The 576,716-nt window shown below is 41.7% G+C and overlaps 6 protein-coding genes across 6 annotated transcripts in view; 5 read left to right on the top strand and 1 right to left on the bottom strand.

Moving 5' to 3' along the window:
• Positions 1-27,381: 27,381 nt before the first annotated feature.
• ANTXR2 (ANTXR cell adhesion molecule 2) lies at positions 27,382-149,955 on the bottom strand. The gene is made up of 17 exons (XM_082050326.1): positions 149,495-149,955; positions 148,541-148,612; positions 145,436-145,507; positions 136,993-137,074; positions 135,874-135,981; positions 135,703-135,771; positions 134,728-134,808; positions 121,370-121,430; positions 120,182-120,277; positions 114,712-114,781; positions 96,888-96,966; positions 92,056-92,151; positions 86,168-86,209; positions 85,025-85,120; positions 79,425-79,592; positions 78,128-78,208; positions 27,382-29,249 (listed from the first exon to the last, which is right to left on the bottom strand). Exons 1-17 carry the CDS (start codon positions 149,635-149,637, stop codon positions 29,211-29,213), a joined length of 1,455 nt encoding a protein of 484 aa, XP_081906452.1. The 5' UTR covers positions 149,638-149,955; the 3' UTR covers positions 27,382-29,210.
• Positions 149,956-182,024: 32,069 nt separating this feature from the next.
• On the top strand, positions 182,025-186,570 carry PRDM8 (PR/SET domain 8). The gene is made up of 4 exons (XM_082050971.1): positions 182,025-182,067; positions 183,616-183,836; positions 184,103-184,334; positions 184,560-186,570. Exons 2-4 carry the CDS (start codon positions 183,618-183,620, stop codon positions 185,963-185,965), a joined length of 1,857 nt encoding a protein of 618 aa, XP_081907097.1. The 5' UTR covers positions 182,025-182,067; positions 183,616-183,617; the 3' UTR covers positions 185,966-186,570.
• An 8,619-nt stretch (positions 186,571-195,189) lies between these two features.
• FGF5 (fibroblast growth factor 5) lies at positions 195,190-203,454 on the top strand (the record flags this gene model as incomplete). The annotated part of the gene is made up of 3 exons (XM_082050785.1): positions 195,190-195,460; positions 198,300-198,403; positions 203,113-203,454. The coding sequence occupies 3 exons, from the start codon at positions 195,190-195,192 to the stop codon at positions 203,452-203,454; spliced, it is 717 nt and encodes a 238-aa protein (XP_081906911.1).
• A 4,854-nt stretch (positions 203,455-208,308) lies between these two features.
• CFAP299 (cilia and flagella associated protein 299) lies at positions 208,309-435,763 on the top strand (the record flags this gene model as incomplete). The annotated part of the gene is made up of 6 exons (XM_082051216.1): positions 208,309-208,401; positions 210,355-210,473; positions 290,414-290,504; positions 406,318-406,460; positions 432,797-432,926; positions 435,260-435,763. 6 exons carry the CDS (start codon positions 208,309-208,311, stop codon positions 435,353-435,355), a joined length of 672 nt encoding a protein of 223 aa, XP_081907342.1. The 3' UTR covers positions 435,356-435,763.
• Positions 435,764-453,603: 17,840 nt separating this feature from the next.
• BMP3 (bone morphogenetic protein 3) lies at positions 453,604-478,931 on the top strand (the record flags this gene model as incomplete). The annotated part of the gene is made up of 3 exons (XM_082050855.1): positions 453,604-453,958; positions 465,978-466,888; positions 474,205-478,931. The coding sequence occupies 3 exons, from the start codon at positions 453,604-453,606 to the stop codon at positions 474,394-474,396; spliced, it is 1,458 nt and encodes a 485-aa protein (XP_081906981.1). The 3' UTR covers positions 474,397-478,931.
• Positions 478,932-486,606: 7,675 nt separating this feature from the next.
• The window catches only part of RASGEF1B (RasGEF domain family member 1B), a 137,907-nt gene continuing 47,797 nt past the window's right edge, over positions 486,607-576,716 (top strand). Inside the window, exons 1-3 of the mRNA XM_082050856.1 lie at positions 486,607-486,634; positions 490,344-490,444; positions 541,297-541,384. Coding sequence (XP_081906982.1) covers positions 541,382-541,384 — 3 coding nt within the window. The 5' untranslated portion in view covers positions 486,607-486,634; positions 490,344-490,444; positions 541,297-541,381. The remainder of the gene's footprint in view (positions 486,635-490,343; positions 490,445-541,296; positions 541,385-576,716) is intronic.

Here is a 576,716-nt window from a genome sequence, read left to right as displayed (position 1 = left end):
TTCTTCCATATGTATGTCAGCAGGGTGGCAAAATAGAAATGATATTAGTCTGTTTGGGGAAGGAAAGCATCACTGTACAGCACCTTGCAACACAGGAAATCCCAATCCAAAGCTGTCTAGCATAAGTGTCAGCTGATGTTAAGTATGTGTAGCATAGCCTGTGCTTAACAGCAGGAGGTCTCTCTGTCCTCCATAGCTGTTTTAACTTTACTGGTACAAACCAGAGCACAGCACAGGGCTTTCTCTGGTGTCTCACACTCAGCACCAGCAGCAGGGGTGATGGTACTACAGCTGTGTTGTGCTGGGGCAGGCTGAGGCTGCCATCCCTGCCACTGTGTGGGCTAGGTGCTCCCAGCAGCAGGGACTGACGGAATAAGTTGTAAAGCAAGGTGCAAATGTAACACAGCATCCCAGCTAGAAGCTCTGTTTCCAGGGTTGTGGCCAGTATTATTTTCATTTCTTCTTTGTCCTGAGTTCATCTTGAGCTCTTCTGTAAATAAAGGCAGGACTTTATTGTAAGGTGATGAGTACCACAAACTGGAACAGCTTTTATCCAATGGGTGGGGCACTGCCATTGCTACTTCAGTTTTTCAGGCTGGTGTGGAGTGACAAGGTGACTTTGCTGAGCCCATATGGGAAGCCCTCAGGATGTTGGTTTACCCAATGGGCACTAAAATGTGGTCTTTTGTTTTTATATGACTTTTTTTCTTGTTGAGCTAGAGCTCAGGTTTGAGTTCAGCGCTCTCCTTTCATTTGTAGTCATGCTGTCAGATTTCAAAAGGCAATTCTTATTACACAAACTCTTGGAAAGGAGAGAGCCTGAACATCAGTGTGTTGTCAGGGTGACAGAAAAATACAGGTCGAGCTGCCAAAATGAGACATGTAATGCTCTCCTCTCCCAGCACGTGTCACATCCATCCCACTTCTACTGCAGGGGGATGGAGGGGAGAGTGCTCTCTGGAAAAGAAGAAGATGGGATTTGGGAGTAACTGGACATGAACCCCTTTCCCAGGAGACCTGACTGTGCTGTTAAGACAGAAGCTTTTTAGGTGCGGCCAGCTATGTTGCACCAATTCCATATCATCACTCAACACTGAACAGCAGATGCAGCACAAAGCTCTTGTTTCCCATTTTCCACTGCTGTTGTTCCCTCTTAAGGAAGGATTGCTTTGTTTGGTTTTGCAAGCTGGGAGAAATATCTCCAGCCTGGGAAGCATGCAGAACAAGCCTCAGCTGTTACAGAGAGCCTGTGCTTTGTAGGTGATACAGCCAGCCAAATATTGCTCCTTCAGTGGAGCCACTATAGGGAATGTGAGCAGCAGAGAAGTGAAGAGCATCCCTGCCATCAAGTCACCAAGCTGGCTGAGTGCAAGATGGCTCAGGACTGAATGGAAGATGAGCTGTAACAGCTAGAAGGAACAGTGATAGGGCAGCCCCTGACACGTCAACAGTTTAAGGAGAAGGTGTTCAGAACAAAAGTCTCTGTTGTGCCATACTGACAAAAAATGTTTTGTTTTTACATGATGAGCTAAGAGGCTTAAGGCAAGATAAGGGGCAAACTGGAGCTGAAGCCAGAGAAGAAGCTTTCGGTCAGAGCAACCATCTCTGTGGCTGCCATACAGTGCTGTCAATGTCCCCCAGCCCTGGAGTGTCTTTCTGGAGCACAACAGAGTTGCTGGAGCTGATGCTTACCTGTATCCTGGAGCTGAACATTCTGCATGTGGCCAGGAGCTCATGAGTGGATGATATGTTACTCTGCAATGATTACTACGGATTCAGGTATTCAGAAGGCCAAGAACCACATCTGCCTTCTGTTGTGTTTATAGGAGTTCCCTTTCTGTAACGGAAATACTGTTGGCTTCCAGTTCAGACCATCTTTGCAGCAGTGCTCAGCGTGCATCTCCATCCCCATTTCTCAGCAGTTTGGCACTAAATTCATTGAAAGAGAAGCAACTTTCATATAGTATAAGTTACATTTGTTTTATGCTGAAGGCTGTTGGGAGGAATTCCACTCCCTCCCATCTATGCATGTACAATTGTAAGAGCTGTGCTAGCTTTTCCCTTTGAAGATTCAAAAATCCTGAACTTTTGAACTGCCAGTTTTCTGCAGCCGTGACAAAAGCATATATTGCCAGATCAGATTCTCCTGAGCTTTTCTGACCACAGATTGCAGAAGCAGGTGTTTCTATCTCATATCAAGCATGCTACAAGCTGTAAAATGTGATTCTAGAGGCAACTTTCTGAGTATAAATGGGAGCTGACCTTAGATAAAGAACTACTGCATAAAACCACATTCTGTATGTGTTGAGGGTTGCCCGGCTTTCTGGTAGATCAGAAATCTGGCCTCAAACACATTGCTGTAGCCACAGGTCAATACAAACTTGGAGCAAAGCTCTCAAGTCCAGCCAATACTGGAGTAGTTTCAGGAAAGTTTGATGGTTGGCCTGGAGTAAACATAAAGAAGTCATTTAAGGTTGCTAACTAGCCAAGCCTGAACTGAAAGCACTAGGAAGGTAACATCACATGAAACTATAATGCATTAGGCTCTGTTAGGGCCAAGCTGTTGCAGTCTGGACCTTGCATTTAAGTGAAGTATTTGTTAATAAAGTACTTATTTAATAAAGTAATGAAGTATTTGTACTTAATAAAGTACAAGTAGAGCACTTTTACTGACCAGTCTAAACTCCACAAGACTGAGCATTTGGGTTTGCTCTCAGGTGAAAGCTGAGATTGCCAAAGCTTATGTTTTACTTCTGCTGATGCAGTGCTTTTCAGACAGTCTGACCAGGATGATCTCTTGGATTGCCTTGGGCAACCCAATTCTGCCAGGTGCCGCTGTGGTTAGGAGCCTACCCCATGAAAATGGAAGTAGTAAGTGCATTTGGGTCATACCACCCCACCACCAGACATGTAGCCTGAAGCCAAGTTCAACACCATTCAGGACCAAGGAGATTAGAAAGCCCTTCTGATGAAATGAGTTGAAAGTGAAGACGGAAAGAGGGGGTCAGGGAGAGCTGAATGGCAGCTCAGGCCTTGCTTAGGTTTTGAGGATAGACCTATTAAAGGAACCAAACCAGAGATAATGAAGTCACAAGTCGCAGCGGCAGTAAAGGACAGAAGAGCAATAGAAAGACTGAGAAAGTTTGAGAAGCAATAAAGTACATTGTTATTTTGCTGTTTAGAGCTGAGAAGTTTTATCAAGGCACCTATCCCAGCAGGCTTGGCAAACATCTTCCATTGCCACCCCCTCCTGGCTTGAGACACAGCCCTGTGTCCACCCTGTTGCTATGAGACACAGAGAGTGCCGGCCCCACGCATTGGGGAAGAATCCCAGTTCTTGAACCTGGCACAGAGCAGAAAGTAACAAAACACGCCTGCATGCTGGGAGGCTCTCTCTTGCTAGAATGACCTAAATCATGGCTCCCCCTTCACACAGAGAGGCTGATCCCCCAAATGCCAAAACTGTGAGCTGCACACAAGCCTTTTCTTATTCCAGGGGAGTACCTGCTCCCCATGACCCTGTGATGACCTGTGGCCTGTGAGCCATCCCAGTCTGTCCTAGCAACTGGTACGTCTTCAGAGGCAGAGAAAAATAAGGATTTCTAAGCTTTCTGCATCCAGCTGGAAGCCTGCTTACTCTATTACCACCAAGCTATCAGTTTCTCCATTATTTTTGACTTGCATAAGCACATGTACTTGAGCTTCAGCAGCAGATTGCTAAAGCTTTGTGCAAAGCAAGCAGTTCTATAAAAATCATACTTTAACAGGTCAAGTTGCTGTGGTCCACCGTATCGAAGCCCTGAAAAACCATGGCGTGGAAGAACAGCCTAATGGGGCTCTTGCCAGTGGACACAGAGAAGGATTCATTGCTGTCCACACTTAACCAGATGAATAACGCAAAGCTCCATCCCCACCAGCTGCCAAAAAGTCTCCTCTACAAAAATCAACAGGCAGTTGAGGAAATGCTTAGAGGTCTGTGGATGCAGCAGTGAAGTCATCCCCTTGCTCACTGTTGGCTTAAGGTGAGAGAAAGAACAGGCAAAATAGTTGCTTTACTTGCTTAATCATGCAGCCATATTCCTACAGCTAGTAGTTACAGACTTCAGAGTCCAAAGCCAGTGAGCAAGGTGCAGCTGCCCGATTTAAAGCATTGAGAGGGTTTTCTTTCAAATCGAAAGAAAAAATTGCTGGGGAAGGCAGAAGTGATCTTGTCACCAGGCGAATCTTTGCATGAACTTCTCAGGGATAAAAGGGATGAATTTTATATACCTGGAGATGAGTGAGGAGGACACAGGACAAGCCCCACTGCTGATCTCTTTCTCTTTTGGGCACAAATCTGGAAAACTGGTTATTGGGGCCAAAAGTCCCAGCTGCCACTAGCATTGCATTAATTTTCATCAAATTTGAGCTCAGTCTTAGGAATCCCTAAAAAAGAATTATTTACATATTATTTTTTTTACTTTGTGATTGCATCTGATTGCTCAGTTGTGCATAAGCTTTTCAGAAGGTCGCTGTATGTAGCAGTGACTCACTATCAGTGCAGCCCTTGGAACATTACCAGTTTGAGCAACTTCCAGTGTGTAGTTTTCCAAAATGTGAATATTCGTGAAACGAAAAAAAAAAGACACTGAGTATTTTTAAGGATTCAGTTTTGTAAAAGACATCTGAGTTGAAGGATTATGATACCTTATAAGTATCTAGATCTTTTGTGTGCTGGTATTTCACTAAACATGCTGACTAAGCTGTGGCTGTGTTTTTCTGTGTTTGGCTTTGCTTCCTTTGTGCCTTCACTGTTGTCCCTTTTTTAATGACCCTTCAGCTTCTCAGAAGTTTGTACCATTTGCAGGTACTCCTTAAATGTCCTCCACCTCTTTCCAGCTGCTCCTTTCTTTTTTGGCTCTGCTTTAGGGTTGTTATGAAAAAGCTGGAAAATAAAGCCTTGTAGAAGCTACAGGCAGATAAGCTGTGTTCAAATAAGTCCTTTTGCACAGAGGTAGAAAACAGATGCTTGCCCTGCCTGGAGATGAAGGTGAAACAAAATCCCAGCTTTCAGTAAGGTGCTGGTTTTCCTCATCTTCTACAAGAAATCCCACCCCTCCTCCCCCCCACCAAAGAAACTGTCATCAAGCCAGTAACATGTGGCTTTACTAGCACCACCAATGGTGCCTATTCCTTAGAATGCTCAAGTGTCACAATAAACCACTTATTTGGAAGACTGGATATGATAACATGTTGGGATTTTTTTCTGCTTGCCACATTTTACGATGTGACATCACCTTTGTGGTTGGACTGTGGCAGCTTTGCTTTTGTGGGAGCCAGGATGTTCAGCAGACCAGGATGTCCTAAAATAGATCTAATCCCACTTCCTAACTTCTGATGCCCATCTTTGCTCAGTTTGTGACCTGCTAGCTCTGTCTTCCCTTGTCTCTAAAAGGACGTACCCTCATCAAGCAGCATGTTACATCTCCAGGCATGTTGTGAGCTGTGGGATGGTGAGACCCTGCCCAGGCCAAGTGGAGCAGCAGCAGCCTGTTCTTTAATCAGACTGATCGACTCTAATACATGTTTCTTGCTTTAATAGAAACGATGTGCCAGGTTGTGGAAAGGCAGTGAAAAGATGGTAGAATGTAGAGTCTACGTGGTACCCTTGACCCCAGCAGTGGTTCTTGATGAAGTGGTGGGTCTCCGATGTTGCAGAAGGCAGAAGGGACAGTTTTACCCACGTGTGGGGACTAGAAGGGGAAGGAGTAGAGAGCAGCAGGCCCTGCACACCGGTCTACTGGAGATCCAGCACAGGCCTCTTGTACCTGCAGTGTCCAAAGGTGGGTGGGAGAGGCCTGAGCTCTAGGGGGATGCTCTTGACAAATGGCTGCAGGCCAAGCAGGGAGTGATTTCCTTGCCCTTTTCCCCATGTGCTGCATCTAGTCCCTATGAACTGCAGCCATAATCTAATAAAACATACCATCTTAAATGCTGGCCCATCTACAGGCACCTTGATTTTAATTATGCCCCCATAACAGGAAGGAAGGAAACAAACCTTGCTGCATTTTTGTTACATGGTTGGTAATTAACATACCACAATGCAGTTACAGGTCCCAATAAAAATAAAAAGTCTTTGCAGTTATAATGAGATACGCATGGCAGCACCAGAGTACAAACTCAACTTCTATTGTATGCGTTAGCTATGGTAAATGAAGCGAAACAGGGCTAAATTCATGATGTCCAATCTCTGCTGCATCTCACAAATAACAGGCCTGAAACATTTTCATCAGAAAGTCCATTTCCTCGTGTTGCCAGCAGCAATTAACCAGCACTGAATACGTTCTTTGCAAAGATTGTTGAACCTGAGGGTGATACAGGGCAGTGGTAAGCATTTGTTAAGTAATTAATATAATCTGTTTACAAGGAGCACCTGTTAGTCACAGTGCAATAAATAGTGTTGCATACCTTTTATCTTTGCCAGAGGGATGCAGAGCTCTGGAATGGAAATGTCTGTCCTGCTACAGCACCCACTGGGGAGGTTGCGATGGTTGCTAGATGGGGAAACTGAGGTGCACGGGGCAAAGGCTGGACCCACAGAAGCATTTTGGTACCTGCTTTTTCCTGACTTCAACAGCAGTTAGGTGCATTGCTGATTTTGTGACTGCAGACCAAAGTTATCTGCCCTGTGACCAAAGCCATTGTATCACCTGTAGCAGAATTCAGAGCCGCAGAAAGCTACAGCGAGTGAAGAGGAAGGATCCATAGTCCTTGGTTATATTACCCCTTCAGCTTCACGGGATGGTGAGCAGGGGGCTGAAGGCCACTTATTTGTTGTAGAGGTAACAGGAAAGGGTTGCAGACTCCTGGCTGCACCCAAGAGGTTTGCCTGATAACATCCCTCAGGCCACTTTTTCTCAGAGATTTTCAGCTCATGGTGGTCTCCATCTGGGCTGCTTTGTTGGTTTCTCGGGGTTTGGGTGGGAGTTAGTGTTTAAGCTAATTTTCCAGCTGACTTTACAGCACAAAGTCTGGCATCTTCTGCACATTTTTTCAGCTGAAGTATCTTGCAAATTGAAGAGCACTAACTAAAAGGTTTTCTAGTTTGGCACTGGTCTCGTTAGATAAAGCTAGACGTTTACTACTTTCACAAATTCAGAATTAATCATAGCATAATAGAATCTGGTAGCCTTGGTTGTTAATTCTCTATTGAGTCTGCATCCGCATGTTTATTCTCATTTATTCTGATAAGGTCCATTGTCTCTAATATTGCTTCATAAAGGGTAAGAAATAAATCAACGCTATTTAGCTTTTCTAACCATCTGGTCTGGCTTACATCCCAAAATCAATTTTTAAGTTGGGCACAGTTAATGTATTTTTGCCTTGTAACAGAGAATGTCTCTGGGGAGAGAAGGGAAGAAAAAGTCACTACTAATCTCACCCCAGGGATTAATCACTTTGTAGATACTACGTTTTAAATTCTACAGGTTCTCACTGTTGTTAAAGCTTCAGTTATTGGGCTGAGCTTTTGGACGTGCCAATATGAACTTCTTTCTCTCTGCATTAATGGGATGAATACTTTGAACAGCAGTGCATTACTTTGAAGTATAAAAGCACTTGGTTTGGATGTGAAGTTCATTTGCTTTGGGTAGCATTCAATCTTCAACGATGTTAATCTTCAACATGTGTATACATTATAACACACTTCTCAGGTCATTATAAAACCATCCTGTGGAGTTAAGCCAATTGTTTTTAAGAGGTGCTGTTAATGTAGTGAAATTTAATGCATTTGGGAGCTACTGTATTGCCACAGATGGGAAATATGTCTTGTGAACTATAAATTTTTAAAAATTATTTAGCATCTCCATTGCTATGTGGGGCCATGTGGCACCAGGCACAGGATAATTCCATAGCTTTCATTAAAACACACAATCATCAATCATTTAAAGTCCATGGACGATGTTTTGGGGAACTATTATAATAATTAGAAAAGGAAAATGGGTTTAATAAAAGTTGTAAACTCCATCTGCATTGCACATCTGGGCATGAGAAACAGGGAGCAAATAGTACTCCATCTCAGCTACCCTGGCCCAGAGGAGAAGGCATACGTCTTGCTGGGTCGTTCTGAAATGCAGCAATAACAAAGCAACTTGAGAAGGACAAATGTCTAAGATAAGCAAAAAACCTAATACTGTCTCTTCAAATAAGACATTAGTTTCACCTCCTGGCAACCCATTGCTGGATGCCTGGGGCTCATTTTCAAAGCTGTATAGGCTCTACTTTGCCAGATTGATACAAAAGGATTTCAACAGAAGTGAAGACTTAGGGCCAGTATTTATCACAGCAGATGGGACACGTGTAGCGGGGCCTGAGCATCCTGATGAGAGGAGAAGTAATAAGTCTGAAACAAATGAAGTTTCACTGATGTAAGCAAGAGGTGAAGTTGAAGACCGCATCTGACAAGTGTTTTAGGGGGGTCAGCATGCCAGTTTATTCCTCTGCATCAGGGTATGAGAGCAAAAGTGCTGAGATGCAGGATGGGTTCATCTGCTGGAGAGAGAGCAGCCCGGTGATCCAGCTGGAACCCGGCAGCTGCCTCACCTTTCACTAGTACCTGGAGCGTGAGATAGCTTTTGCTATCAGACTGCGTCCTACCTACCTCTGAAGCCTGGCAGATACAACTCTGTAGCTTTTTGATGTGTTTCAGCTGTCAAGAAAGCAATCTCTTACTTGAAAGTAATAATGCCTGGATTCTGATCTAATGACTTGTGCCAAACAGTGAAATCTTTGGGTGTGACTTACAAGGGTACAAAGGTGCTGTGTTGAATGAAGCAGTCCGCTCACTCTGACAGCTGGAAAATGCAGCCTGGCTGTGTTGATCATGAGCATCTTTTAACTGATGAGAAGTTACAAACCCAAATTATACCCAGTGGAGAAATATTCCTAAAACAAGATTTGGATTGTTTAAGGTTTGACAATTCATGCACAGCAGCCATGAACAGGAGTGCTTCTCATCTGTATGGAGAAATGTAGGGTGTTCACACCTGGCCTCTCTGATTCCCATTTCCTATCACACACCTTACAATATTTTGTAATTCCTTAATGATATGCATTATCTTTCTTCAAAGTAATGGGGGAGCTTGTCTTTTTACTTAGGAAAGAAGAAATTTAAGATCACATGGAGAAGAAAGAGATTCCAGTGATCGAGTGAAGTTAATACGTATCTGCTTGCTCCAACTGAACTATGTATTCTACTATGTGTTCTACTAGGTCCCTTCCAATCCCTAACATTCAGTGATTCTGTGAAATAGCCTTTTCTTCAATCAGCAGATCATTTATGTCATTTGATATTTCATGTGAGTATCAGCCTCTTTAGGAAGAAGCTAAGGCACCAGATGGAGAGCCAAGGTCTGTCTGGCCGTGAGCACCTCTATTTTGAGCAATTACCCAGGGACAGGCCCCACTTTCAGGTAGTTCTGTCAGTTGAGCTGCTCCCCTTCTTTTCTTGAAAAGCAGCCCCCTTCCTAGGCCAGGAAACACAAAAATAGAGCTGTGGTTACCTGCCTGGCACTGGTCAGCTTCCACACAGGCCACTGGCAAGACTTACGAGAACGAGCTTTGCCGGAGCTATTGCTGGAAGTGACCTCACTATGCTCCCTGCAACACTGGGGTTTTAACTACCACCACCACCCAAAAGTGTATGTAGACACCAGGTCATAACCATGCAGCTGTGATTGTGTATTCCCATGGGAAGGCAAACAAGGTAGGGAAGGGAAAGAGTCACCATTTTTGCTTTGAATAGAGGGCTCTTCATCTAGATCTGGCACCCTATCTCTAGCGTTAAATACAAGAAGCCAGGGTTGTTTTATCTGCTCCTGCAGGGTCTTCTTGCTGCACAGCCTGAGGTGGACACAGAGTCACAAAGAAGGGTGAGTGCCCCAAAGGGAGCAGATGCCCATGGCTGGGGCCACCCTCTGCCTGTGCCCAGGCCCAGCCCAGCTCTTTAGCATCACATTTGGCCGGTCTGTTGGCCACTGACCTAAATTGAGAACTGAGCAAACAGAGCATGCAGCTGCCCCACCGCTGTTGCTCTGTTTTCAGCATGGATCGAGCCTCCTTAATCCCCTCGGATTTTATATCTACCAAAACAGCTTGGGCCCATCAGTAAATTGCAGTGGCATATGGTCCAGGTTTATGAGTAATCTGGCACACGCTTAAGGCAAGGAGGACGTCATCCTTCAGCAAATACAGAAAATATTGTGGGGCTTTTTTTTTTTACTATATTTAATATAGTTGATGAGAAAGCTGTGAGAAATGTTTACCTTTTAAGCCATTCATATTTAAACTTCAGCTGCTGGTTGAAGCAGCTAGATAATGAGAAACAAATATAAATAAAAGGGGAGTTCCACTATCCTACAACATTTTTGTTGCTAAGTACTGAACCCATAGGTGCGTTTGAGGCTAGAGGAGAATGCGGTCAGCTGGTGTCAACAGTCACCCCAGACACAACATCTGGGTGAGGGAGGTACCCAGCATCACATTGGCTGCTTTTGACACAGTCTCCCACAGCTTACACTCCTTACAGCTAAACTGCAGGAGCGTGGTCTGGATGATCGGGTAGTGAGGTGGACTGCGAACTGGCTGAAGAAAAGAAGCCAGGGAGTCATGGCCAATGGGGCAGAGTCTAGTAGGAGGCCTGTATCTAGTGGAGTGCCTCAAGGGTCAGTACTGGGGCCTATATTATTCAATATATTCATAAACAATTTGGATGAGGGACTAGAGTGCACTATCAGCAGTTTGCTGATGACACCAAGCTGGGAGGAGTGGCTGACACGCCAGAAGGCTGTGCTGCCATCCAGTGAGACCTGGACAGGCTGGAGAGTTGGGCGGGGGAAAATTTAATGAAATACAACAAGGGCAAGTGTAGAGTCTTAGATCTGGGCGAGAACAACCCTAGGTTCCAGTATAAGTTGCGGAATGATCCATTAGAGAGCAGCGTAGGGAAAGAGACCTGGGGGTCCTGGTGGACAGCAGGATGACCATGAGCCAGCACTGTGCCCTTGTGGCCAGGAAGGCCAATGGCATCCTGGGGTGTATTAGAAGGGGGGTTGTTAATAGGTCGAGAGAGGTCCTCCTTCCCCTCTACTCTGCCCTGGTGAGACCCCATCTGGAATATTGTGTCCAGTTCTGGGCCTCTCAGTTCAAGAAGGACAGGGAACTGCTGGAGAGGGTCCAGCGCAGGGCAAGAAAGATGATGAAGGGAGTGGAGCATCTCCCTTATGAGGAAAGGCTGAGGGAGCTGGGTCTCTTTAGCTTGGAGAAGAGGAGACTGAGGGGTGGCCTCATTAATGCATACAAATATATAAAGGGTGAGTGTCACGAGGATGGAGCCAGGCTCTTCTTGGTGACAACCAATGATAGGACAAGGGGTAATGGGTTCACACTGGAACACAAGAGGTTCCACTTAAATTTGAGAAAAAACTTCTTCTCAGTGAGGGTGACAGAACACTGGAACAGGCTGCCCAGGGAGGCTGTGGAGTCTCCTTCTCTGGAGACATTCAAAACCCGCCTGGATGCCTTCCTGTGTAACCTCATCTAGGTGTTCCTGCTCCGGCAGGGGGATTCAACTACATGATATTCGAGGTCCCTTCCAATCCCTAACATTCTGTGATTCTGTGAAGAAGTTCTTCTAGCAGTGATGTACACCAGAGGGCACAGCCTTGTCTCTGGAAGAAAAAGGAGTAAAATTCAGTTTGAGGGGCTTTGGGAGAGAATGGCCTGATCTTGGACAGCTTGGTGGGCCTGATCATGTTAGGTAATGGCCATGGATGTCCCAGTTGAGTTTCCAGTTGTTAGGTGAGGGTATTGAAAGACACCACCCAGTGAGAATTCACTTATTGTTGGCTTTGTCTTGGCAACTCATCTTAAAGATTTCCAGGTTCTGGTAAAATAAACTTCTTTGCTACAGTCCCATGTCTTCAGAGGAAGATGAGCACTGCAAGTGGCTTCAGCTGCCGTTAGCCAGTGTGGCAGCACTTCTGGAAGGTGCTGGCAGGGCTGGAGGCATCCACAGGCTTGGCCAATGCTCCCCAGGAGACACTTACCCCCCTTCTTGGCATTGCTTCAAAACTGGGGCATTTCTGGAGGAGTGGAGGAGGACACAAGAGATTGAAGTAACTTTGTTAGGTAAAAGGCTGAAACAATATTGTGAGAGCTTTTCCTTGGCACTTAATTTATCTCTCCAGGTCTTAACAGTGACACTGCCTTTCCCTGTGGCTTGGATGCAGAGCTAAAATCTTTTCTGCTCTCCTCCCAACTGCTGTGGGCTCTGGACCCCTGTTATGCAGAGGGCTTGAACTTCCTTTCACTCTTCCCAAGATTCATGTTTCCTCAGTAAGAGCTTAGCTACAGAAAACATTGCTCTCGCCAGCTGTTTCCTAATTCTGTATTACCAGCCACCCTGTGCTACATAATGTTTTGGCAACATAAAATGTTTTCTTTGGTTACACAGATGTGGCCTGTAGCAGCAACTTCAAAGGAGCAGCAAATCATCTCCAAAGCGAGAGTTCACGTGTCCTTACGTGTGACGTGGTCAGCAGTGTGGAGGATGGAGAACACGGCTGGCTCTGAGCTACGCATTTAGGGCCTTTTCAGCACAGGTTAAACCTTACCTTGGCAGAGCAAACAGGCTGCCAAGTGCTTCCAGCCTGTTGCACCCCTCAAATGCTGAGCCAGGAGCAGGAAAAATGCTGTGTTCGCAGTCTGCTCTGCCAGAGACAGAATCACCCATCACTAGCCTTTCAGCATGTTTGTGGCTGCTTCTCATCACAAAGGATCATTAAAGAGATTGCCAGTGGAAAGTGTTTAATTGTGAAGACCAAAGGCTGAGCTGCAGCTGGATGTGCAGACTGCTGTATTCTGCTGCTCACTTTCACCTGGAAGGACAAAAAACTTCGAGGAAAACTTTCACCTCTCAAATCAAACAAAAGAAAGGGTTGATACTTTTCATGGGGATTTGAAGTAAGGAGTTTGCACCAAAGAGATTACAGCTCTTATTAAACAAAGAAATTGGATCTTGAAGACTAAAATGGTTGTTAAGTGGTCTGGCCAAAGTGTGTTTATTTTCTCAGATGCTCAGTTTTACTCTCCAATTGCACATAATAGCAGAAGTTCATAGGTGAAGTTCTCCAGCTGCTATTAAGAAAAAGGGAATTTCTCATGTGAAGAAAAAATTACTTGAGAAAACAGATTTTGTACTATTTTCGTGCATGAGAAGCAGCCAAAAAGGCATGTTTCCCTTTCTGGAGAGAGCCTTTAAACTCAGCACTTAAAGAGCTTTGAAAGCAAAGTCCAGCAACTGAAGAAATTAGTAAAAGTCTTTCAGCTGACTTACACAGGCTGGACTGGATGCAAATGTGTCAAATAATACTGCCCTTTAAAATTAAAAAAGGGTACTTTTGGTGGTTACCACATGGCCTGTTCAGAGGAAATTGTTTGAATAAGCAAAGCCACTCCATCAGCTGGTTTGACTTAGTTACAGATACAGAAATGTTAGTGTCTAGTTTCAGAGAAGTCCTGCAGTCCGTATGTTTGTAGCTTTAGAGCAAATTACCATAAAGCTCGGTTTAGAAGAACCTGGGAAGCTTACCGCAATCTTTTGTAGAATCAATGCAGAATATACCAGCATATACATGCCTCACCTTTGAGGGCTGAGGCCAGTGGCCTTGACACAGTATGTGCATCTCCTTTTGTTTTCCTCTAGAAAACAGAGGAACCAGACCTGTGCATCAGGGCAGGCTGAGACGGGAGAAGCCTTGAATTTAAGGTTTCTCTGAGCATACCCAGTAAGGATGCGCTGGACAGACAAATTCTATTCCTTAGCACAGCAGGCAGTCAGCCTGCAGCCACGAGGTTGAATGCTGTAGCACCATTTTAGTGACTGGGTTATTCTGTGCATGGTAGTGTTTTACATGTAATGTGGAGGTAATAAAATCTTGCGTGTCAGGGAAGAAACCAAACTTTATGTGGACCAGGAAGCATTTTGCAGCTTGTTTCCATGCTCAGTCCCCTGCGTGATGGTGCTGCAGGGGGATGGCTGCGTGACTGGGAAATAACAAGGAGAAACACAAAGCACTGGATTTCTGACCTATTTTTTTGCAGGCAGGAAAAATAGTTACAGAGCTTGGCTGGGATTTATGACGTGCTGTGGCTACTGCATCCTCATTAAAAACTGATTATGGCAATCTAAAATATTTTCCAATAAGCACAATGACCCCCAACTGCCATCAGTCCCCACACTCACTTTTGCCATCCACTACCAGCAGCATGTAGGTGATGCAGAGTCTGTTCTACAGAGTTTCTAACCACAAAGTGAAAACACTTTGATAAATCTATTTAAATAGGAGCCAAGTGTATTGTTAGTGAGGCTGGCAGGGCTCTGTGTGCAGAGCTGCTGAGCCCTGGGGAAAGGATATGGAAGAGTTTGGTCCTGCAGAAGGGAAGGAGAATTTGAGTGTCAGTTGGGGGACTTGGGCGCTAAACACCGACCCTGAGCGATCCCACCCCCTGCATACTTGGTGGTTTGTGAAGAAATGGGCTGTCAGCTCATTCCTTTCAAACCCTGGTAAATCGGTCTCAAGCAGCTTTTAAATAGCTTAAACCTTGGGTTTTTAAAACTTTAAATATTGCCTTTGGGATTGTATTTGTTCACATCCTACCTGTATCCTGGTGGCTCAGATTTTTAGCTTTTTGCTGCAATTTTTGAAGTAATGCACTGTGCAATTTAAAAGTGGCTTTACTTTTGAAGTGGAAAGTTATTTTCTTTAACACTAGGGATTGTGGTTTTATATTTTTATTTTGCATAGTATAATTCTGCATGCTGTAAATTAAAGATCTATTCTGAAAGGGTGGGACTGAGGCCATGTGACCTCCACAGCAAGATACAAAAAATCTCCAGATTGGGGCATCCCTGAGCTGCTAACTGAGGCGTGGAAGGGTATGCAAGGAAAATACTGTGTGTTTGCACCAGTGTCATAGTCTTGTGTTTTTGTACTCCTCTCGCTGTGCCTGCCGTGTGTCACTGAGACAGGAAGCTGGACTAGATGGATGTTTGGTCTGAACCACAGCTGCTGATGTGGTATGTTTTTTGGGTCTCAGTAATAACCAGTCTGTATAACTTAGAATGTCAGAGGTGATGGAGCAGTCCCTGAGCTCAGTATCCCACCAGAGCACTTGTCATCATCTCTCTCCTCCTTCTTTCACTCAGTAGACAGCAATATATCTTCTTATATGGCATTTAGAAGAAGTAGGTTAACTATGTTTTGCTATAGAAGGGCTTTCTGGTTAAAATGTAACAGGGATCTCTATAGCAAGCATAAGCAATGGTCAATAGTAAATACCTGTAGTAGCGCTGACACAGAAATCTTCTTTATAAAAAGGTCAGATAGCATGAGAAAGATGCTGTGATATGTCATTGCTGCTATTTGGTTTATAAAGAAGAGTGACTAGTTCCCTGGGTTTATTAGCTTTGCTGACAGCAGGGAACAGATGGGTGTATGCCTTTTTGTGCCATGTTACTTGTTCATTAATGGCATTTTCCAGCTGAACAAGAGACCTCATTCCAGTTCAGCTGTTTTGTGGCAAGTGGACTGAAGAGTTAACCTTGGAGAAGGGGGTGCAGTGCCCCAGTGAATATGTGCTTGGCTGTGGGGCTGGGTGTCCCTTCAGATTCTTCCATTTCTGAAACAAATTGCTAGAGCCCCAAGTAGTTTTAAGCAGTTTTTAAGTTTTCTGTAGTCCCTAGAAAGCCAAGGGCATCTGCTAACAGTTCTTATTTTAAGTGTGTGTTGACAGGATCTTCACATGCTCAGTTGTTTGTTTGCTGCTGATTTCTTGTTTGCTTGAAGTGAGCAGTCACACAGCCCTACCTCACCCTGCCTGGTCATTTTGGGCATGCTAGAGGCCCTTCTTGCCCCGCCCTGATGGAGACAGATGTCTGGTGAGGTTCCTGCATTACAGCTGGTTTCCCGCTCTGTCAGGGCAAGCACCACCACACAGCTCCTCCATGTGCAGCAAAGGGGGAGCACTGAGCCAAACATAGCACCTTGGGCACAGAGAGGGGGACAGCTTCTTGCCTGAAAAATAGTCAAAACATTATTTCTCCTCTTGCTGCCACCAATGTGAAGAAGACGACAGCATCACGCAGGTGGTTTTGTGAGTATTTTCTGAAGGAGTTTGTGTGTGAGCCCTGGGAAGGCAGGTGTATGCAGCAAAGCTGTATCTTGTGGCTGTTCTTCCAGCTCTCCTTTACTTATGTGAGTTGGACTTCACCAGGTGAACTTCCCAGCTATGATGACAAAACTGTATTCCTTCCCCAAGACATTTCAGTGGCAGCACAGAGCAGTGAATGTCTGGTGGGGTGAAGCAGCACAACCCAAAGGTTCCTAGAAGCCTCTCTTGATATCTGTTTTCCTGGTATTTAACTTCATCTGTTGCTTGGGCATTTACTTTTTGCTACCCTTCAAAAGTTTAATACATCACTGATCTTCACATCTTCCAGTCGTTTTTAGCTGTTAATACTCAAGACTTACTATCACCGATAGCAAAATTACCAAGACAGTTTTTCACCAAGTAAAACTCTAGGTATGATGAAACCTCTCTTGTGCATTCACCTGCTGTCACTCTTGAGGTAAGGAAACCAATCGTCATAAGAGGATAACGTGTACTTGAGTTGCCACACAGTGGTGCCTGAAATGCTGTGATTAGTCCTTCCTGTTTATTCCTGAGGAAATTGTGGTAACTCACTTATTCCCTTGGACATGTTTTGGAGGAGATGAAGTTTAAAAGAGCCCAGAGGTGTTGGCAATATCACATGCAGTTTTAAGGAAAATTATACCATGCTCTAGGCAAAGTTTTCGTCGGTGAAGGCAGCTCATGATAATGAGAAATTAGATGACAGAGAACAAAAATCGATATGGAGAAGAAGGCCGAGGGGGGGAAGTATTTTATACTGTTCTCTCTATTGTGCACATAAAAATAGTCCTTTGTGGTTTCATTCATCCTGCTTATAGTATTGCTGGGCAGCACCTGCTCTGCAGCCTCCCAGATGTATCTTGTTGGAGAGCTGTGTTTCCTGTTGTGCTGGGGGAACAGAGCTCCCCTGCCCAAGCCAGCACACAGGGCTTGGTGTCTGCAGGGAATAAATGCCACAGTCACAGAGTCATTGCATGTGGAAATTTTAGAATAAGGGGTGAAAGCAGCAGCACAGCTTCAAAGTTGCAGAGCTTCAGGTGCAGACAAGGCCCATAAGGCAGCAAGTCCCAAGGGGCACAGTTAAAAAAGGGGTTTCTCTGCTTACCCCTGCAACTGGGAGGTCTGCATGGCCCTACCTTCACTTTAACCGCTCAGGGTCCTGGGTGCAAGGTGACTGTTCCTGCCTTAGAGAAGAAATGTGTTTTTCTTGGATTTTTGGGTTAACATATGGCAGGTCACACCCTGTGGAAGAAATAACGTTCTCCTGCTGTAAGAGGATTATGGACGTAGGAGGGTTATGCTGACTTGCTTCGCAGAATGGGAAGCAAATGGGAAGCCTGTGACTTAAGGGACATCTCTGCTGTGTTACTGAGCAGGCGGCAGTGGGATGCTCTGAAAAGCACTCTGACAGGCACAGGCTAAAGAGGCACCTGAGCACAGTGACAAAGTGCCTCTTCCCCCAGCTTCATAAAGAAACAGGCTGGAGGCAGAGACATTTGGGAACACAGCCCTGACCAAGAGAGAAGGAAAGCAAATGTTAACAGCAAAAGAATTGAAGATGGGCTATTGTAATTCAAAATATATGAGCATGTGCCCTTGTTCCTCCAGGTCACAGGAGCTCTTAAGCCCCTGGTTTGAATCTCCAGCAAGTTGATTTAGGAATTTAAAAAATCAAGGGCCTCTTCAACAGGGAGGCTGTGGGTGTATGAAGCTTACTTGAGAAGAAGTGTGTCTCTAGGTCCGATTTGCATACCTGGGGATGACTAGAAGACACCAGAATTCAGTGTTTCATCATGCTATTATTTTCCTTATATGTTGTCCTTTGGAGAATGTAAACAGGAAAAGTCAGTATTTAGTGATACTGAGGTACCGGTCTTGGCAAGCTCTAGCGTCAGCCATATATTGCACAGTCACAACAACCCACAGCTAAGCTTTGTCTCAGTTTCTTCTGTTCCATGCTGCTTTCTCCTGCTTTTCATCAGACGACCACAGCTTATGCTGGTGCTCAAAATATGCCCAAATTGCAGGGAAGCGTGGCATTCCTCACCAGGTAATGCATTGCAGCGATGACCAGTGCTAACTTGTCTCCTTGGCAAGATCAGCCCTAAGAGACTGGAGATTTGTGAGTCACTCACAGAACCACTCCCAGCCTGCTGGCCGTTGGGGCTGCATCATTTAACCAAAAGTCAGCTCTGTTCCGTTAGCATCAGCGGGCTGTGTCCCTTCATCCCTCGCAGCCCCTCCTTTGGCAAGCCCCTTAGCGAGGGTCTGCAGTGACCCTTATAAAAAACAGGTGCCCTGCACCAAATTCCAGCCTGTGCAACAGGATCCTTTCCACTCCTGAAAACTGTTGAGCTTGTAGAGAGTAATTTTCAAGAGCTCTTAGCACCAGTTTGGCTGTGGGCTGATGTCAGTGATAAAATCCCATTTATTTGCAAGCTGTGGCGTTAAGCTTTGGTGAAAGTTTCTGAAAATCCTGCATGAGGCAGTTCTTCATAAACACCCACTGACAGATTGTTAGGATGGAGAAGGGAAAGGGAAATCTCTGTGCTGCGTGACTCCCTGGAGTCGCTGCCTTTCAGCCCCATCCTTCAGCTTGCTTTTGGGAGGGCAGGTAGCATGTAGCATGGGGTGGGGGTGCAGATTTGGTGAGCTGGGCTGACAGGGGAACTTGTGCTGTCCTTCTAGCCTAGGAATGGTGGGAGCTTCCAGAAGAGACTGAAGGCAGCTCTGGAGGTTCAGGGGCCAGAGCGTTATCTCCCTGCACCTTACACGGGTAACCTGCAGCTCTGCTCCACTGAACCTCATACAATGCCATGGCGAACCCTGGCAACAGGCACAAGTTTAAAAGTTTTCTGTGAGGAAGCAAAATACCAGTGTTTCCTTATGTACAGGGAGAGAGGCAGGTTTTCTAGCCTGAAGTCAACTCTCTTTAGCAGCTGGTTTGGATTGGGACCGTCTCCTATGCCATCTGTTTAAAATGGGATTAATTGTGTGGGATTTTTTTGCTTCCCTTGGGAAAACCATGTGGAATAGGAAGGTAAGAGGGGGAGTCGACATACCCCTCCTGTGTTCAGCAAGTGACTTACCATGTGACGTGGAGTTGGGTGGCACGCACAGGCTCATGAACTGCGTAGCTGCACCACAGCATGCAGCTTTGTAATCCTGCTGGTACAGCAATGGGAGCCAGAAACAGGGTCCTGAACTCCTCTCATTCCACCACCATCCATAAGGAAACTGCACATCTAACTGTGAGCTGACAGCAGCTGAAGTATGAAAATAGCTCCCTGAAATGCAGCTGTGGTGGCTACACATGGGAAAGCTGCCTCATTTCTGCTGTGCCCAGAGTTAACACAGGATGGGGGAAAAATGGTGTTTCCTAAAGAGTGTGTGAGCTTCTGAGTAGTTCTGGCTTTAGAGATACTTTTTTTCATAAGTATCATTGCATGAAAGAAAAATCGTTTGTTTGTCAGACTGGCGTGTCTCTGCCTGTTCCTGTTGCCCTTGATGCTCTGTTTTTATCTCACAACTTGATGACTCAGAACTTGTATTTGTAGCTGTGCACATGCGCAAAGTGTCCTGCTGCTGTGGGGCCCGTTGTATCTCTGAAAGCTGAAGGAGTTAAACTGCTTTCAAATGGGTTTGGTGTAGCTTGGAGGCTGTCCAGCAGGCAGACACCTGGGTATTATTCGAACATCTGACATGCCTAGAAAACCAGAGCCTTGATGAGCTTTATAGACTAACAGAAATCTTGGAAAAGAAAGGGGGCTTTCCATAGAAAATGGATTTTCAAGGGCCAGCTGAAGGACATGATGTTCAAGATCATTGCTTTAAAATAATTTCAGACATAGTTAATGTGAAGCAAAGAAGAAAGGAAAACCCACGACAGTGAAAGGATAATTAATTCTGAGTTTGAACTGCAATTTGAAAGGGCTATATTGTGAAGTGACCCTTTGCCAACTTATATCTGAAATGGCTCTTCTCATAAAAACCTTTTACAAGTGAAAGGTAGTGTTGTTTTATTTTTATACCATATGTTTGTTCTACTATAGTATTAGGGAGTCATCTTGAATTCAGACCTTTCCTAGAAGAGACAGATGTCACAAGGGGGTCCTACAGCAACCTCAGAGAGCACAGGTACAGCCTTTAATGCAGCAAAGCTCTCCCCAGAACCAGCCGAAGTTTCCCTTGATCCTAGCAGCTGGCTGTCCCCTGAGCTCGCCTTGTAGATGGTCCTTAATCCTTGCTTCTTTCTCTTCAAATAACCATAATGTGCACCTTCGCCAAGATAAATTTTGCAAAATACATTCTTTGGCCATTCAGCCATCCCCTTGGGGAGCTACAGGGTGCCCAGTACCCCAGGTATCTCACCCCTTAACGCTGCTGTTCTCTAGGGCAGCTTTCAGGTCTAAGTGAGCATATGTCAATAGAGAAGGCTATCTGATCTGACCTCATGCACCTACTCCATCTCCTCGATTTCTAGTACATTTTGCACAACATTTTTCCAGAAGCTTAGAAATGCTTTTTATGAGGAGATGTTTCAGTGACTGAAGCCTGTACAGAATGTGACATTTATTACTGGACAATTCCACTGTAATTTGAAATATATATATTTCTGGCCTACTTATTATTCTGCAGCTTACAGAGGAACCCAATAAAAGCCATCAGGACCAGAGCTCTAATGAGATTCACATTTTGGACATCGCATCAGTACAATAATGCATTTCACACTGTTGTTTCCTAATTTGCCTAATCAAATAAAAGGAGATCAAGCATTACATAGCCCAGCCTTCCCATTCCAACAAGGTAACACTGAACCCATCAGTTTTGCAGTTCAATTAATTTTCCCTACACAGGTTGGCTAAAGCACATAATTTAATCAGCATTTTGCATTTCTGTCAATAGACACATTATATTCCGGGTGTTGACAATACCCTGAGCAGATGTCCTGAGTACCAAGGAATTTGCTGAGTGCATGGATAATGTGGAGAGGTTTTTGGAAGGACTGAAGGCATCTTGGGATGCTGCATTAAATGCTTCCTGTTGTGTCGGTGTTTTGTAGTGGTACAGATTCTCTGCTTTAGTATTCAGCTGATTGGTAAATAAAATGCTTTGCTCTAGCACTGTGGTTCCTCTGTGCTGTAAGTAGTTTACTTGGGGAGTAAGGGAGGTGGCTGGTGCTCAGCCAGATGTCCAGAGCCGGTGTGGTACTTGGCTTCTGAAGCCTCGAGTAAATGCTAAAGCAAGTGATTTGGTCAAGGAGGAATCTCTCCATGGCTGATTCCAGTCCTGTAAGTGAAATACTGAACTAGACAAGATGTGTACTTTGGGTACATCTGTTTCTCTAAAGATATCTTAGAAAGAGCATGATGTTATGAATACGTTTTCATCTTCCAGTTACCACAGGAGACTGCTGAGGAGTGCCCAGAGGCTGTCAGGGCCAGTGCTCTCACTAAGTGGTCACCTCAGTAAGTCCTCAGCCAGCAGGCAGCTGGGGATAAATAAAAAAAAAAAACAAACGTTTGCCACATTTAAGCAAGTATGTAAGAGAAAAAAATGAGTGTCATCAAAGACAGCTAAGGTACTAGAGTCCATCTGAAGAGTTTGTAATGAGCCAGTTCTCTTTCTGATTTCTGATGCCCACTAAGAGGACTATCCTACTGAGCATCCTAAACAGCACTGCAGGTAGCCGAACACCTTTGTGTACTGTTTGATCCACTACACAGAAAAAGGCAATTCTGCATGTATAAATTATATGCTTAAATTTGGCATCCTTCTTTTGACTGTAGAGCAAAACTGAGAACTTCAAAATAAGCCACAGTCTTGTTGCCATTGTAAATCCTTATCTCCTAAAACATACTGGAGAGTTATAAGAAGAATCTGACACTACTTTTTTTTTTAAAGGAAAACCAACTAATGGGTTGGTCTATGGGGTTTTGTTGTAATTCATTGTGATTTAGGAACAGCATTTCAGTGCTTGTGATGTAACAGCAAGAGCTAAAAATAGTAATGTTTATAAAACCCCGCAAAGTATAAAAAAATGTTTTAGTTCTGTTTCCCAAGAGATTTGTCCCCAGGTTTCACTCTGCTGTAGAGCACATAGAAGTGTTCCTGCGCAGGTGGGATTTTTGCCTCAAAACGATGCATTTGTTCCTAGTTGTGTTCGTAAGACATTTGTGTAGTTTCTTTTAATCATCTTTGACAACAGCACTGGTCACAGTGCATGCCAGGTAGGATATGTTTGTGCTGAAATGGGCATCGGAGACCCAATCCTTAAGGAAGAAGGGTCCAGTCCTACAAACACTTGTATTTCAGTATTGCTTGGGTAAAGACTTGACTTCAGCATGTGGTCCAGGTAGCTCCACAGAAGGCAGCAGATATAGCCTCAGAAAGCCAGCTGAGAGCAATCCTATGGATTCCAGTTGGGGAAAGTAAGCTCATTTACGAAATAAGGCAGAACAAGCAAATGAAAAAAAAAAAAAAAGTGTGAATTAAATAATATGACTTTGGTGCAAACATGTAGATCAACTGTTTGCTTTTCCATAGGATGCAGACCCACCCTTGTAGCACAGTAAGAATCATTGTAAGTTTACTGCCAAAAATTTTTTTTTAAAACAATCATTTAATATAGGCAGTTTCTTGTATCCAAAGTTCCTCATTATATTAAAAAAAAAAAAAAAATATTGCATCAGAAAATTTACAAGTGCAACACAGGACACACTTGTACTGTTAAACAGATGGCACCTAGGCAAGACCCAAAAATACTTAACAATTTTAATTGAGCCAATGCAAAGCAGATTTGTGAAATAAAATAGTACATGCCAGGTCTGATAAGGCTCTTACTAGAAATTTTGACACGAAGCAATTTTTTAATGGCACAAGAGGTATCTAGAAGATGCTTGTTAGCAAATGTATCATTTACTTCACTTGCTTACTGTAATCTCTTAAGTTCTTGATCAGTACATTCCTACCTGATTTGATTTTTCTTTGGTAGAGTTTGTCTGCTTCTTTTTGACACCTGAGGTTTTCTATTTTAACAATATCATTTTCCAATTCAGCTCCCTGGGCTGGATCCTTTTCTCCTTGCCGAAGACAATAGCAAAACCTCCTCATCCCCTTTGGCAGTCTTGAAAGAAAATGTTTCTATCTTAGAATCATAGAATCATTTTGGTTGGAAGAAAACCTCCGGATCATCGAGTCCAACCATAACCTAACTCTGGCATTAAACCATGTCCCTAAGAACCTCATCTACGCATCTTTTCAACACCTCCAGGGATGGTGACTCAACCACTAGGCAGCCTGTTCCAGTGCTTCTCAACCCCCGTTTCTATCTTGCAACACGTGAACTTGGCTTTGACAGCAGATGACCCTGTTATTTATTCCTAATCTGCTGATAGTGTCAGGCTGAAATTTTCGACATGGAAGGAACATTTAATCTTTCTGTGGCACCTGCCACCAAGCAAACCTATGTCTTTTAAGAAGAAAACCTCTGTGCCAGCTGCAGACTGCTGTAGCAGCAGAGTCTGCGGAGCCTGTTGCTGGCGTTCCTCAGAGGACCCTCTTGCAATCAAGAAGCTCCAGTGAGCTAAAATCTAAAGACAGATGGTGACGGCACCTTCACTGCTTCCCAATGAGCTAGAAAAATGAAAACTGTTGTGCAGAGACCAATGTTAGTTTAGTCACGAGATAGCCATGTAAAATGTGTATTTTTCCCACCTGGAAAAAACAAATTCATAGCACTCCATTTCTTCACCCTTCCCTGCAGCCTAAATTGTGATGAATAAAAGAGACAGTTCTCCCACAGCTGGAAAGGGATGTTTTGTCTAAAACGGCAGAACACAAAATTCCTTAGTCCCTTTCTGTGTGCAGGGAGGAGAAGCAAAAGGTAAAACCTACCCTACTCGTGGCTTTCACCTTTTTTTTTTCCCTGTAGCACATCAACATGATTTGAATTGTAAGGACATGCTTAAAAGTGAAAACAATGACCAGTGCAGTCTTATGTCACCATGAATTTTGAAGAGGCTGGATAACTGTGTATTCATAGTCTATCAAAATTATGGGAAAGAATGTAAACATGACTTGCATGACATACCTTTTACTGAGACTGGTAAAAAATAACCTTATCTTTTCCTTAAAAAAAAACCCAACACACACAAAAAACCAAAACACCATGCTTTTAATATGATGACACTAAGTAAACATCAGTATGTAAAATGCAGAGTTGTGATGTCACATTAAGGACGATTAGAAGAGGAGAGTTGTGGCACAGTAATTTCCTGCAGGAAAAATACCAGCATGAATTTATACCAGCCAGTCCATGCATTCATGCAATGCTTGTGACTCGGAATGAACCTGCATCATGGCACTCAAGAAAATTCCCCTACCTTTCACACATCAGCCTGACCTGTCTACTGTGGTTTAAGCCCAGCAGATTAATGTTTGATGAAGGCTGTAGTTCGTGTTAAATTAAAAAACAACTGAAAGGGAACACTTAAAACATCACTTTTATTTCATATTAACTCCAGCCAATTAACTTGTGCTATTATCAAAATGTATAAAATAAAACAAGCCTTGTTAAGTTTAGGATATCCTAATGTCCACAATAATGTTTGCTGTTCCTATAAACCCTGCTTTCTGTGTCATAACAGAAGCTCCTCAAAGACTGGTGGTTGTTTATGCACTTCGTATATCACTCTTTAGGAAAAAGAAGAACAAAAAAACCTCACCAGTGTGATTCTCTTGCTGGTGATACTCTCTCATGTAGTGAGGTATGCATTCTGTGTCTCAGCATGATCAAGTAAAAGAAGCATCGATAAATCCCTTAAAAATGGAGAGATTATTATAGAGCGCTGTTTGTGTCTCATGCAGACCCAGTTTTGTTTAAACAGCTTGCCTGCAAACAGCATTTGCAGACATGAAGAATTACCAGGGAACCAAGCATAAAACCAGTGAAACCAACTTTCCATTTTCCTAACACTTCAGACTTTTTCTGCTTAGCTATACTACACCTGAAACAGATTTCAAAGTAGCTGGTGGCATCTGGGTGAGAATCCATTTAGATTTTATTTCTTGTCCCCTGGAATTGATACTTGCTTCCCTGTAATTACTTCGCATCGTGTTGTATATCCCCAGTATCTTGTCAGCGCACTGTCGTTGTGAGCAAGGTGTGTATCATTTATAAAGCTGGTACTGAGGCAGAACTTGTAGTTCAACTATAATGAAAGCAAATCAGTGCTGAGCATCTGTGCAATATGAGGCATTTGCAGGTAAGTGAAATAACACATCATTTAGGAGAAAAATTATTACAACCTCTCAAGGCATTTTTAAATTGCCATGCCACAGGATATTTTAAGGTTTATTCTTTTCTTTGCTCTATGTAATCTTCATGTTTACAACATTGAAAACCCAAGCATGTTCTGTTTTTGAAGTGCAGGTTCCATACCCCCTGTTCCCTTTAGAGACCAAACCAGAGCATCCCAAGTGCTGATTACAGGCTCATGGTGCCATACAGGTGGTTTTATTTGTGGAGTTTGCCTCGGAATGGCAGTCTTGCCGGCTGCTTACTGGGGCCATCGCAGCTAACGGCTCATTTGGTGCAGAATGGAAACCCAGGGCATGTGTCCCTGGAAAACTCTGTGCCTTCTTGAGATGAGAAACTTTTCTGAATATATGCTCTTTCTCCTGTAATTTGGGAGAGATCAGAATTTTCCTAAACCAGTTTAACTTGTCGAGGTTCATGCCACCCAACACCTGTAGTTGCTTTGTAATTTATGTTTTAAAGGCATTTTTGACATGGAAATAAGATACTGAAATAAGAGCAGGGATCTTGTTAAATAATCATTTTAGACTGTGGTGTTTATATATATACTGCTAAGTAGAAAGTTTTCTGGATCATTTTGGTGCTTATTTAATTTTTTAAGAGACTGTTACTGATCTTATGCAGACTAAAATAGATATAAACAATTTTACCAGGATGTGGCCTTTTTTAAAGGAAATACCCAAAGTCTTAATGCTAGGGATGTACTATCTTAAACCCACTGATTGTGGTTTTCTCAAGCATTTTGAGCTCTTGTGCCAAGGATATCTCATTTTGTGCCATTTTGAATCAGTAGATTTTGAAGTATTATTACCCTTTTTCTCTTGCCCCCTAAATTATTTGTGACAGATATTCCACACTGTATAATAATGAAACTCTTAGGATATTATCTTCAACTAAATTAAAAGTGTAACATACTGTAGAATCATGACAATTAGAAGGGAAAATCAATGTAGATACCTGAAATATGTTTTTGCTTGGTATCAGCCACTTGGTGAAAAATTGTGTGTTCCGCAGTTTTTAATGAATAAAAATAGACAGGAGAAAATATTATTGGTAGATTTATGTTTCTGTGGCTCTGTTTGTTAGAAATGTTCTTTGAGAGACAGCACATACATGTGAGGGAAAAAATCCTCTTGATCTGCATTTTTTCCTGTTATGCAACATGCTGCTCAATATGCAAGCCAACAATTCCAGAGAGATTGCAAAAGAAGTGTTGCATTTACATTAAAAATGGTGGAATAATAAGTAAAACGGAGCAGAGTTTATTTTAACTTTGTGACTGATGAGATCAGTGTTTCTACTATACTCTCTCAGTATCTTGGAGTGGTGCAGAACGTCATCTATGTCCCAGAAATGTACGTAATTTTGGTTCTTCATGTCTAGTTAAGCTGGAGAGTACACAGAGGTTAAATCAATGGCCTGAAATAAACCAAAGACTTGTTGGCACTTGGGTTTGTGGATAAAACCAGCCTTTTGTACGCAACTGTGTTGAAACGTCCCCAGCCAACGGCCAGTGGTACAGAACTGCGATCATGCTCCACGCAGTAGCGACAAGCAATCTCTGTGGGCACTTTATTGTTCTTGTTACATGACTGATGCTGCATACTGTACAAGCCAGCGTCTGACACATTTTCAGTCACTGTAGAAGAGTCAGAAACCCCCGAGTTAGGCTGTGACAGGAATTCTAGGCACGCCACGTGGTGCCGCAGGAAGGTGGTTCATCTTCTGAAGCTGATATCAAGGGTGACCGCATAGCTGGCAAAATGAAGGTGTAAGTTGTGAAAAGGATGAGAGGCTGGAGGGGAGAAAAAGAAGGAGGAGAAAATGATCGCTGAAACTTCAGATAATAATTTTATTTATAGTCTAATGTGCACACATGGCTGTTGATGAGGCTACCAGTAACATAAATAAACTCAAGCAAAAGATGTAAGCGAGTGGATATATGTAAAGGCTTCTTTGGGCAGTGCCATGAATTTGGACATTGACCAAAAGAATTATTTACGTCCCTTGCAATTTCAATGAAGAGCACAAAGGAGATAATTAGACTAGGATGCTTTGCATTGCTCTTTCCATCTTGTACACATTCATGCCCACCAAATGTGAAATGTTCGCCTTTTCCCCTCCAATGTGATGGTTGTTGAACTTATTTTTAGTGTCATTTGATAAGCCTCCCTGCTCACAGAGAGACATCCCACTGACCCAGCCACTGGTCATTGTCTATACCAGTTCCCATCAAAGCGGGCGCGCTTTGTCAGGTTTCGACTCGAATATCCATTTTGCATCTGAAGTACAGTATCGAAAGTGACTGGATCATTTGAGCCTTTTTCTTCAGCTGCTCCCTCCTTCCTCCCCCACAGTGTTTCCGCTCACGCTAACATAATTTGGCATCGTCAACGTGACACAACACTGGTTTTTCTAAAAAATTATAATTCATATATTGTCAATGTTTTGTGATGGCTGGTGCTCCTGTAAATTTAATTTCTAAATTGATGGAAGGAGGTCTTTTTCCACTGCAGAATTTTAACCAATGCTCGGTGCCCCCTTGAAAACCGAGTAATGCACATACAGTAATAGGTCATTCAATGTCAAAAGGCATAAAAAAGATGAGCAAAATCTTCACAGGCTGCTGCTTGCTGTTGCCTTTAATTATATTAATTAAACTTTGAAATTCTCATGCAAAGAGAGTTGCTGGCTTGTGACTCTGAAGAGCCCTTGGAGATTCGGGGGCGGGGGGAACCCTGAGATACCAGCTTAGTGGCTACTGCTTATTTAATCTTAAAAAAAAAAAAAAAGCCACCAACATAAGCCTACTACTGCTAGGTATGTTTGTAGATGATAATGTTTTATGCGCTACTGAACTCTGAATGCAGGAAAGGGGGAAAAAAACACCAGCCACAGTGTCAAGGTCTTGAAGCATCAGTCCCTCAAACTCTGCTCAAAATCTCTGGTTACAGGCTGTCTTCCCGTGGAATAACGCTCGGTTAATTTTCTTCCTGTCCCGGGTGCATAATGAAAGAAAGGTGTCTTCAAAAACTAAAGGGCAAAGTCTTGCTTGCTACCAATACCTTGAGGCATCCTGTCTACATTTTGTCATGCGTGTGCACTTTTCAGTGTTAGAATGACAAGATTTTCAGTCAGAAGGTTCCCGTAAGGCACGATGCGATGAGAGACTCAGAAGGCTTTTGTGATCTGACATGGCTGTAAGGCAGTCATCTCTAGCAGTTGCTTAGCCTGCTAGGAATTTTTATCCTCTGCCTTTGGCTAGTGGTCCCTAATTAAATAATAAGTGCCATCTTTGCATCTCTGCGAAAAGCACATTAGGTCCTGAGAATCTGTAGTCCTTAAAAAACTAGAAAATTACAAAAATAGGAAAACGTCATAATCTTTGGTCATCTGTACTCTCCCTTAGGTTTCTATAAAAGCATAGGCATGCAAGTCAATGCTTCTCATTGCTGTTGCAAATCACTGAGTATTAACATACTGGGGTGAAACACATGAGCTTGGTGCAGCAGTGCTGGCTCCTGGAAGTGGGGAATGCAGAAACCATCTAAGTTCAGGCTTGAAGATGGTTCAAGAAAGGCGAGGAAGTGCACGGTTCTCTCTGCTTGGTTGAAAAGTGTCAATGCGGCTGTCTTTCCTCCTTGTATCGTCTTCTTCTCCTTCACTGAGATTGAACTCGGGTGAAGTTGATACATCGACCCTAAGGGGAGGTGGGAAGACAGAAACTCTTATTGGCGGAGTAATAAATGCAACCAAAATTTTCAAATGCTGAATATTATATGCTAGAAGAAGACTGTAATTTAAATTCAGATGTTTATGAAAATAACATACTCATGAAAAACCTTGTATGAATTAATGGAAATTACCCAGAGTAAGGCACTACATTTGACTTACAAATTTATGATGTTAGGAAAGCAGCGATGACACAGAAGGCACATTTTGAACACTCAGGTCTTCTGTGAGGATAATTTACAAATCTGAGTAGTGAGCAAACTCAAACCTGTCTCAACATGGAAAAGGAAGATCATGGCAAAGAGAGATACTCCCCAAGGATCTCCCTCAAGCCAAATCCTCATGCAGTGCAGCACAGATAGATGTAACTCTTAGTTAGCAGAACTACTGCTGATTTGAAATTTTATTTTATTAGCAATAACCCAAGCTCTACATCTATAAAATCTGTTCTTATGCACTTAAAATCACTGTGCACTAAAAGGAAAAGCAGTTTCTCTTGGTGCCATACTCAAATAAATACCACTCTCCCATAAATGGTCCCAGATTAATCTTGACAGCTTTTGGTGTCGCTGAACATGAAACAAATCCACTAGCAAAAATCATGACCTTTTTTTATTAATTTGGGATAAGCAGTGAAAGATTGCCAGTCACTTCACGAAGCTTATTTGAATGCCCAAACTCCAAACTGATAGTCAGTTTTGGAAGTAGGCTGTGCTCCCAGCACAACAGCTTCTCTCTTCAAACAGCTCTTCTGGCCATAGCAGTGATACCTTTTCTTTCTGTGATGGAACAAGACAGCTTATATGAAGCCTTTGTTCAGGACTTCGCTACCCAGAGAAAGTAATTCTCCAAGATACTACATGGAAATATTAGGTACTTGTATGAAAATGCATTGGATATGACTAGTGAACACCAACCACTATTTAATGTTTTGGTGTGAGGTTCTTAATTACCGAGTCTCTCCATTTGAGTGGGCTGTGTAACATAAAATCTATTACAAATGGTTCTCTCTGTCCTGTGTGGGAGATGTTCAGAGATGTGCAGGGGTGCAGGTTTCAGAGTTTACAGGGACTTTACTTGAAAATCTCCACAAAAGGAAAAAAGCTGAGCCTGTTTTCTGTTCTCTATTTCTTTCAATTTCTGCTTGAGGACTTTGAAATTATCCTGTCTATGAAACAATTTATAAGAGAACTTCTAACGATGATAGCAAGTTAACTGGATAGCAACGATGATAGCAAGTTTTGGAATATGCAGCTGCTCTTAACCTTTGAATCTGTATTTTCTTTTTAAAGATGCATGGTTGCGGGTAAAATTACTGCTTTCTTCTTAAAAGTGGCATTATCATAGGAAATTAGAGCTGAATTTCATGTTCCTTTAATTTATTTATTTTATTTTTTTTATTTATTATTTTAATATATTATTTATATTTATTTTATTATCATTTTATTTATTATCTAAATGTTTTACTGGTTAAGAGGGCAGATGATTTCACACAGTGTTATTTGGCATTATTGGCAGGTCTCAGCTGGCACCTGCCCTTGACTGGCATGGAAGGGGCAGCGTTCTGACGCAGGAAGATTTTTTCCTAATACTCTTCTAATGATTCTACTTCTGGTAATTGTATGATCAATAGAAAAGTGGTGAATAAGTGGGTACAGTAGTTGTAGTAACTTCTAGCTGCTACCATCTGTTATTATAAATGCAGAAGAGATGCAGAGAGATGAACCAGAAGTGCATATAAATGCAGAAGAGATGTAAAGAGATTCCTTTAAAGGCAAACTATAATATGTCTGTACATCCTTATGCACCTTTCCATTTGCCTTGTTTTGTTACAGTTTGGGGGTTTCTTTTGTGTTGGGTTTTTGTTGTTTGGAGGTTTTGTTCTGGTTTGGTTTTGTTTTTGTGGAGTCTTTATTTTAAGTAAGCATATCAAACCGAATTGTGGTAGAAGCAAAGTATTTCTAGAGCATAAAATCTGGAAATGCTGTGCAACTCAAACACTTCTGGCAACAGAGCTTATGTTAAACAAACACTGACAGCAAGGATGTTTACATCCAAGTTAATGCCACAATGGAAAACCAACACTCTTCAGAACAACAGTGGAAAACAGGTAATGGGGGAATCACAATAGTTCTCAGATGATGTAATTAATACTACAATTTACCCAGTGTTACAGACTTTTTAACTTTGTTTGTAGCTTTCCCACCATTATTTAAAGAAGTTACCAGTGCATATATTTATATGCATTTTGGGCAAAAGATCTGACTATTATTCATCTTGGTGTTTGCATTCAGTTTTCATTTAGAAGACATTTGAGTGGCTCAGTGCTTTACCTGAGTCTAAAATAATCACTGGAAGAAAAACAAGTTCTTCAAGGTCTGACTGCAGGAAGTCAGTAAGTGCAGTGTGTTAACAGGGTCTGAGTGTATTTTTAGGTCTTTCAAATGAAAACAAGGCCTTTGATGAAAGAAGTAATGTTTTGTGTGCAATTTAATACTCACAGAAGACAGAGCTGAAATCAGAATACTGGAAAATACACTGAAAGTGCTATTTAATGAGAAGGTCAGGAACATTGTAGTGTCATTAATGGAACGGTAAATACTGCGTGTTGGCATAGTAGAGAACAGCTTTTGCCTTTAGATAATGGGATGTGACAAGGTGCATGGTTTCACAATACCTACACATGTAATGCATAAGTAGTGGCTTTCAAGCCAACATAAAGGCCTTTGAGCTTTTATCATGCTTGCAGTTTAAGTCTAACTTGCACAATTACCATATATACTTTTCATATTATGATTTCTTAGCAAAAGGTAAGCAAGAGGAAAATAGTTACTTCAGCGGTAACATTAAAGTGAGACACTATAGAGCTTGGGGGGTTGTGAAGGCTTTTCCGTAGTTATTTTCTTACGGTGTCATCTGTTAGGGTTTTGGTTCCCTTTCACCCTTGAGGTGTTCCAGCGCCAAGCAGGTTACAGGAGCTCCCCCACAGGAAGGAACATTTCTCTCTTTTTCACTAGAGCTCAGCTAAATATTCTGATGGTGCCCCCAAATTCTGTTACCTACAAAACACCATTAATGGGAGAATCTCAGAGCACTTAAGAAATACCAGCTATCAAAATACCATTTGCTGTCAGTATCAGACAACAATAAATAATAAAAAGTACGCTGTAAGTAGTGTGAGGAGATTTAAAACCATTCACATTCTAGATGGGCAAAAGGAAATAGACCAAAAGTAAAAAGACTAATTTTCAGTTCTGTTAAGGATTTATCACTCCAGATCAAACTCACATGAACTGTAGGTTTTCATCAACTGAAAACTGGGTCATATATGATGTAATGAGTATCACAGTATTCATGCAAGTTGGTTTTGGGAAAAAGATGCATACTTGTGTAAGTCATCTCTTTCATTATTAGGATCAGCTTTTAGAAACAGAATATTAAATTTTTCTTCTGGTTAATCTGAACTTTACAAAAAGGGCTATTTACTTCGCTAGAAGCACTATTTACTAAACAGTAGATTCATCCGTCTATTATTTGCCTTCACAATTAAAACATGCTTGTTCTATGTAACTAATTACACCGATTAATTACCATCCTAGCGGCATTGTCATGATCTGTCAGTTTGGTGAGTTAATGTTACACTCATGTACCATACTCAATTAAACAATCAATACAACCAATTTGAAATCAGTTGTATCATGCCTTATAAATCACCGCATCATAAACCTTAACAATACCAACATGGAGTCAGTATAAAATGGAACTAAATTAGTGGTTTAGGACTGGAGTAATTAAAAAATGAGTTATGCAAGTATTCTGGGATCTCCATGTGGAATGTGGGAGTTGTCTCCATGTACCACATGCAAAAGAAAAAAAAAACAACCCTTAACTTACGAAGATGAACCACAGGTACTGCAGGAGAAGAATATGGCATCTATATTACATCAAAGCCATTTCTTAAATTCTTGCATATCTGACTGAGTTTAAGCTACAGGGATAACAGGATAAATTAAATTCCTTGCAGGGCACATAATCTCAAGGGAGATGTATGCTTGCACTGGAATGCACATTAGGGTCTGTTAATGTCCCCCTCAAAAAGCACCAAGAGGTGCCTGCAGAAACAGTCATGTTTCCTCCTCCAGCATGACCTTGTGTGAGGCTGTACATCTCTGCTGGAACAGAGCGCTCGGCATTTGGAGGAGGATACCTTTTGGACCACACTCTGATGTAAGCCTGGAACTCATCTGTTGATGTTGGCGAGATAGGTATGAAAAGCACTTTAATTTGTACGTGTGCGTGTATGGGCAAACACATGCCACCTTCCAGCGATCCTGTAATGTGCCACTGGACTCTCTGGAGGCAGCGGGGAGAAGTTCCCAGGCTCCTCTGGAGCTGAGCCCGCTTCCTGCTCTGCCAGAGCTGGCCTGCCACATTCCGAGCTTTGTACCGATATTCACCGGGTAGCTCCTGTGTGATCTAGAGGGTAAATTAGGTTTTGCTTCTCCGCTGCGTTCTTTTAAACTGAACTGCAGACTTTCTGTTCTTTAGGTTTAAAGCTGCAAACATGTACCACCATAAAACTTTATGTCCTGGTCAGCCATTTAAAACTGTTGAGCTCGGTTTTCTTCCCCTTCTGAAGTACTACAGATGGAAGACACACTGTTCAGCAAAAAAAAAGTTTCAAAATGTGGAGGGATGAGAATGAGAGGCAGTACTCTCCTGGAGATGATTAACCTAGATGAGGTTACACAGGAATGTATCCAGGTGGGTTTTGAATGTCTCCAGAGTAGGAGACTCCACAACCCCCCTGGGAAGCCTGTTCCAGTGTTCTGTTACCCTCACTGAGAAGAAGTTTCTTCTCAAATTTAAGTGGAACCTCCTGTGTTCCAGTTTGAACTCGTTACCTCTTGTCTTACCATTGGTTGTCACTGAGAAGAGCCTGGCTCCATCCTCATGACACTCACTCTTTATATGTTTATAAACATTAATGATGTCACCCCTCAGTCTCCTCTTCTCCAAACTAAAGAGACCCAGCTCCCTCAGCCTTTCCTCATAAAGGAGATGCTCCACTCCCTTAATCATCTTTGTTGCCCTGCGCTGGACTCTCTCCAGCAGTTCCCTGTCCTTCTTGAACTGAGAGGCCCAGAACTGGACACAATATTCCAGATGTGGTCTCACCAGGGCAGAGCAAAGCGGCAGGAGAACCTCTCTTGACCTACTAACCACCCCCCTTCTAATACACCCCAGGATGCCATTGGCCTTCCTGGCCACAAGGGCACAGTGCTGGCTCATGGTAATCCTGCTGTCCACCAGGACCCCCAGGTCCCTTTCCCCTACACTGTTCTCCAACAGGTCATTCCCCAACTTATACTGGTACCTGGAGTTGTTCTCACCCAGATGCAAGACTCTACACTTGCCCTTGTTGTATTTCATTAAATTTTTCCCCGCCCAATTCTCCAGCCTGTCCAGGTCTCACTGGATGGCAGCACAGCCTTCTGGCATGTCAGCCACTCCTCCCAGCTTGGTGTCATCAGCAAACTTGCTGATAGTGCACTCTAGTCCTTCATCCAAGTCATTGATGAATATATTGAATAATACTGGCCCCAGTACTGACCCTTGAGGTGCTCCACTAGATACAGGACTCCAACTAGACTCTGCCCCATTGACCACAACTCTCTGGCTTCTTTCCTTCAGACAGTTCACAGTCCACCACACTACTGATCACCCAGACTGCACTCCCTCAGTTTAGCTGTAGGGATGCTGTGGGAGACTGTCAAATGTTTTACTGAAGTCAAGGTAGATCACATCCACCACTCTGCCGTCATCTATCCACCTGTTTATGTCCTCATAAAAGGCGATGAGGTTGGTCAAGCATGACTTCCCCTTGATGAAGCCATGTTGACTGCCCCTAATGGCCCTCTTATCCTTGATATGCCTTGAGATGGCACCAAGGATAAGTTATTTCATCACTTTCCCAGGGATGGAGGTGAGGCTGACTGATCTATAGTTACCCGGGTCCTCCTTCTTGCCCTTTTTGAAGACTGGAGTGACTGGAGTCCAGAACAGTTGTGTTTCCCCCTATAAAATTTCATAAAAGATTGGCTCATTTTGGTCTCAGAGAATCAAGATCCTCCACTGTCTGTCACTGACATACCAGCAGAAGCTGAGAATCATGTGCTGCTACCCCCAGCTGCAGAGTCCCCATAAAGAGACCATACCCTTTTGGGATTTGTCATTTATATGGCACACATGAGGTCTGTGCTTTCCAGCACGATTGATAAGTGCCCACGTAGCTGTGAGGAAGGATAGACTTTTAAGATAATGTCACTCCAGAGACAAGTATTTAGCAATGTCATTTATGTTGGCCCTGTCTTTGAAGCATTATTAGAGTGTCTTTCATCTCTGTGATCAGTGCACCCCTATTAGCCTAGATTTGTTGTTCCCTAGAAAGCTGTCTTCTCACAACAGCTCTCCACTACATTCTGCTGAGAATGCTGGTGCAGTTAGGATCATCAGACGAGAATCTAGTTTACTTCGTTCTACTTCCTACACTTTATTTTCATGTGGCCCAGCCAGCAGTTTGCCTTCCTATAAAGAGTCAAAATTTGGGGTGTTCATCCTTTTCAGTGAAGGACAGAGAGAGCAGGCAATTTCCTGCTTTCCAAACCTCTTTAGAATCATTAACTCCCAATACAGAGCTTACTGGGGATAATAAACTCCTGTGTGCGCTCCTGACTTGCACACTTATGGCCGGTGGTGACAATAAAAGGGCCTTTTAAAGGCGTAAGACTGGTAGGGATGCAAATAAGGCACTGAGATGCCAGCACTGGCACCACCTTCCCCAAAGTCCCATAACAAGGGCTGAATGGCAGTGGATATCTCCTTTCTGGAAACATCCCACTGCTTCCCTTCAGCAGAACCTTTTACCACAGAGTGGAACAAGACAGCAGCTTGTGCCGACACACCAGTGTCGGGTTCAGGAGCCAAGCCCTGCTGTGTTACAACCTTCTGAAAGGGATATCAGTGATCCTTCCTCGCTACAGCCCACAAAAGCAACATTAACTAGAGCTAGTGTCACCTTGCCCCCATCTCCTGGGCATTAAAATTCTACCAGCATTAACATTCGTGCACTTCTTTACTAGCTCCCCGCTTGGGATGTATTTCACTGCTATAACCGTTATAATATTACGCTTGCCTCATAAATATCCATTGACAAGCTGGTGCATACAACTGAAGTTAAGTTTAAATACATACAGGGGTTTTTTCCAAGATAACTGATTTATATGTTTACTTTGGAGAAGAGCTGCTAACCCACCCATGTCTGTGCAGCTCTACATAGCATTCAGAGATTTAAACTCAGATCTCTCTTTCTCATGCTCGCTCTTTGTCCTTGATGATCAGGTAATCCCTTGTCCCAGAGACCTCGGAATCTCAGAACATTTTAAGAATGTGGAATAGGCTTTACACTTCTGTCAACAGAAACCTGTGTGGTCTGTTGCCAAGCCCTTATTGCTGAAACCTCGTCTCTGCAGAAGGGTGCTGCTACCAGCACGGTTATTTTATATAGAGCAAAATAATTTTAAATTGTCTGAATTGCCTGTCCTTGTATATGTCTCCTTTATTACCTGCATAAGACCACCCACCACACATTTCGGTGGCTACAGGCTCACTAGATGCCATCCTGAGGCAGCACCATTAGGCAGCTGCAAAAGTTGCAAGTGAAGAAGTCTCAGTCAGCATCACTGAAGCACACTATGGTGGGGGATACTTAGCACCTGGGAAAAGATGACTTGCAGTGGTATACACTGCTGGAAGTAGCATTTTTCATGGAACAGATCAGCAATTAATCTCTTAGAGGAATTATCCTGAACCGACGTTACTACTACACATCACTACTGATGCAGACATCAGGCTCATTTCTAGGGCTGCCTGAGGAGGTTTTCCCCCAAGAATTACTTAATTGATGGCTGAAATATCACTGACAGAGATGAAGTAAGCTCTGAACCCCAAGAACAACAGTGGGTGGGCTCAAAAATCTTCCTAAAATAACAACCACATAATAAAAAGAAACAACCTACAGATGAATGGTGCTATGTATTTTTACCCTAAGAAAGATCTTTTTTTTCACTCTAGCAATTTTTGCCAGTAACTTGAGATAAGTGGAAAGGCATATATATAAATTGTTTATTATCCCCATATTTATGTAGTGTGGCCTCCTTAGCATGTGTGCGTGAACCTCATGCTCTTTCCAAGCATTCTAAAAGTCCTGTAGGTCAACTTTCAAAAGTCACATAATCTGAATTTCAAGAACAGTAGTTTCACAATGAAAACTGGCAGTATCTGCCTTAAAACATGTCTGCTTTGAGGAGAATGTGCCAGCACAATTCCAGGTAAATCGGTAGCTGAGTCTGACTTCATAGCCACCTTTAATCCCTCGGTCCTGCTTTAACTGTAGGCAAGTGAAGGTGCAGAAAAGGACAGGACTAACTTCTTCTAAAAGACAGTTCCTGTCTTTCTGCACCAAATAAACACTGTATTTTAGAGTTTAGGTCAAAAAACAAAACTGCCAGTAATAGGTTCAAAATAGGTATTTTAAAAATGCTATATAAATATATAAAATGCATCATGAATGGCCAAGAGTCTGTAGTAGCTGTGTTAGATAAGTATTTCTTGCAGGAAAATATGCAGCTCAGTTGTAGCCACCTGCATCAAAGTTTTCACTTCATACAAGTATTATGCAGTGAGAATTTGTGGGGAGAAGCCCTGCCAGTATCTTAAACCTATTTATATGTTATATCTGATATAGTCTCAATTCAGCAGTCCACTACTGTTGAACAAAGTTGCTAAGTTATTTTTTGCGTTTTTTTTTCAATTGCTTGTGATTTAGGCATTTGTGTTGGTAAATCTTGTCTTGATGTAATTTGCTAAATCTTTGGAGAAAACATTCAGTGAGGCAGAGCAAGTGTGCGCATGTAAAATTCTGCTGTTCTGTTGTGATCTGGCACGACTTGGTATCAGCTTCATTCACACTTTGCTTAGATATAAATGAAAATACTTGTGCAGAGAGGAATCAAGGGGTATTATCTGTAGTATTTTTAGTACACAGGCAGCTGTGAGAAAATGCTATTAAGAACAGCTTTTCACCCCATTAATAATGCTTATTTTGTAACTGGACATATGGACATTTTAGCACAGTTGCTACAGCAAACAAAATCTTCGAAGTACACGTTTACCAGTGGTGTAATCTTGTGAAACCCAGGAGTGAAGGGATTTTGTAGCTCATTATGCTATGTGCCACTGAAAGGGGTGCTTCTGCCAAGACTCTCATACTTGAGAGCAAAAATGGAGGGGTAGACTTTCAAGACTGTTTTCCCACCTTTGAAATTCCAAGTTAAAACTTCCACAGAGTGATCCGAAAAGCTTCATTCACACAGAATTCCTGTTAATGAAGTCAAACATGAGCAGCGCAGGCACTGTACAGCGACACACCTGCATCTGCACAGACTTACTGTCTGTGGGGCTGCTCAAGAAGGGTACACAATCAGTTAGAGCAAGTGCCAGTCACTCCGTAATTTATATAACAGAGAGGTAGCTCTTGCCCTGACCAGTTTTCAGAGAAGGACAAGAAGGGGAGTGGATTGCAGAGCTATGCAGACAGCCAGGGAAAAGAAGAGAAACAAGTGCTCAAACTAGCACGAACATTTGCCATCCTGCCTAGAAAGGTTTTAGTAATGGGAGGGATTTATCATTCTTTGCCAAGTTTTCTCTGACTGCTTTATTAAGCAGTTCTCCAAATAAACTACTGCCTTGAAAAAGAGTGGTTGTGACAAGCTGCTTCTCCTGCGAGTTGGCCTTCCAGGTCTGGGAGAAGAGAGTGTGATGAGCTGCTGAGCCGGTTGTGTGGGCCTTAGGGAAGAATAAAACTGGATGCATTTGTAGCATCTGCTTCAAAAGGAGGTTGTGGCAAATATTTTATTCAGCAGAGCTGGAGGTCTCCTGTCTCTAGAGGGCAGGAGTTTGTTGTTTTCCTTGTACAAGGCAAGCATTGCTTATGCAAAAGAAAGGGATGTGGAAATGGCCTGGAGAGCCCCTGTTTCTCTGCCACAGATTCTTTGGAGCGAGGGCCCAGTGCTCTCCATCTGACCCCTGGGCAGTAAACCTCCCTCACTTGCAGTGCTTCTGCCTCCCTGGAAATACATCATGGCCTAGCGAGATTTGACCCTTCTTTCCTGAAGGGAAGGACACATTATTGTTTTCCCATTGCAAGTGCCTGCTAATGGAGGGCTCTTCTCCTTCAGATCTAATTATGCCTTGGAAGGCAGATCAAGCTTGTTCTCACTGCCAGAGGGAAAGTGATCTCTGTCCTGGCAGCCATCCGAGCACACACCTAACACAGCACTAACACTCCCTCACATGGGCATGATAACCAGGACATTTCTTTTCCCATCATCCCTAGAGTGATATGCAGAGGTGACACTGGGACAGTTTGCTCTCCTGTAGTGAGAAACCTGTGGGGTGGGATTGTAACACTCATTTCTAGGTGGAGGTTCCAGAGTTCTTCCTTAATTTCTGAGGTACACATGCATTGCTGCGGTGGGGTGGGGGTGCTGAATTAAGAGGAGGGGGCATTTCTCTGCAGAGCATCTTGGCTCTTTGAGCTCCTCTAGAACTTTGTACAATGAGTCCTTGTCAGGAATAAGTAATACCGGGGATCCCATTTACGTTGGGGGAACTCTGGCCAAACTGACAGCAGGCCTGATCTTTGGTGCCAAATGGTTTTCTCTTGTTAACATCCTAAATAATTCCTTGAGTCCTCTGCATCTTTTTGTAGGAAGTAAAGAAAGAGAAATATATGCTACTAGATGCATCATGTTTTAAACCTCAGAAAATCAGAAACAGAGCCCAAATTTAAGCCCACTAAAACCAGCACATATCAAAACATGGCACTTTGGGGTGTTTTTCATCTAAAAAGGCAAAGAATATAAAAAATTTACAGTTGCTAGAGATGGCATCTCTAAAGCAAAAGTCGAACATCTCCATTATTCTTCCTTGTTCCCTTCTGTGCAACTACTCAAAATGGGAAGAATGCAATTTATCAAAGGTAACAACAAATAAACTATAACTGTCAGAAGAACCACTCTCTTCAAACTCCTTTTCTCCTATGTCATGACCTCAACTCAAGAAAGTTCCTTCACGCCTCTCCTAAAATCTCCTTCCTTTAGGAATACTCCCCAATCTCCTTTTCCTAATAGACTTCTCTGACCCAGACTTTTCTGAAGAGATGTCATCTTCTTCTGATAGCTCATATATTTAAGAAGCAGATACTCTACAGCTGTAAAATCCATAAGTCATCCAGGGGTCATGTTCTCAGCTTGCTGCAGAGCAATAATGTGGAATTCATACCCCAGCTAAAAACCTGACCCGTTTGATTTTTACAGTATCTGACCAACATATGACAATTACTTGTAATGAGAGAAGTCATCCCAATTATATAGTGTTTAGGATGCTATGTAAAGTATTTTAAAATAATTATAACAAAATTATGATGAGGAAAAAAATCCACTTAAGAAATTCTGTGGAAAAATGTGTATCTATTTGAAGAAGCAGGTAAGGTTTAAGTTGATTCTCTTTGGAGGAAGACTAGAAAGCCCCCAGCACGGTGGGATGGTGCATCTCTACTACAGTTGTGACTGCTTAGATTGAGATTGCTGTGTAGATGGAAAGACAGAGCCTCAGCATAAATCTTGCTCTCGCTCTGCCACGCAAATGCCTGCACACACACTGCATGTAGCAGCCCTCTAGATGCCACTGTGATCCAGCTGTCACTTCACCAAGTGAAGTCTGTGCAGTGTTATCAGATAGCTGGATCCTTAACAGTGATAATGAATTCAGCATTAATGACATTGGCCACTGGACCCAGTAAAGAATGCAAATGCCAAGCTGTTCCCCACCCTCAACTTATGTTGGCTTCCCTGGTACGGTGAGCACGCGTCAGTGAGTCAGCTCTCCCTCTTGCCGAAAAATCCCCACAGACCATCATTAGGCTTTTGTTTTAATTCAAATGGATTAGAAATCATAAATGTCACAGATATTTGGACATCCCTCCTCCACCCGTCTCCCAAGAAAACAATTTTCCATTCAGAGCAGTGTTAGAAGGGGCAGCCTAAACCCTTGCTGAAAAGCAAACCCTCATGCAACACCACAATTAAAATGACCACATAAGATATTTTCTCCTGTGGCATCTTCCGCATCTGATTTAGAACTTCTGGATTATGAGAGGAGAATGAATCTGTCTGATTCGTGTTCATACACATCTCTGTCAGTCTGCCTTGCTCTCAGTTTGCAAAGATGTCTATTATTTGTGTCAAGCATATTTCAAATAGTGCTAATTTATTGCTGTTGTTGCTAGCATTATTACTGGTTGAAGCCCTAGCCATTGTCCCACAATCCACTGTGTTCAGAGAACAGAGGAAAAGATATTGTTGTAATTTGTCCATTACAATGAAAAGTGCTTATTTCTGATGCTAATAAATGGGGACAAAGACAAAATGTCGTTATGCTTTTCCGTATCTGTCTCACATTTGAATTAGGAGTTGGTGGTTCTGTGTAGTAATGCAAACTGTTACAAGTGAGAGCTGCATGTCTGCACCCCTTGCATACATTTTAAAATCATGACTTCTGATTTGGACATTATAGACCATAGATGAGATGCACTGCATGGAGTCACAGTGCTCTGGTGAACTGTAGCTACTTGTGGCAAGCACAGGTCAGAGCAGCCTTTGAATAACAGAGCTCTTGCACAATGGAAGGATCAACTGGTAGCCAGCAGAGGAAGAAAGGAATGCAAGAGCTTTCCTTGTACAAGAAGTTACTCCAGCAAGCAAGACAGGGTGGGAAGCACACATGTAGCAGGTTTCTGTAGTAATTCTTTACCAAGAGGTCTGTAATTTGGAAAGACTGTTGTCCTGGATTAGCTTGACAACTAGCAGTACACTCCTTATTTCCTTCTAGAAAGGCATTTGTTAACAATTATCTTGGATGTCATAGTGTCACAGTTACCAGCTTAATTTTTAGGCTTTGGTTCTGATCTCGTTGTCTTGCTGTAAATTAGGAATAGTTCCTTTAAAGTCAGCAGTGTAAAGCTCATGGAAATAAGATCAGAAGCTGGTCCTCAGATGGTATTATGACAGTGTGGTGTCTATCACAGGCTCCTATTCAGGACTACCAAGCAGCTGGCCATCACAAGCAGTGCTGGCAGTGTCTAGGATGTATGCACTGTAAGGAGACATTGCTCAAGTCCTTCAGCAACTGCACTCCTTTCCTTCCTTGTGGAGTGGGGTATGTGGGGTGAACTTTGCATTCTCTGAAATATTTTTTCCCCATTGGAAAAAGATTTGTTCTCATTTTTTCCTCACTGCTACAGATGTGCTTAGTGGAGATGTTAATCTTCTCCAGAAGCTAAGAGAAATGTCCCATGGGGACACACTCAAATTGCATGTATTCTCTTCCCTGTATGTTTTTCCTAAGTGTACATTACTAGCTACTACTGGAAAAAGGATTTGGTATGGGTAGAGTTGTGCTCTGAATCCTGAGGATGGTTAGGATGTATATGGTCTACAGAGCTACCCAAATGGGATCTGCTTTTGTCGCTGTCAGGCACTGTCTAGATCACTTGAGTTCTAAGCATCTCTGCACAGCCCATCTCTCAATTCTCCTGGGGCAGTGGGTACATGGTACTGGATTCTATTCTGTTTTTCACTTTCCACCTTACCCTTTCTCCCTTCTTTTATTTTGATGGGTGTAATATGTATAATGAGTTTGGGTTTTGGTGAGTCTTTATTGTACATATGCCCAGAGATCTTGGTATTAACTGCAGTTCATAAATTAATAAATAAATATGCTCATTTGTTGTAGAATTTCTATTGTTGATTTGGGAACAGTAAGCTCTTGCAAATCTCAGCTTTCACCTTGCCAATCACTGTATTCCTGTAAGTGCACTGCAGTTATTTGGAACCTTTTCTGGGTTGGTGTTGGCATCCTTTTGCTAGATTACATTTATGCATTAGTACCATCTGTGCCTGCTGTACCTTCTGTGAGTTAGCTCTGGCCAAATGACTGGCATTTATCTGCAAGTGCACTAAAAAAAAAAAAGGGGGAGAAAGAAAAGGAGGGGGGAGGAAGAGAGACAGAGAGACAGAAAGGATGGTACCTAGAGCTTTATGCTTGCTGCTTGCACTAATGGATCTCAGGGAAGAAGACACACTGGTGAGCACAAACACCTGCACTGATGTTCCTCATTTTAACTGCTGATGAAATCTGCTGTGTCCTTTCTGAGTGTTTCTCTCTAAATAAGAGCTGCTTCACTCTGTTGTGGTATTCAGATAAATTTTGCTACCCTCGTGTTCAAAGGGAAGACAAACTGGCCAGACTTAGGAGAAAAAAACTACTGCGGTCTGAGGGATAGTTTTGGATTGGTCTCTTTACACTGCGTCATGTTTCAGTTTGGGCAGAGTGATGCCGTTAATCTGTCAGGTAGTATTGAAGGTTATTTACAATATTGAATGAATATAGGAATGCAGATGTCACCATGCTGGGTGTATCATTTTGCTTTCCATTCCGAGTCATCTGTTGTTCAAAAAAATTTAAGTGTGAAATAGCCTGCTATGGTTTCTTTCTTATAAATAAAGGGAGAGGTGAGCATTTTCTTTTGTTACTAGCTTTTAAATGTCTGTTGTCTTGTTTGTTATAATAAACAAACATTATTCCCTGTTCCAAGTCAGAGAATACTGATAAGCAGCAGCATAATAACCTTCTTCCAGGATTCCTGAGAAATCGAAGCATTTTGCAAAGACCAAAGCTTTATTACTACCTGTGTCAGAGGAGCAAGCAGTACCCAACTGCCATGCTTTCATAGGCAGTCTCCACCTTCAACCCCCTGCTGCCTTGACTTCCTTCTCCCCAATGTCTCTATAGATATTTTCAAGAGAAGGGCCTCTGAAACTTCTGTTTCTGTCTATCTGCGAGACAAGGAAAGTCTTAATGCCAATGCAGGGAAGGGAATTTCTGGCAAAGTCAATGAAAGCATCATGGTCCAGGTTTGTCCACGCCTGTCTCTGGACACAGACTGACAGGCATCATCCTGAGCACCTCCAATATTTAGGGGTTTTTTTTGTTGTTTTTTGTTTATGTTTGGTTGGGTTTTTTTGGTTGGTTGGGTTTTTTGTGTTTGTTTTGGTTTGGTGGTTTTTTTGTTTGTTTTTTTGTTCCCCTCAGTACAGTTACATCTGCATCAGGAGTTAAATTGCTCCTAGCTCTGCAGCTCTCTCATCTAGTTGAATAAGGTCTGGTCATTTAAGAGGTGGTGAACTAAAGGCAAATATTTTCTCATTTTACTATATTTTTGTTTAAGATCAGTTTTGCTGAACCAAACAAAAATAACTTTTTGGTCATACTCTCAATTGATAGCAGTTTGGATCAATTTGTCCTAACTAGGTAGGTTAAAAAATACAAAGAACAGATATAAATACAAATGAAAGAATTCTTAAAATGAGCATAACTGTCTGCTATGAATTTAAAAGATAATTATCTGGCTTAAAAATTACTTTCATTAAATCAGTGCAATGTCAGTCTGTCAACAAAAATAATGTGCCTTACCCAGCCTGACCCTTATTAAAGAAAGAGTACACAAGCTTCTGGCAAAGGGGCTAAGAAGCCACCTCTGAGCTGAACCCAGTTCCTACTGAGGCTGATGAATCAAGTGTTCTGCTGCAAAGAAGGTCTCATCTTTGTGTTTGCCTGGACAGTGCCAAAACTGATGGAACCCTCTCTTACTTGTAATTTAAACTTTCTCTGAAATTGGGATGACCTAGCAGTAGACCCTCTCAGCAAGAAAAGATGTTGGAATGTTGGCAGTTTTACTTGTGCGCCGTTTGCATGGTCCGTTCACAGTGTATTTTTACTGAGATCTGATATTGTAGAGCTTGTGACTCACACATATACAGCACGTCTCCTTCATGGGCTCACCTCCCATGCCAGTGCTTGCTGCTTAGGTGTTTGCATTCCTGGGGCAGGAATGTGTGTGGGAATATAAGGGTAAAATAATCTGTATGTGCCACCTTTTTGCTATGGGATTTGTATAGCAGGACATGGTTTTCAATAGTAAGCTCTTAGCAGCAGCTCCATCAGGACAAGAGAAGCCATTAAGCTTCAGCAGTGCTGAGAGCTGGTTTTGGAGGCAGTGGTGCATGAGAAAGGCACGTGGCCCTCAGGCCACTCACCCACCCTGGGGGTCACTGACCCGTTCCCACCTGGACCAGCCTGAAACAGGGGACGAAGATTCACTTTGTGCTTCTGGAGCCATTCCCTGGAGGGAAGAGCTTGGTGAGCACAGTCTGCTGAGGACACAGAAGGTATAAAAGCAACAGTGGCTGTTCTTGGATGGTTGCATGAAGGTCAGTTTTTCAGACATGCTCTTACAGGCATACTGAACTGATCTATTCCTCAAAATACTCGCTGGCATTCTCTTCTTTACACTGTGTGCTATCTTGAACTCTCTTGCGTCAGATTTACATCAGGATATATGAGAGAAGAACTAGAGCTACTTTTAGAAATATTTATCTATAATAAATATTTTTTGTTGTTTTGTTCTGAATGACCACTTTCACACTGTGGAATCTCTTCTACTAAGAATATGGTATTTGGAATTCAAGATTTGCTTTATCTTTCTTTCCATATGTTGCGTGTTAAGCATATGCTATACTTTATATTTAAAAACTAGCAGCAGACTGAAAAAATAGCCCACACCACAAAAACATGTTTGCTTCATTATAAAAAGCTTCTGGTTTTTGATATTTTTTTTTTTCTAACACATGGCAGGGAAGGAAACACCCTACACCCTTGAGGACAGTTTCAGACTGTGAAACTAACTTTTCAGAGCTTTGGAGAGCAAACATCTGGTTCTTCATTTGCAGCATATATAAGGCTTATCAGAGCATTGCCATGTAGAGGTTGGGATCAACTTGTCAGCTTTGAAGTCAAGGAAGGAAGACCCTCCACTTGATTTAGGGATTGCCTTTTGAATACTTGGTAGTACTTCAACTGGCCTCTACTGAAAAACTGCACTGATACAAATTTAAAATGACCACCTTCTGACATAAATGTAGGTTCCTACCTTCTGACCTAGAGGACATTCTCTCTTACTTCCCTATCTGTGATTATGCAGGGTTTTCTTATTGATCTTCTGCTTCGGTATATGGAAGTACTCATTGCTTACCTGGTACAGGGAGCGAAATAGATTCAGCACAGAGCTGCATCCTAGGTTTTGAATGTGCAATAACCAGGTCTAGCCATAGCAAGATGGCTGATCCATCTTGCAGTACTGAGATGTGAAGAAATGCACTACCAATTATTTTATATATGCCACCATTATTTTACATAGGCTTAGCCTCCAAAGCCTACTTGGTTCTCCCTGAGTGGATGCTTGGAAATGTCAACATGAAAAGGAGAAAAAAGTTTTAAGGAATTTGAAAGAAATTATCATCATCCTCATAATCTCAATATCGTTGGCTAAGTTATTTAATTTTTTTAATTGGTAAAAAGAAAATTAACAACCAATAAAAAGAGCTCCTTAGTTAAGAGTAGAGAAATGGTACAGTATGTTTAAATCAAGGTAAGATTTACAATCCGGTGATAAATCGAATTGGTGAATTTAAGAAAGGAAATGAGGTATGTCATTTGTTATATAAAAATGAAGTTATGTGGCTGTTGCTATGGTAACACCTTGTTTGTTATACAGCAGGGTAAACTGTGAAAATGTGCTGCCTGAGAGCACTTCAGAGTACGTAATTCCTCCCCCCACCTCCCATTCTTTCAGGTCTTTTTCATGAATGTTTAATTTGCTGTTTGGAAGGGCAGGAGGAAATGCCCAGTCATCCTCGAGCTACGTATTAATATTTTAAACTTTATGAAATCACCGGTAATTTAGAACTTGTCTCTGAAATTACCTGGTAAATGACCACAGCAACATTTAGAAGTAAAAAGCAATGAGGTGTGCACAATTATCTTCTAAAGCTGGAAACACACACATACTTAAGCATGAATTTAATTATAATATGGGTAGATTGGTGCCTTTTTAAAATCCTGTCACTGATGAGGATGACAGGTATTTCTAGTTGAAATCATAATAAACAAAAGCCTACACTGTAAAATTATAAACTTATAAATAAAAATTCTCTTGCAAAAATAAAAGGTAGGATTAATTATTGTAATTAGTTGCATATTTCAATTTATTTTTTCAAACAAATGTAGTTAAATTAGTAAAGATAGCTGTGTCAACTGTCTTAAAATGGCTTACGTATGTTTAGCTGCAGTTAGTAAAGGGCTGACTTCTGCTACATGATTTTCATAATTTTTAAATGACCCAGGCATGTTGGTAAGTGGTCCTGTACCAGTTGTAATATAATTCAATCAAGCCAGTCTGTCATTTGTGTATGTAAGTCTGTCATTTGTGTGTAACATGGCTATTACTGAAATAGCCATGTTAAGCCCCACTTCGCCTGTCTAAAAATCCTTTTTTCTAATTACACCTTTGCAAACTGACTGAAGTTTCAGAGCTGAATACTAGTATATAATCTTACTTGCTGTAAGGGACAAATTAATGGCCCATTTTTTTGCTCCCACAGTCCTTAAAGTTGTAAACTTTGTGAATGGTATGAACAAAACACCTCAGCTAACAGAACAGAAGCTGCCATCAATGAAGTGGGTTTTTTCCTTGAGTAATCCTGTTAAAATCCACAGGGCTACATTAAGACACCATTAACATAGGAAGGTGTACAAAATATTGTCAGTGTCATGTAATAAATATGTAAAATGTAAAGATAATGGAAAATTTTGTTAGGAAATACATCTGTAAAATCTATTAAAAAAAAAACCACTGATAGGAGAAATTGGAATGTAGTCAATCTCTATATTGAATCAAATCTTATTTCAAAGCTAAGTCTTGTTAAAATAAACAGTCTTCCTGCAGTGCTTGCAACCCAGCCATCATAGCATTATAAATTAATGTAAAAGATGCCAAAAGTTCCCTTAAGTAGAAAACCTCAACATGCAAATGTTAAACAAGAGATTTACGGAAGAACCTGGTCTCCAAGTCCCACTGAAACACTTCACATCCTGTAAACCTTTTTGAAAATCTCAGTCCTATTGCACTGAAATAGTCAGATTTGCTCGTGGAAGTACATCCTCCATCAGATGAGATGGAATTTATGGGGACAGATGGTTCTCTTCCACACGCGCCTGTGTGACAGAGGATGTCCACGGAGCTTGGTGCACACACCCTGATATAAAATCAGGTTAGAGTTGGACCAGACTCATTCCTACCCCTCTTCCCTCCCTTCCCTTTCATGCGAAGGTACAGCAGGGGTCTCGGATTAGCACATGATGTTACGTACCATATGTGCTGCAATACCTACGCACAAGAGGATGAGTTAAGGACAGAGTGTCAGCCTTAATTGGAGTAAGCTGTCAGCCCAGAGATGGGCTTGCATATTTGAAAGTCTGCCACTTGGACATTAAAACAATCACATGCCAGAGCTCCTCCTCTCCCGAAGGACAGTGCAGATTAAACTCGGATGATGAGGCTAATGTGGAAGGAAATGGGTTTAGTTATGACTAAAGAGACAGGCTTCTTTTAAAAAAGCTGCTCAGTAAACAGCTGATTCAAGCAAAAGGAATAACTCATGTATCCATAGGGAAAGGCATAGAACATGCACTTATGAGGGTTTGAGAGTTTCTTCCTAGGACTTATTAATAAAGGCCCAATTAATAACATGTTTTATAAACACTAATGAAACTGCAGAAGCTGACTTTTGTAACAAATAGGAATTATAAAGTGGCATTACAAAGTCAGAAGTAAACTTAGATGAAAATCCTACACCCACAAAACACAGACCAGATAAAAAGCTTTGGCTGAATCCAAATCTCCAAAAGCTGAAAGCACTTGCTAGGAAAGATTCCTCCCTGCAGATGAGTACATTAACTCAGCTGTAGTCTCCCAGAAAACAGCCAGCTTACCTTTCTTCCACAAAACTGTGGCCTTTGAAGAGGCTAGTTGAGGCAAGAGTAAAATGAATGGGTAACGTTGAAGGAAGACCAAGCAAAAATCTCTTCAGTGCTAAAAGTTATGGATTTACACTTCCCTGCTGGCAGTATTTGATATTGTAGGAGAGCTTATTACAAACTTCTAATTTGCTTGGGGAAAACCCTGTAATCTGTAACATTTGCTGTGTGTGAAACATAAGCAAGAAGGAGAAGCAATACGTTCAGAGGATGAGCAGCTGAGCTCACCCTTTCCACCTAACCTGTTTTAAATTTTAGTTGCATCTGCAAAGCCAGGACAGATGTTTGTAGTGTACCACAGGCCAAATCTGCCACTAATTCTGCATTTTACTACAATTTATTGTTTTATGTTGAAGCAGTGTTTATTATGTGCATCAAAGACATCACTGCGATGTGTCATCTCCTGGTGTCTTATAAAAGTAAATAAGAACTACAGAAGTCAGGTGTGGGACTAGCACCAGGAAACACTCAAAGAAAATACTTATGTGAGTTATTGCGGTTTCCTGTACAACAGCACTCTGTTTAAATGTGTTATCATTACTATGGTAAGAGCCCGGATAAGAAGCTGACTAGAAAGCTGCTGGTCCTGATGAACAACTCTGGGCACACAGCTAAGCATGGACTATGCATTGAGCTAGAAAGATGGCTGGTGGCTTTTCAGCTGGCTGCCAAGCCCCTTCCTCAAGTACTACACCACAGTGGTTATGGGCTTTTCAAATCAGAATAGCCAGAATTGTTATTTTGTGTGTGACTTCTCATTCTTATCAGGATCTAAATGCAAAATCCAGTTGTAGCTGGGCTCATCCATGCTCCCTTATTTTTTCTTAATGAGCAAGTAAAACACAGAGAGGAAATGAAGTAGCAGCACCTGGTATTACAGAGGGGTACTGGCAATCGTTTTCTCCTCACCAGAAATATGTCATGGGGTCTTGGCAGTTTCTGAGGGCAAGCAAGTAAAGAGGTATATATCTGTGTGTGAAGAATGGACACTGGCATTGTGTTACTGATCTGGCCTAATATAGTCACTCCCCACCTCTCTGGCTCTAGCTCCTTTTCAGTCAGATAGCACTCTGCCACCTGACATACATTGTATTTGTTAAAGGGAAAGCCTTCACTGTGAATGCTTCTACTTGCATTTGTTCTCTACCTAAGGTACAGGTCACCCAGTTGCACTGTCCATCTCAGTGAAAGAAGACTGAATCTTTATCAGGAATTCCTTGGGTAGAAGACATAGGATATGACTGCATAGCAGCCTTAAGTTTTTTTGGAGGAATAAATTCTTAACATTAATGAAAAAAAACCTTTCCTATCTTTTTTAGAGGGTATTTTCACCAAGACTTTTCACTACTACAAATACAGATCAGGAAAAAATGTTTCTGCTCTTTATCTTTTTCTTATGTCTTCGCACAGACAAGTGATTTTGTTATACTTAATTAAAAAGAAGAAAAAAGTGGCCTAAGCTTAATTAAGATTTTAATTCAGTGACAGACTATGGGAATAAATCATTGCACACCTGAAAGTGACAATAAGAAAATACAGTAGCTATTCTTCCACTATAATAGAGATAATAACAAATGATGAGGAAACCTGAAGAGGAGGAAGGGATGCAAGAGCTTCTGCCCCATTTTGAGCCCACTCAGGCAAGATACAGCCACAGTGAGGTGATGCCACCTGTGGTAACCATGTTTTCAAGATGGGATGCTGTGTCCCCTCCTGGGACACAGAAGTAGTGTCTTCAAGTGACTCCTCCTTTCTCATACGTTTCTGTCTCCTGGCTGCTCTGCGACTGGGAACATGCAAAAGGACAGGAGGAGGAAGAGGCCAGATGGTGTTTCAGAGAAGTATGAAAAAAGAGCAGGTAGTATGTCCTGTACTGTATGCATTAATTCTATAAGGCATTAAGAAGCCAGCTGTATTGACACGTTATCTCAAAAATGGACATGAACTTGTCCTGGTTTAATATGGTGCTCTAGACACAGCAGGAGCTCAACAGAACATAGCAGCATGTGGAACCATCACCAAGCACCTAACCAAAATAGCCACATAGAGGCTGTAAGAGATTCAGTGTGTTAGCAGCTGCGTGCAGGCAGAATTTCAGAGTTGCTTCTAAGAAATTACGTTTGTTAGCTCAAATATTCAAGTGGGATGATTTTAATCATCTGGTTTGCTCAGCCCACCACCAGGGAAGGACAGTCCCCCTGTAGCTGAGAACTAACACACCATTTGCACCTAGGCTGGCAACTCAGTGCTCCTGAGCTACAGCCATAGTTGAAAGGAATCCCAGACGTTTTGGACCGCATGAGGGCATGCCACAGGGCTTGACAGACCACAGAGGAATTTCAGCTCTTCTGAGCATCAGCAGGTCTCCTAGATGTCTGCTCCCCTGCAGCCAGCAGCCACTGTATCAAGGTGTGCAGGTAGTGTGGCACATCATGCTTAATAGCAATATTTAACTAGTTCTGGTACCAAAAGCGGGACAAGTATTTTACTGCAAGTCCTACCATTTCTCTTTGAAGCCATTAAAAGTTTACGTATTTATTTCTGACCAGCATATAAAGGTCCAGATGCTTCTCTAATTCAGTTAACCCCATGTTTCCAAAATCTACAAAATCTGGATCAAAGTGCAGAAAAACTAACTTCCTCAAATACAAGTATGATTCCTAACTCTAGTGCTAACAAGAACCAGAATGACTGTTAGAACTTTTTGTGGGTTTTTGGAACATGGACACATTCTTTGGAAATGTAGGAAAGAAATAGGGAAAATGTGAAACATTGAATTTTTTCCCAAGCATAATAATAGTTTTCCTTAGCATTTAGTCCTGGTTGTGAACACAAGAATGATAATGCAAACTCTGCAGAACTGCATGGTTTAATCATTGCAAGTGGGGTGGAAATGAATGAAGGTCAGGCAAAGACAGTATCTTCCAGTATCTGCGTAAAAACCTTTTTTTTGCATATTCAAATTAAGCTAATTAAGATCCCCTAAAGTACACGAAGTATCTTTGAGTAGCACCTCAGCTTGTACAAATTATATTAATTTTTAAAGTAAAAAACACAGATATTTTAAGGGTTAATTCTATGGTTTTATAGTGTTTTTTAAGAAAGAGGGGTGGCAGGTAACCTATCGTCACTCCATGGCTGTTAAGTTCTTTGAAAAGAGTCTCATTCTCAGATTTTGACATGAAGTTTTCAATTCCAGATACTCTTTCAGAGGAATTAACATAGTGTTAAAAAGGAAAAATGATTGCTTTATTTTAAGGGCCACTTCTTTCTTATTCAGGATGCTTAATATACTGAGCACTATGCAAGATTACTCATATTACAATCATTTAAAAAATTATATCACCTGAACATTAAAAAAATGCTGCAGTAGGAGAAAAAAATCTGAATTTTACAATATTACATTTCAAGGATTAGAAAGAGGGGGAAATATGGATATGTATCTCTAACCTCAGGCAAAATCATCCTCACATGTACCCATCTCCCTCAACAATTTGTCCCTGGTAAACGGCAAGGTTAAAATACTTTGCTCAAGGAAATATAGGACAGGTTTGTACTTTGGTGAATACCAGGCAAGGAGAGCAAACTGGTAGCTTGGAAAGGCAGTTCACAGGACTGTTGGCAGACAGAAGACTTTGGCACAATACATTTGCAGTTTAATTTCAATAGGCCGTTAAGCTCTTAAATATATTAAGCATATCGACCACTGCTGGCAAAATCTTTCATGTCTTGGACTCTGCCACTTCAGTGTTTGGTGCTTCTGGCCAGGCTCTGGGGCCCCACAGGGGACTCTGACCTCCCAGCACTCTAAACGTTCAGTCATTGCCCTTAAAGGCAAGCACGATTTTGTGTGTGCGCACATGTGAGTATAGATACACATTCAGCATTATAAATATCTAGCTTTTTTCTTTCTGAACTTTTAAGATCATTCAGTGAAATGCATAACTTTGCAATTCTGGTCTCCTTGCTATTCTACCAGGCAAAATCAAGTGTTGTCGCTTATCTAGGGCTTGGCATTCTTGGCTCAAGTGCTGTTTTAAAGCTTCTTCTCTTCCATGGTGATCTCTGTCTCCAGCAGGGTTATAAACTAGGGCTTGGCTGTTTATTGCTCTCAGCTGCCAGGCAGACATACTATGTTTTCTGCCTTCCCAGGTTTTGAAACTATGTTTTAGGTATCCCCTTCATACCACACCGAAGGGGCTCTTACCATTCTGTACACATCTCTGGAGATCATGCAATTAAAACGCTGTTGTAATTCTGTACTTATTAGTGACTTTCTGAGGCACTACTGTGAAGCCAGGATGTTTTTAGGAAGTCATGAAAAGACTAAGAATAAAGAAAATGGGTTGTAGCGTGTTGAACAGGCACATGAAAAATGCAATTAACTTTTCTTGATCTGAGAATCGGGCACCTCAACTGGTTGCCCTTATGTCATGTTTTATAATCCAGGTTGAAAACTTTCAGCAAAAGTAAACAGAAATGAAGCCAAACGATCACTCATAATCTATGTAGTATTAATATAAAAGTTAAAGCTGTTCTTCCCCACTTTTGAGCTTCACCTTCTACTTTTGCACACTGTTACTTTTAAAATGCTAATTCTCACATACGATCCTTAGCGATGAGAAGTCATTTCAGACAAAGTAGTGGCTGAAAACTTAGGCCCTGAGTGCATTGCAATATTAACAACATTCTCAGGTAAGACATTTCCCTAAAGAAAATGCTGTCCCTGAGTAGTGACAATGTTATTTTAAACTGCTTTTTTTCTTGGAATCAACTTAGTTGCAATTTCAATCACACACTGTCTGTCAGCTGAATCACAAATCACAGTTGGCTGGGCTTTTCCCTCTCTTTTCCTTGTTAAAAGAAAGATAAAGCAGTCACAGCAGAAAGAGAAAAAAAAAGGCTAAATAAAAGCCAAGGATGGCCTGATGCCAGAGATACTGGGAACTACAAGTTCCTCCACTCTTACCATACCCTCTGACGGCTCCACATTCATTTCCTCAAAAACAGGCGGTTCCACAAGATTTCAGTTCGGCACAGCCCAGTTCTCTATGGACTGATACTCTGACAGCGCATAAGCACAGATACTTCAGTGCGACCTCAGGGGTCTCGTCCTTCCAAGGAAACACTGTAACATCATCTTTTTCTACCTGTCCACTTTTTCCATTAAAGTGACATTGTGAAACCTCTACTTTGCTGTAAAATGTGCCAGATTCGTTCCATGCCACACCTGTCCCCTCCAACACTGCACAGCACCATCACCTCCATCTCGGCAGCAAAACCAGGCCGAAACGTGGGATGTGCATGGACAGACAGCGGTGGAAACGCCTCCTGGAAACCTTGCCCCAGCAGCCGCTCTTTCTTCAAAATGGCTGATATGGAATGGAGTATGGAACGGCGAATGCTCGGTCTGCCTAAAACACCTCCACCTCTATTTGCAGGGGCATGTTCAACAAGTGACAGTCCAGAGTCTCGTCAAAGGAAGAGACAGAAACAACCGGACAGTTTCAGAGGAAGCCGTGGCCATTTTAGCTAAGTGTGCAATTGCATTTTCAACATAATTAGGTGCCTAATTGTGCGCCTAAGCCTAGCTGATGTATTTGCACGTGTATCTAATTATGATTTATCTAAAAGCTTTCTGACCATAATGCCTTGCTCTCCAATCTAACAGAAGCATTCATAAAAGTGAGAGGTGAGTTTGAGTGGTTGCTTTTCCCTAGCTTTTATTTCAAACTGAATTCCTATTTATCTTGAAGTTTTTTAAACCATTCAAGCTGGCTGAGCAAGAGTAGAACTCCAAACAGCAGTATTACTGGAAGACAAGCATGGTGCTGCACAAAGAGCTCTGAAAAAAAAAAAAATCCAGGGGAAAGGCCAAGGTGAGGTTAATAAATGAAATTTCTATTGCAAGGCTTGGAAACGATGCTGATGTTGGATTGTCCTAGTGGTGTGGATGTCATGCAGTAGGAACTTGTACCAGCAATCACCAAGGTCAGAAGGGATCTTCTTCCAGTAAATGTTGAACAATAGCTGCAAAGATGGCAGCTTTTGTTGTAGAACAGAGAATCTCACAAATGTAATACATAAGATCATCACAGCAATACAGTTTGTGCTGCCTTTGTGAGCAATGTAATCATTTAAACTTTCCCAGTGTCTTTTCTAAGGCCAATTGTGAAAGGCTACAGTAATCTTTTTAGTTCACTAACTGCAGGCCTCATTGAAAAAAGGCAAAGCAAAAGCAACATGGATTTTTTATTTAAATTACATTTATTTTACTTTGATAAATTCTCAGTATCCTCTCTTCAATTACTCAGTTGTCTTTTAACATGACATTGACTTAACTAAGATCCCGTAACATTCTCAGGACTAACTAGGCTACCCAGCCAGGCAGTGAGACCTCTTAATATAAACTGCACTATGAAAACGTCTATTATTTTCCTTCAGTGAAACACTTTTTAACCTAGAGTATCCAATCATTCTTTACGGTGTATGATGTCAAAAACACTTACTGCACAAGCAGAGAACTGTGTTTCTTTTGCCACAGACAATAAATCTTTAGTGTCTTCTCCTGATATGCATCACTCCACTTGATCTCAGGAGGCACTATATGTCTCTCTTTCCCTCTGCCTCTTCTAACAAGGTCACTTTCCAGTGATGAAGCAACTTTTCCAGAAGGTATAGCATTAAATAATTAATATCTATTGATAATAGCTTCCCAAAGCAGTGCTTTAAAACTCTAATGCAGGCTCTTCACAAACTTACAGCATGAAGAACCCTTAACATAAATTTGAGTAGCACGCCTGAAAATATCATCTTCAAAAACTTGAAATGCATAGGACTAAACTCAACACTGATATAAGGAGATCTGTCTCCGGTTATGCCAAAAGGAAATTCAGCTCTTCCTCTCTCCCCAGTCAGTATTATTTTACTACAGGCCTGAGAAGGTACAGTCACTCTAGTACATATAATCTGCTGTGAATAGGAAAACACCAATATCACCTGTTAATTTCACTACTGCATGTATAGGTTCTGTAGTAAGTGTCACAAGTGTTAGGTTACTTAGGAAAATGCCTCTTATTGCAAGACAGACCATGAATCACAATGTGGGAGAGAGAGATCCTAAATCAAAAGTCCTAGTGAACACAGAGCCTGATTTCCTGTTGGCATTACTCTATTTACTTCTAACAGTCATTTCATAACTGCCAAACTAGCTGTTTCAGGTGATTTCCAGTGCAAGCAATGTTTGACAAAAGCACAGAAAATACTGTATCTGAGTATGTACTGGGGAAAAAACAACAACCAGCAAAAAAAACACCAAACAGGTTATCGGTTATCAGTAATTTCTCTCAGTGCTTTTCGTGTTTTTCTGCTGACTTTACAATCATTTGGATGGGATCTGCATTTAGCTCAGCCAGTAGGTGACTGAAGTTTGTTCATTGGAAGCAAGGTTCAGACCACAGAACTGAGGTAGTTAGCCTCTGTCTCAGGTTGCCCTTTTGGAGGGGTGAAGAGGAGGCATACCATCTCCCTAGGGGTTTATCAGCAAAGAGGAGACAGTCAAAGTTCCTGGGATCAGCTGACTGAGCCAGCTCGGCCAGAGCCGTGAGCAAAATCTTGAAGCTACAGCGGTAAGAAAGAGGGTTTTCTGGTCGCGTTTTCAATATCGCAACCTGGAAGTCCCCGGCAGTCCTTGCCGGGGTGGCTGACCTGGCATGGCCGTTACCACGGTGACGGTGATCACACCCCCACCCTCATCTCTAAAAAGCCTTTGGGAGGGCAGCCACGCGTCACTGCCCACCAGGTGCTGAGAGGGGAAGCACCTGTGAGGTGGTGAGGCCCACCCACACTGTGTTGCAGCAACAGGTGTGGTTGCTCGTGCAGTAGGGCACAGAGGTTCTGCCCTCCTTGCTTGTTAGATCTCTCATCTATTGACAGTGTCCTAGACTGCTGCTGGCCATGGTCTCCTCCAGGAAGAAAGCTTGCCTGAAAAAGACTGTGGTGACTCAAACAGAGACCTTACCCCGAACCGTGGCTGTTCAGGTCTCTGGCTGTGGCGAGTGCCAGAGCCTGCTGCTGCCGGGGGAGAGAGGCCAGAATTTGACCTGTGTGAGGTGTGAGCAGGTGCAACATCTGCTCAGCATGGTTGCCAAACTTAAGGAGGAGGTCGAGACACTAAGGACCGTCAGGGAGTATGAAAAGGAGATAGACTGGTGGAGTAACTCCCTGGCGTGCCAGTCAGAAAGGCCTCAGGGGGATACCCCCCAAAAGGTGGCGGACTCCCTACCTTGTCAGGCAAAGGTGGAAGACCCAAGACAGCCCCTGCCCTGTCGCTGTCGCGCGGAGGTAAGTGATCTAAAAGATGAGGAGGATTGGAAGTGAGTTCCCATTTGGCGTCACGGGAAACCCCCCTCCCTACCTGCTTTACTTCCCCAGGTGCCTCTCCATAACAAGTTTGAAGCCCTGGAGCTTGAAGAGCAGGTAGGTGAGGACACGGTGCAAGATCCACCTAGAGGGACACGTAGGAAGAGGCAGTCAACTCCACACCTCAAGACAGCCTCTGACAAGAAAGAAAGAAGGGTGATTGTAATAGGCGATTCCCTTCCGAGAGGGACGGAGAGCCCAATATGCAGAGTTGACCCTCATCATAGGGAAGTTTGTAGCCTACCTGGGGCCCAGATCAGGGATATCACCAGGGCACCCTCTGACTTGGGGCACCCAACAGACTACTACCCAATGCTGATCTTCCAGACAGGTGGGGAGGAGGCTGCATCCCACAGTATGAGGGGAATAAAGAAAGACTTCAAGGCTCTGGGACGGATGGTGAAAGAGTCTGGAGCTCAAGTGATTTTCTCATCACTCCTTCCATTTTTGGGTGACAACGTGGGATGGAATAGAAGAATTCAATCCGTAAACTATTGGCTTTGAGACTGGTGCTACAGGCAGGGCTTCGGATTCTTTGATAATGGCTGGATTTATAGGACACCAGTCCACACAGTGATGCATGGGAATGGTTTATCCCGCAGGGGCAAAAGGATGCTGGGTCAGGAATTAGCAGGGCTCATTTGGAGAGCTTTAAACTAGACTTGAAGGGGAATGGGGTTCTAGGTGGGCTTGCATCAGTGGGGCAGCACTCCAGAATTGATGGGGACTGGGAGGCCTCCCATCCCCCTAGGGTGGAATCAGTATGCTCAGCTCGCTTCCTGAAATGCTTGTACACCAATGCACGCAGCATGGGGAAAAAGCAGGAGGAGCTAGAAACCTTGTTCAGCAGGAGATTATGATCTGGTGGCAATTATGGAGACATGGTGGGACAGCTCATGTGACTGGAACATGGTCATGGATGGCTATGTCCTCTTCAGGAAAGACAGGACAGCCAGGTGAGGTGGTGGAGTTGCTCTTTACGTGAGAGTACTGTCCGGGCACAGATGAGGAGCAAGTTGAGAGTGTATGGGTGAGAATTAAGGGGCAGGCTGGCAGGGGAGACACTGTTGTGGGTGTCTATTACAGGCCATCAGATCAAGGTCAGGAAGCTGATGAGGCCTTCTACAGGCAGCTGAGAGCAGCCTCACAGTCACAGACCCTGGTTGTGGTGGGGGATTTTAACTTCCCTGATGTTTGCTGGAAGGAGTACTCAGCCAGACAGCCACAGTCCAGGAGGTTCCTCCAGTGCATTGAAGATAACTTTCTTATGCAAATGGTGGAGGAGCTGACCAGGAGAGGTGCACTGCTGGACCTCATACTCACTAACAAGGAGGGTCTGGTTGAAGCGGTAAAGGTTGAGGGCTCCCTTGGTTGCAGCAACCATGAAATGGTGGAGTTCAGGATCTTGTGCGGCAGGAACAGAATAGCAAGCAGAATTGCAACCCTGGACTTCAGCAGGGCAAACTTTGGCCTTTTCAGGCAATTGCTGGGGGAATCCCATGGGCAAGGCTGCTTGAAGGTAAAGGGGCCCAAGACAGTTGGTTAGTGTTCAGGGACTGTTTCTACTGGGCACAAGATTGGAGCATCCCAACACATAGGAAGTCAAGGAAGGGAGCCAGGAGACCTGTGTGGCTAAACAGGGAACTGCTGGGTAAGCTCAGGTGGAAGAGGAGAGTTTACAGATCACTGAAGGAGGGGCTGGCCACTTGGGAAGAATATAAGGCTGTTGTCAGGGGATGTAGGGAGGCAACTAGAAAAGCTAAGGCCTCATTAGAATTAAAGCTGGCACAAGGGGTCAAGGACAACAGAAAGAGCTTTTTCAAATACATGGCAGATAAAACTAACACCAGAGGCAGTGTAGGCCCACTGATGAATGAGGTGGGTGCCCTGGTGACAGAAGATACAGAGAAAGCAGAGTTACTGAATGCCTTCTTTGTCTCTGTCTACTCTGCCGGAGGCTGTCCTGAGGAGCCCCGTACCCTTGAGGCCCCAGAGGAAGTCAGGACGGTGCAAGAATTTGCCTTGGTTGATGAGGACTGGGTTAAGGAACAAATAGGCAATCTGAACATCCACAAATCCATGGGCCCAGATGGGATGCACCCACAGGTACTGAGGGAGCTGGCTGACGTCATTGCTGGACCACTGTCCATCATCTTTGCCAAGTCTTGGGAGACGGGAGAGGTGCCTGAGGACTGGAGGAAAGCAAATGTCACCCCCGTCTTCAAAAAGGGCAAGAAGGAAGACCCGGGTAATTGTAGACCAGTCAGCCTCACCTCCATCCCTGGGAAAGTAATGGAATGACTTATCCTTGGTGCCATCTCAAGGCATATCAAGGATAAGAGGGTCATTAGGGGCACTCAACATGGCTTCAGCAAGGGGAAGTCGTGCTTGACGAACCTCATAGACTTTTATGAAGATATAATGAGGTGGACAGATGATAGCAGAGTGGTGGATGTGGTCTACCTTGACTTCAGTAAAGCATTTGACACAGTCTCCCACAGCATTCTCATAGCTAAACTGAGGAAGTGTGGTCTGGACAATCAGGTAGTGAGGTGGACTGCGAACTGGCTGAAGGAAAGAAGCCAGAGAGTCTTGGTCAATGGGGCAGAGTCTGGTTGGATGCCTGTATCTAGTGGAGTGCTGGGGAAAGTACTATTCAATATATTCATCAATGACTTGGATGAGGGACTAGAGTGCACTATCAGCAAGTTTGCTGATGACACCGAGCTGGGAGGAGTAGCTGACACGCCAGAAGGCTGTGCTGCCATCCAGCGTGACCTGGACAGGCTGGAGAGCTGGGTGGGGAAAAATTTAATGAAATATAACAAGGGCAAGTGTAGAGTATTGCATCTGGGTAGGAACAACCCCAGGTTCCAGTATAAGTTGGGGAATGATCCATTAGAGAGCAGTGTAAGAGAGAGGGACCTGGGGATCCTGGTGGACAGCAGGATGACCATGAGCCAGCACTGTGCCCTTGTGGCCAAGAGGGCAAATGGCATCCTGGGGTGTATTAGAAGGGGGGTGGTTAGTAGATCGAGAGAGGTTCTCCTTCCTCTCTACTCTGCCCTGGTGAGACCCCATCTGGAATATTGTGTCCAGATCTGGGCCCCTCAGTTCAAGAAGGACAGGGAACTGCTGGAGAGAGTCCAGCGTAGGGCAACCAAGATGATTAAGGGAGTGGAGCACCTCCCTTATGAGGAAAGACTGACGGAGCTGGGTCTCTTTAGTTTGGAGAAGAGGAGACTGAGGGGTGACCTTATTAATGTTTATAAATATACAAAGGGTGAGTGTCACGAGGATGGAGCCAGGCTCTTCTTGGTGACAAACAATGGTAGGACAAGGGGTAATGGGTTTAAACTGGAACATAAGAGGTTCCACTTAAACTTGAGAAGAAACTTCTTCTCAGTGAGGGTAACAGAGCACTGCAACAGGCTTCCCAGGGGGGTTGTGGAGTCTCCTACTCTGGAGACATTCAAAACCCGCCTGGACACATTCCTGTGTAACCTCATCTAGGTGTTCCTGCTCCGGCAGGGGGATTGGACTAGATGATCTTTCGAGGTCCCTTCCAGTCCCTAGCATTCTATGATTCTATGATTCTATGAAAGTTTGAGTCTCTGCCAGGGCCAGGACAGCACTTTTTATCAGGCTTGATTTTTTTTCTATCTGTGAACGTTCATCTCTTCAATACTGATCTTGCAGCTGGTCTAGCAGCCAAAAAAAAAACTTAAATTATAGCTGTCAGTTGCTTCATATAAACCTTGCAAAGGTGGAGCAAGAACACTGGCCACACCTGTTCTACCTCGAGTGTCTTTCTGCCCACTCAGGTGATCTTCACAGGATGCAGTCTGTGCAAAGATGCACGTGGTCCAGGAGTTGTTAAGACTCTACCATTAAACTAGAGGAATAAAAGGATGGATGGAGAAAATGAGCTGTGAAAATACATGCCATCTATTCCAAACTGCAAAACAATCCTCTGTTAAAATGATGTTGAGAGTTATCTCACAATTTGGTGAAGAGTATGCACATGCTAAGGACATCCACTGGTTATGAAAGAGTGAGTTATGGCAGCAAGGCACAAAGTGACAAATTGTATAGCACCTAGGTAGCTCTCAGAATCAAGATGTCCCAGGCACAGGACCCACAAATCCAAAGAGATGAGATGGAAAGAACTGGGTAAAGACCTATTAAGAGGTTTCTCTGTATAGAGCTGTGGAGCATGGTACAGCTCATGAAAGCACCCAAACCTGCCACTCAGGCTCTGCGGGGAAGCTGGACACCTTACCTGTTGATGATGATTTACATCTGACAGGGTTCAGGAAGGACAATGGGGCAGTGTGATTCTCACTGATGTAACTTAACCTGAGCGCTGATGTGTGCGTACAGAGGTGAGCTGTGTCTATTGCACACAAATTTACATGCATAGAAGCCCAAACACAAAGAGAGTCAACATTAGTTTAGCATCCAGTCACATGTCACTTGTGTGTTTGGGCTGGCTAAGAGGAGAATGTGTGTGAAATAGGGGGTGACATGCAGTCATTATTCCAATGGGATACTTATACAAGGAACAAGGATGGCTGGGATGAGGTGTCAACTGCAGGTCATTAATGCTGACAGGCCTGCAGTCAGCTCCAGCAGCTGGCCCCCTCCTAAGTGGGCTGACTGATGTTGCCACCATCTTGTCTCCAAGGAGGCTTGAAGGCATATGGCTTAGGTCTAATACAGTAGCTAAAGCAGATATTAATAAAATTATTGTTCAGAGTCATCTTAAGAATAAAACCTTTCATGCCATAATATTCTAACACTAAGCAGTGCACATCTTTGATAAATACATGTGATTCGATAGATCAGTCTAGTCTGGCACAACATTTGACTTAGTTTTGTGCTGCGTACAAGGTAAAAATGTCTGTGCCTTAAGCTCCATGGCAAATAAGAATGTATTTATTAAGCATTTACACAAGACTTACCAGCATGGCGTTGCACATGTGTGTTATTATCACATAGAAGTAATCCAGTAATCCCAGCATTTAAAAATTATACCTGCTTCTATTATCTAGTGACCAATGACCCTGGTATAGCAGTAAGATCCCCGGGACTGGAGTATACTAGCAGTTGGGTATTACTTAGAGTGACATTTAGTTGCACTTAACAGAACTATGGGAACAAGGCTATTTATGTTGCATTTCTTTTACACCAGATGTCCTTGCCTCTGCTTTTAGAGTCTAACTCTCCCATTTTCATCCATTAAAACTGGAATGTGAACTCTACTACCCGTATCAGCAGTCTTCAGTTCCTAGCCATTGTTCAGAGTTCACTAGAGGCATCTTTACTTCCCCCATTCCCTAGTTGGCTTTGCATTCATTATTTGGTGTTCACATCATCTCTACGGAAATGTCAAATGCTATCACTGGCTTCATTCTTTATTGCATCCTCGTCCTCAGAGTCTGTAACCCTTAAAAACCTGCTGCCCCATCTCTTTTGTCTTAATTGCCACCACTGTCACTTGGGAAAAGCACTGCTGCTTTGCCCAGAGAAGACATGTTGCATTTAGTGAACTTGCAACTTGTATGTGTGGCAGTGGCCCAGTTGCTGGCAAGTGCTGAGTGGAAATAAAAAAATTAGCCAGTTGAAAGGCATGCTTGCTGTTTCTCTTATAATTTCCTCCTGATTTTGTTGAAGTGTCTCTTATACTCCCACTCTAATTAGCAGCATTTATATCTCTGTTGTGATTTTGCTGGAGACACTAGCATGGGAAGCAGATTAAAAGAGATGTCAGAAAACATCTGAGTGTCAGTCAGTGCAATCCCCCACCATCCAGAGCAGGAAAAGAGAGTGGGCAGACCCTTTGCTGCTGTGAGTTGTCCTTGTGCTTTCAATAACAATAAGGATTCGGCGCAGCTCTCACAGAGAGAACCACCAGAGTTGCTTCTGAGCAGGCACCAGGGCCCATACATGCTGGTCTTTGTCTGGAACAGCAAAGGTGGTGTGAGGTGGCTGCAGCATGAAGTGACAGCGAGTTCAATAAATAGAAGAGGTCTTTCTTGCTTAGAGATTGATCAGTGTTGCTGTCATACACTATGATGTGTGCTAAGACAGTTCACAGCCTCATGTTTCTATTTTGTAACTATCTTCTTGAAAATCAGAGGTGATGTACAATGTAAATAGGAGATTTTAAAAAACAAAGTACTGTAGTACTCCAGAGAAAAGAGCTAACAGACATTCCACACATCAACACCACCACCTCAGTGGTATGGCAGTTACCATCTCGACCATGGCAGCAGGGTTCACAGAGGCCATTGAGAGGCCTGGTCCTGCAGCCCTCACTCAAGGGGCGCAGTTTTCATTCATCCAAATGTTTCTTAAAACTCCAGTAGGGAGCAACTGACTGTGACTAGATCAGAGATGCACAACTGGGGCAGATTTCTGTACTTCTGCCTTCATGAAAACATGTGATGGTAAAGCATGCTCTCATCAACAAAACTTCCCTGATATAGTGATACAGTATTCTGGTTTTCTCCTGACTTTTTCTGAGCTAATGCCTATTTTTTCCCCTAGGCAGAACATTTACAGCTTTATAAATCAGGAAAGACTGACATAAAACATGCACCGAAACATGCCTAAGAGAGTATTCACAGAGTGCCAACTGAGCGTGTGGCTGACTTATAAGAAAAGAGCTTTAATTACAATTAACATAGGAAATATAAATCTAAATAAATAGGAGGAGTTATTTCATTTTACTTTATTTGGGCTATTGAGATATATTAAAACCGAATTTTTCAGTGCTTACAAGTTGTTACCAAACCCTTGCCACCATTCAGTCTTAAGTGCAGCATTGGTAACCACAGATCTAAGTCAGCAGCAGGCACAGTTACCCAGAAAGTTGAGTTTTATCATGGAACCACCTTATAAACCAGGTATAGCAAATAATTATTTCAGCTGAAGGCTAGTTATGTTTACTACTCCTCAGACAAGCCCTTGGAGGAAATTTTGCAGTCCACACTGAAAACCATTAGGCATATATTTTAGTAATCCAAAGTGGAAGGCAAATGGAAGGCTGGCGATTGGCTGTGAAAGTCAATTTCCAGCTCACATCACTTCACACAGGCTGAGTGGGAACAGGTTGCATGAGCTGAACTAGAGTAATATGGCAGGAAAAAAAGAGGTTTCTTAAATACAGACCAACTTTTTAAAGTCAAAACGTAGAATTTCACTTGCAGTTTGATCCACAGTTGAAACTTTAATCTAGCACAGAGAAACTGGCTTTTATTCAGTAAAAACATATTACATTTGGTAAGAATTTAAAACACAAAATGGTATAAGGTGCTATTCCAAGACGGATGGTTTTGTGTTGGTCATTGATTTGGCCCTGACTAGGAGCAGTTCTAATCAGAGGTAAGTGGCCCTTGATACTCCTAGGGTCAGGTCCACAGAGACTAGCCTAAAACTTTATGGGGAGAGCTGGACTTGAAGGCATACAATCACTTTGGAGGGGAAAAAAGGGAGGATAAATTGGATTTTAGTTTGATAGGCCAGAAACCTTTAAAATGCTTCTACACCAAAAATGTAAATGCTAGGAGCAGGAAGCACTTCCAAGGCAAAAAGTATGAATGTTGTGCTATGCTTGCTAAGATTAAAGGAATAATGCAAATCCGCAACAGGCAGGTAGGTATTAACAGCGCCCTATATATGCAAGTCCTTGATATGCCTTTGCAAGGCCAAACCTACTGAAATTTGCTCTTTCATTTTCTTTCTCTCTCTGTTTCTCTTCACCAGAGTGGGGAGAATGGTAACTAACTTTGAAATATCTGATGTGGCTAATTCATTTAAAAGGGTAGAGTCAGTGACAAAAATACCATGGTGGAGCTAATATCATGCCAGTTTCTTTCCAGTTAGTACCTACATCCATTAGGAGTTTCTTTCACTCTGCTGACCACAAGACAGCATATACCACTGAACTTTTAAAGCCATAGGATTTGAGAAACTAGATGGAGATATCACAGAATTCTAATTCACAGACTCCTAGATCCAACAGAAACATAGTCCATTTTTCCTTTACATGCCTTTCTTTGTTACAAATGTCATTACCAGAGGGAGAAACCATACTTGGTTGCTATCATAATCTTAATAAAATGCTCTGTCAAGTTCATTAGCCACCTATGATCTCTGACCATCTGCTTGGGGTACATCTATGTCGTACTACCAAAGGGCACCGATGTCTCCTACTCATGCTTGGCAGGTTGTTAGGCTTGACCCTGAATATCATTATGAAAATAACTGCACAAACAAAAGGTCATTCCCCTCCACTGCCTGAGATACAAACTGACTATTAGCAGGCAGAAGTCTTAGCCTATGGATGTTATTATTTTATTAATGAAATTAAATAAATGACCTGTGACTACATGTGGTTCAACTGTGATAGACACTCTGGGTTTAAGACAGGCAAGCAAAGCTCTCCAGCGGTGAGGGCAAATGGAGCAGTCCATGCTAGCTGGAGAATGGAGCCAGGAACAGGGCAAAAAGGCAGCACTGACATAAGAATGTGCCCTAAAAAATAATCTCTCTCTCCTGGGATAAGCAGTTGTTTTCTAGAGGCAATTCTATATGATTTAGAGACCTGCTACAGTTTGTTACGCTGGGGTGTATTTGGGTTTGCTAGGAAAGTCCTTCCACAGAATGAAGTAATATCCTAAGAGCCGTTAGGCTGTTCTGAAAATGTTCGGCCCTAAATAATCAACTTTCTTCTGGGATAGTATTCTACAACTTCCTAAAGATACCTGTCCATCATTTTACAACCATTCCAAATTTTAGCAGGTTTTATGTTGTACTATGATGTAAAATAAAATATCATACATCTACTTCGGCACAGAAAGATATAAAATGTGTTTCTAGCTACTGTGCACTTCCACTTGAATCTACCCTCTCTGATCAGACAGTAATGTTTTGCATCCAGCAAGGAAATTTATATTTCAGACCATTAAAGGATTTCTGTTGTTTCCAGTGAAAAAAAAAAAGTGATAATGAATTCCAAGAAAATGTAATAATTTTTAATTTGATCAAACTGATTTAACTTGCAGGGTTTGGATTACTAGACTAAGTATTAAAGATTTTGTGTTAAAAAACTACAGATAGAAATGTGTATAAAAAATAAAGTAGTCCCTATATATGAATGAGAAATCCTGAGTCCTAGGGTACAAGCAACACAATGGTAATCGTAGTACTGTCCTTAGAGGGTTAAATCAAACATTCAAAGGCTGCACGTCAGTGAAACTGTTCCCTTTCATCTGGTTAGCAGTCAGACAGAGGCTGTTTAAGACAGACAGTGAGATTAGCCCATTTAAACTTAAGTGATTGATGTTCATTTAGCATTTTTGTCTGCCATAGTTATCAGAGTTCATTTCAGAGTGACTTGAAAGGAGCATATTTGTATGCATCCATATATACTTAGTGACATGAAGCAGCATTAATAACTCTATTACTTGTAATTAAATTAACTTTTCTTAAGATTGTGTTTAAATTACATGAAGGCTGTAACACAAGCCATCAAAAAGCAGCACATTCAATATTAAAATTAAATGTTAAGACTGAGGGCGTGCCATTATGTCACACTGTTGAGGGACGAAAATCAGCTGTACTGAGACATTCTAATTTATGGATGGATGTCAGCGTCAGCCTTAAAGTATAATGGGTTTGGCAACATATGGCACAGTCACTTCTTTTACTAGGTAGAAATTTCCCCTTTAGACAAAGCCTACAAACAGATGAAGAGGTGTATGTTACTCGAAGGCACTTCATAAAGATATTACAGTTGAGCTGTTCAGAAAATATTATGGCCTATGAAGACTCAGTCATTTAAAAATGCTAATAGCTTGAGCATTTACGGCTTTTTGCTAATTCTTAATGGATCTGTAGTTTATAATGTACTTGCAAAAATTCATTTGAGAACAAAAATAATTTTGAATTATGGGAATATAGTAAAAAGATCAGAAGCAATAAATATAGGGTTTTATCATTTTTTTTCTTTTTCTCCCCACTGTCTGCCTCTAACATATAATTGCACTATTCAGCAGAATGTGTGCTGTAGTCCTTCCCAACTTTTTATCTTCTTGTTCATTCCTTCATTGTGCAAGAACTGTGCAATCAATGTCAAGATAATTGACCAGTTCCCTCACCCCGCCTTCTTTTTGATAATGTTGTATTAAAGCTAATGAAAAAATCTGCATGCATGAAATGATTAGCATGTGCACCTGCTTTCAGGGTTCAGATACTCTTGTGTAGATACAGTGAGTATCTGGCTGGGCCTATTTGAGCATACTCTGAACTCAATTAGCTACAACTTAGCACAAGCTTATAATAAATTCATCTTAAGTGAGTAAATCTCCTTGAGGCTGCCACAGGTACCTGCAGGTGATAGTAACACCTTCAAGATGATACATAAACTCTCACTTTGTAAAAATAGCCTTGATGTTTTCTTGAGTCTTCCCTGTTGGTTAGAGAATTAGAGCACAATGAAGTCAAAGGAAATGAGTCACCTCATTCTGTCACCAAGTTTCCTCTCTGGTTCCTGGTCAGTTGATTTCCATCGTCACTCATCCCTGCTGACATAAAGTATTTGTACTAGTTTTCCTCCAAATGGCAGTGAAATAAGTCTGAATCTTTTAAAACATGCCAAATCACTGTTGAAGAACACTGGGACATTTCACTCCTATGGCTATGGAGAATACCTAATACCATTCCTAATAATCTTGGGCAATTTGAATGATTAATGCGTTATTTTTGCTCAAAATAAAATATTTTCATTTAAATGTTGTCAAAAAGCAAATTCACAGAGGTACGGATACAGAGCTAAAGAAAATTCTTTGCTGATTCTGTGTGAGCAATCGAAAGGCTTCTCACCTGCTCTTGGTGTTTGTGGCCTACAACACAGTTTCAAATTATTTTAGTTCTCTCTCTTTATCTGTGACTCATAGAGAAAAGGCAGATGTAGAGCTATGTCAAGGAAACGTGGTCATTAAATTAATTTCATTCTTGGACTTCAAATTTGTGACAGGGTGGAAAAAAATGATGCCATTGCCTGAAATTAAGTTCTGACCTCTTCTTGAATCTGCCAACATGGAGGTGTTCCTGACTTAGACCAAAAATCCGAAGACACCACAACAGTGGATTATCTGCCATATCAGTAAGATACCTTCTTGGGATGTTGTTGTTACCATACTGTTCCTTCTCAGCAGAAGCATCTCACATGCAAAGAGAAAAATTACAGCCTGATTCAAATAGCTGCTGAATGACAGGTACAAAGCAGGACTTGACTAATAGCCACATAGTCCAGTAGTCCGAATGAAACTATACAGGCTGCTCAAGATGAATGTGTTGCAAGAGTAAGAAGATGTAGGACATATACCATAAGTTTTCCACAGGTGGGACTCTGATAAAGAAATGCCTTAACAATGAGTCAAAATGAATTCCTTTTTAAGAGCCAAAATACTCTGGAACTAGCCAGCAGTTAATTCCTGTGAAATCCAAGTTGAAGCAGAAAACCACAGCAAGTCTTTGGCAGCTGGGCCCTTTTATGGGATGCCACTGGGTGATGGTGCAATGGTTGGCACATCTCTAATTAGGGAAGACTGGATGCAATTTACTGCAGAAGATGAGCAAGAGTTGCACATAACGGTTTCAAGAGGCAACACAATACCCAAGAAGGACATGACGGAATAGCTTGCAGATTGTTTTGTGTGTTCCTCCATTGACAGAGATGCCTACAGCACTACAGCTGCCTTGTACAGAATAGTTTTAGGTGTACCAAGTGATAGATCTCCATTTCCCAGGAAAAAATGGGAAATTCTTTGACTCGGTTGTCTGGAAGTCCTCCTTGATTATAGGCCTTTTTTTCCTCTTCCTAAAAACCAGTAGTTACGCCCTTTTCTCTAGTCCGAGTTATCTCAAACCAATCTTACTTGTTGTGAATGCTTTAAGAGCACACTTTTCAGCTCCTGAATAACTAAGCAGTTGCTTTCTTATGATGTCCGCATTTTGCTTTGGAAAGCCAGACACAGTATGGCCTAGCATGCTTAGTAAGAAACAGGGATCTTCCACTGCCACTGAGGACTTGAAACAAAAGGCTTCCTCAGCCCCAGCTCTATTTCCATACATGAGATTAATCATGTAAACAATCTTCTGTAAAGAAATGAAAGACTGCAGAAATTTGTAGCACAGTTTGAATCTGCACAAAATTCAAATGTCAGGACTCTGTCACAGCATTTTCTTGCCAAGTTTATATGCTTGAATAATAATTCAGTATTTCCTCCTGCATACAGTACTTTGGTAAATGTCAAAGCCGTGTAACTGGGATTTATCACATAGGCAGCTATGGATAGCTGGACCTCTATCCATTCTGGCTGCCCTACAGTAACTTTTTAAAAAATAAGAAAAGGGAAAAGTGAAGGCCTGAACCTTAACTCATCAATACTGTGAAAGATAAAAATGATAATGATTCTGTTTGAGACATGTATGTGCCTGAATGGCCAGAGGCACACAGTGACATGTGCTGCACTGAAGTTAAAACATTACTTAAATCTGCAAAGCAAAGATTTCCGTTTGAAATTTCCTGATGAAATTTAACAAGGGAAAGTGTAGAGTCCTGCATCTGGGCAGGAACAACCTCGGGTTCCAGTATAGGTTGGGAAATTACATATTAGAGAGCAGTGTAGGGGAAAGGGACCTGGGGGTCCTGGTGGACAACAGGATGACCATGAGCCAGCCACTGTGCCCTTGTGGACAGGAAGGCCAATGGCATCCTGGGGTGTATTAGAAGGGGGGTGGTTAGTAGATCGAGAGAGGTTCTCCTTCCCCTCTACTCTGCCCTGGTGAGACCCCATCTGGAATATTGTGTCCAGATCTGGGCCCCTCAGTTCAAGAAGGACAGGGAACTGCTGGAGAGAGTCCAGCGTAGGGCAACAAAGATGATTAAGGGAGTGGAGCACCTCCCTTATGAAGAAAGGCTGAGGGAGCTGGGTCTCTTTAGTTTGGAGAAGAGGAGACTGAGGGGTGACCTTATTAATGTTTATAAATATATAAAAGGTGAGTGCCATGAGGATGGAGCCAGGCTCTTCTCAGTGGCAAACAATGATAGGACAAGGGGTAATGGGATCAAGCTGGAACACAAGAGATTCCACTTAAATTTGAGAAGAAACTTCTTCTCAGTGAGGGTAACAGAGCACTGGAACAGGCTGCCCAGGGGGGTTGTGGAGTCTCCTACTCTGGAGACATTCAAAACCCGCCTGGACACATTCCTGTGCGACCTCACCTAGGTGTTCCTGCTCCAGCAGGGGATTGGACTAGATGATCTTTTGAGGTCCCTTCCAATCCCAAACATACTGTGATACTGTGAAAGATAACACAGATAAATGGCATATATAATTGAAACAAATTGATATGCATATCAATATAAATAGAGGTATATATGTTTATTATGTGGAAATTTAACCCATGTGCCGTGTTTCATTTTTATCACATTTTGTTAAAGAGTGTGTGATGCCTCTGTGCATGCAGCTATTTGTATGCATATATACATATAAGAGTTTTTCATACAGAAATGTATGTATGTGTAAATTGTGTGAATGTAAATATAAGATAGGCCATATGTCCCAGAAGTCCCAAAAGAGCATCTGATGTTGATATGTAGACAGTGTGTTAAGGACCTTCCTAATTAATAACCCAGATTAAAACCTCTTGGCAATCAATTTAAGATTAATGACAGAAGTCATTCTTTATGCCCTTCCACCCGCATCTCGGGCTGTGAAAACCCTGGGTTGTGAAACTTTAATCCTGTTATCTGCTGCTTTCTTCATCTGAAAAGCCTACAGATTAACACAGCAGACATTATTGAATTTACAACCAGCCGCTCGGACAGCTGCCCTACTTTCAGCAGTTAATGGAAAAGGAACTAATCTGGTTAGGAGCAGAGGACTAGTTCATAAATCTGGGTGCCCAAGACAGTTAAAGCTGTCACGTTTCTTCTGGAGAGTGGTGACCGAATTAACCTGTCAGCTTGCTTCTTGCTGCTTCTTGAAGGTAGTCGGTCTCTCTGTAAGCCGGACTAATGAGATACTCGACATTAACATAAACTACATCGGCCTTCCCTATACATAAGGGCTGTGCCCAAGCTAGAAGCTGTGTTTTATAGCTGGGTTTGGTTAGCTATATACTGCCCTCTTTTCACTGGAAGCCAAGTAGTGATATAACTGGTGTTACTGCAAACCATGCCATAAAAATATGCTTTGCAGAATTAAGAAAACAAATTTGTTTTTTCCCTTTTGAATCATGCCCAGTGAGACAAACAGTTATTGAAAAAAAACTGAACTGCCAAATGAAATGTTTTCTTTTTAGTACAGCTTGGGACTGGGGGAAGAATTGTAATGCTCTTTAGGGTAGCAGGGATGATACTTGACAGCTATAGCAACTTCATACTCCACACAGAAAAGACTGACTTTTCCATTCTTAATAGGCATTATCCCCATTGCCAGCAAAGGTGAGGCTGCCATGATGGCAGGTATGGTTTATTTGTTGCATTTTAGGAGGTCTAAGGCACTCATCTTTCAGATAGCTATTTGTAAACTAATAAAGCAAGAATTCTTCTGGCTGCACACTCTCCTGTCAACTCAGCTTTTTAAAATGCTCTTTTAAAGTGTATCATTGCTTCACAAAAAGTACATTCTATGCTGGCATGACAGTACTTCCATCAGGACCATGACCCAACTATATAGCCTGCTGTTTTCTACCCCATTTCCCCAAAAATGAGCCCTCGCATGATTTTTCAGAATTTTTGATGATGCTTGAAACATGAGCCCTACTTCAAAAATAAGTCCTAGTTACAGTTCATAAACAAATCAATTTAAATAGTGTCCAGGTAGCTATACATGTAAAAAAGTAGCAAGTTTTGGAGCAAAAATTAATGTAAGACCCTGTCTTATTTTCAGGAAAACAGGGTATCAGCAATGGCAACACTACAGCTGAAGAACCACGCTTAGCAGCATGGAACTGCCTCCAAGGACATGCACAAGGTCTTTTAGACTCTGGGAGTAACGGTCAAATTGGTAAAAATGTCATAACCTTAACACTGACAAGTAGATTTATTTCATTCATACAGGTGTTCACATTTACAAATTCTGAAGGCTTATTTTAAAGAGAGGAACAGTGCTCATCTGCACAAAGGGAAGGAGTGCCAGAAGTGACTGCCTACCTAGATGGGAAAATATCTTTATTTGTCATTACATCAGAGCAACGTCATCTTTTAATAAAGATGATTACTGCGTTCATTGACTGACCGCTAGCAAATCTAACTATTAAGATATTACCTCACATAACCACTCTAGGTAGGGTGGAGCACCTGAGAGGTAGACAGGCTGGACCCTCCTGGATGTCAGCCTGCAATCCAGTTTTAACAAAGTGAAACTGTGATCCCCATTTACGATGAGCATCCTTTTGGAGGAATCACTACGACTGACATGTTTTAAGTAACATGTTTTAATTGCAGAATATTCATCTGGGTCATCAGCACAAGAAAATTCCAGTAAGCTCATAATCATGCTTGGTTCTTTGATATCAGTTGCCATTTTAACAAAAGGGGCAAGTATGCTCTCCAAAAAAATACTTTTTCAGGGAGGCCAAGGGACGATTGTTTTTCTGAAGTCTTGTTCAGTGCTTCACTCACCAGGATGCATTGCTTTCTCTTGGAGACTGACCTCTGAATTCAGTCTGAATAGGCCAGGCTAGACAGGGCTCTGACCAGCCTGATCTGGTTGAAGATGTCCCTGCTCATGGCAGGGGGTTGGACTAGATGAGCTTTGAAGGTCCTTTCCAACCCAAACTAGTCGATGATTCTATTCTATGAAATGAATACTCTCAAATGTTTTCTTCCACTTTCTGTAACAGTGAACTTAATAATTGTAATGGTAATATGGGTCTATTCTGGAAGTTTTAAGAAAAACTTCAGCTCCAGTTTAGCTTTTAACTCTCAGGTCTATACAGACAAATTCCCACTGGAAGAAATGGCAGAAGGAATATTTTGGCAGAAAACACTTAAGGAAAGGAGATGTTCTTTAACTCCTTTTTAATCTTTCATACTTCCTAACTAGTTTTGCATCTTCTTTACCATTGCAGGAATTTAGAAGATCCAATATAAACAAACTTTGCTATATGAATGATACTGAAGTTTCTTTTTCAAATTCTGAGTCAACAATTTTCTTTAGCATAATAATTTCCATGTTCTACTAAAATATTGCTATACCATACTATCATTTAACAAGGAGCTTCAGTGAACTGAGTTTTACATTGTAATACGACTTCTTGCTAGGTGCAGTTTGATTTTTAAAACTTTTAAACCATAAAGTGCACTGCTTCAAAGTAGCCACGGTAATCTTTCTCTAACTGCAACTTGTTATTTCTGTACACATTTCAACAATTTTCAGCAACTAAAAAAAGCCAAATCATCTTCATTCTCTTGAAGGAGGTCCTCTAAAGTTAGAAAACGGACAAACCATTCAGATTTTAGAGAACACAGAAGTAAACAAAAAATCATGCTATCACTAGTCTTGTTCTTGTTGCCATTATGCTGTAGGCAAGCAAACATGGCTAAGTGATTTAGAAAGCACTAAGTTGGTAATAGTGCTGGCGTCTCTGCTGCAAGGGTGGATGACGAGCTGCCAGCTGAACCCTGTTAAAGCATTGTGGAGAGCTGACAGTTGGGGTACTCCTAGGCACTGCAGCTAGTCTTTTGTTTCAAAACAGTCTGTTTTCTCTCAGTTTAAAGCACTTGAAGCCTCAGCCTTCCACCAATTACTATTGCACTCTACAGTTGACAGTCTGTGCTGCTGATGTAGTATTTTCTGCCTATGCCCAGTGTTGGAATTACTGAAGAAACACGAAGGGAACAGTAACATGAGCCTCATTTCAAAGAATATAATAGTGTCAGTGTTTCTAACTGTAAATTTTGTGATGCTAACAGAGTCAAAATGCAGAATATAATTATTTTATGTGTGCTTTGAGATGCTCACAAAATAACATTAGCTTAAATAGATGTTTCTATTAATCCTGAAACTATTATTATAAATGAATCTTTAAAGCAAGTAAATGGTAATAGGCTTAAAATTAAAAACAAGTAAAAATGTCATCCTTTTTACTAGGCTGTTTTGTAACGTTAAAAAAGCTTGAAAGTACTCAACAGTTCTACTATAGAAATTCTTCTAAAATTAGTTGCAGGGCTTTTTCCTTTACCAGTCACGATATTTGCTTCCTGATAGCACAAAATCTTAAATGCAGGTGCCATAGGCTGTCTGTGGACTTAAAGCTATTTATGTGCATAAATGTGCACAGGATCAGAATCTCAGCCAGTATCAAACTGCACAAAGCAACAAGGTCATGTAAAGAATTTGAAATGCCTTTAGGTGCTAAACTACAACTCAGAAAATAAACACAAGAATTTAGATAAAAGAACAAGACTCTAACGTGCATGTTGTGAACCTGTGACAAGTTTTCTTCTCATGTAGTAACAAACTTGGTGGTAAAGGTATTACAGTAGAGAAACAACAGCAGATACTCCTCTACCGTGCCACCCTAACAGCACCCACTATCAGCTCTGCTTCCTAGCTGAATGGAACGCTGAGGACTGAAGGTTGCCATACCCTCAGTTAAAACCCTCAGGCAGTTAACTGGTTTGTCAAAGTACCCCAAAACTAATGTGCTTCAATCTTCTTTACCCCTTTAATTAAAAAAAGGAAAGAAAATATAAAGAGGAGTATGAAAGTAAGGTAATGCATCATTTATAGATTCTGTTGTTAGTGCAGAAAATGAAACACAGCTTTGAAAACAAAATCTCCTGCTGCAGATTCTACTATGTTTGATGGGAGCCCTTCAAAAGAGTTCATGGCTTAATGGAGGCTGTTTATGTGGAGACTTCGATCTGTACCTGCTGTCCCCTGTCACTCCCTGGAAACTTGGCGGCAGATGTTGCAGCATTAAGTTGTCTCTGAAGTGGCTCTGTGTCCTCATCTCCCCACCACAATAGAGTCAAACTATGTTAGATCTCTTTATTTGTGCCTGAGGCATGTTTGGGAGCGCAGCTGTGTCCACCCCCACTCTACCTTTAGTGTTTCAGCCCCCAGGCGGCAAATGTGAGACCAAAACTGTTCTGCCACTCTTAACTACATCTGCTGACAATCCTGCAGCCTCGCTGCAGGCTGCCAAGGACCTGTGCCTCCACTCAAAACAGATGTCGGCAGCAACCTGCTAGCTCACACCTGTATAAGCTTCTCTAACCTCACGGATTGCTAGCTGAAAAATTTATGACTCCAAGGACTTCCATCCACAATCAAAGCTTCTTGACTAAACTGTGTGCAGCCCTCAAACTGGGCCACCCTCGGTACTACCTGGCAACATGGAAGAGGTGGGAGAGGAGAGAGAGAAGGAAGAAAAAGCTCACTGTGCTTTGATACTTCACGCTTAAATTTCAATTACTTGATCAAGGACTTGAATTCAGCAATGAATTCTACAAATGGAAACTAACAAGTTCTTAAACAATAAAAGAAAGAAAAGAAAACAAGACAACTATGTGGCTGCTATTTACCATAACAATGCTTCCAAAGTATGTCTATGTATATCTCACTGCACATACACTTGACTGCTCATCCATTCATTGACTTTAACCCATTGGGGCACAGTGCAGGAGCTGTACCTAGCAAGTTACAAACTAGTAAAAAGATTTAATTATTTTTTCCCCCGAGATGTGAAATACTGTGCAGACAGAAACTGCATTCCTAGAGTGTTACAGGTTTGATGACCGTTGGTTTAGATTTTATTCATCAGTACAATTCTACTCCTTTTTTCAGTGGGGATACCAGAGATTAGTGAGCTACTTCTCTGTTTTTCATAAACCAAGATGCTGGTGTCTTCCTGTCACATCCAGAAAAGACAGATGCCTCACTTCACAATGGCTCAACAAAGCCTTCCCTGCCCAGGCAGTTTTTACAGTAACTACCTGCCTTTATAGCCAGAAATCCTCAAAACAGGGCTAGACTGACAATTTTTTAGCCTGTTCAGGCACCATTTCTTCTACGTTCCTATTTACATTCAATTCACCTGTTAAACTACATTGCAGTGTATATTTTGTATGTAGATTTATTATTGTTAATTCAGTTGCTTGTAGCATGTATTATCCACACACAGAGTAAATAACTTGCCAAGGTAACAACTAGAATGATAACACTAGGATTTGACTGTGTTCACTCTTTCTAGTATTGCACTTTTGTCATTCTGCTTCTTCCAACACTTGTCTTAATGAAATCTTACCTTTTCTTCTTCCATTAGAACAGTACCAAACTTCATCCCCATCGTCAGGAAAATAATAATCTAAATACTGACTATCTCTCATTTTCTCAAAGGTAACTCCCTCCCTTTAACCTCTTTAACCTCTCTAATTCTTATATGTCATCATAAAGATGCATATGTGGCAAAAAAGCATTCTTGCACACTGCTGCTTTGTGCTATGAATCTGAGGAAGCAGTTTGGTCCTATCTCTCTTTAGATGTGCCACAAACAGGAATCTGAATGGTTCCAGTAGATTTGAAATACCTTAATGATACATCAGTTCTTGAGATAAATGCTAAGATTTAAAGTAATACTTTCTTAAGGAATAACAATCAGAAATACACTATCTAGCTTTACTATAAAAGGTTCAAATAGTCACTCTTACTTCCTCTACTTCCCAGTCATAGCTGTCTTTGTAGTGGAGGCCACTTTTTCATGGGTCATGAGTGTTCTAGAAGAATGGATTGTCTAAGAAACAAGTTTCCTCACTTTTTTTTCTATGAAAGTCACCTTTGGTATGTAAGTGCAAAGGGAGGTGAAGCAACTTGCATGAAAGCTATTTGTGGTCATGAAATTTTATTTTGTTTTAGTATTATGATAGTCAAATTCTACTCTTATAAATAGCTGGAAATAAGAAAGATTTGGGTATTTGTTACAGAGAGTGGACACTGCATGAAGTCTGTGCTATGTTACTGTTTTCCAGCTGAACACACGAAAAACATCCTGTGTTCAGGAGATGCGTGTTCCTGCAGCATTACTTTGGCTGGTGAGTGTGATGCATCTTTCAATATACTTTGTTTCCCCAATGCATTATTTTCTCTGTTGCGCCATTCTTTCAGCTGCACTGTTTGCTTTAGTTAAGGTCAAAGAATTGCCAGTGTTCAGCATCTGCTAAAGCCTGGCTGTAACATGCCCCTCTTTTGCTGACTCTAGCAGACACGCTCACCACATACAAACCTCATCTCCTTGCTGTGGTCGCATCAAAGAGACTCTGTCATACTGTCTTCGTAACAGCGCCCACAGTGCATCAAGTCGACCCTGTGGCAACAGAGCACCAGGACTTTGAGTGTGATAAAATCAGTCAACGGAGAGCACATCACACATGCTGAGTTAATGTCCAAGGAGATCCACGGATAAATTTACTGGCAGAACTGAACACCAGTTCCTCAGAGCTGGATAAGCAAAGTATAAACCTAGGCTTGTATCACCCACACCACATAGCTGTGGTGCTGCTTTTTCCCATTGGCGAATGCAAGGTAATCCACTATCACCTCCACTGAAAGCAGACTAGCTGTGATCTAACCCACATTTATTTCTGAGTGATTTAGAAGTAATATGTTTATTTGCCAATACCTGGGGCTGATTTTGCCACATGTCCAGCTGAGATTTCTCCCACATTAATGTGTTTGTTTTTACAGCATGTATACAGCAAGGTTGTTGCTCTCAGGAAGGCTCAAACCTGCTCAGCACATGGTATACAGCTGACTTGTGCTCTGTGCTGATTCTACCAGGTGCTGAATGCAGCAGGTTCACTGGGAGTGCTCAGACTGCCTGTGCAGGAATATGCATGGCAGCTCTGATGCTTGTCAGAAGCATCCTGCTCTGCACAGATGGGTTGCAGAGTGTGCATGTGTGTGTGTGTGGACAACATATTCAGGACTTCTGATAAGAAGTTGTGAGGACAGAATAGCTTTGTCTGTACTCCCAGCTAAACCTGTGTATTCTGTGCTCTTACCCAACTTCAGTTTTTAAGAAGAGCTTGTTATGGGTTTGCAAGTGACTCATGGCATCTACAGAGGAAAATGTCTTGATGCTGTTTATTGTGTTTCGCTTGTTTGTCAGGCTTTGTAATTTTTATTTTTCTTGATTGGTAGTGAGTTTAATTCAATGTTTAAAACTCAGTATAACAGCTACAAACATTGTAGTTTTAGGCTTCATTAGAAATACATTGAGATAAACAAAATGCCAAAAAAGCCTCCATATATTTTAATACTCTTACTGTAAGATGCATCCCTTTTTTGTGAAAGGATAACAGAATGTTGCATGTAACAATGAAGGAGTGCATTTAGGGCTAAAAACTCTGCTCCTGCTATCCATCCTGAGTAGGTGTTAACTTTGAGAATAGCATATTACATTTGAATGGGAATACTTGAAAAATAATGTACAGTTCAGCATGCATAAGACTGGTAAGGCAGACAAATGCCAGTCAGCCTTTAGTACAAAATTATATTGTACTGAAGACTAAAAACATTACCTTAATTGGTGTATACCACTTCTCCTGAATGGCTGGTGAGGTAGGCTTTGGTTTAGGTGGTTTAGGATGAAAAGGTTCTTCTGGTTCTTCTGGAAGTTTCACCACAGCATTTTTTGCTTTTTCTAATCTAGCTCCTTCTTCGGTGGATCCTTTATCACCCCAGCGAACCTAAGTAAAGCCAGAGTTCATATGTAAATGTGCTGTAGGAAAAGGACAAGGAAACTGATGCAAATAACAGACAAAGCTGAAAAACTTTAAATTTGGAAGAAGTTCTAAATTAACAAGAGGGGGAGATACTGAGGAAAATGTTCACTCTTCATTTGTGATGACAAGTATTTTTAGTTAATATGATGTTTTTGGCTGGGATAGAGTTAATTTTCATCATAATAGTTTGCATGGGGCCTTGGTTCAGATTTGTGCTGAAAACACTGCTAACACAGGGATGTTTAGTTGCTGTCAAGCAGTGCTTACACAGTCAAGGCCTTTTCTGCTCCTCACACCACCCCACCTGTGAGTAGACTGGGGGTGCACATGAAGCTGGTAGGGCACATGCTCAGAACAGCTGAGCACAACTGCCCAAAGGGATATTCCACACCATATGATGTCATGCTCAGCATATAAAACTAGGGGGGAAGTTGACAGGGGGCCATTCCTCAGGGACTGGGTGGGCATCGGGTGGGTGGTGGTAAGTAATTGTTTTCATTTGCATCACTTGGGTTTTATTTTTCTTTTCTCTCTCGTGGTTATTTTTTCCTCTTTCCTTACAAATCATTATTCTTCTTATTATTATTATTTCTTTTTAATTATTAAACTGCCTTTATCTCAACCCACAAGTTTTCTCACTTTTACCCTTCCAGTTCTCTCCCCCATCCCATGGTGGGCGTGGGATAAGCAAGTGGCTGTGTGAGGCTTAGTTTCGAGGCAGGGTTAAACCACAACAGTTAAATACAATTGTAAATATGAGTGTCTCAGTAGCAAGAAGTCAAGAGAAATACTGAAAGAAACTTCTACCATGCATCACATGGGCTGTAAAAAAGACAGGAAATCTGAAAAATCTTCTTTTCTTAATGATGCAAAAATATAATTTCCAGTTCTGTTTTATCCTAGAAGCAGACCTTGATCTGGCCCTGATGAAAGGCTAGATTTTTGACACCCTAGATTTCCTAACACAGCATGTTGTTGAGAACCCCAGCTTAGATAGAAAGCAATACTTGAGCAAGTTTTAGCAGAAGCTCCTTGAAACTGCTCAGGTTTTCAAGTAGTTCTGCCAGAAGATATATATACTGGAGAAAACACAGATGAAGCAGTCTAACCTGCATAATAACTAAATGCAAAACATGTAACAATGTATACTTTATCACTGCCACAGTATATAAAATACATACAATGGGGTCAAGGAGAAAGGAAACCTGGATTATTGCTGTTGGTGAGACAAACACATATTTCCACTTCCATGAAAGGTCGTATTTACTATGCTGTAAAGAGGAAATACAGAAGAACACCTTCCCTCCAAGAGAGATCATTTGTCTTGCTACAATAATCTTATTTCATCTTGTAATTGGAAACACTGTGCAGCAATTAGAGCAAGGATGTTTGCTGTATTGTACAAAGAAACAAACCTAGACAAGACTGTTACTGTATCATCCAAAAGAACATCTAGAAGCTATGGATGAAGTTTGAAAATTCTTAGTAAAACTGGCCTGGATTATTTGCAGTGCAAGCCTTCTAAATCATGCAATCTGCTACAATCTAGTCTGTAAGAAGGACATGATACACCTAAAGCCAGCAGGTTAAGTTCTGACATTACATCTTGGATAAATGTGGTGCGCTGATAAGTCATGAAACTGTTACTGGAAAACAGCTAATCATTACTGAAGGACTCCACTTGCTTTTTTCAGGGACCTCCTGACTGGAGATGTCAGGCATGAAAACAGAAGAATCAAACTAAGAAAAATCAGAGAAGACTGACCTTCCACCTGGGGGAAAGAATTAAGAGCATTGCTGCACGCTGCTTGGTAGGTAAATGTCAGTTTTATCTTGCTACCTGCCAATTCAAGCACTTGAAAAGTATGCAGAAAAACACTGGGATGCAACAACTCTCCCACTGCAAAGGGGCACAACGTTGTTTTGCTCACCAGGAAAAAGACATTCCCCAGTCTTCCTTCTCCTACCCGGAGGGAGGGAGAAGACTGCTCCAGGTATTGCTGGGGACACAGTAGTGTGCCGGGATAACTATGCCGGGGGATGAGAGAAGGAAGCAGCCTGACTTCTTGATCCTCATCAGTGCCATATGCAGAATGTGCTGATACGGCATATGAGGAAAAGAGAGGCAAGACAGTGTCTAGCCCCATTCTGAAAAATTAAATACCTTGGAGGAAAATCTTGTCATTTTATCACCACCACCAAGTGTTTTTACCACTCAATGTAGAGAACAACAGCAGTGAAATAGGACAGAGCTTAATTTGGTCTGTAATACTATAACTCACCTTGGTAAAATACAGACCATCATTTCTTAGGAGGGGGATTGTTTTGAACTTTTCTGTTTTTTTGAACTTTACCGTTTGGCTTGCTTAGTAATTTCTTTTTCTCACTGGGGAATCTTCTCTCCGTAATATTAGAATGGGCTTTCATGTCCAACGAGACCCTGCTGAGTCATTAAAATGCATCTGTATCTTTCACTGTGATCAATGGTACTTTTATGGTGTTTTTTATGAGGTTGTTAAAATGTATTTTAAACACTGTTAAAACCATTTAGAGATAGATGGTGGATTCCTTACTGACAAAATGACCTTCTCCTTCAGACTAAAGTAGCTTCACCCAGAAGAAACCAGAATTTGTGGAGTCTGACAACACAGCTTTGACATAAAAACTTACTGCCTGCAATGGGTGGGGTATAGAAATGACATCATAAAACTTCAAAGCAATGCCAAAAGTTAGATGTAGGAAGAGTAAGTGACACTGCCTAAATTATTATGGACTGTCATAGAAGGGTAAAACTAGTGGAGAAGGCAGGAGTGAATGTAACTGTTCTGAAAGGGAATATAGTAAGCAAAGAGAAATAGAGCAGGAGTGGTAACTGGAAGTTTACTGGTTCATTTTCTCCTTTTTTCTACGCAAGGAAGTTGTCAGAAGAATCAAGTTGCCAGAAAACCAGCAGAAAAGTAGAGCAGAGAGAAGCAAAGGAAAATAAACAACTGCATGACCACATGAACTAAAAACAGTGAAGAAATGTCATGACAAATCCAGCAAGATTTTGGCTGGCCATAGCACAGAAACCACATTTAACTGTCAGGTAGGGAATAACCTCCCTTTGACCTGCTCACCTGCATCATCTTAGACAATTTGTGTTTCTTCTCTCATTTCCACACTTGCTCTGCCCTGATTCACCAGATAAGCAACGTGCTTTCTTGAGCCAGTGAAAGCTATGAGGTCCAATACTGCTCTGTCCAAACAGTTGGGAATGGGCTGTTAAACCAGCATTTCCATCAGCCTCACTATTACAGGACAGAGGTAAAGCTTCATATTCAAATGCTGAAGCATTTATGATGGGGCACCCAAACCTGAAATTTGTGAGTACTCTCAAGTCACAGAGAAGGACAGAGACAGAGCTTGTGGCAGAATGCAACCCCCCTCTCTCCCCCAGTTTGGAAGGAGTAGGCACATCTCCCTCTTTCTCTGCTACTTGAGGCTAACAGCTTCTTTTGTGTGGCCCAGAGCACACTAGCCAGGCCCATTAGGAGAAGGGAGTGCGAGCCGCTGGGCACCCACAGGCAGTGTGGGGGATGTTTGGAAGGCTTCAGGGGCACCCACAGTCAGTGTGGGGGGTGCAGAGAAGCTTCTAGATTGCCTCCAGTCAGGTCTGATCAGATAAAAAAAGGGATTCTCGCCGGTGACTCCGCCCATTGTCGCGGGTCCCTCGGAGCATGAGCTTAGCCACTGCCGCCGGGAGCCACGGGCCCCCTCCGCTCCCCGGGATGGAGACTCCGCTTGCCTTGCCGCCACGTGTGTAAGTAAAACTTCTCACAGGATTGCGAGTATATTTATACTTTTCGTGCACATTTGCACATGTATTTTCCGTGCACATTTGCACGGGTACTTTAAATTATTTCCTCGCACAATTGCGAGTGTACACTTCCCGTACTCACTACGAGTGCGTGTATCTCTTTTAAAAAAATAATCCTGCACCGTGTTTGGCAAGTGTGTGCTTCTCCGGGACCCAGGGCCGGCTCCGGCATTGTTTTGGTGCAGCCACGTGCATGCACACTGTGGACCGCCTGTTGTATTAGTTGCTGCCCCTTCAAATTATTTCCTCAACTGATATCCGAACCTGTATTTAAGTCACTTGTGAAGTGCTAAAACCCTGTTTCTCACTGGTTTAATAAAAGTTGTTTTGGACTCTGTTGTCCCTTATATTAACCTCGGGGTGCCTCCGTGTAATATTTCGTGACAGAGCTCCACAAAATGAGGTGCTTTTCAAAGCCCATGTTTGTGTTGTCAGCAATTTCATTTCGTTTGTATCTTTAGCCCTAAGTCCTGCACAAAATTCCTAGCACAGGTGAAAAAAGTTTTCTAACCTAATCATTGCCGCCTTCTCTCTTCTTTGAAGAGGAAATACTGTATTTTTGCTATGTGATAAATCTGCATTTCTTTATGGTACTGATATTACTTGTGTTCATGAGGTATCTATCAGGTTTGTGTTTCATTGGGCAAGATCCCATTTACAAACTGTAATGATTTAAACCCTGGAACCCCTCCTGGAACTCCTCCTGGAAGCTCATCATGGGTCCTGTTAGAAATCCAGCGTTGTAATTCTTTATGTTGGAAAGTATTGTCTCTGAAAAGCAGAGACAATGGTTTCTTTTTCTAAAATCTGAAACTCTTCCCAATTAGCAACTCTGAACTGCTGAATGAAACACGTACAACCAACACAGCTTTAAATGTGCATATTCTTCTGCTACATTGAAAAAGAACTCAAGCAAAGCTGATTCTTAGGCCAGTACATTTCAAGTTTCAAGACAGATCAGTATGGCCTAGGTGGGTATTTCAGACAGACACTGTTTCCTAGATGGAAGTTAAAAATTGCAGAAAACTACTTTGCAAATTCCATAAAGGCTGACTTGACTATAAAATCTGATGTAAGGACATTTTTCATTCTGTTTTCATTAACGTGATGCTATAATGTCTCTTCAAAGACAGGCACTGTTGTTGCTATGAGTTCCTTTGGGATCAAGCCTCTCCTTAGAGTCACCATTGTCAGTGCATTTGGCTGGCCCACAGTTGGAGGACTTATGTTTCACTGTAATTTCTTCCAAAACATTCAGAAAAGGCTCTCTCTCTTTCTCGTTAGCTTGATGGAAAGAGCATGTCTTCAGGCAGCTATTTAAAGTTCCAGTCAAATGGCACTACTGAAAGCTGTTCTTTCATACGCAAGGTCAAAATTATTCGATATGGTAAAAAATTATATAAGGCTTATGTCACTGGGAAGGAAGCACACATTACGCCCTTGTATTTTCATTAAGCTTTAAAAGTATTTGTTTTCACCATTTGCAGCCTGAGAGAGCTTGCAGTTTAGTGAACTTGCATCTCCATATTGTACAAACCTCCATCCGTTTAATTCCTCCAACTCCTCGTCCACCATAGTAGGAAGCATCCACTGTAGGCCATTTCTTGGTTGGCAAGGGGTCTTGTTCTTCTTCCTGTTATTAAATTAAAAAAAACATTTAGTTTAAAAATATACTTTTTTCTTCACTCAACTATGTGTCTTTTTAGTATATTTCACTAGAGTTCACAGAGGCTAAGTTTTCCCATGTTAAGTGTGAGAGATCAGATATTCCAGTTCCCCAAGTTTTTACCAATTTCCAAACAAAATCTGGTCATGTTCGGAAATATTTTTATTGTTTTGCACAGGAAAAGCATTTTTGGTGACCATTAGGGAAGTCCAAATGGGGAATCCAACTGTGTGTTCCACTGACCATCATTCCTTTTTTTCATCCTTTTCCTTTCCACTAATAAAAATATGCAAAATGTACACAAAGAAAAGAATTTGCAGTGGCTTCTCCTACAGAATGTAGAATGCCTTCAAAGAGCCAGATCATCAGCCCTACTCATTTGCATTCAGCTGGCGCTGTTCAGCAGATCTGCAGATAAAAGTTACACAGCTGATCACTACTTCCTGAGCCAACCTTTGTCAAAATCACTCTTGGCTGTCTCAGCTCAATGAAGTGCACATTACCATGGACTTAACTGTCAGAGCACACTTGAATACTTGGCTAAATCAAGACCAAGGGGCAAAAATACTGAAGACACCAGAAGACCCTCTAGTGCATTATTGCCCATGAGGGAGAAAAATTTCCTTATAAGGGTTTTTTAGTGTCTGGAATGCGAAAGATGAGGCAAAATGCTGTTTAAGTTGTACATGAATCTTTAGACTGTTACACAAAAACTATTCAGTCTTTCTGGTTTTACTGCAGAATGCAAAAAATAATGTTCGGCTATCTTGAGATAAAGCCCCTAAATATTTCTGTGAATTTGGGCTTAAGTGGCTTAATTCATGCCACACTGAGATCACTGAGACAGAACAGAGATTTGGACTTTGTCCATCCCACTCTCAGCTTAAGGCTTCCCACAGGGCAGTTCTTTCTTCTTCAGCAGCTTGGACAGAGACAGATTCACAGAACACAGGAAAGCACAGAGGAGCGGTATTGTGTAACGAATGCAATGAGCAGAGCACCATCATACCCTACCTCTTTTGGAGGTGGCGGAGGTGGAGGTGGATCTTTGATGACCTGAAAAAGCCAAACAAATAAAAGCATAAGGAATTGCACTGGCAGCATCCAAAAGCCAACAGAAAATTTTAAAAGTGAACTGTTTCTATCTGGCCTGCCCACATCTGGTTGCAAATTGGCAACCACTGCTGCTGAGTCCCTTGGGTATCGATTATCGAGGCCTTCTGGAAATTAACACCATCCGTCTGATAGAAAATAACATCAATTGACTGGCAGACACTCTTTGGGGAGACATGTCTGCCACTTTGCTTCCTGACCGGATAAGACTTAGTCATTCTGAGTAATAGCCAGTGATGAAATCCTATAGCGTTAATTAGCAAGCCTGGAAGGAAAAGCATCCCAAGGTTTATGTGAGGTCTTGTATAATCATGGGCTAAGATGCCTGCTTCCTTGTCCCATGCTGCTAGATAATTTCTAACCCAATGAAAAGTGTGAAGTGCCTTCTGGTAGCTCAGGCTTCACCTATAGATGTGCAGATCATTTCCGCAGATCTCGCATATCAGATCTCATAATTTAAGTACAGAGCTTTTTGATTGTTGAGTGTGGAGTGCCTGCAAGTGAGAGTTAAATTCACAAGGCTTCTTAAACTGTTTCCAAATAAGGCCCACTCTTGGGATAATTCACTGACACCTATATTTAAACCTCTACCTACAGTTTCTTCCTCTTTTTTTTCTCACATACATTTTGTAAATCTCAGGGAGTTCCCTGCTACTGACAAGAGTCCACTGAACAGTACAGGGAGAGGAAGAGGAAGGCAGTAAGCCTCTTCAGTGATTGAAAAGAAAACTGAATGCACAGGTGTTCTTCCACAAGAAAAACAGGTTTGTAAGCTAAAACGAAGTACTTCTGTGATATCAAGTCATTTTTTATGCTTGAATATTGTATAGAAATGCCTAAAAAATACCCCATTAATATAAAGGAGTCTGTTTCTGCTATGCCTTAGTAGTATACAAACATAACCAAAATTGTCCATAATGGCAAACACCTATATCTCCAAATACAGATTAAGTACTTTAATTGAAGTATGTATTATTTTATTCGCCATGTGCTATTAATTATAGTACTTCCATTTACTCTACCACTGCCTATATATAATGTGTTACTGCACAGATGTATAGCATCATATATAAAAGAAACATTATTTTTTTATTAATAATCAAGAATTTTCCTTCTTGATTCATACTTCAAGTCACATTGCCACCAAGATAGTTATGAGTTACTGTGTAAACAAGCTATGGACTTTTATCACTGGATACAGCAATTATATCAAATCAGAGAAATAAGTTACTGCACCCTTGGAAACATTTTTCCCCAGCAGTTCAGTTTTAAGATACTTAGGGTACTTTGAGTGGATTGGAAAATCAACTATGTTTTTTATCCAGACACTACTTTGCCGCTATGATGTTGCAGAAACATGCCCAAAATTACTTTTCTTTACATGTTTCTGAATATTTTTTCTTCCCACCTCTAAGGAATTTTCAGAAGACAACAGAAATCAATTATTTAATTAGTGAAACATTCCTGAGAGCCAGACTGGACTTACTGCCCTAACTTTACAGAAACAACACCATAGAAGGATCATGGGACAGATTCTGAGAGATACTTGGGCGCAGAGCAAGATTTTCCAGAGCATTAAGGTACTTCATTCTCTCTGAAAGCAACTAAAAGACTAGAAACAGTAAAACAGTACTTTCAATATACTGAGGGTCACCTTATCTTACTTAATTCTCATTCTTATTTCCCTTTTGCCTATCTCTAATGATTATCTCAAAAAAATGTATTTTGTTGCCAAGACTAGAAGCTGCACAGAGGAGAAAGGCCTAGCTATGTTTCGGATTTATATGAATATATATTAAACAGTATTATCACTCCGCTTTCTATAGTTCTACAATTCTTAAGTCTTGCAGTCTCTCCCAGGCAAAGACAATTGTGTGTAGTACACTTACTTGTGATGCATGCTAGAGTTCACTTGGGCCCTTACACTTATTGATATTTACAGAATCAAAATTTCTACCTCAGGGAATGGAGAAAAACCCTACTTGTTGACCCTATTGTGCTTCAAAAGTCACGCATCAATGACAGTTTTTGTTTGACTCCCTGAGCAAAGGATCTAATCCTATGCCAGCTGCTAAACTCCCTGAAGTTACAGGGTAAACTTGATTTGAAGCTAACCAATACATTAATTAGCTGCTATTTCTAATAGCTTCAGAAAATGAAACTTCTTTTAAATGTGACAGTGGTGTGAGAAAATAATCTGCTTTGAGTAGCAGATACTCACCCCTGCTGACAGAAGTGGAATGTAAATGCCTGCATCCTTATGTTTCCACAGGGTCCTCACACACACACTCTCATGTGCAGGCACACAAAGATTATTTTCAGTCTGGTGTGGTATTTCAAGTGAAATCACTAGAAAGCCATTTTTAAAACAGAGAAAATCAAGGACCCCATGCAGTTTTGGCAAAAAACAATGCAAATGTAGCATGAAACTGCACATACTGAAGATCACAATATTGCAAATTTACTTTTTCTGAATTTGATTCAGATTGTTTAAATACAGAAGACTTTTAATAATGCTGCTGTCTTATTAGCCTTATGTAGAGATGGATTACTTCCTAAATTTATTTTGTTTTGGTTTATTATCATTAGCACCAGGCAAGGCTGCATCTCATCTATTTAGTTGCAAAGAATAGAGACTTGAGTTTGAAGGAGAGCCGATTTCTTAAAAAAAAAAAAAGTTAGTTGCTTCAGGCAACAGTCCCTTTGATCTGCTCATTAACACTTTTCAAATGTTCACATGATGTGGGCATTAGGAAATGTCAGCACCAGAGCCTGAAGCCAGCTTGATGCGATCATATGTTCTGATATTGAGGAAAGAGTGAAAGAACTGTCAACAGTAAACTGCTTTTCTTTTTTTTTAAAAAAAAAAAAAAAGCGGGGAGTAGGGGGGAGGGAAAGAAGAAAAAGGAGTCCCCAATCCCAGCCTGTAAGGGTACATGGACCTCATAGCAAAGTACATTGTCAAGACTGAGTCCTAGCAAGGATGAAGCAGAGTTCCCAAACCACATGAAGCTCATCACTCTGCCCATAGGTGACAGGGATTACAGGCTCATGTGGCTGTGAGCACTCATTCTGTTCTGCCCACACCACCTTTTGCCTCTCTGTCTTTCATCAAATTCTGAAGCATGGACTGCTTACAAGGTGTGAGGGCTGCTGCTTTCTTCCTTGCTCCTGGTTCTTTGCCCCATGAAACCAGATGCTCCATTCTACCAGGGAAGTGGACTCAGAGGAAGAGGTGGTCCTGCCCGGCCCTGATACGCTGCCTGTCTTGTCAAGGACTCTGACACCAAAGCACACAAGTACTTAACCAGAAGCAGCAATAAGACATACTGTGAGAACCTCAGATGCAAGACAGAAGGAATAGAATGGAGGCACAATATAATGATCTGAGGAAAAAGACGTCAAAACAAAAAGAAAGGAAATCAGTATTTGGTAACTGGTTCAGTACAAAAGTACGTGGGTTTGGAACTCAGTATTGTTGTGGCGATGAGTCCTAAAATTAGCCTTTCTTTTTAAAGAAACAAACAATATCTGTGAGAGGTGGGAGGAAACAACAGAGGGCACTAACATTTGAAGTGCTGTAGTTTTATTGTTCCCATAAGAAATCAGGCTGCTTCTTAGTAATAACAGCTCAAAACAGTAATCTACAGCTCAAAACTGTAATCTACAGCTCAAAACTTCCCTAGAAATAGCCAATTACTCATGTACTATGCACTATATCCAGAAAAGATGCTCAGGGTAAGTTACTGTCCCTTAAAGTAAACATCAGGGAGGAAGAGACTTAAGCACAAGGTGAATCGGAATGGAGGGATATTTTCTCAGGGCTCAGCACAGCTCTCTGTGGAGATGTAGCTCGACATAGGAGGTTAGCCCAGACAGAACCCTGCCTTAATGCCACAGAGCGTCTTCAGCACCCAAGCTAGTATCTTTGCTCTGCAATTCATTAAAAAGGGTATCTATTTTAGTTTAATTGGGTGCTAGCTTAGGTATCCCTCCACAGCTCTGCATGATGCACTGATGTGCTCCTGTAAGGTAAACTGAACTCCTTTCACCTAGGCATAGGGTGGTGCAGCTAAGGTTTTACTATGTTATACTGGCATAGCTACCAAAAGGTCTGGAAATTAATATTATAGATCTGTATATTTGACTTGTTTTTAATGTAGGACATTGACATTAAAGAAATCCAGAAAGCATCTTACTTGTCATTATAGAGTCAACACTAGAAAGATAATTCCTGCTTTCAAGGGACTGAGATACTGCAATAACTCTTTACTGTAATGAAAGGAAAAGGCATAGTAGATGAACTTTACTATTCCATGGAAAATGACCACCGACAAGCACTGACTTCTGAACACTGACCAATGTGAAGAGTATTTTAATTTTTTTCATTGGGTTGTACATGTGTAAACCTGATGCTGAAAAACAAATCCACTTGGCAAACAATTAAAACTTCATTTGCAAGTGAATATGATGCAGTTGATTGCACTTCCAACTGTAAAAGACTGTTTCTGGGCTAACATAAATTAGTGGTGCATGGATTATGTTCTGACAGTCATATTCAGCTAGTGACAAAAAACAGTTTTGGTGAAGTAATTCATTCTAAGAGCTCTGACGAACTAAAGAAACATTAGGTTTACTGATACCAGTCAATTCAAAGATAAGTCTGCTTGTCTTTGAAAACAAACAAACAAACAAACAAAAACAAAAACACAATTTGAAAAGTCAGGGAAAGGACAAAAGAAAAGCAGCTGTTTTCAGCATAGCAACTTTTGATTATGATGGTGATCCCCTTCAATAGCTGTGAAAGAGTAGTGAAACAACTAATTAGAAAGTCAGGAGTTCCTTATTAAGAATCCTGGAATCCTGTGGATACCTGTAAGTAGCTGACGGGAGCCACTGAAAAAAATATTACCTCACTTCACATAAGGATTTAAGTTGTATTTTACATGCTTATTTTTAAAATAACCAGGTATTGAAACAAAAATTGTTTGCTTTTCTTCCAGTCTGTTGCAATATATTTCCTTCATGTCCTCCATCTCCCCCTCACTCTGCCTCAGATGACAGATCTATGTGAAATGCCTAGCTGTAGCCTGTTTCTATAGATAGAAAGTGTAGAAACTAAGAAGTCTTAAGGCAGTCTATGAATCAATGTTATCCAATTATTTTAAAATAAGAAAACAGGAGGCAATTTAAAAACCTCAACAGACGAGGAGATGGAAGGAGAGCTAGTAAAACAGCATTGCTGACTGCTGCTAGAAGGATAAAGAGTGTACCCAGATGAAAAGAGATCCAATGTGTGTAAGGGATTATTTAGACAATAAGGGATTTCCAACTTGATAGCCTATAATGGACTACAGATTCCAGTTTTCGCGACAGTACTTTTGAAATGGTCCTTGATTTCAGGATAACATCTGCATACCATTATGGCCAACAACTTTCAAATAATAGAAAAAAGGCTTTTATCAAAGATTTCACAGAAATATAACACATCTGCTCACTCAGTAGAAAGCCAGTGAGCAGCACACTAGCATGCTGATGCTGGTTCATGTGTATGCAGGTCTCTGAAAGCCAGTACTTCTAAGAGTGCAGTCCATGGTGTTGAAGCTGGTCTCTTCTTCCATTTATTAAGCATTACTAACAAAGAAAAAATCCCTCAACAGATGGCTTATGTCACATGTAGCTCTCATGTTACTTAACCTATTTCCTATAGTATCTGTGTTTCTCAACTTGGTATGAGTTATAAACCTGAGCCACACATCCAGTTACTTTTTCTAATAGTCCTTACTCACCACTTTGCAGCAGAGGGGCCAGAACCACCAGAGTAGACCGAGTGCTGCCAACAATAACAGCACAAGAACAGCAATAAGTGCTGCTATTCCACTAGACTGCGAAGAAAGCAGAAAGATAATGTCAGTGGATATTGCAAATAATTGCTGCCTCATTTTCCCACTCACCCCAAAACGGCCTCCTACTGACTGATACAAATCCCAATCAAATTGTTCCTACTCGTCAGATTCTGTTCTTGCTAACAGATAAACTCCTCACAGAGGATCCCAAAGGGTATCTTAGCCAAACCCATATTTGGCACAAGTTCAGTGATTCCCTCCATTTTAAGTCTCCTCAGTTTGATGAGTTATGCAGAAGGTTAGCTAGGACACTTCAGCAGGAGCTGCGTATCACAATGAATGATGTATCAACACTAAGAAGAGGAGGAGGTGATAGAATGCTATTCATGTTTCTCCTTCCCCTGTGTATTCTTGGGCCTGCAAGTCTCAGATATTCTAAGGGACTGAACAGCAGTACTGATGGACGTATTCAACTGGAAATGAGAGAACTCTGAAAACTACTTTATTCTGCCTTCCTGTAAACCTATGTTCAAATTAAGTCATTCAGTCAGGGGAAACAGGCCCAACTTGCCCCAGTGCAAGCCAGGATTATTTCTGCTCAAGCTACTGGGTTGATTGTTAAATTTATATCCTTAAGATAAGAATGAGGCCTAGCTTGAAGAAAAGACAGGCTACGTTAACTGCTAAGAAATGAGCTGTTAGACAGGGAAAGTCTTCTCCCAAGTCTGTGGATGAGAGGTGTCCTTCTCCTCACATGAGGACACAGGTCAGTATGGATTGGTGGGTGGGTGGAATCTTAAGGAATCTTTAATAACAATACATATTTTCTAGTCAGGTGTTCATGCTTATGGCCCATACATCTGGGGCATTCTCACTGCACAGATTATAGCACACTAAATCCCTGTAGTATTGCTATTTGAACCTGAAGCCACTGTTCTAAGAAATTCTAAATGACTGTTACTGTTTCCAGCAATACTGCTTTTAATGAAGAAATGAGCAGCCCATCTCGCACTACCTCAAACCCATATCCTGTAGATGCTTTTATTCTTACAGTTGGTATTCTGTGCTGCTTTGCTGGTTTAGAGCAACACTGAGAAAAATGCAATGGGGACCTTATGAAAATAAAAGTTATTCAGACTTAAACCGTGGAGAAAGGGGGGACATCCAGGTAATCACTGAGGCTGGAGTATAGTGCAATTCTGTCAAAGTGACAAAATTTGTACTGGAGATATACCAATACAACTGAAAGGTGCAACAACTTTATTCAACATATATGTAGATGCAACGAGGCATACACATTTACAAGAGACAGGTAATATGCATGCCTTGGTGCCTGGATGAAACATTTTTGTTTGTTTGTTTTCACTGCAGCAATGTGTGTTTGCTAGGGGAGGCTGGAACTTTTAACTCTTACATACCGACTAGCCATCAGCCGCTCAGCTGATATGAATTAGTGGAACAATTCTAGGAGTGACCCATTTTTTGCAGTTGCCCATCTGCTACTATGGAAACAGCAGTTTCCTTGTATAGAGCTGTCTTTGCTGCAACATGTATGAAAGGCAAAAATAAAAAAAAAATACCAGAAGTACTACTGTTTTTCCTGTCAATGCACATCTGTACTCCTTCTGTTTCCTGTTAGTGAAAACTTTTGACCACAGAAAAGCACTTTAAGAATACAGCAGAGGGAAGACAGGCTTACTCACAATTTAGTATGATCTGCTTTGCATCAGTGCTTTGTTTTCTACTTATGAGTGCAATCTTAGACATTTTTAAGAGGGCGTGGGGACAGACTTTACATGCACTGCTTTCTCACTGGAATGACTTAAGATAACAAGAAAAGCAGTCTCCAGCATCCTCCTGTGACTGTACTGTCCTTAAGTTATCACACTGAGGGGCTGGTTCATCATGCTGTGGTATAAGATTGAAATGGTTCTGAATGACAGAGGCCCTTAAACAGAGAAATATGATTTGGGTAGCATGTTTCTTTAGCTGTCAATTCATACAGGCTCTCTTCCTGAAACTGAAAAGCTGAACTGAGATGATGTTGATTTCTACAGTTACCCAAGTGTTTAGTTTTACAAAGAATAGAAGAAAATTTTTTTCCTCTTTTAGGTTAATTGCCTACAAACAAAAAAAATACTGTTGGAAAAATACATGCTGATGAGCAGAAGGTACTGTTCTGTATGCTTTTATGCCTGACAGGAAAGCTGCACTACAGTCACACTAACACCATATCCCACGTCATTCTCCTGGAGAAACTTGCAGCTCATGGCCTGGATGGGTGTACTCTGCAATGGATAAAGAACTGGCTAGAGGGCTGGGCCCAAAGAGTTGTGATGAACGGAGCCAAATCCAGTTGCCAGACGGTCACTAGTGGTGTTTCCCAGGGCTCAGTTTTTGGGCCAGTTCTGTATAATCTGTTTATCAATGATGTGGATGAGGGGACTGAGTGCATCCTTAGTAAATTTGCAGATTACACAAAATTGGGTGGGAATGTTGATCTGCTGGAGGGTAGGATGGCCATAGAGAGGGATCTGAACCGCCTGGATCATTGAGCTGAGGCCAGTTGTATGAGTTTTAACAAGGCCAAGTGCCAGGTCTTGCACTTTGGTCATAACCACCTCAGGCAGCACTACAGGCTCAGGGAAGAGTGGCTGGAAAGCTGCCTGGCAGAGAGGGATCTGAGGGTGTTGATGACAGCTGGCTGAATATGAGCCAGCAGTGTGCCCAGGTGGCCAAAAAGGCCAACAGCATCCTGGCTTGCATCAGGAATAGTGTGGCCAGCAGGACTAGGGAAGTGATTGTGCTGCTGTACTCGGCACTGGTGAGGCCCCACCTTGAATCCTGTGTTCAGTTTTGAGTCCCTCATCATAAGAAGGACATTGAAATACTAGAGAGAGTACAGAAGAGGGTGACGAAGCTGGTGAGGGGCCTGGACCACACGTCTGATGAGAAGCGGCTGAGGGAGCTGGGGCTGTTTAGCCTGGAGAAAAGGAGGCTGAGGGGAGACTTATCACTGTCTACAGCTACCTGAAAGGAGGTTGTAGCATGGAGGGTGTTGGTCTCTTTTCCCAAGTAGCAAGTGATAGGACAAGAGGAAATGGCCTCAAGTTGCACCAGGGGAGGTTTAGAATGGATATTAGGAAAAAATTATTCATGGAAAGGGTTGTCAGGTATTGGAACAGGTTGCCCAGGGAAGTGGTGGAGTCACCATCCCTGGAGTGGTTTAAAATGTGTTTAGACGAGGTTCTTGGGGACATGGTTTAGTGCTAGAGTTAGGTTAGGTTAGGCTATGGTTGGACTTGATGATCCTCAGGATCTCTTCCAACTGAAACGATTCTAGGATTCTAAATGAGACAAGTTTAAAGAAACATTGTATTGGTATCCAAGCACAGCACATTTTCAAAACTACATAGTGGTCTTGTGTCTAACTGCAAGAATTTTGACTGTCCTGCCTATGTAATATAGAAGAAATTAACAGACAGCAGAAATGTGAGATTAGAAGTTTTATATATTAAGTTAGAAAAGTCACTGACTGCCTATGTGGCTTATCCTACGAGCTGCTTTTAACTCTTTCCTATAAGCCTATGATAAAAACATAGGAGGATGACAATATTACTACCTTAACTCTAGGCTTAACTTGGGCACTCTAGCCTGTGCTTTGGCGAAGACTGTTTCCCCTAATAAACGGAGCTGAGAGCTTACACTCCTTATTCAGGCACTAAAGTTACATGGTGGCAGTATCCTCCTGTAGGATTGTAACAACCTTCCATACCCAGTCTGAAGATCTAAGGTTCTGCCTGCTCAGCTTCAGTGGAACTGGGCTGGAACAGGACCCTAGATGAGTGTATAACACCTGTCTCTTATGACATGATTATATTTATAGTGAGCATGTCTCTAATGGCATGGAAGCTTCCTAATATTTTGAAAGTCACAGCTGCACACAGTGCTAAAGTAATTTGTTGTAATATATTTAGCAGAATACAATTCACAAGCTATAGAAAAATGTAAGCCCAGCACAGACAAGGAACACACAAATACACTGTTTGGATCTCAGGGCAGAGCCAGCACAGGTAGCCTGAGAGGAGGAGAATTCCAGGGCTTTCCCTCTACATGCAGTTCTTTGTACTGTCTAAGTGAGCTGCTCCTGAAGCAGCCAGCAAAATAGATGCAGCAGCAATGAAAGGAGAAACCCTTATAACAGAGCCTATGTCAGAAAGCAAAAGTAAATCTCCAAGCCTGCCACGTAAGAACTGGCTTTCGTATATTTGAGAGTCTCAGATGATACATAAAGTAATACTTATGTGGAATCCTGCAAAAAATATGTTCCTAAAATAAAGCTGTTTGCTACCTTAATTTGAAGAATTAAGGAAACTGTTTTATGTAACAGCAGAAAAAAAAAATCCTGTCTATAACTCCCCCACACACACACCCCATCAGGGAATTCAAAACAGCTGAAAACTCTTTGTTGTGTATAAACATAAACATGTGTTGTAAAACAGATTCCAAGTGTGTCTCAAAATACAGAGAAAGCAACTTAGGACTTCTATGTATGTAAGCACCTACATATTAAGAAATATATCATTAAATTATATATATTCTGGATGTGTTTGCATGGGTGTATTTTTCAGGTAGGTGGATTCCTGCATTCTAAACATCTAATGCAGCTTGCCATGCGTTGAGGTTCTCTGCAGTGAGAGGTCGTGAAATGGTAAAACCAAAAGAGGAACTGGATTTCAGGATTTTACATTGAATGATGTTAGCCATTTACTTACACATTCTGAAGCGGTGATTGTTAATGAGCTGGACATGAATGATTGCCCTTCATTCAAACTCACCAAAACTTCTAGAGTTCTGGAAAGAAAGAGGGAAAAAAAAGTCAGCAGCCATAAAACAGTCAATAAAAGCACCTACATAGTGTAGAGGCACTTGTATGCACAGACTCCAACAGAGAAAGTGTTCTTAGGAAAACAGGAGCTGGTGCCTCTGAGTGGCACTAGACGTGAGAAGCATCTTCACAGAAATCATAAAATTAACATGATTACTTTGTGTTACCATTTCTAGAAACTTCTGATGACTTTTAAGTGATCAAGGTACTTGGCTGTTATGCGGATCTTGTGGCTTCCAGGAACCAATTTTTGGTTATTTCAGACCAAGCTTATTTTTATGCTGCTTAAAATGAATGATACTAAATATATGCAGTCTCCTGTGGTACTGTTGATTACTATTTAGAAATAATTTTAGTCTTCTAGATAGAGAGCTATCTGAATAGAGAATCTCTCTTCTCTATTTCACATAGCATAAAATACTGTTAAAAGTTTTACATAAAATAAATTGAAGTTCAACTATAAAAATAACATTGTTTTGTCTGTTCCATAAACATCTCTTTAGTTATATGCAGACATTATGGATAAAAATGTCGGATAATTATAAATGGTCAAGACTTTCTATAAATAGAACACAAACACTGCATACAAATAGTATGTGGTTTACATTTTACAAATTAACCTTAGCAGAAAACAACACATGGTGAATGTTAAACATAAGAAGACTCTTCAGCTTCTCTGGCTTGGATTCCCAAGATTCAGACAGTTTATATTATCCATAGATGTAATTAAATAAAAATATAGATATCCGTGAACTAAAATGATTAATCATTTATACCGTTCTTCTATGTCATGTATTTTTATTCTGGCACAAATGCTTTAGTCAATATGGAGTTCAAAGCTATTTTAACTAATTTGGCTAATTTCTTTTTCAGTTTTAGTAAAAATTATGTATGTTGCTTCTGCTAAACTCATTATTAAATGGTCTGTATTATCAATAATTGAGCTAACAGAAAGAATAACTTCTAATTATTACTGGAATAAGTGAATCAGAACAGATAAAAATAAAAAATTAATTCAATTTTCTCCCAAGTCACTAAATAAAGTAAACTATACCAAAATTTTTGTTAGTGATGAATTTTTAAAATGGGAATTTTTAATTTTTTTTTTTTTTAATTTTCAGTGTTTAGCTTTGCCACTTTATGAGAAATGCTGTAAGAAATTTCAGCATGACAATTCTGCTGGAGTTTGACTGGCAAGACAATGCCATTGACTTCAATGGGAGAGGGTTTCATTCTGTGCCATTTCTTGATCAGAGAAGGACTTAGGTACATACTGTGCTGTTGAAACACAACCCAAATCCCGACAGGTGTCCCTGAAGAAATTTATATGTTCAAACTCTCAAATCTTTTTGAGATTTGCGCATCATAAACACATCATGTTACACATTTTTCTCTCCAAGTCACAAACCTACAGCCCAGTAAGTTAACATGACCCTTTCTGGTCTCCTGGGGTCACATCCTTTTGCACCCTGGTCATACTACTGCATTAACTATGACTGCACAGGTGTAACTGAAAACTGAATTCAGCCCATAAGTAGCAAAGAATTCACAGCACACAGAAGTATTATATTTTTGGATGGCAACTTTTCAGGTAAGCACAATTTCAAAGAGGAAAGATTAAGCTCTTAAATGTTTCATTTATTCCCCATTAGCCTTGCCTTTTAAACATATGACTTAGAGAAACATGCCACAGGCTCCACACCAAGTTTGAACATGGTTACCCAAGAAAGAGCATTCATTGTGGTTGTTTCCTGAACATAAAAGCTATTCAGCCTTTCTACTTTTCCTGAACTTTCTTCAGTAATGATGGGTGCCTTCCCAGTGACTGATGCCATAATTGGGATTACATTGCCTGGTTTGAAGCCTAGTAGCACAGTAAGAATCCTTCCAACTGCACTAAATTCAAATATAGTACACCAAGTAATTTTGATTTTTTAATCAACATATTATGTTCTTTAAGAATCCAAGTCCTTATATACTTCCTGTATTGACTTTATTTCTGATCATATTTTAACTGTATCTAAATACATTTTAGATTTTTCTCAGCTCTTTTATCTTTGTTTGGAACCATTTCTGTAGTCTCTTGTTGGGCAGAACTCCCACTGAGATCAGAAATAGCTCTGCCTATGCACCAGTGAAGAACTGCTAGATTTGGCCAGTAACATCTGACTAAAGTTGTTGCCAGCTCCTGGGGTCAAATTTCCAAAGTGCTTTCAGATGCTCACTTTTTCCTATTTCTTTTTTTTTTTTTTTTTTAAGAAAGTGAATGTGAATCCTCAATTTCCTATTTTGGGGGGTTTTGGTTTTGGGGTTTTTTTTTTCTGCTATGCAACCAATTCCCTCTCCTGCCTGGCAATATCATCCTTCCTCCTGACTCTTAGCTTCAGAACACAGCCACACCAGGTAAATGACAAGTAAACAATTCCGATTACAGTGTGTGAGTTAGTGGAAACAGATCTTCAAAAGTGGCAAAAAATTCTCAGTCCAGCAACATGGCCCAGGAAGAGACTTGCCATTAACTGAACAGCAAAGTCTACTTAAGCCAGTTACTAAAGGCCATTTGTTACGGACAGTTCTTACAAGGGTGAGTTTACCCCTGTTTTTAGGAGGTACCACTGAGCAAGCTCTTATTGCCCTCTCTGGGACCAATCTCTGTTGCCAGTGAAATCCTCATTCATAGTACCGCCTCTGTACACCATTCCGGCCCCAGAAAAGGGCACCGATAAAGCATGTGTCTAAATGAGAACTGGGCCCACAGCTGCAACTCCCACTGACTGCAGTAGGAGCTGCTTTCAGGTCTCTGGTGCCATGTGCCACGTCGCTACTGTCAAGCTTTGCATTCCTCTAACCTTTAGCTGTCAGATGGGCTGACAAATATCTCAAGCAATGGGCTCACTGAACATATCAGCTATCAACACAGATACAATGCAGTAAGAACAACCAGTTTCTGTATCAAATTCCATTTTGATACACAGCTGCAGGGATGAGCCATTTGAGATTTTCATAGGAGTTGATCATACTTGTACAGTTCTAGAAACCACAAAGTGAACTCATACAGATAATTACCTCATCTTCAAAAGGATGAACCTGTCAACATACAAAATCACTTCTTTCCTGAAATTGTCATGTCTGTAGAGTATAAGAAATGCATTTTTTTCATTTCTTTAGCATACACCTGTTTGTTGGGCTATACATACTTCTGATTCATATAAACACTGCCTCTTCAAATTTGGAGTTCCAAAAACCAGGCACACTATTTATTCTATTCATTCACAAACATCCAAGAGAAAGACTTATAGATAAATACATCCAGTGCTTGCTAATAACTGTCCACATGTGTGAGGGTTTTAGCTCAGTACTCTGCATAAACTGCAAATATTTAGAAAATAAAATGGCATTCTGAATTGATTATATTTTGAGAGTACCTTCATTTCCCACAGGTGATTGTCAGTATGTTGTTATCATGTTCCTTCAGTAAAGCTCAAATCAGCTGAGAGCTCAACCAGCCTATGTCACCAGATAACATTTCTAAATCTTTGGGCCCCTGCTGATATTTTTTTCTGCAGACTGAAGGAATACCATTTAAAGGGTTATGAGAATGAAGAAATTTTTTATAAATAAATTTTTTATAAGAATTTTTATAACAGCCTTAGATCACAAAGGAAGAGGCAGCACAGATTTTGGTCAGCTGGTCATAAGATTGTACCTTCAGTCTCTGTAGTGGCGGTGATCAGAAATGTTTCAAAAATACCTCCACAGACACTAAATACCTGGTTTTAGAAGTCCGTATGGTCAGATCTCCCACCATTTATTTATGTGATTCACATGACTACATCCATAATACCTCAGTTGCTTTCCAAACACTCAAGGAAAATTGTCTCTCCTTCTGCTGAGGTGTGTACAGAGAGTGAGACAAGAGAAGAGGCACCAATGCCCTACCCATCCAAAGAAAGACTCTTCTGGCATGTATTAGGCCCATATTGAATCCTTACTGTGCTTGATTGACTGTGATCTGATCACACCCAAACAACACAGCTATGCATGCAAGGGCAGACTATCCCTGAAGTAAACCAGACCTTTTGACATAACTGTATTTTTGCAAGCACAGGTTAGATCGACACTAGTTTTATAACCACACAGAAAAAAAACAAGCATTGAACTCTTGAAAGTTGCTGCAAATCTTTTCAGGTCAACCCTAAATATAACCCACAAAGAATCAGGAAGTGTAAATGTTGATGTTGCTGTAGCAACCCCAGAAGCTGTCCTCCAATGCCCAGCTAAAGCCTCTTCTCTGCTCTGTGACACAGTCTGTGTGGTTTACAGTGTGGACTTTACATCTGTGCACTGGGGATGGGGAAGCAGAACCCAAAGATAATAATCAGAGGTTCTGGTCATCAAGGCCCACTCACTCCATGCACAAATACCCAGGCCTTCTTGCAGTTATACCCAAGAACACAAGGAGTTGGCCAGCTTCTCTGTCTAGATGGAAAAAAAAACATGGCTGCAGGAACGAGCCTCCAGGGAAAAACAAGTGCAGCCCTTCACACTGTTCCTCAAAACCACAGCAGTGCCCAAATCCAGTGTCCGTTTAAGGCTTTTATCCAGGACACTCATTTGTATCTTTTGATCACTTCTGACATGGCACTTGAGTAAAGTGTAATCAAAAAGATTGCAAACTTGAGCTAATAAGCATGTGTAATTAACATGCTGTCCAGATAGTCACAAACTCAATTGCTTCTTAGGTACCACAGGTCTAATGTGCCATTTTCCAGTGGTCCATACCTTTTAAGCTATTTCCTTGTAATAGGAAAAACTGTGGGATTTATTTACAGTTCACAGTCCTTGCTTAATGTGGAAAGGATTGTCCTATATTTTATCTGTGAAGTATCACTTTTTGGATGGGAATCAATTCTGGAAAACTTAGTCTGAAAAGAGCTTTTAAAAAATGCTCTTATTTATGACCAAAGTTACCCACAAGACTTGCAATTCAAAATTGCATCAGTCTTGGCCCACTAGCCAATCCAACAAATAATTTACCAAAAAATGTAACTTGAGAAGACCCAGCAATCGCAATTCTTTCTTTCCTTTATGTCCACTGCTATTACAGAAGAGGAATGTGGCCCACTGCCATATGTTGCTATAGCTCTGGTCTAAAGAATTTCATATCCTGTGAAATACAGCTGACATTTCAATCCACAGTAACCTACTTGCAAAGTATTCATTTGCACCTTACTTTATGAGTATCCAATAAAAGAGTGCCATTTTATGACCCATTAAAAAACATGAAAAAAATTAAATAAAATTGTGAAAGACATTTGCTGAAAGTAATAAATAATTTACCTCCAATTTTCACACACTGAAAATTAAACTGGCAACTGCTCAAAAAGTTATTAAAATTATGGTGACTAAAGGTATTTTAGAATCAAGTGCCAGCACTAAAATAGCTGAAATGCTGTACATAGTAGGAAGGAAAAAATTTGATCTATGTACTTAAAAGGGTGCTTTCCCCTAAAAAAATACTCCTATGAATTAATGTATAGCTTTATTACACAGTTAATATTGGTAAGCCAATAGTGTGTGTGTTTATGTGTTCTAAATATATCTATACATATTTTGCATACATATAGCTCTGTATACAGAAATCACACACTGGAAAATCAGTAACAGTGGTGGGAGAAGGCTTCAGTAGAACTATCAATTTAAGTATCATTTTTATGTATTCCAATCACTTTACCCCATGTAACTTACCATCCGCTACACAACAGTCTGGCTGCACAAAGGGGTACCAATGTGACCATACATTATTTTGATGGTCACCTGAGAGATGGGGAAACTGGAACACACTATGACTGACAACAGCATGTTCAGGTTTTTAACCTGAAATGTTCACCACTGTTCATAGCTGGAACAAATACAAGGTCTCACTCAGTGCAAGTATTCCATGGTTTACCGTTCGAAGGATAAGCTCCATTGCCAAAAAATACTGACCTCCCCTCAGGAGATGGACTGAAATTTTTAGTGCCAAGTGAGGTAGCCTCTGTCATGCCATCCCTCCTTTTCTGCCTGAGGATTGAAAAGCAGATGTACTGGCATACAGAAGAAGACAATTAATGCTCAGCTATACTGTAGGGGAGACAGCCATAGGACTCTGAGCGGTAGGTGATGGTGTCTCTGATGGATCTGCTTGTGGACCATTAATTATGCCTAAGCTCCAACCTCAGTGTATGGACACAGGGGTTTCATTTCACCAGCTTGTTTGAAATTACCTGCCATTATTTGCTGGGGAAACAACTAATATTTACCCACACATTCTAACCAACCAAAGTACAGAATATCCTTTCCCCTGGCCTCGGTTAACAAGCACTCCAGGACTACAAATATGAGCCTAGGGACACATCCTTGCAACAGAAGGAGGCAACACAGAGCCACAGAGGAAGGCATTTCACGTCCATACTTCTGGTTTAGTTGCTTTTCCTAGATCAAAAGCCCCAGCTGCATAAGGACCCAGCAAGTTCCCTTGGAGCAAGATTACAATCCCTGCCTGCCAGATGTTCAGTGCAGTTCCACTCTGCCAAGGGTCAGCTCTGACTGGGAAGCACAGGAAACAGTTTGCTCTAGTCAATGGGAATTTTACTGGAGACAGTTAATAATCCGCAATTACGATAAATGGTCAGAGTTGTTTTCCTCCCACCAACCACACAGGCATAAAATGGAATACCTAATTATTTTCCTGAGGATAGCAAGATCTGCACTTTATGCAAATCATTATGGTGTTCTGGGGTTTTGGTAAGAATTAGTACAAATTATTTTCTAATATTTTTTTCCTCTCTCTCTCTCTCCTTTCTTGGTGTAGCTTAGCACTGACATAAATTCAAATTACAGTTCCCCTAGGATCCACTCTTGTTACCCCAGAACTATCTAGCTTTCTCAGCAGCATATTCAATATACTGTCTATTGGGTTTTGGCTTTCCATGGGAAATGGACAGAAGCATTTCACTGCTGGAAAGTGCTTTTGAGTTTGAAAGAACTGTAAGCCGGCAATGAACTAGATCTGATCTCATGGAATCATGGGAACCTGCAGTAACAGGGTATGAAATGTTATTATTATGTTAAATTAGTCTATTAATTCAGCTCAGGATACTATGTCCACTGCATAATATTAAGCACTTAGTTCTGCTCATGCACTCCTTCTCAGTGCTCTGGGAACACTGTGTGCCCTATAGAGGAACGTGAAGGACTGCATTAGAAATTACTACTGATCTTAACATCAGATCCATATGTCTTAGGAGCCAGTCAGCCTATACAATTCATTGAGTATGTTCCCATCTGTGAATAGTTCCCATTATACTCTAATTGTGTCAAACTAAATGTATTTCTAAAATATTTTCAGAAGTTAATATTTATAACACATATTAAGACTAATTCAGCTATATTTCTGTTTTCCCTCTACCCAAATTTATTTTGCTAGCTTTTTTTTTTCTTTTTTTGGGGGGAGGAGAGATGGGAACAGAGGGGTGGGAAGAGATGGTACCATGTGAGCAACCAATGATTAGTAGCCATATGCTTTTTCATTTTTATTGGAACAAAATGTTTGCACAGGAAAAAAAAAAAAAAAGGCTAAAGCACTGATGCTGAAAATAAGTGCTCTTAGTGATTTTGCAAAGAAAGGAATGAGTTCAGGTAGGAGAGGATTTGATTCATGTCAGCCCTCTTTATCCACTGCTTCTGGGGAAGAATAGCTGTTTCTGTTGAAACACAATGTTAATATTGAATCAATGGGCCTAATGAGCTATGAGTACATTTATGATGGAGAAGTATTTCAGTCGCCTGAGCACAGAGGTCCTGGAATGAAAACAGGTAAAAACAACCTAATTCAAAGATCCAGCCTACCAATTTGTGAGCACAATTAAGTCACATGGTTAACGAGGGCAGCAGAAAGTTAAAAGGAGGCAAACAGAGTTCACTTCCTTTCTTTTTCCTTGGTTTTGGCTACTACTACATCTTCAACATTTAAGAACCACTCAGCTACTAAGCATAGGGAAGAGCAACTGGATGTACGAAAGCTGGCAAGTCAAATGAAGTCCCCTATTTGTTCTGATGGCTGGTGCTTCCTTCTGTAACAGCAGACTGCCTGTTCTCCACCACATACTTCCTAAGGTACAGCTACACAACAGGTTCCTGAGAGGTAACTTGTCATAGGGATTTATTGTGCTTTTGGGTTTTTTTTTAATAGGAATTACTGGTATTACCTGGAATGTGAAGTATCTCGGTCAATAAGATACCTCTTAACTGAGAAACTCTCTTTAATCCTGATTTTAAGTGTTCCCCTTTTCTTTGGACAAGGTGTTTGTTGTTCAAGCAATTTACAGTCACAATATAGTTTACAGACTGAGGATGAGACTTTGGAAATGGGTCCTAAAAACTCACGTTTGAGTATTTAAACAACTTGCCTAAATTTCAAGTGGCTAAGTACTCATCATGTGCACACACCCCCTCATTACATTAATGAGTAATTAAGTTCTGTGGCCAAATTAATCTCTTGCTTTACTTGACAAGTAAAGCATTTGACAATGCCACAAAAAGAAGGTGTAGGTATTTTGTTAGTAGGAAAGAGAATAGAAAATGCTCAACACTCCCCATGAAATAGTCATCCTTTCTTAAATGACTCCTGAAAAGTACACAAGTCAAATCTGCAGCTTGGATAGAGCTTCCCTTCTTTGGTCCTCCTTCTCTGATTGCAACAGGTTTCCCACAATTTTACCTTTCTCAGCCAAGGAGGAAAAAGAGACAAAATAAAAATAATAACAGCAATTCCAGTCATAGCCATAGAAAAGGACAGTAATCATCATGTTCACCTGGTTTTCAGTTAATTCCACATCACAATACAACTCAATTAAGTTGCACACAACTCTTCTCAATACTCCTTAAGGCAGAAAAATTAATGGTTTTTTTCGCATTAACAAACTTGATGAAGTTATGGGGGCTTGTCTGAATATGTAGATCATCTCATAAGTTTAGCTACACACTCTGGAAATCACATGGTTTTGGGTACTTGCATGCAGCTTATATGGGAAATATACCTGGTCTGACTTGTGAAGAGCATCATCTAAATACATGCTTAGACTTATTTTATAATAACACATTTAGAATTTCTTGGCTTATTATATTTGCTTCTTGTAAAAGGCATGTGGAAAGACAAAGGCTAATTTTAACTTACAGTTGTTATTGAGTTCCTAAATAACAGAGCATTGAAAGGTCATAGTGTAGATGAGCAGAGCAATGATTTTCAGTTCTTGAATATGTGCATTGTAGGTAGTATGGTTGAATGGAAACTGTGTGTGAGAGGTATTACAGTGGCTGTCATGGTCTGTTATGCCAACATTGAATTAATAAGACGTGAAAATTGATGCTGAGTTAGGTCAAAATATTACCTCATTGCCTGCCTGGTTTCTTAATGCTTGCGGTGTTAGAAGAAAGTACAACTGTGTAATCTTAACAATAAGCTAATGACAATTTTTGTGTGGGAATGTAAATCTGCTTATCATTCACGCCCAGCCCCCACTTGCACACATTTCCAAAGGCATTCATATGCCTCCTTTGAGGCAAATAATGATACTATGTCAGCTCTCTTTCTATTTAGATATTTATTTAATATTTGCTTGAAGAATCAGGCCAATGTTTTTGAAAGCACATTTAATTATACCATATGCCTACTCAAATCATTCCTATCAAACAAGTTCTAGGATGATGCTCTGGTTCATTCTGTTCTGTTTTCCCTTTCTTCACAATGTGTTTATGTATATTTATCCAATTTGTTCTGTTACTCTTGCCAAATTGCAGGTTTGAGATCTCAACTATGCAGGGGCAGCTGTGCTATTGTTGATGCCTTACAAAACAAAGGTCACAGACTGTGAGCCTGTATCACTAGAACTAATGACAGTTGCATGTTAACCATTATGGTACAGCCACAGAATGATCAGGGTTCACAGACCCTTGGAGGTAGGAACAAATCTTACCTTGCGCTTTGGTAAGCAAGAACTCAGGTTACATTTTTAAGGAGTAAAATTTGTGCGAATTAGTCTCTTGCAAAATATCCTGTTGTTTATTTAATTTATTGGCATAATTCCTCCTCCCTCTGCCTGAAAAAAACAGAACTTTAAACAGCCCCATCACAAAAAGCAAACTTTGAAAAACAAAATGACAGCTGAGTTGGAAGGAATGATCTCTTCTGCATGTAACTAATCTTAGCTTTTCTCACTTTTGAGATCGATAAGAGTTACCAGCTGTTGCAGCCTAAGAAGCTATTGACTACATAAAGAAGTAGGGTACCATGAGATGACATTTCTTTCAAAAGAAGGTTGTTTCCAAACCTAGCTTAGCAACTCCCAGTAATGAAGCAGTAGGGCGGGACTGTTTCAAATGCCCTTTGTTTGGTAAGTGAGATCAATCTGCAAGGCTTGTGAATTCAAAACTATTTGCCCCTTGGGTGGCCTGACACATTATTCCTTCTGCTGCCTTTCAGACCAGAAGCCAAGAGTCCAAAGTTACTTAAAAGGATGTTTCTTAGAGCTACACATAGCTTTTGAAATACCGAAGAAAAGGGAATGTAATAGATGAAGCAGACTAACAAGATGAGGCACATGTCCACAGACACAGCTCTGAAACTATACAGCTGGTTTTGTGGCTGTCTGTCTAAGGCTTCTTCACCAGTGTGCTGTTAATTATTTAAAAGAGAGCACTGGGGAAACTACCATCACATCTGTCACCCACACGTAGACAAAATCTTCACTCATTGCACGACCAGATGTGTTTATTCAAAACATATACTAACTAGCTACTTAATGGGTTAGAATTATTAGTCAGAAGTTAATTAGGCAAATGTATTAAACATCAGTCACCTTACAAAGGATCACTTCTTTGCCATTGTCAACCACAGGAAAAAGAAGGGCAAAAATAAAGATTCCATAAAGGACCTGCAGTAGAAAATAGATTTATGAAATCTGATCATTGTGTATTAATGAAAACCGAAATGCCCTAGGTAAATGCCTTAACTATATGTCTCTTAATACTGCATATGTACTAGCACATGGGAGGAAGCCAGAAGAGTTGTTTAAGCTCCTACAGGTATTGGAGAAGAAAAGGGAATTAACAGTAGAAAAAGGCTTTCTTAGTATAGTCAAATCAAACTTGAAAATGATGGCTTCACTGCTTCTGCATGTATTATACATATCCCTGAAGATGCAAGCACTTGCATGGCATTCTGCCTGCATAATGAACTTGGAAACATTGCTGGCCAATGTAACATGTTCTTGTTCCCCAAGAGATGAAATTCAGAAGTAATTTTTAAGTTTCTGGCTCCCAGGTTCGTGTCACAAGAAGCAGTGGATGGAGTAAAGGCATAATATGCTCTGTCTTTGGGCTAGTCAGGGAAGAGGGGTAATAGTTAGGATCCTTTGTTAGAAGCCTGCCATGACAACCATTTTGTAGAACACCTTTCAGCTGCTATTGAAAAAGAGCAGCTGTCTAGAAACCAAATGAGGTAATTTGCAGGACGGAGCCTACAATCCATTCATCTTCACTGTGTCTGTTTGCTTTCATGTTTCTGTATTCTTCCTCTTAAATCTTGTGCTGGTATTAATACAAGTGACACTTTGAAACTGGAAGGTGAGACTCAATATACCACTGTTCTGCGTTCATGGAAATATTTTTGAATCAAAAAACAACTATAATTAAATATGAAGCATGTGATTCTGCTTTGTATTGCGAGATTGTTGCCCAGGGAGGCAGAAACTGAGGGTAAGAGTGCCAGTCACAACTTGGGCATGAATTCTTGGGTTTTCAGCTGGTTTTAGTTTTCTCCTGCATAGCTGCTGTAAATAACGTTCAAGACCTCTAAAGTAGTGAGCAGGAGCTTCTTGGTGCGTCCTGCAAACTGCAATGAATATGCTTTAAAGAGACTCCTGCAGTTTTATGCTTTTTACATGAATTTGTCAGAAACCCATAGGAAGAAATGCACTGGATACACAAGTCAACTTGCCCAATTGCACAGAGCTACAAGCTCTTCCAGAAGACAGAACCTTGACTTCCCTGAAGCACATATTGAAAAATGCACCCAAAGCAGTGTTTAATTTGAAGCTTGTGGTTATTTCCCATTGTCTGCAGCCCTCTATGTGATCCACAGCAAAAAGCAGAGCAACTAATTCTGCCTTCAACCTGTACTTCAGATCATACTACCCAAACTTTGACCAGAGAGAAAAATCTCTTGCCAGCATTTAGGTGATCATAGGCTATCCAAAAAAAAAAAAAAAAAGGGTATAAAAAAGACAAGACATGAAGCTTGTTTTAGCACTAGCTCAAACAAAAATAGACTGAGGTCAGGTAATGTGGACTGCCAAACAAAAACACCCAAATAGCATTACTAAACATTACAGGGCTGGCTTCCTACTGTGGGGAAATAACTTTTTTTTTTCCTGTTTAATTTTTAGATTTTTATGTTTTCACATGTAGGGAAGTTGAGAAACTTCTTAAGAGGAAGACACGGATGCAATAGGTGGTTAAGCTAGTTTCTGAAATCAGCTACTTAAAGGTGCTCTATAAAGAGATAGTTACTTTTTTCCTTTCTTCATCTTTTCATTCCAAAGGCCTAAGGGACGACTCCTGAATTGTAAAGACAGGATCAAAAGGAAATCAGTGATAAACCAAAACAAAATATTAAAATGTAAAGACTTGAAAGTGACAGTGCAGAAACCACACAATGCTGTTGAATCCCCTCTGTGCTTCCATCCCATGCACAAGTTGAAAACAAGCAAAGCAGCTGTTATCAACAGGAAGAACAAAGACTTGAATGACACAGGCTTCTGCTGTCAGAAGTCTGGTTAACAGCCAAATAAAAGCACATTTCAAGGTAGTATTTGCAGCTCAGAAACATAAAGCAATGTGCTTAGTCCTAGAGATCATTTCTCATTATATTTTCTTTCTAGGACAAAAGTTCTTACTTTATCTTATAGTTGTATGAGTTTGTGCTATAAATTCTCCAATTATATTCAGATTCTCATACAACTTGGTCAATAAGATTAATTTTTTCTCAGTAACTCTGTATTGGACAGTCTGGATAGGAAGTACATTTAAAATTACTAGTAAACTACTGAACTTGTTCTTTTGCCAAGAGCTCTTACTACTAGCAATACATAAAACAAATCTGATGACCAGAGATTGTCCTGAATTGTTGTGCACTTTGTTTCAAGTGAACTGCATACTTGGGACTAAACTTAAGTTGAATACTTTGAAACTGGAGGCAACGAAGAATTTGGGAATACAAGTGTAATTTTCCTTCCTACCACACAAAAATAAATCCTATTTAATCTTCGCTTTTTAAGTGCCACCAGCTGTTCATGTTGGACAGGATGTAGGAAGAGATATATGCAAGCTGAAGTCAACATGATTTGAATAGAAGGTCATTAAAAAGCAGTAATGCAGACTGTACCACCTCTGTATGCAATATGATCATAAGCTCAAGTTAACTGTAAGTGAAGTTTCACTTGCACTCAGGTTTATGTTTGGATTTGTCCTTTTTGGCTTTATTATTCCTTAAGCCTACAAGCCCAAGGAGAAAGATATTGCCCACTTCTATCCTAAGGCACCCTTCAGATAGGTAAATTCAAGTGCCATTCACCACAAAGGTGTCAAATTGTCACTCAACTGAGAGGTGGAAACCATGTGATACTTAAATGAAAGCAATGATCCCATTTAACCTGATGTTTAGCCTTTTGGTGGTGTTTTGAAACACAACCAACTTTTTGTATATGGGTTCAGGTAGACCTAGTTGTTGTGTTTCAAGTTAAAATACACTTACTATTCTTGTTGGACTGAGAGGTAAAATGCTCACTTCAGTTTATAAGCTAATCTTAGAGCAAACACTTGGTGTGAATTCAAGAGCAGGATGCATAAACATAGAAGCTGATGAGCAAAACTGCAGCTGCATTTAAAAAAAACAACCTCTGTAGTTTTCTGAACTATTTTAAGAACAATGATAATTTCTCAGCTTCTTGGTTCGTTTTGAAGAATTTACTGCATAGCCTAGACCAAACCTTTCTTTATTTTTTTAGATAAGTATATGCACAAGATCAAATTGGATTTTTTTCAGTAGGTACCAGCAAATCCAAAATCTCCTCCTGTAGTACTTCAAAGAGAAACTACAGTTTAAACAACAAATTTAGGTATCTAAGTAGTAGACAGGTAAATATTTACTACAAATATTTCAGTAAAATATTATACCATTGTGCTAGGTTAAACTTGCATTATTGTCACCCACTCATCGAATAAAAGAATTTGTAAATGTTCAGGATATAAGAGAAATGTCTATATTGTGCCTTAGGATAGGCCGAGGGGATTTTACCATTGGCTTAGAGGAACAGAAGCCATCTGTTTGTGAAGTCAAGTCTACAGATGCATTTTCAGAACATGTACTCAAAGAACTTGGAACAAAATGAAGAAAAGCAAAGGTAGAGCAAGAAGGCAGACTTATAAAAATATACCATTTTTTCTTATACTGGTCTTCCAAAGAGACAAAGGCTCTATTTTCTTTCCAAAGTATAATTATTACAGAAACAGCTAAAGTAATGGAGAGGTCAAAGCAATATGATTCAGTTTGATTCCCTTGTGCTGCGGCAGGACAGCCACAGCCTGAGCTAAATTCAAGCCTGAGCTAAAAAAGAGAACCAATTTTCTCAAATATACTCCAAGACCCTAAAGGCATATGGCTTTTAAATGGTCAATGCAGTAGGACCTGAGTCCTTTTTAGTAACTCAGTTTAGTTGTAATATTACACTTGTCCTCACAGTATATAAATGATCTCTCAAAGTACATGAAGCAAAGCAATTCAACTTTCTTGGGTTTGTCTCCTCACCATCCTGCAGAGTGTACTTGATATTTTCTGGATTATTTTCATTTGTTCAAACATTTTTTTATAATGCATAGCTTGCTCCTGTGAAAATCCCAAGTAGTTCTCATTTGTTAGCTAATCAAGGGTCTTTTAAAATGAGCTAGTTTTGTAAGAAGACTATTTAATTTTGCACCTTGGAATTGGCTTGACAAGAAGGTATTTTAAGTGGCACAGGCCGCACAGTCATGTTGTCACATAACCTAAGGATACCACCACATCCATCTGCTACATGGTACTATGAAAAAGCAGGCTTTGATAAAGAATGTTTGGTTGGCTAAATCTACAGCTGGCATTTTGGAGGCTCCTAACTAAATGCAGTCAGAGCTGGAAAGAAATTAGAAATACACAATGGCCTAAGCCCAGGAGACCAAGGGTTTACCAACCAAAGATCTTGGGTACTTTGGCATCTTACTTACTCCACGTGGGTTTCTATTGTTCTGCATGTGAAAAGTGCAAATTCATCAGTCTACAAGGAGTGTCTCAAATTATAAAACTATAATGAAACCAGTTACATGGGACTTTACTGTTTACCCAGAAACAAAGTTGCAGGTTTAAAAGTCACAAAGCTAATGTTGCTTGCGTTGCTCTTAATTCCACTAAAAAGAGCACTAGAAAAAGAGCAGACTGGTTGCTGCTGCATTAGTGACTAATATTAGCTCCACTAGAGGAATTACTGGGAGCTATCCAGCAATAGCCTGAGCTGTGCCAATGGAAAGTCAAGAGTTCAAGTGTGTACATATCTTTCATAGCTGTCAGTTTTCTGCACAGCCAACTGTTTATCTCTGGGCCAAAGCTGCAAGTATTTCAATATCAGGTTATGGAAGTAAGTTTTACATACTAACTTTTGCAAAATGTTTTGTTTTGGTTTGTTTTTCTGTGGAGCAGTACAATTTCATGTGTAGTGTTTGTACATTCTTACAAACACTGCTGGTAAGAAATGTGCTGTAATTAGGTGCTTGATCCACACTGCAATTACAATATGGTGAGTTTTTTTCTATTTCAGTGATGTTTCTCAGGCCAAACAAGCCCTTCACAGAACAAGAAAAAATGCAGTATGTTTAAATAACTTCCACTGTGCTTTATATAAATAAATATTCTATGCATTTTATGTTCATTTGGCAGAATAGGCTGTTTACATACTCTCAAACTAAAGGTATGTGGAAAAGCATTTACAGCTTCAGGTTTTGAGGTGCTTAATATTGTGGGCCCAATCTGTTGTGGTGGTTTTTCTATTGCAAGATAAGTTCATTTAAATACTTGGTAGGGAGAGGAGTTCTTAACCTGATTGATGTACATATTCCTGATGATAAAATTAGTTCTCTTACAGCTATATGTGGTGCTGATTTATTTTAGCTAAGACAGCAGTTTGTTACAGCTGTTTTGTTGTACAACTGGCACACAACCATGTTCAGTCTAGCTCAACGGAAAACAGTGCAACTGCACTGTTTAATGTAACAGCACATAGGTGTAACAAACTCCTGCTGCGCATAGGACAAGATCCTACATTTTCACATAGCTTTGTAGAAGGCAACTTGAGTATCAGGAAAACAAATGGAATTAAGAACTCATCTTAAGAACTCACCCTTCCTCTGCTCTCCAATGTAACTCTCTTCCATGGTTATTTTTCCTGTATTGGTATAAATCAGTGCTTACTCCCCAGGGAAGAGCTTTGGCTGGTGCACAGAGGCTACAATGTAGCTCCTCTGCAGTGATTAACCCCATTCTCTTCCAATCACTTAAGCTTTTCCTTCTGCTTTTCAACTTTTCTCCCAGTTACCATTTAATGAGACAAAACAGATGTGCATTTGGGGTTTTGCTATCAGTCTTACAGCTTTGGTTCTTGCTTTCCTCAGAAAAGTAACTACTCGAAAAAATCATCTATGCAATATGCTTAGTTCTTAAACTGCTAAGAATTACCACACAATGATAATGCAGAGCTGTTAATGAACTTCTGAGCTTCCTACTAGAATAATATTAACTTCATCCCAAATAACTCCCTGAGAAGAACTCCTTGCAAAACAGCGAGAAAGTCAGTAGCCTCAAAGCCTCCTCCCTCCTACAGGGCTGATATCTGACATGCAGTTTTCTGACTTCTAATTAGCTTAGAATTTCCTTTTCAAGCTACTATCTCATGAATCTGAACAATGAAATTGAAGTGATCTTAAAAGCCTAGGGCATGTCTGAATTTGAGAGAAGGATGGAAGAATTATTTGCTCAAAGGGCTGGAAGTCACGTGCAGCCGTGGACAGTGACACTTAGAATAAGGCTAGAACTGCAATTTAGCCACAGCGCTATTAGGAGATTGCTGTTGCTGTTAAATTTGTGCCTCGTTTTATCGTTACATGTTGAGCAGTGGTACACATCTTGACATGTAATTTTAATAATAGCTTGTAAGTGTCAATGATAATGTAATCTATTTAACAATGAGCCTAAAGATCATCTAGAAGAGAGCATATTATGCCCTGTTAAAACAGCTAATCTGCATAAAACTTATGACAAGCCAGACCTTTGCAGTGTTTAATAAACTGGCTGAATATTCATTTTTAAGGCACTGTCCAAATTGGTTTGGTCAGAGATGACTATTTAAAGCCCATTCCAAAGCTGGCAAGTACACCAGGGAAATAACACAAAAATGGGGAAAAAAAGCAACAACAAACCACCCTCCATAAAAACAACAGAAGACTGCCTCTAGGCAAAACCCCTCATGATTAACATCAGCAATAACGAGTCCAATTCTATCAAAATGACTTTTTTTTTTTTAAGTACTTACTGGCTGCTTTTGTATAGGATTGGTGCAGGGCAGAGCAAAAATTCAGATTCCACCGTTTTTGGTTTTTCATCTGGAAAAACAAATCACATGAGCTTAATATAGTGTGCTGTTTAAATGAGAAGCTGATGCATGAACATGCTATGAAGTCCCTTCCCTTATCACAGCTTGCTGGGTACTGGTTTGGCAATGTCTGGAACTTGCAAAGAAGGTAGGCCCAAGTTAGGGGAAAAAAGTGGTTTGTTGGGTTTTTTTTAAGGCCATATCTTGAACATATAAACGCATAGTTGACTTTACACGTGAGTATGAGCCCACATTACATTGCTTCTTTTTATGCATGTCAGCTCATGCTGAGAATTTCCTAGAATCAAGGCTTTTTTTCTCAAAGAATGAGAACAATTTTGAAGTTGAAGTTTTGTTTCTAATTAGCCTAGCCATGTACATTACATTCAAGGGCTATTTTATCAGCTGTGATTGGAGTGCCTGTTTCTACAGTGTTTCTCATGCTTTTGACTCTCTAGCTGTTTGCAAATCTCTCATGCTTACAAAGCATCTATTTGTAGAACACAGAGTCCAGCACAGCACTCATTTTCTGCACTTGTAAAAGGAGAGGAGGGAGCTCTTTTACCTCATGCATTTGGTAAACTGGGAAAAGTTCTGCTCTTTGGGGCAGAACCACTGTCCCAAACATCCCCACGGTTGGATTGTTCATTTCTGTACTGGAGCTGCTCCTGCAAGAATTCCCTATTTTCTGATTTTGGGGAGAGAGCAGATAAATGATCTGCCAGATAAACTTGGAGAGGACTCTGTCCTGCATTTAGGGAACAGGCAGACATACAAGTAGTTCAGGGGCAGCTGAAGGAGGAGCTGTTGGCATAAATGAGCTTTTCTTATGTGCTATAATCTGCACTGACTGCTTGGCCTAGATTTGGGGCTAGTTGTGAGGTGGGGAAGAGGGATTAGCACATTGCCATATGTTTTTGTCTTAATGGTATGTTTCATAGATTATTTTTCTATCCCACAGCTACATTTGGCAGGTTTCCTTTCTAGCATTTGGTATTGGTTCTTTATAAATGCAAAAAGAAAAACATGCCAAATGCATCTTTTAAAACCAGAAGAACTGACAAAATACTGTTTCATTGTGAGGATGATCCCAAAGCAGAGCCCAGGCTATCAATAAGGGGAACTCTAACTTCAAATATGTTCTCATGCAAGTATCCTCCATTACTCCCTCAAATGATAAGGGTTCTGCTGAAAGCACAGTGATTTTTTTGTAAAAGATAATGCAATGACAAAGGGACAATTTTTGTTTTCCGGGGACAATTTCCTTCTTCCTGCTACTGCCCAAAAGTCCTTTCTACCTTGTTGTCCATCCTAGCTTCACTGTTTTCTTTGAGGTTTCCTTTGAGACAAAAATGCTTGGAGCCCAGCACAGAGCTGTAGAGAAGCAGCTTTCATATCAGAGGAAGAAAGAATCACTTTAAATGTTCCTATTTTCTTCCTATACTGCTTCCTAAACATTTGCAGTTGTCCATTGCTGAAGACAAGAACCTGGGTGGGTTGTAGGAGGCCTTTGGCAAGACACCCCATACAGGAGATTCAACAGATTGTGGTTTTATATAATAATAAATATATCACATCATTATCACATAATACATCACTATGCCATTCCCCTCCCTTTGTGTGCTTTAGCACACCCTTTCCTGAAGCCAAGAAAGGAAACAAAAGGAAAAAATAAAAAAGGCAGCCCAGAGATCTAGTTGGAAGTTCTCACATTAGATGCTAGCAAGTATTTGGGGGCTTCATCCTGTCCCAGTATAGTTATTTCTACCATGGCAAAGCAGATATACACACTGTACAGCTGTAAAAGACTGCACCACCAGGGAACCAGAGAAACTAGAGTTGGAAAACATTTTAAAAAGTCATTTTAAAAAGGCAGCATGCTTCAGACATTGTTCAGTGACACTCATCTAAGCTGTTAAAAGGCTTTCTAAGTAACCTATTCCAGGCCTGAGACATGTTTACAGTGAGGACCCTTCTCCTAATACCTAACCTAGAGCTGCTGCAGAACTTGAAGCTGTCTGCCTCTTGTTCTCAGTGGATTTGGAGAGCCCAGCTGTATTTGGTTTCATGGCAAGGTTTTGGTAGTGGGGGGGGCTACAGGGGTGATCTCTGTGAGAAGCTGCTAGAAGTTTCCCCCATGTTCAATAAAGCCAGTGATGGTCACCTCCAAGACGGACCCACTGCTGGCCAAATTCGAGCCCATCAGTGACAGTGGTAGTAGCTCTGTAATAACATACTTGAGAAGAAAAAAAAAAAAAAAACTGCGCAACACCAGTTTACATGTGTGATGCTAATGGAAAATGGTTAAATCCCTCCTTAACTCTCATGTTCTGTAGGTCTCTATCTCCACCAGTACCTTAATGCACAACATCAGGATATCTTGAATGCTATGAACACCACTACAAACATAACCATACTGATGGAAGCCTCAAAACACTCACTCGAAGAAGGTATGAGCTATTGTTTTCATTTCCCCAATGGACAGACTGGGGTGTAGAGGAGTGACTGCTCGTGGTAAACAAAAGTCAGGAACAAAGCAGGAATAGAACTGAGGAGTCCTGATGACTTGTAAACCAGACACTTAAACTGAAATTAGAGTTCTGATTAACTTCAGGTCATGTAACTATGTACCCTAGATAGTGGGAAACTAATTTTATTTACCTGGAACTTAACTAGTCTGTTTCCCCACTTCTCCAAGTAAGAAACGTACATGATAATATGTACATGATAATAAATATGCAACTGCAGCAGTAAGTTTACAACATTTCAAATTCTAGCTTTATAAAGCTATTTTACAAAACAAGTGTAAATAAGCAAGCTGTAGTTTATTATAGGAAACAAAAGTGACAATTTTAATTGAAACTGGAGGGAAATTTATACAAGCAGAACTTCTTTACATAGGTTGCCTTTGTCTAGAGCTACTGTGCTATTCTGTTATTCTTTCAAATTATTTTAGATATATAACAGGCAGGAGAAATTGGCAGCCCATTCAAGCATATATGATATTCAGAGTAAGAAAGAAACTGGAAGCACATGTTCAATTGGGTAGGAATTTAAGGCATGCTAATATAAAAATCAGACATTAGGTAGGGAAAAAATAGGCTTTTGGGGTTCGTGGTGTTTGGTTGGGTTTGTTTTGGTTTGTTTTGGCGGGGGGGAGGCGTGGTGCTTTGTTTTTCTTGCCTCCTGTTGGTATAATCCCAGCCCCTGGATACATTTGGGATGTGCAGGAACTGGGAATACAAGAAGGATGTATACATCCTGCCAGCTGCTGTCCCCAGAGGGACCTTCTTTCCTAGTGATACCAGACCACCTACAGGCATGGACTGTGCAGAACTCTTCCTGCTTATCAGGCCAGTGGGTACCGGCAGCAGTGGGGGCTGAGGGTGCTGTGGAGCTGCTGCTCCTCGAATCCTGCTGGGAAGGGCAGAGCAAGGACTACCTGAGCCAGCTATGTGAATGCATTTAGCAGGAGGGGCTGGGATTTGACCTTGACCTGAGGCTAAAGTGTCCAAAGGCATATTTCCCATGCAACCAGTTCATGGCGCAGGCAGGACTGAGCTAGCTGGGTGCTAGGCTGGCTGGTCCATACAGCACGGGATTGCTGACAGCATAGCCATGCCACTTTACCTGGGCTTGTTAATTCAGTAGGAACACTAGATGATCTGGACCCAGGTGGGTGGACCTGAGTTTTGCATTGCCCTCCCTGCTCTCTGCACACCAGGAGCAACCTGGGCAGAGCCAGCTCAGGTTTGTAGTGTCCTGGGTGCATCAAGCACAGCATTGCCAGCTCTTCTCTTTGGCAACCAATGACAGAACCTGAAGGAGTGGCAGGAAGATGTACCAGAGGTGGTTTAGGTTAGACATTAGAAAAAGGTTCTTTACCCAGAGGGTAATGGAGCACTGGAACAGGCTCCCCAGGGAGGTAGTCATGGCCCCAAGCCTGTCAATATTCAAGAAGAGACTGGACAACGCCCTCAGACATATGGTGTGAACTGTGGGGTTTTCCTATGCAGGGACAGGAGTTGGACTTGATGATCCTTGTGGGTCCCTTCCAACTCAGGACATTCTAGTATCTGGGGGGGAGGGGAGAGGCTTTTTTTTTTTCCCTACAGGTCCACTTTTTATTTTCCAGTCTGGCTTGCTTCTAAGGGATACTGGTTAGAACAAGAACTTGGATGTACTTATACAAGCCATCCAGTTTAGTTTCTGGATATAAAAAATGCCAGATGTTTTCATTAATGGCACTTTTTCCACCATCATCTACCTTGTGCCAGTTCAGTGAACAGGGCAGCAAAAGGAGACTAATCCAAATTCTGGCATGATGTTTCATCTGCCATGCTGTGAGTTAGTACACTAAGCAAGAGAAGACTAAGTTCTGAATATTTGGCTGGAAGTTAAATTCTCCATGAGCATACTTACTTAATCAGAAGAAAATAGTCTGCACTACATCTCAATTATTTTCAGAGCTTTTCTAACTTCTGCAGCCTTCCACTCAGAAAAATTTCTTCAATGACACTTACAGTTTGACAAAGGGAGAACTAAGGATTGTAACATCTGGCCAATGGTGAGTACTAATAATTAAAAATCAAAACCACCCAACTGGATCACCCCCCGCAAAAAAAAAAAAAAAAAAAAAAAAAAAAAAAGCTACAGGGAAAGTGCCTGTAAAAGATGCCATGGTCACTTGGAAACAGATTTCCTTTCCACCGGTCAGGAAAATAGAGTCCAGTTAGGCATCTGGTTACAGTGAGACTCGTTTCTGGAGCAAAGTGCTGCTTGGGACACTGAGCTGATGAACCACATCAAAATACAGGGATAAAATAGTAACAACTGTTCTGACTTGGCTTTATTCTCTCTATGCTGTAGCAGGAGCTCCAGGGAAAGGACTCCATGTCATGGAGGGGCCCCCATGTCCTGCCATGCCCCTGAGACCAACAGCACAATGGCTACATACCTGGTACACCAGACAGAATGGGCATGGATGCTCTGAGATAAAAAGTGCACTTTGGAAAATAGTGCCTTTTGGGATCATGAAGAGGGCCTGTGTCTTGGTCTGGGTCTTCTTACAAGAAGGGGCACCTGGTTGATACGTTCTGCAGTTATGGGGGTTTTTCATCTGCTTATTTAACATTGGGAGCTAGACAATTATCACCATGCTAATTCACACAGCCAGCTAGGCTGCCAAACACCAGTCACAGTTTATAGCTAATGGCAATTGGTAGCCAATTCAAACCACTGAGCAAGATGTGAAATAATTTGCATCCTCTTAGTAATCCTCAGAGCTTTCCTCTTTTCCTGCTCTTTCATAGTTTTCTTTGTAGATTTTAATTAAATGAGGTAACTAGAAGCAAAATAATTGACTTATTAGGAAATATAAAGGTAGATCATCTCCAGCTTCAATACTTACGAATTGTAGTTCCATTCAATTTATAGGTACAAGTTACACCATCAGTTTTTCCACCAAGGGTTAAACCGCTTCCTCTAAGAACAACTTGAAACTCCTCTGGAGAGAAAAACAAAACAAAAAAAATCACCAGTCTTTAGTGCAATGCAATAAGTTTTACAAGGAGAATACAGCCTGCAATAAATTAAACACAATGTAGTAATGCTTCAAACTTAGGTCACCTTTTTAATTGACCTCTGGTACTAAATTCTTCAGTTAGGTCACTATAGGAAAAACAAAGATTTGTTCCCAAATTTTTATCACTGAGGCAGCACTATTAGAATGGAAGTTGATTCTGATGATCAACAGGATCAGGGTAAGTGGATTCCTTGGGTCTCAGTTGCACAGTAAAAAAAAGTTTCTCAGTGAATACTGTGACAAACGAGAAATCTGGGTCTCATAACAAGACAAGTCCCCAAATTTGGATCAGGACCACTTAAAGTGCCAGATGAAGAAAACATTCCTTCTCAGTACTGTTTCTCTGGAAGTTGCATAAGGGCCACAGTATTTGTGAATTGTGCAGAGGAGGAGTGAAAACATTTTGTTTACCAAGGCCACTGATTTCATTGAGATGATCCCTGTTTTTATAAAAACACCAAAATAAGGAGATTTTGCAACTACCTTATTTCAGTTGGTCTCAAATTATGTGTGGGTTGTGAAACACAGGAAGAAGACAAGCCCTTGAAATTTTGTGCACCTCTTCTACTTAATAAATGTATTACCACTTGCTGCTCAAAAATGCCGTCAAATGTTTACTGCTTACACTCCACAGATTCAGGGCAGGGTTTATATGTTAACAAGATTCCCAGAACTTAACTCAGTGACCACAGGTAAAACAGTATGTAAGTGTCAGAGAATATATATCATAGCTTTGAATACAAGGGCAAATGCAGAGCATGACTAATGGGAGAATGTCAGATAAATGTCCCTCATACTTTTACATGAGTTACCTAAATTATGAAAGTAGGCCCTGGAAGACAGCTCTTCTGAGGAGAAAAGTGATTCAACAGAGAAGGATCTGATCGATCTTAACTCCTTCAGGATTTTTTTAGATAGAGGTGTTTTATTCTAGAGACCTGTAGGGTTTTCCCTTGGGTAAAATATGGAAATTGTAGACCCATAACTGAATATTTTTGAATTATAAAAACTTACCTCCCACACAGACACTGGATGGCTCCAAATACAAAATCTCAGTGCATGATTGCTTCAAAACCTATTGCAAAGGAGGAAACTAGTCATAAATAGGCTTCAGAGTGTTTTTTTCAGTGAGGAATATTATTTTAAAACAAGCTCTTGTCTCTAGAAGATGCACATGCACAACTACAGGCTTGATTTGCCTAAGTGTGAATGTAAGACATTGCCTTGACCACGTAAAGCTTCGGTACACCTGCACAGTCTCCTAATAATTCTTAAGACTTGGATTAGTTGGTTACATCTAGGACAGTCTTCAAAACATACTAATGTCTGATTTTGGCCTTTAAATTTCTGCCAGGATTCCTAACCTGAATTTTCCATGAACCCCAATCCTAAAATTTAAGCCAAAAATTAGTCACAAGGAGTGTGATACAAAATCTAATCCAGTCAAAAGCGGTCTTCCAACAATCTGTGGGTCAAACCAAGTGCGAATTATTCCAAGTGCTGGCATCCTGCTCTGCATAAAGCACAACAGGAACACCCCATGCTGGATGGGTTTTTTCACTGCTATACCAGTCAGCCTGTTTTGATTCTCCAGCCATTCAGGGAATATTCTTCTAAAAGGCTGGGACAAACCAATACTCTTACAGGTGAATGAGCAACTAGACACGTTTGAACTATTTGTACTTACAAGGTCCCAGACACTAGCTTTTAGTTTCAGCCAAGTCACATTTTATCATTTACAAATACATCAAGTGATCACGTTATTCATGGACACTTAAGCAGAGTCATAAATAGCACCCAGGTGTTGATAACTGCAGACCATTTTTCAGGCTAAAATGGTGCTTCTCAGGAGGAATGGGTCAAGCTTGTCTGACTACAACTATTGCTGGAATCTGATTGTGAGGTCATACTCCTCCCACTGCTAGAATGTCTATCCCACAGTGGGGCCCCATGTTTCCCTTGTTATTGTTGTCCAGGAAGGAGCTGTGATACCTATTAATATTACTGAAATGTTAATCCCCCTGTCTCGTTAATCATTTCAGAATACTTCCGAGAGCATAAGTTATGAGAATAAAGGCATCTGAGATATCCCATGGGCACTCAAAAGCAGAGTCATCTTTGATGTAAACTCACTGATGTAGGCTGGGATGCTATTTGGCCATACAAGCTTTCTTTTTCTAAAAAGGTCACTTGTAAATCAGCTGCTGGGCTGCCCATTTCTGTCGGTGAGCCAGCTATTGCATTCTTTAACTGCATGTGTAACTTTAATCACATGAGATGAAATCCTGGCTTACAGTTAAAGATGTTCCTTGCTGGATCAAAGCTTTGATGTCCCATACAGAAAACGAGATTCATCTTCCTTGCACAACAGTCCTGTAAAGTCTGGCATACACACAGTTTTCAGAGGCTCGGTTCTTTAGAGGACTCTCAACGTACTGAACTGTTACTGTCAAATGCTTTCTACTAGCTCACTAACAGCAGTGAAGTGTGCAGCAATCAAAACTGGAACTGTTTAGCTCTTGAACCAGCTAGCTGGTTCAGATTTTTTATTTAAGTCCTACACTGTCCTACTGTCATGTATCTCCATCTCTTGAGCAATTTCAGAGGTTTACAAGGCACAGACAGTTTGTGTTCAAGGGAAGTTTAATCTTCCTTGGGCACAAACAAGTACAACACATGTAAATTTTTCCTAAAATGCTTGTAAGAAGTCCATCCACTTCATCAACTTTTCAGTTTGAGACTACTTTTAACCTAAAAAATTTCTTTCTGAGCAACCTGGTTGTTAAGTAGTACTTAAAATCCATATCAGTCTTTGTCAGTAGCGTGTATTTCCACACACTTCCCACTAGAAGGTTCCCAAAGGCTTGCATAATCTTCACAGCCCACTTCCTATATAAGTGGTTTAGTATTTTCATCTTTTATAAACATTTAATTCAATTAGTGATATTTTACAGAAATGTTGTCAGTTTATAACCTTTAGGTGTCTGAATTGAAAAACAGGTTCTAGTTTTGTTAGATTTAAGCTGCAGAAACAAAGCACCTACACAAATAATTGCACTAGCATACAAAAGGCGGATCTACCTGCAATAAGTTACAAAAAGGCAGCCAAGTAATGAGATGGCGTAAGACTTACTAGTGGTTTATAGTCTTTGCAAACTCCACTTCTGTTTATGAATTTTGCTGTGTCATTAATCTTGCCACTGCTTTATGCAAACATTTTTTTTTCCCCATAGAAAATGTGCCTTCTGCATTTTCCAGTGCCTCTTTAACTTGACACAAACTGGGCCCAGCTCTGCTTTGCCTCACTTTTCACTCTTGCTACTGCTTCTTAAAAGTTGTTAGAATGTGAACAGTAAAGCAGTACGGCTCCTGCAGCTTTTAAAGTTTTTTTACTACCATACACATAGAACATAACTGTGGAACAGAGCTGTACCATGCGGTATAGTGTTATATGCAGGATAAAACAACAACTTTCCCTTCCAGCACTTTAATGAATTTCATGTTCCAAGAAATTGTGAGAATAATGTACTAGTAAGAAGCCATAAGCAACCCAACTGTACATCAGCAATTAACAAAATACGCTAAGTGTCAGTTTGTTTCACAGCACCATTTGATTTTGCTTAGCCCCAGTATGCAGTTCAAAAGTTTTTGGCAGCAGTCAGCACCATAAATCATAACTCCCATGACATCTGTTCCTCCCTGAAACTGTACGCTGAGTTCAGAATTTGGGGCAGGTCATCAGCACAGCTGGATTATTTATTGAATCACTATAACAACTTTTAAGTCTACTGTTCTGAAACTAGAAAATTGTATAGGGATGTGTGTTTGCTTTCTGGATTAGGATAATCATAAACTGCTAGATGAAGAGAGCTCTGACACATTTTGATCAGACTTGGCACGCTATTAATAACTGAGAACAACTAAGTATTTGCAGAGTCACTGGTGACCTTTACACCCTACAGTTCACTTTCAAACATACTCCTCTTTGTTTACATCATTGTTCATTGGAAGCCAATCCCAAATCAAGCTGGCTTGACTCTTTACAGGGGAAGACAATACAGTTCCATAAACAAAATGGTATGTACTGCAATAAAACAAATGCATCATAAAGAGGAAGAAAATGTTCACCTCTAAAAAATAATCTTCTTTGCTATACTCACTTATGGCAAGACGTGACAAACATGCTGACAGAGCAATATAATCACTTCCACAGTTTGTGTGCAAAAATATATTTACAGCAGTATTAGCTCCTGCTCATTGCACTCTTGAGTTTGTGCCTGGAGCACTGCCTATTGATACACTGCCAGCCAGTCATGCATACACTCACTGCAAAATGTGTGCTGTACAATTCAGAAACATGGCAAAACAGCACTAAAAAAGCCTTAAATGCTAGTTTAAAAACAAACTCAAAACAGTGGCTTTTCTGGAGACTTCCACTCCCTTTTCTTTTGTCACTCCCTTCCAAATGTGGGATTTATCATTTTCTCTAGGGATGCTATAAACAAAACACCTAGTAAGAAAAATACATTCAACTAGCTGTGAGGAGAGCACATCTAGGAACCATGGCAAACTACAAACATAATTAAAACTGGAGAAGCTATGTTTTAGTTTGACACACAGAGAGGATGTGCTTTTTCTAAGTGCCAAGCGCCTCAGTTAACCATGAAACCTGCATCAAGAAGAGCCGCATCTCCTTTAATTCTGCCCTTTATCAAGATAAGTGGTAAATATACACAAGTTAGCCACCTACAAGCCTATAATAGTGACTGCAGAACACAGATACTTCATTTGATAAAATGTACTGAAAGAAGGGGGCAGGAAGGGAAGATGGCTCTATTACACACTACAGCTAACTTGCAAACAGTGTCTGAGAGGGGCCTGGTAACATAAGAGCATTTAAAACTACTTTGAGCATTACTAGTCTCAGTTGAATCTGTGCATGTAGACCAAGTCTCTTTTAATTGCCTGCTGTAATAATCAAGTTCTGTCAGCTGTTTCCTGATTAGGGATTGCCTACACTTTTTATCTCCCATTAAGTGCAAATCAGGGAACGGCACACACAGGTACAACTGGGGCTTGGGAGCATCTGTTTAAGTGGTAGGCAGGAACTGAGCTGCTTGAGCTCATAGTTGTAACAGTGTGTCTATGCGGGGTGTGGAAACTCTGGGTTAGAGCCACATGAAACTGTCTGATCACAGAATGGTTGGGGTTGGAAGGGACCTCTGGAGATCAGCTAGTCCAACTCACCCGCTAAAGTAGGTTCACCAGAGCAGATTGCACAAGAATGTGTCCAGGTGGGTTTTGAATGTCTCCAGAGGAGAGTCCACAACCTCTCTGGGCAGCCTGTTCCAGGGCTCTGTCACCCTCAAAGGAAAGAAGTTTTTCCTCATATTCAGATGGAACCTTCTAGGCTTCAGTCTATGGCTGTTGTCCCTCATCCTAATGATGCTGTGGAACAATGTTCTTGAGTTAGTCCCTTCTCTGGTAAGTTGATATCTTGTCGAGCTTCCCAGTGTGAAGTTGTAAAACTCTTCAGAAGAATGTTTAGTGAAAACAGTGTTGTACTATTGTTTGTTTTAGTCATTTTGAGCTAGGTTGGGCTAGTAGCCTATCTGGCTGGAGTGAGTCAAGCAAAACCTATCAAAACTGAGTTTACACAGGTGCTTAGTTTAGTTTCTAAAACGATTTTGCTTTCATTTGTGCTGATTGGCTGAATTAGGACTGGGCTTAACTCATGTTTCCATGTGTTTTGTTTTTCTATGAGTCATTTAGCAGTACTGTTGGCAGCTTTATTCCTCTTTTTTTTTTCCTGTATCTTACAACTTTTTTCCCACTATTGCTGAGGCAGTAAAAAGGAAATTAAAGTAAAGCAAGAGGTGTTTAATGGGTGCAATGGACTCATTTGTTGTTTTTGTTCTGGAGAATGAAATGCTAAGTGTCCACAGATCAGTATTTTTCATACTGCATTCGTTGAACCTTATAGCATGTAAAAATGAACATGTGCAAAATCAAGGTGGTGAAAAACTTAGGCTGTTTGTATGCCAATATCATTATAAGTTGTGTCCCCTTATACTGTGGTAGAGTTAGGCTTTAAATATAGAGACCTGGAGCAGGTTACAAGAGAAAATGAATATAAGTAGAGCCCTTGATTTCATCAATTACACTTGAGTATCCTTAACTCAGAAGCACCTTCACAGCACACCTTAGGTTCTAGACAGGCCACCTTCTCCATTTATTAATTAATGTTTAAACTCTTTGAAGGTAATCACTTGTTTCCAAAGGAAAATCTTGTGTTATTTCAAATAGTGTCATAAGGTCTGTCACATTATAATCTGAACTTAATGCAGTTTGTTTGTTTTTTTTAAAAAAAAGGATCCATATGCAAAATGAGATTCCATACTACATGTATGAGTCAGTCCCACATCACGTGTCTCTACGGTGTTAAAGCAAGACCTATAATTTACCTTTTTTTTTTTTTCCCCAGTGCTCATCTGTGAGGAAAACAATAATGCAACAGGACCACCTCACACTAAACAGAAAACAATTCAAGATAACTTGGAATGAAACACATGCTTTCATAGGAAACTCTGTTTTGATGTTTCTCTCCATCAAATTCCAGGCAAACGAACTACAGCAGTTCCTAATGGGATTCACCTCTATTTGCTGCCAAACATCTGTGCTCTTAACTACAACTTGCTGCCAGTTTCAGCCTATGTCCTGACACTGCTCAGCAATGCCTTAGATAAAGAGCAAGGGTAAAGGAGGTGGGGGGAAGGTTGCTATCCTGTCCCCTATCCAAATGAAAAAAAAAAAAAATCCCTGAGACATATGGTCTTGCATAAAATAACCATCAGAGAGAAGCCTGGTGCAGTGTCAGGTTAGTGAGAATATTCCAATTATACAATGTCTAAGCAGTACCTCATTTGCAGTCACTGTGTAAACTACATGTAGATGACAAGACTGTGGGTCATAAGAGATGTGTATTTTAACAGCATCAGAACCTTTACCCCCAAATTATTAACAACAACCCTAAAACCATTATTTATCAAGTAATATAAATAAGAATCAAGAGAAACTATTATTTTCTGTAACAGGAAAAAAGTTGTTTGGGCTATTTAGCTTGCTTTTTTTTTATTATTAGTAAGGAAAATCTGGCTCGAAGAAACTTATCACCAAGGAAATACTAGATTTCAACTGGACTTGGGAGTGCTTCATTTTAAGCAAGTTTTACAGCATCTCTTATGTAATAGAACTGATAGCCATGCAGGGATAACTGACAAGTCAAATCCAGATCAGAAGGCACATGCATGCTCACACAAACTGGAACCATGTCAGTCATGTTGCTGGCTTATCAAGCTCCGTTCTCCAGGAGAACATTATATGGTTTGTAATATGTCAGAGAATGTCAAATTAAGGGCTGCACAGCAGTGAAGGGTAGAGCAGAAAGCATTCTATTCCAGGCCATTGATTCCTTTTAACAACTACATGCAGTAATTCCCAAAACTATCTACTCAGTCTCAATCACATGGAAAACATAGCACAATGTTAGTTCTAAACCTTGCACCCAGTGCAGCTTGATTATTAGACCATCCAAGGGGATTAAAGATGATTGATTTAATCGGAATAATTCTTTTAATGATAACTTGTTGCATTTCTCTTCCCCCCACCTCCTTAAATGTTTAATAGTTCACTTCCTGGATTCCCAGTGCATAAACTGAGCATATTTTCTTCCTACAGGAAATGATCCAATTAAGTTGATGTATAATTGATAATGAACTGTTTAAGCTGATTTTTCTCTTGAAAAAATCTTAAGAGCATGCAGTAGTTGCCTGACCCTTCTTCCCTCATCTGCAGCTGAGGGACATAATTTAAGGAAAAAAGGGGGAGCAGTCTCAACATACTCTAAGCAAGGTAGACTAGGGAGGAATTTCAGCTCTAGTGAGCTGAGCTGGCTTAGGGCAAAAATATTGACTACTTGAAAATCATTTAGTCCCTGATTACTACTCAATAATCAAGTTGCTTGCAACTTGGCCAGTGAGACACAAGGAGTTTAGATACAAGTGGCTCGGTAAACATTCACATTAGAGATACTGTGCATTTACCAGAACGTCTTAACATTGGTGCACTAAGTATTGCAGTTGTTAAGCTTCCCATTCTCCATAAATATGAACTCTGCCAACCTGTCTTGTTGCCTTAAAGCAGGTAACAGTGGGAAATGTTGATAGACTCCTACAAGTTTAGTAATTTACTATAACCCTAGTGCAATGTCAAAAATTGATGTAGGGAGACTGGAACATATTTTTGTAAAGTCATTGCAGTAAGTTTTACAAACCCAAAAGCTTAAAATTGTTCTTAATTTGAAACAGCTCTTGCCTACCTCAGCACAACTATTTACCACTTGCTAGGTTTTGTTCTTTTCCCTGCTCTGGCACCAACTCACTGTCCAACATGGGTCACTTACTTCTCTCTCTGTGCCTCTCTCCCTGCTGACTTTTTGTTAGACTGTAAGGCCTATAGGTACAGGCCTGCTTTACATCAAGTCTTGTCAACAGGCTATTGGCTCCACTTTCTGCTGAAGTATCAGGGTACAAGTGTTGTGACAGTGACTATCACCACATTGAAGATAAGTGACTAGCTAGGCATTGAGAGCTGTTGAGCATGACACTATCACATACATTTTATGCAGTGCTTCATTTCGGCCCCCACTGATCTGGCTTGTCATCAATCCATCTAACTCAAAGGTAGGAATGTATTGTCACGTACAATGATTGATACAGGTACCATCTACCTGACATGGAAACTCTCTCCATATTCAATAGATATCCTTCACCATTGTTCAAATGAATCTCAATTCTCAAGGGATTTTGCTGACTGTTCTTTACAATCAGAGCAGACTTCCCTCTATCACCAACAAGAATTTTACTGGAATTAATTTTTACAATTACACAGTAAGATTTTTACAGCACTACCTGCTTAGACCACTTTAGCAAGACTCTGCCACTGGGTATGTTATGAATATATTTTCTTAAAGGACCGTGGATACTTTTAATCCTTTGTTCAATTTTACTGTTCCTAGGTATGCTCATTTTATGCTTCTAAGTAACTCTACTTCAGCCTTGGAGTTTGCACCCTACAAACACTGAGGTCTCTTCTCCCCCAGGTTACCCTTTCACCAAGAGATGGATACATGAGTAGATACTGAGATATCTGATCATGTGGGGTAAGGTACCATTGCATGTATTACTCTGTTCTTTCAGGAATCATTCCTTTCTGTCATACTATGCCTTTCACTATTGTAGCTGGCCAGTTAGCTAACCTTCCTCCAATTTTTGTGCATACCATTCCTGGACTGAGATCTGTAGAGCTGAACACAGTAGTCAAGGTACAGCTGCAGGGGGACTGTTCACAGGCAATTAGTAACTTGTTCTACTGTGTTCTGTCTCTTCATGCGTACACTGAGATCCCAGACTCAATGAGTCTCTTATTTTGTTGCAATATTATCTATGAATTTGCAATTTTTTCTGGACAAACTTAAAACTTTATGGTAAGGGTTGACGTTTTTCCCTGATACGCTCAACCAGCTTGGAGACAATTTAGATTCCAAAGAACTATGTAAAAATACTCTAGGTGATGCAACTGCTCAGCTTACATGCCTCAATCATTTTTTTTCCAGTATGTTTAAGGGTGGTTTTCCCACATAAAATGACCAATTCAAAACTGAGGACTTGCAAAATAAGCAAAAAGAGCGCTTTATAATTCTATTTCTATTCCTTTTGAGGTAGAATTCTTAAGAAATTTTGTAACAATTAAAGATAAAACAATTCTGGACTAAACTTTTTTTGTTTTTAAACTGACTACTTCCTCTTAAGTTCTGCATGTATCAGTTCCTGAAGTCTTATCTGATAAGTTTTTGTGGGGTTCCTTAAGTGCAACATATATTTTAACTTCCTGTATTAAGTGCTGCCAACTCACTTTAGTATAAAAATGTGTTTAAGTCTACTTAGAACTGTCACATGCTCTAATAATGTTACTGAAGTGAGTGCCATTAATGTAACTTTAAAAGGCAGGAGCCTTGCCTGCAGAGACAAGCGGACAACTTTCACTCACAAATCAGTAGGATTTGTGTTCACTTAAGCAAAAGGGGAAGCAAGCATCTTTCACTGGTTTTGTTTTTCAGAACGCGGCACACAAAAGCGATTCATATTTGCTGAGCTGTGCAAACCCCATGCACAGAAACATGCCATCAAAGCAGGCAAAACATGAGAAAATTGCAGGAAAAATTGGAAATAAAACAACATACTGATTTACAGTAGAGTGTTTTGGGAAAATTACAGAAACTTTTGCCTTATGAAAGATACAGTCTCAATCAAACTGGGTTAGGGCAGACAAGCAGGCAGGGCACTAGAAAACAACTCCAACAATGGAGTAGAGGCATATTGTCTTGTCTAAAGGCTCCATGTTTGAGTTCGAGCTAAATGGTAGCAGCACCTTGGCTCCCAGCTCCTTAATTTAATGGCTTCTTCTCATTATTCTTCCAGTCATAGTTTCATAAGTGATCAAACAGTTAAAATAAGCAGTGTTCAGAACAGCAACATTATCTGCTTCTACAAACTTCCCCTGCTCCCCTCCTTGACAGAGTCCAATACTGGTTCTAGAGTTTACCTGATGCCTGAGAAATTGTGTCTCAGACTGAGCTATTTAATGAGTATAAAGTCTCCACAGTTTCTCCTGATGAAAGCACTGGATCAGGACCACCTATAGTTAGACACAAGTGAGGCACTCTTGAGTTAGCTTGCTTACAGACTGCTTACAGCTCAGTATTCTTGTATCAAGAGATGTGCAGCCTCATGACCCACAAAGCCAGGTTACAGGCTATATAGGTTACAACAGATGGACTTGGATCTAACAATGTAAATGATAAATTCCCAAATAGTTCTTTATCAAATGGGGAGGGGAAAAAAATCCTATGTAGGAAAGGAAGGGAAAAAAAGAATGCATTTCATTTTCTTATATCACTATGTGACAGTTTCATACTACATAAATTGTGCACTCCAAAACCTTTACAGTTCACACTGCTATGGCTTGCTCATGAGGCCACACTCCATGTAATTATCAGCCAAACTACATCAGTAAACCGTTCCTGATAGCATAATAACTTGCCTTCAGCATTTTTCTAAGCTCTAGACTTCTGCTTATATTTATTTACTCTGACAATGCTGTTCAGTTGCTACTTTGTAAAGTTAAATATTAGCAATGCCAGAAGAGCTGGAAAGTTCATAAAACAGTGGCCTCTACAGAAGACTGCACAGAGTTTTATATCGTTAGTTGATATTATTCAACAGAAACACAATGCAGCATGGTGGTGCTTAAATCCTTACTAAATTCACTGGGATTTTATCTGAAGTAAGGAGGTGAAAACACAATGCAAGCTTTTCAACATCTGAAATTTAGCATTTACAGGTTTTCTGTAAATACTAATCTCCAAGTCTCTTGAATGTTAATCCATGGCCACAGTTAAACACAGTTAAAATGTCCAAAGAAAATAAACTGGAGTAATTGCTTAGACCTCAAACAACTGCAGAAGCAGGTATTAACAGATACTCTACCATGAAGCTCATCACTTTTTCTGCCATCAATCAATTAACTGCTCAGCTCTGGCAGAATTTGCTGCAAGTGTAACAATGTAGCAGCCAAAACATTTCACAGCTGAGTCCAGTAGAGACAAATGTAGCAAAGGCTTTGAGCAGCTGCACCTTTCACACCACCTTTTAAGCAATACCTCTGCATGTTTGTGACGTAGGTATTTCATTTTTATCTGTTTTGAAATTAGGTTTCCCTTTAATGACAGAGTGTCTCTCTGAGTCTGTATTCTCTAGCTAACTTGCAAACTGAAATGGATTTATAATGATGAATGAAAAGGAAACCTGTGACTATTTCATGTTCAATTAGATCTGCTTATCAATTTTATAATGCAATGAGAATGAATTGTCATAATCAGTCAAAACCCTTTCAAAGAAAATTGAGTTATAACTATAGCATACAAAAAAATCACATTAATACAGCCACCACATATGCATTTAAAGAAGAAAGACAGAAAGAGAGAAAGACAGAAAGAAAGAGACTATTTATGGATACTTCTGTCCATGCTCAGTGGTAAAACAAGAAGGCTGGCAGGGTATCATTCTCCCATTGCTTCCACCAAATACCTTTATGGATGCTTACTAGAGAAGAGAAAATGAGAGTTTCAAATGCAGCTAAATGAAGCTCTAGTTAGACAGTGCTTTGCAGGAAGCTGTAAACAATATTCAAGCCCCTAAAAGCTCCCAAGAGCTATGAAATCACTAGCACTAACTGATTTTGTTTGATCCTTTATCCCAACAAGTGAGAGTGACACAGGTAAGACCGAAGACAGTTTCCTATCAGAAAGGCTTTCTCATGCTCTTTTATTTCTCAGCAAAAACTTTTTCCACAGCCCTAACAGCCACATAATAAGAGTACTTTTATGGACTGAAATATGCAGTAAGCCAAGTGTTAAAATGTCTATTCCATCTGCAGTCATTAAATAAAACCCTAAACAATTCAGGAGTTCAGTCATAGTTTAAAGAAGACAACACATTTAAGCTGTAGAATAGTATACTTAAAGTTTGCTTTCTCTGTACAGTTCCTGTCAGTGCTAAGATGTTATCTTAAAACAAAGGGCTGCCATTATGTGTGTCTTTTCTTGTGCTACAGCTCTGATATGCACAAATCTGGGACTTTTACACTCATGTTTTTCACAAGTGCCAGAAGAAGCTGGATTGAGGCTTGTGCAAACACCATCTGCCAAATCTTATCAGAAATGTTTCCCCTACTCTGTCCACAAAAAAAAGTGAAGGTGCTTGAAAGCTCCTGGAGGTATGAAAGAGGCAGACTGGCACTGCTACTAGCCAAAGACTGCCCAAAAATACCTTGGCCAAGAATGGGGGATAGTGGGACAGCCTACAAGATGTGCCAATCTTCTGTATGTTTGACTTACAGACTCCTTAAGCTGAGCTCTTCAGAAATCTCAAGTGATTGTGCTCCTGCTGATTCATCAAAGAGCAAGAAGAGTGGAGAAACCTGATGCCTTGGAAGGGGCCAAACTGCAGGTCAGTGACCTTTGTAGGAAAGGAAAACTCCAAAGGCAAATGTCTTCATGCCTTTATCTAGTTCTATCTTGACATAGAGATTTTGAAATGTAGTATCCTTGGAAAGTTAACATAATCAGTCGGGGGTTAAACATTCAGCTCTTTTTAAATAAGTCTATCACTAGTGACTTCAGCGTTGCATCACTTCACACTGGCAGAATAACCAGTTCTTTTAAGTCTTTGAAATGGCACAGAATGAGATTTTTTAAAAGGAGTACCACGTGGGCTCTACTATCTTTTCAGGAAAATAAATGTTACTGCACGAAAAGGTTGATTATATTTCTTTAGAATGTTCAAGGAAGCTTCTGAAAATACATTTATTTTAAGGAATGAGAAGGAAAATAAGTTGCTTAATTATGACATTACACAAAACACACTATTGAAGTGAAATGATAAATTCATGACTGCATAATATCCTGTATGAGAGTAGTATCCTTTCTTTGGAAAAAAAAAAAAAAGGGGCGGAGTGGAATTAATTGTAATGGGATCTCTCTCAGAAAAAAAGGATTTCGTTATTGGTTTTGCCTCGACATTTAACAGTAAGCTTTTTTCCTCTGTGGTGCTTACATGCAGCAGCAGCACTCTTAACCTCCCATAAAACACATAGTGTTTAGTTTAAGATGAGGCAAATAAATCAGGTCTCCACAAGCAAATGTGTCATCTTGACACACAGCTAAAATACTGTCCTGCACTGATCAGAACCAAAATGTTCCTCTTGCTCTGACCCCTTATTGAAAATAACAGTAATCAGTTGAATAGCCCCATCTCACTGATGGGACTTTCTCATGGTATGCTGAAAACAAGGAACTGCAACTTACCACTTACTGGGAAAACAAGTGTTTAAAGTCAAATATGTATTCAAAATGCTTCTCTGTATGGGAAGATTTGAGCAATTCATAAATTTCACCCATTCCTAATGATTTTAACCAGTTGTTCTCAACTCTCTTTGGGTGTCTCAATTTGTTTTAAATCAAAACTATAGCAGCCATTCCTCAATGCAACTCCCACAAGCTCACTGCACTTGTATGGAGTCCTCAAACTCCATACAAGGTTTGAGCATCAATAATTGCAGGAGTGGCAGGAAATGTTAATTTACAGAGCTGCATCTCTGAGATAAGGAGAACCAATTCTGCCTGAAAAAGCAAGTGGGATTGGAGAGTATGCCATAGTCTTGAGGAAATGTTAAGTTTATTGCCTGATACTCACAGAATTGATTATCCCCTTAAGTGCTTGGAATCCTCCAGTGACAGGGAAGACTTGCTCTTTTGTGTCAGCAATTTTTTCAAGCTTTGGAGAGAGAACACATGCAAACACGTGAGTCATTTGGCAAATTAAATACATCACACTGCTTTTCAGCCTTAAAATGTAAATGGCTGTCTAAAAACAACTCCCATCAGCTTGGCAAAGAGAAGGAATTTTTTTAGTTCCCTCACAGCTAACTACATGTCTTTTAAAACAAACTTGCAGATGTCCCTGCTCATTGCAGGGTGGGGTTAGACTAGATGACATTTAAAGGTCCCTTCTAAACTATTCTATAATTCTAAATGGGAGGACTTAACTACAACCTAATGCAGCTAACAAAATGGTATAGTGGATAGCCATCATGTCAAACCACCACATGAAATAAAACTTTCAGAGCCTGTATCTTGGCAGTGATTTTGCAGCAGTTTCCAGAATTACCTTCCCTATTTGCTGTGCCTTCCATTAAAAAGCCTTTCTATGGCCCTTGTATACTTCTGTATACTTCTCCATTTAAGTCACTTTCCCAGTACAAGAGTAGCTACATCCCCGATTAGGACACAGCAGCTCTGGAAGAACTGTCAGGCAATGAAAGACATGGACCCTTCTTATCCCAAGGTTGTTATATACTCTGCTTGAAGTTTGTTTATAACTACTCTGTTAATGCGACCTGTAGCCTAATTTAGTCACCACCTTAATGAAAGTGGTTTTGCCTGCATCCTTTACTGCTGGCAGCTACCAGTCAGCAAGGGTATTTCCTGTGGGTCTTCTCAGCAATGAAGGTGACACACATTCTATTTATGTCCATGTACACATCTGAGTGCCTGCTTCCTAAGCCTCAGTGCCTAATGTAAGTAAAATTAATTTATATATTATTTAACATTAACTGTATAAAACCCTGACAAGATACTGCCTAGTAGTCTAAAATGCTAATGTTCTTACCTGTTCTTGTACAAAATCAAGGACGCCAACACAGTACACTCTAGCTCCCAGCTCTCTGGATTTCTTTGCCTGCCCCAGAATAGAACAGAGGAATAAGAATTTTTTTCATTCAATAGACAGCACACAAACTTTTCAGAATATAACATGCATTTATTTACATCTAGCACTTACCTCTTTCTCTGCATACAAGGGAATCTGACCATCTAGCTTGCCATCTGTCAATGCAATGATGATACTAGAAAACCTTGAGGCTCCTTGCTTCGCAATTTGCACATTGGCCTGAAAACAGAAAATATTTATCCAGCTTAAAATTACACTTGAACTTTTAACCAAAATACTACTTCTAAGCGAACATAGTATCTGAAACAATGCTGAAGTCTCATCTTCAAACCCATCTCTTGTGCCTCTCTTTTACTCTTTACTAACAAGGAAGTCATTCATCAGTATTTTCCAGTCAATGGTCAGCCCACCTCCAGAGTGCTGGGGTCACTAACTGATCAACCCTTGGAAACACTTGATTATTTCAGGATGGATACCCTGTGAGTTGTCAAGATCACTTCTCCTTACATCCACCATAAGGTTTCCTTTGCTACTCCTCAGATTTCAAATCCCAGTCAATAGGTTCCAAGATACAAGAATGGCTTAAAATATATATATTTTTAAACAGCAACAAACTTCTCTTTGCCTAGCTTTTCAGTCTGCAGATCACAATTACAAACTGGGCTCCACAGGCACAGAGGAAAAAAATTAGTTTCTATTCCTAACAGTGAAAGTTTAGATCCTTACCTTCAGGGCCCAAGTCTGAGCAAAATGGTAAAACATACTTTAACTGTATGTCTGAAGAAAATATAAGCAGTTGGAACTCCATAATTAGGATAGTCCAAAATTAAGACCATTTGTCTTGAAAATGGTGATCTGTGCAGTAAACTCTCCATAAGCACGTGCTCTAGAAAATATGGTTACACTCACAGCCCTACAAAGCTGTGTGTGACCATTTACCAGTAATAAGTGGTATGCTGCATTAGCTGTTTGATTGATAACAAAGAATCACTCGCTATTGCGAAGGATCAAGTCAAACAAATTCCATATGGAAATTTTCTGTGATGGTTAATCTTCTGCATGGGATTTGCATAGTATCTGAGCAATCTTGGGACCATTTTGAAAACCAAAAAGATTTGATTGTAACAGATTGAGACATAAAACCAATCTGTTTATGTTACAGCTTGCTGTTGTTATCCAGATAGTGAGAAGAGAGGATATTTTGATTGCAAGAAGATAAGTAAAGCCTACCTGTTTTAATCCTTCATGTATGTATGTATCACCTGCTGGTTTTACCTCCTCCAAATCCTTGAGACCTTTCTTGATTTTCTCTCTGAAAAGAAAAAGGTAAAAGACTGTTAGTATGATTTGAAACGGGGAAAGGGGTTAGTTTATTGATGGAAAAATCAGTATTTGACATAAGGGAGGTCTGAAATTAAAATCTGTAAAATATAGCATTCAGCTGAGATACCATGCGGAGGCAGATTTTATATTCACAATGGGAGCAGCACTGTGGTAATGGATATTTTAGACCTAAATAACACAATATGCCTCAGTGAGACAAAGAGCTAGATTCAAGTAAAATGTTTCAGACAGAGCAGATATTGCAAAGAAGTGGCAAACCCTCAGCATAAAGATAGCCCAATGGAAATTCTGTTATATTAAGTCTACTTTGCTCAATTAAACGAACTTCCCTTCCAATCATGCTGCAATTAAAAAAGAAAACCCTTAAAACAGCTGTTCTATATCTAGAGTAAGCTTCCAGGTCAATATACAGGTATTTAATGTGGTACAACAGAATCACAATAATTAAAATCCTCTCCTTAAAAAATGCACCATTTGCAAGACAACTCTTGTATCCAAGGAAAGGGACCAGGATTAAAGATAGTTTTAAATTTTTCAGCTGTCGCTACCTTTCTGTGTGACCTTTGACAAGACATCACACTTACACAGGTTGCAGCTCACTTATATTTAACCAGAGGATGAAGTTGTGCCATTATTTCTCATGGGCTTTTAAATAAATCCATCACTGACTGCGACATGCTCGGTTAACTATAATGGTAAGACTGGAGAAGCACATAGGTAGCACAAAAGGAACTATTTCCAGTGAAATCAATACGAGTGGGGAAAAAAGGCAGAGACACTTTACTGAAAGAATCAAATCTGGAAGTTTTTAATTATTATACAAAGTTCTAGTGAAGCTCATGGAAAGTTGTTCTAGGGAAGGACAAGCAAAAAATAAGCAGAGAAAAAATCTGGGCCAGAATGTATAAAACACTATAACAAATACAGGTGCCACAGAGGAAACCATCAGGGGTGAGGAGATGGAGGGAAAATACATTATAGGAAGCATGAAAGCTTTCCTTAGGGTAAACAAAATGAGAAAGAATGCATATGTTGCTCTGCCTGAATGCCACCCACAAGTCATTTGTTCCACTGATGGGCTTCCTCTATGTTTAGAAGCTCTGTTCCAAAGTACAATCCATAGCTGTAATAAGCTTCCAATCACAGGATCAACTGATATGATTGGGAAGCAGGTGGGGGGGAAAAAAGAAAAAAAAAAAAAAAAAAAGAAAGAAAAAGAAAAAAAAATAAATGTGGCATTGAATATATGGACGAGAACAAATTATGTAAGATAATACAATCTGTTTGATCCAAATATTTTACATTCTGCATCTAAAGAAACAACTTGAAACTGATTATGTATGAACGCAGATTATAAACCATATACTTCATGCTTGCCAGAAATGAGCGGCAGCACATCACAGGCATTAGTGTTCTGCTGCCAAGAAACAAGCAGCAAGTGAAGTCCCAGTTTTCTGAAACAGATTTCATTTTGCAAAAATAGCTTTTGTACAATTGCTTCAGTTTTACTTATTTAAAATGTCTTGTGACCCGGTCACACAGAAGTCTCTGGTGTTTCCAGGCCTCTGACTACAAGAGGTTCCAGGAAAATCTTTGGTGGCATGAGCTTGTTTAGCTGCATTTAATCAGTCACCCTCTCTTTCCCTTGGGGCACATCTGTACCACATAGGCCCAGCCAGGTGTGAACAAGCTCCACCCATGCTCTGTGTTGATTAGGTACCAGCGAGTCCTGGCCTGGGTGTCACAAGGCCAATGCACATGCATGTCTTTGACCCCAGCAAATGAGCCCCACCAGACAGCAAGAGAGGTTAGTTCAGTCATACTAAAACTCACACCGAGCAGGCCTGGAGGGTGGGCACAGGAGCTCATGTGTGCCTGAACTATATTGATAATGGGACCCACTTTAGTCAATCAGCCATAGCACTCTGAAGCCCTCATTCCATCTCTCCAGTGCTTTCAAAACCCTCTTTTCCCTAGTTTTTGTAATATTTTTGTAGTTACAAAATCTACAGAAAAAGTCTAGTTTTAAAACTCATCTGTACTGAAATAACCCCAGGTTCCAGTATAAGTTGGGGAATGATCTATTAGAGAGCAGCGTAGGGGAAAGGGACCTGGGGGTCCTGGTGGACAGCAGGATGACCATGAGCCAGCACTGTGCCCCTGTGGCCAAGAAGGCCAATGACATCCTGGGGTGTATTAGAAGAGGGGTGGTTAGTAGATTGAGAGAGGTTCTCCTTCCCCTCTACTCTGCCCTGGTGAGACCACACCTGGAATACTGTGTCCAGTTCTGGGCCCCTCAGTTCAAGAAGGACAGGGAACTGCTGGAGAGAGTCCAGCGCAGAGCCACGAAGATGATGGAGTGGAGCATCTGCCTTATAAGGAAAGGCTAAGGGAGCTGGGTCTCTTTAGCTTGGAGGAGACTGAGGGGTGACCTTATTAATGTTTACAAATATATAAAGGGTGAGTATCATGAGGATGACACTCGGTGACAACCAATAGTAGGACAAGGGGTAATGGGTTCAAACCGGAACACAAGAGGTTCCACTTAAAATTGAGAAGAAACTTTTTCTCAGTAAGGGTATAAGAACACTGGAACAGGTTGCCCAGGGGGGTTGTGGAGTCTCCTTCTCTGGACACATTCAAAACCCTCTTGGACACATTCCTGTGTAACCTCATCTAAGTGTTCCTGCTCCGGCAGGGGGATTGGGCTAGATGATTTTTCGAGGTTCCTTCCAATCCCTAACATTCTGTGATTCTATGATAATAGAACTGTGACCCCAGTCTGGGTGTCTGGACATTACCACAGTACAATTCAGTAGCAGTGATAAAGGTCGAAGTGTCATTGGCTTTGTGGTTTAAGTCAAACAATGGAGGGAGGTGCAAAAAGCAAAACAAAATCAGCAACTTGTAGCCTGTCTGTGTTTGGGCTCAATGACTACAAATTTAATATCTCTTCTCCATTCAGCATATGCACTGCATTACACCTCTGTATTTTAGAAAAGGCACATCTAATTTTTAATAGTTACCCGGTCTGTTCTCTCTTTAAATTTTGTACCTACTTCAGGTAATTCTTCCAGCAGCAGCCAGGAAACACAACCATGGCTACAAGCTCTCTGTCAGTTTGATCTGTGGGTTCTTTTTACCTATTCCATGAACAGGGGCTGCAGGTGAAATCCCAGCCTGGCTGAGGTCAGGAAAGGTTCTGGTGGTAGCTTCAGCAGTACCCACTGGTCTTGTCTCTTTGAGCAACTCTGCTGTACGTTGTCTCGGAGGGCAGGAACTTGCACCAGTATTGGACAGAGGGCTTGTTTGCTATGAGGGAGACTGTGCCAGCTCTGCTGCGAGGTATATGAGCCTATCTACAAATACTGCTCCCTACATGGGACAAATTCTACACTGAACTTGTCTTGCACCATCAGTGTTTCACCAAGACAGGGCACTATAGAATTATATTTAGAAATGAGAACACACCATTTAGTAAAGAGAGATTACAAAGCAGCCCAGCTTTTCAAACAACTTAATCCATTTAAGATAAATTAAAATGTAGCAACCTCTCTTTACCTGAGCATGTGTCCTGGTTTTGTTAAAAACAAGACCAGTTTCTCTTTTAGTGAATTTTCCTTTCAGCTGAGTTCTTCTAAGTAATTGCACTTCTCTGAAGTTGGCTACATATTTTTGTAAACAGGCATAGCAATGGAATGCAAGGTAAGGACGGATGTCCCGTAAGTGAGAGGGGCAAGGAGGAGTGAACTGAGCAAGTGACTAAAACTGACCAACTAAGTATTCCATCCCATCCACGTGATACTTCACATAAAAGTGGGAGATCACGAGGGTCTTGTTGTTCTTTGACTATGGCCGGCATCTGGGGAGGACCCTGTCTGCCGTCCCTGCAATCTGAGGCCTAGTGACAGACCCTGCATCCTTTAATCCAGTTTGCTGCAGAGTCCAAACCAGGACTTCCAAATGCCTGCCCTGAAGCTGCTGGAGCAGTGCTGAGCTTTGCCAGGAAATTCAAGAATGGTTTTGTATATTTTGTATTATTTTCTCTATGTTATTAGTAGAATTAGTAAAACATTTTTAATTCTTTCCAACTTGCAAGTCCTCTCTCTCTTTGCCTCTCTTTGCCTTCCTGTTGCCTTTCCTTAGTGGAGGCGGGGGGGGACTAAGGGGAGAGGGAAAGGGGAGTGGCTTAACAAAGCATCTGCCATGGTTTATTGTCACCCTGCATTAAACAGTGACAGCATGCTCCACAATTCAGATCTGCTTTAAATGTAAACATTTGCCTTTCAGAGTTGGAGCATGCCAAAGCAACTATCAGCAGAAGTTTACAGGGGAGGTTTCTCTCTGCATAAGCTCTGTTGCACCAAGCTGCAAGCTTTTATTTAGGCAACTCAACAGGTACTGCTTAATATTATCTCTTGTTTTAAGTAAGTTTAATTGATACAATGCTAAAAACAGTATTGTGAGCAGGCAAGTGGTTCAACTATTGATGTTAATACATTGCCTAGTTTCCTTATGTAGACAGCACCACAGCATTTGCTGGCAGTGGAAGACAGATAATAAATAGTTTCTTATACAGTAGCAGGGTGTAGATCAAACCCCCATTTAAAAGGACCAATGATAAAGCTACAGACCAGTAACAAAGCACAGGCTGCCTTTGTTTTCTAGAGACCTGATACTGTCTTTGAGACCAAATACACTTAACAGAAGACAACATAAAGGAAATAAATGCATCTTCAACACGTATAAAAGTTTATACTTGCTAGAAAGCAAAGTATGTTTGAGGACTGAATCTTAATAGCCTTTCAAATCCCTGCTTTTTTGTGGGAAAAAAAATCTGTGCTTGTATGTTAGAGCTGCAGAGGTTAGAACCAGCTGAAATTGGCACATAAGCCTCAGGTTGTGCTGATGCAGTTGGGCAGGGGCCTGGCCTTGTATGAAATGCTGAGTCTCCATTAATATCTATGCAGTTTTAATTAGTGGTTTCTTAGCTCTTCTGGATGGGGGACAGTATTTTATATTTCTTTTCCACATTCCATTCTCCCTATTGAAGTGCTGGAATCTTGAATTGGTTTTGTGCCTTGGCAGGGAACTTGTGATTCCCAATGACCAGGAATGGGGCTGTGTGCCTTCAGGGCAACATACTTAATCTCTAATAAAGGCAAATAAAACAGGTGCTTTGGTTTTGCTCCTTAGAAGGAAATATAATAATAGGAAAACACACACTTGTTAGTGAAACGAAGGGGACAAAGAATAAGTGTTCTTTAAGAAAAAGAGGGATGGTTGTATCCCCAAACAAAGAGCTGATGCACTGGTAAAAGTAAACCCTGCACATCAGCCTCCTGAGATGCACGCTTTGGAAGAGATTTCTGCTTTCTACATCTCTCAAATATTCAAGAGGGCTAGGTACAATTACAGTAATTTTTCTCCTTCGAACTATAGGCCTCCTGCATGGGCTCCAGATGGAAAAAACTAAGTGATTGACTCTGCCATTCTTTATATACCCAGCAGAACATGCTTTCTGCAGATGGCTCTGTTTTGGTAAGCTTCTTGAACCAAAGCGTAGGGTTCGCTCACATGACAGTCTGAACATGCAGAGATGTCTTGCTAGGTTACATGTCTCTCTGCATTAAAGGAACAGTTAGTTAACTCCATGAAACTATCGACAAGCATAGTAGGGTATGGTTGGTCATGTACCAGATGCTTAAGTGTTCTATTTTCCCATCTTCATTACTATAATCTTTCTTTAGCTCCAATAGGAGTTTCACCTCAGCAGAGTCAGTAGGGCTAGTCCTGGCCATGGACACTGGTCAAATGCTGCAGAAGTAAGTTTACAGAACCCAGAATTTCTTCTGGAATGCAGAAGACATTGTGCCATCTGGATGATATTTGTAAGTGTATCCACTTTTTCAAACGACTCACTTCTCAAAACTAGTAGCACCAAATGTGAATGCACAAATTTTTGTTTACCACTTAGCATATAGTTTCCAGCTAAACTTCACAGGTGAAATGTGCATCTCTAAAATAGGATATAACCATTGTGAGAGGTCTTTTCCATCTGGGTGTTTTGTTTGGGTTTTTTTCCTATGTATTTATTATAGCATTTTGTGTACTGTGGTTAACAGTGATTTCTGTTTCCAGAACTATTCACATAGCACTGTGCATAGTCACAGAATATTTGGTAATCTGGACAATTCAGTGCTATGGTGTGGGTTTCTTTATATCCACAGCTTTATTATGCAGTAAAAAACAGCAAGAACTTTGTGCAAACAATTAGAAGCCTGAGGCATTCGAAACAAAAAAGACTTCCCTAGTTTGAACTAACTGCTGAGACTGAATTGTGGTTTCATGACGTTTGTGAATGAGCAAGTAAGTGAGAGGAAAAACATCCCTGCAAGTCCAAAATGCACATTAAAAAAAACAAAGCAGTAAGATCCCATAATCACACACACATACACACCCATTCCGAAAACCACACTGGACTTACCATCCTCATCTTCTATTTGGAACAATGACTGTTAGATATTCTAAGTAATTTTCCACTGTTGACTCCTTTAATGTTTATAAGGACAGCTGTTCCAACTGTATCTATCCATTCTTACCTCTGTAAATATGGTTACAGTTACTACTGTCTCCATCATTCTTCTTACAATTCCTCCTAAACAATAAGGGTAGTAATTTCCTTTCCCGTACCACATTCACAAAAGCATCAGTAAACCTTGCATTAAAGAAAAGTCACACAGAAGAACTCACTGGAACTAAAAAGGGTTCTTCCTATGCTTTAAACTAGGCTTCCGAGAAAAATATGTCTATTTCCATGGCTTCAAATGTGCCACAGACCTGCAATGAAAAAGGCATTTGTGTTTCCGTGGCTGGGTTCCAGAGTTCTGCCCAAGCACTCAAAGTGGTCTGTATGCTATCAGCACTGCCTCTCACTGTTTGATAAGGAATAGGCCACTGACAGGAATTAAAGGCCTACTAAAATTGAGATAAAGGATCTCATTGAGTTCAGCAGTCATCAGAACAGGCTTAAGTGTCCTCTCCTGACCTCTCTCAAGCCATCTAGAAAAGTGGCTTGTAACCTTGTGTGTCCTCACAGAGAGCAGATCCAGTATCCAAGCCTGAGTAGGGGGAAGTGAAAACTTAGCTGTTCTAAAGTCAGACCACTTTTTTAAATGCTAAAACAGGAGGGGCTTAGAATTATGTCTTTAGACGTTCTGTATCTAGGGTGTCAGCTTATATTTCTATAGCAAGACACATTTGTGTGTTGCCCATGACAGGTCTCTTGTAAATACACACTCAAGTAAGTCTTATACTTGCTGCTCTGTACTATTAAAAACAAAATAAAACCAGTAATTTTGTATTGACTCTACTAAAGGGAGCAGAAAGGACAGACTACCTCACTTCTACCCTGCCACAGTTCATTAAAATGATTCCTAAATGGTTTATCCACATGTTCAAAATCCAAAAAGTTGTTCAGTGTGTGTAGCTTCTGGACAGAAGGGAGATAGAGAGGAGGTTGTGTTGGTTTTGACAAGGCTGAAAGGATTCTGAAGGAGTCTGACAACAGTGCAACTGTCCTCCACTAAAAGCAGTGATTCTGCAATACTGTTTAGCAGTTTCTGTGATCTTTAGTAGTTAATTTTACAACAATCTCTTCTCTACCTCGTTTTCTTCTTCAGCGCCTCTCCACCTGTCTTTATCTTAGCTGCTAATGATTATTTGCTTTAGAAAATCAGAATGAGCAGCCTTGAATTGCATCACCTTCAAAAACATCAACTGAGACAAAGAGTTCAGGCTTATGCATACAACCTCACGGTGCCAGAAAGATCTCACACCTTTCAAGTGGCACCAACTCCACTGTCTAAAACCTATTTTGAAGTTCTAATTTGAAAATACAAAACTAAATACCAACCTTATATGAGATTATGAAACTCATTAATTTACCATTGTATGCTTTACCTAGACATGAAAAAATACTGAAGACGTATCTACAGATGTTTTTTTTACAAAAGCAAAAGAAAGACATCTTTCTCCTGCTGTGCCAAGGAAGATGCAGAGATGAAAAAATTACTTTTAGTTGCTCTGCAAAGCAGTGGCAGAGTTCACATCAAGAATTTATTCCACATCATTGTTCTCCTTACTTTTTCACTAGGATATCCATTGATATGTTCACAAAATTAAATCCAGCCCTATACAGAGGCTTCATGACTGGCCACCACTTAAAGGTATAGGTTATTTTTCAGTATCTGTTACTGTTCCTCTGATTTAATAAGAGTCCTTGGGTGGAGAGGAGGGAGGGGGAGAATTAAAAAAGCAGTGCACTGACCTGTCTCCAGTTAATGGCATAATGACGTGTGCCTGGGTGGAAAACACGATAAACGATAATCTCATCTTGGGGCTTTTAAAAAAAGGGAAGAAAACAAGCAAACAAACAACATTTTAAACAAATTAAAATAAATGCACAGATGCATAGCATTTCATTTGCTTATTCATGCTTCATTAGTATCATCTTTATCTTCCAACTTCTAAAGAACATACTTTCAACTACAAACACAGAATGAGAGAGGAATTAAAAGGTATCTGCCCATTTACTCCTTACTGAGATACTTTGAGAATGAAGTAGCAGAATTATTCTTTCTTGCCTGACTGGACTCCAGACCATGACATGCTAAACTTAAGATCTCATGCAACCTAACTGAAAATGAACTTCACAGGTTATGATCTACCAAAGTACAAAAGGTAACACATCCTTTTATATTTTCATAGTTATTGGTGTTAAAATAAGTCAGGGACGTAGACTTGCATTACATTCTTGCTCTGGGGTATTAAACATGGACCCGTTCAAAGGTCAGTTTCCCCTTTTTATAGTTTGATCCTGACACAATGTAAATTTCAAACTGTACTTTATGGTCATAAAATGATCAACATCAAACAAACAGTGCCCTCCAACTGGTTCATTTCTTAAAAAAGGAGCAAGACAAACTCTTTCAGAATTAGTATGTTTTCCTTTTGGTGACATAAAATTGTGACACTTAAGATCAACTTCCATAAATGTATCTGGGGAAAGGTCATTATAAAAAGCAACACTGTACAAATTTATTTTATTAAGGAATTTAGACTTGTTTTGGAGAGGTCCACCTGTGTCTTCCAGCAAAACTAAGAGGAATTACATCCAACTATCTGTGGAAAATGCATCTCTTAAGAACTGATGCTCTGGAAGTCCAAGACAGTAACTCCCCTAAGAAATGTTGCTACAACTTATGTCTTACCTGCTTTTGATTTCTATTCATGACAATTTCAGTATATTCAGTAATTTTTAAATTCACTATATATGTGTATGACCATTAATTTATTGGGTTGATGCTAGTAAAGATGTAACACTTGTAAAGATGAATGACTATAAACTTTCAGTTGCTTATGTCAACAATGCAACTTAAAATTATTGACATCTTGGAAATGTAAGTACTGGGCAAGTCTTGCTCAGATAGCAAATTGTCTTGCAGTCTATCCATTAAGGCTCTGAATACAAAAATCTGAGAGGATTTGAATTAAACTATAATCTAAGACATGGTATAATCAATCTTAGTTGCCCCAAACAGTTGCCAAACAAATAACAAGTACTTGCAATCCAGATCTCTTTGGATTACATCACCACCTAGCCCAAGTAACATGGGACTTCCCTGTCTGAGATGCAACTCTCTGTACTTAATAACCTTACGATTTAGTTAACTTGTCTTTAGGACAACCACAACACTGTCCCCTTCACAGGACATCCCATTTCTGTTCTACTCTCCCAGGACTCGGAAAATGTGATGATGGCAGAGGACTGTATGAATGCACCCCATTAGACCTGACAGCTCTGGCAGGTGCAGGGCTTTCAGAACTAAGATAAACAGCACACACTGCTATTACTGCAAACATGCATTTTACAGATGAGCCAAAACAGAGAGCAGATGCACAGGTCACATGACCATGAATTAATTCTTCAGGTGAGAGCTGAAGCAAACTGCTACCAATTGGTCCTTTGCCTTCTTCCTGCAACTACTATTTCAATTTAAGAAAAGGCAAGGTCAAATGACTCTGTGCCCTATTCTGAAAGTGTCCCGAGGCCTGAAGGCAGGACAAAGGCCTCATCAGCCTTCAGAGGTGCTCCAGCCCCATCAGGGAAACACTGTAGGTATACTGCTCAGGCTCCCACAAGAGCCCAAAAACGGTCATGCTGTGAAGGGTTTGTGCCACATAAGGTTGAGTCCTCAGCAGGCAGACACCAAGCAAGATGCTCTTAGGTTGGGCTGTCTGGCTCAGCACTATAATTGATCCTCGTTCAGTGTGAAAAGTCAGTGGAGTAACTTGCCAGTTCAATAGCTTTATTTCAGATAATGCAGCCAGACCACTACACAACAACTATTGCAAAAGGGAGTGTCATTTGATGTCATTTTGAAGTATGAGATGATGAACTGAAAGATTTACCCTGGACTAGCAGCATCCTTTCAGTGGGGGTAAATGCATTTTTTCATTACTCGCTGAAAAGAAGTGCTGCTTTGGTCTCCTTAGTTTATTTGGGTTTTCTTTTTAATTCTAAAGCTTATAAAATAACTTTCAAATGTTCATGTTACCCACTTGGTTTACAGAAGATTTGCTTTTTACAAGATGGATCTAAGCAATATTTAATTGCACAAGCCTAACTGTATCCCTTTACTAGCAAGCCAAGTTTATACTTGCCTGCTGCACTTCATTTGCCTTAGCAAAAAGTACCACATTATCTATGTCTGTGTGTTTTAGGGGGTCTTCCTTTGGGTTTGTTTTTTGTTTGGTTTCTTTTTTTGTGGGGTTGCGGGGGGGAGGGGCGGGTTTTGTTGCTATTTAAAGCAAAATGCTGCATCACAGTAATTTTCAACTGTTTGTACAGAGTAGTTAGCCTGTATTTACAACAGCTATTTTGATGGCAGCAATACTGCCAACCAGTTACAGACAAAATTGGCTACATATATGTATAACATACATACTGTTAACATGGGACAAACTTCCTGTATGTTTGTCTACACTTGAAAAACACTCCCTTTTGACCTTCACCATATATTTACAAATATATGGTTATGTATTCAGATTGCCTTCTTTATATAGATGTCTAAAAGCAATAAACAAGAAATACTCTAGCGGAAATGAGGCATGTGGCTTATAGGAAAAAACCTTAAAAATAAAATAACATGTGAGAGTAATTTTAGAGACTAAGTATTTAAAGATGCATATTACCACCTTTTTACTGAGTTCCAAACATGAGAATGTGAAGTTTCCAATATTTTCCAGCAATTTAGGCACTAGAAGCCAAACTCTTAACATGTTTATGAAACATATCTACTTAGTTTACAAAAGCATGGGTTTTTTTCCAACATATCCCAGTATTATAGATGTCACAAGGAGAAAAACGCACCTCACAAATCTTTCTGTCAGTTGGTTTACAAAATCAAATATTTCGTGCCAGTTCTGTGCTACACTTCCAGATCTGAAAAGAAAGCAAAAGCTATTAGTAGGCCTTATTTAAGGAAAGCAAGGAGGATGACAATTTCAGTGAGAAATTAGCCAATACAGCACTCTGCTTTTCTAATTATTTCAAGTTAGCACCAACCCTGGCTCATGGTGGAACTTGCTTGTGATTTTTTGGGGGGTTTGTCAAGCTAAGGCATGGCAAACTGCATACATTAAACAGCACACCAGATGGAAAAACACATTAATAACTTCTTGTGAGGCCCAGCAGCATCAGTTCAAATAGCCACTCTATCAAATCTAAGTCTTTCCTCTTCCCACTCCACCCGAAAACGCGGAGCGTGCTGACGGCGATCTGTTATGCACAAACTTCCCCACGAAAAACATGATAATCAACAGCTGTTGAGGGGGAGGGGTGGCAGACGCTGCCTGTTGCTCGGGATGCCCCAAAAATGTCCACCGATGTACTTTCGGGCGGAACACAGACCTTCGCTAAAACCCTGTTCCCCGGAAACTTCACAATATCCACGGACAAGGGTGGCGGGGAAATTAAACCCACCCGCGACTCTGCAGCGAGGGCACCGAGAGAGCCGAAAACTTTCTGTGAGCTTCCCCACCACGGACGGTACAGCCCAGCCGTCGGCTACCGACCCCCGTCCGCTGAGCGCCCGCTTCCACCGCCATCGCTCTCCCGGGCAGCCGTTACAGCCCGTAACGGCCGTTACGGCCCGGAGCGACCGTTACAGCCCGTAACGGCCGCGGCGGCGCGCACACCGCCACAGCCCGGCTCCCCTCGGCCCCGCGATGGCTCCAACGGCCGCGCGCGGCCGGGAACAAAAGCCGCGACCGGAGAGAGGTAGCGGCCGTGACGGCCCGGCCCGGCCCCCCGCGCTCCCCTTACTTGTCCAGCACGAAGTACATGTCGAAAGCGCCGTGGCACGACGGCCCCTCTGGAGCCGGGGCGGCGGGTAGCAGTGGGGGCAGCAGCAGCAGCAGTGCCAGGCAGCGCGGGGCGAGGCGCCCCCGCGGCACGGGCCCCGCCATGGGGCTTCGGGACGGCAGGACGCAGCGGCGGCGCTGAGGGGACGCGAGGGCCCGGCGCTATGGTCCTGCCGCTCTGCGGGCGCGGGCGGTGCTGAAGTGGCCGCGCCTCGTCCGCCGCCGCGGCTCGCCCGGCCTGGCCCGGCCCTCCCCGCCCGTCAGTGACGGCGGCGGTGCCTGAGGCGGGGGCCGGGGCCGGGCGGGCTCGGCGCGCCCCTCTGCGCCTGTGTGGCGCGGCCCGCCTCCCCTCACCCTCACGGCTGCGGCGGCCACCCGCGACTTCGGCAATGGCGACCTCGCGGCGTCCCCGTGTCGTGTACTCCCCCGCCCCGCTCCACCGCCCCAGGCACCTCCCCGGCAGGCGGCGGCCTCGCTGGCGGCCCGCGGCTGACCCCGGGCTCGCGTCCCCGGCGGCCGAGCCCCGCTGGAAGCCTCCCCCCACCCCCTGAGAAGGTGGTGCCGGGGCAGGCTCCCGGCCGGCGCGAGGTCCAGAAATGGCTGCTTTCCGTGTGATTCTGTGCTCCCCTCTCCCGCAGGGCCAGCCCAGCTTCGAAGAGCAGCGACTAGGAACCGGACGGAGAGAGAGGACTTTCGGAGGTGTGAGGGCTCGCCGTGCAGCCTCGCGGGGCCGAGACTCCCGCAGCTGGATGAAGCCCACCCGTAGCCGGGGTTCGCCTTGCTTTGTGCAAATTTTAAAAGTCCACAAGAGCTGACAAAACTGTTTGCAACGTACTAGAAGTACCTTATTCCATGCTGACAATGAAAACTCATAATTAAAACAAGACCTGTGGCTCTCCAAGCTTTTCTTACTTTGGGAGGGCAGGCATGTCGCCTCATACATTTCTCTGAACTGCTTCCTCACTGGGATTTGATGCTCAACCTATCCATTAAGTCACTGTGTGTCAACTACCCCATGAGATTTAACTTTTTTTTTTTTTAATAAATTATTAAATCAGTTGTTCACTTTCTGAGCATTCATTTTAGTTGTTTGCCAGGGGCCCTGAACATTTTTCTAAACCAGCAGCCATTTAAAAAACTGTTGCAAACCATGTTGCCATGCATGTTAGCCATTTTCTACAATATATCCAAACTGTTGCTCTGGGACTGTGCATGTGGTAACCACCAACACGTACTGATTTACAATAGACTTCGCAAAACTAAATATAGAGCAGACATTTGGTTTGAAGCATAAGCTGGATCCTTCACAGTAAACATGAGGCACTGTAGAAAGCGTCACTTTATGCTGTGAGAATATTATCTTTCAGATTTTTCCATCTGTGGTTTCAGATTTTCACAGGAAGTTCAAATGTGCTTAATAATCTTAAAATATTATCTAAAGGCTAAGTAGATGCCTGAATTTTCTGTGAAGAAAAATTTTAGTCATGTGACGAACTGCCTAAACCAAAATTATCTTGTAAGTTAAAAATAAACATCTACCCTCTATTTCTTTGTTTCTCTTCTGAAGTTTTTGCCATGAGTGCTATGTGACAAGCAATTAAGAGGATATGGAAAAAAAAAAAATGATTATTCTTTCTTTCACCATTTGTGTGCCCAGTGCTTTGTTTTAATAGCATCTACTTTGAGCAGTTTGGATTTACAGTGGAGTGCGTTCATTGCTGCGATGCATGGAAGCTCAAGACACAGGGCTCTTGAGTACCACAGATGTCAGGAAACTTCAAGTTAGGCCCAAACTCAGGAGTCTTTCTCATAATGTGTTATGTTTTACTAGCAAAATAATTTGCTAGAGCTCTGAAAAGCCTGTCTCCCATTGTAACATCAGTCACAGGAGCAATGGGTCAATAAGGCTGTCCAGATGTGGGAGGATAAAACAAAGTTCAGAGGTGCCCTGTGCCTTATGACACAAAAAACCCAAACTTTTCCTTCAGAATCTGACAGTTCTGGCTTGCAATGGAAGTAGTCAGAGGGTAAGCAATTTACCAAGACAAAAATCCCCAGAAATTACCGATTTCCTCCATCACCTGCCAAATAAATTATTCATGAGTCAGTATGAGTTTGTGACTGGCAGTAAGCTGTCATGGCCTTGTGGCTTTTATTAAATTCCTGTTTTATGGGGCTGTATAGAGGATATTACCTGGAATCCTACTATTTGTTCCCAAGATTCTCTTTTCCTTTTTCTCATAGTAAATATCACATTTCTTAGGCTGACAATCTTATTTACATTTCCCTTTCAACAGCCACTGCTCCATTGTCTGTTTTTAATTTGGTGAGAGTTCCTCATCCTGCAGGGCACCATGTTGGAATTATACAGAGGTGATGGATGCTTCAGAAACCTCACTGCAAGAAGAGCTCTAAGTGTAGGCATTGCACAGCACAGCCTCCGAGTGCTGTAGCAGGCCCGATACATGGGGAATATGGGAGAGAATCTGGGCAACGATCCTATTAGGATTTATATAACAAATACATAAATTTTCCAGCCTCACAGCTGCTAAACCACAAGACCATGTCTTACAGCAGGTGGTTCTTTGTACTAAGAATTGAAACAAAGTGCATTTTTTATACAGAAGGGGTTACTGAAGGAAAGTTTTAAGGAGAAATGCATTGTATTTCTCTCTGACAAAAACTAAAGTGATGTGGCTATTTGAAAAGCACAGCTTATTGCAAGCTTCTGTGACAGAATGTCTGTTTTACAATGGATGTAAAAGCTGGTGTACTGCTCAGAAGAGTCCAGGCAGATTGTGCATCATTGATAGGTGAGAAAAATATACAATATGGGGGGACTGATATTTGTTATCCTTGTAGAGGATCGCTCAGTCAACATCTTTTTTCTTCATGCATGGTAAAATATAAGAAGAAGAATCCTGTGTCAGTCACGCCAGCGGTAAACTGGCAAAGTTGATATCTTTAACATCCATCTTCTCCTTGTCACTTCCAACAGACAGCTTTGCCATGCTGAATTGCTTGTTGGAGCGACAGGACCCCACACAGAATTTTCAAGTATTTTCTTGTTAAATTGGGTCACAACATAGTCCCACTACTGTCAGATCAAACAAATTATTTCAGTTTTGCCTGCTGCAGACTTTTGAACAACCTGAGTCTTTAAACAAGTACTGTTTCTTATAGAAAGAATGAGGATTGCAGATTGCTGTCAGCATTCCCATGTGCAGTCGTGTGTTGTAGATTAAGCCCTGAGCAAATTTAATGTTGAATATGTATTGGTTAGAATATATTTTTTCCTTTCTATGTAATTTCATGTTGCTCTCAGTGCAAATAAAACAGATGAAGTGGCTCTGTCGGAAAGTTGGAATGGGATGACTGAAAAGCGCTTTACAAAAATGAAGTATGTGAAATAGACTCACAAAATCACAAGCACTTTGAATTCAGTACTGACCTATCTGCAAATCTTAGTCTACCAGAGAAAGTTTCATCTGCACATGACAGAATTGTTTTTTAACTAAGACAATGACCTAATGAGGATCATATGGCTCTCACAGGCCTTGTAGGTGAATCACACACATCATCTGCTCCAAAAAAGATCTTAAACCCCTTCCAGAGGAGCTGGGAAAGTCGTAGTCAAAGGCAGCCTGCCAGAGATCTTCCATTTCATCTGATTTCCTGCCATCTTTGGATGATTTCCTGCAGGCGCAGAGCTCTGACCTGACACATCCGTATCAGAATGCCTCCTCTGTGCTGATCCAGTGCGAAGCTAAGCCTCAGTATGATGCAATTTGAAAATTTCACAAAAGTCCATGGACCAACAGTGATTTATGTCAGCCGAAGATCTGGCTCATGAAGTTCTTAATGTCTTTGAGCTAGCAAGGCTAAAGGGTAAGTAAGCAATATTTTACAGTCCCCGTGGATGCATGAAACACGGAAGATTAAGGACCGAGCAGCCTGTGCTTTGCCAAAGGCCCAAGAAATAATCCATTATATCTCAGAAACGCTGCACAGCGCTGGCCTCTCCCTCTCCCTGCAGAGGCGTGCGATATGGCAGAGCAGGATTCTGAGGCTTTCCAAAACAAGCTGCACTTTGGCCATCAGAGCTGCACGAGTCAGCCCTGAGCCCCAGGAGCGCTTGCCTCGCCTGGGAGTGCGTGTCATGTTATCCAGCTGTTGGAAATTTTACTTCAAGTGCATGCGACCAACTGTTTTTGGAACGAGCTACCCCTACCAGTTGGGGATCTGTGGTAGCCAGGGTTTGCTCATTTCTTGTTTCCAAGTGTGTGAATTCCTCTTTTAGTCTGTGGTTTCTGCTGAGGTGACAGATAAATCCAGCCTGTTTTGCCAGAATGGATAGATGAGAGGGAGACAGGGATGGAAGTACCTGGCAGTAGCTCAAAGCTATTTACATGTGTTTGGCTTAATACATACAATGGCCTGGGGTCTTCTTTTCACAGTTCTCAGAACTCATCAGATGACTGTGGCTCACTCACCTCTTCCCCTTCCTTCTTCACCACCACAGAGCTGAGTAAAACTTACACTGCAGTGCCCAGCCCCACCAAGGCAGGCATTTTTTACTATGCGGACATCAACACAGGAAGTGCAGTTCGGGGAAATGTGAGTGCCCTGACAACTGTTTATATACAAAACCGTCAGAAAAACAGACTCATGGAGCTATGCGGAGAAATGCTGCAAGATGTTACTTAAATTGGACCCTTGTGCTGCTCCCTCCAGTGCATATGGAGATGCTTATATCCAAGGAGCATCAATGGGATGTCAGTAGCTTGCCGGTGTAGAGAGAAAGACCATGTTGCAGCAGAGGGAGGGGATTCCTCATGCTCTTACCTGTACCAAGGGACCAAGGCCAGTTGCAGACCTCTGCACCCACGCCATGGGAGTCTCCTAGTGGTTCTGTGTATTGGCTCCGCAACTGGAGTAACAACAGCTTCCCCTCACTCAACATCCCCTTCGTCTTGAGTGGAGCTCACATAAGGACCTGCTTTACACTGGGTTTTTTTGCACCCCAGTATTTACTGGCAGCCATGACAGCATGGAAAACAGAGGAACCAGGAAGAAGCAGTCTTCACATGCATTTGGTATGTATAAAGCTGACTGCATTTGGAGAGGCAAGGTAAAATAATTGTCTTCCAAAATGTAGCATACTTAAAACTTCTTGAAGTGCCTAATGACAACTGGTCCCTTTCAGACTTTTCCTACCTCTTGAAAATGGTAGGGTTTTGTTCCATTTCTGTCCACTGTTCAATCTGGGGAAAGAAAGATGGCTCTGGCACTATTTGTCCTATGGACGCATAACCCATAGCGAGCTCCACACCATAGGAAGAGACTGCAGTGATGTGTCTGTGCCCTTGCCATTGCAGGACCATCAGGTCATACACGTCCTGGCTTTGGAGGACCAATCTACTCAAGCAAGCACGTTCATTCTTTACGTCATCACCTGTCTCATAGCTGCATGGCATTTAGAAAGCTTTAGAAAGTGGACAGCTTGAGCCTGGCAGATTATAATATCCATCATAAGACGTAAGACTATGCTGGATTTATGTGCTTGGATAAATGAACAGAGAACAACAACTCAGGTGGTGGGTTTTTTTTTTGGTTTGGGGGTTCTCACATGATACTAAAGGGTCATATTTTGGCTATGTCAGATTCACAAGGCAGAAAAGGAGCATTTGTACTTCTTTCAAGGATCCTTTTCTTCTGCTTGCAGCAAATACAGAGAATGAAAGGAAGATGTTAGTTACTCTAGAGCAGGGAAATCCATAGTCAATTAAAACAGAACACTTAAATGCAGCTTAAAAACAACACAGCAATAGAAGCAGAAGTTTTCATGTGGAAGGTTGATGCACAGATGAACATAAGTTTACTGCCCAGTAGTAAACAGTACAATTTAAAACACATATGAGATTATACAACTTTCATTTTCCTCAGCACTTGCAGATGATTTCCCCACATGTGGGGATCCACCCACTCACACCCCCTTTTTGGCCCAGACTGGTTGGGAAGACCTTAGGTGAACTGCATTTGTGCCAAACCAAACGCGGTGTATTTCAGAAGTATTATATTTTGAGTAAAAATCCAACCTGCCACTTCAATGTAGCCTGGCTGTAAGCCCAGCCCTGTCCTTGGGTACTTTTTAATGTGGCAGCAGAAAGATGGTGCTTGGTGTTGGGAAATATTTTATCACTGGGGTGAGATGACCTCAGCAGGAGAAGAAAGGACCATTGGGCTTAACCAAAGTCAAGCAGTGGGAAACAACCACATGGGCTGCATTTCTATAGAATACAAAGGGTCAGGAGGTCTTCGTTGCTTGTTAAAATTAATTCTGGTTGAGGATACCTCTGTACAACTGTGAGACAGACTGCTTTCTACAGGAGGTTCCATGATTGCCAGAGTTTTGGTTGGGATAGATTAAACTTGTGCGTGTGTGGCTGCAGTTCTGATTAACTAAATATTAAGGTTCAGATTTGTCATTCTGCCACATGCTATAGGAGCAGAGCAAAACAGGAGAGCTGAGGACACCCTGGTCCTTTTCACAGCTCCAGAGATGCCTGCTGAGAGTACAGCATTCCACTTCCCTGCTTCAAAGCGACATCTTCTGATAACATGGTGGCAGGCACCAGCCAATGAACACTTTGAGACACTCCGAGCTGTATGAACCAAAGGACAGCTGATATGAACACTTGAGCAGTTATAGCTTAAAACAGAATTTGACTCAAGGCAGCTCATAGGAAATTATTTTTCTTCTCCCATCACAGGATATAAACAACACATGGAAGTCTCATGCTTTGCAAAAGGAAAGAGAAACCAGGATGACTCCAGTTGTTATACAGTATGCAGTAGCCACTAAGAGCTGCCTCCTGGAGGGTTAGCAATAAAAACCCTTTTTCCCCTTTACAGGTGTAGCCTAGTGGTCTATGCTCATTCTGTAAATTAGTGTATACATGAATAAATAAAAAGGATAGCATTAAGTAACACAGGAACTCTAGTGGTAGTGTTCCGTTGCATGTATCATCCAGATGGAAAATATCTGCCTTGAAAAAGCTGGAAATTATGCAAGTTCAGAATTCCTGAAGAGTTGTTCCTTTCCAACATCATTAAACAATTTGCAATACCCACTGAAAATACACACAGAAACACAGGGAAAGAAAACCCTTTCAATTCCAGGAACTAGAAAACCTAAATATTAGCAATACGTTGGATGAGAGAAGCTATAAATGTGAGAGTACAGAGTAATGTCACTACTATGTGACCAGAAGAGCCAGGGATAATATGTGGTACTCATTCCCAGTCTCAGCAAAGGTGGAGAAAGCTCCCTAATTTTTTGATGTGATTATTTGCTGCCCAATTCCCTGTGAGGGGCACAGAGCTGTTTGTTTCCACTTTTTCAGATCTGTTTGTTTCTACTTTTTCAGAGCTGTCTCCACATTTTTAGAGCTATTTGTTTCCATTATGCCCAGGTATTTCAATTCCTCAGAGGGAATGAAAACAAAGGAGGAAAGATGGAAAGATTGTGCTGTCCTGGTGCAAACCATCACAAGGAGAGTAAAAAAAGGTGTGATAGTAAACATCAAACTCCCGCTCTGCCCAAGGAGGGTGCAGAGCAGCACTGAGGGATAACTTAGGCTGGGATTTTAGCACAACTCTAGAGTTGTAGTGACCCTTTTTGGTCTTCTCAGGAAACGACGACACAACTAGAGGAGATGGAGGAATGGAACTCTCCCTGGAGAACAACGTGTCCCATAAAAAGGACAACACTTCCGTGAGTAGGTATATGAAGAAAAAAAAAGCATAAGCAGGTACAAAATAGCTCTTGATTCTGCAGCCACCTAGTTTACAACAGTTTTATAATTGACTCCAAGTGGAGAAGAATCAAATCCCTTCTAGGGTACATCCAAGCAGAAATGTAACTTTTTTTCTATTTTGGGTTATAGTGGTTAAAAAGTGACTAATGTTTACCTACCTGGCCTGTCCTCTTTGGGACAGGAAGGGAGAAAGAGAACATTATGCTGTGAAGCCAGGTTTTTATTTCCTAGCTGAGGAAAGAGAAAATAACAATTGGGAGGATAAATTATAACTGCTTATACTGCTGTTTGAGGGAAATTATGTAAATATTTATGCAAAGACAGCTTTGCAGGGCTAGTGAGCTGCAGCAGGACTCCCCCTGACAGCATGCACAAGCCACTGCTGGATCAAGAGCCTGAAAAAGCAGATGTGCCAATTTCCTGTATTTGATGATGATGGTTCCTAATTACACCAGAGCTGTGGCAATGTCCTTTCTTATGCATGACTCTTAATTTTGTTTCATGAAGTCATCTGTGCAGTGTTCTTCCGGCATGCAACCGTCGTCAAGTTACAGTCACGAAGAGCTTTGTGCTTCAAAACACCAGCAGGCAGCGTCTGAAACCTGGTAGTGTTGTTTGCACGGGGGGTTTGGGCACTGCTGAACAACATGCAGGCCACACACAGATCCCATTTGCCATCAGCATTATCATCATGTTAGAGTGTGAAACTCATTCCTGTAAATGCTGCTGATGTCCCACGTATCTCCTTTAAAAATGGCTCAGTGAAATGTAAGCTTTTAAGAGACCTAGAGCAAGGATACACTCGCAGCTGGTTACTTACAGCTCCGTGTTGTAATAAAGCGTGCCAAAACCCTGATCAAACATAACCCATTTTAGTGTCCAACCAAACGCCCATTGGGATTTGGATCTGTTTCTTAGTTTTCTTTACCTTTTGTAGGTTATACTATCTGCTAATGGGGGTTCATCTGCTGGTGAGACAATTCAGCAAGGAAGGGTAAGCTCAGTAGAAATTAATGTTTAGTGAGGCTGGTAGCTTGGGGAGGGGGAAGAATTTTCCACCAATGGGGTTTTTTTCACCAGAGGGGATTTCCTTGATGGCATCATTGCTGGTGCTTTTTTAATCTTCTTTTTTTTGGTTTCCCCTGTGGTTCTTGGAGCACAGTCTCACTCCTTTCCACTTTTTCTGGCAGTATATTTGGATGTTTCTTTCTCCTTTTGTTCTCCTTTTTTTTTTTTTTTTTTTCCCCATGCATAATTCAAGGAGGGTCCCTAATTTTGGAGTTTGTTTATTTATCTTGTTTGTATAGATGGGGGCTTTTATAAGTTTGAAACAGGCTTTTGGGTTTGGGGTTTTTGGCAGCTTTTTCTTGCATGGTGTTTTAAGGAAACATCTGTGGGGTTTGATGTTTTGTTTTTTTTACTTTTTCTCCCTTTATGTCCCCAAGAAGTTTTTTGTGGGATTTGGTAATTTATCTTTTCATTAAGATTCTGCATTCCATAGGTTGTGGTGACTGCTCTGATTTGCTTCTGGGGCTACCTGCAGCCAGCAACAGCTGTTACGTGTTCCCTGATTATGGGTCTGTGATTATAAAGGCTGAAGCCTGAGGCTCCCTTCTGGTTATCACCTAGGGAACATGATGTTCCTGCTGAGAGGGAGTCATGCTCCTGGGGTTCAGCACACAGTAATTTTAGAGGTTTGCAGAGCAAGAATAGGTAGAAATACTGCTTCAAGAAGGTGCAGTGGGGTTCTACAGGGTGGTTTGGTGATCAGCTCTCCCTGAACCCTGGGTAGAAGGTGCTGGGACCCAAGTTGCTCTAAGGAAGACCCAGTCCCTGGCACAGGGGTGGCTGTGGCTGAGCCTGTGGAAGCCCTGTAGAGAAAAGAGCTGGAGGAGGAGGTGATGTGGGTGCTTAGTACCAGGAGGGGTAGACAAGAAGATGCCAGACCTTTTGTGGAGGTTTTCTGGAGGCCTGCATGCAGGTAAGCGCCAGGGCACAAGGGAGGAGAGATGGCTGGAGATGGAGCTGCCATGAGAGGTTGATGTAGGCTCCAATATGGGGCAGGTTCGCAGCTTGTGCCTCGTGGCAGCTGGAGAAAGTCTTTCTCTGCATTTGGGTCATTATGCCTACTATCCTGGTAGCAAGGGAGGGGAGAAACACTGTGGAGTGAAGCTTGCTGCTGAGCACATAGGGTAGGGTGATGTCTGCTACAGAGTCCTCAGGAGGAGTCAAACAGTTCAGAGGACTGCTTGCCTTAAAACTATGAGCAGATAATTATGGCATAGCAGGTGAGGGAGAAGCAAAGCCTCCCCTTGTCCCTGCTAGTCCAGGATGCTGTGTGGGAATGCTTGCCTTAAAACTATAAGCAGATCATTATGGCATAGCAAGCATGGGAGAAGCAAAGCCTCCCCTTGTACCTGCCAGTCCAGGATGCTGTGTGGGAACCTTGGAGGTGGGAGTAACGCTGCAGTGGCTAGATGTGGGCTTTCCAGGGCAGAGGCAGGTGGGAAGGGTAGAGGGGAGTGGCTTGCCCTCCACAGGCAGGAGTGTTTGCAAGGTGAAGAGCTACTCAGGTGACTGTGTGATAGCCTGGTTGAGTGCCTATGGTTGGGATGGGAGGTAGCACCATGCTGGGCACTGGCAGCAGGATGTAGGGAAACCTTGTCACCACAAAGCCAGCTGAACACTGGGGCAGAGCAACCGAGGGAGGTGCAGTTTGCACCCTTGAAGAATTTTAAGGCATCATGAGTCAAAGCCTTGAGCTTTGCTCTGAACTTGATGTTTACCATGCATTGAGCATGAGGTTGGACCATTTGAGGTGTTTTCCAACCTGATCGACTGGATGGTTTTCCTTCTTTGGCTTAAAGATATTATGTGCTTTGGACTTAGAGTTTAAACTTGGTTGTGACATTGGCTTCTGCTGCCTTGAGTAATTATAAGTTACCGAAAACTTTCCAACAAAAAATTCAAACTCCTGTCAAACCTTCCAAGGGGGCTGTGCTTGGTAAAAACCCAAATTCACAATGTAGCCTGGGATTCCTACCACAGTCAGTCTTCCCTCTGTCTGCTGTCAGAGTGTGCTGGGAAGGAAGAGCGCTTGTGGGTGTGTTTGCCAGCTGAGTCATTGTCTATTTACCCACTGAACCATACTGCTAACTCAGGCAGACGTCAGTCTTACTTGCCCTATTTGTGTGAATAATTTCTCCACCTGTCTGGAAGATAAGTGGTGTTTTCTGCATTGGTGTGACTGTACTGGCCTTCTGACAGGAGTGAGATAGAGTTGATCTATCTTAACTGATATTTACATTTTCATGACTTTGAATTACCCTTCCCTCAATTTCTCAGCTCTTCAAAAGAAGTTGAACTTGTACTACATAGCAAGTAGTACTAATGTCTTGTTTTCCGTAGTTGAAGAGATTATGCTTTTCTTTTCCTGTTGTTGAATAGTTAGGACAGAAGTGGAGCAGTGTTTTCTGGGATTCCAGATTTCAAGTGGTGGTGTTGTCAGAGCAGTAAATGCAATTGTCTACCACAGACAGGAGGGATAGTGTCTCTTCACCTACGGATGAAGAAGCTTTATAAGTGTTTGATAATTTTGATGCCTTGGAAGTGGTAATTCTGTTAACCAAGGCTACTGTTGAATATACCTGTACAGATCAACTTAGCATGATGCAGATAATGCCAGACTTAAGCAACAGTTTTGGGGAATATATGTAGTTGCCATACAGGAATAGTGGCAGGGAAAACATAGGGTACTAAACTGTCATTGTGATATTGCATTATTTTAGTATTATTGTTGGATGTTTGTGGTCTCTTGGCTGAAAAAAAGAAAAAAGGCATTATAAAGTAAAAGTTTTGTTCAGTGAAGCTAAACAAGAAGCAAAATAGTTTATGGGAGCAAGGATGATTGTTTCAGTGTGTCTTTCCAGTGTCTTTGGAAAAGTAAGGCTGACCTTGTGGTGAAGGCTCAAAGGCTGATTGCAGAAAAAGACTTGATAATGTGAAAACCACCATTATTTCCTGCATGATACCTGGCAGGAAACTGGTCACTTGATTTTTCAGATTTCCATCTATGAGATGGTGACTTGAGTTCTTCTATTCCTTTACTGTCTGTGATGTTTAGAAAACAGTGCCCAATCAAGCCTGATCTCTCTAGGCTATTCTGTAGCACCATTAGCAATGTGCCCCTTGCTTTTAGAGGACACCTTTGTCTCCATTATGTGTATATTTCCTTGGTGATGTCCTGCATGCAATTCCTATGTGGATTTGTGTCTTCTAGAAAGCATCTGCTGTGATGGCTCTGCAGCATCTTGGCCTGAGCATCTCTACTCATACAGACTCCAGTGGGCACCTGCCCAACTCTCCCTCTGCCAGCAGAGAAAACAGGCTGGTGTGCAGGCAGCCAGCTGCAAGTGGGAGCTTGCACTTATTTTACTGACCCACTGTTTGCCTGGCTAGTCTGAGAAGTGCTCCTTCGTCTCTGCTTGGAAGCAGCTTTTGCTCTTGATTACAAGACCATCATAGCAAAAGATACTTGTTTTGAAGCATGAATGATTCTATGATTCTGTGTTCAGAGTGGGAGGTACTTGAATCCCTGCTGAGGATCTGCAAAGAAGATATCATTTAATTCACTGGCTAACTAATTTCCTGAGTCAGAGATGGTGATGAGTCAGTGTGTGCTCACCTGGGCAACTCACAGACAACTTGCCTAGACATACACAAAGATGCCTTGTGGCACACACAAGCTATGCAGCATATAGCCCTTATCTGTTCCCTGCCTATACTGTGCTGTCCCGTTTGCCTCTGCTTGGGATCATTTATTTGTTGTGGGTTTTGGGTTTTTTTTTGGTTTTTTTTGTTTTTTTTTCATTTTGTTCATTTAGGCTTTTGTGCTCTCAACCTAGCTAAGAATTATTGGAATCAGCTGCACCTCAGGGAGTGAGCCAGAGTCATGATGGACTTGGGAAGGTACTTGGTCAACACAGACCAAAAGAAATGGGAGATGCTGTCAGCTGGGAAAAGAACAGGCAGATGTTTCAGTTGAACAGGGTTCATTTGGAACCAGTCTACTGCTCTGCAATTAGAGTTGTCACTTGCTTTTTCCACTTTTATCCTTGGAAACACAGTTTCTCATTACCAGCTACATTTGTGCCAGCAATGTTTCTCCCTTCCAGGAATGCATTGCAGTCTCTGCCCAGGTTTTCAGTATTTTCCTTACTATCTGCCTAGCAATCTAGCACTTCTTAATGCTGAGGTAATATTAAGAAATGGTCGGTTCTCCAGATTTTGGCTAGGAAAGGTGAATTGTGCATCCCTGTGTATGCAGAAGGGGCTGAAGTGTGCCTTACTGCATCATTTTGTTAGACTTGGTATCTTCTAGCTGGTAAACATTCACAGTGAGCTAGTCTTTCTGGGTGATAGAGGAGATGGAGACACAGTTCACAATAAATGTAGGTGTCAGCTTTTGGGTGGGATGAATTGCTCCTGCAGACAAACAATAGAGCGTAGGTTGCAGAGCCTGTGTGCAGGCATCAGCAAAGGGGGGTGACTGCCACCTGTAGCAATCGTACAGCTTACCATCCGTGCAGACAACCACAGATTCAGACTGTGTCCTGCTGCCACATTCTGGTCTGTGAAGCCACTCTACTACAGTGTCTAGGAGCCCAGCTGTACCAGGGGAGTCACAGCAATGACAATAACTATTCCCATATTTACTGTGCACAGCACATTTCATCCTGGTGGGTTTGAAGTTACTTCCCAGGCACAGAGTGAGAGGCTGGCCATAGAGAGGAGTCACAGGCAAAACACAGCTACTCTGTGCTTGAAATGTGGTAATTGCTTATCAGCTCTGCAGGAAATAAGAAATACCCCCTGTAAATCATATATTATAAATAAACCCTACGGGTTTCAACTGTCATTGGCTGTGTCACAGGAACCTTGATGAATGGAAGCAAAAAGTAAAGGTGAGTCATCAGCAAGGAGTCATCATTTTGTTGCTAATCTCGTGAAAGATTATTTGTACATCCTGTCAAAAATCTGCTGTTTTCCATCTTTGTTTTTCTGAGAGAGGACTGACTGAGCATTCAGTGTCCCCTTTTCTGGTCAGGGAAGGTGAGTTGTGAAAAACGTGCATGTTATGAGCAAGTTTTAATAAGGACATTGAGCAGAGCTGTTGTTGTGCTACATGTTGTCTCAGCTGCCTGAAGAATGAAAAAGAATGTGGCTCTGAGAGATCTAAGTTATCTAGAGATTGTCAACTGAGGTAAACATGCATTTGCAGGGCTGCATTTCACAGCTGTGAAACCAGTTTATAATAGAAAAGGTAGCAATTCTTGCTTGTTACTATTAACTTTGCAGTTTCACTAGTGCCTTAAGTGTTCTAGTATGGTCATTAAGCAAAAAAGTGCAGGTGCTGGATCCTGACAGCATGAGGGAACTAAGTTGGTACAGGATCCTGAGTACTTACATAAATCACCTAAACTAGCCTTCATTTTAAACTCTAAATCGACATAAATAAAACCCTAAGTTTCTCTAGGGCTTTTTGTTATACTTTTTTCCACTGTCCTATAACTTTATAGAAAAGCATGCTGTCTCTTTGGTGCTGTGCATCAAGAGAAAGTCCCCCATCTTTAAAGATTTTCAGTGTGTGAAGCAGGTGGGCACAAATTTCTGTCTCATTCTTAAAGTTCTTGGGTTTACTTGAATAAAAAGTATATAAAAAAACAAAACAAAAAAAAACACCAAAACAACAACAACAACAAAAACCCAGTTTCTCACCTTTTGTGCTGTGGGAATTGAGAGCGTTCAGCATCTTGCAGGGTGTTTTCAGTTTGAAGAATGAAGTAGTTACTGAACGTAGCTCATCAATGTGGAATGCCCTGATACAATTTAGAAGCTCATTAAAGATCATAATCACAGTGACAGATGTTGGTGAGAAGTAGGAACTAACACAAAGTAGGGAGCTATTTGTCACAAGGATGTTATTTACAAAAAAGATTAAGGGACAAAATTTTCTGAAATATCCAGTGAGTTTAACTATGATTTGGAAATGTCTATCTAGGTTTCTTAGTGCATAAATCACTTGGAAAATAGGACTGAAGCACTCAGATATTGAAAGGCCTTTTCAATAAATTATTTCTGCTTCTAACAGGCATAGTTTTGAATCATGTCTACTAAAACAAGTTAAACTTGGACATGCCTTCCTGTTAAGTTATTCATAATATAGTAACTTCATGTGTTTGATGCAGTGAGGATGGGACTTTTGCTGTGAGGTGGGAGACCTGTGCTTATGTAGTGGAAAAACATGACCAACTTGCTTGTGCACTTAGCTTTAGCCTAAGCTGGTGGCACACATCCTTAATAGCAGAGCTGTTAATGACTGCCAGAATCATGTTACTTGGCCAGTTACTGGGGTAAGCGTGAAATCATTAAAAGACAGATTTGGAGACGTACACGCTTCCTTTCTATCACCCACATCCTTTTGGTTGCGTCATCAAGACTGAGGCAGCTTTTATAGTAACACGTTGTTGCCTGTGCAGGATTTGGCTCTTGGTTGTTACTACACCTTCCCTTCAAGCAGCAGATAATGACTTTGTGCTGGGGGTCACATCCTGAAGTGGGATATGTCACATACAGTTTGAGGGAGAAGGAAAAACAGTATTGTGGTATGAACAACTTTACAGAAGTCTCAAAACCAGTGTGAAGCTCTTCAGTCTATTGTAATGCCATGCACAGTGCTTGTTGTGACTGAGCAAACAGAGTAAAATCATCAGCTTTTCACCAAGAATCTAACTCTCCTGCTAACTGACCTGTGTGAGTTCCTCTAGAAATGGCCACTGAAATTATTTGTGCTCAGCCTGTGTGAGCATCCTCTGAAGTTTGGTCCCAAGTCCTTGCACAGAGGGCAGTGCAGCATTCCCTTCCCTAAGGCCAGCTGCTGCTGCTTGGGGTGTGTGGCCCCTGAGGGAAATCCAGCCAATCCTTTGCATGAAAAGTGACTCAGATGCACAAGTGAAGATGAGAGGTTCATGTGTGAGTGGCTCCTCAGTGATGGAACAGTCTTTTCTAGAAAGGCTTTCTGTGTGACAGAGCTGGGAGGGCTTTTGCTGTTACTGGGGGTGTGAGCCCTGATCTCTACTGCTCTCAGATGCTCTCTCTGCCATGCAATTTGGGAGTGCAGAGATTTTTAAAGTGACCTGGGGCTATCAGTCACTGTTGGGAAGTAAAGCTGTAGGACTTCAATAATGGAAGTCGGTTAAAAAAACCTTTATTAGAGTGTCCTGGCATGTGGTCTCGCTGGGATGTGAAGTCACCTGATGAAAACATCAACCAATAACAAAAATTTCCTAGCAGAAAATGAGCTTTCTGTTGCTGCAGTGCTGTTCTTCTGAGGTTTTCCATCTGCTTTACAAACAATATCTGACTGAGCCTAGAAATGCTTCTGTGAGAACAGCATTTCTTCTGACAGTTTCCAGCTGTCTAGCAGGCAAGAGCACCCAGGTGCTATGGTAAACCAGGGAGTGAATAATAACCATTCCCATTTTATGGAGAGAGGGAGAGATACTGTTGCAAGACTGAAAGAGACCACCTAGTTGGACAGTTTCACAGCTGAGCATCCCTGTGGAGGCACTAAAGGTTTAAGTGGAAGAGAGGATCATATAAGCCAATTTAGGAGAATAAATCCAAATAGTTCAATTAACTTCACCTTTGGAAATATGGGCTAAGTAATTTTGCCTGGTTGCTCTTAGTGATCCTTAAGCTTCTTTGTTTTGAAAATTTAGCACCAATTAGTAAGCAGGATAGTCCACCAGCACAGGGCTCAGTGTGACCGTTTCCAGGTCTGTACCCTTGTGCCAGGTGTTCCAGCTCTCAGCGGCCCTGTCTTGTCACTGTGGGAGGGCAGGAGGGATTGAAATTTGCCCGGGGGTGCTGAATGCAGGCAGACCTTGAGCTGATACTGTGGCACAGATGATCTCCATAAACTGTGATGACATTAATCTAATGTATGTGTTCTCCTACAAATGTGAATAGCAACAAATACAAATTCTATGCAAATAAGGCATTCATGCAGTATGTGCAAATGGTTGAACATCTGAGGATTCAAATATTATATCAGAAGTTTTTCACAGTCATGCCTGTTCCAAAATTTGCTGTTGGAGAGCCCTTCTGTGTTCCCATGGGAACTCTCAGGTAAGGGAGAGAGATGTACCAGCTGCTCCCCTTCCTTTAAAAGGAGAACCTGAAGCAGGAACCATCTCCTGCTCACTGGATTACTCCTCCTTCTCCAAGCCTACAGCTCATGAGGAAGCCTGGCTGCTCCAAAAGTCTTACACAAGCCTCTGTGACCCCCTGCTTGGTAGGGAAAAAAGGTGAATGTTAAGCATTCCTTAGAAAAGGAAAGCGGTACCCTCTGCCAGCTGGCAAAGAACGAGTGCTGGCACTAGCTGCAGAAGAGAAATTATTCATTCATTCTGCAAAAGCACATATTGGGAATCCCTCTAAGTCCTTTCATGGTTCTTCCAGCTGCACTTGCTGCAGCCCAGGCAGTCAAAGGGATTTGGGTGTCTAAGCATCCCACACAGGTGGGGAAGCTTATTCTGGCAGTACCTCTGTGAGGTAAGAAAGTTCCATCTCTCTTTTCACAAAGGGGAAAAGGAAGCAGAGGACAGCTGTATGGTTTGCCTGAGACAGCAGGAAGGAAAAGAGTGAATTTAGTTGCCCTGTGCTCCTGTCCGGCACCATGTGGAGTTTGGTTTGCAACGGAAAACAAAAAGGTAGGAGCAAGTGTGAAGTATGAAAGAACCTCAAGTGTAAAAACAGGACATGGAGTCAAGTTCTGCCCCTCTGCCCCTCAAACATCAGGGATCACAGGAAACTCCTGCAAATAAGAGAAGGGGGAAATAATGCAATAGTTCACATACAGGGAGCCAGAGGTGATGCTCCAGATGGAGGGACCAGAGGTGTAGAGATGAGGACCTTAGTGTCAAGCTGTCGGTGGAAGAGATACAAGGATATGTTTTTGTAAATACAGAACTGTTCAGATTGCTCTTCCCTTTTCAAGCCACTGTTGCTGTTCAGTCAAGGGTGATGATTTATGAGATGGAGCAAGTCTGTTAAGGGGGTTATATCCCAGATAAGGACTTTCCTCCCTTAAAATCAGGCTGGCTTTTGTGGTGGTTTATATGAAGAACTCAGATGCAAGCTTTGAATTACACTCTGGAGGTGTTTGTCTTTTGGCTTTGGGGTGCTCACCTGGCTCATGGAATGGGATGCCTGCAGAGGAAGGGAGTGAGTACCTGCCACATCCTTTATTAATAAAGGTTTGGGTTTCTTCTTGCTGATCTTGTGCCCACAGGTGCAATAGTACCAACAAGTACAGATGTGCCAGCAACTACAGATAAAGTTTCTAGCTTTGCCCTCACCCTTCCCTCCATGCCCTTGCCTATTCAGGCAGTGAGAAGTCAGGAAGGCTTTCTGCAAACCTGTGCTTAAAGAAAAAATAGTCCATTGTCTAATTCACATCTGCAAGCTCAGCAAGATGAGATCATGTTTACTCTTAACGTAAGCAAGCACCTACTACAAATATAGCCCCCTTAATAAAAAAATAAACCCTCTGGCAATAGGTTAAGAATTAGGGCCAGCAATTCATGGTATGTTGATAAATCTTCATTCTGAGCCCATTAAATCTCCACCTGGCTCATTCAAGAGGGATTCACAAGGGGTAATACAGGACTGATCTTTGCTCTGCCATAAATGCTGGTGTACATGAACCAATTCAGTCAACAAGTTATTTTTTGGCTTTCTTCCCTTGGTGTAGTTTGTCTTATCGTGATTAGTACAACCTCTTATCAGGTGGCTGCATGGCACGAGCTGCCTGGCATCTCTTGTTGCTTCCTTTTGTGCTGCAGCTTGGCATAGCTGCCAGTTGCGGTGTAGCTCCTTCTGTTTTCAGAGGTTTTTCTCAGGGGTGTCTGTAGCTTGAGCTTTGACTGTATTGGACTGTTGGGCTTTTTCCTCTTCTAATAGACTTCTTACCTTTCAAAATATTCTGTGATTGCTGCATGGTTGATTTTTACTGCATGGTTGTTTGTGGGTTTGTTTTTTTTTTTTGCTTTTTTTAGTAAGGGAAAAATGTGGCTTTTTTGATAGTCAGATTGTATGTTTGTTTGTTCTTTTATTTTTTACTTCTTAGGAGCTTTTTGCCACTTTTCACTTTTTCTAATTTTTCTCTTTTTCTAATCCAGACACATAGTCAAAGCCAAAAATGTCTTATGCAACTTTTTATGACCTGCTGGCTAGAAAAAAAAAAAAAGATCCACCACACAAACAAACAAAAAAGCTAACTTTAAGGTTTTCTTCTGCAATAGAATAGAAAAAAAAAAAAAACCCTTATGTTTAGAGGCAAAAGACTTGGCTGCACATAGAGCTTTAGCTTAATCTCTGTGAGAGTATTTCTTTTCATTTTAGAGGAGGAAAGCAGGATCCAAGTAAACATTACAGAGTGGGGAAAAACCTACCAAAAAGTAATTGCTTGTGTACCCAGATTGTTTGCAGTCCAGGACAATGCAGTGGTGACCTGAAAAGAGATTTTTAGGTAATGAGCAGGTCTGGTCTGCATGTAGGACAAAAGTTAAGCAGAAATGGGAAATGGGCGTGAGACCTCAGTGAGGAAGGTTGTGCCTGCTGAAATGGGGTGTTGTAGTTCAAGACTGGCAAAAAAAGAAAAAGTAGGCCTTGGTCTCTTGGGATAAAGGCATCCACATGCCTCAGATAATGTTGTCGTGTCTGGAGACGGCTGAAATTTTCCAAGAACTTGTAGTGTGACAACGTCTTGCTGAAAAGTTGTGCAGGGGAGTCATTGTATTGTTGTTTGCTTTCAAAAATGCAAATATCAAAGGCAGTTACTGAAAAGGCAAGTGTTTCTCAGAGGCATTGCTATTTTTTATTCCTCCTATTATTATTCACCGAGCAGCTCAAGGTTTTCCTGGTTCACTAGTGTCACACAGAGCTGCAGCCGTACTGAGTGTTGGCTCTGACACTGATTTACAATAGCCTTTCTTCAGACAAGACAGGAGTGATCTGCAGAACAACTTGCAAACATGTTTGATCAGTCCCATAATTTCAATCTCCATGTACACTGATAAACCGAAAGACAGAGGCAATCATGGTGACAGGGAATTTTAAAATGTTTGTTGTGAATAGTGAAGCTGAATGTTAAATAGCAACATTTTGAAATGCTTCATCATAGCAAAAATCTCAGGCAAAGATGACAGGCTCTCTGAAGAAGAGAGTAGCACCATGCAGTAGTACTGCCAGGGAGGGTTAATGGGAATCAGGTGTTTATTCCTGTTTACCTGCCCATGCTGGCTCTGGAAGGAATGCTCCTACATTCACTGTTAGGGTCTGAAGTGCCTTTACCAATGCAAAAATGCTTTACGTGAGTGTCAGGACAGACCCTAGGCAAGCTGTGCTTACCTAAATGGGTGAGAGGTGTTCCTGCTCCCACAGGGGAGCTAGATGATCTTTCGAGGTCCCTTCCAATCCCTAACATTCTGTGATTCTGTGAGAGACTGCCTAGCTTTGTGCACTGCCCTAATGCCTGTACTGTGGCTTGTCAGGGTACTGCATGTAAAATGCTGGTGTCAATGCTGCTGCCCCTTTTGGGGAGAAACCTGTAGTGGCGGAGCATGTCTCCTTTGTTCCTCAGCTGGTGACCAAGTGCCAGCTCTCCAGGACAGATCCCAGCTCAGGTCGGAGTTTGGCAGCTGCCATCTACCTTTGACCACATGTCTGAAAAGGTGGATGGGTGATGGCAGAGCGGTGGATGTGGTCTACCTTTACTTCAGCAAAGCGTTTGACACAGTCTCCCATAGCATCCTAGTTGCTAAGTTGAGGAGGTGTGGTCTGGACAATAGAGTAGTGAGGTGGATTGCAAACTGGCTTAAGGAGAGAAGTGGTAGTCAATGGTGTGGAGTCTAGTTGGAGGCCAGTATCTAGTGGAGTGCCTCAGGGGTCAGTACTGGGGCCAATATTATTCAATATATTCATTCACGATTTAGACAAGGGAAGAGCGTGTACTATCAGCTAGTTCGCTGATGACACTAAGCTGGGAGGAGTGGCTGACATGCCAGAAGGCTGTGCTGCCATCCAGCGGGACCTGGACAGGCTGGAGAGTTGGGTGGGGAATAACCTGATGAAATTTAACAAGGGAAAGTGTAGAGTCCTGCTTCTGGGCAGGAATAACCCCAGGTTCCAGTATAGGCTGGGGAATGACCTATTAGAAAGCAGTGTAGGGGAAAGGGACCTGGGGGTCCCGGTGGACAACAGGATGACCATGAGCCAGCACTGTGCCCTTGTGGCCAGGAAGGCCAATGGCATCCTGGGGTATATTAGAAGGGGGGTGGTTAGTAGATCGGGAGTGGTCCTCCTTCTCCTCTACTCCGCCCTGGTGAGACCCCATCTGGAATATTGTGTCCAGCTCTGGGCCACTCAGTTCAAGAAGGACAGGGAACTGCTGGAGAGAGTCCAGCACAGGGCAACAAAGATGATGGAGTGGAGCATCTCCCTTATGAAGAAAGGCTGAGGGAGCTGTGTCTCTTTAGCTTGGAGAAGAGGAGGCTAAGGGGGGACCTTATTAATGTCTATAAGTATAAAAAAGGTGAGTGCCATGAGGATGGAGCCAGGCTCTTCTCGGTGGCAAACAATGATAGGACAAGGGGTAATGGGATCAAGCTGGAACACAAGAGGTTCCACTTAAATTTGAGAAGAAACTTCTTCTCAGTGAGGGTGACAGAGCACTGGAACAGGCTGCCCGGGGGGTTGTGGAGTCTCCTTCCCGGGAGACATTCAAAACCAACCTGGACATGTTCCTGTGTGACCTCATCTAGGTGTTCCTGCTCTGGCAGGGGCATTGGACTAGATGATCTTCTGAGATCCCTTCCAGTCCCAAACATACTGTGATACTGTGTGATCTGTTTCCTTCCCAATTATTGTTTCCTTGAGTGTATTCCCAAAGGATTGGTCAGCCCTACTCTTTTGCATTAGCCTGTGACTGGGGCCAACCAACCAGTTTTCCCTGGGATGTTATTCCTGGTTGAAGAGACTTCACTCTGCACAACTGATCTTGTTAACTGCAGTTTGCTTTTTTTTTTTTTTCTCTTTCATTCCACTAGCTATAATGGGCATTCTCAGACTGCTGAAATAATGTCTTTGTTCTGGTATTAGACCCTTGGCTCGATACACCATTCCCCCTAAAAGTGCATCCTTTAAAATATGTAAAATGCCTTTTCTAAATACCAATTTAAATAGATTTTGATAGAAAAGATGGAGGAATCTTCCATAGAAGAAAAAAAATCTTTAAAAATTAGAACTGAAGCAAATATAGTTTAGTAGTATACTAGTTACAGAATGAACAGCATATTGTATGTGCTGTGTTAGAGGTATGTTATGAATAACAAAAGCACTAGAGCATTTACATATTTGTTTTCAGAAATCCTGGCAGTTGGATTTCACCATTCTGCGCCTCTTTGCCAGAATCACTAAACAGTGGTACATATGGCTTCTGAAGTACCATATGCCATAGAAAACGTTAGCTGATGCCTATACTGATGCGACACACTATAGTCTTTATTTAGATTTTTTTGCAGTTTTGAACAAAGAACATTAGATCATGCAAAACATTGTGCAAGCAGTATGTAGTTGTACATACAGTAAAACATAATACATTGCACCCAAAGAAATGCATATTAAAAAAGGCAGGGGAAAACGGTAGTATTGTGAATCAGAATGTGCATGTGCCAAGAAATGTCTCAAAAGGTTTTGTATGGCTGAGGCAGGAGTTTTTCTAGTTCTTGAAGCAAAGAGTTAAGAGACAGAGCTCCACAGAAGCAGTTTTTGAATCAAGGCCCAGTTCTAAGAGACCTTCCCTATTCCAAAAAGTGCTTAAGTTTAAATTTAAGTACATGCTTAAAGTGCTTTGGGAGTGAAGGAAACACGTGCATAAGTGCTTTTCTTCACAGAGCCCTCATTGTAGGAACAGCGATAACTCTGTTCTCTCCCACATAGTTGTCTGAAAATAATGACAATGAATACAATTTTAATGAGTAATGAGAAAACCACCTTGAATATAAAATGAAATATGGTTTCAAACACAATGAACATCTGAGTCCAATCTGGTATTAAAAATTTGGGGTTTGCTTTGACAATGGTTTTTTAAATCTTTTTTCCATCAGTCCTGACAGCATTAATGACTGCATTCACATAGCTGATGCCAACGGAAATACCAAACCCAAAGGGCAAGCCTGATGCCAGTGCTGTAGAGCACCAGAAGCAGCTGAAAGAGTACACAGCTGGTGGGGGAAGGAGAGCAAGGCATTGTTTCCCACCATCACAACTTCCCTCCCGCGCATGTTGGTGTGGTGTAGCAAGTGTTAAACTGTGAAAAGCTGGAAATTGTGGAACTATCTTGTGATTTGCAAGCACTTAGTTGGTTGAGGCCAACCAACTAACCAGGACAAGGGCCTGTGATGAACGTGCTCCACAGATGGCCAGCCAAGGAAAAATAGGGGCGTTGCAACCATGGGGCATAGGAAGAGCTGTTGGATAAGCCTTGGGCCAAGTGCACATGGCATTGGAGATGGTCACCACCACAGTGAAGCATGCTACCCTGGATGTGCTGCAGTTGGGTGACTGCAGAAAAGTGTATGTGACACTTAACAGCATGGGTAAATGTAGAGAGACCAACACTGGGGAGTTGAAAAGCCCACTAATTCCTTCACTGGCTGAAAGGAGTAGAAAAGGCACTGTAAGCTAGTTTTTAAGAGCATGAGCAAAAGTACTGGAAGACTTAAGACACTGAGGCTGTCATAGAAATTGATCTGTGAGGCAAAAACTGTACACCCTTGTGTGTAGGTAGTATTTTGCACATTTTATGAACCACTACTTAAATGAATGGAAGCAAAGAGACATAGAAATAGGGGTGGAAGCTGAAGAAAGGAAGGCAGAGGGAAGAGGCAAGCTTTCATTGAGCACTTCTTTAAGGTTGCCTCCTGGCTTCATTGAAAATTAAATACTGGCTCAAATTCAGACCTCATTAGGTGGTTGTAATCTTGTGCAAGTATTAAGAGGGGAAGATTAATGAGTTAATCCCCTTGTGATTGTCACTTCAGACAATACAGTCACCATGAATAGATGGTTGCATCTTCCAAATTACTTCTGTGACCCTCCTACTCTCTACCTAGGCTGTAACCCTCCCAATAGCAGGTCCTGTTACTCCCAACATTGTGCCCAGCTATAGTTTTGAGGGAGCCACAAGGCTGCCTCCAGCATCTCATTTACATCTGTCTTATCCCAAAGTATCTTAATTGCTTTTTAGGAAGAAGGACCATTGCAAGACCTATGAGCAGAGGGAAATTGAGCTTCTAATCCCAAAGGAAGATGGTAGTACCAGGGGCTGAGCAGGTGTTTCATTCATCTGTCTCTTGCCTAGGCACTGTGTAAAGGAGAGCGCACCGAGTGCCCAGCCTGCCCCAGTTATGAAGCTACCCTTTTTAGGCTGTGAACCAGGATGTCAAAAACAGCAGTGAGCCCCCTGAGACACAAGTGAGGAAGTTGTCCAGACTTGCTGGGTAGATTTGCAGAGAGAAAGCACAACCTGAGTCAGGCTGACTATCAAGCAAGTCACTGCAGTTCGTTTCCCTGCAGAGGGAGTGAGTTGTGCACAGAGTGACTTTGCAGGAGGACAGTTCTGAGCTCAGTGTGCCCACACAGCAGAGAGGTGGGCACAGCAGAGCTGCCCTGCTGCTCCTTTCTTGAGGGTAACAGTTCCAGCACAAGAGATCTGCTTCAACATCAATTTTGTTTATTTTCTAAAAACTCCAAAACTAAAAGCAAGGGGATTAAAAAAAAAAAAAAAAACAAAAAAAAAAAACCTCTGCACACCTGAGTTTCATTGGTATTTTTAAGCCCACACTGGTTGCTTCACTGTTTGATTTCAAGTTCATGCTTGTGGATGCCGAAAGGTGCAACACACATCCATGGGTTTGAGTTGCTTTCCAGACTGTCTTGACATGTAGTCTTTCCCCATGCTGAAGACATTGTGTAACGTTTATGGGCACAAACAGGCCATTCACTACATTAGTCTCATTACTCCCCCTTTCAAAAAGCATCCACCACTGTCTGCCTTGTGGTTTGGAAAGGGGTTAATGCCGTTCCTTCCTAAACCTCAACTTGCCAGTACATCTCCTGTGTGCTGCAGTTATTAAATGACACTTCACAACTTCATCTCCTCTTCTGCTACATCTGCTTCCTGCTCCCATGTGCAACCTCGCTCACATCCCAAACTACTAAATGCATTGTTTCCTCTGTTTCTCCTGCCAGCATGGAAAGAAGCCATCCTTGAAGCAGGATTGCCTTTGAGCTGGCAGCAGCTGAGTGATTGGCATTGGGCATTACTGCTGAGACTCTGGCAGGCCATTTAGCAGAGAACCTTGGCTAATGAATGTCATCCACACCTAGCAGATGTGCCACTGGCTGCCATGCCAGATTTTTGACATAATACAGTGCTGCTGGACATGGTAGTGCTTGGGAAAAGCCATGGCATAACTTTTGCCTTCAATACAGCACTCAATTTTCCTTCCTGTTCTGTGAGAGAGAGAAAACCTGCACAGGGGAAGGTAATATATTGGTGTCTCCCACTCGTCATCTGTGTTTTAATTGGTGTATAGATCATATTTGTGCTTCTTTCACTCGCATACCAGGGGACCTTAAAAAAAAAAAAAAAAAAAAAAAAAAGAAACACCACTTTTTTTTCATTATACTTTCAGTGTGGGCTCCAGCTGGTGCCTGCCAACCTCTCTCCCTCTGGCTCTGCGCTTCTTCTTTGCCCTCCCCGACGTGTCCGAGGCTGGCCCGGGTGCTGCTGTCGCGTAGGATGGAGAGGGTGTCTGAGGACGGAAGGCGCAGTTTTGCCCCCCCACTTCCCCGACAGCCGAGTTTGCTGCTGCAGGAAGGTGCCTGGGACCTAAATCTCGCCGCCGGCAGCATCTTATATGGGTTTCATCTTTCCTCGCCTGCCCTCCATCGGAGGGAAGGGAGCGTTCACCCTTGCGGGGAAAAGCAAGGGAGGGGTCCCCGACACCCCGGGCTCCTCCGAACTCCTCAGGGTTCCCCCATCACCGTCGCCTAAATTCTCCGTGGGACCAACCCGGGGAACGGTCATCCAAACTGTCAGAGGACGGGGACCGCGTCCGCCCGGCGCGTCTGCCGCCTAATCCCGGGAGTAATCCCCAAAAGCGGTATTATAGCGGCCGGCCGCTAATCCCGAGCCCCGGCAAATGTCTTTCTCCAACCAGTATTGCGTGCATGGCTCCGTGTGCTGGTCCCCTCGGTCTCGGGGGAGATGTCTTCACGCAGGGTGTGGGGACAGGATGGGGGTGATGCGATGGGGGTTTTCGGCCAAGCATTCTGCCTTTACGACATCAAATAACTCGTTCATTAACCCTTTAATTGCCCGGCGGTGCGTGCGGAGAAGAAGGCGGGCGAGGGGGACCTGCCCTGCCTGGCCACGGCCGCTCTGCCGGGCCCGGAGGATGCTGCCCCGGCCGGGGCTTCCACACCTGCGGTGAATTCACCCGCTCTCTGTCGCAGCGCCTTCAGTCAGGATCATCCGTCTTCTGCCCTCCCCGTAACTATAATCTGGACCGTTTGCTTTTATTTAATTAGCTAGGGGAGCAGCGCAGTGAATTCTTTGTCCTGGAAGAGAGTTCTCATAAAAAAAAAAAAAAAAAAAAAAAAGGAAAAAACCCACAAAACCACAACCTTCTGGGAGTCAGCCGTTGTCCCTTCATCCTTTGCTACTAGGCACTGGCCACCAGCTGGAACCGGTGTCCCCGCTGCTGCTGCCTGCAGCGGGTGACTTTCGGGATTTGTCGTTCAAATATATTTAGCTCTGAGTGCGTGGTGGGGGGGGGGTGTTCCCTTCCTGCCGGCTGAAAGTCAAGTTCATTGCAGGTTTTCTGGGCTGGGATGCTTTCGGGGGCAGTGCAGGGGTGTCGATACCAGAGGTATCATTAAAAAAAAAAAAAAAAGCAAAGCTCTGGTTGCATGAGATCAGCCGCCTATGCACTAGAGTAACACAGATCACTTTGCTACTCTTCCCATTTTTTTTTGTCGACCTCTTTATGTTTCAATTGAAAACCAATTAAATGTTTCTATAAATCTGTTAGCATCCCTTTTACGTGGGGCCCTCTGATGCCTGCTATATTGCCCTTTAGATGCCTCTTCCTTTTTTTGTTTTACAATTGTTGTATCAATATAATGCTTCCTTTCTTTCTCTGTCTCTATAGATACAGATATACAAGGCAAACTAAAGGTTTCGTCTGCTATTCAGTGCCTCCTCATTTGTCCCAGAGCTGTAACAGTGGTGTCCTTTCTCTTCTGGACGCTTTTCCTTGCTTCTGAAGCAGCAGTTATGGGAGAAGCAGATGGCTACTGATTGGGTGAGCTTTGTGGCTTTAATACTGAATACTTTATGGAAAAGGACTTTATCATGCTTGGTTGGTCAGAGGAACAACGGGGTGAGATTTATGGCTAGAGAAAATAAATCTTTTTAAGTTTCAGGCTCCTTCACACACCCCATATCAAGTCGCTGTAGCAGAGCAAGTACTGAAATCCTCTGCATCTTTCTTTTTTTCCTTCCCTCCCCCTCTGTCTGTCTTTCCTTTCACTGCTCTCCCCACCCCCTCTCCATCAGAGTTAGTAAACCTCTGCAGACTTCAGGGAGTGTCATTCATTGAAGCAGCAGAGGCCTTCACAGCCCCACAGGCTACACCAAGAAGGAAAAGACCATCCCCAGATGCAGATAATCTACCACAGGGGAATATGCTGGGCAGTGAGCTCCTGTAAAGGCATGTGCATATGTAACCCGTAAGGGTCCTGGTGGGGACTTTTGAGTGATGTCCTCATAAACCTGAGAATGTCAAGGTTGTGTGGTCACCAAAGATAGCCTGGGTTGGGCTGCTCACTGCAGAGCCCACATCTCCCAAAGGAGAGGTAGCCAAGCACTGCCCAACCCCACTGCACCCCACACTGGGCAGGCTAGAGGCTCTGGGATCCCTTCTACACTAGGGAATGGCTCTCTGCACTGTCTCCCAGGGCCCTCTGAGGAGGCTCAGTCCTCATCACCAGCTGTGGCATTGGCCATCAAGCCTGAGTTTCTGCATGGTCTCACACCTAAGCTGAAGGATGACCAAGGACCAGGGTGAAGTCCTGCCCCAGTGTGGGGTGCTGGTAGTGGCACACAGGGACTGAAAGGCCCAAGGACATACCAGAAGCGGAAGCAGACTTCAGTCCTAGAGGGATTTCCCTTTTCCTTTCTCTCTCTTTCTGGTCCCTTATAGCCCATAACCTCTTGTATCAGGCTGTTAAACATTTTAAGGAAGCTAAAGCTAGGTGAAAGCTTTACAGGTATTAAACAAACCTTGCTGGTACTTTCTGGTCAAGTAAGGAGGAAAAACAGCAAGCCACAGTTGAGAAAAATAATGTTGAGATAGAAACTCAAAAGTGATTTGGGGCTATATATTAACCAGCTAACTAATCACTCTATATTACACTCATTGTTTGGTTTTCTGGTCAGTTAAAAAAAAATTAAAAAATTCTGTGACTCTTCAGTGAATCTACAAATTAATATTTCAAAATAGTTTCCATGTTTCTTTGGAAAGAATTATAAGGAAAGTTCAAGCACAGTCAAAGGATGAAGAAATAGCTGAGGTGCTTACAGCATCTCTGAGCCATGAGAAAATGAGTGGGGAAGGGATGCTGAGTCCTGCTATGGCTGCCTGTGGCTCCTTGGGGAGCAGAAGTGTTTGCTCCTTGAGGTGAACCATAACCAAAGCTGGAGTATAGCAAAAGGGGCTTTACAATTTTGGAGTGTGGTGGTGACATAACCCGGGTGTCCCAGGTGTTCCTGTAAACATCAGTGAGTTGCTGCTGAAGGGCCAGTGGAAATGGGAAGGTACAGGGGACCACAGGTTTACTTGAGAGCTGTGCTGGAAACAAGATGGGACAGCTACTGCTGGTGCACCTTGGCCATGGTGAGGGTCTGGTAGGAGGGAAGTGTCCTGGCTGGTTGTGGGGCTGAGGAGTCCCAGAAGGATCCCACTGCCTGTTTGGAAGGATTACCACAGTGAGAAATACCTCTTCTCCATGGTGCTCTTTGTTGATCTGCAGTGTGATGGTGGTGCTGCTGACAGGACCTCTCAAAGAAAGGCACCATCCACAAGCCTGGTAACAGTTAAATGTGGAAAGGATGATTTGTAATTCACCTGAGGCCCTGATTTATTTCCATTACAGAGGCCTAGCTTCTGTGTTTTTCTCAGGGGAAGGGAACAGTTCTGCTTGCATTTCTTCAGACACTAGGAAAGCTTGTGGCATGCTCCACATTTTATTTTCCTCCTTGCATGCTTCCCCCTGAGGACCGCAGGCCAGACTTGCCTCTGACAGCAGCAGGCAGAGATGGCAGCAAGGCAGCTTTAGGTATCCCTTTGTCCCTCATCCCCACAGTCCCCTGGCACCACTTGGATGATTGTGGTTGGGCTTGTGTGCTTCTGGGAACCTGTCTGTTTTCTCAGTGGTTGTATTTCATGGGTCACTTTACAGCAGAGTCACCTGTGAGTGTCTCTTGGTCATGTCTATGTCTCCTCAGAGAAGTAGTCACACATCCGTAGGTCTGGCATGTTCTCCTCATTGTGTCCCAGCTTTGAGGAAGCATTTGTCAAGGGATTCAGGAGTTTGTTTTAGCACAGGTTGTGCAACCTTACCTGGCCTCTTTCCCCCTTGCCTTCGTGAGTTAAATTCAGGGAGGAAAGAGAAGGGTCCTCCAGCAGAGTCAGGAGGGTGCCTTGACATCCTCAGGTAGACAGATCCGCCATCCTTTGCAGCCATCCCCATGGTAACTCATCACGGGGAGAAAACTGGCACTTCCCTCTGAGAGGTTTAGATGAGGCCAAGCATCACTGAGATGGCCAAGCATCACCACCCCGGCGGCTCTGTGACCCTCATAGCCATCCCATCCCTTAATCGGAGAGCAGCAAAGCTCGGGTCTCCACCCCTGGGGCTGGCAGCCACTGATCTCCGCGTGTCTGTAGGACTCTGGCTTGCCTGCCCAGCCCCCTCTGAGCAACAGCCCTGCGGCAGGGGCTCTGGGGCCGGTCCTGTCCCGGCTGCTGCCAGGGACTTTTTTTTCCCCAGAAACTGTTTGCCGGCGGATGCCTCCGCACCGGGACGGTGCCGTCGGGGGGCATCGAAGGCGCCTGGTGCTGAGGGGCCGAGGCTGGGCTTTTAGGGAGCTGGAAGCAGCAGGGAGGCAGCGTTGTGCGGGTCGCTGCTGGGGGATCCGTGGGAAGTCGGCTGGAGCAGATTAGCCTGGGTCACTCTTGGCTCTCCACGGGAGGTTTTCTGAAAGAATTAACGTATGTAAGGTGCATATATATGATGAGGTATTTTAAATGCGTTTTATAGAAGGCGGCAGGCAGCGTTAGTCCGGCATCGCAGGGCTGGCAGTGCACCTGTGGGCGCCCGGAGGCCTCGCTGGGCTGCGGCCAGGACTGGTGGCCGGGGAGCCGTTCTCTCCCCACTCAGAGCCGGGCAGAGCCGAGTCGAGCCCCCTTCGCCCTTCCTGGGGCCCCGGCCCGCCTGGCCGAACCAGCGGGGCTGGAGCCGGATCGGGCCCGGGCGCGCCATAGCCGTTTCCCAAACCTGCAAAATCCCAAGTGCGGCTTTTCAGTGAGCCGGGATGCGGCTACGTAGACTTTCATGTCGCCTGCTTTGCACAGCGGACTTTCCAGCGCCACAGACAATGGCACTGGGCATTTCTAGGGATTCGGAGTCGGTTTTGTTTTGCTGTGGTCGCTCCCCGGTCGTGATTCCAGGAAGCATAAACTTAAAAGAAAGAATCCGTGTACGTAAAAGTGCTGTTTTGCGGGGCTGAGCCGACGCTCTCGACTGGATTTCACTTTTACGGTAGCATCCGAGTATGAATAAATGCTCATAAATGCCTCTACGGTCCTTTTTAGTGTCGGGGAATTTCGGTACCCGACATAATGCCGAAGCAATTTCGAGATGGTTCATATAGCGTGGTGTCCCTTAAAATTCTCGTGAATAAAAATAACGCGTAGATTTTCTTTCCCCCCTACTAATGACAATCATTCGGACAATTTATATCACATAGCAAGAGCCGCAGTGTTAAAAATAAAATTTAAAAGAGAGAGAGGAAAAAAGAGGAAAAGGGAAAAAACCCTTTGACGCAGAAATTGAGATCCGAAATTTTACGGACTCCCATATTTTTAATATTATTACAATCTCCGTTTTAGGATACACTGTGTTTTGTCGAATTAATAAGATAAATGTTGAAAGCATATTATGTGCAGCTTTTAATCCTAATGCAAGGAAAATCGTAATTATGTAGAGGATAAGTGAATTTGAAAGCCAAACATCAGCCCACTCTCTGATTGCAAACAACGCTTCGTTCGCCTCTAGAAAACGCTTTGTCTCTTCTTTTGTTTAGTTTACTGGTGGGGGTTAAATTTTATTTTTATTTTTTTCTTTAATCTGCTTTGTGTCTGAAATGACGGCGAGAAGGAAGGAACCGGTAAACACTTGTCCGTGCGGTAAAAACCTCATTTTGGCACAGAGCATCTGCGGATGCTTTTGCTTACCAAATACGCGTGCGTATCGATAAATACACGAGCTCCGCGTGTGCAGGTGTGTGAGCGTGTGCTTTGCCCCCGCGCACCGGGAGGCAAAAGAGACCCCTAGACTTCTTCCGGGCTCGGGGAAAGCCGAGGTCTCCGGTCGGCAGAGGCACCCGGGCCAGAGCAGCCCCGTCGGCGGCTCTCTCCGCTCCGGACCGCGTAGAGACAGCGGCCCCGGGAAAGCTTCGGCGGAGGCGGCGGGGAGACCCAGGACCGCCCGTTCCCGGTGACCGGTCGCACGTCGGGCCTCCGCCGGGCGCTTTCCCTATCTCAGCCGCCCAGAACAGTCGGCTCTAAGGAGCAAGGCGGGCGTTTAATCCGCCTCTGCACAGGCACTCCTGCCTGCCTTTATCCTGGCGAGGAGGGATTTTATTCGCGTGTCTGAGCTACCCCCTGGCTGGCAGGTGAGAGAGCAGAGGGGTAAGGCGGCCGCCGGCATCCCGGCGTCGGTCGGAGGCGTCCATGGGCCCCCCGCTCGCTGCCCCACAGCCCCTGCCAGGCAGGGCAGGAGCGCTGGACTCGAAATCCGCACGCTGCCACAGACGGGGTCGGTGGGAGGATGAGCCCATGCCACCCCGGCCTCTCGCCCTGTCCTGCAGGTGCCCCGTGGCGGTGGAGCCAGGTGAGAGGCGGGCGGGCAGCAGGCAGCGAGCAGGCAGCCCCCGAAGGGGTTAAAGGGAGGGGACGTGGGCTGTCACGCGTCATTGGGCAGATTATGTGCAGCAAACAAAAAGTGTGTGTCTGTGTGCCAGTCACTCACTGCATCGGGTCCATCTGCACCGCTCGCCTCCCCGGTCTCCTCCCCGCCTCGCCCGCCCGCTCCCCCTCCACCGCCCGCGCCCCGGTCCCCGGTCCGCCGCCTGCCCGGCCATGGAGCGGCACTGATACAATAGCGCCGGGGGCAGCGGAGGCAGGAGCCCGTCTTTGTGCCACTTGTCGGGGCGAGGATTATATTCCCACTCTCCCTGGTGAGTACCCGCGGAGGGGCCCCTTCATCCCCCAGCGCCTCCGTCGCCGGGCCCAGCGCCCGGCCAGGGGAAGCCGCGCCGAGTCGGCGGGGTAGCCCCGGAGGAGGGAACAATGCCGGGAGATGGCCGTGCCGGGGGCCTGGGCGCGGCGGCCCTGACCGGTTGCGGTGCCCAGCGGCTCCGGGAGCGGCTCCGGCGTCGCCCGGCCCGGACAAAGGGTGGACGGGGAAAAGCAGAGCCGCAGGGCCGGGGGGGACCTACTGAGACCGAGGGATGCGGGGCCATGGGGAGCCGTGCGGGGCCCGGCGAGAGCGGGTGGAAAGTTTGGCGGGGGCCGCTTGCTGCCATTTGTTTCGTTTGGCGAAATAATCCCTTCGGGGATGGGATGCGCAGGGCAGCACCGTAACGACGAGGGCGGCGAGTAGGCAGCGAAAGCGCCCTCCTCCTGGCCCTCGTTCCCGGGGGTGGACTGGGACCCGCCGCCGCCCGCTCCGCCGTTTCGGGAGCCGAAGTTCCCGCGGGCGCCGGGAACCCAGTTGTCTCCCGAAAGTGGGGGAAAGCGCGGCTCGGCGGGACCGTGCCCGGTGCGGGCGTCTTCGGGTGTAAATAGGCTCACCGAGAGGAACAGAGATTTATTCCTGAGCCAAGCCAAAATGAATGATTTCGATGCCAGATGGGGTGGCGGGAAAGCAGCCGTAAACTAGTCAGGTCGGAAAGGGAAAGGGCACCCTCAGCCCTGCGCGCAGCTCCTTCCCCAATCTCGGCAACGCCGTGCGCGGCGGGATGCGCGGGCAGCCCGGCGGCCGCCGTCCCGCTGCCGGCACCCTGCCCGCCTCGCCTCCGCCTGCATCCGTCCCTCGTAGAACACTGGAGCGGAGGCTCACCCTCTCCATAAATAAGCGTGTCGAGGTAAAAATAATTACCTCTGCTTGCTGCTTTTAATTAAAGTCTCGGAGGGAAAGTGCTGGATTATGGTAATGAGCAGACATACGTTCCCTCTTGTAGAGTGGAGCGGGAGGTGAGCTGACATGCAATCAGCGACAATGACAAGCCACTTGAAATCCATTCGCTCTGCTTCTCTGTCACAGCCCGGAGACCGGCCCAGCTCCCCTCTTGCAGGGGCCCCGGTGCCCGGGGACCGGCCCGGGAGCCCCTAGTCTCGAGCGGAGGCCCGCAGACGGCTGCCCCTTTTTGTCCACCTCCTGCCCGCGACCAGATCCTGCTGCTGGGTTTTCCGCCCCTGAGCCTGCACGGTTGCTTCCCCGAGCTGGCTTTCGTCGAGGTCGCAGCCGGGCTTGCTAATAAATAAATCATCGCGACAGCTTCCCCGCACCTCGCCTCCCGCTCACGGAGCTCCTCGCCTTTATTTTTTTCAAGAACGGTGAAAGCCTGGTTCTCTTATGATTACCATTTTTTGTTATTTCTTTTTGTTTGGTTTGGTTTGGTTTTTTTGTTCCCCGGCGGGTCGCGGCCTCATCTCCGCGCAGCGCTGCGGCGAAGCCCTGCCACGATGTAACGTGTTCTCTCTGTCCCTCTCTCCTCCCGCAGACATGGAGGACGCCGGCGTCCAGAGGGGAATATGGGATGGGGACGCTAAGACGGTCCAGCAGTGCTTGACTGACATTTTCACCAGCGTTTACACCACCTGCGACATTCCGGAAAATGCCATTTTCGGCCCCTGTGTCCTGAGCCACACGTCCCTGTACGACAGCATTGCCTTCATCGCCCTCAAATCCACTGACAAGCGCACCGTCCCCTACATATTTCGGGTAAGAGCCGCTCGTATGCCGGGTAAAGCATTTCGCCCCGCAGCCGGGGAGCCCGCCTGGCCCGCCGCCCCGACGGCCGGTGCCCGAGCACATCCCCGCCGCGGAGCGCCTCCCTGTCGGGCCGCCCGCTACTTGCTACGGCCCCGCTGAGCCGGGCGGGACCCTCCGCCGCCGGCGTGCTTTCTCCCGCCATTCCTGCCGGCTGCTCGGTGCTGCTCAGCCCCATCCCATCCGTCCATGCGGGTTTATTAAAGTGGAGTTTGCAGGTGGACACGTCGGCGGCCAACGGCTCATCGGAGGGACTGATGTGGCTGCGGCTGGTGCAGTCGGCGCGGGAGAGGGAGGAGCAGAACCTGGAGGCCTACATCAAGAGCGGGCAACTCTTCTACCGCTCCCTGCGCCGCATCGCCAAGGACGAGGAGCTGCTGGTGTGGTACGGCAAGGAGCTCACGGAGCTGCTGTTGCTCAGCCCGGCCCGGGCCCCCGCCCGTAGCAACGGTGGGTGCCCCGCGCGGCCGCCCCGCGTCCCTTTCCCACGGCCCCGGGTGACCAGGGGCCGCCGTGGCGGGGTGGAGAAGGGAGGCTGCGCGGGGAGCCCCGCCCGGTATGATGGGGAGAGGCGGCCGGCATCGGGATACCTCCCCCCGCACCTTAATCTCCCGAGGGAGCCTCGTTGCCGGCCCTGGCTGACCGGTGCTCCCGTGTCTGTGTGTCCGGCCGCAGGCTCGGCGCCCTTCGCCTGCCCCGAGTGCAGCCAGCGCTTCCAGTTCGAGCTGCCCTTTGCCGCCCACCTCCGGTTCCGCTGCCCCAAGAGGCTGCACGGCACCGACACCGGCCCCGCCGCCGAGGCTCCCGGCAGCAAGGACGGCGCCGGCAAAGAGCAGGAGACCGGCAAATACTGCAAGCCTGGCGGGCCGCTCCACCACCCTTTCTCCGTCGCCGACGGCGGCAGCGCCGCCGCCAGCACCAAGCCCTCCACGGACTTCCACAACCTGGCGCGGGAGCTGGAAAACTCCCGCGGCGGCCACGGCGGGTCCCCGGGGCGACCGGCGCCCTCCGACGGCGGCCCCGACGCGTCGGCCGGGAAAGCGAAGCGCCGGTACCCCGAGGAGGAGGAGCGGGGCCCCGGGGCGGGGGTGCGGGGCCGCTTCCCGTCGGAGCGGCCGGGGCTGCCCTCGGCGCCCAAGGAGGAGCCGGTGTGCGCCCCGCAGCAGCAGTACCGGGCGGCCGGCTCCTACTGCGGCTTGGAGGAGGGCGGCCGCCTCTTCACGCCGCCCAGCCCGGAGACGGGGGAGGCCAAGCGCAGCGCCTTCGTGGAGGTGAAAAAGGCGGCCCGTGGTCCTGAGCCCGACGGCGGCCCCGAGGAGGGCCAGGAGCGCTCCTCCCCTACCACCCCGGGGGCGAGCGGCGGGGAACCGGGGCTGTGCCCGCGGGGCGGCCCCGGGGGCCCGCTGGCCGCCCGCCTGGAGGGGGGCAGCCCGGCGCGGGGCAGCGCCTTCACCACCGTGCCGCAGCTGGGGAGTGGCGGCGGCCCCAGCGGTCCGGGCGGCGGAGCGGAGGAGCGGAAGAGCGCCTTCTCCCAGCCCGCCCGCTCCTTTCCCCACGTCCCGCCGCTGGTGCTGGGCCAGAAGCTGGGCGGCCTGGGCGAGCCCTGTCCTGACGGCGCTGCCGCCCCCGCCCGTCTCTACGCCACCGAGGCGCTGGCCGTCAAGCTGCCGGGCGGCGGGGAGGCAGCGAGCGGCGGGGGTGGCGGCGGCGGCGGTGGGGGACTGCCCAAGCAGAGCCCTTTCCTCTACGCCACCGCCTTCTGGCCCAAGAGCTCGGCGGCGGCGGCGGTAGCGGCGGCGGCGGCGGGGCCGCTGCAGCTGCAGCTGCCGTCGGCGCTGACGCTGCTGCCGCCGTCGTTCACCTCGCTGTGCCTGCCGGCCCAGAACTGGTGCGCCAAGTGCAACGCCTCTTTCCGTATGACCTCGGACCTGGTCTACCACATGCGCTCCCACCACAAGAAGGAGTACGCGCTGGAGCCCCTCGTCAAGCGGCGCCGCGAGGAGAAGCTCAAGTGCCCCATCTGCAACGAGTCCTTCCGCGAGCGTCACCACCTCTCCCGCCACATGACCTCGCACAACTAGCGGGGACCCCCCTTCTCACCCCACCCCGGGGACCCCCTGCCCGACCCCCCGCGGAGGGCAGCGGCCGCCCGTCGCTTTCTTTCCTTTCCTTTGATGCACGCATTTTCACTTTCCGGGGAGGGGAGGGGGAGCGGCGGAGAGGACAGCGGGGGAGAAGAGGAAGAGAAGAAGACGAAAAATAGGAAGGAAGAAAAAAAATAAAAGCACTGGGGAAAAACAAAAAGGAAATTACTTACAAAAATACATTTTTTAAAATGTCATATATTGCAACATATTGATGCATTTGTCATACGTTTCTACTTAAATTATTAAGCACTTATGGTTTAGATGTAATAATAATTATATGTGGGGGTAAATTTTTATTTTAGATATAAAGCTAAAGGCGAGGAGGAGAGCGGCGGGGGCGGCGGGCCGGGGTTCTGCATGCACCGGGCAGCTCCCACCTGCCCGGTCCCCACCGCCCACCGCCCGCCTCCCTTTTACTACAGAGTGTCACTTGGTGCCCGTGAAATGATGTCTCAATAGTTATGTGTTACCTTTCCTTTGTTTTTTGTTTTGTTTTTATTTTTTTTCTCCAAAAGATTTATTAAACTTTATAGTTTATCTGGGTATGTTGGATGCTTTGACAATAAATGACTTTATTTTCTTCAAAGCACCTGGACGTTAATCATACCGGGGAGCAGGGGGAGCGGTGGGGGGCCGGGTGGCCCCGCGGCTGCAGGGGAGGGGCAGTGCCACCCTCCGGGCCACATCCTCCTTCCTTCCTGCCTGCCTGCCTGCCTTGGTTCTGCACCGTGTTTTATTCACCGTTTATTTCTCTCTCTCTTTTTCATCTCATCCTTCTCTTCATTTTGTCTTCCTTTCAGTTTTGTTTTGTTGTTGTTGTTTTTGTTTTGTGAGTTTTTGTTTTGTTTTTATTTGTTTTGTTTTTTATTTGTTTTGTTTTTTATTTGTTTTGTTTTTTAATTGTTTTGTTTTTTAATTTCTTTTCCTTCCTTCCTTCCTTCCTTCCTTCCTTCCTTCCTTCCTTCCTTCCTTCCTTCCTTCCTTCCTTCCTTCCTTCCTTCCTTCCTTCCTTCCTTCCTTCCCTCCTTCCTTCCCTCCTTCCTTCCCTCCTTCCTTCCTCTTCTTTCTCTCCTCCATTTTTCTGTCTCTCACTTTTCCCTTTCCTCTATTTCTTCCTTTTCCTTTTCTTTTTCCTTTTCCTTAACAGCCCTTCTCAGGCCTGCTCTTGCTCCCCGGCACACTCCTATCTTTGCTCCACATACCCACCTACCTCACCATTACCAGGAACCTTTATTGCCCCCCACAATTTGCAGGGCTGTGCATGGTCCCTGGCTCACAGGGTGGGGGGAGCCTGGGCTCTGGCAGGGCCCATGGGAGATGCACAGGTCCGGGGGTGATGGGGTCCAGAGGACTCCACCCCCATCCAAGGGTGTCCTGGGGCAGGGAGTGCTTCGTGGGTCCATGGGTGGGTCCCCTCTGCCCTGGTGCATTGTTGGGGTGATGGAACCACAACCTGGGAGGTCTCAGAATAGGGGGATCCTCCCCAAGCACAGAGGGACAGCCTGGTTCCATGGGCACTACCTGCACTGGGTGCATGTTATGTCAGAATCATGTACTTCAGGATGCAAGGGAGAGAACAAGCTGAAGGAGAAGTCTGGTGATGTTTCTAAAACCCATTTCCACATGCGGGCAGGTGTAACTCTGGCGGGCACTGTGTGCTGCCAGCACAAGGCTGTCTCTGTGGCTTGGTGAGTTGCCAGCAGATAAAATACCCAAAGCAGAGGTGTGCAAGGTGGAAGCCCAAGTCAGAGCTCGAGAGTCCTGAGACTTTGTGCAAATGAGGCTCAGGGTACCACCAGTGTCTGCCGTCATGTCTTTTGAAGTTTGCCATGAAGTACCTGGACCTTTTGCAAAGATTTTACAGCTCCAGGGGAAGCTGACTAGGGCTTCCGATAGTTCACACTTGAAAACACTGTATACTTTGAGCCTTCTTGTATCTTTCTGAGAAGAGCTCAGGCTAATAACCAGCAAGGGCCGTCCTGTACGACAGAAAATCACAGTTAGGTCTCTAATATGAAACTGGCTTCAGAGTCTGGAGGTTTCCCTCTATAAAGTACATTTTCCATTCTGATTACTCTTCCCCACACACTTGTAGACTGTGCTGGAGTCTCTCCCCCCTAGCTCTTAGCTGATGCTCTTAGCTCCATCAGTGTGCTTGCCCTTGAAAGTCAAAGTGTGCCGAACCCCAGAGACTGTACGAATAAACTCCAAACCTCATGACGTGCAAAACCGGCAAACCCAGTACCCTCTGCCTGCCACTCACTGCAATCAGATCACGCGTAGCTCCACCTGTTTGCAATTAACTGCGGGGCCGAGCCCGTATATATTCCCCAAGAGTGTTTCTTAAAGGCAGTAGGAGTCCTGGGGCTTCCTGCTCTAGAGGGGGGCTCCTGGAGGTTCCCAGCGTTGCTGTGCCGCAGTAATAGATGTTTTCCCGGTAGGTGGGGGGCGGTCCCAGTCCCCGCGGGGCTGCCGGGGGCGGCGCAGGGCGGGCGGGCACCGCCATCTAGCGGGGCCGCCGCCGGCCCGAGCTCGGCGGCAGTGGGGGGAGCGGAGAATGCTCGGCTGTCTCCATGGTTTTGCCTTCGGGGGTGCGAGGTGGTCTGGGCTCCCGCAGACGGAGCAGTCCTGGGGCTTCTTTTGAAGTTCAGTGCCTCGCTGGTGCCCGGGGAGGCTGATGAAGGAGGTACAAGTGATGCTCACCCCGGTTTTGTATAGTAACTCTGGGGTGTTTTTGGGTCTAGGTGCTGCTGGAGGGCTGCTGCTTCAACTCCTCTGGCACAGGTGACTGTTACAGCAGCTGGCTTACAGCTGTGGGGTCTCGGGCACATACAGTGTTTCTCAAATATTGTTAAAATACTTCATGGCCTCTCACAGCCAAGTGGCTGTGTGTGCTTCAGCAGTGGGCTGGGGGCGCTGTCTTGCTCTTGCAAGACACTGCTCTTCCATCTTTTCATTTTGACCCTGCCTGCAAACACAGCGCTAAGTCCCAGGGCTTTGCTCGTGGGGTCTGTTTGGGATATGGGGCACCTGCTTGCATAGTCAACCCCTTAAAAACCGGCTTACAGAACACACATGGTGCAGCAGGCACCCTGTGGCATTACTTGCACACAAAAGGCACACTGTTCATCTACATAATCACCAAAAAAATGTAAAGGACTTGTGGGCCAGAAAATTTAATCAAAGGTGTTAGTCTTTATTTTGATAAAATCTGATATCAGTATCAGAAGGGATAAATAAAACTTGAAACCTTACTGATGCTATCTGCACAAGCAGCATGCCAAGTAACAAGGGCAGGCAGCATGCTTGGGTATCATATTAAGGAGCGTGATGAGAGTTTCCCTCTGGTTGTTGGGGCTTAGGACTTGGCCACAGCAGGTGATTCACTCCCCAGAGCTGTGCTGGCTTTCCTCAGGGTCAGATTTGGGCTGTTGCCCAAATCCTGCTGTTTTATGACTTAACAGTGTTGTCACATGTGAAAAAAGAAGGAAATTAATCTTTCCTTTATTGTGGTGGTGTGTGGTGGTGGGATTTTTTTGTTGTTTCTTGGGGGGGGGTGGGTAATGTTTGTCTCTGCCTGTGGGCTAACACTGTGCTGCATCTCTGTGCCATGGCAAGCATGAGCAGATGTTGGTGCCTGTGGCAAGGCAGACACTGGCCATGCTATGGGACCTACCAGCTTTTGTCTGTGTGGGATCCTTTCCCAGCATTGCAGCCCAGAAAAGGCAGCACAGAAGTGGAGTTCAGGCATTTCCTGAGGAGAGAGCTGACCCTGAGCGCCCATATTTGAGCACGCAGCTGCATCTGTCTCTGAAACCCACACCATGAGGTGTGCCTTCAGTGTGCTGCAAAGGAGCAGGGTACCTTGAGAGTGAGGAAGGGCATCCTTTAGCTCCATCTTGTCCCAGCACTGCCAGGGGAGCCCATTGCCAGTTCTTGTGCTTGAGGTGAGGCTGCTCAGCCATGTTGCAAATAATAATAATTCCAACAAATGCTGATATTAATGCTGTTATCAGGGTGCAACAGGTAGGCTTGCAGCCCCAGTAGTTACTATCTGAAACCAGATCTGAATTGCATTTATTTTGTCAGTGATACGCACGGACAAAACTGCGGTTTGAGGTTTTTTGACTGTTTTTAATACACAAAGCAGCAATCAGGTGGCTACAGACAGCAGACCCACAGCTCACAAATATTTGGGCTGAAGTGAAGAGCCTGCCTTGGGGCCCAATCCTGCCCCCACTGAAGCCAGTGAGAGTTTAGTTTCTGGCTCCACGCAACAGCAGGTTCAGCTGTGGATTAGAATTTTTTTTAAGGTCTGGACAGAGGTGTCTGACCAAGGCTTCCATGAGGCTTGGCCCCCTCCCAGCTCCCCTGGAGCATCCCTCTACCTCCCCTCATTTTGTTTCACTGCAAGTGCTTGGTGCAGTGCCTGCATGCTGCATCTCAGCCTAGAGAGGTTGTCCAAAAATCTCTCTGCTGGGTTTTCTGCTAAGCATGAAGATGCAAAGCAGCATGCTAGCATGATGGAGGGACAAATGTGTGCTTCCTGGTTGCTGACACTATTTGCTGTGGTTGTTTATGAGTAGGCTGGGCTCCTGTTTTTAAGGAGTGTATTGCTAGTTAACCTGTAATTGGACAAGCTGTTAAAATTGAAAAATCAGCTATTAAGATTTCATTGTAAAACCCAGATCTTAAAAATGAGTTTTTCAGTTGTGGATATCTAAGAAAAGACTAAAATAGTAGTTTTGAAAACAGTACAAGTTATACAGTATTTGTTCTCTACCTTGGAGCCAAAACCAGACCCTGCTGTAAAGGTCTTATTTAGAAAAGATCTTACCAGGTGCATAAGGTATTGATGGTGGGTTTAAAACAAATACACACAAAAGGCAAAATGCATGAGGAAGGTGGCTGGACACTGCAAGAAGGCTGAGGCCAGGCTCTCCCCACTGGGTGTGGGCACTGCCATCCAGGAGCATGGCACTGCGTGTCTCCACGCCCTTGCCCTGGCACAGCCTGTGCCTGCAGCAATGGCCCCAGCAGAGCTTCACTTTCCCTGGGGACAGTACTGCAGCCCTGGGCACAGACACTTGCATGGTACCCAGAGGACTTCCTGTGTAAAAGGAGGAATCAAGGTGCTGTGTGTGTGTGTGTGGATGTGCAAATATATCTGGTGCCACGGATGTGGTTTGTCCTTTGGTACCAGATGCCCAGCAGAAATCCCTCTATATTGTTTGGGAGAAGGTATGGGCGTTTTGTCCTCTTTTAATGGGGTGTCCATCAGTGTCAGGGATGACTGCATGTGCTTGAGGGATGCACTGTTTCCTGTGTTGCTGGTAAGAGTGGGCAAGTGTGAGAGAGTTGCCCAAGGTGGCATGTAGAGGCTGTGGCACACCTGGGACCAGCCTGTGCCTGGGAACTGCCTAGTGTGTTCAGTGTAATGTTCACCTCCCATCTACACTGTTTACTCTATATTTTGTCTTAATAACCCACCTGGGTCCCCCACAGCACCTGGCTTATCATTTTAAATCAAGTCCATTTAATGCACGTGCTTCTTGTAACATGTTCTGCTTTCAGCTCTGTGCAAAGAGCTGCTCTGATGGCCAAGGCTTGCACCTTCCTCTGAGGAGTGGGGACATCTCCTGGAGGCATGTGCAGGGCTGTCCTGGAACCATGATGGGGGGGCAGCCACCCCTCACCTCCTGTTGCAAGTGAGTCTCAGGCCACAAATACCTATTGCAAAAGTTTTTTTGCAAGCTCCTGAGGGTGGTCCAGAGTAAGCTTCCCCAGGGAACCCTGTGTCTGCACAAACACAGGGACACAGGTCACTTGTCAGAACCCCAAGCAGTTCAATCCAGCATGCTACTACTCTACCACTGTGAAATAAACCCTGTGAGTGGAAAAAATAAGTGAGGTTAAAAACCTTGTGTGCTTTCCCCTTGAGGCCATCTGTTAGGACACTGCTATAGCCTGGTATGGCTCGACTTGGGGAAATCATACTCACATGTGCATCCCGCTGGAAACCAGGGGCTCCTACCAACACAGGTCTGGTGGAATGTGTGGCAGCTCAAGCACAGTAAGGGCTACAACTTAACACAAAAGCTTGTTGAACAGAGCTTCGCTAGCTTGTTTTATGTCTTGTCACATTTTGCATTGCATATTGTTAAGGAGCAATTAAAACAGCACTAAGCTCGCATTTGGAGGGGAGAGGGTATTCCTGCCATGGCAGAGCACTGCCCCATGTTACTCAGCAGATCAAACAGAGGTTCAGAAGAGCCCTTTTCCTTTTCAAACAAAAATTTCTGCACTTGAAATCCAACTTATCCTCTCTGTTTGTTAAAGGTTTTCTCTGTAATGAAGCCTTGAATAATTTAGGTGACATAACATTGGCATTAGGCTTCAGGAGCTGCTGGTGTGTATGTAAGGGCTGCTACTGCCAAAGGCAATTATGTTGGATTATTCCAGGAAGTTGCTATTACATGTACTTACTTATTTATTTAGAGTTAAACCTCTCTCTCTTTTTTTTTTTTTTTTTTTTTTTTTAAAACGTACTGTGTTATGCTACATGAGCACTTGGACTATTTGAAGTTACAGTTAATGCATCATGTTAATGAATAGATTCAAATTAAAGCAACCCAAGACTATGTAGCTCATGCCCAAAGGACAGTGTGGGAGTTTTCTTTCTTAAGGTTTCATTGTGAAGATGAATATATGCCACGTGCCATAAGGACGATACCTTGTGGGAGTGATTTCACTGTCTGATGTACATGTATGGAGCAAGTGCAGCTGGCTGGGCGATGACAGTGATAGGGGACGTGCGAGTCCCCAGAGGAGGGTGATGCCATCCTGCAGGAGCCCCCATCTCAGGCAGGACACTACCTCTCAGGCAGGGCATCCATGTCCTATCCCATAGCAGGGAAAAGTGGGCAGTGTGGCAGGTGAGCCCCAAAAGGGCTTGGCTGTCTCAAGGTGCTCTCCAGAAAGGTCTGTGAACATGCAGCACAGTGGAGTTGCTACCAACAGCAGGTCTAGAGGACCAGCTTGGGCAAGCCAATGTGACAGGTGTCACCTTCTTGGTAGCCTTTCCAATGGCCTCACCCTGTTGGAATTTAGGTTTTCAGGGATTTCTTTGAGGGGCGCAGGGGGGGATCTGGTCCCGAAGTGTGTGCGAGGAGGGGATACCTGCACCAGAAAAGCTGGTGAAAACTATGGAGATGGACCTTAGGGTCAAAATGTGGGAGGCTGGGCTGGCTGATTAACCTCTGGGCATCGCAGCTTTGGGTGGGCATCTCCCCCTGGGACTTGCATGTGTTTTCTCCCTGCTCCTGGGCTGTTGCTGTGCCCAGTTAGCCCCGTGATAAAGAGTATAAATGTTTTTACATTTACCTTAACTTCCAGTGGCAGAAATGGTTTATGGTCTTGTCGACCTGGATGGAGAACAAAGATTTCCCAGGGGCTGATCCTTGGCAGGTGCAGCCTTTAAAGCAAAATGCAAGAAGGGGAAATCCTCCTCAAGCTGTGTGACTATGCCTAAGTTGTGCTGATATATAAGGTCCAGTGCAAACATCATGGAAGAGGTTTATAGCCCGTTTAGGTCCTTGTCTTTCTGATGGATCCAGATTCAGAGCTAGTGTGTGCATCGAATTAAACAAGATTAGGTGGGTAAGGGGAAGTAACAGATTTTACCAGGCCAACCACTGCAGCTGATAGAAGTAAACAAGATTTTGAGTGCTCTGATCCTCCTTCAGGTATGTGTATCTATATATAGGGGTGTCTACACATACAGATATATGCACTTACATGTGTTTATATATATATCTGTGTATGCGTGTATATATATATATGTGTGTGTGCTGATAAATAGTTTGAAATCGCAGTTATGTTGTTGTGAGATCATTTCTGTTCACAGCAGATGGTGCCAAGTGTCAGTCAGGCTGGATATTGCCCCTTCAGTGTGTGTCCTTCCCTGTGCCCCTGACCTTCAGCTTCCTCTGAAGGCGAAGGTCACCCTCCAGCATGCCACCAGCTCTGCCTCCTTCCTGCTGAACCTGATCCCTGGGAGTGCAGTCTGGCTGAGCCTGCTGGCCAGAGCCGACCCCAGTGATAGCCACAGAGCGTTTTCTGGGTAGGGTTTAGGGAGGAAACACCGATTTGCAAGAGCAGTAAGGGCACATAGGTGCAGCGTTTGGGCTGTGTACCGAGGAAGGCAAGTTTGACAGATGTCAGCTTCCACAGAGGTGAGGTTTTCTTTGTAGCTTTAGAAGATGCAGAGGGAGCACTGAACAGTCCCCAGGCGCTCAAAAAAGCAGAATATGCTTGGTGCTGTACTGGGCCAACAAATGGGCTGTTGCTGCCAGATCTCCTACAACATGGTGCTGCATGGCAGTTGTATTTGTAATTGGGGAAAAAAATATGGCTGCTGGTGCTGGTGGGGCACTGGGCATGTGTCAGGGTTACTGGACCAGCGGTGGGAGGCCACGGGGCTGCCATGATCCCCTGCCTGGGAGCTGCAGGGGCTGTTGTGCATGAAGAGGAGCCAGTGCTTTCTTGCAAGCCATGACATGCTGTCAGGGAATTTATAGTAGTGGCAGCACTTGGACACCCAGTCCAGTACCCCCCAAGGGCTGCTCTCTAGGATCAGGCACAGCATGGCCACCTGATGCAGGAGGTAAAGCAGCTTTCCTGCTTGGGGTGCTGCCTCCAGCCCCCAAAACGGCTTTTGAGTCCCTTGCCTGGGGCTGAAGCTGTGCTGGCTTTGCAGCTGCTGGCTGTCGTCTCCCCACACCCCCGGACTGGGGGGTTGCAACCCAATCCCTTCCCAAGGGTTTTGCTGGGCCCCGCCGAGCCCCGTTGCCCAACCACGGGTGAAGCCGCTGACAAGGTATTTCTCGGCGGTAACCCGAGGCGCAGCCCCATCTCCTCCGTCTCGGCGGGGCGGACAAGTTAATTCCCCAGATTTATGCGCCCCCCGAGTCCCAGCATCTGCTGCGGGCGGGGGACGGAGGACGGCGCAGCCGGGGCAGGGGGTGCTCGTCGCTGCCGGGGCCGGGCACAGGTGCGGGGCCGCCGCCGCTTATAAATCCCCCGGTGGCGGGGAGGGGCGTCCCGGTTTCCCCTGCCGGGACTCCGCGGGATGCTGCGCCCTCCCTCCCGCCGGCAGCATGAGCCCGTCCTTTCTCCTCCTCCTCGCCCTCCTCGCCCTGCCCGCCCGCTCCCGGCGGGAGCAGGTGCCCGGCGGGGCGCAGCCGGGGCCGGCGGACCGCAACGCCCCTGCGCTTTCCTCCTCCTCCTCGGCGGCAAGGCCGAGTCGCTTCCCGCGGAGCCGCCCAGGGCGGCGGCGGGGCCGGCTGTACTGCCGGGTGGGCATCGGCTTCCACCTCCAGCTGCACCCCGACGGCCGGGTGGACGGCGCCCACGACGCCAGCCCGCTCAGTGAGTGCCCGGGGAGGGTGGTCGGGGGGCGTCTGGCCGTGCACTAGCACGTGGAGCAGCGGGGCACTTCCCTGGTGTGGCCACGGGGCTGTGGCACCTCCATGCCAGGGAAGTGGTGCTGAGGGTGCCCCTCTGGGGTGATAGAACCCCTTGCTCCCTGCTGCCTTCACCTGGGGTGAGCTGGGGCAGAGGCAGCCTCGGGAAAAGTGAATTGCAGTGCTGTCTGCTGTGGGAGGCTGGGTGATGTTGGGCATGTGGGGTACTGTGTCCCACTGCCTTTGGGTGGGCCACCACCCTGGGGAGCGGTGTGAACTCTGCCTTGCTCACTCTGGGAAGTGCCACTCTGTGGGGTTTGTCCACCTTTAGGAAATGAGTACAAGTGAATTGATGTGAAGGTATGAGGCTTGTGCTCCCACCACAACAACTCGCTGGAGTACTGGGTGGGAGGATGCTGCACAGGGCGCTCCCTTGTGCCCCTTTGCCATCATTTCCCCGTGTAACTTTTCTATCCTTCCCTCTGCATTTTCATTGTTCCAGCAAGGCAATAGGATGTATTCAGTTTAAAAATAGGACTGAGCTGACGTTCCCCTGAGAGAAAGCATTGCTAACTCATGGCTTATCCTTTGGGTCAGAGTTGCCGTGATCTCCTGTTAGAGGGAATGAAATGGCAAGCAGGGATGAAAAATTCTCTTAAAGAGCCTGGGGTGACCCTGGGAGTACGTGTGATTTCAGCTGCCAGTCCCATCACGGAGCAACAGCCAAATCTGACCTGGACTTATTCAGGCCCCGGTCTGTGCCATGGCCCCACAGAGGAGGGCAGCTGGTGGGCATGGATGCAGTGAAGCTGGAAATTGTGTTTGGGGTTTTGAGCAGTTTGCAATAGCAGGGGAGGAGCACTGTGTGTCCATTGCTGGGGAGGATGTTAAGGGTTGCAAAGGGAATGGATGAGAAAATGGGGCATTCAGGCCAGTGCTGTTTTGGGAGATGTGAGTTTGGAGGGGCTGCCTGTACTGTTCCCCCTAAGACAGAAGACATGTGGGGAAATGGTTTCACTCTTTGGAGCCGCGGCATGGTGTGCATCCGTCAGGACTCTCCTCTGTGAGATATGCACAGCCTTTGATGCTGCAGCAGTCTCACGGGGACTTGGATTATGTGAAGTTCATTCCTCTTTAATCTGAGATTTTCTCCTTGGAAAGTCACATGGGGTGACAGCATCACCAGCTCTGCACTTCAGAACAGAGCCAGCCCTGGCTAGGGGCATGTGCCAGAGAGGGAAGCTATGCAGGGGTATGTGCCATAAGGATCTGCTCCCTTCTCCCCTTTTTTTTTGGGAAAAGGTCAACTTTTGGCAGGAAAACTCCATCTTTGGCCCCTGGTAAACTGGGCTTGGCCCAGGACGCCTCAGTAAGTGTGGGGGAGTGGTGGCTGTGCTGGCTGGGAGACATCCTCCCCAAGGCCAGCAGGTTTTTTGGCCTGTCCTTGAGGACAGGGAATGTGCTGGAGAGGGTATGCACCTTTTTGCAGTGGGGTTGTACAACCCCATGCCTCTTGACAGCTGTTACTGCTGGGTCAGGTGGGGTGAGGAGGAGTGGACCACAAGGCCCCCCAAAGTTGTCCCCAGGCCCTCTGTACCAGGACCTGGGCACCTTCAGGAACTGCACTTTCTCCCTAAAATAAACATGGGAAGTGGTGATCCGATCCACCGGCCTCAGGGATTTAACAGCGGTTTCATGTTTGCTCTTGGCATGTTAATCCATGCAGCCCTTTGCTGGGGCCAGGAGAGATGCTCTCAGGGCTCCTCCCTCTGGGGCCACTGAGGCCACCCCAGGGCTGCAGCTGTGGGTAGCAATGCTTTTTTCCCAGGTGGCAAACAGAGCTGGTGCTGCAGCTGTTGAATGCATGAGGTCTCTGAAAACCAAGGGAGCTGAAGCGTGGATGACGGGTTGGAAGCACATGTTAGGGTTGTGGTGCTTACCCCGTCTCTCCCTGGCTGGCAGGACACTGGGGTATGTCTTCCTCCCTGCTGACACCCTTCATTTGCCATGGAGGTTACCATGCTGTCTGGGGAGATGAAATGTGTTGGTGCTATTGCTAAATGATGCTCAGAGGTCGAAGCTCTTCTGTAAGATGAGTCATGCACACCCTGCTGAGGGCTAGAGCACGATCCTTCTCAGAAAATAACCATTTGAGGAGGAAAAAGGCTTGTTTTTTCACAGCTGGGCTGTGTAGCACCTGGCTCCCCAAATCCTGCTTTTAGGAGGAGCCTAAAAAAACATTATTGGTACCTTTAGCCCAAAATTGTGTGTGTCACACTTTTATTTTCAGAGTCTGGTGCATACAGGGAGGAGGACAGGCAAAAACTGATCTCAGCAGGCTGGCTGTAAGGCACAAGGGTCTTTCTTTTCCCTTGGCTGCTTTTCCCACGCTAGAGAGATATTTCCCCAGGTGTGAAATTGCTCTATTGCAGCTGACTCAGAAATTGTCCTCTAACACACAGTTTCTAAAATTTAGAAAACAAACCAAAACAACACCCCTCCAAACCACAAAACCTCAAAATCCAAACAACCCCTCCCCCTCCCAAAAAAGAAGCCAGACCCAAATCCCAAAAAACCACAAACAAACAAAAAAACCCACCACCACCACAAACCAGCCCACAGCCATTGAGGAGTAAACGCAGAGCTCTTTGTGGGGTTGAGTGTGAGTGCTGCGTGGAAAAAGGGAGCCAAAGGGCAGGGTCTTGTGGAGAGGAAATGCAAAAGTATGCGACTTTTTTTTTTTTTTCTTTGTCACACCAATGTGAAAAGAACTGTGATTTATTCTGGGATTTCTGTCATCCTAGGTGTTTTGGAAATATTTGCTGTGTCTCAGGGGATTGTAGGAATACGAGGAGTTTTCAGCAACAAATTTTTAGCGATGTCAAAAAAAGGAAAACTCCATGCAAGTGTAAGTAACCCCCCCACTTACCAGTATGTATTGTTTGTTAAAGGCCTTGTGACAACTTCACATGCACATGGCAGCAGTGCTCCCAGGTAGCACTTTGGCTGCTGGGAGGGCTCTGTGCTGCTGGGTGGCATCAGAACTGTGCATTCAGATAGGGGACAGGTGGACCTGAAATCCCTAAAGCCCACGTCTTACTGCATTTAACCAAGAAAAGTGGCGCTTTTTTTTTTTGAGTTGGATATTTGCATCAAAAGTACTTGTTCTTTGAGCATTGCTAGTTTATTTTTAGCAACTTCTGCAGCATATCACGCAGACGGTTTTAGCCAAATGTCTCCTGGAGAGCGGCATGCGTAGTGCCGGCAGCTCATATGTGCCCGTTCGCGCATGGGGAAGGGACTGCGGTGCTGGTATTTTGGCTGGGTTCACCCTGGGTGCATGTCAATGGGGGTGAACCAGCCCCAGTGAGAGCATAGAGCTGTACCCAGGTTTTCAAGGAGGTGAAGTCCAGCCTGTGTGGGAGTATTGCAGCTAGCTTGGAAAAATCCCAGTAACTCTTGTTTCTGCAGGTTGTTTTCGGGAAGGTTTGGGTTTCCTGCAGGTCTATTTGTACTTTTTCCAGACTTTTTGCATTGAATGAACCCTGTAAGTTGGTTTCACTTCTTTTTTCAAGTTAAAGGTGCTGCTTCCCAATTTTTTCTTTAGCTCTAGAGACCACTTAAAGAAATGAAAATAACTGCTCTGCTTACATGAAAGTTCTTTGCTTTCAAAAGTGTGTATAAATGCAAAACCCAAAGAAGGGGATTTTTAGTGCAGCATCTTGGATGATCTGTCACCCAAGTTTGTTCCCAGGGATCCTGTTCAGGGCTGATAGTCTGGAAGAGGGAAAAGCAAATTGCCTACCTTGTGATTATGAGGCAAACCTCATGGTTGTGAAGTGGATGTTACTGATGTGCTTATACTGCCCGAGTCTGCAAATTGCCTTCAGGTGAGATTTATGAACTCTCCTTTCTTTCCCTTGAGTCTTATTGGAGTGTTATTCCTGCAACCTAATGATGCCTAAAGGGTGAGAACACAGTTGCATATTTTAGGAAACAAAATAGGAGTGGGAAGTGTCTGGGATAAAGGGAGAATGGCTGTATGGAGGAAAACATGGGGGAAGGAGGTGGGGCAGGACAAGGACAGAGCAGGGGAGGAGCAGAGGGAAGGTAAAGGAAGGAGAGGAGAGCAAGGCAGGGGGTGTGGAGCGTGATCCTCGGACCTTCCAGAGCCTCCCCTCCCTCACAGCGTACAATGAGCCCTTATTTGAGCTGAAGCCTTGATTTATGCCCCGACACAGGCAGAAATTAAATCAAACCTCATTGGTGTATGGTTAATTGTCACCACACAAAGGGCAATGCTGGAGAGGGACCTCAATTAGGCGGGTCAGAGCCAGGGGTTAGGACACGTGATGCCCCACTCGGATGAAAGCCGTGAATTTGTAGAAACTTGACCCAAATGTCTAAAGATTGCTGGGCTAAATAACGCCAATAATGCAACCCCAGCATCTGTTGTTCTTTCCTGTCTTGGCAGGATAAAGTTATTTCATGGCCTAATGAGTTTTGAGTAGTACAAAGTGAGTCCTGTGCCTGTCACTCAGGGCAGAGCTTTGATATGGGAGTCACGCTGGTGCCTTTGTGCTGAACTGCAGATAAAAGTCATTCCTGCAGGGATTCGGGCTCCTTCGAAACTGGCTCATGGGGCCCTGTTTTATTCAAGCTTGGTGCTTTATAGCAGCCCTTTTTTCCCTTTTTTTTTTTTTATTGACATCAACTTAATTAAATTACCAAGTGGTTCATTTTTAGAGCCACCAGCCTCAGAAACTGACAGTAATCCCGGCAATTATCAGTTGCATGCACAGATGGCTTCTTCCTTGTTGTTAAATCCTTGGTCCTATATTTGTACATTTTTAGCCTGAATCAGGCAGGAGTGGGTTTGGTATTGGTCTTGGGAGGGTCCAGCAGGAACCTCAAAGGTGAGACTTGTCCACAGGGGTCTTAAGTAATTTTTCTTTCTCAGGAGTTGTTCAGAGTCGACCAAATGCTGTGGTCCTTGCGTGGGCAAATCTTCATTGAACTGAATTTTGAAGTCTGACTTCAAGATGGCTCTTTACTATTGTATCTGGAGTTGCTGCAGAGCAGATCTGACCGCTGGCCAGTGCATGGTGCTGCGCTGCCTGCTCTCTGCTGAGAAAAATGGCTCTTTTTCCCTGGCTGAAATGGTGCGATTGCTGATTTGAGAAGCTGGGACACGGGGGAAACCTGTCAGAGTGATGGTGAACCAACAGCTGATGTGCTTCCCGCTGTGCTTTGCAGTCTGGAGGGGAAGGCTTCCCTCCACATGCGCTGGCTGCAGGCTTCCTTGTTCCCCCACACCACTGACAGGAGCAGCCCATGGCATTCCACTGCATCCCCAGTTTGGAACACTCAAACTTCCCCAAATTTCACTTTGGAGGGGATTCTACTCCAGCTGTTAGGGAGCAGTTCCCCCCAAACCAATATGAGCAGGAACTTTACCTGTCATGCTCCAGATGGGGACCTGGACAGCCTTCTTACTGCCACCTCCCTTTGTGGGGTGGCATTGCCCAAAAAATGCTGGGTCAGATTGAAAAAATTAATTCAGTTTACCCATGAGAAAAGCAGTGGTGATCTTGCCCATCTGTTCAGGAATTTGTATGAGCAAGGGCATGAGCATCTTCTCCTATTTACAACAGCATTTGCAGTGCCTGCTCGAGCAGATTTCAACAGTGCATCCTTGGCCACAGCCAGCCGTGATGCCTGGGCCAAGGCAGCCAGCTTTGTCTCAAATGCCAAAAATGTTCTTGCTGTTTGCCTAAATCCCATTGGGAAGCATAGGTCCTGTTTCAGGGCTGTTTGCACTGAGCATCCTTTCAGGAGCACATCAGCCCCTTGGTCAGTCCTAAAACCTCCCCATGTAAAGGCTGATGCACAGGTGTCTTGGCCGAGCACTACTGTGTGTGTCGAGGATTGAGGGTAACAAGGGGTCAGCAAAGCTTTGCATTATGAAGGTGTATACTCATACATGGATGATGCAGCATTATAGATTTATAAAAGATGGGGAAACCAAAAAGGAGTCATCAAGATGATGTTTCTTTCAAGTGAAGAGCAAAAGGAAACTTAATTCAAAGTGTTATGGGGGAAAAAAATGAATTGCAGGTTGGGGACTCTGTCAATTGTGTTGTACAACTCAGCTTCTCCACTTAAATTAGGAGTTCAAAACCAATCCCAGTCAAATAGGCCTTCTGTGTGGTTTTATAGCAATGCTTGGCGGCTTTGTCTTGTTCTCCTGTGCTGCAGATTTTGAAGCTAGAAAGCTCAGCATCCCTTTGACGTCAATAGTTTGAAGGGTTGCTTTGCAATCAGACTGGTGCACCAGGCATCACTGGAGAAGCTATCAGAACACCAGGTAACACGCCTGTGATCAGATTGAAGCGTGGCAAAGGATTTCAGGAGGACTGCTGGAGGACACAGCCAGGTATCACAGTGCTGTGGACACATAGCTGGGGCATTATGGCTCTGGCTTTGTACTTCTGAGTGTTGTGGTATTTTTTCTTCCCCTCCTTGGGAACAATAAGCAGCTGTTCTGGGCAGTATTCACTTTGTCCTCTAAGGCAATGGGCGATAGCTAGCGTTTCGTGCTTTCCCTGGTGTCAGGATTTGCCTAACACACATTTTATTTTCTGCCGGCAGTGTGACCGTCCCCCATGTGCCTGCTCACTAGGCAGGCCCTTGCTCTGCTTCTTTATCCATCCGCAGAAAAATGCTTTATTTTCTTGGGGTGGCTTGTCTCAGGGTGGAGCTGGGGGGCTGCGTCACTTTGGCCTGAGTGGGAGCTGGTGCCAAACCTTTTCTCATCCCATGGGCTGGGCATTAGTGCTGGCTGTGACCCAGCATCCCTGCAAGGATATCACTATTTCACTGGAGTTGTTCTCATGGGTGCAAATCTGTGCCAGTGGATCTGATGTTTTAGGGAGCGATGTCTTATCTCTTTGTGTCAGGAGAAGTCTTTCCCCTCAGCCATGTGGGAGTCAGTGAAGCCGCCCTGTTTATAAGAGGCGATGTTCTTTGGCTGCAAGTAATTTCTTCAGGTTATTAAGGGACAAAATGCCCCAAGTTCATTTAAGATGAAGAAAGAAAAAAAGAAAAAATCCAATCCAATCAAACCCATGTTCAGTGAAGCAATGAAAATATGCATGCAAATTGCCTTTCCAGATTATTAAGTGACGATTTGGTGCCAAAGCAAGGGGTGTAAGGGCAGGAATGGAGATGGAGCGGAGGCTCAACCCAGGGGTCCTCAGTGAGGTTGCTGCACAAGGGCTATGGAGCCTTGTCCTCCCTCCTGTGGGTGGGAAGGGCAAGAGGAGAGCTGAGGTGGGAAGGGCGGCGCTGGGGCAGGCCAAGGCTCTCACAGCCTGTTTTTTGTCTCAAAGAAAGTCCAAAACTGGGTGCTAAGCGGCCACTGAAAGTACCTGTGTTCAGAGGTGTTCCAAATTGTAGGGTGCCTGCTGGCCTCAGAGTGGGTTTCCTGAGTGCCTCTGTGCTGCTGCTTGCCCCTTTGGACTTGGTTTGGGAGACTTAAAAATCCATGAAGCATGGCATGGGATGGGTAAAAGAAGCCCTTTGCTAATGGTGCACTCTGGCTCTCTGTCCCTGCAGGCCCGGTTCACGGCGGACTGCCACTTTCGGGAGCGCTTCCAGGAGAACAGCTACAACACCTATGCCTCGGCTGTGCACCGCAGCCCGCGGTCGGGCCGTGAGTGGTATGTGGCACTCAACAAGCGGGGCAAAGCCAAACGCGGCTGCAGCCCCCGTGCCAGACCCCAGCATGTCTCCACACACTTCCTCCCCCGATTTCGGCAGCCTCAGCCTCCTGAGCTCGCCTTCACCGTCACCCTTCCCGAAAAGAAGCCCCCACCGCCAAAACTGAAGGTTGCCCCATTGCCACCTCGAAAAAGCCCTGGCCTTGTCAAGTACCGTCTGAAGTTTCGCTTTGGGTAGCTGCACCATGATGGGGATGCCAGCATGGGAGAGACCGGACACTTGGGTGGCTTTTCGGGGGTGACCCTGCGGGACACCTGCATCCCTTCTCCCTGGATAGACATGGGGAGGCTCCAGGCAGCGGTGCTGGACTTGTGGTTTTCTCTTCATCCTGTAAATCAGATGGCACTCTTGGAGGTGTGCACTGGGACAACATAATTTGGGCTTTCCAAAGAGTATTTCCTGTGGTGAACAGAAAACACTTTATGGATTTTGGGTTAATTTTCTGTTGTTGAAAGAAGCAGAAAGGTACCTCTATGGCAAACATATTTTCTTACCTTATTTTCACTAGTGACTCTTCTGACAATCATTTTCATACAAGAGATATGTTTGGAGCCAACCTATTAAGTGCTTTTTTTGTTTTGTTTTGTTGGGGTTTTTTTGCGTCTCCTTTTTGCTGCACTTTTTTCTTCCAACCATACCTCAGACATCCAGGTCCGCCCCTTCCCCTTTGCTTACAAACCAGCTCCTCGATTCCACAACAAAATAACAAGACCAAGCCCAACAAATTCATTCACCTTACCATCTGCGGTGCAAGAAGGTCTTAAAACTCTTTGTTGGCAATAATACAGACAGATAGTTTTGTGGTTTGGTTTTTTTTAAGGCTTGCAGACTTGGGGAGAGTGGCTGTTTGCAGCCCCGCAGCCGTGCTCCTGGTGATCTCTCTTGCTCTTTCCTGGACAGCTGGATGAGTGAGTCTCCTTCTGTCCATCAAAGTATTGCTTCAATATCTATGTTTAAAATACCTCTGTCCTGGCCCCGTGGCATTCCTGCTAGTGCCAGGAGGGAACCGCGCCGATAGCCCTCCCTGGCTGGTGGCCGGGGGGAGCCACTCCAAGCCACTGCTCCCTGGAGATGGGGACATGTTTGCTAGGAGGAGCCCACTGGTTTATTCTGACAGTTTGTGCTGCTGATTTGTTATTCACTTGGGTGTGGGAGGGGAAGGTTTTCGTTTTATAGCAGCTGTAGCAATGTGGCAATAAACGCTGTTACAGCTACTTGTATCTTCAGAAGTTTTTTTCCCCACCCAGGCTGTCCTATGGTCCTGACCATAGAATTGTATTTCCGTCATGGTGTTACCTGTGGAGCAATTGTGCGTGTGGAGTTTTTAGTCAGCATTTAGCTGTGTTGTGTACGTACAGAAAATGGTAGCATTGAACCTCACTGGTTAAGCCTTAATAGGAGCCCAGGCAGGCTCATGTCAGAAAACCCCCTTCTGGCTTGAGCCCTCCTAGTCTTCTAGTTGTCGATTAGCAATAACTGTTGAACCTTTTCTTAAAATCTGATCATCATACAAAACATTATTCCCATTTAAAGTGAGGTTCTTCACCCATTGTTCTTCTGGGCAGCCTCTGTCCAGATGCATCAGCTCCAAGTGGCAACAAATGATTTTTGTACAAGGGTGTGAGTTCCACATACAGGGATGGACGGTGATGCCAGAATAAAGTATAACCATGCTTCATTTTATAAAATAGTTGTGTAATCTTTTGCCTATCTGCTGTCCGTGCTTTTTTTTTTTTTTTCTTCCCCTGAAGGTGAAAAACGAACACTGCTAAATTAGCCGCTACGCATGTTTTTGTCAGTGGGTTTGGCCAACATGGTATCAAGTGACAGGATGGAGTGGAGCAAAATTGGTGCATGCGCTTCCTTTGTGTTATACGCTCTGCATGCTTTGTGCTGAGACAAACCTCCTGATCACTTTTCTGGTGCAGTTGTTTGGGCTTGAGTAATGGCAGGGGAGTGAAAGCCAAACACAGGGTATTCTGCACCCCTGCCATTTCCAGTGAGAAAGCCTGACCACAAATTTAAAAAAATTCAAATAATATTGCTTATCTGCTGTTCAGCAGTCAGACACAATTAGGTGTAATTAATGTTCAGTGAAGCATGGGGCCACATAAATGAACTAATTGAATGAAAACATTTTCAGGAGCCTCCTCAGAGGGTGCCAGCCTCAGCCCTGCGTGCTTGTGCCCAGGGTGGGTACCTGGAGTTCCCTGGGCAGGTAAGAGAAGGGCAAATGTGCTGGTTCCTGGCTGCCACTGCTTTCCATCATAGGGAAAATGTATTTTTTAACTCTTATTTTTAGGAAAATTCTTATTGATAACTAGCCTGTATGACAAAAAAAATGCTTGGATCACTGTATTTCTGGGCAAAACCTGATCCCGAACTGAGCTGTGATGGCAGCAGAAAGTGTTTGCTATAGCAACTACTGGGAAATACAGCTTCCTCTGTTGTGGTTGCAGGGAGGGACAGAAGTGTAGGGGGCCATGCTTTGGGCATGTCACCCTTGTGATTCACCCAGGGATGGAGGAGTGGTGCTGGTGATGGGTTTTACCCCCATCAGCAAGCCCTGTGCTTGGAGGGGATGAAGCGCTGGGTGGTGTCATCTTGTGCTTGTGGGTCTGTTTGTGATGTGTTTCTTGTGATGCCCTTTGCTGTTCCTGCCGAGAAGAAGCGGAACATTTCTCATGTTTCAGAGCTGTTGGGTGAAATTTAGCAGGCAAGGACTGGGAAGGGCTGAAAGGCATGCAGGCGCATTCCCCTCTCACACCCTACATCCCAAGGGATGTGTGGGCTGTAGCGCTGCATGTTGAGGGCTGCTGCTGAAAAACTGATATTTTACTTGGGATTTCTGGCAGCTAGGAGCAGGCCCGGGAAGCTCCTGGGGGAGGCTGGTGCTTTAATGTTACAGTAATTATTTAAATGCAATTGCGCTATTGTAATGGAGGTCTGTGCTGCAGCAGGCAGCAGCCTGCTCACAGTTTCAGCAGAGCCTAATGCAAGTTAATTGAAATGGCATGGACTGACAAACCCTGCCTGTTCCTTTCTGGCCACTCTTCTGCAAGGAAATTAAATAGGTTTGCTTACTGGGAGAAGACTGACAGCATTGAAAAATGGGTAAATATCTCTGCTAAATTTAAACATAGCCTGTGGACAACTTAAGAGACTATTCATGAGTAAAGGTAACTTTTTCAGTGTGTTAAGTTTTTTGCATCTCTGAAGTGGTTTTGCTATTAGCTTACCTTTATTTACAGCTGTTGATTGCACTTAAATGTTTTTGGCTACTGCTTTTCCAAGCAGTGCAGAGGCCACATTGCACAGGCCAGATGCTCTCTGAGCAGGATGAGGAGCCCAAAACATGGGGCAGAAGGCCAGAGCCTTCTGCCATCCTTCTCCCAAGGCAAGGGCAAACTTCCACTGCACTTCAGCTGATGGGGTTTTACCATGAGAAAGGATGTGAGACCAAAACGCTTTTCTTCGTATTCCATGCCTGTTCACAGAACTTGGTCTTCCATACTGGTGGGAGTATTGCTTCTGACTTCAGGGAGGGAAAATTGCTATGACAGTCCAGAAAAAGAAGAAAGCTTTGCAGCTTGAAAGACATAAACTTTCTGTGAGCCACTTCTGTTTCATCCAAGTGGATTTATCATCTTGGCTTCAACAGCAACAGCACTAATTGCTGCACTCTTTAGCATATTTTTATATTTATTTTACATAAAAGCTCTTCATATTGCCTTTAAATCTTGTTGCACATGGAGCAAAAATCTGCTGGGAAAATCAAGGTCGGGGGAGCTTTCCTATCCCTCTTTTTGGGGTGCTGAGGGTACCATGGTGTGTCAGGGAAGAAGTTCTACATTTCAGGATCACAGGGAGGTCTGCCTGCTGGAATTAAGTGTGGCGGGGGTGGTGGTTTGCATCTGCCTGCCCAGTGGCCTTGGGTGAGGGACCAGAGGCCTTTAAAGAAATTTTAATCATGGAGCAGGCTCAGAGCAGGGCTGGTACAAGCCTGGCAGCACACAAGTGGTGAGAGAGCTGGGTCGTATGAAGATAACACAGATGTATGAAGTTAACCATTGTCAGATGTTAGCATGATGCCTCTGAGCTCTCTGTCAGCAAGGCTAAAAATGGTGCCACTGCACAACGTGTATCAATACCTAAAATTTGCCCTTTTTTTCCCCACTTCCATTTGCTTTCTGAGTAATCTTTTCCTGCAGGCTTTCCAGATCTAAAGTCTCAGATGTTGTGACTAGGCAAAGTATTGCACGGAGAGAGATGTGGTGCCTCTGTAAATGCACCTCAAAGTGTGACGTTAGCAAGTGTTAAAACAAATATAAAGACATGCCTTGCTGTCACCTGCCTTTGCAAAGGGTCCTAGTATGGCTTCATTTCCCCTGCTTCGAAGGGGGATGACCAAAAAAACTCTGCACTGGAACAGTGGCCTAAAACTAGGCAACCACATGTCTTAAAAAATCAGTGTATGAGGTGCAGCATAGTGGGCTTCTGGAGGTTTCCAGCAAAGGCTGCATGTGCTTGCATTAACAGGGCAGGGAGGGAAATAGGGGTGCAGGATAAATTGGTTTTCCCACTTTCATTTGCTTTTGCATGTCCTGTGGCTGCACTGCTTGGCAGTGACACCTCGGTTCCAGTCTCTTTTGCCCCATGCAATGCTGCAGTAGAGGCTGGACACCAGCTGCCGTACCCTAACGCCCAACGGCAGGGTGCCCAGCTTTCACCACTCTGATGTGCAGCGCCAACTCTTCCCCTCTCCCTTCCTCCCGCGAAAAAGAAAATTCTCCAAAGCAAAAACCCAAGCAGCATCCACTTCCCGCTCCCCGGAGGGGGTACACGCTGCCGTGACCCGGTGGGGTTTTCCAGGGAGAATGTATGTGTTGCCGAGATCCCCCTGCCTGCAACTCCACGGCCCGGGGAACGCCGCGCGCGAGCGCTGATTGGGCGGGACTGGGCGGCACGTGCGGTCCGTTATTGGGCGGGACTGGGCGGTCCGTTACCACGGACGCGGTCGCAGCGGGCGGAATGGCGGCGGCCGCGCCCTCCGCGCTGTCCTTCCGCACCTACGAAGAGTACCTGGAGTCGCAGTTGACGGCGTTGGACATGTACTATCTGGAGGTCAGTGGGAGGCGGGACGCTGTTTCAGTGCTGCCCGCTGGGTCCAGGTCTCCCCCGGTGTGCCCGTGGTGGGGAAGGTCCCTGCGTGGGCCGCGGGCCTGGGCTCTGGGAGGAAGCAGTCGCAGTGGGAGAGGTCTGAATTTTTGCCGTGGCAGGTCATTAATTAGCTCCTGAGGGGAGTCAGACACGTTGTTACCTTGTGAAGCTTTCTGTGCTCGTTAACTGCAACTATCTCATTAATAAAACCCACATCCTCAGGGAATGAACTGGCCTGCTTCCCCCTGCACAAACTATCTCCACAGAAAAGTGGCGCAGCTCTCACATACAGATTGACCCCCTGTAACTGTGCTGAAGTCAGTGAACAGTGTGATGGCTGTGAAGCAGGGGGACATGCAGTGGCGTTTGTGTGTGGCTGGCCTGACAGACTGAGTGGGGCTAGCTGAAGCAGTGGTCTGCTCATGAGAAAGCTTTGAGGTGCAGGTCTGGACTACAAAGCCTTTCATGCAAAGAGCTGTTTGGTTTGTAGTGTTTACTGTTGATACTTACCCAGAGAAACAAAATGTGGCAACAAAGATCCTGTCTGTCTAGAGGTATGAGATGAAGACGGTAGGGCTGGCTTTGACATATAAAGGCGGCTTCAAGTTAGCACTGGCTTGATTGTTAACCAAAACTGGGAAGATCTTGCATGGGTCCGTTGCTTACTAACCATGATTTTTAGGCTGAATCATTCCAAGGGATGTGTATAGTTGAACAAGTCACATCACAATGATATTTGAAGGGTGCTGACTACTAAAATTTTGACCTCTAAAAATGATAGTGCACATTGCATGGTGGAAGACACTTTGGGGAAACGTCACAAAAGGTTTTCTGTCTTAGGAGGCAGGTGGTATTGAAACCAGTTGCCATAGTGTACGGATTTGCTCTCAGTAAGCATCTACCTATCTCCATTTGGCTTTAAAAAATCAGGATGTAGTCTAGCAGCCTTCCTGCAGCCTGGGAAGAATTGGCTGGAGTGCCTGGATGGGGTGGAAGCAGCAGGTGTTATTTCCTGGGTTGCTTCACCTGTCAGGGCTCATCAGATGTCCTGGCTTTGGGAGGAAATACCTCACCTCCAGCTCAGCCACCTCCTGCCCCAGCACTTAACTTGTCAGTGCTGCTCTCCTGTGTGGATATTACTTAAAACTCATGAATTGGTTTCCAGTTGGAGGTATAAAAAGAGGAACACGTGTCCTTTTCTGGGTGTGGTGCAGGTAGAGGAAGATGGGAAAGAAACTGCTCGGCTTCAGCTGCTGAGCTTTGGTTGCTGCTTCCTGCGATGTTGCAGGGATGCCAGGGGCTGCAATAGCATTGAGCACCCCCAGTACCCAAACCCCTCTTGGAAAATGGTGCTCAGACATGTGTCATCATCTGGCATTGCTGTCCATGTGAGTCGTTATTAGGCTTGCCTGAGGCAGAGCCTGCACGTGGCTGCAGCCCCACCTGATGAGCAGCTCCTGACTGCCCCAGCACAGCTGATTTCAAGCAGGTGTTATGCAGATGCACCTTCCCATTTCCTGAGTTACGTTCTCGGGTCGCGTCACCCAGGACTATCTCGCTAGGTTCGACCTGCCATTGTGACACCAAAGCCGGTGGCAGGCGGGAGTAGCGCTGCTGGCCGCGGCGCGGGTTGCGGCCCCTGTGGAGAGGCGGGTAGCCGCGGCTCGGAGCGGAGGTGTGTGTCCGCGGGCCCCAGGAGAGTACCGGGGCTGGGCCGGGGCCGTCCCGGCACCGCCCGCACCACCGGGACCGTCCTGGGGCTGCGGGGGCGCTAGGACCGACTGACCACCGGGCCGCTAGGTGGCGCCCACCGCTGGCGCTGGCTGTCGGTGTTCGGGGGCGGCGGGAGTTGTGGGGGGCGCGTCCCCGGTGTCTTGTCGCTAACCGAGCTCCCTGTCTGTGTTTTCCTTCCCTCAGAGCGAGGAGGTGGGGCGGCAGCTGGTGGAACTGGGCTTCCGCGGCTCCGGGAACGTGCTGCAGCGAGAGGAGTTCGAGGCCAGGGCGCCGGCCGCGGAACTCACGGCGGCACCCCAGAAGTAAGTGCCTGCCTGCCCGGGCCCTCCACACCCTCGGTGTACCTTGCTAGGCACCTGCCCTGGAGCTTTCAGGAGCGGGTACCGTGTCTGCACCACGACTTTGCAGCCTCCACTGATTTCCTTCCCAGGTCAAAAAAGTGTTGTATCACGAGCTACTAGCCCTTGAAAGCTGAATTCTGTATGTCAGGGATGCTGCAGGGAGCGCTGTTTTTTTCTTGTCACCATTCACCTAGGCTCCAATACCATGAATGTCTTAAGAGAAATGAGGCAACCATGTTCTTAGGTGGTGTGTTTGAGACACCTAAATACTGCTACTTGGTTACAAATTAGTGCACTTTAATACTTGGATCATCCTTTTGAAGTTATAGCCAAGAAATATGTGTTTTATAACACTTGAGAATTCTGGGATTGATGGGTACAAGACAGAAAACATACTGATGGAAAAGGGGTGTCATATGAGAATGGAGAATATTCTTTCTTTGCTGATCAGTTTTTAGGCTTTGAGAACTGAGTTTATTGAGTAATGTAGTCTAGAGTTCTTTTCCTGTGAACAGCAATGGGTAAGCTTGTACTTGGTTCCTTGCAAGTGTTTGCTGGGGTCAGGGAGACTGGGATTGCTGTGAGAGTGCACACTACATACGGTATCTGAAGCAAATCACGCAAGGGTCTGTGAGAACTAGCACTTGGGAAGAGTTTTAAGCGGCTTAGACAGGATGAGGGTCTCCTTGGACAGTGTTACAAGGTGCCTGCTCTTTTATGTGGACTATTTTGTTTGTGTTTCCAAAAGCCTTTGAGGGGAGAGTCGATTTTTCTCTCCAAATGTCTCTGACAAAGGGAGTAGAAACATATGTATATGTTATTTTTTTTAGGCTTTTTGTTAGTTTGTTTTGTCATTTGCCAATCTCATACTTCTTACAGCGTATATAGCTGCACCATGCACTTTTCACAAAAACTCCACTGATAATTCAATGCTTTGCAGTAAAGCTCTCCTACCTTTTTATTTTTACACTTTCTGTACTCTGTTTAACCATTTTGCAGATCTTAAAACATTTAGCTGTTTACTTTTGTGGTTTCTTCTTTTCTTAGCCTCTTGAGAAAAATAAACAGCCCCTGTGAGTAGGGAACATTTTTTGGTGCCTTGCTACATGAAGCTAAGTAACATTATTACAATACTTTAACAGCATGGTTTGTGAATAGTATAGCCAGTGAGGGGTATTATTCTCCTGTGGTGCTTTTCCTGCTATTGTGAAATTGTCATTTAACAGTTTAACAACATGTATCAAATGTATTTCGTAATATTTGTGGGCTGAGAACATGTGTGCTGTGTAGTTAAGTTATTGCTGTACTTCATGTACAATCCTGTATCAAACTTCAATTCCAGGCATAAGGTGACTTTTGTTTTAAGAATTAACTGTTCATCTCACTGTATGGATAAATTAATTTTGCAAAATCAAAGGCTTAATTATTTGAATAAAGACAAAAAAGACCATGTTTGTTTGATTTGAATACACGTTTAGACTTGTAAGATTTGGTAGCTCGTGCCGAGATGTACTTTGCAACCAGATGCGGCTGATGGTGATAGTGCTGATGACATCAAGAGAGTAAGAGTTGAGCTCAAATGACTGACTGGTTGGCCTTGTAATGTTCTTGTAAAGTGTGTTTCTAAACCAGTGAACGTTTTTAGTTACTCTTATAGCAATTCCAGTTCTGCGTGCAGAGATGAGTGAAAAAGAACTAAAGCCAGAGCTCTCAGGTCAGTTACTTCTCTCTTTGATGTCTTGAGTGGGTATTCTGCCCTACTGTCCTTTTTTGTTTGGTTACTCTTTGTTAAATTTCCCATTAGTTTGTAGGTGGTGGTGTCAGGGCTGATTCATAGGGTTAAGTGGGCTATTTTAACTGCATTTAGGTGAGCAGATTATCCATATGTCAGATGTTGCTGCTGTTAGGGCTTCTGAATTCTCTGCTTGCAGAAATGTTTCTGTGGTTCTCTCTGAGCAGAAAAAAATTTCCTTGAGTTGGACTTGGCTGCACACGTCTCAGAACCTCTCACAGTGAATTCTGACCACCTAAATTGTTTTTGCATATGAAAGCAAACCCCTTAGGCAGGTGTCTTCAGGATTTCTGCTTTGATGCTCCTCTCCATCCCCCACCTACTGCCATGACACTGCTGTCCCATACAAGGGGGTTGACAGGGCTGTTTGCCTTCCACAATAATCTGCTCCATCAATTAAAAACTATGTTGAGCCTTTAAACTAGAAGGTTGGGTTATGTGGCTCAGGAGGTTCATATGGTGAGGGGTTGCTTGGGTTAAAACACAGAGGAGTTAGCTGGTGGCTTTTTGTGTTCTCTTTGGCAAACAAACTCGTGTTTAGTGGTTTTGGAAATGCCTGCAAGTGGCTGATATTCATAGCAATGGTGTTCCCACAGCTAGAGTGCTTTCCTCACCAAGTCATAAGGAATGCTGTACACCACTGGTATTGCGCAGCAACAACTTCAAGCTCCAGTTGCTGGAAAGTATTAAAATAAGCGAAAAGCCATTATATATATATATATCTCTGCTGCATTTTGGCTCCATAGGGTGCCACTGGGTACTATGCATAGCTACCATGTTTGCTGTAGGCTTCTATAATTCCCATTTTATGTGTAAAATTCATCTGTCAGTGATCAGGAACGTTTAACTTACACAGGCTGTATTAGTTGGCAACCTTTTACTGCTATGCCTTCTGCTGCTGCAACTGTATCACAGAACAATCACAGAAACCTGTAATTTATAGGAAATATAATAGCCTTATGGAAATATTAGTAAGTGGGAAGTGTCCTCTTAACTGCAACAAAATATTTCCTATGGAGTAGCGACAAATCAACAAGACGGAATTCACTAGATGATTTAGAGTGGTAGTAAAGGCGAGCACAAAGAAGGTGGTCATTCTTACAGTGCCTCTCTGTTTTTGTAGTTGTTGCTTAAATGTAATGGTCAGGGTTAGCTCAAGAACTAAGTTGTCTTCATGTGTGGGAAGGCTCATCTTGACTAATATTTGAAAACATGGGCTTCAGAGTAGTTACGTATTACACCATATTGCAAAACTCCTGAACAGAAGGGCCAATTTTTTCCCTCAAGTGTCTAGAATGGTAGTGTGGTTTTCCCCTGAATCCTTACCTCTGTTTTCCGAATGCCTTTTGCTTAGCTAAGTAGTGTTAGCAATTAAGGCATGTACTTGGTAGGATTGGTAGCACTTCCTTTAGAAATGGTAAAACCAAGTTGAGTACCTGTTGCAGAAGATGGATTTGGGTGGGCTGGAGGCAGTGCATTTAGTTCCTCTTCTTGACTCATTGTGAAGCAGTCTTAACTTTTCTGGTCTTAGCGATGCATCTGAAGTCAAGTGAAAGTTGACAGGAGAAAGTAAATAGAAGTAAGACTAGTTTCCTTAAAATACTTTGTGCTTTTCCACAAAAAAAGTGGCACCATCAGAGGGTTAGGTATGAGCTTTTTTGGTAAGAACAAAGAAGCAAGATAATAAAAAACAGTGTACCACAGACTTCGAGAGTCAGACAGAAGCACGAAACACCATCTGTTTTTTGCAACAAGGATATATGTGTGTTTCTTCAGGATCTGAAATGAAGGGGGTTGAGCTCAGGGTTGTTTTTTATTTTCTTTGACAGAAGCAAATTGGAAATAAAGAATAAGGGTATTTTTTTGTTAGGTCATCTCTAAATGAGTGCAAGATTGTTTATTCTTTCTGTTGTTCAGAATGATGGAGGTGGAAAAATCTCATGTTCCGCATAAGCTCTCTGTAACTTGTATAGCACTGATGTTTAAAAAGAGCTGTGTTTTTTTTTTTTTCAGCTGAGCATGCATAGAATAAATAAAACTCTGGCTGATATAATGAAACAACTGTCAATTGTCCAGTATTGCCTTATGGTGCTTTAAGCTCCTCTTCTGATCAAACTATCTGAGGTAGCAGCAGTTCATAACTGCTTTTGTATTTCGAAGCCTGGGTCTGGGCTCCATGGGCTCCCTGACATCTATATGGCACCTGTACCTGCCTTTTACTGTGGGATTACTATGGCCTCTGCTTACCAGGGAGCTAGAGTACTTTATAACATGGATTTGAAGTGACTTCTCAAGGGCACATGAGTATTCTTTACCTGCAAGATTTAGTACTAAGCAACACCAATAATACTGTACATCACTTCCATTTCAGCTCCTGCTCTACTGATGTCCATGTGTCTTTGGCGTTGCCCCTGTTATTGGTATGGTTTTTGTAGCTATGAGTTGTCTCTGCACAGGGAATTAGTAGAGCCTGCAGTCAAAGGAGCACTGGCCGAAACTGGGAGGATGTGTAGGATGGGGACATTTTATATCTCTCTGCTTCAGTGTTTCGGTGCCTTACCTGATGTAACCAGGAGAGGCCTCTCTCTACTTAAGATTCACAGCCCTTGAGATCTCGCCTGACTGCACAGTGGTATGAGAAGGGAAAAACCCAAACCAAACAAGTAGAACCATCCTTGTTTAGGTTTTCCTCTGCAGAAGGGCTGCTGCTTAAATTTGGAATATCAGGGCAGGTGTTAGAAATGCTCTGCAGCTACCTCTGTGCAGGTATGCAGGGATAATTACAGCACTGTCCTGGGAAATCCAAGAGTAATGGCCAGCTACAAGCTTCTCTGGAATGGAATGCTGCATCTTTGTCCTCTGAAATGGGTCCATTTCATCATTTCATGCATAAAATTCCCTTTTTTTTCCTCTCTCTCTTTTTTTTTTTTTTTTTTTTCTCCCCTCCTAGAAGAAATATGAGGGTGACTAGTTAGCCTGTCAATCAGGATGCTTGCTTGAGAAGGGGAGGGTGTCCCAGGTTCCAGCATCACTTCCAGGGCTGCTTTTCTGTGGCTTAAGACACCAGCGTTGGCATTTGGAGCATGGCCAGGAATCCAGAAGTATTCCTCCCATGCAAATGCCCCACAGGGTGGCCTGAGAGGGTGAGAGCAGAACAGTAAATGGCAAAGCTGGGCTTCGCTCCTAGGCAGTATTATAGAAAGCCTGGTTTTAACCTTCATCAGCCAGAGGAGGGAATGAAACCTTGGTACCAGTCCTCCTAGGGGCATTTGTTAAACCATTGGACAGATATTACCATCTTCTCTTTTATATTCTGCATAAGTTGATTCAGGTTACAGACTGCCCCTTTATCAAAGAAAGCAAAAAATGAAGCAGAAGGGAGAGCTCATTTCATTTCTGCAAACTATAAGCTCCAGACAGTTGCAGAGCAGTTTGCTTTCAAATCTTCCTTGAGTATCCCACAGCTAACACAGCTAACTTCAACCTGTCTCTCTCAGGCACCTGATCCGTTTGTGCTGCTACTCTGATCATTTACCCAGAGGGTGTGGGCTCAGGAAGAACTCTGTATTCTAGATATGTCTTTATGTGTACAAATGTTTCTCTTAGAAAAGCAATCAGGTCTAGTTAAAATATATTGATTTTACAAAACATGTGGAAAACAGGTTATTTTGGTACATGGGTCAATAGTATGTCTTTGGCTGTCCTCCCTCTCTTTAATGTGTTCTTATCAGGCCAATAAAACAAAATATTAAAAGTGAGGGACAGAATATTTCTGGTGTTTTGTTGTTTTTTTTTTTTTTTATAGTGTTGCTTTGGGTTTTGGTATTGCAAGTGATCCCACTGAAATATAATGGAAAGAATTAAACTTCCAGGCTTTGCACTAAATGGTAGCCTAATTATTTTAATTTATTTCAGTTATTGGAGATGCAGGAAATGTCAAATCCCAAAGCAATTATATGTCTACAATATTAAGTGAAACATCTTTAAAGCAAAATCCTTGGTTAGGGGTTTTAACATATATGTACATGTGGTCTAAAGGCTTTTCTTGTGTATAGAAAGAGAAAAAAGAAATCTGCTGAAAGCAGGCCTTCCTTCAGTATCTAGGATTTGAATCTGCAGTTTTATTTTTTTATTCAAATCTTCTTTGTGGTTCTTCTGCTAGAGTGACTCTGTACTCAGCACAAGCCTCATGGGCTTTGCTGTGACTGCAGGGAAGACACTCAAGAGTTAACTAATAACCTATTGGTTGAAAGTTCTTTGAGAATCCTTCCTTTGTACAAATCCATTTGTGGCTGAGTATTACATGGATATTCCTTCAGAGGGAGGAAGCAGGAAGGGATAAATCTCTTGATTCTTGAAGGAGTGCAGAAAGTGACCTTCTCTTAATACACATAAGAATCTTGGAGGAAAGTGGCATGACTTTTGTCCCCACCTTTCCTATTTTAGTTTATAAAATGAATTTCAACTTTGGCATGGACTATACCTTCACTGAGAAGAGGAGCAGGAAAGGTACAGTCTGTACTAGCAAGTGCACCAAACCACTTCAGTGGAAGGATGTGGGGAATGTGTGGCGCTCCCAGACTGATGGGTGAGCCAGTGTCTAACAGCCAAGGTTGGATTGAGATAGCTGTTTAAAGCACTTGTGGCTTTTTAGATAACATTAAAAATATGGTGTGAACCTACTCATTCCTAGGCTGAAATGCTGAAAGGTATTGAAGGCAGCTGGGCACCCAGTTTCCAGTGAATTAACTTCCTCCTAAGCTTTGAAGAACCAAGTCTCTGCAAATGCATTAGAACTACTCCTGGTTTTGTCCTCTGCCAGATCTCCCCCATTGCCTGTTACTAAGCACTCATAGTATTTTTTTTGTGAAGTTATGGAAAAAAATCATTAATTATATTTCATATTAACGTGCCTCAGTGCTCTTAGCACTTGCTGGGACTAGAGGCTGAACAGCTTGAGTCATGTGGCTGACAGTCTGCTTTTTGCCTCAACCGGAATGAGCAAGAATTGGAAAATATGCAAGAAAATCCACAGCAGGAATATCTTAGAGCTTTACTTTCCTTCCCCATTTTTATAAGCCCATAATGTATAGATAACATGTAGATTGGTATCAATGTTGGAAGGCTTCTCTGAGCTGAATTTTTTTGAGGCTTGCACATGTCTCAATAATTCAAAGCAAACTGGAACTGCCTTAAGAATGTTCCATGGTGGCCCTTCTGGCCCAGCAAAATAGCTTTTTTGGACATATTTGTGTTCTTTGTTTCTCTTCTTCTTCACACCCTCCCTTGGAGTCTTTTAAACCAGTACCTTAGTGGGAAGGGGAGGATGACCCATTCCTGACCCTAAACCTAACAGCAGGACTGAGACCAGGTTTTTCCCCTTCTCTGAATTTTTATTGCTTGTTCTACTGTTAAAATAGCATTTTTTTTTTTCCAACAATTCAGTGTGAAGTTGTGCTTTCTCAGACTAATGAAGGAAGGAGACAAATGCAACTCTCACTCTTACTGGAAGACTGACTCTTTGACAGTAATTTGCTCATGATACAGAGATCTGGTAGCTCCTTCTGTTTCTATCATGATTTTAAACTCCTAAGATCCAACCATAGAAAGGAGTGGGCTTGAGAATTGCTTACCCACAAGGTGATATTTTGCAGAAAATACTAGGAGATGAATTAGTTGGTTAGGTCTTAGCGTTGATGCTGCCAACTAGTACAATTCTAGGTGCTGACAATCCTGGACTTCTTCCCTTCTGATATTTAAAACTTTTCTGCATTTCCTGTTTTATCTTACCACCTATGTCTGTCTTTTGGCTAGTGATTTTCCACACTCTGATAAACAAGGGCTCTCTTTAGGAAAGTAAAACCTCTTTCATCTACCTCCAGTCTTCACTTTGGTGCAAATAGCAATTCTAAATTTCTAAATGGTCATGTAACCATAATGCTGCTTTTTTCTTTTATTATATGTCCTGTTAAGGAAAGAAATAAATGCTGACACTTTATTAACTGTCCTTATTTTTGTTTAATTAGTGCCAAGTTGAGTGGGATAGGACAGGCATCAGTAAGCTTATTAGGGATTCCACAGGCACAAGTAGACACTTAAATTAGCTCCAGTCATTCTTCCTGGGCTTTTTCCAAACTCGTGATGGCTACATACTCAAGTGAAAAAGCCACAGAATGTAATCTGAGACAGCGGAGATTAGTTTAATGACCAGTTTCTTTCTGCTTCCCCTGGTGTGTCTAATACCATAGGAAATGAATGTGCCAAGAAGTGTCCTCAGTGTACACCTCTTGCACAGATCTAGGAAACATCTGAGTCATCATGAGCAACAAGACGATTTATTTTTGTTTCTCTCAACAGATGTCACCTGGTTGGTTTCCCTGATAAATGTAGACCTAGAGGAAATTTCCTAAACTTGGGAGGGAAGTGAAAACATCTACATGGATATGTTTGGCAGAAAATATAACATGAAGGTGTATATACTGATACTGGGTACATGAGTACTGAAAGTTTTGAGTTGCTAGTGCCTTTGGTTCTTCAGAAGTCAGACAGTCAGGCTGAAGGGAGGAGAGGAGCCTTGATGGCTGCAAGCAAGGACAATATGTTATCTGTCATAAAATCTCCAGTCCAGAATTGGGAAAACAGAAAGAACAAGAGCTTTCTACCTTTCTGTCCATCACTGGACATTTTAAGATGATACTGTAATAAGCTCTTTATTTTGTGATTTATTTATTTTTAAAAATTATTTTAAGTGGTGCAGTGAGGAACAAATTGATAGGTCACATGATTTCCTACTGACATTTCAAAGAAATAAGCACATGTACTTACTTTCCAGCAAATCAAAATATGGTGTAGAAGACTAAGTAAGGATTTCCAGCCCTAACTATAAAGGCCATCGCATAAGCTTCTGAAAAAGCTGAGAAGCTGAACATATATCTAATATAAATTTTGAGTAGTATGAATTTAGATCTGGGGACTGTTCAGTTCACTGTGTGTGAAAGTTGTCCCCCAAGTTGGGGGCAGGCTTTGATAATTTCAAGTGTTACATCTTTAATGTCAGTAATACAATATTATTTTTTTTTAAAGAGGTCCAGGTGTGTTTGGGTAGCTTTCTACTCTACACAGCGAATTTGTTACACTAACAGAAATGTTTTTTCACCTGGAATTCTGTTGCAATAATCAACATTCTTTGCTTGAAAATAAATTGGTCCTCATATTTGTTACAATTTTTTCTTTATAAATTGTGGATAGTTTGGGGAAAATATTTGAATTAAATAAATGTCTTTAGGTGCAGAAAAGTATTTTCTTTGTAGAGGGATGGTTTGTTATCTTGCTGGTAATCTTCAAGCAAATGAAACTGCATTCTGAGAACTGGATGTGCCTGTGGACTCCTGCAGTTCATAATCTGCTGGCTTGGATTTCTTTTGGGCAAGATAGATATTAAAAAAGCATAAACTCTAGGTAAGATGAGCTAAATACCTAGAGAAGAGAAATGTTTTAAAAGAATTTGATATGTATTTCCTTTTGGTATAACTTTGCCTAAGGCAGGGATGCTCAAATATCTGCACATTCTTACAGCTTCTTCCTGCTGATGTGCTATGTGAACACACATCTTCAAAGAGCTCAAGTTTTGGAGTTCTGTATTAAGTAAAAAACAAAGCAGCTTTCCTCTGTAGTATATCAAGGATTGCAATCTTTTGCAAAACAGTAGTTCTGAGCTGAAATGTTTCTCTGCACCAAAGTAAAGTGAGAACTGCAGGCCCACACTAAGGACTAGACAGAATTTTCTGCCTGGCCACCTCCAATGCTGTGAATGGCAAGTCATGAAAAAGGTATTGTCAGGAGCTCTGTTGTGGTAAGGAAGCGGCTTTCCCAAGTACGTGTACAGAAGCTAAAGATCTGCCAACGCTACTCACTTAAATGTTTCAATGTCTGGCTGTCTTGGCTGCACAAACCCTTTGGAATGCAGATCTGCTTAAGGATCTCAGGGACCTCAGTGTTTCATGTTGAGAGCTTTTGATGCTCAAAGCTTGATGGTATGTTTGCATTCTTCACATGCAAGACCTGGCACCCATTTGGGGCACATCCTTGTAAAGGTATAGTAGCCAGAGTCACTCAGTTCCTGCTGAATGGATGTAGCAGTCAGACTGAACAGTGCTTCCTCAACTGAGAACTCAACCTGTTGGTTAGTGCTGCCTTCTGGAAGAGGAATTGCATATTTTCATGTGTCTTCTAGACACAGCAAACACCTCAATGTAGCTATGCATGCTTTTGGGAATGTTTTCAACCTATTTGTCTAGTTTATCCTCTAGGATCTAAATCTGCTCTAAGACGTTCTGCTGCTTTTCTTCAAACGGTATATATATGAGTGCTGTGCTAAAAAAAGCTAAATTTTTCTATGGCTTACACCCTTGTAGAGGGTTGCAAAGTTGGTGGGAACAGCGTGAATTGTCAGATTGGACTGGCTCGCATGTGGAAGATGCGTGTACCAAATTGTATAGTAACATCAAAATGGAGACTACCTGTATTAGTCTCTGTACAAATTTGAGATGCACTGTGTACCACAAATAACACCCTATTTTCACATGGTATAATTCTCTACGCTCCAACTGAAGTACCTGAATTGTCATAGAATTCAGTATGTTAGTTTCTAAAAGGCGTATGATTATAATTGTCTCCATATCCAAGATTTAACTGTGTGCAGGCTTCTCTTAAAGCAATCAACAGGTTTGACACCAGCATGTGGATTCTTACCTTTAAGTTTAGTAAAATAACAAGGTTACTATGATGAATGATCTTAAAAAGAAGCGCCAAACTTGCTGTTAAAGCTGTTTGGAATAAAAACAAACAGGAGAACAGTAGCTAGGGTATGTGTGTGAAACCCTTGAACTGTAGTAGACAAGAGCTGGTAGTAGGTGTTTCAGGAGCCCTATTGATCTTGAGTTTTCTGTGGTTTTCCACACATAATCATGAGGGAAATTTTCCTCTAGTGCTTCAGTGGCTAGACTTTCTCCTGCTTTTTAAATTGTGCTGTACGGAGATTCTCTCTAATACTCCTGCAGGGCATTTACTGCTGTTTGAGTGTTCGTGCACCTATCGTCTCATGCTGAACTGTGGTAACAGCCATTGATATCCACCCCGTTTGAGGTAGAGGGCTTCGCAGCAGGGTGTTTGTTACAGCTGGATTCTTCCTCCTCACACATTCCCATGCCCCAACTGAATTTTGTCTACTCATGTTGCCTCCAATTGTTGTGTCGCTATTGTTGTTCTTCTCTTGAATCCGGGCAAAGATTGGGTTGGTTTCTGTCTGGTGTTATGTTAAAAGCCTAGGACCTCAGTGTGCCCTTTTCAGTGAAGACAGGAGGTAATTGAGGGATTTAAGTCATTACAGTTTAGGGAATAAATCTGTCATTGCCAAACACTTTGTATTTTTCTTTGAATCAAATTACAAAAGATGGCTACAGAAAAGCCACATTCCCTGCTACCTTTTTTCCTAAATATAGATAGGAAGCTGTCTGTAGCATTGATGCTGTGCTTCTCTTCTAGCAAGATAACTTAAATTCCAAAACTTTTTAGCTTATTTCTTCTGTGTTCATAATACTTTTTTAGTTATAGTATTCGAAGACTAAAATTTTACATTTTTTTTGAATTATGATTCAGTTTGGTAACTGGAAGGCCATGAAACATGAATGTCCATGTTACATCAGGGTAATAAATTTGTAAATAGCTGAGTTGCACATTCTTTGGACTCTTAAGGGTGTGGTATGCCAGCAAGTTCTTGGTTTTTGGTTGGCTTCGAAATAAGGATCTAAAACTTGTATGAAAACAATTAAAATAAACAAACAAGACTGACTTGGAAGTAGTTGCAACAGCTCAGACTGTGTATCATAATCTAGAGATTTCATTCCTGACCGATAATAGTTTGAACCTCACAGTTTCATCTGTGAAGGTAGGATTTAATTTTTTTTTCACCATAGACATCTGTTAATATTTTTCTGAATTGATTGTCATTTGGGCCAGTCACAAAGTTTCATCAAGTCATTCTATAGTTTGTTAGCATGTCAACTCATCCCTACACTGAATAATTTCTGAACATCCTCAAGCTTTATCTTCCCTAGGTTTAACAGCACACTTCCAAACAGCACTCTATTGTTGTCCTTTTGTTTAAAAGATAGAAAACAGAGGGTAGAAGTTAATGATCAATTTTTGCAACATTTGTCCTAGAAAGGACCTTTCATCATACTCCACTTCTAGTTTGTTTCCTTAGAAGTCTTTAGTGATGAGCTTTCAAAAATCCAAGTAGACCGTGTCAACCAGATGATCTTTATGCATATGCTTGACACTGTTTCAGAGAACTCTTGACATTTGGCAGGATTCCCCTCACAGAGGCTGCGTTGGCTCTTTTTAAACAGGTCATGTTTGTGTACTTCTTCACAAATTCTTTAGTCTGTACTGATTTGATTCATACATAGCTAGATATCTTTGTCTGCTTCTCTGTGGTGTGGCACTTGGCTCCAAGTGCTTGCTTTTTGTCACTTTTATTGCTATGTCCACTCAACCCTGGTTGTAACACAGTCCAATTTCTAAAAGCACTTGTCTTGTATTCTTTACTTTTGCTTGTGTAGGTTTTCAAAACCTGAGGAGGTACTTGTTAGCCTGAAACTTCTAGCACTCTAGCCTTGAGGAGGTCTGTCTTTATATTTTATTTTTTCTTTTCTATTTTTGGTGAGAGTGATTTATTAATAGTAACCTTTGACCAGTTATGGAGCAAAAGACATCCATCCTCATCCATCTTCAGGCTTTCTTTGAAGCAGTTTACTAGAGGCAGCTTTTTCAGATAGTGCTCATGGGACTTGTTTACCTGAGGGAGCTAGTCAGTGATTAGGTAGCTGGAGTAGCTACCTGTAGCTACCTTCCCCCCCCCCCCAAGACTTGAAATCTGGATTTGACACAGTGCTATTAATAATGAAATATTTCCTTTTAAATAGTGGGAATATTGGTGTGGCAATATTGGTTAATATAGATTATCTATGTATATTCACAGTGTAACAAGGTTCTATTTTGTGCCATGCAGTCAATTATTTCAGAAGCTTCCTGAGTATGTTTTCATATTAAATGCAAGGCTGTTGAGTGTTTTTACACTGTGTTTGGTAGAGTTAATTTGTGTGGTAACCTCAGACTTCGAAATGAATACTTAAGTGTTTACCTGCCTTTACTCTCTAACAGGCATCAGAAAAATCTGCTTTGTAATTGGCCTTTTTGCTGAGGGGAAATCTACTGCTCCAGTTACCTGCAATAACCTGCCTTTGGGGTGTCCTTGCAAGTGAGGTGAAGTTACAGAAACCTGGGGAATATTTGGAAAGACCCTGCTTTTTCACTCTGGGATCTAGGGGATTGTCAGTAGTACAAGCAGCAGCTAGAGAAGACTCTGGCCTTGGTTGAAGCCTCTTGCAGTTCTCTGGCTTGAAGTTCCTGCAAAATGGGCTTATTTAGTTATCTGAGGGCTTTTTCAGTATAGGGAGAATCAGCTGAATTTGGATGCGTGAAGCTGGTGAGCAAAAGCTTTAATTGTAGCAGTCGGTATGTCAGAGGGAGGCTAATATGGCTTAAAAGAGAATAGCCAATGGGAAAGATAAAAACCATGTACTTTATTAGTGTAGGGAAATAATAGTCTACAGAACAGTACAGTTGGAATAATGAAGTAAACTAGTAATTTTCAGGTGGCAGATGATGTTTTTTCATTGATAGAATCATAGAATAGTTTGAGCTGGAAGGGACCTTCAAAGCTCATCTAGTCCAACCCCCTTGCAATGAGCAGGGACATCTTCAACTAGATCAGGTTGGTCAGAGCCCTGTCCAGCATGGCCTTGCATGTTTCCAAGGATGGGGCATCTACCACCACTTTGGGCAACCTGGGCCAGTGTTTCACCACCCTCAGTGTAAAAATTTTTTTTTCTCATGTGTAGACTGAATCCCCCCTCTTTTAGTTTAAAACCATCACCCTTTGTCCTGTTGTAACACACACTGCTAATAAAGTCTGTCCCACAGTGTTTCCCTACAGAATACAACAGGAAAGGTATGTTCTTTTTCTAGCAGTGAAGATGGGCGATAGTCTCAAAAAATGTGCTGGAAACAAGTGACAAATGTTACGAAGCAGTATCATGAAGTCCAATCCGTGTATTCCCAGGACTCTAAGAGCTGTCACTAATGAAGTGATGGAACTTATGGCATCCTTGATTAAAAGCTGCTTTTATCTGGCCTCCATGGAGAATAGTAATACCGCGTTTTTTAGAAATGCTTTTAGGGGGAGGCATAGAATTGCAGATTATGAGTGTTTAAGTAGGAATGTGTTTAATTGGTCACAGAATAAATAATAAAACACCTGAAATATCATAACAACATGGTTTTGGCAAAGCACAAATTGGATTTTCTTAATGTCTTGCCATTCTTCAAACTTATTGCCAAGAGGGAAAGAAATGGTCTGACACAATGGATTTAAACTTTCTGAATGTCTTTGACAATAAGTCTCTCTGGGGTTAGTAAAGTAAGGACTATCTTGATATGCATTAAACCAGCTTAAAAAGAACAAGGAGTAATAATCTTTACTCTTGGCAAAAGATCAATAGCATGGTGGCTCAGTCCTTACTCCTCAGATAAACTTTAATTATATCTGTTAATTCCTGAAAAGGTTAAAATATCTCTGAAGAATTTAACTAGACTATATGGACTGGTACTACAGAGACTGGTGAAATTCAGTGCTGAAAACTGCTAAGTTGCAGGTAGCAGCAGGAATAGTTATGAAGTCCTGAAAGAACAAGAAAAGGAGGAGAAAAGGAGAATTGCCATACATAACAATTAGCCTTCGCTTAAGGAGCAAGTTGTCACTGGGTCTACTAGAATGCAATCAACTGTATTATGTGAGGTACAGATATTATTTATAGATTGAAGTTCCTTAATACGTTTTCCAGGCACTGACTGAAATCAATGAATGATGTGATGTTGCCACACAAATGACAGGAGTTAAAAGACATAATTTAGGAGAGTTTTGGTGCTTTTAAGATGATGATTTTCCATATAAGGGAGTAACAAGATGAGCCATACATTACATGCCCTTACAAGAAGTAAGTTCTAGGTTGTTGATTAAACATAGTTATGATGATAATAGTAAGTTAAAACTTTTGTTGCTAAAGTGAGTTAGTTTTACTACCCTGTGCTGAAGTTCACCTTAAAGTTTTCTAGAGCATAGTTTGGTCTAAAGAATGTGTGCAGAACAGCATTAAGTCTTTTGTATGAAGGGAACGTTAACTGTAGTAGCAATCTTGAGTAGCTATTGTAGTGGGTATATATGACAAGATTAGATCAGGTCTGGAATTAACTAAACAGTAGTCACGTGCACACTGGCCCAGAAAATTAGAAACCCAGTAACTGTAAGGACAAGAGTGATTGTGAAAATGAAAAACTTGATTGGACCTATTTGATACTGTATTTTGTGATCCCTCGTAGCATGTTAGATTGATGACTTACTGCTGTTTCTGATGAAGGTGTTGTCACCATTATCACAGTATCACAGTATGTTTGGGATTGGAAGGGACCTCAAAAGATCATCTAGTCCAATCCCCCTGCTGGAGCAGGAACACCTAGGTGAGGTCACAGAGGAACATGTCCGGGTGGGTTTTGAATGTCTCCAGAGAAGGAGACTCCACAACCTCCCTGGGCAGCCTGTTCCAGTGCTCTGTCACCCTCACTGAGAAGAAGTTTTTTCTCAAATTTAAGTGGAACCTCTTGTCCTATCATTGTTTGCCACTGAGAAGAGCCTGGCTCCATCCTCATGGCGCTCACCCTTTATATATTTATGAACAAGGTCATCCCTCAGCCTCCTCTTCTCCAGACTAAAGAGACCCATCTCCCTCAGCCTTTCTTCATAGGGGAGGTGCTGCACTCCCTTAATCATCTTCGTTGCCCTCTGCTGGACCCTCTCCAGCAGTTCCCTGTCCTTCTTGAACTGAGGGGCCCAGAACTGGACACAATATTCCAGATGTGGTCTCACCAGGGCGGAGTAGAGGGGAAGGAGGACCTCTTTCCAGAGTCAATTGAACCAGGAATGAACAGGTTTGTCTTGTGTTGCAACAAAGATCACTTTTATCTAGCAAAACCTTTCAGCTGGAGAAGTTTCCCATTTTCTGATGAATGCAAGTTTATAATGTATTATTAGCAGCTGTTTCTATGCAACTATTAGACCTATAATGAAATTTCCATTGGTAGCTCCAATCCCTAATAAAGCAGGCTACTAGTTTTCAAGTGCCTATTTTTTTTTTTTTTCTCTCCAAGTTGCCATTGTGCTGTGGAAGTGGTTAGGAAAGCTATTTCTGAGAAATGCATTCTTGAGTGTCTATCAGCATTATTGCCTGAGTAACCAAGTTGGGAATGAATACGTTTGCTTTGATTTGACAGCTGGATTATGTGGTTTTCTCTCTGACAATTTGTTTTTGTAATCTCTTCCAATTTCGTGTGCTGTTTCCTGAAGTATTTGTTTAATTGCTGCCAGCATTCATTGTCCTTTTCAATTTATGTGCTCATTTTTAACATGCTTTCCCTGTTGTTAACTTCGCTTTTACCTCTTCTGAAGCCCCCAGTAGAGGAAATAATGTATGCTACAAATCCAATGGCTTTCTTTTTAGTGATTTTTTTTACACTTACTGTATTTTGGCAACAGTATAAGGGTGTGGATGGCGATGGCTTGTTTTCACATCCATCTCCATGCTTGGGGACAGAGGCACGTGCCCATGAACCTGCCTCTTTGGTTGCCATACTTCATAATAAGTGGCATCCATAGTTCAAGAATTGCTGTCCAAATATATTGTTCTGATTAAACAACTATTATTTTTGCATTTATAACCCAAATAATTGTAGGGAAAGCCCTTTCAATGGCTGTTTTAGGTTTAGAAGTGACATTACATTTATTATTTTACAATGGAAAAAGATTCAAGACATGTGGACCATACTGGAATTGTGTTCCATTTAGCACTGTAATAGTTGAAGTGGATACTGATTCTTGTACAGTGTGGCATTCTAATCTCACAAGCATTAGAGTATCTCATATTTGGATTATTATTTTGTCTTGATTTTTTTTCAATGCATATGCAAAGTTCTGTGTGGATCAATTTGCAGATTAACAACCTATCCCTGCTTACCATATATCTGCGGAAAACCAAGAGAAGCACAGTGCATTTTATTTTACACTCCAGTTTGCAGGTTAACCAGAGAGAAGAGCAATATGTAAAGGTCCTAATTTTGTGGCACTGAGGGAGGAAAATAGAGTGCTGGGTGTTTACTCTCCAGTATATTCTTGCATAGGCTGTTAGCAATAGCATTTCCTCCTGCTGTTGGGGAGCTAGCACTAGACCTGCTCTGGTCCCAGCCTCCTGTCTTAGTCAGTAAAGTTGCCAAAGCACAACAAAATCAGCTGTACTGTTCCTCAGGGGTGCTCTGAGGTTTTGTAAGTGAACCAAGAAACTGAGAGGAAGTGTGGAGCTTGGCATCTCTTTTTATAACCAGATGCTAAAGCATGTCTTTTCTCCTTCTGTATTTCCTTTTCAGTAAAGGCCCTTAGTGCACACTCGTATTTCCTTAAATTCAGTCCATGTACTTGGTGTTGACTGGAAAAAAGTGTTTGGCAAAAATGGGGTTGTGTTTTAGAAGCAATGCCTTTAAAGCCAGCATGTAGTTTTCCCCTTTATGTGTTCTTTCAGATTACATGTCTGTGTGCAGTGGCACAGGCTGTCACCATGAATATACAAAGAAGCAGGACTGAAATATCTCATTGTTTTTCTGGGAACATCTTGCCACTAATGTGCATCCTAATTTAATTTTCCCTGCACACTGATTGTTTTCATTTTAGCTTCTATATTGAACTGTGAATAATTTTGGGCTACACAATAATATCGCATTACAGTGTGGCAAGAGTTTTTAAACCACCCCAGATCCTTTCCCCTTGCAATGGCTCAGGAAAAAATATCCTATTATTATGTTAACCATTTAAGAAAAATACCAGCTTCTATCAAGCTGCTTTTTTCCGCTTAGTCACTATAATCAAACTGTGTGAACTGTAATATCGCTCCCCAGGCTATTTGTGCTTAATTGGTAACACCCTTTTACGAACAGCTCAGAAGTAAAGGGAATGTTTTTAAACAGTGGAATATGTAACACAGCAACATGTGATTAAAATTCAGTACATTATCTCTCTTGGTATTTTATTACTGCAGGTGCACAACAGCCTCTGCTCAGAGACATCCTATGGGCAACATTGAAATTAATTGAAGCTATTCTATTTATACACCTGCACTCACAAAAGATCCTGCATGTAAATACAGGATGCTAGATAGAACGATTGAGGAAAAGGCTCTGAGTGAGCCGACATAGTTGTAAATTAATTGCTTGCTTAGAGGAAATGTTGCAGAAGGGTACAAGCATTTCATAAAACAACTCGATTGTTACTCCAAGGCTCCAGGTGTTGAAGGTATTTAAAGGATGTTTACAGATAAACTTTCACAGCAGCAGAGGTTGTTTCAGCTCTCGCTAAACCCAAGGGACTGTTTTGATTATAGTGATCAGTCCATTCTTCTCAGTGAAGAGAGAGTGGAAGTATTGCATGTGGCATTAATGTTGATTATTTTGCAACAATATTGCTAACTGCAGTGTGGAAGTTGTCCTGTCAGTTCTGTTGTGAAGATGCACTAGGGCCACAGCAATACCCTGCGTGCAGAAAAGACCTGTCCTTTTTCTGGCGAGCGTAGTTGGAAGTCATGTTGATGCTGAGGCACTGAAGTTGCCAAAGGTTGCTTGCCTGGCAGAAACTTTCCTGGGGTATATCAGAGGGAAACACGTGGTGAGTCACACTTGGCTGTTTGTTAGGAACAAGCAATGCTAGTGCTAGTCCTCCAGTTGTTCACAGAGGTGACATTGGATGTATTTACCTGGTTTGAAGACTGTGCTCTTTTTAGGCCCATGATGTCTGGGTTTGGGCACAGGCTGTGTTGTGCCCTCAATACCTACCCTAGTGCATTCCAAGGAAAGTCTGTTTTATTGTATTTCCAAGAAGTACTCCACGAGCTGTAGACTTTTTTTTTTTTCTCCTATAAAAATTAAGGATGTGGTGAAAGAAGGAAGATAATGGGATTTGAGGTAATTGGCTGCTTTTTTGTCAGATGTGTGACTATTGTAATGGGTGGGTTTTCTAGAAGAAAACATTCCATAGTAGCATGATGATTTCTGTAGACACACAGTGAGCTACTGTATGTGTGCCACATTATAACATTAGATCTTAGGCCCTGTAAGTACTCCCCCAGACATAATTGAGTGCTTAAGAGTTAATTAAGTGCTTAAATTAAGCATATGGCTGAGAAGTAGGAGTATTGCATGCTAAATCACTGTTTTTAGAGAGAATAGGGTCTTGTCTCACTGAAATGAGACAGATGACACTGTTTAGCTGCCACTTCTTGTATTAATAGCCGTTAAAATCTGCAGCTTTGGTTCTTGGAACAGTGATCATTCATCTCGATGGCTTAAATTCTGTTGTTTGAGAGGACAGTGATGGTGGTATCCACAGTTGGGCAAATGCCTGTGAGTGTGTTAGATCTAGGAAGCAACATGGATGAGATGAGCAGGTCTGTTGAAAAGACTGTCTGCAAGAGCCACCACAAGGCATTCATTACTAGGTTCTGTGCAAAGGAGGACCACAATAAAGGTTAGAGAGATTTTAACAAAAGTTGAAGAGAGTTGTCTAACTTTGCAATCAAAGCCATATGTTGTCAGTGTAGAAGGATGAAGGCAAGAGGCGAGATTATTATTTGCAAATTGATTATATAATGTTTGTTTTTGATTGAACCCTTTTTCATTTTTGAAAATTAATTAAATACTTGTGCAAAACAAAATAGATCTTGTATAAAATCTATTTTTATGAATCTGCCATGTGAAAGTAGTTCAAATATCTTGGATTTAGAACTGCCTTTTTTGTTTAGCTGCAAGAAGCACAGTAACAGAGAACTCAAGATGTTGTAGTACTGCAGTGAGACCTGGCTGTTGGCCTGTGCTTAGATATGTTTTATACTGCAGTTTCAAGTACTTTGGTGCTCTCCAAAAGAAAAGTGGATCTACATGTGGTAAATTTAAGGTAGCTAAGCTCTTGATTACTAGTACTTAGTGTGTATGTGATTGAAGGTTCTCGTCAACTATTATTTTTAAGCAATGCTTTGAATAATTTCTTGGTTTTGTTTCAAAATTTTGCTGACCTTCTGCCTGAAAACGATATCCTGTGTCCCACAACTTTACTATATTGCTGTTTGTATCATAGAACATAGACATACTTGACTCATTTTCCAGAGAAACTGGCAGATTGAAGTCACCTGCATTACAGAAACATATTTCAGATACCTGAGATTTTTGAAAGAAGAAAAAAACCCAACAAAATCCAGCTTTTTATCTGTGGTTTTTATTAGTTTTACTTTTTTCTTTGAGCCACACCTTGAAATAATGATATTGAAGCCTTCTAGAAAGTGTTAAATAGAGTTTGTATGCTTTTAATGAGATCTTCAGGCCAATTTTTTTGATTGCTGTGTTAATATAGTGCCAGAAATTGAGGTAATTGCAGGTACAAACTCAGCAACAGTCCATGCATCTGTTTTTCATTCCTGGGCACAAATTTACTCTTTTTAGACAGACAGTGTACCTCAAACGGTGAGGCTTGTTTGAAGCTCTGCACTCTATTTTATAAATATAGAGAGTGGTTAAACAATTTGCCCTGTCATTGCACTACAGAAAGAAACCAAGAAGGTTAATGCAATATTTGCATGAAAGTTGGAATGTACAAGGATATTGGTTCTTATGGATGAATCTTGATGTGCACATAAATCTGTAGTATTGTAGTGTACGACGTAATAAAACAGTGAGTGATTTCATTTGGAGTACTTCTAGCCAAAGCTGTATAACTAGATTGCTTGTGTTGCTCAGGGCTGCTGCCTCCTTCCAGTGGAACAAAACTATTTTGTTCCCATCTTTGCCATATTGACTAACTCATAGTGTCTGCAGAAGGATCCTTTCTGTGGTCCACTTGTGGAGTGGTGCACCAGGGAAAGAGTTTATGTTCATTGTGAATCCGAGTTGAGAGGGCAAATTGAAACTTCACTTTGTATGCTATGGGAGCTCTAGGATTTAAAAGCAATTTAATGCTTAATGAGGCAGAAACTTTGTAGGACTTCTGAAAAAAGGCTTTGAAAATCCCAAAGGCAATGAACTGACACATATCAAGTCTAGTTTTTTCAGGGGTGTGCTTTTGAGAACTTCCTCTTCACCTGTGTTCCTGTTAAATGGCTCGTGGACCTACAAGCTTAGAGTTTTAAACTGTCATATTTCCAAGTGTATAACCCTTGCTTGTCTATGTATGTTATGAAGCGGAGGATTTACTTTTAAAAGGAAGCACAAGACTGTATATCAGTACGGGATGGCCCTAGACCTTATGAGTGAGAGCTGGTGTCCTGTGATGGTAACCCATGACCAAGCCATCTGAAGTACAGGTTTTTATGCAAAGGTAGGACATGCTGCACCTTGTCTGTGCAGGTGGTATAACACCGCTTTGTTGAAAGGCTCTTGTCTTCTGGTTCAGAGGGGTGTACAAACAGCAAGATTGTTTCACGCTGCAGCTTAGTTTCTGTGTTGCTGATGTTCTACTTCAGAGATAAAACAGATGGATTGAGTTTGCAGGTTTATAGCCATGACTTGCTATGAGTCTGGTCAGAGGGACAAAGCATTTTTGGTTGCACAGCCCAAAACTGTTTTTGTTGCACTAGAGTAAGTAAATTTAAAAGATTTATATTTGTCTTTAGCCTGAAAAATATTCCTGCACTGTACTTGACTTTTTCCCTTGCACCTGCATTACACTACGGAAAATATTTATTTTACTGAGAAAATGTTGTCATGGCTAATGCACAAAAAAGAAGAGGAGTTTCTTGTAAAATCTGCCTTGAGACTGTGAGTTCAAGCCAAAGTCTTGATTTGTTATGATGCGATACCATTGCAATAGGAAAATAGTGTTAGGTGCAAACTCCTAAGAAGAGTTGTGGAAAAATGGGAGGTAGGAGGTGAATAAGAAGTGATATAAACTTTGATGGGTGTCATAAAACTTCCAAAGCAAAGACATGTAAAATCTCCTCTCTCTCTTCAGTGGATTCTGTTCAGTTAGCTTTTGTTTTTTGTGATAACGTAAATATTAAGTAAAATTAAAAATTACACTGTTACCCAGTTTCAGAATGTGATAGATTTTTAAAGGCTTGCGTATTTGTATTTTCCTATTTGTGCACTACAAGCTTAGTCTTTTTCAAATTACTCCTATGTTAGTTGTCTCTAGAAGGACCTGATTCTTCACAAGGGATCTTCTCAGTAGTCAGTGATAATTTTGCCTTTTCTGAAGGTGTATTGAGCTAAGCCACTGAAATTGCTTTTGTTCTCCCCTAAAAAGCTCTCCCTGAGGATTGTCAATACATGTATTTATCTTAATTGTGTTGCCAGATGTACTAGGAATTTTATTTTAAAAGAAAACACTTGTAGTAGATTTCTGCCCAGTTTGTTTCTCATCTCCCGCAGTGTAGTAGGTTTTTGTGATTCAGTGACTTCAAACAAAGCTTGTAGGCAGGACTCTTTCCTTGCACTCTAGGTGACTTGTTTTCAGATGGATTTGCCATTAGAAAAGCCTGTTGTGATACTGGTAAATGGTAATATTTCCTAAAACCTTTTTTAATACATGAAAGCCTATGTGTGAATTTCTAAAACCATAAGATAATTGAGGACAATTTTTGTTGTATGTTCTTAGAGGTATATTTTGCTAAATCACAGAATGTAAACTTCATGTCCTAACAAGGTGTTAAGGGAATTATATTTTGAATTACTTTTCAGGGTGTGTTGTGCTAGTGTTTTCCATTGTTTTCTTCCGTTGAGGAAGACAGCTCTTTCTGTTAGATAGGGAGAAAGTACCCCTTTAGTAATTTAAAGATTCTGATTTAAATATGCACATTAAAGAGCTGAATTATATAAATAGGACTAAAAATAAAAGAGCTAGTGGAAATTATCTTGTAATACTTTACTTTTTAATTTTAACACTGAAAATAGCACTTGTATGCTTGCTTGGACAGATGAAGGTTGAACAGGAACAACAGTATCAAACTCCACATGGAGATTTTTTTTTTTCTTTTCTAAAGTAAGAATTGCACCTGAACTGAGAAAAAACGCCTTTGGTCTGCATGGGACACTGGTAAAGACTGAAATGCGTGAAGTGGGTCACCTCTCTGAGAATATCTCACTGCTGTTCTGGGCTTTGCATTGGCAGCATCATCATTTCCAGTTATTAAAATCTGGTGTGGTGCTCTTCTCTGAGGAATGCCAGTGAACTCCTTACAGCTATACCGGAGATATAGAGTAAGGAAGAAGTTGTAAAGGAATAATATCCTGAAGAAACTAAGAAGTCCAGCAGGGGCACCTGGAGGAAGATGAAATATGAACTTTTATATTTCATGATGGAAAGCAAGGTAGAACATGAATGCAAAGCAGCTGTTTTGACTACTTCTGGAACAGAAGCACTCTACTTCTTGAAAGCATGGAATTAAGCGAGAAAGACTAAGTCAGTTACCAGAAATGGTAATGAATGTAAAGAGTTTTGCATCCCAAAGAGGTGCAAAGCTTTTGAAAAACGACAACTTGGCTAAGAATGGGGAGCATGAGAAGCTGCTGAATGAATTTCTGTGGAAAAAAATCTATCCAGCTGCATTTGTCTAGGCCTCTGGATTCTTAATGAAAGAGCAGATTTTCATTAGGAATGAAATTTCCAAGTCCCAAAGTCAGGAAAGACCATTGGTGGGTACTTTTTTGTTTTTAAAACTGAAGAATGGGAAGAAAAAAGATAACTAGCCAAGCTAGAGGATAAATCAGAGCAGATCACAAATGCTGGTGGAGAAACAAGAAGATGTTGTAGTCAATTTGGCTAGCAAGCTGCAGGACCATGGGAACATGAGGTCTCTGAATATATGTTTGGAAAAGAGAGTAGTAGGTGTCCTTTCTAGAACTGAATTGAAACAAACAGCAAAAACTGTAATTCCTGTGGCTTTTGAATGGTGTGAAACTGTTTCCATGAAGATCCCTAGGAACTGGAATATGCAGAAAGTGACCTACAACTGATTTGTGTTTGTCTTGAAAGAACACACATACCAGAAGAAAATAACCCAGGATTGTGAAACTTGACAAGTTGGAGGTTGTCAGGCAGTTACAGAAACCTTAGATTGTAGTTCAAAGTTAGCATGGATCTATTCCAGATATTCCAAAGACTTCAGGGTCTTGGGATGGTTGGTGAAAGAGTCTGGGGCACAAGTTATTTACTCTTCACTCCTTCCATTTTCAGGTGATGACGTGGGATGGAATAGAAGAATCCAGTCCATAAATGCTTGGCTACAAGACTGGTGCTACAGGCAGTGCTTTGGGTTCTTTGATAATGGCTGGTTTTATAAGACACCCATCCAAACAGTAATACATGGGAAAGGTTTATCTCACAGGGGCAGAAAGATGTTGGAACAGTAATTAGCAGGGCTTATTTGGAGAGCTTTAAACTAGTTTTGAAGGGGGATGGAGTTGTGGCTGGGCTTGCACCAGTGGGGCAGCACTCTAGAATTGATAAAGACTGGGAGGCCTTACATCCCCCTAGAGGTGAAATCAGTGTGCTCAGCTTGCTCCCATAAATGCTGGTACACCAATGCGTGCAGCATGGGGAATAAGCAGGAGGAGTTAGAAACCTGTGTTCGGGCAGGAGATTATGATCCAGTGTCAGTTACATAGACATGGTGGGACAGCTCACATGACTGGAATGTGGTCATGGATGGCTATGTCCTTTTCAGGAAAGACAGGCCAGCCAGGCATGGTGGTGGAGTTGCTCTTTATGTGAGAGAACAACTACACTGTATTTAGTACTGTCCATGATGAGGAGTGAGTTGAGAATCTATGGGTGAGAATTAAGGGGCAGGCTGGCATGGGTGATACTGTTGTGGGTGTCTGTTACAGGCCACCAGATCAGGGTGAGGAAGTTGATGAGGCCTTATACAGGCAGCTGAGAGCGGCCTCACAATTACAGGCCCTGGTTGTGGTGGGGGATTTTAACTTCCCTGATGTTTGCTGGAAGGAGTACTCAGCCAGCCAGCCACAGTCCCGGAGGTTCCTCCAGTGCATTGACGATAACTTCCTCATGCAAATGGTGGAGGAGCCAACTAGGAGAGGAGTGCTGCTGGATCTCATCCTCAGTAACAAGGAGGGTCTGGTTGAAGTGGTAAAGGTTGAGGGCTGCCTTGGCTGCAGTGACCGTGAAATGGTGGAGTTCAGGATCTCCTGTGGCAGGAACAGAATAGCAAGCAGAATTGCAACCCTGGACTTCAGCAGGGCAAACTTTGGCCTTTTCAAACAATTTCAAACAATTGCTAGGGGAAATCCCATGGTCAAGGGTACTTGAAGGTAAAAGGGCCCAAGATAGTTGGTTAGCATTCAGGGACTGCTTCTACCAGGCTCAAGATCAGAGCATCCCGACAGGTAGGAAGTCAAGGAAAGGAACCAGGAGACCTGCTTGGTTGAACAGGGAACTGCTGGGCGAACTCAAGTGGAAGAGGAGAATTTACAGATCATGGAAGGAGGGGCTGGCCATTTGGGAAGGATATAAGGCTGTTGCCAGAGGATGTAGGGAGGCAACTAGGAAAGCTAAGGCCTTCTTAGAATTAAACCTTGCGAGGTCAAGGACAACAGAAAGAGCTTCTTCAAATACATGGCAGATAAAACTAACACTAGAGACAATGTAGGCTCACTGATGAATGAGGTGAGTACCCTGGTGACAGAAGATACAGAGAAGGCAGAGTTACTGAATGCCTTCTTTGTCTCTGTCTACACTGCTGGAGGCTGTCGTGCAATTTTCTGTAGTTGACCATGATGAATCAAGTGTGTGTAATCTGCAGTACTGTGCTGTTATGGAAAATGATCTCAGAAATCACTAGTGGCGCATGTAAAGATTGCTGCCCCCTGAATTACAAGCCTAGTACGCCTAGAAGCAGTTGAGTTGTTTAACAGGAAACTTGAGTGCAGTTGTGTGTAAAATATGTATTGCATATTGTTATGAGTAGCATGAAAGGAATCAAGAAGATGAGATCTGGACAGGTAAGACTTTCTGTGAAGGGAAGACAATTTGACAATTTCCATGTTCAATAGTGAACTAAGACTGCAGGGGGCAGTTGTCCCTTAGGAAGTTGTTTCTCACTGGAGGCAACCACTGAAGATATGAAAGAATTGTGGGCAAAATATGAGACTCCAGCAGCTTTTTTTTTTTTTTTTCCCCCTTCCTTCTCTTTTTTTCAAAGTTAAGGGGAAAATGAGAGGGTTTTCCAGCTTCGAAGATTAGAAGTTCTAGAAGAGTCTGTGAAAGGTTCAGATGTATGATGTGGAGATTAAAGCGCATGAGACTGTGTAGGGGTCTGTAAGACCAAGAAGAAAAAAAATCTTCAGTTAGGAAGTATTGATAACGTATCCATGAGGTGTTAGTGCTTGGACTTGACTTTCCGCTGTTATAAATGTGTGTGACTTCTCACAAGAGATTTATTCAGAGACTAGATTGGCTCATCAGGTTCAAGGACTTGATGTTTGAAAATACAGGACCAAATTTGACTGCTAAGGAAATAATAATTCAGCAACAGAAGTTGGAAACATGTTTCTGACTCCTGTCACTATAGAACATATTAATTATCTTCCCCTGTATCCCTAATGTATGTCACAGTACTATAGTTACCTTTTAATTTTTTTTTTTTTGAGTTATGATGAATGTATTATTGATCCATAACACCTGGATAGGTTGTGGTAATGTTTTTAATACCTTTTAAAAAGTTCTGTAGAATTTAAAAGAGGCTGCATTTTTGCCTGTGTGTGTATCTAGGGGGAAGTTACTAAAAAAGTGGCAAACTTTCTGCATAATTTCCCTTGTTTAAAATGAATTTAGGTGGAAGCCCATATATTGAATACCCTTTTTTTTTTTTTTTTTTCCCCACCTTTGTGTGAGGACCTCTTAGGAAAGATACTTGAATAAATAATCTTGTTGCAAGATTAGACACAGGAGATATAGAATTAGTATGTTAACTTGAAAAGCAGTTAATTTTGCAGCAAGAAATGCAATACCACTTGATAAAAACTCCTAGGACTGCAGGTTTCTTTGTGTTTTTCTTTTTATATTTATTTCACAATTATGTTAGTGTAATACGTGAGCTGAGAAACCTTATCTTCAGAAACATAACTGGAGAACAATTGGAGAATACCTGTGTGTTTTTCACCTTTAAATTTCAGAGCTTGTACTGGAAAGAAGCAGGATTTATTTTGTGCGTGTGTGTTAAATGCAACCCCCCCCCAAAAAAAAAGAATAGATTTGATCCCCTTATCCATAAATGAAATCTGAGCAAGGTTAAAAAGTGCTGTCAGCTATACATATGCAATATATAACTTCAAGTCTTATTTTTGCAGTGATTGGGCAAAACTTTTCTGGATTTGAGGTGAAGGCTGTGTGTATGTTACCTAATGCCATAATATGTCAATTATGAAATTTAAATAACAATTACTTGGGGTGGGTGGGACTCCAAAGTGTAGTTTTGAAGAGAACTGTTCCTTATTGAGGTGGGTGCCAGAATCAACTCCCTGCTCGTGCTATCTCTCAATGTCTGTGGGCCATGGAGTTGGGCAGACAGAGCTACACTGCAAGAGATTGCAGAGAAAAGTTTTGACAGAAGGAAAAAACATAGAGCAGGAAAAGATCAGCTTAGCAGAATGGCAAAAAAGGATTATGGAAAACAAAGGAAGACCTTCAGAAGTAAGCAATGCTTTCAGGAACCTTCTTCCACCGAGTAAAAAAAACATACAAGGATGATACCACAAGGACTGCAAAATAAATTATCTTCTAGGCACTAAAACAAATGAGAGGGGAAAAATCAACCAAACAACCCTAGCATTTTAGGAGCAATGTGGAGATGCGGGAAGCTTTCTTTAGAATAAAGAACAAACAAATACGCAAAAACCCCTAGTGGACTGGAAAGCCGGGAGTCACGGAATAGCCATTCTTGAGCACTGGGGAGGAAACAGCAGAAGTTAGCATGGGAAGGTATGTAGCAGAGTGGCATGCTAGGGGGAAAAGGGAGAATGACTGCTGTTTTCAGAAAGCATGTAAGGAGAGAAAAGTTTGGGTACTGAGCAGAGGGCTGAAGTTTGCAAAAAAATTGTTGCTGTTGATTGATAAAAGGTTTCAAGTGACTGATGTGAAGAGTTCCTCCCTCCACTGATAAAAGTTGTACTCTGACAGATGCTGTTTTCCCATCTGAAAACAGAAAATGGAGTCTGATGACATCTATCTGTTAAGTAAAGCAAAGTCATTATGCTTCTGGTTCCTGTTTATGGTGTGGAACAGGGGAAAGCAACCACAGAATCATTTCAGTTGGAAGAGACCCTCAAGATCCAAGCATAACCTAACCTTGGCACTAAACCATGTCCCTAAGAACCTCATCTCTGTGTCTTTTAAACCCCTCCAGGGATGGTGACTCAACCATTTCCCCAGGCAGCCTGTTCCAATGCCCAACAACCCTTTCTGGGGAGAAATTTTTCCTAATACCAAATCTAAACTTCCCGTGGTGCAACTTGAGGTCATTTTCTGTCATCCTATTACTTGCTACTTGGGAGAAGAGACCAATGGAGTTAATGTATCAGTTTAATCTTGTAGATAGGCCTTTCTGGGAACTTAGATCTTAGCCATTGAATTCGCTCAAATTTCTAACATGGCATGTATTTTCAGGCTTTAGCAATCATACTTGTGCAAACACATGCTTTTGCACAGATTAGGAGAGTCATGCCAAAATCAATTTGCTCGTGATATGAAGGCAGCTGAAATCAACAGTAATCTGGCTTGAATCAGGTTCGTTTTTGTCTGCTTTTCTAATTGGAGAATGGTATTGCTATTTTTTTTTTTTTTTGGTAGGTCAATTGTATATATGGAATTCCTTAGATATTTTTATGTATTAATGGAACAGTGTCTAAATGTAACCTAATCAAAGCTCTGCTTAAATACTAAAACAATTGGAATAGTCCACTGCTTGTAACTGTGGATGCAAAGGGAGAAATAAAATAACTGCTCAAAGTGCAGGTGTACTAATAGACTACCTTTTCTTCATTCATCCACGCAGTTATCTTTTAGTGAAATCCATTCTGAAAGAGAGCCATGGAACTTAAACTGTTCTAGTGTTTCAGGATTTCATTTGAATCCAGTCAGACATCTGCCACAGGAAAGGGGGGAGGTCAAGGTCGACACATTGTAGACAATAAAAAAGGCCAAACCGCAAGTTTTCCTAGTTCTTACTTCAGATCACTCTTTTTTTTTTTTTAAATTTTGCAACTTGTCTTCTAAAGCTAATAGAGGTGCAAGCTTTTGTCTGCATAGTTTTACCTTCCAATAAAAAGAAACAGGGGTTGGCCATAGCTCTCAGCTATTGGCCATTTCAGATGTATTTATTTGTTGAACAGTACCACATTTGCCTAAGATCTGATCCTTATCCTTGGTGATCAAAGAGAATTTCATCACGCCTTTTGTCTACAAATTGAGCAGGCTTGTTGCTCTGAGAACCTGTTCTACATCATGGCTTGCAAAGTTCTAGCAAGGGCTGATCACCAAGCCATGGCTTGCTATGTGGGGAAAGGTGCTGTTAGCAGGCCATCATGACCCCCAAAATGTCCGTACAGTAACACAGATTTTACTCTTGCTGAAGATCTGGAATATATTGGAGTAAAAACCATAAACCACAATCCACGTGTGCATGCTAATAATAACATAGAAAATTGCTCATTCATGATGTTTTAATTAGTTAAGTTGTGTAGAATCTGCCTCACAGGTTCTTGCAAGTGACAAGTGTAAGGTCTGTATACATTTATTTGAAATATACCTTTTCAGGTTTTAAGTTTTCTAATGTACAGGAAAATAGGTTGCTAAACATGAAGGAGATGCAAGTATTAGTTCACCCTCCCAAAGGAAATGAGTCCTTATTAAATTCTACTGGCTGACAGGGTAGCTGCATGAAAAACAGTCTGTAGAAGAGAAGCCTTTAACTTATTTTTCCCTGACTGTACTGCTTGCCTTCTCCCCCTATTCATGAACACACAAAAGTGATGTACAGAGCATGAACAAACTACTAGCAAACTAAAAGATCATTACATGATTGGATTGAATGTATATGACAACATTATTTTCTTTACCAATGACTCCCCCTACTCCCTCGGTCCCCCTTCTTCTAGCTGGATTTAAAAAGCACAGTTGACCAGTTTTAGTTAGCTGTATGAGAGCAGAGCAGCATGTGCTCCTTCCTGTATCACCTGTGTTTACCTGGAACCCTTGGCAGAACATGACCTTGCAGATATCCTTCACACAGAAGACTTTGCATTCAGCTGTGGCAAGAAACACTTTTCCCATTTTTTTTACTAGTAAACACAGATAAGCTAGTGATTTAGGAGTTTTCAGTTTGGAAGGTAATGTAAATTACCTTGCAGAATACTTATTTATATTGGATATGTGCTACAACTGGCTCCTGAAATCATGACCTGCAGTCAGTTATGCATTAGGGCTAGTGTTAAACTTTTTCCTTCTTTCCAAATGGGACTTCCTGTCTGTTAATTCCGTTGGACAGCCTTTGTGTTGTGTGTGTGTTGGTTTTGTTTGTTTGTTCCCCTTCACCCGTCCCCCCCATTTGTCAGGTTGATGTGGAGAGAAAGATAAAATTTGAAAGCTACTATAAAAAGGCAGTATAAGTAACACAGATGGCTCATTTTTTCTCCTTATCAGTCAAAAAAACCCAAACAAAACCCCCAAAAACCAACAGATTAATGAAATGGATGACTCCAGCAGACAAGCTGCCCTGAGTTGCTGTTCTTGCTTTTGCATGTTGAGGGTGGCACTGGCTTTATTACAGGAGCTGTGTGGGTTAGGCTTTTTAGACCTGGTAGGCTGTGAGGCTATGGAAGAAGGGAGTTTACCCTTCCTCACCTGTGGATGTGCTCTGAAGAATGTAACTACCCTTGGTTCCTGCCACTCCACAGGCTCTTCTCCTCCACAGAAAGGGGAATTTGAAAGCATGGGTTAAAAATATTTGTTTTTTCAGCATGGATGAGGCATGACTACCTGACAGATTTAGAGTGTGAACACGAAAAAAGAAACTACCTGTAGGTAAAACAAGTAATGGCCATCTCTGTCCTCATCTCCCATAATAAATATTTTTACTTTATCATTTGTACTGCTTCAGGGTCTGTTTGCATTACAAGGTCTTTGGACTGGACACCAATTTTTGTCCTTTTTGACTTGGCTGTCTGGCTCTGAGTTTTTAATCTTCTTAGTCCCTGTTTTTGTGTTACTGCCACATTGAGCTTGATATTATAAATAAGACAATCTATAAAAAAAATTATTTTGATGTGTAGCTATTCTGTGAGCTACATAGCTTTTTCCTTTCACTTGATCACCAGCAGAGTAGGTATTTAAGAATTTAACAAAATCTACACTCTTCCTTCCCAAACACATGTGACAAATGAGCTTGAATATGTTTACATGGTTTGCTGTTGCTGCAGGGCATTGTGTGACAGGTGATTGGGAGCCTGGGTCTCTAGAGATGTTTAGCAGAATTGATCAGAATTCCACTGCACATCTCATCATTGCAGAACCCAGCTATGATTTTAATAGAAATAGCCCCTCAGTTGGCCCTCTTTGAACGGAGGCACTGGACTCTCAGCAGCACGCACACCGTTGACATGAGCAAACTGGGAAAGGCCGTGGATGGTAGTGGGCAGCCTGTAAGCAGGAGCCATGTGGGCTGTGGGACCTTGCCAGCCACCTGGCAGTGGTCATTTCCAGGTTCTTTCCTATTGCAACTTCAGCCAGCTGTGCTAGTCTGTATTTATGGTCCACCCACAGATAGAAACTGGTTGACTTTTTTCTAACTATTGCCACTTAGGGACAAGCTGCAGGTAAAACGAACACAGAGAGAATGGTTGTGTGTTATTTTTTTTCTTGTCCTCTCCTAGACATTTCTAGGTATCATTCTCAAGAGAAGCAAATTATTTCTTTATTGACCTGTAATTTAATTAGTCTTTATATTAACTTGTGCATGGGCATCCTTGCTTAACTCTAGATGAGTCCTGCTGCAGTGTCAGGAAGGGCTCTGGTGGACGTGTATCACTGAGACTGTTTTATTTATTTGTTTGTTTTTTCCTACTTAATTTGTTACTGCTGAACAATGCCAGGTGTATGCTCGTGTGTGAATACACTCAGCCAAGACATAATCACATTCTGTCATGTTTGCCAAATATAGGTCTTGTGGGTTCAGAAGTCTGGACAGGAATACAAAACAATTGTCCCAGTTGTCCTATGGTTATGTGGAATGAGCTAATGCAGATACAGTTCTCAGCTCTTGAGTAGTTTACAAAAATAGTGCAAACATCCTTTCTGAGAGTGCAGATGGGTGCTATTGTGGCTTTATGTACGATTGTATTGTATGAGTTATAGAAGAGTGGTATTGTTGATATATTGCTCTAAATAAGGAAAATGAAAGCTAATACTTTTTCTGCTGCTTGGTTTTAGTCACACATCTACCAGGAGAGATTTTTGATACCGGAAAACTCCTTGCAAGTTTGGTTATTTTCCCTTTTACAATCCAAAGATTGTATCCAAAGATACAATCCAATTTCTTCCTGGAACCTTACAGAGCATAGAAGTTGTCACCTGAAGGACCTGAAAGCTGAATTTGTTTGCTCCATTAAACTTCATGGTAAAAGTAATATTTCATTTAGCATCCATGAGAAAGATGAGTTGCATATATGACTGTTTGTTAGAATTGACCTGTTTCTTCCCATTTTACTAATTCAGTGGTTTTTAAAGTAGCTGGTGATTAGTCTAACTCAAAGAGCAAGGTTCATCCTTATGAATATCATTGTTGAAGATCTTTTCAGTTAAGCAGAAATAAGCTTCTTGCACAGTTTTTAGATAAAATTATAAATAAGAAAATGCATTTTTAAAAGGCCTTAAATCCCTTTTTAGGAAACAATGCACAGGTATGAGTTGTTACATGCAAAGTCAATGCTATACAGATTCTTTAAGCTTAAGAATTACCTGCATGTTCTTTAAAGACATAATTGTGAATTATTACTACTTGATTTTTTTTCATAGCTGTACAGTAAGATCCTGAGAACAGCAGATGTGACAGTTCAGTAAGCAGTCCTTTTTTCTGCAGCAAGTGATAATTTTTGTTACTTTCAAGTGTCCACGTTGTTTCTCGAAGTCTGTCTTGTATGTTTTTATTGTAGCCCTCACTAATTTTATCCTTGCATGACCCTGTCACAGCTTTCAGGATTTAATTCTGGAAACTGTTTTAAGTTTCTAGAAGGAGATGATCACCTTGGTGATTTTCACTGGCGTCCAATTTCACTCAATGATGTGAATTTCACCTTCAGATGAATCCCGTTTTGTTTGCTCTCTATATGTCAGGTTGTGAGTTGAGACAGCTTGGTAGATTATTGATGAAAAGCACACTAAGCCAAACTCATCCAGAAGTGACTAAGGTGCAGTGGTGTTGTTGGGTCCCACACTGAAGAGGCGGTCATCCTGTAACCTTGAGAGAAGCTGACCAAAAAAAAGAATGCAAGCTGGTTCCAGCTGCTTTAAGGGTAAATCGAGGAACTGAAGGAAAATGGTAACATCCGCGACAATCTGTGGAACAGCAGCCCCATGTGCAGGCCTGTTTATGCAATTTGGATGTAGTAGGCTATAGACAAGAAGAAAGGTAGTGAAGTGCATGATAATTTAAGAAGTATCCCAATCTAAGAAATTACTTTATTTCCTTATGGCTCGGGCAACTTTCTCTTGTATATGAGAGGTTTTGTGGAGCTCTGAATCTCTTTCTGTAATTTGTATGTATGGTGATCTAGGAATGTACATGTGAAATAAGACAGTATGGCTGAAGAACAGGTCTCACATTACTTTAGATCTAATGTGTAAAGACTACAATGAAAAAATTATATTAACTGTAGATTTTAGCTCTTACCTGTTTCTGTCAATTTGCTTTTATGAAACCATTGTGAGAAATGAAAAAAGACATTGTTTGTTTGTTTGTTTTTCCATTTCAGTGACATTTTCCAAGATAGAAAAATTCAGAATTAAAAAAAAAAAAAAAGTTCTTGCCACAGCACTTCAATTGAAGGCAGGCTGAAGTGGAGCCAGTATTGTGTCTCCAGGTGAGACTGGCATCTAATGAGGCTCTTGCCATCTCATGAACTGTCAAGTAAACTTTGCTATGAATCGTAATTTCTTGAAAAAAGAGGAGTGCTTGGTTGTTAAGTGCACATTATGCTACCACGCTCCTAGGGTATTTTCAGTCTGCATTTTGAGAACTGCCAATATGACAGGCTTGGGTAGATATCATCTTCTTAAAGATGTGGCCAAATGTTCGTCTCGCGGCAGTTGGAATGGACTGCTTGTTCGGGGCTATTTTTGCCACTTCTCTGAAATCAGCTGACATTGCAATGTGTGTTTGTGTGTTATGTAGACTGAAGACAGACAGTGTAACAAAACTTTTCTTTTCTGGGGCTGCAAGAATGTTAAGGCTAGGCTTTTAAAAGCTGTTTTGGGATGATAGAGGCTTGCACTAAACTAAATAATTCGGTGATACAGCTTGCAAGTATGGGCTAGAAGCCTGAAAAAGAACATCACAACGTCTGGGGAGACTTCTTTTGTAGACACTTTGGTGTGGGGACAGAAATAAACTTAGCATTAAGAAGGTGGCTTGTTCTCACTCTGCACTAGTGAGCTCTGCTGGTGTTGCTGCTTTAGCACAGAGGCTCTCTGGGTGCAAGGGCTGCTGCGAAGTGTGCTGTCCCATATATCCTGTTTCACTCTCGCAGGACATTTTGTCTGGATAGACGGCGTATTGTGTATCCTCCTGCTTTCCATCTTGGCATATATGTGCAGGTCAGTCTTCAAGGTGGGTGGTGTGTCCAAAGCATCCAGGAAGCTCCAGGCCAACTGTGTGAGCTCTGCCTGGCATGGTTAAGCACAGTACATGTGTAGCAACAACTGGACTCACAGAATGTATTTTACATAGGTTTCCCAGGAAATTAATGTGAAAAATAAAAATTGGGCTGCACTCTGAATGCTGTAAAAAGAAAAAAAAAAAAAAGGCAAAACCAATGAACAATCAAACTCAAAACCCCAGACGGAGCTCTGTCAATCAATTATAAAGGATTATTTTTAAAATTGTCGTGTTTTTAACAAAAAGCCTCATACATTTGTTGCTTCTTTGAGTGTACCTTATAACTTAAGGAACCTTTTGATCTTTTGTGAAAAGCTTACTCTGCACTTTAGTATATTTCATTGCTCAAGCTGCTGTTTCATTTAGCATTAGTAGCTATGTTTGCTTCTTCTTTTACTCATGTGAAAACCTTATGTCCAGAGTGGACTTGATGGTTTTCTTAAAAGCTGAGTGATAAAGAGCCTCCTTTGCACTTATGGTGTTAGGTGAGACCTGGTTTATTACAGTACTGCAAATGGTGCTAATCTAACAGGCACAAAATCCCTTCTATGGATAAAGGCACTTTTTTACACTGAACAGTTTCCTCTCCAGCACCAAGTATTGGCTCCTGTCATGTTTTTGAAGTGCTTCATTGCTGTTTGCAGTAGCATCCTTTTTGTAGGAGCAGATTGCAGCATTTTACCCATTATATTTTTTCAAACATATGCAGAAGAAATGGAAAGAGTACAAAATGCGTGTAAAATACTGAAACCATAATGTGTTTAGGTAACTCTTAATATAATCGTAGTGTGGCTTCAGAAAGAATTCTTCCTCGTTATTGTGTGATGTGGTTACATGAAGCGGAGCTCCTTCTGGAACATGTCTGGAACATTCACCTGAGGGTGCAAGAAGTATTAAAGGATTTATTGTCCTGAGGCATGTGTAATGTGGAAGACAGCCACCTGGGAGTTCACAAATTAAATTCCTGGATTATCTTCTATCATAGGAAAGGAAGTGTTTGGTGTTTGAATAGCATATTGCAACACATTAGCCCTGAGTTTTGCTGTAGAGATAATTGTGTGGGGCACCAGAATTCTGTAATGCTTCTCAGATGTGTTTTAATTGTTCTGTTTGAAGCCCAAGTAACTGATACAGTAGAGTGAACACTGAAGAAAATATAAACATCTAGTAGCTTCTGTTTGTTCAGATATCTTGTTCACTTCTTTAACCCTTTTTCTGAACTGTGTTTTCACTCTTTTACCTGCTGTGCAGCTGGTTCTTGCTTTTGCTTCTTGGACAGAGATGATGCTTTCTAGCCTGTCACAGTTGCTTCTGAATGGCAATTTTCATCAGATGCATTTAGTGAACTCAGGCCAAGTGTGGCCTTTGGTGTCCCAGGGTAGTAGTAAGTGACTCTATACCCACAACACTTTGTTACAGCAGTCACTCTAGAAGTGGTGCTCACCTTATCATGACAAACTGGTTAAGCCTGATAACTCTAAGTTCCTGCTGAGTGAATTTTTAAGGACTGTCAGGATAATAGTTGGGATATATATTAAAATTTAGCATGAATTGGTAGCTGCTTTGAAGAACTCACAATTGAGCAGGTGAGACAAGTAAGCTATGTGAAGTCTATCCCATGTTCTGTGGCTGTGTTTGGGGGGGTTTGTTTTGTTGTTGTGTTTTTTATTGTTGTTGTTTGTGGTTTTGTTTTTCCTAATCTGAGGCTGTCCATCTTCTCTTTCCTTTTTTATCCTTTCATTTTTAGAGATATGGCCATCACTGTCCACAGACAGTCCTGCAAAGGTTTCAGTGCAGCTAAGTTTAGAACATTTTAGTCTTAAGTTGTGGGTGGCTGGATTTGCAGATGGGGAGGACTTGTATTGAAGTTGACTACGCCAGGTACTTCAGCTGAGGTTTCACGTAGATCCTCTGTCTGTAGACTTTTTCCCTGGCTTGTGTTGGAAATTACAAACACAGCTCTAGTTGACAGAAATAAAATCTGTGTGTCTGTGCTGCACTGAGCAGGATCCCTTTGGACTAAGATAAGTCCAGAAGTGTTTTATTGACATGAGATTATATTAAAAGTGTGTAAGTTCAATGAAAATGTATATTAAAACCTCTCAGTGCAGTGAAGTGATCCTGCTGGGATCAGTCATGTAGAATTGATGAAGTGAGAAAGGAAAACTAGTCAAAGAAGGACCAGGTTATAAGCAGACATGAGAAGGCGTTTTCCTCTGAGACTGGATCTTGTGAAGAGAAGGAGGGAGCCAGCGTTCAATTGGGGCTTTTAAGAATTTAACTTGCAGTCAAAAGCTCTACAGAAACCCCCAGAACATCAACTTCCTAAGAAGCTTATGCAAAAAAAAAAAAAAAAATCAAAAAATCAGAATTGGGCTGTTTGCTTGGGACCTTGCAAAACACACTTTTTTTTTTCTTTTTTTTCTTTTTTTCTTTTTTTTTTTTTTAATGGAAAGCAAAAAGAACAATTTCCGGCACTGTAACTGTTTGTTTTAAAATCATCAGAAAACTATGACAGCAACAGGCAGGTAGTATCAGAAATGTTGCCATTCCGAATCTTGCATATGTACGGAAAAATATCTAGAGGTTTTGTAAGCAACGATGTCTGTGAAGAGACATCAGTCTAGGATTTTATCTTCAGAATCTATAAAGTACTATTACAAATTAACTTTATTACTGAAATAGGAGCAGTTGCATATGGTTTGGAGAATGTTTCAAGAGCATTTCCATAATGATACATTATATACATATAAATAAATAAATAAATAAATAAATAAAAATATGCAATATACGATATATACAATTTTTTTCCTTATGTATTTCCAGTATTACCTGGGATTGATTGCTTTTATGATTGCCTTGGTTTTTGTGGCAGAAATCCATATCTTAAATTAAACAAACCACAAAAATTCCTATCATTGCATCTTTGAAGATGACATCACCTTCTTTTCTCTTTTGAAAAACTGACCAACTTGCAGTTGGAAATTATTAGCTTTAAAGACTTTCAGCCATAGTCAAGAAGTACCATAAAACCAGTGCAAGCTGCAAACCACTAGGTAGGTGTGAGGCACAGTAAGTGGATTATACTCAGACACTGGCAGGGTTTTAGAAGCTAGGGCATAGCATGAAATGCAACTGCAAGGAGGATGTACGATTAAGTGTGCCATTGGTCTACAGCTCTTGCCTTCTGATGCACATGCTTAGTGGAAGAAAATAATGTAAATGATATTGTAATGCAGTAGAAGTTGGTGGTATGGTGAGCCGAAGTCCTTGGAAGATGTTGCCAGTTACACATTCAGAACTACCTGCATGAGAACATATGACATGTAAGTAAAGCTGTCTGAAGACAACTCTCCACCTTGACTTCTAGATTTCATAATTTAAGGAAATTTCCTAGTAGTTCTTTTTTATTTACAAGAAAGCTTTCAGAAATGTCTGTGAGAATCACAGAAATACTGTAAGCTCTTAATAAGTACAAATTAAGAAGATGAAGCTATAAAAAGTGAGGTCTTGATCTCAATTTGCATTCCTTCAGCAAAAATGATTGAGGGAAAGGTTGTGGAAGAGGCTGTTCGCAGGGCAGAGAGTAAGATTTAGTGAGATGTGTCTGAGGGAAGACAGGAATTTGGATCTTTTTTGGGGGAGAGAGTTGATCATAAAATGTCTTTGTGATTCTCCTAGTTACTGAATTGGAAATTCTTTGGACCACTCAGGTACCAGGCCCTAAGTCATCTGTGGGTTTTGTTGTTGTTTTTTTGGTTTTGTTTTGTTTGTTGTTTTTTTTTTTTTTTTCTGAGCTAGCCACAGGCATCTGAAATACCTTCCATTTCTTCTTGTGCAAATCACAGGGCAAGCAAAGGATTTGACCATCAAAGAAAGCAAAGATTTTCCTTTGCTCAGGTAATTTTTGCCTCCTGTTACTGACTAGTCTGTGAAGGGTCAGCGTCTGTCCTTTTGCTGTTAGCTCTCTTCTTTTGAAGTCGAATGCATTGCCTAGTAATATCAGATATATGACTGTCTTTGTCATCAAGTTGAGTTCCTCTCTTTTGCTTCTTAGCTGTAGGGAACTGTTGAATAATTTATTGTCTTAGCTTAACCCTAGAATGTCCTTTTCTCATTTTTGTTATGTCGCATTATGCATATGGCTAGCTCATTGTGGGAAGTCAAGAGACAAGTTATGGATCGTACTACATCAGAAAATATTTTATCAGAATATTTCACAGTAATAATATAAGACAAAATGATGGTCATGCATTCCTTAAGCATTTATGTTGTATTTGTTAGGAGACAAAGATTAAATACTTGAATTTCAAGAGGTTTGCACTTGCACTTTATAGCCAGGTGGCTTGGATTTGAATTCTTGTGGTGGCAAGTTTCCAAAACTGGGTAGATACAATATACTGTGTGTAACTATAGCCACTCAGTGTTGCATTGTAATCCTCCAAATGGCTTCACTTAATCAGATTTCACTCTTGCCTTCATAGAAGCTTAAAGGCAATGTAAAAATATTAAATTTTTTATTCACATTCTAACATTTGCTTTTAATAGGTTTCAGCTCTGATCAAAAGCCACAGTTCCTCTCTACCAAGGAGTGTTATTTCATGACCACACCACCTGATACCTTGTTTAAAGCATTTGTGTTATTGGTCTTGGCCTGGGTTTTCTGAACAGGCTATAATCTAATACATAAGACAATTTTTATATAAAGCTAAATTAAGATGTTCCATGTGTTTTTTCCTAGTTCAGTTCTAATGGCAGAATGGTAAATGCAAAGGTACACGTGATGTTACACTTGGATTCTTATAAAATAACTTGATTGCCCAAAACAAGACAGATCATTACATCTATGAACAGTCAACATGATGATGAGATTATTGTAATTATAGACAGCATCTCAGGCCTTGGACCATCTATTTGCTCTGTGGTCTTTCATGCTGTTTTCTTGGTGTGACTGGTATATAATTCCATCCATGCACCCCTCACCTACATGGAATGTGATGTTTAGTCTCTTGAAGAAGGCACCACCACACAACGACTCAGCCTTAAAATCCAGGGCTGCCAGTCAGCATCCTCATGTGCAGGTCATTCTGAAACCAAGTGCTCTCCACAAACTCCTTCATGACCCAGGCCTCGAGTTTCCTCTGAGTGCTCCTTTCTGAAGTCACTGTTTTGAGAGATAATGTCTACAAGACACAGATAAGGTGGAAGTAGAGAGAACCTTGTAGTGAGGTAACAGGTCAACATGCCAAACAAGCCAGGTTTCCCATTTCCATTAGTCTAGTGTTCCCCCGTCCCATTCCCAGTTTAATCTGATGTGAGCAGATTACTGAATTATCTACTTTCGGTTAGTGATAAAATCTCTCCCTGATTATGAATTCACTATGGAAGTAAAAATGATCTTAAATTTTATGAGAAATCTTTGAGTGTTTAGAAGTGACAGTGGTTGTGATATTTAATTTATATCCTTGCACACCCAGGAAAAGTCCTTGCACAATGATTGGTGCCCTATTTGTGAGAATTTCCCAACATACCATTCATGTTACTTGAGGTGACTGTATTTCCTTCATGACTTTGCCACAGGAGTCTTTCTTTTTTAATAGCAGTCCACTTTGTTGTGCTGCAAGTGCCACGGGGGGATGTATTCATTTAGCTTTCAAGTATTCAGTTAGCACTTAGAGGTGAAAAGTTACTTCTAAAAAGTGAAAAATAACACTCCATAAAGTGTTTTGCTTTTTTAACTTTTTCCCATTCTTTTACTGGGAGGAAATAATTAGGTTAAAAAAAAAATCCTGAAGGAAATATGGGCCTTTTGCCACTCTTTCAGAATGGAAATAAAGAGTCCCACTGAAAATATGTTAAGAAAGCTTTTTCTTTTTTCCTGAAACATTTCAGCTAGAATTATAAGTAAAAGAGCAACAAAATAAACAGGTTTATTTTCAAGTAGACCCCCTGTCCATAAACATGTTTTTGATAATTAGACTTGACACATGATTTCTTGCTGTCTGGTTCTACAGAGAACTCAGGTGTGTTACTCCAGTGGAATAAGGGAGAACTGATTTATAGACAATCTGTAAGACCGAGGGATGTTTGAACACGTGGATTTACAACATTTACCTTTAGTTGCATTAGGAATGCATTCTGTTTTTTCAGTGATTCAGCATGTTGCTTTTTAAATATTTTAGTTGCATTCACAGCCTGGAGGCTACTAGTGTTTTAAAGGCTGCCATACATAAATTTGAACTGAAACCTGCTGAAGTAAAAATAATAACTCTTATTCACTAATCAGCCCAAGTAATTTGTTGTGTAATATCAATGTGAAAAAAAATGGAAAGATCACAAAGAGTTTCAGTTATCATTGTACCAAATGCAGTATGTACTCAATTCTGATTACAGTAATGGAATGACATTTTCATTAAACCTGAAGAAGTTGAATCTCTTTCTGCTTGGTAAGTTCAGGAATTCTTTTCTCTGTTGGTGAAAAGTACTCTGAGTCTTCTTAGGATCAGTCATCTGCTGCCTTGGTGCATTTGAACCCAGTCCTTCATAGAAGATAATTTTTTCAATGCGAAAATGTTGGTTTACCTTTTAAAAAAACATAGCTAAACACACTGTATTCAAACCACTAACTTTGCCTCTGTATTCCCAAATGGAAGTGACACGAGTGACTCTGGTGAGGTGCTGTGCTCTACCTTTGAAACTGTTGGCTTTGCCTGGCTTCAGCTGCTACCCACTGGTTTTGGCTGGGTCCTTCCCTGCTGAACTAACAAGCTTGAGAATATCCGGCATTTTGTCCACATGAAGATAGTTATAACTCCATTACTGCTTCATCATTTTGATAAGTGATTCCAACCATACCCATGTACCAGTTTTTGAAGTACATCTTTGCCGTGAAATACTCTTGACCACTGCTAACTGTTTTATATTGAGGGAGCAAGCACAGAGTCTATCAGGGCCCCTCAGTGCTCATCCAGTACTTACTAGCATCATGTAATTAATAATGAGTTCCTGTGCTGTTTAATGTGCTTATAAAGGTCTGCTTATCTCCCTCAGTCCAGATGCTTTTACAACCTTAAATAGTAGTAAACCACTATATTTACAAGATATAGAATAAAAGCCTAATCCTGATATATATAATAATATCTGCCCATTGTAGTGGTCAATGACTCCCATATCATAGTGTTACATTTTTGTCTTCAGGCTTATCCTCCACCCGTTCTTTCCCTGTCAAAAACCTGCATGAAGCAGTGTTTACAGTATGTTTAAAAAGTTGAGTTCTAGCAGAAAATGATGCTTTTACTCAGAAGGTGCTGCCAGGGTGGTCTGCCTTGCTGCAAGCTGGATTCTCTAAATCAGTTTACACAGGAACATGGAAGAACATGGGTTTTTTTTCCTTTCACAAGCAGTAGACACGTTCTTTAATTTTTTTTTTCCCCTCTGCAGTGATAGGATTTTCTACCACGGGCTTATTTGTGGCGCAAAAAAAGTTCATCTTACTGGCTTTTTTTTTTCACAGCACTCATGAACATCTCATTGTGTTTTATCACATGAGGCATTTATAATTAAGGAATAACTTTGTTTTTCTCCAGCTCCTTTCAGTGGACAATGATTTTATTCTTTTAGTATTTATAAGAAATCACTAAAATCTTCCTTTTTCAGTGCAAATTGTGTTATATTCAACCATTTTCAGTGGTGTTGGGTAGTGTGAGTGAAGAAGGATGCTAACAAAACACAAAACAATGTGACAGTGTCCAGACAAGAATGAGAAAAGAAAAAAGCCAAGATTAAGGTGTTTATTGTATCATAAGGCCAGATATCAGACTCGGACAGTAACACAGGCTGACATACAGATAACACATTACACAATGCAGACTCAGTGTGAACGTCAGACCATCTGAGTTGGAGTATATTCTGTTTCTGACTGCTCTTTAATTAAAGAACTTAGAAAAGTGTTTAAAGAAGCCTTAAATCTGGCTTATTAATATATCTGCCCCAAATTAATTGGAATAAATGGATGTCTGATCTGTAAAAAGAACCTATAAATTACTTGAGTAAGAGAAATCTCTCTGTGGGTAAGCCGAATTCTTTCAGTTTGATAGTATAGCCTGTTATTTTGTTGGAAAGTGCTGTCACTGCAACAGCAAATTCTTTCTTCTGGAAACTGTTTCGTTTTTGTGGCATCTGGCAGCATCTTCAATATGAGTCTTCAATTGTATTTGATGCAAATAAAACCAAATTCCATCTGTTTAACATGTGCTTTCTACCAAAAGTGGGGCACACATGCAAGTTTATTTCCGATGTTCATAAATAAGATACCAACAAAACCCATAGTATCAAGCCAGACTCTTCTGGAATGGATTTTAACATCTTAACCACAGGAAGCAATTGAGCCCTCTCCTTACCCCCTTTTATTTTTCTGCCAACCCACCCACATGCTCATTGTGGTGCATTAGGTTTTGGAGCTCCTTTTAAAAGCCTTCTTTAATTTTCTTGAAAGACCAAATTAAAATGGATCGTGGTAACTTTAAAGAAAACAGGAAAATTGCTAATGATACTGTAGCTGTCCAGTTCTGTTTACAGTACATATGGGGTACTGAAAATGGGCTGCAGAAGAAATGTAGACTTTGAGCCCAAAGAAATATGGAAAGCAGAGGTAAAAGGCTTGGAGCAGCAGCAGAGTTAATGAGGGCACTAGCAGATTTTTCTCCCATCAAGAGAATGCAGCTGGAACGTGCTGCAGTGGCTTCAGAGAAATCTGGCCTCTAAGAGGATCTGGTGTTCTCCTGCCAATCCCCGTGCCTCCAGGGCAAGTTCTGACTGCCTCGCTGGGGCTCTGCACTGGAGAATTGCATTGCCCACCCACTCATAGATTTGCTGGGTCTTCTGCTCTCCTTGGACGGCCTGATTCGTAGGAATTCCCCAATATTGGGAAAAATCTGACTGTCTCTGGTACATCAAGGATCTATTGCATATGTTTCAAGTATAGGCTCCCAAGAGTGAAAAAAGCATAGAGCAAGTGGTTCACATCAGTTCTACAAAAATGTTAGCACCCCATATAATGATCATCACTAAAGCTTAGATAATGACTTATTTCCTAAGACCAGCCCCTTTTTTATTCAGTGCATTTTTTTGTGGGGCCTGGAATGGCCTCTAATCAAGTTGTTCAGATAAGCAGAAGGCAGAACTCTATTTTTTTACTGGTACAGAAATAACAGGCATTAACTTCCACAATAGTTTTATTTGGTTTTCAGTAGTTAATTTGCTGTCTTGATTATCACATAATAATAATTCTAGGAAATATTTCTATTGTGAAGCCAATGGAGAAGCTTGTGGTTGGTTTTTTTTTTTTTCACAAACTAAACTAGGGCTACTTCCAGTTGTTGACAAAGTGCTGCTTCACCTGCAAGCTCCTCGCTGTCAAAGCTCAGAACTATGCAGGACTCCAGCAATTTTGGAGAATTCACACATGTTAAAGAAGTGGTAACTTTTTCTTATCCTACAATTATTTGGTTTCCTCTGTGAAGCAGATAGGCAGTATGTGACCCAATGTTTTGAAGCTGGGCGATAGGTCGAGTCCTGTAATAGGATAAGTTCCCACCATCTTGCACAGTAACGGAGTAGCCCCTGCCTGGATTTTAGCTGCTGCTCCAGACAAATTCAAGTTTCTGGGAGGTTTGTGTCATACCTCACAGCCTCATAAGTGCTCCAGGGTATCTAAAATAGCACTGTATGCCTGCATTCGGGTATAATCAAATTTCAAATTGTGAAACAATAAGACAGTGCAGCAAGGCAGTCCAAGACCGTGGAGTCTGCCAGAGCTTTAGTGGTTACAGAAAGTCTCATGTGCAAAGTATTCACATGTTGCAGTGATGAGTATCAGGGTAAGAAACACCTAGGTTAAAGATGGATTGTTTGTACTTTCAGGTAAGAAACAGAGGTGTTATTAAACCAAGAATACACACTGGATTTTTTTTTTTTTCTGTGACATAGTTCTAATTGTAAAATAATTTCTAAACCTTGCTTTTGGTTTGTGGTGCTTTAGCAACTGTTACCGTTTATTTAGTAAAATGGGCTCTGCACATTGTGCATGTGGGTATTCAGCATTAAGATCTCAGAGTCTGTAGTTAAATTATGCAAGATCAGCTGTGGAGTCCTTCCTTACTAAAGAAACTAATCCATGCAAAGCCACAGAGCTTTACTAGTCAAATCATGAAACTTACTGTCTGCTGGACAGAATCTAGAATGATAAATTTAATTTACTTATAATATTTATAATAAAATCAGATCTCTTTCAGTAATCATTCCATGTACTCAAAAGGAATTTCACATTATAGCCATATGGGCTAAAGTATATGTGCACAAATACCCCGATAGAGCTACTAATGAATTTTTTATGAGTAAAAATATTTAGATTGTAAATTTTTAGCTGTCAGCAATTGTGGAGTAAGTTGGATCAGAAATGTGTATTTCATTGTGCCAAAGAGTTGGGTGGATGATATCACAAAGCAGCTGGCTTGTGCTCTATGCCAAAGCTATTCATTAACCTTCAACTTGCAAAAAGAGCAGGAAAAAAAAACATCGAGGTTTATCTTTTTGGCTGATCTATGCAGCAAGTTCAATGGTACAATTTACATGAAAGTCAGAATTAAGCCCTTAAGAGTAGTTAGGGGAAGTAGAAGCAGCTTTTGGGAGTTGCCAGTTATTGTGTCAAACTTTCATAGTCTTAAGGCATTCAGGCAGTCGCTGGCTACATGTTTTATGTGTGATGATCAGCATTTTTCTACTATATGATTCTCTTCAGTAAATGAATAGAGTTCCTTGAATTAAAGATTTGTTGGTAATTACTTTGGCTGAAGTAGGCTGAAATACAGGGAAGCTGATAGACCTAGCTCCTTCATTGCTGTCTGTGGAGAACTTAGAAAACATAGTGTAAATTTTTGCTGTAGTTTTGGGAAAACAAGCTGACAAAATTGATTTCATAGTGTGCAGTGGAAAATGTAAACCAGTATTTTGTTATTGTCAATAACTTCAATCTGTTTCTAAATGATGAAGTAAAGCTTCTGTAGAACCTAACATTGGAGAATTTAATCACATCTGGCAGAGAATTGCCTGTAAGATAAGGTTTGCTTACTCAGTCCTCAATTTCGAGAGAGGATGTAGGTTTTTATGAATTATTATTGGGACTTGAGTTCCTTATTTAACATTTTAACCTCTAACTGCTCTGGGCCTTTACGGAAGTTTTGTGCAGTATAATAGAAGTCTCTCACTTTCTGGGAGGGTTATTTATTTTGTTAAGTCCCTTTATGCTTTTTTGGATACTGATTTAAAATTATTTCCTTCCACCCTTGTAATTCTTGGTCATTAATGCAATTACATACAATGGGTTTTCCTTCAATTGTAACAGTGATGTCCGTTCCCTTGTGCCTGGTTCGTGCTTTGGGCCTGGCTTGGAGGCAGTAGCTTAGATAGGACAGTGTATTAAGCAAGCACAGACTGCTTGTGACTGAGTGGCATGTAATGGTTGCTCCACTGTGAAGAATGACCTTAATCTCAACCTGCTTTTGATGGGGCAGGAGGGAACAAAAGGTGATTCAGTAGCTTGTTCAGCCCGGAGTCCCCAAGCTGTTCTAGGGACACTGGATTTCACTATATTATTGCTCATGAGGTTGCCATGTAATCCTTGCTTGGTTTCTAAACATCATTCTTCAACCGTACTGTGGGTCTTGGTGATAATCCTGGTGTTAAAAGAGCAGTCATATTCTTCCTTTGAGGCAGTGACTTGGTTGTTCTTGAGGAAGCATTTCTTGAAGAAGGGCCTTTGCCAGTCTTTATTCAGTTTTTTTTTTTTTTTTCTCCCTTGTCCCTTATGATTGCTCTGTGAAGATGATTAACTATAACTTACAGTAGCCAACATCCTTGAAGCTATCACCCCTATTTTTGCAGATTTTACTGTAATTGCCCACTTTCGGAAATGGCAGTTCTAAATTCTAAATGAAAAGAGGTTTTTGGTCCCACGCTGCTGCCTGTCAGAGGTTGCTGATGGTTCATATTATCTAATCACCAACCCTTTTTAGCAGTAGGGAACTGGAGAGAGCAGTTTGTCTTCTCCCACGTGCTGCACAAAACTGAGAACAGCTTCTTACACAGAGAACAGCTGCTTTCTGATGGAGGAGTGCTAGGAAGCATTCTGCATGCAAATGACAGCTGCTTGGTGTACCACCACAAATCTGACTTGTTTTGGTCTCTTCAGCCAAGTTCATTGAGTAAGATGGTATTTCTTAACACGTGGTTCTTAATTTATAAGATTCCTGCCCTGGAATTTTCTTCCAAGTTTCTACTCAGAGAAATGTTGATGAAAATATATATAGGTTGATAGCCTCAAGATGTCTCAAGTGCCAAAGCTTTGTTGTGTTTGATTTTTTTTTTCCCCCCTCTGTAATTTAGAGGCACCAGGCCCCAGTTGATGTAGGTATTTTGTATGCCAGGGATTCACAGATCCCTGTGCTCTGAGCCTGACTAATGATGTTGGAGTAGTGATCATAATTAGTTTTTTTTGTGATAGGAAGGGATGCGGCTCACCTGATATAAGCAATGATTGTGTCTGTAGCTAATGTAATGCAGAAGCTTTACAGCCTTTCCTTTGACATCTGGGGTCTGCTTTTATTTTTAGCTTCTCTGGGACAGCTTTATTAAACTTGTCAGCCTTGACTTTTTAGTCCTATGCCTACACATGAAACATGGCTGTATGTGATGGTAAGACTGCTGAGAAAATGAAGAGGGTAAACAGAAAGAGTGGAAAATGCCCTTTGGAGTTTGGTGCTTCTTCAGCCACTGAGGAAAAGGGAAGCGTCTGTGGATTTGCTACCATATGGGACAGGTCGAAGAAGTTCAACAAAAAGTCAGTTCAATCTAAATGATAGATGACAGTATGTTTATGTAAAGTATATTATAGGTGTTATTGATGTGCTTCTGAGCATTGTAACTCAGTGACTAGAGTATGGAAGAAACCTATTTCCATCTGGAAATAATCAACAAGTTTTTAACAAGGATAATTTACATTTTGGTGGATTAATAATAATGTATATGCAGTTAACTTTCATAATTTAGATCAGGCCTGGCTGCCTTACTGATAGATGAGCTTTCAATAAACTACCAACATGTTGTATTTAGGAGTAATTTCTTATTAACCATGCTAAGTAGGATGCTAGACTCGCCAAATAAGGGCAAGTCTTCTTCAGAAACCCCTGAATGGAATAACTGGGTTCATTAAATCTGTAGTACATCTCCAGTCGCCAGCTGGGCAGAGATGAAGAGCTTTGCCCCCTAACAGACCTCATGATTTAGCGATGAATCTCTCCTACTGGTAGAAGATTTGGTAAAGTCAGGCACCAGAGCAGCTTTCCTCTATTTGTTCTGTTTTACAAAGTCATGTGTTTACCCTTCTGGTATGTTCGAGGCTACTGTGGACATTTATTCTATAAGTTTCAGATGAAAAAAAATCTGCTTGTGGGCTTACATTTTAATCTTAGAGTAAAATTGGTTTGGAATGTGGCAACTTCAGAGACAGGTTACTAGAAATATTTGCAGTCAATGCTGTCTTGTCTGTCTTTCTTTGAATTTTATTATTAGAGTTATTTTTGTTTTGTTTTGTTTCTGTTCTTTTTAATCCATAGGGACACAAATTATTTAGGCTTAGCCTAAATTATGTTTCCAGTATAGTTTTGGTGATAGCTGTTGTTAGATTTCCCATAATTTGTTTGTTTAATTTTGTTTTTTGTGAAATAAACAGTTGAAAATCATATTCTCCCTGAATTTTTCAAGCAAATCCTTAATTTAACTGTTAGCTGTCTTATATTGGTGGGAATATTTTTGCTTAAACTACCTTAGTGCCTGGGGACTCCAAAGTGTTAAACATGACAATAGCTTTAGAAGTATCTTCTAGGGGAGAGTCAGTAAACTATTCACTAGTAAGGCTGGGACAACTGTGCAAGGCAGATTGTTAGAAATTGTAATGAAGAATGGAATTAGAAGGTTTGAATAAGTGTGATTGTGCTGGGGAACAACAGATGTTGTGTTTGTACAGGGAAGTCCTGCCTTATGTGTTTGTCAGAATTCTTTGAAGAAAACTGCAACCACATAAATTAAGGTGGTTTGGTTACCATAGTGTATCTACTGTTTATACAGTGTTTTCCAAAAAGTGGGAAGAAAAAGCCATTCATATACACTAGCTAAAATTATAAAGTATTTTTGCCCTCAGGTAAGCTGTTGAGTTTTGTTGACGTACTGAATTAGGATATTACGGGGGGTTGAGAATTTTTGGTTTTGTGCTTTTCTGTTCTTGCTGTTTTAGCTCCTGTTCATAATTTGAAAATATGTTGAGTAATGAAAACATAAGAGATTTTAGATGCAGTATTTATCTGAGAGATGTATCTTTATCCTGTTTTTTAGAATTTTTTTTCGCTTGTATGGTGACTGTTTCAAATAGTTTTATGCAGAAAACACTGTGTAAAAAGCAGTGAATATCGAGCATTTGCAGGGAAATTAAGCTCGTTCAGGCAAAGTGGGTGAATCTGATCCAGAAACACTGCTTTTTGGTCAAGTGAGCAAAATAGAAACTGAATTACACTCTTCCCCACCAAAGCTATGTGCTGCTATGTGTTCCATGAGAGCATTTCCAGTGGTGCGGTTTCACTTTAGGAAGACAGTTAATTTAGCATGCACTTCAATCCAGATACATTCCTGAATTGGATAAAAATGTGAATAATTTCTTCATGGTTTTCAGGCTTTCTATTTTGTACATCTCGTTACATGAAATTTCAGAATATGATGCAGAATTAAATTGCTGCAATTTTGTTGTAAATATAGTTTGGCCAGAAACTGATCTTTATCATCTCTAGAAGTTATCCCAAACCCATCATATGTGGCTCGGCAGAGTTGAAGACAGTTGTCGATATCTCTTCATTAAAGGCACTTAATGGAGCTGTTGTGTGAGGTGGGCTGTTTTTCACCTTGAGATGCAGCGATATTTTTACAAGGCCTCTGGTGGATATGTTTACATTGCACCTCTCTGTGCTGGAGGTGCTGCATATTGCAATTCAAGTTGAAAATCTCCTTGTATTGGCTCTGGCTCCTGCAGTCCGTTTCATTCTTCCTCTTGTACTAACTTCACACCGGGAGTAACTTGAACAATTGTGTAAGTGGAGGGAATGGATAACACAAACACTGTCTCATGGAGTTAGGGAACTCTGTGTTAAACAGGCTCTGTTTTCCTCAGCGGGGAAAGGTGGGGAGGGTTTGGTGCTGCGCTCTGCTCCTTTACTTATGTGAGGCTTTCAGATTATCACAAGACGCAGCCAACATAGCACGTTGGTGCCAGTGCTATGGGAGAAAGTAACCAGTGGGAGAAGCAGGAAGATAATTCAGCCCTGATACTGCTCGTCTGTGTACATCTAGCGTCTTTAGTGACTGAGGAAATGCCAATCCAAAAATTCCCACTTCCAGCCTGTAGGAAGGAAACAGTTTCTTGGTAATGATGATGAATTGTCAGGTCTGACATTCAGTGGCTCTGTTAATATCAAGTGCCTCTTATTTGCTTATGCAATTATAAGACAGATTTTCTGAAAACCATAGTAATGGTGAGGAGGGGATAAGTCCTCTCATTGACCATATACATGGATCTGGATAATCTAGCAATTTTTCAAACTCTTTTTCCACTCAGTATACATAAAGGCTGTGTGCATGGGTATTTCACAACAGAAAGAGCTCTCTTCAATTTTGGTGCTGCTTTTTAATATTTGAGCATTTGTCAGTTTGTCTTAAATTGCAGGGATTAAAGGGTTTAGGCCTGAAATTATCTTTCAGGAGCTTACTGTAGGACATCTCATACTCTCTTAAGTGCAGTATACCTCAAAGTAATAATTATGTGAATGCTGAATACTGTCCAATGCAATGACTCAGATAGTGTTTCCCACTCCCTGGAACCTACTCCACCTTGGTTTGTTTTAAATAAGCAAAAGGCCCAACCAAGAAAAGCTTATGTATTTTTCACTAACTGCTCTCTTGAAAACAACTGCATCTCTTCAAATCAGACATGCTCAAAAATTGATCTTGAGGGAGAAAACATACGTAGCTAATAATACTGGTTGTGAAATGTTTATGCTGTTGTAAAGAAGACACACAGTAGAAAGTATTATGCATAACTAAATGCTCTAAGCAGTCACTACAGCACCTTAAAATTTCTGAATGTATAAAAGTGTTAGCAGCCATTGGAAATATTATTATTTTTTTTAATTTAGATTTGGAAAGCTTGAATTATGGATCCAATGGCACTATGCCGTTCAAGAGATCTTATTCTTGCGATGCTTTTTAAATTGTGTAACATATAATCTACAAAAAAAAATCCTTGTACTGAAACATGGAACTATTTAAACTGTATTTTTGTAAACCAGTCCTTTTTGCATTTCAAGCACTTAGAAGCCTGAGTGTGAAGCTCAAGTTGGGCTACAGAAACATTAACTGAGATATTCTCATTCCTTGACCTTTGATATCAGGGTAGTAATAAAGTCCAGATTTACACCTGGCTCATAATTTCTTAGGCAAGTTAACAAAACTGTGGAAGGTCCTGGAATTTGTGGAGGTTTCATTCTATTTCTGATTTCAAGCCATATTCTGTCATAAACAAACTGCACATCCTAGAACTGGTGGAATTTTTAAAAATTTCCTCCAAAATATTTAGAGTGCTCTGTAACTGATTTGCTGATATTAACATCTGCAGCAGTAATTCTCTAAGGAATGTAATTAATATTATTCCACATGGAATTAAATGTCCCTCCAATTATTTATGACCTGATGAACTGTTTTCTGAACCAATACTCACACTCAAGGGTCAAAGTTCACAACTTGAATTATGTTAGCAACTCCGATTGAAATGGAGACTATTTGTAGTCATGCACTTCTAGCTGTATAGCATGTTTTATTAAAAAAAAAATAGTTGCAAATCTCTGTAGCCTTAACTCTTATATAACTAAATGCATTAATGAATATGTTTGCAACATAAGTTGTGATATTACTTGTTTAAAAAAGCTAATTATTTCACCATCAAATAAATATTTTCTCTCTTCTGTCTGTGTTTTCTAGATTTTCAGACAGTCTTTACATTCAGTTCTTATTTTCAACTCAGTTAAGTTAAAATACATAGAAGAAAGGCAGCAAATTACCAGAACACTTAAGCACTTATGAAAAGCAAATAATAGGCTTATTTCAAAAGCTCTTCAAAGGAAAATATTACTTGAATGACATGGAAGCTTCAAAAAGCATTGTTCTTTTTCTCATAATTAATGATGTAATGAAAGTAAACAAAATAAGTGAATTGATTTCGATATAATTTTCAAAAGTAGATCACTAAATATGAGCTGCAGGCAATTATATCAGCAAGATTTAAGAAATTACTGCTTTATCATCAAATTACTTCTTTTATTTAAGTGATTTTTGTGGGCAGTTTTTCAACTTGGAATGAGAGTTTCTATGCTACATTGAGATCTAGTGTGAAAATTGCTAGCTCAAACCACCTGCTAAATAGCAAGCTTAGGTCTGTATTTGCACTTTATTTTTCATAGAGAGAAAATAATCTAATGCCGTTCTTGTCTCTGAAAGTTGCAGGGTAGACACTGGTTCCTGCTCCAGATGTTCCAGTGTGTAGGACTGCTATTATAGTTTTCAGGTATTTGATAAAGTAGTGGGCAGGGGGTGTTTACTTCACTGCCATCAAACTGTTGCACGTCCAGCAGATCATGCTTACAGTGGGCAGGTTTTCTGTTGTTTGCTTGTTACAACCCTTTAGGTGGGTTATTAATTCTTTAATCCATATTCCTTTTTGCACCCATCAGAATTGCAAAAAAAGAACACGAGGGAACAAAGGAGGAGTTTAGTCGCTGTTAAGTGTTGGAAGTAGACGTGAGGCTGATGTCTGCTGCATTGGGAATCCTTACCCTGACTGTGACAGCTTTTGTCAGCCTGTCCTGTTTCACATAAATGGGATGGGAGATACATCAGTGCATCCTACTAAACTTACTTGTAGTTAATGATCATGGATACTTCTTAGAAGAGGGATTTCTGAAAAGGTACTGGAGCAGAGAAGATATCGTCAAGCAAAAAAAAAAAAAAATCATGTCCAACTATTGTCTTTTCACCAAACAGAATAAGCACTACACTGAGTAAGAAGTTGTATTAGCACTGAGGAGTAAAATGGCAGGCTGTACTGGACTAGCTAATAAAATTGTATCCTCCCGTTGACAGAAACAAACAAGTGACTGAAAATGAAATGGGAGCTTTAGGAGGTCCTGTGTGAATATGCGGTGGGGCAGGGAACTTACAGAGTGTGCTTTGAACCAAACAGGGTGGTCCTTCATATTAGCTTCACTCCTGCTGTAGCGTCTCACTGGAGTGGATGTGTTACTGAAAGGCCTTGCTGTTTTCATTAAGTTTTACCTCTCCTGTTCCTTTCATATGTTTGTCACTCACTTTGATTTTAATGACATAAGCACTAGAACTAGCCTTTATTGTTGCGAGGTTTTGGGAACAAGTAAACAGGTGCAGTGAGTTCCGTTTCCTTCAAATAGACAGCATGTTTCTCACTTCAGGTTTCTGTTTTAATGCATTCTTGCCTCTACTTGATAGTGCTTACATTTTACATGTCAAGGTCTCACTTTCTGTTTCTGTTTCCTACTGTTTTTTCTCAGATAAGGTGTATTGAGCATTGTGCAAGTGTCCCACCATTGCATTCCAAAACAGGGAAATCTACATTCAGAAGAGATGGGCTTTGGTCTGTGCCACATTTAAGAGGAATGAAGCAAATACATACCTTTAAGTAATAAGTTGTAACTTGATACAATACCATTTAAATTATTATCTGGAGATACAAAATTTAGAATGAAAATATAGCAGATGTATCCTGTTAAGAACAGGTACTGTTTCAGAACAAATACATTAACTGTTGTGCTTGAAAGAAAAAAAGCCCAAATTCTTCATTAACTTATTAATCCAGTATTTTTTTTTAGATAGTATTGTCCCATTTATGTATTTCAGCCTGTTATCAATAATCCATTAATTATTTGTCAGTATCAAGTTCCAATGCACACACATCAGTAACCTGTTTTAAAGGGCTAATTAGTAAAACTCTAACAAATAGTACTCTAGTGCTGGCATTTATAACTGTTTGGGTTTTTTGTTTTTTTGTTTTTTCTAGCTAGCCCTTAAAGACAAATAGGGGAAGGCATAAAGCTCAACTTGTCCTCTCACAGGCCCAGCTAAAGCTGTAGTTCCTAATTCTGAATCTTAGATCCAGTTAGTGTTTTTTTTAGGCTTTCTAAGACTATTAAACCCTTAAAAAAAATCGCTGCATAGTGCCCAGATACCATGAGGAGATGTTGGTGTAAAACCCATGTTCTGCATTACTCCTGTGAGTGCAGGAGTTGAGTTGTGCTGGGGGAAGTTGCAAGGCTTTAGGGGTGTAACTCTCTTTGGTTCTTCCTTTAGTTCTGTCACAGTAGAAACCTGTCTTCCTTTTCAACCAGCCCTTTGAGAAGCTCATAGAAATTACAAGAATGAACAGACAATGGCTACATTTGGATTTGTATGGCTCCCAGAGCATGATTTTCCCTGATTTCATCATGAAATTGTGCAGTTTCCAATATCAGGTTAGGTTGGGAAAGAAAGAATAACCTAAGAGTAAAACAAAGCAGAACACTGCCTGTCTGGGCAATGCTTATTTGTTTGTTTTCTGCTTAAACATTTTAACCTCATTATGATTCTTGTAAATGGGTTCAGGAAAGCTGAAGAACTGTAAAGAGGAACCATATGCTACAGAACCTTGACTTATGACTTTTACTTTCCTCTTTAAAATGCTGCAGGTTTTCTAAATTACAGAGCACTTCTCACAGCTATTTAGCAATTCAGAACCATGGTCATAGCAAGATGGATGAGGTATGACATATTCTATTAGGGCAAGATTTACTACTTGGCAAAATTTCAAATTCTTGGATTAACCAATTGCCAGTGAGCTTGTTTGGGGATACACATGGAAGCTGAGTACTGTGCTATCTTTCATCAAGCATAATAAATCTACTATTTTATACTTGAAAACCCACGTGTAGCAGCATGTAAATTCGTAATAACAGAATTCTAGTTTAATGTCTTCTTTTTTATTGTTATATATTTTAGGTGTTGAGCCAGTCCCACAACTCTTGTAATTTGTGTAGTTCTACTGAAGTTAATGAAGCTTTGCTGAGGTGCATGACACCTCTGTGTATGTATATCTGTGTGAGAGCTGGAAATGTGTGTCACTCATGATTTCCGTAAGTGCAGGTCACGTTCTTCTCTGCATTCGTAATTAGGACTAAAAGCATTTTAATACTTGTAAGTTGCAACATAAGAGTTTTCAGTTAATGAAATAATTACTGTGTTGTGAGTTAAACTCAAGTGCCAAAGGTTAAGGAGTTGATTATTCCAAGATGAAGATATTATCATATTTAAGAGAACGCTTATAGTTTATTTAGAAGATTTTACTCATGCTCTCCATATGCCCCTGTTAGCTACTAAAATCTTCTTCAGTATGTGTGGACATGTTTTAAAAAGTGTTCATCCATTTTTCCTCAAACACAGCCGTAGCAATGTTTATCTTGTTTTCTTACCTTGTCAATTCAGCTAATATATATTTATTTTCTTCCCTGTAAGTCAGTTTTTCCATGGAGTTAAAAAAAAAAAAAATCAGTCTTTCTTCATCCTGAAAACTTAAGTTCGATAAAGAATTCAGTGACTTTTGTGTCCGAATTAAGATAACGTTCACAGGCTCTCAAATGGGTATGATGCCCACTCATTCATTAGCTTTGACAGGTCAATTGCATGTACAGAGCTTTAGTGCAATGATTCTGACTTGGTCTAACTTCAGTGTGCTTTTCAGGTAATGAGATTTTTATCTCTTGGGAAGATAGCGGAGTTAACTGAACAAAGTGATTCGATAGCTCAGCAGAAGAGAAAATGCAAAGCTTTATTTTAGTGTAAGCACAGCATTCTCTGGCCATCAGAAGAAAACCTCTTCTGTAATAGCTAAGTAACTATGGTTGGGCAAAAACTTACTCTCTTAAATACATACACAGAAACATTTTCTGCAGTTGATTTGTGCCAAAAGCTTTTTATTTTGTAGCTTGAAATTCATTTCTAAACAAAAAACAACAACAAAGTCAACCTGCTCTGAATTCCCTTGTAATGACAGGTATCCTGCCTAGAAAACTACTCTCAAGCCTTGCAGTGGATGGCATTTGCTTTGGCAGCAGTCTCAAAGGTTTCAGAAATTTCTGGAACACTTTGGGCAGCAGCTGTGAGCCTTGAGTAGTGGTGGTAATTATATTAAGTTGCAGCTCACAATTCTGTATTCCTTCTCAGTCTGTTCTCCCAGCAGAAAAGATCTTACTGCCTTTTTTATTCCTTCTCTCTTTTTTATCTTTCTATTTTTTTTCTTTAACTGATGCACTCCTTGGGAAAAAAAAACCTCTTATGGCTCATAGTCTTAAAATGTGAATATATAACAGTTACTTGTATATGGGGTCAGCATTCAGCCCACCATCTAAAATAATCTGTTTTGTTGTTATAGTGTTAAGTCCGTGTGCTGAGGTATACGTGCTTTTCCCACTTGACAGATTGCAAATAGCTGTAGCATTTTCTCTTGAAAGTCTTGGTCACATATCCCACTCTTCATAGTGATCCTGAGCATTTCCTGGCAAGCTCCAGGTGCTTTCAGTTCCTACCACCTGACTGCTGTGTGCCAGCATGTCCACTGGCCTTAGAAGAACTTAGGGTAGGCCAGAATTCATCAAATAAACTCTTGTCCTTAAAAGCATCCAAGTAGGGAGCGAGGGCTTTCACACAGCTTTGGGACTCTCTGAGCAGCCTCAGTGTTTGGAGATTGTGCCAGCTCATTAGACTAGTTAGTTACTAGGTAGTTAGACTAGTCCTTGGTACTGGTCCTTTGGTCCTTGGACCAAAGACCTATCAGTCACAATTCCAGAGTTCAGCTGATCCTGGAACAGGTCCCAGTAGGCAGCTTGGATGCAATGACCCACTCCTTAAAGACACTGATAGTATGTGCTATTGTACCAGTTGACTGCTGGGACTATTTTATTTACTATTACAGATATCACCTTTTGGCCCCCTTTTTTCTTTTTTATCTTTTTTTTTTTTTTTTTTTTTTTTTCCCCTCATGGTGAGAACTTCAGACAAGGTCCTAGTGGCTGGTTCCTGCTGGTGCCTCATCATGCTGCTCTTCAGCTTTTCACATTGCTTTTTTGACTTGCTACTTTGGGCAGCTTTCTTCCTGACTCATTACAGTGCTTGAGCCTATTTCAACTCTGTGTCTTCTTGGGTCACCACTTTTGTATTTAAGCTTCTCAGTGACCATGCCATTGCACTTTCCATCTGCCTTAGGGGCTTGGCATGAAAATGTGAAATTCTTTTCAATCTGAAAGCTTGAGAAAAGTATGTTTGGAGGAAGTGGGGTAAGATAGGAGTGGCACCAGCCTTTTTGCATATTGTCAGCAGTCTTTCATTTTCTTACGTGGACAAAGCTACTGGCATCGGGAAGCAGACTCACTGAGCACTTCCCCATTCTAGGTGCAAGAGATAGTCCCCAGAGCTGTATTTTATTGCTGCGCCATTAACAAATATGTAGGTTCTCGATCCAAATGTTAAAAAATTGGATTTTTTTTTCTATCACATTGGTGGAGAACCAGTTGCCAAATAGCATATTACTTCCATGTGGTATGAAGGAGATTCAATGTCTTCTGAGTATTTTCAGCATGTAAGACAGATTTCTTGCAGTTTTGATGGGTTAGAGAACTAAGACAGCAGAAGCCCAGGATTACAGTGCTCAAGTCCAGAGATAACCTAGTAATTTGCACAAACCGCATCCTAATACCCATTTTGTGAAATAATGAGGATTGATATGTGTAGTGCTGGTTGGAAAAAATCAGCAGCTGTATGTTATCTTTTTGGCTATGCTAGCTAGGTTGCATGGAACTTGGCCTTGAGAAACCATGCAGATGTGTTGAATTCAGTTTTGTGAATGGGCTTGGCAACCTTAATTCTTCTAAAATGGACCAAAATTTTTTGGTCTTGGGTTTTGATTTTCACATGGTAAATGCTCAGCACTTGTTGAAAATCAGGGTCACTTGACAAGAAACAGCTTGAGTTAACAATCTATAGTCGCTTTAAGAAATATACGCCACCGTGCTGTCTGCTGTAACTTTAAAGCCAAGTATGTTGCCAAAAGATAACTAGATTTGTTGTTTTTAAGTGCAATGTTATTTAGGTTTTGAAGTCAGCTTATGTAATGTTATGAGTAACATTTGTTCTCTGCTCAGAAGCCTGCTGCATAGCAGATTTTTTAATATGAAAACATCATCTTGTTCACAGTGCTTTCCATTTTCTCAATTGCTGTTATCAGAAGCATCTCTGCGCTGGCCCAGAGGGACTTCCTGTAATTGGGTGTTTGAGTCATAGTTGAGTTGTATGGGGCTGAAACAAAGTCTAGATTATCCAAAGCAAACTAATGTATTTTGCTTCAGGCATGTGGGCTGCTGATAGCCAATGTCTTAAAGTGAGATTTCTGCCTTTGCTTTTGTCTTGCTTGGTGTTGTTAGGTTAGAAATAAAGGCTGTTAGAAGTGCCTCCTTCTTCCTGTAGCCTTTGAGAGAGTTTATTTTTAACCTTTGCTTAAGGAGTAGCTTGGAGATTTGGAGAGAAAGTGCAAAATTAGCTTATTAATCGACTATGACAGTTTCTGTGGTCATTTTTCTTGGAGGCAGTAAGTCTGAAAGCATCACAAAATAAATCCAGTTAGAGGTGCATAGAAAAGTTACTTAGATATTTCATAATAAAAATAACTAATAATACAGCATAATACCAGAAAAAGAGAGTGGCATATATTAGCAGTTATCAAGTAAGGTAGTAAAAATAACGAAAGTATTATCAATTAGATAAGAGCATGTAGTCTGGTTGCAATTCCCACTGGATTTAAATAAATATGTGTGAAATATCTTGCTTTTGGACCTATTTCAGTCTCTTTTTAATGGTGTACTTGCTAAGGCTTTACGAACAATTGACTCTGCCAGTGTAATCCAATGAAAGTATGCTATAGCTCCTTCTGTCCCTAAAACACTTAGGGTTTGCCTGCTTTTACTTGCCTCACTTTCTGCAGGTCCATATAAAGGTATTATTTCTGTTATTATTTATTTTTACTTCTGTAAATTCTATCTGCTAGAGGGAGATCCCTACGGTGAGGTAATAAATATTCATATTTTCATATAACTTCTTTTTGTTTAATTAATGTGTGTCAGTAATGTGTATCAGCATTTCAAAATGAAAATCTATCTTATTTTTACTCAAGGGTAAATTCTAACCCAGCTAGCTGCTAACTCCACTCCAAAATGGACCCCCTGCCTTTTTCATCTCTTTCAAGAGGATTTGACACCCAAGAAAAACAAAGGCCAATTCATATAAACATGTGAACTTTGAAAATCCTGAACAAAACATGATGTAAGTCAGTAACATTGGGGCAATTCATTTGATTCATTATTATTTTCACTTTTGTCTGTTATCATGGGGATAAGGCTTTGGGAGGGGTAGAGTGCATACATATACGTACATCAAGTGCTGCAGAACATTGTTTCAAACTATGTTTTCCTGTGCATGGTCCAAGTATGTGAGGCTCACCATAGAGGCGGTGTTCGCGAGTGCTGCTGGTGCTCATGGGCAGGAGACCACCCTCCTGCAGACAAGGTGCACGCTGACCTGCATTTTCCAGGTTGTCTCTCTGCAGTAATGTAGAGGGGTGCCCCAGAGCAAGAGAGCCGGATAAGGCCTAGGTAGGCTTGATGTACAGGTGACTTCCCTAAATTTCATTTTAGTATTTCAGATAAACATCTTAGTTGTCCTTTCTTAGTGCTTCTGGTTTCAGTTGTTATGACAAAATTCTGTTAGAGTTTGCAGAGAGCTGAAGACATTCTGTCAAGGTTTGTTACTGCTTCAGGCATGAAATCTTGCAGCAGCAATAGAAGAAAAGGGTGGAGGCTTTATAGCTTATGTTGGATCAGAGGTAACTCAGGGTAACTCAGAGCTGTGAGTTACAGATAGAGGAGATTCCCAAACCACTTTAATGTAAGTCACACATATGCAGAAGATGTTTGGTTTTCTCACTTAGTGGTGTAAGACTGCTGATAAAAATGTAAGCATAACATTGCCTTAAAAGCTTTTTTTTTTTTTTCACAAGAGCATCACTGGAAAACTTGGTATTGTAGTAGTAGAGAAAGCCTTTAGTTAGCTGGTTCCAGCATCGTCCTTGTTCATTTGTTACAAACCATACCAGAAAGAGAGAACGCTTTCTAAAGGAAAAGGGTTTCTGCCTATGATACGCAGCTAAGATTGTGTGAGACATGATGATAAATGCAGAAATTGGTGGGTAATCCTGTATTCTGCAGAAGGAAGAGGAATGTGAGGCACAGCACAGGTATCGCTGGTCCTGTCTGGCCTCAAATCTATGACACTTGCAGTGCAGGTGACTGCATCTCTTAGAGTCAGGAGTCCAAGTCTGAGTGATTTATTCCTTATCCATTTTCTCCTCTGCTGAGCAATTCCCTTGGGATTTTTTTATCTCCTTTAATGACCTTGAAAGGTCTGACTTTTTCATCAGTTAGTAAGTCCTTTAAAATTATTCTGTTCTACACTACCCATATTCTGATTGGACGCAAGAGGGAAATTTTTCACTATGAGAAAGATCAACTTTTTGAATAATCTCCCCAGGGAAGTGATATGTTTCCCAACATCAGACACATTCAGCTGGACAGAGTGCTGGGCCATATTGTCTAGACCATGCTTTTCATAGAATCATAGAATCATTTTGGTTGGAAGAGACCCTGAGGATCATTGAGTCCAACCATAACCTAATCTAACTCTAGCACAAAACAATGTCCCTAAGAACCTCATCTAAATGCCTTTTAAACCCCTCCAGGGATGGTGACTCCACCACTTCCCTGGGCAGCCTGTTCCAATGCCTGACAATCCTTTTCATGAAGAATATTTTCCCAATATCCAATCTAAGCCTCCCCTGGTGCAACTTGAGGCCATTTTCTCTTGTCCTATCACTTGCTACTTGAGAGAAGAGACCATCACCTTTCATGCTACAGCCTCCTTTCAGATAGTTGTAGACAGCAATAAGGTCTCCCCTCAGCCTCCTTTTCTCCAGGCTAAACAGCCCCAATTCCCTCCACTGCTCCTCATCAGACTTGTGCTCCAGGCCCCTCACCAGCTTTGTCGCCCTCCTCTGTACTCTCTCTAGTATTTCAATGTCCTTCTTATGATGAGGGGCCCAAAACTGAACACATTATTCAAGGTGGAGACTTACCAGCACTGAGTACAGTGGCACAATCACTTCTCTAGTCCTGCCAGCCACACTATTCCTGATACAAACCAGGATGCCATTGGCCTTTATGGCCACCTGGGCACACTGCTGGCTCATATTCAGCCAGCTGTCATCAACACCCCACGATCCCTCTCTGCCAGGCAGCTTTCCAGACACTCTTCCCTGAGCCTGTAGCGCTGCCTGGGGTTTTTATGACCCAAGTGCAGAACCGGCACTTGGCTTTGTTAAACCTCATACAATTGTCCTCAGCCCAATGATCCAGCCGGTCCAGATCCCTTTGTATGGCCATCCTACCTTCCAGCAGATCAACACTCCCACCCAGTTTGGTGTCATCTGCGAACTTATTAAGGATGCACTCAATCCCCTCGTGCAGATCATTGATAAAGAGATGAATCAGAATTGGCCCCAATACTGAGCCCTAGGGAACACCACTCGTGACCAGCCACCAACTGGATTTGGCTCTGTTCATCACAACTCTTTGGGCCCAGCCTTCCAGCCAGTTCTTTATCTATCGCAGAGTACACCCATCCAGGCCTTGAGCTGCAGTTTTATCCAGGAGAATTCTGTGGGATACAGTGTCAAAGGCCTTACTGAAGTCTAAGTACACAACATCCACAGCCTTTCCCTCATCTACTAGTTGGGTCACTTTGTTGTAGGAGGAGATCAGGTTGGTCAAACAGGACCTGCCTTTCATAAACCCATGTTGACTCTGCCTGATCATATGGTTCTCTTGTAAGTGCTGTGCGATGTTACTCAAGATCACTGGCTCCATGACCTTGCCTGGCACAGAGGTTAGACTGACAGGTGTGTAGTTCCCCAGATCGTTCTTCTGGCCCTTCTTGTAGATGGGCGTCACGTTAGCCAACTTCCAGTCAACTGGGACCTCCCCAGTTAGCCAAGATTGTTGGTAGGTAATGGAAAGTGGCTCAGTGATCACCTCCCTCAGCACGCTTGGGTGTATCCCATCTAGCCCCATAGTCTTTTGAGTGTCCAAGTGGTGTGGCAGGTCGCTACACAGTGGTGGCCTTTCACAGCAGTGTCCATTCTCAAATCTAGTTGGGCTTTGGCCCTTCTGATTTTCTCCCTGAATAACCTCACAGAGTTCTTGTATTCCTGTATTCCTGCCCCTCCCTCCAAATTTATGTGTTGCCCTTCCCCTTGATTCTCACCCATAGACACTCAACCCTATCATTGTCCTTCTCAAGTTCGAGACAATCAAAACCCTCCCTAACATACATGGCTACCCCACCTCACAGAATCACAGAATCGACTGGGTTGGAAAATACCTCAGAGATCATCGAGTCCAACCCTTGGTCCAACTCTAGTCCGTTTACTAGATCATGGCACTAAATGCCATGTCCAATCTCAGTTTAAAAACCTCCAGGGACGGCAAGTCCACCACCTCCCTGGGCAGGCCATTCCAATGCCTGACCACTCTCTCTGTAAAGAATTTCTTTCTAATATCCAGCCTAAATTTCCCCTGGCAGAGTTTAAGCCCATGCCCCCTTGTCCTATTGCTAACTGCCTGGGAGAAGAGAGCAATCCCCACCTGGCTATAACTTCCCTTCAGGTAGTTATAGAGAGTGATGAGGTCACCTCTAAGCCTCCTCTTCTCCAGACTAAACAACCCCAGCTCCCTCAGCCTCTCCCCATAGGTCTTGTGTTCAAGTCCCTTCACCAGTCATGTTGCTCTTCTCTGGACCCACTCCAGCACTTCAATGTCTTTCCTGAACTGAGGGTCCCAGAACTGAACACAGTACTCCAGGTGTGGCCTCACCAATGCAGAGTACAGGGGAAGGATCACTTCCCTTGTCCTGCTGACCACGCTATTTTTGATACAGGACAGGATACCGTTGGCCTTCTTGGCCACCTGGGCACACTGATGGCTCATGTTGAGCTTTCTGTCAATTAGTCCCCCCAGGTCCCTTTCTGCCTGACTGCTCTCCAGCCACTCTGCGCCCAGCCTGGAGCGCTGCAGGGAGTTGTTGTGACCAAAGTGCAGCACCCGGCACTTGGCCTTATTGAACTTCATCCCATTGGAATCAGCCCATTTTTCCAGTCTATCCAGATCCCTCTGCAGAGCCCTCCTGCCTTCCAGCAGGTTGACACTCCCTCCCAACTTGGTGTCATCAGCAAATTTGCTGATGATGGTCTCAATCCCCTCATCTAAATTGTCAATAAAGATGTTAAACAGGACTGGACCCAACACTGACCCCTGGGGGACACCACTAGTGACTGGCTGCCAGCTAGATGCAGCCCCATTCACCAGCCCTCTCTGGGCCCGGCCCTCCAGCCAGTTCTTAACCCAGCGTAGAGTACACTTGTCCAAGCCATGGGCTACCAGCTTTTGCAGGAGTATATTATGGGAGACAGTGTCAAAGGCCTTGCTGAAGTCCAGATAGACCACATCCACAGCTTTCCCCTCATCCACCAGGTGAGTCACCTGATCATAAAAGGAGATCAGGTTGGTCAGACAGGACCTGCCCCTCCTAAACCCATGCTGGCTGGGTCTGACCCCTTGTCCATCCTGAAGGTGCTGTGTGATTCCATTCAGGATGATCTGCTCCATAACCCTGCCAGGCACCGAGGTCAGGCTGACAGGCCTGTAGTTGCCAGGGTCAGCTTTGCAGCCCTTTTTGTGGACTGGGGTAACATTGGCCAATTTCTAATCATATGGGACCTCCCCAGTGAGCCAGGACTGTTGGAAGATGATGGAGAGTGGCTTGGCAAGTTCTTCTGCTAGCTCCCTCATCACCCTAGGATGGATCCCATCTGGTCCCATAGACTTGTGAGGATCCAGATGGCTCAGTAAATCACCAACTATTTCCTCCTGGAATACAAGGGGCCTATTTGGCTTCCTAGCTCTGTCAACCACCTCCAGAGATGAGTTGTCCTGAGGGCCACCTGTCTTACTGGTAAAAACTGAGGCAAAGTAGGTATTAAGTACCTCAGCTTTCTCCTCATCTTTGTTAACTATATTTCCCTCAAAGTCCAACAGAGAATGGAGGTTTTCCTTGCCCCTCCTTTTGTTATTAACATATTTGAAGAAGGACTTTTTATTATCCCTGACAGAATTGGCCAAATTAACTTCAAATTGCACTTTTGTTTCCCTGATTTTTTTTCTGCATGATCTAGCTATTTCCATAAATTCTTCATAAGTAGCCAGCCCTTTTTTTCACAGTCGGTAAAGTCTCTTTTTATTTCTGATTTCATTCAGAATCTCCCTGTTTAGCCAAGCCGGTTGTCTTCCCCGCCGGCTAGCCTTTCGGCACACCGGTATAGCCTGTTCCTGTGCACTCAAAACCTCCTGCTTGAAGCATGTCCAACCCTCCTGGGCCTCCTTGTTTTTAAGCATTGTTTCCCAGGGTATGCTCTGAACTAGACTTCTGAATAGGCAAAAATCTGCCCTCTGGAAGTCCAGCGTAGAGGTTTTGTTAATGGTTCTCCCTGCATCTCTGAGTATTGAAAATTCTATTATTTCATGGTCGCTATGCCCCAGGCGGCCTCCAACCACTACATCTCCCACCAGCCCTTCTCTGTTTGTAAACAGTAGGTCTAGTGGGGTCTTGCCCCTGGTAGACTCATTTACCAGCTGATGAAGGAAATTGTCCTCTATACACTCTAGGAACTTCCTAGACTGCCTCTTCTGTGTAGTATTGAGCTCCCAGCAGATATCCGTCAGGTTAAAGTCACCCACAAGAACAAGGGCCGTCGATTTTGAGACATCTGCCAGCTGCTTGTAGAATAATTCATCTCCTTCATCGTCCTGGTTGGGCGGTCTATAACAGACACCCACGAGGATGTCAGCCTTGTTGAACTTCCCTCTGATTCTGGTCCACAGGCACTCAACCTTGTCACTGCTGACCTCAAGTTTAACAGAGTCGAGTGACTCTCTAACATATAAAGCCAGCCCTCCACCTCTCCTACCCTGCCTATCTTTTCTGAAGAGCTTGTAGCCACACATAGCAGCTCTCCAGTCATATGAGTCATCCCACCATGTTTCTGTGATGGCAACTATGTCATAGCTTTCCTGCTGCATGATGGCTTCCAGCTCCTCTCATTTGTTGCCCATATTGCGTGCATTAGTGTACATGCACTTCAAGTGGGCTGCTGATTTCACTCTTAATTCAGGCTTTCCATCCTTAGGCTGATCTTTGGAGACCCGAGTTTCAATCCCTTCCCCCTTCAAACCTAGTTTAAAGCCCTCCTGATCAGCCCTGCCAACTTATGGGCTATAGTCCTCTTGCTCTCCCTAGAAGGATGAAGCCCATCTGATTTGAGGAGACTAGGTACTATGGAGTTTGCCCCATGGTCAAAAAACCCAAAATTTTGACGGTGACACCAATCCTTAAGCCACCTGTTGATGAGATGGGCTTTTCTACTCCTCTCTTTATTTAGCTCCTCATCCATCCCAGATAAAACAGGAACTGAGGCAAATATCACTTGTGCTCCTGTCCCATGAACTGACCAACCCAGTGCTTTAAAGTCTTTTTTAATTATCTTGGTACTTCTTCTGTTGATGTCCTCGCTGCCAGCTTGGACTACTAACAGGGGATAGTAGTCTGAGGGCTGAATTAGCCCTCCTGAATTAGCTCCTCTCCTTCCTCACCTATCCCTGCTGAAGAGTTTATAGCCATCCGTTGCAGTGCTCCATTTATGGGAGTCATCCCACCGTTTTTCTGTGATGGCAATTAAATAATAGTTTTTCTGCCTCACTAGGGCTTCCAGCTCCTCCTGTTTGTTGCCCTTGCTGCGTACATTCGTATAGATGCACTTCAGCTGAGCCATTGATTCCACTGGGTCGGCAGACTGAAGGGTCTCATTAGTGCTACCCTCAGATGCCAGCATGTCACCCTTGGGTGTGCTTCTGCCACATCTGGTTTCCTCCCCCTTCAAATCTAGTTTAAAGCCCTCTCAATAAGTCTTGCTAGCTCCTGCCCCAGAATGTTTTTCACCTTTTGAGATAGGTCCATCCCATTTGTTGCTAGCAAACCATGTGCCATGTAAGCTGACCCATGATCAAAAACCCCAAAATTCTGCCAGTGACACCAGTCCTGCAGCCAGGTATTGATCTGCTGGGTCTTCCTGTATCTTTCCTCATCATACCCTGCAACTGTGAGGATAGAGGAGAACACTACTTGTGCTCCTGATCCCTGTCCCAAGGCCCTGAAGTCCCTCTTGATCATCTTTAGTTTCCCCTTTTCAGTTTTATTAGTGCCTACCTGAAAAATTATTAGTGGGTAGTACTCTGAGGGCCTAACCAGGGCAGGAAGTTTCCTTCTAACATCTCTAACCCTGGCCCCAGGGAGGCAGCAGGCTTCCCTAAGAAGTGTGTCTGGCCTGCATATAGGGCCTTATGTTCCCTTTAGAAGAGAGTCTCCTACAACCACAATCTGCTTGTGGGAAGGCAGGGTGGGTAGGGGGATGTTTCTCCTGCCACCCCTAGTGTGGACTTGCTCCCTTTCCATTGACCTGCCTTCTTCAGTGAGGCAAGGGGAGGAGACAGGAATCCCTTGATCTTTGTTTCTTGCTGGTCTTACCTGTCCCTGGGCGGCTAGAGCTTGATCCCAGTTCCCTGATACTTCTCAATCTTTCCACCTCCTCTTGTGGCTCTACTACCAGGCTGAGCAGGACATCCACCCGCTCACATCTCACACAGCTGCTTTCTGTATTACCACTCCATACCAGTGGAAGGCTCTGGCATTCTCTGCAGCCTGAGGTCTGGGTGGCTGCATGTCGCTGTGGCTCTGTCTGAGTTGCTGCCCCCTTCCTGCTGAGTGTGGCGTACTTACTTTTTTTTTGCCAAGAAAGGTTGGACCAGGTGATATTTGAGGTCCTTTCCAACCTGATGTTCTATGATTCATAATGAAACTTGTTTATCTACAAAGAAACATACCTGTGTCTTTTGCTCTCTACCCATCTTCAAGTCAGCACTTTAGGTTTTTTTCACATGAACAACTAGATGAATGCTTGCAAACAAACACACCATTCTTTAGGGAACAATTTTCTTACCTCAACATTACCATGGTCTGGGCTTGACTTAGTATTTAAGTGCTTGCATTTCATCCCATTGCTAATGTGTGTTGCCTTAGTGATAGTTTCTTTGGGTGTTAAATATCTCTTAAATACCAGAGTATGTTCTATGTGTTACTGTCACTTAGTTACACTCCTACTGCTGATGCTTAGACTGTGATACTATATATATGTTACAACATAAGAGGCTTTTCTATTGTCTGGCAACCTAATTTTGGCTTACAAAGGTGGAGTCTGAGTAATTTCCCACCATTTCCTGCTGTGTGGCCTGTAGAAGCAGTAACCCGTAGCATATACCATTTTCAGCATAGGTTGCATGGCAAAGTCAGATTAGAGCAGAAAGCTTCTCATTTCTTGGAGCCCCCCAGCCTTTTCTGGCTGTGCCCCAGGACCCACCACGGAGCAGCTGGGCACCCTGGCCATGGGGGCTGCAGGGTGCTGAGTGCAGGGGCCTGGCTGGAGACTCTGGGCACACGTGGGTGGCTGTGGCAGGGCCAGCATCCCCATCAGCACCACCACCACCTGCTGCAGCCCCAGCCAGCCTTCAGCAGAGGTGATAGAGCCCGTGATGTCCCCAAGGAAAGGGTGATGTACATGTTGTTGCAGCTAATGTGCAGGTTTTTCTTCAGAAGTATTGCAAGGAAGCGGCAATGGCAAACCCTTGGCATGGTAATATCCTTCAGCTTTATCTGTTTTGCCAGAATTGGCAATTGTCCATATAAAAAAGGCCAAAATAGCGAAATGGCAAATATGTTTGGGCATTATATATGAAGTATGGAACAGAGGTCACTAGGAAATTTTATGTAGCACCTGCCTACAAAGGAATTGGTTTAAGCCAGCTCTGTTAGTTCCTCATACTGAGAGTTAAAATAGCTCTAAAAGTAATCCTGTCAGAGTGAGGAGGAAAAGGAGGGAATCAAGATCTGTTATTATTACTGATTTTAATTTTTCTTTTTTTTTTTCCAACCATAAACATGATGATACAATATTACCTCCTCATTCCCACACCTAAAATATATAGCATTTGCAGTTTTGTGGAGTATTTTTTTGGCAGAAACATTGAAAAATTATCTTCTATTTTATTGTATGAAAAAGAACAAAAGATGAGAAAGGGATGGTTTCTAGCTCTCCAGACAATTAACTTCATAACTTTGATACATTTAATATCAAGTCTATAAATCCCTAGATGCTAGTGAGGTGGTTTCTGTGCATCAAGGACCTTAGCTGGACTTCAACCAGTGACTTTCCTGAGTCTAGAAACTGCTTTCCTTGGCAAATTGGAAGTTAGGAGGAGGGGGGAGCTTTCTTTAAAAGGATTTTTGGTTTTTCAGTACAAAGCAGTGTTTCACTCCTGTGTTTATTTTTTATCCCATATATTATATTAGTGGTTTCTTGTTTCTTAATTGTACCAATAACAAAATTTCAATTCACCAGTAAATCAATGCAACAGTACCTGTAATAATTAATTAGGACTGACAGCTTTAAATCTCTTCCATGGAAATGGTTATGAAAGCAGGTCTTCTTGGTAAAAACATCAGTGGGTTCCTGAGAAATAAAATTGTTCAGAGCAATGGAAGTTGGAATCTGCAGGTAAATAAGGTCCTTTGAAGTGTTCACAACACTTGGTTGAAACTCAGCCTAGTCTTGCTAGAGGATGCTTGCTGATGTTAATGAAGGTTTACTTAAGTTTACACTAAACCCTGTTTCTTTCTTTCTTCCTCTCTCCAGAGACCTCTTCATCTCCTTCATCTCTAGACTTTAAGAAATCTCCTAACTGTCAGATTTCAGCTGAACAATTGTACATAGGTGAAAGTTGAGGCAAAATATTAGTAATTTAGAGGTAAGAATTCCTTCAGAAACAAAATGTTCATTTGATGAAGCTCAAAGGAAACCAAACAGCTAAAGGAATGGCAGCTAGTAGAAAAGGAATACATGTCCATCTAATCTCTGCCCTGGTACCTGTACTCAGTGAAAACTCGCTCTAAAGTTCTATAGCTGAGCAGAACTGCCTAACCTCCTGAGTGGAGTGCCCAGAAATACTGAGATGCTGTGTGTTGGTAGTCATGCTTCTGGTCGTTTTTTACTACCAGGTTTTCTAGTGTATCCAGACAAAACAGACTGTCTGCTCTCCACTCCCCTAAAACCTCAATCCTGGGAGTAGCCCAGAGAAACAGCTTGATGCGGTATCAGTTAGGTGGGCATATGCCACTCTGACCAAATAGCAGTGCCTGCCTGCTTGTTGCTTCTGACAATTGCTTCTGACACTTCAGATCTTTCTTTGTGGGCTGGGAGCTTCTTGTGAGACCTGAGCCTGAGATTTTCCTTGCTGACAGCATGTTGCTGCTCTCCCTGTGACTTTCCGTCCATACTTACTAGCCTTCCAGCAGCAGAACCACACTCTTTGTTATTATCTCAATTTCTCTTTGATTATATGTGCCTGATGTTTTGTTTATTCCTGCCTGTTTTAATTCAAGTAGTAGCAAGACTTCCGTGAACTGTCTTAAGCTCCCTCACTCATGGTTGAGGTGCAGTTGGATAACACACTCTATTATCTGAGTGGTTTCTAAACTTCTGTCTTTCCCAAAAAACTTTCTTTTGTTGTCTTGGAACAGTTAATCTGCCAGGTGCCTCTTGTAAAGTTTTTACTTTCACCAGATTTGAAGGTGAGGTTGTTATGCCTTTGGAACTCCAGCTCTACTTTTTTTTTTTTTTTCCCCAATTTAATGGTAACTCATAAAGTTAATCTGTAGAGGTACAGCTATTAATCTCTTCTTCAGAATCTCTCCTTCAGAAGCTAAACATTCAATATGTGTAATGGTGTATAAATACTGCTTACGGTTTCTTCCAACCTGGGAAATTATTACTGCAGACTTCCAGTTCTCTACAGAATAACTTGCATGCACAGGGCAAAATCAAGTGTTTATCGTGACCCTGTTGACAAGAGAGGTTCTGATGAAGTGGAAGCTGCTGTTCAATAACAGTAAATCAGAACAGCTAAGACCTAGTTTTGAGGCAACTTTTGCAGTGAAGCAGATCTCCCAAAATGCAAGAACGTTCCTCTTGGCACTGTGAACTGTACTAGAAAATGTGTAGAGCCTTGATGCAGCAAACTGTGTTATCCATAAGCTTAGTTAAATGTCTGAGCTGGACTTGTTTGTTGTGTTTGACGGTAGGCCTGCCGGGTTGGGACCTTGCTTATTCTTTTCTCGCACATAAAGTATCTGGGTGCAGAGTAGCAGCTGTAATAAATGCTATGTTTTCAGTAACATTCAGTGTTTTTGTTCTTCCAAGCTGTAAGACCAAGTCTAACCACTGTGTTGTCTTGAATTCTATGTAAACATTGTCTGAGCTGGAAAAAGCCCTTCTCCTGCCCTACTGTAACATGAGCTGGCAATCCCGCATGCCTGTCTACCACATAATAGGGCTTTAGGACTTAATAGGAATATTGAATACAGGGGCAAACACAGGTGCATGACTTCTGGCTTCCTTCTCATTTGCATAATAGCAGCCAAGTAATTGAAGTGGATAATGGTCAGCCAGCGAAGCACAAAAAGATAAGAGCACCTCATTTAAGTGCACTGCCTCAATTTTTTTCCCCTCAGAAAAACTGGACATCGAAAATGGAGCATTTGTGAGGTGGAACAAGCAGGTGTGTGCTAGCTCTCCCCATTCCACTTGAACCTGCATTTGCCAAATATTTGTGTCCATCAGCCATTGCTCCAGCCTTACTCCCAGCATTAGACTCTGCTTTTGTCAGTTGTTTTGAGGAACCTGGGAGCAGCCTCTGGCCATTGTTCATGTTTCTCAACCCTTCCTCCTCCCTCCCTCATTCTCCTGTGACACCTTTCTGTCTAAACCAAGTGTTTTTTGCTAAGATAGTGAAGGAAGAAGGGGAGCAACAAGTTTCTCCATGTGTTTTATTAAACCACTGGTTAGATCTAGGGGGAGCTGCTTCAACTTGCAAGGCTGTTAACATTTATTTAAAAGGGGCAAGGACCTTATGTAGTCTATGGAAAAGCAGAGAGTGATACTTTTGTACTTGGTGCTTCGATTGTCCTTCAGTGGAGAAGGTGGTAAACATTTTTACAGATATACTACCTGTAGTTTGCTGCAGATAGGGCTCCAAACTTAGGTTTAAGATTTTTTTGCTGGGAAATTGTCAGCTGCTTTAATTTTTATACTACACATTATAAATTCGTATCCTCCGAAGGGCTGTACTTAGCCTGGAGACTGAACTGTATGTTGCAGAGTCCTTACAGTCATAATCTTGTCTCTCTTAGGGGAAAAACAAACAAACAAAAACAATGATTAAAAAAAACAAACAAAAGTAGTCATACCTTAACCAAAACCCTTCTTCTGGTTGGTTGTATGTGTGACATAGTGGTTTATGTGGACAAGTTACCTCACTTTCATCTTATTTATTAAACACAGAACCAGAAAGAAACATTTTTCTTAAGGGCAATGCAATTATTTCTATACATTCTTTGAAAAGCTGTGTTTTTTTCTGATTACTTCCATAAGCAGAAGACTTGGAACCTTAAGCACTACTTCTCCTTGTACTGTAGCATTTGTACAGTACAAGAGTAGGGTATAACAGCTGTACAGGACAGTAAACTACTCAGACTGAGTCTACTTCTGCCATGGGTGCTGTTGAAAAGTTCTACAGCCCTGCAATGCTATACAAATTTTAGATTTGTTTGGAAAAAAAATATTGGTTTTCTAATCTACAAGTATCATTTTCCCATTTGATAAAGTCATTCTGTAAGATTCCATGTGCAATTCTCATTTTGCTTTTTACAAAATGTTACCTTTTTTTTCCCTAAGATGTTGTAATTTTCGCAAAGAAGGTAGAGTGACTTTTCTCCTATTTTTACAGCTGGGTTTCGTGTCTCATTCTGTATCCATTTGGCATGAGTTTTGAAAGAGCTATTGCTCATTGAGAAAAATGAGCCTGTGAGGGTGGAAAAATAACAATCCAACTTCACTCCTCAACAGTCGTGATTCAGATGTGATACCAAGAAGTCTTCTAGATGCCAGTTTCACTTCTTGATGATGAAGAAAGGAGGCTGTATTTCTCTTCCAGCTTTTTGATACCTTTTTGTGATACAAACTGACAGCAATATGGACCTAACCACTCATGGCATGATACCTGAAGAGATGGTTGTGTTTCTCCAAATGGCTTTTTTGCATTGTGCTGACATCTGAATCAAGGTCTCACGGCTACTCTGACTTGTGTGAGGAGACTGGCTTGGCCTGTGTCTAGTCCAACTTTGAATGAGTAAAAAGAGATCCCCAGCCAGACCAAAATAATTCTCCTTTTCATGAGCTGCAGCCCATGTGTTCAGTATGCCTCCCAAAGTTGGGTGAGCTTCTTTCTCGAGTTAGACTCCAATTCTTTCATGCAGAAGGTACAACATAGAGGACATATACCTACCTTTTCTGATAGATAGTAAGCGATGACAGCTGCACTGGGAAAAATTCCAGAATTTCCTCCCTTTCTTGTTTTAAATAGGCAGCAGTGTATGCTAGCACCTTAACCAGAGCTGATAAAGAAACTTTTAAATTTATTTATCCCTATTTATTTATTTATTATTTATTTGATTTTATTTATTTATTTTTATTTAAGTTTGTGATTGTTGGATAAGTGACAGGACCAGAAGCCTAAATCACTCCCATGCGACACCATGTTGCCAGTAGCTTGGACCGTTTGAAATATTGGCGCCAGTGTTTTGTCAGGTGTGGGCATCTCAACACAAACTAAGTTTGCAAAAGCTCTGGAAACTTTTCAAGGGAATCACAGAATGTTAGGGATTGGAAGGGACCTCAAAAGATCGTCTCGTCCAATCCCCCTGCCGGAGCAGGAACACCTAGAAGAGGCTACACAGGAAGGTGTCCAGGCGGGTGCATAAGCAACTCAAATTTTTCTTTTTTTTTTTGATAATTTATTGCATGGAGTTTCAAATATCATGTAATAAGTGTAGTTGTTCCTTGTTCATTTTATTAAACAGTGCAATATTTGGTATTAAGGTCCTTAGAAAGGGATTTCCCGTATGTTTGATTATGTAACCAGCAATGAAGAAATTTACAGCAGATTTTACAAATGCTTACATGCCTCAAAATGTCAAAATAGTTCCAAGTTTAATCTTCTCTTTCTATATAACTTCCTAATCTAAGTCCTTGATGACTGGGTTCATTCTTTTTAGCACAGACACACATGCAGTAAAAATATTTTTAAAATGAAATTGTACAACTAACAAAATAGTACATACTGTGCATCCCAATGTCAGTATGCCATGAACTGTTCATATGAAGATCTTCGGGTTAGGGAGTTTTCAGAGGGCTTGTATGAGAGTACATTTAGGCTGCAGAGATCTCAAAAAACTAAAAGGACCTTGTGAAACTGGGCACAGTCACACTGGACCCGGTTCTGGACATGGATACACTCACTCCCTTCTCTTGAGATCAGCATTAAACTCATCGCTTCTTGTGTCCTTACAGCCAGCTTGTTCTCACTCTAACTGAAGATTTTTCACTCTGTTTTAGAGAGACGACACTTTTACAATACACAAGGTTGTGATGGAGATACAACAGATTTTAAGTTCATTTGTATTTTACTCTTAGCCATACCTTGCTGCTTAGGTCCTCTGCTCTTGTGATGCCGTACACCTTATGTAATAACATTGCAGACTGTCAGCCAGAGGCTATTTATACAAATGCTGTTGCCTAGTGTCATTTGATGCCATTATTTTATGTTTAAAGAAAGTTAAATATTTTTTTTTCCTTGTATCATTCTCTTTGTAAAATATAAGAAAGTTCACGTGATGGTTTTACCTTCTGGTGTTGCTTATAGCAGCTTTACAGCAGCTACAGGGAAATGCAAGTTAACACAGTATGTCAAGTTGGATAGTAGGATCAGCAGGCTTCATTTGACAGAGCTGAACTAAAAAAATTGTGGTGGTTTCTTAGGTGGTGTTGTTGTTGCTTTTGTTTGTGTTTTTTTTGTTTGGTTTGTTTTTTGTTTTTAATCTAGGCCTCCTCTTTAAACAGACCCATATCATACTTATTTAGAAATGAAGTCCTTTCTGTTTATCTCTAGGTAGAGGCATCTGTATGTGCAGGAGTCCAAACCCAACCTTGTGGTTTCAGTTGATGTTTTGGGTGCCTGTTTTTGCCTTATCACTTGAACACAATAAGAGTACTGCTGGCGAGCAGAGGACCAGGCCCTGGGGGTCAGACTCAGACAGCTAATTGTACATCAAAGATTTTTTTTTTTTGCTTGTCTCATTTTTCCTCTTTAAAATGGAAGCAAACTTGTAGATTGATTTGCACCACGTATATGTAACAGAACAAGGTGATGAACTTGGATCTTTCCAGTCCCAGCCTTACATGCTGGTCTCTAAGGTATAATCTTGTACTGTAGTCTCTCCCTTCTTTATAAAGCATGGATACTTCACATAGATAAAACAAATACATATCTGATGTCTTGGAACAGTACTCAAGTAATAGTCCTGCCTCAGGAGATGGCACTGGGAGGTTGAAGCTTCAAATGTTTTAAAATAAAAACTATGTGTCTCAAGATGAGGGAGAAACTTTGGGACTGAGTTCTTATGCTTGTCTCCCCACTAATCCTGGAGCAGGTGTTTGCAAAACACAGCTGCTTTGCAGAAGTTAGGAGAGAATGTGCATTCCAGTGCAGCTTTTTGCTAAACTGGAACATGGAGTGTATTTTTGAATGAATAACAGTGTGACTGTTAAATGTTCTTCCCATTATGTCAGCTTGATAAAAAGCATTCTTCAGGTCACCATGGCTCCCTAAAAGTTAAACTACATTGTTCTGTTTCTAACTGTGAGCCCAGTGCTCTCAGGAACAGCCCACATAGTAGGAGATGTAAGAAAATAAAGTAGGTGAAGCCCTAGGGAACCAAAACAAAATGGAAAAAAAAACAGTACAGCCTGTCAAAATAAAAATCAAGGAGCCCTAACCCAAGTTCAAAAAGACCTATCCTTTTTTTCTGCTTCACTAACACCTATCAGTGAAAACTGAAAAAGCATGCTGCAAGCAAAAGGCGTCTGAATTGGGAATGTGAGAAGGTTGTGTGGGATGGTGGAAGATTGCAAAAGCTCTTGAAAGGAGGCAAGCAGGTTGGAAGGAAAAAGATAGTGTGTAAATGCACCGTTTTAAAAGTGAGACTTTGGAGCATCATAAAGAAAGAATTGAATTTATGCAATTAAACCCAGCAACCAACAGTTAATAGTGTTAACATCACTTGGAGTTTCTGTACCCAAACAAGTTCCTTTAGAAAAGCAGCCCTTTTATTTTTGTGAATAGTAAAGTTCTTCTGTATTTTTCTCTTTCCACCAGGCTTTTCTGTGTCTGGGTGTTTGGTTTCAAAGCTCACCCAGACAGTAGGGTTGTACAGCACCTACCACAGTAACATCCTACTCTCGGTGTGGGCCTGTACCTATGTGTTGAAGGTGATAATTAAAAATATCATTGGTAGTGAAAAATACAGGTAACTACAGTTAGCATCATTGCCTTGGAAAGAGATAACACTGCCTCATAAATAGGGCTTACACTCTAAATCATCCTCCAGGAAGTGTGCTGAAGAATGAACTGAATGGTGGGAGTAGTTTCGGTAAGTGCATTAATGTTACAATTACATGTGTGTTGCTGGAGATGCATAGATTTCTGCTAATAATGAAAAATTCTGTGCTGTCCTTTTCAAGGAATCTTGTAAGCTGCCCATTTGTATGAAAAAGCAAAGGCATTTTTGGCATATTTTCTGTACTGGTGTATAATTTGAAATCCTTTAGCTTTATGAAGGGCCCAATCCAGAGTTTAGGAAGTAGCTTTAAAAAAATTGATTTAAACAGCAATTTTGAAGTCACGGCAAATTAAGGAACCCTCATTAGACAGGAGTAGTGTTTAGTGGGTGCTAGAGAATTCCTTGATGCCCCTCCCTGTTTGGAGAACTCCCTCATCTTGCCTTGCAGGAAGCTGGAACAAATATTTACGTGGCCTTCCTGAATTCCTAGCTAGTTACACCCCAAAACTTCAGCCTGTTTATTTGTGGGGGAACTTCTGTGGAGTGGAATGCCTTGATCTTTTTTTCTCAGTCTCCTACTTGAACAGTAAATGAGAGCGCAGAGAATGTACACGCTGCTGTGGCAGGGGGAGAAAAATCTCCTTTCTTAAAGGCTGGCTAGTAACAAATTCTCATACAATTTTCCCACAAATGCTGCATCTTCCCAGTGAATATGTGGCCTTCTTCAGGTGAGAACCTTGTATAACTGAACTTTTTAAAACTGATTCGTTGCACACTTATATCTCCAGAAGCTTGCTATTCTGTATCTACAGTTTATTTAAGTCAAACTGGTTTTCTTAAACCCCGTTCAAATGCAAATATATGTTTGCAGAAGCTTGCAGTTCTTTGTGGAGAGTTTGTTTAGGTCAGTTAGTAATTGATTACGTTTGATACCATAATGAGCCTGGTTTAAAGCAGTCTTAAGAATATTCATGTGACCTTTTTTACTGTTTTGTACCTTAGATGAAAATCTCTCTGAAGGTAAACAGGTGCCTTTTTTCTGTGTGGGCCAGTCCTGAGAGGAGAGACGAACCTCTGAGCTGGCATAGTGAGGCATAGAGTGCACATCTCAAGGGTTAAGAAGTGATAAAGGCCAGCACTCAAAGAAATAACATACACATTCATACAGTAAATAAAAGAGTGAATCCTTGCCAGTTAAAAAAAGGGGGAAGTCTACCAAGTAGATTTTTGTTCCTACCTCAGGAAAGGTGAATGCTTGCTTAGATGCTAGGGAATGCTCCCAGATCCTGGAGTTTTAGAATTCAGGCTTTAGAAGTTAGGTTCCGCATTCCCTCTAACACTACTCTTGTTTTCCAAATTTATAAAGGTTTACCTCAGAATAGCCTGAGCCTATTTCTGCTTTCTTTGTGATTAGAATTTAACCTTCTGTTTTTCTTGATCCAGTAATAGTATATATTTAAAACTGTAGATTTATAAGAGGTTAAAAGTGCATACATGTGATAGAGAGGATCCATCTCATGTTTTGTTTCTGCACTCACTGGTCCCATGAACTTTTCTTATACTTTTAGGCCATTAGGGACATTGTTGCAGGAGTAAAATGATGTTGATTTATTTCTAAAAATATTTTTCTAAATAAACAAACGTCTCATACATTTCTCAGATATGACTGAAGAATAATTTTGCCTTCTTTTTTTGGGAGGGGTCTTCTGTCCCGGTTTCTTCGTCATTACAAAAATTAGTCAGTTAATACTAAGCTCTACTCCAGGTGATCTTGCTGCTTTGTCACATCAACCATGATCTGTTGCATTACTCATGTTTTATTCAGCCATAATATTGTTGTTGATGGTATTTCTTGCAGGCTGTAGTAGAACCAGTTTATTTCAGTAAAATTCAGACGTCTTCCTCTCCTCATGTTTGTAAATGTTGAAACATCTACAGAGCAAGGGGGGGCTTTGTCGCTAAGAATAGTGTACAGAAAATACATATATGTCAGATGATTTCTTTTTTCATCTTGCATCTTTCAGAAGTTAGACTCATTGAAACAGACCCCAAGTAGTCAACACGGCAAGTGAGGCACAATGGTGCACTTTTGGAATTATCTCAAGGACTGTGAAGAACCTCTATCTTACACCTGTGATGCGCCTGCGGTGTTTTAACTCTGTGTTTTAACACTATGATTTTTAAGCTAGACAGGGCCACCCAGTGATACCTCCTGTTTTTCAGAAATAGTGATTTCAGATGTGGCAGAAGTAGTGATATTTACTAAAGAAGAAGTTTTGTACAACTTAGTGTTCAGAAAGTGGTCAGTGACTATTTAGCTGGCTGTTGAAGGATGGAAGGAAGACAAAGTTTTTAAGGAAAGGTGAAGTTTCTTGCTGGAACATAAGATTTAAGAAGATAAAGGCACATAATCTTTGGGCACCTAACCCTTCTTCTGGTTCAAAATAGGAGCCAGAAACTTCAAGTGAAGTTGGCTGGAACAGTTGTTAAACATGGACTTTGTTGATTTAGTATTAAAATCTGCCAGAGAAAGGAAGTTCGGGAATCTAGAATTCTTAAATGGACAGGAAAAGGAAAATTTGAGACTCCATTTCTTAACCTTCTTTTGTATGTAATTGAGGTGTTTAAATCCAGATGTTACTCTTTGTTTTTCTTATTTTTACAATGCAGCAGATGCACTTCTGAAACAACTTTGAACCAACGTACTTCTGTATAACAGCCAGTAAAGTGGCCAGAGAATGACCTGATAGCTCTATACCAGAGATTTGAAGCTTAGATGCAGACTTTTCACTCAGTTTAAAGATATAATAGGGAGTTTTTCTCTGAAGGGAGTTTTTCAGTTTTTGTGACACTCTTTTATTTAAAGCTTGATGCAGTATACACTTGATGGATTCTGTCTGCTTATTAATAGATTGACAGATGCTGCTGCTTTTATTGAAATACTTACATAGAGATACTGGGGGAACGTAATAATCTTTCTCCTTTCAGGAAGATCTGTACTGGACTCAGAAGTGCTGGTTTGCCTTGGGCTGCCTGATACAGAACTTTCTGATCAGCATTTACTACTTTAGGCATTAAAAGGAGAAAAATTCCAAGTGAAGCCACTTTAGTGTAGGATTTCAAAAGTCTCCACTTCCTTCTTGTGTGTGCAAAGTACACTGGAGTGAGCGCAATGACCCTGCAGATGGCAAAGGCTTTTAGATTAGGCTAAGAGATTTGCAGAAACCATTTTAAAGTATCACACTTTTGTTGAGGGGGTTTGTCCAATATTCAGTGCTCTTATCCATCTGAGGCGTGTCCTGTTTTTAATGACGGAGTTGTAGGGTGCTATGTTCAAAGACTGACGAGTAATTTTTAGTGTATGGTATCCTTTCCTGTGTGGTTGTGTGTGTTTGGTATTTGCCAGTTTTTGTGGAGCAAAATTGTTGTTTCTTTTCATGCTTTGTGCTTAATGATACAGAAACTATATGGACCCTACCAAGCAGTGCAAGTATGTAGTAGTTAATTGGGTTAGTTGCTGGCTGAAGAATAAGGTATAAAATCTATTTAAGTTTATGTTAGTACACTGTGATAATTTGGTATTCTTAGGTAAACATGACTTTGACCGTAATTCTGGACAAATAAAATAAGCACTTAGATTACTCCTGATATGTAATTGGAAATGTGTGTTAGTAGAAGTCACCTTTTGATAAACTGCTATTATATTGCACATCTGCAGTAGTGATGAATTTTGATTAGTGGTTTAAGGATATGTAAAAACAGAACAGGCAATAGGCAGTAGACAAATTAGCAACAATAGGGTGAGGACTATCTCCTTATGTTTACAGAACACTTAACCCAACAGTAAACCCAAAGTGTGTGGTGATAACTATTAGTAGCAATTGTACCTTTTTTTTTTTTTTTTTTTTTTTTTTCCCTAGGTCACTAGCAAGTGTAGGAAAAGAACTGAAAGATAACTTTTTGCGGGCCCTGGCAGAAAGAGAGGAAGCCAATTGTACCGGAAAAATTTCTGTGAGTACTTTTGAGATCACAGTCTTCTTAACAGCTTAAAAATTAATCTGAATAGGAAAGCAAGGTATTTGACAGGAAAACTTCAGGTGGAACATTTGAAAAAGTTTATTTGATTTAGGAGAGATTCCTTGGAACCTAGAAATTTGTTGATGTTAATTTTTTAAAAATAAGCAAAGTATATGAAAACACTGCCCAGAAGTCTACAAAAGGTAAGTGATGAGCTGAAGGATACAAGAGGAAAAACATCTAGTGAAGTATATTCTGATTTCATAACAAGTTGTAGATTCCTCTCTTGCAAAATTAATTCCCATGTGTGCTTAAAATAGAGGAAGATGCAACCTGGTTGTTAGGAGAACCTCTTTGAAACTGATTAATATCAGTGCTATTGGAATTTCCCTGCTGAGTTTTGGAGGGGTGCTTGATAGGTTGTGTCTAAAACATGAATATGGCCATGTGCCTCCCAGCTCAGCCAGCTCATACACACTGGCAGAGCTGTCTGTGCTGTGCTTTCCCATGCTTTACTCAGTCAGGATAATGCTGGCAGATGCCACTTGGGAATCCTTCCTGATGTGTCTGTCATTACCTCACATTGATGTAGGTGTGCTCAGGGGACAGTGTTGCTGAAGTTTATGAATTTCCACTTGTAAATGTAGCTAGATCAATATCCTTCACTTTAAAGGGAAGATGGTCCTATATGCTTGGCTTTTCAATAGCCGTGGCTTTGCACGAAGAAGAGTTTGTGCCTGAATGCTGTACAAGGAGGGAAGTTTTGGGTTTCATGATTCAATTTGCTTCCATGTAAACTTGATAACACAACTGAAAATTAGCCTGGAATGGTCATCATGGTCTTGCTGCTGAGTTCAGATAGAATAGTGCTGTTTCTTGCCTTCTTTATAGAGTAGCAGGAGCCTGGATTTCTGGCTGTTAGATTGCCTCTCTTTAAAGAAAAATAATAAAAGTTACTGCAAAGGCATTGTGGAAGTCAGAAGTGATCATGATCTTATTTCATGGTTCTGTTTGCTTAGAAAGTTGATCAGGTATGCACTAATGATTTTTTTGGTGTTCCTTCAACTCTCCTAATTGAAGTAAAAGCATAACTCCTCTCCCTCCCTCTGTAAAATAATTGTAAGGTCAATATTTATTATTTTATGGATAGCTAGTTATCCTCCAGAATTTGGAGAGGAAATGCTGCCTGAAGTGTGGTTCCACAATATATGTGAGCAACCTTTCTCATGAAGCTTCAAGCACCTTGTGGTTTCAGTTGGCTGACAAATATCCTGGGAACTGTTCTTCTTGGGATATTTAGAGATTTCTACAGGGTAAATGTATGACACCATAGGTTAAATATATGGCAGAAATGAGACAGGGTGGAACATTGCCATGATGGTTTAGCCTTGAAAATGGAAGCACTCTGTGACTTATTCCATAGATTTGCCATTAAAAAATAAAAAGGGTGGGGGGCGGGAATTGTTAATTGTAGCACCTTATTCTTATAGGTCCCTTTCTGGCTGTAGTTTTCAGAGCATCCTGTAAAAGGAAATGTAATTTATCCGGTTTACAGTTGGGGGCACTACTGAGTTACGCAGAACCCTTTTCAGCGTAGGAAAGCACTATCACTTAATACTGACAGGTTTTTTTCTGACTTTATGTAAAAGCAGCAGGGCTGAGTCCAGGACTTCGGGCTGGCTGAGACCTTCTTGCAGATTGATGCCAGGGTGCCCTAAACCATAGGTCAGGAGGAGGAAAAACCTCAGACCCCTCATGGTGCTGACAGGATGCTGTGTGGATCTTGGGGTGGGAAATGAAATGTGCTTTTTTCTGTTATCTTAGAGGGCCTAAGGAGGAAAAAGAATAGTTGTGGTTGGTAATAGGCATCTCAGTCTTTGGGATACAGTGCAGTAGCATTAATTGAACCTGAAACTGGATACAGTGCAGTCTGGGAACTCCTGGAAGCTTCTGCTAGAGATTCTTCTCTTTGAGTGAAACTTAGCCCTGAGAAACTTGGACAGAAACAGGTAGAATAGGTTCATATGCTTAAAATGATTTTTTAAAACTCCTTGGATTTTATAAACCCAAATTATACAAACAAATGAGTTTTTTCAGAGATTTTTTTTGTTTGTTTCATTTTTCTGGTGCTCTGAGCATGTCTTCATATGTTGGGCTAATTTGGATACACCTCTCTGCTCTCATATGGTGTATCCTTATGCTGCTGTGGAAGAGGACATTGGAACAAGCAGGCAGGGGCCACCACCCCTGTGTTAAGCAGAGCTTGGATTCAGGGAAGAGCTAGTAAGGTTTTAGTACTCAGCCTGTGTAGTTACATGTAGACCTCTAAAACATAAAGGTACATAAGTTATGGGCTAGCCTTTCCAATTAAAATAAAAAATAAATAGTAAAGGTACCACCAAAATGAAGAGAGCTGGTGTCAGTTCCCAAGTTCCCAGGCCTCCTGCAGTGATAACATTTCTAAGCCCTCAAAACAGCCTCTGGTTATGTATCAAAAGTTTTTGGAACAGTGAGTGTTATTACCAGCTATTCAATACATAACTAGGCATAATGAAGTATATCAAGCATGAAATATCAGCCTCAACTCTGACCCACCTGCAGTTTGCTGGTTTACAGGAGAACTCATAATGTTTTCTTAATACACTTCAGTGTGGGAATGCATTTCAAATAGTGATTCAGAACATAGGCTTCTAGGCTGCAATCATAAATGCACACAGAAGACTTTTTTTTTTTTAATTGTTGCATGCCTAATGAACCAACAGAGAGAAGGCATTCCTGTGTGAAACTATGTTTGTTCATTCGTTTGTTTTTATCTCGACAGTGCCACCTCTATTATTATTACCTCTTTAGACTATTCTTTACATTTTTAGGGATTGCACGTGGGCTCTAAGACCACGTAGGCTGGTTGCTGAGAAGATGAACCTACCTGAAGAAAACACTGCCTATTTGGAAAGCTAAAACTGTTGCCAAGCAATGCTTATGTTGCAGGATCCTGCCTGTGCTTAGTAAGTGAGGCGCTTCAATGGTTTCTGTGCTTCTCTGTTCAGTAGATGATGTCTAGAACCTGCTCCTCCTTTTGAGATGAAGGCAGTGCAAGCCATGGGGCTTGCTTACAAGTCCCACAGGTTGGTGTAATAAAATAAAGAGATGCAGCAGGGAGTTATCATATGGCTTCCCATTCTCCTTTGAAGGAGACCACATGACAATAGCAACTTGGGTCTCTCTGAACTAATGAGCAAGGTCATTAAATCCTTGGGATTCTCTACAAAAGACTGGTCAACATAAAACTAATTTTTTGTAGTCCATCCAGGTAGGGCTTTCTGAGGCTCTGTGGTCTACCTCAAAAATCCCCACACATGACAATTGTCAGGATGAGATTATCTGCCATGATTGGTGGTGGTCCTCAGCAAAAGAGGAGTTAATGCTGCTTGATATGGTTACCTGCTTTAGAGCCAGACTTCAGGGTTACTGCAGAAATGGGAGCTGAAAAAGAAAAAGTCTAAAAATCTTTCCAGAAGCTCAATGAGTGTGATCTTGATAAAGCTTTTTGTCATACTTTGCTCTAGCATCATCTACAGCAAGGCTTGGCCATTTTTAAGGGTTAGCAGCACTTCTGCATGCAACAGTGACAGGGATGTTGCATGTAGGGAACAGCATCCATGCTCTTGTCTGGTGTTTGTGGTGTGACCTCTGCTGGTATGTGAGGACCCTTAGAAGTCAACCTTTGCCAGAAAGTTATTTTCTCTTTGTCTTCTCTTGATATATATCCAGAACCCAAACCATAAAAACAAGATCAAAAAAACAGCAAACAAAAAAAATTCCACCCTCAAACCCACTACCCAACAATAAAAAACATGAAGACAGATCAAACCCAGCCAAAGAAAACACAACTAAAAATCAACCCAACAAAAGCAAAATAAAAAAGAAGCAAAAAAACAGAGTAAAATGTCTTCCTTTTCTCACATAGAATGGGAGGAGGAGGATTGAAAAGCATCCAGTCTCAGAAACTGCACTTTACTGTACCCGGAAGAAAAAAATTCTCAGCTGTGCTTGGTCACTCTGTGTGTCTTCATTAGCTGAGGTTCTTATGTCCTTTCTGTTCCATATCAGCTTTTGCAGGTCATCTATTTGTCAAGTTGGTCTTGGAGGTTAATTCTTTAAAATGAGCCTGTCGTGACAGGAGCGTGCAATGCTTGTATTTGCTTATTAACAATTTCCATTCAAAAATTTGATCCAGAAGAGTTTGTAAGAGAAATAAGATGTATGAGGTAGAAGCCAGTTTTAAAAAATTAGTCGAGGCTGTGGGGTAAGGAAACAATTGACTCCTGATGGATTTTGACAGTACTGGTGAATTCTCCATGTCCTCATGAAATTCAGTGTGAGCCTTATGATCAGATGAACTTGGCAAGCAGACAGATCTTGACTTCTTTGCACAGGTGTATGTTTACCCTATCTAGCCCTCACCTATACTCTGGTATGCGCTAAATATTACTTGTTTATTCAGTGTGATAAAGGCTCTGTGGATATCATAGTTTGTATTTACAAAAGCCTTAGAAAATTATGCAAGACTTAGGAACTCCTTTATGTGTCACAGAGCAAGTCTCACAGGTACTATGTGAATACCTTGAGGCTGATATTTTATGAGAGAGGCTTGGGTAATGGGGCAGAGAGGAAGACTACAGCTACACTGTAGTAGATATCTGAAAACATAGGTACGCTGTAAGCCTTGATTTGGATTTCATGGCTATGGGAAAAAGTTCTAGTTATGGTCTCAAAGGCATCGGTGTCACCATCAAAAGTATTTAAGTTCTTCAAATAATAAGGTGGAATTTGTTGATGGAAATTAGGAACATTAGTAAGCTAAGGATTCATTCCTTCTCCCCCTGATCCACTGATTTGTGGGGAAAAGAAGTAGATCCCACAAATTAAAAAAAAAAAAAAAAAAAGGTGCAACAAACAAAAAACAAATGAAAGCAAAAAGACCACAACAAACAAAAACCTGATGCTCCTGTCCTCAGTTTCATGAGAACTACAACCAGGAGATCAGATAAAATTAATGCCTAGGAGAATGGAGCTTGTTTAGTTTTTTCTGTGCTGAGTATTGGCTGTGAAAAGAGTTAGCTGGCTGGGCCTTTTTGCCTTTGAAATGGGTATCATTGAAGCTGTATGAAGGTACGGGTTACAGCTTGTTCCTTTAGAGCCATTCAAAGAAACCACTGTTCCTGACTCAGAAAAACTTGTGAATTAGGCATGTTCTAATATACCTGTTTCTTGTATTCAAAACTCAATGAAGCGTAAGATTGTGTCGTATATTACCAACAATATTGTGTTGACATGATCTTTTTTCCCCTTTACTGTTTTCCAACATCTGTGAAAGGTTCCCTGTCAAGAAAATGAGAGTCTTACATAAATGTTTATTTCCTTTTTAACTGAACCTATGTTTGTCTATTTAATTAATCCCTATGGAAATTGCATAAGTCATGCAGGTAATCATAACTTCATTTCAAACAAATCACTTTTGGCTTTGAAATACAAAATATATATCGTATTCAATTTCATTTGAAAGAGTGTAGTATGAAAGAAATGAAACAGTGTTTCCGGTACTTAGATGTAATATTTGTCTTCCATCTCTTAACGGCCTAGTATGCATGTTTCCTCCATTAAAAGGGGGTAGGAACGTCTGGAAATTGTTACTTGATGAGACTTCTTATGCAGATGACCAGCGGAACCTTTTTTCTTTGTATTTTTTCTCCAGAAATGATAGGTGGGATTTTCTGCTACTGTTTGCGTACTGATGAATGTTTGGCAACAGATGTAATGAAGTATAAAAGCACTTGGAATGCTTAGAAATGGAGTCAATGAATCCAGAGTCCTCTGAAACTCAAAAACAACTGTAAGGGTTCTGGCTGTACGTTTATGGTCTAGTTTTATTTCTGTTATTTCACTTGTAGGATCGTGAAGTATTGGCAAAAGAGAAGGGATAAGAAAGCAAGCAAAGAATGTTACTTAAAGTTTTTATACAGCACGCTAAGACAGCTCTTAAACTCAATATGTTTTTTCTTTGTGTTTATCAAATCTGTCCTGGAGAAATATCTGTAAAAAGAATCAGTCAAGTTAATTTTTTTTTTCCCCAAGTTCCTTCTCCATCAGTCGTAGGTGCAGTATCATGTAAGAAATCGTTCTAATTTAATATATGGGTTGTAGATTGTTTTAAACACCTAAGAACTGCATTGTTAGATAGAGTGTGTTTTGCATCAGGAGGCTGCAAAATTGATACTCCACGTAGAAAAGAATGCGGAAAAAGAGGAGAAATACAGAGCATCTCATATTTCTTTGTTCTTTTCTGTAATTTATTGAAAGTGAAACAAAAGTTAGGAAAGCTGAGTACTTTTTATAGAGTACATTAATTGTATAATTTCACTGACACAACAGCTGCAAATAACTGCAAATTATTTGCACTGTGGCAAATGATCATGTTTCAGATCAGCTGACAGGAAGGGATGTGGTGTATTACTTGAAGTGTTTTAGCTGTCATCAGAAGACCACTAAGTTAACTTAGAATTCCAATCAAAATGCATAAATACATTAACTGCTATTAATCCAAGATCAGTTAAGCTCCTTTTAAAGACCTTGTGGTTGGTTTTATTTGTCTCAGCAGGAGTTTTTGATTCCTTGTAAAGACAGCTTGAAAGGGACTGATGAGTGATTACATACACGTACTACCGAGAGTGTGTCTACATTTGCATTTGAGCTGAGATCAGGAGAGTGATTTTTGCAACAAGTCTCTCAGTGTGTCCCACTTACCACACATTGATCTTGCATCACCAAGCAATCTTGGAATGCACTAATTGGCTTTAACTGGAAAAAAAAAAAGAAACATTATACAAGAAGCTGGTCTCCAGGAGCACCATCCTCTTATGGATGTTGTGATAAGACTAGTGCTCCTGTGATCCCAAGATGCATGTGTGGCAACACATGGTCTCTGTTGGATTCCTGAAGACATGTTCCAGTGTAAATGTAACCTGAGGTCTCTACTGAATAGGACCTAGATGAGTGCAAACCCAGTAAAGAATAACTGGGGAAATAGGTTGCATTACAAATGCAATTATAGATATATAGATCAAACATACATTGCGGTTCATCTCATTGTATTTATGACAGTAGGCTGTGTTAAGCACTGGCACATGCAATGGAGAACTTCCATCGTGGCCTATCAGCTTGAAGAAGTAGATTTCTCAAAAGGAAAAGAACTCCTTGAAGTGGGTAATGTTTTGTTGAACCATCAAAGAGCATCACTAAAACACAGACAAAGAGGTGATCACAGACTATAGGTAAATTAAACCAAACTTAACCATTTTGTTTTCCTAAAGTAGCTATGATTGGTCAGTTCAGAAGACTGATCCTCAATGTCAGCGTACTTGCATGAATATAATTTAACAACTAATATAAGAAATATTTCTAAAGACTTTATTTTGTTTTCAAAGAATGTCAGTTGTGTGCATAAGTTGTTGATGGGAAGGAATTTGTCGTGTTCATTTGCATTCTTGTCAATTGTGTATATTAAAAAAAAGCATAAGGATGGCAATGTACGTGACTATATAAATGCTTTAGCTAGAAAACATGTTTTTAGAGACTCCACTTACTCAGATTAAATTCTTGACTAAAATACACGTGACCGTTTAGTGACTTGAATGTGTGATTCGTGCTCCATGGTTTACTTGTACTTGGAGGTTCGAGGGATTTTGGTGAGAGTGTGGGATGTGGAGTGTGAGTCCTGATTTGATGGCAGGACAACTCTAACCTCTTCTGGCAGTGAGAAGTGGCAGTGTGGCTGCTGCAGGCTGAACCACTGCAGTTTTCTGTCTCTTATGCTTAAATGTTCTTGGAGTTGTTAGCCTGTCTTGTTTTTAAAGCTAACTTTCTTGGTCTCTGATGTTGACTTGGTCACAAATTTGTTTCTCTAAACAGAAGTTGTTTTCTTCTGTAACCCTTAGCTTATTAAATATTTTGAAAAAAATGCTATGTTTAAAGCCAGAAAATACCAGTTTGAAAAATTTGAATTTAGATCGTAAAATGGCAGGTTTACCCTAAAGAATGTGTGTTTGTTTTCTGGGATGTTTTTCTGTAGAATCCTCGGACAAAGCAGAGAACAGGTACTAGCTGGCTGCTCACTGCATCTGTCAATGCAGTGTTTTGTCTACTTGGAAATGGAGGTTGAAGTCATGCTCCTTCTGAAGTCAGTGACTATTTTGACACCATTGAGCTAAAGGAGCCAGAACCCCTGTCTGCTTTGTGTTTGTGCTGCTGAGTTCTATTCTTCTTTGAGACAGCACTATTTTATGGGAGCAAAAAAAATAAAACAGTATTCTGTGTAAATAAGGACCTTGGGTTCCATACTGATCTTGGTATTTCTCTGCTGCTTTCAACTGAGTTCCTCCTGTATTGGATGGGCAGCTGAATTTTATCTGTAGTCTACTTCATGTTCTCAGCAGTAGCTTTTTGCAGGTGTAAATGCAAGCCCAGTGGGTGTTACAGAAATTAAAACTAGTTGCACGCAAGATCCTCATTGGAAGCTGTGAGATACTCTGGAACTCAGGAGATAATTCTTTACCACTCCTGGGCACATAAGAAATTGATCTTGTGAGCGCCTTTATGAAACACATGATCTGTTCTCAGTAAATAACTAATATCATGTGATTTAACTGGGAAACCTATTTTCTTAGTGTGCACATGTTTTAAGAGGCTTTCAGTGTTTATACGTGGGCATCATATTTCAAGTTATATGTGGTTTATAATGTTCGTTTAAAACAAATAAGCAGTGTAATAGAAAGATATCTGGGTAAGCTCAGTAAAGTATGATGGTACTGACAGAAAAATGGTGATACTTTAAAAAAAATTTCCTCTTTCGTTTTTGGTCACCAACTTTTAAAAATCATTATGCCCACATTAGTGTTTTCAGCTCTTGAACTTCAACAATAGGAGTAATTCTCTTTTCCTAGCTATAGAAAACAAAACCATCTGGCTGCCTAATGTTACTAAACACAATGAGTTTCACATTATAAATTATTATCTCTAAAGGAAACAATGGAGAAAGGGGAGAGAGCTGATGCATAAAAGCTTTTAGTGGAAACGTATGAAATAAGCAGCTATTCTGTCAGCAGATCATTTCATTTGCTCAAATTAACTAATAGTCTAAGTGAGACTGAGTGAAAACCAGCTGTAAGAAAAGATATTCAAAGTATTACTTAAAGAGGCATAATAAGACCGCTGGAATGTGAACTAATGGGCATTAAGGAGGCTCGATATGTTATAAGCCATGTTCCGAAATATTTCCGTACTTGGAGTTTGAGTGATGTTCTTGGGCACCTTGTCTGTTAACGTGAACAACTTTATAGCTGTACTTTGTACAGATTTGTGGACTTTTGGACATCTCTGAGAACAGAGTTTGTTATGAGGGGAAATTGTTGCTTTTTGACAAAGTGATTCCCTGTGAATTTTTACTGACAGAGCCACCTGGTGTCAAGGTTTAAGGCGAGGTGGCAATAAACCGTGGCAGATGCTCCCTGTTATCCCCTCACTTCCCACCACCCCTTTCCTTTAGATCGGAAAGATAAGAGGAAAGGAAGAGCGACTTAGACTTCAAGTTGGAGAGTTTTAAAGGGTTTTACTAATGCTACTAATAAATGGAGAATGTATACAAAATATACAAAACCAATCTCGAATGCTCGATGTGGAGTTGGCGTCACTCCAGCAGCAGAGCTGGGTGTGCAGAGCTGGCGGCTCCAGCAGGTGCAGGCCGGGCCCCCGGAAGTCATGGGCAGGACTTCACAGCAAACCCGAACCTGGTTGCAGGGATGCGGGGCCTGAGATGTCTGCGTGGAGCCCCATTATAGATTTAGACAAATAGCAACAGATAGATATGTATTCACAGATGAATATTCGTCATGTACTGGAATATGTTTCCCATTCTAGCTTTTCAAAAGGACTGAACGAGTTAAGTGCTGTCCTCTCACCAAAAGAATGAAGTATCCTCCAAGTCATGCTCCCATTCTCACTGCAGGAACTGTAGGAAAAAAAATCACCCCTAAGTCTATTTACTCTGTACTTAAGACAAATATTTCTGATTTAGGAACAAAGTTACTACTTCTTGTCTAACACTAAAATGTAAAAATAGGACTTTGGCACAGATTTTAAAAATATTTATGCATATTGCTTAAATGTACTACCTAGAGTAGTCCCACTGACTGTCATGGGAGTTTTAATGAAAAATGCCATAGATTTCAGTGGCACTGTTCATGACAGTGTGGGTGGAAAGTCTACAGTGCTAGTAGAACTGGATTTATTCAGTATGTTACACAGCAAGGTAAAAATACTGTAAGGTTACCTGTGTTACTTTACTTGGAAACTTTGATATCAGCTAATAGCTGGTCTGCTTTGGGAGTGATTTAAAAGAAGCTTGATGTGTCATTGATTTTGTTCATCAAAATGGTATAGAAAACCCATGGGTAATAAGCTACTGAATAACAGCTGTACTTTGAAAAAAAGTGGGGTTTAAAAGATCAGTTAAAACTAGGAGTGTTTCTCGCACTGTATATGACCTGAGTTATCAGTGTCTTTTTCGCACACAACTTCTTTATTTGTTTGCAAAAAAGGAATAGGATAATGATTTGGCTTCAGGCCTCACAGTCTCATTTTCATTCTGTTGTGTAATTTTCCTTAAAACTTGTAAAATGTTTTTGCATCACTATGTATGGTGATACAGCACTACCAAAGAGCCATCGAGAGATTTTACATAGAGAGGCTTATTCATTTTAAAGACCAAAGTAGCTCTGTCCCATTACAGAGGAAAATTTTTAGGAAATCCAATGAGAATTTCACGCAATTTATTGACAGCAGGGCCTCTGTTGTTGTCCTGTGTAATGTTCACAGGTCATCACCATTGCATCTTTTGAAAGGGCTGAAGTTTAATAAGATCTATTATGTGGCCACGGGGTATAGAAAGTGATGTAACCTCCCCTCTGCCTCCCTCAAGGTGAGATACTTCTCAGCTGGAAGGGATTCCAGAATTAGGTTTTGAGCAGTATAAGAATCATGCAGATGAACTGGGAGGTTGTATCGAGAAGCACATACATCTCCAGAATATTGCTTTCTGCCAGACACCATGCTTGGAGTCCCTCTGCTGCAGTATTCTCTGCCTGTCCTGCTGAAGTCACTTTCTGTCTTTCTGTATTTTATTGGCAGTAACATGGATGTCCTCTTACATTACTGTTCTGTAGCTGTTCGGATAGTATACGTGCAGTAACTGAACCGATGCTACAGTGATGTCAGTAATGTCAGTGGTGATGAGTGACAAGACCTGATGGGTGTGCGGGATCTTGTCATTTCTAGTGATAAAGGAAGGGAGCGGCAAGATGGAGATCTTACTTTCCGTGAACACAGGGCAAAGGTTGATGTAATCCCTTTTTTGGGGGGTTAGTGTGCACCATTTTGGGCAGATGATGCAGGTAAGTTTTTGAATCAAGCATTTACATGAGGACTTGGTTTGTCACTTGATTGTAAAAGATGTCAAATATGTGCCAGCAGAGAGTCACGTTGCAAAGCATATCTGTTTGAGCAGAAATATTTTTTCTAATGTGCTAAAACAGGCAAGAGGGGTTATCTTTCTTTTTTCTTCATTCTTTGTTTCTTTCCTCATTGCAATATGCTGCACGTAGTCAAGAACTGACCTTGAGAGCTCAGATGTGTGTACTGTATTATACAGTAGCCAACGGAGCCAAAATCTCACTACAGCGCCCTCTAGCAGAAGGTATTCCAGTGTGGCACAGCTGCTTTTTGAGCAGGTTTGGGAACTCTGAAGGTTTTGTAACCACTGAATAACTTTTCAGGGGCATTTCCTAGCTAGCTGACTACCTTCAAAGAGCTTCAGGCTGTCATTGTGCCCATTTGATTCCATCAGTGTTTTATCTGAAGGAGACTCTTGGCCCTGGGGCTGCTCTGAGGCTTGACTCACAAGATCAGGGAATGTGCATTGGGACAAAGACCAGTAATAGCAATGCCATGACACACACTGTCTTTGAGGATAGGAAAGTGTAGATACGTGTTTCATGAAATCCACATTCTCTGTGTGTCTGTCTTGAAACTGAAAGCTCCTATAAAGGCAAGAGTCCTGAAAATTGCTCTTCTGTCCAGCAGGCAGGATGCTATTATGTGAAAATGAATTGCTTTCTCTTCAGAGATTTGGGAGAGTAACAAGTATGTATCTCAATACAAGTGAAAAAGCAAGTGAGAGAGATTAGCATTTGTGGGTATTTTTAGGAAGTCGATTTTGATCCATGTTTGTTTTGAAGCAAAATTTGGGTTGCTTGCAGATAAGTAGTGCTGTATTGGTGTGTTAGATGTAAGCATCTCAAAGGTGTTTAAGTTACAAATTTCTTTCCAGTTGTATGAAACTTATTTGAACTGTAGTTTTTGCTAGCCAGCAGAGCCTGTTTGTTCAGCAGTACATGAGTTCTGAATGGCTTCCTGGGCGGGGGGAACAAACAAACAACAACCAAAACAAAACCAGAAAAAAGCCACAAAAGCATACTTTTCACATTTCCAACCTGGTGTCTATCTAGGAAACAGTTTTCACTGTGAGCAGCAAAATCACGGAACTGCATAGTGTCATGATCTGTCTGCAAGAGAAAAGTAATGTAATAATTTACAATTTAATGAACAACTTCAAAAGTAAGTGAATGTAAATTTCAGCATAACACTTGTAAATACCTGTTTATTTGTTCTTAGAAGAGCATTGCAGAAGCCCTTTTTGCTTAAGTATTGCATAGTTAGAAGAGATCATAATGGCTTTTGACCAGCATCCTGCAAGTACGGAGAAGGGATGCATTTTTCCCGTTATGAGACAGAGAAAATTATTCTGCAGCAGTCCATAAGCACTTTGCAGTAGTATTGGGAACAAACTTCTCTTCAGACATGTTGATCATGGGATCACCGTGTGTCTGCAGTACTTAAGTAATGCCTCTTAACAGCATATGAGAAACTCTACCCTATTTAGCTTTCACAGAGCCTGTAGACTATTTCTTAAATAGATATAGCCCTCTTGCTCTTAATTGGTTAATTATTTTCTATTTTTATGATGTGCAGTCAGTGTTGTTGTTCTAATAACATTTTTCAGTTAGGTCATTGTGGATCATAAACTGCAACATGTAAAAACAAACACTTGAGAGTCACATCTGCCTTACTGAAATTTTAAGTGTATGTGTTGGCATATATAGTTCTAATAACTATGTAAGTGTCGCATAAATGCCAAATAAAACAATACAAGAGAAAACAGATTGTTAACCTAAAATACACCAAAATACCAAAGGTAAAACAGTCCTTCTCCCTCCTCCCTGGCTTGAAAACAAGTCGAAGGAGAGAACCAGGTATCAGATAGTTTTCATTAGGCTGGCATTTTTTCTTCAAGTATGCGTACATTCCTTGATGTTTAAATTACCTGTTTTTTACATCACTGCAAATGAAAGGGTCACAATTTGCACTGTGAAAATGCTGCGAGAATTTACTTATCTGGTAAATGTATGGTAGTGTTTAATCAATACCAGCTTGTGGACTCATAAACATTTTAGCACTTACAGGGCCTTGGATCCAGTCATTGCAGAGAGATATAACAAAACCATTACTGCTGGTGACCTTGGCTTTATCTTCTATGTGTTTGTATTTTATAAACAAAAATAGTCTTTTAGTACTTGTGATAATACTTGCATTCTTAAAATTAGGAATTGGCTCTTCTTTTGTATTCTGGAACCACCTATGCAAGGAGGCAGCTGTCCATTGACTCATGTTGTGTAACATGATAATGAACTTTCTCATGTATGTTGAAAAAATGACCTAGAAGCAGATATACACAAGTGTCTCCAGCAAAGATTCTTGCTGTGATAAGCTGCAGCAGTGAGGTGCTATCTGTGATGTAAGTTTACAACAGTAGATGATCAAATAAACAAATCCAGTCAAATAATAGAATCTAAACTAGTGGAGATAATTGTTCTGTTATTCAGGAACAGAAAAAAAACAGTTGTACATATTCCAGAGATCACAGATCACAGTGGGTTTTGTTGTTTAGCAGGAAACAGAACTCAAAGGAGTTCTTGCTTATATCCTGTGTCCAGGGAGCTTGAGGGTGATGCCGTGAACCTCTTATCTTTCCTCTAGAAAGCTGGTAGGGGGCGGGGTGTTGTTGTTTTTGGTGGTTTGTTTGTTGGTTTCTTTTTCTTGAGGTAAATGTATAATGTCTGTTGTGACAGAGCCCTGGCAGGACCTGACTGTCATTACTATGCTAACAGTAGTTAATAACATTTAAAAGCCAGAGTTCATGAACAGATGAAGTTTGCTGCTATAGAGGTCAGCTGTGAAACTGTTGCTGACCACAGTGGGATCTCATGTTAGCATGAGATGAATTAAAAAGAATTGTTAATAGCAGTTACTGCTGCTGGTGGGAGGGGGGCACGCTGTTGCTGTGGAGTTCTCTGGCCATGCCCCTGGTCGTTTTTATAAATGCCCCAAAGTGTTCCAGAAGCCATCTGGATGCAAATGAAAATAAACTTCGATCAGGTCCTTGCAGAGCATGTTGTAAATCAGTATGACTCCTTAGCCAAATGGAAAACTGCATGACCCATGTGACTCACTGGAGACCAGGAATGTTATTTCTGTCAGATTTTTTCCATCTTTATTAATAATTTTGAGGCTTTCATCTCCTTTTTAAGTAAAGACCTTTCAAGCAGGGGTGAAACTACACCTGTCAGTAATGCATATTCTTGTTACTCCATATGATTTTACAAAAAGAATTACATGGAGGTATGTCCTGCCATACAAACCAGCCAACACTTCCTTTCTTTTGAGCTACGTTCAATCTTTTTTTTCATTATTCAGTGTAAAAACAGGAGATGTCACCCATATTGGAAGACCAGGCAGGAGGGGTGCACACATGCCTGTGTCGTTAGGGGCACAGTAATATCTAATCCCTCTGCTAGTGCTTGAATGTAAATACTAAATTTTGCATCTGGATCTTTCCTATGCCATCAGATGTGAATGTAGGCATGAGCAAGACTACACTGTTGTTCTTGTCAGTCCCGGACTGTTCTTGGCTTGTTTTCTGCATCTGTAAAACTCTTAAGGTTTTTTTGGAAAGTGTGGGATGGAGAAACTTACGTGTTTAGTCTTTTTTTTTTGTTTGTTTCCCCATATATTGCACTGATTGTCTAGGAGCACTGCTGCCAAGGATCAGGCTTTGTTCTTAATGCAGGCTGGGAATGTTTATAATTTATTTTTACGGGATGACTTACGTGATAGTAGTTGTTGTTGGACTCCACTGACTTGTTAACATGCATCTTTTTAATAGAAAAGGTTAGATTTATTCTGAAGCGTCTCCTTTCAGTGCATTTGCATGTTTGAGAGATTTCCATCTTTTACTTCTCTGTGGTTTAAGGTGTAAGCAACTTTTGAGCCGAAGGTTCATACTGTGACCTTTTCAGTAAGACCTTTTCAGTAAGACTGTAAGCATTTCTTACAGTCTTTCTCAACTATTCTTTTGTGTTGTGCTTTACAACAAGGTAGATAAATTCCAGTGCTTGAGAAGGGAGTTTTTAATTCCTCCTTCAGATTTCGTTTGCAAGAATGACGAATTGCTTCTCTTTGCAGTGCTGGTGTGGTTCTGGACTTGACTTGTATGTTGTCTGAGTGGTTGTGTAGCAGAAACACATTGTCAGCAACACCTAGATCTTGTGTTTTCCGGCTGTTCAGCCATGTGCTAGATGGCTCTGTCTTCCACTCTCAGCTCATGATGGAGAGGCCATAGAAGACACTAGGAGGAACAGTCACCTCCTTTTGACTGTGGTCTCTACGTTATTCTGTTTGTTCAGATTTGTTTCAACTTGAGCTGAAATATATGCAGATTTTACTTAATGAGGAATATGTAGGTAGCCATAAAGTACGTCCTAGCTCTCTAGGAGTCAGCAAGTATTACACTGACTTTCTTAGTGCACTGAAATAGAGATCAGTTCCTGAGGACTTCAGAGTGCATGGAATGGGGCCACAGTTTGTGTAAAAGGTGACATAAGACAAAATCCAGGAAAAATTAAGCTTCAAATGCATTAGAAAAATTGAATTTATAAGTTTAACAGATAACACATCAGGGACTGCAAATTGAGCTGAGCAAGAGACCTCAGGTGTTGCAAGAAGAAATCGACCACAACAAAGGCTAAGTGAACGTGAGAAAATTGGACTCTGTATTATTTCACTCAACTGCAGCACCAGCTGAGAATTTGCCCCTTAGCATAGTTGGTCTTTTTCTTAGGTATAGTCCGATAGCCTTGTGGTACCAGTAACCTTGCACAAACAGGTGCACCTGAGTAGCTCCTATTTTGTTAACACAGAGAACAAAGTTAATGCTTTACCAGGTGCAGTTCACACCTGTGCTGGGAGCCAGGAAAGACGGTCAAGGTTCAGAAGGGAACAGTGGGAGGGTGGCAGCCTGAGAGCTGGGCTCCGGCCAGACGCCCTGCAGGGCCTGCTTTGGGTCGGGTTCTTGACTCCCCTCTCTGTCTCCTGCCAACCCGTTGGAGCACAGAAGTCTGGAGACTACAGAGAATCTTATTTAGCCCCACCATAAGTCTGAAATGTAACACTCAGCGTTCAAGGGACTGATCAAGTCAAATTTGTGTTGCTGGGAAGATGCAAAATGTCTCAGTTGGCACTGAAGCATCCAAAGTACTTGCCCTTTTCTGAAATGTTTGCTTTAAATAACCTGAGCTGCCAAGGTTGAAAAGAGAACACAGGAAACCTGATCTAATTTTACAGGTGTCTACAGACATACATATCAGATATTCAAGTGTATCACTGTTTAACAGTGTCGTGTTTTATTGCTTTTATGTTTGTTTAGAAACCAGGTGTGCATGAGGACAGTTTAAGAAAATCTACAGACCTGGCAAATACATTTTCTAATCACCATTTTTGGAAGTTCCTGTCAACACATATTTGTGAGGTGTTTGCTGAAAGAATTTGTAGCATCTGTACTTAAAATGGAAGTAAATGTCAGCTTCTGTGTGGTTGTTGCATGTAGAAAACAAACCTGGTGGGAAATTGAGTACTGAAACTCCTGAATTAAAAGGGAAAAAGCTATCCAATAGCTTTGAAGTAAACCAAGTAACCCTGAGTTCATAATCACTGCCTCAGTTATCATGTAGGAATGTATTCGTTCCGTTCTCCATAAATTAGTACTCCTGATAATTTATCTTGTGTCTTTTAGTAAACTCTTTTATACATTGTTGATGAAAAGAGAACAACATTAATAATGTGCAATAGTATTTTCGGTTTACTGACAGAACAGAAAAGAAGGAAAAGGTACCTTGAGAAAACACTACTTTCCTGCTGGAGTCTGCAGAGAAGCTTCAGTGCAAGCCCCACAAAGAGCACATAAATAGACACGTTGATTTAAACTTAGAGTCTTTGTTGTTGTCAGTTGTGTCTGCAGTCATGCACAGCTGAAGGACAAGCTGACAGGTTTTTTGGTGTGAATAGTTGTCATTTTATGGGTTCCTTTGGGTTCCTTTCACTTTTTTTAATTTGAGGGCTTTACTACCTGATTTCCAAGCACTGCAGGGACCCCTTGCTTCCCTTTGTGTGCAGTCTGTGTTGGGAGAATACGTGGTCCATGTGACATAGTAACTGTACACTGATTTTCAAAGGCAAGATAATGACAGAAAAGAGTTAATAGAGTATGTACATGAATATACAGGTATTCTGTGAAGCAGGGATCTAAAGGTTGGGAAAGAAGTGCTAAGTAAAGAGCAAAACTTGTTGAGCCATAGGTGCAGGGTGACGTGTAAAAGCTCATTGTAATATTCACACAGACAAACTCACTGTGTAGGTCTGGAAGCTGGGCAGGGCTGTCATCCAAAGTAAACCATCATTTATCAGGCTTTTCTGCCTGAGCAAGGCATAGTCTTGATGCCCTTTCTGTTGGGGTCCAGCAAAGGAACACACTGAAAAAGAAAAGGCCGTTGCTTCTTAAACAGGAGAATATTTATTTATTTGTTTGTTTGTTTGTTTGTTCTTTAAAATTTTTTCTCCTCTTGATTTTCTCTCCCCTTTTCAAATTATATCTCGGTAAGGCTCAAGCCTTAGTTCCCTCATGAGTGGTTATAAAGCTGTGTTAAAAATTATTTTTGGTGAAGTGACTGTCGCATACTCAGAAGGCACCTCAGGGACACTTTCTTCCATGTATCTTGTATCACCCTCTCTTTATTTGCCTGCTGAGCATGGAAGTTGTTTGGGACAGGAAGTGCCTCTTGCTCTGCTTGTACATGCACAAAACAGTTTCTCATGGAAGACTGGGGATGCTCCGGAAATAAAGGTAGTTTGTATTTAGCTATATTTTCTAGTGTCAGCACAATTCCTTAGAACAGGGCAGTGGCAGAGAAACAGTAAGCCAAGTTTTAAATTCACCAATGGTCTTGGCAACTTTCAGCAGTTCTTGCCTCTCGCCGTATAATTTTAATGGTTCTCATTTCCTCCTTGTTACACTTCTCTATGATGTCTCTGACTTGCCTGACTCACCAGTCTTGTGGTTTCCAGGCTAGTGCCTGTTTCATGATTTTGCTTTTCAATTTCTTCATTTACATCTCAGTCATGTCTGTAGCATTTAATTATACTTCAAGAGGCGGCTTCTCTTTCGGGAAGCATATCTATTTTCCTTCAAAGAATAATTTTTAAAGTGTTAGTAGTACTGTGCTTAACACCTGTTTTCAAATAGTGTGTTAAAACTCTTGGCTTTTATTTACATTAGTGTGAGTAGGATTTTAGCCCATAGCTTCTTGCTTAATTTTGTGCAGAAAAATGCTGTTGAATCCATCTATAATTAGATTAGTGGAAGGGACTTTAAATTTTGCTAGAAGAACTTGTTTAAGTAGCTCGTGTGTGCCTTAGCTAAATTGTGATAATGTGAATTATTGTTCAGAGTAATTATTAAAAAAAGTGGAAAAGGAAATTGAGATCAAAATGGTCTTTGCCTGAGCTGCAGGAGGAAAAAACACAAGGGGAACCATTCTGCTGTTGGTAACATTGCAAGTGAAATTCTGATTGCTGAAGGGATTTCTTCGGATACACAAACTTTTTATGTGGTTGATATTTGTTGGATTTAAACCTACGACACTTTCTCAGTGTTGGTGTCAGTAGAAAGAATGAGCTGAATAAAAAGTTGGGTGGGCTGAACTTTTTCTGCAGATTTCTAGTGTTTAGAAATCTTATCTCTTGTTTTTTTCTTGCCTGTTTTTTTTTTTCTTTTATTTTTCCCCCCAAATCTTCTTTGTCTCTTTTGTAATTTTTTTTTTTTTTTTTAAACTGCTGAAGCCATGAACATGCATTATGTCTGCTGTTGCTTTGTCAGCGAGTTTGTGCTTAGTCAGCATACCCTAAGGCATTTCCCATCCAAGCAGGCTCATCCAGGGTACTGTTTCTGGTCAGCCAGCTCAGGGGTCCTCATGGGTTGTTGGAGGCAGCTGTAGCAATTACAGGTCTAAAAAATAAGGGCTAGTTCTCTTGAATCACCTAGCAGGAATTTAAACACGGCAGCAGCAGGCTTGGGAAGTATGACTTAGAGGCAATAAGGACATGCTAGTCCTGACCTGCCTTACACTGACTTACATGGCATTTTTATGTCATTTTAAGAGTTGTATTAAAATGCACTGTTGGCACTGTTGGGTCTCTTAAGTAGAGTAAAATAAGTACAAGTCCCTCCTATAAATGTATATTACTATTAGATCCACTAATTTCCGGTTGTCTGCCAAAAATAAGCTCAAGAAAATTCTCAGACTTTCTGTTGCCTGGTCTGTGGGACTCCACTTCTGCTTAAAATAATAGATTATTGCATAGCTGTTGTCAGCAAGAGCTAAGAAAGTGATGGCTCTGAAGTACTTAAGAGTTATGTATAGTGGATGGATATTTTTCAAGAGCTGTCCAAACATCTCCAGCACAATGTGCAGAATTACATTGGCAGGTAAGGGCAAATGCAGTTCAAGCAGCGCATGCAAAATTTCAGATTACTGTGGGGAAAACCACATTTCTTAAAGTCTTTCCAGCAAAAAAACAGCACCATATTCAGCTGCTTTACATCAGTAACAAGTTTTTACCCTGTATATTTGGGGTTTTTTTCTGTTGGATTTCTTGTATCAAATGCAAGAAGTTGATCCATGGCATGTATTTACATATTTGATTTGCTAAATTAGCTAATGTGTCAGAATCAAATAGGTGAAGTTTACATTAAGAAAATGTTCTATAGTGCTTTCTTGGTTTCTCATGAGAATTGCCCTTAAAGAACCCTGGTCACTTTGAGTGATAGTTTGCAAACTTAGCATTACATACAAATAGTAATAAAAACATTGGGAAATCTACTTGATGGCTGCACATCATATTTAGGCAAAATAACGTGAACTTCATGTTAGTTTTTAACCAGTAACTATGGCATAAGTTTTTGCTATTAGTGAAAAAAGATAAAATATAAGATCTAAACTGTTATAAACCTTATAACTCAAAAAGTTAGGAGTAGGTTCACTGATACCACTGATGTATGTTAAAGAAATTTTCCAGCCTCATCAGAATGATGGGTTGTCTTTCATTGCACAGAACATGGCAGAAAAGCTTCCCTTTAATTTAACTCCGAGGGATGTTATTTTTTTTTCTTAGATTTTTTTCCTCAGGACCTCTCCATTAATTGCAGAGCAGTGAAGTTTGCAATTTGTGAAAAACCTTACTACACAAAAAGAATACTGGACATTCAATAAATAGTAACATTTATCAAAGCATGCTGAATGTCTCTGTTTTCATGTGTGCAAAGCTTTTGCATATTTGACTTCTAAGCACAAATTCAGAAGAGCCCATAGAAGCATGCTTAATTATAAGCACACAGACCTTTGTATGCAGCCAGCTCTGTACATGTGCTTAAAGACAGGCATGTGCATAAGCATCATGCTGATTTGTAGAGAGGTGATGTATATGATGAAAGTTATCCTTTTCCTTCAGCGGTCCTTATTTATCTTCAACAAAATTCCTGCTGTCCATTTGAACAAAGAGGACCCAGAAAGTGGTACAATGTGAATTCACTGCCTTGTAGTTCCCAACAGATCAAGCATTGTAAATAAGAAAGGGAATAGAATATAAAAAGTGTTGTGCTACATTTACTGATAGTTATGTAAATGAAAAGGAAATGGATTTGTCCTAGTTGGAAAAAAGTCAAGCCCAGGGGCAGTTCCTGTCCATTTGGGGGGATTGGCATTGGGAATTATAGTGAACGTGGTTCTCAGTGAGGATTATGTAGTATGAGTAACTTCTGTAACATTAGCTGTTTGTTTTGGGTCACTTCAGTTGATCCTACTTCATTTCAAGTAATTTCTCACTTTTCTTCTATAATCTTAAATATAGTCTTGAAAGAGATGGAAACATTTTATTTTTCTGTGTCATTAGTTGTTTCTTCCCTTTGAAAGATGAGGTCTGTCTGGGTTTTGGGGTTTGTTGTATGGGGGTTTTTTTGTGTGGTGTTTGTTCTGTTTTGGTTTGTTTGGGGTCTTTTTGCCGTTTGTTTGTTTGTTTGTTTTGGTGGAGGTGTCATTGATAGATACTTATTCACTATGCCTGAAGATTGATGTTGAGGACATAATCAGGAGATATAACCAGGCATATCAATTCTCTCCTTCCTGCGTTTCCTTTCTCTGTAATTAAGAGCAAGTTTCTGCTCGTGAAATAATTCTGTGTGTTTGTTAGAACAATCACTTATTGTAAACTGGAATGCTAAGTAAACTAAAGAGGGAATTAATTGTAACAGAGAAGAAAGGTTTTCTTTTGGGTGATATTAATACTTTTCTTACTAAATAGGAAATTGTATATCCATCTGTTATAGAAGTGTTAAAACCAGGTTTTGGCCTGGCTCACAAACTTCCCCAGAGGAGTAAGGAGGAATATAACTTGTGTGGGCTATTTAGATTAAATGTATCATGTGGAATAAAAGTGTAGGACATAAGAGGTTGGGCAGTCGTGTGGATAAAGAGTCAGTTTCTGCATGATACTTGGATGTTAGCAAAAGTAATTCGAGAGAAATCAGATTGCTTTGTAGTTGAGGGAGAAAGCAGGTAAAGGTAGCAGAATGAAGTTATGTTTGTATGAGAAATGCAGCAGAAAGGTAAAATGTCTCTAAAGATTCGCAGTTTGTTTCTTTTCTGCTAAGGGAGTTTGGTTTCTCTTCTGGGTTGCTTCTGTGATGAAGCTACTCTTCTGAGTTACAAGTGAAGGTTTTGATATTGATAGAATTGTGCCACAGATTCTGTACAGAGTTAGGAGATGTGAAAATAGATGGATTGTAAGAGCAAAAAAACTCCTTAATGTTACATAAATAATGATGAATGAAAGTGGTCTCTTGCTCTCTGAGACAGAAATACCACAGTAGACATCAGGAGAATAAAAATGGACTCTTACCTGCTTTTTATTTCATCTAATCAAAGTGGAAATGTTAAAAAGTCATTGTCAGCAGTGGGTAATGGATACAGTGTAATGTAGGGTATCAAGCAGAATTGATAGACAAGCATTTTCTTTCCTTGAATTTGGAAAGCAATGGTTGTCAATGCCTCTCCATTTTCCTGATGTACTACACAATGGCAGCATTTGTCTCTGGTTTGTAAACCCAGAACATTCAGCATTGGGCAGACCTTGCTCAGTAGAGGTAATAACCTGCTCAGTCATGCAGCTGAAAGATCAAGTTTAAAGTAAAAATTAAGAAGAATTCCCAGCACTATTGTGTTTCATCCTCATGTGGAGACTTCCACTGCCTGGCCATTTGCCCTTGACATGAGCACCAAAGGCAGGAGGGGAGGTTGATGTGCACTGTCTTAAATCTTGCTCCCTTGTCCCCTGAGGGCAGTTTCCCAGTGGATCCTGTTGACTAGCTCCTTGAAGAGCTGGAAGTTTGTTTGCCAAAAATTCAGGGTCCTGACTTTGCTCTTCACCTGTCCTACATCCTTCAGGATGAATCGGTGCAGCCACCTTCCTCTATGCAGGCCTTTTTCTCTGTGAAGTTCATGTTCTTTTTGGATGGTTTACTTCCAGCAGAGCCTGCTGGGGTTTGTCAGAGCTGGATCCCTTCTGCCATCTCCTCTTTGTCTCCACAGTTGGCTCTGGGCAGTGCTTGGTAGCACCCCCAGCTGTCCCTGAGCTCGGTGACATGCCTGGAGTGGCTCGGTGTGCTGCCGTGTCAGGAAGAGCTGCACAGGCCGGTGTTGGGAGTGGAGCACTGTGCTGGGCCCGTGCCCTGCTGGGATGAGACGTCCAGTTGGAAGGTCACAGTAACTGGGGAGCATTTGAATGGCTTTGCATTGGAGGACACAAATTTCTTAATGGTGTCATGCAGGTTTGAGCTATTCGAAAGAGAAAAGATACCTGAATTTTCAACAGGGATTAAACAGGGATTATACAAGTCTCATCTTCTCTTTCATGGGAACTATACATTGATTCAAACTATATAGAAACTGCAGACAGAAAGTCTGCATGAAATATTATGCATTGAAAACCAAAGAAGGGACATTGGCAATTAAAAACTGGATGTCTAGGAAGAGAAGGATTCCCAAGAAAGATCAGAGGGCCAAGCAGTTAACCTTGTAGGGTAAAACCAGGCAGAATAATCAGTTAGAGGTAAAATTATATTTGGAAATAGTAATGTATTAATAGCGCGGTAGTAATGGATCTGTGACAAGAGGGGGCAGGAATGCTCCACAGTGTTGAAGGTTGCATTGACGTTCACTTAATGCAGGGGAGTGGAAGAGCCATCAGCCAAAGAGAAGAGGAGACAATCTGATGCACAAGAACCACTGATGCCAGAGCTTGGCAGGGCTTGTGCTGAAATGAACTCTGGAAATGTGTATACTCTTTTCAAAGGCTGTCTGGCATTTTCTGACAGTATTGCATGTTGTATTTTGAGTATTCACTGTATCTGGTCTTTATCTTGTAGCTTAGTCTACTTAGTATTAAAAAAAAAAAAAAAAAAGAAGGAAAGAAAAAAAGGCAGGGGGAATATGGCATTTAAAAAGTGATGACACTGTATTCAAGCCCACCGTCCTGCGTTACTGAATGAGTTTGCATTAAGACCACTTTTTGCCAGGCTTCAAGAGTATATTTCTATGAAGTTTGTGTAACTGAGCAGAATTAACAGAATGGAAAATGTCATAGTAGCAAAATAGCAGGCTGCGGTATTTTTTCAGCTTGCATTTTATTTATGTTTTACTGTATTAAGTGTGACCCGATTGGTACTGGAAATGCAGCGTTCCCACTGAAGTTTTTAGGAATACTCAATAGTGATTGTTTATGTGCAATTAAAATGCACCCAAAACTCTTCTGATTTTTCCTTTGCTGTACTGTTTATGTACATTTGAGAGCTATACTCCTTCCAGCTGTGTGGACTCCCTGCCCATGTCTGGGTTACTCAGAGGAATGCTTTCTGGTGCCTTTGTAGGCTGTGTTGAACTGAATCTCCCTCCAGGGTACCATTGACAGCTTCCCTTGTGTGTCTGTTGGCGTATGAGCCTTGTAGACTTGCTCCAGTGTGCAAGGGCTGCAAGGGCTTTCCCTGCAATATGTCCTCTGTGCAGAGCCTGAGGATGGTTTCAGACACTTGTAAATGTAGTCAGTGTTGCATATGAATAGTTTGGACACGGTATCTTGTCCTGAGCTAACCCTGGCCTCAAGATGCATTCATACTCCCAAATGAAAGACCTGCTTTCTTTAAACTGCATGAAGAAATGCTTTTAAACAAGCAGCAGATGAAGTGGTACTTCCTATCAAATAACAGTGAATTTATGAATATCTTGAGTTGGTAGAACTCCCATAGGGTGCTATTAGCTTTCAAGTAGGCAGCCACACTGCTATGCACATAGGGTTCTCCACTGCTACGGCAATTATTTTGACTCTACAGTGAGGAGGTACTTTAGGCTCAGTAGAAATCAAGCTTTTCAATTACATTTGCTTTTGTTCAGACAGTAATTGCTTTTATGTCTGTAACGTGGCTATGGTAATTGTGAGGTCACCTTCAGCCCTTGCCTCTTTTGTACTTGGTTCAGGCATCTGGTTTTCATAAGCCCACTGGGAAACAGTGACATGACAACGAGGGTAGTGGGTCTCTTACATTGCACACCCTAATAATCAGGATTTTTATTGTTTCATGGATGTGATACATTGGAAAACAGTTGATTTTCAATGACAGTTGAGTGTATAACTTCATTCAAGAACTTCAGAAGTTCTCTCGCTCCTTAAAGGGGGTGATGAGGCACTGGAACAGGCTGCCCAGAGAAGCTGTGGATGCCCCATCCCTGGGAGTGTTCAAGGCCAGGTTGGATGGGGCTTTTAGCAATCCGGTCCAGTGGAAGGTGTCCCTGCCCATGGCAGGGGGGCTGGAATTAGATGATCTTTAAGGTCTCTTCCAACCCAAATCATTCTATGATTTATGACTTGGGCAATTTTTGCCATTTGTCATTACATTACTCAAAAAGGAGCAGGTAATGTAACCCCACTGGCTTAAGGATGTCGTGTGGTTCCAGGGGAAGCTGCATGTTTGATGGCTTTGTGAAGCTTGTCTGTAAGCAGTTTTCTTGTGTTTCCAAAGCCACGCCTTTGATTTCAAATAGCCTTAGGATTGGTCTTTTTTTTTTTTTTTAACCTTCTTTCATATCAATATGTTTCTTGCATACACTGTTCATTGTAATATACCAAGTTATCAGGAGTTACATGTGATTTGAAGAAAGAAATGCATTAGCTGTGTAGCTACAATAAAGCTAATTCTGATATAGCATAGAATGGATAATTACACTAAGAAAAAGGAAAAATATGTCAGTATTTTATGTATACCATAATTTTAAACAATTACCAAAAATAAGATGTGTTGTCTATTCTGAAACATTACATCTGATTGGATATGTCAGATTTGAAATTCCCAAGTCATTACTTCTGTTATCATTACGAAAGTTAGTATTTTCTGAAAATATTTTCTTTAAAAAGTTTCTAAATTAAAGGTAGTTTTCTCAAAGCTAAAATCAGTTTAACACCTTAAATAAAGCAATTTGTTTTATTTACATTCTTAGGCTTGTTGTTTTTTAAAAAAGCACCAAAAACAACAAAAACCGGAAATGACTGATTTTAAAATCCATCCATCCATCCAATTATGTTTTAGCAGTAAATTAGCAGTTGTACCCTCAACAAGAGAAACACTGTTTTAGATACTAAACACAAGCTTTAATATATTGGATAGTTCTGTATTTCTTACTTGAATCTTTCATACTATTTTTTTCTTTTTATTCAGGATGGAGCAGAATATCACATATCTAGAAACTCAGCTTGTTAACCCTGTATTTAATCTTTGTGGTGCAAGAGTGCTAATATGTAGAAAAAATTCTTTGGAATAGGGCTTACTAGAAAGAGAATATTTATGAGATTAAAATTATTCTACATTCTTGATAGTGAAAGCTTAATCAATCCAAATTTCAGCAGCAGAATAACCCAATTATTAATTGTAATGCAGCCACAACGGTCTGTTCCTGTTAGTAAGAAAAAATAAACGGGACATTGTGTGGTCTTATTGCCAGCAGTATAATTGTGGATTTTATTTTAAGGATGCATCATTTAGAGTCTTTAAGGATTCAGTCTTAAGAGTCTTAAAAATCTAGTTGAATTCCTCTTTCCGTGCTAAAGTAGCCCTGTTCAACATCCAGGCATTGGAGTAAAATCTTTTCCTATTGACTTATGATGATCCTGATGAGAGATTTAATGGAACAGTCACCCATTAACTGATGACTTCAAGTCAAGTCTTCTTGAGCTGAGTTAGGAAGAAATGCATATGATGTATAGGAGACGAATCAGGAAAATTGGAAAGTATGGAAAGATCCCCTCAAAACACACCTGGATGTGGTCTGCATGTGGTGGATAATATTCTGTGGGCTTCAGTCACACACGTGGTTTTGAGATTATTGCTGGCATAACCCACGGAACTTCATGAACTTGCTTATCTGTGAGTTGATTTGTCTTATATTGAGTCTGTCGAGTTGAAATAATTATTCCTCATAGTTTCCCCCCATGAAAATCTCCTTGGTAAACCTGTTGCGATAGAGGTAATCTTAGTCCTTCAACGCGAGGAAGATTTTCTAGACATCATTTGCACTATAATTTAATTAAAATGGAGGCTTTCTAGTGCCAAACCACAACTGCTTTCCAGTGTCTGTAATCTTGCTTTAAACTCATGCAAATACATGTGTTCTACATCTGTACCAGAGAGTTCAGCCCTGACATTCCTTCATCCCCTGCAATATTTGTGAAATAAAAGAAAAAAAGAGAGGGTTGGAAATGCTTCATACAGATGGGATATTTAGTCAGCTTGGAAATGCTTCCACCACGGTTTCAGTGCACAGTAACTATTCCTGACCACCTGTGTTCAATTTAAATTGATGTTTAGTTGTGACTTATTCTACTCTCACATCAGTTAATTACTCTAGGTCTACTGTGGAGAACAAGATGGAGGGAGAAGGTATTAGAAAACATAAACAGCAGTAACACTGCAGCCTGCCATGAGCCCACTCACTGGACTGACATTCACACATCCCTTGGAGGGCTTTCCCCTGAAGTTTGCTCAGAGGGGATTTCTATAACATATTCTGTGCTTCCTGGTAACTAGTCCCTTTTTGTTTAACAAGAGGAATCACTCAACATTGTAAATATGTTGGGAACGGACTCTTGCTTCTAGAGATTAGTGGCAGTGAAATGATATGATTGCAGACAAAGCAACTTCTATTTTCCATGCAGAACTGTAACAATTGTAGGATATATTTTTTCCTTTCAACTTGCACTTGCAGGCAATCAATATAAAATATTCTTTATCGTATGACTCTGAGCTAGTGTTGACAATTGGAGTTGTCAAAATAAGGTGGGATAAAATAAACCAAATTTTGTCTTTTACTTGACACATTAAATTAGATAGATCTGTTTATAGTATTTCGAGGGTCACTCATTTTTCATTATAATGGTGGTTTGCTTTTCTTTTGGCTCTGAACATTGGTGAAACCTAGCAAAGTTACAAATGTGTGCCAAAGTAAATTGTATTGACTTGGGTATTAAGCAAAGACTATTAAGCTGTGTCCTTTGAATTAGAATATGCTTATTTCTTGACCCGCATGGTTTGTTGCCTTCTTTTCTCTCCAGTGTGTATAAATCTAACATTCAGCACAGGCTGAAGTACTTCACAGAAACACTGCTGGGTCAAATAGTTAGTGCTGCTGTCATGGAAATGCACTTCAGGAGTACTGTCAATAGGAATTGCCACCTAGTTTAGGTCTCCTAGGCAGAATGTTGAAGACTGTTCATCTCAATAGCTCAATACCTTGGGTAACAGAAGCTGTAAATACAACCTGAGGTTCCCCCGCCTGTTGCACAGAAAACCAAGTCAGAGCTGGATGCCCCCCAGATCAAAACACAAGAAAGGAGCATAAACCTTAGCGATGAAAATATGGTCTTGAGTCCTAAGTCCGTGCTTGTTCCATTTAGCAAATATTTCTGACATCTCAGGCTTAGAGACTGGCTTTTCCCAGGAGGTTCCTTGGAAGCTGCCAATAGAAGGGAGAATAATGAGCTGACAGACAAACACTTTCAAATTCCAGTTCTGAAATAATTTGTACAAATGGACGGGGGGGGAGGGGGGGGTGTTTTGGTTTTGTGGGGTTATTTTTAACACATCACAGGCAGAGACATTACTGTCAAACCAAACTTTACAGGGTAAATTTATAGCAACCATTGTCTAAGATAGGAACCAATGGGGTAAGAATAGAAAAACAGGCAGTGAAATGACAAATTGCCTTTCACTGCAGATCCTAAATATCAGCAGGTAAAATAAATCACAGTACAAGATGACTATCTCCTCCTCCTTCACAGCAAACATCCCAAATGGCCACAGTCAAGAAGAAATTTAGAATGCAGGTAGTGTGCTATGCTGGGACCTCGCGCTGCCTTCATGTCGTAGTTGCTCCCCATTAAGGTGTGTAGCCTCAGACTTCATTGGCGAGTATGTGAGCAAAAGATGACCACATGCTTTTTGGAAAAACAAGTCCAAAAACTTTGGTCAAATGTGAAAAGAGAGTAACATGAAACCTTTGACACCCTTTCTTTTTTTATTAAATAAATGCCAAACCCTCACCTAGCCTTACCTGAGATTGCAGGTAATGCCATAAAGCCACAAAGTGGCTTTTGTAGGGAAAGATTTTACAGTAAAACTGTGACTATATAAAATTAAAGCAATTAAAAGGTCTAGATTAGTCACAACTGTCTGTGAATTGTTTCTTAGGCATAGAATACAGAAGAAAGAGTTTGTGTCTTGCAACTGAATCTGCATAATTTCTCTGAATAATGTCTAGCTATTTATTTGAGGTTGGGTATTGTTATGCCTGTGTTCTGTGGTGTTAAGGATATTCTGTGAATGCTGTGTGATCTAGGATTTAGTCTTTCTGTTTGCATAGTAGGTAACTAGATGTGCTTAGGTGGCTGCAAAATACAAGTAATGATCTGCCTCTAATTCAAAAAGAAAACCATATGAACAAACACAAAATCTGTGTTGAGTATCTTAGGCCTGATGTGCCAATTGCTTGTGTAGATTCTTGTAGGATGCAGCCCCAAGGACCTGAGCATCTTTTCAGGGTAGAACCACTACAGCTATTGAACCATAACTCCGAATATGATAAAGCAAAGTCCTTGAAGGAGGAAAACATGCCAGACTTGCCATTAGCTTCTCCCTTTTTAAAATTCCTTGCTATGTACCTCCCATCATCTCTTTATTCCTTGCATCCTTACCTGGATGTGCACTCCAGTCTTGGGAGCAGGAGCTCCCAAAAACAGATGAGAAATGAACCAAAAAATATTTACATTGCTGCAGAATATGTTGCTAAAATTAAAGGAATTCCAGTTGAAGAAGTTATAGAAGTGACTACACAGAATGCACTGAAAGTATTCCCCAAACTTCGGAACTTTCTTCGGATATAGACTTAGAAATATGTAATATTGCAGAAACTATTATTTATGGTATAATTAAAGACCAATGCTTATCTTGGGTTGGGTTGGGTTCATCCATGTGTTTTCAACACATTCATTTTCAAACTATGGCTGTAAATAAGAGTCTAGGGACAACTATTATTAATCGGGCTTTGCATGGGAGGGAGTATTTTTATATTTATTGCTTTCTAATGTTGTTTTACCCACCATTGGCTAAGGATCTAAGTGTGGTGAGATGCAGTGTCATTTATTAGGCTCAACAATGTATTTATCATAAAAAAGTAAACTTTCAGGCATGCAAACTGTTCTTGTCCCTTCTGCTGCCTTGTGGCATATTTGTTATCTAGTTTGCCATGTAACAAATTCCAGAGCTGCTTTACTGGAATGAACAAGTGAAGCTGGTACAGGAGCAGCCTGTGCTGCTTGATGCACTTCTCATCAGTGCTCCCCAGCTTCTCCCAGCTTCTGGAACCAAATGCTGACATACTCTGAGCAATGTCCCTTGCTCTTCTCCACATCACCTTTGCAGTGACTGCATGTAATGCCAGAGGGTCAGATGAGCAACATAGTCTAGAGACTGTGTGTATAGGCATATATTGCTTGTATCTGTTCAGCTATGAAGAGGGTTAGTGGTATGGAAGGAAGTCTGTATAGTTGTTGAAAGAACAAGTGCTGCATAAGGAAATTATATCAGTGTGTTGGAATGATTGTGTATGCAGGCCAGGAGATCTTATGTTTATTAGCTTAAAATAATAATATTTAGTTTATAACAGCTTCTAGAGGTTCCTTCCTGAGGGTAGGCTAGGCACTGAAAATGTAGAGGTGGAGACCAGGAGCAAGCCTGAACCAAGTAAAGAACAGGAAAATAAGCTATGAAGTTATCTGCCCAGGAATTTATGGTAGGAAACAGAGAAATTTAGGAAGAGAGCCTCTGAGCCCATATGTGAGTTCTATATATTGGACTGTGCTTCCTCTCCAGTGTGGGATCTGCCAGTTGTTCTGTAACTATGTACAGAGATGTTTGTACCAGCTTGGACTTGCCTACCGTAAAGACTGAGGCAGGTAAAATAAAGCAAGTAAGAGTGCCTGGAAAGAGAACAATGAAGGAAGCAGGGTGGGAAGGGCTACGTTAACACAATGTAAACGCATAACTCTACATTCTTGGGAGAGTATTGCTGAAACGTTGACTTTTAAAGAAAATATTTGGGGATTATTTTTATAGGAAATAAATTTCACGGTGTTTTTAAGTTGTATCTATAAAAAGTTAGAAAGGATACTGAGTAGACAGCACTGGTCTGGTGAGCGGGCCCTGCAGCTGTGTTGGCTTCACAAATGTTTTGCATGTGCTATTCTTAAAGAGCAAAGGAGAATGAACAGGGGAAAAAACCCGACACAAAACCCTTTAGTCCCCTCATCTTCCTAACCATGAGAATTTATCGTCTTTTTTCTTTTTCTTTTTTTTTTTTTTGGTGTAATAATTGTATCAAATATGGTTTGCATTTTTCCATTAAATGTTTGAAATAATTATTAAAGACTTAACTCCAAAAAGCAGCTGTTGAGAAAATCAGACATAATGAAAGCCCAACAATATTTGCAAAGTGAAATTGCAATTATGTAAATTCCAGCTACTGGATTTGTAAGCATGGGAGCCCAGCAAAACAGAACTGGAAAGCTCTCAGTTGCATTGGAGAAAAACACACATTCGCGTTATAAGGCAAAGCAATGCTTGACAATTAGCTTGTGAGCACGCAGATCAGGTCACGGATGTGTCCACTTGCTTCTTCTATTTTGGTGTGGAAGTCAAGTAGCTGGAAGCTTCTATCTTTAATTATTTCCACTTGTCTGCTCTAATGAACAGCTGCATAAAGTTGTTCAACACTGTTTTGAGTATTTACTGGCCAGTGTTGATCTGAGATGAAAAGGGAGACACTTAATCTAATCTTCGATGTCTCAGTGTTTGCACTTGAAAGTTTTCTTTTAGGCAGCCTTTGGGCAAGTGCAGAACAAATTAATGTTACAGTTTGACTCTGACTGACCTTTTGAGAATGATTATTGCTAGGAAATTCTTGAGGCATATTTTAAACAGCTGTTTGCTGTAGACTACAGTAAGCAGAAAAAAATATAATTATTCAAAATTGCACTTAAGTATCAATTTGAGCAATATCAGAGGAAATTTGACCCTGTGAATTAAGTGCTGGGCTGCTTCAACTTGTTAAACCATGGTTTAGACCAGGACATCAGCCTCGTGAAATACAGAAAAACTAGATCCAAATCTTTTATGTTAGGTCCATTTTGATAACTTGAGCCTGCATCAAGGCATGAAGGAAGTTCAGATCTGAGAAGAAGTAAGTTCACAGCTCAACACAGGGGCCTAAGTCTAGCTTGAGGCATGAACCAGCTAACAGATAGTCACTTGGGTTCCTGAAAGTCATTATTGCATCATTCCTTTTCATCTGCTGAATTAGTTTCTGCTTGGGGTGGTCATTGTAGTGTTTTTCACTGTAGGGTCTTCAGAATGTGAGGAGGTGTCTTTGTGCTAGAAATATACTTCCATAGCGTTTTCTTTGAGAAATAGACTTGGTCTTTAGGGAAACCTGTCGGGCAGTAGCCTACAGCAGCCTATTGAAAGACTGGAGAAATGTATGAAAATTAATAGTTATCGATAGGACTAAGAATGCTTTAATAGGCAACTAAATGTATAAATATGTATTACATTGTGATCATCCTGTATACTATTGTCTCAAAGGTTTCTTCTATATTGAACAAAAAATAGCCAAATAAATTATCTACCACACACTCTTCCCCCCTTCTCCCCCTTTTTTATTTTCTCTAGCAAAGCCTGTTTTCAGTGAAGGTCCTTTTCCTATGGGGCAACTAGGTTTTGACTGATATTTAAAGGACTGCAGAATACTTGACTTGTGTGATGTCCAGAAGCAGCACTGGTATTTCAGGATGCTGTTGATGGGTGCTTCATGTGAAGAAGTTCTCAAGTTAATCTGCTGATGGTTGTACGTAAACAAAGCTCCATGTTATTAAGCAAAGTGTTGTTTATATGCAAGAGCAGTAAGAAATCAACAGTTATATCCTCAGCTGGTGCAAGTTCACTGTTTTCACTATGCTAGATTAAGTATGAAATCTAGAGACAGTGGAGTAATTGTGTTGGCTCAGACTGTATGCTTGAGAGAGTCAGAAATAGAAACTACGTCTCCTTAACACCAAGATATGTGCTTGAACAATAAACCAGTTTGTTTTCCACCATTCAAATTCCCAAGTGCTGTTTTGGAAAAATATCTAGAACAGCAACTTTTCATTTGAAATCCTGCTTGCATAGCAGACACCTTAACTTATGTGCAACAAATCAAGATAAAAATTGCTGGTGCATACCTCTTGATTCAGCCATATGCTGGGAGTGGTGGTTTTGACAGATGCATTTTTCCCGAGAGATTGAAGTTAGTGCATCAGACTTAGGTTAAATTTGAAGGATCTGAGGTAAAATTCCAGGGATCCATTAGCCACTAAGTCCATACCATCCACTTTAAAACAACATGATGGGGAAATGTGACCTAATGCTTGGGAATTGAACTTGTGCCAGTTGTGCTGCAGTGCTACATTCATTATGTCATACCACACACATCTGATAAGGGAAGACATAATGCTGTTGGATAAGTTCTTGTATACAAGAACTCTACAGGTCATGTAGAGAGACCTGTTTTTTATTTAATACTCGAAGTATGCAGGTGCTAATTTGAACCATATGTACATGAGGCTAAAGCCAAAGTTTGTTACACTACAGTGAAATGATGGCCTTGCACTTCTGGGGGGCTGAAGGGAGGCTAGTTTTAGATTAATCTTTGTTTACTGAAGTATTTAAGCAGGTATATACTATATTGCTTGAATGCTGTTGTTCTAGTTTCACTCAAAAATTATCTTCCTCTATTTCCTCCATCAATTAGAAGCCCTCTTGATTCTATTTCATTTGAGAAAACATTTCTGGGAGGGGCTCAGTTAGTACCGAAGTAGCAGCAAGTTGTTGGGCTGAAACAGATCCTGCTCCCCCTTGAGTCAGTGTCATTTGCCTTGAGTATCTTTTCACTGAGTTGAAGGTTTGGCGATGTAAAGAAACTCTAGCACGCAGTGCCCATAGACCAAGGTAATCCCAATGCTGCTGCTTTCAGTCCCTCTCGGGGCATAGGAGCAACTCCATGAGGGGCTGCACTGCAATGCAATACAGGCATGAGCTGGGCAGACAGTGCAAAGTAGGTGAGGCAGAAAGCTGCACATTACTGCTGGTGTGCAAGGATGGCCAGTCCAGGAGTCCATTCCAGGTTCACTGAGATAGTGGAGAGAAGGAAGAAGATTGTCTTCCACACATCCAGGTTATGCCATGCTCAGGACTGTATTCCCTTTGCAATTGGATCCATTGGTGCTGTAACATAGGATAACATGGAGTGAGCCATCATCTCTGGTGAACTTGTGCAACTTTGACATCAGAGCTTTAAAGGTGAGACCTGGCATCGTAACGATTGTACCAGAAGAGCAGAAAAGGTTTGCAGGCTTCATCATGAAAATTCTTCTTTAGCCTGTAAGGACTTAATGCAGATTGGCATTTTTGTTTTCAATCAAGTTTACGATTTGTTGTGCTTTGCCAATTCCATCCTTCCCTGGTGCAATGGGAGAATTAAAATGTTCAACCTGCAGATAGATTATTGACAAGTTCTGGAGCAAGTCTTCAACATGACTGCTCTGAGCAATATTTTCACACCTGGAGTCTGGATTGACAATGTTATGTTTTGGCTTAGAAACGTATTAAGAGGTTTTCATACTCATGAGTTTGAACCTCATTAAGAGGTGGTTGTACTCTTAATGAATGTTAACCTATTAAAATCAATAGAGTGCTTTGTTTCTTTTGGGCTTCTGCTCATCTTTTCTTTTTCTCCTACTTTGTAATATTTATGTGTTCTAGGGATGTTATTTTGCTGTTGCTGCACAGCATAATAGCAAGAGTTACACTAATGCCTGCAGAGAATTTCACTGATCCTTTTTCATTGCTCATTTGGGAGTCCATTATGGGCCCAGAATAATTAAAAATAGCAAGGTTGCTTTCCAGAATGGGCCTGAATTGACCAAATCAGCAGGGTTACAGCAGTTAATACAGTTTAGAACTGAGCTGTTGTTAGTGCTTTAGCAAAAACATAGACGTATGTGAAGGACTTGTTTAAAATAGGTGTGATTTTGCTATATGGTATGAAAATCAGTTTTGCCTGAAGATGACAGTAGTCTTGCTGTGATAATATAATCAACTTAGAGCTAAAATGTTGAGATGCAAAACAGGCTTGCAGAAATGGGTAGCCAGAGTAAAATATATCCTTTAAAATATTCACTGGGGGAATTCAACCTAAAATGCATATGAGCAGATCTGAAGGCACTGTATTATATCCAAAATTAATGAACCTAGTTGAAAGTGAAAAAAAAAAAAAAGTGGGGGGAGTGGGACAGGAAAAAAAACCCCACATTGGTATTTTGTCTGAAATAAATAGCTACTTATAAAATTAATGCATATACCATGTTCCTGGTTGTGAGGATGGGAAAACCTTTCTGCATTTTTTTAAATTAAGTAAGCTGCTACCATATTCATATGCCAGTTTTTGACATAAGAACAGATTTACAGATTTTGTTTGCCCACATGCATTTTGCCTGTCTCTGGTTCAAGCTCCTTTTTACCTTCTGTTGCTTGTTTTATTATCTGTCTGAGCTCTCAGTCAATCTTCAGTGTCTCAGCTTCCTTTCGAATTCAGGGTCTCAGACAATAATTTGTGGCCAATCCTGTGTTCAAGCCTTTAATTTCCTGGTTGTCCCATTCAGGCTGTGAGCTGGATGTGTCTCATTCCATGGTACTCTCTCTTTAAAAAAAGAAAAAAAAGAAATTATATTAAAGGCAGAGGCAGCCACTGTGGTTCTGGTGATGTTCTAGTTATTGAGTGAGAAACTATTCTGCTTTCCTGCCTGTTCTGTTTCCTTCACTTGCCTTGCGTGCTACACTTATACCAGGTCTCCCCTAATAACTACAGAATTGCCCTCTCAGCTGGCACCGGGTTGTATCCTCAGCTCTCTGCAGAGGCTCCATCTTCTGTAGTGAGCTACACTTCATAATGGAGTTGTGGTGTTCTGTTAGGACCAGAAACTCTCAGTCCTGCAGAACTGGTGTCAAGTATACTTTTTTTGCATAAGAGTATGCAAAAGAAGCATTGAAATAGTGGTTAATAGTTATCCAAGAGGTGGTTTTTAATCGCTTCCCAAGGATACATCAGTCACCAGCAGATAAATATGAAATTATGAACTTCAAATGTAAGTTATGTTCTTCTATGAATTCCATGAATCAAAGTCATCTAAAATTGCAAGGAAGAGGCTAAGGGCAATAGTGAAGGTTATTCTGCTATGAGTGGTTTGCCCTTTTTTGTTTTCTTTCAGTGAAGAAGACTCACTTCATAGAAGCTGTCATTTCCATAGGCAAAAGGAAGTATTTATAGTAGGTTGGAATCTCTAGGGTTTTTTTCTGTCAAATGTGTGCAGCATGATTATTGAAAGAACTGGAAGCTGAGTGATGAGGTGAGAGTGCAAGGCAAGTGCTTTTAATTTACTGTAATTGTTAACTTATACTTAAGCCAATAAACTTAATGAAGATAGAATATGTGCTCAGGCCTACATTAGTTGCACTTATTCAGACCATCAATGGGAAGGTATTTTAGCTTTGTGATTTACCTCTCTTCATATATCCAGATGTAGAGAAAGCACCTTCCACATGGGCCAATAGTGCTATGAAGCTATAATAGCTAGTCTTTAAATTCCGAGAGTTCTGTTGCTGTCTTCATCTATATGTACTTTTTCCCCCTCAACAGCAGAGTTGAAAGAAATGAAGTCTAAATGCCCATGGAGTGGGTTATGTAAACTTTCACCAAACACCATTATTAAAATGTCTGTATGTTGAATTCATATCATACAACTATAGTAATCTTTTCCCAATGTCAGTGTGATTTACACAGAGAGAAGTATACAGTTTCTTCTCTTTTAAAACCTACTTTGTTGTGTGCTTTTTTCATATCACTTATTTTGACGAATGCTCTCAGGTGTGTATACACATTTGGTGTGTGAACAATGACTTGATAATGACCATATTTCATGTACAGTTGACCGTTCAGTCTGAATGAAACAGAGAGTTACTTTTCAGTCTTGTGTCAGTTTTTCTTTGACCACTATAGAACTGGAGTTTGGGCCTCTCTTTCTTTTCCCCAATGAAAACAAAATAAAACTAATATAAAAATCATAATAAAACCCCAACCAAACAACAACAAAAAACACACACTATGAAAACCAGTGAGTTGCATTTTCAAGAAATGTCTTGTTTTATTAGAAGGAAATTGATAAAAATGCAAGTGTATTTTGACACTTGCTGTACCAGTTCCATGTTACCTCTGCTTTTCTGTTTCAATCTTTCGGACAAGAATGTATTTAATTTCATGGCTTAATTCAGACTCTGGCAGGAATAGCATAGGTATGATTTTCCAAACCTTCCTTATGCCTGAGGAACATTTCCTCCACCTCAAGAACATCTGTCAGAGAATGGTACCTCTCAAGCCCATGTTGATGTTACTTACCCACATTGGTGTTCATGACCTAGATTGATAGTAGAGTAAGTAAAAATAGAAAACTTCCTGAAGGGAGACTCTGGTTCCTTGACAAATTTCTTATACTGGATATGAGCAGAGGGATCCCCTGGGCTTGTCTTCAAATGCCCTTATTTCTGACAGCCATCAAGAAGATAAGACAGGAGAAGGCTTAAGTTTTCTTAAAAGCTTCCAGCTGGGAACATCTGTTCCTGGTACTGTGGCCTCTCGGCTTCGACAAAGGAACATCCAGTTAATCTGACAACTTTTCCACAAGCTCTGTCTCAAAAACAGGATCACAGTGTTCTGCCATGTCTGTTGTCTCTGCAGTTTCTTATGAGGATAGATTGATGTGCCTGAATTCCACTGTTACTCAGAAATGCAATGGATGTGTGGCTGAGGGGCAAAAGGCACATTCACATAGACAAATGGGAAAATGTCTTTTATGAGTATTTTTACATAGCTTTTGTACCAGTGTATCTTTTACATTTTTCTTCAGGATGGCAACTTGACTTGATTTTAACCTAGTCCGTGACTGTGTTCAAAATTCCTGTGGCTAATCATACTGTTTTTCTTTAATGTGTTCTAACCTTACTTTGAAATCAGTTTCTGTTGGGCTTTACTGTAGTCCTAACCAAGCTGCTTGAGCCCCTGACTGATCCTTGGGGCAAGTGGCTGCCATACCCTATGGCTGCAAACCCCTCTCCCTACCAGTGGGAGACTGGGGGAGCTGGGGACTGATACTTGCTGTTCTCTGACAAGTTATCCTCAAATGCAGTTTACCAGGATGTCTCAGTATATGCAAACTGTTTATAAGAGAACTCCAAGCTATTGCCAAAATATGAGTACATGTTGTGAAAACATGGCAATATTTCATATCTGGCAGGTGTTTTGAAATCTAAGGATGGGGCAGCCCCATCTATACAAAAGCCTTCTACAGCTCTCTACAAATAAGTGCAGTGAATGCAGAAGAAGCAACTCAGTCCTTTTTAACCTAAGATACTACGATAGCTTTGTGAAGTGGTAGACCAGCAGAGGATGAAACTGGAGCCATGTAACATGTCTCCATATTGTCACCACACGCAAATGACACTGATTCTGTCTTCCCAGCTACTGCATTGGAGGCTGTTCCAATTTGCAGTCATGTGTTAATGATGGGCTTAGAGTTGTCTCTTCAGATGGCTAGTAAAAAAAATTACAATTTTCCTAAAATTACTTGTCTGTTGCAGTAGTGGTTTTGAATGGAATGTAATGATCTCAATCTGATCACTAATTAACAAGTTACACAAGAAAATGCATTCAACTCTAAGAGTTTACATTACTTGCTGTCTTTCAGTCATGTCCTTAGCAATTTCTGAGGGGGGAAAAACAACAGCAACAAAAAACAAAACACCTAACAAAGAAATAAAACCAAACCAAATCCTACCATACTGCAATTGATGTTGATTTTTATTTTTGCTGAAGTTCATGGCAAAGAACTAATGAAAAAAAGAACAATAAAGGATTGTATTAATTTATGTCCCCACAGCTCAAAGTTGAAATAAAATTGTAGGGAAAACAGCTTTCTGTTGTGCATTTTGTGTGGACATAACCAGAGTTTGGAAAGGAAAAAAAAAACAACACAACAAGCAAACAAACAAAAAAACCCCAACAACAAGAAGAAACAAAACACACACACACACACACACACACACACACACACACACACCCCAGACCTTTGTTTAAAAAAAAAAAAGAGCTACAGGTGAAATGTCTGGTCTTTTTGTGTGTATAGCAAAATGAAGGTATGCATAACTTGTTAGCTTACTCTGTAGCGTTTCTAGAAAAACAGGTGTTGGCCAAGCAGCAGTTAGTCCAAAAGATTTCAGATCAGGGTGTTGATGCTTTGCTTCGGTGTTTGACCAGAGCTGGTTGGTAGATCTGTGCTTTCAGCTTGCCTGTGGGCGTAGTTTAACCAATTGTTAAAATGAAATGGGTCAAATCACTCCACAGTCTTAATAAGCAGTTTTCTGTTTGGCGGATTTCCCAAATGCTTAAAAACACAATCCCTGTAAAACAACAATAACAAAGTTTAGGAAAATGTTGTTTGTTTGTTTGGTTGGTTTTGATTTGGTTCGTGTGTTTGTGTTTTGGGTTTTTTTTTGTTTTTGTTTTGTTTTTGTATGTATTTTTGTTTGTTTTTGTTTTTTGCTTGGTTGGTTTTGGTTTTTTCCTCAGAAATACTTGTTCACTTCCAAAATACTGATACATTTTCCAAATAGGAATAGAGTCCTTCTCTGCCCTCATGTTGTTTTCCAAAGAAATGTGCTTGCTTGCTCAAGAGCTAAGTTTGCTTAGGTGAGGAGGAGGCACAGGGAATCACAGGATCAGCTCCTCTTTTGCATCCTGTTTGCCTTCAGTTGTAGGAAGTGAAGTCAGAGGTGGAATGACTTCTCTTCCTGAGGAGAAGAAAAAGGAGATGCCTCTCTCAGCTGGATCCTTCTCCACCTTATATGAGTCACACAGCTGGAAAAGATGAGTAAAAGGGATGAGACTGTTCTCTGTTCCTGGAGGGCGGAAGGAGAGTGGATATTAATTGGTATTCATTACAGTTGAAAATGGGTAAATACTTATGCATAGTTTTTAAAGAGTCTGTTCTAGGTAAAAGCTAGCTTGGAATGCCTTTGACTTGTGAATTTCACACTTTTCAGCATACAGGCATTTGCTTCTAACCCTTAAAATTGATTTGGGGGTCTTCTTTGGTTCATTTACTGTTTTCACTTTGTAGAAGTGCTCTTCTGTTCTTCTCTTCACCTGAGGATGTCTCTCCATCCTATTCTCAGCAGAGTTGGAAAGAATCAGCCACAGCTGAGATTTAGATATTTCTTTTGATTCGTGTGGTTGGACTGAAAAGACAACTAAATGGACCTCTAAATTAGGACATGTGCACAAGAAATGGCGCATGAAACATGAAATTCCTGTATTCTCTCTGGAAGTAGTGAATGTTTCAACAAGTAATGTATGTCTTAGGTTGCCAGTGCTCATTGTACAGATATTTATTGGGTTTGAGATATTTATTGGGCTTGAGAATCTTGTGTGGGGTCTTGTCAAATGTTAAAAGCAGGTGACAAGTATTGACTAGGAAGGCTAAGGTACCCACTGAGGCAGAGACATACACCAGTGTAGCGTGGGTTGGGATGTTCCATGACAGGTGGGGGACAAGTGTCCTGCAGAGAAAGAGTAAGAATGAGAGTAGAATGTATATGGAAGCACCTGGCTCCTGTAGAAAAAGCTGTGAACTGAAGGAGTCAGGTGTTTCTAGCAGCATATCAGAAAAGTGCTTATCTGCCAGGTGGAATCCAAAACTATAAGGGTCAGGAAATAGCAGTGATAGTATTTATGGTCAGTATCAATCTTAGATAGTTTAAGATTCATAACTGTGAAAGTAGAAGAAAGTAGAAGGATCCAGGCATTGCAGAAGTTCTGGCATGCTCTGAGTAAGAGTGCTTTAACATACCATGTTTATTTAGTTCATATCTCCTTTTTCTGTGAGTTGTATCAGTTCTGTTCAATACCTGACTTGGGCTGTTTCTCTGAACAATCTGTTACCACCTTCTTGATACCATGAAGAGTCTGGTGCAAGGGGCATGTGAAAGTCACAATACAAGCAGAAAGAGAAGAAATGCCACACTTGTGGGAACCAAAGTGAAAACACGCAGAGAGTTGCTCCCTCCCACCTTGTGGGTGGGCAGGGGTGAGGATACCTGGAGATGGCATGAGTTCACGCTGTTTCTCTCCATGCTCTTGCAACAGGCCAAATGTAGTGCAACAACTTACCTAAATCCAGTATATGTCTCTGTGATCTGTTTATAGAAAAGCTGCCTAAGATTATGGAATATAATTTTCTCTGCAAATTTTCAGTTAAGATTTAATTTACATATTCTTTCTGAAACAACCACTGTGTTGTTTGGAAATCACAGATCCTTTAGGTGCTTTCTTTTCAAAACCCTGGAACAAAGATGATATTCATCACATGGATGAGGTTAAAATAACCTAGTAACACTGAAAACTGCAGTTATTTGGTCATGTCAGAAATGAAAGAATGATCGATTTCATAAAGATAGCATCAGTTGTGTGTATGTGGTAAAGCCCCTGTGCATTAAGCTATGTTTAGACTAATTTTCAAATGTTGGGTTTTATTGATGCTGAGGTGTCTGTACTGGTTTCTGTTGCTCATGATAAGAAATAAGTTTCCTTGAATTACTGGAACTCTAACTCCCTTGTATGCTCATGGTGTTTCCTATTGAGCATAAATTCTCTGATCTTAAAAATCATAATTAATGATGCAAGCTATGGTCGCTGGCTGTGCTTAAAATGCACATGGTTCCTTGTACCCTAACAGTGCAGCTAGATCAAGACAAAAGAAGTACACATAAATTGCCTTTTATTACCAGCTTGTCCTGTTTATTTTCACATGAAAAGGTTAGGACAGCTGAAATAAGACCTTGGGGTAAAAAAGCCTATCTCTATCAGGTCCCTGTGTTATTCCCCACATCCCAATTATACTCTGCAGCACCATAAAACTTTCCCATTTTGAAAAGCTGCTAAAGTTCTATACTCAGCAGCCCCAAATGACAGTAATTTTGCTTCTGGCTGTCACTTGATATCACAAATATGGTATGCTTACAGTGGAGCTCGGGAAGTCACACATGGAGTGCATTCTTTGGAATCCTCTTTGGTTTATCATTGCAGAACAACCCACAAAGATTTGTATTATTGCACCTGAATAAATAGTGCTCTGCACTTCACCCATTGAGGTCAGTGCACGTGGCTTCCTAGGGAGGCATTCTTTGACTCTTTCCCTACTGCTTCTGATGAATAACAAGAGCCTTGGCACCCGTGCCATCTGACCAAATGTCACAAAGTGCATGTTTTTGATATTTATCTTGAAAGGCCAGCTGCTGGCCACCAGTAGTTTTCTACGCAGCAATATTTTTCTAGCAAGCAGGAACAGCATTTATCTACGCAGTTCACGGTTACAACTACCAGCATAGTTTTAGCAGTGTTGACTTGCCAAAATTCTCTAAATATTTTAATTTCATTGTAATCCATAATAACAGGTGTACAGTATAGTTGCCAGTTTCTGCTTGCTGGCTGGGAGAGCAAATTATTATTTCCAAAAGGAGAACGGTATTTAATTGATATTTTAAGACAGAAATGCCTAATAGCACGTGCACAAGCTTCAGCTCTTAACAGTTATGATTTGGTTGTTGTCATTTCCATATGACCACTAGACAGAGGAAAATACCTTCCTTGGAAGTTATTCTCAGCTGGTTAGAATGATAAGAAATGCTTTATTTCAGAAATATGTTTTCTATATCATTTGTAACGTCTTGCCTACATGTCTCATTTTTTTTAACCTTTTTTCCCTCCTCTTGAGTAGCTGTTGCTGTTTGAGTGAAAAATCCTCCTTGTGTAGTCCCACCATGGCTCTGCAAATACATTCTTTAATTTAGAAGTCTAAGCAGACACAAAAGCCAGATTTCCATGGTCTTGGCTGTGGAGCCTTTTGGGGCTTACATGATTTGCCTACTGCTGAGCTGAAGTCTGATTTAGGAGCCAAAGCTTTTTATTTTTTCTACATTGTTCTCATGGAGACCAGACATTTGTACTAGTCAAGATATATTGCCAAAACATGAAATTGCAGCTCCTGCACACTAGTATTATGGAAGAAGTCTTAAAATTACTGCTTTCAAACAGGTCAAATACATGTGCATAGAGAGTAAGAGGTTATGATAAAGATGTTATCAGATATATACACTACTGTCTTATAGGTTCAGTCTAACAGAAGAGGACACAGTGGCTACAAGCAGAAGGGGAAGGGGTGGCATCATCCCTGACCTCAGGTCTGTCTTAGTTCCTCTAAGACAAACATATTTCTTTATATATCTTTGTGGGATAAAATAATTCTCAGTAGTGCTCTTTCAAAGGAGCAGTATGGGTTTCCTCAGGTACCTGGCTGCACACTGCAAAGGGCTGGAAATGGCCTCCAGCATGTTAACAAGCCTTATACCTAAGTGACAATGTCAGTGTGTTTGGGTTTTATTTTTTTTAAAAAAGTGATTGCATTAAATCCAACCCCAGAGAAGATTAAGTCCAACTCTGAGTACTTCTTGCAGGTGATCACACAAGTTATATGTTAGTACTTCTCCTTACGCCTGTGTGTCATCCTGGTTCTATCTCACTCTTCTGATGGAGCTTTCAGCCTTTTGATTTTATTTATTTACTTGTTTATTTAAGCCTTGTTGAATATTGCAAGTTTAATAGGCATAAGCAAAGTCCTGCAGGGTTTCATGGTCACCAAGTAAAGAGCAGAGAGCTCATTAACGTGGGAAAATTTGTTCAGCAAAGCTCAGAATTCTGGCAAATAAATTGCCACAGCCCGGCAGCAGAATGATTTATCTTCCTGAGTTGATTTTTCAATGGTAAGACCTGGTATGTGCAGCCCCGTTGTTTTTAGTGGTGATCTCACTGATGTGAAACCTCATAAGGAGAGCAATGTAGCCTCCAGATCTGGACCAGCAATGATGACCAGTGATACACAATGAAGACCTTTTATAGTACTGGATGAAATTGTTACACTGCAAGATACAGGACACTGCTTCCACACTGTGGGACAGGTTTTGGATTCCTGAGCCCAGGCTAAGCTCTCATTGAAATTACTGCAGCTTTTGCTGGAGGGCAGAATTAATTTTGGCCCTGTGTTTCTTTCTTCCTGTGAATTATCTTTGAAGCCTGTTTCTTTCTGAAATGCTTTAGGTAATCTCCTGTCACACACCAGAAGTAGGGTCAGCAGAGTTTTCCCCAATTGCTTTTAATCATCAACTCTTTGAAGTGGCCACATAGTCCATATAACTGTTATATGTTACCTGACTATTAGCAAAGGTTAAACCCACTACCACAAGTGTAGTTGCCCGTCTGTTCTGTGCATTTGCTGTTTGTGATGGACAGAGCCGTTGGGTAGTGCTGCTGTCCAGTTAGATGTTACCAATGGCTTCTGAGAATGATTTCCAGCAAGGGTAACTACATGCACAGTTTTGGAGTTCAGGTTATGCACATATTTCTCTCGGCCATATATATGAGGAAATTGGGGTTAAAATCTGCAGAAATATTTAAAACTGGAAGCTGTGGCTCAGAAGCTGTGCTGATTTATGTTGTCTGAGGGTGTGGTCGTCCTTATCCTGTTATCTGCCAAGATTTGAGTTTTAGATTCCAGTTTTTTAGCCTGAAGGTGTTGATGTCTTATGTGTTGGAGCAGTATCAGTAGAAGTGTTTCCTTGATAAAAAAATGTGGTTTACACAATTTTCAGCAATTCTTTCTCCAGAGCAAAAGTCCAGTATTTGTATTTGTGGTCTTTATGCTCAGTTTCTGAGGGCTCTTTGAGGTTTCCTGAATATAATCCCTTTATATGCAACATTTCAGAATGACTGTGTTGAGAGCTGGACTGGGAACTGCAGCCAGGGTTTGCTAACAAATGATCTTAAAAAGATGCTTGTGAAATAGGTGTGGTCTGCATTGTTGTTTCCAGCAGGTGGGTAGGCATTGAGCTAAGTGATATGACTTTTCTAAGGCTAAAGGGCAATTTATTACCGTCGTTCCTAACCTGAACATATCTGTCCCAGAAGAGACACAGAACTCCACTCCTGTGGGTCAGAACAAACCATGAGTGTTGCCAGAGCCTCTGAAGAAATACTTGAAAACGTGGCTGATCAATCTTGGAGGTCAGGGAAGCCTGACAAAGGGGTTAATCACTTGGAATATCCTGCAAGCCTATCTAGGGACTTTGTACTTGGCTTTGGTATTTCTTTAACAAAACAAAGGACTTCATGTTTAATAGTTCAGGATAATTCTTGTGTTTACATAGCATAGTATTTCATTAAATGCTTAATTATTAAAAAAAACAAACAAAAACCAAACCAAAAACAAACAAACAAACAAACACAGACAAAAAAAACCCAACCCAAAACTACAAGTTTAAAAGTTGTTTATGCTGGAATTCCTGGCTGAGGGGGAGTGAGGAAGGAGATTAATTTCCAGCAAGATGGCTGCCATCAGCTGTAAATTAAGGAGGGTTTGGACTGTTTGGTCTTGTCACTCGTGTAGGAACCGGGAGAGACAATGAATTCTTCCCAGGAGTCTGAAATGTTCTCCATCTGCAGGGCAGGGCTGGTTTGCAGCCGCACTGGAGGGACACCATGCTGTGAGCTGTGTGAAGTCCAACACTCCACCATCCAATCTGTATCAATCTCTTGTAGCCCCTGGGACTTCTCCTCCAGCAGGTTATCACTTCATGTCATATCTGGTGTGAAGGGAAAGGAAAAAGGGCTCATCTAGCAATAGCAACACTCCATTCCCCTGGAACCAGCAGGAGTGAGTAATCCAGAGCCCCAAGTGTTACGTGTTTTTTTGCTGAGCTCCCCTTTCCCCTGTGCATCCTCTTTTGACAGCACACAGAGCCATATGTGCTGTATTGTTGGCTCACCTTAGCAAGAGCAATCAGGGTTTTATAGCAACCAGCCTCACATCAGATAATATGAAGTTTACTGAAGGGAATGGTGTGCCACACTTTGCATCATCTCTGAACAGTTCTTGCAGGTTTTTCTCATTAGGGCACAAAGGAGAGGGGAGACAGGTTGCTGTATAGTGGCTGACATGTCTATATACTTGGAGAAGACTTTGCTCAGGTGTGAATTTGGGGTGTGGACTGTCAGCTAGACTTGTTACTTTAAGTGTGCCCATCTGAATATGCAGTGTGCTTCTGCTGGCTGCTTATTTTGAAGCTTTATTTAGTTTGGGGAGGTTTAAGTGGCGGGATTCATAGGTGCAGATGGAAGCAGATGGAAGTTTACCTTTGATTACTGGAAAGTTTCCTATTGAAATCCTTTCTCTCAGAGAAGTTTATACACTACCGCTGAGAGAAACAGGTGGTATCAGATTGAATGTTTACTGTTGGAAAGACAGAATTTACACAATTGTTTAAGGAATTTGCCAGAAAACTAGTACTGTGTTTACACATCAGGCACAGAGAACTCATGACAAAAAGACAAAAAAAAAAAAAAAAAGAAAAAAAGAAAAAAGCAAAATGAAATACACAGATCATGTTCCAATCCACAATCTCAAATCAAATGAAACTTTGTTTTGTGATCAAGTAATTATCCCTCGTGTGAAGCCTGCTGTGGTTTTGAACATCTGGCAGCTCTGCAGGCTTCAGGGTGACAGCAGGAAGAACAGAAAGCTGCAAAGCAGGGAGGTGAGGCTGGAGAGGGGAGTGGAAGCAGAAAGGATGTGTTAGAAATTCAAGATGTAAAAGCTCAGATTTGCTTTTCCTCTTCTGCCACAGGTATCACTTGTTACCAAGAGTGAATCACTTAGAGCTCTTAATAAATCTTTAATTTGGGTTGCTTCCAAGCTTAGTAAATTCCCCTTTCTGATTCCCCCTAGATGTCAGGGAGCAGCAGGAGTTGGGAGTATCTCTGCCAGGGCAGGGAGCCTGGAGCTGAGGGTGACAGCCCAGCAGGCAGGGCACTGACTGGACATTCTCACAAGACCCCAGCAGAACCAGCAGAGCATGTCTGGTGACAATAACGAGGGTCAGCCACAATCCTGTGGTCACCAGAGCAGCTTGAATGGATGAGGCAGGTCACGTTGAGGTGGAAAGGTCAGTAGGGTACGAGGCCAAGCACCACACAAATACAGAATAGCGTGGGCCATGGCATGGCCTGAGCTTCTGGGGCTCATTGGGCAGAGGGCACATGGAGGAGGGCCCAGGCATGGCTGTTGAGGGGGGTAAGCATTCAGGGGTACCCTGACACTGGGCTCTTGGCTCACAAGGGTCACTATGTTCTGAGGATGATCTGGTTTAATGCTTTTTTTTTTTGGTGTTTACTGCTTATCTTTTGGTCAGAGATTGGTGTAGAATTCTTCATTTTGAAGTATATCAGTGCTTAGTCTCCCAGCAGGTGAGCAGGTTCAGTAACACGAATGAAATAATAAGGAAAAACAATTCGTCATTGTGGGGGTTTCCAGGAGGGGAGGGGGTGCAAAGGAGGGAGTTTCCAAAGGTCCCCACTGTGTATGAAGATCTAGGATAGAAAACAAGCCTTCCTTGAGCCAGCGGTAAAGCTCAATCTCTGGCTGGAAGAATCAATGTAAATATTGCAGCCCACAGAGCACGTGTTTTAAAGAACACAGGTACTTTCCAAAGGAGCTCTGGCTCCCAGCTTGCTCTCGCTTTTCCCAAAAATCCTTTCAATGATCTGACAGGCTGAGTTGAACTCCCTCTTGAGACGTCTTCAGAGTATGTCTGGCATTGCCATTCCCAACTGAGTTACCTTATTTTCATTTGAATTAGTATGAAAGGACTTGAAACCACTAAACCATCTTCATCACAAGTGTGCTTTTATTTTGAGTGAGTCCTGGTTTAACTATATTTTTATCTCTGAGCTGCCAGCAGACAAAAAGCAGCAAAACCCCGACCTTCAAGATTTCCTGAGTGTAGCCAGGGCAGAGAGGAAATGAGAGGCAAGGTGAAGAGAGTATCTTGCTACTTCACTTGCTACCAAGTGAAGAGAGTATCCTATTGAAATCCGCTACATGGGAGATGTTTTGTTAACACATTTTGTCTGAGATATCTGCCAGTGTTCATTTAAATGCATGTTTACGGAAAACTTGCCAGAAAATGTACACTTTCTAAAAGCAGTAAGGGCATTTAAACAGAAAATAGGGACAGCTGTGTCAGGTTCTCTTTTTTGGAACCAGAGACCATGAGCAAAAAGTGACTATCACTGAAATCAGCCGGGCATATTATGAATAGCAGTAGCTTCTTTAGACTGAAGGTGCGCTCCTGATCAACATTCCTAGAACTTCAGCTTGAGAAAATGATTAAACTTGAAAATTGCTACACTTAAAGCAAATTATATGTCTTAAAATGCTTGTTTTATTTTAGAGCTACAGGCTGTCAAAAATAACCCAATTTTCAGACATTGACTTTGATCTAATGCTACTTTTGTCTCCCCTTATCTAAAGACAAGGGCTTGTTATTCTCAATTTGCATCTTAAAAACCATTCAAATCTGCTGTATATTTTAAGAAGAATTTAGTGTAATTGATAAGAGTTGCTAATGTATTTCGTGTGTATGTGTGGGCTTTAGCCCTGCTGTCACTGATTGCAACAATTCAGGGATCCATCTTGATACTATTAAGGTGAATTGGAGATTGGATTTCCATGTTGATATTTTCATTTTTAACCAGAAATAAGGCTAGGAAATTTTTAAAAATTGCTTTTAATTGGCTGGATGCACTTTGGAAACAATTTGAGAAGCTACACTTTGAGAAGCAGAGCTTTCCCTTTAGCCCCAGCCATTAAAGACTCAAATATTTGGGTCATTGGTCTGCTGTATATAAATATGCATTGAGTTATGATTGTGGCTTCTCTGTTGATGAGCACATACTGTGGAGAAAACACTACCTGGTCTTTACAAGTCTCTGTACAGCCAGGACATGCTCTGAACATGCTGGAAATACCCTTGGTCCCCCCTGATCTCCTTGGGTGGTACGCTGTGGGTATTATGAGGGACTGATCTTTCGAACTACACATCTTAAATGCTGCATCGAAACTGAAAGATCCAGGGTTGCATCTGAAGTCCCAATCTAGGTCAGTTCCCAGGTATGTGTAGCCTGCATTTTGGGGTGTGACCACATCACTTCCCAGGCCATCTCTACTCTGCATTACGGAGAGGCTGTAATGGTTGCTTGGCTTGGGGAGCAGGCACACTTTGCTCAGCCCTCGGCCCTGAGCTGTTGGGATAGGGGACAGAACAGTAACATTCCTGTTTTTAGCCCCTCTGTCAGTCTGGCTGGACATGGCCAGAGCTGCTGAGATGGTGCAGGAGAGCATGCGTGTGTGTGGAGGTGGTGGAAGGTGCTTGCCAGTGCATTGGGGCACAGGCGTTGCAGGCACTGCCAGCCCTCCTGGATCTGCAAGGTGCAGGAAAAGGTCTTCAGAGAGCTGGGAGCAGTGAGCTGGTGGAGGAAAGAGTTGTGATGGTTTTGCTGGCAAGGATGTGACTCCATGGGAGAAAGGCTGTGATGGAACTGTGGCAGCCTGGTGGGTCAAACTTGGCAGCTTTTCCCATCTTAATTCCAGCTGCAGCTGGGTATTTCCCTGCAAAAGCCCAGAGGTTTCATGGGCGGCCATGTGTCCTAGCTTCAGCAAGGCAGCTGCCCTTGAAGCACTCTTGGACTGCATATGCATCAGGCACATGTCAGCCCATCTTATCCATCGTATGTTTGGATAATCATGAGGGGCTGAACCTGGTGGCCAAGGTGATGCCCCTAGTCTTTTTTCTCAGTTTTTTGGTCATCATTCTCGTGTTCAATCTTGGCACCTAAGAATTTCAAAGGACTTTAAAATAGCCTTGAATATGCAAGCAAATATTATTCTCTTGACTTTATCATTCCTGGGCACACTGAGGCACAGAGGGCTCAAATGATTTCACAGCCTGAAGTTGATGAAAAATATTAGAATATTAACAGTCTGCTGCCTGTTATTATAGATAACACTCTAATTCGACAGGAGTGTCCTGTTCAGTGGTAGACAGGCTTGTTGGTCCACAGATGCAAATGATGTTTCCAAGTAAGTGGCAGCAGTATGGTCTAGCAGATAGAATATTTGGCTGGGAATCAGGAGATCAAGATTTTATTACTGACTTTTTTGCTGAGCTGCCCTATGATTGTTGGCAAAGATGCTTCAGAGGTTTGTGCTTCTGCTCCCCCTCCACCTTTTGTCTATATTACCTACGCAGTTAGTAAGCTCAGTGGAGTAGGAGACATCTCTTAGGATGTATTTATACATCCACACACACTCAAGTAACGTGGATGCCACTTTCAATACCATCTATTTAGAGTGGTTTTGTTTTTAAAAAGTTGCCACTTGCTGAGGGCTAATGCACAGTAACTCCCAGGATAGTACAGATATTCTTGCCTAGTAACCACAATGTCTGCAGAAATTGATCAAGTTTGAAGTGATCTCTTTTTTTAGACTTCACACATAAAATCCCTGGAACCCTGAGGAGCTTCACTGGGAGCCTGATGAGGGAGAGGAATAGTACCTCCCTATTAGTGTCACTCAGTAGTAATTTACCTGTTCTCATGGGAGAGCAGCTACTGCCGGGTGCAGCCATCTCCTCCTCCCTCTCTCTTCATTCACTCCAGTGTTTCATCATTGTGTTCCAGCCCTAATGCTGTCATTTAAATGTACTCTCACTGCACCGGGGGATTTCTACTCCATTTAGAAGAATAAAAAGAGATACTTAGCTCTTGAAGCTGTGTGAGCTGTGTCTTTTGTCAGCTTCAGGAGAAGGAACCTTGCTGCCGGTCATAAAATGCCAACTGGTATGCTATTACTTGTTGACCTGTTTGATCAGCATAGAGTTAAGCCAGGAAACATGAGATTTGCTGATACGGCTTCCTTTTGTCCACAAAAAACAATACGGGTAATGAAGTGAATAATTGTTAGCAGAAACCTCTTATTTGTAGCAGTGTTGGTGGGCTCGAAAGCCTCTGTAATTCCAACATACGCCTCCGGTCTCCCACCTTCTTTTTGGCTAGGCTGTGTTTTGGTGGGAAGTGTGCATTAAGTCTTGCTGCGTTCCTGATGAACCAAGCCTGGCCTGCAGCTTTTTCAAGTCCATGATATATAATGACAATAAACAGTGTGGTCGTCTGTACGATACTGCTCTAATCAATGTGTTCAAACCAGACTGTCAGTTAGTGTGCCTGATACCTGCTGCTGTGAGAGAGGAAACCTCTTCCCTTCTTTGTGTATAACCAGCATCTCTTTCCCTAACTCATGATCTGTTTCTCTGTATTGCATCTACAATTTTCTTAATCTGAGTCTTTTTCTAGCTTGCTAGCCCTTTTATTGTTTTTTTTAGTGTTTTTTTTTTTTCAATATAAAAAAGCAATTCTCACTCTTCTTTTGAGGCTTTCTGAACAGCAATCCTCATCATCTTCACAAAAGTGCTCTGAGTTGCCAGTCAGACCCATCTGTTTTTGCAGGGTCAAATTGTACTTCCCTGCACTTATCTCAAGAGTCTGCAATTCTGAAGCTTCCCTTCAACATAAGAAATCCTTTTTTCCTGTACCGACTGCCACCTGCTTAGTTGCTTCACTTAGCCCCGTGCAAGGTAGGGCTGAAGTTAGTTTGGAATTTGGTTGTGTTACCAACCACCAGCAGTGTGCCTGTGGAAGCTCAGAGCCTGACATAGAGCACAGCCTGAGAAATGTAACAGAGCTGGAAATGCCTTAGCTGCTTTTCTGACTTGCTGTGGTTCTTGGCGTGTTTAAATAGCAAATATGAAGTGGAGGTTTGGTGACGGAAACTGTAGTGTTCCTTCTTTGCAGAGCAGATACCCAGGACTTCCCATGGAGCATCCCTGTGCTCTCTGGAACAACTGGGCTTGAAACACTGGAGAATATGGCCAGTGAGGCTTAATGAACTGTAGGGAATTATTATGGCTGCCAAGTGCCATTCATTTTCAGATGGTGGCAAATAAAGACCCTTTTTATAGCAATTTACCTGTCTTTTTGGTAGTGTTCCTTCTGTAAAACAAAAGGTTGGTTGTATTTAATCATAGAATCATAGAATACCAGGTTGGAAGGGATCAAGGATCATCTGGTCCAACCTTTCTTGGTAAAAGCAAAAGGTTACTCTCCTGCAGTTATGAGTGCTGGTAATGATTTTTTTCCTCACAACTTTCTGCCTCAGCTTCATTTTGAAAATAATTAAATAGAAAAGTTTAGCCTGTTTGAGAAAATGTTCCTTCAAGCTCCTGTGGTCAAGTGTGAAGCTCTCCTGGGAACATGCCCAGGACTGTGACTGCTGGGATCAGGGCACTTGTGGCTCCTTGAAAAATCCAGCCTGAGGTGATCTGTGTGCACAACACAGCTTGCGCAGTACATCACCAAACTGGGATCCTGCTCCTCATGCCAAGTGTCAGTTCAGAAAGTATTAGATGTTTAGAAATAATGTAAACTAATTGAAATGATCCCAGAAAGAAAACCTCAATAGCTTGTAACATCATTTTAGAGCCAGCTGTGACATTTGATTGCTTCTATGAAAGTTTTTTGTCTTTAGCTTTCTTCAGATTTCAATGCTGTGCATACCAGGAAAAAAAAAATGTAATTGAAAATGTGATTTATCAAGAATTTAAACCAGTTTGACATCCCCAAAGACTTCATACTTTTTCGAAATTCCATATTTGCAAGTACACAGAAGACCTTTCCAGATGTTTTTCTTCCCTCTAAGTTTAATTTATAATTTTAAAAATATTTTCATCTACCACAAATAATTGGTGTACATTAATTTTATGCCTAAAATACTCTGTTGATGGTCAAGATGTAGGTTTATTTCTTCATGCCCCAGTGTACCACCATATATGTGGCAATGGGACAGAACAGAGATAGATTGGTACAGATTTTCAAGAGAGGAGTCCCCCTTTTTTTTAACCCACAATTGAACTGCAGGTGGGAATTTCAGCAAGCAAACGTCAGTCAGACTACAGGTTTGTATTATAGAGATGGACAAGTACTCTGTTTTGCATCTGGAATTCATTTTCTAGATGCAAAATTGCACCTGCAGAAGAGGAATCCAGTTCTCCCCTGACCCACTATGCTTCTAGCTTTGGGAGTTTAACAAAATGAGTGACAGGTCTTGGACAAGTTGTTGGGGCCTTATTGGAAATTGCACTCATTCAGAAATTGTATTTTTTTCACCTCCCCTCTCCACTGAGAGCTATTGTGGAATAAAGAGGTGTTTTGCACTGTAATACATTTTTGGGGGGGTGGTTTCCTCTGCCTGTATTCTGGCTGACAACTTAGAATGTTATCGGGGCAGCTGATTTAGTATAATTTATGGCTGAGGCAGCATGGGCCCTACCTTTTGCTTGCTTTTCCTCCAGTTTCATCCTGTTTGTTTGCTGACTTACACAACTAAAATTCTCAGCTTTTCTTTGCCTCCTCACTTCCCATCCCAGAAAGTTCCTGTGAATCACTCTGTTCATTTAGAAAATGAAATGCTCAGAGACTTTTTCACTTAGTATTTTGATGCAGGCTTGAATAACTTGGAAACAGACACTTTTAAATTATTTCGAAAAATGCACGTTTACTTCTCTAGTGTTCCTTTCAGAAATGTCCTCTTGGCTCAAGAGGTGACAGCAATTCTGGCTCTGCAAAGGTGCTGAAGCAGCGGAAAGGAGATCCAAAAGAAATAGGACTTTAAAAGCTTTCTGAGGAGAGGGGATCATCTCAGATGTGTGATGTGGGGCTTGCTCCCACTTGCCTCCACATCTCTTGTGTTTCTAGACTTGGTTGTCACAGGATTTTTGGCACCTGATTGAATCAAATAACAACAATCCCTCCCTCACTAGTGTTTTATCAGAGCAAAGAATTGGAGATCTGTAGCGGAGAGGTGCTCAGAGCTGCATTTGCTGCAGTGCCATTTTTTTAGGGATGCCCTGTTTTGAGGTGCCCCCTTCAGAGCTTGCAGTTCGCCCTGACTCAGGGCAGCTGTGGCTGTTCTGGGCACTTGCAAGTCAGTCAGGCTAGGCACCAAACAGGCAGCACTTCCAAAAGAATATTCTTGTTTCTCCAAAAGTTGCTCCTTCCCTGAAAGTGCTTTAGTGTGTGTCTGCTTGTTTCTTCGCTTGTTTCTTTGTTTTTTGGGGGTGTTTTGGGTTTATTTTTGGTTTTGGTTTTTTGGTTGTTGTGGTGTTGTTTTGTTTTGTTTTTTTTTTTTTTTGTCTCTAGGAGAGCATTATTGGATGACTACATTAATGCTTGCAAAAGAATTTTCCAACTTTACAAGAAAAGCATGATTTGGAGGCAGCATCTGGATCTCTCTCCAGTCCTGTCTGTAACTTATTTCCTTCTAATTGTTTATTTTTAATGACTTGTCTCGTCTCTTGTGTATGATGGTGTTTGGGACTGATGGAGCTGCTAATGAACAGTGTTGTGTAACTCAGCACTACGGCTGGCTACAGATCAAACATTCCTGACATGGTGAAAGCAGCATGCCTCTTCCCAAGCCTCTAATTATCAGGAAAAACTAATTGTTGATTATTAAAACTTTTTACTGGATCGCTAACTCTTGGTATTTTATGCAGTATTTTCCAGAGGCAATGAACCTTGCTGGAGACTTTAATTTATCATGGGCTAATGCTGTTATTATGATGTTAGTGTACATGTTCTTGCTGTCACATACCCGTGGAAATTGAGGTCGATTATCTTCTCTTCAGAATAATTGTTCTGCACTAACTAGTGATGACGGCTACTTGTGGGTAGTCAATGTTAGACTTCTCTATATAATTAACTAATTACCATTTTCTAATTGCTTAAGTTCAGAGACTTGGCACTTAAAGCCAGGCAGGAATTTATAATATTTTTATGAACAATCTCAACAGGACAGCATTTTACATTGAGTATGAAGAGGGTAGTAATGCTATCTCTTTTTCCAGTTCTAGGAAAAGCACTGTAGATAAAACTGCACGATTACTTTCAGCTCTTGGACATGTGTCACTATGCTCTTCTCCGCTCAATGTTTCACTCTCAGCCCCTCCATGGACATGGCAGGTGGAAGTCCTGCAGTATCATTGGCTTCACTCTGGTAATAGATGGCACTTAGGGAAGAGTGCTTCATGGAGGAAACAACAGAGAAAACACTAGTGATGGATGCCACATTAATGAGAAAGGCTTGGAGTAAGAGGATGTGTTTTTAGGAGATGGATGACACGGAATGGTAGTGTATGAAAAGATGAGGATGTAGCTAAATGGTCTTAAATCTCCCTACAATGGCAGGACCAATCTAAGAAATATGTGTTTCTGTGGAGAAAACTCCTCACCTTGGCATCCCACATTGCTACTTGGCATCAGTATGTCTGCTTAGTTTTGTGGCAGCTGGAAAGTAAGAATTCCAGCTGTGACAGACTGAAAAAAGACTGGCTTGCAGGAGTTCTAGTTGTCTGGCCTGCCTGAGGAACACCAAAAACTAGATAAACAGGTATGGGGACTATTGAGATATTTGTTAATAATTGTGGTCAATTTTGACGTATTCAGCAATAAGAAATGAGTTAAAGAATGGCTAATGAGATGCTTCTGTTGGTTAAAATAGGTACACTTTGATGTTGTGAAAGTGTTCAACATGCTTAAATTAATGCCCAAACCCCACGAAGACCTACTGCTAGGAAAAATGCCGTCTTTGTATTTGTGGAATGAAGTACTTCAAAAATTAGGCTTGAAGTAGGAACTTAAGGGCAGTGCAAAAGTGCTACCAGGGGAAGTAAAGTGTGTGAGGAGCCTGAGTCCAGAGATCAAGTCAAATATCAAGTTGGAGTTCCTGAAGCATTCTAGAAAGAGCAGAATTTCTTTTTATAGTTCAGAGGAAGAAACGTGGTGTTCCATCTGTTTCATGTCATAAGTAAGTTTTAAATAACATTTATTTGTAATCATCTGAAGACATTCTGTGAGAAAATGATTTGTAAAATATTCCATATCTGAGATCTCCAGCTGAACTGTTAACTAAAGTATATTTGGAAGACAAACTGTTGCTTTTAACCCCATTGAAAACAGTTGAACTTGCACAGAGAAGAGTTTGATTTCTTTAATTTTGTTGCTGGTGATCAGTGAAAAAGGCCCAACTTGATTTTTGGATTCCACCAGATGGGCATGCAGGGTTGGTAATTAGGAAATGTGTTTGTTGTACAAGTACTCACTGAAAAATGGAGAACATTAGATGTGAGAGCATTCCTGCATGAGAAAAGATTTGCTTTTATTATTAAGTTTTTTCCTTGAGTAAACTATTAGCGGATAGGGATTTAGCAGAAGACCAATACAATCGTTTCTGTAATAACTTATATAAACAGATAGATATATGAAAGATTACACTCCTGATTTGTGGGGTGATTTGTTGTTGTTTTTGCTTTTTAATATAAGGCACAGAATTTTATTGATTCTTTGTGTTTAGAATTCAGTCATGTGTTTCTCTTTGTGGAGGAATAAATATACAAACACATACAAAAAATCCACAAATAATCACATTACAACTTTATCAAGATACTGTGATTACAAAACCCACCTTCCAAACAAATAACCACAAAGTGTATTTATAAATTACTCTTAAATGCATATCTGCCTGTTTCACGTGTGTTCTCTAGCTTCCAGTGTCATATGCCACCAGCAAGTCAGAGAAAACAAATAACTTCTGTGCGTTTATAGCCCCTGGCTGATTCACCACGAGCTTTCAGAACTCAAGATCAGAAATTTATGGAAACATCAGAATGTAGCCTGGCTCTTCAGCAGGAATGCTAAGTGCCACAGCCACAGTAATCAGAGTTTTATTAAACGTACTTGTTAAATGCAAAAAATCAGTGTTTATGTTTTAATAGCAAAAATAGGGCATATAGAAGGCGTGTTGTTATAACATCCCTATGTGTCATTGGCAAAGAGAACGCCCTGACTTTAAGGCAAGAAGATTGGACTGGTTGCCACAGCTCTCAGCTATTATTATAGGTTATGCATTTGTCACCACTCTCTGCTGGCTGTGACACTGGGGAAAATAACCTACAGATGTGAGGCCTTGTGCCGATACAGTGCTCAGCTTGGCTGAGACCTCATGGCGTCATCTGCAAACTGTGTAGTGAGAATGAGAACAAGTTTGTGAGTGTAAGTCAATTTTCCATCTCCTCTGGAAAAATGTTTAGACTCTCAGAAACAGAAAAAATTGAAAACTAGTGCCTCAGAGACCACAGGTCTAAGTTTCTGAATTGTGTAATGGCATCACATTGTAGTATTACGAGGTAGGGTTGATTGACACCCTTGACAGAGCATTATTATATTTGAGTGGTGTGATAGATAGAAACCGCGAGCGCTGCAAGGAGGTGCATTTTTGTTCACCATAACATGACGCCCTTGCATGCTCTGCTCCAAGCCTCAATAGATATATTGCCTCTAGAGAAGGACAGGACCATGATACTTGCTGTATGCAGAGCTATACATTTGTTTTGAGGCCTCTGCGTTCACTGGGGAGGTTTTCTTTCCTCCTGCTTCAGGCAGAAAGCCTGCATGTGGAAGCACATTCCTTGACACGGTACGTTTCTGTGTGAGTATGTAGCCGGCTAAGCACATGCTCTCCGTCACCAGATGTGGAGACCTAGTACCTACTGTGCTTCAACAGCCAATTACTCAAACCCGTAATATTTTTGCTTCTGAAATTAACCACTTTATGAATTATACAAAAGGAAATGATCAGTGTTGACAGCTGATTCTTTTAAGTGGAGTGTAATCAAAAACATAATTAAAAATACGCCTGGAGTTCACCATTCCACAGTGCTGACTCTCATCAAGTTTTGAAATGCCATTAGCAATAGCATACCTTTCCTAAGATTCATAATTTTCCAGGTATTGCCCTGTCTTACTCAATAAATCTCTATTTCTCTTCCTCAGAAATAATTATGATGCCTGGGCACTGTACCAAAACTTGCAAATGTTTTGAAGATGTCCTGATCAGGTGAGATTAGGACATGAGTGTTTTAAATTTTAAGTTATGGATATGGCATCCTTGAAACTCTGCTATATTAACTGGTTAGACAGTCTAGTACGAGGAAGCACAAATTACTGTCTGTCAATGAACAACTTTGTTTCAGCACTGACTAGTAAGAAAAAAAAAATCAACCTTGATCTCTTCAGAGAAATCTGTGTATTGCTGCTGGAAACTGAACATAGCAGAGGTATTGTTTACCTCTGGTTTTAGTCATCTGTAGTTTTAGCTTTATGGTGATGAGAATTTTTCCCTCATGGAGGTGAAAATGACTTTTTTTTAAAGCTTCTTTAAGAGTGACCCATCTCACTTTGATAATAAGGTTGCTTTTTCTGTGTTTACTTGCTACTTGAGAATATTACAGGACTTGATATACATGTTTTTGAGAGTCTTGTTAAGTCAGTTCCTTGCTATGCTCTTCATTTGGAAAGATGTACTGCACATGCTACCCTTATCTGTGACTTTTTCAGAGCTCTCTTCAAGCTTTCATTTTCCTTGACGATTGTGTGAATGTCCTTGAAGTAATAGTATTGGCATGATTTTGAGGAGTCTCTGGAAGTGAACTTTGTTAGCAAAATAGTTTTATTTTCTTGAGAGTTCCTTCCTCTCTCTGTCTCTGAATGTTTATCCTCAGTCATATATTTATGTGCCTTTCCATAAAGCCTGCTAGTGGCATACTCTATTTTGCTCAAGAATACAGAAGAAGGGGTTTCACTCTCAAAAAAACCCTTGCAAGCGTAGAAAAGGAATATCAGCTGTGGATGAATGCTGGCAGATGGGGAATACCTGGAAAACTTGGAAATGTCATGAACCCAGTATTAGTGGCAGGACTCATCAAAGCAGCTTCCAATTTTAAAAATATTTGTAAGCCTGGCAAAATGTTGAGTTTTGTAAAGGGATATAAGAGAACAGAGTGAGCATCTGTTCTAGGTGAACCTGCTTTAGCAGTTAGGTTGGACTAGATGGTCTCCAGAGGTCTCTTCCCTTCCAACCCCAACCATTCTGTGATTCTATGAGTTTCTCTCAAAAATGAGAAAGAGCAGGGGGAAAAACATGACAGATTTTGCTTGAGTATTACCTGTAGATAATGGAGTCTTTAAACTAAATTGTAAATCCTTCAGTAAAAGATCTTCACAGGCATTGTGTCCTGATGGTTTTATTCCTTTTCTACACTGCATTTTTTTTTCTTCCTCTTTTTTACTCCATTTTGGGAAATTAGCCTTTTCTGGGTTGTTTTTGGTCTTCAGCCCAGCCCTCAGTATTGTTCACATAGCCTAAATGCAAGTCTGCATATTGCTCCAAACCTGGTGTGTGCCAGCTGATGCTCAGATGGGGATAATAGGTATAAAGGAGGGTTGACTGAGGCTTAGTTCTACAAGTCACGTGGACATAATTAGCTTGCCCACTTGTCTGTTGGACTTTAAGCATAAGCACCTAGGAAGTACAGACAGAATTATGGATGTATCTGAGACTGTTCTCTCAAAACCGACCATATGCTTACTTACCTTGATTAGTTGGGTGGGATCCATAGATTTTTGGATGTTGTCTCAGCAAAAGCTGGACAAACAAGTGCTAGAGAAATAAAAGCCAAAATTTTCATTGAATCAAGCTACATTCCAGTTCAGTATCATGGCTGAATGAATATTAGAAAGGGAGTAAGATAAATTAATTAGTGAAGGAAAAAAAAATGTACTAGTATAGACTCTATCCCAAAGTCTTTTTATCTGAGTTAAGCAGTGAGTATGTGGTTTGTACTGTGGGTCTGACAAGGCTCATGTTCACTTTTGTAATTTGCCTGTATTTTTCCATAATACTAAAATATCTTTAAGGCTAACTGTATCGACTGGAGTCTGTGAAAGCATTCACCTTGTGCAATTAAAAAACAGAACCCATCACCCTCAGCACTTCAAAGAACTATGACGGATTGATACCATAGCACCTTCTGTGCAACCATGTCATTGCTTGGGATCAGACAACCAGGAACCTGTCCTTGAAATCTGAGGGCTGTGGCCATATTCCATGGAGTCAAGGGAAAGGGACTGCTTCATCTGTGCTTTGGGTCATCCCCCAAGAGAAGCTAACCTGCACTACTAAGAAATATTTTTCTTTCACTGTAATAGCAGTAAGTTAATCTGAAGTACTTGTACATTTCTGTTCAATTAACCAAACAATTTTTGATGCTACAAGTCAGGTTCTTGGGGCATCCTGCCCTCTTCTGCCAGACTGCAATGCATGAAGAGGTGTATGCATTTGCTCTAGATGTTTTCAGGGGGGCAGCTTGGGATATGGAGTTAGAAAATCACAATCACTCGGGTTGGAAGGCACCTTGGAGCTCTCCAGTCCAACCTCCTAGCATGTTCAACACTGGATTCAGACCTACTTGCTTTAAGGACTTTGTCCTGTTGAGACTTGTAAACTTTCTGCCCAAGCTTTCCAGTCTCTTCTAGAGCATGGCCAGCCTAGTGGTGAAAAACAACCACTGGCTTGCCTGTGTTGCACAAAGGATGTTGAGAGGTGCCTCAAATTTTATTAGCGTATCAGTAGCTGATGGCGTACATGGACTTCTGAGTTACCTTATTTAACAGCAAAAAAAAAAAAAAAAGACAGGAAGACAGGAGAGAAAGAGAAACTGAGCATGATAGAAAATATGAGAGATTTAAACGTAAAACTCCAAGGTGCTGGTGTTGCACGTGGACAGGTTACTAAGCTTTTGGGCACTACAGGTGGGAGGCCCTTTCCATTGCCTGGGTTAAGGCTTGTCAGAGATTGTGCACCACAACTTTCTACCATGTGTGTCTGCAGAGGATCCAGCTCAGTTTTCTCCATGTGTTGATGTTATGCTGCAGCAAACAGTGTAGAGCTTTTACCAACCAAGCTGGTGCATCCATCATGCACAGTGCCATATACAGAGAAATACTGACAGGGCTACAGGAGCTATGGGACAGCACTGGGGCTACAGGAGCAATGGGACGGCATTGCTGCTACAGGAGGATATTGCTGCATCCAGGAAAATAACTGTTCATGGATTTCAAAGTGCCACTGTTGAGAAACAACCATCCTTATCCAGTTCTGCAGCTGGTTCAGTTCATTCAGACGCTGCTTTCTTGCACAGTGCAGATCTTACAGCTGTCATATACATTTTCAGTAATTGAAGTTATGTTCTAAGTTTCTTATAATTATTGATGTGCTTATAAATTTCTCTCTCTTGCTTGTTAAATTTCTCTTTATGTTCCAGTAAATGTTCCAGTAAAAGATTGATCTTCATTCTTCTCGTGCTTGTAGTGGGCTAAATTAGGAAGCAGCTTGCCTGAAATAGAGAGCAATATATTACTTTAAGAGCAATATCAAAAATAGACCTACTGACTAAACCAGAAGAAATCTCCCGCTGCTAGGGTGTTAGCAAAACCAAAGGCCTGTGTGTTGTGTATTGATAAGGATCATGGCTGGAAACATTGTGGCAAAACTAATTCAGCCAGTCACTAGTTCAGCCAGTCACAGGAGATAACACATTTAGTATAGGGGGAACTGCGATTTACATATCAACGACAAGCTAAGGAGCCACAGATAAGGCCAGCTGACCCATACTGGAGGCGAAGGATGTGCTGGAGGGCACATAGCCCCATCTTCTGATATGCCCAGCTTGGCAAACAAAGGGGAAAAGCTGAGGCCCTTCAACATGGCCCAGGACTTGTTCAAACTTGTAGCTCTTTTGCAATCACCCCATTCCCCCTCAGACTTTACTCGGAGAGCTATAAAAAAGCTCACCTAAAACAGCACTGTTAGGGAATCCATCACGCTGAGGACCCTCAGCCCACCAGCCTCACCTCGGGAACTGAACCAGACATCAGAGGATGTTGCGCTCCTGAACTGCAAACCCCAGCATCCTCGCCATGGAACACCAAGGCCACACATCATCATATAAGTCCTGTCATCCATGCTGTGGGGCCGTAAGAAAGACTGGATCCTTCACTTTTTTCTTTCTTCCTTTCTCTCTGCTCTTTCCCTCTCTCCTTTTTCCTATATCCCTATTTCTTTGTCTCTTCTTCCATGATATATTACTCTCTTTCTCTCTCTCTTATACCTTAGTTTTCCTTCCCTCTCTCCCACTCTCTTTCTCTCTTTCCCTTTTGAACATATAAGGGTAATGTTATCTTTAAGCTCTGCTGTTTGATTCTGGTTAAATTTCATATTATAGCTACTAATGGTTGCCAATACATTGCTTGTAGTAGGACTTCTGCTGTTAATGTGTTCATAAGTTCTGTTATACTTTTGCCAAGTCACTATTCGCTGTAACTGGTATTCCAACACATACTTTTACAAACTTTTACAAACTCATAATTGAATTGGACTCTGGGAGTGATTGTCTGCCATTCACTTCACATAACCACGCAGAATTAACCCAGAGTTAACTCACACCTGGTCTCATCTGTTGAGTCAGGGTGCATGTCGTGTTTAGAATTAACTCATCCCTCATCCCATCTGTCGGGACAGGGCACTGTGAAGACCCATCAATCTGCAAACCTTGACACTAAGGTCTTGTTAACTTCAGCAAGAGTAGAGCAAGTCAGTGCTGAACGTGTCTGGAAACATCATCCTTTACCAAGTGCTTTGGCTGGGTTCACTCTGACCTTTGCGTCTGGAACTCTTTCTGGTCAGAGATCCAGCTCCCTGGAAATGGTGCACCATGGTTTTCAGCATAAAACCAGGCCATATTGTAGATAATGTGTTCTACAACATTGACAGTAATAATACGATCACCATAGTCAACATGAAAAATGCATTCCCTTACATAAAGCAACTTGTATTAAGTTAACCTGAAAATATTCATTGCAGCCTGCAGAACAGTTTTCCAGCTTCGTAATTTCTTTATATCTTTGTGAAGTCAAAATTTGACCATATCTGTCAGCCTTTCCCCACATCTGTGCTCTTTAAAGAGATGCACCTGATTTTATATGTGTGAGAAAATGCCTGAATTACTTAGCTCATGAAAATCAATGTTTATTGTAGGCCTGAGTTTAATAATTAAACTCTGTTTATTGTTCAGTACTTTAAGTAATATTTAATAGCTCTGATTGTTAAGAACCATGCCACACAGTGAAGTGCACTTAAGGCAACTGATTAAATGAACATGACTAATATAAGTTCTTACAAATGTAAACAAGAAAAAAGTAAACATGAGTCAAATGCTTACTGGTTCTTGAATATGTCCCAGGGCATAAATGTGTGTATATAAGACTTAAATGACAGTGGATTTTTAAAAATGGGTTTCAAACTCCAGTGATCGCAGATCTGTAACCTGTGCACCATTCCTAAACTTGAAGGCCTTTAGGCTTAAGGTTTTTTCTGACAAGCTTTTTGTTTGACTTGAAATATTCACTACTGGCTTTTCCAGATGACAGCTCCCTTCCGCATCCTCCCAATCTTTTTACAGCTGCTGTGATAAAACCAATAATCACTGGATCTGCAATAAGGAAACAGTGATAGGTAATTATGCTGTATTTTTAGATTCCTGTGCCTGGTGAATCAAAAGACACAACTAAACAAATTTTTTTTTTAATTTTTTTTTTCAGTGCTGTCAACCATATTTTTGTATGTGAGCCAACATCCTTTCGGGTTATGTGTGTGTTAGTGCAATTGGTAACATCTGATTGATTTCACTGTATTATTACACTTCTAAATCTCCCATTTGCAAGCATCTTGCTATATTTAATCAGAAAGAGCCTCCATATCATGTTTCCTTCTTGTAACATGCTCACTAAAAATGCTTTGATTTTCTAGGAATGTCCCTGTGTCAGCCCGTTAGAGCCCCGTGTATATCTGTGGTGTGTGGTGCACAGACACTTGGAACAGGAAGTTGTGAAGGAGGCTAATCTGATTGGAAAAGAGCCAAAAATAGCAGAAGACTTGAAAGAAATGATTCAGTTTCAGGATTTTTCCTTATAAATCTTCATGCTGCTTTGGAGAACTGCCACAGGAACTTGCTTAAAGAACAAGGCACCTTGGCTGTACCGTTAGGTACAGAGGTATGGGCTATCTCCTGCCATTTATTCCCTTGAAGCCACAAAATAAGCAGTTCTTCCTCACAAAATCAGGTAGATGACACTTTCCAGGAGTTCTTTTGGCAGCTAAATGGTTAGTAGCTACATGGCAGTGTCCAGAGCTGAACCGGTTGCACTTGGTTCCTGAGATGTTTTGAAAGGGCTTGGTATTGCATTTGTCATGAGCAGCCTTGTTTATGTAGCTGTGTTATAACTCTTGATAAGGAAAGTTTGGGGATTGGTTTCTTTTGTGGTGTTTTTTTGTTGGCTTGTTTTTCTGATTTTAAAGTGTTTGCTGGGAAATATGCAGATATAAAGATGGCAGAAGGGACGACAGGAAAAAGGTATCAGTGGTGGGACTTGAAAGGCAAATTCTTTCTTTTTACAGACCTCCAGCACTGCCTAGGTAGAGTTTACCATGTCCCTGAGCATCCCTGTGCTTCCTGCACAATATCGCCAACCTCACACCCTTGTCTTGCAAACATCATATAAAATGAAGATTATGACACACTCAGATAATAGAAAGGTGAGATAATGTCTTGGGCAAATAATCGGGACTGCATGTGAAAGAGACTTTCAGACTCTTGAATTCTCTGTGCTTGATCAGGGTGGGGGGTGGGGAAATTTGATTATAATTATCATTATTCAGTATCTATGTGACTCTTCTTGGCATTTCCCTCTTTTTTTTTGCCTTCAGGTATCAGTTTCTAATGATACCATGCATCTTCATATGGTGCTTCCTGAGGGCTGGATGGCCAGGCAGCAAGGGGGTTGCCATGGCCAGCAGGGCAGAGGCTTTACCAGCATGGGCATGACCCAGATTTGGGCTGTTCATCTTCCTGCCCTTGTCCAGCAAGCATCTCTGCCTGACCTGACTGCTTCAACCAGTGAGTTTTATGGTCCCCATAGAGATAGTGTGAGGAAAATTGCTTCCTCCGACTTTGTCTCCATCCACCCAGAGCCTGGTCCTTTCCACGTGGGGTGTATACTGGTGGTGGGATCTGACTCTGAACTATCACTGCGACACAAACTTGCCAGGTGGGAATAGAACACAGGCCCTGCTGCTGGACAGGTGCTAAAGCAGACACTTTTTAATCAAGGTTTTATTATCTGTGTAAGTTACATATTATCAATACTGTATTAAATTCTGCAATAGCAAACAAGTAAGTGCTTGGAGAAAAGTGTTTATCATCTTATCTGTTGTATTGTAGCAACTGATTGGCCTCCTGTAATGATAACTAAGGAGGACTTTGTGTCCCATAAAGTTTATGGTTTGATACAAATGTTTGTATAGATATTGTACTTCAAAAATCATTGAAAAGTGTTTCTGGGAGAGTTTGTCTAGTTTCTCTTCCAGAACATTCTTTATTTTTGTGGAGTTTTTTGTATAAATGATAGAGCTATTCAGTGAAGTGGTGAAATATTTATTTGGCTGCAAGCTATGGACTTCCTTGTAAATTATCAGATCCTTACTATACAAGATTATCGCTTGTCTTTAACAGTGCAGCAGATAATAGCTTGTAATAACAGAACAGGACACTAAGCAAGTTGTTCTTTGTATCACACACACACACAAACATTTAACCTTGCTTTTACCATTAGTTTGAGTGACAGAAGCATTGCTACTCAGATGATTATTTTAAATGCTGTCTCAGACGGAGTACAGCTTGTCCCAAAGGGCTGAACTCCACCTGTGGCATGATATGGCATGTTTTCACAGTGATTTGCAGTGAGAATGAGAGAAGACCTCAGCTGTATTAAACACCTTTTCAATTATATATTTGCAGATGACTACTGTAGCTGAGATCAACATCTGCATTATAAAGATTTGATGTGAATAAATGCTACTTGTTGAAGACAGACTTTTAAAGAAGCATATTGCTTTTGCTGCCAGATACTCAAAGCAGTAAGCTGACACAGAGCAGCCCAGCCTCAGGTAGGCTCACCACTAAAGTCAAGGTTTCCTACCAGTCCAGCCCTAGCAGTAACTAGAGCTGTCATTGCACTGGACTTCCTTGCATTTCAGATTTGGGGTTGTAGGTTAAGGGACAGTGAATTCTGTCCCTGTTTGCTGCCTTCCCCCATCTCACATCCTCTCCTTACCTGGCTGTGGGGTCTCGCAGGATGGCACTGCCAAGGAGTGATGTTTTCCAAGTGTCCGGAGGTTTCTCCATCATCCTGGGGTGCCATTAAGGATACAATGGGGGAAGATCAGGCTGCTTTTTAATGGAGAACTGCTTTCTTGACAACCTTGTTGACTGTACACTTGAAGGGAACAGACTCAAGGGGAACCAGGAGCTGCTTGCTCCAGCTTGTAGGCCTGGGTTTTCATGTGTCAGTCTTCAGAATGTGCTTTTTTGCCTTTCAAAGCAGCTTTAGATGTGGAAAGCATGTTTTCCATCGTGTTCATGTTCAGCAATTGCATCTGTAATGTTCACTTCTCCCTTGTGCACAGTTGGGTCCTTCTCTTCCTTAGCAGCTGCTAATTTGCCTGGAAATCTCTGACAGTAGTTTTTACAGATGCATCCTTAATTTGTCGGGTTACTCTGTGGTATAAATCTGATCTGTGACTTCTTTATTTTGCCCTTCAACATTCATATCTTATATGGGCTCTCCACTTGTATGTTAAGATGTAAATATGCCCTGTAAGTGTAGTAAGGTTTAATATTTGTGGAGGAAAAGCAATTGGTATTCTGAGATGTAAATTTACAGGTCAAAGGTTATGATTTGATGTCTCTAGGAAGAAAAAAAGATACAGTATTAGAAAAATTGCTGGCTGGTCCAGTATAGCAGCTTGTGTATTGTTATGTACATTTACAGTGCAATTTAGAGACCAGGTGTCCATTTTGGGAAGCATTACAGAAATAAATCTCAAATTAATGGTGAATCTATAACGTGTTTAGATACACAGAAAAAACTATTAATAATGACAGATTTTAATACATATCTTGCAAATGCTCAATGTGTATGATTTATACCAGAACATTAAGTTTAATTATTTTACTTGATGTAATTAATATATAATAATCTAATATTTTAAAAAATAATTTAAAACAATTGAAATTGAAACTTAAGAAAATAATTCATAAATAAATAAATATTTATATGGTTGGAATTCATGTTTGAAATCCCTAAGGCAAAAAAAAAAAGGTTTATATATGGTTAATGAGCTTACTTTGCGGTAAAGCAGATGCTAAAGGCATGCTTAAACAGTATTGCTTTTCTTCAGTGGAAAAAATCTGAATGTTCGTAATACACATACTGTCATAATTAATTTACTCAGTTGTTTGCTTTTGCACTGGGTAGATAACGTCTTTTCAATTAAACTTCATCTTGCAGCGTGAAATAACAATAGCATATCAAGGAGCTATTGCTCAGATGATCTTTATCTGTGAGAGCCAATGTTTCTGAGCAGGTGGATTTGAAATACTAACATGTGACATGACATGATTAATTTTTGCATAGCATTGTGTGTATTTGGCATTTCTGAATTGTATGACAGGGTGATGTATGACTCAAGTGATGTAATGGTCATTTAGAAACATTTGAGGATATTGAAGTGATCAAGAAAATGGACCAGATTTCCGGAATTAGACTTCCAGTGCTTGGCAGCTCATTCACAACTTGTATAAACTTGCAGTGCTGAAAAGCTTCAGTTAATTAAAGTCCCACCCTGCTCAATTATGACTCAAAGGCATCATCCAGTTGACTAAGTGAAATTATGTACCTATCCTTATATGGAACCTAAAACTTCCAGTAAGTCAATGGAAATTTGCCTGATTAAGCAGTTAAGATCAGTCCTGTACTAGAACTATCGTGTTTCTTTAAAATAAACGGATTTTAATTTTTTCTAGATACGAGTCTGGAAGATAGAACTATTTTGGGATTATGTAGGTGAATTCAAGTACGAGACTGTTAGAAAGGTCATAAACAGAAACACAAGTGATGAACAAACTTAAATACATTTACATAATGGCTTATTCAAGGCTTATTTGAACGGTGAGACAGAAAAATTCTGGGAGTTGTGCACCATTCAGCTGCATGGAAGAAATAAACAAACCTCTAACCAAGTGTAGAATAGTATAGAACAACATTTTTTTGAGTATTTCCAGGTGGATCAGACTCTGATGGTTTCTCCTAGGGAAAATCATGCCCCATAGACCCTTCAGTTAATAGAATTGTAGATAAAGTTGACTCAGAACAATTTATTTTGAGTTTTCAGATTGATTTTTATAAAGTTGCGTGGTGTGATCTTAAGGAAAACAGCCATATGAGTAGAGGCCAAGGTTTTTTATTAAAAATGAGTGGGTGTACAGCTCATTACAGAGCCAGGAGAAGGGCATGCACTCCTTGTGGCAACCACACTAACTCCAGCATGACATTTTCAGGTCCAGAGAGCTGATTATCCCCCATCAGGAAAAGGCTGGATTTTGGTCTTTGTAAGAGGATGAGCTCTGACTTGATGGCAAATGTCAGTATTGCTCATTTACCCTTTTTCTCTGGTTCACTCACACTGAAATGGGAGCAAGAATTCAGGCTTTCCTGTTAAGAGTGCTTGGAGGGAGCATGGATGGTGCTGCACTTGGAAAGCTCTCTGTGTTCTTTCAGGTTGTGAAAATACAGGACTTATTCTGCCAGGTGTTTCTCCTGAATGATAACAAAGTAATTGGGAGATGAATTATTAACTTGAGAGTTGGTAACCATGTGCTGTGCTAGAATGGGGAGCAGCAGTGCCCTGTGCTATGGCCTTCGAAGTCCTGTTCATCTCTTTGCAGCTGAGCTGAGGGAAAGTATGTTCAGTCAATTCCAGTCTTTCACTTGGGGAATTAGTTCTTCACTATTTCTGCTGTTCTCAACCTTGTGGGCTGGCTTTTGTGTATGAAGGAGTACTGACATTGCTGAACACATTCCAAGTGGCATCTCAGGATTTTGAAGCAATTAATTGGATTTTTGTGTTTCGCAAACCACTGAAGGGGCACAGATATTCTTGTTTCTTAGAGTTGTGTTTGAGATGCCTTTGATTTTGGCAACCTTTTGTGATAAGAGTCAGTCATGTCTTAAGGAGTACATTTCTTGATGTTTCTTGAGCTGCAAGTTAAGGTACATTGCTTTTCAGAAATGTGATTGCTGCAGGGAGAAGAATAAACATAGGAGGCCTAAACTTTTCATGGAGATCTGACTAAATTGCTTGTTCAGCATCTGGAATAAGGACTTAATTCCTGGGGAAAAAAAGAAAAAAAAATAAATATTTGGCTGGAGAACTTTGTCACTTTGTGATCAGTCAAACCAAGATGCAAAACAGCGTGGGTCTGAGCATCAAGATAGGACAAAGTAATTCCAACTTGTGCAGTAAACAAAATCTTGCTTTTTCATTAGCTCCATGACAAGTTGTTGTGTGGAAATAGCTGTCTGAAGAGCCACACGTTATTTGAGTTGTGGACAGGTAACCGTATTCTGAATTTCCACTGCTGTCCTCTTGGGTCCCTGCTGTTTTAAGGTGCTGTCTCTGAGTTATGTTGTATTCAGGAACAGATGGACACAATTTATTCAGAGCTTGGCTGGATGGAGTGCACTGCTTGCCCTTTATATCATTTAGCTTCATTTAGTTACTTGTACAACATTCAGCTGGAGACTGATAATTATTGGCATCACCCATATAATTGCTTTAACAACAAGCACTGATTCAGTTATTGGGATTCATAAATTGTGCATTAGTTGGATTCCACTTGTGGCTTTGTGCACTTGGCATCCAGCCACAATTAGTAGGAGTCAGAAAGGGAGCACCTGTCCTGTAAGATTAAAAACCCCTAGTAAACATTAATTATATCCTTTAGTTTTTGTATTCTGTGGGTTTGGAACTGTTAAGCCTAATAATACAGCTGACTTGCTGCTTTGCCTGTGATTTGTTTGGTCACGTTAAATATCTGAATCTCCTCTGTGAATGACATTGGCAAGAGATTGCGGTTTCATCACGCAGTGGAGCCAAGTGGTACCAGTAGGTTAGAGAAAACACAGAGGATGTCTAAACAATACTTCTGCTAAGATTAATTCTTCAGATAGCCTGATGATAGCTGCCTTTTGTGTGCTGACAGCACAGGGTTGTGCACCAGCAATGTAAGTAATGCTAAACATTGATCAAGCCAATAAAATGCAGCTTTGATCATCCTGGCAATTTAAAAGACAGAACGGACTGTTGACACCGCCATTTGAAAAACAGAGTCTTTGGCATGCCAGAATGACAGTGTTTGTCAAGATTGGCTTATCCAAAACATTATGTTTTATGAAAATGATCATTAGCACTTTATATCTACAAAGGACATGCACAATTAACTTAGAAAGTTTAATGACTTCTGAGCAAAGCAACTAGTAAGCACTTAGCCTATTTTTATAGCAGTTTTCATTGCTGGTCCCCTGATGACTGTAGGTGTTTTACAGTTTTGAGGTAGAAAGTTTTGGTGATATAAAATATATGAGAAATCATTTGCCTTCTTGACGAAGATTTTGGTAGCATGCACTTTATTTCCTGGGATGATCTGATACTGCTACTTTATTCTCACTTAGTCTTCAATTTCCTTCCTCTTTACAGTTAAAAAATAAAAATAATAAAAATAATAAAAATAATAAAAATAATAAAAATAAAAATAAAAATAATAATAATAATAATTTAAAAGTCTATTTTATCAACTCACTCAAGGAAGTTCCCATTTGGCTTCGGGCTTGTGAATGAATTGTGCTGTGACTCAGTGCCACGAATAAGTTCTTTCTGTGCTTCTGAGAAACATCAAACCTCTACTACCTTTGCTTCAAGTCCACAAATACCACAGGCCAAGTTCTGATTTTTCTCATAGGGACCTGTGAAGGCAGAGAGGTTGTATGTTCTTTACCTGGACTTCTTGTGTGGCCTCTGAAAAATTGTCTTGACTCTAGGAATATCTGTCTGGGATCTCACCATTTATGGGTGTGGCCTCTCAAATGCAAACAAGGTGTACCAGACTGTAAGCTCCAGACCAGGGCATTACAAGGAAAATGGTTTACTGAAAATGATCACGTAGTTCTTGCAAAGAGTAAAAAGAAAGATCAAAACATTTACTGTTAATGTCAAAATTTAGAAGAAACGCCCCAGCAGTGGCAGAATAACATCTTTCTAGGAAGGCAACTTTTTAGACTGATCCTGTGGCATGGTCTTGTTTTTCATGCCACCATTGAAATGCTACTTCAAGTTATACTGGAAATTGGTTTCACGGAGCACGTTCCTTCTGATTTCACATAAACCAAAGAGTTTAAAATGTTTGCTTTCTGTTATCTTGGGGGGGAGGAGGGAAGATTTATATTAGTGTCCCACTGTTTTATTGTGTGTCATATGAATTGATTGGTTTGCCAAAGAAGAAAACTGCTATAGTTGAGCATTGTGAAAATGTAGCAAAGCAGTGAGCTGATGGCAGAGAAGGGAGGAGAAAAAGTCTTTTAAACAGTTGCAAAAGGCCTGTTATTGAAGTTATTAATTTCAACCTTTCATCCTCCAGGGTGATAAGTGAGTAACTTAAAATGCCAGTTGATCTGGGTGGGAAGTGGAAAGCCACTGTAATCCAATTAATCACAGAGTACTGGATGCCTCTTTGTGAATGTGGAAGCAACTCCAGCACATGCTCAGCTGTTACTCTTTCACAATGAGTAGTACAGTTGTCACTCCGAGGCTCCTGCCAGCAAAAACATCCACTGGATTCATTTTACCAGCAAATAGTTTTACACTTCTGCACTAATAAATATAAACTACCCTGGCTGGAACAGACATGTGCAACCCTATCACTACTTGCATTACACCAGAGACAGAAGTTGAGCTATGCTGTCATCCTGCACATATAATCAGCAGTGGTGATTCCTGCTTCAACGGAGGTGTTCCTTCTCTGTTATTGGTTTTAGCCCATGAAAATAGGAGTGAGCGGGTGGGCCAGCGGGGGCGGGAGTATAAAATGACCCTACACTCTTAACAGTCTGTGCTGACTTCTCCTAAAGGAGCCTGGATGTATTTTCTTCTAGTTGGCTGTTACAGGCATGTCCACTCTGCTTGGGACGTGGCAGAGGTGCAGGGTCTGCCCATGCACAGTGAATGTGCTATGGCTTAAAATTTGGCAGTGTATGTAACTTACAAGGAAACATGACAGATGTGTATTTTGTTTATGGCTGCCTTTTATTCTCTGACATATAGAAGTATGTAACAGTTAATGTAATTAACAGAGGAGGAGCATGTAGTCATTCACACCTTCTGTGGAGCAGACAGGGATAACTCATTAGGTAGTGCCCAAAATCATCAATTCCATACCTGCAGTGGCTTTGTATGTAAGTACTACTCACCTTTGTGCCACAGAGCTAACAGTTGAGATACCACAGTTGACCAGAGAAGGATTACATGACTGAGGAAATGCTCATTGTACTGTACCTTGGCCCAGTACTCAGGTGTCTTGATACAGGCAGGAACACATTTCAGCTGACAGGTTGGTATAGCAGCAAGTTCTTGTTTGGAAGGACCTGCATTTTAGGCTTCATCTGAACTCTCTTTAAGAACATGCCAAGCATTTAAGTACTGAAAATATACTTGTTCTCAACACTGCAGAAGGCTTACACAGCTGAACTCTCCAATATTTATGTTTGACGTCAATGGGAATGTTGCCTGAATGTGGGATTAGAACCACCGTTCTGTTTTCTGCTCCAGGCGTCAGTGAGAAGTTGTGTACACACACCGAATCTCAGTGGTCTCCTGTAGGCCTGATGCCATGGCTGCACTGTTGCCATTACAGCAGCAGCTCATAAACTCTGATGGGAATAATGGACTGCTGCAAAACAAAGTGTTTCCTCTGTCCCAATGCCATTTTTTAGGTAAATGTCTTTTTTTTTTTGCTGACGTTGGACAAGTGCATGAATGTTATGACAGCATCGCAGGTTGGGTTCTGTTTAGGGTTGGTAATACTGGTGTCTTATTTCTTGTTTGCGTTACTATGGCACCGTATCAAGGGCTGAGGCCCTTGAGAGCTGTATGTTGTAAAAACACAGGTTCGTGTGGCTGAGAGGAAGAAACCGTGCTAAAACTGAACAGGCTGTTAACACACTAGGCTGGATTAACTTACTTCTTAAGACAAGCAGGATAGAAATGTCTGAGGGATTGATGAGGGGCAAAGAGCTGAGTGGAAGAGGAAGGATGCTGAGGGCCAAGGTGGGCATCCACAGGTAATTCCAGATAAGCACCTGCAGAGTGAATGAAACTTGCATTTATTACCAGTCTTCTGGTGCTCTGAGAATTGCAGACCCACTCTGCCATTGATTACTCCATAGCCTTAATTTTTAATCTTGGGTAGTACTGAAAAGAGAATGTAACATTTACCAAAGTAACATTTCATAGAAACTTGGGTTTTTTCCTTTTTTTTCGTAATTTCCTAGCATGTAAAAGCACTGAGTTCCCTCTCCAGTATTTCGTGTCAGATAATGATAAACTGGGTTAACAGATTAGGAACATAAATCTGGGCTATATTCTTTATTTTGTAAAATGAGATGTTAATAACCTATGTCTACTTTAAGTGAGTTTGTACCAGAATGATTCTGAGAATAAAGAAGTTAAAGTACAAGAATTTGTCAGCTTCTCTGATAATGGGATAAACAAAGGTATCTATGATAGCTTGTTTCCAGACAAGTGCAAGGAGTTAAAGTACATAGGAAAATCATATGCAGGCTTCTTTTTCTTTTGTTATTTGACCAAATGATTGATAGAAAAAAGTGTGGGCATCTTATTCAATTTGAAGGCACACTAGATCAAATTAGGAATAAAAATATGGTCTTGATGGCTACTTAAATCCCCTCACCAGCAGACGGCTGGGTTCACCCATTAGTTTCTAACAGCATTTCCCAGTTTCCTGCTGCTCTCACGGCCAGTTGATTGAAGTGACTTTCTCGGGTGATATGATTTGAAAGTATTGCATTAAACCAGTGGATTTATATCCACTTATAGTTATTGCAGTTTAATAGATGTTAATGTGTAACTGCTTTTATCTGTGAAATGGGATGAGCTACATTTACCTTTTCGGTTTTGTCTGTGAGAATTTAAAAGCATCTGTATGTAAGAGGTCTTTTCAATCCACCACCATACTACAAACAACAGGGAATAACTGTTCTCCACTCAGACGAAAGGAAATATATTGTCTTGAATGGAGTAACGATAATGCATGTGCAGATTGGTGTGATGAGATCAGACTAAGCTACTCTGTAGTTTTGGTTTACTTAAAAGCAGTATATTTTACTTCTTTGTGTAACATGTCTTACAGGGCTTTCCACTTTGAAAAAAAAAATATATATATATATATATGTTCTCCTTTCTGTTTAAATCTGACTACTATAATTATAGCTTAATCCAGTGCTTTGATTAGCATGATTATACTTCTCCAACACAGATGTTCTAGAAACTTGTATTTTATTTACGTCAATATTTAATTTTATTTTCTTAAAGCTCAATTTAATTTTTCTAAAAAAGTATACAAACAAGAACACGTATGTAACTAAACTGTGTTTCCCCCCCTGCAACCTCTTGGAATTCAGTTCTTTACTTCTGGGTGGTCACTATACTACTGAGTGTTTTTATACATATATAGTCGGACCGGTCTTATATAAACGAGAATATGACGGAATCCTGTTTGCAGTTAAGACATTTGAACTATCTTACTGCAGTCGCCCATCTATTCCTGTGGTCAGCACAAGAAAATTGGTCTCTTGTTACAGTGACAGCTTTGGATATGTTTTAAAACAGCAAAAGAAATTACTTTGAGGAAGAGGGTAACGTTCCTCTTGTGAGGGCTGAGGGCTCTGAATTTGAGCATGGGTGGCATATACGAGTTATTAAATCCTTTAACACTGAAAGGAAACCCAAAAAAAGCTGCATTGTGCCTTTTATTTCTTATCAGTCCCTACTCATCTGACTTGATTTCTGTCAAGATAAGCTGAGCCAAACTTGTTTCAGGGTAAAACAGCCAATATTGTTCCTTGTATTGCCAGCGTTACTTTCGTAAAAGATGCTGCTGCCACATCCCTCTGTGCTTGCTCTGCCTCAAGCGTCCCCATAAAGGGAGAAGTGTTGCAGTACAATTTTTCATGTGAAGAAAACTGTTGAGATCCAAAAAGACCCAAGTTTCCAGACAGATAATTCAGAGGTCATTCTTTGAAAAATCTTGACAATTTTAAGAGGGAACTCTACCATGACAGTGCCCCTAGACTCAGACTCTGGTTTAGGTCAGTGCCATGTGAATTGTTCTAATAAAAATCCAACCTGCCTAAATATTGATGCTTGAAGTTTGCCAAACCACATTGCATAATGGCGTTTACTGTTTGGGTTCAAAATAGCAGAAGTATCGATGACTCCTTCCAGATCTGCTTTTACTGGCCTCCCTGAGTGCTGTAGTGTGAACCTGCCTTGTGCCTATTGTGGTTTAGGGATCCTGAATCTCAGAGCTGGACCTCGTGACATCAAATCCATGTTTTTGGAGGTGCTGCTCTGCTTCGAGTTGGAGTTGCTCCTGGTAACATACTGAGATAGAGGAATGGCTATAGGGCCTATCAGTATTGCATACTTTTGGGCCTCACAGATCTAGATCAATTTGGTCTTGTACCTAGTTTGTATTAATAGCATGCAATAAGCCTAATAAGTTGTGATCTTCTCATTTCAGGGCATGATTTTAGTTCATTTCTTTCTAGTCTTCAAAGGATAAGGAGGCTTTAACTAATTGCAAATTTTAACCAACTCTATTTTTATACTGCTGCTTTTTTATCTCTACTGCTCCCATAGACTGAATGACACAATGTCTATGAGAAAGAAGACTGGACTGCAGCTGACATAATGCTTCATCCTGAATGAGTTCAGGCTGGGGAAATTGAGAAAAGATCGGGTTAGGATTAACTGTCCACCCTTGACAGAGGATGTGCTTTACCACTTTTGATGTGTGTTCACAATCTGAGCTCTCACTCAGCTTGTGTTGCTTATGAAAAAGATCTGCTGAAGCACTTCTTTCCATCTGTTCTTGTTGGGAAGACAGAATTTTTTTTTTCTTTTGATGTGATCTTTCAGCACTTATTTATTCATCTCTTCCAAAGTTGATGACTCTAATGTCCTGTGCAGGCATTCACAGTATTTAACTGTACACCATATAGTTAGGCATTCAGAAACATAAATTATTGTGGAGTGTAGCTACTCATATGTTGAACACCAACCCTCTCACCAATAATAGAACATATATCCCAGTTCCCCGTGGGAGATGCTCCTGTTGAGCAGCTGTGCTATCAGCTGTAGGCCTAGCATCTCTGAGACTGGTATGAACGCTAATTTAAACCTGTAGATTTGTTAACTTAGGAGGATTAATCAAAAGACATGGATTAAGTACAATGTCTACTTTAAGAAGAGTAAAAGCAAAATTTTGCTCTGCTTCTGTGCAGCCTACTTTTGAATCAGAAATGGGCAAATGACAAATTAACGCAGGGAATGGATGTAGCAGAGGAAGGCAGGGCACCATGGTCAGTACAATTACGTACTTTGGTAACACTCCCATGACTTGCATGTCAACCAGGAGTTACGACACTGTGTATCCTGTGCTCATGCCTGCTATGAGATGCCACTCTGTAGAAAAAATTACTTGTTTGGTAATGAAAAAAAAAGTGGGAAGCTGATTATATACAGTATGTGAAAGTGGGAAGGTGTTTCAGGTAGAAAATATGTCCTAGCTTCATGGAAAAATGGTGGTTTATTTAAAAAAAAAAAAAAAAGACAGACATTTATCGCTACATTAGTAGTTTTCATGACTTTGTAGAATGTAAAGGGCGGGTTTGGTGATGGGTGATTTTGAGAATAAACAGGTTATTCCTTGATAGGAAATCTGCCTAATGCAGAAGGATATCTATCTCAAGACTTAAGTCCCGCATATAGCAATGAAGCTCACTTGCTTCTACCCAGCTCTGCAGACCTATTTCTCCATAATTCATGTCAACTTCATTCAGGGTGAATGGCTGTGATGTAGGCATGATTTTTTTACCTCTGCTTTAGCTTGAATATGCACAGTATGGATGTGGAGGAAAAAGGAGAGTTTTTATGAAAAACCAGGAGCAGTTTTGTTCTTTTTGGTTTTGAGTAAAAAAAGGACAACTGTGCTCATTTCCATTGCCCTCTTCCATAACAAAGGGAATAACCTCCTGCAGGATTTCCTTTTTGAAGTCTGTTACCTGTTCTTTTTCATGTGCTTCTGTGATTGCTCCCAGCAGGGCAGGAACAACCAACCCTGTGTCTGTGAGTTTAATGTAAAGTAGGAAAGATATCTTGAAAAACAAGCACTTTTGTAGTACTAATAGATATGGTTCTTTCCTTCTTTTTAAGAACAGAATCACATGCTCGGCTCGTGTAAGGTGATTTTTCATTGCCTTTGATAAGCTGATTTTTAAAAGAAAAATAAAATACTTTTGCTTAGTCACCCATTCTTTATGCTTACGATGAATAACAATGAATTAAACTTCTGAGGTTCATCCTTGATGAGAATATAGTACAGCTGAAAGATGATATTGTCTGACATGCCCATAGTGATTCATTCTGGGAGAAAACAAATGGACAGATGTGCACAACTCAACTCCGAAGCATCAAATCCAGCTTCTGTTTCTTCCGTATGGATGGAAAACTGAGTGTCATTCACACACTGATACTTTTATTTTGTAGCTACTAAGTTTGGTGTTCTTCTATGTAGTTTGCTTGGTGATTTTTGGAGACAGGTGACCCACTAAACAGCCATTTTACAGCATGTTTGATTTTCCTGAGTATTAGGTGCCTGTTTTTTTTTTTTAACATCCCTGGAGTACTAACCTATTTGAAAAGTGCACGAGATGCAGCAATTGTGGAAAGAGAAGGTTTGAGCTGGGTCATTTTTGCCTTGCCAGTAAAAGGGTGGCCATGAACATATTCCTGAAGCCATCTTCTTTTGTCTTGCCTCCATGCAGCCAGATGAGAGGTATTCCTTCCATGAAGGGCATCCTGCCTTCCACCATTCCCGTTCTTGCAGGATGCTCCTGTTGAATTTCCATGCCAGTCTGCAAGCCCAAAGAGCACCTGCATTTTATGCCTGATCTATCATGTTCTTTCATCTCTCATTATCAGGGGATTTTGAAACTAGGTCTAAACCAAATATTTATTTAGACTGTTCTCATGAAAACATAACTCTGGTCCCAATCATCAGGACAGAATAACATTAGTAAGCTGTGAGTTCTGCTCTTTTGCCTCCAGAAAATCACTGCTTGTTTCTCTCTTTTTCAAGACATTTGAAAACATCTGCTGCTCATGGTATCTCCTCCAGGACGGACTTAAGTTTAAAAATGTTCTTGTATGTTTTCATGTATCTCATTTAAAAAGGTTACCATCAGGTCTGCTGACATTTAGAAGTAGGCCTCTGATCTCAGAGAACAGATGCCCAATGAAAATATATCTGTATTTTAAAAGAGAGCAGAGAGGCAGTGCCTGTGAGGCTGGGTAGCTGCACTCCATTCAGGTGAAGCAGACTTGTGAAATCATTGTGAATCTTCTAAGCAAGTTGTTCTGCATCAGGACTCCAGAGAGCTCAGATAGCTGATGAGGAATGACTCTACCTTGCTTCCCTTTTCCTCCAGGCACTTAATGCTTTGGCACCGCATTCTGCAAGAGAGATTTTTGGCTTGCCCGTAAGCAGGAGTAGAAGCTATGGTGAATTTGAGTGTCTGCTCCTGATAATTAAGCATACTTGCTTGAGTAACTTAGAAATATAGGAGAGCGAGAAGAGGTTTGAATATGCAGTTTTATTATTGGAACACACCAATAATATTCCAGTAAGTGAGTTGACTGGGGTTTATGAGCACGCTGAGTCAACAAAATAAATACTACAATTTATACCATTCAAGCATATTGGCACGCTATGAGAGAATTTGTGTCTTGTAGACGTAGAGGATGGTTCTGGACGGGGATGCTTTATTTTTTTAAATGTTGCAGTCAAGACCATTTCTGCCAGTGCCAAGTTACTTTTGCCAACCACAACACTCCATGACAATATACTAGAAATTCAAATTAACAGGAAGTGCTGCAACGTACCTGGAGCTGAGGCCTGAGCATTTCCATAGTCAGACTCGAAGTTAGTTCTTTTGAATGAGAAGGATATGTTTGACTTATAGAGTCCATGTAAACAAAACACTGCCATAGTTTGTACATCTATAACTCATTAGACATGACTTGGGTTTGGTTTGAATAAGGAAATCCTCGGGGAGGGTGGGTAGGGAGAGGGGTGTAGGAGCTGATAAAATGTCTCAGTTGCTCTACAGGAAAATAAGGGACCTGATGGTTTGGAGAGAGTGCATCTTATTCCTGTTATTGCGACTAATAGAAAACAGATGCTGTCCCAGCTTCTGAGGTGTGTTTTTTACACTGTGTCAAAGAATTCCCACGACGGTGCCATGGCAGGTCCTGGCACAGTGGTGGTAAGGGCTGATATCTTGCAAAGGAGAAGATGGCAATCTTTCCAACAGCTTCCTTTTTCTCTCTTTTTGCTCTGAAAACACTTTGTTCTTCTCCTGTGTGGCCCGAGAAGCTGAGCTGCACTCGAGGCTTCTTGGATGGATGGAGATTATGTTGAAGGGAGTTTCTTTTCTGGAAGTTGATCAGTAAGAGTGTCCCATTCCTGTCCCATTAGCTGAGCTGCCCGCTGGCTCCTACATGCTCTGCTGGGCCTGTCTCTTCATCGGGTGCAGAGTGAAGGAAGGTTGGATGAGTATGTGGTTAGGAAAGTGGGAGAGACATGGAGACAGAACTAAGAGATCCTCTGATCTGGAAAGACACCGAGTTATGTTAACAAGAACAGATAGTTCAGGCTAAAGAGATGCTGTTTTCAAAAACTGAAGGGAGTAAAATAGATAAAGGAAAATCATGGAGAAAGAAGCTCTGGGGAAACACAAGAAAGCATTGTGGAAGCAAAACAATAATGGTGAGACAGAGGCAGATGCAAAGGGGAAAAAAAAAAGGGGGGGGGGATTAAGAAATAAATAAATTGACAAGAAAAGACCTAATTTGTGGGGTTAGCAGTTTTGGTTTACTTTATATTTCAAATGTTTTTCTTGCTTCAGATAGTATCAACACTTTTTGCACAAAGAGAATACCTCTCAATTGCCTATAAGCTTTTGTCCACTTTCAAACCAGACCTTGAAAGAGATCTGCATAATTAAAGCCTTCTGGTGCACTACACAATTCGCTGACTTCTATGCCAAGGAGCTCTATCCATACAATCTGCTTTTCCTGGTCTTTGCGCTTTGCTCGTAAGTCAAAGATTTGCATTCATATGCATTTAGGATGATGCCAAGTGAATTACCGATAGCTAACTTCTTCCACCCACCACCCAGAGCACGCTGACTGTTTCTGTGGTGGTGGTGGTAAGGGTCCTAGTTGGTCACTAGATCCACAGAGGTGTCCCTGGGTAGGTGCAGAAGGGGATGGTGGTTCCCCAGGCTCCCTGAAGGGGAATTGGCAGAGCGTGGATGCATCTTCTCTCTGCTCCCACTTGTGCAGCAACAAATGAGTTGGCAGAGAAGTTGCAATGATGAGGTGTTGATGCTGTTGTGTTGGAGCACAAGTCTGGTAAGGAGTGGCTGAGGGAGCTGTGGCTGTTTAACCTGGAGAAAAAGAGGCTGAGGGGAGACCTTATCGCTATCTACAACTACCTGAAAGGAGGTTGTAGCATGGAGGGTGTTGGTCTCTTCTCCCAAGTAGCAAGTGATAGGACAAGAGGAAACGGCCTCAAGTTGTACCAGGGGAGGTTCAGATTGGATATTAGGAAACACATCTTCATGGAAGGGGTTGTAAAGCACTGGAACAGGCTGCCCAGGGCAGTGGTGGAGTGACCATCCCTGGGGGTGTTTAAAAGGTGTTTAGATGAGGCTCTTAGGGACATGGTTTAGTGCTGCAGTTAGGTGATGGTTGGACTTGATGATCTTGAGGGTCTCTTCCAACCAAAATGATTCTATAGATGATGTGTGATTTGCCTCCCCTTTAACATGCAAAAATAGCAACAAGAAGGGAAACCATTGACCCAGTAGCCTCTGTTGCCTCCCTGATTTCAGCTTCCTGGGCTCCATTTGCTGCTCTCACTCTGGATATACGAGATCTGGCAAGGTGTTCTGCCACATGCATAATTAGCAACGCTCCTTGCAGACTTCGCTGTGTATTCCTGGCCTCAGAAAATGCCCAGAGTCAGACACAGGGCATGATTGCTATCATTTGCATAAAAACACTTTTTATCTCATGCATCTGTGGAATTCACTGAACTAAGGTCATCTCTGGTGTGTAGCTGCAGTAAAGTCGCAGGAATTATAACAAGGGTGAATTTGGCCTTGCAAATGGCATGTGAAGCTCATCATAACCAGCCCTGCCTTTCCAGCATTTGCTTCCTGGAACCCGACTGGAACCCTTGTAATAGCCAAGCGTGAAGATGCGATTTCATGCTCAGTAATTGCAAATTCTCAAGTCATTTAAACCCTAAGCATCTTTGAAAACAACAGCTGATCCTGGTGTGACAGGACTCTCCTAACTCCAGACAGACCCATGTCGACTTGCCCAGACGCTTGTTCTTCACGATGTGCCCGTGTCGGGCATTGTGCTGAGTCACTCCCAAATCACGAAGCCCATGGCCTGGCCATGATGGACATGCACAGCGAGGTGGAGGACATCAGTTAAAGCTTTTCATAGTGAAATCCACATGTTAAATCAAGTAGGTTTCACTCTTATTCAAGTAAAATTCTCATTAGGTTCAGTGGAACTCGATTGAAACTTTAATACTCAATCCCTAATTATTTTGCAAACTAATCTGTAGCAGGAATATTGATACATATGAATGCACAACAGTTGCAAATTTCTGAAGTTAATGAATATGTTTTAGTGGCGGGAAAAAAGAGACAGGTTTGGTCCAGTGACAAATGAGGTCACCAGGGTGTAGGTTGTGTTCACCCTGAAAAGAGGATAGGAAATGTTTGACCAGAACCTGCAGTAATCTGGGGTATATTCCCCTAATCCGGGGCATCCTGTCTGTGCTGAAGGAGCTCTGTTCCCACAGCAGCCTTAGTCTCCATACGGTTGGTTGTAGGGATGAGGTAGTGAACGATGCAATTCCTTTTATTTTCATGCTCTGCTCATCTGCCATATTCAACTGTGGAACGAGTCCTGAGGTCTTCACTTGAAACAGGTGCCAGTTTCTCTATCGTGTTCCCATAAAGGGTCAAAATAGAAGGAGTGCTTTAGACTTTGCATGTGGTTCAGTTTCCATAGGCATAAAATACCTGTAGCTTTAGGGCTATGCTAGTGAAAACCCAAGATAAGTTTTTATCTTCCTCATTCAAAGACCTCAGGAATTTCCCTGTACAATTATGTCCAAGACCTCCAGGGCTGAACCTGGAAAATGGGAGTTAATTATCAAGTAGATGTTTCTGTTAGTACTGCTGTGCTGTGAGACTCTCCTGGCTGTTTATCATCCCTTTCAGGAGCACATGAGATGTATAAATCCAGCTCAGTTATTGTCTGATGGTCCACTCCAATATTGTTTTGGGTTAATACTCAATGGGAAGCCAGCACTTATTTTTCCTTCCTCGTTGATACCAGTGAGCAAATATTTCTTATTTTTTCCTCACCCTCAAAAGAAAACTTTTAATTTAAAAGGAAAAAAATACATGAGGAATCATATAAATGTAGCATAATTATTAGGCTACACACAGAAGATAGACTAATTTGTTACGGGGCCCTAGTTAAAAATCTCTATTATAAAAATTGTGTCATTTGCTGCTGTTTCTTGTTCTTATGGATAAATGGTTGAACTAAGCCAGTTCATAGGAAAACTGTGAAGGTATATTTTGCCCTGTTGAGTGTTCTACAGTGATGTGTATATCTATATTTTAAAAGCAAAACCAAGAAAGTGACTAACCACAATTAGTTTTCTGAACACATTCCTTGTGAAATTCAAATATCAGAAATGCCTGGCATGTCCACCAATACATGATGGTAAACAGATCTTATTCCAATGAAAAGGCATAAGCCGTGAAATTGGTTGGGAACTCTGAATGGCTTTTCCAGGTTCTTACTGAACAGCATTTACAGTTTTGGTACACATCTGCTTCAGCCAAGAGGAATAGGCATGTATTTTATCCTAAGGGTAGCAGTTTGTACCTCACATACTTTATTTGCAAATCTGATGGTTCTTCACTGTTGGACACTAGACCAATCCTTACTAGACTGAGTATGTCCTGTCAAATTATATTTGTTTTGCACTTCCAGAACTACCTCATTGGAATGATAAGAGGTGCAAAAAGTACTCAGCTGGTGAAAAGTGGTGTGTTGCCTCTGAGGCAGCTTTATTCGTGCTTTCTGCCATTACTGTGCAAGCGACAGCAACATCAAAGTGACCAGTGGTGCGTCAGAGTTGATGTGATCATGTTTGCCTGCAGCGTCATGCACAAGAAATAATCATGGTAATTTTGAACTGGAAAGCTTTCTGGCAGCAATGATGCTACAATATTTACTAAAATATATATGACTGTAGGTCTATGTGATCTTCCTAATGCCTCAGAGCAGCTCATAATGTCACAGAGTCAAGCCTCTGTCAACTATCAAAGTGATTAGACAGCACATCAGAGGACTACAAGGCTTATATAAAGAAGCTGCTATTACTGGCATGTATTTGCTATGACAAGTGAGAGTTGAATTGTAGAATTGGAATGTGGGAATCTATTTATGATGTTACTGTGACACTTCGTCACAAGACCTCAAGATATACAATGTAGATACTCAGGCTGTCTAAAATAAAAAACATAAAACCCAAAAAAAAAGCCAACCAAAAAACACCAACCACAAAACTAAAAAAATCCACCAAAACACAAAAAAACTCCAAACCCACCAGAAAAGAGTTATGTTCCCCATATTCTCTGAAGTGACAGGCTGCCTGCCTTTTGTAATCTCCTGAAAATTCCCTGTCTTTCTACTAAAATACTTTATTCTATTGATTTTGTATATTCATGTGCTAGAGCAAGACGAAGGCTCACAAGTCTCCCTACAACAGCCATTATAAAGTTGTTGAGGACTTTTGAATTACTTTTGAAGCCATCTAACTCAAAATTGTATCAGATTTGTAAATAAAAAGTATTGAGGATATTGAATACTATTGTCAGAAAGAAATTACTAAATGTGATGAATCCAAATGAAGATCAAAGTCACATCTACTTCACAAACTACCCTTTGATAAACAGGACTGCATTTTGGAGTGGGGACCAGAGGTATGGGAAATCTTGGCTTAGGAGGGATTCACACTGCTGTCAAGAAAAAAGCTCTGGTGTATAACAAGCTTTTACTCGGTGTATTACTGCTTTTTCTGTTTTGCCTAGTGAAAGAGTAAGAATACGCTTCAGAGGAACTGAAGCGTGAATATAAGGGATATTTTTATGCAGAATGAAAAATAAACTGAAGAAATGGAGGGGAAAATTATCTCATTAAGTATGAAGGAAAGCTTATTAGATGGCAATTTGTCAGCCTAAAAATAAAACCTGGCAAGATTGCAGAGTTGTACAATATATAGTGCTGTTGTATTATGCAGGATCACGCTGAGGTTCAAAGTGGCTGTGGACTGCTTTAACATGTTTACGTAGCTCATTTTGGTTAGATTCTTATGTATCTTTTCAAAACTACTAATTGTTTCAGACAACTTGTTTAAATAAATAGGCTAGGAACAAAAAATTAAGCTTGGTCCTGACTTTTTCACATTGTAGATGGACATTGACTGCCCTCTTCTTTGTCTTTCTGTATTTACTTTCTTGCCCAGCTAGAAGAGCTTGGAGTTGATATTCAGGGAATTAAATTATTTTATTATTGCCAGTCCCCAGTTTTATCTGAATGGTAAATAGAGGTTTCCGGGAGACAGAGGAGATTCAGTAAATTCCTGTGGCTTTATTTTCCCTGATTTTGTCCAGCCGACTCTTGAATATATGTAAACTTCTGGAGTCCACATGTGGTGACAGGGAGTGCTACAGATTCCTTATCCCTTGCACAAGGAGCCTTTCCCTTTACTGGCTCTCAACTTCTCAGTCACATTTCGTGGTCACTAGTTCTTCCTTGGAGTAGTGAAACATAAAACCTTTTCTAGGCCATTCTATTGTATTATTCCACTTCATCTTTGTCTGCTCTTATAGTCCTTGTACAGAAGCCATTTCATATCTGTGATTTATCTCCTGGTGTTTTATCGGAGGAAGGTGGAGTTGGTCTCACCAGCAGGCTTTATCTGCACTTCACATCACCCCTTCTTCCAGGGCATCTACGTGTGTGTTTAATCACACAGATCCTAGCACAGAGCCCTGAAAAACTCCCAAACTTTCCTCCATTAGAAGAGAACCATTTCTTTTTGCTTTTCTTCTTCTATCCTAACTAAAGAGCCATCCTTTTCTGGGTCAAAATCCATTATCTCCAACAGTGACCTTCCACCTTTGCCAGTGTGAAACAGCCTGACAAGGGCCAGCTTCCCTTCGCATTTCCATCTCCTTGGTTTTGCACTGTTTTGTTGCTAGAATTAATGCAGAGAGCAGATACCGCTGCTTTGATGCAGCTCCTTAAGAGAGTGTGTTCTTGGAAAAGTGAGGGTGGAGGCATTATTCCTCCACTTGTCTCTTTTTAACATGGAAAAAAAACAAACCAAAACAAACCAAAAACTAGAAATAATCAGTCGCTATAAGCGCTACCATCAAGGCTGACCCTTTTTAGCTTGTTAAAAGGAGGGGTGAAGGTAGTTGATTGTAGAGCCTATAGCCATATCCAGTTCAAGGCTTTCTGCAGAATTTAACACCTGCACATTCTCTATGGCTATGAAGTAGTGCGTTTGGTGTCAGAGGTGCCGTAATCACATCTTCAAATCTCTCTCCTTTTGCTTTTCTAAAAACTCTGGCTAAAACTGTTCAGTGCCCTTTTCATAGTCTCCATGATGTGGCACCTGGCCTTTCTTGGGCTTTTCTACAGTGTAAGGTTTTATTCTGGTCTGGTCTGAAAATATACACTTAAATTGTGTGTGTGTGTGTGTCCCATTGAGCACTTGTGTTAAATGTTGTTAAGCAAATGTAAATCATGAGTCCTTTGTTTAGCAGTCTGAGTAATCAAAGGAAGTATTTTGGGCCAGCAGCAGCAGTGTCTGGGGTGGTTCAGCAAAGGAAAGGCTCTGTCCAAAGTAAGTGAAGACTTAGGCTGGTGTTGTGGGATAGGTATTGAGGGTTTTGAGATTAAATTTTCACACAAACTGTGATATTCCCCTCATGAGGAGGAATGGATGGGTGGAAGAACTAGTCAAAGTTGCACTGAAACTTGGTACTGAGGAGTAAATCAGTGCCTTGAACAGATCTAATGTTGGAGAAAAAAAAAGCTAGCAAAAACAGAGCATAAAGAGTACAGAAGTTGGTAACTGGGAAACAATGATCTGGTGGGATGAACAGGAGGAAGAGAGACAAAAGAGGAGAGCCTGGATGGAGAAAGGCAATATTGCTGGCCGTCACGGTTTATCATGCTCCTCCTGTCTCTGATAAATTACTACAAAAGCATGTCACCTCTAGTTTGCCAGTGCAGTTTTTCAGAGGCTTGCACTCAAGAGCTCCAGAAAGGGAAAGAGAGTGATAAAAACCCCAAAATCAAACAAACAAATAAACAAAATCACAGGTGGAAAAAACCCATCATTTTTTAATTTTAAAGGATGAATGACTTTCATTTCCTTTTATTTAATTTTTCAAAGCAAGAAATTGTGAACGGGAGGAAGTAGAAAGAAGCTAGTGTGTTTTCAGCTACTACGTAAGACAGCAGCTCTCTGAACCATGAGAGAAATGTAAGAGAACATAGGAGGAGAAAAAGGGAAGAGAGTGGGAGATGGGAAGCTGGAGTAAGTAAAACCCAGGGATCCTTCAGGGCTGGAGACTGGGGAAACATTACGAAAAAACACAACAGTAACAAAATCCCCAGATCTTTCTTCTGGGTGTAAGTGGGAGAAATTTTAACTCCGAGTCATAGTATACTTCTTGTCCTGATCCTGGCAAGGCACAGTTGTACATCGCACCTAAAGAATATTGAAAAACCAATAGTGTTTTGAAGCTTGTTTTGTGCCTTGGGTAAAACTTCAGAAGACACTAGTGGCCATTTGGCCTGAAAACAGGCTGTGAGACCCTGCAGCACAGAGTCAGATTCACTCCTGTCTGACCTTTGGCTTCAGCGTGTTAGGCCAAGGCTTTTGAAGAAGAACCTCTATTAAATAGGGCTGTCAAAATTGTGCTAATGTTTTTGGAGCCAGGGTTCCCAGTAATCTCTGGCTCTTTAGCATAATTCTATCAACACAGAATGTCCTGAAAGACAGGTACGCCTTATTTGTTGGTGTTTTGTGTTGCAACAGCACCACAAACAGTGAGACCCTAATAGGAGATGTGCCCTTTTCTCTGTAATGTGTCGTGTCCATTGGGGTGGGGAGTTGAATTCTCTTATTTCACTGAAGTCAAGAAAGTGTCAGAAGAGAGTTGGAGAGTAAATCTTCAGACCTTCTACCTATAAAGTACTGTCCTGAAATGGCTGGGATGTCTTTGGAAGGAGGTCCCAAATTCCTGCACACTTTGTGAGCTGTAGTTACTCTGAGGGTTTGGCTTTCCTGAGGGTTTGGCTTTCTGAAGCTGTGAAAGGTGAAATAAATTACCACCAACTCTGCTGCTTGCTTTCTTTTAAACTGAACACATTATTCGCAAATTGAAATATAATTATGGACTTGATGTGCTCTTAACATTTAGTCAAACTGAAAATTATATTATCTGCAAGCTGCTTTAAAGCCAAAAAAAAACAAAACAAAACACCACCTAATTATAGCAGCAGTGCTGGGGAGGTCTGCTAGTATATTCTATGATACATTTTGACAGCTGCTTTTTACTGGAACATTGTCAAGACTCCTCACAAAAATGTTTTGAAATGCTTAAAATGGACAAATACAAAATCTGTAGCTGTTGCATAGCCAGCAAAGACAAAAAGGCTTGTGCATTTGGCTGGGCCAGGGTTATAGCAATGGTTAGTAGGATATTCTCATCCTAGCTGGGCTTCTAAGCCATTTTCAGAAGCTTTTCTGAAGTTGTAGAGCATGAAACTGTACCATAATTTGGCACATAGAAAAACTCTCCAGAGACATTCATTGGGTGAGAAGCGTTTCAGATCTTTCTAGTTTTAAAGATTTGGCATGGAAGGTTCGTTCTTATACTTACGGTCAACAGGCTGATGGCAGATGGGGCAGTTAAAACAGTGGACAAAATTCATCCGTAACCCTTCCCTCCCCCTGCGCCCCCTTCCTCCCATTCTTCTTGTTGCTTATATGCGAGTCCCCAAACTTTATTCCTGAAGAGACTAAGGAATGAGGTTCTAGGCACTTGAGCTGCACGACTGCTGTAAATACAAAAACACACCAGGATGAGAGGGCATGTAGCAAAACAAGAGGACAGGAGGGACTAAAGGGAGAGGTCTCTCTGCAGTAGATTTTCAGACACAAACTCAAAAATTGGCTCAGGCAGCTGCTGCAGCTAGATGTAAAAGTTGACCATTTCAGCTCTGAGGTAGCTGCTTCGCTCTGTAAATGCTATACCTGTGAAGGAGAATCTAGTCCATCTCTCCGTCAACCCTGCCATTTTGCACTAGTTCTCTTATCTTTGCCCTTGTCAAATACTGACGCAGTGTCTGATAGTTGCTGCCTCCTGCTCTGTTGGCCACACAGCGCAGCTGCGCCCTGGCTCTCTCCTCCTGAGGCAACAGCAGAAGCCAAAGCATACCAAAGGGATGCCTCAGTCTTCTCGCCTTATCTTTTGGGTAGGGCACTGTGTGATGGAGGCCTCAGACTTGCTGGTTCTTGTATGTTTTCTTTGGGTAAGCGGTGGGAATGGAGGGCTGCAGGAGGCAGCACATCTGCAGCTGGGTCAGTGGATGAATCACACAGTCGAGGGAGCAGAAACAGTCAGGACTGCTATCACCTTATCTCTTGAGGGAGCGATCTGATGAACACAGTGTGCACATGGCTGCCTCCAGGGAGAAAGAGAGAACAAGTATCTGGCTGCCCTCTGTCTTAGTGCTGCTCTGTTCAGTTACCTCCTCTCAGTGCCTATGAGCACGTGTGCAGGGGATTGCGTGCACACAGGCATCACAAGCTTTAAAGGTTCTTATCGAGGCATCTTGTCATAATCCCAGGTGCAGTTTTAGACTAGTCAAAAGATAAGGTGAATTTCTGGAATACTGAAGAAACCTGTATACATGTGATGAGTGTGTTCCCAGGGAGGAAAGCACATGGCTTTGTTTTCTTGGGGAATCATGTGATACATATCCATGCTAGAGAGGCATGTTTTTGACTCAAAAGAAAACCAAAACAAAAAAACCCAAAACCAAACCAAAACCCAGGAAGGAAGGAAAGACTGTAAGTTCTCTCCGTCACATGGAGATGGCACTGCATACTTGGGGTGTCTTGGAACATGTGCAACAGGTTTGAGAGAATACTTAAAAGTAACAACCTTCCCTGAAGTATGTATTAAAGGAAAATTGGAGTCTTTCAAGGTAGCCAAAAATCACCTTTCTTTAGAGGGCTGCTAAAGCAAAAGGTTGAGTCAGATGAGATCTTTGGTTAAAAAAAGAGTAAAAGATATTCCTGGTGATGCAACCGTGAATGGTGGATGCCATGTTCACCTTAATAAATTGCAGCCTTTCCCCAGGAGATCTGTGGTACCAGCTTTTTTGTCTAACAGTGACTTATGTCTGGAAAAGTAAAAATAGAATTAATTAAATTCTGTATAGTAGCTATCATCGTTTAATAGATAACTTTTTCTGGGAGATAAATGACCTGTGTTATTCCTACAAAGAAGCAGAAAATATTTGTCTTGATGACCCATACAGGCACATTTATCAACAAGTTATACCATGTGTGATGTTGGCACCAAGGCTGCATACGCTCAGGTATTCACTCTTTCAACTAATGCTCATTTGCATCAACTGACATTGGATCAGACTGCAGGGGAATAATTTTTGCTTTGATTTATCTGAATTGTTAAGTACATTCAAGATAACTTTAAACTGTGTGCTGCTATGAATTCCAGAAGCTTTAACTTGAATTTCAACAGAGGCACAACAGAACTATCCCAGACACCCTCCTACTTGTTATTTTTACTAAGAGCATTTTTAGGAGTATAATTACTTTGAAAATACTGTTAATCAGGATTACCACATTGTTTGATAGGGACTAAGGAAGCCACTTCTCACTTCGAAAAAAGTAGTTTGATCCTGTATGTCCTTGAAATGAGTCCTTGATTTCAAGGTCAAGAATTGTGTTTTGCAAATGGGGCTTGGGCTTGTCTGCCCGAGGAGTTAGTATGAGACAAATGACTGTGATTTCTTTGATGTGAAAATGCACCTTATCACACAGCGGGGCATCATCAAAGGAAATAATCATGTTTAATTCGACAGTAGGCACTTCCTGCTGATATTTAAGAGGTTACACCTCTCTGTCATACTGGTGTGAATGACTGACTACAGCAGCTAACCAACTTTAAAAGAGCTAATGAGGTTTTTTTATAAGGAAAGTTTCAGCTGATGCTGACGAACCTATGAATGCACATTACACTTGTGCTTCTGCCCTGACCTTCCAAACTGTTTCTAGCAAAGGCAGTAACAGTACCTGCGGTGGGATGCTGCACAGGGAAAAGGGACTTTGCTAGGACAGCCTGTGTGCACAGGGCTGGGAAATGCATTCTCCGTCTTTTTTCCATGTAGCCATCCAGGAGGCTCCTCATTCACTTGGGTGTTGTGGGAAACATGAATTTGGCAAGATGCGAGCAGGAGCATGCAAAGGGAAAGGAGCTGTGTGCCCCCCTCCCTGAGCAGCGTACCTGCACAGAAATGACTGCCAGAACCCGAAATTGCCCTGGTTTAGGGTAGTTTTTTCCAATCAGTTGTTTGATCATGGATGTTTGACAGAATTTTTGGTGGCCGTGCATTAATGCATGTGGAATTCACGGAAGTAATGCATTTTTCTGGAGGGATCCTTCACTGACATTTCAAAGTCTTCTGTACATTACAGAAAATTCTTTCAGATACTTTTTGTCAAACTCGTGTAGAACATATAACAGGTTCTTGGAAGAAAGGGCTAGAATAGGTTATATTTGAAGTTTTATTTTGTGTCCAAATAATGAGCATATAAATACTACCATATACAGTTGCTTGTTTAGGTTACCAGTTTGGTTTCAGCTGGCTGAAATCAATCTCAGAGATGAAATGAAATTTTTCAAGAGAAGTGTTTGGCACTGGTTTTACAGTTTCGTTTTGGACTACTAGAAGCTGGTCTTCAGTCAGTTATCAGATACTTAGACCTGTGCTCTCAATTTAGCCTCTGTGCACTTCAGTTTGATTCCCATTCACCATCTTCATATAGAAATGAAGCATTTGTTTCTCTTTCAACCCTAAGAAGCATGTTATGTTTCAGCTAGGAGTAGTCAGGCAAAGAAGTGCAAAATACCCCGATTTGCATTCCGATGGCCTGTAGCTCGATATTTTGGGCTGTGCATTGCTGGCCGCTAGAGTCTTAGACACATGCAGGGTTGCTGGAAGGCTCCTGCAAGACACGGGTGGGATTTGAGCTTGGCCACGATGCAGCCAGAATGCTGTCAGCAGAAAGTGAAGTATCTTCAGAGCTGGACTCTGCACCAAGAACTTCGTATGCATCTGCTCATAGCCTAATGCTGCTGCAGCAAGTGCTCAGATGCAGTGAGCAGAGCCAGGCAGATTTTTTACTTGATAAAGTGATTCCAAGAGGGAAAAGGGAAGCTCATTGCCCACAGTGCAGGGAAACTGGTAGAAGATGCAAAGAAAGAAGTTGGATAATCCATGTACTGGTGACAATAACAGATGACATTTTCTGTATCATACCTTTGAAATATGTGGTTAGTCTTTCGCTTTTAGAAACTAAAGCAAAATAAACAAAGCCAGTAAACACCACTTCTGTTTTTTTAATTGGAAAACTCTTAGTTCAAAGTGATTATTCTTGTGTCAAAGTTGAGGGAATGTTCCTATCTGTAGTTGATGAACTTCATCAACAGGCAAGAAAAACCCATTTTCATTGTAAAACTGGTATTTTTTTTCTGATTATGTTTGCCTTCCATTCCCTCCACATATGTACCTCCTATGTATCAGTCTGAGGCATGGCACTTGCCTACACTACAGCGTTAGCTTTAGCACTACAGCTGCAGGAAATGTTTTGCAGGTTTTTTTCTGCCCAACAAAATAATCCTCTCAACCTGCTTCACTTGACCTTCCTGAGTGGGAATGTTGCTCCCCCTTCCTCCAGCAGTTCCATTTAGGGAAGGGACAGCAGGAATGACCCTTCTTTTTATCACTAGGTTTACTGTTTGAGCAGTACCCAGGAAGTGTGCTGGCACCACCAGACATTTCTACAGTTGTCTTTGCTTACGCTGTCTCTTTTTCAGTTTGTGTTTATTTTTAAGATGCTTTTTGGCTGTAAATTGAAGTGTAATTTTTTGTAGACAAGGTTGCCTTAAATTTGCTGTGTGACCGGTGGCTTTCATGCTCAATGACAACCTAATCATTTTGGTTCCTCTAGAAAATCAAGCTTGAAAAAAAGCAAACATGGCTAATAGAGTTAGCGAAGAGGAAATCCCCATGCTTCAGCTATTTGAACTGTGTTTAACATATCCCATGAGTCTGTGCACACATATGCTCAGGTGTACAAGTGTGTTCTTGATCAAGAGCCACACTTCATCTCAAAGTAAAATGATGAGGGGAAAAAAATAAACTGTCTGTCAGCATTTATACGTTCATGCATTTCAGGGCAAGAACTCAATTACATATAGCACTTCACTTACCACTATACTACTTAAGTTCGAAAAAAATCATTTATTACAACAAGAATATGGAATTTCTACTACGGATGATCCTGGTAAAGATTCCATATTTAGATTCTGATTAACAACAAGTTCAAAATACATTTGTACGTTAATCTCAAACCAGATGGCTGGTAGATAAGAAAGCAAAAGGCCAGCTGAGCAGTCAGTGAGGCCTTTTTGCTTTTTATTTTCTGTGTATGTTTGTATGTTTGTAGCCTCATCTAGGTGTTCCTGCTCCAGCAGGGGGATTGGACTAGATGATCTTTTGAGGTCCCTTCCAATCCCTGACATTCTGTGGTTCTGTGTATGTTCGCTTCGTCTGGAGGGAGAGCTTAACAAGGACTCCTCCAGTAGGTGAGCTTTATCGTTTTTTTGCTTTTGGACAAGGACTCCTTTTTAGCCACAGTTCCTGTTATAATTGTAACTTCTTTGCATAGTTGCCTGATTTCCAGAATCAAAAAATTCTTCACTGACCTCAGGATCCTATACGCTTATAAGATTGGCTGGGGACACTACGCTGGCACACCTGACCAAGGAAGAGGTGTACTGAGTGTCTTCTCTCTCCATAGCCATGCTGTACCTTACTACAGCAATGTCATGGGGAACAGCAATATATTGAAATAAAATGCTTTCCATCAAAAAAATGTGCTTTTGCTTTATTGCACCCTCAGTCGAGTCAACTAAATATTTGAAAGTATGAGAAGTTAATACATTGCTCTCGAGCACTGAGAAGCACTCCTGTACAAAACTAGTCACGGAATAAATCTTTGAGCAGTTGCAGGCCCTCTGTTTTCCCACCGTGCGTGTGTCTGTGCTACATGTACCATACATTGCTGACCGTATATTACATGGTTATGACCCAGATTCTATCATGACTGATATATTCAGTTCCTCTCCCGGAAGTGATGTTCTTCTGTCCTCTACAATTACTACTCTGCTCAAAACCTTCCAGCAATGTGCCGTCTGTCAACACAAGCAACTACTCTTCTTGAGGAAGAAAATCCTGTCTATTAAGAGCTATTGAGTAAAAAGCAACGTTGGGTCAAAATGTGTGGGGCATAATGTTTAGTAGTTACCATGGAAAGGTGGATGCACAGATATTAGCTTCTTTTCCTTATTTCTGTGACTGTGTTACAGAAAGGTATGTGTTCCTACTGTAGGTGCATTGCAATACTTTATCTTATTAATATGTGATTTAGTTAAACGTCCGTATTTTTAAATCAAATGCACTAGATTATGAGGATCTTTTTCAAAGTTGAAGGGCTACAGAACTATAAGTTCTCTACAGAACCTGTAAGAGTGGTGAACTGCTTGTTGTTTTCCTCACTAAAATATTTTTAAAGCTATCATGGTACTCTTTTTAAAAACTTCAGTAGTGTGGCAGCTGGAGCATTACATTGATCTAAGAGTTAGTGATTTAACTAGAATCAGACTGTGTGTTTTGAACTCTGAACTTGGAATGCAGATGGGTTAGAATTTGTAGAGGTTGGCCTGATCAGTGATTTATAGCTGTTTCGGAGATGTTGAACAAGGATTTTTGAGGAGCGGTGTAAACAAAGTGTGTTTATATTAGTGATTCTTTGATGTGAAAATCTATTCAGAAGGTGCCAGGGCACTATCAGAGAACATCATCAAGAACATCCGGGTGTGTAATCCCACAGTAGGCATTTCCTGCTGTTACTCTACAAGATTAAGCCTTCTGTATTGTACTGCTGGGAATGACTGTCAGGGTGCAGCAGTTAATGCACTTTTTAAAGAACTAAAGAAGTTCTAAGAAGAAAGGAAAGTAGGATCAGGTAGCTTGCTCTGAGCTACATCTCTTAATGTCAACATGGGGCAAATTTTCAAACGATCAGAAGTGGTGCTTAAGAAAATTTAACTTCTACCTAAAGACAGTTTTTAAGAAGTGCTCAGGATCTGATAGCTCCGTTTTGATATATTTTTATTTCAGCTCAGCCATTTATTTTGTTGTTTCCTGCACTCCCTGCAGTACCTGTGTTGTGATGGCTGCTCAGTTTTGCACAAGTGCCCTTTGTGCTGGAACCAAGCCGCTTCTTGAATGCTTGTGTGTGCCTGGCATGAAGCACCCTAAAGGTCCAAATGTAGAGTTGTGGGTGCACAGAAAAAACATCAGAAAGGAAGTGAACTCAGCTGTTTGCAGTCTAGTTAAACCTCTGCAGCAGCTGTCCAGGCGGATTCTTGTAGTTATTGACAAATCTGCAAAACTCACTACTCCCATGAACATCGAGGTACTTCCTATTCCCTGCAGTTGCCATCAAGCAGTTCCCACCCTGGACACCCCCATCCTACCTCACTCATTTATCCTCCAGTTTGTTCCACACCCATCGAGCCTCTAGTGCAAGGTGGTATGCAAGGAGGGGGCATTTGTCTGTGGTCTGTCTGTGCACAGACATGTCCTCCTAGGGCCTGGAGGACTGTCAGGGGGATCAGCCAATGCCGCCCAGTTTCCTTCAGAAAACACGGCCCCCTGAAACGCCAGCGCCAGTGTCCAGCAGGATTGCCCCCAACATTTTTTAACCAAACAGTTTTCTGACCCATCTGGTTATTTCTTCTGAATGTTTATACTTAAGAATCAGGCAACTGGAACTGCAAAAAAAGATCCTTTTTTTTCTTTTTTCCAGCATAACCACCATTCTGAAAAATATCAGGCCAAATATCAGCCCCAATATCAGGAGATAGATGCCTGTTTTCCACTCTGTCCTACTTCGTTAATTTTATAATCTCTCATGGCTTGCTCCATGGGGCTCCTAATATAAAAAGCAGCTCCTAGAATATTTAGTGTTTGGTATGCTAATTCTTCAGATGAGACTTCAAACACTCTGTTTTTCACATTAAATAATAGCCTGCACAAATTGACAAGTGGATTATGACTTCATGTGAGAAATAAAAGCAAAGTCAAATCTGTCAGGAACAAATGGGGAAAGGGAGATAAGAAAAGTGAACTTTTTGGTTTCAGATGTATTTCTGTAAGCTATTGAACATTTGGAAACATCTGATTAAATCAGCTTTTTACACTGGAGTTTGGGATGTTTAGGATATCTTTCGTCTGCTTGTCTTTTCAGATGTGTTTTTTTTTTAATTTTAAGCTGCATTTCATGCTGAGGTTACTGACTGAGGAGTTTTACTGATATAAGGAAGCAGGGTGTACTTAAGTGGAGTTACCAGTCAGATTTCAGTAGAAATGTAGATAGATAGTTTTATTGAGACAATTTCTGGTCTACTTATGCTTTTTTCCATATAAGGGACAGGCCACACAAAACAACTGAACAAGATGTCAAATGTGTGGAGTTCATACAGACTGAATGCATTGTTTCATATATGCAAGCAGTGAGGCATGTAGGGGGAGCTTTGTGTGGACAGCTTTGTCAGAGACAAATTCAGAGACAGAAGAATGGTTTGGTTTTCAGTAGCTTTGGGTTCTTCCGTGTTATGCTTGCAAGGGGTTAAAGGCTGTGGTAGAGTCCTGTAGTCCGACTTCTGTGTAGAAGTTAGTTTTGCTTCCCTCCACTCACTGTCCCAATGAAGTTTTTATCTTTTATGATTTAGGGATGTGGTTGTAAATGGCACAGCAGCCCTAATCACGGGCAAGGATGGCGTTGTAAGAGATAAAGTATGTGCATGCTTAGTCTGCTTGTCACAGCTAATGAACATTCCTCTGCTTCACATACACCTTCCTCCAGAATCAGAGCCATTACTTTGCATGTCTGAGAATTGCTTTAATTGCAAACCCCAAATATTCATAAATCCTGGGACTGACATATTTTCTAATCATAGTTTAGCTGTTAACCCACTAACATGAGTTTAAGTTTTCAAGCTGTCTTTTCTGGGGCTGAAGGTTATTGGTTTCTTTGTGTGAAATCTGAGAGTTTTATTACTCACTGCTGTAGGCACTGGGGCAACATGAAGGTACCACAGACCTCACCACAGAATTGTGAAACCTGGCATCATGATATCTTCTTCCAGGTCTCCAGTGGACTGGAAAAAGAGCCTGGAAAATTCATGACATGAAAGAAGCCATCAGAAAATGGGAACAGTGCTATGCAAATTGGGCCTGCACTCTAGAAAAAGTGGCTGACTAGGAAATGCACATAAATGCTACCAACAGAGAAACAAGGGGAGAGCGAGGGATTTTCCAGTGAGGGAGAGGCATGGAAGAAAGGGCCAGATCTGTGAATTAACTTGGAATAAATGGCAGGAGGGCAATGCTTTCCTGCTCCTGTGCACATGCATATGGTGCCCAACAGGACAGAGGCCTGTCCTTGTTTTGCACTGGGGTAGTGCAACCATATGTATGATGACTATTAATTGAATCTGAAAAATCAGGACATATTTCATTGAATCATAAAAGCAATAAGAAAGGAAGGCTCTGGTGGAATTTGTGACTGAGGGTGGCGTGGGTCTGTTTCTTTGTGTATTTGAAAGCCTGTTTCCCCCTAAGAAGCCCATCTCTTTGCAGCTAATGGAGGCTAGACATTTGATGGTGAGGCTTTAGTCATATAAATACATGGAAACAAATCTTAAAATTATTATGTAGGGTAATGGCTATCTCTTCTCCTCTTTCTTCCCTCTCCAGCCATGCATCTTTTCTATGGAGAAACAACAGCGTTTCCATAAATAGAGTTTTAGGTAATTATTTCCGTCCTAGTGACACTGACGTTTAATTAATGTGAGGCTCTGAGTATTCTGCAGTGCTCTACTGCTCTGATAAAGGAGCCAAACGGAAGCACAGCAGTGCGGTTTCTCTCGCTTTGATGTTGGAGTACTTGGAAGAACCTCTGACGAAATCATCAAGATGTGAAGGGAAACCCTCAGAACCAAGTTCTCTGGAGAGGACTTCCCACCACCTTCCTCACTTCCGTTGCAGAGAGGAATTCACTTTCTACTTCTGCATTAAAACCAGTTGGCAACACAAGACACGCTGCAGTTTTTGATTGTAGCTTCCCTAGAAATACATGTTCTGGGGAGGTGGAGTGCTGAAATTTGAACAGGGGCAGGAAAACTTTGTGAAAGCAAATAACTTACAACACCATGAGACAGATATGTCAGTTTTTGCTTCTGGTGCACTTCAGGCTACTCAGCCTGGACAAGCAAGTTTGTCAGTGCCAGTTGCAGAACCCCAGATGAGAAGCAGCTTTGAAGGTGGGGGCAAGTTGTGGTGCATGTTTCCTATGAAAACTTAGTTTTCCCTTCCAAGGGCAGCAAGATGTGATTCTGCTGTCAGCAATTTTGTCACTGCATTGCCTCTCCAGGCTTTCCCAGCCCAGTGGCAGTAATGGTCAGCCAGCAGGACTTGGAAGAAGCTGGTCTGCCACAGAAGAGAAAGTCCAGCTGAGGCCCGTAGATGGAAAGACTGGACTTTGATCTCCTGAGCCCCACACAAATCCCAGATGATCTGTGGTCTCTGGAAGAGCCAATACTGCCTTGCACAGGCCACAGCATGGAGCCGTGAGTTATGCCTGTCAGACTTTACTGACTTGTACAAGGGAGATCATCCCAGCAGCATCTTCTCTCATGGGTTATCAAGCAGCTGTGATCCTGCACATGAGAGCTGGGAGGCCTGTGTTTAAAGGGTGACCTTGCGCTTGCTTGGTCAGTGGGCAGATTGACTCTATAGAGGCTTACAGGAAAACTGATAATCAGATTGCCTCTTTAAGTCTTCAGGGTTGATGAGCATGAGAGTATTGGCATACAGTAGAAGTTGTGGGCCAAAGTGTTTGCTTGAAATTTATCTTCGGGGTGACATTGGCCCTCCTGGGCATGAAATCGCCAGAAGTCTTGCCAAAGATGTTTAAGCCTTATCTTTATTTCTAGTGCTCCATCTTTAGCCTAATGCCATAATTGTGATAAAAGTCGCCTCTCCCACTTCGGCACCCTTCATGATGCCAGTGTTCCATTTTGTCTATTTTTCTTCGGTCACATAAATAACTATTGAAGGGGAAAAAAAATCTCCAGCCTGTCAGCCTCATGAGCTGCACATGTAAGTCATTAAATATGTGACTGACAAGCATCTCCTTTGTACAGCAGATCTGGGACCAAATGCGTGTGAGTCCATGGAATAGGCTTGATCCAGTCAACCAAAATTATAGGTTAGCTATAGTTTACCCTTTTTTTTTATTGATGGTAGAGTTTTAATGTGGTCAGAGTACATAGTCACATGATTTACAATCAAATGGATTAACCGCTGACTTATGCTTCACATAAGCCTTATAAATCCATGTGCATACCTTCCAGATGCTAGGCAGAGAGCAATGAGACATATTTGAGATGTATTAGTGAGACTGTTTTCCAATAGAAAATATACATGTGGGACTAAATCCCACTGACATGATATTTTAGGAGAGATTACAGCCAAGATGTGCTTGACAAGGCCCTATAGCTATTTATAGGCAGTTCTGTCAAATTTAGGGTAAACTTGTCTTTTTCGCTTCCTTCCAACCACATTTGCTGCAGGATTCTTCTCGTTAATTGTGGGCTGCCAAAGTTTTGCATAAAGACATCTGCACAGTGGCACCACCCTGTAATTACATGGGAAGGGTTCTCTGTCTTGTGATTTTGCTGGTGGAGGTACTTGCCAGGCTTTCTTCTGAAGGGGGCTGGTTTTTGCACCAACCCTGGCTGGAGTAGGAATTGGATGAAACAAATCCACAAACTGAGAAATGGGAGGGCGATCCAATCTCTGCTGCTATGTGATGCTTTACACTTCAAGGATTTATCACCTTTATGGGTCCTCTCCACTTTGCAACCACTGTACTGTGTCTCAGGTCGCGTTGTTAACCAGGCACATGGATTTGCCACACTGGCATCTCACTGATTAAAGGACGTGTTTAAATTGGGAGTAATGGCCCTGCACCAGTCAGAAAGTGCTCGGTGAGGAAGCCTGGTTTGCTTTCACCATATGAGAGGCTGCTCCTAGAGTAATTAAGTCCTCTGTCATTTCCCAGTGCTTGTTTGGGTTGATAGGTTGGTTTCTCTCCTCCCATGACAGATGCAGGTGGATTTCAGTGGTGTTAAAAGTAATAAAAATATATTTTTTAAATACAGGCTTTACATAACTAAAAATCTTATTAGCAGGAATACTAGCAGAGAAATGAACTTCCCTGGAAGCCAACCTTGCTTGTGGATGCCTTCCTCAGAGCATGTGAGGAATCGCTTTGAGCAGAGGTGAATCAGGTTGCTCTGCCCAAGGGAAGCGGCAGGAAAAATATGCCAGATGCTCTGTGTACTGTTTCTCTGGGTGTTGAATTTGGTATTTATTAATAAAAATTATAAACAATTTCTGCAGCTTACCAATAGTTGATAGTAAAGGCTCCCTTCCCTGATGAGTTTGCAAATTCCTGAGTCCTTCCAGAGCCTAGCACTGCCCCCCATTATATTTGTGCAAAGCCATGGACCCCTCCCTAGAAATTGGGTAATGAATCAGTAACTGATCCTATGCAAAAGTGAAAAATGCTCCTGGTCTCTTCCAGTAGTGCCAGTGTGAAGTACACACAGGGTATACAGTTGAGGTTCAAGCCCTGAGGTTACCAAGTGAATTTTATTAATGTTTCAGTAAACATATTTTTTAAAAAGAAAACAAACAAACAAACAAAAAAAACCCAAACAAATAACCAAAATGAAGTCTGGGAAGGACTAGTTCCTAGTTCGGTTCAATGTTTGGGGACATGACATTCGTTATAGCCAAATCTGTTCAAATATCCTTCACAAATACCAGGAAAGAGTGTTCTTTAGACAGGTGGGTTGTTTTAAAAGGTCACTCCTTACAAAAACAAACAAACAAACAAAAAAAAAAGGAGAAAAGTGTTAGGATTAAAAGTGCTTCTCTTCTCTGAGAAGCAGTGTGGTTGCAAGGGAGGTACTGGAAATGGGTATGCAGAATGGGGCTCAGGAGCCAGCAGCACAGATTGGGACTGACCTGTGCTCCAGGTGGGGAGAACACACGGGAATCAGAGAGCTGTCTTGGAGAAGTCTTACACCTTGTGCAGATCATGTCAAGTTAGGCAGATGTACATCAAACCCTGTTTTGAATCAGGATTTCAAAATCGACTGCCCAACTGTCTTCTGTGCCTGGTGAGAGGAGAAAATGAGTACACTTTTATGCAATCAAAAACCTCTAAAGTTTGGTACCTTAAAAGCAAGATAGTTTTGCTTTGATTTTATTGCATTTCCTATCTTTCATCTTTTTGTTCATTTTGCTTCCCCTCTCCCCCACCACTTTATGGAGGCTTGAGGACTTTGGTGGATGTTTCAGTTGCTTTTTAAATTTTGTGCCAAGGGTCTTAGTTTTGTTTTGACTGGCCCCAGTAATGCCCGTTCTTAATCGTATCGTATAAGCATTGAGCCATTGGTGAACGCTTATTCTGTCTGGCAGGAATTTTTGCAGTGGTCCTTCAGGTCTCATAACTTAAGGAGAGTTGAAGTGCGTATGTGATTGCATAGCGATTGTTTGCAAACCCTACAGCAGCTGATAGAAGACGCTGTCATCATACCTGGAGCTCAAGCCTGTTGGGTTTTGTATCAGAGTATATTCCACTTGCAATTTTGATTTCTGCTTGCTCCTTTGCCTTTCCTGTCTCTCCTAGATTCCATCAGAACTGGTGACATGAGAAGTGACGTTTTATCTGTTGTAGTAAACTGTGCCCATTTGTACCTTGTGAATAAAGTTAGGAAAGAGCTTATTCTGCTCCTTTTGGAAAAGAAAGTGGCTGTAGATGTCCGCACCGTCCAGCCCTTCTGCACCTGCCAAACACAGCCAGTTTTCCAGCTGCCTGAAAGGCCAAGGACTAGTAAGGGGTGGCGTTAGAAAAGCAAACAACTTGCTTGTGTCAGCAGGATCACTGCCTTGAAGTTGTTGTTATGGAAGTAAAGATGACCCCAGAGCACAGGGGGTGATGTATTCATTGCATTCCTTGCTGTGCAAGAGGAAGGCTGTTAAATTTTATGCAGCTTGTTGCGTTCTTAAGGCATTCATTGATTCCCGTGTAGCTAGGTAGTGTGGTATAAAATAAGGACATTTTGGCGTCCTTGTCAATTGTGTATCTGTATGTCATTGGGGGAGGACTTACCCAGATAACAGAGTCTCTTAGCACAGATCACCCTGGGGGTTGTTGCCAAAGAGCAGAAGAGTCCAAGGTAGCCCTGGCCCTGTGGTTTGCCTTAATGACTGGTGCTGTAGGTTGTCAAACAATATGTTTGCCAAGACAGTGGAACATCCTGGTGTAAGCACAGGTTACATCTGATGAGAACAAAATAATGCTGAGTTTGGTAGATTTGCTGGCTGAGACGGTCTCCACATCTTGTGAGACAAAGCCTTGATCATGGAGAGACATTTTGGCCTGGGAGGAGCAGATGCTCAGATTTGCTCCTCTGTGTCGTGTACACCTACCTAGAGCCCCATAGAAGTGCCCACGCTAGGGTGCCTCTGCTCATCCAGCAGCATAAGCAGGGAGATCTGTTTTCCTCATTTAATTTCCCAGGCTGTTTTGACAGCCTCTGTGACCTTCCCTCAGCTACAATCCCCAGGCTTGTGACCAGCCTGCCTGCACTCTATTCACTCTGCCAGCACGCTCTCTCAGCCACGTCTTAGACAGCGGCTTTAGAGACATCTGGTTTGCTGAAGTCGAGCTATTTGTCTAATTTCAAATCTACATGAGTCCTGTTTTATAATCCCACTAAAAAAAAAAGTGTAACTGCAAGAGATTCTTTAATCGTTATCAGCACTGAATGGGCAGCATGGATTGTGTTTTACTCTTAGGTCAGTGGAAAACAGGAAAATATTTGGAATTTGGTAAGTTCCTTGCTTATATTTTTCCATATGATCTTAAGAGTTCTCTTCTCTTTTTTTTTTTCTGTCAAAAGAAAATGAAAACAAAAAAGCCAAAACAACCCCCCCAAGTTCAAAGACATACAAATGAATCCTTTACTATTTTTACAGTAATTTTTCTCCACTGGAAAACAAATTATATAAACAGACTTCTAAAAAGAACACCCCTCAGAACAGGGCAGGGGGAAGTGTTCCTCTGGTACAACTTGAAATAAAAAAAGTGGCACACCTGCCTCCAGCTGGTTTCCCTGCTACACATATCTCACGCAGCCTCAGCTATGTGAAGTTGCTTCCAAGTCAAACAAGTAGCAATTTTTAAGTAGCACCTAAAGAGGAACAAGGCCAGGCCTTTGCCAGCAAAACCCCAACCCCTAAAGGTTCCTGCTGCACAGGCTTTATTTTCATTTCCCTGACCCATTTGCACAGAGTTGTTAGTGATGGCCTGGCCTGCCTCCCTGTACACAGCAAACTAATAATAAATAGAAGGCAGCTGACACCCCAAGGCACCTGCAGCATGCTGAACACTGGGAGATTGTTCATCCCGCAGGAGCCTGTGAGGCCAGGAGCGATGGGTAAAGACTTCTCCTGCCTTGATATCTGCCCAGACACACGCACTCTGAAAGTCAACTAGGACAGGTCTGTGGGGCCCTGAAAGGTTTCTTGGGCAATTAATAGAAAATATATTTTTTTTTCTTTCTGTCAGAGGAAGAGCAAGGATGACCAACGTGTGAATAAAGGAGGCCTTTATGCAGCACTCCTGTTGTCACAGAGGCAGGCTCACTCAGAGATATCGAGTTGGTACAATATTTGGGCAAGTTTTGAGCAGTCCCTTTCACTGACTTTAAGACTTACTTTTATTATTCTAGTTTCTCAAGCCTCACTACTTATTTATTCATAAATCAAGTGTTTGCCAGGGAAAATACTTTGATAGCCTTCTGATGGAGCATGTACAGGAGAGCAAGCTGAAGGAAAAAAAAAAAAATCCAACACCAAAACCACCCCAAACCCCTTATTCATCAATGTTCATAGTCTTTTGAAAGATGAGATTATTGGGAAAAAAAGCTGCATTTCTTTTCACATATTTTCCAGGCTGAAATATTTTCCTAATTTATCTAATGGTTTACCTATATGATAGTTGCACAGTTTTTATACATTTTAGCAGGATGAATAGAAATGTATGTTTTCAGTGAACCAGCCAGGAAAGTGACTTGCATTTCTATGTTTCTTTCTGCGTGTTGATTTTCTACTGTATAATGGGTGAGTGGCAAAACCGTGATAACTTTTTCAAACTCTGAACTGACCTTTTATTCAGGTTTGCTGGCAATAGCTTTTGCTGTCTGACGCACAGCACATTGTATAACTCACAGGGAAGATTTAAATACAAAAATTAATAGCCTTGTTTTATAAATCCTTGTTTCAGGAAATACTTGAGCTGCAGGTTGATGGGGCTCAGCATACTGCATTGGAAAAGCAGCATTAGACACCTGTCATCATCTTCTGTAATTTCCCAGGCATCTATTGTTGGTCTCTTCAGGGAAGAGACAAGGACAGATTTTGGTGGAGTTTAGACTGACAGTTTTCTGGTTTTGTGACTCATGGACAGTTTTCCCAGGATCAGATTGCTGCTTTTACCATCAGCCAGCAAAAGTCCTTTAATAAGTGGTATTTTACCTTTGTATCTCCTTGTTGTGAGTGGGTCGTGTGCTTGTAGAACTGGAGCTTGTAAAGACTTGGTAGGATGTGCTTATTGTTACTGTACAGTCCTCTGGGGTTCTATCAAGACATGGTACAGAACAAGATCATTTCTCTGGTATATGTGAATGTGTCATGGCTATGGTAGTCTTGAGCTGGGAAAGACGCCTTTCCTGCCTCATTGAATGAGGCCTGGCTATTGGAATTCACTTAAAAGCTGCAGAAATTGGCCTCTGTGTTAAAAACAAGTAGCCCTTGCCAAACCTGTTGCTTGTGTGTAATGGGGTTATCTCAGTCTCTCTAGGTCTTGCTGTGGCTTTTCATGGGCTCCTGCACAGCTTTGTGTCCTAATAACAACATCCCTTACTGGCCCTTGGCCCTGTGCAGCACAGTGTGGGGCTGGAGCAGTTTACTGGTTGCTAGTGTGTTTTACTGGTTGCTGTCACTATGTGCTCGGGAGGACTTCTGTCTGGGTTTCCTTCAGATGCAGGAATAAGGACACTTTTTCTTATACGTCTTCAAGAAAACTTGGAAGATATTGTGTCAGTCAGCTTTTCTTCCAGTGATTCCTTCCATGACCTGGTAATGTCCCAACCTGGAGTTCTGTGTCCAGCTTTGAGGCCTCCAGCACAGGAAGAACATGGACCTGTAGGAGCAAGTCCAGAGGAGACCACAAAAATGATCAGAGGGATGGAGCACCTCTCCTGTGAAGGCAGGCTGAGAGAGTTGAGATTGTTCAGCCTGGGGAAGAAAAGGCTCTGGGGTGACCTTATTGTGGCCTTCCAGTATCTAAAGGGGACATGCAAGGAAGCTGGAGAGGGATTTATTACAAGGGCATGTAGTGACAAGACAAAGGGTGATGGCTTTAAACTGAAAGAGGTCAGATTTAGATTATACATGAGGAAGAAATTCTTCCCCATGCGGATGGTGAACAGGCTGCCCAGAGAAGCTGTGGATGCCCCATCCCTGGGAGTGTTCAGCGTCAGGTTGGACGGGGCTTTGAGCAACCTGGTCCAGTGGAAGGTGTCCCTGCCCATGGCAGGGGGGCTGGAATTAGATGATCTTCAAGGTCCCTTCCAACCCCAACTATTCTATGATTTTTGAGTTGAGACCATTTCTTTCAGTTGAGCATAGTTGAGGTTTCATATCAAAGTTACTATTATGATAGAACATCAGCTGTAACAATTATTTGGAATATGTGTGTATATATATTTGTGGACATGCAAGAACCACTGACTTGCTACTGACAGTAAAATCTGTGGCTATCAAACACAGTGGGAGCTGATGTATTTGAGGTTAAATGAGAGGAGAAGCTAGTGGTGCTTTTTTCCTTCTAGTTTATTTCACTGCTAAACTAGTGTTGGCACTGAAATGCCCAAAAAAAAGGCATTTAGCTGAGGAAGACAAGAACTGGTGAAAGTTTCATATAAGTAGAGCTCAAACAGAGATCAGCAATGGGGCAAATACTGAGAAAACGGTGAAACTATACAGCCATTTCAGTAGGTTTCATTAGGGACTTACCTGCTAGGCAGTTTGTTTTACCAAAATAAGTTTCAAGGATGCTATTTTAAAGGAACGAAATGTTGTGGAAGGTTTCGATAGACAAAATATCATTTCTGTGACATTTTCTCTGTTCTTTGAAGTCAGTTTCCCAGACTTATTCCGTGCAAGGCCATCTGTGGCTGTAGCAATGGAGCAGGTACTCAAAGGTGCTTTTTCCCCCATCTCCCCATAACAGGGAGCTGTGGTGGTCACACATTCCCTAAATCCTTTGTGCTGCCTCCCAGCTAGACACCACGGACAAGTTGTATGATGGGACTTGGCAGAGGGATTTGTAAGAAGCACCAGGAACTCAGTTTCTGTAGCAGGCATGAAGTGTCTTGCTGAGCAGCAAGAAAACCCCTGTTTTTCATTTCGCCTCCTATAGGACCATGGTAGTCATCATACGGTGATGTGAAATGTGCTGCTGTGGTGAACAGCGGGACTCAAGTAAGTTGCTTTTTCCCTTAAAGCATCCAGCACTCAAGCAAAGAATGTGACTCAAAAAGATTTTGTTCATTTGAGAGAGTGTAAACAGGCAGAGATGGCATTTCTGCTGGGTGCCTCAGGTATTCTTCCCTTAGTCTTCTCTTTTCATGGTGGATTTGGTTTTTATTTTTGACTTTGTGTTTCTGAATTTACTAAAAGGTTTGTAGTTTTAAGTAGGCTTAAACAAAAGCCTTTTTTCCCCAAATACATTTCTAGAGTGTCTGCAGTTCTCTTTTTTGATAGTTCTCAATTAAAAAGCAAACCCCCTCTTCCCAATCCTACACTTAAATTTCTTTTGCTTTTCTCCTCCCTCCAGCTCCCTGCACGCCTTTCCTTACACATACACAACTGCTTTTATATTTCTGCTTCTTTCCTCCTTATGTCTCTTCATTCTGTTCAGAGCATTACCTGCAGGAACTGTTGCTCATCGACATGGAGAGCTAATGCTCCTGTGCCAGAAAAATGCTAAAGCCAAATGCTGTGGCTACCTGCTCACTGCTGGTGCTGACTTCTTATGTCTTGTCAGAGCAAATTTTAGGTTCTGTGTGCATTTCTGGTTTTAATAAGCTCCTTTATTTTAATGCTAACAGAATTAATCTAAACTCATACTCTCAGCAGGCTGTTCTCAGCCAGAATATTGTTTTCAAACCGAGGTAAGACCCTGTTTACATAGATAAGCGAATTCACAGTCCATAGAGCTTCTTCCAGTCGGAGCAGCTGCTGAACACTTAACAGTAAGGACTGGAAAGCACGTGTTTCACATACATAGCAAACATTTCTTCTTCTGAAGAGTAACCAGTTTTGTTTTTTTTTTTTCTTGAAGAATTGGAAGCTAGAACATCTGCATCTTGGCCAGCCATTCTTTCCCACAAGCGCTTCTTTTGAACAAAAACTTAGGTTATTGTTTGTGTATGCATCTTGGTGCCTGTGTTTCTGAAATACGCCCAGAACCACACTGGGGGAAATACGGGGAACTGTTCAACAAGGCAAACTTTGTTGTGGATCTGTTGATTCGTGTCCAAGCCACTGCTATTGGGGAGTCCCACAGAGCCAGCCCCAAGTGCTGTCACTGTAGGTAGCACGACAGACGGGCTGCGCTTCCCGCAACTGTTTCTGCAGTGCTGCTGTTGTGAAAGTGCTGGTAGTGGCCAGAGGTGGAAATTCAGTGAGACAGGGTACAGGGTACCCATCTGTGAAAAGACTGGGCAATCTGTACAGCCAGGGATTGCTGGCAAGATATAAAGATGGAGGGGACAGGTGAGAATATTGGACGCTCATGGTCTGGACTTCTCAAAGAATTTATCCCCTGGTGACAAAGCACCACATTTTCCATATCTCAGTTGCCTATTTAAGTTATTGTAATAAGCGGGCTGCTTGTCTTGAATCCTTTCACTGCTTAAGTCTTAAAAAATAGAAATAAAAAAGGTACAGGTTGTGCATAGCAGTACTAGGGGTGAATCTAGACTTGAGTACCGGGCACGTGAGAGCAGCCTCATGCTGAGATCTTTCCTAAGTGCCTCTGCATTGAAAACATCCCCTGGATGCTGCATTTGATGCCCTTTGGCTGGCATGTAAATTCACAGAGCACAGAAGGTCACTAATAAAATTCTCGAGTCCTTCAGCACAGCAGTGTTCTGTTGACCTGAGTGAAAGCTTTACATTATCTCACACCCATAGTGTTGGACCTTGAGCAATAATTTTAGCAGCTCTGTGTTTTGCTCTCAATGTTATTCCTGTGTAACCAGTATGAACAAGGTCTCTCTGAACCACAGAAGAATTTTACTGTTTGATACAAGGCACAGTACATGTTGCTTTATATTATGGCATAGTTTTGGTGTCTACATAACTACATAATATATCCAAGAGTACTTCTGCATGCTCTGGTGTCCCAGGTTAGTACCAGGCAGTGCTCTGTGGGGCTGGAATGCAGCATTTAGGTGCTGAACATGGAAAGTGTATAGAGAGGCTATCTAACTCGGATGGTCAGAGCTTGAAAATAGTTTAAGTAAGGAAAAAAAACAAGGCAAATGTACATTTTTTTATTCATATGACTGTGCGTAAGGATCTCTTATTTTTATTTATTTTTTTTAATTTATATTTACCTTTAGACCACATCCTACTTATTTTGGGTGGAAGAGAAGAAAGTGGACTAAAGGCTGCTGTGCTTACTCTCAAACTCCTTTTTTTTCTTTTGTACAGTAATAGTCAGGTAAAAGATGCATGTTTCCCAAAAGCCCACTTGGCATTTTTGGGCACAGGAGAAGGAAACCAAAGTGATTTCAGATGTATTGCAAGTTTTAGAAACATTTCAAAGTTGCCATCTGTAAGAGAATGGTATTTCCACATTAAAATACAGGAATGCGTGCAGAGTGCATTCTAGGCTTGCTTTGGTGGTGGTTCAGTCTCTTGGCTAAGAAACGTATTTCTGCTGTACCCCCCGCTTCACCCAAAATCAAATTGTGCAGAAGGTAAAATCCCAATCTGTAAGTCTATGTTTTATGCTGTTTCCACTCCCAGCTAGCCAAAAGAACAGGTCAGCAATTTAATTCTACTTACAAAGCAGAAATGGTAAAAGCACCTGGTTTAAAGATACAGAGGTGAGGCTCTCTCTCTGACTGCTGTTGCCCACTGGTATTTCTATTAGATGTAACGTGATCTGCAGGTGGCAAATAAGTCCAAACACTATGCAACAAAAATAAATTGCTACTCATTAAAAATATATTTCAACTGGTAATGTATTTTACATCTGTCCCTTTCAGCCTTAATTGTGCTCATTCCCCTGGGTCCCCACCTGTGATATTGTCCACATGAAAAGAACTTCCTTGGAAAAGAACTTCCTTGTGAATTTGTAATTAACTCCTAAATATTGTCTGTCTTTACTTTCCCTGTCATCTACCTTCAGTTTGGCATGCTATTAAAGCACTTGCATTATGAGACTCTTTCACCAGACAGCAGGGCTGGTCTCTTTATATCCCTGTATATTGTCTCTCCTCAGCTACACCACACTTGAACACACACACACACACACACACACACACACACGTTACAAGAATTTCAAAGAAAGCTGAATCATGGCAACCTCCAGTTAATTTGCCATCGTGTAGGTCCCAGTTCAGCAAAACCCTTGGATGCAGTCAAAAACCTGCTGTAATTAATCTTTAGGATGTGTTCACAAACTGTGCTGAAAAGGTGCTGAAAGAAAACCCTGTATTAAGATCTTTTCTTTCAGAGTAGTAATGTTCGGCTCTAAGGATACAGGAGAGGTAAGGGTTTGGGGAGAGCTAAAAGTTTTCTTAAGATAATTGACACCCACACCTTTTAATCCCTAAAATGTTCCTGTTTTTATTCCCCCTCCCAGGAATTTTAATTGGCTTTATGAACAATGTTAACCCTCACTATACACTTTGCTAGCATAGGAAAAAACATTTGCTGCTTCACCTTGTGAAAAAATGAAGACATCCTTCTGGTATGTGGGCAGTTCTCACAAATGTGAGGTCTTTCTCAGGAGGCTTATCTGTATCAATAGCTTTTCTTTCATAAACAGCGTTACTCAGCAGACTAAATACCACAGGTTAGGCTGTCCCCACAGTATGGCAATGCAGGGCAAATGCTCATACCAGTTCCTTGAAGAGGCATGGAGGAATGATGTGTTTAGCAGCACCCTTGGTTCTCACCCTGGTGCTCTAACCAGAGAGGAATGATCCAGCAGGTGCAGAGTATTTCAAAGACCCAGATTTAGCCTAATTTTATTTTTTTCTGGTTATGTTAACAAAATAGGAAAAAATGCAAATTCTCCTCAAACCCAGCAAGTCTGATCAGCACTCGCTGGTGTCACTTGCAACCAGTCTTCTTGTCTTTGAAGGCTGAACCTGTCTCACAATGCATACAAATGTACTCCAAATGATGGGCAAGTCCTGGCATTTCAGTGTCCATGGTAAGGTCTCGTTTGGGAATCAAAACCAGATTTAGGAAACATGTTTCAATGCGTGAAGTAACATATATGGGAGTGAATAATTGGCAAGTGGTGGTTGGGGTGGGGTTTTTTTGGTGTTTGTTGTTGGTTTGGGGGGGTTTTGTGTGTGTTTTGTTGTTGTTTTGGGTTTTTGTTGGTGTTGTTTGTTTTGTTTTTTACAACTTTAAAGTTAACAAATGGAACTAGACCTCAAATAGGTAATATTTTTTCAGGTTTCTTGTGGTAATTGTTCTCAGAATAGTTTGTTTCCTTTAAAGATAAAGCTGGAAGGCCTTCATGGTTGCACAATGCTGTCCTTTAACCAGATGGTTTTAGCAGCTTTTGAAGCAGAGTTTGAAGAACATGCTTCAACTCCCAGGAAAACCCAGTAAAAAATCCATCTACTTTTGGGCCTGATTTTTTACCCACCTTAACTCCAGTGATATATAAGCAAACTGTAAGCAAGAGCTATATGTAATTTGTACCTCTTCTAAAATCTTTTGATATTCTCTGAACAGTATATAATGGCATTAAGATATGGGAGAATCAAGTCCGCAGTCGTCATACATGATGGCCAAAGGAAAGCAGTGTTTGTGTTTTTCCTGCCCTGAACATTTTTTCTGGTTTTCCTTTTTTTTTTTTTTTTCTTTAACGACACAAAGATCAGACACATCTATTTCATTGGACTGGATGAAGCAGTCCTTAGGTTGCTGTCCAAAGTACAAGCACATGCCAGAGGCAGGTGTGGATCTTCATGGTTGATTGAGTGTGTGCCATGAGCAAGAAGGCCTGTTCAATACATACAATATTTGTCAGTATATGGATTTATAGGAAGCAATGTCTACCATGGTGTACAACTTGCAAAAGGTTTGTAGTTTAGGTTGAGTACAGAAAAATTTTCCAAATATCATCCAAATTGACTGAACCTGTAGTACTTGGCGGGGGGGGAAAGAATACAGGCATTGAACTCAAAATCAAACACCTTAGTGCTTCAAGATTCTCCCTGTGCTGGAAGTACTCAGAAGTTCATCTTCCCATGTTTGTCTCCATCTAACTGTCTCACTTCAAATGTTTCTCACTGATAGCATAGGACTCATTTTTGGGCTGAGGAAAGTCAATGCAGATTTGGAGTTGATGTTGATGATCACTGCATGGGAGAGACAAACTTAATGGAATGCTCTGGTAAGGCTGCAAAATAAAGGAAAACACTGGTGGAAACAGAATTGTACAAATATTCCATGTAGTTAAGAGATGAATAAATGTTTGGATGAATTAGTTATTCAGAGTGGTTTGTCAGAGGTTTTTATCTGGTTCAAAATATGACAGGTATTAGTGTTTTCCAAGGTTCACATACATAGGCTTCTGATGAAAGTATTCCATCTCGAGCAGAGCAAAGTGTAGTTTCTTATACCTTTTATACTTTTGTCTATAGGAAGAAGACAGTGCAAATGGGTCTGGAATAATCAGAGCATTGGCATCCCACAATATTTGTCTAATATAAAAACATATCACTGGAGGTGGAAGTGAGAAGGACAGGCAGAGAAGTGTAGGATCCTATTCTCTTCCAAATCACAGTTTTCCCATCTTGAACTTTATCTACTTCTTCAGATGCTTCCCCATGGAGAGATTGATATTTATCCCCTGTAGATCCTTCATCTCCCTTCTCTGTTGATTTAAACATTCTTTTATGCCACCTGTGAAGAACTAGAGCTTTTTTCATATCATCTCCTTGAATTTGGACCTGCAGGAGGTAAATTCACTTCCCCTTCCACATAAAACCCTAGCTGGTAACAGATGGCTGTCAAAGCATTACCAGTAGCCTTTCTCACCTGCAAAGAGTCCTCAAACTGCTGGCCCCGTATATGCCTGTCCCTCAATATTGGAAGGAGCATAATGTCTGACCTCACTTCAATTGCAGTGGCCATATTTTTGAGATGTGTATAAATTTCAGAAGAAAATATGTATTCCTTATTCTTTTGGGTAAGTCACAGTCCCTGAGTACATCTAAGACTTTCTGAACCCCTTAGTTTGTGTCCCTGTTGCATATAGTGAAGGAACGTGTCCTCATGTGCACTTTCTGACTGGCACAATATGCGTTTTATGTCCAGCGAGAGAGATGAGTTACCTGTGGTGCTCTCAAAAGCATCGGTATCACTGGTTGTTTTCTGCGGGGATGTGCAGACTTTGATGGACCTAATTTATGGCTGAAGCAATTAGGCACAACTCTGGCTTTTCGCAAACTCACACATCTGTGTGCCAGTGCTGAAGGCAACTTTGCTGCTGGGATTTAATGCCTTGAAACTACAAGAATTCTTTGGTCCTTTGTGAAACCCCACTTCTGCCTGCCTCTAGCATCTGATGAGAAAAGCGGGAGGAGGAACTCCATGTTGCTAGATCTAGTCCAACTGAAGGATTATGTTCTGCTCTAACTTGCTCCAAATTGTAGTAATTATAAGTCAATTTATCCTAGTAGTAAGTAGGTTCAGTTGTTAGGCCCCAAAGCTATATGTAAGCGTAGCTTTCAAACCCCATCTTAGAGTTTCTACACCTTTCACTGTGTAATGAGTTCCTGAAATGTTACAGGTGGACCTAAAGCACAATCTCTGTGCTTAATAGAGTTTGTTGTGTTAGAAACACATCAGAAGAGAAATGAAGACACCTTTAGGAGAAGGTTTTCCTTTTCGTGGGTTTTATGGTGTTTTTATTCTCTCCTCAAGTTACTTTTAAGTCACAAGCTTTATCATTTTGGGAGAAAAGAGGGCAAATTTTTACAAGTCTTCTGTGAGTCAAAAAGGTGTGACACATTTAAAAAATTCAGAATAACTTAAGAAAATTCAAGCTGATTAATAATTTAATGAATGAATGCTCACAGGTGGTTAGAAATTAATCACAAATGAGGAAAGAAGAGAAACAATGTTGACAGATCAAAGGCCTTTAGTTTCGAGGAGGAGGCCTCAAAAGTGTACTTTTAACGTAGAAAGTTTTTGTTTAGACATTCTGGTTACTCTCTTAGAGTTCATAAAGCAATTTTGATGGTAGTCTCTATCCTTGCTTGTAGTTCCATGTTGATTTATATCTGATGATAGATGAACATTATTTTAGGAGATAGATTTTATAAGCAGAAGAGCCTTGAAAGGTAGCCCTCTATTTAACATTGCAAATAATACTGTAACATCTGCCAGCTTTCTGAAATGATCGGATCATACTGCGCAAATCAAGGTGTTTATTTAAAATTAGCTTTTCTGAAAGGCAATGAATCCTTTTTTCACATGCACAACAAACAGCTGGTCGTGTATCTAGGTGTGGGTGCAGCGTGCCATTGCCTTGCTGTGTGCTAGGGAGAGTCTTTTTTTTTCCTCATTGCCGCATATCTACCATTGCCTGGCTCTTCAGACACATAAATCAGGTGTTCAAAAGAAGGTCTGCTGGGGATAGGGAGGAGATGTGTATTTCAAGATGGTCAGATGTATTGCAGGAGATTCTTCTGGCTCTTCCTATCAGCAACGTTGATGGTACAAAATTGCCAAATGAGTAACACATGTTTTGATAGAATTAAATGTGAAATTGGAAAAGGAAACATGTCTCAACTATAGCAAAGGCTTGCCAGATAAACCATTACACTATAGAAATCTACTGCTGTTAAAATTAAAAAAAAAAAAAAAAAAAAGTTTTTCAAAAGTGTTCCATGTGGTATTGTTTCCATTTCCCCCATAATAAAAATTAAAAAAAAAATTGCTTGGTTTCAGTTGAGTAAAACCAAACGTGTGCAGCTAACAAATACTGTTATAACTCACCTACCTAATAACCTCTAGACTCAGCATTTAGTTTTTCTTATGGGGGTCTCAGGAGGCAAGAACCCTTCTGTCTTGCAAGTTCACACTCATCCCACCAGTTTGTTTTGCTTTTTGTGTTGTGATAGCGTGTGAAGAAGAATTGCCTTCTACCAACCTGTTCTGTGTTCAGCTGGAAAATAAACAGAGGTGAAGAAACAGAGAAGGAGTATAGAGTAAATGACAAACAGGGTTTCCCAGCAATGGGTGGTACAGGAAGCCATCCCATCAGTGCCTTTGTCCATGACATGCACCTCAGCAGCAATATTCTTCCAAGTGTTCCAGCCCTAAGGCAGAAAGTGATCTCTTGCAGCCAGAACCGCTGCTGAATGTGTCACTGTCCTCCAGGTGCTTCACTGCCACCTGCAAGTCACCTCTGACATATGTAGGTACAAAAGCTAAATGGGTAATTTATGGAGCTATAAGAACATGAACAGGAATTCAGGACTAGTAATTCTCCTCTTGTTGGTGTTCTGCTTGTAGCCATCCTGCTTTTGTCAGCTTTATTTCTAGGCAATCAGTTTTGTTTTGCTGTTTGTTTGCTTGTATTTCAATGATCAGATTTTTTCTCTGGAACTCATTAGCTGTTGGGAATGAAACAGTACAGGGGTTGCCTTGTGAAAGAGAGGACTGGCAAAGTCTACTGTGTTCTCTAGTCATAGCACAGAGTAGAGAGATGTATGGTAACCAGTTTCCGGTCCATCGTTTTTCTGAGAAGCTAAAAGTGTGCTGGGATTATTGAGCTGAATAAGCTTTGCTTTGGCTGTAGAGATGTATCCCAAATAAAATAGTATTGTCACCCTGCCTGCTTTGGTTCTGTAATTGGTGCAGGAGGGCATGTTGCATGATACAGGGTTTATGTTTATTTTTACTGAAATGCTGCGTGGCTTGTGTTAAAAATATGCTGTAATTTAAGTGCCTTAACTCCTGACAGAAGCCTGGTTCAGGTGAAGTTGAAAATGTTTATATAATCTCTAAAAATGTTTTTATACAGAAATCTATGAACATATGTATGTTTCTGTTGTTCATTTGTGGCTGTCTTTGTGTTTTCCAGTCCATTATCTTCATTCGTGACCGAAATTCTCATCGCCAGGAGGTGTCTGCATACATCGACTATGCACACAGACTGACAACAGATGATTTTGAAGTCTACTTCAGTGGGAAGAAAAGACTTTTACCTCGGAACACTGATCTGAGGTATTTAGCTTGAGTTGGTTTTCATATACTTGCATTTAGGCAATATATAGAAAAAGATTTAAATGTTTTTGAGTAGGAAGATAGCTTATGAAAGTGGGTTTCGCTGAAAGACAAGCACCGTAGATCAGAATCAATTGTGGAGAACATTTTTAAGAAATGACCCTGTGATGTTTATTTAGTCCAGGGAGTAAAACTTAACCAGGACATTTCAACCATCTCCTGTCTGAGCATCTCATTAGCCTGAGGAGTCTGTAAATAGCAACATGCTTTGATTGATAAGTGTGTACTTGTGGAGATACAACAGGTCAGAAACAGCTACAGTCAGCAATGCCAGAACATCTCCAGCTTTCCCTGCTCTCTGCAGAGTCCATGGGAGATTGCTGCCCTTTAAAAGTGCACCATGTAGAGAGGTCTGCTGTTGGCACGTAAGATGTTGTGTTACCTGTGACTAATGAGAAAAATAATCTGTGAGATTTTTCACTGAAGAACATGTTTTCCTTAAAATATATCCTGTGTCTGAGTGCCCAGAGATATAAATTTGAGGTATGTTTGTGTGCCTTTGTGAAGGCCAAGTTCAAGAGGCTTGGTGCAGCGAAGCCTGCAGTCAGATGGGAGCCTGGGACTGGGCTTAGCACTTTAGCAGTATGTGATGTGGACATGGACATGGACAAAGAAATGGGAAAACTTCCAGTGGGCTGGTGGTGTGAATTATTAGGGGAGTCTTCTCCACTCACATGTTCGAAGGTAAGAATGGTCAGCAACTAGCTGCAATGTCATGTGCAGTTACTGTCTCCTGGTAAAAAGATGTCCAGTATGAAGGGGTTACCACATTTTCTCTGTTTTCTGAGAGTGCTTTTCTCTAACAGAAATTGCTGCAAATACTGTTCAGTTAAATTCCTGTATGTCTTACAGAGAGAGAAAGCAGGAAAGAGTGTTGGAGGGGGCAGATGGGTTTTCTTACTCATTCCTGAGACAGCAAATGTCAATAATGACTGAATTAAGACCAAGAGTGAACATAGCATTGTGTCTGCTTTGCTTACTACATCCTTTCTACATAGTAGGATTTTATTAGGAACTCATAAATATGCCTTTTAGATAATTGTTGTCATACTTAAATGTCACTGTTGTATCCACTAGTTGTGCTTAGTCCTGATTATTCTGAGTTGAAAAAAGTGTTGTTTAACGTATGCTTCAATGTCTCCTTCCTTCTCTTGTATCAAAACTAGGGTACACTGTAAAGTCTTCCTGGGCAGTTCAGTATGTTCATTCCTTCTAGTGGCAGAATTATAACTTCAAGTGATATATCATTTTTCCTCTTTGTTAAAAAGAAAAGGGAGGGGGGCGTAGAGCATTACTTTTATATGGGGATTTATAACTAAAATGTAACCCATGCAAAACTGTACTTGAACTTTCTAGCTGAACATAAAGGGAAGTTCAGATAAAGCATATGCAGTGCTAGAAAGGCTAATTTATTCTATTTAAATATAAGTATGAATGTATGCACTGTCATTAATGAGGTTCATATACAGACATATAAATATGTATATATATATAACTATACCTGTATATACTGAAGTCTTGTTAGATTGTACACCGGCTAAAGAAAAACTCTTCACTTTACGGTTAAATTACGTGGTTCTTGATGCATTACATGTACAAATTGGCTTTTCATAAAAGCCCCCTCATGTCACAGAACATCACTAACCACATTTATGTATCCTGTACTCCACTGGAGCTGTCGAGCATCCTGTTTAGAATCAGTTAGGTGTCTTCAGATCAGCACCTTTCATTCCCACCATGTCTCTCACAGTTAATGCTGGGAATGTTATTGGACAGGTGGAGGACAGGTATGAAGAAGCCTAGGAAGAGATACTTGTCTAGTACTGTAGGCATTTGAAACTGATGGGTTCCCTTTAACCACTATTCCCTAGTTAATAGTTATAAACTCAACTAATAAAAGCAGAGGCCTTCTCAGAGACATTTGCAAGTCACTGCAAGTGCCCTTGGTCTGTCATAGATACCAGTGCTTGGCACGTATTTAAGGAGCATGCTTAGGTGGACAAACCCAGGAGAGTCATGGCAGTTTATTAAATGAAAGGAGTGTGTTAAGCAGTAAGTTCTTAAGAAACCTGGTCTGTAATTTAATCCATTCCCTCTCAGCTAATTTATGTAATCTGATGAGAAACAAGTGTAATACAATTTGTTCAAAGAAAATGGAGAATGTTCGCTCTATGGAACCATACCAAAAATGCTCTGAATGAGGAAGCAGAGCAAAAGATGAAAGTTGGAATGCCTTCTGTCTCATCAGCTGTTCTTTGAACATCTTGGTGAATGAGGATGAAATTAATGTCTTGCAGTAGAACTGTACTATTTCAATTTCGTGTGAACTCCTACCCTAGGTTTTCATTAGTTTTCTATGGCAGAATGCTAAATAATAGTATTTATGATACTGAATATTTTAGTGTTTTATATCCACACTTAGCTTCTGTTTGCAGTGTTTTTATTTCTTCTTACTAGTGTGCACAGTCTTTTCTAAAACAGAGCCAGGTAAGGAGCCATTTACTGTAGAACACAGGTCCTAGATTTTCCCCTAAAATAATGGTCTGAAATCACTTACTCATCAGCAGTGAAACTCGTTTGGTTTTGGCTCTGGCACACCTCAGTGTGAGCACGGGAAGGCCGGCATCTGGGGCTTTGCGATAATACATCTTGTCTGTGACAGAAGTGCATCGTGACACATGGGTACTCTCAGACACGGCATGGTGTTCTTAGGTATTGGCAAGAACAGTCCCATTGGGTTCTGCCCTTCTTGTCGTTTAGTCACTCTGTTTTGGCTGCAAGTGGGCGCAGCATTTGGCAGTCATTCTTTAACTGGGTCAGAATTCCCTCCCGTTTTATTGTCAGGTAATATTCTAAGATACCAACCGTTAATCTGTAAAAACCTGTAGGCTAAATCATGGCCAGCAATATGTTCCCAAGCATGGGGCATGAGGCAACTTCTCCTTTCCCTGCTGTACCCCAAAATCCGCAGGTCTGACAGCAATTTACTACCCTGCTTAGCCAAGTGAGAGCTGAGAGGGAACAAGTAGCATTTTCCCACTTTGCAACATAGGCAGCCTCGCCATGCCAGACAGAAGATGGGCAAAGAACTTCTTCTCCCTTGAGAAGCAGGCAGCAGGAGTCCTGCTGAGCCCCAGTTGAGCTCCAAGAGCTGCGACCCACAGACAGGGGGGTGGTAGTCCCAGAATCCAGCCCAAAGCCTCTGGAATTGCTTCTCCCATTCCCTGGGCATGCTCTGCAGCTGCCTGTAAATGGGTTGATTAAAAGAGACAGAGGTAGGAGGAGGTCACCTCCAAGAGGCAGCGTGTGCCTGTAGTTGATGACACTTGTTACTGTGGATCTCCTTCCACCTTTCAGAGAGCAGAATGTGAAATGGATCTTAGAGGAAAACAGGCTGGATTTTTTTTTTGTTGCTTAGAAGGGGGGTTTTGCAAATATAACAGGAGGTTGTCCTTGTGTTGAAAGATCCACACAAGGATTTCTCCAGTTGCTCTGGAGAAATTACTTCAGTTGGCTCTGAAAGAGAAATCATTTGGTAATTTAGTCACAGGTGTACATCTGCTGACCCTACTCATAATCTGTTGTTTGGCATGTCACACTGGCTACCCTAGCTAATGCAAGAGAAGTCAGCTTCTTGGTTACGTTGAATGCCTGAGCATCAGAAGCTCATTAGTGTCTCTAGTGATCAGATGCTATGGATATAGACCCTGAGTTAAATCCAGACTTCATTGCAGGGAAACAGAAAAACATCCCAAGTTTCCAAAATGTGCAGGCTCCAGTCTTGGAGAGGATTAGTCAGAATCCACCCCCTAATTTACAGGGAGTACCAAACTACTAGTAACAGTACAGTGCGAAAAAATTCAAGGTTGAGAAAAAAAAATCTCTGTTGGATATCCTAGTTTCGTAAGGACTCTGCCATGACTAATAGAGTAAATTCCGTTGGAATGAGAATGAAGCCAGTGAAGGCCAGTGTCACTCCAGGTGTGTCAGCTGGAACCCTTCTCTAGCGGCTGTTTATCTGTGACTCCAGAGTCTTTTCCTTGTATAATGGTATTCATCATATATGTGACTTAGTGTCCTGACTTACAAATAGTGTGGCCTGATTTTTGAAGATATTTTCAGTACCTACAGCTATTGTTGCTTTCAGCGATATTTATGGCTTAATCAGTCACTTGTTAGGTTCCTACTTAGGCGTGTTGCTGTCTTGTGTTCAGCACCTGGGATTTTTCATCATAGTCTTTAAACCTTTGGGAGATGACATGATGCCATTGTGCCAACAGGAGAAGTGGCTGTGCAGAAGTACAGGGAATCATTTTAACCGCAGCTTAGCATGCAAGGCAACAGAGAGCAAGTGGCAGAGAGATGCGTAGGTGGAAATGAGAGTACATTCAGACTTGATGTTTGCATGTGTGAGAAGAAAATTCCATGGCTGACAACTCAGTAAATGTTTGATTTGGAGATGTATATTTCCACATCTGGCTTGTATTTACATATAGCAAATATTACTTTCCATGTTTACTTTCTCTCTTTTTTTGCAATTCGAACTTCAATCTCTTAAGAAAGGTAAAGTCTCTTAAGAGGAAAGGTTGGCTTTTTACAGCTTTGAACAAGGTAACTGTATACATTTGAAATAAGGAAATGGAAAGTTGCTAAAAGTCCTAGGAGAGAACAAAATGGTAATGTAGGGGAAATGCTGTCTTTCACTCTTTGTCAGTGCAATCATACTGTCACTGGAAAGAACAGAACAGGACGAAAAACCTCTCAGAAAATACAGGTTGGCAAAGCGCTTGTCTGGAATGTGATTTGGGTTGGAGCTTCTGTGTGTAATTTGAGAAGCAGAAATTATTCATGACTGTTTACTTGCATGAAGACAGTGTTATGATGCACAGACAGATGCATAAAATAATCGGACCTAAACACGATAGCTCTGTCTCCTCTTGCTGATTCCCTGAAAATAAAGGGAACTATTTTGCAGTTCTTCCATGTGCATTCACTCATTCAAAGGGAGTGCTGCAGGTTACAAGATCAAATCCTCTTTAATGTGCCTTACTTAGCCATGGATCTTCCCACAAGCCTCAGTTCTCTCTTATCGTGGACCAGAATGATACTGAATTAATTTTTGCAATGCTGACAATAGATGTGTGCTGGTGCTGTCAGACTGGTTTATATCAAGCTCTTCTAAATCATCCCATTGTTTAAGATCTGTCAGTCAATGTGCTGCAAAAACAGCCACATCTCAGCCCACATCGCAGTTTGGAGAATGTGCCAAACCCTTTCAAGCTGCATTTTTAAAGGCCTCTTTAAGATGCCCACCAAAATGGTCTTCCTGGCATGGCTGCAAGGTAATTAATAATATTAGAAACAGTAACAGCTAATGGGTTAGGTCCCAAATAGGAGACCTAATTAGGTGTTCACTTAACTGCTTCCTTATTTAGCGAAACACTCGAAGCGTACGTTTACATGCTTTTCCAAGCAAGAAAACAGAATAAGGACCCTGGATTTGAGTTTTAATTACTGAACGTGTTTGCACATAAAATATTAAGAAGCATCTAAGTTAAAATGCCATGCACCATGATTATTTGCATTTTTTATTTAAAATTTATGTTAGAATGAGTATGTGAAGTGCAGAGGGAGAGATGCTCAGGCAGCACAGAGACAAGTGTGGCATTTCACCAACCTTGGGCAGCTGGCCTGGCCATTGCAAGGTAACCTGGACAAATGTGCCCTGACTTTGCAAGTGTAGCTTTAGCTTGCGTTGTGGTGGCTGATCGGGGTATTGCTCATTAGTAATGTCTATCGAAGGGAATGTTATAATGAAGCTGCAGTGTTGTATAGTTTTGTGTACTTTTCTGGAAAATTCATGTTTTCCGTTTGTTGTTCTATAAGTGTCAGCCAGAGCACTACGTGGTGATCATGAGGTAGTGTGTGATTTTTGCCACACATGAGTGTCTGAGAAACCACTTGTTCCTTCTAGTTAGACCAGGAAATAGCTGTGGCTAAAGTTGGTATGTCCAGATTTTTTAATGGATTGGTTGTATGGAATAACTAGTACTTTCTTTAGTTGCCAGCTATATCCTAGTGAAAATTATAGCAAAATTCTTCTGCACTGCCTTGATAAGCAAGAAGTATTGCTTTGGTTGCCAGCTGCTGTAAGTGAAGTTGTGCATTTGTGGCAGACAAAGTTTAACTGGAGAATCGCTACACCTTGCCATAAAGAGAATGTCTTCCCAACGTGGAGCAGGTTGAAGCCCTGGCTCCTGTGATACATGGGTCATACCTGTGCACAGCCTAAGAGACAGGAGCTTATTTCTTGGTGATCAACTTGCAGGAACCTGAATTAATACTAAGGGAGGGATTTGCTGAGGGGTCCGTTTTAACTCCTTGGAAAAAACTTTCCTTAAATCTTCCAAAACTACTATTTGGAAAAGACCTAGTATGATTAAAATGTTCGGGGGCGGCAGAGGGTGGGGTGGAAGGGGAGAAAAGAAGGGGAAAGGAGCAGGGAGAGACAGAAAATAACCCCTAATGAGCTCAGGATAACTCAGTGATTACTGGCTTTTGTGGCTGCATTTTGCAAGCTTTCCTGTCTGAGCTATGCCAATAATTAAAGATCCAATGAAGGATAGATACACAACTGGATTTCCCACATTCTTGGTGAGGCCTGAGCAATCGGGGTCTTGAAATCAACATTTGGCTGAAAAATTTCTCAGTACCTCAAACTGAATCTACTTATCTCCTGTGCTGCGGCAGAGGTCTGCACGTAATTTGATCGTGTACAAAAAATATTTCCAGTTTACAGTTATTTTTCAGTATCACTGCTTTTCCTGGCAGCGTTACAAGGGATAAGGAGGAGTAGAAAAAGGTTACAGCATGGAGTGGTAAGAGAAACCCCTTCTTCCCCTCTGAAATATCCATACAGAATAGGTATGAGGCCCTGGGTATGGTAGCTAAAGCACATGATGAGAGGAGGAACCTGCATAAGCCATCTTGCCAAGGTTGGACAGACCAGCCCCTCGCAACAAAACCTGCATAAAGACCAGCACCAAGAAGAAAAAACGTTGGCTTATGGTCATTGGTGTTTCCCTCCTGTACAGAACAGAAGCACCCATTTGCAGACTGGACCCTCTTGTCAGGGGAGTGTCCAGAAGAGGGCAATGAAGCTGGTGAAGCGGCCAGAAGGCATGTCCTATAAGGACAGTCAGTGTTTGAGGCATTCGGACAATGCCCTTAATAACAGGCTTTAACCTTTGGTCAGCCCTGAACTGGTCAGGCAGTTGGGCAAGATGATGGTTGTACATCCTTTCCAAGTAAAAATACTCTGTTCTATTATTCTTTTATTATTGTGATGCCATGTACTTGTCTTTTCTCCTACATGATACAAATTCATCTTTCTTTATATGGAAATATCTTATGCTTCTGATCATTGAACTGCTCGTACTTAGAGCTCGTAAGTGAAAAGTAAGTACATAAAAGTCAACAGCATCTTATAGAATCTTCTTTTCTGGACATAATGGTCATGTCAAAGATAGTTCATCAAAATCAAGTTAGTATAATTGCAGTCATTTTTAGTTTCCTTCTACAAGTGTTCTTAAAAAGGAACACACACTTTATAAGCAACACACACTGACTGTATCACTTTTCATGCCACAGTACCACAGTACTTATTAGCTTTAAATCTGTATGTCTTGAGGGCTATCAGGAAGGTAAAGAAACCAAACTCCTGGCCGCTAGCAGAGATTTGTGTGGATGAATATTATATTTCTTTCTGCTTCCACTGATGAAAAAGAAAAAAAAAAAATGGAGGGGGCGAGACAGGCTATTTTGTTTGCACTACAGAGTTCGTATTTATGTTTGTGAAAATCTTTATATGATACACAATAGTGATTTTATTTTCAAAATAACCTGAAGGCACCCATGCTTATGGAGAGCAGATGGAAGTCTGGTTCATGAGTCAGTCAGCCTTCAGGAGAAAGCCTGAGGTTTGTGTTTCAGCCTCGTCTCCTTCAAGACATGGCAGCTTGCTTAATGCCAACAGGGCTGTGCCAAGGAGAAATAATGTGTCTCAGATGTAAAAACTCTGTGAATGTTAAAAAGAGCATCGTGTCCATTTTGACAGTTGTGGGGTTTTTTTCCTATCATCCAACACGCACCTCCATTCTCTTTCCCTGTGAAATAAGTGTATGACTTGGGTTTCCTCATCTTTACTTTTGTTTTAAATCTTTTCCCACTTTTCTTGGTTTCTGAATTTCTTTAACTCCCCCCACCTCCTCTTCTTCTCTCACAGATGCTTACTGAGAGCTCACAAAATTTGACGTTCCTGCGGGAAGCCTCGTAGCAATTCTTTTTGTCTGCGTTTTTCATGGAAACAAGAATCTTTTATGGTCAAAGCCCCATCACGTGCTCTCTGATGCCAACCTATGGTGTGACAGTGACACAGTTCGTGCCCAGGGGTACCACGGTGTTGCTTCAGCAGCATCAGAGCAGCCCTTCCCAGTTCAGAGCCTGCAGCTCGCATCGCGGTGCCCGCTCAGCGCGACTCTTGTAGCTTTTCATTTGCCCTTTTATCCCAGGCTTAATGGTCAAGTGGCAGGGAGTTCCCATGCTTTTCCAAGTGAGCCCAGTGGGGCTTGTTCAGCACAATCCGAGTCTTGCAGCCCCAGTAAATTCTTCTGGTGTTTTTCCAGGGGTTGAAGTATGAGATCAATTTACGGAAATAATGTAATGCACTGCTATAGTAAAGATACCATACATCTGCACGTGATGACAGCTTAACTGCAGGTACTCTATGGGTCCCACAGGTTATTTTTATTATGTCTCTGAAAATGACCACAAGCTAGGAAAGTGACTTAATTCCTTTCACTGATAGGGCATTTTTGGAGGGTATGTTTTTCCTTTGCTATGAGTTTTCAATAGGCTATCCCCCCTCCTGCTGGCCTCCGTTCTTGATTAATGCCTGGAGACTGTGGATTTAGAATGACATTCCAGGCTGATCTAGTAACTAGGTTTGGATGTGAAAGCTGTGAGCGTTGAGCCAAGATGGAGTCCTCGCTATGCCAGAAATGCATTGTTTCAGCACTCTGTCTGGGCAGTGCACCTGCACCCTGGAGCTGCCACCGAGGAAACCTTCCTGCAATTCTGCTTCTCATTACATCCCCAGATCAAAATGTTCTTTGTAACGACACGGTATCTGGCCAGCTCCCTCTCCTGTGCTGGTGTACCCTGAGGTTTGTGGGAGACTGATACCACGCTCTCCAAGATGTTCAAAAGCTTGGATAAACATTTGGTAGTATAGATTTATGGTCTTCTGCGCACAGGCAGATCACACATGTTGTAACCACACTGAAAATATTTCCTGAAGAATAGCAGGAGAAAGGGTGGGAGAAACACGGACTAGCATTTAAGGTGGGGAAGGAAAAGTAATTCTGTTCCTAATGCTCTTTGGCACTAGTGGAACCATTGAAAGCACTTGCTAGAATTAGTTAGGTAAGAAGAGAACGCTGTTGGTTGTGTGTTGGTTGTGGGGGATGTTTTTGTTGGTTTTGTTTGGTTGCTTTTTTGTTTGGCTTTTTTATTTTGTAATGGAACATTCAAAGGATTTCTCACATCATATAATCCCATCTATATAATAGAATCATTTCAGTCCAAAGAGACCCTCAGGATCATCTAGTCCAACCATAACCTGACCTAATTCTAGCACTAAACCATGTCCCTAAGAACCTTGTCTAAACACATTTTGAACCCCTCCAGGGATGGTGACTCCACCACTTCCCTGGGCAGCCTGTTCCAATACCTGACAACCCTTTCCATGAAGAATTTTTTCCTAATATCCAACCTAATTTCCCCTGGTGCAACTTGAGGCCATTTACTCTTGTCCTGTCACTTGCTACTTGGGAGAAGAGACCAGCACCCTCCATGCTACAACCTCCTACTGTATAATGTTACAACATATCATCCCAACATTTTCAGTCCCAAACTGATACAGAAGTCAGAATTTTCACATTTGACACTTTTAATAATAAAAGCACAATTGATTAATCAGACCTCTGACCTCTGCTAAAATAAACAACTAAACAGAAAAAGTTTTGATAATGAAGGCCACATTATTTGTTTAAATAATGCTACACTGAGCACCAAAGCAGGGGTAAAGAATGGCAGTACTAGTTCTCATGTATAAATTCCTGTGTGACTTCAGACCTGCATGTTTGAGAGAAAGAGGCACAGTCTCCACATGAGCATGTCGTATTTGTCTCGCTGGGGACAGGGAGGATGGGGAGGATGTTTTGGTGGAGGCCCTTCGCCATGAAATCCCTTCCCTCATCTGCGGGTCAGGGGCACTGTGACAGCCTTTGGCTTCAGAGCATGCTGTCAGCAGGGGGGTGAGGGCAGCTTGGGGATGTTACGGGGTTTGGCTGCAGTACTCAGCTGAGGCCACTGCTGCTGCTGGGCTGCCACCCTAAAGAAGCTTTTAAAAAGTTTGCAAAGTAATTGCTTTTGTGTTACTAAAACCAACAACAAAAGCTGCCTCAACTGTGCCAGTCAGAATGATCAAAAGACATCTCACGTCTAAATACACTACTGAAATCTTTAGACTAGGTGATGCATAACACATGTTCTGAAGATTTCTCTGGTCTGAACATCTGTTCCATCATTCCTGCATCTGAGAGAGTCCAGATTTGATGACCAGTTTCACATTCCTAGGGGCTGGGATTTTTCCCAGAGTGCCTGCAGTTTTGCCAAAGCATATTTGCATATGTTTAATAGATGGGTGTTGATAGGCTTTCTTCATTAATTCTACAGTGATTTTCCACTGCGTTCACATTTCCCCTTAAACATCAATACATGCCGGCAAGCATCTTTTGATGTGTTTCTTGGAAAATGATAATTCATGTTATACTTCAGCATTTTATATTGTGTTCTGCACTTGTGAAATGTTGTCTTGAAGAAGACAGGTGACAAATTTTAAAACAAGTGTATGGGAGGCAGGAGTTGTGGTATCATACAGCTCTAGTTGAATGCACAGGAACTAGTAAGTTTTCTTAACTTTTGGTTAAGAATAGCTCTTTTTCTTACCATTGGACATGGTAATGTTCTGTTCTATGTACAACACATGCCATTATTTCCAGTACTCTGAAACACTCAAATACATTAAGCACATGTGGAAAAACAATGATTACATCAGTTATAAATCATAATATTTGAGAATCCAGCTCAAAACATTAGAGAAGGGAACAATTTATCTATGTTTTTTTTAAATTTAAAACTGCTAGAAAGTTATTAATCTGCTGTAAGTCACATTTTCCCGTTGGCAAACCATTGTGCTATTCGATGTTTTGGGAAGCAATTAATCTCCATTTTTTTTAGTGTACGCCCCACATTTACTGTCTTCAAAGAGAGATGTTCCTTTAAATTTTTTTGGAACTGTTTTGGTCTCTATCTTTTGTCCACTGCAGTTTGTAATGTTGCTATCTGTTGTACCTGGTAGGTGGTTGTCCCCTGTCACTTAATCCTTTTCTCTGTGAAACAACAATTGTTGTGTTTTCTTGAACTCTTACAACTGTTGTTACCTACCCATTAATTAAAATCAGAATAATCTTACTGTAGCTCTCAAGGAACTTCATGGATGTGTTCTTTTGCGAAGTATGTACAAGACTTTGCTGTGTCTGTTTTTATGCTGTGAAACACATAACATACTTAAATAAGAGATGTTCTTGCATTGTTCCTAAATGAGAGACAAGTTCCCAGGATTTGCAAATGATCATTTATTTCAAAAAGAAGCTGCAGCTTGGAATAAAAAGGGAGTTTTTGCATTCACATCTCTGAAACAGGGCTTTATTCCTGTGTGATACGCAGATGTGTAAACCACACATGAGGCCGCTCTCAGTGGAGCTTTGTCCTGGACCTGAATCACAGTCTATTTCAAATGTCAAAGCATCTTAGTATTGGAGGGTGCACAGGAGATGGGATACACTCCTTCTTTTCCAAAGTAGCAAGTGATAGGACGAGAGGAAATGGCCTCAAGTTGTGCTAGGGCAGGTTTAGATTGGATATTAGGAAAAAATTCTTCACAAAAAGGGCTGTAAGGCATTGGAACAGGCTGCCCAGAGAAGTGGTGGAGTCACCATCCCTGGAGGTGTTTAAAAGACACGTAGATGAGGTTTGTAGGGACATGGTTTAGAGGTGGACTTGGCAGTGTTGGACACCATTGGTTGGACTTGATGATCTTAAAGGTTTTTTCCAACCAAAACAATTCTATGATTCTATGAATACTGTAAAACCAATACACTCTGTTCTTAAAAGTATTTCTTTAAACATGCAAAGGTGATAAACATAGGACAAAAATTCAAAACAATAGACCTTTTTCCACTGTCAAACTGATGAGGGAACTGAACCAGTTTCCAGGAAGCCACCATCTACTCTTTAGGCTTTACAGGACGTTTACTTCTCCTTATTACCTTGATAATGTTTTCCCTAGTAAGTATTCTGTTGGTTTTTTTCTCTTGTTATGGTTTGGACAAATTCAAACCATTGGCTTGTTAATCCTCACTTGAAATGCTTTCATTTGGAATTAACAATAAAAAATATCTTTTGACTTCTGAAAATCATCTGTATGTTAGTGGAGAACTGGCATTGTTATTTCAGTATTTTTTTCCATCTCTGGCTTTTGATCATTGCACTTGCATATAACTTCTGTCAAATCTGTTTTCCTAACCACACTGATGTTTGACACCGAGCAGTGTCTCTACCAGATGCCTCAGACCCAGTTTGCCGTTAGTAGTAGCATTAATGAAATTTTTGGCATTTATTTCCTATGCCCACCAGTTTAATTGTTCTGGTCATTTTCCTGAGTGTGTTACCATCTCTGCCAATGATTGGCAATTTATTTTTTAACAAACACTGCTAAACATTTTGTTTCAAGTAACTGTAAACATCCCAGCAACAAGCATAAGAATATAAGGAAAGAAATTTACATCATCTTTTGAAAGAGTGACAGACCTTAATGAGCAGCACAACAGCCTTGGGAGATCTGCCACTGATTCCAGTGGGACTACATTTGCAGTTTCAACAGGAGCCACCTTGGTGTATCAGACTTGGCAGGTTTTGAAGCAGGTAACAAAATCTATTTCTTTGATGTTATTTGTGTTTATCATCTTGTGCTGTTGCCCTGGGGTTAATATCTCATGGAAAAGATGTGAATTTTTGAGATTCCAAACTAATAATCTGTCAGAAAGTTAATGAAATTAAGCAATGTAAAATTCTGAAAGTCAGCAAAATCACACAGGAAAGTCTAATAAAAACTGTACAATTCGGGCATCTCAGCCATTTAGTGTCACTGAGCCTCTTTTTGGATTGGATGATTTAAGTAGCTTCAAATTTTCAGTGTTATACCCTCGATCCTACAGATTGGTACATTTTGGTGGACATATATGCAGAAAGAGTAAAGTTCACCCCTCTTGCAGTCTGTGAGTCGTAGGCATAAAATGTTGATGAATGTAAGCTAAAACAAATGGCATCTAAGTTGTATCTCATTCAGAAGGTTGTTGCAGTTATTCATTATCTATAGTGTGCAGTAACATCTTCTTTACATCTGCATATTGACAAGAAACAGGGAGAGTGATTCTCCTGAAAACTGTATTGCTAATTTGGTTTGTTGAATTAGTCTGAAGGGCTACAGATCACACAGTCATTGAAACTGCCATATGAAGCATACACCTTGTGGATATCCAGTTCCTCAAATCTTACAGGAATGCGTAAGCTGTTTATCTAAACTGTCTTTTTTGGAGCAGTTTTAGTAAATACAGCCTCAGTAGTTCTACATATCAGTTTATCCTGTATTGAATAGATTCTGTCATTCTGTGTGAGGACATGTACTTTCTTTGTTTGCTTCCTGTGATTCAAACAACCTCAGGTTGTTTGCAGCTCATGTGAGTAACCACTGACATCGCAAACTCACTCCCTGAGTTTTTCTTGGTATCCTCTCTCCATCACGTCAGATCCCTGTGAGCTGTGTCTTCACCTGCAAGACCCAGCAAATGCTTTCAAACTGCTTGGCCTGGCTCCTCACATATGCAGCACCTCTGCAACCACATGAAGTTCTCCTTCAACTTGTCTTTTTCCTACTTTTCTTGTCTACTCTAACATGTACAACCTCTTCATATTGATACAGCCTCTTCCTGAAATGGTTTATTTGACCCAAGCATATGCAGAGCTTTCAGTGCACTGTTGTAGCCCTGTTGTATTCAATGTGATTAATGTAGTTTGAGGAACTGGGGCCTCCATCCTTTTTATCCCTCCAGATTTCAAAGAAGTTCTGGTTACAGACTGTTTCTCATTTTAATGTGCAAGTAGATGACAGAGTTTGACTGTCTAGTTATACATGTGTGTCTCATCTGCATGAGCTTTGCAGTCAGATTACAAGCTATGAATCTATTGTAGAGAAGAGATAAGGAATGTGAATAATTAGTATGCCAATTTTCTTCATTCATATCACAGCTTTGCCACCTTGTTTGGATTGAAATGGAAAAGTTGCCTGCCTGATGCCCTGTCATCTCTTTGCTCTGTTGCTAAACGTACATTTAAATTAGTTATGTCAGTCTCCCAGATCAGTAGTATGTTTGTGATTTGAAAGCATTAAGAAAAAAATGTTTTCAATAGTTCTCTTGATTTGAACCATTCAAGCTGTATGTTGCTATGTGTCACACCAATAGTTGAAATGTGTGTAGTAATGGGTTATATAAAATTATTAGCAGCAAAGAGAACAAGCACTGCCTTTTCCTGTACTAAAACATTCAACTGTAAGAAACTAATGGATCATAACAAGGCCAGTGTTCGCAAGATGTGGTGCCTGAAGTTACACCTATTGTTTTTAAGTAACTAAGTAAGTTACTTTTTAGGATTTTATTTTTAGAATACTAGCTGTTAGTAATTCTCCCCAGACTTTTGCAGTCTTCTGGATGCTCTGGTCACACGAAATCCTAGCAAAATACATCTTTTTCTTAACTACTATTGGCAAGCTGGAAACTGCAACATCCATTTTGCAGCAATTTTCCATTCTGAACCTAGAGTTAGTAATCTAATCTAGGTTTTCTGAGGATGTATTTTATAACAGCCCTTTGGATCTAAAAAGCTTAGGAATAACTCTGCCGAAGACCTTTTTCCTCAAGACAAGATAGTCCTTTCCTGAAAAGCTTTGCCACTTTAAGGGAAGTTGCTTAAGATGGAAACCACTGATGCATTTTAATCTCTCCTATTCCTTTGTATTTAAAAGCTGAGGTCACTGAGATATAGATGAAATCCTGAGGGTATTGCAGAAAAGTAGTGAGGCAGGAGGCTGCTGTAGAGCAATATTTTGAAAATGTGCATAAATATTTAAGATTTGTCTTCTAAGTGTTTGTATAGTTGGCAAAGTTTGGAGGATATGAGACTTGTTATGCAAGAGCTTGTGAGAAACAGCAATACAGGCCAGTCTCTCATCTCCACAGCACCTGAGGTAGTGCCCAGCTATTTCACAGTCTTCCAGACTAAAGTGCGAGGGGAACTGAGCTTTTCTCAGGGGCTGCGATTTTCAATGTGCTGTTTTCCATTTCTGGTGGGAATGATGCATCCAAATGTCCTCAAGTCACTTGGAAATTGCAGCCTTGATCATTGAGCATCCTGGTTGCTCTGAGCATTCCCTCAGCATACAAGCCATTAGGAGTTCAAAGGACTTGTGTTATTGAGGTCTGGGAAGGAGCAAAGAATGCTTTCCAAGCCTTGAAGGTTGGCTGTCTCCCCTGGTTTTACCTCACAACATTGGAGTAAAACACTAGGAAAAAAAGTGTTCATTATTAATGAAAGTATTATTTTTCATCTGTTTAGCTGATAATTAGAAGTTTGAGCACATGGCTTTATAGATCAATTCTCTTTCTGGACTCAACTCTTTGCTTAAGGAGGATGGAAAGAAAGAAGACCGTTTGAAGGAAACCACGGGAAGAAAGGGATAAGTGCACACAATAAGCATGCTTTGAATATGTGCCTTCAGAAAAGTCCATCATTTCATCTCAGATGCTTAATCAAACTTTGATCAAGAGGTTAATTTATTCATGGATGTTAACCCTGCTTCCTTCAAAAGCAAAGACACTAGAGAAGCTGGCCTGGCTCTACAAATAAACATATCCAAATCAATATGCAACAATACTTTAACATTTCCTTTACTAACTCACCTACCTGTCTGGTTGCCATTTAGTTCCTCCAGGTCTTCCTGCTCATCATGTCTTACTATGACTCTGATCCAACAAAGCACCTAAGCATTGTTTTCAGGGCAACTTTGGCACACATTTGAAGGTCATGTTTTTAAAAGTGTTAAAGGCGTAGGCAGGTGCCCAGAGGGATTTTCAAAAACCCTTGGAAGCTCCCTGCAATGCACCCCGCCTACTACAAGAAAACATTAGGCTTTGGAAATCTGTCTTGGCACTTATCTGCATCTTTGGCACCTGCAGCAATTAGTTAAATGATAGCATAGGGCTGCAGTTTTTCATCAGACTCCGGCTTTTCATTAGTGGAAGAGGAAAGCTAGTAAGTGAACGTATGGGACAACCAGACATATGTTCAGCTGTGACGTGATTCTTAATTTCTAGGTTGGCTTTTGCTAGAAATTTACCTCAGATAATCAGATAATTAATCTTACCTTAAGACTTGGTTCTTTTCTGAGGAAGATTCAGCAATCTCTCCCATCTTGCTGCTGATCATTACCTACTTCTTTGTCTGCTGTGGTGCGGAACTGGTTTCAGTAAATCCGTAGTGAATGAATTTGAGGTCCCCTGTTCACCAGAGACTGTTGTTCAGAATCTTGGCTGGCTGCACCACTTGGTGTGGAACAGGGACAGTCACCAGTGCGTGCATGTTTTTGTAAATGGTGTTTATTCACCAGCTCCTGGTATGCAAAAGAACAGGGACTCTGGTTTTGCACGTTGATCTATTAGCAATATGCAACTTCCAACAGGCCTTCAGTGATTATTAATTGCACAATATGTATAAGCTATTCATCCTGTTGTTCTTTCAACAATTACATCCTCTCTTTTATCTTCGTTGTTGTAGCTTCAAGATAAAACTTTTTCCTTTCATTGGCCATAAATCCTACTGTGTTGCATGGTTTTAATCTTTTAAAGATGGAGAGAACTAATGAGGTGATACATTCTGAGTGATAACTGCACAACTTCTGGAGTCTGACAGTAGTTTCATAATTTCTTGGGATTGGGCCTATAACCCTGAGGACTTAATTTCTTTTCCTTTTATTGCTTTTATTTCTTTTTTTCCTTATTAATCTTAGCCTTAATCCTGAAATGCAAAAGGTGTACTCAGCTGAAGTTCAAACAATGCTGGGAGTACTGAGCAGATTATGAAAACAACATCTTGGGTATGAGAAACATTTCTAGATGCTCTAGTGCTGAGGGTGTCTGCTAACACCCACTGAAAACAAAAGGACACAGACCTACAAGTTGGAACTCTTAAGACTCCAGGCTGTGCTGGCAGTGGTGGAAAGCCAGGGTGCATCACAAAACGGATGAGCCCAGGTAAACTCAGATGCCAGATGTGGTCCAGCTGTGACAATTCTGCCACCTCTGCCTTCCTGCTGGCTCTGCAGCCCACAGCATGCCTGTAGGCATTTGGTTAGAGATATGGGAAGTTGCATAGTGGAACACAGAGTGAGTAGAAACCACATTGTCAATGTTTAAGAAAAGGATGTCAGCTGATTCATGTTACAGCAGTTGCAACCTTCTATTCGGCAGTGCTTGGACTTCTGTGATAAACAACTCTCAGAACTGGGAATGAGTTTAAGAGATGGAGGTACACAGGTAATAGTTTTGCTTTCACCTCATGTTTTCTGTCTGATAAAAGATTCATTTTGCTGTGTACCTATTTGCACAGAAACACACAGCAGTATACAGCAGCAGAAAGTCAGTCTGTAAACTCCAGTGTCTGGAGGTATAGTATAAATATCATAGAAAGTTATGCCAGAGTCTGAGGAATCAGCACCATTTCCAAATTCTGAAACACCACCTGATGCACATAGGTCATTCCTGATAGGCAGTAACATAGTCTCTGCATGCAGATATTTTGCAGAAGGATTTTGTGGGTTAGGTATTTTTAAATTCTCTTGTTTAATTTCCCATTTGTACTTCTCAGTCCAAACAAAGGAAATGAAATCTTTTACATTCAAAGGTACATTTGGTACAATACGCTGTCATATCAAGGATGATACACTGATAAAATCTGTACCTTCCTGTCCTGGAAGCTAAGGTAGTGGGCTTTTTTCCTGGATGAATTTTCAAATGTTTCTTTGTGTTTGTTAAGGTCTTATATAGAACTGTTCTGCTAAGAGGTGAGGAGAGCTTGGGAAGGAAGAATTCTGAACTTTGGAAATGAAAGGGAAAATCTAATGTAGGGTTTGGTGATTTTAATAACATCCTGCTGAGGCAGCAAACTTGAGGCACACCCCTAGATTATGAGGACTGAAATATGTGGCCCGATTGAAGTCCTTTGGCTTTGATGGAAGGTGAAGTGCAGTGGCTTGTGACAGAACAGGATGACAAGACAGGAGAGGGGGCAGTTGGTGAGAGCTGAAAGATGTATGCATGAGAGATCATCTGGATCCCATTCTGCATGTAGAATACTCATGTGGGGGTGTGTATGTAGATAAGAGTGCACATTGTGTTATGTATATTTGAAATCATCTTTGAGTCATAGATAAGTTTTCTTCCAGTCATGAATTATCTGATGAGTAGGCTCTGTCCAACAAATTGTTCAAGAGCTCTGTGTATGTGAAACAGACGAAGAAAATCTGATTTAGATGCTGGTAGACAAGATGAACTATACAGCAACTGTTAATGGGTACAGGCAGGAGAGGTATGTGCTGGCAGTAGCCGAGAACATAGAACTATGTTTTTAAATATAAATATTACTGTTTTGTACAAAAATTAGAGGTTGCTATTATTCTGTCAAGAAATAGGCTGAAAAACAACATCACAGGGTGATAGCATCTTTTGGTTGTGGGAATTCTAACTCTTGTGTAACAGAATTGCTTTTCAAGTCCTCTTTGTGTTGCTGCTGTTCTGGCCAACAAATATGCCAAGCTGTGATAACTAAATGGTACATTTTGAGTTCAATGCTTCACCAAGAGCTGCATACAAGTAGGAAAGCTTCAGACACACAGCATCCTTGAGGCACTTCTAGCTTACAGCATAAGACTGAGATTTGTGTTATGCTTTTGTCCAGTCTAGATGTACTTTTCCCAGGCAATGCGGTGAAGCTTCTTGCTAGAATATCACTCCTATTAGCCACCTTGCATTTATTTTCACCTGCTTTCATTGCGTTGCCCTTCATGTACCGCAAAAAATGATCAGAGCTGACTTAGAGGCTTGTTGAGCAGGCACGGTTTCAGATCAGGTTAATGGAAGCTGCAGGTGCTCATCGTTTTTGCACATCACACTCCTTTTTCCTCCTTGATGTAAGGGAAAAATGGGCTATCATTGCGGCATATCCCAGGCGGGAGGTGAAGCAGCCATGTGGCATGGGGGAAATCAGGAGGAGAAGGTAAGATCAAAGGGGCTACAGTACTGAGAAGAGCTCTGCAAGCCCTTTGATCTTGGAGCTGCTCCAGCACACCACTGACAACGCTGAATGCAAGCAGGCCTAAAGCCAGTCTCCCTGCCTCACTGGACACCTCCCTGCACTCACTGTGTGTAGCGTTCATCACTGGTCTTTGTGGCAGGTCTCCTGTGCAGAGGGCTTGGCTGTCCGTGCATCCTCACAGCACTGTTTTGTGGTGTCTGGTCAGGATCTTGGCCCTTCCACAGAGTGTGGAACTTGTTTTCCTTTTGCTATGGAATCACAAGCTAACACAAGTCAGCACTGATGTACTCCTTTCAGAGCTGCTCTTGTGAAGTAGCACCTATGTTTATTAAAAAATAAAAATAAAAAAAAAATTTAAAAAAAGTAAAGGAAGGGAAAAGGAAAAGAAAATTGGTTTTAAAGTCATACAGTGAAAAGGAAGAGTCAACAGCTCAGGGAGAGCTTTTCAGTCTCTTGCTATTCACAAGCTTCATTACCATGGGTAGCAGTAGTCCCAATGACTAGCAGTGATATGTTAGTTCTTGTCCTGTGCTTGTTGAATGTACTGGGTGAGCAACTCCTGCAACCAGTGGCAGCTCTGCTGTTGTTTTTTGCTGAGCCAAATTTCAGGGTTTCTGCTATTGCTTGGGAGAGATGCAAAGGAAGGGCTGCATTCAGGAACTGCAGAGCGAGAACGTGCTGGCTGCACAGCGCAGCTGCAGGAGCTGTCCAGGCAGAAGCTGCATCTTTGCCAGGTTCAGACACATCCAGCACCGGCTGGCGCAGTGTTCATCTGTAGAACTGCCTTGCAGTGATGAAATGTTGTTACTGACTCTGGTGCTGATGTGGCTGTTTCCAAAGTTCAGTAAGGAGATGCAGTGAACACATCAGCTAAATGGCCAAGGCAAGGCTAAAACAGTCTGAAGGATTATTCTGGCTGCAGTGCTAAGCATCCTCTCACCATGCCAGTCCTGAGCAGGAAGTTTGGCCACAGGTTAGAGGCAGAGATCCTCATTACCCCAGTGCCAGGAGTATGAAGAGGCTGTATCAGACACTCGCTGTCTACTGTGGTGACTCCTGCTTTGGAACTGCGTGCACAGCAGGTAGTGCTGTGCTTTTCCACTGCCTGTAGGAAATCAAGGCATGAGCTGGTCCTATGGGTCAGACGTTAATTTCTACCAGTTTTATACAGGAGTCCATTGGAGTTACTCCTGGTTTACAACAAGCTTGCAAGATAATCAGCTGTAGGAGTTTAGGTTAAGTGTCACAGGGTTTTAATCCAATAGTGACAATATAGCACAGGTAAACAGGAAAAAATCACCAGAATAGCTACTGTGCACAGTAGCTGTGGGCAAATCAAACTGCCTTGGTTTTCCAAAGTGCTGTGACAAATCTTACCATACCTTGGCAATCATTTTGATAAATATAATTATTTCAGTCAAATCTGCTTCAAGAGAAAAAAGAAAACTTAGCATCCTGTAATTTCTTAGGTCAAAAAAGTAGCTTGTTCCTGTTTAACCAGAGGTCTGTGACATGCGTGTTATTAAGAAACAGTGGTTGACATGGAGTCAGGCATATGTGCCATATTATATTGTGTCATGTCCCACTGAGACATTGACCTCGTTTGCACCAGAAAGCTGAGGAAGGACTGACGGGCAAAATCCCATCCAGATAGGTTGCTACTTTGTCATATTTGGCAAGCATATGCAGAATGCCAGTTTCTTCCCCATTAGAATGATTACCCGTGCACTCCTACCGGAAGGCAGAAAAAAAGAGAATGCCAGGATAAAGGAGCTGCTGCTTCTTTTTATTCCCATTTCTAGTCTCTTTTGTTGTCCTGCATCCCCCTATCTCCTTTGTCTGCACCCTTCTGCTGCTGCCCAACTAAAGAAAGCTGGTCTGTAAATAACCAGGAGGGGGTCTGAAGCCAGATAGTTTGCATCGCAAATTCATAGAACCACAAACTGAAAAAAACTGTTGAGCCATCATTGTTTATAATTAGTTTTTGACTGAAGTCCCAGTCTGCTATAGGGAATGGTTTTATCTTGGTGTATGTGTGGGTGGGAAAAGAAAAGCGGAGAACTGAATCAAGGAACCAATCCTTATCCTGAGGGGAAGAAAGAATGGGGTAGTATAATCTAACCCCATGGGATCAAAGGTGGGGCCAACACAGACATAAATACCTTTACACTTTGTGTAAATGTTCTCTCTCCTGGCTTTTGCTGATTTAAAGAGTAAATAATAAGTTGGGACAACAAAGCTCTTACCCTGCAGATATGCACCTTCATTTCTGTTGGTCAGATCGTGATTGGCAACCCATAGTTTGTTTCGTGTCTGAAGCACTCCCTGGTCCATCCAGGCCTGATGCACCATGGTGTTTCAACCACTAGAATAAGGTGTGTAAGTCCTTCTTCCATCACAGCTCACTTCCCACTGCAGAGTAAGGGAAAAGAGGGACAATCACAGACTGAGACATCAAAATCCAGTTGGTAATGTTGCCAAGGATTTGCCTCTAGGAAAAGGGTTATCCAACTCCTCAAATGTGAGCAGCCACAGGACTCCAACCCAAGTTGGCTGTGTGGCTGGAGCTGGCAACTGGGACTCTGTACTGCTCTGCTGTTGGCCCACATATCCTAAGGAAAAACCTCCAACATTTTTTCTGCCCTGGCTCCCCCGGTCACTGATAAGCTGTAATAAAGCCTGCCTTACATCTCACAAGAAAGTCAAGTGGTTTCATGTATGTTTACAAAAGGACACAGAGATTTTTTGGATGAAAGACATTCTGTAAGTACCGTGTGGTTTGATGCACTGCCATCTCGGTACCCGAAGGATAACTTTAAGGATATGCAGGAGCCTGAATACAGGTTTTTGTTCTGGGAGGGTATTTGCCTGCCTGCAGAATGAAAATCTGTTCAGACCAGAATGATGATGAATGAAAAAAAACCCCACCTCATATATTTTATTCTGTATTCCTAAACAAACTGTGCTACTTTTTATAAACCAGTGCATCTACAAGTCATTGTCTAACCAAAAAAAATCCAAACAAACAAACAAACAAAAAACAACAACAAAGAAACCCAAAAAACACCACCAAAAACAAACCACCACACCTCCCAAACCCCAAAATAAATTTAAGAATACCTAAGATGCATTCTTCTTGCAACTGGACTGTGGGCACTACTAAGTCTCTCATGCTCCACATACTTAAGTGCTGTGCTGAAACTATTATATTTGTTCCAAAACACATGGTAATCAAACAAAATAATAATAGAAAAAATGTATGCTGCAAATTTTGTTTTGGGTATTTGATTTTGTTCATCTGACATTGTGTTTTTATCTCAGGATAATTTAAAAATTTAAAGCCACATGGAATTCTGCTAATAAAATTAGTTTGGTTAGGCTGGGATTACAGTAACTTCTAAACAGCACTTCCTGCTGAAGTTTAGTTTAGTATTTATTCTAGGGAAAGAAACATGGATGAGCTGTGTTTCCCTGGGTCTTGATTTCCAGGCTCCTCTTATTTGCAGCAGCCTTGTAGTAGCATGCGTTGATTCTAAAGAGCAAGTTTCACCTTAACAGTAACTGGCAGAGGAAGAAGCTGCTCCAGAGATGCCTTCTCCAACCCTTGGCTCCTCTGGTCAGAATGTGCTTCTGGCCTCCTGCCTATTTAGGCAGTATTAGGAGTATTTGAAGCTGGCATATATTACTTTGTCCTCCCAGTATCACTGTCTTCAGGCTGCAGCAGCATTTCTCATCCTACCTGCTGAAGCTGGCTGTGAGGCTTACTCAAATCTCTTGATATCTTCAGTTGCATCAGTTTTCAGTGAAGAACATGAATAAAGGTATGCAGGGGAAATTTCCTTTTGTGGCCAGATATGTAGGCTTCCTCACAGCAGCAGCCTTCTCCCTGTCTGTTGCTCTTCATTTTAGAGAATATGGGAATGCCAAAAAGCGCAGGCTTGAACTTGGAAAAGGCAGCTGGAGAGCTGCACGAGGCATTGTGCTGTTCTCTCAGTCCTCAGTACAGGGTTCAGAGGTATTCACTTCATTTTGCTGGTGGACTTTGGGTCTATCTTTCACATCTAAGCACATGATGGACATTAATTCGTCGTGCAGTTGAAAGAGTCCCTAACAAAACGAGCAACACAACTGGTGAAGGGACTTGAACATAAGACCTATGGGGAGAGGCTCAGGGAGCTGGGGTTGTTTAGTCTGGAGAAGAGGAGGCTTAGAGGTGAGCTCATCACTCTCTTTAACTACCTGAAGGGAAGTTATAGCCAGGTGGGGATTGGTCTCTTCTCCCAGGCAGTTAGCAATAGGACAAGGGGGCATGGGCTTAAACTCTGCCAGGGGAAATTTAGGCTGGATATTAGAAAGAAATTCTTTACAGAGAGAGTGGTCAGGCATTGGAATGGCCTGCCCAGGGAGGTGGTGGACTCGCCGTCCCTGGAGGTTTTTAAACTGAGATTGGACATGGCACTTAGTGCCATGATCTAGTAAACGGACTAGAGTTGGACCAAGGGTTGGACTCTATGATCTCTGAGGTCTTTTCCAACCCAGTCGATTCTGTAATTCTGTGTGAAAACTGTTTGCATTACACATAGATTTCCCAGCATAAAGCCTGTCTGAGCTGTGATCTTGTCTTGGCTGGACATCCAAAGCTCCCACTGGCTTAAATGGGGAAGTATGGTAGGAGTGGGGTTGGAAACTTGGCAAAATACAGGAAGTTATTATCCAGAAGCTAATTGGCTATTTCTGCCTTTGGATGTTTAATTTATTTTTAATGGATGTGGGGAAGTCTTTGGAGAGAGGCACACACCCTCAGCACGCCCTAAGATAATGTAGGGTAAATCCTTCCTAATCTGGAATTGGTTTTCCAGCAGAAACAATTTCCATTGGTGCAGTTGGATTCATTAACCAAGAGGTGTCCTGGGGGACAGGGAGAAGCTGCATGGATGAAATACGGTAATGAAGCAGGAAGTTAAAAGAATCTGTGTATTTAATATGTATGTAAGTTGATGCATATTCTTGTTCTTAAACAGTGAATGAAAACAATCTTCTGCTTGCTGCTTAACGTGAGTGCTCAGGAGCATTAAATAATTCGGTAGATGACAAATTAATGTGACTAACTGGTGTATCAAAGCAAAGCAGTTGCTATTGCTAAGCTGGATGAATTGTGTCCACTCATCTTTCATGCATTTTCTGCAGACATCCCAGTGGTAGGCTGCACAGAGCTCCAGAGGGCAGCTTCTGCTTGCACTAACTCACTTGCTCATGGACGTAACTTTGTGCTGAGCACAACATTTTTACATTATCAGCTTCAGTAGCAGATCACCCATGGACTTCAGTGATGCCAGGATGAATTCTATAAGGACACTGTAAATTCATCTCCAAGTCATTGTGCATTGTTCTGTTCCTACCAGAGGTGTTTAGGATGCAAAAAGATTTAGTATATATAAGGGTAAGGCCTATTGTTTTGCAGTCTTTTAAAGTGAGGAAGAAATCAAGGCACTTTAAAAAACAGAACTGTTGATCTAGTTGTAACAGAGTATCCTTGTGGAAGACACAGCATGAAAAGGTATTTTTTAAAATTTTTGAACCCTTCTTACACACAGAGTGATTTCCTGACTTCTTCCCATCTCCTCCTGCTTTTGCCACAGATACACTGATCTGTTCAGTAGCAGAAATGCAATGTGCCACTCAAGCAATCGAGTGAGTATCCCAGACAAGGTATATGTAGGAGTGTCATCACACATCGTGCAATTTGTAGTAACATCAGAGCTGAAAAGGTTTCTAAACAAATGCTAACAGTAAGCATGCAAATCTCAGCCTGTGAGTTGGCTTGTGTGGCAAGTACAAAGCCCAAAAGGGCTGAAGTCAGGTGATAAAAAGTTTAGGAACTCAGAAACTTGGTGTGAGAAATCTGGTGGAATTTCACCACCTCTGTCCTGAGAGAAAGACTGAAAACCTTCCATGTCTATTTTGTATTCGACACAGTGGGCTGATGATTCCTTTTGACTTTTTGTTTAGTGCCAGACATTTTGGAACCTAGTGAGCACAGTCCGCCTGATTGACCTGTTTGCTCTAGAATTAATCCCAAGCTGACACATACAACTCTTCAGGGAGCTGGGATTTTCCTTGGGGGGCTGGAGTTCAGTTCCTCCCACTGTATCTGGACCACAAGGAGACTTCCAAAAACTCCTTGCTACCAGAATTATATTAAAAACAAGAGAAAAGAAAATATTAAGGCAGCAAGAGAGTTCCAGTGAGATCCAAAGGGGAAGCTGTCGGTTCCCACATCTGTTTTGCAGGTCTGTGGTGGTCCAGGAAGCACTTTGAGTTGGTCTCCAGAGCTGTTTCCTTCACAGTAGTAGTTCTCAAGCACTACCACTTCCCACTAGTTATTACCCAGGCGCTGACTCTTTTAGTAACGCTAATACTGAATGGAAGAGAAAGACAGCCAGGGGCCTCAGGCTTGATATGCCAGAGATCAGATGTGTGGGACCACATTTGGACAGGTTTACTAATATTTAGTAGAATTCTGCTCCTCAGTGAATGTGTCTGGCTTTCGGAGGGGCTTTTGTGGAATCATGAACTACTCAGCATGGATAAGGAGGTCAGAATCTGCCCCTTAAGCTGGAAGATTGACATCCATTAAAAGTTTTCATTTCTGTTTCACATTTTCACAGCTTTTACAACTGGGATAGAAATGTCAGCACTTCAAATTCCAGCCCAAATTACGAAGTGATTGCAGAAGATGCCTCTGGACTACTCTTCAAGAACAAAAGTGATAGGAAAATAATAAATGTGGATCCCAAGGTAAATGCCATATTTTTTTCAGTATTCTGGATTTCCTTTATGTATTGGAGTTTGACTGCTAAACTGTTGAGTCTGATTGCAAATAGTGTCTTCATTAATACACACCTAATATTTCAGACTTACTCAGTTATGCTGTTTCCCTTGGTAACAGAGCTTCTCTGGTCCCTGTCAGAATAAACTTAGCGCAGTTAGTTTATGAGTGCATCTGTCTAGGCCTTTGCTTTGTCATGACAGAAATCAGAAGTTGAACTGACTGATAAAATGCAAAGATCTCTGAAGCAGGGTTTTTCTTATACCATGCCCTTTTTACTCCCAATCAGAACTAGAAACTGTTGCCATTACTGCCAGGATGGGCTGCAGTCTGAAGCTAAATCCTATTAATTTAATTACCTGCAAGTGCTGAGGAAAGGGATGTGTGGGAGAGTAAACAGGCTGAGGAGGAAAGCAGGACTGGCTGGAAGATGCGAGGACTGTGGCAGGAAGTGTATAAGCAGGTGCATCTGATGTGGAAAGGCACTGTGTTTTACTCAGAGGATGACACACGTGTCTTTAGCTAAAAGGAAAAATTGCTAAAATGTTGGCATCCTGGGGCTGCTGGTCCCTGTATTCACCTCCTGTTAAAAAACAGATCTCTATTATGAAACGTGCCTGCAGTTAGATAAAATAAACAAATATTGGATGAAAATAAAGAGTTACTAGGGTACTCTGAAACAAAAGCTGCAACTTGCAGGAACTGTAATATCCCAAATCCTGTCAAGGCCTGCTGAGCACCAGCAAATCCAGAAAACAGAATCAGTTCCTGTATCTGAAGCATGGGTCATCTTCTACCCCTGCACTTTCGTGGTGGTCAACTGAAACCTCCAGAATTCCTTTTCTAACTGCACACAATCCTTATTCTTCCCCCTTAATACAAAAGCCTTGAAAAGTCCTTAGGAAAGCAGTTAAGGTCATTTAGTTCTTACAGCAGATTGAGATTGTCACTGGCATAAGGGTCAAACTTGGATTTTAAACCCTGTCTCTCATGAAAGAGTAATCTGACTCTAGATGCATCTTCCTCTGGAGAACTGTGTCTCTCTAGCACACAGTAAATGGTTCGGAAGGATTTACAGTTGAATAAAAGGAAAATACTTGTGCCTCAGTAGTGCTATGAACTGGATGAATGTTGTGGACTCTGTGTTTCTTATATACTACTGATAGCACAAATGTATCAATTGCTTTCACCTAAAAATGACTCTGATCCTATTGTTGCTCAAGGTGATTGGTCATAGCAGCTGGATCCAAACAAAGCAAATGCTTAGGTCATACCTGGACACCCTATTTTCAGCCATAGTTGAAAGTTGATTAAATTGCTATGGGTATTTTTTCTTTCATATTGAAAGCCAAATGGGTAATAACATTATAGCCAGCTTCCCTCTATAAGAGTGACTGTGTTCTTCTGGTGCCAGCTTCACTTTTTTAAACTTTACAACTGAAGTTCTGGGACTCTAGATTGGATGTGACAAACACACCCAGGGTTTGGTTACTCTCAAAACCAACATGAACTTAGTTGGGCAATTTGTTTGAGTTTCTACAGAACTGAGCTAGGATGATGGTTTCTTTGATGTGCTTCCCATGAAAGATGTTTGTATATGAATAGTAACAGTACAAAATATCAAATTATATGCATTTCAAAATAAGTGCATTGGTTTGTTAGAAATTCAAAAATGCATACCTAAAATGTGTTTGGTTGCATTGAAAGTGGGCCATCAATCCAACTTCTTGCAGCTGCAGAACATCTGTACCAAATAACCAGCTCTTTAGTGTCTACATGAAAGATTCTTGTGTGCCAAGAGCTATACTAAGAAGCGTTTGTGCATGTACATTGTGTCCACTCTCAGGTTGTAGGTCACTGGCCTATGAAGCCCCATGAGATCCATCTGCCTTTGGCTTTTCTGTAACACTCACTGATGGAGAACAAGCTTTTGAGAAGTGCTTGCTATGGGCCAGACTGAAATCAGCACAAGTTCTTTCTCATTGGGTTCAGCCTGAACAGACTTAGTACCAACTCCCTGATCTTTGCAAGTGAACCTTCTATTTGACAAGTCGATATTCCAGTTCTTCCTGGTTTTATTTAGCTAAAAGAACTATTACTGGTTTTGCATCTGCTAAAAGCCTTGCAGGAGAAATAGGCTGCCCGGTGTCAGGACATTAATTTTCACTGAGAAATCCCCACCCTCACAGCTAGTTGCTTTTATCAAACTTGATGTTCCAAGGGAAGAAGAAGAAGATTCATGAAATCAAAAACATGCCTTTTCTCTCTCCTGACTGGGTATCTGTAATATCCTGTGTTTCAGGGCTACCCAGGAGACAACACAACACGGACACCTGTTGAAACAGATCTCTATCTCCATGTTGTTATCTATGACCATATAATCAGAAGAGGGACCTAAGGTCTATCTGTGTGGTGCTTTTCCCAGTGATTTGTTTAACTATTTTAAAGTCATCTGGAAGAAAAATAAACAGTTGAAAGATCTTTATCTTGTATTCAGGTGTAGGAAGGGGGAATTTCATATTGGTTTAGAGTTGGTTCCTTGAGGGAGGTAAAGTGGAAGGAAGACCCCATACTGCTGTAGAGTCCTCGTTTACCTGGGCCTCTTGATTGTCTTCTGTGAAGTCTGTGTGGTATATGAATTGCAAAAGCACCTAAAGGGAAGACAGAAGGTTTGGACGCAACTTTTCCCACTACTCCAAAGGCAGCAGGGTGGCTGGGACAAACAGAGGTGCCGCATTCTTTCCTGGAGTAAAGAAGAAATTACTGTCCCATAGTTCCTCAGCAACAGGATGTTTTTAAAATCTTCTTGGGAGACTTTTCAGGTAGGCCTGGACCTCTGTTGAGCAGCTAACACCATTTAATATGGACCAAGCCATTCACAGGGTAGCAGAGAGAAGTTGTAGTAAGTAGACTGGTAAATGTAAAGAAATCTGCAGCACTTTGATGGCATTAGTGGTTCCTTAAAGGCCACTTTTCATCCATTCCTGCTCTTGCTGCTGTTCTAGTACCAACTTGCCAGAAGTTCAGGCAGCAGTGCAATGGCCCAAGGGACTCTTCCATTCCCAGGGCACTTGGGTAAGTTGCCCGTACTTACATGACCCAGCTGGTATAGCCACCAGTGTAGCTGTCTGCTTACTGGAGAACTGGAAAATGGTACAAAGCTAAGCAGCAAAAAGAATGAGCAGGAAAGAAAAGCAGCAGTTACAGAGAAAAGAAAAAGGATGTGGAGGTGAAGGCAGAGAAAACCAAGGCAGAAAATGACTGGGTAAAATTCTCTGGACCTTATTCTTTAAGTGATTTAATGATCTTTTCTGGCCTCAGTACTGTGAATTTGTGAAAAGGACAAGGGAGGTAACTTAGACAAAAAAAAAAAAAAGATGGTAGCAGCGCTGCTAGGCTTACCATAGGGTGGGGTTTATCTGCCAGCCTCATCACAAGCATGTTCCCTTTGGAAAAGGCTGAGAGCCTCGGTCTTAGCAGTTGGCGCATTAAAGATCCCTTTACTGCAAGGAGAGGGAGTGTTCCAACAATTACAAAGTGAAAGTTGTTACTTCAAAGCTGCAATAATTTGGGAGGGACTTAGAAGCCTTGTTTTCTTTCTCATAAAGCTTTCAATGTTAGGAAGTTTTACCATTTCCAAAATATAATAAAGTCTTTTACTGTAACATCTTGCTTTTTTTATAGAGCACTCCATCCCATAGCACCCTGAAAATTTTGCAGCAGATATGCAAACTGGAGGTTTGTTTCCTCGTCCCTGAACTGCAGCCAGGTTGCAGATGAAGCACCCAGAGCATGGCAAGGCTGCTCAAGGGTTTGGGTCTCCACCACCAAGCCTCTGCCTCCATAGCTGGGTCAGCAGAGCCCTCTAGTGTAAATGGAGCAAATGCCGGCAGGAGTTTCCCTGCCTGCTCTGGGCAGCACCCGTCTCCCAGAGATGCAGGCAGAAGGAACTCAGCACCCACTGGACCACCCCTCACATCAAAGCAGGTGAAAATACCAAGCTAAATGCCTGCTCAGAACAACAGGCAAAGACAAACGATGCCTCTTCCCAGGGCTATTAAGGAAAAGAACAAATGCCCAAGACCATGGTAACTCTTTGATTTGCCATGTGTTGGAAATGTGTATCTCCTTGTGCTGCTAGGGCAGGCTTCTCCTGACCTTGACGCTTCTAGGTGTTCCCCTCGTTTAGCAGAACCAAACATAAAGCTTTCCATCATTCCTTGCATCTCACCTGAAAATCTGTGATTGACTCAGCTTTTCTTTACTGCTCCTGTATCTTGAAGCAGCTCAAGGAAAGGGCTAGAGATCAACTTATAAATGTTTCTATAACATTGAAGCAAACTGTCTTTACAGTACAGCTTAGCATTTGGGATATATTTTTTTTCAAGACAAAATTGGAACTCCCAAGCCATTCTGAAAATATTAGGTTTTGCCTCTCTTGAACACCAGAGAGGGATAAATCCTCATGATGAAGACTGGTAGAAGGCACAATTGGTAGAAAGGGTATGAATTATAGTTTTCATTCCTCTTGACAAATGAATTGTCATTTTTCTTTCTCAATCAAATGGGCTTTTAAAGTAATGTTAAAAAAGTTAGAAAGTGGTCCCTGAAGTCTGGAGAACATAATCTCAGAATCATAATAATAAATAAATAAATGTCATGAGGTGGAACTTAATAGAGGTAAATTTTCAACTTTAGAAGTTGTTTCTACAAATTATGCTTCCTTTGTTTTAATCTTGTTAATCAACGGTCTGGATTCTAAACAACAGCTTGAAGTCTAGGAGAATCCCATGTCTACATCTGTAGGAAAACAGAAGCAAGTTTGGATCCAAGTGGCCTTTGTATGTTGTCAGGTCACTGAGCACATCAATGCACTGTATATCCCTAAAGGTAGGGAGCTGAAAGGCTGTAAAGATGTAGGAAGCCTCATCTTTTGCACTTGGTGCTGAGCACCTATGGAGCTGTAACTTCATTCTATTTATGACTTGGTCTATGCAATAGATCTAATCTGTGACAAAACGTAAACTGTAATATCTGCAATAAAAGAATGGTGTTCCCTGAGTACTTCACAGAATTTCTGGCTGCTCAGTAAATTTACTTGATTCCCTCCCACCCATCATTGCCTAGGAGCTAATGTCCTGGTGCCCTGTCTCTTCTGACAAAAACCAGCTAGGACCACAGCATTATCATAAATGAAAGCTCCTGAGCTACATGTCATAATCCTTTGTTGTTTCCAACTGGAAGAATATCCAGCATCTACTGTAAGTGAAAATCTGTCCCTAAATACTTGTGCAATCTGGCTTATATTTTTTAAAAAAGGTTAATTTCCTTGTACAAACAGGATAGTGCCTAAAAGCAACTAACTGCTGTTACACTCTGTTTCTCTAAAATGTCAGGGGTGTTTTTTCCCCAGCATCTTGTCACTGTTCAGTCCTGGACAGACATATAGCAAAGTGGACATGCAAAACATATGGTAATCAAGAGAGAAGCTTTCCAAGGACTGATAACCACATGGAAGGTCCCTGAATATGTTCCTCTGCTCTGTGACTTTTTAGCAGAAACAAATACAAACTGTCCAGCCTGAAATTATTGCCTGCTATAAACGTCGGGTGAATGGAAATTTCTCCATTCTGTTCTGAAAAGAGACTCTGGTATTGTTGCTGATCATGACGTTTACTGCAGGTATAGAGTTCACACACTGCTGTAAGAAAATGGATTTTAGGTATTGATGAGAAAGTGCATCTTTGCAAAGGATCCCCAGAACTCTAGATTTTATCACCAAGGGGGGGCTGTGTGTTTGTTGTTTTTTTCAAGCATGTTTAAACTATGTACATGAGTTACAGTTCACAGGTTTTATTAGCCTGTATATGTTTTGGATTCTTTTCTATATCTTTATCTCCCTTGCCAAAATCATACTTTTGTTCTTTTTATGTGGAGTCTGGATCTTTGGTCTTGCTTACACGTTCGGAACTGTTGTTATTTTGGATAATAGAGTGGAGCTAAAAAGTAGCACAAGATTGGTGGTGAACAGCTCCATCCTAAGCCACAAGCAGAATCACAGGAAGAGTTATTATTTAGTACAAAACACAATGCTTTGTAAAGAAAAGTCATTTTACACTAAAATCTGAAGTTCTTTGTTCTTAAGCTATCACAACAGGATGCTTTGACATAGTTTGAAACTTTTTGTATACATGAAAAGGAGTTCTGGTGAGTTCAGTGTGATTTTTATGGAGAAGCATCAGCAGCTTTACATTCTCTGAACATAAGTGGTTTTGTGGAAGGCCAGCTGTCTGAGGAACCAAAGCAATTGCGGTAAGTAAGCCTCACTTTTGAATTTGATAGCCGTATAGCAAGGTATAGGCTCAGAAAACACAGCAGCACTTAATGAACTCTCAAGTTTGTGATTCCAGCAGCAGCCTCACCAATCTAGTTGCATCTCCAAAGCTGAAAGAAGGAAATAGGGGATGATAGCGCCACCTGAATAGCTGACCCTTATCTCACGTAAAGAATAAGAAGACCTCCAGGCAGCATACAACTTGGTCATTAGGTGTTCTCCTTTTGTCCATCAGTGAAAGAGGTTGTAGGGGAAAATCCTCTATCAACTCCAACTCCCCACATACAGAAAAGAAATCGGATTAAAAATGAATAAAGCCTTTGGGCAATTCACTGCAAGGCAGGCAGGGACAAGCAATGCAGACCAAGCCACTGTTCCCACTGCAAAGAAAACAAAAACACAGGTGCTGAATGTACTGAAGCCCTGCAGATTAGCCCTGTGTGCGGTATATGCTCTTTACACACACACACAAAAAATCGCTCTTGTGATTTGGCTGTTGTTTGCTTGAAGCATGTTTTATTTCAGCTCAACTCCAAGCAGAGTTGTTACAGATCCCACAGCAGAAGTTCTCTGTGATGAGAGAAACATGTGATCTCTGGGCCCTAGAGAAGAAATTACGCTGAGAAGGCACCTCCAACAGGAAGGCTGATGCTGGCCACCTGAGCAAACACCCTGTCTAGCAAGCATAAAACAGCAAGTGTAATGAATATTTGTAATGGCTGTACACAGGAGCAGTTTGGTAAAAGCTTCTCCCCACGACCCTCCCTAGCAAAAGGCTATTTTCTGTACACATTTCTCAGACCAAGAAATAGGAGATTTAAAGAGAGCGACTGCCACTCCGTTCCCCAATAAAAGCAAGGGGAGAGCCAGTTCTGCATGATGTGGTTTGTGCAGTGTGATTCCAAGCACTGCTGGCTGATGTGCTGTTTACTGTTCTCCTGTGCTGGTTATGAACTTCATTGTAATGTACATGGGAATGTGTGCATATAAGGCATGTAGGGGAATGATATGTCTTAGGATAAGCAAGTCAGAGGTGGCAGTCAGAAGGATTCTGCTGACTAGGTGACAAGGCCGAATCCAGTGAGAAGAGACAAGGTTGCTCTGCAGAGATGGCTTTTTGAGCAAGGGAGATGCCTTAGCCAGAGATTCTGGGTCTAGTAAGAGTGGGAGTGTCTTTGTGGAGTTGGAGTCATGCTGGTGGGAACAAATGTGGTGTCACTGACCCAAAGAATTGGAGGCAGAAGCCCTGCCACAGCAGAACATGCAGAAGCCCATCTGAGACAGGCAAACAGATGGTACAGAAGTCTGGTGCAACCAAGCCCAGGTGAGGCTGCAGGGGGTATTCACCAGATGACAGTGAGGAGAGATGGATGTAGGAGCCACAGCAGCAGAGATTGCTTTCCTAAGTAAATTCTGGAAAGCCTAAAAGCCAGGCAACTAATAGGAGCAAGTGCGGGATTGGCCTTCACATGCTGAACAGATTTTGCTTATATCACTTTGTTATGCAAATATGTAATTATTTCATTTCCCCCAGAAGGAGTATTTGTGGTTTTCTCTTCCCTGGAACTTTGGAATGCTTGTGTAGAGGGAACAAGTAACTGTGATGTTACCAGGTATGTGCATTATATGGCAAGCTCTGAAAAAGTGGGAACCCGGAAGTTTCTGGGGGACATTTTAAACACCTCTTTTGAAAGGTACTGCTGGAGCGTGGTGAGGCTGACCCTGACAGTGGCACAGGAGTTGCTCGTCATTTAAATAAACTTAATTAAGATAGAGGCCTACTGTATGCCTGGGGCTAAGGAATACAAAGGTTGCTTCACAAACCAGAGACACTCTGGTGGATCAGAATGGAGCTGTACTAGCAAGGAGCTGCCAGGGCCCAGGAGGGAGGGAGCAGGATCTGCAGACCTGAATGGAGATGCTCTGGCTGTAGCTCAGAAGGGTGATGTTTGTGGAGAACCTGTCCTCACTGGTGTACAAATGAGCCGTACCTGCTGACCCTCTCTTTCTGTAGTACTGTGGTAGAATAAGTGGGTGATCAGCTTGGAAAGTCCAGTCCTGCCCAACTGTAAGGCAATTACCTTTTGTATTATTAAAGGGGAAAAGAACAGTAAGGCTCTCTCATGGCTAGCCAGAATTTCAGATACAGTTTCAGTTTGATTCTACCTCAAATAGCTGCTTGCACACACACACACACACATGCATGCACCAGTTGGAGTTTGCTGCCTACTTCTAGAGCAGGATTATCTGACCTATTTGCACTTTTCATGTTTCTTCTAAGTGAGGAACTGGGAAGGAAAAAATACTAGGTTATCTGTAACAGTTCAAATGATTATCTCAGCTCTGGAGATGAAAATCTAGAGTGACTGTAATGGACAGGATGGAGTCACTCCATAATCACACCAGTGTGTGTGCAGAATTTGTCACATGTGGTGATGGTTATTCTTTTTGTCTGTCTGCATGTTTTGTAGCTTTTCATGCCCCTGCAGCTATTTTGTGTAGAGACTTGCCCTCCAGACTGACTAAGACCTGATTTGTACATTTGTAGCAAAGTGATTTGTATGCTGTGCAGAAAGGCAGATGAGTTTATTTGGATAGTCCAGGAGAAGTGATTTAGGGGGTCGAACAGTGTTTTGAGATTTGGAGCCTGTCAGTATATCATACTGAAATGTTTGTCTTGTTTTTATAAACACAGGAAAGGTAGGTAAGCTCTTATTCCACATTTGTTTTGATGATTATGCCATTGAGCTGCTACATTTGGCAAACTAAGACAGAAAAAACAGCAAAGGAGAAAAATAAGAAACTAACACCACATTTAGTCATCTCCATTAAAAATGCAAAATCTGTAGAGTGTCTCTGCACCAAGTTCAGACTAGATCTCATTCTGCACGAACCGTTTTTACTGCTCTTGCATCAACATTAGGGCTCAACATATTCTTTAACCCTTCTTAGCCTTCTAAATTACCTGTTTTGCCTTTATTAACAGAAGACTCAAAAAGCAGATCAGAGTGCACATCATCTGTCACCAGATGGACCCACATTCAGGAAGGAGTTCCGGTGTTTCATTCCCCTGCATTTCTCTTCAGGCATAAATGGGATCCGTTCTGCTGACAGCTGAAAAGCCAAGGTGTTAAATTTAAGAACTGTTGTTAACAATTGTTGCACTTTGTAGATCAGAAAGCTTATATCAGGAAAATCATTACAGCTTAAATCAATAAAGTAATGCTAGTTTACTTACCAAATAAGTATCTTCTTAAGAGTTGTGGAAGAAAACACTGTCAATCTTTTAAGCATGAATACTATAATATAGCAATCTTGGCTATGCATATAGCATTGAAATCAGTCAACCACTGTAGTTTGTGTCCACTGAGGATTCGGCCCAAAGGAAAGACCTCGGGATTGACTGCATATTGATACAAAAGAAACACAAGCTTTTGTCTCGTATCAGTCAGTTGCCAAGAGGTGTATCAGTGTAGGACAGGATAGTGGGAAAGTGTAGGGTAGACTTCTGCAGTTATACACTTATTACTGGCCTCCAAGTGGAATATGTCCTATTAATGTCAGCCCTCTAAGCCTGATAATTTAAATAGTTTTTTCAGCCATCCTTTCAGCCATGTCCTTACTTGGGTGCAATAATTTTGTCAGAGATGGTAGCAAAACCCTGGCTAAAGTCAAGGTAAATGTCATCTTCTGGTCTCCCTCATCTGCAAGTCCAATCAATTTGTCACGAAAAGCAATCAGGTGCGTCAGACATGATTGGCCCTTGGTAAATCCGTGCTGACTGTTCCCAGTCACTTTCTTCTTCCTCACATGCCTAGAAATGTGTCCTGAGAGGACATGCTCCATGATTTCTCTGGAGACTGAAGTGAGACTGTCTGGGACTCAACTGTTGGTATGTCTCCTCTTGACAATGTAACTCTGACAGATCCGGTGGAGGAAACTTTTGTCTCCTGTAAGCCCACAGTCCCTTGTCTTTCTTATACAAGGGTACAGTTCAGCTGTTAGTGAGAAGCTTAACACCAATAAGCAACGGTGAGTAGTTTCTGATACTCAGTGATCTACTGCGTAGATGGAGGTCATATTGGGTGAAACTGAGTCTGGACTTCCCATTATTCTGGGAAGAGATTCAGATCTGACCTTGCCATTTGGCCATTTTTGTAGAAAATATTTAAATGCCAAAGAAGCACCATGGCCATCCTATTTCTTCCTTCTTTCCAAAACAGAACTAGCAGAGTCTCTTTCAAGGAAGCTCACTATTTGCTTTTTGAAAGATACATGTTTAACTTGTTCCTTTTTTAACCAAGAACTAAACTGGAAGCACATAAAATTGCTGCCTCAATTAAAATTAACATTCATTTTTTCAGATACTGAAATGTAGTAGTAAAATGTATCAGTAAATGTTGACTTCATTGTGTTATTAAATATATTGGCTGCATGAAACTTGACCAATCAGTGCTCCAGGCAAGAGCACCTATGTGCTTCACTTGGAGCAGGACTCAGGCCACAAAGTGTATAAAGAAAAACTGCAAAACTACATTTCCATTCTGGAAGTAGCACCAGTGTCAAAATATCTACTGAAAACCAAACCACAGGTTCTTTCCATAGCCTTCATTGCTGTTTGTAAAATGTTATTTAAGAAACTGAGCTGAAAAGATGCCCATGGAGAATTTCAGCTGGGGACATAGTCAGAATCCAAACTAACAACCACAATTTATTTCAACTAAAATATTTCATTTTAAATGAAACTATTTTCCCACTTTGCCACATCTTCTTGCCTACCTCCCAATGTTTTAATGCATCCATATCTTAGCAATAAACATTATAAGATAGAAAGAAAATAAACCATGGCTGACAGAATAGCCGAATTGCTTCTGCCAACTCATCAAAGGCCATTAAGTGTGCAAACCAGTAATGATGACTATTCATCAGCTGATGAAAGATTTTTCTTCCCACAATCAGCAAATTCAGATACTGCCTTCAGATGCAGAGACTGCTGTTTGTGTGCCAAGATATTTATTTTTGAAAGTGGGAACTAATCTGGAGAACCTCTTCTCCATGTATTTACATGGCTGAAGAGGAGGGGTACACAATCACCCTGGGAGCTCACAGTCTAACTCAGGAATATTGTTCCAACCTTAGAAGTTGAAAGTCACAGCAATACATCTCCAAGAGTGCCTTTGCAATTGCATGGACAGCATCCTGGCTGGCTAAAAGCCTACTGTCAGGTGAGGTGAATAGGTCTTTGGATCCTTCTCCCTGCACTGATGAGAAGGGAGTCATGGGCACCCAGCTGCAATATAGACACCTAAAGCTAGGTGGTTTAATCTCCACAAATATGCACTATTCATAATAGTGAGTTCTTGTGGTAGCCCCCTGTTAGAATTCCAGAAGTACCTGAAGTGGTTGAGAATAGCAGGTCCACTGATTCCCATTTCGGCACGTGGCCCTGCACTTCTGCTGTAGTATTTCAGAGGGGCTTTGGAAAAAAAAAAACAACAAAACTTATTCCACTTTAAAAGCTGGTACTTCCTTGCATCTTTGCCATGTACTGGCTGTGTGAACTAAGAATCGCAACACAAGCTTGTAGCCAGGAATATTTTCTGCATGGTGCTGAGCGATCATTTAATACATGCTTCAAAAACAGCAATAAGAAGATGGATAGGAAACCACCCTCACTGATTCTGAGCTGCTTAGTTTCACTTAAGCACAGCTTTTTCCTGCTATAATAGATCAAGACCAGTAGACATCTCAAGGCATATCAGTGGTGCCTTCTCAAGGCATATCAGGGATAAGAGGGTCATCAGGGGCAGTCAACATGGCTTCACCAAATGGAAGTCGTGTTTGACCAACCTCACTGACTTTTATGAGGACGTAACAAGATGGATAGATGATGGCAGAGCGGTGGATGTGGTCTACCTTGACTTGAGTAAGGCATTTGACACAGTCTCCCACAGCATCCTCACAACTAAATTGAGGAAGTGCGGTCTAGATGATCGGGTAGTGAGGTGGACTGCGAACTAGCTGAAGGGAAGAAGCCAGAGAGTCATGGTCAATGGGGCGGAGTCTAGTTGGAGGCCTGTATCTAGTGGAGGGCCTCAGGGGTCAGTACTGGGGCCTGTATTATTCAATATATTCATCAAAGATTTGGATGAGGGAATAGAGTGCACTATCAGCAAGTTTGCTGATGACACCAAGCTGGGAAGAGTGGCTGATACACCAGTGGCTGATATACCAGAAGGCTGTGCTGCCATCCAGCGAGACCTGGACAGGCTGGAGAGTTGGGCAGGGAAAAATTTAATTAAATATAAGAGTCTTACATCTGGGTAGGAACAACCCGAGGTTCCAGTATAAGTTGGGCAATGACCTATTAGAGAGCAGTGTAGGGGAAAGGGACCTCGGGGTCCTGGTGGACAGCAGAATGACCATGAGCCAGCACTGTGCCCTTGTGGCCAGGAAGCCAATGGCATCCTGGGGTGGTTAGTAGATCGAGAGAGGTTCTCCTTCCCCTCTACTCTGCCCTGGTGATACCACGTCTGGAATATTGTGTCCAGTTCTGGGCCCCTCAGTTCAAGAAGAACAGGGAACTGCTGGAGAGAGTCCAGCACAGAGCCACGAAGATGATTAAGGGAGTGGAGCATCTCCTTTATGAGGAAAGGCTGAGGGAGCTGGGTCTCTTTAGCTTGGAGGAGACTGAGGGGTGACCTCATTAATGTTTACAGATATGTAAAGGGTGAGTGTCACGAGGATGGAGCCAGGCTCTTCTCGGTGACAACCAATGATAGGACAAGGGGTAATGGGTACAAACTGGAACACAGGAGGGTTCTCCACTTAAATTTGAGAAGAAACTTCTTCTCAGTGAGGGTGACAGAACACTGGAACAGGCTGCCCAGGGAGGTTGTGGAGTCTCCTACTCTGGAGGCATTCAAGACCTGCCTGGATGCTTTCCTGTGTAACCTCATCTAGGTGTTCCTGCTCCGGCAGGGAGATTGAACTAGATGATCTTTCGAGGTCCCTTCCAATCCCTAAGATTCTGTGATTCTGTGACTGCACGATTCATAGTCTCTTACACAGAATGGTGAAAGCTGAGGGTGGGTAGGTTGGGTCCTTTCAGTGCAGCATCACTGTCCAAGCTTATATCCGTAGCACGCTAGCTGTGTGTGCATTGTCCTGACAGAAACAGTAATGCTGTGTCAGTCAGTAATACTGGGACAGTTCCCAGTTCTGAGGCAGTCACACCAGCAAAATGACCATGACAACTGAGATTAGCTGGTTTCTTGTTGGTCAGCCACAGAAATTTTACAGAAAAAGAGGTGTTGTGAAGATTAAACCATCCCCAAAAGATAGATAATCCTTTCAATTCAACGTAAGCTCTGGATTTGTGTAGAACATTGCTGAAGTGTTGCATGGTAAGCCTTATATTTATTATTAGTAGAATTACAGAGTAATTTTAGCACGCATGAGGGAGCAGGATAGAATTGCAAGCTTGGAATCTGCTTATACTGATGTGAGTGTTAAACCATCTTGCTGGGTTTCATGGGGACAGGAATATTGCAGGAGGAAATATCTCATCCACTGTGAAAACAGTCACTAAAGGCTGGAACAAGAGCTGGTTCATCTGCCCCCCAGTGCCCCATGAGAGCAGCTCTGAGAGAGGGAGGATCACCTGCGGGGAGGGGAGCACTGGGCTGCAATGCTGGGGCACAAAGCTTCTCCCCTGTTTTGCAGGGTGCCTGAAAGAACTTCCCTGCTGTGTCTGCATTGTGCTCTGGGATGGCTGTGGGAAGCTGTAAAGCTTATAGCCCCCTTTCCTCCTACCAGAGCCCCCGCAAGCTAACACTGACTCAGGGGCTGCCTTGCTCTAAGTTAGGAATGGTGCATCACTGCGAGATGCAAAGTGAGGTCGCATGTATTACTACCCCCACCCAAAAAAGCACAGAGATAAAGTCATGGAGCTATTACTCGCTAATGAAGAATTTAGAGAAAGATTAAATTGAAGTCAGCATCTCATTCTTCATGTTCTTGATCTGTTTTAACTGGTTCTGGATCTTTTTCCCACCCTTTCCCATTGAGATTTGGTAGGGCAACAGCGTAACACACCCACATTTGCAATACTGGTTGCACAGTCCTTTGCTCTGGGTGTTCAGTCTAACTGTGCTGGGCAAGCTCAGCAGCCTGCATATTTGTCACAGCATGCCCTTTTCCTGTTATATCACTGTCCCAATCCACTTGTGAATGACTTCTTTCCACTTCCTGTCCTGTCTCATAAATGCTATAGGCAAACATGTTATTATAGGGTCGCAGAAGCAGCTGCAATCTGACCATTATCTAAAAAAGCCATTGAATTTGATCTTTCAGGTTCTTTTTCCAAAGCTGAAAAACTGTGTACCTCCTGGTTGGAAATACTGCATCTGTTAGGAGAAAGGCTGGTTTCAGTGGCACTCGCTGATACTTGCAGTTAAAAAGGGTCACTGTCAGAACTGTTGTTGTGAGGGTGAGCCTATGGACACCTTTACCTCTGTGATATTTATAACAGAAGCACTGTGTCCCTCTATCAAGGCTAGGAATGCAGCTTCACCACTGCATGGGTACCAATACAGTTATATATATGGCTTCAGAGGGCCTCTTTCTTCTTTTTGAAACCCGTGGGGTTGAAATGTAAGCTCTGTGGGTTGCAGAAAGTTTTGTTCTCTGAACAATGCTAAACTTGCTAGTGATTTGCAGCACTTCCATGGAAGAAATGGAAAAGAAAGAGAGGTGCAAAAGCACTGTTATCTCAGAAGTCAGGTCTGAGAGTTTGCCAACCATTATTTACTAATGAGGAGTAACTCCTTACATGTACTAGTTGGGTTTGGTTTGATTTGTGCAGCCACAGTGCTCTGGCATTTAAAATGACAGGTCCAGTTTGAGCTAGGGGTATTCTTTAACTTTGGGAGCCTCAGAACTGCCTGTGATGAGAGTCCCACCATGTCACAGTGACAATCCATAAAGCAAGGTGTATTTGAAACCCAGTGGGTGCTTCTGCAGTGTTCTCAAAAAACTGCAATGACTATCTTAAAAAGGAGGATTCAGAGAAGACACCTAATGCCCTGAGAAGTCACTTTTCCTTTCTGCCTTGCACCAAGTGTCCTCTTTCTCTCTTCTTACTGACTATAATACAATTGTATAGGGCTAGCTTTCTATTTTAGCCACTTAACTTAAACAACTGTGGTCAAGCAGTGGGGCAAGGCTCTGGGAGCCAAATTCTGAAGTAATTTTGGATAAACATTGCTTTCTGTTAACACTTAAAAGATTTTGAATAAAAGCTTAGCAATACGGTCCTTCATATCATGTTGAACTTCAGTTAGTTCTGGTCTAATCCTCCTTTGCTTGAGTGTGGTGTTAGATACATGCTGTCTCTGAGTATTTCTTTTTTACTGAAGTTGTTCTTGATTTGCACTGGTCCAATCTCAAGACTCAGGCTGCAGTTTGGAAGATGTGTTGGATATGCATTCTTATTGCCATTTTTTTGCACTGTAGGTTTAAAAAATGATTCAGTTATGCTTGTTTTATTTAAAGAGTTGTGGTATGTATTTTTTTTTAAATCACATCTCTCACCAGCAGAAAATTACATAGCTGAAGTTGAAACGGCAATTAGAGTATTTCAGTTGCCTAAAGATTCTTCTTTCAGATGACAATTTTGCCATGGATACAAGACAGAGATTGCTTCTTGTGCTGAATTTCTTAGTTACCGATTAAAATAATTTTGTTTTCTTCCTGCAGAGATCTGCATTGGTTTTATTATTTCTGTCCAAAAACCCAATCATGCCTTAATATTTTAATTACCTGTGTTCAATGGCACAATTTTTGTATTGCAGTTTCTTACATAGAGAAGTGAAAAGTATAGTTACTTAGTATTAATATTGAAACTGTGTGTGTTTGTACATATATGGATAATAATTTCATATGCGTATGGCAAATTGGATGCCTCAACGCTATTTGAAAATGAGTATTTGAGCACTCAAATATAGAAGCATACAAAAATCATTAGTCTGCTTTTGAAAATCTTCTCTTCCTACCTGCCAGGAGGCACTTGCTTCTTGTAGTTACAGGTGCATATTAAAAGTGCATAATGATATTTGTTACACATATCTCAAATTCAGTGGAATTTGAAAGGCAAGCTCATTCTCCAATCTGTGATATATTTTAGTGTTTTATTTAGTGCTTGATAATGATGCTCTCTCTGTAGCCCATTGAAAATCTGAATGTTCCACACTGGAAATAATGTGTGCTAAACTTCATATACTAATCTGCAAGCTAATTTTCTTATTTCCCTTCTTCAGGTTAGAAACTAAGTAATTATCCAAGCATGAACCAACATATTTATACATCATGAAAATGCAACAAGACTTCTCACAACAGTATCACCCCTGCCAGCCTGCCCCTTAACTCTCACCCAGAAACTCTCAACTCGCTCTTCATCTGCCCCTGGACAGTACTCAATACACTGTAGCTGCTCTCTCAGTAAATAGCAACTCTATTACAGGCCACCAGATCAGGGTGAGGAAGTTGATGAGGCCTTTTACGGGCAGCTGAGAGCAGCCTCGCAATTACAGGCCCTGGTTGTGGTGGGGGATTTTAACTTCCCTGATGTTTGCTGGAAGGAGTACTCAGCCAGCCAGCCACAGTCCCAGAGGTTCCTCCAGTGCATTGACGATAACTTCCTGATGCAGATGGTGGATGAGCCAACTAGGAGAGGAGTGCTGCTGGATCTCATCCTCACTAACAAGGAGGGTCTGGTTGAAGTGGTAAAGGTTGAGGGCTACCTTGATTGCAGCGACCATGAAATGGTGTAGTTAAGGATCTCCTGTGGCAGGAACAGAATAGCAAGCAGAATTGCAACCCCAGACTTCAGCAGGGCCAACTTTGGCCTTTTCAAGCAATTGCTGGGGGAAATCCCATGGGCAAGGGTACTTGAAGGTAAAAGGGCCCAAGATAGCTGGTTAGCATTCAGGGACTGCTTCTACCAGGCTCAAGATCAGAGCATCCCGACACGTAGGAAGTCAAGGAAGGGAACCAGGAGACCTGCTTGGTTAAACAGGGAACAGCAGGGCAAACTCAGGTGGAAGAGGAGTGTTTACAGATCATGGAAGGCGCGGCTGGCCACTTGGGAAGGATATAAGGCTGTTGTCAGAGGATGTAGGGAGGCAACTAGGAAAGCTAAAGCCTCCTTAGAATTAAACCTGGCGAGGGGGGTCAAGGACAACAGAAAGAGCTTCTTCAAATACATTGCGGATAAAACTAACACTAGAGGCAATAGAGGCCCACTGATGAACGAGGTGGGTGCCCTGGTGACAGAAGATACAGAGAAGGCAGAGTTACTGAATGCCTTCTTTGTCTCTGTCTACTCTGCTGGAGGCTGTCCTGAGGAGCCCCATACCCCTGAGGCCCCAGAGGAAGTCAGGACAATGGAAGAGTCTGCCTTAGTTGATGATGACTGGGTTAGGGACCAATTAAGCAATCTGGACATCTGTAGATCCATGGGTCCAGATGGGATGCACCTGCGGGTGCTGAGGGAGCTGGTTGGACTCATTGCTAGGCCGCTCTCCTTTGCTAAGTCATGGGAAATGGGAGAGGTGCCTGAGGACTGGAGGAAAGCAAATGTCACTCCAGTCTTCAAAAAGGGCAAGAAGGAGGACCCGGGTAAGTATAGACCAGTCAGCTTCACCTCCATGCCTGGGAAAGTGATGGAACAACTTATCCTTGGTGCCATCTCAAGGCATATCAAGGATAAGAAGATTATTAGGAGCAGTCAACATGGCTTCACCAAGGGGCAGTCGTGCTTGACCAACCTCATAGCCTTTTATGAGGACATAACCAGACGGCTACATGATGGTAAAGCAGTGGATGTGGTCTATCTTGATTTCAGTAAAGCATTTGACACCATCTGCCACAGCATCCTCGCAGCTAAACTGAGGAAGTGTGGTCTGGACGATCAGGTAGTGAGGTGGGCTGCGAACTGGCTGAAGGAAAGAAGGCAAAGAGTTGTGGTCAATGGGATGGAGTCTAGTTGGAGGCCTGTATCTAGTGGAGTGCCTCAAGGATCAGTACTGGAGTCTGTATTATTCAATATAGTCATCAATTACTTGGTTGAAGAAAGAGTGCACTATCAGCAAGTTTGCTGATGACACCAAGCTGGGAGGAGTGGCTGACACGCTAGAAGGCTGTGCTGCCATCCAGCAAGACCTGGACAGGCTGGAGAGTTGGGCAGGGAAAAATTTAATTAAATATAACAAGGGAAAGCGTAGAGTCTTACATCTGGGCAAGAACAACCCCAAGTACCCGTATAAGTTGGGGAATGACCTTTAGAGAGCAGTGTAGGGAAGAGGGACTTCGGGGTCCTGGTGGACAGCAGGATGACCATGAGCCAGCACTGTGCCCTTGTGGCCAGGAAGTGCCAATGGCATCCTGGCGGGTATTAGAAAGGGGGTGGTTAGTAGGTTGAGAGAGGTTCTCCTCGCCCTCTACTCTGTCCTGGTGAGACCACATCTGGAATATTCTGTCCAGTTCTGGGCCCCTCAGTTCAAGAAGAACAGGGAACTGCTGGAGAGAGTCCAGTGCAGAGCCACAAAGATGATTAAGGGAGTGAAGCATCTCCCTTATGAGGAAAGGCTGAGGGAGCTGGGTCTCTTTAGCTTGGAGGAGATTGAGGGGTGACCTCATTAATGTTTACAGATATGTAAAGGGTGAGTGTCACGAGGGTGGAGCCAGGCTCCTTCTCAGTGACAACCAGTGATAAGGGGCAGTGGGTGCAAACTGGAACACAGGAGATTCCACTTAAATATGAGAAGAAACTTCTTCACGGTGAGGGTGATAGAGCACAGTAACAGGCTGCCCAGGGGGGTTGTGGAGTCTCCTTCTCTGAAGACATTCAAAACCCACCTGGACACATTCCTGTGTAACCTCATCTAGGTGTTCCTGCTCTGGCAGGGTGAATGGACTAGATGATCTTTCGAGGTCCCTTACAATCCCTAACATTCTGTTATTCTGTGATTCATCCACCTTCTGTTTTCCCCCACCAGATGTATGAGGTAAGGCACCCTTTGTGTTGCAAAGCATATTTTGGAAGGAACAATGTAACACATCCAGTGGGATGTTGTCTGATGCTATGGCACTGACAAGAGTGACTGTGAACTTCCTGTCCTTTTGGTGGTGAAAAGCAGAAAGGCAGGAGGCATGTGAAATCCCCTTGGCTGAATGACGAACACCTTGCTGTGCCCTGCTGTAGTGGACGATTTCCCAGCCTTATCCCACGCTGCCCACAGAAGGGTTCCGATGCCTAAAGGGCACGTTCACCTGGGCATGGTGCATGTCCCTTCCTTTGGTCTCCAGGCTACTGGGGACACTGCTGTCACCCCTGACCATGTTAAGGGTACCAGAGAAGGAAGCAAAGTGTCACTGAGGCTGGCTGGCCTTGGGGAGAGGTGATCGGAACTCCAGCAGAGCCCAGTTAGCATCCCTTCCACTTGCCTGCCATAGACTGTGCTGTGACCTCGGCCAAGCCTTGAGATTTTTGTGTAGCAGAGGGCTGAGCACAGTTTGAGTCGTGATATTTGTTTTATTGCAGTCATGTTATTTTGCTGCCTTTGGAGGCTGGGTGGAGGTGGGAAAAGGGGAACATCCCACCACCCTATTCCCCGGCTGCCTTCAGGTGGCAGTTCAGTGCCCGTGTCCGCATTTCCAGGGTCAAGTCTCCCTCTGCCTCTGCGTGTGTGCACTTTCCTTTGGGTGGTGGTTTCCCCTTCGCTTTGCCTCTTGCTTGCAGCCGTAGCAGAACGAGAAGGCGGTGTGATTGGCTGCTGACTCCACATATCAGCCCCGAGAGCCGGGACTCCCACTGGCTCACACACGCACATTCGCGTACACACCCCACAAAAACTCACCCGGGCTGCGCCTGCACCAGTCAAAGCAGGGGACGAGCATCCAGCTGCAGGGAGAGCAACACCTTCACCGTCTTGCCAAAAAACAACCTGCGCAGCAAGGGAAATAAACACCTCCACTGCCAGCACCGGGAAGGACGGGTGGTTTATACCGTGGCGCTTTCCTCCACCCACTTTTTTTTCTTTTTCTTGTTTTCTTTTTTTTCCTCTCTCCTAAAAGAGGAAACCCCGTCTGCGATTTTTAACGCGTCCCCATCTGCGCTCGTGGCCGCCGGGGTTTGCATCTTGCCGAAGCAAACTTCGCTGGGGGTCTCGGTCTCGCTTGTCTGCCTGCCGGCCGGGGCAAACGAGACGAAAGGGACTGCGGAGCCCGTGCAGCCGGGTCGGAGAAGTAGGATGGCGGCATCGACCCGCTGGGTGCTGTGCCTGTGCCTGGGCTGGGGCTGCCTGTGTCTGGCGCCGGGAGACGTGCTGAAGGCTCGCTGGGTCGAGCTGCAGCGTCGCCCTGCCCCGGGAGGAGTACGGGGCGCCCGGGCGAGAGCCGTGGCAGGTGACTACGGCCTGGGGCAGCAGCAGGACCTGCTGCAGCCGCGGGACAAGGTCTCGGAGCACATGCTGCGGCTCTACGACCAGTACAGCGGCAGCCGCGGGGGCCGGGCGGCGGCACCGCGGCCCCAGGACCCGTCGGGGCTGCCCAGACTGCACCCGCGCCAGGGCAACACGGTGCGTGGCTTCCGCCCGCTGGGAGCAGGTGAGTCCCGGGGCCGAGCGGGGGTGGGCAGCGGGGTGCCATGCGGGTGAGGAGGGGCTTGCTGCGGGGGCCGAGTGGGACCGCGGCCCCTCGGGGAGCCCGGAGAATTGCCCGTGTCGTGTCGCCTTGGGCATGCGAGGACGGTACAGCGGGGCCGGGAGCTGGTAGACCCGGCCACGGGTGCGCCTCCGCAACAGAAGGAAGAGCTCTCGGCTGGGAGACCTTGGCTGCTGTGCAGACCAAGCGAGATTTCGGAAGCAGCTCGCTTTCAGGTGAAACTGTGAAGGCAAATAAATAGGCTTCAGTTCTGCAAAAACGAAGGTCATGGTCTGTCGGTATGCGTGTGAGTAGTGCCAGTCCTGAGCAGCAGCTCTCTCCTTCAGCAGATCTGCGTTATTGACCAGGGAACTTGATGTGGGGAAAAAGATGACAAAAGGATAAGCAAGGCTATGCTTCCTGCAGCAGCAGTCTTGCATTTTAGGATATAATGTTTATATTGTCTCCCATATTTTAATTACTGGTTTCTCTCTTTAACTCTGTATGCAGCGTCTCTGCCGTATGGTATCTGAGCACCATATGAGGGAAGTGGAGTAATTAACATATCCTCTCTGGAGTCTCCTTTTATCACTGTTTTGCATGTTTAGCTTCTGTTGAAACCAAGGGCTGATTTGCATGTGAGCAATAACATGACCTGACAATCCTTTAGATTATCTACAGAATACTCCTTTTGAGATGTTGATTACAGTACTGGTAACTAGAGGCAATGACAAATGAGTTTAGTTAAAGCAAAATTTGTGCATGGTAAATATTGCATCTCAGCATCTTTGGCAGTGGCACTTAGATCTCTGTATGATTATAGACTGGCGTGCTCAGGTAGATTTATGAAAATGTAAAATAATTTTATATAAAGGGAGGAGGCTTGTGTTTAACATGGCAGCATCCTAAAAGAACTTTGTCCTAGCTGAAAGAGAAGATGGCACTGTCTTATTGCTGCATCCCCAGCTCCACTGTTCTGCTTTTTGTGCATTTGACCTCTGCAAGGGTTAAGCAAAAATGCCAGAGCCCAAACATGACCCTTACTGGGAATATACTTCCCAAGTCCACTGCATCCCAAAAACTTGCTGCCTGTATGACAACTACCGTGCCATTCATGTCAGCCTGATTTGCCAGTCTCTTATTTTTCATCACACTAGTGGGTTTACCTAGCAGCTTTTTCAGAGACAAGCATCTAGCAGTTAAACTGAGTTTTGTCTGGGAGTTTGTGACCTGCGTTGGTTCCTTCCTTTCCCAGAAAACTAAGAGCTGGGTGCCAGACCTTCTTTAGGTTTCTTTGCGAGTTGTTACTTCTGATTCTTTAAAGGCAACCATGTCTGTTATAGGATAGTTCTGCCCAGAGATCAAATACCATAAATAATTGAATAGCTTTGACGTGCTAGGATTCAGCCCTACAAACACTCTCCATCACATGTTACTGCAAGTATTTCTGTCCATGAGAGAGGCTTTAGAAGCTTAAATGCCCTGGTTTTGGAGGATGAAGAGTGGGGACTCCCCAGGTGCTCCTCCTACAGAGGAACTCGGTTGTATTTCTAATGTGACCTTTTTTTGCAATAAGAAGTCTAATGTACATTGCTTTGTTCTGAAATAAACAGTTCCCTCACTGAAGGAGTAGAAGACATAATCCTAAAATAAAAAGGGCAGGAGGAAGCTATAATCCCAACAGAGTGATATTTACTCCTTTAAGCATATCTGATTAAAGATACTTATTGTTCTAAAACTAGAAGGCCTTTGGTTCAAATCCCATCTCTGTGGTCTTTTATTACATTTATACTGTCACTTGACGTTGGGTGGTCGCAGTCTAATAAACACGCTGTTTACTAATCCCTTTCCTCCTCTGCCAATACTTTCACAGTTCAAGTGCCCAAGCAATAAACTGGAAGTGGTTATAAGTTTCCTGACACTTCTATAGGTATTTCTGCAAAATATTTAACTAAGTAGCTGTTGTCTTTCTCTCCCTGTAGGCGGCAGAAGCTCATTTGTGTGGTTATTGATGGCAGAAAAGTGCATTTCCATAAAACCCTTAGATCAAATGTTCCTTAAGGCGGTGGGGGCAATGAAAAGGCTTTTCTCTGGTTTCTGACTGTTCCCTTGCACCTGACTGCCTGGCCAGCCCTGAGATGGGAACAGCTCATCCACAGTATTTCCCTTTCGAGGTGATTTGTTTCTAGTTCCTCTGCTCTGACTGTTGCACTCCTCAGCTTCCCCTTGTCCTTAATGTGACTGCATCAGTTAAATTAATCAATTATGTTCCTGTTACTCCTTCAGCTCCTTATGCCAGCCACTTTAGGAGACAACTTTTTATGTGTGATGAGCAGAACTTGCTTGAGAATCTGCTAATTTCTCCTGCACCTAAAACAAGAGGCCTTGAAGGAAATATTTAGTGATTTCCTTTGCAGTTTAACCATACATTTTGCAATTTAACCATATTATTTTCAGGAGACGACCAGTTTATTTTCTGAAACACAACTTTCAAATGTGACTGTGAAACCTTTCTGTCGTGCTTTTGCCCTGGAGGGCTTCTGGCTGTTCTGCAGCACATGGGAAAGGCCTTCCCTGGTTAACTTACCCAACACATTTTTGGGACCCTGTAAGAGTGTTGTGTGATGAGACCAAGTACTGGCAGGATTTGGTGAAACTCATCCCTGTTTCTAGTCCAAGAAGCAGTATTGCATGTGGCAGCTGCTGTCTTGCAATGGACAGCCAGCAAGAAAAAACTAAGACATGATTAATCAAAAGATGCATCTTAACAACTGCTAAATGCAAGTTTCTCTTTCTGTGGCTCAGTCCTGTGAAGGGTTAGGATGAGAGCTTCAGCCCTCCATGAGCACCTCTGAAGTTTCTGCCCCACACTGCCCTGAAATCTCACACACCAGATTTCACAATTAGGCTGGATTATTAGTGGTTTGTTGTTTGGGCTGGGGTTTTTGGCCTTTGATTTTGAGGAATGTTCATGTGATCTTCCATTTGGGCAAATTTGCTTTCCATTAATCTTGCTAAATTATCTCAAAACATAATTGTTCAGTCTGAGTCACTCAAAAAGTAACCTTCAATGCCCATGACAAAGCTGAAAGGAACCCCAGGCTCCGAATCCATTCCAAGTGAAGGACATATATAATTCACAATATATCCAGTTACGTTCTAGCACTGTTCTCCGTCATTGATATAACAGTTCTAATTTATTTCTGCATATTTGAGTCAAAGGATATTCAGCTTATGATGTCTGTGACAGCTGGGTCATTGCTGCGGGATGTTTCTGGGATTACACTAGCAGCCCTTGTCTGGCTTAGCCCAGGTCTCAGAGTGAGCCCTACTTAAGTAAAAATCCTAAGACAGCGCCTTTTCCGGTTCTTTGCCTGGAGGTACCAGAACAGTGAGTGGTTTTCCATTCCCTATGACTCTAAAAAGAAAGCTGGGAAGGCCAGATGATGCGTGAGTTAGAGCCAAACACTCTGACTGTTCTGACAAGCATGCTCAAACTGTAACTGAGTTGGTGCATCAGTTTCTGCACACAACCATTATTTTCTCTTGCCAGTTAGTGGAACCACTGGAGGACCAGACCTCCAGCTGATATAAACCCACTTACCTTCAGTGCTTCCCATAGAGGTGTGTTGATCTGCAACTTCGGACGCTCTCCATCTGGAAGAAAGATACAGCCTGGAATAAATAAAAGAGAATGGAAACATAAAAGCCTCAAACACTAAACTTTCAGTTCCCTTTTGAAATTACTTTTAATCATATTATTGGTAAAGGAACATGTCTTCCAAATGAGTCATCCAAAGAACTGAACTTTAATTGGAAGGTCCTTCTAATGATGTTATAGTAAAGCTATAGAGTCAGAAATTACTTTAAACTCCTTTTTTATTGACTGAATCTCAAGTAATTTTAGGTATTACACCTGCCCCTGGGCCAATTCTTGTGGTTTAAGAACTATGTTCTCCTGCTTTTCAAAATGCCTTTCTTTCCTTTGTTGCGGTATGAAATGCCCACGCAAACAGGGGAACCAAGTACTGCATAGGGAAACCAGCTAGTCACCAGCCGCCATTAGCCTGTGAAAACCAGTACAGGCCAAATTCTACCCTTTTTCAGCTTGAGTAACAACATTAAGTTCTTTGTAATGAGAGCTTTAAAAGCATTCAGGCAGGAGACAGTGAGAGTGTGGGTTGTTGTTGTTGGTTGGGGGTTTTTTGTTTGGTTTTGGTTTGGGTTTTGTTTGTTTTTCTTTCCTGTACCCCTATACATAAAATGCAAGCAGCAGCATCCTGGTAATTTTTAGGCAGAAGGAACTTGAAAACCACTCAGCTATGATTTGGACAGGCTGGGCTCAAATCTGCAAGCCTTGTCTAAGCCAAATGGTCAGGATTTGTAGATTTGGCCTCTCAGGATCAGAAACAGCCCTTTAATTTTCTGGCTTCTGTAACTACCTGTCTTGCTGTGCTGTCATGCAAGCAGATGAACTGTGTACTCACAGTCCCCACTCAGTCACAGTTTCTATAGCACGTCTTTCCATGTGAAGAATTCTGGCCTCAAGAGGACAAGCTGTGCACAAGTTGGTTGGTTTTCACAGAGCCGACCTACTGCCACCAGCTGAAGTGGAATTAATCATGATTGTGAGAAGAGTCAGCTTTTTGTGTTCCCCTTCTCAGATTTGTGTACTTTAGTGATGCAACCTCCTTATTTGGTTAGCTTATGCTAGCTTTCGGTTTGAAATGATGTTTTGTTTTTGGACCTGCTGTCATCTTTCTGCTTAAAATATATAGAAGAGAGATCATTTACCCACTGTGCAGCACATTTATGATATGCAATGTGCTTATTTGGGCTTTTCATGTCCTGCAATCCTGAGATCCTGAGCATGTACCATCACTGTTTCTTGAAGGTTATTACTTAAGTAGCTGATAGCTTTAATTGGTGGTGGATTTTTACTTTTTTATATCAAGTTACGAGCTGCTATAACCTTATCTGCTTTGCTAAAAGAATTAATAAAACCAGTTTGGCATCAAATTCTGTGCTTTTTAAAAAGAGGGAACCAGATGCTGTATTTTTCCTTTGCAAAATACTCAACTTGGTAAGGGGTAAAGCGGCAATCAAGAGCAAAAGCCTTGGAAAAGAAGAAATAATCTGGCTTCCAAATTCGTGTTCCCATTCCGGATCTAGTTTGTGTTTCCAGCTCTGAGTGAACTTTTGTAGCTGGACTATGAACCATGAAAACAAAGTTTTACAACAGAAACATTGATATATTCTTAACTGTGCAGTGGCACAAGGGCTCTCCTTTAATATCTTATTTAAATTATGGCTAATGATGACTATAAATAGTCCTCATTATTGCATCCTTTTTCACCCATGGGATAGATTTGGCAGTCCATAAAAACGTCAGTGCATCCTTTATAAAGGTAAAACCACCACATGTTAGCGGGCTTGTTCCAGCTTATTGATGCCTGGAAATGCCCATTTTAACATGAGTATGTTCATGCCGATGATGTCAGTCTCCACAGACTTACTGCTTTTTCTTAAAATGTCTTTGTAATGCCAGTAACAGGCAATCTATACAGCTGTGTGCTATTGCAGGAAGGCAAGGAAGATTCTGTGAGATTCAGTGAGTACAAGTACTTCAGTTGCAGTGCTAAGAGCTGGGTTGCTTTCTCGTCTGAACTATCAGTAAATAAGCTGGCATCTCTAATACCCCAAATCTTGAGTGACGGCACACCCTGACTTGGTGTCTGGGTCACAACCACCTGTGTGATATAGTAAGGCATTTCTGCTTTAGGCCTGGAGTGCCTCGCGTCTCCCCCACACCAGGAAAGCTTTGCTGTCACTTGCGCAGGAGACTGGGGAAGTGACACTGGCCCAGTGCAAGCTTTGCTATGGTACTATTTGGGTCTGGGTTTCATTCAGTTAAGCACACAGATGAATAATGACTTGCAGATGTGCTGAGGAGGCAAATAAAGCTGTAGCCTATCCATTTAACTGCATGTACCTTCCTAATTATATTCTACATGAATACCAGCAATGAAATGTTCTCCCTCTGAAGTACCTTTCTGTCCAGCTCATGGCTGCTGCACCAAAGCTCTACACTGTATCAGTGAGAATACAAAAAATGCAGTGATGATGTGTCTTACCTATTACAGTTCAAAAGAGCTGTCGTGCAGAGATTCATCTTTAAAATTCCTCATCAGACTGGCAGCAACATACAAAGGGGAGCAGAGATAGCCATTAAAATCTGGCCTCAGAGTATCTGGAAAGTAGCAGCGTATTCCTTGCATATAGCTCTGTTCCATGTAATTTTCCTTTGTTTCCTCTTAAATCTTCTCCTTCTTACATGCCTGGTTGCTGAGGTGTCTTCTGCACTTTCTATTTTTACTACAAGAGAGTGAAGCTGAGTAAGCAGAACTCACTTTAAGAAACAACTAAAAGCCTACTTCAAGTAGTGGTGCTCTGACACAAACCTGCTGCTCACAGAGCTGGGAAGTACATACAGTGAGCCAGGAAGTTACTGCTGTTCAAATAATACTGACTTGCCATTGAATTGCCTTGTATGCTGCTGTGAATCAGTGTGAGGTTTACCAAGTACAGCTGCTCAGGGATAGCAGGCAGAATTTTGCCAGGCAGTAAGGTGGTGGATCTGACTGTGAGTTTCCTCCAGCAGCTGCCTGCAGTGCAAGGACACCCAGGGTTCATAAGATCTTCCTACCACTGCTGTATCCTGAGAGCCAGCCCAGGCAGAGGGCAACCTCCCATCCAGCATTGCTCTGAGGGGTCGTATTTGCTGAAATATGAGATACTTGTATATGTCTGCAACAGGGCATTTCTTGTCTAGGCAACCAGTGGAAAGAAAGCTGCTGCAAAGCTGCTGTTTTCACTGATTTTGTTTGATATGGGAAATATAAGAAAAAAAGCTATTGTTATGCCCTGATCTTCTAGGGCATAGGTTTCTGGGCCTGTGTTTTACTTCCTTTAACCTGCAAAGTTGACCTTATATTTCTAGACCAAATAGAAGACTTTGTTGCAAGTAGATCTGTTATGTTTAAGTCTTTTTATAGAGGACAAACTGGCTGGAGGCTTTAGCTGGGCTTAGTCAGCCTGGCTCTTTCCACTGGCTGCTAAGCACTTGTGGATGGACTTCACCCTGCAGTTTGGCCCCCTCCTCCCTTGTATTTAAAATGGAGCTATTGATAGCAGCATCCTAGGAAATACCACTTAATGAACATCTACAAAGTATTAAAGTTAGTTACATTGACAAGGTATTAAAGCAATACCTAGGTTTGGCTTGGGTTTTTGTTTGGGGTTCTTTGGGCCTAGTAAGGGGGGAAATCAGTCAATCAAACAGTCTATATGAGGAGTTATCAGTGTAAGTAATTATAAGGACTAAATCCTCAGCTCACATCAGTCAGTAAAACTTCACTGGTGTCACCAGAGCAAGCTGGATGAGGCTCGTGGAAAGCTTCCCACATTACAATAAAATATTGCTGAATGCTGCTAAATACCTCCTGACATTGGTTAAAAGTTTAAGCTATGCTCCTGACGTTAGCTAATAGTTTAAATTATGTTATTGTGAGGACAGATTTTTGTAAAGTTCTGTCCTCTGGGCTTAAGGACTAAGTTTCACTTAAATGGAATTAAATTGTCCCAAGGAAAAGGTGTGTGTGTAGACATTTCAAAGCTGAATCTTCCTTTATGTGTTTGTCATTTTTCAGGGTAATTGCTAGCCTGAGGAATGCTGCTTTCAGTGCATTGCTCACATCCAAGAGTCAGGTATTACTGTCACACAAAGGATGTATTTGACATAGTGTTCTAAGTTGTGACAGAAACCCAAGTCACACAGTTGGGTTTTTCTGAGCCAGAGCCCAGCAAATCCATAGACATCTGTGCTGGCCACTCGCAACTGGTTTCAAGATGATTTTGCAGACTGAATGAGCTGAAAATCCTTGAGCAGTTTGAGTTTGGAGGTCATTCAGTGAGAAAATAGCACCACCTACTGCAAGTACTTTGTCTTTGGTGTAGAGTTAAATACTAAGGGTGGCTTCTTGAGTTTTGCTTTTAATCTAAAGTATATATTCCTCCTGTGTCTGTTTCACGCCATCTAGAGTTTCTTCATCAACAAAAGCAGCTTGGTTTGTGTTCCACTACAATATGCAGTTTAGAAAAGGCAGTATTTGGTAACTGGAATTCTTACTAAAAAATAAAAATCAAAACCTGTCATTCAACACGTAAGAGTGATTCAAATAATAACTTCCTTAACAGGTGCTCAGGAGACATAATAAATTCTGGTTTCTACAACTGATGTACTTAGTGCTCTGCCAAATTACATATTAACTTTATTATATTAGTGATTACGAATGAAGCAGAGGTCAGGTCCTTATGTGTGCTTAGTACAAACATAATAAATAGCTGGTTTTGGCTTGAGGAATTAAAAGTAGGATCAAAATTGAAGAAAATCTAGTTCCCCAAGCATAAGTGATACCTAGAAATTGGATGGCTTGGGTACATTAGTTTTCAGCTGTTGGGACCTTACCTATCAGAACCTATGTTATCCACCATCAGCTTGGGCTGAATGTGTAAACAAGGGTGTCTTCCATAAATGATTTTGCCTTTTTTTTTTCTGTTTCACTGAGAAAAGTGTGTGTTGTCTTTTCCTTAATTTCATTGAGCAATGCATGTAATATATTGGGGAGAAGGGTTCTGTCTTTCTACTGAGACTGATTCCTGCTTTTTTAATGTGTTGGTTAGAATATAGGTTAGAAAAAAAAAAGTTTAGAAAAAGAGGCCACTTAGATTGTTGGGGTGGGGATGGAGATGCAGAGGGTCCAGTGTTTTGCTGGACTTCACAGAATCATAGAATGTTAGGGACTGGAAGGGACCTCAAAAGGTCCTCTAGTCCAATCCCCCTGCCAGAGCAGGAACACCTAGATGAGGTTACACAGGAAGATGTCTAGGCGGGTTTTGAATGTCTCCAGAGAAGGAGACTCCACAGCCTCCCTGGGCAGCCTGTTCTAGTGTTCTGTCACCCTCACTGAGAAGAAGTTTCTTCTCATATTTAAGTGGAACCTCCCGTGTTCCAGTTTGCACCCATTATCCCTTGTCCTGTCATTGGTTGTCACTGAGAAGAGCCTGGCTCCATCCTCGTGACACTCACTCTTTACATATCTGTAAACATTAATGAGGTCACCCCTCAGTCTCCTCCAAGCTAAAGAGACCCAGCCCCCTCAGCCTTTCCTCATAAAGGAGATGCTCCACTCCCTTAATCATCTTCGTGGCTCTGCACTGGACTCTCTCCAGCAGTTCCCTGTCCTTCTTGAACTGAGGGGCCCAGAACTGGACACAATATTCCAGATGTGGTCTCACCAGGGCAGAATAGAGGGCGAGGAGAACCTCTCTTGACCTACTAACCACCCCCTTTCTAATATTCGCCAGGATGCCATTGGCTTCCTGGCCACAAGGGCACAGTGCTGGCTCATGGTCATCCTGCTGTCCACCAGGACCCCCAGGTCCCTTTCCCCTACGCTGCTCTCTAAAGGTCATTCCCCAACTTATACTGGAACCTGGGGTTGTTCCTACCCAGACTTATCTGAATGGCATTAGCAGTTGTGGTATCAGTCCCTGGAAGCACAGAATGTCACTGAGAACATAAAGCTGTCAAAATACATGAAAGATCAGTATTGGAAATTATTTGGTTTTGCTTGGGCGGAGGACTTATTACAAGGTTTTGTGGGTGGAAGCTAGAAGGCTGTTTGACCCTAGTCCACAGGCATGTCTATGCTTGTCATTGCTTGGAATAAAAAACAAAAAAATAAAAAACACAAACACACACACAAAAACCTAAAACCAACAAAAAATCCCCACTGTAAACTATAACTTCAGCCTCAGGAGAGGGTTTTGACATACCATGATGTCAAATAAGCATTTACCTCTGTGTTCCCTTTTTCTCCTAGTGTGTTGGGTTGTTTCCAGCCCTTTTGGGGGCTGTAGAACATAACTTTGCTTAAATATATTTGACTTTTTCCATACAGCCCGGTTTTATAGCTCTCAGTGGCATCCTAACATTTGGATCTATATTTTTCCCACTCTGTAGGACAGGCGTAACTACAGTCCAACCAGGAAATTTTAAAACAAAACTTAAACCTTACCCCCAAGCCTTTCTCTTGCACCCTACGGGGGATTAAAGTAGACAGCCATATGTTTTCACAGATCAGCCTGAGTTAGGAGTGTGTCTTTGTGTTTGTGCAAGATACCTGTGATTAGGTTGACTTCTCTAATTCCACAACTGTGGAAACCCCACTGTCCACCGCATCCCTCTTAAACTGATACAGTAATGCCCCAGTCTTGCAGAAGTATTGTCCTTGGTTTGTTTCCCTCTGCACCGGGCAAATTGGTGAATTTTGCAACCACCACCACACTCCCCCACAACCACAAAAAATGGCATTTTGGGTTGGCTTTCTTTTGCTTTTGGGGGTTGCTCTAGTACTGCCCACCTACCTTCAGCAATATTAGTAAATGCTTTCTGACTGTCATGAAAATTGATGACATGTCCTTGGTGGAATGACTAAATCTATCCAGTGTAATTGAACCAGTCCTGAACCTGATTATTCTAGAGGGAAACTTCTGTTGTGATTAGTGTCTGACTTAGCCAAAATACTGTCACTTGTGGGTCTTTAGCTTATGGTCAATTGTCTGTTTCTCCAGAGCTGATATCCAAACCCTAAAAATGATCAAACAGTGATTCTATCTTGGTGTTTCTTCTCCCCATGTCTTCAGAGGCAAGCCACATTCCTTCTTTTTGTGCAAGACTGTTGTCAATAACTTTATTCATTTTTTTCTTTGCCCAACTCTTAACTGTGCTGTTGTGAAGGACTCCGGGTCATGAAGAGGCAGTTGCGCATGCAAAGGTCACTGACCATTCAGGGGGCCAGTAGGTTGGTCTTATTTTAATGGAAGAGCAGTTAATATCAAGAGGAAATGTCCTTTGTAACACAAGATTTCAATTTGTCTTTTCATGTAGCTTTTGAAATATGTAGTACTTTCTACGTTTGCTTGCCTGTTTTGCATCCTGATGTACATAAGTAGTTCAACCAAATGTTAAATGGTTTTGGCTCCCTCTTTAATAGTCTCTGACAACTTTAGAAGCTAAGAGGAAATTCCACCCAAGCCCTAAAGCCTGTCTTGTAGCTGAGGCCTGGATCATAGAGTGGAGCAGAGTGGAAGGTTTAAAGGAAGCAGCCAGGCCTTTTTTTGCATTGAACAGCTTGGGAATCAGAGCTCAAGTGACTTAACTGGGAGTACACTTGAATCCAGGCTTTTCCTCTTACTCACTGCCACATTGAGCCTCTACTCGTAGGGATACAAATCTTGTTTTTCTGACTGAGGCTGTGACTCAACAGTATAATGGAAGTATACAGACAATCCAGTGCCTAGTGAAGCTAATGGGATCCTTTCTCCAGCTTCAGCTAGGTCTGAGCAAAGGCATGGTTCAGTGCCATTGATATTCTGTTCATGTCTGAATAGTCTTGGACAAAGAAAGACAACTCTTTAGTCAGGACAGGGCAGCCATAATCACCTAAGTGCATTCTGAGAGGGAGGGGGCTTGGAAATGTTACAAAAAGAGGAAAACAAAAGAGCAAAATCTTACTTAATTTTCTGGATGATAGATACAGTCCTTAGTGCATCTCTTATCAGGCTGTGTTCCTGTGACCTAGTTTGTTTCCCGAAGTCGGAGGAGTAGTAGTAAATGTATACGTATTTCTGTACAGAGATAGGTAGTACAAGGAAACCAGATTGAAAGCGTGTGATTTACAATCACCAGCTTACCTATTTCGTTATTATTCTGAATAGTGGCCTAAACTTGTTCCCACAGCACTGGGTGAAACTTTTCCATGAACTTAATGTGTAATCTGGAAAGCAATGTACTTGGTCCTTTTGGTTTCTATAACATTTTGAAATTTCCATATTCTTATGTAAATATTTATTCTTCTAGGGAGCCCTGAAAGCCAGGAGATGTATGTTTTTAACTTGACGTCACTTACCAAGTCTGAAAATATCTTGTCAGCTTCTGTGTATTATTATATTGGTGGTCTGCTGAATGCTCAGTGGAATTGTTCCCAACCCAGAGGCTGTTCCCATCACAGGCACAGGAAACCTGAAATTCAGATACATCTTTCAGTTTGGACCTTTCCTTCTTTTGGGAACCAGACTCGGAGCCTGGGACATTTTCTAATAAATGTCTCCACTGCTTACCAGGATGGCCTTTCCTGGCAGTGGAAGGATATCACTCAGCTGCTATATGAAGCGAAGGAAAGCAATGAGCTCCTGATCAGCGTCAAAATGGATCTGACCAGCCATCACCCTTGGAAAAGGGCAGCTTCTCACTATGAACCTTACATTCTGATTTATGCCAATGACTCTGCTATTTCAGAACCAGAGAGTGTTGTCTCTAGTTTGCAAGGCCACCGTAATCCTCTGGCAATGGTCATTCCCAGGCCACAAAACCATGTGAGGAGCAGCTTTGGGAAGCGAAGGCGAAAACGCTCCACAAATGTCCTGTTGCCATTGCAGAATAATGAGCTACCAGGAGCTGAGTACCAGTACAATGAGGAGGAGAGATGGGAAGACAGAAAACCCTACAAAACCTTTCAGCCACGGTTAGCAGAGAGGGCAAAGAGTAAGAAAAAGCAGAGGAAGAATCATCACCGGAAGAGCCAAACTCTCCAGTTCGATGAGCAAACACTGAAGGCAGCAAGGAGGAAGCAGTGGAATGAACCAAGGTATTGCGCCCGACGCTATCTCAAGGTGGATTTTGCAGACATTGGCTGGAGCGAATGGATTATTTCCCCAAAATCCTTTGATGCCTATTACTGCTCAGGGGAATGCCAATTCCCTATTCCAAAGGTACAGTCTCTGTTGATTATTTCACACTGTGTATGTTACTGTAAACTATGTGTTTTCTCTCCTACATAAGTAAAACACAGCTGGTCACCTGTTACATATTGGGATATAGTAAATAAGGGATGTCTTGTGCTGAAAGGAGTAGTGGTTTGGAACAGCTACTGAAAAGACAGGCTTTTAAAGATAATTTAAAAAATCCTACATCGTATTAGTTTTTTTGTCCAGAACCCAAATTGCCGTAAAATATTTCCTGAATAGTGTTAATGCTGTGTGAACATGTTGTTAACCTGTTTAATAAACATAATACAGGCCAGACCCAGAAGATTGCTTATTAGACAGTAGTTGTTATGCCATGAAGGAGTCTCTGCGGCCAGACCCACACTGGGGTCAGTCAACATATCACGTGCTAGGAAAAATGTGTGCCTTGGGCAGCATTACTGTCACAATGACAGAGAGACACTGTGGAGCTGTAGGAGTGGTTGGGATGCTCTAAGTTGAAGCAAAAGAGTCAAATTAATCATTTCTATGACAGACCAGGTGGATCCAAAAGCAGTAGATCCTGACCAACTGTCTTGTGAAATATCCTCTGGTCATTATGAGATTGTTGCATCTGAGTAGCCAGAAAGGGTGATGTTCTCCTAGCCCCATGACTTAGGTGTATGAACTCAGCGCCTTAAAATCAAATGCCCAACATCATTATTAGCAGCATATGTACCCCCCTGGAGTCTACCAAAACCTGAAAAGAGGATGTGGTATTTAAGGCTGGCCTAAAATGAGGGCTATGCACAAATAATGCCCACAGGAAATTTCAGTAAAGGTAGGGCTTTTGGTCTCACTGTTACCTCGTGTTCAAGAGTCTTCAAGCTTTGGCAGTTAGTTCCAAAATTAATGTGGAATTTCAGTGGCTTAGGGATCCAAGGGAGTCACCATTTGAAAATGACATGTGGAGAAATGTAGCAAAGGTGATGGAGGTGAAAGCAAGGAATCTGATGAGGGCAGGAGTCTCTGAAGGAGATATATGACTACCTCAAACTGCAATGGCTGGCTCTCAGGTTTTGGATTGAAGGAAAAAACTGAAAGGGAACAGGAAGAGATAGAGTCATTACTTTTGAATAAATTGCATCAGGCCTTTTACTCTATTGTTGAATGGAACTTTGCTCTTTCATAAAAATAATTCAGTGTACAGGTTAGAAATTTGTAAAGTGCTGGACCTGGACTTCTTCTGTTATTACCTTTAAGGACACATAAATTATAAAAAATCCTGCTGTATCCCTCTGCTAGAGACTGGGATAGCATTTCCACTTGCAGCTTTAGTTATAAAAACTTCATTCTAAGCATAAAAGGGTGTTCCTCTGATTTTTGTTTAGGAGAAAACAGTACATGATAGTTAAACCAGAAGAGTTAAAGTATTTCAGTTCAAAGGAGTAAAAAAAAAAAATATTCTTCATTTCTTCATTTGAATTGAGATGCCTGCTATGGGCTACTGTCAGTATTACAGAAGAAACAAAGAAAAGAGTAAAGTATGCATCAGACAATCAGTGGTTCTCCTGGAGAACAATTCCTCGAGAGTTCCTCTGTATTTCTAATGACAGGGGAAAAAAATGTGTAGCAGCTCCTTAGAAAGGCTTCAGGGTGTCTTAAGTTCTAAAGAGTTTAGGTTCCCATTTCCTAAGGTTATTGTGTTTGGCTCTCAAAGAAATAAATTGTAGTTGAGATGCTTATGAAATTGGGTCACAACAAACCCATGCAACCCTACAGGCTTGGGGAAGAGTGACTGGAAAGCTCCCTCATGGAAGAGGACCTGGGAGTGTTGGTGGACAGCAGCTGAATATGAGCCAGCAGTGTGCCCAGGTGGCCAAAATGCCAACAGCATCCTGTTTTTTATCAGAACTACTATGGCCAGCAGGACCAGGAAAGTGATTGTGCCCTGTACTTGGTGCTGGTGAGGCCACACCTGAAATCCTGTGTTCAGTTTTGAGCCCTTCAGTACAAGAAAGACATTGAGGTGCTGGAGCAACTTCAGAGAAGGACAATGAAGCTGGTGAGGGGCCTGGAGCACAAGTGTCATGAGGAGCAGCTGAGGGAACTGGGGCTGTTTAACCTGGAGAAAAGGAGGCTGAGGGAAGACCTTATTGCTCTCTACAACTGCCTGAAAGGAGGTTGTAGCACGGAAGGTGTTGGTCTCTTCACATGATAGGACAAGAGGAAATGGCCTCAAGTTGTGTCAGGGGAGGTTTAGATTCGATATTAGGAAAAATTTCTTCATGGAAAGGGTTGTCAAGCCCTGCAACAGGCTACCCATGGAGGTGGTTGAATTATACTGTATGTGTTTAAAAGATGTATATGTGAGGTTCCTGGGGACATGGTTTAGTGGTCGACTTGGCAGTGTTAGGTTAATGGTTGGGCTCCATGATCTTAAAGGTCTTTTCTGACCAAAATGTTTCTATGAACTCCCAGGATCTAGTATTTGCTAGGGAATAACCATTTCAAACCAGTCACTAAATTCCCTAATTTTTTTTTTTTTTTTTTGTCAGACGTACAAAATAGGTTTCTACTTTCTGAGGCAGAAAGGGCTTGAAGAAAAGCTCTTTTTAATAGGCAATACATACCATGTATTTCAGGGTTAACCAATGCCTGAAGACTGGGAAGAACCCCCCTTTGTCTGTAAGAGGGTCTGGATCAAACCTAGAATTGCTCAGTACTCTGCATGCTCAAGAGCAAACAAGGCTTTCTCAAAAATGCAGTGGTTTTAGAAGCCTTGTTACTGGTCTCTCCTTAATCTGACTGAAACCTAATCCTGCCTAGAGCTGATGGGGAATACCCAGTTTAAGACAGAAAGCAAGTCTCTCTTTAAAAATCAATATGAGACTTTAAGAACATGGATTCTCCATTAACAAAAAGCGTAATGTATCTTCTTGAAGATAACGAAACTTTCAGAAAGCACAAGTAGAGGGGCAATAAAGAAGCACTGTAATAAAAAGGATCATATTCCTTACACAGAGCTTTTGTTAGCACCTGCACCTGGAAAATCCCTAACATGTTCCATAAATTCAGGGCTTAATTCCCAGAATACTTTCCAGAGAGACTTTCTGGAAAGAAACACGATGTGCCATACAAATGCTCCTGAAAGTAAAATGTAAAAATATGAGTTTAGTACCAGTGGTTCTGAAGAGGCAAAATTAAGTTTAATTGAAGTTTAAACTTATGTTTGACACTCTGAGGCATGACAAGGGTGTACAAATGGTGCATACAGCTGAAAGGTAGCTAACAGGTATTGCTTGGGTGAAAAAGGAGTTCCAGGTTTATCTGTGAGTTGCCTGTCTTTAGCTAATTCCCCTGAGGTATTACATTATGCATCAAAAGAATTTCTAACATAAAGCCAAATTTATTTCTGCCAAATTCAGGTTCTGCTTTCCTGCAAATAATAGCATTGGCCTCTGAGACATTGTGGTTTAGCTCCATCTTCTCAAATAAGTAGACTTGTAGTATTGGCTACTATCATGGTAACTAAGCCTAGCAATGTGAAAGAAGCGTGATTCTTCCTCCTCTTCACCCCTGTGTTCTGCCTGGGATAGGAATGTACACACAATCCGAAGTGGTCCCTGTCCTGGAAAAAGCTTATAGTAGAAAAAAGGTGAGAAATAAACAGGAGGGATTGATAGGCAAATAAAGCACAGGGTTTAGATGACTTCGACATGAAGCAGAAGGTCTGATTGCTATGAACTAAGCACAGGCCTACAGTGCCATAACCAGGATACCAGTTTTCTTCTAAAAATTCCTACTACCTTGGTTGGGTGAAGAATACAGCAGCAGAGCATTATAGTTAGACACTGTGAAGCTGATTATTTGCTGCCATGTACTGCAGAGAGCGCTAGTTTGTTAAGAGAGCAGGTCACTGAAACCCATCATGAGTCTGGTTCCCTAAAAGGAATTGGTAGATTTCTGTCCATGTTGAATTGAAATTGTTGCTTTTGTGTGTTTTTTTAATCACAAAACCCAAAATCATGTTGTTTTCTGAAGAGAATGAAAAGCTAAATTATATAAAAAGGTGAAGCAAGCATTTTGTAGAGCCATGTGTCATTCTTGAGCCATGGTGCTACTAATAAGACCATGTTTGCAAAATGATACTATAACCATCAGGCAATAACAAACTAATCTGTGCCTATGGGTATATAAAATTCCCTTGCTGAGGGTGAGCTCCTAAAGTTGATGTGTTGAGTAATTTAAGAACAGATGTGCCTCTTCCTGCTCCCTTTCCACCTCCAAATTTGCTAGCCCTACCCTTTCCCTGGTTTCAATTAGCTGGTTTGACTGATGTCAAACCCACATGTTGGGCTTGCATAATACCGCAGAGCATACAGGCCAGGCAGACCTTCTCCCAGGTCAGGAAGGAATGCTCATAAGTGACATCATTTGCCCTGTTTCTAATACACCTCTAATGAATTTGAACAGGGCAGCAAATCTCCCAAGGATACATGCAGCTTAGCAGGTGCAGCCTTAGCCACAGCTGGACTCATTCACAGATTTGGCAGTTTGGAGTTAGCTCAGCATTTTTTCCCTCCTGCTGCTCCTCTCGTCCTCCCCTGCTTCTCCCCTCCTAAAAGGAAATCTTTGCCTGCCTTTCATTAGCATGTGCTTAACAGAGCGTAGGCAGCCTGGGGCAATGACCTAACTCACCCCCCTTGTGCAGGGCATTATGCCAGTTCAGTACTCCAAGGTAGATTTTGGTTTTCTGAGAAGCACACACCTTTGGATTTTACTCCAGTCACAGTTAAATTTCCCTGGCAGAAGTAGCTGGTTATCTTCAAAATTGCATCTTAAGGGCCAGTGACTGTATTCAAGACAGACTTCAAATCAGTACGAAGGATGTCCTGTATTGTAAGATACTCTTATCAAATAGAGATGATTCTTTTATCATACAATGACAGAATGTAGCCAAGCTATTTCCACTGATATCCGAGGCAATACTTGAAATCAGTTCTGTACAATTTAGTGTTTTATTGTTTCTAGTAGTACAGATTCCATGTCTGAAGTGAAGCATTTCCAATGAGACTTTAACATGTTATATTCTGAGACCAGAATATTCCAGTACTGTTGGCAATGGGAAACAGTGTCTCAATAGATGTTTTACCTTTTGATAGCTGATCAGCAGGCTTAGATCTACTTGCCTCCCAATTATTTTTGTGGAGAATGCTGCATTGCAACGTAGTAAGGAAACGAGCCTGGATGCTGCCAGAGCTTTCACTTCCTTTTGCGGGCAGAAGTTATACAGAAATGTGGATTGTATACTAATCTAAGACATTTTTAAAATCCATATGATCTACTGCTGATGAGTATAGGTACCACTGAATTATAAACAAACAGAAATGTCTATCTTGAGATCAGCTACCTAGATTGAGAGTAATGTCTTTGTAACCATGCTGGGAAACCCATAGCCCTTAAGAGGATGGTGCAACAAGCTTTGCGTTTGTAGTTTACACAGAATATCACCACACCCCTGCATCTCATTGATCTGATAAGCTACGATAGTAAACTTAAACAGCGACTGAGGCAAAAAATCAGGGTCTGTATAACATTCTTGTTTAAAATGGACTTGGATCCTGAGTATACTTGAGAAATTTCTGAGTCTCACGCAGGATAAACAGAAGCAAGTGATGTGCAGGACTGGCACCATTTGTTGCTCAGTCTTCCTGCATGCAAAGTAGATTCCTCATTAAATGGAGAAAAAACTTTCAAATTATGTCTAACAGGTAAATAAAGAATAGCTGAATGCTCCCCAGTGAATCCTTTTCAATTGTGTCAAATGGTTCCAGTTCTCTTGAGACTAGTTTCAATAGCATGATATGGCAAAAGTCCTTTCTGATTCATGTGTTGGAATTCAAGGAACAGCTGTCTCCATGAGGAAGAAGAAAAATACAGTTGACATTAGTCATGAGCTAGGTTGCTGTAAGCAGGGACAGGTTAGACATCCATGTGTCTTGCCAGCAGAATTGGAAGCAGTTACTCCTAAATGTACTAATATGCTACAGAAATGCTACAAGGGCCCAGAATCTTAGAGTTATTCCTGTGCTTTTTGCATGCAAAGACTTACACCTCAGGTAGTTAGATATCTAACCCTTAAGACTGATTTTTCCAAAAGCAAATCATCTCTCATCGCAGCAAAACTTCGAACTGGAAATTTGGCCCAAATGAGCTTTTTGCGTATATTTCTCAGTGACATCTGAGTATATTTAACTATGTGATTCCCACGTTCTACGTGTAAGAAGAACTCTAAAAAGTATAATGAAAATTTTTCATGCTCAGCTGTCTTTCATACAGATACTTGGATTTGGAAGGGTTTGGGGGGTTCAGAAGAGAAATGTAATATATTAATTTTTAATTTCTATAAATACATTTTTAAATTTTATGAGTGTATTAATATATTTTGGGGTTTTTTAACAAATACAGTTATCCCAGTGGGTAGGTCCACTTTTTGTTCATATCAAGCCAAAATGTGTTTCTATTTACATGAGGATAAATCCAGGAAACATTGTCTTTTGGAGCAAAATTTCACCTTAATATGAGGTACAACTGACATCAGATTTGGGGGCTCAATTATTCAGAATGTCACTGATGATGTATAATATATTGGGGGGTTTTAACAAATGATGAGAATGACACAGATGAGAAGTGATTTGTCATGGAAGAATGAGCAAAACAACCTAACCTTGCGTGAGAACAAACTGGAACAATTAGCATCATGGTGTAAAGTACTTCTGTTCTCTCATCTCTACATATTTTATCTACATTTGTTTTTCCCAGTGCACTCACATGCCACCAGTCAAACTTCCCAGCCTACAAGTTATGTTTATTTTGCTTCTGTAATGACTCGGCCTGATGGCACTTCAGCTGCTTCGGTGCCAGACATACAAGTTTTAAGACTAGATTGCAGCTCACATGCAACTTAATAGAGTCAGAAGAGACTACCTTGACCTGTAGGTATCTAGCTGCAAAGTCTGCTACCTGGGCATTTTCCTTGGAAGGCACGTCCCATGAAGAGCCTGAGGCCCTGTGTCCAGCAGGATGCTCTAGCTGAAAGCAGTGTAGCAACAGGGGCATCCAGTGGCCAAAAAAACTGGACCAGATTTGCATTCCCTGCTGGTGGCTTGGGGCACCTATGGTGACAGCTGGAAATGGTTGAGTAGAAGACAGATTTTTACAGCTAGTCAGCTGTGGAGTCTCCAGTGGGCCCTTCCTCAAGAAAAATGTTTGTTCTAGGGTATGCAGGTCCATGCTAACATGGGTGCAGTTACATTTTCTGCTTTATCTTTCTCATGCAGGCCTTGAAGCCATCCAACCATGCCACCATCCAGAGCATAGTGAGAGCCGTTGGGGTCATCCCGGGTATTCCCGAGCCTTGCTGCGTTCCTGACAAAATGTCTTCTCTTAGTATCTTATTCTTCGATGAAAATAAAAATGTGGTTCTTAAGGTGTACCCAAACATGACAGTGGAATCCTGTGCATGCAGATAACATCTCAGGAGACCCTTTAGAAATGCTGAAGTGATCACTTGCTGTTTTGTGGGGTTTTTTTCATGTCTACCTTTTGTTTGCACTGCCAATGCATTTCCTTTGGACAAAAAAAAAAAAAAAATCAAACAAAGAGGATCGAAATGGAATGGATTCTAAATAGCAATTCCAAGGAAAAAGAATATGAACTTCATTCATCTCTGAATTTAACCAAGATGTAAGTCTTGGCAATGGGGACTGTTTCTGTTGAAATTGAGAGTTGGAAGAGGAATTTACAGAAGACTCTTTAAGATTTTTGAGACTGCCAGAAGGACATACTGTTCTATTTTTGTACAAGATTTTGGAAACAGCAGTAGCTGTTAATTCTTGTCTCTGTTCTTATGGTGACTTAATGGGGAGGGAGATTAGAAATGTACTATTATTCATTTTAAAGCTAAGCTTTCTGCCTTAGGTTATTGAGTACTGCAGCAAGTAAGGAAAACAAATCTGACATTCTGAAAGTGTTAGATAATCCAACTTAGATATAGATCTATTTCCTTGGTATGACATGTCACTGATTGCATGTGTGTATTCATTTTCATTAACATATTCTTCATAATTCAGCTTATTAGATGTTAGTGCCATTGGTCTGAAGAACACAAAATGCATTACTACTGCATGCAAAATTGTGGTATCTCAAAAGGAAAGACTTTTCCTGCCACTGTGGAAACTCAGCAGGCTAAGTGTATGCAGTTATCACTCTTAGTGAAGTGGCAAAGCGACCTGTTCGTAACAGATATTGTAGAACATAGTTGCAGATAATCAGAGTAAGTTATGGTAGTTGATTCCTGACGTGAAATTATTTGGTGCATAATTCTTATCTGTAGGCCTTCACTGTAATTATTTGATCAAAACTGGCTCTGTTTGGTGAGTTTTGATTGTTACATTAATCAGATAGTAGCTTTTTTTTACTTCTATCAATTTACTTCTACTCTGAAAATCAAATTTGTTGTACCTATGTTGCCAATTTAAGATTTCTTACCAGCAGGTTTTGCACAATAAAAACATAAAACATTTTTCAATTAGTTTATCCACCAGAAAAATTAATTTGAGAAACAGCAAGCAGGGAAAAAAAAAATCTATGAATCTCAGACACAGCTGCAAAATGTAATTCTGTTATGGAGTAGATGTTCACAGCAGTACTTTAGACAGAAACCTGGTTTCATTTCCAGCAACACGATCTACAGAGGTTGATGTTTTTTAAAGCACTTTTGGTATGTAAGAGCAATGTTTTAGTTTGTACTAAGAGTAAACGTTGAACAACCTTTTCCATAAGTTATCTACATAACTGACTCTGAAATAGTGTATTTAAAGGGCAAATACTCATAAAGAACAGGTTAATTCCCCATTGTCGTGAGGGTTGAATTCTCTGCTTTGGAATCAGCAGTCCACAGTCTACTGAGGGTGACAACAATGTTCTTATGTAAATGCCTTGTTGCAGCTTCATAGCTGTTTGAGGCTAATTTAAACACTTGTAATTGCTTTTTGTATTTGGTCAGTGGTGCTGTTGTGTTTAGCAGTCTGAGTTATGTGCATGTGCAAGGCTCTAAGAGGTGTGGAGGTACAACAGGTATCCAAGGGATCCTTTCAGCAATCACTTTTAAGCTACACGAAGTCTCAGTGGAAGCTGACAGAAGTTTAACTTAGAAAAAAGAACACAGATTAGTCCCAAATGCAAGTTACGCTTGCAGCTCTTCCCTTGCCCTGCTCGAGCAGCATACCCTTGCAGTCATATTCCCAAAGAGTGCAACTTAATACTTTTTTATTGGCTCCAATTAAACAACACTAATTAGCACAGCTATCTGACCTGATGGCTGTATGTTAGGATTCTAAGAGCTCTGTAGCAGCGTATTGCAAATTGGAGCAGAACCACCATCAAAACCAAGTATTAAGTGTGAAGCTCTGTACATTTAGATCAAGGATCAGTTGATCCACTTCCATATGCAGGAGGTCAGACACTGTATGGAAATCAGATGGACTTAAAAACTGGAGGACAAAAGCTGTGCCTTTCTCTTGGCTTCAAGGATGGTCAGAAGTAGTGATGTGCACAAGCTGCCAGTACCTTTTAATTCATTGGTCCACTGCTGGGACATCAGGACACGTGAGGGATGCTGCTGGGCTAAGCTGGAGGCAGGCTCAGATTTTCAGTAGACATGAGGCTCTGCAAGCAAAAACAGATGCAGTAGTTTCAGATAGTTTTCTTTTGTAAGAGGCGCACAGATAAATCCATTGTTTACACAATTCGGCCTGGCAGTGGCTACTGTTAAAAACCACACAAGCTCAAACAATAAACCTAACTAAATCTAATCTTCAATTTGTAGAGGGCTTGTTGCAAAATAGATTCCATAGAGCTTGGCAAGACAACCTGGGCTTTGTGCCAATATGTCCCATTTCTTTGTTCAGGCTGAGCTAGTTGGTTATGACTAGTAACACTCCATCGCCAAAGTAATTTCCTTTACAGCATCTTGCATGCTCTTGGAGTGCGTACCTCTTATCCTCAGTAGAGAGATGGGAGCTGCTCAGTAGCCCTCAAGGGTGAGATTTCTCCCCACATCACCCTGTGTTAGGATTACAGCATATTCCTTTTTTAGAACAGCACCAGGCTGCACCTTCCTGAATACAGTGCAGAGTGGAAAATACCTCACAGCATTCTAACTCCCCATGGGAGGACTGAGGGCTCATCACACTGCAAACAAGACTGCTGCTTTCGAGAAGGGCAGTCAGTCCCCCAGGAAAATGCTGGGGGAACTGGGAGCCCACAAGGTGAGGAGATGCTGAGCCCCAGCATCCTGCTTGCTGGCGATGAACTGGAGTGGCTGGCTCTTGGGCAGAAGGCCAAGACTGAGCCTAGCTCAGCGCAGTCTGTGAACAGGGTCTGCCACAAGCAGTGCCAGGAACGGGGCTCCTCAGAGGAAAATGCAGAGGTCAGATGCGCCCTGGCCCACCCCTTGAATGGTAGCAGAGTTAATAAGAATAGGGTGTTGGCAACCAAGCTTCCCAACTTGTGCACTCCAAAACAGAGGCGCTCACTAAATATAGGTGTTTCCCCAGCACAGCAGTCTGGGGCAACCACGCTGAGTCACTCTTTGGGACTGAAGCCGAGTTCAAAGCTATAGGTAATGCTTTCCAGCGCTGTTATGAGACACCCTGGAAATTATCTTAAAAGCATCACTCAAAAACAAGCATGAATATGTTATGCTTGGTTTTCACTGAGATACAGCCAGACTTCGTTGTTGACTGTATCATGTAGAATAGGTACAATCTTCCAAGTAAAATGTGATCTGCCTCTTCCAACTCTACACTGAGTGTTATCTTCAGTTAACCAATCAGTTATACAAGTGAGACAACTTGTTTTGCATTTGTATTTTTAAAGGAAACTTTCTAAATAAAGCCATGTCTGGCATCAATAATTTATTAATCATATAGATAATGACTTCTGTATATAACTTTGTATTAGTAGGGTCTTCAAAATAATTTCCAACTAGTGTTATTAATCACTATTTTAATCTCAAATCAGCATGGGGGGCTTTTCGCACCTGTTCTGTTTTTTGATATACTATTAATCGATAAATGGCTCTGCTTCCCATCTAATTCTATGGTATCTAATGCCTGTGCATTATTTTTATGGCTGGCTCAAAAGATGGGCAGGAGAACGTCTCAAGCTACTCAAGCTTTCTTATCAGATAGGCTCTTCTGGGACCAAAGTCCCCAATGAAGAGCAGACTGTGAGGAGGCCACTGCAGAAAGCTCTGGAAAAATCCCACTCTTTGAGGCTGAATAGGGAACCTCATGGTAAATGTGCAAAATACAGAGTGCAAACTAAAGCCTATTTATCCTGCAGTGCGACACCTTGACCCAGGAGAACTGCCTGCCAGAAGCCATGACATTTCCCCTGAAAAGGGTTACAAGGCAGGCTCTGTTTTCCCTTTGCCTGAGGGCCCCCAAACTTGCAAGGAGCAGAGCACCTTTCATGAGGTGCCAAGCAGCCCTGGAGTTGCAAATCATGATGCTTCACTGCAGGGCTGGCCCAAAACCTTTGAATGTTCATCTCTGAGGAGATGCTCAGCAGTTTGCAGGAGACTGATATTCTGTTTAGCAACCCATTTCTCCTTGTAAAAACAGCCTTTGTAAATGATTTCTGTTGAAAGGTTAATGTTTGTACAGACAATGTCAATTTTTTAGAAAAAATTAAATTACCCAAAAAAAAGGAAAAGGTATTTTGTATATGGAAATAAACTTTTACAGATGCTTTTAATTTATTTTATATCTGTGCCCAACGTGTCCTTTTAATGTTTTCTTCTTTATACACTACCGTTTTCTCTGTCATTGCAAAGATGAAACGTTAGGACCGTAGTCAAGTTCACAAGGACAGGTCACAGCCACACCGCGAAGGGCATGTTTCACTACTGATGTATTAGCTTGCCTGATTTGTATTTCTTTCCCTTCAATAATGGGAAATTTTTACTATGAACTCTGGAAAAAGTATAAAATAAAATCACTTGTTACATGAAAACTCTTTTTTTTCTGTGTGTGGTATTCGGGTCTTTCCAAGAACATTAGATCTTCACTCTTTCTGTGTTCAATACTCTGGAAATGCATCCATCTCAAGTGCTCATTTGCAAAGACAATTCAAACAGAAATGGTGTTTATAGAGCAAAGTACATAGTGGCTGGGGAGTGGGTACTATGGATTCAGTTAAAGGTTAGCTATATGACAGTAATAAGCTACCAAGGTTATTGGACCTGACCCAAGGCCCAAGGTGTCAGTGGATTTCTGTCCATTTTCTTTACTGAATTTTCATTCCAGCCCACAAAAATAGTGCAGAAATTTCAAAGGCAGCCCTAATGGCTTTCTTGATGTGGATGGAACCCAAGGCTGTTTTGTTAAAACCGAGAAGCAAAGTTATTCCTGCAGTTTTTCTGCATATAGCACGCTGGTACAAACTGAAACACGGAATGGATGCTCTCCTGATTTCCCTCTGGTCTAGCAAAACGAGGGTGGTGGGCTGGGCACAACATCCTCAAGGCTTTGGATGATTAGTACTTTTTCCTGAGATTTACACATGTGCTTTCCTCTTTTGCAGCTTGGAGAGCTACTCCAAGCTTACCTTGTGTTTTGATCCCTGCCTGTTAAAGCAATGTTAGTTATTAACGAAGAGAGGCTTCCAGTCCATGGTAAATCTGAACTCCGTCACTACACAAAACCACAAGAAAGCATGGCTGCATTGAGAGGACCCAAGCAGGGCTTGCTTACTGGTAATCCTTCAGAAATCAAACTTTCCATATAAAAACACTAACTCCCTCCATCTCAGCAAAGTTCAGGCTTGTTATCTGACATGTGTTTCAAAGGATGCAAAGAAATAGGACTTCAATGTACAAAGCTTGCACAGAAAATGCACATTTTATCTTGCCATGTGGAATTTTCATGAGGTCTTTATGAAAACATGCTTTCTTTTCAGTTTCAGATTTCACTTTAAGGTTCCTTTACTACAACACAGACCAGAGAATCACATCCTCATAAATGAGCCTTTTTAGTGAGCTCCAGGTTATTCTGATTTCCAAGAGAATTTGAAACATCATAGTGAGCAGAGGGGTGGATCTAATTTAGAATATTTCTTTTTTAAGCTTTTCACAAGGTCACATTTTTTTCATTAATTTCACATCTTCATGCCTGCTCTCTGCACAACCTTCTCCTTTCTTTCCACCTTTGGGAGGAATTATCTGGTTTTACTCATGCTGCATTCTACCTCTTTAGCACTGCCTCCCCTCTCTCCCTAAAACTATACCACATACAAAATATGCTAATCATAATGTGGTGCAAATCCATTTTCCTTGGCCTTTCACTTCAACAGATCTTAGACACTTAAGAGCACCACATCCATAGGAACCATTTATCCAAGTGTGGACATGCAGCCACTACAATGGTGAGAAATTAAACTGGGAAACACATTTTGTAACAGGCACCTGTCTGTATCTCTTAATTTATTCCTGCTTTTTCAGCCCTAGATCAAGAAGTAAAGAAGTCAATTAGAAATGCTCAAACTTGTGCCAGGAAGCAAAATAACTGTGCTACAACATTCAAGCACAAGGGAACTCAAGGGATACAGAGTACCAGTCTTGTGCTCCCTTGCAAAAAAATGGGAAGGCAGGATGAATTTAGGGCAGTGTGCCACGCTACAGCTGAGAAGGCTGGCTTTAATCTTCTGTTCCTTCCCACACTTTCTGCATAATCCCAAGGAGGTCAAACTGTCAAACTGTCAGAGGTGTCTAAACCCTAAGCTACCCACAGCTCTCTTGAGGGCCTTCAAAGATCACTAATGGGCTTAACTCTCTCAGGACTCCAGCTCCCACTTTGTCAAAAAAGGTAAGAATTCTTCTCCCCACTCCACCACAGGGTCCTTGGGGACCACAGCAGGGGAATCATAGAATAGTTTGGGTTGGCAGGGACCTTTAGCGCTATATCTGTTCAGAGATAGCTTGTTGAATAGTGGGAGGAGAAAGGGATCTCAGCTGCTTTTCATCACAAATAAGACCTGTCAAATCCTGAGTTTCCTCCTGATGTTGTTGGCAATTTATAGACAGAAAAGCCCATCCATTTCCTTGCCAGGATGAAGACCTGACCTTTGTCTTGAAAGCTGGAGACTAATCTGGGAGGAAGGGATGCAATGTTTCCTCACACTACCCCAACATCTGGGCAAAAATCATTGAAGGGTTGTGTACCTGAAAACAAATCACATTTCATCTGCTGCAGAGCACATCTGTCCCTCTGCTTGGTACAGTTTCCCCCAGTCAAGAATAAGTTGCCTGGACATGGCTGGCCCCTCCAGAAGGTGAACAGCTATTAGTGTGAGAAGAGGGACAGACCCTGTTGGACAGAGAAATACCCCATCTGCATCTGGCTGAATCCAACCTGCCCGTAATCAGAGATTCTTTAAATGTCATGATGGCTGTTTCCTCTCATTCAAAACAAAAAGTTTATAGGCTTACACATGATCTCATCCCCCTGCTGCCACACACCCTTTTATGTATGAATTCAGACAACCTCAGGGCACTGAGGTTATTTCTTCCCCTTTTTATTTACAGACAATTCTGATTAACAGGTGATTCAGGCAACTTTATACCATGCTGATTATCACTAGTTTGCATGCATTTTTTAAAGTAAACATTATTAGCCTCAGCGATTCAGCTACTTTGTTTCAGATTACTCAGTCATCAGAGAGCCCCATAGGAAAGAAATTCACTGTGCAAAGGAACCCTTATCTCTTTCACTTATCAAAGACAGTACAGGTGTTTCCACAGTCAGCAATTTGTAAAGAACAATGAGCTTCATATCGTACACTTTCCAGCCTCTTTTACCAAAAGCATTATCTAGTTTTAAAAACAGATGGGACCCTAGGAAGAAAAGCTTTTCCTAAGTAATTTCCATTTTTTTTTCTCCCTGACATGAATATGGGTAGATAAGATGTTTCCAGAGGTCCTGTGCTGGGTTACTTTTGTGTCTCTTCCACACATACTTGAGGAGCCTACTGTTGGCTGGTCACAGGGGGAGACAGGGTAAGTGTTATGTCTAACAGGTGTTGCACCTCCCCACATGATGGAGTCAGGATCAGTGCTGGCAATGATAAATGAATGGCCAGTGAGCTGAGAAAAGATGGCCAGGGATGAAAAAGGGGGCATGATTCAATAACTACTCTGATGAATGCAGGCAGGGTTTGTGGCTGACAGGAAGAGACAGCAGAAACCTCAAAGTCACTCCAGGGCTATCAGTCAAATCAGGGCAGCAACCGAAAAGTACAACAATTTAGGGGAGCAGAGCTGTGCTGCATTAGTTGGCCATCTTCCCCTTCTCTGTAAGTCCCAAAGGGGCAGCTGCAAGGATGTGGTGAAAATTTATCACTTGCACTAAAAACTAGATATAAGTAGTGTACACCTGGGCATTTTCTCTTGAACTTTCCTGCTGCTTCTGCCTGCTTCCCTCTCCTCAGTGCTCACCTGCATCTCTTGCCCTCATGAGGGAGTTGAGGAAAGGCACTTCCATTTACTCAGCCCAGGCAGGCTGCTCCTAATTTCTGTCCACTGTCCAGAAGAATCCTCATCTGTCTTGCCTCCTGAGGCATGTTCTCTAACGTCAGAAGTACAGTCTTTTCCCTGCACATTAAAAAAAAAAAAAAAAAAGGCAGAGTTAGAGCTATATGTGTTAGCAATAGGGACAGGGAGGATGTAGTTAGTGCTGGTTTTCTCAGAGAGCTACAAAACAAAAGCAAAGCTGACAAGACATGGAGGTAAAATGGTATACAGGAATGCTGAGAACTCACACAGCACACAAAAAGTGAACATCAGAATCTACTTCCTACGGACCTCAAAATTAAAAATAATAGCACAATTTGCAACACTAAGCACAATCTGATAATCTTAACTGTTTTTTTCCAGTCTTCAACCATCTCCAGCAGTCTGCTAAACCACCTCGGCCTGAATGCCTTGTTTTTTCTCTTTTTTATAAGAGTGTAAGTTCTCTAGTTCTGAGGCGGTGTGTAACGTACAGCTATCTAATAAAGTTTGATTTAGTTCAGAGAATTTTTAGACTGTACAGAATCAGCTTCTATTTCTGGAAATCAGTCCTGTACATACATCCCAGAAAAAAAAAAAAAATGAACCAAAGTACATGGGACCTGCAAAGATACGAAAATGTTTGAGAAAAAAATGCACATATAACACACTGGAAATCTGTTTGTTTAACTGTGAGTTAAAGAAGGTGTATGGTTACTTTGTAAACGACTGACAGTCTAAATATGCACACATCTAATTACTCACTGTATTAAATCTATCATATTGCTATATCTGCATTTTAAACCCCTATGTAAGTAATTATAAATAGAATGGAAAAATACTGTCTATATCGTAGAATGTGTTTTTTTTGGAGGGCGGTTATGGCAAAAACCTGTGTGAGATACATACTCACACACATATATAATGTTTAATGCTCATATAAACCCTGAGAAGAAAATCCACTCTTTGATGCTGCAAAATACAATTGGCTTCCAGTGGACAGACTGAAGCACGAGTGTCTGCTTTTGCAATCTGCTCCTTCTTCAGCTGCGTATGGCTATCATCAGTTTGTACAGGCTGTGCTAGCTGCAAGGTTCCACAACTGTTTACAATGAGGCAGGGAGGAAAAAAAAAAAAAAAAAAAGAAAACGACATGGTGTCTTAATCTGTGGGCTCAATGCAGCCTTCATTAAAATCAGTGGAAAATCTTCTACTGCCTTTACTCCAACTGAATGTCATACAGAGTATTTAAATTATTTGCAGGCGAAGTGTTGCCCCATGCAGCAGTTATGTGTCAAAATGTAACACAGTTACACTTGCCTGTTTTAGTATACTTCTCCTTTACCATGGCTGATTGAACAAATGTGATACCTTACACACAGAAACCAGTTTACAAGGGATCCCTTTGGATGTCACACGCTGTGTGTTACTGACTCAGGCATGGGTAAGGTGGAGGCCAGGCCCAGATACCTCAATTTCCAAGGAATACATTGACCTTGCAACTTATGCTTCAGGGTTTTTTTTTAGCAAGCTGTGACTAACATCATGTCCTCTGGTTGTGGGTACCCATTGGTCGACACCAGCTAGCCCCCAGATCACAGAATCACAGAATGTTAGGGATTGGAAGGGACCTCAAAAGCAGTTCCCTGTCCTTCTTGAACGGAGGGGCCCAGAACTGGACACAATATTCCAGATGTGGTCTCACCAGGGCAGAGCAGAGGGGAAGGAGAACCTCTCTCAACCTACTAACCATCCCCCTTCTAATACATCCCAGGATGCCATTGGACTTCTTGCTCACAAGGGCTCATGGTCATCCTGCTGTTCACCAGGACCCCCCAGGTCCCTTTCCCCTACAGTGCTATCACAGAACACAAATCGCAGACTGGTATGCTGCAGTGCCACGAACCATCAAGGCAGCCGCACATGCCTGAGCTCTCCCGCATGTGGCCAGCGGCTGGAGGTCACAAGCCTCTTCTGCTCAGTCCCCAATGTCTCAGTGTTTGTCACTGATAGCAGTAATATTCAGCAGATCTTTGAGGAATGCATCAGCTCTTCCTGGACATAAACAAGAACTGCAATGTTTTCCTGCCAGTTCATCATCAAACGAGCTGGTGACTCTGGCCTATCCTGTCATGTGTGTCCCCTCTCACCTTGGCACCCCTCACTGTGGAGAGCTGGCACCGGCGACCCTTGGCCCTCTGTGCAATGAGCAGCTCCGAGCCTCCCTGTCAGAGCCGCCACTACGTCCGAGTGCCCCACCCCACAGCTGTGGCCCCAGCCGCGATGGGGCTGGGTCCTGCCGGGCGGCAGCCAGCCGTGGTGCCGGGCTGACAGGATGCGCCGAGAGCCCGCGGCAGTCGCGGGGCGGCCGTTGGAGGTGGGTCCGTGGTTGGGACTGACCGGCGGAGGGCGCTCGCGCTCCATCTTTGGAGCTCCACCGGCGGGGCGGGGTACGGGTCTTCTCGCGACGGCTTAACGGCCGCGCCAGGGTTTGGCGGAACACGGCGCGGGGTGGGACGTGCGGGTCGCGAGTCGCTGCTCTGTGAAGTGGACGCTTCGTGAGGCGTTTTTTTGCCGTCACAGAGCCCGGGGCGTCTCTGCAGGCCCGCACGTCACTATGGGGGCAGCGGCCAACGAAGCCCGCTCGGGGCTGCAGCTGAAAGTGCCGAGGTGGTGGCGGTGGTGGTGGTGGTGGTTTCCCGTGCCTGTGCCTGTGCCCATGCCCATGAGTAAACGCAGGCCCTGAGGTGACAAGTCACATCGTGGGGTGCTGCTAATGCACCCTTGTTGTGGGTTTGCCACTTATTTTGTTTGAAGACTAGTGAATGGGAGGGCGTCGCTTAGTTCCTGGGGAGGGATTGGGAGCACAGGCAGGTTTTGACCTGGGGAAGCTGGAGCTGACAGTGGAAGACACTTCATCTGGGTCCTGCTGAAGACACAGCGTTTTGGCAAGTCAGCTGTCTTGGAAAGCTCTTTGACGGAGCAATGTGGCACATACAGTGACACAGGTAACTGTGGGGAACCTGCCAGTGATCTGTGGTCTTGTCAAAGAAGCACTCGTCAGGAATCCTTTACTTTCTCAGACTGGCAAATCTAGGTCTCTCCCTGATCATTTTCACATAGCGGTGCTTCAGGCTACTTGAAAACTTTTTGGCCTGGTATATTGGGCAGGGCGGGCGCGTGGGGGTGGGGTGCGGAAAATAAAAGACAAAATGCTGCGAAGAAGAGTAGTAAGTTTGTGACATTCTTGGCATGTTCAGGAACATCAAGCACTTGAAATGAGCTGTTTTTCAGAGGAATCCCAGTCCAACCTTGTAGACCTAAGCCCTCATTATGGAGAATATGAAAATTTAGATGACACTTTGAGCCTGTGTACCTTTGAAATTCAGAAGTCAGGCGTCTGCTTTTTGGTTAGCATTGTTTATGGCAATTCTAGAACACCTAAAGGCATGACTGTTTCTTGATTTGATTTGGGGAGGGTGTGAGGAGTGGTTTTTTCCCCTCCCCTCCCCCCCACCTCATTGAGGAGAGGATGTTTTATTCTTCTTCCTACCACTGGTGGAGTTGAAACGTAAAGCTTTAGGTCTTTGGTCAGTTTCCATACTATGAAAGGCATGAGAGTGCTTAGGGTCTTTGGTCAGGAACTTGCTTTATTTATGACAAGTATGTGTTGGCAAAAGTGTGCAACATGGCTTGTGGAGAGAATTAACTTAGTGCTGCCCAGCTCCAGAATTTGCTCTCTGTACCTAGAAAATGTCTGGCTTAATCTTTCTAAAATATTTGGTTACTCATTGGTTACTTTTATTCTTACAAGAAAAGTGCAAAGGACTTTGAAAAATGGCTTTCACAAGTGTTTGGGAGAACTGAAAGAATCTGAAACTGCTTTTCTGATAAATCCATAACTATGCAAGGATGTATGAAGCTCACTGCTGTAACAAGCAAGTAACTTCAACTGATTTTTTTTTTTTTAACAACAACTTTTAAAAAATGTCTTTTTTTCCTCTGTACACAGACCATTATGGTATTTGCTAGAGTAATTTGCTAATTTGTTAATTGCTTGAGTAACACTTGCCTTTTTCCTAGAGGCATGATCTGTCTTGGAAGCAAGACAATGCCCCAGTCTCTGATACCGTCGCTGATTTACTGCTTAACTTGAGGTAAGTTACTTCAATGTGGGCATGCACCTCTTGAGCCTTACCTGGTACTGTGAGTAGTAAAACTTGGCAGAATATTGGCCTGTTAACTCCCATATAAAAAAGAACCAATTTTGCAAGGTTGCAACAAATGAATTGTGAAGTTGGCTGAGGTTTTGTGATTACAACCCAAAGGAGTCTCTAGGCAACAAACACATCAGCAAAGCACAAGTCCTACGCAACTTGGTTACTGCCACCCCCAAACTGTTTGCAAAAAGAAAAAAAGGGGGGTGGGGAGAAAGAAGGGTGCGCAAAAACCACCACCACCAAAACAACAACCAAAAAAACAAACCTGCTTTAACACTAAGCTGCCTTTTTGTGCAGGACTTTCTGGCTTGTTTGGTATGTGATAATTAAAACCACTTAAAAGAAAGGTTTGTCACCAGTTTTTGAGCAAACCTTCCCCATTTTCCCTGTCCTCTCTGCTGCTGAATTCTGCCACCTCCTGGGTGGACCACAGAGCTGACAACATAGGGGAGCATCCTCCTGTGAATTCTGAAGCCTGGAGGAAGGGCTCTTCCTTGACTTTTCTCCAGCTCAGTACCCAGCGGTAGCCATCCAGGTAACAGTTTAGGCAGGTGTAGTAGGGAAGGGGATGCTGGCTGTGCCACTGTCTCTTTTGGAAGACTGAGAAGCCCAGAACTGGACACAATATTCCAGACATGGTATCACCAGGGCAGAGTAGAGGGGAAGGAGAACCTCTCTCAATCTACTAACCACCCCAGGATGCCATTGGCTTCCTGGCCACAAGGGCACAGTGCTGGCTCATGGTCATTCTGCTGTCCACCAGGACCCCGAGGTCCCTTTCCCCTACACTGCTCTCTAATAGGTCATTCCCCAACTTATACTGGAACCTGGGGTTGTTCCTACCTGGATGTAAGACTCTACACCTTCCCTTGTTATACTTCATTAAATTTTTCCCCGCCCAACACTCCAGCCTGTCCAGGTCTTGCTGGATGGTGGCACAGCCTTCTGGGCTACCTGGTGTAACCTCAGCTCTGCCTACTGCTTATTGCTGCGTACATGGTATCAGTGTTAGGTTGCTGAGCTCTTGACTATTTGGAATAGAGGAGGGATCACAAACATTTTGAGACTGGAGATGCCCAGGAAAATAGCACACATTAAATCAGGATTAAAGGAGAAGATCTGAGGCTTAAAGGTAAGATCTGTCTATTGCTAGCAAGGCTTTGTCAAAGAGTCACAAACACTGACTTGTTGCTGTTTGCAAGTCTCTAGATCTCTTCTGAGAAGTCCAGTATCTTGGTATGCCTGATAAATTGAGGTTCATGGGTTGATGTTAAACAATTAATCGCAAAAAGTTCAATGTTCAATGAAACAGTGGAAGTTTTGGAGAGGGATTTCTCATTCAAAATGCATGGCAAAAGCAAGAAACAAGTAGTATTGCAGATGTACAGGAAGAGAACTAAGGCAGATTAAATTATCTATTTACTTGCTTAACTTAGATTTTTAGCCTGCAGTACTGTAGTTTGTATCTCTTCAAAGGCATTAAAAAGGTGTGAGTTTTGTTCTAAGGAAATACTATGTTATAGCTGGGACAGTTTGCTTTCTCCAATTGTGAATTGTTCCATTTGCAGGTCATAGGGCTGACATAATCCCTGGTTTCCTTTTTTTGTTGTTGTTGTTGTTTTGTTTGTTTGTTTGTACGTAACTTGCAAGGCTTTCCTGTTCCTGGCTTGATTTTCTGTCAAGCAGTCAAACTCGGTCTGCTGAAAGACCATGTGTATGCAGAGGGGAAGCTGTTTTTTTGAAGATGAGTTCAGAAAGTAGCTGTTGTTAAATCTAGCTCTGTTTTCCTGAATGTGTTTTAAAACCCATTAAAAAATATTCATTTTCCTGTGTTCACACTACTTATGGTGGTTGATCTCTACAAATATCACATCAAACAAGCCTGTTGGGTCAGTGTGTATCTGTGGAAAAAGATAGCCTTTATTTGTTTCTGCTTGGTGTTTAATCTCTTGTGAATATAAAAAGGAGGAGGCAGTTTCTGTGCTGGGAGGTGAGCTAAGACTGGTAGTATCCCATGTGCATAAGACAAGAGGGACTCTGGGTCCCCAAGCCTGATGGGAATTAAGAGATACCAGACACTGCCATGCTGCCCACATGATCAAAGTTTTTGTACGTTTCCTTTAGTATCTGAACAGGCTGGTTGAAACATGTGAACAAGGTGCAGAGGCGTACGAGTTCAGAATATGCTAGTAAACTTGAAATTCATGAGTGACCTACTTGCATTCTCTGGCTGCCTCCTAACCTAGATATGTGTGTTAATATGTTCTCAGTTGGAGCAGTAAGGCTACTTCTTTTTGAAATCACACAGTAACAAGCTGATCTTGATCTCTTTAAAGTGTTTTTTATGTGAAAATTGTGTAGTTCACCTTAAATCCCATTAGTGTTTCTGGTGTTGAGAAGAGACAGGTGTTATTTTCACATTTCATCATGTTGTCTAGTTTGATAGACAAGTCTTAGTGCTCTTTGTTCAGCAAACATTCTAACTGAACTTAAAGCTAAATGAGAGTGGTAGTATCAGACCTTGTGTGTGTCACTGAAAGAAACGTGCATCTGTAAAATGCCAAGGTAGTCCCAAAACTCCAAAGCCATTAACATAAATTGAAAGGTTCTTAATGGCTTCAGCAGGCATTGGATTATACCTTTACAAACAGGCCTAGGGCAAGCTTTTCAGAGAAGAGCTCACAGTGATTTTTCTTGTGGATAATTGGAAATTTGTCTATACTTGCAAGTCTAAGCTGGACTATGTGCAAATGGAGCTTTTACATTTGCCCCTTTCGGTTTGTTGTTGTTGGGTGATTAAGCGTAAACAAAGGAGATATAGTAAAGAACTGAACAGATGTTGTGCTGTTTTATCTACTCTTCTACTTGATTTCTACTTCAAGGTATACTTTCTCACCTTGTCCTCTGAATTATTAGAAACTACATTTAAAAAGTGAAATGTGACCAGGAAGAGTGAATATACGAAGTGTGTGTGGCATGTGTAACACTGTCCTTAAGTTGTTCAAAAAGCACAATTTAGAAATGCCACAATGCAGTGTATGGAGTTTTGTAGTAATTGCTGTGTGTTTATAAATAACTGTAGGAAACAATTACCTTGCAAATATAATAGGCCCAGGCAGGATCTATCAGCAAAGCATATTTTAATAACAATTTTGCAAGATCGAGTGTTCTACCTGAAGGTAGGCACACGTAACAGGGCAAAAAGCTCCTGCTTATATCCTCCCAAAATCCCGACCACAGTTTCCCTCCTCTCTTCCCCGTTGGTTGGGTACTTCAGGGTTTACCGACTACCCGACGCCTGCCTGAGTTTACATATTTTATTCTTCTAACAATACCCTTCCGCTTATCAATCTATTTAAAATATGGTTTCCTGGTTCTTTGGCTACCATTTCCCCTAAATTAACTTATAAATACAGGTATCAGTATGCATTCTGTGATTAGTTAAAGAGACTGTGTTTTACATTAAGGATTCGTAGTCCAATGTCTCTTGGTCCTTCCCCCCTGCTGGGGTCAGACACCAGGTCCTCAGTTATGTAAAAACAATAGTCCTTCGTTAAACTTTCCTTACATAACTGTAAAACCAAAACCTCCAAGATATCAAATATCAGGCTGAGGTTAAAAAGCTGCCCTTGTGTGTTCCCTTCAGGTTATGCAGGATCATATGGACGAAACTGCAATGGATCAGTGTGCCAGTGAAAACAAGAGAGCACCTGGAGTCAGACATGGGTGGTGCTGGCCAACTGTCAGGTAGATATCAAGGGAGGGAGGGAATGCTAGAACTTGACTTAATATAGTACTGAGACATAGTATTTTCTTCCTCTTTAGGAATTTTTCAAATTATATTTTGTGGTACTTCCCTCACCACTGCTCTTAGTTTTATTTCTTTACTGTCTCCTTATGCTAATTCTGGGTTTTCTTCTCTGTTCCCCACCTACTAATCTTACTAACTTGGTTCTTTTCAAAGACTAGGCACTAGCCAGTCCATGTTCTGATGTGTGATGCTTCATGAAAATGTAATGGACTGGTAATGAGCTGCGGTGTTGGAGTGCTCCCATTGCAGACTCTCCAGATGCTTCATTATTTGCTTTACAATGCTCACATGCCTGCAGGGCTCAATTGAAAATGCTATGCCTTGTCAAGCTTACTTCCCCAGAGAAGGTGGTGACCTTTCCCTTGTTTCTTTACTGCAGTATTAGCTACTGTACCAAGAGTGATCTCCGAGACAGACTGCTAGTTCTTTCGTCTACTGCTAATAGGTGTGTACGTGATGTTACATTGAGTAGATCTCAATTCCTGATTCAGGGGTGTTAGGGGAGAAACACGATGTTTGATTAGATGTTTTCCTGTTCAGAGAAAAGGAGTGCCTGCACACATGTATAGTCATACACTGCTTAGGAGAGAGATGTGATCTAGGAGATATTCTCCTACTGGGAGAAAAGGAACACCTGTTCATAGCCTGCTTGTAAATGGTAGAGGCCAAGTGAAGGAGAGTTTGAAGTAGTGAGGAAGAGTATAGTAAGTAGTTAGCCTGAGACAGGAAGAATTAGAGGAAGGGCAGATGAAACTTTCAAGAAATGAGGCAGCAGGTTATAGAACTACTGGAAAAACATGAAAGATGCATGTCAGCAACTGGGCTATTGATCTGTGCCCACCAACAAAGTAATCAGACCTGACCAATGCTTCCTTTCTGCCCCAGAGCTGGAGAGGCCCTTGTACCATTGGACTGTTAAAAGTTAATCCCCAAGTGAGGTGCAGCACCAGCATAACAATTTCCCTGCTTAAAAGCATGGGAGGGCAATAAGTTTTATGCTGGAAACTATAAACCTTCTTACAACAAAGAACTGAAAATAGAAGCTAGTTGCTTCTTGGCCATGTTCCACTTGAAAATATATTGGTCATAAAAGTTTCAGATTTCAGCTGGGGTGGAGTGCTTTCACTGCCATGTTCCTGTTTCTTAAGTATATTCTTGTGTTAGAGATCTATTAGAAAGTTGATACTCTGCCCATTAAGGGAGTTTAACTGTTTGTTTTGTTTGTAAATAGGTAATCTAAGAGGATAAATATGCTACGAGTAAGCAGAAAATGAAGTGTTACAGAGAATGGCGACTTTGAAAGAGTTCATAGAGACTAAAACAGTGATTTACTGAAGTTAGAAACAAGACTTGTAGTTATCTCATTGGGAAACAGGATTGGCATCTGAGAATTGCGTATCTCCTCATTGAACTGTTTTATTACAGCACACAAGCTGATCTTTGTCTGAGCATAGCACTGGGAATGTTACACTTTTTAGATGAGCAGAGCCTAGAGTAAAAGTTGGTTATGCAGCTTCAGTTAGTTGAATCTAGAAGACTGTTTCCTCATATATGTGTGTACTACTAACACACAATTATAGTAATAGGTATAGGGTAAAGCTGAGCATGCTTATGGAGATCCAGCAAACTGCAGAGCTTGCATTGCCTGAATAATTTGATGTCTGACACTTAATTCCTGATTACTCTCTAATGGATGTATTACTTAATGGACTGTTTAATTTGATAGACATTATGGTGTGTCTCATTATATACAATATGTCATGTGCTAGTGTTATCACAGTATCACAGTATCACAGTATGTTTGGGATTGGAAGGGACCTCAAAAGATCATCTAGTCCAATCCCCCTGCTGGAGCAGGAACACCTAGGTGAGGTCGCACAGGAACATGTCCAGGTGGGTTTTGAATGTCTCCAGAGAAGGAGACTCCACAACTTCCCTGGGCAGCCTGTTCCAGTGCTCTGTCACCCTTACTGAGAAGAAGTTTCTTCTCAAATTTAAGTGGAACCTCTTGTGTTCCAGCTTGATCCCATTACTCCTTGTCCTATCATTGTTTGCCACTGAGAAGAGCCTGGCTCCATCCTCATGGCACTCACCCTTTATATATTTATAAACATTAATAAGGTCCCCCCCTTAGTCTCCTTTTCTCCAAACTAAAGAGACCCAGCTCCCTCAGCCTTTCTTCATAAGGGAGGTGCTCCACTCCCTTAATCATCTTTGTTGCCCTACGCTGGACCCTCTCCAGCAGTTCCCTGTCCTTCTTGAACGGAGGGGCCCAGAACTGGACACAATATTCCAGATGTGGTCTCACACATTATTTCATACTTAGAGTAAGCTTGTGGCTTGTCTCTAATATAAAAGCTTTTTTCAAAAAGAATTACGGTTTTGCAGGTATCTTCATAATACTGGTAACTGCTTTAAAGTTTCAGAGGATGTTATAAACCCTTGTCCCTAGCTCATTCCTGCTCCAGTGTGCAATATAAGCTATAAACTAAGTCTTAAAAAATGTTTCTTATTCCATTTTGTCAAAGGTAATGCTGCAAAGCAAACAGGGTTGTTAAAGGACTTTGCCTAAGACCACAGGTCTGTAAAAACTGGAAGCAGACATCAGCAGTTTGCTTATCTTAATGTCTGCAGTTGTGCTTAAGCTGCTTGAATTGGATGTTATATGAGATGATATTTTAAATGCAGATTCTTTTATTCTGTAGGCCTTTGGTAGCCTAAAGTCAACTTTGTTGAATGTCTTCATATAATTAAAGTTCTATAAGAGATGGAAGCCCTATATAGTAAAGAACTTCTGGATGTCAAAATAAGACTAATTACATGACAGAAAAGTCTCTGCCTCAGGGTTGCTGTGGAAAAGGCCAGTTATATACAGGAAATGTTCATTTTCTTAAATTAAGTTTTTCTCTGTCAAAATGGTATTTGAAGCAAAATGTTGTGTGAAACTAAAGATGGAAGTGCGTAGGAAACTAAACAGTGAAATATTCCATCACTGTTTTCTGGAGTGGAAGGTTGATTGAGTGTATTTTTGTGAACGAAAAAGATGAATGCCAAGGGAATATGATGGCTGGTGTCTGATGCTAATGATGAGATTGAGTTGTGCCTTAGCACTGTGTTGCTCTAAGACCATCTGTACCCATAACTTGTCTTCAGAGGTTTGTTAGAAAAAATGTATTCAACCTCTGACTTGGGATGCTCAGTTAGCATTTCCTCTTCATGAACCAAATTCCTATAGAAGTACAAGGGATGTGTGGGTTGTAACACAGGAGAGAAAGCTATTCTTCAAAGGCGAAGAACCCCCAGAGTTTCAAGTGGCAATTACAGAAAGCTAAGTTTGAGTTATTTGGCCATATCTCCCTCATCAAATGGTTACATCAGTGAATATGATCTGTAAAAGTAGGTTTATCTTGTCCACTTTTAGGGCTGATGATAATATGTAGAATACTTAGAGGGAAGATAAAGGGAAGGTAAGATAAATATATATCAAGAGGAGTTAAAAAGTGGGGAGTATGTTATCTTAAAAGATGGGGAAAACCATGGAGGTAAAATTAATCCTTAAAGTCCCTATGCTTTCTTTTTCTGGATAAAGCTAAACTTATTTTGAATGATTCCAGGTCAGATTGTCGGGTCAGATTGTGGTTAGGCTGAAAGTATTGCTGAAGGGTTTTGTCATGGATTTTGTTACAGATCAGCTCCCTTCTGTTTTGGAAAGATGCCACGTGTCTTGTGCATTGTTTGTACAGTCTTAAGGCAAGTAAAATGCTTTAGGGACTGAAAGGGAAAGAAGTCATCAGCTATGCTCTATAATAATCTCCTTTATCAGACCTGTCTGCCATTAGAATGCATGTTTTGCCTTGCTATTTCTTTTGTTGTATTTTTCTGTATAAGGATATTGGCACATAACATGACCACAAAATAAATACTTAATTTTTTATGTTCTCTATTTTAATTCTTGTATGGAGAAGAACAAGTAGATAGCTTGCCTTTCCCTTGTTATAACTCCTGTCATGTTTGGGATTTAAATAATGCAGAGCCTGGTGCTGCATTAGCTCTTCAGAGCTGTTGTCTTCAAAGAAATATTAATATTTGCTGGTCTGGCTTAGCTGAGTCAGTCCCCTTATAACGTGGATTTTCAATGTTAGTCCCAGCAATTACTGTTGTATTAGGAACAAATGCAGAAGATACAAATTCACCACCAGTGAAAGTAGAATAAAGAACTCATCAAGGCTGCTTTGTCAGATTTCCCCATCAGTAGTAAAACTGTTTTGTTACTTAGGAGATTTCTTGAGTGTATGAAAGGGAGTACAACATGACTGGTAAACAGGGGAAGTGGTAAGAGGTTCGTGTTGCTCTTAACCTCTAGAGGTGAGATGTGAGCAAAAAGTGAAGTGTTAAGCAAAGTGAATGTAATGAAAAAACATAACTTTACAAATGATGAGATTCAAAACTGAAGCATGTTTATTGTTTTCTTCCATGTAGTTTTTTAATACTAACAATTTAATAGCAGGCAGGAGGACCAGGCAGAATGTGATACTGTAAGAAACTGACCTGACCTATGGCACTGAGATCAGCAGATGAATTTGACTTGTGAATCTGGACATGTATGAATCTAAAAGGAGCCTACAGCTTGCACTACTTGATGATTTCTTGACTTGTGAAAACAATTTATTCTTCAGGCCTGTTACTCACTTTATGGCCTCTCCTGCTAGGGAGAACATATTCCTCTAGATTGTCACAGACACTGCTTGGGCAGAAGTGATGCTCTTTCCTAGCAAAGGACGTAATTTTAATACAGATGAGAAAAAAACAATTTTTAAACTTTTTTGCTTGAAATCAGATATTGCACATACAAAGAAAGGAGACCACTTTCAGAGGAATGTGCTCAGCTCAGGTATGCCTCCTGAGATAGCTTACATGGGTATTTGAGCAGTTTTTAAGTGTTTCTCCCTAAATATGTTTATCTGGCAGTATCTTCAGTTAAGAAAAATGGTTCCTGAAAATCATAAACTTTCCAACGAAAGTTGTAGTTTTTGTCATGAGCTGAATCTTTCTTAATTTGTAGCTTTTGAGAAGGTATTTTTCTGTGAAGATATTTGCCACAAGATGTGTTATTTTGCGTTTCCTGATGAATGCATCAAAAGCAGCTGCCTCTTATTGCCATCCTCCTTCCTGGAGAGGACTTTTTGTGCAGCCTTTAAAGAAAAATAAAACATGGGAGGAGCGTGTTCGGTGCTCTTGGAGAAGCTTATGCTTCAACCCTGTGTGATGTCTATGGGTGAAAATTCTGTGGGATGGAGAAGAGAGTTTTCAGCTGCAATGCTCAAGTGTGCCACCTTATTTATCTGGAGTGGTTGAAACGGAGAAAGCCTGTGGGGAGCTGAAGCATGAATATGTTTTGAAGCAGATGGAGTGAAGTAATTGGAAGGTCTATCCATCAGTGTCCTAATCCTGGAAGGAAGCTGGCACTCTGAAAGCAAACCATCCTTTCTTATTTTTATCCAGTGGGTAGTGTAACTATTGATTTCTTGTCAAACTGTCACAGTGGCTGTGATAGTAGCAAATGAGCTTTCCCTCACTAGCATCAGAGCTTAGTTCTTAAGAACCCATCAGATAGTTAGTTACTTGAGGCAATCATTACTGTTCTGCTTTGGTTTAAAAGAAGCATAATAGCTGGTGATTATCATAATGATTCTTTCAATCTCTGAACTTGTCCCTTGTGTTCACTTGATCAGCATGTATTATGCATTTAACACAGTCTCTTAATAATGAGCATATACAGGGAGCATACACAGGACTAATCCTCTAGACGTACTGGTCACAGAGGAATAAGTAATGAAGTGGGAAGGATGATCTGTTAAAGGGGCAGGTGAAGGTGTTCCAATGTGGTAGAAGTGAGGTGAATCAAACAAGGTGTTTAAACTAGCAGTTCACATTGCTAAGAAACAGCTACGATAATCCTTTTCCTTTTTATTGTCCTTCATATTTCAATGAAAGGGGCTATGGCCAATTTGTTTTAAATGGAATACTAACTATATTGAAGTAAAAGCTTTCTAGGTGGAGATCTCAAATCACAGTTGTTCATCATCCTATTTCATTTTACCTGAGGGTGAAAGCTTCATGGAGGGAAAAGCCTCCATGGATTTTTTGCCAGAACCTTAAGTCTAAAAATTATACTATGAATTTAAATGCTTTATGCAGTTGTTGTGGAATACTCATCCTGTTTTTCTACTCATTAAGCAGAACCAGAAACTTTATAGCTACCTGGTAATAAAATCTTGCTGTGCAGTTAGGTAGCCTGGACACTTGTGATGAACTGTGGCCCATGAAGAGGAGATTGCTCACAAGTCACAACATGTTAACTCCCAGGAGGAGTGTCTAGAAGTTAAAATTCTTCATACATAGCATGTTGGTGGTTTTATGTAATTACTATCCTACACTAGAAATATGGCTTAGGAAAAAAATTATAAAATGTACTTACATACTATTCTTGCCAGCTGATTCACGTAGTGAAACTTTTTAAGCTGGTAGGAGCATTTGTCTGTTTGTTAATAGGACAGCCAAAACTGTTTGTATACACTTCTAGGTGGTGGTTGCAGCAGCAGCAGCCTTCTAGGACTTAGAAACATATTATGTTAAGTACTGTGTTGAGCCAGTTTATTTTACTGTAGTAAATTGGCAAAACAGAGGTGAAAAAAAAAAATAGCTGACAGTCTGAAATGAAATAGAGTTTTTGCAGGGTCGCATAAAATGAAGGAGTTTTTTTTAGTTATGTGCTTGGTACATAAAAATTTGTGATACATCTGGAATGCACTGTTTAAAAGTTCTCTCAGATAATTCTTAATCTATTCAATAAACCCATTGTCTATGCCCAAGATAGGCAGACTTCCTCAGTTTGAGGGGAAAATTATTTTCAAGCCTGGGATGGCCATGGGAGTTAGAAAAAAAGCAGTTTAGTGTGACAATGAGGAAGAAGGCAGGGAAAGTGTGTGGGAGAAGTGAGAACTTCTGTGATGCCCAAGGCTTAATGTTTTTCATTTTTGGAGCAAGATTTTAAGGTGTAGTTCGTATGTGTTTGTAGATTATTTTGCATTATATTTGCTATACAATATCCCCTTGGGGAGGGGGTAAGGAGGAACATGCATGGACTTTTATTCCTGCTGTGGAGCACCTATCACATCCCTTTTCGCATGGGTTATTTATATAGCAGGGACAGCAGTGTGATCAAGTTTGCTTGAGATGCTAGCCAGAAAGTATTGATTTGTGTGGACTCCTAAGGTATTTAAGAGGTTTGCCTTCCATGGCAAGCACTTCTTGTGCTGCTTATGCCCATATCCAGTTAAGTCATGATTACTTTTTTGTTGATAAACCTTGCAGTATAGGAGTTCATCTTAGTTGCTGTTTATAGTCCTAGTTATTTCAGGGAGACAGAAGAAATTGAGATGTCACTTTTCTTTGGTTCATGGCTCAAATTCAAAAAAATGCTGTTGCTTTAATCCCTAGGTTAGTCCCTGGACCCTGTACTCAGTGTGGAACAGATAGTTAAATTGCATTGTAGGGCTCTGGCAAGCCCTCTGTTGCTTACTGGTTATCTGTCGTACTCCTCCCTTTCTGGATCCGCACAGTGAGTACCAGCAGCAGTGGAGGGCTGGTGTTGGGTGCCTGTCCCACCTATGGTATTACCACAACATGATCTTCAAAATGCTCTTCTGAACCTCTGCAGGACTCAAGTTGCACCCAGGTAATAGCTGCTTTGAAATTCTTCTTATTATTTTGTTTTCTGCTTTCCCAGGCCTGCTGAAGCCTGGTCTCCACTTAGATAAACCCTCATGACTGTCCCAGCTTCTCCTCCAAATCTTGTGCTCTTCTATGCCACACAACTATAGTTACTTCAGTAAAACTGTTTTCAGTTGCTCTCCACATCTCCTTGCTGTTTTCCCTCTTGTCATACTCACATGCCTGTACTTCTCTGTTGTTCCTCTGCTTGCAGCATCAGCTTTTCTTGTTCAGCTGCTGTTTACCACCCTCAGCTATGGAATTCCACTAGCCTCCAGCCAAGTGCTTGGCTGCCTGTTTTATTTTTCTTGGGTTTGAGTCAATTATAGAAAAGATGTCTAAAGATGTGAAATAAGCAGGAAGGTGTGGAACAGATGAATTGTGTAAGTTGCATAGAAAATCTGGCAGCTGAGCCTGTAGCTGGTTGTGTTATCATAGTGTGCTGGGGCTCTGCTGCAGCCGTTTTGTATGGCTGTTGGGAAATACTATGGAATGGGGTTTAGAGCAATGAAGACTTGGTTGTGTTTTGCCTCAAGACTGCATTTCGTAGTACCTTTTCCTTTCCTGCACCTTCCTGGCAGGAATGCATTGTGACAAAGCTGCAGTTTCCTCTTTGTGATGCTGCTTGCAGGAATGCACTGGGTTGCTTTTTAATTTGTGTCCTGATGAAAGGTGCCAGATGGGTAGTTCTGGAAGGAGAAGTTGCTTTTTAAGTAGGGGAAATTCCCTGTCTATCCCAAAGGCATCCCAGGCAGACGTTTGAGATATACACCCAAGCTGTTCTACATGTGTCCTCATTTTCCTGCCTTTCCTTCATCTTCAGTCGCTTGGGTCTTGTACACAAAACTGTCACTCATGAGGTTCTGGTTTTTGTGTGTGTAAATTTTTCTTAATACCTGTTCCCGTTTTCCACAGTAGTTGCTGTCCCTCTGTCTACATCTTGATAGTGGAGTTTCATGTTGTATTTCATTTATTATTAATGGCATGTGGCCTTTTTGACTACTCTGCTTTGGAGATTTCCTCCAGCATTGTGGTGTGCTGGACACTTGAGACCAGAGGTGGATCTATATGTCTGATGGTGTGACCTGTCTCCTCCTGCCAGGTGGATACTCAGCTCCGAGTCTGGCTGGAGAGAGGCGGGTGCCACCTGCGACTTCACAGTGATGTGGAAGATTTCTGACATGTACTGGATTGCCTGCATTTAATGCTAGAGTCTTTGTGAATACTTGTCTTGTAGAATCTGGCCTAGGATTACCCAGCTCATGCTGTACTGCATGCCAGAGGGACAGCAGATGGTAATGCTTTCTGTGCCCTTCTAATCTGTGAGTTTGGACCAGTGACCTGGAAGGGATGAGCTCTGTGATGCTTTGCCTAGTGTCTATGGTCTCTCAGTCCACCCATGATTGCACCTCTATTGCTGTGGAGAAAATCTCATTGTAAATTTTTATTGCAAGAGATTACATGGATTTGACAGTGGGTGATACCTGATACAGTGTTAGTGGCCTGAAAGGGAGAGGGTTTAGACTGCTTTGGAAATAGCAGGCTTTGGGGTCATCCCATCTGTGTCTGCATAGCTCTAACCTTCCCTATTACAGCTTAGTTTCTAGTATGTGCACAAACCTTCAAAAGCATCTCCGATTAAAACATTAAACATGCTGGGGACTTCTCCAAGCTAAATCTGTTTCATGGCAACTATAATTGCAGGCCTTCTTCCTGCTTTCTTCCTTCCAGTTTATCCCTCAACTTTCCCCTGGGACTTAAAGCAGAGCTGGTAAGCTTTGGAGAGGCTGGGACTGTGGCAGGTTGTCCTTGCAGCACAACCTGCTCTTGGTGTGACACTAGGGGTACCTGTTGCTCCCACACGACTGCCAAGGTCATGTTACTACTTTGGTTCATTTGCACTGGATTGAAATGGAGAAATAAACTTAACAGCAGAGTCAATTATACTGGTAAGCAGCATTCTTTATTTTATCAGTGCTGGGGAACACTGGGGATCATCCTCCATAAGTGTTCCAGAGACTAGATGTTCTTGCATTGCTTCTATTCACATAATTATTACATATGCATTACATTTTTTGAAAATTTTGACACACAATATATCTATACTAAGAAGTAATTGATGATGTTAGTTATAATTGTTTAGTAGTTTCTTACTTACAATACATCTATTAATTGTTAAATATAAACTAAGCACTCTGCTTCTAAACAATGTATCAATTAATCTTCTGTCTCCCTCTTGTCCCTGATCTAAACCTTGAAAAATACCCCTTGTTTTGCAGGTGGTCAGAAAACATATATCTCATGTCAATTGGTTAATGATGGGTACGTCTTTTATAACTTAATTGCAGTATACATTAATTTAGCAGCTTCTCTTCGGTATCAGCCTTTGGCTCCTTATCACCTTCATGCTTCAGAATGTGGGAGACACAGAGGAAGGGAAGGAACAAGAAATACTGCTAAGTCTGTTATTATAACTGTGTAAAGAATAACTAGAAATACAGGAAATAAAACAAGTCTTTGATGCAGTTAAGTCTCTAGTCGGTTGCCACATCTGCAATAGTGCTAAGTCATGTGATTAGGTGTTTAGAAACATTCACTTTTAAGTTACTGGAGCAGAAAAGGAAGGGATTTTACTAGAATTGTATCGATTCCTGGATCTTGTACATCTACATTATTTTTATCACTAGCTGCATAGGATTTGGAGTAATGTGTTGTAAGAATGCAAAGCAGCATTGCCTGGAGGCCTCATCTTTGACCATGCGATGGTTTAATTCATCTTGCTGCAATTATGTAGGCACTTTTGGGAATTAAAGCATGGTACCTCAGTCTTTGTTATCCCTGGGTGGTGCAGGCTAGGTTGTGCCAAAGAACAGGCAGGAGTCCAGGCTTTGGAATAGGCTTCCACTTACCAATGTAGCCGAGTTGGTACAATTGAGTAACAAAAACAAGTAGCCTTGCAGATTTGAATCCACATATTGGTAGGTTTCTTCCTTCTTCCACTGGACCCTTTGAATGACTGGGTGGACGAAGTGAAAAATGGAGGGAGGGCACCTTGGATGGCAGGAAAAATAAATCCAAGGCAGATGCTCAATCTGTATAAATGGATGGATCATGGTCTGCCTCATGATTTGGCTATGTGTTACTGTAGTTTTGAACTCAACTCAGGTTAAGCACAAAGATGAGTGTGCAAACCATTCACACTAAAAAAGATAAATAGTGTGGTAAGTAACAAACATGCTTATGATAGGAATGTTCAGATGGTGCTGTTGTACAAAATGTTACTGACAGGTCTTCTTAGCATGTCAGTGTTACTCAGTATAAAGAGCAGCTTGTACTGTTATTAATTTTGTGATACAGGAGCTACTGTTACTCAGTATAAAGAGCAGCTTGTACTGTTATTAATTTTGTGATACAGGAGCTACTGGTGCAAGCCCTGGTAAACAGCAGCAGAATTTCTGACTTTGAAAAGGCAAGGAAGCAGACTTAGCTTAGGCCTGAAAGTTACATATATTGGAAAAGTATGTACTATTTGTCGTAGCATGTGTTTTATTACTATCAATAGTAGCAGTGAAAAAGTTATTAAATTGATCTCTTCTGGTGGTCAATAGGCCTGTAAGATCCTCCTGTGTTCCACTTTTTGGCAAGGTGCCAACACTGACTGCTAAGAAAACTGGATTAAATTAAAAAGTTATTCTAATATAAAAGATGGTTTCCAATAAGCTTTTAAAAGTGAATGCACATGAATCTTAGAAAAGGGTATATTTCATTAGGAACAATCAGCCAGCTCAAATCAGCCTGGTGCAGATAACTTGTTTTATTTGAGTATACTATATAAGTAAAAATTAAGTGTGGATTCTCTCCATAGTAAGCCCAGTTCCTCTGCATTATGAGCACATGAAACTCATGAGTATGGTGATGTAGCTAGGATTTTGAAACAGAGATTGAGCAACAGAAACAGGAAGAGAATTTTGATGTCTTGTAAACTTCTTCAGCTCTGATTTGGATTCTCTGTAAATTTTTGTTAACCTGTGTACTTAGAAGAGGTAGTGATCCTTGAGGTGAGAACACCTTTGTCATTAATTCTATCTGGCACTCAAACTGATCACTTGCAGTGTCCTTCTCTTGAGTGGATATAATAACAAAACAAACAAGACCAGATTTGTCATCCCCACTGTGTTATGATTAAAAGCAAGGAAGAGCACAGTGCAAAATGCATTTGAGAGCTCATCAGTTTGTAGAAATAAATAAGGGCAAAATTATCACTTCTAAAAAGAATTAGCACATTACATTCGTGGGTTTTATAAAAACAAATAAAGTTTGACTCTCCAGAGGAGAGTGAAATCCCGTCGGGACATGTGATGTAAACCTTTGTTCAATGGACTTGAAGAGCGCTTTTGTTTCGGCAAGTCCACTTAACCTTTAAATTAGGTGCTAATGACACTGGGAAATGAAGACTAGAAGGGCAATCAGTTTGAGAAACTTCTTAGCAAGTCAAATGCTGTCTTTTCAACCCATCATAACCACTAGGCTCCCAGTTAACCACATATTTGCAGGTACTTGGTCACAAACACAGTCAAGGAGGCCGGAAAAAAATCTTGCAGAGCACCAGAATAGCTTTTCACGTGGCCTGCATGATACATGTAGTGGTGTCTTGCTTAGAAAGCCGGTCCAAGACTTGAATTAGTGGATCAATTTTTATCAGAATTTGTGGCTATTCCAGTTGAAAGGATTAATTTTGTCTGACCTTACTTGAATCTTGTCTGTGACTTAGCTTTCAGAGAAATGCTGTTTGATTTAATACATGTAGGAACCGAAATACTTCTGAACCGGGGTTTGCCATTTTACCTGGACCGTCGCTAAACTGTATTTGGTTCTCTGCTTCTGGTGTCACACCCACAGGACCCACGAGGTGGCAGTGTCCCACGCCGGGATCTTTGCAGGAAGGACCGCAGGACTGTTTCTGCTTCCAACCACGACAGAAATGCAGGTGGCTTGGATTGTGTTTACAGGAGGGAATCACGGATGCGCTATGGTAAAGGACTCAGCTAGATAGTGACTCCAGCGAGCCTTTGAGGACCTTCCTTATGATGCTACTTGGGAGAGAGGGCCAAAGTTGCTCTGTGTAAAGTTACCTGTGTGGCAGTGTATGCTGTTGGCTTCATGCTGGTGGCAAATGTTCTGGAATTCGTTTCATGGTCTGTTATATTCCTTTCCTTCCATATTGTTCTTGTTGGGTTAGAAAGAAGTTTTTTATAGACTTAAGATACCTTCTCAATGGATTTGTTCTGTTGCGGTTCATTTTGTCTCCTTTGGAAATATCCTGGTTTTGCAGCTTGCCACTCATGCTCAGTGTAAGTGTAAGAATTTAGATAATTACTAGTATGAGAATATTTTGCTTACCAACAGAATAAGTAACATTTGTCTGTTAGACAGCACAACTCAGTTGCATATCCAGGAAGATGAGATAAAACTGAGCAGATGTGCTTCCTGTATTAAATAATTAATTCTTGCTGTGTGCCACTAAATGGCAAATAAGTGGTGATGTGCACATAATTATTCCTTGAATTAAAATGAAGTGTCAAGACATATTCATCCATGTTTCTCTTGCTGACCCAGAGCCTTCATGCATGCCACAAGGTTTGTCTTAGTGAAACTTTTTGGCTCCCTAAAATGTTTTAAAATAAGTATGTGTTTGATTTTTTTAATTTTTTTTTTTAAATATTTGTTTAAATAAGATATCTGGAGGTGATATGATGATGGTGGGAAAGAAACTGGTGTGCTATGTAGCTGGGAAACTCTGCCTCAAAATTCTCTCTTCAGCCTTAGAAAAGGGTTTTTGACACAAGGTGCACTCTGCTAATACTTGACACAAGAAATGGCATGCATTAAGGATTTGCACCTATAAACACCTAGCTGCTTGGTAGTTTATGTACACTGCATAACAGTCTGGGAAAACAGAGAAGCAACCTTATCTTGGAGCTTCATCAACTACTTTGCTTTTTCAGCTGTCTTAAGTTTTATGGGAAATAGTAAAAAGCAGTACTGATGCTGTGACCTGGTAGAGTACTTTGGACAGATAAAACAGCACGTTTGCAGTCAGCCTGAGTTTAGCTTGAAACTGCTGCAACTGGTTTCAGCTTGTGACTTGGTTAGTGGCCAGTTTATTTAGGCAATGGTACCCATAAGGGCACTAGAAACTAGAGAAGTGCCTGCCAAGTTTCCTTTGGGAAGATGGCAATTTCAATATGTATGTTTATATTATGTTTACTGGAAACAGGTCTGACATTTGGTGTGCTGACAGGCCAAGGCTTGTCTAAGTAATGTTCCTTTCCAAGATTTTGCTTTCCTAATGTTTGCCTGACATTCATGTCAGTTTTTGGAGAGGAAAGCAGAACCAAGGACTTCACTGACAATGAGTAAAACTTGATAGTCTTTGTGTAATTTTCTTAGAATGCTTCCTTATTCTCTGGTGTTTTTTTGAACCCTGTTCCTGATTCCATGTCCTAACTATTAACTTCTGTGGTAGACATAATTGGCTTCAGCTAATAGAAATGTAGGTGGTCACAGTGAAATGAAAGTACCTTTCTGGACATTAAGTGCCTTGGAATTGACTGAAGGAAAAAAAAAGGCTACTGGCTATGCCTGACCCTAATAGCTAATTCAGGGGTGCATAGCCCTCTCAAAAGATCTCTTTTGGTGAGGGACTTCATTCTTCAGTTCAAGATTTTTTTTTCTCTCTCTTTCAACTTCTCCCATTAGTAAGATGTCAAGTTGCTATTCCAGTTCACCTCTTGAGGCAAACTCATGTCGTATGCAGTGTACCATGTAAGGGGGGAACTTCAGAGATCTGGATAACATCTTAAGTATTAACTTTCACTGCCCTTTAAAAAGGGCTGAGTTTTGGATTGCATTTGAATAAGCTCTCTTTAGCATTTAAAACAATGGATGATTTTTTTCAGAGGACTTGGCAGACAATATCACTTTTATTGTTAACATGTGTTGATCTGAATGTGTATTTGCAAACAGAATGGGACAAGCATGCCTGGTAGGCTTAAATTCTGGAGTATTTTTTACCAAAGGAGAAACTGTGGGCTCTGACTTGAAGTTTCAAGAAAATGTGCTGGGGGCAGTGGAAGGTGATACTGTCCCTGGTTCTCTGCTCTTGCCAGAGGTTACTGTTTCTGTAGCAACCCCAGCAGCAAAACATGACATGTGGCAAGTTCTTGCTTCAGGGAACTGTTTTATGTATTTAGTTTCTCCCTCTCATTGCCCCCTCTTATATACACCATGATCTGTGCTAAGATAAAGACCCTGAGCTACAGAACATCATCTCTCTCTCACTACTGCCACTGATTGTTTTATGTTTGGGTTGAACAGGTGACAATAACTTGGAATAAATCTTAAGCACCTCAGTTAAATCCTTAAGGGTTCTCAATTTAGAGCTCAAAGGCATAGAAAGTGCTAATATACCCTTTGTTGTACAGTAGACCTAAGGATGTAGTAAGAAAATACAGGATCCAACTCAGATTTTCCAAGGTCCAGCCTTCTGAATTGTTCTTTGTCTTGTTCTGTACCCCACAAGGAGTAAATCCTGCATGGAAGCATACAGACCAAATATGTAGTCATTGAAAATGCAGGACATCTTATACTAATGGGTAAAGATGGAACACCATTAATGTTGGCCATGCATGGCTGGTCAGAAAAGTCATCTATCCCTTAAGCATTAATACTGTGTAAGCCAGTCAATCACCTGTGATGACAAACTTCAAACTTCCAGCATGGAAAGGGCTAGCTGTTCAAATGACTGGGATGCTGTGGAGCCATTATTTATGTCAATTTTCTGTGCTAATGAATGCTTGGAAATTCATTTACTCTGAGTAATTGATTGCTGCTTGATCAGAGCTATTGACAGATGGGCAGCCTGGGCTAATTACTACCTTGAGACAGAAACTCAGAAGAATCTAGGAAGAAGAATCTGAAGGTAAACTCACCACTGTGATCGAGTGAGTTCTTGGATTTTTATCCCACTTAATCTCTTAGGTTGGTGTTCTGGAAGATGGACAAGCTACATTTTGATACTAATATTCATCATAAATATGGGGATATCTTCATTTCGTGTGCTTATAGTCTTACAGGAAGCATTTGTGAAACCTTTTCTTCAACTAAGTACTGTTGATGTGTCCTTAAAGAGTGTAAGAATAAAAAGAGAACTTGTGCAATGGTAGTGTTGATACTATTGCTGCAGTTTCTCTGAAGAAGGGTCTCTGGTAATCAGACATAACAGATTGTAAATAGTGGTTAATCATTAAATTGACACCCTTTGGGAAAAGTGTAATTACTTGCTCACTATATGAATAGCTGTACTGATGTTAGAGTGATTATGACTTGTTGACCTTGCAGCTGTCAGTGCCACCAATAATGAATCAAGGCTTCTTGCCTCAGAAGAGTGTCCTCTGATGTGAAGATGGGGAAAGAGCTATGAATTTAGACTGTAGTATTTTCATTGCCTTGGAGCAGTAACACTGCAGTGAGGTTTGGCACTTTCCAGTGTATCCACAGACAGCAAGGAGGAGGTCACCAAGCAGCAGGATGAGTCAAGTGAGGAGAGCTAACCTCTGTGCCTAAGACACCTGGTGGTCTTTTGTGCTAATGAAGTATTTGTTCTAATTTAATTAACAATCACTAGGTTTCTTTGTGGAATTATCACTTGAAGAACTCTCTCACCCAACAGGACTTGCTGGTTGAAAGAGCTTAATAGGCAGGTAATTAATACAAATGAGAGGCTCTGTATGTGATGATCAAGAGCTAGCTGTGTCTGTAGCAACTTCATTGGAAGGCAGTAATGAGGTTTTGTTTCAATGTGTTTATTACATCTTAAAAACAAATAGCTTGCTCTTTCTGATTCCACCAATTGAGAGCAATGGTACTTGTTATTTTCTTGACAGTCATTTTTCCATTTAGGAAAAATGCATCAGGACTTATTTTTGCTCCCATGATTTCCTTCCCTTTAAATCTTTTAAAGAAAGAGGATCCCATCTGCCTGAAAAGTGTATTTTTTGAAGGAGCATATGTTATCCCAGTGTCAGGAACAGTAGCAGGTGGAATCATCCTGGATCCAAGTTACCTTTCACTTAGATATTAGTAAATGATTCAGCATTGAATGTCAAAAACATTCATATTTTGATTTCTTTACCCACACAGATCAAGAAGAGGGCTGCAAAATGGTGTATACTGCCTGCCTGCTGTGAAAGCAGTTTTTCTTTTTTTTTTTTAATTGGCTTTCAGTTCCCAATGTCATTAATGTTATGGTTTCTGATGAAAGATCTTAAAGTATGGTGAAGTGGATCCAGTCTGATGCATAACTGATGGCTTGGCTCCTGTTTACTTCATCTCAGCATTGCATATGAGAAGTATAGAGAGGTTGTTTCATTTAAAAACTAAGGGCCATACTGCTTCAGAGAAAGGTGGATGAAAGTGCTGCCAACAGAGCTGGGAGAGGGGGAATGGGCCCAGAGGCAGCCCTTGCATACAGGGCGGAACTCTGCAGCTCTTACGCTTAGCCTCTGAACCTGCCACATATGTTCTTCAAAAGAAAAAAAAAGTCAAGGTATGCTATTGCCATTCCTCTTCCCTTATACTCTATCAAAATTTTCCTTTGGAAAGTAACCAATAATTTTGAGGGTGTATAGTATGACTTTGATCCAATCTTGCTGCTGAAAGGAGTAAATGTGCTTTTTCTATCTCATCCTGTATTTCCCTCATCTCTCTTTGATCTGAGATAGGACTTGTACAGCTGTGAGGAAATTGTAACAATTTATTGCTCTAACAGACAGCAATGAGTGAGAATAAGGCAAAATTTTAGGTTGGATTAGTGAGCTGAACTGACTGACTTTGTAATCACCTAAACATCAAGCGTAAAGCTGCCTTTTAAGCAGCAGCCTGTGTGAGGAAGCCAAGGCTATGGTGAAACCCAAGCTACCCCCTGAGTAGAAGGACAGGTGAGCAGCCTCTGAAACCAGTGAGGAAACTCTTAGTTGCTTGCCTGATGCAGCTGTGAGTGACTTGGTATGGGACAGTGCAATTAAAAGAGGGCTTGACACACATTAGAGGCAGTTGTGTCAAACTAGAGCTCTAAAGCAGCAGACATCCTCTGGTGATGCTTCAGTATCTTTTCATGCAAGATTCCTTTACATAAAATGTCAACCTCCGTTTTAACCTAAGGGAAAACATGGGGTGTTTAATTGTGTAAACTGAGACATGCTTCCAGTTTTTCAAACGAAGGCATAATTATGGTCTGACTGATGCACAGATAACTAATTTCCATCAGAAATGCTGCTCAGGTTTCTGTATGTTCATAAGATGTTGGCAACAAAAAATAACATCAGTTGTTTGGTTTTGTCTTCTGTAAGGGCTTGATTGTTTTAAATTTTGTGATAAAGTATATTCCTAACAGCTTGTATAATTTTTTTTAAAACATGTCTTTGTGATATATAATTGGCTTTACTTATTATGAAATATTTTTTTTCTTTAAACCTTCTGGAAACAGTCCTGGGTTATAACTGGTGTTTCCTAAGATCAACAAAAAGAAACTCTTCTATTTCAAAAAATATGCACATATTGTAAGAGAAGATCCTCCTTCTGCTTGGTTCTGCTTGTGAACTTATTAACATTGAGCCTGACACATACTGGGTTATGTGACAGTCTGCTGTCAGATTTGGGTGAAAAATGGATTTTTTTTTTTTTTTTAAGAGGTCATTTTTCTTAAAATACTATAGTTAATCTGCTGAAAGATGGCTTACCTGTGTTGATGAAAACCATTCATTTACATATTGTAAAGAGGTAGATGAAAGGTGCAGATATACTTTCTGTGTGGCTGAGCCTGTAAGCATTCAGCTCTTCATTGCAAGCTTTTAGTATATTTTGCAAGAAAAAGGCTGCCGATACTCGGGGTCAGTTGCTTTTGTGTGGTTCTTCTGGTGTTTGCAGTTATAGACAGCTTCCTGGATGCACTTCAGAGAAAAATGTGTTATAGCAGAGAGGTGCACTGGCAGTTGGTGCCTGGTGGGTTTGTTTCAGGCTTCAATTTTTTTTAAGCTTCAAGACTTCTCTTTAGGCAAGATAGTGATAACAAAACCCATGATCTTTTCTACAAATGTCTACCAAAAGTGAGGAACAGTTATGTAGAGCGGGTTATAGGTTCCCTTTTTGACACAGCTTGATTCCTTCTGTTTCAGAAGGTAGCTTATGTATTTCCAGTTTTGAAATGCTAAATTAGAATTTAGAATTTTATAGCTGTAATTGCTGTTAAGTCATAAGATTAGAACAGGTACAAGTAAACTGAGTTTTCCAGCCTTGTGACTGCAGGGACAAATTGACTGAATTACAACTACATGTACTAGTGGAGCTTCAATAGGAGAAAATATGCCCTGGGAAATTGGTGGTGGATAGGAGAGAAAAATAAAGACTCCAGTACTTGAGCTTCTGTGGGATTTTTAAGAAGGGTAGGTGGATAAGCCTATCCAAGTGAGCTTCTGTAATATAGATGTAAACTGGCTATCTACAAGCAAACTACCAGAGTGTAATTGAGAGAAAGCAGGAAGATCTGGCTCAGTATTTAGGACCCATAGTTTGTGTATCAGGTCAGACAATTCAGTTTTTGTTGCCCTTTTTGGCAATCACAGTGTATCTTAGATGTTGTAGGTAACTGAACTAATAGCAGAGTTGCTGAGTTCATTGTCACAAGGATTACGTGTTTGGTTGTTTGGGGGTTTTTTTAACGTACCGTGTAGTCTGTGGTTTTGGAGTCCTTTCTCTGTACCAATAAGATGAGAAACAGGAAATAGCTGAGCACTGTAGAGCTGTGCTTGAAGGGGGTTTTCTGGTGGCACACAAGGCATGGGGCTGACACACTTGCTTGGGTAGTTACAGGAAAGCTGGGATAAAAGTGGAACAATGCGTATGCTGGCTGTTAGGTTGTGCTTACCTCTGTTTAGAGCAGTCTCCCAGGTTTGAAGGGATGGATGCCTTCCTGACACACTTCATACTCCAAGGTTAAACTTTGCTTTAAATTGGCTGAACCAAAAGTGAGTTGTCTGCCCTTTTCTGAATATAAAATATATTAAGGCCCTGAACCACAATTGCTGCTCTTTGTGCCTAGTTAAAGCTTTATCTTGCGCTTTTAGTCTCATCACATTAGTAAGTCGTTAAATAAAGCAAGACATAGAAGAAAAGATGGCAAGACCGAGGGTCTGAAATGGGTCTGAAAATTTTGAATGAGCTTCCAGTTGATGTGGAGCAGATAGCTGAGTTAGTGCCAGAGGGTAGAGCAGTGCATTATTGCTGCTGAGGCCTGGAAGAACATTTATAGAAATGGCCTCTTGGAACTACTGCAGGATAGCGGCTTGGAACACTTTCAGCCTTGCTGTAGGACCTCAGCCAAATACAAACTTAGCTGTGCTTCAGATGCAAACACTGGGACACTGCATACAATATTACTGTCTTGTCTACATTGAGATATCTAAAACAAATTCAAATTTGAGGAAAGAGAAGTCTCAATAGTCTATTTGAAACATCATCCTCTGTTTTTTTGATAAAGCACTTCTGTTTTGGAATAAGACTGCAGTATAGCAACTTACCTATGCATAGCTGGAGGGAGTTTGTCTTAGGGTGGTATTTGCCATATATAGAGTTATTATATTATCAGTATTTCCTTGTAGAAGAATGTAAATGCACATATGTCAGTATTTAATCTCCATTTGTTTTTAACCTGTTTTTTGATACTTAAGAGCAAAAATGCCCCAGAAATTCTTACCAGGAGGTTTATCAGGACTAAGCAGGACATACTCTATTAAATTTACTGCTGGAACTTTCTTTAAATGCTTTTCCTGAATGCTGTTTGCTGATTTTTACTGAGCCCCTACTGTGGTAAAAACATCAGGCTGCCTTGATATTCTGCATGTTTGTCTTGTGTTTTCTTTCTGCTCTAGGTCTATGCCCAAAAGAAGAGCTAACATTTGTGTTGCGCCCGAGTGGAAAATCAGTACCCTTAAAAAGGCAATGGTTCAATTATGCTGCAGCGTAATTCATGCTGCAGAGAAAACATGCCCACTGCCGTGATTTCCTAACAGATTTGGCAGTAGCCTCAGGCGTCTTGTAATCAGTGATATTTATCTTGCTGCCAGAGGGGTGGATTTCTGGACAATGGTCACATTTCTAGTGAAACCCTGTCCCACAAGTCATGGCAACAGTACAACTGATGTCTTGCCAAACAAACAACATGCAAGTGCAATTGATTGGGGTTTGTGTCTACCAGAGAGAAGGTACAGAGAGAAGGCTTTCCTGCACTGGCGTTTTTCCTGTTTGACTTTGAGGAAGTGTTAATACTTCAGTTTGTATGTTCTACACAAAGTGCAAAAGTATCCCTAGAATTAAAGTAATTCTTGAAGGTCTGTACTCAGTGTATATGGTGAAAAGATCATTTGGCTATCTTGTTTGACGTGGAAAAGTATAAAGGTTCCTGAGGATGCCTGCTGTCATCAAACAGTAAGCATTTTTCTAACAAGTTATTCAACTACATCTTTTCCTAAGAAGATTTAAGGACAGAAGATGTGTTAAGAAAATAAAGGGGGCAAAAAGACATAGAGTAAGTTTGTCAAAGAGACTTGGGAGAGAGAGGTTGCTGTTGTCATCATAGCCTGTATTGCTGAAGAAAACTCTGAAATACAAGATAGAAATTAGTCCTATGTGTTAGAATTTCTGATGATGAGGCTTGTTTTACTTGCTATGTTCAAAAAGAAGTTCTGAAGAAATTAAAGCCTGAGAAAATGCTGAGGTGTGTCAGATATAAATCCTGTTCTTAAGGCTATTTTCTTGCTGTGTGGGAATTCTGCAGTTTGAGTCATGCTGCAAGCAACTATGCTAGAAAGCTAGATGTTTATAGATAATTTTCCAACATAAAGAGTGTTCTGTTCAGCCTGTTGTGTGATTGTGATCAGGTGAGAGGGCTTGTGGAGCTTCCTAATGGAGGGATGGGAAGAAAGTAAGTTTGCAGATGATGCTGCTGCAGGAAGAGCTAATAGAGAATTCAGTTCAGCAGAGTCTTCCCTGGAGTGGGCAGGAAATGTGCCAAGACAGGGAGGGAACAGGGGTAGAAAGAGAATCTACTTAGAAGCTATTACAGAGGCAGGTGAAGGTATAGTTGCTGTACTGAAGGGGTTTGAAGAGGGGAATCTAAGGAAAGTCTTTCAGAAGTAACATGAGTTCTTCGTGCACTGTAAGGCTGAGAAGACTGTAATCTAGTCTGTAGTACATGGACCCTAGGACATCTGGAAAATTTGTTTTTACAGTAGCATTTTTAGTTTAGAAAGCCATAAAATCTTTGCCAAATCTTTTGCCAGTGATGAGGGTCTCTGTTATTTGACTTGTTTGCAAGTTTATTATGACTTAGTCTTATGCTTCCTTGGGGTTTTTTGGTGTTTGAAACTGTAGGCCAAAATTTTATCTCTATGGAACCCCTGCTATGGAATTAAATGCATTTGGTGATTATTTTACTCTCTCTTAGCTAGTGTTTAAGACACTCTGCATGGGATTAAGGTTGTAGTGTAAGGCACTATGTATAGGCGTGTGAGCTACAGACAACCATCTTGGTTCTGCTTATAGTCAGTGGACATCTAAGACAATGGAGCTTATTCTGAATACATTTTGTAATTGAAGTGGAGACAAGGTAGCCTGGAAGCTGAATCCCACTCTTAGAACATAAAATGTTTTCTACGATGCATTAATTTAATCAAACATCTTGTAATACCAAGTCAAGTGCCTTCTTGAGGTAGGCATGGTTATTGAAGAATGGAGGGAACAGTAAAAACATGTAAACTAGTAGCTTTATAACAGGGGGAGGAGAAGGCTTGTCAAAAGGAAGAAGGAACAGTTCTCTACATAAGCCTGAAATTAAGGGGAATGTGCTGAGACAGAAGTTAGGCTTAGGAAAGTGGGGTTGAGGGATGCACATAGGAGGAAGGACACATAACAGCTTCGGAGTTGGAAGGTGAAGGTACCTTTGGGCATGGGGGAGGTAAGTACTAGAATAGTCCTTAACAGATGTCTTGCAAGTAATTACATTTTGGGTAGAAGCATGGGAGAGCAGAGCAAGAGAAGACAGGAAATTGCTCATTATAGGTCTAGAACTATTTTAGTTTTTCTGGAATAGTAATAAGGAAGCTCTGAAACAGGAATGAACTGCAGCAGACCATCTGTCATCACACAGTGTGGTTGTGATGACGGTGGTTTTGTGGTAGAAACATGAAAGTGACAGCCGGAAGATAGATGGATTTTATTTCTGTCACTGCTTTATGGTGACTTAGCTCTCAACACTGTGCTGTTGCCACCTCCCATGGATAAAAGAAAGCTGGTAGGATATTATTTGCTTATTTTGTAGGGGTGTGATAACATAGGCTAAGTTTCATGGATTGCTGTTTCTAGTTGTTACCTGCCATTTTCAAGCACTGGTAGAGAGGATATCAAGTTGCTCAGAACTCCCAAATTTTTTTTTGTCTTAAAGCCAAGCCTTGATGGATCCTCACAGCCTCACTGGTTTAACTGGTTTCTTGACTGACCAGAGATGGCTGTTTTAAACAAATTTGGTTCTGGCTGAACAGAAACTGGCTTTAAAACTGCTAATTCAACTGAGGCAGCTTGAAAATGTGGCTTTGGAAATGCAGGATTGTTATGTGAAGGAGGACAGTCTGAGAAGGATGGCCGTGTCTCATGGATATACACTTTACTGAAGTCATGGCACTTGGGTACACAATGCTACTAAGCCAAATTGAACACAGCCTTTTCTCTTCCCACCTCCATGGCTGTAAAAACAGTTTCCTTCCTTCACTTGGTGACCTGCTTGTTTGGACAGTGTTCTTACACAGCAAACTTGCGGACTCAAGTGAAGCCCTAAACATGTTATTAGCACTTTATAATGCACCACTGCTCTATCCCAGTCTCGAAAAACAGGCTTTAGTCTCCTACTTATGAATGCATGGTGGTCTGTTGGCTTCTAAATGATCTATGAAAATAAGCATGTGAATGCTGCCCATCCCACTTGAAACTTATTATTTACAGGTTTGATTCTTCAGAAGATGCTGAAGGAAGCCTGGAAGTTTAAAAGAGGTTGAAGAAAACCATTTAATTGAAAAGTGGAGAGAAAGTTTTGGTTCATTGTTCTGGTCAAGTATCAGGGACTCTGAGGGGTCTTCCTTATTTCACACAATTTGCCCTCTTCTGAAAAGAGTAAGGCCTGGTCTTGGTCGAGGGAGTCCATGAGGGATTCTTGTGTTGTGTTTAACTCAAAAGCAGCTGCTATCCTGAAATGTCTCTGATTGCCCCAAGCGAGTACGTAAAATTACAAATGTAGGGTCAGAGAAAGAGCATTAAGAATCAACCTGGTCACAACACTGTTTATGTTCATTAGAAAATTGTTTCCTTTGGGGCATTGCTTGCAGATGTAGTTTCTTTACACACCTACACAGCTAGACATTTTTCATTATCTTTCCAGTATAAAGGGTAGAATGCAGCTACTTCTCAGCTGTGCAATATTCCTCTGTAATAATCACTGCATATGTGCCCTTCAGACAAACTGCAGTGCTGTTACTGTTTTGAAATACCGTTTGTATGCTAATCTGTCTAGGAGTGAAGGGAAGGAGAGAAGTGCAGTCCCTTTAAATCTATAATCCTGCTTGCAAATAAGAGGGTTAAATCTCACCAAGTCTTCAGCTCCATCTGTTGCTTTCTCTCTGTCTCCATCAGTCTCACAGCATGCATGCAGCAGTGAAATCCTAATCACTAATTGCTTGTCCTCAAATGCGGGGCTGGGGCATTGTCCAGATTATTTATAGACAATAACAGCAAAGGCTTCTCAGTGCAAGTTTCATTTTTTTTTCATTTTGCTGGTAACTTTTTAGTCTGTTCTGAATTTTACTTCTTACAACTGTATGCCTTGCAAGGAGTGCTGAATGGACATTCTTAATGTAGCAGTTTGATGTCAAGCATCTGCCTCTTGAGCTGAGAATGTCAGGTTCAAGAAGTGCTTAGGTAACTTTTTTTTGCTTGTTTTTACAGTGAGTTATGAAGTGGGATGGTTTGACCTTTCTATTTTTCTTCATCATAGATGGCAGGAGATAGTCTCTTAATTTTCAGCTTTATGCCAGAAAAATGTCAGTTATAGGCAGTGAGTCAGTTGTATCTAAAAAAAAATTCTCAGGCTGTATGGGTAACTAGAATGAAATCTGGAAATAATTTTCTGGGAAAGAAATGGTACAGCTGCTTCTGTGAAGCTTAATACATAGAAATGAAGACAGGAGTATTCAGTGTTTTAATTAGTTGATTGCAGCACTAACAGACAGATCAGGAGGAGCAAACCAGATATAAAAATGTTAATGAAAGTAAATGTTATATTACCTTCAGTTAAGTGTTAAGTTGTACACACAGAAATGACAGCCTGTCTCTTGATTATTTTTTAACTATCGTTTGAACATATAGCCTTTGAAGAAAACAAGTTTTAAAAGCTCTTTTCCTTGTGTTCAGTGAGCACTCTTAATTTTTTGTCTAGATGATTGAAATCTATTCTAGTGATTCTCATAAATTGAAAAATGGGAAAAAATCATAGGATGCATTGGTTCAGCTTCTTATGAAGGTAAGGAGAAGCTGAAGTAGACTTCATATTCCTGTCTTAAGCCATGGTGGATGTGGACTTGGTGCATGACCATGGTGCAGCCATGACAGTGGATGTGTTCCTCAGGTGAGGGGGACAGCTATTCCCTGTCCTTACAGGAGTTACTGTGTGGAGTATTCCCTGCAGATGCCTGTCCTGACTGGCGGACTTGATTGGAAAAATACACTCAACCTGCTTCACACTGTCTCAGCATTTTGCTCTGGGGAGCCAAGCTGAGCAGCCCTCAGCTAGCAGCAACATCTGGTCCTTTGATCTATTCAAAAGGCGATCTTCTTAGTGCAGGGTCTGTGGGTGCCTTAGGCTTTGTCATGTGGTTAGGTTGTTAATGGCTATGGTTATAATTGCAGGGAATTAATGCAGTTTCTCCATTTGGGAGCAATTGTTTTGTCAGGAGAAAATGCATCATGCCACTCATAAGTCTCCTCTTTGAGAGACCAAAGAGGAAGGATCCTTTTGTAAACAATAATTTTTGTAGTGTTGCACATCCTGCTTAAGTTGTGCTTGGTAGGAACACTGTTTTTGTGTTGGAGGCAGAGGAGTGAAATCCATGTTTGCTGTGCTAGTCATTGTTAAATGGTCCTGGTATTTAATTTCCTGTTGAAGGGACCTTTATTTAAAGTTATTTACAGGACTACCTGTAGTTCCAGCCTCTGAACTAGTTGGACTGGTTTCAAAGCAAAAAGGCTGTTTGGCTGGAGCTGGTGAATTATTGCTCATGTGACATGTGCAAGCTTAAATAAATGAAGTGAAAATCTAGATCCTGGAGGAGAGGAGCTTGCCTGGTTCTAAGACATGCTTTAACCCCTGGAGGGCAGCATGTGTGTTACCTGGTCACTCGGACAAGAGATGGAAAACCTTGACAGAAAGACATGATGAAACTGCAGTCACAAAGTCTTAAGCATGAGACAAAAGACAGCATTCCTCCCTTTCAAAGGATTAACCTAAAGATGTTGGGAGATAAAGCCATCTCTTCCCTAGATGGTCATCAGTTCTGGACAGACCAGACTGTACCATAGCCACGCATACAGCAAGAGCTTCAATAATTTACGTCCCAAGATCATAAAAATACTTGTATGCAAAATAAAATATTTTCTTTGTACTTAATGTGTTGTCCAAGCTCTTAAAAATTATCTATTGTGGTGTCACCTTGGTATGTTTCCAGAGCATTGGCAATTATGTCCTTTCTATTGCTTGAGAGCAAACATTCTTCATGAAGGATGGGATTTGTTCTTCTGTGCAGGTTGAACTGCACAAGTGCAGGAAATGTGAAATGTTCAATCAGGAGACCCTGTTACGGTGTATCTTGTCACAGTGGTATTATATAGTTAAAGGTATATGTACAGAGCACTACAAAAAGCAACCAAAAAATGAATCCTTCACTGTTAGAATTCATTGAAATAATGGTGGGCTGGGTCCTCAGCTCATAGTGGTTCAAACTAATTTTCTTTACTTTGAAGTTGTGCTGTTATAAACCCAGTGAAGTCTAGGCCTGGGACATTTGTATGTCTTGGTTCCACAGTTCAGAAAGGAATTTGGTGGTGACAAAACTTGGACAGAGGTAGCTTGGGCAAACTCAGATGCACCATTGGTCTGCTGGCCAGAGGTATGAAGGTTTGGGTGCTTGGACTGATGAGCAGAAGCAAATGCAGTTCTGTTCTAAGTGACCACTTTGCTGTTATTGCTATGTCTTGTAAGAAGCCAATGGTTTATTTTACCAAAAATGTAGCAGTGATCCTATTTCTGCAGTGAGCAACTGATGTTGCAGGGGTGCATAGGGAAATGCACATCATGTCTCCATGCAGTTTGATTCTACACAATTTGGGGATTTTTCTTGAACTGCTTCAAGAACGGTTAAACGTATGTTACATTGTCAAAATGTGTAAAGGGAGTAAGCCTGCAATCCTTATGATTTTCATTTTTTTTTTTTAATTGTGTCTGGAATACTTGTTGCACATATGGACGTGGTGGTTAAATACCATTTGTGTACTACACTGACAGCAACAAAATTTGCTTCTGGCATATTAAACATTACAAAGGTGTGCACTATTTCTGCTTGCTATGTAATTGTTGCGAGGCAGTCTGTAGCTTTCAATTCACTGCTTGGGTTGAGAGCAATGCAAGGGGCTAGGAGTAAAAATAAAATAAACCAAACCAACACAAGACCAACAAGAAGATCATGTTGGCTCAGCTAGCCACTAACTAGCACTTTGTGCCTTGCCTTCTACTAGCTCTTTCTGATTGTGTTCCTGCTTTGAGAAAGGGGTTATTTGAAAGATATCTGTAAAAAACAATGCACAAACTTGGTAAAGCTGTGGTTCGCTCACAGCAAGTAAAATGGGGAGGATTGGTGGGAGCAGAATTTTCCTTTTGGTTCCCTGCTCTTTTGTTTTGTTTGTTTTCAACAATCTGGTTTCAATGCATCACATATTTTATTTAATTCATGTTGTGACCATGAACTGATGCTGCAGCGGCAATCACAAATACTGGATCTTCTACATCTATTTGCGCACTGAATCGTAGCTGGTTGAATGTGCAGTATTAGAATTGGTGCCTGGGAAAATCAACTTGTAAATTAAGTTTGTGTGAGTATCTGAGCATAAATTCTTGCTCAGTTTAAAAAACTGGAAGTGTATTTTGTTTTCTACTTGGAAGTTCAAAGCACTGGGTGTTGGGAGTTCAGATCCAGAGTCACTCAAGCTGCTTCCCTTGTCTTCAGGCTCTTCTATGGTATGTTTTTACCTGGATCTTTTGTCCTTGCTTGGAAGCTTGTGGGCTTACAAGTTAGAAATCTGTCCTTGTGCTCTGACAACTCTCTGGGAGTTGAAGGGAGCTAAGAAGGTCAGATGCAAAGCATTTTCTTACAGTAGGGGGAGTAAATTGCCAATTAATGCAAAACTTGCCTTTTGTGAGGTCAGTAGTCTACTGTTAGTCAAAAAATAGTTATGTTTGGCAGCATCCATTTATTTTAATTAATGCTGTTTGGTTACCCAAGGAGATAAGGGAAGGTATGTGTGAAAAGGGAATTGTGAGATTATAAGACTCAGAAATGATTTCAGGTCCTAAATTTGGACAGTCACATATATGGTGAGAACATGGGTCCAGTGTTACGTTCTCTTAGGTGAGTCAGTGGTGCATGCATCCTTAAAATATCCATAGTGTTGCACTATGGAAAGTATTTAGTATATAATTTTCCTGACTGAACCAAATAGGAAAGACAGAAGAAAAAAAAACAAACACACACATGCCCCCCAACCTCTGCATAATTATTTTTTGTTCTGTCTGCTGTTTCATTGTGTATATGGCCAAAATGGCTTGTATAGATGTTAGACACTTCTTTCCAGAGCTCTTGGTGATAGAAGATGCGTCAGTGAACAAGTAACAGGTGATTCTACAACTGTTAATGCAATATCACTATTACTGGCTTTCCAATTCTTCTTAGTATTTTTTATTTGGTTATATCTGTGTATATTTTTTTATTTGATAATATAGGTGTGTATTAACCTTGACTGACATCAGGCGTGTTTTCCAAACACACAGTGGAGATCTAGTCCCGTTTAGACAAGATGACATTATTCTATAGAGGCTGGTTTTAGTTGCTTTGAACTTGGCAAACTTGAAGGCTGAAATTTTCCTTGCTAAATGTCCAGATTATCTTAATATTAGTATTTTCAAACTTTGCAAGTTTAACTTTGTGTCTTTGGTCTTATTCATTGTAGTTTATAAGTATCATTTCTCTGAAGTGCCTGAGTGGTAGATCAGGGCCTGTGTCAGGTGGTTTGCCATAATCTATGCATTTAAATGACAGTAGGCTGTAGTTTAATGGTTACAGGTGTTTCTTTTGAGAAGTAGTGGCAAAATAAACAGGGATATATAAAAATAAGAGAGATCAAATTGTTTGCTACTTTGGATGATCTGAATGGCTCGCTGTTGTTACTCTTTGACAGCAGTTTAAAAATTGGTGTGTTAATTAACACAATGTTATTTGCCTGATTTTCAAGAACCTACAGATTCTTTCTAAATGCACAGGGATGGACTTCCTATGTGGCCGCTCAGAGCTTTCCACTTTGTAACTGCTGTTCAAAGAGGATCTCATTGAAGAGGTGATTGAAATTATCTCTTTGCAGAAATTAGTTCTATATAAAGTATGTGCTACCTATTAAATCATCTCACCGTGAAAACATCAGAGAGGCATTTTCTCCCTGAATAAGAGGGTCCATTATATAAACCTTATTTATTACCTGAAATGTAGAAGGGTTTTATTTTTTTTTAAATTATTTTTAGAAAAAAAATTATTAAATCTTTGCCTCAAATGATGAAACAGGCTCTGCTTGATTACTTATTAGTTTACAGTAGGGTGTTGCACAGTATTCCCACGAGTCATCTGTTGAAAAACTGCTGCCAAACTAAAGGGAAATTTGGCATGGTTTCTGTGTTCCTGACAAACATGGCTCTCCTCAAACTTGTGTATTCTTCCTGCCAAAGTAATTATCTCTCGGAGACAGTGAATTAGATTTGGATGTTGCTTATTTTTACTTCTTACATGTCCTGAACTCTGAGTGGCCTGTTCATTGAACCACAGGTGTGTGGTTTGCTTCCAAGATGAGTACAAAGCATATAACTGATTTCACGGTGTGGTGGCTGTTGTCTCACATAAAAGTACTTGTTTTCAAGTGCTCAGTGAAAATACAGGCACCTGATAGAAAGGTCTGAATCTGAAGAACCTGATGCAAGTGCTGCTGTTTGCAGAGCATTGGAAGCACCTGTGGAGTGAATTGCTGCTCTGTGTAAGGGGAAGGTATATAGCAGCCTGCATGAGAAGGCCTGGGAGAGGGAAGTAGGGGTGTGCAGATATCTTGCTTCCTCTGATTAACCTCTTTGTGCCACTCTCCCTTGACCCAAATGATGCTTTTGAGCCACGGATGAGCAGGAATGGGGTAGGTACCTTTTTTTTTTTTTTTTTTTTTTTCTTTTTTTGCAGGCAACTTGTATTGCTCTGTCTTCTGTTCCTGGTTGTCCTGTGTTTGTTTTTTTCCCAGCTGTAATTTATCTCTCTGATTTCCTCCACCCTGCCTTTCCCAAAGTGGCAGAGTGCAGTGTCACTAACTGGATCAGCTAGGCAGCATTTTGGGTAGAAGTACTTCTGTACCTAAATATTTCATTAAGGTTGAACATCAAGATCTGTTCCCAGGTTCAGGCAGGATCCATGTATTACGTGGCTTATTTTAGCCCCTACGTGGAGAGCAATTTACATTTTTTTTGTTCCAGACACCTCATTTTGTCCACTTTTGTAAACAGGTGTAGAAACACAGAGTTGGAGTCTGAGTAGAGATGATGAGGCAAATAAAGGGGCAGTCTGGTCAGCCTCCTTGATAAAAGGGAGACTGTGACTGTGCTCAGAGCTACAGCCTCTCTCTGACCTTCAAGTGTACAGTCTTTTTACAGTTCAGCATAGAATTTGGTTTCTGAAACAACACCTATGAATGTTAGAAAGTGAATTATGTCTTCAGTCTTCTGAGCTTTCTGTTACAGTGCTGCACCCTAGTTTTATTGCTGAAGAGGGCTCTGGCTCATGGGACTGGCTGTTTCCCCACATGTGTGCATCCCTGGATTCATACGTGTTTCAGTGGTTGATGTTGATTCTTACCAACAGTCTCTAGGACAACGTTTCGATGCCAGTAGTAAACAATGGGAAAGCCTAAGTATTTTTGCTATCAATTGATATTCCTTTGAAAGACCACTTACGGCAGGAGTCCTCTTTGCCCCATTCTTGTCTAAAGCCCTGCTTTTATTACTGCTCATCAGAGCATTGAAAATAGTGCAGGAGTTGCCATCTTGAGTAATGTTTCTCACTGAAGAGTCAACTCAAGCAACTTTTTTATTTTCTTTTTTACAAAATAGCTTAAAGCTGTGAGGTTTTATACACAATAGCAGCTTCCTGAATGATGGTGACAAAATACAACTATTGAGTACATACAGTTCTGAAAACTCCAGTTTCTCATGTGATTATTGCTTGAAAAATCCTGAAATAATAATCTTGCCTGGAAATCCTGCAGGTTCAAAAGTGAAAAGAGTAGGACAGGGATCCTCTACTTGTAAACATATTCAAAATCTGTTCAGTTCTAAAGATAACACAAATCGTGTGGAGGAAGCAACTTGTTAGAATGAGTGAGCTCGGGTTTGGAAATACTCTTTTAATTGTCAGATCATTTTCAGTATGCACTATAAATCCACTTAGATCTCTCTGGTGTAAACAGACAGGGTAAGAGGCTGGTGACATGCTTTGTCAGAAGAGTATGGTTACTGAAGCTCATGGGCTAATGCTTCTCTAAAAAAAGAGAAAAGCATTTATAGTTGCATATATATGCATTTATATAATGCATAGAAAGCATTTATAGTTGGCTTGACGTAGATGTCTAGTTGTGGGCGGGTTGCTGATGCTGACGCTAAGGTGTTGGTTTCCTACTTTTTTTCTTGAAGGAAGTGGAACTGGTCTTTCAATGTCAGAATATCACGCAAACAAAGGGAAGGATGTGAAATGGCACAAGACATGGGAAAACCTTGGACAAGTAATACATTTTGCTATTTTCTGGGCAAGCCTATATCTGCTTGTTGGCTCCAATTCAGAAGGAAGGGATCTGGAAACTGGGAGCTCTGTAATACGATCTAATGCTCAAGAGTAAAAGCTTGAGGCTCTGATTTTTGTCTCTCTTGTGGTTAAAATGGTTTAGGAGGCTTTGACCCCGATTCAGCAAAGCACTTTATGCAAAGCACTATATGCCAGCTTTTTGTTATTAGTCTCAGTGGAACTATTCATGTGAATTAGACTAAGCCAGACTTTACTGACCTTTGTGGACCCCAGAGGTCTTGTGGTAGGTGGGGAGCATGAAATCATCAATCCTAAAAAGGTCGTTGATTGTAATAGTGGTATTGAAGTGGAAAACTGAAGTGTAAGCACCACTGAAAGCCTGGAGAGAGGAGATGGTTTGATCTTTCTTGTGTGTCACCCTAGGCTAGCTTTAGAAACTTCTCACATGTGTATGTCTTGACTTCTTAATGCTCTCTATGGAGGGAACACAGCACAGACTCCTCCAAAGTGGTGAAAAGTCAATGCTCTAGTATTGAACCTGTTTATAAATAAATCAAGTTATACTGTGTGAATGAAGATCAAATTCTCAGCTGGAGATACTGTGCGGGTTGCTATTACACATCTCTGGAAATAGTGTTGCAAACTTTACAACCAGGACTTGCTGAATATTAGACAATTGAAAGCACTTAGGACCTAACAGCGTTTGGTTGTATTGGATGGTCATGTGTTTGCAGACAGCACTATTTTAGTCCTGAGGAACTGAATGTGCTTCTCCCAATTGCCCTGGACAGTTGAGGCTGGTGGGGTTTTCAGGTGCCTCACCGAGCTCAAGGTGAATAAGGTACTGCCATATGTGCCAAAGGGCAGCAAAAGCAGCTCCCATTGTCCCCTTAAGGAAATGGGTAACTGAATTCAACAATTTGGTATTTGCTTGTCATCTTCTACATGTGTTTTTTTCTGATGGAGTATCTGGGGAAATCATAAAAAGACCTATTTAAAATGGCAAATGACAAAACTTCTTTTTTAAAAATAATTTGTGGTGCTGATGGTGTCAGAGCAACAAATGAAGGGCATCTTACCAGTTCATTAAATGAGTGCTTTTGCCAAGAGAAACAGTATATAGTTCTTAAAAGCAATTACTTGCCAGCTTTCAGCTTGATAACAGAGGTATCTTCATTGAGCTTTCTAGCCTGTCAAATGGGAACTTCCAACTACTGTTGCTTGCCAGCTCACTTACTGGGGAGCTCTGAGAGAACATTTTTCTGTTTCAAGTTCCCTGTGGCCAGTGTCTGTCCCTATGGATATCAGCATGTGTCTGAGGGCAGAAATCCTGCATTTCTTCAGCCCTTTCACTTAAAATCTTGTGCCTTGGATTCACAGAATCACAGAATGCTAGGGATTGGAAGGGACCTCAAAAGATCATCTAGTCCAATCGCCCTGCCGGAGCAAGAACACTTAGATGAGGCTACACAGGAACGTGTCCAGGGGGGTTTGAATGTCTCCAGAGCAGAAGACTCCACAACCTCCCTGGGCAGCCTGTTCCAGTGTTCTGTTACCCTCACTGTGAAGAAGTTTCTTCTCAAATTTAAGTGGAACCTCTTGTGTTCCAGTTTGAACCCATTACCCCTTGTCCTACCATTGGTTGTCACCGAGAAGAGCCTGGCTCCATCCTCGTGACACTCACCCTTTATATATTTGTAAACATTAATGATATCACCCCTCAGTCTCCTCTTCTCCAAACTAAAGAGACCCAGCTCCCTCAGCCTTTCCTCATGAGGGAGGTGCTCCACTCCCTTAATCATCTTTGTTGCCCTGCGCTGGACTCTCTCCAGCAGTTTCCTGTCCTTCTTGAACTGAGGGGCCCAGAACTGGACACAATACTCCAGATTCAAGAATACGGTAAAAATTACTTCGTTGATTTATACTGAAAAGTAAATACGTGATATGAAAGTGACTTCGTAAAAAGGGAATAACCATTTTGGAGGGGAAAGTTGCAGCATAAGATACTACAGCATTTACTTGTTCTGTTGGCATTCTGCTGATGTCTGGCTTGGACTGGCAGCTTTACAGCAGCCTGATTCGTTGCCAAAGGATATTATACTGCTGTAAAAGTGAGATACAGCAGTGGTGAGTGGAAACACTGCTGTGTTTCTTTAATAGCCCTGGCAAGGATATTTTATTGCATTTGAGTTGACAAATGGCCTGGTTTGAAGCAATCTAAGCTTGCATCCCTGCTTTCTTTCTGAGATCCTAATTTATGACTTGCTTTGACATACACTCATGGTAGATGTAATTTGATTTCTATAAATAAATTGTAAATTGGAGGTCCTGATTTTGCAGAGTACTGTTGTCTCTGCTTGGAGACCCCATGGCATGAAGCATCTGCCCACTTGAACTGCTTTTTGGGGTCCTGGCTGTGTGGCATGGCTCTAAAGTTAGGTTTGAAAAATACATCTGTGATTGCAGCATGTCATCAGACCTGTACCTGTCTCACAGTAACATTGAGGCCTAGAGCATAGTAACAATTAACAGGCCTGTCTGGATCCTCCTTATGTCCTGGGGTTGCTGATATGTTCCTAAGCCTGAACTAGTTAATATATTCCCCTATGCAAGGAAGGAAGTGAGACAGGAAGATGTTGGTTCATGCTTTTTGAGTGCCAGATGTGCAGTGTCAAGCATGTGACTAATCCTGATATGGGAACAGGAAAGAAATAGGTAGTACTCAACTTCCAAGCTCAGATTGAACTTGCTGTTCTGAGTACTGGACTGCAAGTCTGCTTTTGACTGAGAAACCATGTCAAGGTGACCTGGAAACTGAAGAGATAAATAAGGAATGCCGGGATACCTGTATCTCATTTCTTATCTTGATGGGAATGCACTGTGCCTTCTGAGTGCCAAAGGCAAGGTAAGTCAGACCAAACAGGTTTTTAAAAGGTGGAGGCATGGCACATCAGAAGAGTGTAAAAAGTGAAAACAGCTTCCTCTTGGCCTCCACAGATTAATGCTATTCCTTGTATCTAAATACAGTGCCATATGCAGCACTTAGCTCTCTTTTTATAAGTCAGCATAACTACTGTGTGCTTTATAAATGGGTTGAAAAGGTGTGCCATTTGACAGGATATTCATATATCCCAAGTGAAGGACCAGTGTTATCCCTGGTTTTGTGTTTCTTGGTTGGTTGGTTGGTTTTTGTTTGTTTGGGGGGGTGTTTGGTGTGTGGTTTGTTTGGTTTGGGTTTTTTTGTGTGTTTAGTTTTGTTTGTTTGTTGTGGGTTTTTTGTTTTGTTTTGTTTTTTTATATGATAGCTTTCCTGGCTTGTGTACTGCCTTCTGCTTATGGAAGGCCTGAAAGGAACCTGCCCTGAAGGTATAGCTGGGCTTACAGCTTTCTGGAAGCTAGGAAGACCGTATTGACTGATGTAGTAGTTTATGTAGTAAGTACATATTTTAGGTACTGGATGCTAATGGAAATAGTTACCACAGCAAAAACAACAAAATCTTTAGTGTAAAATATTAATAAGAGAAAGTAAACTTGACTCAGGCATATCCTCTCAGTGATATTTGTAATATATCATGTCTTAAGCCTTGGAGCTGGCTGTGAGTTCAGACTATTTTGCATGGAGGAGAAGACTAGCTGTAATGAGACAGAAGTGTAGGTGATGTTAATATTTTCAGGTTTGGGAAGTACATGGAAAGGAACCTGTAGATATAGAAAACCCAGCAGAAATTCTTAGCTCTTTTTTTATTGAGGTGACTGTTCTGAGTGCCTGTCAACCTTGTGTGGCAATGTATGGAGAGAGGCGCTCCACAGGCATGAGGTGGAAAAGGACAGAAACTGCTCAGCCTAGCATTAATAATTCTCTAATAAAAGTGTTCAGGTCTACTTTCCTTCTCCCTTTGGACAGTGAAAGTTTACACTTCCAATCCTACGTCTCCTCCAGTAGAATTTCATAAAAAAGGAATCCACTGAGTGTTATTGAACACATGAAATCCCTGTCTAACTTGGTAAAACTCTGTATGTGCACTCTACGGTCCCAAATGCCTTACTGGGAAGGCTTTCAAATAGATTTGCCTCAGTTGTCTTTTAAGTATCTGCATATTAACAATCCTGGAGACCAAGTAAAGATCTGCGCAGAGCCCTGGTGTGATCAATACAAGCTGCTTATTGTTTTTCCTATTGGCCAACTGAAGGGGTTTATTCTGAGAGTCCTGAGCACCTGCCATAGGACAGTTTTCTGCCCTTACCTTATTTCAGCTTATCGGAAAACTTATGTAGGGCTGAAAATATCACTGCCAAACTAGTAAAGGCAGCAGTGCTTCTTGTGGGTTGTAATCACATCAAAACCAACAATATTCTTTAAACAACAGAATACCAAAACCCAAACTGCAAACAATGAAGAGAGGCTAAAGAAGTGAATTCTGAAGCATGACCAAGGGTCCAGGCAGAAGAACTGTAACACATGGTAACAGGAGATCATTGTTGTCCTTTTTCATTATCTTTTGGGGCATACAAAATGATTAAGACAACTGGAGAGAGAGTTTAATTTGTTGGGGAGAGGAAAACAACTGGCAAATTATGTAGATGGATGGGAAACCATGTAGAATGGTCTCCACAAAGAGCTGGAACAGTTAAGATATTTGTTGTTGGACACTGAATTAAAATAAAGATGAAATTGAGCAAGCAGAGAAAGATATATCCATGGGGCAGGGGAAAAAAAAAAACTGTAATGGTGAAAACAAAGTGTGAAATTTCTCAAGGGAAGTAGTGGAAGCCACAGTGTTTTGAGTCATTTAAATCCACATTGCCCAGAACTCCAAATCATACTGTAAATAACAACCCTGTACATCACAGGAGTGGATGTTTGGTCATTTTTCTGGCAGGCACTTTACTAGGAAGCACTGACTCTTAAGTTTTCTGGAATGGAAAGACAGCTTAGTTGGATCTTGGCTGGGGAGAACGGAGGTTCCAATATTAGCAGCTGAAGATCAGCTGTGTTAAAATTCAGCTCCAGTAATAAAAGAATCAGAATATATATATTAACAAATTTGAAAAGTTATATAGGAATATTTTTTCCGCCTTCAGGAGGAACTGCATTATCAGATTCTGAGGATTTTACATGCTTCCTTCATGCCAACAGGAATTTTGCAGCTAGTGTCTTTGAGGATTATTCAGATGGTTAAATAACTGACCTGCATCTACACTTTGAAAGCTCAGTTACATCATCTTGAAATAAATTTTGTGAACTGAGTTTGTTTTCTTCTTAAATCTGCAGTGTAACTGTGCATGGATGGGAATTAACAGTGAACCTCCAAACCTTACCTTTTTGGGAAAATTTAAGAAAAATGTTGCTTAACTTATGCAATCTTAGTTAAATAAAGGTTAAATTGTACTTTAAAATTTTATTATACTACATTTTGAGTTAATTAAAGGATTTGATTAAACCTGTTAAGGTTTCACTAATGTCCAGGCAAGGATGATTCAAGATTGTCTTCTCATGTTAAATAGAAAAATGTTGAAAATTTGTTTCTTAGATAATATCAAACTTATCTGTCACTCTCAGAATTCATAAACTGATGTGACAGTAATGGGTGTAAGGGATTCCTTGTATTAGTGCAATGAATATTAAAAAGCATAAGCTGTTAACTTGAGGCAGGATTTCAAGGCTGCAAAGCTTCCTTGGGGGCAAATTATCCTCTAAGTGCTTGGTCCTGCAAGACATTAAAACTAGAATGACCACTGGTCTAATGCAGGGACACTTCGGAGATACCTGAGGTTCGCTGGGCTCAGTACAAACCAAACCACATCCATTTACAGTGAAGCTTACCATCAGATTGAAGTAGTATCAATAACTACATAGCAGCCTGTAAAAAGAACATTCTGGATCCCTCTGCCTTCAGACTTGCAAATGTGAGTGATTTTGCCACTTGACAGGTAGGAAGTTGAGAGGGAAGAGGGAGAATCTTTACCTCCTGATGAAAATGAAAGCTTGTCTCATAAGCAGAAGGTGAGGCCTGAAATATGACTGTGTCGCTGGAAATGAAGGGCAGTTTGCCTCCACATATAACTCCTGGATTAGCTGTATCTCCTTGGACTGCTCAGGTGTTCTGGGTGGCAGAGGCAAAAGTCTGAGGGGGTCATCAGTGTTTTGCTTTCGTTTTCAAACACAACACAAGGAATGTGATGTTTGTGTAAATGTGACCCCCTGGAAAAGCTTTTGTGATGTTCTTGCAAGGATTGTAACAGAAAAGCATCTGCTTTTTGTAGGCTGTTACTCATCTGTAGTATGCAGATGGTGGTATGATACATTAAATGGACTTCTAAAGCAGTCTGTCCATAGGACAAGTATTTAAAAGATTTAAAAATACATTATTAAAAGCTTTTTTACAGTATAAATAATTTGTTAAAAGATTTTGAAATTCTGAGTGTGTGCAACGATCTTTTTTCACACACAAAGACGTTTGTATGGAGTTCTTGGTTTGAAAAAAGGATGAGGATGCACCCCTGAACTACTGTTACCTGTGCTGGTGTGCATTATATTATCAGCTCTATTGCATATAGAATTTGTCACCTTGCATAACAGAAAGAAATCCATTCTAAAGGACAGGAGAATTGTAAGCCTTGAAGGTAAAGACCCTTAAAAGCTAAGACCTTAATCTTGTGAACTGAACAGTAAATACATGTTGTAATAGATATGGAAATGGTACTTGGTTTTGAATTGGCTGAAGTGATATAAAAGACTGCTGTCAAAATCTGAGGCTGGGTTTTGTTTTGTTTTTCAAACTTGGGAGCCAGTTCTCCAGCAATTTCTGTATACCTTAGTCAGTGTAGCAAAAGCACAGATGCCTTCACAGGTCTAGACTTGTGAATTCATATCCAGCACAGTAATTTGCTCATTAAAAACTCATCACCTGACTCCTCGCCATGCCCTTACAGTTTATATATGCATCCTGTTTGGATCATGTTTAGAGGAACCATTGACATCTGGCTGAAGAGTTATATCTAGCGCTGTACAGCAAGGTACATATTTTCAGTTCAGAGTAACTTTTATCAGGGATGACCAAAGCCACCACAAAGAAAATGTACCTGTGGGTTTCTAGAGAAAGAAGAAGAAAAGGCTAAAATGTCCTTTTTATGGACTCTGCCAGCAGACAGGCAAGGAAAGGTATCTAAAAATGTAGCATGAAAAAGCAATCATAGCAGAAATCATGGGTGATACTGGAGCATGTGGGACACTTAAATTAACTACCATGGGTGTGTATGGAATAGAAAGAATATTTTTTTTTTTTTTTCCCCCTGCGTACAGCAGGTAGTCCTGCCTTTGTGGCTAGTGAGCAGGATGTACACTTGGGTTAGGAAGGCACAAAGTGGGTATAATGCTACCTGAAGTTTTTTAGATACACTTTCCATGTTTCTTTTGTAAGTGTCTAGTTGTGGTCAGTGCTAGACTGCTCTCTTGAGAGTGCTTATTATCCAGTAGATATCTTGTTTGGGTTGAGGCTATGAGTGCTAGGTGTGATATTTTAGTTTCTCTTGGCTTTGTGTGGTGTTGACAAAGGAGGCTGCAAATTTCAGCTGAGTGTTTGTTTTGTGCTGACCCCCAGGTACAGGACGGACCATTGCAGCCTGAAACTGGAGGACCCCAGGGGGATATAGAGCCTGTAATGAAGGTGTACCCATCACACTGCTCCAAGTAGCAGAGCTGCTGTTTCCCCGATAGCACTGTGCAGAACTGGAAACACGGAAGGAAGGAAGTGTGAATGTCTGCAAACAAAAAATGCTGCTTGTTCTGGCTGAGCTGTTGGAAAACCATAGTTAGGCCTCCTACAGAACTTACGTCTTCATACAGGATAAAACAGTTGTTTATTTTATGAAGTTTTTCAATAAGTAATTGAGAGAGCGTGTAGTATGAAAGGCCAAATCAAGGTAATCTGATAGTGAAAAAGATTTGATGTCTTTGCTGTCTTCTTAAACATGGTTTGTTTCCTAGGTGGACTATGTAACATATGTGATGCCATTGTCTTCAGGTTAAAATGCATGCTAATTGCTAATGAGACGTCCTAGCTGCACAGCTTTCAGTGGGAGCCATTAGCTAATTAGGGCTAGAGTGTGCATCCTCCCCATGGATGTACCGGAGCTGAAGAGAATACACTCAGAGCTGCACTAGGTAGTCAGTCCCTTCCCTGTGGCAGAGAGGATCCAATGTGACTGACTTGAGCTTGTTATCCTTAGAATAATACTTCTGATGGTTTCTAAAAGCCATTGTAGCATGCTTTGGTGTGATTGCTTTCTCCATTCCTTGAGACCAATGGCTGCTCTTAACAACTGCAGTGCTACAGCAACACATGAGTATTACCACTGAGACACATTCACAGGTAAACACCTTCTGAGCCAGTGTGAGTCCTTGGCCCACTGACTTTTGACACAAAATAGAGAAGGTTCCAATATAATTGCTTAGTGGTAGATAACTGCATCTCTGCTGAAAGCCCCAGCTTTAAATGGCTGTCAGAGAATGCACTTAAATTTCAGAGGTGTTGTGAGATTTTGTAAGCTGTCTCTGCTGCTTTGAAGTAATTTTTCTTTATGCTTGTCTCTTGGGCTTTAACAGGCCTTAACAGCCACCACAGCTCATCCCAGGATGTAGTAAGATCCCAGGATCTAGTATATGAGAAATAAGGATAATCTTGTCAAAGTAAGGTATTGTTGTCAAGTTGTGGATAGGGGAGGTTTATTCTTTGGAACAGTATTCAGGCAAATACCTTCTTGTGAATATTATTTTTGAAAATACCACCACAGCAGACTTTCATAAAGATCCTACTTGGGCTGAGTTTTTCCCTAGTTTTAGACATTAAGGTATCCTCCAAAGCTAAACTTCTGTATTTCTAGCCAACAAGGACTGCAAAAAGCTGCTACAGTCTCGAGGGAGTTTCTGCCACTTTCTGTGTAGTTTTGGGGTCTGTGTATACTGCACTCATAGAATAAATCTGAAGAACTCAAATGGTCTGCTTTTCTTGCTGGTTTATGCTGGGAGCTTGCTAACTACCATTTTTAAATTATGTATTTTAGAGAATGATTATTGGGTGAGTAATAAGGAAAAAATAAAACTGTAGGATTCTGACTGCTCACCTTTAGAAAATAATGGGAGGGTCCTGCTCTGAAAACACTGACACTTATTTGTTTCTAAATTATACTGATGAAGTTTTGAGTGTTACCTATGGGAATTACCTGAGATCCCTGGCTTAGTTTTGACAAGGTCAGTGCCATACACAGAAGTCAGGATTGAAGCTTTCCTCAAATGTAAGATAAGCAAAGAAAAGTACTAAAGCTATTTGAAAGTAAACCACAAAAAAAAATTAAAATTATTTTTCCTTGATTAATCTTGCATATTCCTGGGTGAAAGTATGTTGCCTACTGAAATAAATAACTCATGCTTTTTCCTCATGAATAACAACGTTTAATACAGCTCATTAAAAACATGTTCATTAAAGCATAAGCAAAACAGCGCTGGGTGCACAAAACAGCACTGGGTGCATGGCAGTTTGTGCTCTGCCAACATGCACGCTTTAGGTTTCTGATGAACTCTTTATTGCCTTGGCTAGTCCTTCTTGCACTCAGACTCCGTGGTTGGTTGTCACTAGGGGTCTTCTCTCTTTCTCATTGGTGTTTGAAGGGTTCCTTCTTCCTCAGTGTCCCCCCTCACAAGTTTGCCTAATGACCAACTGTAACAATCTTTCTAAATTAAACAGGTGCCATGCCTGTTTGGTCAACAAGAGTAGTTTCTGCAGCTTAGCAGTATTTTCCACTTAACCATCTTTATAGCACGAATCATTATCATATTTTTCACACCTACCTTTTTTTTTTTTTTTTTTTTTTAAAACCAGAGAAGACAGTTCTAAGTAGTTATTGGTTTCATGCTTATAAGCAGTGCCTTTTGCATGTCTCGTCTGTCTTTCCACGTCACAGATTTCCTGCTTATCTTGTGTTCTGCTGTTGCACTGGGAAGGAAATCTGAATTCTCAGTATTTTTCCTTTGACATGAGGTGTCAAGATTAGGACTACAAGTCAAAACAAAAAAACTGCTCTTCATCTGCTAATGTATTGATTAACAGAAAGAGTCAACAGCAAGGGGGCAGGATTTGCAAGTTACACACAATTAAATGTTAGCGAAAACTGGAAGAGAGTTTGAAGTGCATCAGCAGTACCTCACAGAACTGCAAAGATTTGAAGAGTTGTAGCAGATGGGATTAAATTGGCTAGTGCATGTTGGAAGTAAGAATTATAGCACTGATGTGGTCAACTTGATTGTGAGCAGCTAGGAAGAAGAGCAATGTTTTAAACTTGGTAGTTCCATGCAAAGAGATGTTCACTGCATAGCAGGAGTTGGAGAATTACATATTTACAGTTAATGAGATGGTCCCTAATTCCAATGCATTAGGTATTACAGAAATGAGTAAAGGAGTTGTGCATTTAATGTTTCTGGTGACAGAGATCCTGCTAGGGATCCAGGTGTGCTTTATCAGGTGAGGTAGGTTATTCTTCTGACACATGTGATAAGTACAGGGTCATCTGATTGGGGGCATCATCAGTCTGACACAGCTGGCAAACTCTGCTTCTTCATCTGAAATAGTGCAGTCTGCTCCCTTCAGTGGTTATGACAGCATCCCAAGTTGTCACAATAACAAGTTTGGTTTTTGAATAAAGGCATGAAGGCAGTTTATGTAATTTCTGTGGTGGAGGACATTGGTATCCTTCTGTTGGCAAAACCGTTGAGAAGTTACATAGGCAATGCAAACACTGCCCAACTTCATGTCTTGCTTCACTGATTGGCTATTTCTAGCAAACTCTTCAGTAGCAAATCAGTTCTCATGCTACTGCTGCTTTGGATTCATAATAACAGCTCTTCTAAAATTTCCGCATCTTGTCTTGGAAGTTTTCTGTGTGGAGTGAAATTCTTATTGAACTTGTCAAGAGGAGGTGGCCTTGGAATGTAAGTCAGAGCTTCGAATAACTGAGTTTTTAATGTGTTTTGTAGCATGAGCTACTGTGTTGTAAACAGTGAAATTGCTTCTTGCTACCAAAGATTAACTAACCATCCTCTTCCACATGTGTGGCTTGGCAGCATGTGTTTAATGGCACAAAATCCTAGTTTTTATACCCAGCCTATTAAGGAAGGGGGATAAGGGACAGGAGAGAGGATTGATGGAGTTCTGAGGGGTTGTTTGTGTTGAAAGTCTAGCACACTGGAGCAGGGGAGACAGGGAAAGAGGCAGCTGGCTTAGGACAGAGAGGGAAGATGTATAAGAGTGACATATAAGGAATGTAAAATGTAAAAGACTAAGAAATGTGGCAAATACTTGATGTGAGTTTATATTCTTATCTAGAGAGTACTGTGGTGATCCTCTTCATGGAGAGAGACAAAGAAAGGTGAATGCTTGGGGCATTCCCACCTGCAGTGGCTGGTGGGAAGTAGAACCTGTCCTAGCTCCCTGTCGGGTCAGGTTCTTTACCCTAGACCTCCTTGTCTCCACCACCACCTTCCTCAGCCCTGCTCTCACAGTAGCCCAGCTCCAGGTGCTCTCTCTGTTCCCTCTCAGCACACTTGCTTTCACTAGCCATGTGCACACCTGTCTGATCTGGCCTGCTCTGTGTCACCAGTGTATGTCTCCATCCAGCCCCTTCTCTTGTGGCATTCTCCTGCTGCTTTGTTTGATCCTAATGTGCATCTCCCAGTCAATATGTGGCTGTTTGGCTCCAGCCTTGACTTGAGCATGAATCTGCTCTTCCCACTCTTCCTCCAGCTCTTTTAAATTTTTTTCGTGTATCCTTTCCTTTCTAAGCATATTTTCACTTTATTGATTCTGCCTCCCCTAGTTTTTGAAGGTAGCTTCTGAAAAATCAGTCTGTATCTAGGCTGTGTCAGAGCTGTCACGGCCTAGGCCTGTCTAGGCCTCAGAGCTGTAAAATGCAAGATGATGCACATTAATGATGCTAATCTAGCTGAGATATGAGATACATTACAGAAAAAAAAAAAGAATTCCTTCAACTTTCAGCTTGCTGTTAGTAAGCAACATGTTTTCAGTTAAGCTTCAGCTGTGTCCTGGGCTGCCATTCATCTGGTTTTATGAACTGGCAGATTCCCAAAGAGACAGACAATCTTAATGACTAGCACAGATTTTCTGATCTCCCACACTTAAGTGGTGGGTGTTCACTGATTTATCTTTCTGTTCTGATATATCTTCCCCACCCGGAGGGCAGGTTTTTGAAAAGAACAGTCCCAGCTTGCTCGGGAATCATAGTTTCTGCTGTATTACTGGTACCGTGCTTTTTTTATGGCATCTGCTGTGCTTCTCTTGAACAGCTGCAGATTGCTGCAGCACAGCTCTGCTTGGCCTGCAGCCACCCCAGAGATCAGGCAGCTTCTGTGAGGGTGCAGAGGTAAGGGGCTGTTGAGTGGCAATTTGATTTATTTTTTTTCCTTAATTTTTTCTTTTTCTTTTTTTTTTTTTCCCCTCCCTCTCTTCCAACTCTTTTCAAACAAGGACTCTTAAGACCAAGTCCAAGCAAGGGTGCCATGCTCTCTGGCACATAAACGGTTAGTACTGCTTTGAGGTAGACATGGTTGTGCGCTTCTGAGGAGCTGGCCATTCTGTGTATGAAGTATAAAGCTCTGAATTCAGAGATATACCTAGTAATGGAAACTGGCAAATGGTTAGTACAGAAGCCCAGGGTTCAGGTCCACTTATGTAACACAAAATGTTCCCCGTTTTCACTTCAGCTGTTCTTTATCACATACCATAGTTTTATGCCTCTAGCTGTTATGGTAATTTATATTTATTCCTGTTATGTTCATTTCAGCTGATGCATCAATTAGTGCTAGGATTAATTGTTAGGTTTCAAAGCAAAATATTCAGGGTTTATGTTCAGGTTTGTACTGGTATAATAGAGGTTTCTACTATCACCCTTTGCATCCTGAAGTTATGAGCTCCCTCCCAGCCTGTAGCTGCATCAGCAGGAGCTTCAGGAGCTATAGTCTGATTGCCACCTTGGATATTACCTTTATAGCAGTTTGAGTGCCTAGGCAGAGGGAGTGAATATAGCTTAAGGGTTAAATGTTCAACTCATAACCTTTTTGTGGCATTACTTGGGCTACAATTCTTATTTTGTAATTTCTGAATGACTTTGTAGATCCATGTAAACACAGCTGATTTGCAAAGATAGGGTTTGAGTTCTGTGGCTGCAAATACTCAATGTCCTTCACCCTTTCATGCATGGAATTTGCATTCCTTAACTGGCCCTATTTTTTCCCCCGAATGTCCTGAGGCTATATTATTGCACGTAGATATTTGCGTGATTATATTAAATGCACTGTAAAGCATTCCTGCTATTAAAGTGAAGGCAAACTACTTCCAGGTTGGTTACATGCTGATTCTATGGCAGGGAGGTCATCTTGCTGTATGTGGGCTGCGCAAAGAAAGAGAATGCTTCCTTTCACTAGCTAATTTCTGAATGGTTTTCGGTAGCAAAGCTATTGCATCCTACACACTTTCCATGTGAGCAAAATAACAGCTGTCCTGATTGAGGGCATGCTAAAGCCAGCCCACCAGGGAATGCGTGAACCGTGAAAATTGCCTTTCAAGATGCTATCTGTCTGTGTTCCCAGTAATGCCAGGAAAATGTACATTGAAGTTTGGATTTATTATGTTTGCACAACCCATTACTTAGCAACATGTAAATGTTGTTTGTGTGGTGACATGGGAAGCCTTGCCACAGCCCTTTTGTTCTATGAGTAATTTGAGGTGTTTGCATGTGTCCAAATCAGTCTTTTGTTTTATGTGAATCTTCACTGATTGTAAGGAAACATAGGAAAGAATTGTATGGGCTGACAAAAACAGCTCTGAAGAGCAGAACGCCTATTATGGGTATAGAGTATGGGTAAGTGCAAAAAAAAAAGAAAAAAAAATTATCTTTATCCATACTGGGTAAGACCCAAGAAGGCTGTAGTCTGCTACCTGTCCACTAACCAATTTAGTGGCCAATATATAAACACCTAGAAAATGGTAAAAATACAGTATCCTTATCTGAGACTGGCCCCGACTAGTTTTGAGTCTTTGAAATATTTTCAGTATCTGGCTTTTCCTCAGCTAGAGATTGATTTATCTTCCATGAAATTGCTCAGTCTCCATTTGAACTCAAGTCAGCTTTTAGCACCTATGGTATTCTTCTGTGTCACGCTCTCCTGTTGATTTTTTTGACCTGACTCCTGGTAGTTTGGTTAACAGTCTGCTAGTTCTTGGTTGTGAACCGTGACACTCTAACTAGTTATGATTTTGTACATCTGCTGTCTCACATAGCAGTAATCTTTCAGGTTCCTGCATGGAAAACCTGTACAAGCAGTTGCTTAAGACTAAGGACAAATGTAGTGACTTGAAGCATGCAATGTTGGAAGGGTCCAGTCAGCTGTGTGGATTTGTATTAACAGCCTTTAAAGACATTTCTGGCTCACTTCAAACTACTATTTTTACTCCATATGAGCATTTCTGATTTTTTTTTCTAAAAATCTCATTTGAATACTTAATCTTTTCCTATTCTGCACATGTGGCAATGGTGTGAAATTTCAGTGTAAATGTGGCAGCTCTCTTCTGAAAAATATCTCTGTAAAGTTGTAGCTTTTTACTCCTCTGATAATGTCATTTTATATTCAGGTGTAGTACTCAGAGTTGGCTTGGCAGAACTTGGCCTTTGTACTTTCTGATGGTTGTTAACTAAAAGTCCAATTCAGACTCACTGAAATGAATGTGTTGCTTTTGGATCCAATCTGTGGTTCTTGATTTCATGCATAACCTCTTTACTGTATCCAAGAGATAACATCCAGTCTCATCAATCTTAGTGTGGATCTTAGTCACAGAAACCTTCCACTTTGCGGAGGGAGGAGGAGGGTGTAACAGCACTGAGTTTGTGTGAACCACTTGCAGAAATAACCTCTTGGAGGATTCAGTTCTTTTAACCCCCCGTTGTGATCAACATAATGAAATGCATAATTATGTAGTGAAAGCAAAATACTTTAGTTGCTCAAATATGTGCTACGGCACTACAGTCATATTTTGTCTCTTATTTTAGTCTCAGTAATACCAGACAAATCAATTTGGCTTTTTATTTCATGGCAAATAGTTTTGTAATGTAAGAGTTCCTACTAAAAATCTGAATAGTCACTCAGCTGTGGAACTAACTCCCGTTCTGAAATGACAGTTTAACTGAACAGGCCACTTGGGAAGATCACCAGAAGTCAAAGCATCACAGGCACTTTGTTTTCTGAGGTGTGGTGCATCTGACAGCTGCTGTTGACATCAAAGGAAGCTTCCCAGTGCTCAGATCTCTCTAATAGGTTGTGTAAACATCACCCCTCTTGGGAAAATAACTTCTTAATGTTGCTTCAAATGCATAATATCTCTCAGTTCCCAGAAACAGCTGCACCTCTCAAGAGACTGTATTTGCTTTCTTAATTTCTATGCAATTATTGCTAGTTTTTAACACCTGCATATGCCTTGAATTTTATTTGAACATCTCAAGGCCTCTAAACTAAGACAGTAAGGAATATGAAGTTGGAGGTTTTTTCGTTTCTCCTATGGGTCAGTGAATTAATGGTGTTTTTGAATGGACTTCAGTGGAATTCTGTCCTTTTGTTGAGTTGAAGATTGATGGGGATATTTAGCTCAAGAAGTTTCCTGGAAACTGAAGACACTGAAATACAGGATAATAGGCTGTTATCCAGACTCATAAATACGCACATGTTGGGTTTTTTGAGTCATAGGCTTATGTTTGTTGGGTTCAACCAAGAATTATCAGGATGTTGTTGGGGTTGTGTGGGAAGGGGAGAAAATGTTTTTTCTGGCCAGGAAAAAAAGAGGGATGTATAGACTTAAGACAACTGGAAAATGCGTAGGAATTGCTGTCATGTAAGTGTTCTTTGGAATGCTCAGTAAGCAGGGTGAGAGGCACCTGTTTGTGGATGGTGTCGTTTCCTCTGTTCTGAGTTTTCCCACAGACATGTAGGCCTCAGGCAGCAGTAGTCAAGGTTCAGATTCCTCAAAACCTTTTAACTGTGCAGAATGCAGATAAGGAAGTTCATACTTTGCATTCATGTCTGCTTGAAATGGCTCCTGTTGAGACCAAAAAAAAAAAAAAAAAGGAAAACTGTTTCTTGCACCACCATCAATTTCATGGAGAAATCACAGCTCCTCCAGAGTTTGTCAGAATTGGGCCCTGTGTATTTCTCAAATTACTTTTCACATTTACTCTGCTTTATTGGTCAGAAGCCCTGTTTTTCATATCTGCATGATACCCCAGGCACTTAGAGAAAGTTCCTTTCTCTTTTAGCCTCATTCTGCAGTGGTTAGAAAGGAGGTGAACAAAAATCTCATCCTTTCTTCTTCTGTTGGTCTGTTTATCCCTTCCCTGTTGCAGCATTCCTGACTCACTCAAGTGGATTGTAGGCACAGGAGCAGTCATGCTATTTTTTTTTTAATTGAGGGGTGGAAAGGAATCATAAATACAAACCTTGTGACATTCTCGATGTTAATGTCACATTGCAGAACTGTAGTGGAAAAAAAAAAAAATTGCACAAGGAATACCATGAAGCCACGTGAATATACTTAGAGCTTTTAGATTCTCTGAGCTAAACTTTTTTCTCAAACTCTTCCATATGAGCTCCATTTACTGTCTCATTAGAAAGTCTCCTGATGTCTCTTCAATTGATGAATGTTTCTACATGATCTTTTTTTCTAAACATGTTAAAAGACCACAGACAGACATTAAGCAGAAGAGTGTGAATGACAGAAGGTCTGCTAATTTTTCATTTACTTCATCTGAGTACCTGCCTTAATTCCCAATTCTAGCCCCATCTTCCTCTGGAGAATGCACATGCTTGTATTTTCTGCCAAGTTTTTGGAGCTCTACGTATATTTTCAGTCCTCTCCACATTAGGCTTTAACTTACGTGCTTCCTAGAAATTTCAGCAATTGAATCCACAAACAGAAGTTTCTAATCTGATTTTAGGTTGCTGTCTTCCAAACAATGCCAAAGGTTTTCTTTACCTATGTGTTTTGAGTGATTATTCGTTCAATTTGGTCTGAACAGGGCCTTTCAGACAAGTTATCACATTTTGTTGTTTCAAACCAAGGTGAAAGTCTGAAATTTTCCAAGTCAGATAGCCTTTGGTCTGTCAAGCATGTATTTTTGACACCTAACTATTTTCAAGCCTGCAGTAGTTTTTACTGTGTGAGAACCTCCTGCTGATCTTTCTTACTGCTTTGAACTGCAACTTCAAGTGTAAAACTTAGGAAAGATATCTTTGCATTGGGGCATTTTATCTGTCTTGTTTCTTCTTATATGCCCATGTCTGACAGAGTTTTGCATAGTATTAAAGATGGTTATCTTCAGAAGGTCACTTGGAAATGGTTTAAATTAAACTATGTAGGCACATCCCATGGAGACAGCAGCTATGACATAGGCCAAGCTGAGGCAATGTGAGCATTCATTCCAACATTGAGATGCCTCAATGAAACCAGTTAAACCATCTCACGCCCTTCATACTTGGTTTTGGTTTGGTGTGCAGAACGTTCTTTTTAACCTCTGATGAGGAAAACAATAGATTTTTAACCAGCAGCATTATAGAAGTTTATGAATGTAACTTAAAATGTAAAATGGAACTGTATTTCTCTGTACAATAAATACAGTGAATATTGACATTCTTTTATTAGACGCAAGAGCAAGTCTAATTTCAGTATAAGAGTTCAGCAGACAATTAAATTTTGTAACTTTTCACTTAACACTGATGCAAATTTTCCCTGGTGACTGTACCATGTTCATATCCTCACCACACCCTGATGAGTTCTGCAAGTCAGGGCTCAGTGGGACTCAGTTTCCTGGCTGGTCCCAGGCAGGAAGGTGGTCCTGCAGCTGGGGAGGGCACTGGCAACCCAACACAGCCTGTGTTCCATCTGCTCCTTTGTCTCTGTTTCTGTCTCTCTCCACTTAATAGGCTAGACTGCTTCTCTATGCTTAATAACCTACTAACTCACTCTGGTAGTTAATCTATGCTGTAACTGATATGCTGCTGCTTAAATGAGAGTGAGTGGGAGGGCTGGGTCATCTGGGAGGAGTCTTGGATTTCCTCTGTCATAGTTGGCTGCTGCTGGAGCTTTTTTGTTTTTCCCTGAGGTTCTTAAATAAACTAAATGATAGTTCCCAGATTTCTGGGCTGTGGGACACATGTCACTGTGTGGTGTACAGTCAAGGCTGAGTAGTTGAAAGGTGGTAGTTGAGTTGGTTTGTTGGAACCTCCCTTGTAATAAGATAAAAGGCAAGGGGAGTTGGTCTGTTTTCTCAAGTGCTCTGCCTGGCCATGTTTTCCTGTTCACAGGGGCCCTGGGGAGAGAGGTCAAGTCTTGTGTATGTCTGCAGTCAAAAAGAGGGATGGCTTTGAAGGGGATTTGCGTAACAGCAGGATCTGAGAGAATATTCTGTCTTTGATAGGACTGAGGCTGTAATTGGGGTGGAAGGTTATGTGCATTTTAAGTGCCAAAAGGGCAAAACACATAGTTTGTCATCAGTAGGTGACGTGCAATCTTAGCCAGACAGTGTAATGTTTTGATTATGTAAGAGGAGAAAAAAGTCTGTGTTACTCGATTTTTAGCTTGTTTCCTCTATTTTTCCAGATGATATGGGATCTCTCTCTGGTCATCCAAATCACACTGCATTGAGTGGAAAGCCTCCTGTTGACTACTGTGGACAAGCAATCTGATGGTGAACTCTCTGTTAGCCCAGATCATAGCTGAAGCTGGTTCAGTACAGTTTTAACATGGCAATTAAGCTATAGCATTCACAAATGCTCCTAAGATAGGGATGGGAGCCTGACTATTTGTGAAAGCTGTTGCATAAAGCTATTTCTGTTATCTTTGATCGATGGAATTGCTCTCACAGGGTAAAAATGCATAGAAAGGTGACATAGTGTGTGAAAATCTAAGGAAAATCTCCATCCCCTGATGGATGCATAGGGGAACATAGTGACAGAGGATGAGATAACGGCTAAGGTATTAAATGCCTTCTTCACCTCAGTGTTTTTCACCTCAGTCAGAACAGTTGTGCTCCAGGCACCCAGTCCCCTGAGCCAGAAGACAGAGATAGGGAGCAGTATGAAGCCCAAATAATCCAAGGGGAAATAGTTAGTGACCTGCTACACCACTTGGACACCCACAAGTCTATGGGGCCAGATGGGATACACCCAAGGGTGCTGAGTGAGCTGGTGGAGGTGATCACTGGGCCACTTTCCACTATCTACCAGCAATCTTGGCTAACTGGGGAGGTCCCAGTTGACTGGAAGTTGGCTAACGTGACGCTCATCTACAAGAAGAGCCGGAAGGACAATCCGGGGAACTACACGCCTGTCAGTCTAACCTCAGTGCCGGGCAAAGTCATGGAGCCAATGATCTTGAGTAACATCACACAGCACTTACAAGAGAACCATATGATCAGGCCCAGTCAACATGGGTTTATGAAAGGCAGGTCCTGTTTGACCAACCTGATCTCCTCCTACGACAAGGTGACCCAACTAGTAGATGACGGAAAGGTTGTGGATGTTGTGTACTTAGACTTCAGTAAGGCCTTTGACACCGTATTCCACAGCATTCTTCTGGAGAAGCTTGCAGCTCATGGCCTGGATGGGTGTACTCTGCAATGGATAAAGAACTGGCTGGAGGGCCGGGCCCAAAGAGTTGTGGTGAACAGAGCCAAATCCAGTTGGTGGCTGGTCACGAGTGGTGTTCCCCAGGGTTCAGTATTGGGCCAGTTCTGTTTAATCTCTTTATGAATGATGTGGGTGAGGGGGTTGAGTGCATCCTTAGTAAATTTGCAGATGACACCAAACTGGGTGGGAGTGTTGATCTGCTGGAGGGTAGGATGGCCATAGAGAGGAATCTGGAACCGGCTGGATCGTTGGGCTGAGGCCCATTGTATGAGGTTTAACAAGGCCAAGTGACAGGTCCTGCACTTGGGTCATAACAACCCCAGGCAGCGCTACGGGCTCAGGGAAGAGTGGCTGAAAAGCTGCCTGGCAGAGAGGGATCGTGGGGTGTTGATGACAGCTGGCTGAATATGAGCCAGCAGTGTGCCCAGGTGGCCACAAAGGCCAACAGCATCCTGACTTGTATCAGGAATAGTGTGGCCAGCAGGACTAGAGAAGTGATTGTGCCACTCTACAATATGTAGGCACTGGTGAGGCCGCACCTTGAATACTGTGTTCAGTTTTGAGCCCTTCATGATAAGAAGGACATTGAAATACTAAAGAGAGTGCAGAGGAGGGGGATAAAGCTGGTGAGGGGCCTGGAGCACAAGTCTGATGAGGAGTGGGTGCTGTTCAGCCTGGAAAAAAGGAGGCTGAGGGGAGACCTTATTACTGGCTACAACTACCTGAAAGGAGGTTATAGCATGGAGGGTGTTGGTCTCTTCTCCCAAGTAGCAAGTGATAGGACAAGAGGAAGTGGCCTCAAGTTGTGCCAGGGGAAGTTTGGGTTTGATATTAGGAAAAAATTCTTCACGGAACGGGTTGTCAGGTATTGGAACAGGTTGCCCAGGGAAGTGGTGGAGTCACCATCCCTGAAGGGGTTTAAAATGTGTTTAGACGAGGTTCTTAGGGACATGGTTTAGTGCTAGAGTTTAGGTTATGGTTGGACTCGATGATCCTGAGGGTCTCTTCCAACCAAAATGATTATATGATTTTATGATTCTGTGATTCTATTTCATCTATGCACTTTACTCTTCAGCCTAGAAAAAGCAGCAGCTGCACAGAACATTAATTCTTTCTTAAATCTCATCCTGAGATCAAGTAACGAAGGACTTAGTACAGTCAGTCTGTGGTGTATCACCTACTGTGGCCTTCAACAATACGCTATAGCAGGTCAGCTGTGAGACACCAAGATATTTGCATTCCACACACAGAACAGGCCCTGCAAGAGATAATGAGATAATGTGAGCTTGATGGGGGCAACACTGCAGCAATTGACTCGGGCACAGAGAGTAATGCTGACCTTTGCCAGCTGAAGAACTTGTTTTATTTTCCAGATGATGAAGTCCACTTGTATAGATAATTTCCCTTAGAAAAGGTCACTTCTGACACAACTCCTTTTTCTAACAGGAGGCATGTTTTGTTAGAAATTAAAAATGAACAAACAAAAAAACCTTCCCAAACCTTTATTTTTTAGCATCATTAGGCATATCCTCATGAAAAGCATTGCTGGTATGAAAGATAGGAAGTTTCTGTGCTAATGAGGATTCAAAAATAGAGTTTAGCTCAGAGCTAAATCCTGAAAGCTGACCAGCATCTGAGTCTTGTGCTACATTGAACAGAAGGTGCTCAGCAGGTCTTAGTTTCTGGTCTTTACTGCACAGCAGGAGACAGGCCTAACAGACATAAGGTGGGCTGTGCATGCTCTAAAGGACCTTGGTTTGTGCTTTATGGGTTTGTAAATCTCTCATGTTGGTCACTGGCAGCACTATTCAGAGATTGTTTAAATGATGTAGTGAAGCAGTGTAGATGTTGAAAGGTAATGATTCAGAAATAGTGAAAAGGAACTTTCCTGCATCCACTGTCGCAGAAAAGTATTGATTGATGCTTTCTTCATAATTAAAGAGTAAGCTACATTGTGTGGTACATATTAAATCCCTGATTTTACCCAAACTTCATACCTGCAAGTCAGTTATGATTCTGTACTAGGACTACAAAGCAGTATGTTCACTACTCGGTGTATGATCCCTTGCTCCAAAACAACAAAAAAACCCACCACAGACTCTTGGGACAGATGCTCACAGGTGAGGAGAACTTGTCTGCTTCCTCTGAAGTTGAAGTGGTAGTTGTGTTGCACTGTCTGAGCATTTGGCCTAATAAAACTGCATTTGTAGTGGAATCTAATACCTCCTGGTATTGAGACCCTTTAAAGAGTTTACAGGCTGATCTGGCCAACAGCCTCAGGAGCCATTCTTTAACTGGTTAAGGCCTTTTCCACCTCAATTGTGCTGACATTAAGCGCAAGTTCCTGGGAGAACAATTGCAGACAGTTTCAGAAATGCTAGTTGCAACTCTAAATTAATGCTTTTGTAGCAGAAGGACAATCTATACTGAGAGGAAATAGACTTTCTCAATTCACATGCATCTGCTTTTCATTTTTTTTTTTGTTATATTTCCTATACTAATTAAAATTAGTGCCTAGTTCATGTACAGTTGTTAACTCATAGCTTTGACCCTGCAGTTCTAGTACTAATTCACTTCTTTAGGGAAAGAACATTGTCTAGATTAGTGCAGATGAAGTTGCCCCTCTATATCAGATCTTATCTGTAGGCTTATAATTGCAGAGACCATATGCATTACTATTATTTCCTCTGCCTGTGGTTGCTTAAAAAAAAAATCTAGAACAGAGGAATGAAGGAAATTCAGGTTGTGCATGAATGAAGCAGCAGAGAAGGGAATCCACAAGGAAAGGTTGTAGTATGAAATCTCCCTTTATTAGACATCAGAGGATGCCCATGGGAACACAGCCTCTCAAAATGAATTCACAGAGGATTACTTGTTCTCTGCTTAAGGAGTTTATTGTTTTGTTTATTGTTTTTTGTTTGTTTGGTTGGTTTTTTTTAAGATTATTACATGGCAGGACAGCTTCTCTCAAGAGACAGTTTATTTCTGCAAAGCTATGGCTGAGAAGACCGTTCAGTTCTGAGTTTCTGTTTTTGTTTTGTGTTTTCTACATTAGTAGAAATAACACCCAGGATAGGTGGCTTTACCTTCTGATTATGCCCCAAGCTTGTGCTGGGCTGTCGAGGGTTAAGATTGCGGGGTGACAATAAAACCCTGGCAGATGTATTGTTAACCCCCTCTCCCCCCCCCACTGCCCCCTTTTTGCCCCTCCCTCTCCCCCCTTCCCACTAAGGACAGGCGATCTGGAGGAAAAGAAGGACAGAGGTAAGAGAGTTGGAAAAATTAACAATGTTTTACTAATGCTACTAATAAGAATAGAGAAAATAATACAAAATATACAAAACCAATCTTGAAAGTCTCAGCAACTGCAGAGCCGGCAACCAAAGTCCTGGATTAGACTCTGCAGCCAACCGGAGCTGGATTCAGTCTCTCACTAGGCCTCAGTTCGCAGGGATGACTAGCAAGGTCCTCTCCTAATGTCAGCCATAAGCAGAAGGGAAAAAGCAAAGGCAAAAGGGACGAGATCCTCGTGATCTCCCACTTTTATAGGAAGTATTTACGTGAATGGAATGTTATACACAGTTGGTCAGTTTCTTGGTCACTTGTTTCTCATCGCCCCTCTCGCGAAATGTCCATCCGTGCTTATCAATAAGTTTGCATTCCATTGCTAGGTTTACCAAAACGTGTGTCTGGTTCTCCAGGAAAATGCAGTTAATATGAAGGTTTTAGCTGACAGGCAAAATTCACTGAAAGAGAAACTTGTTTTTAACAAAACCAGGACATGGGCCTAGGGCCCGCCACTGGATGCCTCTGGGACTTGTGATATTATTTCTCATCAAAGATAGGGGTGAAGTTGTGCTGTTTATATCTCCTGCTTTGTTAGAAGTTAGTTTTCTCTTAGATTTCATAGCCCACCTTAGCCCACAAGTCAGGTTAATTAAAATGCTTATTTTCCAGTACACACAGGCTATCAGCCAGTTCTGGGCTTCAAGATGTCTTTGAAGTCCTCTGGGCTGTCATTTGTTTCGATTTATTTGTTAAACAGTGTATGTGACACAGCCTTGAGTACAGAGTGGTGGACACAGTGAGTGTACATGAGCATGAAGACACCTGAACAGTAATGGGCAGTGCAAGGAAAAAAAAAAGGCAATGGATTGCTAGGATGCTGTGAGGTTTGGAGAGAGGATGGACAGAAAGCTCACATAGGTGATGGTTATTGTAATTTAACCATAGTCAGTTTTCTGAGAGGAGTCATGCTAGTAATAAGGTATGACGGGCAGAGCTGTTTGTCCTGGATAGACAGATGTGATAATAGTGGAGTCTTAGGAAGGGATTATTTTCAAAGATCAGCTTAATTGTGTTTGGTCTTCCTTGATAAGTAGAAGTACTGTTTTCTTGTGGAAATCAGGGTAAATATGGGTTGTTTGGGAAATGTAGCTCTGTGGTTTTTGCACAGCTGCAATTGATTGCTGCACTAGGGAAGGGTTACTAAAGAGGCTGAAGATCCTTAAACCTAATTTTATACTATCAAGTTCATACCTGATAGTACATTGGAAAGCTTGGGACTTTGGTCTGGCACAGGTATAAATGGGGTTACTCCAAATCAGGGATCAGACCAAGCAGACTCTGTTGCTTATTCCATTTCAAGAGATACATTGAGAGACACAAAATGGTGACACTGTGCAAATTAAGAAGTTTTTCTTCTCTTTTTGCTTTAAGTTTGAAGAATGAGCTAAATTTAGCTAGCTCTTGAATTACAGAGAATACTTGGCTTGACAAACTTAAGAACTAGTCAGGTGATGGATCTGCCCCAGAGACATGAAAGCAGAATGCTGGCTGCAATGCAACAAACATGTTTGCCCATTGCCTGCCCAAATACAGTAGTGCCTGCACCATAAAACAGGCTTGAAATAAAATTGCTCCTTCACAGTGATGAAAACCCTCATTCTGGTTTAATGAGATCAGGAAAATAAAAAGGAAACAGGAATCTGAAGCAAAGACAGCAGGAGGAGGAAGTGGAGAGACCAAAGTGGGGGTTTGTGTTGCAGCATATGTATTTAGTAGCTGCAGAACTCAGTAGGTTTCCTTAAGAAATTTTGTGGGTGAGCTGGATTTAATTTACTTCTAAGAGTCCCAAATGCTACTGATCACAGGGATATTATTAATTTCTTTTGAACTCTACTGTTGTAAAGGAGTTGGTTGGTTGTTGTTTGGGAGCATTTTGTTTGTTTAGTTTGTGAGTTGTTTGTGAGGTTTGTTTGGTTTTGTGTGTGTTTTGGGGTTTTTTTCACTTTGGTTTTGTGATTTTTTTTATTTGTGTGTGTGTGTTGTTATTTCCTTCCGTTTTTTTTTTTCCTGCAAGAGCTATGTAAAAACAAAAGAATTGCTAAATCCAGTACAAGAAACTCAAGTGGCTATAAAACAAACAAACAAAAAAACCTATACAAGGAGGTCAAAAAGTGTATTTATAGGGGACTACTGTGCTACTTGAAGGGTTTTAACAGACCAGAATAAGAAGTGATTGTGTTAAAGATGATACTTTTAAAGCAAGAAGGTAGTGTGTTCTGCAGAGAAATAGCTGTTCTGGGATTGCCATGTGTGAGCTTCTTTACAGCTTGCGTGGGGTGGGAGAGATGGTATGAGCATCCATGTAGTACAAGTGTCCCTGTCCAAAACAGCTAATCACTCCATGTGACTGTGGAAAGAACGTAATGTCTGGTGACAGCAGAGTGATTCAGTGCTGTGCCCATCTTGGTTTCCTTGCCTACGGCTTCCCCTTTCTCCTCTCCCTGCCCAGAGTTACAAACTCTACAAGAGAGGCCAAGATGGGAGCACTACTTCATGGCCCACCAGCACAGACACTGGCACAGAAGCAGGGAGTGCCATGTTCTCTTCTCCACCAGCTGTTGAGCCCCTGCTGTTTGTCTGTTTGCAAGCAGTATCAGTCCCCACACCCCACTAGCGTGCTTATGGAGTACCAGGGGTCTCTGGTTCAGTGCCCCTGTGGCAGCACAGAGAAACTGCCTGGGTTCTCTGCTCTCCATGATTGACTTGGTGTGTCTTTTTCGGCAACTCTGACATGCAGAAAAAGATTCTGCTCCTGTAGCTTAGACAGTTCTTCCCTGTGAAACACAACAGAAGATGGTGCTAACCTAGAGAATATGGAGGTGTGCTTAGTTGTGGTTGCAGAAAAGTTGATTTGTGGTATACACTGGCTTGGTTTCATAGGTTTGGGTAGTAATGCAGCGTGTTGCTACACTGAGTAAAGAACTGAGCCACCAATTTGAGATGCATTAAATTCACATAAAAATGAAGTTTTTCACCAAGTATTTTGGGCCTTGTGATTAAAAACAAAAAACAACAACAACAAAAAATCCCAGTAAAAATGGTGGAGTTGGATCTGGGGTCAGACTAGTGTTGGTAGTTTGCATTTGACCTGTTTTTCAAAATATGTGAACATCGTGAGATTTCAGAGGGTGTGTCTTTGCAAATATATGGGTAATTCAGAGAAGTTATGTTTGGGTTCCCTCAAGAGGTTTTTGAAATGAGTGGAGGACCTAAACCTGCAGCATGATCAGTCACAGCTTTGAGACCCAGCATCAGCTTGTTTAGGCTTGATTCTTGTTTGAGTTATTTATGAGGCAGTAGAATCATCCCAAGGGAAGGCAACATCCCTGAGTGCAGGACCTTACAGTTTCAGTGTGTAAGTAGCAATTCTGAGGAAATGTTGTGATCTTGACCATGGTTCAGGGTTGGGAGTTAAAACCCATCTGAGTTTTGTTTAGTCATTGATTTTTGTTTCACTTAATTTGCTCAGCTCCGATGTCAGCAAACAAGTTTGGCTCTGAAGGAAGAGCCCTTTTGCCTCATGAATATTCTGACTGCTACCGACTTCAAAGCCAAACATTAATTTCTGCTCTGACTAGCCAAGTTATAGTCTTAACCCTACAAAAGCGTATTCTGCTTGGTGACCAGCTTCTGGCAAACGTGTTCTCTTCCTTTTAGAGAACTTGCTGTATTTATACAGTCCTAAAATGACATTCGGCCCTTTGAAGGCAACTGCGAGGCTGATGTGGCCTGTGGTGAAAATGAATTTCACACCTATGCCTTAAAACAAGGTGGCGCATGGCTTTTCATTAGCCATCATCGCTTATAGGCTTTGTTTTGTTTTTCCATAAACAAAATCGTTTAAAACTAACAAATGCACATCAATGTCCCTGTAGTATGAGTCCAGTGCACGCCAGATGCACGAGAGCAACTGTAGGGGGTAAGACTCAAGGTGCACCATTCCTCTTCTGTGCTTTCTGGCAGTGGTCAGTGGCTTATGGGAGGCAACACACATCTAGCTCATGCACCCTCTTAGTATTGAGACTTTGTGGAACACTGCAGCGGTAGAAGTCAGTGATGGATTGGTTTTGGTCTGTGTTGGTTTTTTTTTTTTTGATGGTGTGTGTTTGTTGTTTTTTTCCACACTGCTGCCCTCAGGTTCTCTGGCCATCCCTTTGAACAAGCCCTGAATGTTTACCTGCATTTAGATGCCCTTTTCTTTAAATGCTATGTTTATTCTGTAAGATGATCACCCCATTCTTAACCTTCAGCATGGTGTTTTTGGTTTCTGCAGAGAATGCTCTCTCTAAGGATCATCTTCTACCCTCTAATTTGAGGGGACAATTACTTCCTTCAGTGGCAGCGACGCTATGGATTTAAAATTATATCTTCCCTCCCATGCAGTTGGGAATGTAATCTGGTCTCAAGTAGTGACATGGGTCTGAAGTTAGTGTCTTTTCATCTACTTCATATTTCCCTTCATGATGCGATATGTTTCACAGTGTATTTCAAGCAACAAGGGACTTGCAGTATGGAAATATTAAATGCCTCTGTTGATAAAAGTATGTATGAATTCCAGCTAAACAAGCAATTAAAATAATTAGAGCTGAGTGCTAAAAGCTGAAGTACAGTGGCAAAAAAAGGACTGACTTCACATTGATGCTAAAGCTTGCATGGTTTTCCACGTAGTCTAATGAGAGCTAACTCTGCTCAATAGATTGAGGGAGGAAAAAGGAAAACATTTTTAGTTACTTGCCTATTTAAGACATGCAAATGGGAAACAACTGGTGCTTCATGATTTTTCAATGCACACCACAGTGACTTCGTGGCATCTTTCCAGAAACAGCTTAAGTCATATGTATCTTCTTTAGATTTTTAATAGGGCAGTATAATTGTTCCTGTTGTGGTGTTTCCTCATGTGAATATTTTCAGTCTCTTGTCTTTCACAGACCATTTGCAGGCTTGTTGTGTCTATTAGTTACAATAATTTCTTCTTGTTGCTGCTTGCTAAAATGCATAGAAAGCTTTGGGCAAGGCTGATGCTTTCCTATTTTAAGGAGCAGCTTTGAATTTTTGTATGCCCAGTGTGACCCTCTCAGACTCTTGTTACCCAGCCAATACAGGAAATGTGCTGGGTGGTTGGTTGTTTTTCCTGAATGTAAAGATGTTTGAATAAATAAATAAGCGTTCTTAAATGGATGCTTTATTTAGTCTCAGTTTACCCAAGGACTTCAAGAGTGTTTCGTTTAAAACAAATGTGCTGCAATGCATCATCATTAAAATATGTTGTTTAATGAAAATAACAGGAGGATTTTTTTTTTTAATCCTTCTCCTCCCAAACCCATGCCCAGGGTTATGCTTTCCAATATTCACCCTAGTTGCAAGGAACTGGGCTGTGGAGAATATACACAAGCCTCCCCAGGCATAAGTACCTGATGCAGTTGATACTCTGTTACTCCTGTGACACCTTTTCTCTTTAAAGGCGAATTATACACACTTGTTTCACAGGCTTATTTTAGGCACTCAATCAAGGAAGGTTTAGCTGATTTTAGGAAACAAGTTGAAAGAAATAAGCTAGTACAATCACTTCCTCAATCCAAAGTGCAGTCTTTTGGGATGTTATCGTCATTTAGGGACGGGCTTATGAGGTTTGTAGGGAAGGTGGAGCTTTTCAGCATCAAGTCGGTACTGTGATGTTCCAAGGTGCTAGAGGGCTGAAGCTGTAAGCCCATTTTAATCTTACTGATAGCTATTTAACTTTGTTATTTAAATTGAAAGCAGCATGCTTTGGTGGGGTTGTTTGTAGATCAATTGATTTGCTGGATCAGAGCTCTAAGGGACTGATTTCTGTATCAGTGGAAAGTGCAGAACTGGTAACAGTTCTGCTATCTTCATTTGAACAAAAACAAGCTGTCCTGTTTTGGTTAAAAACAAGACCAGTTTCTCTTTTAGTGAATTTTCCTTTCAGCTGAGTTCTTCTTAGTAAGTGCACTTTTCTGAAGTTGGATACATGTTTTGGTAGACATAGCAATGTTATGCAAGGCCGCTGATAAGAATGCACGTCCTGTAAACAAGAAGGAGCGAACTGAACAGATGACTGAAACAGACCAACTAAGTATTCCATCCCATCCACATGATACTTCATATAAAAGTGGGAGATCACAAGGGTCTCATTCTTCTTCAGCTATGGCCAGCATCTGGGTAGGACCCTGTCTGCTGTCCCTGCAATCTGAGACCTAGTGACAGAACCTGCATCCTTGAATCCAGTTCCGGTTCACTGCAGAGTCCAACCCAGGACTTCTGGGTGACTACCCTGCAGCTGCTGTGGAGCAGTGCTGAGCTTTGCTGGGAAATTCAAGGTTGGTTTTGTATCTTTTGTATTATTGTCTCTATTTTATTAGTAGCATTAGTAAAACATTTTTAACTTTTCCCAACTTGCAAGTCCTCTGTCTCTTTGCCTCTCTTTGCCCTCCTATTGCCTTTCCTAGAAGGGGAGAGGGTTAACAAAGCATCTGCCATGGTTTATTGTCACCCTGCAATCAAACAGTGACAGATTGATTGGTGCCCAATGTGGGGCTCAAAAGTGTTAAAATTTGGCACAAAAAAGGGGTAAAATTTGGATTTTTTTTGTTTTCTTACTGCTGTGACATACTTTCAATTTTCTTGGCACAGTGCCAACTCAGAGTTGCGATGCTCGTGGGTCTGTGTGCTTTGGACATAATCTAGTAGTATTAAAGCAGATTGAATTACATTGGTTTAAAGATGCTGTGGCATAAGTTATATGAGTTACTCTCTAAAGTGTGTTCTGCCATACCTTATTTATGCTGGGCATATTTCACTAATAGTTTCGTGCATTGTATTATATCTGGAAACTGGACGATGATGATGATTTTACTGTGTGGTTTGGCACTAGTTTATTTCATTATACTGCAGCCGATAATGAATTTATACTCATTACTGTTGTACTTGGAGAAACCTCCATAGAGATTAAAGAGAAATGCAGCTACATGTTTGCTAATTGGACAAGTGAATCTATAGAAAGGCTGACTAATGATACCTTCATTTTTTCATTGAGACAGATTACAGATGTTTTTGATAGCTTTGAATATCCTTGGAGCTTTGATAGAACTTTGTTGGTATTATCAGGCTTGCTGAATGCATGTCAGTTTGTGCTAGTGATAAGAGGGATGAGGTTAAATAGGAGGATTGCATCTTTGAGTCCTGAGACTTGCGTTGCGTCTGCTGAAACCTTGGCAAAAGGCACGGCTGCTTGCTCCAAACAGAGCAAGGCAGCAAAAGCTACAGCTATAGCCCCTGTAGCTGCTGCTGCCCCCCTGCCCCAACACAGACACTGTGGCTTCTCAAACAACTGCCAAGGCAGTTCCAGCTGTCATGCAGAATGAAGCTACCAAGGTCACTGCCTCACTGGCCACAGACACTATTGCTTCTCCAGCCTCAAAGACTGACAAGGCAGCTACTGCACCCCCCCACACTGGGCGCTGCTGCTGCTGTAACCACAACAGCCACTGTAATTATGCCAATGCTAGTGCATTGAGTCTTTTAGACTCTGGAAATAAATCAAGAGATGCCCATGTCAGCATCAGTTGCTGCTTGTAAGAGAGTCACAAGAAAGACTATTTGTGCTGCAGATGATGGCCAAGGGGCATCATCAACCTAAGGGACAGCATCATCAACACAAGGAGGAGAGGAAGTGACCATTCGATCCTTTTCTTCAAGTGAACTGAGAGATATGCGAAAAGACTTTAGTCGTCGTGAAGGCGAGAATGTTGTAACCTGGCTGCTCCGATGCTAGGATAATGGAGCTGACAGTCTGGAACTAGAAGGTGGGGAATCCAAGCAGCTGGGATCTCTGACAAGGGATGCCACTCTTGATAGGGCAATTTCAGGAGAGAAGAACTCCACCACCCTCTGGAGTCGACTCCTGACAGCCATGAAGGCAAGGTTTCCCTTCAAGGAAGATGTTATATGTAATCCAGGGAAATGGAATACTATGGAGTATTCTCCCAGTTCCTGAGAGAATTAGCTGTGCGGGAGATCATCTATTTTGGGCCAAACAGCCAAGAGGAGACAGACCCAGATAGAATCAATTGTACACGACCTTTGTGGCACAGGTTTGTACAAAGCGCACCACCTGCATATGCTAAGTCATTGGCAGCAATGATCTGGACAGCTGGAGGTAGACAAAGCATTTCTGAGGTGTTTAAGCAGCTCCAGGACTTTGAGGACAGCCTTGCTGGCTCTCTACAGGCTTGTGTCTTGACTGTGGAGAAACTGTGTGAAAAATCTGATGACTGGTTTGAAAAGCTGTTGCAAGAAATCAAAGTATTCAGAGAAAACAAGTTCCACTCATGACCTGTACAAACCTATGTTTCAGCTTATAGCAAAATATAGCAATCCCAAGAAGAGAGGACAGAAGCAGTCCACAAAAAGAGGCACATTGTGGTTCTTCCTACGTGACCAGGGAGAAAACATGAGGAGGTGGGGTGGAAGTCTTACCTCACAACTTCAGGAACGAGTATATGAGTTAAAAGGAAAAACTCCTGGGAAAATGGCTGCTCCAGTTTCCAGAAGGGGCGGAAAAGATTCTGATCCTCTTGAAGGAACCTCTACTTCATACCCAGAGACTGTGCAAAACACAATTGACAGGGGCCCTGCCTCCACCCAGGTGGAGGAAAGGGACAACAGAGTTTACTGGACTATGAAGATACGATGATCTGGTACAACAGACCTGCAGGAGTACAAAGCTTTGGTAGACACTGGTGTTCAGTGCACGATAATCCCCTCAAACTATAAAGAACACAATCCATCAGAATTTTTTGAGTGACTGAAGGATCCCAGGAACTGACTGTAGCAGAGGCTGAAATGTGCCTAACTGGGAAAAACTGGCAAAAGCATCCCCTTGTGACTGGCCCAGATGCTCCGTGCATCCTTGCATAGACTACCTCAGGAGAGGGTATTTTAAGAACCCAAAAGGGTATTGGTGAGCATTTGATATAGCAGTTATGGACACTGAGAATATTGAACGGCTGTCTGTTTTGCCTGGTCTCTCAGAGGACCCTTCTTTGTAGGACTGCTGAGGGTTGATGACCAGCAGGTGCCAACTGCTACCACGATGGTGCATCACTGGCAATGTTGCACCAGTCGAGACTCTTTGATTCCTATCCAGAAGTTGATTTGTCAACTGGAAAGCCAGGGTGTGATCAGTAAGACTTGCTCACCTTTTAACAGCCCAGTTTGGCCAGTGCATAAGTCTAGTGACGAGTGGAGACTAACAGTAGGGTTAACAAAGCATCTGCCATGGTTTATTGTCGCTCTGCAATCAAACAGTGACACAAGCCAATGAAAAGGTCCCTGTTTATTTGATTTTTTTTCAGTGTCTTAATTTTAAAATACCAGTTATGCTTATCAATTGTAAAACACTTCAAAATAGCCAGAGGACTTTCTTAGCCTGAGGCAACCCTGTGGTGGCAGATGCCGCTTTTGGTGACTCCTCAGCCTTCTGTGCCCTCTACTATGGGGGACACACAGCAGCTGCAGAGCAAGTTTGAGGAAGGGGAGATGGCAGTCCACAGTTGACCCGAATAGAGAATCCATCTGTTTTAAGGGTATTCTTTAAGCTGTCATGATCACTCGCTTTGAGTATATATTCTGACCAAGGATTTAAAAATTGATTCTGAAAATCCTGAAATCCCTGGAAAGACTCAAATCAAAAACAGCTTATACTTTTTCTGCATCCCTCTCAAGGTTTTTGTGTTTTTCTCCAGACCTGTTGACTTGTATGATCAACACATGAAGAGATATTTGTTAATCATAGTTGGGGTTTTATTTATATTTTCACTAAAGTTATCAAAACTAAAAAAAAACAAAAACATTTGTTTTCTTCATGGATGATGTTTGTTGCATCAGTAGGAATTGCTGCTTACAGTACACCTCGTTATAAGTTAAAGCTAATGAGGGCTTCTTGGCTGCTTTGAAGAGTCTCTTGTTTTATTGAGTTGCTGTCAGATGCCACAGCATGAGCCAGGATTTCAGAGGAGGAGTGTGTGTGGGTGCATGCATGTGTCCATGGGAGAGAGAAATCTCAGGCCCTTGCCCTCTCCTGTTGGGGCTGTTGACATTTTGCATGCATAATGGCAAAGCTGCCTTGGTGGTGTTTTTTGTACTCTGTGCAGTGAGTGTCTGCACTTTGCAGTATTTACTTAGAGCAGTGTCAAAAAGCAAATAGATCATCTGGAGTTGATAGAAGTTATAAACAGAGCCCTTGCAAGGGCACAAAATGTGCTGGCAGCCTCTTCTGCAAGAATTTAATTCTCCTCATCTGTGGTTTTGTTTACCAGAGGATTCTAAATATATCTCTTATCTCCTGATGATGATTAGGAATAAGCCTATTCCTGCATTATAGGGTTAGAAGTCAATGGACTCTTGAAACCTGTTTTTCTTAAATCACTCTGAGTGCAGTGTTACTGCCTGACTTCATTTACTCATTTAAAAATGAGGGATGGTATCACTGAAATCATATGAAGAAGAGTTGTATATCTAGTGCTATAGTAGTTCCCTTCTGTGGCAGGATATACATCTGGCTGCTGGGAAGGAACATGAGATGCAATTTTTATGGATCAGAGTTATCCTGAAACCTCTGTGTTTTTTCTGCCACAGGGTCAGCAGCGTTAAGACAAGAGGACTCTGAGAGAAATTATTTTTTTTTTAATATGTCTTCTTATTAGATTACATTAAAATTGATTTTTGGAAATTTGGAGGCAGGGTCAACAAAAAACACGTTTCTCCCCACCAGGAAGAGATAAAGCAAATACTTCCCAGGCCCTTGATTTTTGCTGTCAGGGTTGTACTTGTACTTTTGAATGGAAAAGACAGAATTTGGAAATGAAAAGGCAAGCCTGTTTGAAAGACTCCAATTTTAATTTACAACTAAAATAAGTAATTGAAGTTTTCCTTAATAAAAGGGATCAGTTTCTGAAAAACAGCTTTGTGGAACTGGATAGGAAACCATTTTTCACCTTCTTGATCTAAATGGCATGATTATCAGAGATTAACTTCTCGAAGCAGTGTTAGATATTTGAATGCGCTCTTCTGTTAATGAGCCACTTCACAGAAATTACTCTTGATGTATGCTGGTGTAACTTAGCAGGAAGTCAGACTTGGTTCCTTTTACCTATACTCTGTGGCTACAATGCAGCAATCTATATCTTAGCTAGTGTCTGGACTGCCCCTGTGTTAGGTGCAGAGGTACATTTAAGGTGCCACCTGTGTGATCTGTTTTAGGAGTCTGTTTTCAAAGGCAGTGACTCACACCTGAGGAGTGCATGTCTGCCCATGGATGACCAGGGGAGTCTCAAAGATGAGCTCCAGAGTTCATACTGAGAGTGTTTATGTTATGTGAGAGGAATCCTACTTTGTTTCAGCAATGAGATGCAGTCTTAGGAATCTCCAGTCCTGCCTCTTGGACTGAGTTGTTCTTGTCTCATTTCAGAAGCTCTTTCTTATTTTTTTTTTTTCTTCAGTTTTGAAACCTTGGCTTACAAGGTATAATCCTCAGCAAGCATGACTATCAGTGAGGAAGCTGTGTATTTAAAAGCTTTCTATGGCATTTGTGGTTTAGCCCTCTGAGATTGCTCTGTAGACCTCAAACCTAACGGCTGAGAATCAAAGTTGATGTGAAACACAGATTTCTGAGTAGAGCCCTCTTTTAATTTTTAAAAACCCATTTTATGCTCTTGTCGATTTTAACCAAGTTTAAATGCCATGTACAGGGCATACAACTCAGGAAACCCTTTAATTCCCATAAGAAATAAACATTTGTAGTGACTAGTTAAGGAACAGTTTTCTCAAAGAGTTTTTACTTTAGGATGCTGACAATACATTGGTCAAGTTATATAGTGTTATATAGTGCCTTTTTTGTGAATTTAACGTGCCATTTTGGGGCCAAATGTAAGCTTAAGATGGCAGCTTAAAGGCTTGAGACAACTGTGTGTGTTGTCAGAAACAAACACTGTCTGTGTGCAGGTCAGTTCAAAAGGAACTGAAGTCTAGTAGAGGTGGTGCTGGCAGTTAGTTCTTCAGAGTGCTTTATGTGATTGACATGCCTGATTCTCTTGCTTTTCCTGGGATGATGGTTTGGTTATTTGTACAGCGTTTCATAGTCTCTATGCTCATGTGCAAACAGCTTACTGAGGCTTCTCTCTTGGAAGGTCCTTTCTTCAGTACTCTGGTTTTAAACCTCAGAGACCTTCATGACACCAAAAGGGCAGACCTTGAACAAAATGGCCAAGGTAGTTAGAAATGTCATGCTCTTTTCACTAGCTCACGTGTTGAGTGCTCACCTTGAAAAGCCACAAAGAGGATTCAATTTAAGGAGGTTACCGTGCAATGCTTTCTGACCATCTTTTGGAAGATACTACATAGTGAGTATCAAAAGCTAAAGAACATGAGAATATTAGTCGCTTGAGAAAATCTTTGCCAGGATTGCTGTGAATGGATCGGACAGATGTGATTCCATACTCTGGGTCCCTTTAATGAACCAGATCGTTACGAGTAGAAAAGAGAGTAGGAGGAGTATATTGCATGTAGTAGTGGAATTTGAGAAGTTATTTTGTACTACTTCAAAGTGATTTTAATAATCTGGTTTTTGTTATTTACTACTTCTCTGTTCTGCTATTTGGAGTGGAAGAAAAGAGGTATTATGTCATCTTAGTACGAAAAGACTGTGTTAAACCCTAGAAGAAGCTGTATTTTGCTAGTGGGCATTTCAGATGTTTGAATACAGAAAGAAACAAACTAGTGCTATTGAAACAGATAACTTTTGGCTTACATAAATTTATTTTGGTGTATAATGGATCAAATGAAAGGAGACCCAGCTGAAAAAGCAGCAACTAGAATGGTATTGAATGAAATGAGTTTTCAAGAGAAGCCTTCTAAAGGAAGATTCTGTGCTAACTGATAAGGTGGACTCCTAAGAGAGAGAACAATTGACATTTACTTTATTTGCCTGCAACAGAGGCTGAGAGAGCAGAGCTGATACTGTGTGAGCGTGTATGTGCCAACATGCTGCATGACAGCGCGCTGCCACGTGGGCAAGTATGTGCCCGGTGTAGGAAGTGGGTGTATGTGTGTGCCCACACAGTGCATACACACACGTAGTTGTACAGCAGATTTAAGTGGAGACGTTTTCAAATTGCAGAACAAATGTTTCAGGCATGGAAAAAAAAAATCTTCAGCCAAATAGAAGTGTATTCTGTTTTCAAATGCCATGGTTTGACTTTGTTTTTTTAAATGGCCTTTCTTCATGTATTGTGCTTCAAAACATTTTATTGAAATGATAGGTAAAGTGCTGTATAGATGGTTTTCTCTTGTGTTTACCAAGGCACAGATGTGGTCATCTTTTATTATTTATTTATTTGTTACTGAGTTTTGCTGAAGGTTTTGAACCAAAATACAATTAAAGCTGCAGAAGATGCTGAGGTGACTGTTGTGGGGTAGCCAGAAGCCGTTTATGTCCTTGTCATGTTTGTTTTGGTTTGGTTTTCTTCAGTTTTGAATTGTATCAACTTTTTTTTATGGTGTTATGTAAACTGAACGTGTTGCTTTGTCTCTTTTTCATTCTGTATGCAGTGCAACTTGTTTCTAGGACTATTCTTAAACATAATTATCCAAGTGCTGGCTAATCATTGCAGTAGTTCTGTGGAGCGAGAGAGATGTCACTTTGTCCAAATCATGGTGCCAGGCATAAGGTGAATATTCTTCCTCTCCCAGTTTTCTGCAGCAGAAAGCAGGTAACTGCCTGTGTCAACAAGGTGGTTGCAAAGCAACTTCCTTGCTGGCGTGAGGTGCGGTAGCCCTTGCTGTGAACTCCTGGCACTGCACCTGCATTTGCTGCTGTTGAACTTGCACCTTGGCACACTGCTATTCTGGATGAGGTGGTCTGAATTCATCCCATATTTAGTCCCTGTTTTCCAGATAAACCTTTTAACATACTTGTAAGGTATTGTGTTTCGTGAGATTGTGCTTGAGTATCACTTTGGGTTGAAAAAAACTCTTATTTGGAAAGCTGTTGTTTCCTTTCAGAGGAAGCTGAAGAAGCTTTTTTGGGAGCATTTTGTTCTTCTGAATGGGTTTTTCATTCTCCGTACATTGCTTTTCTTAATTACATATGGAAGATAAATATTAACTGAAGGCAGCATGTGTATTTAGCTCTAGTCAGTATAGCTCTCTGCTATTTTAACTTAGTCAAGTGCATCTGTTTACAGAACAGATTAGTTTGGGCCAGTTTGGGTAGCAGCTTCACATGTTGCATATGAAAAAAAAAAATTAAGCAAGCTGTAAACAACCAACTTTCAAGTTTTTATCTGTATAGAATAATCCAGTGTGATGGTTCAGAGAAGACATTGGCCTATTCTTTTCTTACTACAGACACGTGTTTTGCTTTCTTCTCTGTTTCTGTCTCCCTAAGTTTTGGCAAGAAAACTTCTCCTCCTGATACAGAAGAAAGCTCTTGAAATGTGAATAGAAAAATCTAGCGAGAAACCACTAGGGAGAAAGTAGAAAGTGGGCACTAGGCACACACGCAGCTGGGTATGTGGCTGTTAATCCCGTGGCAATAGAAAGGAAAATATGTTTAATGGTAGCTGTTTCCTCTCCTTCAGAACATCATGTAAGTTCCCTTCCTAATAGGGATGCATGTCCTGTTGGAAAGAGAGAACTCAAAGATTTGAGTCATTGGTGTTAAATGACAATAAATGGTCAAGCTGAAAACCCGTTTTTCCTTTTAGTTTGTCTCGCTGCCTGGAGGGCTGGTAAGAGTGAGCTTGTGTAACACAAGTTATAAAGGCCACAGTCCCATTAGCTCAGCACCATTTGTGTGTGGTTGTGTCCGTGGCATTTGGGAATGGCTGCAGGGCAGAGTAACAGATTTGAAAGATGCTGTGATAGCATCTTGTGCTAAGGTGGAGTGAGCAGGAGACCAGATTCTCCCACCAAGTATAATGGAGAAGAAATAGTTCGTTCTTCATCCTATGGGATCTTTCCTGAAGCTTGTGATGCCTTAACTAAAAGATAAAATGCTATTGTTTATTAATCTAGCTGTTTCCATCAAATATGACACAGAAATCTTTGTTAATGCCTCTTAGTAGATAGACAGCAATCTTTCTAAGACAGCCTACTTGTGAAAGTGTAAGCAGATCTACTTTCCCCATAACTTCTCCAGGAGTATAATTATGTCTGATTTCCCCATCGCTGCTGCAGCTTCCATTAGCTTTTTGAGAAAGGCTTTAGGCGCAAAGATACAAATATATCTTATATTGGCATAAGTTTCTTTTCCTAAAATGCAAGTGAAAAAACTCTGTGGTTTAATGGATTTTGTGCTGTCAGGCAGTGCTGCTTTATCTTTGGTTTTATATATGGTTATGCTTGTACTGTTAGATCTGTACAAAGGGTGTGTATTGTCTGTCATTTAGGATATGAAATCACTTAGTTTTACAAAATAGCATACCCCAAGCATCCCTCTGGGTTGTGGACAGCTTTAGTAGAGGTGATGGTTTTATGGAAGGTTGTGCTGCCAGGTGTGAGAAGAGAGTGAATTAAGACTTGGAAGTGAATTCTTACTCAAGTTGCAGGCCCACAGTGGGAGAAAGGGAGACTTTAAATGCCATGCTGTGTTTCAGCTGTTGTTCCTAAAACAAAAATCTGGGCAAAAACATTTAGCTATAGGTATTAGTTCTTACATGTGTTAGTGTGGTCACTTTTACCTTATTTATTTTAGTAAACAGCCTCAAAAATTTTGATGAGCAGGGGGGAATTTATTCTCTGCTACACAGCATAATGTAACCATCTGTGTCATCATGATGAGAGTCCTTCCAGTTTTGGGGGATGACATGGGATGGAATAGAAAAATGCAGTCCATAAACAATTGGCTATGAGACTGGTGCTACAGGCAGGGCTTTGGGTTCTTTGATAACGGCTGGTTTTACAAGACACCAGTCCAGACAGTGACATGTGGGAAAGGTTTATCTCGCAGGGGGAAAAAGGATGCTGGGACAGGAATTAGCAGGGCTCATTTGGAGAGCTTTAAACTAGACTTGAAGGGGGATGGGGTTGTAGCTGGGCTTGCATCAGTGGGGTAGCACTTCAGAGTGGATGAAGGCTGGGAAGCCTCCCATACCCCTGGGGTGAAATCAGTGTGCTCAGCTCGCTCTCTGAAATGCCTGTACACCAATGCACGCAGCATGGGGAATAAGCAGGAGGAGTTAGAAACCTGTGTTAGGGCAGGAGATTATGACCTAGTGGCAATTACGGAGACATGGTTGGACAGCTCACATGACTGGAATGTGGTCATGGATGGCTATGTCCTACTCAGGAAAGACAGACCAGCCAGGCCTGGTGGTGGAGTTGCTCTTTATGTGGGACTTATGTGCTCTTATGTGTACTGAGTACTCTCCAGGCACAGATGAGGGGTGAGTTGAGAGTCTGTGGGTGAGAATTAAGGGGCAGGCTGGCAGGGGTGATACTGTCTGTTACAGGCCACCAGATCAGGCTGAGGAAGTTGATGAGGCCTACAGGCAGCTGAGAGCGGCCTCACAGTCACAGGCCCTGGGTGTCATGGGGGATTTTAACTTCCCTGATGTTTGCTGGAAGGAGTACTCAGCCAGCCAGCCACAGTCCAGGAGGTTCCTCCAGTGCATTGATGATAACTTCCTCATGCAAATGGTGGATGAGCCGACTAGGAGGGGAGTGCTGCTGGATCTCATCCTCACTAACAAGGAGGGTCTAGTTGAAGTGGTAAAGGTTGAGGGCTGCCTTGGCTGCAGCGACCGTGAGATGGTGGAGTTCAGGATCTCCTGTGGCAGGAACAGAATAGCAAGCAGAATCACAACTCTGGACTTCAGCAGGGCCAACTTTGGCCTTTTCAAATAATTGCTAGGGGAAATCCCATGGGCAAGGGTACTTGAAGGTAAAAGGGCCCAAGATAGTTGGTTAGCATTCAGGGACTGCTTCTACCAGGCTCAAGATCAGAGCATCCCGACACATAGGAAGTCAAGGAAGGGAGCCAGGAGATCTGCGTGGCTAAACAGGGAACTGCTGGGTAAGCTCAAGTGGAAGAGGGGAGTTTATAGATCATGGAAGGAGGGGCTGGCCACTTGGGAAGAATATAAGACTGTTGTCAGAGGGTTTAGGGAGGCAACTAGGAAAGCTAAGGCTTCTTTAGAATTAAACCTGGCGAGAGGGGTCAAGAACAACAGAAGGAGCTTCTTCAAATACATGGCAGATAAAACTAACACCAGAGGCAGTACAGGCCCACTGATGAACGAGGTGTGTGCCCTGGTGACAGAAGATACAGAGAAGGCAGAGTTACTGAATGGCTTCTTTGTCTCTGTCTACTCTGCTGGAGGCTGTCCTGAGGAGCCCTGTACCGCTGAGGCCTCAGAGGAAGTCAGGACAATGGAGGAGTCTGCCTTAGTTGATGAGGACTGAGTTAGGGAGCAATTAAGCAATCAGGACATCCGTAGGTCCATGGGTCCAGATGGGATGCACCCGTGAGTACTGAGGGAGCTGGCTGGACTCATTACTAGGCCACTCTCCATCATCTTTGCTAAGTCATGGGAAATGGGAGAGGTGCCTGAGGACTGGAGGAAAGCAAATGTCACTCCAGTCTTCAAAAAGGGCAAAAAGGAGGACCTGGGTAACTATAGACCGGCCAGCCTCACTTCCATCCCTGGAAAGTGATGGAACAACTTATTCTTGGTGCCATCCCAAAGCATATCAGGGATAAGAGGGTCATTAGGGGCAGTCAACATGGCTTCACCAAGGGGAAGTCGTGTTTGACCAACCTCATCGCCTTTTATGAGGACATAACGAGGTAGATAGATGATGGCAGAGTGGTGGATGTGGTCTACCTTGATTTCAGTAAAGCATTTGACATAGTCTCCCACAGCATCCTCACAGCTAAACTGAAGGAGTGTGGTCTGGATGATCAGGTAGTGAGGTGGACTGGGAACTGGCTGAAAGAAAGAAGTCAGAAAGTTCTGGTCAGTGGGGCAGAGTACAGTTGGAGGCCTGTATCTAGTGGAGCGCCTCAAGGGTCAGTATTTGGATCAGTATTGTTCAATATATTAATCAGTGACTTGGATGAGGGAATAGAGTGCACTATCAGCAAGTTTGCTGATGACACCAAGCTGGGAGGAGTGGCTGACCCGCCAGAAGGCTGTGCTGCCATCCAGCAAGACCTGGACAGGCTGGAGAGTTGGGCAGGGAAAAATTTAATGAAATATAACAAGGGCAAATGTAGAGTATTGCATCTGGGTAGGAACAACCTCAGATTCCAGTATAAGTTGGGGAGTTACCTGTTAGAGAGCAGTGTAGGGGAAAGGGACCTGGGGGTCCTGGTGGACAGCAGGATGACCATGAACCATTACTGTGCCCTTGTGGCCAAGAAGGCCAATGGCATCCTGGGGTGTATTAGAAGGGGGATGGTTAGTAGGTCAAGAGAGGTTCTCCTTCCCCTCTACTCTGTCCTGGTGAGACCACATCTGGAATATTGTGTCCAGTGCTGGGCCCCTCCGTTCAAGAAGGACAGGGAACTGCTGGAGAGAGTCCAGTGCAGGGCAACAAAGATGATGGAGTGGAGCATCTCCTTTGTGAGGAAAGGCTGAGGGAGCTGGGTCTCTTTAGCTTGGAGAAGAGGAGACTTAGGGGTGACCTCATTAATGTTTACAAATATACAAAGGGTGAGTGTCATGAGGATGGAGCCAGGCTCTTCTCAGTGACAAACAATGATAGGACAAGGGGTAATGGGTACAAACTGGAATACAGGAGGTTCCACTCAAAATTTGAAAAGAAACTTCTTCTCAGTGAGGGTATCAGAACACTGGAACAGGCTGCCCAGGGGGGTTGTGGAGTCTTCTTCTCTGGAGACATTCAAAACCCACCTGGCCACATTCCTGTGTAACCTCATCTGGGTGTTCCTGCTCCAGCAGGTGGATTGGACTAGATGATCTTTTGCAGTCCCTTCCAATCCCTATAATTCTGTGATTGCTTGCCACAAAAGTGCATTGCTTGGAGGCAAGTCTCTCAACTGGTTTGCTCTTCAGACTGAAGAATGGGACAAGCTGTGGGATTCTGTAAGTGGGGTTAGAGAGTGTAAAGGAGCTTGCATGATAACAAATTTGTCACAGCTTATTGTGATAGGGAAAGACGTGGTAAAAGAGGACACCATTTATGGAATACAAATGAACTTCAGCTGTTCATGTCAGGAATGCTGAATGGTGGGCTTAGAGGGGACTCTAAGTGGAAACCAACAAGCAAGATGGATTTTGTTCCTCTTGACAGGCTGTATTTTATCCGTCAGATTTGTAATGATGCCATTGCTGCTGTTACGTAGAGAGCTGACCTGAAAAGCCAGGGACATCTAACAACCTGCTCTCTACAGGCTAGAGATTTTCAGGAAGCAAAAGGTCTTGAATCAAACCTGCAAACAGGATGTTTAAATCAAGCAAGTAAATAGATTGTCAGCCAGAATTACAATATAATAGTTTATGAGAAATTAGCCATGGCTGAAATTAAAGGAATGTATCTGTCTAGTTTGTATGTGACCATTAGAGAAAATAACACAGCTTTTGATTCCAAGAGCACAAGAGAATTCTGTCCTAAGAATTTAATAGCACAGATCCTCAAAGGAGGAAGCAGTAATCCGTAACATAGCGGGACACCAGCATAATGATAAACTGGACAAGAGTGGTAGGTGTTCGATCCTGTCTAAGTCAGAAAGGCACGAAGTGTGGCAGGCTCTTCTCTCCGTGCTGCTCAGTCAAGAACAGCCTAACCCCCAGAGACAGATGAAGTGAAATATCACCACAGTGTTAAAGCTGCCATGTCATTTGACCTTGAGTGTCAACTGTGACACAAAAGAAATGTGACTGAAGTGGCCCGGGAGCAGCAGTCATCTGTCGCTGATGCAGATGTACTAGCCCACTTGAGAGCTGCAGCCAGAAAGAACTGCTAATTTAAAGAGTATTACGGGGAAGTTCTCACAGGCTAGAAGTGAAGCTGCAAGCTTTGACCAAGCATGTGTAAAAAAGGAAGGTGATCGGACAGAAGCTCATGTGTGGCTCATATGATTGCTAAGATGAGCTGGTGAATAGAAAGGTCCTTTGGCAGGAAAGAAAAAAAAAGCACATGAAGAGCTATTTTTCCTTTGTTTCTCCATAAAAAGGCCATCTGCATGAAGCAGAGGGTCACTCAGACAACTAAACAGGGTGAAAATAAATTTGCCTCCATCCATATGAAAATGAAGAAATAATGGGGGGAAATTATGTTACCCTAGAGGCTGAAACAAAAGAGCACTGCCGCTCTTTGCCACAAAATCAGTCAAAATGAGCTGCAAAGTCTCCTGAGTGCTTTAAAAATGATTCAGTGTCAGGATGGGCTTTTAACTTCACAGATTTTGGTAACACCATTTGTTGTAAATTGACTTCTAGTATATAGCATTCTGTGTGAAAGGTCTCTGCAAATTTTGACTTGGAGATGTGAAGCATAATGAGTCTCTAGGAGTGGGGGTTCTTTTTGGCAAATTTATTTATAAAACCCCTGGTGGCTGCTGAGTGAAAGATACTGCATGGCAGCAAGTGACTCTGAAGGGGGAAGTACTGGCTTAGCTGGTGCCTGGTTTCTGTTTTTCCACAACATTGAGCTGTTCCAGCCTCGGGTCAGTAAACCTGAGTGTACTGACTGTGTCAGTCAGTTTTATTATTAGCTGAGGGTTACTCTTGGGCACTGGATATTTACAAAGTCAAGTAAATACATAGCAAAAGGAGACATCAGGCATAACTCCTGATGGGTGTGCATTTGAAATGTGCTTTTTCACTGAACCCTGTTGTAACACTGCACTCAGCACCTGGAAACGACTGAGAAGATGCATGAAGTGGAGCAGTTATGTTTGAAGATTGACAAGATTTTGAGTGTTACAAACATGGGTCCAAGGGGACTTCTGGGTCTCAGCCTGGATCTCTGTAAGAACTTGTAGGAGTGCTGAGGCATGCTTGGCATCTAAATATTAAGATTATCTCTTACATAGATAGGGCCATCACATGATGTCAAGGAAACGTTTGAAATGCTGCAAACAGGCAGGGACAGACCAACTTGTACTGGAATTGCAGACGAAGAGATGTTTAGCTCCAGAGGCACTCTCCACACAGCAGATTGTATACTGTCAAAAATTCCTTTGGGCCTTGGGATTTCAGCATGTCCTGAAGACTTGGTTATGTGCCAGAGATCTCTGCTGCTAATTACTGGCCTCTGTGGAAACATTTCTTCTTAGCCCAACTCCAGCAGCACTAGCTCCCTGCCAGTCTTGTGCAGTTGGTGTGATGCCATGTCCTGTTACTCCTTGGCTGTTTAAAGTGCAGCATTTCAGGAGCTTTCAGCCAGCCCTACTCACAGATGTAGTTCAAGGTGTTACCTTTGTGTAATGTTTTGATATTACTATTGACCTTGCAATGAGTCTTAATTCAAACTAGATTAAATACAAATAAAAGTATTTATTTCAAGTGTAGAAAATACAAATCCCACTGGGATGGGGAAAAAAAAAAAGATGAATTCTATCCGCTTATACCAGAATAACACCTAAAAAAATGTCCCTTCTGTGTTTGGTTGTTGTGTTGCAAGTGCTTTCTGGCCCTGCATCCCTGGGAGCTGACAACCTAGCTGTAGTCTAATTAGATTTCTCAGAGAAGACTGTTTACTGGTGCAGCATATTTGCTTTGTAGTCCTCCAGTCTTTTGAAAATTTTCCAGAGGCTCCATTCATATTCCATCCTTTTTCTGTAGACCTTGTTCTTTTCTGGCTGCTGAGGGCTATGACACCACCTGGGAAATCTACCTATTTCACTGGAACATCATCTATCATTTCCTGTGTATATTAAGAAGTTTCTGACTTAACAAGGGGTCAAACTTTCTCTCTTCTGTTTCTACTCCATACACCTTCTCTCCTGGAGAATACAGTGTGTCATATGTTTCTATCAATATTTATATCAGCTATAAGACTAAATGCAAACAGCCAGAAGTAAAAATGAGTTAATGGTGCTTATTTCTGAGACTTTGATATGGTCAAACGTGATAATGATCAAATTTCCACTTGACTTACAGCTTGGGCAAAGGGAGCCTCTCACAGTCTGCCTTGGGGGGCTGTATTTTTAAATCCAGAAGTCTGTTCTTCCTCTAAATGTGGCACTTGGTTATGTCATGGGTATAGGATTTGTAGCACTGTGTATAACAGGAGCATCCACATTGTTTTGCTTGTGTTGCAGATTGTGTGTACAAGCAGTGGGAACCAGATAACTGTTTTCTGTCTTATGATCAGGAATATTGGTTGTGGTAAGATTGGCATGGAGAGTCCCTGTATTCAATGTTCAACTTCAATTTGCCAAAAACAGTCATTCCAATTGCAAAGCAAACACTTGTAGTGTTTACTTTTTCAAATTGAAAAACCCTAACAAAACACACAAGCAAAAAATATATAAACTCAAACCAATGCTTGTTCACCATCATCTCTCAGCAGAGGTGTAGTGTTTGAGGTAGACCTGAGTTTTCATGTATAAACGTGGAAAAAGAAGCACAGAAAACAGTGCACAATACTATAATTTCTGCTTAGGAACACTTGAAGGGAAGTGGGAGCACTGTGTAAAATACTAGTTTTCATTTCTCAGGGGCTTTGTGTATTTTATATTTCTGTTTCTGCATCATGTGAACTCCCAGTAGCTGGGTTTTGCTTTGTGTTTGAATGAAACCAAACCTTTCAAAACAAAGCTCAGATTACACTGCTCGTTTTCATCCTTTATGTGGTTTGATCATATGAAGTTAACATATTTCCCATGGTTTTGAGCCAAAAGCATTAAGGTTCTTCTGAAACTCAGTAAACATTCATGGGAAATAGGGCTCAGATTTTGAGGCAATTTCACTGAAACGGGACTGAATTTCAGGGTTATAACTGAACCACAGCATGTAGTGGAAAACACCTGTTTGGTTAAGTTCCCTCTCTGCCTCCTGGATATTTAACTTGATTTAACTAGCATTTCTGTGCTTGGAAGTGGTAGTAAAATATCCTTATGATATCACCCCTTGAGCAAAGAAAAGCAAAGAGCAACCCAAAACCTTGTTTCACAAGAACATGAAGCAGTTGCTGGATTTTTTTCTTTCCCTCTCTTTTCTGGTGCTATGCTGTTTTCTGACTATTTGGAAAGTGTCTGCAACAGAAAATGCACTTTGGTTGTTTATTTTGAATATTTGGTGTTCAATACAAATCAGCTTTGAGTCTTGGATGCTGTTGTTGGGCTGAAATGAATGGGATAGGCCATCTTTTCTGTGAGTATACTTGGGGCAGCTTGGTGATCTTCCCTGAGGTGCAGACATCTGACCAGGCAAAAGGAGCCATTGTCCTGGAATGGTTGTGTCAGGATTAGTCTTGCCAGGTGCTGAACATTCTGGCCTCCATCCATCAAAATAGTCCAAGAACACACAAAATACCCAAGAAACTTCATTACAGACAGAAACTGTACTCCTAGGTTAGAAGGATAACCTTGGCTGGAGTGAAGCTTGAATGCTGAATGACTTGGAGGATAAAGTGTTGGCTCGTTTTATTTATGTGCGTAGAGAAAAGGCAGAATCACAACTGCAAGTTGAATCAGGATGGAATAAAGTTGTTTTGGGTTTGTTTTTTTTTTAAAATGCATTTTTTTTCGATAAACTGCTGTTGATCTCAGTAATGGACAGAGGGGTGCTGGAGACTAAGTGAAAAGGAGGAAGTGAGGACTTTGTGGGTGAGTAAATATTGTCAGCCTGCACTTTAACATACTCAGTGTAAATGTCTGAATTGAATAAGTGTTTTTAGCTCAATGTTGTCTCATGGCTGAAACCAAATGGAACTAATTGCTTTAACATGACAGGGGGTTTGAGGAGACTGACCTGCCTATAGTGATCTTCTCAGGATCTTGATATACCTTTAATTCAGGGATGCTGGTTGTGGTTGTGTTACATTACTCTTCACATCAAACCCCTAAGACCAAAATCTTGGCACAGCACATGCAGTGGAGTTGCCTGTAGAGACTTTTTGGCTGTATGTTACTTCCTCAAAATAAGTTGATGATACAAAAATCTTCTCAAATCACAGTTGCTTCACAGTGGGAATGGACTGAGCAGTTCCTTGTGCCACAGCTTATGGTTTTGAGGGAAAAATCCTGCTCCTGCTGTGGTTGCATGCCATGTATGTAATAGGAATTTAACGAAGTGCTTTGACAAGACTGGTACACTCAGAGGAAAGCAAATCTGTGCTTTGAACAAATTTGTTTTACTCCATCCTCTACCAGTGCAGTCTGTTCTTCTAAAACTCATCTTATGCCAGTATAACTGTGCCTAAATAAAGGCTTCTTTTTGGCTTAGTGTGGATGTTGTGACCACACAGCCTTCGTGATTTGGCTGTAGTGGCAGAGATATTTAGAATAGCCAGCTATACCAGGATGCTGGCCAGACATTAGGGAGATGTAAATGGCAGTTAGCAGCTTACTGAACATCAGCGTACATGCTCAGAACAACTTGTCCTCACATCCCTGCCATCACTTTAAGGATGTGATTTTGTGGCTGCCTTATATTAGTCTAGATGTATATGCTGCTGCCAAAAGGCTCATAGTTCTGGACCTCTCAGGGGATCTGCCACCTAAGTGGCTTCAGGCTAGGTGTTCGTCTTCAGTTGTGGCAAACAGTATGACTATTGGTGAGACGAAAGGGTGAAATGGATTGGGAGGCTGACCCAGAAGTTTTCTTGTCAGTTCTTTCCATGCCCAAGCAGCGTTCCTGCCACCGCTTCCCAGACAAGCTGTACTGGTACAGCTGCGGGCTGGGGATGAGCTGGGAATGCTGTGAGCTGGTATTTGCATTCAGAAAAATGGCTGTGGCAACAAGGCTCTTGGCTCTTTTCATGAGTTTCAAGATGGGTTTGTTTCCTCTGTACCTGCTCCAAGTGCACAAATAAAAGGTTGCTTGTTCTATTATTTACAGTATTTCTGTGCTGTCATTGACCTCAGCTGAACGAGTGCAGATTTGCTGTCATCTGTGTGAGTGATGATGATCAAACAGCTGTGGTAAATGTGATACCAACTGTCAAGATTTAATCATCATACGAGGTAAAACATCTCCCACTAATGATACAACCTAAACACAGGATGCTGTTTTGCATGCATCACTGTCAAATGCTTTAATAGTTTTAGTCAGAAGGTATTTCAGTGATTTCAAGCTGCTTGTGATTAAAATTAGTACAATTGCACTAGAGGAATGGGATTTGTGTAGTTGCCCAAAGACACTTTTGGAAATTTCCTGTATAAAGGATTAAACAACCCTAAGACAAAGTTCATTTGAAGGCTTATGTCAGTATCGATCCCAGTGAGCCATGTGTTTTCACTTCAGTCTTTTTGCTTTTTTATATGTTGTTAAAGAAAATCCTTCCTTTTGAAAGAGAGACAGACTTCCAAACATAAAAATAGCATGCCTGCCAAGAAGAAAGATCATTATTATTTGTGAAAATAACCAAAGAAGGATACTGAGCAGAAATATGTGGGGGTTTTTTGCCCACTCTAGTATTAAGCATGTGTTTATATGTTTTTTTCTGGACAAAAGCATAAAAACTTTAGTACTTTTCCCCAATGCCCATGGACACTTACTGAAAATTGGCTAATTAATAGGGTCTGGACTGATTCAGACTAAGTCCGCAGAGTTTAAGGGACACTGATTCTGTGAGAACTGCTGCCTAACTGACACTCTCCTGCCCAAATTCTGGTGGTGTTATTAGGGGAGAAGAGCTGCTGCCGCTGCAGGAATGAGGACTGGGCAATTTGAGACCATGTCAAGTAGAGTTATTTTCAGAGAAGAGCTCTGCAGAGCTTAGTTCTCCCCTTGTACCTTTAACTGTAGAAGGTAATTTGTTTATACGGCTCACACGCTGTAATGTGGGAGGCTTAGCAAAGCAGCCTGTACATTTTCATTCAGTTCATCTGAAGGCAAGAATTTCTTTGTCAAATAGTTGAGGGGACAAGAAGAAAACCAGATTCTGGTCCTCTGGGTTTCTCCTCTGGCCTCAATTCTTTGCCTTGAGGCAATGCATGCTCTATTGACTTCAATTCATATTTCCTGGTAACTGGTATTTTTCTGGAAATCTTAGCTTCTGAAATTATAAACTTACATGAGAATCTCAGTTTACATTTTTGCTTTGTTTTTCTGAAGCAGCAGAGGCATTTAAAGTCTCCAAACTACTGGCTAGCAAGCCTCAAAAACACTAAGGTGACTAGATGTATTTAAAAAATGGATTAGTAAGGAAATGAAACAGAATTTTTTTTTTTTTTTTTTTAATTGGGCTCCAGCTTCTGTTTTCTGGCAATATTGCTTATTCTTTTTGACTGGTTAAAGGTAGAAATGTTCTAGTTGTAGCTTTCTTGTACCAAGGAACATTTTGGCTGGTTTTAGCTCTCTTTCTCTAAGGCATTTGGCATTGTTGTTTCAGTGACAGCTTGTCATAACTTTCAGCCTGTGATGCTTTTGTATTTCTCAGAATCTCCTTTTCTTTTCAGTTCCTCTTCCTCCAAGCTTTCTTTCAACTCTTCAAGGATTCCTCAGAACCGAGTCTTACTTGCTTGCAGAAATAATTAGGAAATAATCCTCAAGACATCCCTCTCCAAAACTTTTTCATGCGTGCAGGATTATTAGTTCTTTGATAGGAGGGTATTCCGAAGGTGAAGCATGTGTGTGTGTGGCCGGGGGACGATGGGAGGGGGAGGTGGCTGGGAAGTTGAGATGCAGGGCAGGGGTACATGCAGTTATGTTTTGATTTATGAATAATCTTGCTGAATACTTTGAAATTTGGTAATTCTTATGCACAAGATTGTAATTGCAGCCTTTCTGTTGACTTCCACAAAGCTATGTGAATTTGTATTAGCTGAAGACAACTCAACAGCCGGAGAGCAAAACTCAGTTTATTTAGCTAGGAGATCAACTGCTGAAAGGAGCTCTTGTACTTGCCTCTGTCTCATTAGCTATTTGAGTTTTGGTATTTGCACCCACACTGCAATCTCACATGACTTTCAGGTCCATGATGGGTTGCATCCCACCTAACTGAGGTTGCAATGTTTCAAGAATGTGTTCAGATAAATTAAATTATAGCCCCTGTATCAAGTCTTTTCTTCCCTCTAACAAGCCTATACAGGAAGTCTTTGGTACAGGCGTTACTGCAGCTCTCCAGTGCTCCATGAAGCTGTGCTTCCTTTGTGAAAAGGCCTCATTGTCCTTGAGAAACTCTGCCTTATTTGCCAGATGCCTCATAGCAAAGGGTGTATTATTCTCCTTGTATGAAATGTTATCTGTTTTTCAGGCTCTGAAGATATATTCAGAGCATACCTATGCAAATGGATTCCCTTCAGAAACTTAATCCTGAGCTCTCTGAAGCAAGTGTAAATAAACAAGGAGGGCCTCCCAGATTCAGGATTTTAGCAGCAAGACCTGCTCATGATTAGTATTTGTGTGTTCAGTTTAGTGTTTGATACTCCAAGAGTTTCCAAATCTGTTTTTCCACAAGCGTTGCATACAGCTAGGCTTGCTGGTTATCTCAAAGTTCTGATCTCCAAAATCTCCTGAGCATGGAGGCTGATGTAAAGCTCCTTATGTCCACAGGTATTCTTGTGAAATAACAAGTGGAGAACGCTGCAGGCTGTCTTACTTGACGGTATGTTTTCCTCATACACGCATGGGTATGTCTACAGCAAGGACAATGCTCTGAGCAATGTGAAGATTGCTTGATAGTCTTTCTTTATTTGTTGCAATACAGTTCTAGATGTTATTAAATTCAAAACTTACTAGAATTTTCTGGTAAACATTTAGCTTCTCTTTGAAATGCAAAAGGATATATCATAGCCCTGTTCCATGAAAGCTAGCAATAGTGTCTTTAGAGGCTTGGGTGAAAATTCATGTGGAAACACTGATACATTTGGAATACTTTCCTTCATTTTGGCCACTGCAGAAGTGCCTGCCAAATTCTATGCTTGAGGAGGTCAATCAATAAAATCTAATCAAAGAAAATTAGTAATAAGGTGCTGCTCTGAAAGGTGAAGGCTATCATGTTAAACCAGCTCCTTGACTTCTCTCTGTATTTAAGTGTCAGAAATGTGAACAACTGACAAAACATTTCCAGTGGTTTGATTCTAAAATGTCCAACTCTGAGACTGCCCTGCCATCAGCATCAGGTCCAGTGGTTGTGAAGTAAGGTAGCTTACAAGACATAGAAAACCTAACCCAAAATCTGAGCACCAGGCTTGATTGGAAGTGAAAGAGAACATTACCCCTGTTCATGCAACAGCCTTTCTCTGGGACTTCATCAAAATGGAATTCTCGAGTCTCTTGGCTACCACCAGACTATCTGATGGAACAACTCTATGTTTATGCAAAAGGATCAAAATGGAAAAAAATGGCTTTCAATTGATACCATTCTGAATTTGTTTTATCTTTACTAATTTTCAGTGGCAGAGCTGAAAGCAGAGCTTGAATGATAGTTTGTTTATTTTGTCACTGCATCTATTTGCAGTGAAATTAAGAGTAACCTTTTGTCTCCTCTGGTGTTCAAGTTGTTCTGACTCATAGTTCAGCAGCTAAGAGGGGCAAACATTGGAAGAAGGGATGGATGCTGTGGAATTACTTGAAAACCTGACATTTCCAAGGCACTCTCACTGAATGATCTTGTGGAACTGAATTATTAGCAGATGTACAATTTGTCCTTATTGCAGTGCTGCATTGAGCATGGTCTCTGGCTCCACTCTTGCCATGCAGGGAAAAAAAAAAGAAAGCTTTGCTTGATCCAGAGGATCCTAACAGGCCTACTGATAGAAAAAAGTTTGAAGGCTGGTCACTGCTGTCCCCTGGGATACCTGTGCAGTGGGAATATGACCACTCTGTGCAGCTCGGTGGTGTTGTGCAAAATAAGAACGCTGCCACCAGGGTCAACTCTCGAAAATATACTATCTGTGGATAACTTCGGCTAATGCTGTGTTGTTAAAAATACCTTTAAGGACGAATAGATGACTTTGAAAAGCGTTTATAGTGGTGTTTGTGAGTAGCCCCTCACGTGCAAACCTTTGAAGCATATTGTTAACTGATACCTTTGGTTTTTTGCCTCTGAGACTTCTTAGATGAATCCTGAAAACCCCTCATGTCACACACAACCTTTTCACCACAGCATCTCAGTGATGTGCTGCAATGCACTCAACTCATTACAAGCCACCTGAGCTTCCCAACACCTTGTGTTGTATTTGAATTAGCATGGTTAGGAAGGTACGTGTTGTGCTTAGGACTTTTGTGGATAGGTAGATAGCCTTACTGTAGTGATGCTTTCATTGACTCTGTTAGCATCAAGATGGGCCGGTGGTGTGCGCTCTTGAAGATCCCATTTCATAAGTTGCGTTGATCTCCTGTTGCCTACTGGATTTTTTAGCAGTTGTTCAAGCCACTTCAGCTAAATCTCAGCAGAGGAGACTGCATGACATCTCCTTAATATGCGAGCACACTCCCACAGTGACTCTGTTTGCAGTAAGTTCTGTGTGACTTACAGTTCATTTACCCTCCTGAGCGAGATGTTTTCATCGCACTTTGGTGATATGAACTACAGAGATGAAAGTCTTTCAGTACTGTCTTTTATCTGGTTGTTCAATATATATTGATGAGGAAACTCATCTAGGAAACTCAATATATATTCCTGACGAGGAAACTAATCTAGGACTTTTGCCTCTGAAATTAGTGAACTCACTCCAGGGAACTTGCTGATTGCCAGACTTACACAAGTCTACTTGAGAAAGAAAATATGGACAGCAAGGGACTGTATAGGTAGAGAAGCTCTCTGATGATAGAAGACAAAAATATCAGTGTGGTAAGGATGCAGAATGTAATCTTTTTGAGTGATATAGCTTAGTTTATTTTGGAGTTTAGACCACTCAATTTTGATTAAATTTGATTTTCTGATAAACTTAGCATTATTTACTGTTTAGTGGTTTCTGCTTGGAGGCGAGTAAAACAAACTCCTTATCTCTGGGAAAAGGGGCACCTGCCTTTGGAATAATAACTAGATGAAAAAGAATGCCTGCCCAGCAGATGTGTGAAGATGGGGAGCCTGGGAACCAGTAAGTATAGTAGGAATGAGGACTAAAGAGTAGTTCTTCTAGGCTGGGTATTTTGATTTGATCACTGAATTTTCATGCCTGTAAGCCAGATGGATCTGACAGGATCAGGTAGTCTGTAGGTCTGAATTTAATTTTATGGTTTATGCTTTCCCAGTTTGCATGGCAGGGATCCACAATCCAACTGCCATCAACTTACACGTCATGACAAGATTTCTGAAGCCTTCTCAGACACTTATGTGTGCTTTTGCTAAATCCAGTTAGCTGTTGTGGTTGAACTCTGGAAAATACGGTGAAGAGTAACGAGTGTGACAAGAAATTGTTGTCCTTCAATTCTAAACAGCAATGGAGAGTCTTAAACATCTGCAAAGCAGTTAACTCCTGAATTTGCTCTTAAAATTTCTGGAAACCTTATTACATCCTGGAAGTCCTAGGGGTAGATGGAGCCTATGTCGACTTCAAAATGGGAGCTGTAGTCTGCACTGTGGTACTTACTGTCATGACAGTAGTTGCAATACAAAACAAAGGGAACTTGGGAGCTGGTACAGATGGGTTTTGTTACAGGGTCTGACTTGACATAACTTCAAGAGTAAGGTCTGCAAACCCTGCTGGATTTTCTTGGAAGCCCATATGTTACTTGAAGGGGCATTAGAAAGAAGCACCTGGTCTGAGCTGGAGAGCTAAAGCACCTTAAGCCTACATGTGATAATCTGTATCCAGCCCATATGTTGGCAGATGTAGATCTAAGCTCGCAGGGGGAAATGAAATTGTTGCATGGGAGGGGGGGACGTGCCCAGTAAAATTTTGAAAGTTGCCTTCATGCTGTCTAGCAAATTTTTCCATTG

This window comes from Streptopelia decaocto (assembly GCF_964273445.1).
Source record: "Streptopelia decaocto genome assembly, chromosome: 4".
NCBI lineage: Eukaryota > Metazoa > Chordata > Aves > Columbiformes > Columbidae > Streptopelia > Streptopelia decaocto.
This window is presented reverse-complemented; position numbering and strand designations above follow the sequence as displayed.

Coding starts and splice junctions, on each gene's coding strand:
- ANTXR2 (XM_082050326.1), bottom strand. CDS start 149,637: ATGGCGGGGCCCGTGCCGCGGGGGCGCCTCGCCCCGCGCTGCCTGGCA. Junction 134,809..135,702: donor TTGATTTTGTACAAGAACAG/GTAAGAACATTA, acceptor CTCTCTCCAAAG/CTTGAAAAAATTGCTGACAC. Junction 85,121..86,167: donor CTCCGCCACCTCCAAAAGAG/GTAGGGTATGAT, acceptor ATTTAATAACAG/GAAGAAGAACAAGACCCCTT.
- PRDM8 (XM_082050971.1), top strand. CDS start 183,618: ATGGAGGACGCCGGCGTCCAGAGGGGAATATGGGATGGGGACGCTAAG. Junction 183,837..184,102: donor CCGTCCCCTACATATTTCGG/GTAAGAGCCGCT, acceptor TGGAGTTTGCAG/GTGGACACGTCGGCGGCCAA. Junction 184,335..184,559: donor GGCCCCCGCCCGTAGCAACG/GTGGGTGCCCCG, acceptor GTCCGGCCGCAG/GCTCGGCGCCCTTCGCCTGC.